The 576716-nt window shown below is 44.0% G+C and overlaps 3 protein-coding genes across 7 annotated transcripts; 2 read left to right on the top strand and 1 right to left on the bottom strand.

The window, feature by feature from the left end:
• Positions 1–144562: 144562 nt before the first annotated feature.
• On the top strand, positions 144563–422400 carry DAB1 (DAB adaptor protein 1). Of its 5 annotated transcripts, XM_065873756.1 has the most exons (15): positions 144597–144663; positions 281164–281303; positions 289455–289553; positions 354446–354577; positions 355193–355312; positions 355790–355828; positions 357407–357472; positions 364895–364954; positions 389955–390005; positions 390097–390144; positions 394472–394534; positions 396807–396915; positions 404526–405074; positions 408920–409047; positions 409406–409489. In XM_065873756.1, the coding sequence occupies exons 1-15, from the start codon at positions 144597–144599 to the stop codon at positions 409487–409489; spliced, it is 1755 nt and encodes a 584-aa protein (XP_065729828.1). The 5 variants fall into 5 exon arrangements, with proteins under 5 accessions (XP_065729847.1, XP_065729828.1, XP_065729832.1 ...); XM_065873760.1 differs by lacking the exons at positions 389955–390005; positions 390097–390144 and adding an exon at positions 422172–422355 and having other exon boundaries at positions 409406–409504; XM_065873775.1 differs by lacking the exons at positions 355790–355828; positions 357407–357472; positions 409406–409489 and adding an exon at positions 422172–422400 and having other exon boundaries at positions 144563–144663.
• Positions 422401–453618: 31218 nt separating this feature from the next.
• On the top strand, positions 453619–494513 carry C8B (complement C8 beta chain). The gene is made up of 12 exons (XM_065877140.1): positions 453619–453771; positions 459971–460127; positions 463156–463297; positions 465495–465636; positions 468528–468660; positions 471195–471392; positions 475514–475754; positions 478010–478138; positions 480425–480588; positions 489377–489530; positions 491743–491811; positions 493966–494513. The coding sequence occupies exons 1-12, from the start codon at positions 453680–453682 to the stop codon at positions 494115–494117; spliced, it is 1773 nt and encodes a 590-aa protein (XP_065733212.1). The 5' UTR covers positions 453619–453679; the 3' UTR covers positions 494118–494513.
• A 10855-nt stretch (positions 494514–505368) lies between these two features.
• On the bottom strand, positions 505369–570746 carry C8A (complement C8 alpha chain). The gene is made up of 11 exons (XM_065890016.1): positions 570564–570746; positions 551378–551480; positions 545859–546003; positions 544728–544875; positions 539194–539383; positions 536581–536781; positions 534329–534569; positions 515090–515232; positions 513799–513945; positions 509215–509437; positions 505369–505520 (listed from the first exon to the last, which is right to left on the bottom strand). Exons 1-11 carry the CDS (start codon positions 570644–570646, stop codon positions 505369–505371), a joined length of 1776 nt encoding a protein of 591 aa, XP_065746088.1. The 5' UTR covers positions 570647–570746.
• Between the last annotated feature and the right edge of the window lie 5970 nt (positions 570747–576716).

Below are 576716 nucleotides of genomic sequence, written 5' to 3'. Positions count from 1 at the left end.
TCAGTATTTCCAGCAGAAGTTTGGATGGACAAAGTTAAGTTTTCTGCTAGCCCCTGAATCAACCAGTCTGGTCAAGGGGATGGGGTGTGTTGAATGGCCTAGCTTAGGTCCTGTGCTCCAATCCAGAACTGTGGATGAAGTCAGCTTCTGAGAAATCACATGCTTTCCCAAATGTGAATTGAGCTTTTTAGGAAGGGAGAAAGGGACTGGGTGTGGCTGGGATAAATGCTAAAGAGGGAATTAAAGGGAATCCTTTAGAGGAATATAAGTACTTTTATTGCCATTTTGTAGCTGAGGAGTGGACATTTACAGTCCTGTTACTTACGCAAAGATGAAATAGTTCCCCTTTTTAAAAAAAGGCTATATACGTTGAGAGAAAAAGAAATCTATACTGTATATGTCATTATGGGACTCCAGAAGGTGAAGGAATGTTACTATCCCCTCTGCAGAGACAGGGCAGACAAGTGTCATGGGCTGTTACTCTGAGTAAGTTATTAAACTTCTCCTACCTTTGGTTTTTTTTGGGGGGAGGCCTGGAAAATAGAGATAATAGTAGCTCCTACTTCACAGGGTTGTAAAGAGGATGAAATGAGACATTTACCAATCCAGGTGACCAAATGTTTTTCCATTCATTAGGGGTTTAATTTTTACAACTTCCAGGGAAGTAACCGAAAGCATCCTGTCTTAAGAGATGAAATTCCTGAGGCTGATGAATTTCCTCTGGTTATTAGCCGCAGGAAATACCAAACCCAAGTCTTGCAATTCCAAGCCTTACTCCCTCTCTTTCCACTACACCGTGCCGCTGCTTAATGAGATCCCCAGCTCTCTGCATCTTTGCCTTGCAGTTAACAGGATCCACACTGAGGGAACTACACATGCAAATTATTATTAGCATGAAAACGGGTAATTATTATTTTTTACATTCGCGTCATCACAGATAATCTTTGTGTTAGACATTCTTTAGCAATGAATGACTGAACTAGAGGGCTTGCGGTTCATTCAGAGGGTCATTAATTCTAAATCAGAAATTCATTTACTGTCACTCATGTTGCTTAAACAATGCAGAGCAAAGAGTGAGTGCAGAGCAATTTCAGACTGTAAAGGCTGAGACGGAAGCTGGAAATCACCTAGCCCAACCTTTTAATTTACATATGAGTGAAATGAGGGCCTGAATAGGGAAGGTCACACAGTTAATTAGTGGCAGAGCTGGGACTAGCACGCATTTTCTTTACTTCTATGCCAGAGTCTTGCCATTAAAGCATGAATGCTGATCATCGGACTCCTATTTGGTTAGGAATTCCCTGACCTAAAACACATTGAGTGCTTACGATAGAGACACTTAATGTGCTAAAGGTTCCAAAATGAAAATATGTGAAGAATCTTTCACAAATTCCCTTGTGCTATATTAATTTTAATCTTCATTGTTTCTACAAGGCACTGGTGGGAGGGAAAAACAAGTATCTGTATCTATTGAATGGTCTTATTTAAGTCCTGCCAATGTAAAGGTATGAACTAAAAACATTTCACGTTAAAGCAGAGCAGATTGCTTATGGTAACCATTGCATAATGAAGCAACACAATGAAGAATTAAGTTCAAATTACTTATCAGGTCTCTTCCATTTGCTAAGTTTTTAAAGTAGAAAATCGCACAGTATAATTACTGTAAGTTAATTTGCATTCATATTACAATTCAATGAGCAATTACATTCTTTTTTATTTAAAACAACATTTTATAAAGTGTGATTTGCATTAGTATGCTTCCAGGAAAAGTGGCGACTTTTCCCTTGTGAGGTTTTCATACAAATTCAACCATGCAGCCTATATCTTCCAGTATAGAGTTATAGCCTCTTATTGGCTTCTTGGGACAGGAGAGGAGAGAACCATGTGAAGTGTGACTATGGTTTCAGAGCTTTTTAATAAGAACGCTTCAAGGCATCATAGAATATCAGGGTTTAGAAGGAGAGTGTAAAGGTCTTATTGCTCAAGACGTCTTTCCCCCATTTACTTCCTCCATCTGAAGCTTGAATTTCTCCACTGAATTCCTGCCAAGCCATCATCCAAACTATATTTGATTAACTCCTGTGCCAGAAAATTCTTTGCCTTCTGATGACACCCACATCATCACTGGTCAGTGCTTTCATTTTGTGGAAGATGCTCCATTTTGGCTTAACTATCCTTGCATTAATGTACTTTAGAGGATACTTTTTTTTTTTTAACACATTCATTGCTTTGGCAGTGCTATGCACAGCATACAACACTCTTTTTATATTGAGAGTAGAATATTTTATTCAGGACTTGCAATATTAGCACAGATATATGTTGGGCCATCATAGTGAGGCAGGAGATAGATGGGTCCCAGTCTGAACAGCTGGAGTTTGTCCCCTGTGGACAGATACTCCAAAATGGCAGGAGGGAGGAGAAGCTAAGCCCTGTCCAGATATGAGATAAAAGACCACATAGTCTTCATTCTCGAAGTCAAGAGACCTTCCCGACTACACACATGCAGAAGGGCTCCTTGGAGGTCAAAAAGGGAGGGGGCGTCACCTCATAGTAGGTGATGTCAACCAACCCATAGGCCTCTTCGCTGGAATCCGTCTTGGCTAAGAGATGTGCGCACACGCATGGGAGGATCCTGAGCTAAACTAAATATGGACTCAGAACCAGGCAAAGCAAGATGATTGGCCAAAGGAAACCCGGAAGAAATGCCCCATAAAAGTGATTTAAACTACCACCGGGGAGCGACTCTCTCTGAGCCCACCTGTGTGTCTATCCACACACACCCTTTTCCCTCCCAATAAACACTTTACTTGTTTCACTACTTTCCGTCTCTCTGTGGAAATTCTTTTCTGTACAGCTGACAGGCCAGGGTCTTGTCACTGACCACTGGTCCCTGGTGGTCTAGTGGCTAGGATTCAGTGCTCTCACTGCCGCGGCCTGACTTTAATCTCTGGCCGGGAACCAAAACCCTGCTTCAAGCCGCTGCAGGCCAAGACCACCCGAGATCAGTAGTGTGGTTCCGATAAACATGTGGGGTCTCACTGGCTGCTCCACTTTCTCTGTGCATGCTCTTTTTAAAATCGTTTAAATTAAGATAAAACAGATATATATTGAAATGCATAGATCTTAAGATTAGTTTGATCAGTTTTGATGAACGTATTTGCCTATTTAAACCAACCCTACATTAAAGATATCATATATTCCATTATCCCAGAAAGTACCTTGTGCCCCTTTCCAGGCAATCCCCCTCCACAGAGGTAACTACTGTTCTAATATTTCTTATCATAGATTTATTTTTCCTGTTTTTGATCCTCATATGGGTGAAATCATAATACCTTTCCCTGCTTCACCTGGTTACTCAGTTATCTTTCAAGATGGTATCACTTCCTTCACAAAGTCTTAACATCCTACTCTGGGTTAAATGCCCAGATTTGATGCCCCCCTAGCATCCCATACTTAGCACTGTCACTATCATAGCATTTACTGCAATGCAATGCAATGCAATGATGGGTTTCCTTCATGGGCCTGTAAGTTGTTTAAGAGCAAATTTTTTTTTTCTTTTTGTTTTCTTCTTCTGTCAGTGCCCAACACTGTGCCTAGTACAGAGTAAGCAATCAGTAAATATTTTTTGAATAAACAAATAGAATCTGAGTGTGATCTTGAATGAAAGGGACCATGAGAGGCTTATATACCTTTGGTATTAACCTTTGAAATTTTGTGCATTCTGTATTTTAGTATACTTGGAACACATGATGTTTCTAATAAGCTGGGTAGAAATGTTCCTACTGAACGTTGTTCAAAATTTTATTAATTTGAGAGCTTTATGTGTAGAGAAATATTAGCATATTCCTGGCATAAGCGAGCACTACAAACTATTTAATAAACAGTGGCTATGTAATAATTTGTTTGAAATCCCCAGAGCTTACAGCGCAAATTCATTTTATTCTACTCCATCCAATGAGAGGTATATTTGAAACGATTGTAGGAATAAACAGAATTTTAAGTAATGTACACAAGTAATAATACACAAAATGAGCTACTCTTCATCCCTTCCTTTGGAGGAGTGATTATTGCTAGTTGAATTTATGATTTCTGACATTTGGTTTTGCTTTCAGTTGCAGGTCAGTCTCACACAGTACTTATAGAGGCTGCCCCCCTGGGTGTCTTAAGATTCATGTGCATAGGGATGAATTACGTGAAGTTCAATAAAACGCCTTTCTACCCACCTGCATGCTACTACTCATGCCCCTGTTTTTTATTCAGTTGACTCAGAGATCCTTAAAGGCAGGATCTGTTTCTGATTTACCATCATTATTTCCAATGCCTTGCACAATGCCTGATATATAAAATGGACTCCGTAAACGCTCGTTGATTTAAAGTGAACTATTTTTGGAATTGTTCTGGAATGAGAACCAATGTTTACTGGGTGACTTATTCAGTGCTAGCCATGGTCAATATATTTTTCCATTTAAAGCTTGTACAATCTCATGAAGCAGGTATCACTGTTGTAGAACCGAGATTCTGAAGCTCAGAGAGGTAAGTAACTTGTCAAAGATGACTCAGGATCCAGTACACACCAAGAGGAGTACTTCTCTATCTGGGCTGTCATGAAGGTTAAATGAGTTAATGAATGGAAAGCACCCAGAATGGTGCCTGGAATGTAGTAAGCAATGTAAACATTTTTGCTGTTTCTCAGGGGAGATGATAAAGGAATGTTTATTGATTTTTTCTTTATGCCACACATAATACAAACTATATTATTATTTAAGAGAAGAAAAAAAACCACCGTAATATTTACGTAAGTTGTTTCTTGACATGTTTGGCATAAAAACTTAAAATGGTACTTTAAGATTTGATTTGGTTTAACCCTGAAGACTATTAGGTCCTTGGTGGGCAGCTTGTTTGAAGTTAGCATCTGTATAACTTTCTTCCAGCCTGGAGTTGGGAACAGTTGTAGCTTGTTGCCCCTGTTTAACGGGAATTTGCTGAGTTTAATGGGAATTTGCTGAGTTTCCCTGGTGCACCTTCTCCAACACTGAACAGAGAGTTTTACATGAGCATCTTCCATTTTTATCCCTGAGCCACTCGGTGTCAGGTATTCCCTTCAAAGTCTGTAATCATAACCTCATCTGAAAACAGTACAAGGTGGAAGGGGGTGAAGTCCACAATTCTCAAAGGCAGGGCCTTAACGTGTGTATAAATTGTTTTGATGTTTCACAGCTGTCTCAAGCATTGAGAAACTTTTTGGGAGAGTCAATGAAAAGTTAGACCTATGTTCAATCACATAAGGTTTCACATTTGTCCCAGTTGTTTGAAGCGCATTAACAGTTTTCTACACCCCCTTTCTGTATTTTAGTGAAGTCTTCTGTGGTTTGTCCATGTCCCCTGGTTTTCTTTGTATTGAGTTCAGACTCCGGAGGTCTGTCTTTACAACTAATAGAGTTGCCTGGAGAGCCTGAACTTTCTACTAATGTATCTTAAGTGTTCTGTAGCAACTCTTGCCACTCTCTAGAACTTTAGAAAAGTTGGAGAGACTTGAGCCACTTTCTCTGGTCCCCGCCATTAGGTTCGCTGGTCACACCCGTAAGTAAATAGAAACAGTAGTATCCACTGGTGGTACCTCCCTCTCACCTTGTTGGGAGTTCCCGCCCATCAACTTTTCTCCCAAGATTGCTTCCTGCCAATGACCTCACGCATTTTTCCTGTCTCTATGTAAGTTGCTATCTTTTCAGGAGGAGCACGACAGCCTCTGTTTGCTGGGGCCTCCACTTGTACAGAAGCTGTTATTATGGAATAAGTTTAATGGGTCGTGAATTTTGTGGAGACAGGGAGGGTCTCTCCATCACTTTGTATGTACCAGCCATGGGCCTACTGGCTCTACAAGGAGTGCATTAGGCTAAATATTTTTAGCCCAATGACTCTGGAGGTAATAACCCTAAATGCTTCATTAAATTTTCATGGCTGAGTGATGGAAACTACGAGGAAAAACAAACAAACAAACAAACAAAAAACAAAGCCCAAATCAGCCACATTAGCTTCATTTATTACCCAGCTGGAGAACAGGAGTGTGGCCCTTAAAGAGAATAAAAATAAACTTTTTAAGGAACTGTAGCCAGTATCTTCTTGTCCTTCCCCGCGCCCTGCTTCAACAGCACAGGTCTTCACTTGTTTTTTTTCCTCCCACACCTGGCATTCGGGACTCGCGATGGGTGTGCCACGACGGTCGTCTGTTGAATCCAGTCTCAGGACTGAAGAATTTTCAGACTCACACACTTTTCTGAGATTTGGCGGATCTTTGTAAGTTGGGTCCAGAAGTAGGGAGCAACTGATTGCATCCTGGCTGGAGCCTTCTCCTGCGCGTGTCCTAATCTGGGATTGTTTACTCCCGGACATTCTGAGAACCAGAGTTGGGAGGGTGGACGGCAGGGGGAAACGTTGGGGGTTAACTGGGGCCTGAACACCCTCAGGGGCCTGAGTCCCTCCCTAGGACGCACTAAAGAGTGATAGACGCACGCCTCCTCCCTCTCCCAACTTTGCCTGGGAAGCCTCGGTGACGACCGAGGCGCACGAGCCAGGTTTGGCCGCTGGGACCTAGCGCCCCCTCCTGCGAAGGGGAGCGGGGGCCACACGTCGGCGCGGGACCTGCCCTCGAGTTTTCCCGCACTAGCGCTTTTTCCATTTGGGTATGCGCATGTTTAGAGGCCTGGATGATAAGAGAGTAGACCCTAGAGAAAAATGAGGGAGGCCGGGCGGGGGCGGCTGGTGGCGATGGTGAGTGGCAAAAACAGGGAATACTTTGTGAAAAACCCGAGTCTGGTGGCTTTTACCCCATCTCGCCCTCACTCCCTCCCCGCCCACGCAGCCGGGGCGGAGACCCGGCGCTCTGGTCTCGGCTCTCCTCCACCACGCCGGGATGGGGAGTGAGCGGCAAGGCTCCAGAGGCGCGACTGCGAACCGCGGCGCCCCCGCTCGCTCGCTCGCTAGCTCTTCCTCCTCCTCGTCGCCACCGCGACTCCGCTAAGCTCTCGGAACGCGCTCGGGCGGCGCACAGAGCACCCGGGCGGGAGCGAGAGCCGCGAGGCCGGGGCGACGGGAGCGCGGCGGGCGGCCAGGCGGCCAGGCGGCGGCGGCGGAGGCGGCGGCCGGGGAGCGGGCAGGTGAGCGGCGCCGCAGGGCGCCGGGCGGGCGAGGGGCTGGCGGGGCGGGGGCGGGGGCGGGGGCGCGGGAGGAGGCGGGTCTGCGCGCGAGGCGGTCTCCTCCCCCTGCTCTGACGCGGGGCCCGTGGCGCCCGGGGAGAATGGACCCAGCTAGGCTCTCGCCCGGGCTTCCCCGGGCTGGAGAGCGCGCCTAAGTGCCGCCGCCCGCCGGGCATGGGGAACCGCTTCCTGGGCGGCTGCGGCAGCGGAGGAGGAAGCTCTCGGCGAGCCTAGGTGAGGCACGACGGTGGGCTCGCGGCCGCCCCGGAGTTCAGCGCGGGCAGGTGTCGGCGGGTACGCGGCGTCCGGATGCCCGGGTGGCTCCGTCGGGGTCCCCGGGCGCGGAGGAGGGCTCCTGGGGCGTTCCTCTCGGGAGTTTGGCCAGGAGTGCGGCGGGGATGGAGACTGCAGTTTTCCTCCCTGTTCCTCCACTTGCTGGAGAGGATAGGCGCCTCTGCTCCTTCCTTATGGGTCTCCTCCTACCACCCCTTATCTCCCTACTTCTGACCACGCGCGGTTCTCTTTCCAGACCTGCTCACCTAATACATTCGTCTGTCTCCGGGTCCCCCTGCACCTTCCTCCTTCCTGCGGCACGTCGCTATCCATCCGCGAGCCTTCCTTCTCCCACTCCAAAACCTACCTGGTACTCCCGAGCCCAAAACCTACCTGGTACTCCCGAGCCCTTCCTCAGCCGCACTGCCGGCGTCCCCAGGTCGGACCCTCTTCCCTGCTCAGCCAAACCCGGTTTTCACTTCCCTACTCCTCGGTAGCGCTGCGGTTCTGCTCCGACCTGCCGAAAAGCGAGATCTATCCCAGTGGCCCCTACCCTTTCGCAAACACCGTCAGAGCCGGACCCCGCGTCTCCTCGGAACCCATCTCTTCCCGAGTCCTCCATCGACTCGGTTCTCTGCTGCCGCCCCTTGCATTCCACTCCCCAGCACCACCCCGCGCCGCCCTCCACTCCGATAGCTCTCCTCCCCACCCGCCCCCTCTTGCTTCTCTCTGATCCAGACTTGACGTTCTGCCTCGGCTGCAGAGCCAGGTTTCCCCACCCCCTACTGGGGAAACTTTAAAATCCATGTGGTTCGGTTCATAAAGGAGCCCTAGAAGCAGGACTCAACCGCCGAGAGAGCCTGGAGCCAGGGAGTCAAGGATGGCGGAGGTTATGTCGTGGCGTCGGAAAGGAGCTGTAGGCTGAGTATACCAAGTACATTTCAAAATCCTGGTTGCTGCAGCCGGGACTCTCCTCCCGAGGCTGGCTCGTCCCGCGGAGTATTATTGTGACCCCTGGTGGGAGGGCGCGAGTGTTCTGTGCACTTTTTTTTTTTTTTTTTTTTTTTTTTGGTACGCGGGCCTCTCACTGTTGTGGCCTCTCCCGTTGCGGAGCACAGGCTCCGGACGCGCAGGCTCAGCGGCCATGGCTCACGGGCCCAGCCGCTCCGCGGCATGTGGGATCTTCCCGGACCGGGGCACGAAGCCGTGTCCCCAGCATCGGCAGGCGGACTCTCAACCCCTGCGCCACCGGGGAAGCCCTTCTGTGCACTTTTTAAAGCACTTTTTTTTTTTTCTGGTGGTAGTGCTGGTGGACGGGATGAGGGGGGCACGGGGGGAAGATTGCTTTAAGAGGTTGATGTCACTTGGCTCCTGCGTTGCTCCCTCCCGGACCCGCCAGACTGTGTACGTTTCACTCCCTGTAAACTACCCCCCCCCCCCCCCCCCCCCCCCCGCCAATTCCAGCCTGCAGCACACAAGTCCTCATTGTTGGGGGTCTGCCTGGGCACTTCCGCCTGGGCTGGGAGAATCTGGAGGAATGGGGTGGGGGTGGGGGTGGGGAGGCCGGGGGCGCCGGGCGACCGCGGTGTGGCTCTCGCCTTGTGCTCAGCGGCCGCGGACGGAGTGCAGAGCGCCGCGGCGCGGGCATCGGTGAACTCCGGCGCTTGTCTCCCAGGGTGGGGTGCGCGGCCGCGTGGGTCGGCGGCTGCGTGTGCATTTGGATGCCGGCGCACACCTGGGTTTTAGTTCGTTCAGAAAGAGGGGTTAGTAGAGAGGTTGCCGCAGAGAGTGCGTGTTTTGTTGCCCGGAGCTGGGCGGGCGAGTCCTCCGAGAAGTACGCTACACTGCAGCTCCTAACATCCCGGCGGGGACCGGAGCAAGGATCCGCCGCTGTCGCTTCTTACTCCCTCCTGCTCCCTTCCTACTGGCCCGTTCAACGCACTTTCAAAATGTTGATGGTTTTGAATAAAGGCCTTGTGGGGGGTTCCGCTGACATTACATCGCACTTCACATGTTTTCTAGTAATCATATAAATTAGAGGTGGCTTGCGTTTAGAACTCCCTAATTATCCGGTTCACGTCTGTACACTTATGTGCCAATTATAGGTCTTCGGGAAATCCATAAAATTATAAACCATCCTCACCCCCTGAATCAGCACCCATTGTTTTTATTATCTCAATGAGTGATTCTGGATGGAACCCTTAATTGCCCAGGCAAGATAGAGGAGGAGGGGGAAGTGGAGAGGTTGGATGGAATAGGGACACTCCACAGCTTCTCCTCAGCCCACCCCCATCTCTTTCACTCTCCATCCTGACAAGGCTTGGTGACAATTCTGGAATCTGAAAGGGATCACAGATTTTCTTGGTTTCCTCTTGAGAAGGGCGACCTAATGAAAACTGTATAAAAGTCAACTTCTAAGCAATCAGAAATTGTCTGCTGATGTCCTTGACTGAAATCCCAGCATTCAATTGGAGTACTGAAAACTCGAAGAAATGGCTTTTGAAGCGCTATTGTTCTTTTCCATACAGAGAGGCCTTCTTAAAGGTTTAGGAAGTTCAAAATGCGGTGATTTTAAAGACTGACATTGTAACTATTAGGCAACGGTGAGAGGATCGGATCCGCAGGGATGAGAGAAGAGGGCGAAGTGGGGAGTACAAACGTGTTGTTACTATCTCGTTGCTACCAAGTGGGAATTCAGTTCTCCACATCAAGTTAGCAATTAAATCTCTGACTAAAGCAGATTTAGAAGGTGATTTTTAGGGTTTTTTTTTCCTCTCCTTTTGGGTGGTGGTTTGCTTAAGGTCTGAATAGGCATATCTGAAACATTTAATCATGTTCATTGTATTCAACAATAAAATCTGAATAAAAATTGCTTACTGTTGATGAAGCTCATCTCACAAGCTGTTTCACAGTATGTTTCATTTGCAAGACAGACCATTGTGTGAGGCTGCAGGGAAGACATGGTATCACTTCTTGTTCATTTTCTCCCAAAGCCAGAGAGGAATCCGCTGCTCCCACTCCCCTCTGACCTCCAAAGAATTTTTTTCTTAAATGGGTGGGTGTTTGGCTTGGTCCCTGATTGTACCCATCTTAAAAATGGCCTTTGGTGGATTTCGGGTGCCTGAAGCCACCCTGCAGGCAGAGGAAGAATCTAATTGAGGCAGCATTTGCATTTTGATAATTCACTCAAGTCAAACGTTTGGTTTTGCTGGGGTTTAATCCTTCTCTCAAGCTAATAAAGCTAACAAAGCAAGAAAATCACAGTATATGTCTGTTAGTTGGCACTTTACAAAGTTGCATAAATTGAAGGCGGTTGTCAGGAACTTTAAGTGTTACTTAGGGCTAACTGTAACAAAAAATGTTCACTGGTTGAGTTAAGTGATTGAGGATGAATCGACCTCTCAGAACCTCAGTTTCATCATTTGCACAACAGGGACAATATTATCTACTTTGTGGAGCTGTGAGCAATTTTATGGGGGAAAATGTCCCATTGGGCGCTTTGGCACTTAGCAGGATTTCAGGAGGATGGTAACTTTTAGTACTAGAGAGCATGGAATTCTGCTAAGGAGAGAGGCTGGTATTTGGAATTGGAAGGGCAGGATGGAAACCAGGTACTGGATTGGCAAATCACCTCCCTTAGTATAATAAAAATAGGAATAATTAACCCTTGTGGGGCACTTACTAAGACTCAGACTTAAGTGCTTCACATGCATTAACTTATTTAATCCTTCAGTAACCCTAGGAAGTACATACTCGTATTCTTATTCTCATTCGATTGATAAGGAAAGTGGGGCACCGAGAGAGTTGGTAACTGGCCCAAGGTCATACAGCAACTAATACAATTTAAATCCAAGCTTTCAGTCCTAACGACTACGTTACGTTACCTCCGAGTGGGGAGGTGAGCTCTATCTCCCAGGGTGGTTGTCACATTTAACGGGGAATAATGGAATAGTTAGACTTCCTGTAGGAGAAAACTACAGGTTGTTGCCATTTTCAGATGCCAACAACATAAGATGGGTACTTCTCTATTACCAGCAGGGCATTAGGCTGATGGTGGGCATTTTGAACACTTCTGACATCGTGGCAGGTATTGGTTCACATGTGTCTACTGTGTTAGTATATTCAGTAACTGGATAGGCAGAGATTGCATTACTGCTCCTACCGGTTACCAGTGGAGGAACGCAGAGATTCTCAAAATTAAGAGGTGGTATAACAGGTCTTTAGATGTCTGGACTTGGGTGCTAGGCTGCCTGGGTTCAGACCTCAGTTCCCCCAGCGCTGCCGGCTGTGTGGCTTTGACCAGCTTATCTAACTTCTCTGTGCTTCAATTTTCTTTATAATAAAAAGCTACCTGCCACATAAGATTGTTGTGAGAATTATAGGAATTAACACCAAGTGCTTAGACTAGTACCCAGCATGTGATGTTACTTAACTGTTAATGTTATCCTTCAAAGAAGAGAAAAATCCTTTTCCTTGAAAATAAAAAGTTTTCTGTTCGTCACTGGTATCCTAAGACTTAAATATCCTAAGAGTATCTGGCCTGTTGTTTTTTGTTTTGCTTTTTTGTTAACCAGGAGGTAGAGAGGAGGAGAGATATTTAAGGAGTTCAGGCAAAGGTTTTGTTTTGTGTTTGGCTTATTGGAAATATTTCCTCGAACATTTCTCCTCTTTGTGAAGGGGTTGGTGAAATCTGCATAATGCTAAGATCTCTATGTCATTGCACTTTTCAGCAGTTATTTTCAAGGAAATAAGATGACTATTGGATGGGTTAAATTCTGGGAGTAGTCAACTCTTCCCAATTTATAGATTGGAAAGCAAATCAGACTTGGGGTGATGCATAACTGCACAACTGAGAGGCACCATCAGACCCAGAATTCTTTGACCACTGCTGCTTCTTCTAGACCAGACTGTCTCCTATACCAGGATAGAGTAGTGGCCTGAAATATAACTAGAATCCCCAGGAAGGGATGGTGCGCGGTGGGGTGGGTATTAACAGCTAAGAGCGGAAGCCAGCCAGATGTTCTGTACTGAAAAAAAGAGTGTCCAGTAGGAAAAGAAAACCCCTCCTCTGGGGTTATATCCATGAAAAGCTAGCACAGAACTCAATCTATGAAATGTGTATCAGGATATGAACCTGTGTACAAAAAAGAAAAAAAGACATTAAATCAATTAATCACTTTAACACTTCCCTTAGGTTGGAGAGCAAATGATCAGGTTTCTTTTACTGTGAGATGCTCTTCGTATTTTTCTTCCATTGAGTTCTTAGAAACGGGAAGGTTTTGGTTTGGGCATCATAAAACTTCTCTGGCTTCTATTTCATGAAATAGGCTACCGTATTCTATCGGAAAGAAATTGCCAACTTGCTTTTATTATTATTATTTTATTTTAACCTGACATGTAACCAGTCTACAGTGCCAGTGGGGGATTCTCATAAAGAGAAAACAAATAAAATTCTACTGAACAGGAGAACTCACAGCTCAAATGGTAAAAGTTTGTGGGGTCAAAGATGTGTTGTTTGGCTTAGGGGATAAAATTAGAGGAGGTAAGGTAACAGACAGCTGTGAAGTTCAGAGTGAACCCAAGTCAGCTGTGTTGACCACCTACAGGGAGTCTTGGAAAATCACCAGCCCTGTGTTGATAATTTGAGCATCATACCGATTTCTGACTCACTGTTGGTCTGTCACTCTGTTTCTCAACTGGATCTATCCATTCACTCTTCATCAGTTAAGCATCTCTTTCTCTTCCTTTGTCTCTTCTGTGTTTATCCCAGTCTTTGTCTCTCTTTCATTCTTTATGACTGTTTGTTCCTATTCTTGTTAGTGTCATAATCAACAGTAACAGCTGAAAATTATGAATATGCATGAAGAGTATCTGGAAATTGAGGCCACACATGTCCTGATACAGACCTCACTCCTGTGTCCATTCAGCATGTCTTACTAGCACCTCCTTTACCTCTCTCTGGTTCAGTGCTAGGCACTGCAGACAGTTCCAAGATGCAAAGGTACAGTCTCTCCCATCTGGGCACCTGGCCTTATACATAAATAGCTGCTACAGCATGACATGTGGTACAGAGAATATCTGTATAGCAGCACTGGAAGCTTCCAGATGAGGAATTATTTCTACCTGGAGAAAGGAAAGGATGGCTAAGGCTTCACAGAAGAGATTTTGTTACACCTGGAAGCTGGAGGTTGACCAGGAGTTTCTGAGGGGTTGAAAGAACTATATGGGCAAAGGCAGGCGGGCAAGAAGCTTCATCATTGGTTTGGGGATGGGCATCCTGTTAAGAGTGGCTGTAAGGTAGCATATGTGGCTGAAATGGATTATTTTGTAGAGCCTTTTCCAAACTTTGTTCTGGGGAGCACTGGTGTCCCCCAGGATGGTTATGAGTATTTCAGAAGAAAGGGCGTTCACAAGGAAAAAAAGTTGCATGCTCAAAAATACTTAGGAAGCCCCGAATTATGTATCCTACTCTTAGTAAGACACAGTATTTACTGACATGTGAAAGTGGCAGAGATTTCCTGCAGTTAAAAAACTCATGTACCTCATTAAGAGTTTTCCAAACTTATTTTCTGCAGAATTTTTGATTTCAAGAAGTCCCTCTCAGTGTCTCATGAGATAGACTGGAGAAAAGGTTTGTAGGTAAGCACTTATTATTTTTAAGCAAAACAGTTAATCTGATTGAGAAGGTAATGCATTTGATTTGAAATGTAATATGGTATATTTCTAAGACATATGAAAATGTATACATAACAATGAGTAGAAAACTCTGTCCCTACCACTCAGCCTAGGAAGGCAAGCCATGTAAATGTAGTCAAAGCCACTTAGTAACCTCTCCCCATCAGATCTCCTTCCCTCCTGCCAGAGAGAACCACTATTCCACATTTGTTATTTATCATTCCGTATAATTATTTTGAATATGCTTTTCAGAAGAACAGACTTAAAAAGAATTCCATTGAATTCTCATCCAGTTTCTAGCTAGTCACTAGAGAGATGATAAGAAGTAGTAGTTTGTCCAATCACTGTCCAGGAGAGGACATGTATAAACTCTTTAGGGAGAAGGGATGTGGCTTCTACTTTTACCAACAGTGCCTAGAATATAGTAGATGCTCAATAAGTGTCTGCTGGATTGAATTGAATTAAATGTGTGTACTTTTATGTGGTTCATTAAGCTCACGTGGATAGAAAGATTGGGGGTAAGTTGTTTTTCACTGACAATATTGAAATTCTTTGTGATCAGCGATCTTGAAAACACATTCTTTTTTTCGGTGGCAGTTCTTTATTTTGTAATCTGGATTTGGAAATGAATAGTAACAATCAGCTATTGAAAGTCATCTCTGTTTTCTTGACATCTTTTGGAATCATTAACAGTAACAACTTACTCAAATCTGTCCTATAACTGATCCACTAGAACTGTCCACTTTCATTACAGGAACAGTGATAACCAGAAATGTTTCTAATCAAAAAGGAAATTTATCAATTAATGCTAATTAATTACTCAGTCCCTGGACACTAGATACTTTGAAGGTTTATGAGGTTCCCCGGGGAGTAACTTATTTTCAGTAACAAAGTTTTATAATTACGCACCGTCATGCCACGACAAGCATCTCTCTTCATAGGAGTGAGGGACATCCTCTTGAAAAAGCTCTCGTCATCTAAAACATATGTCATATTTGGGTGACATTTTCCTTTTTTATTGTCCTAGCCTATATTCATATATTACTGTATACATGTATGTCAGTACGTACAGTGAGTGTTAGAATGTTGCTGAGGATTGCATAGCAGAAAGAATGGGAGCAGAAAGAAAGTGGGAGACTTACAGACTCCCTGGGAGAGCCTTTTTGCGCTAAATCATGGTTATATGGAAGATGGTGGCTTAGCTTTTCTCATAGGATTCAATGTTGATTATAGCTAAGATATACCCCTAGGATTTTCTGTCTTTGACTTGGCTGGTGCAGATTTTTCCCAGTAGACTTGGGAGTAGTAGTAAAATTTGCTGTTCCCTAGTGATTGCCCGGTGATGCCCACCCACTCTGACCATGGCACGTGGTGGTGCTTGTCTTCAATCCCAGGACACGTTATTTTGAGCAGTATTACATGCATGCTCACAAAAGTTCTGAATAGAAAACACAACCGTTCAAACATACTCAAGTTAGACTAAAAGTGCTGGTAATCCAGTTGAAGTCAAAGATGGGCCAGCCATATGCTGAATCTGAGCTACGGCATGTATTGTTAGAACATAGTTCCAATGAATGCAAAAAGGTTACTGTAATTTATTCCTTTGGGAAGCTGAATAGATTTATAGGCCACATAGAAGTTGGATTCTTGCCAATCTTCTGCTATCTAACTTCTTAATTTTAATGTAGTTGAATTTATCAATCTTTTCTTATGGTCAGTACTTTTATGCCTTGTTTAAGAAAGCCTTTTTAAAAACCCTGATGTCATAAAGATATTCTCCTTTATTATCCTCTAAAAGCTTTATTGTTTTTTCTTTCACATTTACGTTCTATAATCCTTTCTTATAGTATATTTTCTGGAATTAATGTTTGGTGGAATATTAACAGCTATGACACGAATAATAGCATTGCTATTTCTAATTGTGGGATCGATATATACATGTGTGAGGTAGGAATTCATTCTGTTTTCTTCTAATTTTCTTCCATATGGGGAAAAGTCATCCTGGCATTTAGGGTTAGTACATAGGCATATATTTTGTCCACTCTTTTGCGCAAGCCACATTTCTTTATTATTACAGCTTTATAAAAAGCCTTGGTAATTGCACGACAAACCCCCCATGATGTCCTTCTTCAAAAGTAACTTGGCCTTTCTTGGCCTTTTGTCTTCCATATACATTTTTTCCATATACATTTTATAATCGTCTTTTAAACTTACATTCAAATACTTATTGAGATTTGATTGGAATTATTGTTTGAATTTATAGATTAACTCAGGGAAATGACATTATTATAATGTTGAGCCTTTCTACCCATAAACATAGTACCTTCATCCATTTATTTAGTTCTTATGTCTTTCCATACAGATTATAAATTTCTTCGTAAAGGTATGCACCCTTTCGTTAGATTTATTTCCAGGTGCTTTATATTTTTGTTGTTGTTACTGTAAATGCCATCTTTAAAATATTATATTTTCTAGGTATGCATTAGTTTTCATCATACTTCACCTGTATTTCTTATTCTGGATGGTGAGGGCTAGAAGGGGAGGAGAAAAACTGGTGGTTATGAGTGCTTACTAAACATTAGGTTCTTTACATACGCTGATTTGAATGCTGGTCTGTCCTTTGCAGACCAGCAGTGCTGGGCTTTCCTTTGTCCCAGTGGGTCAGGGGGTTGTGGAAGTGAGGATTGCGGCCGATGGGGGGTGATCACCCCGAGTAGCAGCCGCTCACCCGGTTCAGGTGGCAGAGGCCTTTAAAAGACGTCTCTGGTTTTCCCCTGGAGTGAGGGGTTTTGCAGAGTCATCTGGCTGCCTGAGGGATGCAGTTTGGCTGGTAGCTACAATCTGGTTTGACTTTTCAGGTAGATCTCTCAGGTCAGTGAATACTGTTCCCACTTTCAGTCAAGGAGCCAGAGGTCTAGGGAACTGAAAAGACGTGTGCAAGCCATCTAGCTGAGCTGGGATGAAGACCCAGGTCTCGCTACACCCATATCAATGCTCTTTCATTGCAGCTTACTGTCTTAAGATCCTCAAATATTTGACGATGATGATATAGTGAAATACTGAAGCATTTTTCATTTGAGGAAACACCATTATGCGTGGAAATTGTAACTTATATCTGCCCAGAGAGGGCTAATTGTAGAGCTTTCTGACTATAGCCCATGTAGCGGTTGTTACCTGCCATTTGCTCTCCTCTCTCTGTTGCTCTGTCTGTCTGTCTCTCTGGATTTCCTCATGCTATTAATTCTTTCATAAGCCTGCTCCCACTCATTTATCCCCATTCAAACAATATTGGTATATTAGGACCTAGGGCAGGATATCCATTTCTCTCTGAAAGTTACCCCTAGGACATCAGTGTCCCTAAAATTTCAAATTTCTCTCCTCCCCTTGCCAGATGCTGTACCTCTTTCCTTCTTCTCTCACATTCTGTCATCAGCACATGTTTCATTATATTTTCTGGAATGAAGGTAATGCGTACTGCACTAGGTTAGGGTGATGTAAAAAGAGGATGTCTCAAAGAAAGCAAGATTAAGGGACCAAAAATCTAACCACTTGGTTCTCCTGATAACACTATAAATTTTCTCTCTGCTATGTATGTGGGGTCATAGGAGTGAGGTGAGATATACTGTATACATTTGACTGCTCCAGATGTGTCAGGGGAGGGGGAAGTCTTGACTTGTTTTAGTAGCCGTAAGTCAGCGTGGTTGGGAGGAAGGGGGCTGGGTACTGGACTAACATCGCCCTCTTTAAAAATATAAAGGTCATTGACTTTACACACACAAGGACCGACTGTATAGCACAGGGAATGCGGCTCAATATTCTGTAATAACCTAAATAGGAAAAGAATTTGAAAAAGAAAAGATACATGTATGTGTATAACTGAATCACTTTGCTGTACACCTGAAACTAACACAACATTGTTAATCAACTGTGCTCCAATATAAAATAAAAATTCAAAAAAAATAAGGGTTCTGCACCCTAGGCTCAATCTAAGTTTGATGCTTCCTTCTGTCTGCCTTTCCCAGGCAAGTGTATCTCTCTCAGGCTTCCCGAGCCCCAGCTCTGTGAGCACCACACTTCATTACGTCAGTTGTTCTGCTCCATGTGTGTTGATCTGGAGTCCTTTAAATTTGAGAGTTTCTCAAGGGCACTGTCATCTGGATTTCATGACCCATATGCTTGGCCTATTGAGGAAGTTCACCGTAAACACTTGCTACCTTTAATTTTTAAAGGCTACCATAGTGCCTTTGCAGTGGAGGGGAAAGTATCCCTTTAGTGATACTGTGAAAAGAAAATAGGGCTTTCTGTTGTAATTTTGGGACATGTTTTTAGCTCCTTTTATTCCAAAACTATGCCTTTCCTGTCCTGTTCTTTGCTGTCCTCCCTCCTCTGCTTCCTTTCCCTCCTTCTTCTTCTTCTTTTTTTTTTTTTAAATCAAATCAAAGGAGTTGCATGAAATCAACAACAAAGGCGTCTCAACTTATGGGTCTGTAGTGTGATTTTATAGTTACTGCAGTGGGCAATATTCCCTGTCTTTATCACATGCATTATTTCAGTGGAGGAGGAAGAATTTGGGGAGTAGTTGGGAGGTGGACTTTGCAGTTCCTTGTCAGATCCCCTGGCAGCATTAGGTATTTTATGTGGGTCATTGGTCACCTTGTGGATGATCTGTAGCTGGTTTAAAATTTCAGCCTAAAGAGCGAAACTCTGCCAACCAGTGTATGTCAGCGCTGAAGAGTGCCTTTCTGTGCTATCCCCGAACACATCCAAAACAACGTCAGCTGTACCACCACGACTTTCAAGCAGAATTTAATTATTTTAACGATATGCACTGTATCAGTGAGAATCTAGTCAGGAGACACATACCAGGTACCTTAATTGGAAGAATTCAATACAGGGAACTAGTAACAAAGATGTTGGAAGAGCTGAAAGTGTGACAGAGAGACAAGGGATGGACACTAGCGAGAACAGGAAGTCAGTTTGCTTCTAGATCTTAATCTGCAGGCATCAAGGGAGCAGCTGGCGTTATCAGAGCCCAGGTGTTGAGGCTGTTAGAAATGTAACGGAGGCTGCGTAAGAGTGGTACCAGACAGGGAGGGGCTGGAACTGTGGAGGAGACTCTGCCACAGCAGGGGATGTCACCTTGAAGCAGAAAGGGAGGGAGACCCTTGATCCTCCTCCTTCCTTCCTGTCTCCTGCCATCTTTCCCATTCAGTGAGCCTCACTGGAAGTTAGTTGGCCAGAAAACCTGGGGAAATGTAGTTGGGACCAGCTTTCTGCCATACTCAACAGAGTGGAGGGGAAGGGCCAGGAGTGGATCTGAGAGAAACAGGCAAAGGACTAGTTCACACGCCAGGGAAATAAATCTCTTACAAAAGTGTTTATTGGGCTTCACTGGTGGCGCAGTGGTTGAGAGTCTGCCTGCTGATGCAGGGGACACGGGTTCGTGCCCCGGTCCGGGAAGATCCCACATGCCGCAGAGCGGCTGGGCCCGTGAGCCATGGCCGCTGAGCCTGTGCGTCCGGAGCCTGTGCTCCGCAACAGGAGAGGCCACAACAGTGGGAGGCCCACGTACCGCAAAAAAACAAACAAAAGTGTTTATTAATATTGCAGACCTAAAGGAACACAACTGAGTTCCTCCTCTTCTCTCTCCTCCCACCCCAGCCCATCCAACCTCCCTCACAGAATATTGAGAGTGACTCTGCTGGCAGCTGAATCTCTATCTTGTTAGGGTGAGCTGTGTTAATGTTGGGTGCCCTGCTGAGTAGGACAGCAGAGTAGGGCTACAAGTCTCTGAGAACTCAAAGTTTTTTTTTTTTTTAATAACTCATTTAGTGGCAAAATGTGACCTGACCTGAAGTGACTTGAAGTTCCCTATAATCTTTCGTGATCCCTTCGTGAATAGGCGTACAGCGGCTCTAGAAGCATTAATGAATTTGATTACAGGGCATCACCCCAAACCCAGCTAGGGGTATTACAAATAAAAGGTAAATGTGTGGCATAGTAAAGGCTGCCTGTCTAAAATGCAAAATAAAATGCACTTTATAAACACAAAAGACCCAGGGTATTTGGATAATGTATTGTGACTCTGTATTTCAACATGGCAGAGGAAGAGTGAGTGGAAATGTGGCCCAGTAACATGCAGTTCTAGGGCAATGCTGATGGTAAACAGCCCAGCCCCTCCGGAATCATGGAATGCCAGGGCTGGATGTGCCCCTGTAGCCCAGCAGAACCACCACTTCATTCTGTAGATGAGATGTCTTTTGCTTAGGCTGGAGACCTGGCAAATATGTCACAGGGTCACCAAGGGGTGAATCATGGAGCTGGAATCGTTTATTGCCCCTTTACAATGAATGAATTTTAGGCAGATGAATTTAGTGAGTGAATTTTAGGTCTGATTCTTTGGTTACTTCAAACATTTGAACAGTTGACATTCAGATGGAATGAATGAAGCCAGCAAGTGAAATATATAGGTAAATCTACACACACACACACAATTCAGATGTCTTCTCCTTTGATCTTCAGAACAATCCCATCAAATAGATAGCAAGGGCATTACTGTCCCCATTTTACAGATGGTCAAACCAAGGGGACTTGGCCAATAATTAGCTCTGTGGCCACAGGCAAGACCCTCAACTCTGAGCCTCAATGGAAAAATGGGCTCCTACAGGGCTGTTCTGTGAATCAAAAGAAGTGACACCTACAACACAATTAGAATTGTGCCTGGTACCGGTGGTCATGCCATAAGCAGTAGTTCCTTTCTCCCTCCCCCTCCCCCTTCAGACAAGTGAAATAGATGGCACAGCCCCACAGCCATTCCCTTTGAAAAGGACATGTTTCAGTATAATGAAGAGAGTTCAGTGGTTGAATGGTAACAGAACTCCTGTCTCTGTGCCTTTTTTCTTCTTTCAGCTTTCAGAGTAGGGGCTTGAAGTCATGCCACCCTCAAATCCGTCACGATTTGCTGTGACCTTGGTGGCCCCTGTTGTCTTCAAAGGTCAGGAGACAGTTTGATATTTTGTTTCCTCCAAGTCCAACTGTAGCGGAAACCACCGTGGCCACAAACACAATTTTCTGCAGAAAGCAACTTTCTTGTCAGCAGACGTGGGACTTTATCATAATTCATGTTAGGTGGGCCTAATAAAATATTTTCTTTTTCTGAGTATTTTGCAAGATTAATAAAGCAGCATTCTTGGGGAAAGTTTATTAATGATGGATTTTGCCAGGGTAGGGAAGGGTCAGCATCTAAGCTAAGCATTCTGAAGGTGGCTTGGGATTTGCAGGTGAGTCTTGGTGCAGTAAATGTGTTTTGAGTCCTGTGTTGGGCTTTTAGAGTGAGTGTGACAGGAACTCTAGTTGCTCGTATTCCATATGCAGTCCACTGGGGAAAATGCAAAACCAGTAAAGGCAGGAGGAGGCCTGTAGACTGGGGGACCATGACAAAGGTAGAGATGGGCACTTCCATGTATGAGGAACCCTACATAAGTTGGTACAGATGGATCACAAAGTGATGGGGTGTCAGGAGCTGGGGAAAGTCAGTCTGGACGGGTAAACAGGGACAGTTCATGGAACACCATTTTACCAAATGTTGGCCAGGAGGTTGTGGTTGGGTAGATGGTGGCAAATAGACTTCACTTTATGTCACCTTCTCTGCAATTCTCTCGCTTCTCCTATTGACTGGGTTCAAAGAGCAGTCTGTGGAGAAATATGGTTGTAGTTTTGTAGGTGAAGTGAGCACTGTCAGGTGTGGTGTAGTTTAATGGTGTCTCCTGTTATAAGAACTGCAAGCTCGGGTGCTTACAAGGGCCATGCAGCTGACATTAGCTGGTGGAATAGTCTGGAGTGGGGGGGGGGGGCGCAGAGGGGGCACTGGGTAAGCCACTGTTCAGCTCTAAATTATGATTGCAATAAGAGAGTGCTGGACCAATGTAGCCAGGTCTTCAGCTTTTCCAAGAAAAGCTAGAAACTTTTTTTTTTTCTTTTAATGAGAAATCCCTGTGTTTAAAAATTTGGCGCTAAATCAGTTAAAACAAACAACAAAGAAAACGTGTGTAGGCAGAAGATAACTGGCCTGTGGGCTTTTAGCTCATGAACTACCCGTTGGTGAATTCTGGCCTATTCGTTATAAGTAGTATGTTATGACTACATAAATCTCCCTCAAGTGGAAGTTCAGTCGATATTCAGTTCAGTTCAGGGGGTAAATTGGGCCGTTTTTTGGTAAAGGAAGGTTTCTGCAAGACAGTTGAACGGTGGAAATTGGTTCTCATTTGTTTGTGTGTTCCCTCAGTCCCCTTGTTTGTTGTTCTCGATCACGTGATTCTGATCCATCATGAAGCTTTGTAAAACCAGTGTCCATGGCAATTCTGGCGTGTTCTTAGCTGTTTGTTGGGTAGCACTGAGCTTTGTATCTGTCTGAGTCTATAGCTGCCTTGATTAAGCTTGTCATGTGCTGCTAGCAAGGCAAATCCCTGTAGTGAGTCAAATGAGTAGTTGTAGGGTTTGAAAGTGATAGCGTTCTGTGGCTCTCTCACTTAGGGTTGAGACTCCCAGCCACTAAAATATGCACATTTCAAAGCAGAGTGAGAACACGAGCAACTTAGTAGTTACTGTGGAATTGAGCAAGTGTCATAAATATTTATTTATCTTTTTCATAGCTGGCATAAAAATGTTAGGATATAAAAAAGTTGTTCACTATAAAAACAACAGAAAATTCATTGGCTATACATCTCCTGAATGCGTGTGTCTCTTTGCGTTTCCATTAGTGTCTAGCAATATACTTCGAGGGATTAGATTTGAACAGAAGCTTCAGCTGAATATGAAAGCTCTTAGCGTTCGTAATTAACCCGTTTTCAGCGAGGATCCACTGCATACAGCAGTCTTCTTTTAACCGTATAGTGCTATGGTCAAGTTTAATGAATGTTTCTTTCAGAATTTCTTTTTAAAGAAACAATCTCTGTTTATTGAATTTGGAAAACACAAAAAAGTATAAAAGAGAAAAAAGTCACTTATAATATTTCTGTCCAGAAGCAATCGCTGTTAATGTTTTTGAGTTGCAGAGATAAATAGTCTGTGGTTTGAGGTCAGACCAACATGGATTTTAGTCCAGGTTCTTCTGTTTATTTAATCTTGACACTGCTGATTTTTCTCATCTGTGAAATAGAAATAATAACATCTATTTTATTTAACATGTGGATTATTGAACCAGATAATGCATATTAAGCATTTAGCACATTACTCGGCACGTAGAAATCACTTAAAAACTGAGCTATTGTATTTTCTATTCTTTTTGCTATAAACATTTTTTGTTTGATAGGTAAGAAGCGGATTTATTTAGAGACAGACACACTCCACAGAGAGAGTGGGCCATCTCAGAAGATGAGAAAGGCCCTTTTTGCTATAAACATTTTACCTGGTGGAGTTCATCGAAAATAGTTGTCAAAACACTATTTATTTTGTAAAAATAAAACAACTGATGTCCCCATATCTCTTTAAAAAATACTCTTTAAATGTCCTCCCCCTCTCCAGTGGTACACAGTAGGTTCTATGTTTCTATTTTTTAAAAATTGAAGTATAGTTAATTTGCAATGCTGTATTAGCTTCAAGTATAAGCAGAGTGATTCAGTTATATATATATATATATATATATTCTTTTTCAGATTCTTTTGCATTATAGGTTATTTCAAGATACTGAATATAGTTCCTTGTGCTCTTCAGTAGGTCCTTGTTGTTTATATATTTTATACATAGTAGTGTGTATATGTTAATGTCCTAATTTACTTCCTCCCTGATATCCCCTCTGGTAACCATAAGTTTGTTTTCTAGTCTATTTCTGTTTTGTAAATAAGTTCACATATATATATATATATTTTTTTTTTGCGGTACGTGGGCCTCTCACTGTTGTGGCCTCTCCCGTTACGGAGCACAGGCTCCGGACGCGCAGGCTCAGTGGCCATGGCTCACGGGCCCAGCCGCTCTGCGGCATGTGGGATCTTCCCGGACCGGAGCACGAACCCGCGTCCCCTGCATCGGCAGGTGGACTCTCAACTACTGCACCACCAGGGAAGCCCCACTTATATCATTTTTTACACTCCTCATGTAAGTGACATCATACGATACTTGTCTTTCTTTGTCTGACTTATTTAATTTAGTATGAAAATCACTAAGTCCATCCATGTTGCTGCGGATGGCATTATTTCACTCATTTTTATGGCTGAGTAATATTCCATTATATATATGTACCACATCTTCTTTATCCATTCATCTGTCAGTGGATACTTAGGTTGCTTCCATGTCCTGCCTGTTGTAAGTAGTGCTGCTGTGAACATTGGGATGCATGTACCTTTTCAAATTAGAGTTTTTCTCCAGCTATATGCCCAGAAGTGGGATTGCTGGGTCATATGATAATTTTATTTTTAGTTTATTTTTTTTTATTTTTTATTTTTTGCAGTACACAGGCCTCTCACTGCTGTGGCCTCTCCTGTCGCGGAGCACAGGCTCCAGACGCGCAGGCTCACGGGCCCAGCCACTCCGTGGCATGTGGGATCTTCCCGGACCGGGGCACGAACCCGTGTCCCCTGCATCGGCAGACGGATTCCCAGCCACTGTGCCACCAGGGAAGCCCTATTTTTAGTTTTTAAGGAACCTTTATATTGTTCTCCATAGTGGCTGCATCAGTTTATATTCCCACCAACAGTGTAAGAGGGTTCCCTTTTTCCCACACCCTCTCCAGCATTTATCATTTGTAGACTTTTTAATGATGGCCTTTCTGACCAGTGTGAGGTGATACCTCATTGTAGTTTTGATTTGCATTTCTCTGAGAGTTACTGATATTGAGCCTCTTTTCATGTGCCTGTTGGCCATCTGTATGTCTTCCTTGTAGAAGTGTCTATCTAAATGTTCTTTTTAAGTTATGTAATATTGCATTAGCATGCCTGTATCCACACTTAGCTTCTTCCCTTTGTATATTTAAGTTGTCGCTCATTCGTTTTTGCTGTACGCAGTTCTGTGATAAATACCTGCATTCATCAGTCCTTTGCGGCAGCTGGACTTTCTTGTTAGTACACTGACTGCCTCCCGCATCTGGAAATGGGTAGAATTACTGCCTGCGTTCTCCACGGGAACTCTGGGTGATGATGGAGATGCTCTTTGCACTGTCCAGTATAGTAGCCACAAGGCACATGTAGCTCTGAGCATTTGAAATCTTATCTCGTGTGACTGGGAAACTAAATTAAAAAATATTTTAACATTATTTAATTTTAGTTTAAATAGTCTTACAGGGCTGGTGGCTGCCATATTGGACAGTGTGGGCCTACACTGTTCTGGTTCAAAGAGTAGAGTGGGCTTAGGCTGGGATTTTTTTTTCCATACAGACATCCATAGACTATTTAGCTTTTTCTTCTGGGCTTTTAAGCTCCAGTACAATCTCAAGATATTGCATTTTCCCTTTCTATATGTTTCTACTTTATTTTGACAGGAGGTTGGTGTAGGGTGCCTCACGTACCTGCTGCCATGTTAAGTTAGAAGTCTGAGTTGATACGTAAGTACGGATTGCTCATAGTGACCTCCTTCCAGACAATACAGTACGGAAAGGGGATAAAAATAGTAACTTTGTGGTGGCAAAACCTGACAAACAGCGTATCGACGAGATGATCGAGGTCAACACCAGCAGGGATGGGTCATGTTGAGAGTACGTGCCTTTGATACGATGTGACGAAGGTGGCACTTTACCTCTTCAGTCAGTCTTCGTCCCCAAAACACATAACCCCAATCTAATAATGACACATCCCAATTGAGGGACATTCTGCAAAATACTCAACCAGTACTTCCTAAGGCTGTCAAGGTCATCAAACATAAGCAAAGTCTGAGAACTGTCAGAGTCTCGAGTTACAATGGCTAAATGTTATGTGGTACCATGGTTGAGATCCTAGAACAGTGAGCAAAAAAAAGGACACTGCATAACAACCAAGGAAATATTAATAAAATGCGGACTTTAGTTAATAATAATGTACTGGTTCATCAGTTGGCTCATTAATTATAGTAAAGGTATTACTATAGTAGTGTAAGATTTAAAATAAAAGTCTGAGTTGAAAATGTTGACTCTGTGAGGACTCTTCAGGTTGCCAGTGACAGGAATCTAGCTTAGCGCGACTTCAGTCTAAAAGGGAATTTCTCTGCTCGCATAACCAGCAGTAGGTGAGGCCTGGCTGGCTGCAGGTGTGGTTAGAGCTGAGTGCTTTGTCAGCTCTGGTTCCACACGCTAGCTTGACTTTCTCTGCCTTGGCTTTGTTAGAAGGCTCTTCCTAAGCAGTGGCAAAGACCGCCCCCAGCCATCCAGGCTTGCATCCTACTAGCTTAGCAACCCTGGCAGAGGGGAAGAAGGCTTTTTCCCAGTAGCACAGAACAGCCTGGGGCTGGCACTCAGTGGCCTTGTTCTGATTCCTGAATTCATCTCTGTGGGTCGGGGCTGGGGAGGTGGAATTCCTGCCCATTGGCCAGTGCTGGACCCAAGGCCCACCTAACAGAGCCAGAGGGGGTGGGGTCAGCCCCACCGAGCTCTATGGAATGAAACTGAGATGAGAGGATGATTCCCCAAAGGAAAATCAGGGTGGGAAATGCATGCTTGGCAGGCAGACACAGGCTACACAGTCGCTGCTCACTGCAGTGTACCTTTGAAGCATTCTTAGCTCCCCTGATTCTCTTCTTTGGAAAAGCCAGTTTTTTGGGGGAGAGGGAGGATCTTCTGTCCTGTGAATTGCTGTCAATTCACATAGCGGGCTTCTATCACTTAATGGGACAATTCCCCTCTCCAGAGGAGGGTTCTTAGATGTCTTCCAATTATGAAAGCACTGGGATGTTTGGATTCTGTCTGGTCTTGTTCGGCCTGTGTTTATGACAGTATTGCTCACAAGTTAATTCTTCCTCTCTAGGAAGTAGGTAACTATGCCCCAGAGAGTTAACAAGGTAATAAGTAAATCGATGTGTCTATCGTGAGTATTTTTCTTTATAAATAAGGCAAAAGATACATTGCCTGAGCCCCTCCCGGGAAGTATCTGAATCAAAGCTGATGGGATTTGCATGTCAGACTCCAGATAATCTAGGAATCTGGTAGAGAATGGGCACTTCAGTCCCCAGCTGGTGTATTGCAGCGGTACCTTGGGACTTAGCGGTGTAATTAAACCATGCCTATTAGTAATTACAAAAAGGGGTACTCACTGCCCTTAAATGTGAGTAACATATCAGATCTTCATAAAAGCATGAAGCCATTTATTTCATCAGCAAAGTCCATGTAGAAAATATTTTATTAATACTCCAAGTTTCTGATTCAGCCCTTTGCGTATATCAGATCTTCATAAAAGCATGAAGCCATTTATTTCATCAGCAAAGTCCATGTAGAAAATATTTTATTAATACTCCAAGTTTCTGATTCAGCCCTTTGCGTATATCAGATCTTCATAAAAGCATGAAGCCATTTATTTCATCAGCAAAGTCCATGTAGAAAATATTTTATTAATACTCCAAGTTTCTGATTCAGCCCTTTGCGTAATAAAATATGGTGACCCAGACAGTTTCCTTTTTACTCCTTGTGCTCAGCCTCGTACGAGAGGTTGAAATTTTGTAGCACCATTCATGCCAATTTTCCTTTAAACTCTCCAGCAAAAAGCCTATCAGCAAATTAATATTCCCCGCCTGTAAGATGAGACTGACCTCACAGGTATAAGTTCAGTTCTTGTCCCAACATCTACTGTACCGTGAAATTAGCGGTCTTTTCTTTATCTCTCTGGATATTTTTATTTCATTTTCATTGTGGCAGGAGTGGCGGTAGGGACCTCAATCCAGATATTGTGTAACCCTATCATATTACCAATTTTTAACTAGTCATTATTGTATAAAGATGCAGGCAGTGTCAGGAGCACAGCTTGCTTTTTTTTTTTTTTAGTGTTGTTTTATTCCAGGTGGAATCATAGACAAGCTCTCTATATGTAAAAGGGGCTGAAAGCATGGAGCCCAGTCTTAGGGAAACTCTGTGGGCACTTCTGCCGAGTCACCTGTGCGGAGTTGAGTTACCTGTGAAGGTAAAAGAAATGAAGCGCTAGCAGTCTGTGTAGCAGGGGAATCCTAGGACACGATAGGACATATGGGTTACATTATCAGGTGAGTTAGATGATCTGGTGTCCTTAACTACTTACTTGACTTCTCTGCACCTACATATTCTCAGCTGAGAAAGGCGGCTTTGGGTGATCCGTCTCTAAGATACCTGCCCACTGTAACTCTCTGATTTTATACACCCTGAATCTTTGTTCATGTGTAATAATACCAATGACTCTGTATTTCAGGGTTACACACACACACTCTTGCCCTCGGCCTCAAAAGCCTTTCCACATTCCCTTGGCCGAGGCTCTGTCCTTCCCTGTTCTTACTGTACTTTTCACCCATGAGATTGTACATCAGAATGGGTAGTTTTGGGTATCTTGGCTTCCCCATAAGGCTGTGAGTCCTCTGAGGGAAGATGCCTTTGTTTATATATCCTCCCATATATGAAAAGTATTTTGCAATGAGACACTCAATAAATATTTTGCATCAGTATCTTAGAGATCTTACAGGGAAAGACAACAACAAATATATCTGAAAAGGCAAGGGACTCCTGTATAGTTGTGAAATCGCTTAGACACTTAGGCCATGTAAAGGAGATTCAGTAGTTTCTCAGGGAGATTTCATTTTAATGTATGTGAAATGCCAAATGTTTGCAGTCGAGTGGAGAGGTAAATCATTTCATGCCCGTAATGGAATCCTTTTATACATTTCCGATTACTCAGCGCCTTGTGGTGGGGCTGTGCTGTGTTCCTTCCCATCACGTCAAAATGCGGCCTTCTGGGTGGTAAGGTCATTCATGTGCTTTTAAGAAAGAAAAGAGAGCTCCCACCATCCTTACCGGAGTTTTGATGTTTCAAGATTGTTCTTGCATGGAGAGCCAGTCTGCAGAGCAAGACAGTGTGAATACATCTCCCCAAATCAATGAGAATTGTGCTGTCCTTTAGAAAATTAGGTTTGAGCCACATCATCGCCAGTGCCTGGGACTGAATAAATCCCATTTCGTGATTGCCCCACGTATGAATTGTGTAATGCGTTTAGATGGGCACGCGCTATGATTGCCTCTCTCTCCTCAGCGTTACTAACTGGTAATGTGGTGGATTCATGTGAGGAGAAGTGTCTCAAATAAACAGTCCAGGCTACATGAGATAATTTAGGGCCCGCACTCAGGAAGTCTCCGTGGATCAGTGTAAGAGGTGACTGTTAACCAGAGACAGTGGGAAACACACTTTGTGGCTTGTTAAAACAAAACAAAACAAAACACTGATTGACGTGAAGTACTTCAGTAATCTTGCTTAATACAGAGTCATGGGTAGGTCGACCATGTTTGTGGACAGAGCCTCCAGTGTGCTGCTTCCACCTGGGGAGTCCGTGGGCAGGTCAGGTGAACTTTCATAACTTTTGTTCATTCAGCCGCTTGAAATAAATGCCTGCTGTGTGCCAGGCACCATTTTAGGTACAGGGCATTGGGGGGTTGGAGTGTTTAGAAAGGAACAGCTCCACAGACTGAAAGCCTGCTGTTGTTTTTCATCCTCTCCACCGCAGGTGTTAAAAATTTACCTGAAAAATAAATGCTCTCGTACCGATGCCCTGTTCATTTGTTGCACTGACTTGCACACGCTCAGAGGTGGTGGTTCCGAACTCCAGCCGGTCATACCAGGAGGGGAGCTCTTGCAGGGAAGGACCCTTGGAGCTGTCAAACACTAGCTCTATTTTAAGTTTGAAAGAAATTTAGATGGTAATTCCAAAGGCCCCCTTGGCTCCTAATCCAATGGAAACTACCCATACAGTGAGTGCTGGGCAAAGGCAGCCGCGTGGTCAATGAGCGAGTATCCGAAGCATTGGGGAGGTTGGACAGGCGATTGTACTTTGGCACTATCTATTTTAGAGCAATTATCTTTTTCAATTCAGCTCTGGCTCCTGGTGTCTTAGACTTGCTGCTGGGTCTTCATAATGAGGCAGGAACCTTGGAGTTATCTGAGTCCATTAGGTCTATTACGGCTCGAGCTGATGCGTATTGTTTTTCTACCTTGAATATGAATGATCAGCTTTCCTGGGGAAGCAACAATAAATTCAGTCCAAGTTATGCAGCTTACTAGCTATGTGACCTTGGGCAAGTCCCTTTACTTCTCCCAGCCTCACTTTTCTTATCTGTGAAATGAGGTTTTTTTTTCACCTTTCATAGTCTGCGATATATAGATAGGATTCTGGTAGTTCTGTGCTTGCTAGACCAGTGAGCTGATGAGAGGCATTTGGGTCATGGGTACTTTATAGGCTACTGGGATTCTCAGACTTGGCCTACCTTCTAAAGCATATGCATGTTATCCAAGTAAATATGCCTGTCAGTGTCCTGATTTATTTCACAAAATGACATAAGCCTGGAATCTCAGGCTTGAATTAATATGAAAATGTTATTTAATTAGGACAATCCCATTTGGAGAGCAGGCAACTATGCCATCCGTCCATTTATCATGTTACTCTCTTACTCAATATTTGTTAATCTTAAGCACCTGCTCTAGGCTTGGTGCTCCGCACAGCGCTAAGAAAACAAAGAAAGATACAGTCTTTGTCCACAAATCTCTCCTCATCCTCCATGAAGGAAGAAGAACTGCATTACAAGCCAGTCGTTCTTCACTGCATTGCCTCTTGGGTTCTGTGTGGCCGGAAGGATGTTTTTGATGAGTTGGCAATCCCAATAGAAAAGAAGGGGGCAAAAGGTTTCTCATTTCTGCCTCCTGCAAACATCTTTAATCACCTCAAGCTTAAACTAAGATTGGAATTGGAGGGAAGAACTGTGAAAAAGCCTCTTTATAAACAAAAGCCCCACCAGGAGCTGGACAGCATCTTCTGGGAAGAAGGACTTCAGTATTGGATGACCATGCTCAAAACTATAACCCAACCTTCAAGTCAGTGTTCAAAGGAAGTAAAAGACCACACAGAAAATGAGATGTAATTGGCCACCCCGTGGGGAGTGGGACAAAACCCAGGAGGCCTGGAAAAGCCTCAGTGTGGCCGGGCCCCAAGCCTGGAGCCGACATCTCCAGCCTTCCCAACAGAAGCCCAGGCGTACATGCTCTTAAGACATTCAGAGCTGTGAAACAAAGGCTGGAGCATTTGCCTCTGACTTGTAAACATTGGGTGTTTTTGGTTTGCATTTTAAGACAGAAAAAAAATAAATTTTATTATAAACTCCCGAATCAAAAGCTGGAAGTAGAAAGGGCCATTTGTGGTTGAGGAGAAGTTTGTGAGATGCCAGTTAACATACTGACTGGTTTTCAGGAAGACTTCCAGAAAGGAGAAAAAGATTCCAAAACAAACAAACAAAAAATAGATATGTCACTTGCATCATTAAAAACTCATCTCGGGGCTTCCCTGGTGGTGCAGCGGTTGAGAATCTGCCTGCTAATGCAGGGGACACGGGTTCGAGCCCTGGTCTGGGAAGATCCCACATGCTGTGGAGCAACTAGGCCCGTGAGCCACAACTACTGAGCCTGCGCGTCTGGAGCCTGTGCTCCGCAACAGGAGAGGCCCCGACAGTGAGAGGCCCGCGCACCGTGATGAAGAGGGGCCCCTGCTTGCCACAACTAGAGAAAGTCCTTGCACAGAAACGAAGACCCAACACAGCAAAAATAAATAATAAAAATAAATTAATAAACTCCTACCCCCAACATATTCTTTAAAACAAAAACAAAAAAGCATCTCCCACCAGTTTCTGTGATCTCCCCTTTTCCCCATCACTGCCTACTGAACTCCTCCTTATGTGTCAAAGCCCCATTTCATTGCCCTCCCCTCCCTCAGGCCGTCCTAGGTCCTCTCTGTCAGAATGGATGGCCCTCCTGATCACACTCCACGGCACCAGCATTAGGCCCCGTATTCTAGTTATTCATATATGTGATGGTCACCTCTGTAAGACTCCAAGTGTCCCCAGTGCAGTGACTGTGTCTCCTTCTCTTTATAATCTCCCCTGCCTTTGGGCCTTGCTCAAAGGCACTCGCTAATGTTGACTGAATGAATGCATGGAAAACCTTCACTAGCCATTGTCTCTGATAAACCTGGTAAATGTGGGCGTACACCACGTGGAAGTCGTTTTTGGTGTGAACAGTTTCATCAGGGAGTGGGAGAAAGTGGACCAAGTGCGCCAGCCTGATTGGCAGGTAACACAGAGACCAAAGAGCCAACATACCAGGCTTAATACAGGTCTTCAGACCTGAGAAGGGTTGACTGAGTCAAACAAGGTAAGATTTGAAAGAGCTAAATGCAAAGTCTTGGACTTAGGTGCCAACTGTTAATATTAATAGCAAAAGAGAATGTAGTGAATATCTAGCTGTTCTTAAGGAGATGGAGAGAGGAGGTGTTGATTTAAGTTAATACATGTCACCGATAGGCTACACGAGATGCCTGTTGGGGTAGATTAATAGAAGTATTTAGTACCTAAAGAAGAAATTGATCGTGGATTTTTGTCCCTCTTCTCTGGAGGGCCAGTCGGAAGTTCAAGTAAGTGTAAACACATCTGCCTCATATACCAGGCGGTGACTGTGAATGTGGCATGGTGCTTTCTGTCTCAGCTCTTTTCCCTGGAGCCCCGCACTGGGCATGGAATGTAGCAGGTTAGATAAATGTTAGTGGAACAGGAATTGATCAAACCAGAGTGTGTCTGGAGGGAAAAAAAAAAAAAAAAGATTGTCCCTCAAAAATTAGAAAAGTAATAGAACAACCAGAGATAGTTGTACTTTGAAACAGGTGTTTGTTGGCAGGGATGGGTGTATGGTGGAAGTGTGAAATATGATCACTATCTTCAAATATTTTAAAAACTGCTATCGGGAATGGGTATTTTATCATCAAAGAAGTGAAGGTCAGAAAAAGCAAGTTTTGGCTCAAGGAATTGTCTAAGTGGGAAATGGTTCATACATGATCATGTCCTTGCTCCCTTTCCCAAATTTTGTAGGATGAAAAAATTGATGGAAAAGGGTATGGTCGAAGACTGCCACATTGGATAGGGGGATTGAATAAAATGATTTCTGGATCCTTCTAACTTTAACATTTTATGATTTCTATCGAATAATAGTCCTTTTTGACCCTAGAAAAATGTAGTGTTAATAAAAGATAAACTGTGATGATTATAATTTTTTATCCTTCCTAAAGCATGTTTATTTATATGATCTCAAGTGAACCCTATAATGAAGATACATGAATATAGGAGAAAATTGTTTTTGTCATGCTATAGATTAAAAAACCCGCTGACTTGGTATGGACAGATGACTTGTTCAGGGTTATTAGGGGAGCCAGGTCCTTGACTTACTAACAAGTGTTTGCAGTCTGGCTCCATGTGAGCAGTTAGAATATCCCTAAGAGGCAGATTCCATTCTTGTCCCCATGTTGTAGATGAAGAGACAGAGGCTTAGGTTAAGTACTAGTACACAGTCAATGTCGCATAGGCATTAAGTGGCAGAACCCATGTTGGATCCAGACAGTGTGATTTCAAAGCTCCTGTTCTTAACCTCTGTGCTGGCTTGCATTTCTAGAGTCAGCATGGTATCTCTGATGATGAATTGCTAAAATCGTTAAGTCAAAGAGCAACCAACAATTTACTTTGCTATCAACCATTCACATGATCAAAATGCGAAATGAACAACTAAAACTGTTTTTTTCCAAACATGGAGTCCTAGGATTTGGTCAAAAGTTAGCAAGAAGGGACTTCCCTGGTGGTCCAGTGGGTAAGGCTTCCTTTAGCTCCCAGTGCAGGGGGCCCGGGTTCGATCCCTGGTCAAGGAACTAGATCCCGCATACATGCCGCAACTAAGAAGCCTGGATGCCCCAACTAAGAAGTCCGCGTGCTGCAACTAAGACCCAGTGCAGCCAAAATAAATAAATATTAAAAAAAAAATTAGCAAGAAGAGTTGAAAAAAGATACAGCTTCCCAAAGGGTCCCAGAGAATCTGGCACCTTACACCTAAAAGTGCTTCATGACACAACTGTGCATCACTCACCTGTCTTGTTTGGCATAGAGATGCGAGGTTAAATGGATTTCTCCAAAACCTGTGTCTAACGTTTTAAGTGTCCAAGCTTTTCTTATGCTTCAGTGACAGCAAGCAGAATGCGGGAAGTGTAAGATGGTGTCTCAGAGCCCACTGAAGTGCCCTGGACGTATTCTGAGTTACCCCAGACCTTTGGGTGCTTTGATCTTGCTGTGTTTTTGCCTAGCCACCTTATGGCTTATTAAAATGCTTCGGTTGGTTTGGCCCAACAAGGAATCTCCCTAACCTGCTTTCTTCCTTTAGCTTGTGTTCTATCTTACCCACATTTTCTGCTTTCACTTCTCCACTCTGTTTGCCAGTCAGCTTCCCCACACCCATTTGCTCTCTGACCCCTGTCCTTGGGATCTGTTGGCTCCTTGCTTAATGAGGAAAAGTAAAACCAGAGGTTGATAGCAGAAAACTATCTTTCAGAAACTTGGTGTTTCTGAAAATTGAGTCAAAGAGCCTCTGTACTTAAGAAAAGAATGCTACAGATCTATAGTCTCCAGTATGGTAGTCAGGGGAACACCTGTGGATATTTAAATGTAAATTAAAATAAAATACTCAGTTTCTGAGTCAACACTAGCCACATTTCAAGGGCTCAGTCGTGTCACGTGGCTAGTGGCTACCTTAGTAGAGCTAATGGACAGCACAGATACCTATCATTTCCATCATCACAGAGAATTCTCTTGTACAGATACACACTTCTACATATAAGCTAGATCACCAACAAGGACCTACTGTACAGCACAGAGAACTATACTCAGTATTTTGTAATAACCTATAAGGGAAAAGAATCTGATAAAGTGTGTGTGTATATATATGTGTGTATATATATATATATATATATATATATATATCTGAGTCACTTTGCTGTACATCTGAAACTAACACAACATTGTAAATCAACTATACTTCATAAAAAAGTAAATTTAAAAAGTGCTTGGGATAATTCGTATGGAGACCTGAGAACAGATTGAACCAGACAGACATGGGTTCAATGCTAGTTATTTTATAGTTGGGAAGGTTACTCTCTGGCCTCCAATTTCCTCATCTGCAAAATGGAAATGTTTACGTTGCAGGGTTGTTCTGGAGATTAAATGCAATGTCATATGTCAAACAGTTCTTGGCTTGCAGTAGTGGCTCAAGGGACATTTATTCCTTTTTTAAGTTACCCGTGGTCTGTGACATCCAGGTTGATAGCTGAGAGCCAGTTTGCAAGACTGAGGTTTGTGAATCCCACCTCCATAGAAGTTGTCTCCCGTGGCTGAGTGATAATATAGAATTTAACATGTATGTTAGTAATTCTTTGCTCCTTTAACAGGCAGAATGGCAAAAAACAACTAATTTTTAATAAGTAGCTGCTTTCTAAGAGAGTATCTAAAGTAGGTCACATCTCTCAGGAAACTTTTTCGTAATCTAAAGACCATGTTGCCTAACCTACGTTCCAAGAAAAATCAGACCCATAAAGGCTTTCTTTGATCAAATAAGTTTGAGAAACTCCTCATGCTCTCTTCCTCTTGGAGATTCATAATGTACAAGTTAAAGAGAACTCAGAGAACTCCTGCTGTATACAGCAGGTCCTTATTAGAAATATGTTTTAAAACAATGTTTTGAGCTTTTCTAGACATGGGACCCCTCCCTGTTCTTACAGAACACCTATTAAAATAGTGTCCACAGAAACCATTTCGAACATACTGCTCTGAGGGCATGGTCAACCTCTGTTTTCCAGAGGCATCTGCAGAGAAGGTTCATTGAAAAGCATTTGCGAACTTCTCTGATGGTGCAGTGGTTAAGAATCCGCCTGCCAGTGCAGGGACATGGGTTCGATCCCTGGTCTGGGAAGATCCCATATGCCGCGGAGCGCCTAAGCCCGTGCGCCACATCTGCTGAGCTTGAGCTCTAGATCGCACGAGCCACAACTACTGAGCCCACGTGCCGCAACTACTGAAGCCCGTGTGCCCTAGAGACTGCGTGCTGCAACTACTGAAGCCCACATGCTCTAGGGCCTGTGTGCCGCAGCTACTGAGCCCGTGTGCTGCAACTACTGGAGCCTGTGCTCTGCAACAAGAGAAGCCACCGCAATGAGAAGCCCGTGCACCACAACGAAGAGTAGCCCCTGCTCACTGCAACTAGAGAAAACCCGTGCACAGCAACGAAGACCCAATGCAGCCGAAAAAAAAAAAAAAGAAAAGCATTTGCTTCTGCTCTAATCCCTAATTCTAACATAACAAAAGTGATGTGGTGTATCCAGCTCAATCTCTTTTGTAGTTCCTTAAGGAAAGGATAAATTGGAAGTTAGTTCAGGATCTAAAAGTAACCTATTTTGTCGAGGTTTAAGGTTCAGTAAACAGCGATTGAGATCTCTTGTATTTCAGACAACCACAAAGGCGGTTTTTGTACTTCAGGACTAGAGGCTAATGTAGCCATGTGTTTCTATTGGTTTGCAAGGCTCTCTGCCTTCAGCAGTTTGTCTTGGCAACACAAGGCCCACTGGGTCTGACGTTGGTCTGATAGAAAAAGGGGAAAGTAATTCAACCTGTGTTAGTGAAATGATTACTTTGAATAAACCTCTACCTGGGTTGGCTCGAATAATCTGCTAAGATCTAAGGCAGTGTTCTCAATTTTGTCCTCTCTCTGTACCACCTTTGATAAAGGCTGACAGATAAACCCACTCATATAAGCACACCACAAGAGGGTGGGACATTGAGAACTACTTGTCTAAGAGAGCAGCCAAAGCGGGAAAGGCTCAGTAGCAAGTTCTTGAATCAAGATTCTGGATTCTGGATAGAGATATTTCTCTCTCATCTACCGTATATATATGGATGTCATCTCTCTCTCTATATCATTCAGTCATCTGTCTCAGGGGCCAGCAAACTTTTTCTGAAAGGAACCAGATAGTAAATATTTTCGGCCTGGCAGGCCATAGGGTCTTCATTGCAACTCCTCAACTCTGCCACCGTAGCTCAGAAGTGGCCATAGACAATACGCGAATGAATGTGTTCCAGTAAAACTTAACAAAAACAGGCAGCGGGCCAGGTTTGGCCCACAGGCCGGAGTTTGCGGAGGATCTATCTCCTTGGTAATCAGTATAAGCACCAGTTAACAGGCAGTTTCTGAAATGCTCGCCTGAATCAGATCCTTACGCTGATGTGGAACTTTGGGAAAGCCAAAAGTCCTTTTAGTGAATCTTGGGCAGTAATGGCTTTGCTTATAGATGGATCATTACTGCTAGTATTGAGTCATCGGGCATGATTCTAAGTGCTCATTTAGCTGTCACAACAACCCGATGAGTTAGATACTATAATTATCACCTGAATTTTGTATCAGAAACTAAGGCTGAGGAGTTAGCCTGCCAGAGGTCACACAGGGAGGCCGTGACTGGTCCTGACTGTGCAGCCCCGGGGTGCCGCCCCAGGGCCTTTGCTCGTCCCCCAGCACCAGACTCTCGTCTGGAAAAACAGGCCTCGCTGGTTTACAGGCTAGCACAGTGCTCCTTGGACTTCACAGACATCCCCTTGTCTTCACCTCCGCCTCCCCAGGCCCACATGCAGTTTTCCTTGAACCACATGGGTCTTCTGGCTGCTTCTAGAACATGCCTCTCACACATCAGGGTTTGGAAGTGCTGTTCCATATAAAGGGGGTACCTTCCCGGCCTTCTTTCCCTTCTTCACCACTTGTACTCGACTTTCAAGACCCAACAAAAATATCTTTTCTGTTTTCTGAAACACCACTGGGCAGAATGAATTCCTCCCTTCTTTTTTGTTCCAAGAGCCTGATACAAACTAAATTTATCGAAGAGAGGCAATCGATAAGAACTGTGATCAGAGTTACTTTGGGCATGAACACTACATCACTTTAAAAATGCAGTGTTCCAGGAACATAAAGTGGCATCCTCCGTGTATATGTGTATGTATATATTCACCTGCCTGTGTAGAATGCACGCGTCGAGAAATGGCTTCAGATGTCTTATAGAAAGTTATTTTTACCTGCTAGCATCAAGATATCTCAGGGGTCATTATAGTAACATTTCCCAACATAGTAATGTTCAGTAAAAGATGGTTGTTAAATAAATGAGCCACGAAACATTCAGGACCCATGCTCTTAGAGATTCAAGCTTAACTAAGTACATGAAAGCATCAATTAATTGATATTTTTAGTATGCCTCGCATATGCCAGGCAGGGAGCTAGATCTTGAGGATACAGCAGTGAACACCATGACTTGATTGTTCCTTTTGATTGTCTTACACATGATAAATTCTATAATCAACACCTGTGAGTTACTGTATCCATTAGTGCTACATCCTTGCCACAGAATGCATGATGAAGAACTGTCAGATGGCTCTGTTGCATCCTCTTCTTTGTTCATACCTCTCTGAGTGTATTTTGTATCCCTCTTGCCTCTTAGAGCATCCCCAGTACCAAGCATAGTACTGGGCTATTGAATACTTGTGAATTACTGAACATTCTTGGAACTAAGAATGTGGAGTAGTGTGTTATTCTGGAATGAGCTTTGGCTGTGGGCAGGGAGCCTGGGTTCAAATCCCAGCTCTGTCACTGGCTGGCTGTGGTAAGGATCAGTGAGTTTCTCCTGCACAGCTGGAGGAAAAGCATGGTTACCAGCAACATGGCTGAAGGACTTAAATTATTTACAGGAAGTGATCGTATGGATCCTTAGTGATCGTATGGGTGCCACTGAGATGTTTATGTGAGCCATGGGGGGTGAGGATGTAGAAGGAAAAATAGCCCCAGCTGGAGAAAGCAAGCTGGGAATTTGGATACCCTGAAAGCAGACTTCCTTAATGGCATTAGCTAGGACTGTAGTAAGCATGGTAACAGTTTGTGAACAGGGAGTTGGGAGAAGAGGGAAAATACAGCAGAAAAAATGAAAATTATGCAGGTCATGATAGGTTGAAAAATGAAATGAAAAGGACCAAAGCTGGCTTTTCTTTCTCTTTCTCTTTGATTTCTCCTTATCTCATTCTTGTGGGGGGGGGGAGCTGAAATCATCTCTACAGGCCCCTTTCGAGGGAAGATTTGAAAGGAGAAGTAACTTCATACAGGATAAGACATTGTGGTCCAGAAAAAGCTACATGCCAGGGCTCTGATTATTCACACCATTGGGGATAGAAGTCAGGGCAGATGCTTGCAGGACTTCAGTGTCCAGGAATTAAGGAGCTCCAGGTGATGTTCATATCAGGAAAATAATCATGGATATTTTGGTGTCCGACGAGAACTACTAGAATTGAAATGAGTGCCTCTGCAACATATTTTTATAGACTTTATCTCATTTATACTTTGGAGCATCCCTGTGAGGGTAGGTGTTAGTATCTCCATTACACGTGGAAATTGAGGACCAAGTTAAATGATTTGCCTTAAGGCCACACCACTACTGAGTAACATAGATAGAACTTGAATCCCATCAGGCCTTCTGATTCAAACTCTGTATTCTTTTCACTCTGATGTGCTTCTGGAAGAATGTTACGGTCTATTTAAGAGGACTGTGCGGGGCCCAAACCTTCATTGTCTGTAATGAGACTGTTGAAGAAAGTTTGGTATGTGTTAATAGTACTGTTTAAAATAGCAGATCACAGAGGCAGTATTGGTGTACTGCCAGTTAAGAGCATTGGCTTTGGGGTTTGCACTCTGGGCCTCCACGAAAAGCTGTACGGCTTTGAGCAAATAAGCTGTTTGTGCCTCCTCACCAGTTACGAGTTAACGTAGGTAAAGGACTCGGACGTTTTCCGGAGTATGGTATATTAGCTATTATTTTTATTGTTCTTATTGTCATGCTGGTTTATATGGGGACAGCTGGGTATCCAAATGACTGTGTCCAGGGAAGTCTCGGGCTAGTTACCCGCCTTCCATTTCATTTGAAGAACAATTTAGTTATAATTGATACAGGGTTAGAAATTATCTGTCGGTGAAGAAATTATCTGAGTATACTGTGCATTTGCTTGTTCTCTGTCTGTCTCCTTGTGTCACTTCTCCCTCCCTCCCTCCCTCTATTCTTCCTTACTTCTGTTGGCTTGAGGCCAGAAGGATAATGGGATCAAAGAGGAAAGATAATCGGAGTTTATCTATCTATCTATCTACCCAAAATGGGCATTCCCAACACAAGAACATCACATTAGAGGCATGGCAGCATGAACTACCATAATGTGTTTCCTCTGGTTGTACCCACAGAGTGGTCCCATATTACTGTCTCCAGTGAGCTTAGATGGTGGTGAGTAGAGGATGTGAGCTCGCAGTCGTAGGCAGGGACCAGATCCCAATAGTGCCTTGCGTTCCATCCTGGAGTGTTTAGACTCTGTGCTGAAAGTCACAGGAAGCTATTGGAGCCTTGTAAATCTGGGGAGTTAATTGATCACATTTGCTTTTTGGAACCAGTCTCAAGTAGAGGGTGTGAAGGGCAGATGGAAAGTGACAAAAAATAAGTCAGAGATGTGGGTGAAGGGCGTTGGAGAGAAATAATTAGGACCAGAGCCAAGATAGTGACAACAGGAATGGCGAGGAGAGGATGTGTGTGTTTGGGGTGCACAAAACGAGGTTCCAACTATGCCTCTTATTTAAAAGAAAATGAAGAGTCGAAGCACGAATTGATTATTACCCTTGGGGCGTAAAAGAGAATATCTTTGAAAGTTTTTCTAAAAGAATGACATAAAAATGAGGCAAGCACAGCTGGAACAGCTTCAAGGGCACCGGTGGAAAGAGGGAGCAAAGCAGAGCCAGTGACACATTTTGAAATAATGTTGTTGAGGCTTCAGAGTGGGTAGGAGAAGGAGAACTTTGTGAGGGGGAGTGGGATTTGGTGGAGATGCAAGATTGAGGGTCACAGAGAAGGAGAGTGATACAGTAATGAGGGATAAACAAGAGTCGTAAGAAGAAGAGCAGAAGGGGAAATGAGCTGTGCGGATGGGGAGCTAGACTCACTTGCTCACTTCAGAGAGGTCTGTCTCGGGCTCCCCTGGTGGCGCAGTGGTTGAGAGTCCGCCTGCCAATGCAGGGGACACGGGTTCGTGCCCCGGACCGGGAGGATCCCACATGCCGCGGAGCGGCTGGGCCCTTGAGACATGGCCGCTGAGCCTGCGCGTCTGGAGCCTGTGCTCCGCAACTGGAGAGGCCGCAACAGTGAGAGGCCCGCGTACCGCAAAAAAACACAAAAAAACAAAAAACAGAGAGGGCTGTCTCTGTCTGAAATGCACAGAAGAGGAAAGAAAGGGGAAGGGGGAGGAGCCTTCAGAGAAAGACGGAGGTAGAGACTAAAGCAGATGGAGATGATAGGCCAACTGTAGGTAGGACCTGAGTTGCAGAAGGTGGAGAGATATAGGAGATACAGAAGAGAGCAGGGAGCCTGGAGCTTGGGATGGAGCTGGTGGGCAGTCAGAGGCAACCTGAGAAAGAAGCAGCGGGTACAGAGGAGCCTTGAGGGGTTCAAGGAGATCACATCACTGTGGGAACAAAAACCTGCACGCGGACCCGGGAGCACAAATAGCATGAAATACAAAAGGCCCATGGAGCTCCGGCAGAGGAGAAGCCTGTTACAATGTTAGCACAAGGAACGAGGCTGTCTAGGGTGATGGAAGTGTTCTGGGTGAATCGGGACTGCACGGTTGGTCAGTAGGAGAAGAATCGTCTAAGGACAGGATTGTTGTTTAACAGACGTCAGGTGGATGGGTGGAGGGACATCTTTGTTGAAAGACGTCTGATCTCAAGGTTTATTTGCTCAGAAGGGGAAATACTCACATTTATGAATGCATGTACCCCGCAAGGAGAAACACGTAAGGGAAGATGTATGCACAGATATGAGATCTTCACTGCGTCAGGGGAAGGGTCCTGGTTGGGAGGGTTGTCCAGCAGGTCATCGATATACCTGGAAATGGACAGCAAGTAAACCTCTGAAGCTTTTGTTCAGAATCTGTTGTATGATGCGAGAAAGAGGATGCGGTGACTATAGCTGATGGATTATGGGTTTAGTTGCAGACACCTCATTTCAAATCTGTTTCTTGCTTTCCTAGTGAGATGACCTGGTGCCAGGCATTTGACGTTCTGTCATCCTGTATATTTATGTCTATCTGACCCACTAGCCTGAGGGCTTTTGAGGACTGAGGACTGTGCTTTACTTATCTTTAACCCCTGGTGTCTGGAACAGTGCCTATTCAATGTCTAATGAAAGAATGAATAGATGAATGAATACCATCCATACCATTTATGAAGTGCTTACTGTGTACTGAGCACTTGACACCAATTTCCTCTTGTAAACCACACAACAATCCAATGAGATAGGAGCCATCCTTTTTTCCCTCGTTATACTGTATATATAGACACTGGGCAGTTCAGTCACTCACCCAAGGCCTCATAGCCAACGGGTGACAGAGTTCGGATCAAAATCTTGACTGTTGCTGACTGTAACCCGTGCTCTTAACTCTCTGGAATGTGCATCTCTCAAGAGGAGGCTGAGGACACCGATAAATACCTCCCAAAGGGAGCGATCTATGAACCATCCGTTTCTTTGGAAGCAAAATAGAATCAGTGATGAATGAAGCACCAGTGAGCCGTCTCCACGGCACCTTGCCATTTTGAGGACGTCCTTAATGGGAAACACTGCCATGTGGCTAGGGCTCAATTGCACTGTGTTCTAATCCAGTAACTTTTTAGCCCCTTCTCTTTCTCCTTCCCTGCCTTGAAGCCTGAATTCCACCCTTACTGAGCTATTTACTCTTTCCCGGAGTGTGTCATGCTGTCTCTGCCTCTGGATTTTGCACACCTTGAAATGTAATCACAGGTTTTTGTCTCTGACCCCTCAACTCCACTGAGTCTCTTGGAAGGCAGAGGCTATGTCTTATTTACCTGGCTAAGAGCTGGCATATGGTAGTTGCTAAGTGAATGTTTGTTGAATGAATGTGTTACAGATAATCCGAGAAGTGATGTTTCTCACACCCAGGACCTGCACAGAGAAATGAGCTTGTGAAGCTAAATTCAGCCACACATCTTGTTTCACACAGGCTTAGCCAGGTCCCTGCCCGTGAAATCTGGAAGAACTGAAAGGAGCTAACACAAATCCAAGGAAGAATTTTATGTGAAACATTTAAACTCAAGGTTGCCCTGAGTCTCCTGTTTCAAAACATAGTACCATATTTTATGTGTGTTGATTTGCAGTGTTTGAATAATAGCCACTCCATTAGTACTTCATCTGGCCAGGGGGAGGACACAGTCTGCCACAGAAACCTTGAGAAATGGTGTCCTGCGGCTCCTCTGGACCGTGGGCAGGCACCCCATTTTGTGTGCTGTTCATCATGGAAGATCTGGGAGGGGGTGTGTGCTTCTTAATAAAACCTGTCACTTCTCATCAAGGAGCACATCATAGCATGGGGGCAGTGCTTACATTTCTAACGGTGCTCTACAAACATCCTACACGTACCTCCTTACTGATCTTACATTACTGCTTTATAAATTAAAAAAATTTATGGTGGTGAAACACACATGCCATAAAATTTGCCACCCCAGCCACTTTATAAGTGCTGAGGATATTCACGGTGTTTTGCAGCCAATCTCTAGAAGTTCTTCTCTTTTTTTTTTTGTTTTTTGTTTTTGTTTTTATGTGGTACGCAGGCCTCTCACTGCTGTGGCCTCTCCCGCTGCGGAGCGCAGGCTCCGGACGCGCAAGCTCAGCAGGCATGGCTCACGGGCCCAGCCGCTCCGCGGCATGCGGGATCCTCCCAGACCGGGGCACGAACCCGCGTCCCCCTGCATCGGCAGGCGGACTCTCAACCACTGCGCCACCAGGGAAGCCCTAGAAGTTCTTCTCTTGCAAAATTGAAACTCTGTACTCATTTTAACAACTCCTGATTTCTCCCCTCCCCCACCCCCGGCCACCACCATTCTACTTTCTGTTTCCATGAATTTGAGGACTCTAGGTACCTCATGTAAGTGGAATCATATAGTATTCGTGTTTTGGGGGGGGTGGGGACTGGCTTATTTCACTTACTGTAATCGCCTCAGGTTTCTTCCATGTTGTAGAATATGTCAGAATTTCCTCTTTTATGGCTGAACGATATTCCACTGTATGTGCATACTACGTGTTGTTTATCCATTCATCCACTGTTGGACACTTGGGTTGCTTCCACCGCTGGGCTATTTGTGAATAATGCCGAGATGAACGTGAGCGTACAAATAGCTCCCCAAGACTCTGGTGTCAGTTCTTTTGGGTATGTACCCAGGATCGAAATTACTGGGTAATATGGTGGTTTTATTTCTCATTTTTTGAGGAATACCATGCTGTTTTCCATAGGAACTGAACCATTTTGTGTACCCATCAGTAGTGCACAGGGGTTGCAGTTTCTCCACATCCATGCCTGTACTTGTGATGTGTTTTTATGACAGTAGCCACTCTGGCGGACGTGAGGTGACATCCCACTGCAGTTTTGATTTGCATCTTTTTAATGATTAGTAATGTTGAACGTCTTTTTATACGCTTTGTGACCATTCATATGTATTCTTTGGAAGAAATCTCCAGAGTCCTCTGCCCATTTTAAATTCAGTTATTTGTGGTTTTTTTGTTGTTGAGTTATATGAATTCTTAATATATTCTGGATATTAACCCCTTGTCAGATATATGATTTGTACATATTTCCTCCCATGCAGTTTTACCCTGTCGTTGGTATCCTCTGATACACAGAAGTTTTACATTTTTATGTGGTCTAATTTATCTGTTCTTTTGCTTTTGTTGCCGGTGCTTTTGGTGTCATATCCAAGAAACCACTGCCAAATCCAATGTCATGAAAAATTTCCCCTGTGTTTTCTCCTAAAATTTTCACAGTTTTGCCTTTTGGTCTTTAATCCATTTTGAGATAATTTTTGGATATGGTGTAAGGTAAGGGTCCAAGTTCATTCTTTTGCATATGGATATCTAATTTTCCCAACACTATTTGTTGAAGAGACTATCTTTCCCCCCAACTGAATGGTCTTGGAACTCGTCCAAAATCATTTGACCATGTATGCGACGGTTTATTTATGGCCTCTCCATTTTTTTGGTCTGTCTTTATGCTACTACCACACTGTTTTGATTACACTTACTGCTCTTTATTCTCCAAATAGTGTGAGGTTCCAGGGGTAATTGCCAATCAATCTATGAAAACTTTGAGGTCTGGACAGGGAAAATGATATCTCCAGGTCTCCCAGCCAGTAATTTGCAGAGCTGGACCTCTGCACTCTTCACTGTGCTACAAAGCTTGTTGCCTCCTGGGCCAAGATACCCCACCCTAAGAATCAGCGGGACAGACTTTAACCAGGGTTCTTCATACGAGAATCATCACTGTTGGAAGGGAAAAAGAAACTAGTATCTGCTAGGCCCTCTAACTACATTTTTGAAAATTAATGATCTTATAATTTCCCAATAATTGCAGCCCTTTCGTGATCTCAATTTCATGCATTCCACCCTCTAATATATATTCCCACCATCTTTAATCCTAATCTGTCCCCCGACCCTGACACTCCTATTCCTCTTTACCTTCTTTTGCTTATATCTTTTCCACAGTGCTCAGACCTTCTAACATACTGGATACTTTGCTTCTTTTTTAACGTTTATTGTCTGTCCCCACCCACTAGAATGTTTCCTGTCTCAAGCAGGGATTTTCCTTTTGGTCACTGATGTATGTATAGAGTGTGTGTTTGTGGTGGGCAGAATAACGGCCCCCAAAGATTTCCATGCCTCACTTCTCAGGGCCTGTGAGTAAGTTACCTTTTATGGCAGAAGAACCCTGCAGATAGGATTAAGATGAGGACCCTGAGATGGCGGATTATCCTGGATTATCTAGGTGGGCTCAATCTAATCACACAAGTCCTTAAAAGCTGAGAATGTACCTGGCTGCAGAGAACCAGAGAGATGGCAGCATGAGAAGGACTCAGCCTGCCATTGCTGGCTTTGTAGATGTAAGAAGGGGCCACAAGCCAAGGAATCAGCAGCCTCTAGAAGCTAGAAAAAAGCAAGGAAATGAATTCTCCACTAGAGGCTCCAGAAGGGAATGTAGCCCTCTTTACAACTGCTTTTTGCCCCGTGAGACCTTCGTTGGGACTTCTACAGCACTGAACATAATTACAGTTGTGTTGTTTGAAGCCATTAAATTTGCGGTAATTTGTTAGGGTAGCAGTAGAAAACTAATACAGCACTCAGTAAATATTTGCTGAAAGAATGAACGAGTGAACCTCCTATCAGCATAGAGAGGTAAGGATTCATCCTCATTAAGAGGGAACAGACTCTGCAAGGTGAAGCCACTTGGCCAGTGGTTCAGAGTAGGTGATTAGCAGAGCGGGATCTCTAACCTGACTGTCAGCCACCCCTCTATGTTTCCTCCTTGCTGATGTGTGAGGATGTTGGTTTGTCATTGATCTTCCCAGCCACGCACAGCAAGTCTCCTATTGGTTCATCCTCGGATAAAGTGGGTTGCAGTGTGGGTGTGTCTCTTGGCTGAGACGGGCAAAGGAGAATGAAAGCATTATGACGCCCTGTATACTTTAGAGACATAATTAGAAACCTCAGCCTCAGTGCACGTGCTCCGTTCCTCTGTACAAACAAACAAAAGTGCCATCCACGCAGTGTTTGAGAGTCCGCCTGCCGATGCAGGGGACACGGGTTCGTGCCCCGGTCCGGGAAGATCCCACATGCCGCGGAGCGGCTGGGCCCGTGAGCCATGGCCGCTGAGCCTGCGCGTCCGGAACCTGTGCTCCGCAGCGGGAGAGGCCACAACAGTGAGAGGCCCGTGTACCACACACACAAAAAAAGTGCCATCCAGTAGATTCTTTGCTGGAACCTACAAGAAGCAGCCGTATCTGCCTTTAGCATCTCGTCTTGGGAAACTCTCTGGGTTAGGGCATCCCAGGACCAGGGGCTAGTGTTAGATCTGGGTAAGCAGTGGGCTAAAAATTTAATTTCACACTCTCAGGTTTGAGAGAAATCTTGAAAGCAATGCCCAACTGTTAATATGAAGGGGTTGGTAGGGGCCGAGGAGCTGTAAAGTCGTATTTTTTGAGACTTGCTTATACAGACACCACAGATTTATTTCAGTGGAGTTTGAAGCCTCTGTGCGTGGCAGGCAAGCCAAGGCAGATGGTGTGTGCGGGAGAAAATAGTGGGGAGACTGTTTTCCTCATAAAAATTTTCCATTAAAAGCTTTGCTAGGCTGAGGTGGGGATGCTTCTTGGACCTGTAAAAACAGACAGCAAGCGAGAACACAGTGAGCGATCTACATGAGTGACGTGTACATCTCCGCGATACAGGCAGTACTTAATCTACAGACGTTGACACATCATCCGTGTTTTAAGAGTAACATCTTCTATATAAAACTACTCAAGAACCTTATGCTTTATGCTCTGGCCTCCAAAATGATTATACCATCTCCGTGCCTAGATGTGAGAAGCCTGGATTGATTACCCAAGGCTTGTTTCCTGCATTTCTGTTTCCCTCTCATGTGACAGGTACCCGTATCCATTCGTTCCATTATCTTCCGAGTTTGAATTGGAAAGATAAGCTAAATCAGAGCAGTCTTTCTTGAGTTATAAAACCAACCATGTGAGGATGCTCTGAGTACTATTCTGCTTGTGCATAACCAAGAATCCGCTCCTCGCGGGAATTTTGCAGGTGATCAGCCTGTTGCGTAGAAGCATCCCTTCGGGAATGACAGAGGAACTCCAGGTCGTATTTCCTTGCAATAGCTCAAGATTCTCTTTCTCTTCACCCTTCTCTCTCTGGAAGTCTCTGGAATGAAAATATTTTAGGAGAGGGGTGAACCGGAAACTTGGAGGAGGTATAGGAGATTCATAGTCATCAACCCTTTACATTTCAGATGTAATCTGCAGGCTGTTACGCCTGTACTAGGGGTGGGGTTTGGAGGAGGACCTGGACAGCCTCTCTGCTGGGAGTGCCCTTTAATTGTGTATCTGACGAAGTCCTCTTCATCCTGCGTGCTGTAAATCAAGGCTACCTCCTCTGTGAAGCCTTTCTTTTTTTAACAACTTTATTGGAGTATAATGGCTTTACAACGGTGTGTTAGCTTCTGCTGTACAAGAAAGTGGATCAGCTATAGTGTACATATATCCCCCTATCCCCTCCCTCTTGCGTCTCCCTCTCACCCTCCCTGTCCCACCCCCCTAGGTGGTCACAAAGCACTGAGCTCATCTCCCTGTGCTATGCGGCTGCTTCCCACTAGCTATCTGTTTTACATTTGGTAGTGTATATATGTCCCTGCCGCTTCTCATTTCGTCCCAGCTTACCCTTCCCCCTCCCCGTGTCCTCAAGTCCATTCTCTACGTCTGCGTCTTTATTCCTGTCCTGCGCCTAGGTTCTTCAGAACCATTTTTTTTTTTTTAGGTTCCATATATGTGTGTTAACATATGGTATTTGTTTTTCTCTTTCTGACTTACTTCACTCTGTATGACAGACTCTAGGTCCATCCACCTCACTACAAATAACTCAGTTTCATTTCTTTTTATGGCTGAGTAATATTCCATTGTATATACGTGCCACATCTTTGTCCATTCATCTGTTGATGGACACGTAGGTTGTGTGAAGCCTTTCTTGATTATTCTCGCCAGACCCACATCTTAGCTCCTGCTGTGAAATGTTCCTTCACGTGCTTGGCACTGGTTTATGTGTCTCCCCACTAGACTTAGCCCTGTATGAGCAGAGAGACCTATGCTATTTCACCTTTGTATCCCTAGTGCTGGCATGCAATAATAATAATAATGATAGTAAACACATTGTTATTATTATCACTATTACTGTGTTTCAGGCTCTGTGCCACGAAGTTTATCTGAATTACCTCAAATGCTGATCACTTATTAAAAAATATTCAGTATGTAGGATCACTTTGCTGTACAGCAGAAATTAACAACATTGTAAATCAACTGTACTTCAAGTAAAAGAAATCTAGACAAATCACTTTATCAGAAGTTAATGTGTCGATTATTATCCTGTGGTACAACTATTAAAGACTTCTTTTACATATATAGAGCGCGGCAAAAGTCAGTTTTAAAAGCTGTAATAAATTAATTTCCTCACATTTCAGAAACATAAGCTGACTGGCCTAAAATTTTTAAGATCGAGAGATAATTTTTTAAAAGTCCCACAAGGATTTTCCAAGGTGCTAAGACATATAAATAACATAGGTATAGTTTTTGAGTGTTGTAAAAATTGTTCCCCCATTTTACAGTAGCGTAAATCTATACCAAATAAAAAAATTGATATGTAAAGACACAGGTGTTAAAAGTACAGAAATAGGTATATGATTGATTGATATTTGGGAAACAGCATACTAACCAGTGTGGTAACATAAATGATTCTGTTAATGATGGTAGCCACTGTTTATTAGGACCTATTCTGGGCTAGGTAACTTACTTACATAATACCAGATCAGCTTAACAGCAGCCTCGAGAAAAGCTAAAGCTTTGTTTTGGGTCAGACGATTTTACTCTTTAGTTGTTATTAATTTCTCTAAGGCTCAATTTTCATATCTGTACAATGGAGATAATAATACGTACTTCACAGCATTGTTGTGGCATTACATGAAATAAGAATGGTGTCTAGCACCTTGTAGGTGCTGAGTAAATGTTTGTTGGATGGTCTGTCCAAACTCTGCAAAGTGCTTGGCACGTATTAACTTATTGACAACTAAAATAATAAAAGCGATAGCCAGCATTAACGGAGTGCTTTCTACGTGCCAAGCTCTTTTCTAAGAACTTCACGTGGCGTCACACGTGAAGTAATGTCACCGTTTCCATTTGGCAACTGGAAAAACTGGGACCAGAATGGTGAGATAACTGACCCCAAATCAGGCGTTCGTGAGTGATGGAGTTCTAAAGCAAGTCCTTGAATTTCAACACGAAGGTTTGATTTCTTGCTTCCATGTCTGTTTCCCTGTCTGCAAAATGGAGAGAGTGGTAAATCATATTTGATGTGTAACTTGGAGATTAAACTTTATCCAGTGACTGATGCTGAGTCTGTCCTCATTTGTATAATGTGGGAGGTGGTTGTTGCAGCTGGTGAGCATGCAGACAGCATCGTTTGTGTTTCCCTGGGGGCGCCGCTTGGTTGAATGATGGAGGTTGGCTCCCCTGTTTCCAGCCATAGGCGGTTGCTAACAGGCAGTGATCAAACTCTCACTAAAGCAGCTAAGCCGTTCCTGGGGCAGGAGACCCAGTCTACCTTTGTTCTAAAAAATATTTATTACAAACCTGCCTGTGAGCCATAGTATTAATTTCACTCTGAGTAGATGATTCTTACTTTGTAGCTTCATTTAGGTACGTTGGTTCATGCTTTAGACTGGAAGGGAGATTTGGGCAAATACTGCTGGCTTCACAGCTCCAAATGCAATGAGATGTGATGGAGTTCATAAATCTATCTCATATTACATTTTAAGGGATCTTAAAGATCATCTGCTTTAAGTGTTTCCTTTTTGCTCATTTGTTTTGTATGTTAGGCAGTGAGAACCTGTTTAAAAGTGCGATTCCATCCATAACTCCACTGTATGAAACTGGTAGACCTGGGAAGGGGTTCTCAGCTAGCAGCCCCTTTGCACCACCTCCTCGTCCTCAACTTCAGGGACCCTCCTGTTAGGCCCTGAGACAACTGCAAAAAAATCACCCTAGGGCCACCCACGTCCGTCACAGTTTGGAAACTCCAGATTAGCTTCAACCCTCAAGATGTAGAGCTAAGCTGGTGACAAAGGCAGCATCGCAAAGCAGGGTCTTTTGACATTTTTTTCCAGTGATCATTTCACTCCCCCACCATTCATTTACTTTGAAAGGAAAGCTAATCAAAGGTAGAAAATGCTTCAAGTAGCCGCAATTTTAGTAAGCAGTGACATCCTCTCTCTTCCCCTTTCGGGTTCATGGAAAAGGCTGTTAAACATATGTTCGTAGCCCACCTCCAAGTTGCTGAGGCATGCTGCGCCGCGGTGCCAGATTCAGTACATCCCAGGGACCCCATCTCCCTAACGCGGTGCTAAAAATACAGAAACTCACGCGAAAGCATATGTTGTGGTTCGCCTTTGATTTGGGCACAGATCATCCAAGTGTGAAAACAGAATTGGTTGCTCCCTCCTCCTCCTGCTCGGATTTTGCACATCTGTACTGTACTTAGGGGGGCAATTATAACTTACATTTTATAGGACTTGCCAATTTTAGGAAGGCACTACGAGACCCAGTATCTCATGTGATGATTAGGGCAGACGTTCCGAGGCAGGCAGAGTTAGGGGGCTTGATTTATACCCACTTCAGAGTTAAGAAAGACATTCAGATTTGAGGCTTCAGTGCCCCAGGATTCTCAACAAGGTCTTCAACTCTAAAACTCCTCTTATTTCTTTGCTGCCTGCTTCCCTCTCAATTTTAGGCAGAGGCGGAGTGTTTGTCGTTGTCACTAAACTAACCTTAGGACTGTGAGTGATAATAGAATGGCTCTTCCAGTTGTTAATTATCTGGAGGCACTTGCCCTCCGGCAGAGGAGTCACCGATACAGAGTGTCAGGATCGAATTCTCTGCAGAGATTTGGGGGTTTGTGCTGGACATCTTCCATTTGTCCCTCTGGGTCCTGGGCGGCGGACCTCTGTGATTCCATTAACATGCTTGTCCTCTGGCTTCTGCTTTCTTTGGCTGGTGGGAACACTGGCAGTGGGCTGACAGAGGGCCCCAAGTAAAGGTGGGAACCTTATTCTCCCATCTCTGTCACTTCAGGATCACTGCAGGCTGGCTGCTTTTCTCCGTCAGAGGTCACAGACCCATAGAATGGCCCTCTCCACCCAGCCTCTCAGTATTAAATTCTAGTAACCGCTCCTCCCCACTGTCCCTTCAGGCCTTGGGGTAGTAGCAGCTCCCCAGTAATAAGTCCCCATGGCTCCTACCCTGCAATGCCTCCCCGTCCCGGGTGGCTTCCCTGTAACCCTACCTGCACCTCTGTACCTAGTTCCTGTATCAACCTCTGCACAGGTCACCCAGTTTGAGGAGGTCGTCTTAGATCTTCCTGGGCCTGGACCAGTAGAAGTTTCCTAGGTAACATAGCATCAACTATAATGCCCTACATTTTGAGTCTTTGAGTCACTAAGAGGGAGTTCTCACTGGAGAAAGTCCTTTGCATTACCTTCTAGGTAGTTCCCTTTCCCTAACTTTCAGATACATCCTTGGCAGTAGCTAAAGTTGAAGACTATATATATAGATGCCGATGATTCTCAAATTTTCAGTGGATACAAATCACCTGGGGAGCTTGTCAAAATTGCCGGTTACTGGGCGCCTTTCCCCAAAGACTCTAATTCTATAGACAGGAGTAGGGCTCAGAAATCTTGCTTTTTAACAAGATCTTCAGATGAATTTGAGGTAGGTAGACCCTAGACCACCTTTGATAAACACTTCTTTATGCCATAGCCTGCTTATCAGTTTTTGGCCTTTTAACTCTGTCACAGTCCATAATCAAATTCACGTCTTCCAGGTGGACTTAACATAATTCATTAACGTTCTGTGTACCAGGCGTGTGCATGTGGGCGCTCAAGGGAAGGGAAATTTTGTTGAAAAGAACCATTAAGCGAGATAGTGCCCTGTCTTTTCTCTTAATAAAACTAGTTGTTGATGGTAATTTCTCAGTAGGCTCTGTGTTTTTTTTTGTTTGTTTTTGGCTGTGTTGGGTCTTCGTTGCTGCGTGCGGGCTTTCTCTAGTTGCGGCGGTGCGCGGGCTTCTCATTGCAGTGGCTTCTCTTGTTGCAGAGTATGGGCTCTAGGTGCGTGGGCTCAGTAGTTGTGGCTTGCGGGCTCCAGAGAGCAGGCTCACGAGCTGTGGCACACTGGCTTAGGTGCTCCACGGCTTGTGGGATCTTCCCAGATCAGGGCTCGAACCCGTGTCCCCTGCATTGGCAGGCGGACTCTCAACCACTGCGCCACCAGGGAAGCCCAGGCTCTGTGTTTTGATGAGTCTCTTTGTCTTGGAACAGTTTTCTATTTCTCCGTCCACCTGTCCATTCATCTACTCATTCATGACACATTTATTAAGCATCTACTATGTGCCTGGCACTTTGCTAGGTACTAGAGATAAAAAGCCATCCCTGTCCCCAAGAAAACAAACATGCAGAAAAATAGGTATTTGTTTATTCATTCAACAGATATTTATTGAACACCCAATATTTACCAGGGACTCTTCTGGGCCCTGGGGATATAGTGGTGAGTAAAACAGTCCAATATCCCTACGTTCATGGAGCTTAAATTCTTGCTGTTCATACTAGTCCTCTAGTAGTAGGCAATATGGTGAGAAACAAAGGATGGAATTTTTCCTTCTACCTCCGGGGTGGGCTAAGGGACCTTTCCAAGCTAGAGCAGTGCAGGCATTATTCCACCAGGCAGCACCAGCTTCACTGTGACACATACCAGCAGTGAGCGAGACCAGGCTGCACTGAAGGAGCACGATTCCCTGCCCATTGAGCCAATCACTGTAAATATACAATGACAGATTAGAGAAACCCAGGGCTGGCAGTAGAAAGGGCTCAACCATGGGCTGCATACTTCAAAACTGCAGTGCTTTGCCATCAGCTCTGGCATAGCCGTTTGTGTTGGGAAATTTTTTTTTTTTTTTGGCGGTACACGGGCCTCTCACTGCTGCGGCCTCTCCCGTTTTGGAGCACAGGCTCCGGACACGCAGGCCCAGCAGCCATGGCCCACGGGCCCAGCCGCTCTGCGGCACATGGGATACTCCCGGACCGGGGCACGAACCCACGTCCCCCACATCGGCAGGCGGACTCACAACCACTGTGCCACCAGGGAAGCCCTGTGTTGGGAAATTTTTAAGAAAAGTAGCAGACTTTCTGGGTTGGGTGCCCGTGGAAGACAAGGCAGTGGAGCCATGCAGGGTACACTGGGCTTTCTGTTACTACCGAGTCACTGGTAGCACATCCCAGTAGCCTCTTCATACCTCTGTTGGCACACTCATCATGGCCTGTGACAGTTAGCTGTGTCCCTGCCTCCGCACTTATAAACTCCCGAAAGACAGGGACCATGATCATTTCATCCTTCTATCCCTGAAAGCTACAGAAGGTGGTACACAAAGTGTCAGTTGAATGAAGGAATAGATACGTGGATTGAACAGCTCCTTATTAAATGCCTCCTCTATGCTAGGTACTGTTAGATTCAAAGGAGATGGAAGTTAGTACATTCAAGTGGCTTCGGCCTGTGGTAGAAGCAGCCATATGCACACATTACTGCTGTGCAGGGTCCTGAGAATGATGACAGCTGCTGTCACCTCAGTGACAACCTAGTGTGGTGGTTGAGAAGGGAATGGGGCTGAGTGGCCAGAGTGTGGACTCTAGAGCCAGACGGCTTGGATTCAGTTCCTGCCTCAGACATTTACTAGCTCTGCGACCTTGGCCACATGGCATATCTTTGTCCATGCCTCAGTCTCCTTGTCTGACCAGCCTTTTGGGGTCTGGTAGGATAAAATGTGTAAATCTGTGTACAGAGCTTAGCACAGTACCTGGGACAGAGCAAGCAGAAAGGGTTTGGAAGCATGGCTGCTACAGACGGGATATTTGTGTCCCCTCAAAATTCATGTGTTCACCTAAGCCCCAATGTGATATCTTGAGGTGGGACTTTGGAGGTGCTTAGGTCATGAGGGTGGAGACCTCACAAGCGAGATTAGTGCCCTTAACAAAGAGGCCCCAGAGAGATGCTTTCCCCCTTCTGCAGGTGAAGACACAGTGGAAAGATGGCTGCCTATGAACAGAAAGTGGACCCCACCAGACACCAAATTTGCTGGCACCTTGAGCTTGCAGCTTCTAGCACTGTGAGAAGTAAATTTCTGTTGTTTAAGCCACCCAGTCTGTGGTTGGTATGCTATAGGAGCTTGAGCAGACTAAGACAATGGCCCCTGTCTGATATCAGAGTTGGGTTCATGTCTCACCTTTGCAACTTCCTGGCCCTGTGGCCTGAGGCGAGGATATCACCTCAGTTTCTGTCATTACTTAAGTGGTGCTCACAGCGTTGCCTGAATTTGGGGGCAGTTCTGAGGGGTCAGTGAGGTCCTGTAGGTCAAGCACTTAGTGTGGTACTAAGGACTCCTTAGCTGTGATGGAGGAAATGAGTGGGAGAAGAGACGGCCACCTGCTTGCAGGGAGGGCTTCTGTTAGGGTAAGCTCGAGACTAAGCCCATGGGAACCCCTTTGCCCCCATCAGCAGCCCCATGTGCCGTCCTGTGACACTGCCAGGGTTAGACAGAAGGGTGTATAAGGGTGGTGGAACAAGCCCTAAATGAAGGTACCATCATTTAGGATTAGTGTCTCTGAAACCAGGCAGAACCCTGAGACCTGGGACAGGGTGGCAGGTCATAGCAGGACCAGCCACTAAGAGGTGGGATGCTGAGCCCTGTGAGAATTTAGGGAGGGACTTTCAGCCTTCCCACCCTACAGGGTGGGCTGCAGCTACACTCCTGGGTTGAGGCAGAGCCCTCCAAGCACTGGTTGCACATTAAATCTTCTGTTATAAATACCTATGCATGGGCCAGTTCCAAAGCAATTACATCATCATTCTTGGGGAGTGCAAGTTAGGTATTTTATGAAAGATCCATAAGTGATTGTAATGTGCCATCAGGGTTGAGAGCTACCGAGGCAGAACCTTCAGGTGGGGCTAAGTTGTCCTATTTGAGAGGAGAGGCCAAAGAGATTATTATGGGGGCAGGGGCTGAGGAGGGAATCGGCCAGGTCTCTCTGAAAGATTAAAGCTCTCTGCAACTTAAACACTTCATTTTTTATTTCCAAATAATGCAGCTCTGAATTTATTTAGCATGATTGGAAAGGTGATTTACTCTGGGATAAATTTCTTTTTATGTCAATTATTAGTAGAATGATAATAAATTTGTACGATCATTTACTTCCACCAAAAGTTTTCTTTCCAGGCAAGAAATAATACTTTTCTTAATACAGACATTTAAAAGAAATTAAGAAAGGTGTACATGTTCTTGATTTATTAGCGAATCACGCATTGAAATGACAAAACTTTGTTCTGTTAGGTGATCCATATTATAATGGCTTTGATGAAAATGTTTATCCGATCTTAGGACTTTTTTGTTTATTCTTGTTTACTTTCCTGCCAAAACATTTAGCCTTATCATCAGTCATAAAATAATCCATTGTTCATTCATTCAACAAATGTTACTGTTAAAACAAAGTCTTTTGTTTGTTGGTTGGTTTGTGTATTTTAATTTGTCGCACTTAGCATGCCTGTATCAACAAATTCAAATTCCGGCAAAGGGACGGGTCTCCCCGGGCATGCCATATGAAGGCTTTGCAAGCCAGAATTTTACTTGCTTTAGAGAAAAGCACATACTGCTTTTTCCCTTTTGGGATATGCTTCCTGGAGGGGCCTGCAATAGGCTGGAAAAGTTATATCCAATTCTTCTTTAATAATCCTTTAAGTATCTTCTGATGTGCATCTCAGAATGGTGCCGCAGATACAGAATTTGCAGTGGGAAAAAATGAACTGGAATTTTATAAGAACCTAGAGATTATGTTCTTGAAATATGTTCATGCCTCTGCCAGTAGCAAGGGGAGACACCCTCCCTGACTTATTCCTCTTGGACCAGAGTTTGTGACTGCTGATCTCCTTCCATCCACTTTTGCTAATAGATTCAGGAAGTAATTTCTGGGTGTGGAAACAGTAGCTCATAGATGATAAAAGTAGAGTCTGGGCAATTTGGGAGGTAGGTAAACTTATATAGTTGAGATCTCTTCATACCGCTCCTTCCTGCTTTGCATTTGCACTATTCTCTTTTATTTTCCATTAAATCCAAATGCTTTCAGCTGGGCCTGGAGGGCTTGTACCAGGGCTGTTTCTGTTAAAACACACACACACATACACACATCCACTCTCTCTCCTTTCTCTCTTTCAGGAAACTTTATATGCTCCTAACTGCTCACTTGGCTAATCAGCCCAGCTATGTGTTGTTAAAATTTTATCTCTGTTGAGCATCATTAAGGGGTCATGGAAGCTGGTCAGAGGAGGCAGAGGGATGGAGCAAACCTACCAGCAGCTAACCGTGTCAATCAGTGGGCATCTTGATTTATTTGTAAGGTAGCCATGGAAGGGGAGAGAGATTGAATTTTGCTTGTAAAGGGGATGAACCAAGAAGTGTATTATACGTTTGCCTTAAAGGTCACATGTATGAGTAGAGAGAGTTCTTGAGGACAATATCATATTATTACAACGTAATCTGCCGTACATACTGTGCTTGTCAGCGCTCTGAGAGCAAAATGATATATATATATATATATATATATATATTTTTTTTTTTGTCTGGGCTCTTCAGCCTTGATAGAGAAAACAGGAACTCAGATGTATTTTCTTGAAGGCAAGGGCTGTGAAAATCCTTTCAGGGAGCTTGTGCGCCAAAGCACGCTGTGTTAAGTCAGCCGGAGGTCATCACCGTTTTTATTAGGTGATTATATTATAAATATGAGTTGGGCCTCAATCATAAGCAGATCCTTTATGTGTGTTTCTGAACATTCTGGCTCCAAAGCGCTAAATTCCAAATTGGAATATTGTTTGTCTGATGCCTGACTTATATAGCCTTCTTCAAATCTTGAAGGAGGCCTCAGGGCCCATGTGTCTTTTTGGAGATAAGTTCTTGTAACTGAGAGATGTAAGGTCTTAACCAGTGAGCCCCACAAGGTGGAAAACCAAAGGAAGACTGGAATACTGTTCTCCCCCTGGTGAATCACGAGGTATTAAACACACCATTTTATGGCATATATGAGAGAAATTGTCATAATTTGTAAACGTCCCTGCATTTCCTCTCGGGTAAGGCAAGCATTAATGCATCCTGCAAATGTTTATTATTTCCATGCAAATCCAACTGAATGGTTTTTTCGATTCTTTAGATTTTTTTTTTTAACTTAACCACAGGCATCTTTCCTCGATTTTCCAATTCTGTAAATGTCCCTGAGTTTTAAAGTTTAACCCTAACATTTTTAGAATGGCCAAACGTAACTTAGTCAGGATTTCTCAATCTCAGTACCATTGACATTTTGTGCCAGATGATTTTTTGCTGTACATCATAGGATGGTTTGTAGCATCCCTGGCCTGTACCCAGTAGATGTCAGTAACATCTTGTCCCACCAGTTGTGACAACCAAGAATGTCTTCAGGTGTTGCCCTCTGGGGGGTAAAAGAGCCCCCAGTTGAGAATCACTGCGTTAATGTGGTGTTCAGTGAAGGCCCTTCGACATTCTAAACACGGAATGCAGTGGCATCTCTGAGAGTTTAAAAGGAAAGGCAAACGCAAACCCCAGGGTTACAAACCCTTGTCATATATTGACTTCTCCTCTGGCAAGTGAGTCCCGAGGGCAGGGCTGTGAGTTTTCTGTATCCCCATGGCCTGGGACTGCCCGTCAAGTAATGGGCCCCCAGGAAATATTTGTTGGATGAATAAGAAAAACCAGTTACCTGTCACTAAATATGTGTTTAGCTTCCATAAACGTATGCTTTTATGTATGTATGTATATGCATGTGTATGTGTGTATGTATTTCCATAAAACAGTTAACTGAGAGTTTTTAATATTCTTTTCTATCCCAGCATCTGAACAACCCTGACATAGCAGATATTCGGTAGATATTGGTTGAATGGCAACCTGGCATGTAAAAAATACATTAAAATGATGAATTAACAGAACATCCATGGTGACGTGACATCAGAGATGCATTTTTGTGGCAATTATGGGACAGTCTGCTGTTGGATGTGGGATACTCCCCTAATGGGCACCTAAGAGGCCAGATACTTTGCCTCCTTTGAACTTTACACTCAATGGCTCTGGGGCCCAGGTCCAGGGAGGCCAGTTGAGTCTTTTTGAATCCACACAGGCAAGAGGGAGAATTTTGTGGTTCAGTGAGGGATGAATTATTTTATTTTACATTCCCAGATCATCACAGCTGTGTATACAGCTGCTTCTAAGTCCCAGAACTCCCCTGACTGCCCTGCCAGAGCGGCCCATCTGATCTCACCATGAAGACTCTATTTCGAAGGCCTGCGTTTCAAGTTATAAAAAAGTCAGAACATTGCAACCCTTCCCAAGATTGTTGCTGAAGTGGCTCAGAAGTTTAGTGTTATTGGAAAGTGTCGGAAATCACTTTTTAAACTTTAGATTTAAATTCGTTCTGTAGCCTTGACCACTACAATGGTGTGATTTTTAAAAGAACTGTAAAAAACATTGACAAGGTACAGTGGATTTCTAGGTCAGGACTCAAGGCTTGAGGAGGAAAGTGGAATCAAAAGGCACTTTGGTTGGACTTCCCTGGTGGCACAGTGGTTAAGAATCCACCTGCCAATACAGGGGATTCCTGGTCAGGGAAGATCCCACATGCCTCGGATTAACTAAGCCCGTTCGCCAGACCTACTGAGCCTGGGCTTTAGAGCCCGCGAGCCACAACTACTGAAGCCCGCACACCTAGAGCCTGTGCTCCGCCATGGGAAGCCACCGCAATGGGAAGCTCGTGCACCACAATGAGGAGTAGCCCCTGCTCGCCACAACTAGAGAGAGCCCATGCGTAGCAACGAAGACCCAACGCAGTCAAAAAAAAACAAACAAACAAACAAAAAAAACCCGGCACTTTGATTAAAATCAGAAAAGATGGTAGAAGTGACCTGGTCCAAGCTTCGCGATTTACAGATGAGGACACTGGAAATCACTGGGGGATGAGATGACTTGTCCAAGGTCACAGTTTTTTTTTTTTTTTTGGCTTGTCTTTAAAGCTATCTCACTCTTTCTCCACCCCCTCCACTAAAAGTAGACCCAGATTCACTTGCACAGATAAACAGTGATTTTTCTAGACTGCTAAAACTTTGGACTTAGATGTGATCACTTAGAAATAGTCAAGTGCAACTACTTTCTTTTACTTTATGAGTAAACAGAGGTCCAGAGAAGGGGAATTATGCTGTTAAAAATTTTTTTTAAAAGCCAGTTATTGGCAAAGCTTCAACTTGAGTCCAGGGGTCCTCTCTGTTGAGTTATCCTTTCACAAAGCAGGCAGCTTTCTTCTTATCGTATTTTGTACTCTCCTATTGCAGCCATTTGTTAGCTAATATTTCCTGGGCAACTGCTTTATACTCTGGTCAACAAGACACAGTGGTCAGCAGGACATGGTCTCTGCCTTTAGGAGCTCACTATTTGGTAGGGAAACTGAGAAACGAGTGGACAGTGCCCGCTGAACGTAATATTCAAGATAAGAAGACTGTTTGGGGGCTGTGGATGGAGGCAGCCAGTAAAGATTCCTGTCAGAGGTGACACCGGGGAATGTGATGGTCACTTTAGGAGGAGTGTTCATCACAGGGGCTGAGAGGAGTGCTGAGCCAGAAAGAAAGCCCTGGAAAGAGAGTTAATTAGCGTAGTGCCATGTAAGAACACAGACCTTGATTCAAGACCCAGCTTCCTAACGTCTTAGCTGGATGACCTTGGTTCAGTCATTCATTGATGTTGTCCTCATTTGGCATAGTGAGGACGATTATTAATAATAACCCTTACTTTCATTATACTCACATAAATACTTTTGTGACCGCTAGGTCCCTGGGCTTGTAATGTGCTTGGATATTCATCATGACCACGTGAGGTTACCCCCATGTTCCAGAGAAGGAAGTTTCCTAGGGTCAGAGCAGAGCCATGATTTCATCTCAAGCCTAAACCCAGAACCCAAGCTTAGAACTGGCTTGTACTGGCGCTGGGAGTATAAGACTCTTCTGAGGATTCAATGGGCTGATGCTATCACAGGGAAGTGTACATTATATGCATGTTCATTGTTCTATATGATAAGATTTCCTCTGTGTCCACTTGGTAGGCCCTTGTTTGGGGACGTGTGTATGCATCACTCGTATTTCTTACCCACAAATTTTCTATTCATGATGGATGAGTAAAATACGGGCAAGGAAAATCTTTATTAAGAGCATCAAGTTCTTGGTCCTGGAGAGGAAAAATATTTTTCCTGACTTTTTAATTCCTTCTTATATAATCTCTTGACTTTTGATACTGCCTGGGCACCAACCCCAGAGGGAGGGTTGGATCTCCTTCCTGCCCATCTCTCATCCCATGTGTTTTTGAGTTTTTACTCCCACTGATGAAGCTCTTGCTCTGTGCCCGCCGTTGTGATAAATCCTCGCAGCGTTCGTACCAGGAACAAGGAAATCAAGGCCTGGAGAGGTTGCCTAATTTGTTGCTAGCGAGTGAAGGAGGCAGCATGCCACCCGGGATCTGTCTAGGTCCATCATCTCAGCTTCAGCCATTAAGCAATATTGTCTGTCCTCTTGATGTAATTCACTTGGGCAATTTTTCTGGCCTCACGATGGAGCAAATGTAACATTCACTTTTCCAGAGTCCTAAGCTACTTCCTTTCAACCCCTACTCAGCTGTCCCCCACCTCAATGTGTGACTTTTTTCTTAGTGTGTTTCTAATGTCAACCTTTGGCTAGTTTTGGGAGGTGAGAGGTAAAAAACGCCTCTTGGGGAAGTTTGCCCATGTGCGGTGGGCGGACGAGTGCTTGGCGTGATACTTAACAGTTGAACTTACACAGTTTCTTTGGATAGCTGCAGTTTGGGGAGCGTTTGCTGTCTTGCTGACTTGATTCTCACTGCAATCTGCTGAGGTAGGTGTGACTGCCTTCATTCTCCAGAGGAGGAGATGGAAACACGCAAATACAAGCTGACACCAGTCCTACAATCTGCGAACCACTGGTGCACAACCCCAGTAGGTCTCTGGACACATATGTTGCTCAGGTCCCCAAACAAGTAAAGCACCTAGCACTGATTGGAAACTGTCTTTCACACTCCAGGGCTCTTGCTTTTTCCCAAGGTACCATTTTATGTGAGCTTTGTATAGTCATTTTACCTTCCTGCACTTCATTCTTCCCATCCCTTCTAAGAGATGCTCAGAATAACCCTGGGGGTTAAGAACACGGGCGCCGGAGTCAACACCCTGGATCCTGGCTCTGCTGCTGCCCAGCTGTATCGTGTTGGACGAGTTCCGTAATCATTTGGAGCCTTAGTTTTTGAGGTGAGGATAATAACAATATCAACCTTTTGATATCATCGTCAAGATGAAACAGTTTATGTAGGTAGAATACTTATGACAGCATCTGACATATGATAAACTTTTTCTATATGTATTGGCCACTATAATTACAAGCTATCATTATTTACCTTTCAAACATTTAATAAGCTACTGCCATGTGCCAAACACCGTGCTAGAGATTGGGGTGGATTCCTGGTGTCCCTTTCAGCTCTGATGTTCAGTGATAGATGTAAACAGCCAAACCCTCCCTCACTGGTGGAAGCACTGTGTGTTTCGCTTCGGGGGCCGTTCTGACTCTCTGCTTACGAATTGTGATGTGTGAAATGAAAAATGCATTTAGCTATTACTTTCTTTTACCCATCTTGTTCACGTAGGTGGATTGTATTTTACTACCTAATTAAGAGTAATGGAAAAAAATGGAAGGGGGCACATTTGTAGCTGATGGGTGGGTTGAAATTTCCCGAGCTGGGAAACAAACTCATAAACAAGAAGGACAATAGCACTATTTAAATGAGAAAATCCACGGATAGCAGCAAATGGAGTAATGCCATTTTGCTATTTTGGGGCCGGGAGAAGGAAGGCAGGAACATATTTGCACATAGAGTCCTTGGGGAAGAGTGGTCCTGCAAAGAGCAGGATGCATTTGGTAATGAAAATTATTGTCAGCCCATCATATTAGCATAGTCCTGTCTTCCCACACAGGTTTCCGCTGCTGCACGGATCGGAGATAAAGTCCCCGGACCTCACGCAAACCAAATCAAAAGGGGATAAACTGGAAAGGCTTAGTCTTCTCTCCTCTCTTTGGGAACTAGCACATAAATACCAGTTTCCCCTTGCCTCTAGTTTACTGGATTTAGCCACACATGGTGGAAAGAGCCTGGACTTTAGGGTCAGATGATGACTCCTGCTCTTTTCATTATAAATTCCTGGGCAACCTTGAGCGAGATGTGACATCTTTCTGAGGCTCTTTCCTTCTCAGGAGCATGGGGGATAGAATCACATCTGGCCTGCCTACCCAACGCCTGGTGCAGTAGGAAGTGCGCGGGCTTTGCAGACAGAAAGAGCCCACCTGACTCCTGGTCCCTCCTCTTTACCACACTGCTCAGAACCCCAGTTTCCTCATTTGCTAAATGAACACAATATTAGCTGTGTCGCCAGCCTGTTGCAGGGTCTAATGGTGTATCATGTGTTTGGTTGGAATGTAGTGGTCCATTTAAATTAAAATGTGGCCCTTTAGACCTGGGTTTTTTTATTGCGAAATGCAGAATATGTGCAGGAGTCTATTGACCACATATGTGGACAATTAATGAACAATAAGTGATTACAACTAAAAGAAAACCCCAGGTACCCATTCCCCAGGCCACGAAAGAGAATGCCATGAGTCTCTGGAAGCTTCCGAAGGTCTCCTCCTTGATAGCATCCCCCTGCCTGCTCTCCAGGTAACTTCTAGCCTGAAATGTCAATCATTTCTTTGATGTCTTTTCATAGGTCTCCCTAAACAATTTATTATTTGATTTCATTTTGCCTGCTTTTGAACTTTACATAAATGTAAACATATTGTAAAATACGCTTGTGACTTTGGTTCTTATTGTATTTTCAAGATTTCTTGATATTCATACATGTAGATATAGTTCATTAATTTTCACTGCTGTATATAGTATTCTGTTCCTAGGGTATCCCTTTATTTATCTCATCTAGTAATGGAGGCATTTGGCTAGTTTCTGCATTTTTTTTTACTGTTATGAAATATGTTGCTATAAATATTCTTCTGTCTCTTTGATTGTGAACCCGAAAAAATCTTTCTAGACAGTTTATTCTTGTATCTTGCCTCTGCCTAGTTGTTTTATATATAAGATGGCTGAGAGCAGGGCGATTTGCAAGGTTTCACAGCTAGTTAATGACAGTGTGGGGCCTGTCGTCCAAGTCTCTTGTCCCAGTTCGGCTCATTGCTGTGACAAGGCTCCATGTCTGATGGTTTGCCTTTTTATTTTAAGCAATCTCCCATCCTCTTGATATTACAATTTTGGAATTTTTATTTGGGCTCTTTAATACTCTCCTAGAAATATGCTGGCGTTTGCTGTTGAGATGATTATCTCCCCATCTCCGAAGCTGGGTCAGTGCTCGCTTCTCATGGGCTCTGTCCTATTAATGCTGGCCCTGGGCACACTCCGTGGCTGTGGACCTGTCATAAGCTTCTACCCCTTCAGCGCTGAGAGCCTGTGAGACATGTTTCAATCAGGGAAGGGATCAAAATAGACCCAAGATGGCCAGGGGGAAAAACTGCTGAGGAAAGAGGGATCTGAATCCTTATAAAGCACTTTCTTAGGAAATGTCCCTTTACTATTAATAGGAATGGATATTCAATTTTAGGCCCCGTTTTAAAAGAAACTCTCTAGGACCGCAATTAGACCGGAGGCTGATGGAATGAATATAGGATGGGGTGATTCTGTGGTAAGACACGCCTGAAAGTTTGAGCAGCTGGTGCGGTGGAACAGCTGAGGCGCAAACGAACAGCAGCTGATTTTAGCACTTCTTATTTCGAGATGCCCTGGTTTGTTAACTCCAGCATTCGGCTTACTCATAAGCTCTCCTCTCGGAGCCCTCTCGGTGTTTCATCTCACTCTGCTACCCAGGAGCTGTGCAGCGTTGGGCAAGTGATCCCTCTTTCTGGGCCTCAGCCTCCTGCATCTTGCTGTGGGAATAGTAGCTCATACTTGTTAAGAGCTTGTAATGTGCCAGGCACTTTGCGTGGATCACCTCATTTAGTTTTCACAACAACACCATGAGACGAGCACTCTTATGTTTATTGTATAAGGAGGAAATTGAGCACAGAAAATTGAGGTGCATTTGACCCACCAATCCCCAGGAGACAGGGGATCAGGGAATTGTTCTGGGAGAGATCTGTTTGGGCCTCTGTCTGTCATACTTGGTTGTTTTTTTTTTTTTTCTTTTTTTTCTTTTGGCTGTGCCACACAGCTTGTGGGGTCTTTCCTTGACCAGAGGTTGAACCCGGGTCCTCAACAGTTAGAGTGTGGAGTCCTAACCACTGGACCGCCAGGGAATTCCCTATCCCTCATACTTTGAATGGGAACTATTGTATGTTCTACGTGTCCCCCTTCCCACAGACCCCTTTCACAGTGGACGTCTAGCCATCACACCATCTCTCAGCTGTGGAACCACAAAAAAAGAACATGGCTAGGGTTCTGAATTCTTGATTTGCATTTTTCTGGAGAGAGGATCAAGGTTTCTGTCCCTCTCACAGGGATCTGTCACCCCGAAAGTGTAAGAATCACTGACTTCATGTTATAGTCACTAAGACAACAAACCACTGCAACCGACCATTTGAAGACAAGGAAATAGATCCGTTCTTCATGTGAATGATTAAACTTTCAAAGGCTTATATTGATTGCTTTTTAATAATATGACCAAATATTTTGGAGTTGTGTAGTTACAATGGAAATTTGATGTAAGGAATTTGCGTAGGAACCCAAAGTAGTAACCTGTTTTGTGAGTTAAACTATACTTAGTCCAAATATTTCACCAGTATGTCTTTTCACTAAACATTTTCAAAGAAGTTGAAAACAACTTTTTATCACCAGAAGTGGCGACACAGGTTCTAACAGTAAAGGATAAAGGGTTGTGTGTGTATATGTATGTGTCCGTGTGCATATGTATGCCTATATTTTAGGTGGATCATCAGTTTATAGTTAAAAATAAAGCCTAAAATGTGGTGTTTTACAGTTGAGAAGGTGTAAGAGCAGTCCCTTCTTAGTAAATTGCAGTAGGTATTAGTAATTGAATAGTAATAGTAATTAATACTAACAGTGGTTTGCATCTATTGAGCACATATTGTATTGGGCTCTCTTTTTAGGACTCCACATGAATCAACAAGTATAATTACCAGAACTGCTGTTTGAAGTAGGTGCATAGCTACTTTGTTCATTTTACAGATGAGAAAATTGAGGTGCAAAGAGCTGAAGGACTTGCCCAGGGTTAAGTCTGAGAGCCAGGCTAGGATGCATCCAGTTAACTCTGACGGCAGGTATCAGAGTTACAAGGATATGGAGCAAGTTGATATATTCACTCTTTGGCATGACCTTCATTATAATTCCTTAATTCTGAGACTTTTGCCTCTTTCTGGGAGGTCTGAGGTGAAGGAATCAAACATGATTAAATGCCTAACACAGGACAAATGTCTTTACATATGTTATTGGTTCTGCAGTATTGTCCCATGCATATATCTATCATGGCATTTTTCTGGTTGTTGTAGCTTTACCTTACTCTTAGGTTATGAGCTATTCACTTATCTCTGTACTGATCTTTTGCTTTAGTAACAAGCCACTCCCAAAATGTCAGTGGTTATTCAGGTCAGCTGCAGCTCAGCTCAGCTCAGTTCTAAGAGTCTCGTCATTCCAGGAACCCAGGCTCTGTGGTTCTCATGGCAAAGGGTGGAAATGCAAGTCTGCACTGAACAACATAAGTGCTTTTAAAGTTTCTGCTCAGTTGGGATGCGCGTTATGTCCACTTACATCCCACTGGACAAACTAGTCATATGGCCAAACCTGCCAGTGGGTCAGGGGGTATCCTCCATCTCCCTTGAAGTGCTGGCAGTCACATGGCAAAGGGCATAGCTGAATAAACCTCTCACCGGGAAGGACACAGATAGTTGGATATCATAATGCAGTATATTACCATCTGAGCCATCCTAGAACTCTACTTTTATTCAAGAGAAAACTGAAGCCTAGAGGTGTTATGTACATACAGGATTACAGAATTTGAACTAGTTTTTCTGATTCCCCATCTGGTTTCCAACTTCACCTCTTTCTGCTGTGAAACGTATACTGTATTCTTGGGACACACTGAGTTTTATGTAATTTACCAAAGCAATGTGTACATTCATAATCTGTGACTTGGTGTGTAATGTTATATCTCTAATTGCATTTTCCTCTCTCTATCCTGGTAAATGCTCATTTTTTCCTGAATACTCAGGGCCTCTGAAAGCATCACTTGTTTCTCCTAGGAGGCAGTCAGAGTTTCAAAGCAATATTATACGCGGCTGTGGTGGCCCTCCTTCACTGCTCCATGGTGTCCTCTGTTGCCTCAGTGCTTATGTCTCTGCATTTTAGTTGTGCGTGGACTTCTCTCTTCCCCTAACTAAACTGAGAGTTTCTGGAAGGCAGAGGGAGAGGGGCTGCTTTTCAGCTATGGGTCCCTACAGCGGTACAGAGAAGGGGCTGTAAATGTGCACTGAGATAATGAATAGTTGAAGTTTTCCTACATAAGAATGACACGTCATTGTGGGTCAGTAATCTTACATTTCATGTCCATGTCAAGTCAGTTGGATTTATATCATCCCAGAACAAAGGGCCTAGGAAATCTGTCCACTATCGTGACTTACGTGTGTTCCAGCTGCAGACTGTTCTTGCTTTTAAAACTCAGCAATTTTTAGACAATGTGTTTCCAGAGTGAATTCTATCCCTCCATTTTCTGGTCTAAAATAGGCTCCAATTATTCTCTTTAATTAAGTGGTTTTATTTTATTAATTGTTTCTGACTTACAGAAGGTCCCTCGAGACCCTGTATATGTTTCCAAGTGAAGCCGGAAAGAAAAGCGCATTAATTATACACACAAACTCCTTTTGGCGAATTAAACATGATGCACAGTGAACATGAAATGGCTTGCTCTCCTGAGCTATCAATCTTGTCATTAGTGATGGCTTGTATTAGTAGTATTGACATGGGCTTATCCAAATTGGATTCTGCAAAGAGTCATTTTAATTTTGCACAAATGTAAGAAGACAAAGTAGTTTGAGATGCCCCTTTTTTTTTTTTTAACCCTCTCTGTTGCCAAGTGACTGGAGCTTCCCTGGTTGTGATACCAACTTCATATTTTATAGTGTTCTAGGGTTTGTGAAACATCAGATGTTACCTTATCAAGTCACAGAGCAACCCTGGGCTTGCTCTGTGAGTCTCACAGGTGAAGAAATTGAGGTTCTGCAGTTAAATTAGGTTACGCCTCAAAGCCTGCGACCCGAAAGGGGCAGAGCCTTTTGAGTTATTCATATTTTTAAACACTTCTCTGGGCAGAGATAGGAATAGAGTTGTGCCTAAGCCCCTTTCCATTCATTTTCAGTGGGTAGCAAAATGGAATTATTAGCATTGTTTGGTCACCTTTTCTGTTCTAGGATGTACTGATGAGAAAATACAATGTTTTTTGAACATGTACTACGTGCCAGGTACTGTTCTAAGCGCTTCACAGGATGACTCAGTCAATCCACGCAGTAACCCTGTGAGGTAGGATCATTATCGTTCCCAAGGTGTAGTTGAGGCACAGAGAGGTTAAGTCACTCTCTTAAGGTCACACAGCTAGAAAGTGGCAGAGTTGGGGTTCAAACCCAAAAGTTGGGCACTAGATGCCAGGCTCTTAACTCTACATCTTACTGCGCCCCAGCAGTGATCTCCTTCTATTAAGGGGCATATATGGTCCCACACAGGAGGCAGTCAGAGTTTCGAAGCAATATTATACATGGCTGTGGTGGCTTTATGATGGTGTCATGGAAGGTGATCATCGGTCCCTCCCTCCAGGAAGCATGGATACATGGTTCTAGGACTGTCACTGGCCACTGCTGAGCTTTGGTCCTGCAACTGCATTATTTGAAAAGCACATTACATTTCCAAGGCTTCTTTCTTTCCAAAAAGGGCTTGTTTGTGATGTTTAGAACACTCTAGGGAAATTACTCACCTTTTGACCTGAAGAGAGGACCCCTTGGGTTGATGGTCTCAGAAGTCATTCACTGAGCCCCCACTGTGTGCTGGATGATTAAGACCCTCAAGAGCTCAAGGGCTTCCCAGGGAATTACATGATAACAACAAAAACAGAAAACAGTTGTTGAAGTTTATTGAGGACTTACTAGAGGCCAGTTCCCATTCTGAGTTCTTTACACAACTTTTTATTATAACTACTTTAAAAATAGGTGTTCCACTTGCATTCTGCAGGGCATTGAGTCTGAGCGAGTTTAAGTGATGTGTGCGCTTTAAAGGCAAAGTCTTTTCTCCACATAAAATGTCGAGATGATTGAGTTTTACTGTCTCTGAAAAGATCATGTTATTCAGCAATATTCATGGAATATCTACTACACGCTAAATAGTATCCTAGGTCCAAAGGATACAGCAGTGGACAAGACCAAAATCCTGCTCTCAAAATGGAGCTTACATTTTAGTGGAGGCAGATAGGCAATAAATAAGTAGATCTGGTACCAGATGGTGATAAGAGTGATGGAGAGAAATAAAGAAGGGAAGGGGGATAAGTAGTGAGTTAGGATGCAGTTTTAAATAGTGTGCTCAGAGAGTACCTGTGTGTGTGTGTGTGTGTGTTTATTGAGGTTTAATTAAAAATCTAGTCACCGCCACCACTTCTGCTTAGGGCCTATGATTTCTCTCCATTGCTTTCATAAACTCCTTATGTGCAAAGCTTTTAATAACAGGGTCTTGTCTACTTCTCATTTCATAGCACTTCCCCATAAACTATGCTCCAGCTTCACTGATACAGCTCTGTTTCCTTGAAAATACCACACCCTTCTGTCTTTGTGCCTTTGCGTGTGTCATTTCCTCTGCTGGCAACTCATTCTTACTTCGTCTAGGAAGCTTTCCTGGACATTGCTTACCCTCTCTCCGCAGTTCCACTGCATTCCAATTCCATAGCACCAGTGTCTGATTTCACCCTCTATCGGCTTTGTGTTTGTGCCCCTCTCCCAGCAGACAGTGAATTCTTCCATTAGGAAATGATTTTCCTTTGTAAGTGCTTAATACATGTAGAAGGAGGGAACATACATAGACAAGGAGGTAGGGAAGAAAGAAGGAGGGAAAGACAGGAAGATTAGCCTGAAAGAAAAGGGAGTTAAGAAAGTTAAGAAAAGGAGGATGGAAATTAGGAAGAAAGGAAAGAAGGAAGGGAGAAAGGAAGGAAGGAAGGGAGGACAGAAGAAGAGGAGGAGAAGGGAAGGAAGAAATCAGAGTTTTTAAAAAAAGTTTACTGAAGTATAGTTGATTTACAATGTTGTATTTAATTTCTGCTATACAGCAAAGTGATTCAGTTACACGTGTGTATTCTTTTTCATATTCTTTTCCATTATGGTTTATCACAAGTTATTGAATATAGTTCCCTGTGCTATACAGAAGGACCTTGTTGCTTATCCATCCTGTATATAATAGTTTGCTTCTGCTAATCCCAAACTCCCCATCCTTCCCTCCCTCTCCAAAATCAGGGTTTTTTGATGAGACAAGACAAGGTCAGAATTGTATTTTCAGGACATTAATCTGGAGATTAATTGTGGAGAGGAAGTCGTTTAATCCTGACACACATCTGCCCCCACTTTGGCAGCTCTTTTAAAGTTTCATCCTTTGGGTCAATAAGACGCTGAATTTTCTGTGGCCCCTAGGACTTAACTCTGCTGAAAGAAGGAGGGAAGATAGGGCTGATGGGGGAATATACCTGTGCAAACTTTTCTCGTTCCTCCCTAAGCATGATGAATCGTGGAAGTCCTGATTGAAAATTCTAATCACAGCTCTGCCGTCCTCCAGACCCGACCCGTTGACAGTTGATTCACTCCTTTTCATGCCCGCTGCCTCTCTCTAGCATGGTGGCTCTTATGCAGGAGTCTATCATTAGCAGACAAAGCATGATGGATTGGCCGGGGTTCCCTTCATCCTTAGAACCTGGGACATGCTTCTTTTTGCAGACTCTCAGGGCCTGTGTGGGACATCATCATGAATGAAAGGAGGAAGTAATACTATATTGGATGTGCCTGTTTGCTGCTGCTGTTTAGAAAGAGAACGATGCATTATGGGGAAAGTAAGTAGATAGCGAGCCTCCCAACCCCTCACCCTCAACCCGGTAGCAACTGATGGGGAAAATCATTGATCACCATCAGTGCCCCAGCAGAGTCTGGTGATTTCATTGGAGACGTCATATCCTTTTCAAAATCAGAATAGTAAACAGTTTTTAAAACTGAATCTCACAAAGAAAAATCAGCCCACATAAAGTCTTTGGACTTCTGAAGTGATCTAAGATCCAAAAGGATTAGGATTGATTGATTTTGATCTTGGAAGTGGGTTCACAGCAGTTCTGAAATCTGTGGTCTCCCTGGATATGATGCTATGAATGTCAGCCAGATACTAGTTTATTTATTTTTTAATTTGATTCTAGGACCCTGAGTCTGTAATGTTTCAGTGAGCAAAACAGTTACGTTTGGCTCCAGCGAAAGATGGATAGAAGCGATTTTCAGCTGTGGAATCAAAACAGAGTGAAAAAATGTCACGTTTAAATAAAATGCAGTACTTGGAGGCATCACGTGGTCTCATAATAAATGAATTCATGGCAAAAAGCTGACATATTTTGAAGGAGAATTTCTTTCAAAAATTTGAGGTGATTCATTTTTATGATTAATTGCAGGAAAAACAATTACCAAAGAATTTTTAAGTTAAAGGAAAAGAAGCTTTGAGGTGCTTATAGATAACATCCCATTGCCTTCATTTTTATACTCCACCTCGTGTAGGCGATGAAGTTGTACCTCCCTGAAGTTTGGCTGAAGGCCCTGGAGCTCTGGGGGTGCTCATTCATCCCAGGCCTCATCTGTTATTTGTAGTTTGGAAGGGGGAGGGGCAGGAAGCCTTAGCAGAAGCGGTGATGAGAAGTCCGCTGGCTTTGGATTCAGACAGACCTGAGTGTGAATAACTCTGTGTGGTCCCAGTTAGGTAAGCTAACCTCTTGGCATCTCCCTTTCTGTTCCTTAAAATTGGGGCAAAACGAGATGGAGATGAATGCTGGGCATCTAGCATAGGGCCTTGCACATACTCACTGAAGGGTGAAAAACACAATGGCAAGCATCAGTAGTACTTATTTTACCAGCATGGATGGGCATTTACTCTGTGGTCTATCTGAAGGTCTGTACTTGATGTTCTACAGAGACTGGTCCCGGATCTCAAGGATCTTGTAATCCAGAGAGGAGATGGGTGGACTAACAAGGGGTAGGAAACCAGGGGTAGAAGAGGACTGAACAGAGAGTATCTTCTCAACCTTGTAATCAAGCATAGTGTAGGGCCGGTTCATGTGGGGCTCTCAGAAAATTATCTGCTGAATAAATTGAGTTGAAAAGGTAAGAAATGGGATTAGAAGGTTAAAAAAAAAGAAACTCTATGTATTAGTCAGTATTCTCCAGAGAAGCAGAACCAAGAGGATGTGTGTATATATAGAAAGATTTATTTTAAGGAATTGGCTTCATGCAGCTATGGAATCTGGCAGTTCCATCTGATGAACTCCTTTGTATATTTCAAAACCTGATTCCATGTGTATTACCTCCTTAATGCCACAAAGAGATATACTATTATCTGCAGTCTACAAATGAGAAAGCAATGGTTCAGAAAGGTTGAGTCACCTGTTCAAGTTTTAAAAACTACTTAGTAAAGAGCAGATCTGGGCCTCAAGCCTATGTCTTCAAGACTCCAAAGTCTTAATTACTAAGTTGCTCTGGTTCCATGCTCAGAATTAATTATATTGCAGCATTGTAAGGACAACAACAGAGGTATATACAAGTCCAAGAGGAGCCAACAAAGAGAGAAGAATTCATTTGGGGGCACAAGGGAAAAGCAGGGTATCCTTCAGAGGGTTGATGTCTAATAGTGCGGATGAAGTCTGAAGGCCATTTGCTGGAGAATTCTCTCTTGTTTGGAGGGGATGGTCTTTTTGTTCTAGCTAGGTCTTCAACTGATAGAACGAGGCCCACCCACCTTATGAAGGGCAATCTGCTTATTCAAAATTCACCAATTTAAAAGTTATTCTCATCCAAAAACACCCTCCCAGTTGACACATAAAATTAACTATCTCACCCTAGGAGTAATTTCTAAAGAGATGCATCAGGAAAGGCTCTAAGTTACTACAATGTCTGAGTTTAAATCTAATTCCATTAGTTTCTATCCATGTTATCTTTGGGCAAGTAATTTAATTTCTGTGCCTTGATTTCTTCACCTGTAAAACGGAGGTAATGATAGTGCCTACTCAACAGAGTGGTTGTCAAATTTAAGCGAGTCAGTACAAGGCATTATAGTGAATACTCCATAAACTGGAGCTGCTAATATTGGTAGTATTAGAAATTTACAAGCATTTAAGCATAGACACACCCTATGCAAGCTTAAACTCTCCTTATGTTTTAAAAACATGTTTTAGGAAAAAGTAAATTTTAGATTAACAAATTTTCACATTGCCATATACGTATTGTTTGTCATCCACTGTGCTTAAGTACTTTATGTGCATTTTCTGATGTAATCTTTATGAGAAACATGGAGTAAGGTGCCTATTTCCAGATGATAAACTGAGGCTTAGAGGGTTAAATGATGCACTCCAGGTGATACAGTGACTCAGTGGCTGAGTGGGGTCTCCGTTGGAATTCTCTTGACTGTTCACCTGGTTCATTTTCCATCTTTTCATACGTATCTGCGTGATGTTGGATGGGACAGAGTCACCTAGGCCTGAGTTTTCTGCCTCTTTGCATTTGGAAATTCAGTTATTTGGGGTGTTCAAATTTGAAAGTTTCCTTTTCATGTAAAGGGACCATTTACACGAAATAATGCTCATTTTACATTGGGTTTGATTCTTTCTCTACATTGCTTCATTCCCTTTTTGACTGTAACTAGGTCCCCTAGCAAAGGACAGGTGCAGAATACCCCATTTACATGCTAGGTAGGCTAGTAGTTATTTCTGAACAGGGAGAAATGACAGACACGTGTGGGTGCTTTAGATAAGCTCAGTGTCACTAGACTGGCCTCTTTGCAGGTGAGTGGCCCCATGAAAGTCAATGATGGCCTTAGCTGAATTCCACTTATTTGCACTCACATTAAGGGACCAGCAAAACTCAAGTTCGTCCCTGCTTGGGGAAATCCCATAAAAAGATGGGTGTATGTGCAACGTTGGTGCACACCTGTATGTCTGACCCTTTAGCCTGTTCCCTGCCTGTGTTCGCAGCCAACTTGTTATCCTTGTTATCCCTCTACCTAGTATCACTTGATCCAATTGCTGCACAGAATTCCTTGCAGCTCCTTAGTGGGCTGTGATCTACTCTGCCTCTGGACTCCTGAGTTCTTCCTGCCTTGAATGTTCGGCTCCCTCCTTTATCTACCTGACGAACTCCTATGTATCCTTCAGAACCTGATTCAGACATCAGTCCTCTGAAGGATACCCCCCCCCTTTCCTTTGTGCCCCCAAATGAATTCCGTTCTCCTTGGTGGCTCCTCTTGGACTTATTATACGTCTGTTTTTGTCCTTACAATGGCGCAGTACAATCATTTCTGAGCATGGAGCCCATGCAACTTAGTAGTTAACAGTCCTTAGAGTCTGAAAAACCTAGGTTTGAGTCCAGATCTGCTCTTTACTAGTTTTTGAAACTTGAACATGTGACTCAACGCTTCTGGACCACAACTTTCTCGTTTGCAGACTGCGTATAATAGCGTATCTCTTTGTAGCATTAAGGAGGTAATAAACATGAAGCAGCTGGCACAGTGCCTGCCCCATGGCGAGCCTCCAAGAAGTGGGGTGCTGGTGTGACTACCTCAATATGTCTTTTCTCTTTGGTTTCACTTGAGCCTCTCTGAGGTCAGGAACCTTGTCCTCTTTATTTCTGTATCTCTAGCTCCTAGCACAGCGTGCTCAGTAAATCTCTAGTAAATTCTGTATGAGCCGAATCCAGAGAGTCATTTCACAAACCCACAGACTATGGTTTGCAAACTTCACCATGATCTTTCACTAAGGAGATCTTCATTTTATCATAGTGTCTGGGCGTATGACTGGAACAGCTATTTTTCTTTGAAGGCAACTGATACCAGATGTTTTGATTTTGTGTGGAGTCACCTGGACTATGGGATTTACTTCTCTTTCATTCCCAAGGTCATTGTACCTTTTTAGTGCTGGTCGGAAGTATAAGCATGACTTTGATTGGCTCAGCCAGATAAGGAACTTATAATTACTGCTGTTCTCCCTGAGAAGCATCCCACCAAGTTGATCTGAGTACAGAGAAAGCTCATTCCTTTCAGGCCTCGGGGCCAAGTGGGAGCTACCTTGTCCTTTTCTTGTGTACCTTTCATGAAACACTTAACACCATCAAACAGACATTAGCATGTGGTTTGTTATTACACAGCTTTGAACCTACAGGGGCGGTCAGCTCTATTGGTGGATGATACTGGCAAGTAAGGAAGTAGTAGAGAGTGATGAAATCAAACAGATCTGTGTTCAAATCCTGGCTGTGCCACTTACAGGCTGTTGGGACCAAAGACTAGTTCCTTAAGCTCTCTGTGCCTCAGTATCCTCATTAAAAAATAAATTGGTGCAGCCGCTATGGAGAACAGTATGGAGGTTTCCTTAAAAAACTAAAAATAGAGTTACCATATGATCCAGCAATCCCGCTCCTGGGCATATATCCAGCAAAGATGAAAACTGTAATTCGAAAAGATACATGCACCCCAACGTTCATAGCAGCACTATTTACCATAGCCAAGCCGTGGAAAAAACCTAAAAGTCCACCGGCAGATGAATGAATGAAGAAGATGTGGTACATATATACAATGGAATATTACTCGGCCATAAAAAAGAACGAAATAATGCCATTTACAGCAACATGGATGCAGCTAGAGATTATCATACTAAGTGAAGTAAGTCAGAGAGAGAAAGACAAATAACATATGACATCATTTATGTGTGGACTCTAAAAGTATGATACGAAAGAACTTATTTACGAAACAGAAATAGACTCACAAACATAGAAAACAGAGTTATGGTTACCAAAGGGGAAAGCTGAGGAGGGATAAATTCGGGATTAACAGATACACAATACTATATATAAAACAGATGAACAACAAAGACCTGTTGTATGGCACAGGGAACTATTTTCAGTATCTTGTAATAACCTATAATGGAAAAGAATCTGAAAAAAACAAAACCACCACAACAACAAATGTATAGTGCTGTACACCAGAAACTGACACAACATTGTAAATCTTATACCTCAACAAAAAATTAAAATAACAACAACGAAGAATTAACAAGACAAGAGTGAGGATAAAAATAGTGTCTGCCTCATAAACATGAGAGCCAACTGACTTGATGGATACGGAGCTTATCACAGGGCTCACCACGTGGTAAATTGTGAATAAAGGGTAGCTGATCAGGATGGCGATTCGGGATGATGCGCCCTTGTGGGCTAGGAGAAAGGGCGCTGGGCGCTCGCCGGTGTGGCCGTTGAAGGAATCAGGTCCATTTCAAAATGTTGGTGCCATTTGCAACGGTTTTCTTCTGTTGAGATGAAGTATTCCGTGCCTGTCATTTCTTGCCCATGAATGAGTGTGTCTGTCTCGGGATTGCCACCTGATGGTGTGAGATTGTGCAGACATAATTGGTAAGGAAAAGAGGCTACAATCACTGTTTTATTCATATAAAAATATATTCTTTTGTCGTGACTCTTGGACAAACTGCAGATGGATGTAATTCATTTTTGTCCATAGCTTGCTTTTATGTGTTCTTTTCCCCTTAGGAGGGAGAATTCTCCCCATCACGTGAACGTACCTCATGCAGAATTCCTCTGCAGCCACTGAACTAATGCATGTCACTTTTTCCTTGAAGGTGCCTAAGTGGTAGGACTATATGTTAATCATCAGTCCTGAAAGGTGTCATTTAACAGCAGGGGAAATATGTTACTCTGTGCATTAATAGAAAAGAGATTATTTTCAAACATTTCAAAACCCTGAGGACTCTCTTCAGAGAACTTCCTTTTTTTTTTTTTTTTTCCACTACCCATTTAGAGAAAAGGTACCACAGCTTCCCATGATTTAGAAATAGGGCTTTAAGTCTAGTGAAGGAAGCTTAATGTCAGAAAATTAAAGGCAAAATGTGTGATGCTCAGGCGGTCTGGGTGCTACGCAGAGCCCTAACACACACACACCAAAAAAAAAAAAAAGCACAGTGGTGATTTCACGAAAGCAAGGGTAGGATTAGAGAAGTGCTCAGAAATTCTACCAATGCCTGATGGTTTGGGATGGGAAATATCCCACTTAGAACGCGAAGAAGAGATAAAAGCAAAGAAATACGGAACATAAAGGAAGGCTGTGTTGAAGGGGCCAGGGTCACGGAGGAAGAAGCTTTGACCCTCTTTAGAATGGTGGGGGAGGGTCAGGATCACTTGCCTAGGACTTGAGATACTAAAGATTTTCTCTTCCCAGGTTGGGGAGGAAATGGGTCTGAACTGTACGTTGGCTGTCATGGCCTCCCCTACAGATGGCTGAACCTACCTCTTACCTCTGTAGGCGGAACGCTGTTTTGGGGAAGAATGAAGGAGCTAGGCCAAGGGCAAGAGTGGCTTCTCCCCTGGAGAACTTTGGGGTCTTCTTGGAGTGGGAAAAGAACCCAAGCTACAGATTGATGGATAAACAAGAGAGGTGCTTCTAGAGGGGGAAAAGCCAGGTGACATGGCTCAGGCTTTTGTGTAGTCAGGCAGGAGACAGTGAGCTACTGATCAGATACTGAGATAGCATGGTGGAGGTACTTGTCGGGGTGGGGGGCGGGAGTGGGGTGCGGGAGGTGGGGAGAAAAGCATCCTGGTTGGTTCCTAGAGGGTAGATTGGTTTTCATTCCTGACTCTGGCAAGGGAAGTGATGTGGGGGGAGCTATTTCACCTTTCTGTGCCTCAGTTACTTCACCTGTATAATGGGGTGGTAAGACCTGTGTCACCAGTACTTGAGACCTTAAACGAGACAACAGTTACAAGCCCTGTATATGTGTATATATACACATACACACACACACACACACGTATATCTACACACATATATGTATACATACGTGTGTGTGCAGACACACACGTATATACGTACGTCGTGCCGAGCCTGACTCATAAATATTGGTTCCAGCTTCTCAGCCACCCCCTCAGGTATTTGCAACCGTTTATTTATATTGCAAGACATAGAGCAAGGGTCACCTCCTGTGTGAAGGCACAGCTGCTCCCTCTCCTTGGCTTTTCCTCTGTCCTCTTCTGTTGTAGTCCCTGTGACAGTTTAGCCGACTTGTGAATTTCTCAGTGGTCTGTTTCCTGCAGTGGACGCTGAGCTTCTGAGGGCCAGAGAAAATCTACTGATCTCTGTGCGGGCATACCTTGTTTCACGGTGCTTCGCTTTATTGCCTTCGGAGATACTGTGTCTTTTACGAATTGAAGGTGTGTGGCAACCCTGCATCGAGCAAGTCTGTTGGCACATTTTTCCAACAGCATCTCCTCACTTCACGTCTCTGTCACATTTTGGTAATTCTCGCAATATTTCAGACGTTTCCGTTATTGTTATATTTGTTATGGTGACCCGTGATCAGTGATCTTTGATGTTACTACTACTACGACTCGCTAAAGGCTCAGACGATGGTTAGTATTTTTTAACAATCAAATATTTTTTAATTGAGGTACGTGTGTTTTTAGACATAATGCTGTTGTACACTTAGTGACTGTAGTATAGTGTAAACATAACTTTTATATGCACTGGGAAACCAGAAAAATTCGTGTGACTCACTTTATTTTGGTGGTCTGGAACCAAACCCCCAATATCTATCTCTGAGGTATGTCTGTGCTCCCATCTCTCAGCAACTTGCCTGGCGCAGAGGAAACAGTTAAGTTTTGAGCGCTACGTCAGTTTGTCTTTTGTAGGCTTGGGTTGCTACGTCATTTGAGGTGAATTTGTAATCCTGCGCTTCCCCAGATACTCTCGCTGATTGCTCCAGGTCATGTTGATCAAAGGGCCAAATGCTCCATCTAGAAGAGAACCTGGAACGTTGTTGAGATTAGTTCATTTTCCTGAGGTTAGAATGCAAACAAAGAAGTTTTGCTGCAGTGTCAGAGGAGCGATGGAGCCCCGAAGCTCATCCACAGACAGCAGTGTGGTAACACCCTTGTTTTTCCCTGCATCTCTTGCTTACCGGAATTTGCTCTTTTTAGTGGTAACTTAGCCACAATAGGACTGGGAAGGCAGACCTAACACGTAAAAACAAAATCCTAAACTACAGCCTAAAACCAAATTAGAATAGGCCTTTTGGATTAGCTATGCCATTTTTGTCTCTCATTAGTGCTGATAATTAGGAGAATTAAGGATGGACATTTAAATTATGGCTTAGACAACAAAACATCTCTAGGAATGAAATTGCTATTCAAGTTACATTTTCAATGAGATCTTGAAATCACTTCAATAAAATGAGTCTAAACAACGCCTTGATGCTGGGGGGCTCTGAACTCCAGAACCAAAGTGGATCATTGGAGTAATGCTAAAAAGCATTGTGATGACCATTATCTCACACATTTGTACAGCAAATTAGAGTTTATAAGCCTCTTTCATATCAACAGGATCTTAGCAAATTAGAACAAGAAGGGATCGTAGAAATCATGTTGTAATGCAACCCCTTCATCTCATAGATGGGGGAAATGGGATTTTTTTTTTTTTTCCATTGCTTTAAAATCACTTCAAAATGCCTGGAAAATTAGAACCACTATTACTTCAAAACAGCTTTACTTGGATATTCTTGTATTTTATTACAGCTGTTTCATATGCATCGTTTTGAACCAGGCCATTTATAGTTTTAAGTCTAAGCACTAAAAATTGAAGTATAAAAAGCAACCAGGGGCTTCCCTGGTGGCGCAGTGGTTGAGAGTCCGCCTTCCAATTCAGGGGACACGGATTCGTGCCCCGGTCCGGGAGGATCCCACATGCTGCGGAGCGGCTGGGCCCGTGAGCCATGGCCGCTGAGCCTGCGCGTCCGGAGCCTGTGCCCCGCAATGGGAGAGGCCACAACAGTGAGAGGCCCGCGTACTACAAAAAAAAAAAAAAAAAAAAAAGCAACCAGGAGTTATTTTTTTATTAAGCTGTCATTGACATACAACATCGTGTTAGTGTTCGGTATACAACGTAATGGTTCAGTATGTGTATATTTGGGGAACTGATCACTGCGGTCAGTTCAGTTAACAGCCGTCACCACACCTAGTTATAGTTCTTTTTCTTACGGTGAGAACTTTTCAGATCAACTCTTTTGGCAACTTTCAAATTTATTTATTATATTATGTATTATTTATAATACATATATTTATATATTTATAATACAAATGTATTATTTATAATACAGTCTTGTGAATGGTAGTCACATGCTATACATTACATGCCAGGACTTATCTTATAACTGGAAGTTTGTACCACTTGACCACCTTTACCCATTTTGCCCTCCCTCCCCCCGCCCCTGGAACTGGGATATTTCATTTGATGGTCACGGCAGGCCTATTTTGCAGGGTAGGCAGCACGGGTATTATTATTACCACTGTACCAGGTGAGGAAGCCAAGGGTCGAAGGTGAGTATTAGGGCCCTGTTGATACAGTGAGGTGAGACTCTGCTGCTGCTGTCCTGCTGACCCCAGGTCCTCTCCTAGTTTGAATAACCCGCTTTTGTTGACACTCCACCTGCTCAGAGGGGCCTTCTCTGCCCTTGAACTGAATTAGCCTCTCTCGTTCACTCCGTCACTCTCTCTCCTTGCCCTGTTTGATGTCATCGCTCTCATTACCACCTTACGTTATAGAAGGTATATTTTCTTTTATCTGTTGGTTTTCTCCACTGGAATATCTCTTTTGTTTACAACTAGAATTCAGGCACCTGAAGCAGTTCCTATCCCACCACAGGTACTCAATAAATACTCGTTAAATGATTGAATGGATAATTAAAGAGGTAGATGGCAAATTCGGATAGTCTGGGGTGAAGAGACTTAGAAAAAAACCTCACTGTATTTTGAGAACTTGCTATATGGGTCAGAAAAGTAGCCTCTCCATTTGCTGTGCTGTGGCCTCAGCTTTTAAGTAATTCATTCATCAAACAGATATTTCACAGTAAATCCTCTTCCTGTGTTCTAGACACTGTTCCAGGTGTTTGGAAGCCACAGTGACAAAACAGATTAGAAATTCCTATCAAAGGAAAGCTTCCATTTTTTATTTTTGGTCATTGAGATGACAAATTTAAGAAATAGAATTTATAAATAAATGTGTAACTTTACGTCTGTATGTGTAGGATAAGAATTAAAATATGAGGAGACGGGGCCTCCCTGGTGGCGCAGTGGTTGAGAGTCCGCCTGCCGATTCAGGGGACGCGGGTTCGTGCCCTGATCCGGGAAGATCCCACATGCCGCGGAGCGGCTGGGCCCGTGAGCCATGGCCACTGAGCCTGCGCGTCCGGAGCCTGTGCCCCGCAACGGGAGAGGCCACAGCAGTGAGAGGCCCGCGTACCGCAAAAAAAAAAAAATATGAGGAGACAAGCAAAGCAGAGATTAGAAGGATGGGGGTTCCATTCTACATGGGGTGGCCAAGAAAGGCTCTCTGAGAATTGACTTTTCACTGTTTGATGAATGAAGTGCGGTCGGTAATTGTGTGTTGAAAGGATGAATGTTTTAAAATCCTAATTGTTTCTGCACCAAAATATCTGTGAGGTAGCATTCGTCAAGTAAAATGCATAGTAGGCGTTCAGGATCGTACCTATGAAATCAAGTTGAAGCTCAAATATTACCTGGCGCGTGGATTTCTCCTCCACCTTCTCCCTCCTCCTCTGAAATGGGTGAGAACTGCCCCATGGGAACTGACCGCGGAGAAGCCATAATGTAGACATTGCTCGGCCCAGTTCAGCCCTTTGGGAGTGAAAGCACGCATTCTTGGCAACCAGACAGCATCTGGTTCACCTCTTCCACTTTCCACCTGTGTGGCCTTCCCAGTTCCAGGGTTTTCATCCTTCCAGTGACGATGTTAATTTCTACATTAGCCGTATTTCTAACGTGCCTCCCAGTTGCTGCCCTACAACAGTAGCTCAACAAACATTCATTTCTCATCCTCTTTTGTATGTTACGCATTAAAACTCCCCTGTTATTGAGGGATTAGAGTACCATGCAAGTGTGAAAAAGAAGCAATCCAGAGCTTTTTCTGTGCACAGGTGCTAGCAGTAATTGCAGGGCCGTGATACATGATAACCATCTAATCTCAGCTCATAAACGATGGTACATTTTAATCAGATTTTAGATGTTATGAGGCTCTAAGTAATTATAGTTATTTTTGCCTTAAAATTGAACTGCTCTTATTAAAATTCTTTTATTAAGTCTTTTTTTTTTTTCCCTTCTGGTAGTTATGAAAGATTGTAGAATTTCCGAGTCAGATAACCGGGCACGAGACATCACTCAGATAGAAGCTCTTATTATTTAGATACAGGAATAGGCCCAAAAAGATGGCGTTACTGCCCGTGGACTTGCTGGTAACACTGGAGCCTGGAGAGGAAGCAGGTTTTTCTGTCATCTCTGCTGGTTCCTGCTCACTTCTCCTCACCTTTATCCTGATGTAGTGCTTTTCTTTTCCCTCTTTACAGACTGCCCTCTGGTCCGTTTTCTCTGAGGCAGTTGTTAATTTTTTTTTTTTATTTTTCAGATGAGAAAATAGAGGGTCAAGTATATTATTATTTGTTCATCCAAAACAACTTACCAGTGATGGGCTGTGTTAAGTTAGGTGCTGTGCTGGGGGATCAGACGGTTTGTACAGGTGCCCCTGGCCAGGAGGGAAGGCAGGTCCAGGGTGGGAACTCGGGTCCCCAGGTCCAGCGTCAGTGCTCCTTCCATTGCATTCTGCCAAAGACTTGGGACCCACTCAAGGTCCAAACTGCATTGTTACTAATGGTAATGATATTAACCATCCTGAAGAAGATTGGGCTGTAAGATAGTACAGATGTGCCGGGACCATAGGTAAACAAGACTGTGTCTCTGCCCTCAAGGTATGCACATCCTATCGGGGTAGCACATGAGAGGCATGACAACAGCATCAAGTATCACCAGGCTTCTGACCGGGGAGGCACCATGCTGGGGGTGTTCCACGCATCTTGTAAAATCCTAGCAAAGCTTTATGATGACTGTAGTGTTATCCCTGTTTTACAGATGACAAAACAAAGCTTTCCGTGTCTTAACATAACTCACCCCAGGATGTGTAGCTCGTGGCTGTCACAGCTGGGAATCTAACCCAGGCGTGTGTGCCCCAGAGCCTGTGATCTCACTGAAGCACTAGCGCTCCTGGGGCGTTGGGGGGAACTCCATCATAATGGGATTACAAACTGGGACAGATGTATCAGTACCCAAGTTCCCCACAAGCCACTGACGCTTCTTGATACTTCTTTTTGCTAGAACCGTCTCTAACTTTCCCCTTGTTTCATCAGGGTGACCATGGGGGCCTTTTCATTTGAGAGGCTGCCGCCTAAACTCAGACCGTCTGAGCTGATTGTGTACGATTTAGCATTCGCAAAGTGCTGACAGCCCTCATTCAAACCAAGTGTGAGAGTTTTAAAATGAGCTTTCACAGTTTGGTTCACAAGCAGCAAATGCAAAACAGCACAGTATTCATTCCTCCAACCATCACCACGATGGTATAGCTGAAGGCTCTCTCAGCTCGTTTCCTTCAGCTGTTAGAGAAGAGCCTGGGCAGAGGCTGTGTTCCTTAAGAGAAGAATGTTCTAGAAGAGACCTCAGTTACTAAAAGAATCGTGTCTGCAAATGGCACATTGGCAGCATGGAACCGCACGTGTGAAGAGCAGGAACTTTGGAACTGGATGGTCTTGGGTTTTGCATCTTAGTTCAATTGCATACTAGTTTTCTTGAGCAGCGCCTTGTTCTTGCATACTGGTTGCGTGAATTGGGGCAGGTCAGTTACCATTCTTTAGCCTCAGTTTGCCTCATTTCAAAATGAGGATAATGTTTGCAAATATCTGAAGGGCTCTGGGTGAGGGTAAAATGACACGCTGTGTGTCACAGCTTGGCACAGTGGCTGAACTCAGTCAGTTAGAGCTATTGTTCTTAGTGTCATCTTGAACTTTTGTTTTCCTGCGAACAGTGCTCACTGTCTTAGAGAGGGAATTTTTTCCCTTAGGAAACATTTATTGAGCATCTGCTCTGGGCCAAGTGCTGTGCCCAGCGCCGGAGATAAGTTGATAACAAAACACAGTCCTGCCATGAAGGACCTGTCTGCGCAGAGACAGGCACATAAAACAGCCCTATGATATAGCATGCTAAGTGCAGTGGTGGGTGCAGAACAGCCTCTGATCACCTTGGAGGGAGTGGCGATAAGAAACCTTAGGGAGACTACAATGAGGTTTCACCTCACTCCGGTCAGAATGGCCATCATCGAAAAGCCTACAGATGATAAATACTGGAGAGGGTGTGAAGAAAAAGGAACTTTCATACACAGTTGGTGGGAAGGTAAATTGGTACAGCCACTATGGAGAACAGTGTGGAGGTCACTTAAAAACTAAAAGTAGAATTACCATATGATCCAGCAATCCCACTCCTGGGCATATATCCAGAGAAAACTATAATACAAAAAGATACGAGTGCCCCAATGTTTATTGCAGCTCTGTTCACAAAAGCCAAGACATGGAAGCAACCTAAGTGTCCACTGACAGAGGAATTGATAAAGAAGATGTGGTACATATATACAGTGGAATATTTCTCAGCCATAAAAAAAGAATGAAATTTTAAAAAAGAATGAAATAATGCCATTTGTAGCAACATGGATGGACCTAGAGATTATCATACTAAGTGAAGTAAGCCAGACAAAGACAAATATCACATGATATCACTTATATCTGAAAAAAAGATGCAAATGGACTTATTTATAAAACAGAAATAGACCCACAGACATAGAAAACAAACTTACGGTTACCAAAAGGGAAGGCGGGGTGGGGGGAGGAATAAATTAGGAGTTTGGGATTAACATATACACACTACTATATATAAAATAGATAACCAACAAGGACCTACTGTATAGCACAGGGAATTTTACTCAATATTTTGTAATAACCTAAATGGGAAGAGACTCTGAAAAAGAATTATATATATATATACTGAATCACTGTGCTGTACACCTGAAACTAACAGACCATTGTGAATCAACTATACTTCAATAAAAATGAAAAGAAAACCTTGGGGAGAAGCAAAGTTTCACAAGATATGTAGGAATCAGTGAGGTAAGGGGGGCGTTGAAAGGGAGTTCCATGCAGAGAAAATAACCCATGACAAAGGCAAGGAATTGAGAAGAAGTAAGGTTCTTCTGGGGAATTTTTGGGTGCTTCCAAATGGTTAGGGCAAACTGTATAAGAGCAAGTAACTTAACCTACCTTCATTTCCTCACCTGTAAAATGGGCATAATGATAGGACCTGCCTCATAGAACTGTTGTCGGGATAAAACGAAGCAAGTCAAAGGATATTCCTGGAATACTACTTGGCACAAAGTAGCAGAGAATGTTCTCAATTAACATTAAGTAGTGTTGAACAGTGTTTAATAGATGTCATTACCTAAGAGCTTCTGAGGACTTTGATAATGTCAGGGTGCATTCTGTGTCATCAAAAGGGGGTTCTGACATGTGGTATTCCCTAAACCTATTTGACCAATAGCTGGATGGAGAACATTTCTTTTTAGTAGTAATCTTTTCTCAGGACCTTTGTGCTCTAAGGTTTGGGAAAAGCTATGGTTAGATGCAGCAGACGAGCTCTGTGTTCTTGTTCTACGATGAATGAACCTAGTTGAGAGTCTGATAGCTCAAAAAAAGAGAGAAAAAAATTACAAGAATTTTTTCTTTCTTTTTGTTTAGGGACCCCTTGTTTGGTACACATACATACACAGACACACCAATACTTGGCATTTGAATAAAACCTCACATTCAGAGGGGTTAGAACCTGAAGGTTTAGAAGGAATCTCCCTTTGTTTATTTAAATGTGTTCCTGATATTCATGTCGAGCTAAGAGTTTTATTGTACAGGTGTCTATGGCATGGTGTGGACACGTGAAAACTCCACAGGCGTAGAAATACGTCTTATGGCCTATTTGTTTGCTTAGCACTAGAACCAAGGTTTGGTGCCAGAGAATGAACCAGCCAGACTGTATGGATCTGAATGTAGGGAGGAACTGGGGCGGGGGGGGGGTTTGGATGTAGGGAGCTTCTCTGATCAGAGATGCAGCGTGGGAGTTAAGAGCACACACTCTGAGATCAGACTAGCTACCTCAGAATCTCTGCCGCTTACCAGCTGTGTAACCTCAGGCAAGTACTGATTTCCACAGGCCTCGATTTCCTCGTCTGTAAAATGGGGGTGAAGAACAGTAGCCACTTTGTGGAGCTGCTGAGTGCTACCATGTGAAGGTCTTAGAGTAGCACCTGGGCGTTGGGAGGGCCATGGATGTGCTGCCAGGGGGAAGCCCGTTCTCCTCTTCCTGAGCAAATTATGCCGCTTCTCTGAGCCTCTGTTTCCTGTGACCGTCATGCCCATCATCTAGAACTGTTGGGAGGATGAAAAGAGGTAAAGCGAGTGGGTGCTCAGGATATGACTCTCCTTCTAGCGCAGAGTTCAGGGGCTGGTATCAGACAGACCTGGTGACTAGCCGCAAAGCCTCTGTGCTTCTGCTTCCTCAGTGCACACACACAGCAGGCTTGTGAGGAATAAAATGTGCAGTGCGTGCACTTAGCACAAGGCCAGGCCAGAGACTGATGCTCAGTAAGTGTTACCTATGGTTATGTACTGAGCCGGGCTGGCCAGACAGAGCCTGCATACTGCAGCCTCCAAAGGGATTGAAGCAGATGTAGATTGTGTCTCCATGTAGCCAGTGAATGGTTACGGCGGCTGCCTTTCCATAGTGGCCGCAGGAATCAATACAGATGGCTGCCCGATCACGTCCAGTACAGTGTATCTGATAGACAGACCTCACGGACCACGACACACAGATGCAGAGAGTGGATCTGAGGTTTTCCTGAGCCACAGCAGCGGGATGGATTTTCACTGTTTGCTTCTCATTAGACCCAGGGTGCTTATTTTCCAACACAGAACACATGCAAATTGACAACAGGCGCATGCTTTTAGATATAATCAAGAAGAATGAGCTCGTGTACAAGCAATAATTTGTCTTAGCTCAGTGTCAGGATTTCCAGAGTTTTGTGCTATGTGTTTTGGTTTGGGTTTTTTTTTCTTTCTGGAGAGGGGCTTAGGCATATAAATAGTGTCTTACCTCTTCTTCCCCTTTTCAAATGAATCAATGAGGGTAGGGTTGCAGTGACGTCTACTATGCAAATTCCCTTCTACTTGGGGTAACTGGAAGGGCACTGGAAGGGATTTTTCTCTGCTCTTTGGCATCTTCCAAATAAGCCTGAGTGACCAGCCTCAGAAATGTCCATCACAGGACAAGTTCGTTGAATGAATCCAAAGTATCTTAGACCTTGCTCTATCTCTACCATCCCCATAAAGCCCCAGAGTGTTGCCTCCCTGGCATTCACTGGGAAGTTAATAAGTGCTACTTCAGAATAACATCTATTGCTTAAACATGAAAACCTTCTGTTGACACTTTTTGGCACTAAATGTCATAACTAGATTATAAGGGATCATATCTTAATTTTTAAATTCAACACATATTTCTAATTATAATCCTTGAAAACTCTTTATCGCATCTAATATTGTAGTGTGCACCTAGGGTAGGTTCAGCAAATACAGGTTGGATTTTGATTAAAAGGTGGCTTTTAAAAAATGAGACCATGAGTACCTTAAACGTATCAGCTCAATTCACGTGTCAGCCTGAAATCGTTGGTCTGTAATCAGTTCTCATTCTCACGTTCCTTTCTTAAGTGTGCCTTTAGAAATGACAGTTTAGGAATAAGAATATAACGGAGGGCTTTGTTAAAGACTTTGAAAACGGTTGATTAAAAAAGAAGTGCTATGTTTTCTTAAGTCAGGAAGAAGGAGACGGGCAGAAACGTGGTGATGGACAGGTGCTGAGGAGGGATGGTGTGTCAGGCTTTCCTCTGCTTCCTCTCATCTCATCGTCACTCAGCAGTCAACTGTTCGTTCACCCTGTTTCACAGATGAGGAACTGAGCCTTAAAAAAGGTAATTAACTTGGCCAAGGTAATATAGCTTTTATGAAAAAATTATCTCTGATACTGGAAATGAGACAAGAAAGTATTTTATACTTCCAGTCACTACTGTGCTGAAGGTTCTAGCCAATGCAGTAAGACAAGGAAAAGAAAAAAAATTTAACGATGGAGAAAAAATTTGAGCTGTGATTATAATCGGAAAGAAAGATAATATAGCTTCTAAACACCGAGAGTTTATAAACTACATCTCATTCATTCCTTTTAGTAAACTTATGAAGTAGGGATTCTTAGTAGTTTTGTGGTTGAGATAACAGAGCCGGAATGACTTGTCCAAGGCCCCTTGAACCTGTCAGGGTTGGGGCTGTGACATGGGACCTGAGACCTAAAGGACTGCACCTGAATAATGTCACACTGTGGTACGCTGAGCCATCATTATGTGAAGAGTTACGGGCTTAGATGGGGTTCCAGATTACTATATAATGGTAAGCAGAAACAGATACCATATATGTGTTTAACCAGGTCCCTTTGCCTTTATAAGGTGATATTAGACGTCAACTTATTTCTCATTTTGGAAAAGAAACTTTGAAAAACTGAGCCTTGTTATCTAGATGCTTACGTTTAGGCTACCAGCTTGATATTGAGAATGGCCAGTATGAGGAGGGGGTTGAAATGGCAAAGAAGGACACATACCACGGCCATCATCAAAAATGAGCAAAACGACACACCTGAGTATGTCCCTGATTATGTTATAGGATTTAGGTCTTTCAGGGAAACTCTGTTCTTCCAAATTGGGACACAAGGAACGCAAGTAGGCGAGGGGGACGGAGAGGGAGGGAAAGGAGAAGAATAAAGAGTGAACAGAAAGACCTTGGTCACTGCGATATATAAAATAGGTAACCAACCAGGACCTACTGTAGCACAGGGAACTATATTCAATATCTTGTAATAACCTATAAAGGAAAAGAATCTAAGAAAGATATACATATATAGATATGTATACACACATATGTGAATAACTGAATCACTGTGTTGTACCTCTGAAATATGACATTGTAAATCAGTTATACTTCAATTAAAAAAAAAAAGAAAGAACTTGGAGTTCTAGGGGGAACTAGTGTGTCGTGGACCCTCCTGGAAGTGTGAAGATGCTCTTCCTTCTTTCTTTACTCCCTCCCTCCCCTCCTCCCTCCCTCCCCTCCTCCCTCCCTCCCCTCCTCCCTCCCTCCCCTCCTCCCTCCCTCCCCTCCTCCCTCCCTCCCATGGTCATTAGCACCTGCTCCTGAGACAGGCCCTGTCTGGGTGCTAAAGATGCAGCAGTCAGTGAAACAGTCTCTGCCATGGAGGGGTTTACACTATAGTTGGGAGATTTGCACAAGAAGCACAACTGATGTGCGAGTTTCTAACATAGAAAGTGTTTGGAGGAAAACATAGCAGAGGAGACAGGTTGTGCACATAGCGGGTAGGGTTTGTGATTTTAAACAGGGACACTGGGGCAGGCTTCCCTAAGAAAGTAACATTTGAGTTGAGACTTGAAGGAGGTTGCGTGGGCCTGCTGCCACAGGTGCCAAGGTGGGGGCGTGCCATGCGTGTGGAAAGAATGGCAAGGCGGCCCGTGTGCCTGGGACAGGGCGCGGAGGGGAGGATGGTGGCCAAGGAGGTCAGAGGAATAAAGGGGGTCAGGCAGGAAGGTCATAGAGCGCTTTGTCCTAGTGTCAAAGAATCCGATCCTGTTCTGAAAACCCACCGTAGGGAAGTCTGAGCAGAGGCAGAGAACGCTGTTAGGAGGATATAGCGATAATCCACAAAGAAGATGATGGCGGTTTGCAGCAGAGTATTAGCGGAGGCCTTGGTGAGAAGTTTGGATTCTAGATGGAGTCTCTCCAGTGCTTATTGAGTATGTGCTTAGGTGTCAGGCGCTGAGGTGCAGGGTACTGAAGAGTTGGAGCATCAGCGTCCTTCAAGAATGAGTAAATAACACGTGCTCTGACAGTGCTCCCCAGAGAGACCGATACTGGGGAGAGAGGCTGTGCTGTGTGGGAGAGGAGATTGACCCTAAGGGCTCCTATCCTGCCCTACCACGTGCTGGGAGGGGGTCCAGAGCAGCAACCATTTAACCTCTATTTTCTTAACTGCAAAACGGGAAAGTACTATTTGTATACTTCCTATGCATATAAATAAGAAATACAAATTGCTCAGGGAAATCATCTTAATAAATAGGGTAGGCACAGAGAGGTAACATCCAGAGACTTTTAAGTGGCCGAATAATGTTATATTGATATGTAAGAGCCACTCAGAAGCCAGACCTCCTCCAACCTTTATGACGATGTAATCGCTGGCAAATCACTTAATCCCTCCATGCCTCATTTGTACAACGGAAAAGGTGATACCTGCCTACCAGATTAATATGTAAGCATGTAGAACATGCCTGACATACAGTAATCAAAACTAGTCCCTAGTGTCGCTGTGAGTTCCAGGGAAGTTGTTCAGAATATCCTCACATCATTAGCATATTTGAGCTGCATTGTACCAGGGCATTTTTTTTTTTAAATTTCCATGTTTTCTGAATCCAAATTTTACCTAATGGTCAGAGAATTGCAGAGAAATCAAACCCTTCTATTTGGTTTTCTGTTTGTTCATCCCGTGCAGTCTGAATGTCTCTTTAATTTCTTCTTGGATTAGTCATGTTTACCAACAGCTCTAAAAATATATTCCAGCTTTCAGAAAGAAAAAGGCAATAGCTGTAACAAGATATTAGAGGCTGTATAAACTTGTCTTGCTTGAAGTTAATGTGAAAAATGTAGAGAAAAAAATAAAAAGGGGAAATTTGGGAAATTGGGCAGTGATGTTTAACCAAAATGACATGTGCATCTCTGAATGTAAAATGTACACCTGTGTTAATGCCTTGCCGGCTGCCTGCCATCCTGAGGTTTTTATCACGTCATAATGCGGTGAGGAGGTATTCCTTTGCTTTTTTAGTTTTTCTGCTCGCAGATGCCAACAATGATTATTTGTAATTTCAGAACTAAAGATGCTCAAAAGCAACATCTGTGATTCCATATTTTTCTGTGAGATCCAGAATGCATGTCTTATTCCTGTCTGTTACCGGGGAATATTTGCGGTCAGACATAACTCCTGTGTACTTGATTTAGCTCTGGGCCAGATTATTGACTAAAAGGTTTTAAAATGGGGCCCGTACTCTCAGTATCTGCACTGTGTGGATTCCCGACCTCTTAATCCCCATTTTCTTTAATACAAATAAAAGAGAGTTTATCAGTTGATTCAGATGAGTGGGAGTGTGCCATGTAAATTTCAAGGAATTACGCGCTAAATTACGGGACCCATTTGGGGGCTTAAATATTATTCTCCACTACATAAAACTGGCATGGATTTTAAGTGAAATGGCACCCAGTGGCAGGCAATTTTTTTTGTTATTTTATTTCCTATCCTGGCCTCCAGAACCTAAGGACAATGGAAGGGGATGTTCATTTATAATTTGACCTCCTGAATTGTTCTTGAAATGCAATTTAATCCTCATATCAAGCAAAGTCTAATGCTGTATTTGCCAGTAAAATAATCATTTGCATTTTTTATTGACAATACAAATTGTGTTTAATCAGGCAGTTGGCCTGTTAGCATTTCCAAATGATTGAAGACCTCGTTTGGTTCACACTACATCCCATTTTGGGTCAGATGCATTCTGTTCTTGTTAATTATCAGAGTACATAAAGTTGCTTTTTAACATTGTGCTTTTTTTTTTTCCCCCCCCCAACTGTCCAGGTCCCACCTAGCTATGATCGCTTATCTCTGGAAGAAAGCCAGAAAGCTCCTAAATTCTTGTTTCTACATTTACAGATTTCAGCCCAGCTTCGAAGAATAGGTAGAACATATTTCTACTAACTTACTTGATTGTTGAAAGGACTGTGGTGAAATGAATGGTAGCTCTGGACCACAGATTGAAAGGCTATGGTTTGATTATCATTACCAGAAAGAAAGACAGTTTTCCAAGTCTGCAGCCATGTGACACCTCACCTCTCTGAGCCTTTGTTTCCTTGTTTATAAAGGAAGGACAACAATGTCCTCTTACTTTCTTTAGGATTTTCCTGAGCTTTTATCCTTTGAGAGGGACCATAGCTAAGCTGGGTGAGAAGACCAACTCCACCTTTACTAGCCAGATGACCTCAGGCAGGTTCACCAATCTCTGCCTCAGTTTCCTCATCTGTATAGTGGGCACATTAATAGTATTTACTCCACAGGGTGTTTGTAAGAGTTAATATGTGGAAAGCTGTAAACAATGCCTGGCCTGTGGTAAGTGCTAATTATGCTGCTATTATATTATCATCATCATTCTTATTGTTAATAACATTTCCGCACAGGGTTATTGTGTGGATTAAATCAGTTCCTATTTGCAAAGTACTTCCAGCAAACCCTAGTGTATAGTGAGTCCTCTAAGTGTTTGCTACGATTTTTATTTTCAGTTAGCTACCATTTATTAAGTGCTCGCTGGATGTAAGGCATTAGGTTAGGAATCCCTGTAGCAACTTGTGAGGAAGAGGAGTTACTAACTTCACTTTACAGATGAGGAAAAAGGCTCTGAGAAGTTCAGCCACCCCTGTCCCCCCAGGGGGAGGGTAGCAGGCTGAGTGAACAGCAGTCAGGGCTAGAGGGCAGGGCAGTCTGCCTCCAAGCAAATGCCCTTTCACATCTGTGTCTCCTCAGTCCTGTGCTCAGGCCCCAAAGCCCTGAGCTGGGAGTCTACCCCAGACGGATACTGTTTGAGCAGTGTTCCAGGCCCTTCCCTCACACACAGGGCTGTGCATCTTACTTTGTTTTGTTTTGTTTTTTTACATTTTTATTGGAGTATAATTGCTTTACAATGGTGTGTTAGTTTCTGCTTTATAACGAAGTGAATCAGTTATACATATACATATGTTCCCATATCTCCTCCCTCTTGCATCTCCCTCCCTCCCACCCTCCCTATCCCACCCTTCTAGCTGGTCACAAAGCACCGAGCTGATCTCCCTGTGCTATGTGCATCTTACTTTGGCCTCAGTATTCACCATGGTGACCTGGGCTGGACCATACTGTCCCACCCATGCTCCCCACGGAAGCTTCCACTTGGCCTGGTTGTCCCTACTGTGAGGGAACAGGAATCCGAGGCCCGGGGACCTATTTAGATTTTCTTCCCCCCCCGCCCCCAAGTACGTTTGCCAGCTGTATCTCCCCCCCATTACCTCCTCCAACCCCCTCTCTATCCGTTATTCCCAATACAGTACATGTTGGCAATAAAAGGTATTAGGACAACGATGATGACCGTGATGGATTTTAGTTTGTTTCAGAGTTAGACATTCAGTGATAATTGAAAATATCAAATGTGTTTGGATTGCTTCACAAAGACACAGATGATAATAGTAACAGACATTTATTGAGAGTTTACTATGTGCCAGACCTGTTCTAAGCACTTAACTGTTCGAAGCAGCAGTTACCTAGTAATTTGTCTAATAGTCATGACAACGTAGCCGATAGGTACTGATATCGTCTGCAATCTCCATGGTCTGCAGGGAGCCGGGTAACTTTGTAAGGAGCAGCACTGGCAGATCCTTCATTTGATTCTACTCATCTTTTTTTCTCCGTGTTAATTGTCTGGTTGAGCACATTCACCTGGCACCGTGTTCTGCAGGTGATACATGTGAGTGGAGTAATAGAAGGGGGCAGAGCAAGGGTGTATTGAACATGCTGGTGGCTAGGCATGGGTCTCCATCCTTCACCCATGTTATCGTATGTCATGTTGACAACAATCATCTGAGATAGGTATGCTTGTTCTGCTGTTAGAGATGAGGTCGCTGAGAACTGGACCTGTTAAGTGAGGGATTTCTTTCCCTCACACTGTGTTACATGGCAAAACCGGGATTTGAGCCCAGGTCTGTCCACACAGAAGCTCACACTGGGCTTCCCTGGTGGCGCAGTAGTTAGGAATCCGCCTGCTAATGCAGGGGACATGGGTTCGAGCCCTGGTCCAGGAGGATCCCACATGCTGCGGAGCAACTGAGCCCGTGCGCCACAACTACTGAGCCTGTGCTGTGGAGCCCGTGAGCCACAACTACTGAGCCCGTGTGCTACAACTACTGAGCCTGTGCTCTAGAGCTCATGCTCCGCAACAAGAGAAGCCACCGCAATGAGAAGCCCGTGCACCGCAGCGAAGAGTAGCCCCTGCTCTCCTCAACTAGAGAAAGCCCGCACACAGTAACGAAGACCCATTGCAGCCAAAAATAAATAAATAAAATAAATAAAAAAAAAATAAAGGCTCACCCTTTTGTAGGGATTTAGGTTCTTCCCTTTCTCCTCCCTCTAGTTTTAAGACTACAGTGGTAAACGAAGCAGACAAGGTGCCTGTCTTAAAGAGTCTTACATTCTAGGGTAAAGAAGATGTGGTATATATATATACAATGGAATATTACTCAGCCGTAAAAAAGAATGAAATAATGCCATTTGCTGCAACGTGGTTGGACCAACGTGATCATACTAAGAGAAGTAAGTCAGAAAGAGAAAGACAAATACCGTATGATATCACTTACATGTGGAATCTAAAATATGACACAAATGGATTTATCTACGAAACAGAAACAGACTCACAGACAGAGAGAACAGACTTGTGTTTGCCAAGGGGGAAGGAGGGTAGGGGAAGGATGGATCAGGAATTTGGCATTAGATACAAACTACTATATATGGAATGGATAAACAACAAGTCCTACTGTATACCACAGGGAGCTATTAATCAATATATTCAATATCCTGGGATAAACCATAATGGAAAAGAACATGAAAAAGAATGTATATATATATGTATAACTGAATCACTTTGCTGTGTAGCAGAAATTAAGGCAACACTGTAAATCAGTTATACTTCAATTAAAAAGAAAAAAGAGACGTTCTAGACAGGGAATCAAGCAAGACACAAACAGATAAATAAGCAGGTCATTACAGATGTGTAGGAGGTTGAGAGGGTAGAGGTGAGAGAGAGCCCCTGATCTAAGAAGCAGGTACTTTGCTAGGGTCCTCAGGGAGGTCGTCTCTGAGGTCCAGAGGATGGAAAGGAGACAGCCATGCAAAGAGCAAGGCAGAGAGAGTACCAGGCAGATGGGACAGCAAGGACAGCAACCCTGAAGCAGAAGAAAGTATGGGATATTTGAGGAAGAGAAGGAAGGGCAGCACGCCTGGTGGAAGGCAGGCAGAGGTCAGGTCAAGGAGGGCCCCATGGAACAGGGTAAGAAGTTGGGAATTTACACCAACTTCCATAGAACTTAGAATAAAATTAGCCATGTGACCTTGAGAAATCCCTTTATAGGTCTGAATCTGCAGATTTTTAATATGTTAGATATGGATAGTAATCCCTGCCCTGCCTCCATCTCAGGGATTGTTTGAACATCAAATGACACAAGGAAATTTAGAGGCATTCTTCAAAAGCCACAGAGAATGATGGCTGATTCACCTGATGTGTTTATCTGTGTAAAAGAGAGGAGTCTTTGGAAGACTGATTTATAAAAAAAGGAAGCTGAGCAGTGGAGTTCCTGGGTGCTCAGTCTCTCATTGACTTGTAGTGGTCACAGTAGTAGAAGTAATAATAATGATGATGATAAAAAGAATAAATATCCAATAGGCTCTTAACTATGTGCGGGAAACTGAGCCCTGATATTTTAAATGCATTGTTATTTAATCCTCACATCACTGTATGAGACATAGAAACTGTTATTACCTTCATTTGACAGTTGAGGCACTGAGGCACAGTGAGACTAAGCCTCTGTTTCCATGTGTTTGGTTGTGAATAACAGAAAACTCAACAAGTGGCCTGAAGAAGTAAGATGTTTATTTTTATTATATTATTATATTAAAAGAAGAGTGAGAGCAAACTAGTGCAGGGAAATCCGGTCAAGAAAGTCATCAAGAATCCAAGACCCCTTGCCCTTCTGATCCATCATCTTTACCTTGCAGGTTTTGTTCCTCATGAGAGCAAAGTAGCTGCTGTAGCTCCAGTTTTCTTGTCTCGTTGTCAAGTCAGGAGGAAGGAGAAGGGCCAGAGGAGAAGAGCAATTGTGGGAAGGGTCAAAGCCTTCCACTTGGGAGGCTTTGCCCATTGGGAGAAGGGATACATTTATCTACATCTCATTTTGCCTCCAACTGGGCTACATGACCAGCCCTAGCTAAAAGGGAAGCAGGATTCTGGAATTCCACTTCATAGTTGAGCAGGCCAAGGTGACAGAGAAGGGTGTTAGAAAGTGTGTTAGTGAGCCACGCCCCAGTCACACTGCTAGTGAATGGTGAAATGTATTTCGGCCGAGTCATTTAGACTCCAAGAGTCATACCCTTGACCACGGTGCCGTGTCCCCCTTTTGGAGAGAGGCTTGGGAATCTTGGACCAGTTATTTAACCTCTCTATGCCAATATTTTTATTTGTAAAAGGGGAGTAATAAGAGTATTTAAACAATTGGGTTATTGGGAGAATAAGACAAAACAAACATAAAACAATTACCACAGTGGCTGGCATATAATAAGCACACACGAAATAAAGGCGTACCTCCCCTTATTGCACTTTGCAAACGTCGTGATTTTTTACAAATTGAAGGTTTGTGGCAACCCTCCTTGAGCAAGTCTGTTGGCACCATTTTTCCAACAGCATTTGCTCACTTGATGTCTCCGTGTCACATTTTGGTAATCCTTGCAGTATTTGAAACTTTTTCGTTGTTCTTATATTTATTATGGTGATTTGTGATCAGTGATCTTTGATGTTACTACTTTGACTCGCTAGAGGCTCACATGATGGTTAGCATTTTTTAGCAATAAAGTGTTTTTTAATTAAGGTATGTACATTGTCTTTTAGACATAATGCTATTGCACACTTAATAGATTACAGTATAGTGTAAAACATAACTTTTTAATTAAAGTATAATTGATTTATAATATATTAGTTCAGGTGTACAACATAGTGATTCAATACGTTTATAGATTATACTCCATTTAAAGTTATTATAAAACATTGGCTCTATCCCCTGTGCTGCATGATATATCCTTGTATCTTATTTATTTTATACGTAGTAGTTTGTACCTCTTAATCCCCTACCCCTATTTTGCCCCTCCTCCTTTCCGTTTCCCCACCGGTAACCACTAGTTTGTTCTTTAGATCTGTGAGTCTGTTTCTGTTTTGTTATATTCATTAATTGGTCTTATTTTTTAGATTCCACATATAAGTGATAATATACAGTATTGGTCTTTCTCTGTCTGACTTATTTCGCTAAGCATAATACCCTCCGTGTCCATCCGTGTTGTTGCAAATGGCAAAATTTCATTCTTTTTATGGCTGAGTAATATTCCATGGTATGTCTGTACACCATATCTTCTTTTTATCTGTTCAGCTATTGATGGACACTTAAGGTTGCTTCCATATCTTATCTGTTGTAAATAATGCTGCTATGAACGTTGGGGTATATATATATCTTTTCGAATCAGTGTTTTTGTTTTCTTCAGCTGTATACCCAAGGAGTGGAACTGCTAGATCATGTGGTAGTTCTGTTTTTAGTATCTTGAGGAAATTGCATACTGTTTTCCATAATGGCTGCACCAGTTTACATTTCTATCAACAGTGTACAAGTGTTCCCTTTTGTCCACATCCTCCCCTACATTTGTTATTTGTGTGTGTGTGTGTGATTTGTTTTTGCCAGATCTTAGTTCCCTGATCAGGGATTGAACCCGTGCCCCCTGCAGTGGAAGTGTGGAGTCTTAACCATTGGACTGCAGGGAGGTCCCTGTTATTTGTGGCCTTTTTGATGATAGCCATTCAGACAGGTGTGAGGTGATATCTCATTGTGGTTTTGATTTAAATATCCCTGGTGATCAGTGATGTCGAGCATCTTATGTGCCTTGTTGGCCATCTGTATGTCTTCTTTCAAAAAATGTCTATTCAGGTCTTCTGCCCATTTTTTAATCAGGTCGTTTGTTTTTTGATATTGAGTTGGATGAGCTGTTTATATTTTGGATATTAATCCCTTATCAGACACATCATTTGCAGATATTTTCTCCCATTCAGTAGGTTGTCTTTTTGGTTTTTTTTTTGTCTGTGGCTTCCTTTGCTGTGCAAAAGCTTTTAAGTTTTATTAGGTCCCATTTGTTTACTTTTGCTTTTGCTTCCTTTGCCTGAGGAGACAGATTCTTAAACGCAACTTTTATATGCACCGAGAAACCAAAGAATTCGTGTGACTCTCTTTATTGTGATATTTGCTTTATCGTGGTGGTCTAGAACCAAATCCATATCTCTGAGGTATGTCTGTATATGTTAGCCATTTTTACCGTTACATTGTAAACCGCTTCTGTGCCAGCATTTATGGATACAGAGGGTCAAACAAAATATACAACAGGGTTAAGTTAGTGATGGCATGAGGGGCAGCATTAGCAGGGATGAGGGAGGGATTGAGGTTCCTTGGAGGTGAAATGGAATAGATAGGCAAGGGTTAGGAAGTCAGGGATGAAGGGATGGGTGTTTATAGAGATGATGCTCTTTAGGTGGCCCAAAAAGATGAGGCTGGGCTCACCAGGAAGAAAAGAGGGAAGATTGTTCCTGACAGAGGAAACCGCATATGCTGAGCAGGTGCAAAGCCACAGAAGGGTCAGACTGCACAGCCTGTTGGGGGAAGAGCAAGTCTTTCCTACGGGCTAAAAGGTAGCGTGGCGGGGGGGGGCAAGATTCCTGAGCACCTCCTTGATGCCAGGCGCTGCCCCGAGCCCTAGGGACGCAATGAGCAGTGAGGGGCAGTCCCCGCTCTCAAGAAGCACATCCCATTGGCAACTCTGTCTTCACATTGGCTAAAAGGGGAAGAAAAATAGAAGAAACCGACATTTTGTTAACTGTCTGCTCTGTGCCGGATTCAAGGCTGTTTTGTGGACACTGTCTCACTGGACTTCAAGGTTGTTAGTATTCTCTCCCTTTTACAGGTGAGGAAACTGAGACTTGGTAAGATTAAATGAGTTGTCCAGACTCCCCAGCTAGTCAGCGGTACAGCAAGGACTCCAATTCAAGTTTCTCTGACTCCAGAACCTGTGCACTATGCTGTCTGCTCTGCTTCCAGAAACCTGGGTAGTGACTCCCACCCCACACCCCGACCCGTGCTAAAATACAGCAATATCCAAGGGCACTTCAGAGCCAAATGCAGTATAAACACCAAGTGCTGGGCTTTTTAAATTGAATTTTATTTTATTTAAGAAGAGGGAAAGCCCTTTACTCCTACAGTAAATTTCCACCAGCTTGTCAGCTATTCCTCAGCCAGGCTGATTAGCCAGAGTGGAGCTGTCCAGGTTGCTCACGTAAAGACGATGACTTGACTGTAGTTCAATGCCTTAGCTGTCACCCAGCCGCCTGCCTAAATATGATCCTTTTTGCCCTGCTAACCCCTCTATAAACACCACCGCAATGAAAGCATAAAACATTAAAAACATCCCCTGGGTGACTGCTATTGCCTTTTGAATTAACACCAGAAATGCTTATTTGAGATATGTGGCTTAACTCAAGCGCTATTTCTCGACGGGTTAATGAAGATCATATGTTATACGTTAACCTAATATAACACTATCAATTATTTAGTTATTTTTATTGATTGACCTCTTCCAGATTATTTAATAGCAGATTTTTCACTCTTTGGAAGATTGAATGCCTAGCTCTCAGGCACCTGCTTTCTCCATTATGAGTGTCCTCTGAATATAGAGGTGTGTGTGTATATATATATATATATATATATATATATATATATATATATATATATATATATATATATATATTTTTTTTTTTTTTTTTTCTTTTTGGAAGAGACAAATTGCAGGCCATCCTGGAGTTAATGGATGTGATGCATAAATAAGCTTGCTGAATCTAAATGTAACAAAGAATCTAACTGCAGATGACACTGGAGAAAGGTTTCAAAGAGGCAAATCATCAAACCCCGACAATTAGAATTGCTATTTAAATATGCAAAAAGCAGAAAGGCAACCCTGGAAAGGGAGAGTGGGTGGCAAAACTAGTGTCAGTATCAACTGGGAGAAGTAGCCCATTAAAGCATCTCTATCACTGACTTTGTAGCCGAGAACTAGAAAGCGATAGGGAATCATGTCCGTTTCGCTTGTGTTGTGGGATGTGTGAGTGTTCCCGTGGCTGCTCATGGGCTGTGCAGGGAGGAAGGAGGAGGAGGCTGGAAGCAGGCTGCCTGGCATCCACTTCTCTCGTGACACTGATGACATTTTTAAAAATGTATTTTATGGAAATATAGTTGATTTGCAATGTTGTGTTAATTTCTGCTGTACAGCAAAGTGATTCAGTTACACATATACATACACATATGTACATATATATACATATATATACTTTTTAAAATACATATTCTTTTCTGTTATTTTTTTTTAAAATTAATTTATTTCATTCATTTTTGGCTACATTGGGTCTTTGTTGCTACACGCAGGCTTTCTCTAGTTGCAGTGAGCAGGGGCTACTCTTCGTTGCAGTGCCCGGGCTTCTCACTGTGGTGGCTTCTCTTGTTGTGAGCACGGGCTCTAGGTGCGTGGGCTTCAGTAGTTGTGGCACACGGGCTTCAGTAGTCGTGGCGCACGGCTTAGCTGCTCCGCGGCATGTGGGATCTTCCCGGACCGGGGCTCGAACCCGTGTCTCCTGCATTGGCAGGCGGATTCTTAACCACTGCACCACCAGGGAAGCCCTCCATCATGTTTTATCACAGGATATTGAATATAGTTTTCTGTGCTCTACAGTAGGACCTTGTTGTTTATCCATCCTATATATAATAGTTTGCATCTGCTAATCTCAAACTCTTAATTCATCCCTCCCCTACCCCCACCCGCCTTGGTAACTACATCTGTTCTCTATGTCTGTGAGTCTGTTTCTGTTTCATAGATAAGTTCATTTGTGTCATATTTTAGATTCTCTATATAAGTGATATCGTATGGTATTTGTCTTTCTCTGACTTACTTCACTTAGTATGACAATCTCTAGGTCCATCCATGTTGCTGCAAATGGCATTCTTTCATTCTTTTTATGGCTGAGTCATATTCCATTGTATATATGTGCCACATCTTCTTTATCCGTTTATCTGTTGATGGATAGTTAGGTTGTTTCCATGTCTTGGCTATTGGAATAGGGCTGCTATGAACACACTGATTAGTTTGGTGACCGTGGGATGCATTGGTCCACTAGCCAAATCTCTTGACCAGAGCCTAGATCTCCTTACACTGGACTCCAGCTGCTCTGTGGGATGTTGTTCTAGGCTGTGGGAGGGTTTTGATACCAGTACAGCATATGAATGATAGATTTATAGAAAGGTGGGGTACTGGCATGACAGAAATTTTCTCACGCAGGCAGATCTGGTTGAAATTTGTTTCTTGAAATGTCGTCAACATGAACATTTTTTCCTAAGGCCCTCGTTCCATGTCAGCCTGTTAGCCCTCTCCATATATGAATACACATACTGATAATTTTATTCTTAATAGCCAGAATTTATCCAGTGATTTATAACTGTCAAAGGAATATTTAGATATATTATTTCATCTCATACCCCATATGGGCAGACGTTATTTTGAGCAGGTGTCCAACCTCCAAGTACTTTCCCCAATAATTTTAAGTCAGTGAGGGAAACAAGAATCCTACCTTGGCCTTCAGATGTGGAACCCGGTGGGCTGGAGAGAGAACTGGGGGTCAGAAGACCTAGCATTGAATCCTGGCACTTCTGGTTATTAGTTTTGTGACCTTAGTCAAAGTTGTAAAAGTCTTGTGGTCTGTATTTTTTTTTTTTTTTTTTTTTTTTTTTTTTTTTTGCGGTACGCGGGCCTCTCACTGTTGTGGCCTCTCCCGTTGCGGAGCACAGGCTCTGGACGCGCAGGCTCAGCGGCCATGGCTCACGGGCCCAGCCGCTCCGCGGCATGTGGGATCTTCCCGGACCGGGGCACGAACCCGTGTCCCCTGCATCGGCAGGCGGACTCTCAACCAGTGCGCCACCTGGGAAGCCCCTGGTCTGTATTTTTTTAAAAAAATCTTTGAAGTAAACCTGATCAAGAAAATGACACATCCATGTAGTTCAGTAAGGTGTAGTGTATGAAAGTACTCAGTACTGAGAAAGATAGTGCAAATGTGTAGGGTTCTTCTAACCTGGGGATGCCGTGTACCTGGCATCTAGGAGACCACCGCTCACCTCCCTAGTGGGTATTTCTAATCCTTTGTGGCACTCTTTTCTATGAGTCCATGTACAGCCTTAAAATTCTTTTCAGTACAACACTCCAGGCTGCCACTCCCCAGTTGATCAAACCTGGCAAGTGAGACGAAAACTCACCTGCCCTTTTAGCCCTGGCCCAGATGTTAGACCCAAGACCTGCCCCTAGCCTCCCTCCGTCTCCTCAGAGATGGTCATGTCTCTTGCCTCTAATTCAAGAGATCTGGCCCCTCAAACTCACAAACCCATCCATCTCAGTAGCTAGGTAGGTGTGCTCTGTGCTCCTAGCTAGGTGGCAGCTGTGAGAAATGTTACCCTGCAGGACGCACCAGCGTCATGGTTAGCAAACTACCCGGTACAAGGCCAAGAGATACGCATTTTTAGACCCAAGAGACTCAGTAATTCATACTCTGCCATGATTAGATTCCTTCCCCCAAATGTGACCTGTGAGGCACTTAGAGACACCAATTTTAAAAATTGGGGTTTTCTTTTTTTTTTTAATATCCTAGAGGTACTCAAGACCTGAATTTCAGATCAGTCAAGTCCCACGTTCAATTTTTTTTTTTTTTTTTCTGTACGCAGGCCTCTCACTGCTGTGGCCTCTCCCGTTGCGGAGCACAGGCTCCAGACGCGCAGGCTCAGTGGCCATGGCTCACGGGCCCAGCCGCTCCGCGGCATGTGGGATCTTCCCGGACCAGGGCACGAACCTGTGTCCCCCGCATCGCCAGGTGGACTCTCAACCACTGCGCCACCAGGAAAGCCCCAACGTTCATTTTTTAAAACCTTATAATCTCTTTGGCTTTGGGGAAGAATAACTTTGGCAAAGTCAATGCTTCAGCCACTCACATCTCAAGGGGCCACTGTGGAGCCACGCAGCCCATGGGACGATGCAAGTCCTTTTCTTCCTGTTCTGGTTCAGTTCCCTGGCAAGCTCAAAATGATTTGCCTTAGCAGTTACATTACCCCTCTCCTGCCAAGGCATGGGAGGTGTGTTCTGCCACAGGCTATCATCTTGGTGATCTCTTAACCTTTTTTTCTTTGACATCTTGCATGGCATAGTGAACCATTTGGGGCATTTGATTGCCAGATTTAGCAGCAGGTCTCAAGAGGCCCCATCTGCAGCCCTGGAAGACCAGAAGATGGTTCCCCTGTGGGTCATGTAGAGGTGCATTCACACACCCAGGAGAATTACTAACAGACTCCTCTGCGCGAGGAAGCTGGTGCTGCAGAATGGTGACGTGTGGGTTAACCCTAAAGAAGACTGATGTTTCGTTCTCTCTCTTCTCTGACAGCTCCTACTCTAAGTTATCCAAGCAGCTCTCCAAGTGTGATCTTGGGCATGTAGCCCCACCTAATGTTCTTACAAAGAGGGCTTTGTGTGGAAAAGGGTTGGGGAACGCTGCCAGTTATGGACCGAATAATTGTGTTTCGCAGTAGTTATACGTTGAAACCCTAACCCCCAAATGTGATGATATTAGCGGGTGGGGCTTTGGGGAGGCAGTTAGGTTAGATGAGGTCATGAGGGTGGTGCCCCCGTGTTGGGGTTTGTGCTTGTAAGAAGAGACACCAGAGAGCTTGCTCTCTCTCCCCACTACGTGAAGACACAGCAAGAAGGCACCATCTGCAAACTAGGAAGAGTGCTCTCCCGCCAGAAACTAAATCTGCTGGCACCTTGATCTTGACCTCCCCAGCCCACAGAACTGTGAAAAATAAATGTATTACTTAAGTCTCCCCGGTCTGTGGTCTTCTGTTATGGCAGCCCCAGCTGACTAAGAAGCTGCCTGCTCCGTTATCTTCTTAATGAGTGTCAAGCAGAACATCACGCATCAGTGCCAGGGAGGACCCCAACTCCATGAAGGGGAGCAAAGATCATCACAGTGCCAGCCACCAGGGATAGAAGTCCAGGCACTTCTGTACGCTGCATCTTGGTATCAGAGTTGCCAAAGAAACAATGCAGTCAGGCACCGGATGGAACAACACAACTTACATGGAGAAGAGACAGAGCAAGATCCGCCCCAGTAGTGGACATTGGTCCCCCAAGGCTGGTAGCCAGAGCAAGGCAGTTGGCCTACACACCCCCACCGTGGAGTCTGAAATACTGAAATCTGGTGGTGTACCTGAGGGCCACTGAGGCACAGCCTTAAACAGAACAGAGGAGAACACACTGAATCTGAAACAGGGAAAGCTATTTCCATACAAGGCGATAAGCCTGGCATGACTGTTAGCTCTTGGTAAGAGAGGATTCTAGGCTCAGGGCCCATTCTTATGTGGCTGAGCAGAGGTTGAAGGACTCCGTGCATGAGACTGCCTTTCCCAGCAGAGAGTCACAGTGTGCATGGTAACATGAAAGGCTCTGAGAAGTACTGCAGTGGAGAGGGGGATGCTTCCTACACGCACCTGTTCATAGAACACATTTTCAAAACACTTGTGTTTTCTAGTTTTCGCCAGAGGTCACTTTTGGAAAAGATGGATTAGGTCATAACTTGCCCTCCTTTGCTTGCAGCTGACTTTAGAGTTTATGTCTGGATCAGGCAGAACATGAGCATTGCCTTTTTGTTTGATCATGAGAATACATGTCCCAAAGTTCATGTCTATGTATGATTTGGCCAGTTTGGGAGCTGAGAAGAATAAGGGGGACTGGGTATGACACGACATTTTGAATATAAAGGGAAATTATGGAAAGTACTAGAATGGTCGGTCAATTTACTGTGCAGTGTTAATTATCTTCAAGCATTTCACTGCTGGACTGTGAGCTCCTTGAGGTCAGGGAGTGTCTCCTCTTCATTTAGCCCATGCCTAGCAAACATGCAGAGCCCAAAGAAATCTCTAGTAAATGCTTGTTGAATAAATGAAATCATTTGTTGGGGATAATAGATTCATAGACCTTTAATGCTGGAAAGAAACCAAGCAATTATTTAGTCCAAATTTGTTTTAGAAACAAGGAAACCAAGAGTCAGAGGGAAAATGTGTTTGGTTGATTATCAGTAGTGGGCTGGTAAAATGGCCCTGATGTTGTGGATTTGAAAAAGAATGATGAGGTCCAGTTCTTGATTTCTTGAAATCATGAATTTCATGTTTTCTAGAGGTGGATTCTAGATAAGGAATATGTTCTCTGGGCTAGGGTGTTGTGGGGATGGAAATGTGAGGGAGGCCAGAGATATTTCAACCTTTGAGTTTGCCCTTTATCCCGTTTTACCTTTAGTCATTCACTTCAATAACTGTTGTTATGATTGGCTTGTGTCTTAGTGTGGGCTGCTGTAATAAAGTACCATAGATTAGGTGGCTTATAAACAATAGAAATTTATATCTCACAGTTCTAGCAGCTGGAAATCTAAATCAGGGTGCCAGCATGGCCAGGTCCTGGTGAAGGTCCTCCTCAGGATTGCAGACTGCTGACTTTGTGTTCTCATATGGCAGAATGGGTGATGGCATTCTCTGGGGCCTCTTTATAAGGGCACTAATCCCATTTGTGAGGGCTCCACCGTCATGACCTAATCATCTCCCAAAGGTCCCGCCTCCTGATACCATCACATCGGGGGGTTAGGATTTCAACATATGAATTTTAGGGGGACACAAACAGCAGCTTGGCTCCAGAGCTTGAGGGGGAAGAGAGACAAATAAGATATGGTCTCTATCCTTCTGAAGCTCACAGTCTAGTAAAGTATGTAAACATCTGGTTATAATAATAGCATGTCCTCAGGACCAGGTATCATGTTAGGCACTATATATATAGTGTTTCATTTAGTCTTCACACCAAATCTACATGCAGGTGAGGTTTAATCCCCTTTTTGCAGGTGGGGAGAACAAGGTTCAGAAAGGTTAAGTGATTTGCCGAAAGCAGCAGGGCTGAGTTCTGACCCTTGCCCTGCTACCCCCTTGGGTCCGTTGTGTAATGCACGCTTACAGAACAGACCGACCCCCTTTAACTGCAGCAACAACATGGGGGTCTGAGAGCCTGGACGAGGGGCAGGTGATTTGTTCTGGGGATTCAGCAAGGCGTACATTGAGTGCCAACAGAGGGCGAGCTGTTCTGTCTCCTGCCTCTTGTATGCCTGCCTTCTGCCCGAGGCTGGCCTGAAGGGAACTTGGAATGGAATCCCAAGGAAGTCTAGTGGCTCGCTGGCAAGGAGAAGTAAAAGGTGAGGAAGGCGATGACAGAGTGTGGGCTCAAGGATCTATGTGATGTGCCAGCAAGGCTTATGTGGGGACAGGGCAAACATTCCTTGAGCACTGCTCTGGTCAGGGCACCAAAGATACAAAGAGGAGAGAGCCTCAGCCCTGGCTCTCGAGTGGGTCTCAAGGAATCCGTTGAAACCCAAACAGAGCTACACACAGAGTGACTGAAGCATGGAGGAGGGGAGCCTCTTTGTGCCGTGCAGGCGTGGAGGGTGTTGGGAGACGGGAGAGGTCCCCGACAGTTTTTCACGGGTTGCAGAGTGGGGAGCAGTGCCTTAAAGAATAATTGGGAGGTTACTGGCAGCAGAGAGGAGATGGCTAAACCAGGGCAGGGCTTGGGCAAAGGCTTAGAATCTGAGAAGGAGAATGGATGTTGAGGGCGCGGGAGACAGCGGTGGCTAACTAGTGATGCAGCTTGAAGATACAGGAGGGAGGAAAGGCAGGTGGGGGCCACCCTGGAGGACCTTTAGAGCCCTGACACATGGAGGCATTTAGACCATGAGCAATTCCCATCCTTGAGTCTCATCTCCAATACACACTGCTAATTGAATGTTTTTTTATAGACTCGAAGACCCACATTAATGCTGTCTACTTTTAATTCCATACAATGGGGGGCAAATCTCTTGGTTTTATTGACTCCTTCTTTATCTGACTTCACCTAATTGGAAACTAAACAGATAAAACGATACCTTTTCTACTAATGAATAATGCATGTTCTCTTTTGTCATAAGTGAGAGCCTAGCAGATCTGTCTTTAAATTAGGATATCTGGTAGATGAGAGAAAAATGTGAGTGATTAACTCCGAATTGAGTTCATGTGAATATCTGAGAGTCGGAGTCCTCCTCCGTAATGAAGTTTAGATTGGTTCACGTAACGGTTCACCTGGCTCTGGTGGAGCCCAAGTTCAGAACATATGAGCGCGATTGACCTGTTAATTTGAAATGTTTTAATCTGCATAAAAATGGGTTGTATTAATTGTTTCCCATTAACCAGGGTTGACGATAATGTCTGCTTGAATTAGGCTGAATCTCTCTCTGTCTCAGTCCTTTGCGGTTTCATTTTCCCCAAACACGGGTAATTTTTCTCCCCTCCGTGCCAGTCATCTGAATGGGTTGGGACGTGTTGCTCTCAGATTAGAGAGAAACCCACCGACCGTCTGCAAATACAAATACGTATCATCCTCACACCGACTCCACCCCCTGACACCTCTCTCTAAAGCCTTCCTCTTTTCTAATTAGCCTTGGTAACATTTCTGCACCCCAATCCCACTGGTTTACATCATTTTCCTAATCTTGGTAAATACCTATAACTCTTTACACCAGTCTGTGCTTCAGGAAAAAAAGATTGGAACTGAAAAGTCTGATTTAAAAAAATGTAATTCTTAATTATTTTACAGACATACTCTGAGATCCCTAGGGGCTGGACACTCTGCTAGATACTGAGGGTATGCAATGTAGTTGAACCTGGTTCTGCCCTTGAGGAGGTCATGGTCTGGTTCTGGTGAAACGGCTTCAATGTATGAGAAGTTAAGCAGTGGTTCAAATCAACACTAAGGAAAATCCCACAGATTTAACCACATCTGTGGTTAAATGAGTGATGGAATCCGTGGGAACTAAGAAATACTGAAGTTTCCTGAATATGCTCTGTGTTTTGCTTTTGTTTTTTTCCTCCCATGATTCTAAGTCTATGCCCGCTCCTTTGCTGGGTCTGGAATACTTTTCTCTGTATAGTTCAGTGAAATCATACCCTTTTCTGGGAAGCCTTCCTTGGCCACTGCCCCCCGCTCGTCTCATTAGGTGCCCTCTTCTGGGCTCTCACAGCTCCTGTCATAAACAGACATCATTGTATTTATCGTACCAGTTATTTGTCTCTTCCAGTCAGCTGAAATGAAGGGTTCAACTTGCAATAAATAGAGAGGCAAGACTGAAGAGGGAATTTAGGAGAATTAGATGGTATATCTCAGGCCCCTGCTCCTCGGTGTGTGGTCCATGAACCAGCAGCATTAGCATCTCCTGGCAGTGAATTAAAAATGCAGAATCTCACTCTCCACCTCAGACCTACAGACTCAGCATATAACATTTTGAGTTATAGTTAATATACAATGTTGTATTAGTTTCAAGTATACAGCAAAATGATTCCATTATACATATATATATATATACATATACACACACATATATATTCTTTTTCAGATTCTTTTCCATTATAGGTTATTCCAAGGTGTTCAGTATAGTTCCCTGTGCTATACGGTAGGTCCTTGTTGTCTACCTATTTTCTATATGTTAATCCCAAACTCCTGATTTACCCCCCTGCGCCCGCCCCCCGCCACTGCTATCCTCTTTGGTAATCATAAGTTTGTTTTCTATTTCTCTGAGTCTGTTTCTGTTTTGTAAATAAGTTCATTTGTATCATTTTTTTGGATTCCACGTATAAGTGATCATATGATAATTGTCCTTCTCTGTGTGACTTACCACTTAGTATGATAATGTCTAGGTCCATCCATCTTGTGGCAAATGGCATTATTTCATTCTTTTTTATGTCTGAGTAATATTCCGTTGTGTACATATACCACATCTTTTTAACTCATCATCTGTCGACGGACATTTGGGTTTCAGCATCTGAATTTTAACAGATCCCGGTGATTCATATGTACATTAAAGCTTGGTAAGAACTTGGGCTCGTCTAAGCTGTTGCTTCTCGAACTTGGCTGTGCATTGGAATCACCTGAGGGTCTTTGTAAAGTACTGACGCTTGGGTCCCACGGGCAGAGCTTCTGATATACTTGGTTGGGGTATGGCCAGTTAAAAGCTCTGTAGGTGATGCTAACATGCGGCCACATATGTGAGCCACCTCTGGGCTCGTGTTTCCCAACTGCTGTCTCTTATCATAGCACTTGCTGGGCTTCGTAGTCATTTTCATTTATGGGTCTGTCTTCCCTGCCTCTCAAGGGAGAGGACTCTCTTACACATCCTGAGACTCTAACATAGTATTTCTCACTGAATAATTGTTCCTTAAAGTGGATGGAAATGAACCAGAGTGGAGGCCTTGAGTACCGAATTTGAGGACAACATTGGAGCAAACTTATTTCAAAAAGTACTATCAATAGCTTGGATGAAGAATTGAGGCATGGTTATTAGTATAGATGGCACAAGAATGATTCAGAGTGTTCTCAGTTGGCCAAAGTCAGAGTCTACAGAATATATCAAATCGTAGTGCCCAGATTTCGTGGGAAGAGGATTTGGCGGGGAAGACCCAGCATGTTCTCTTTTAATAGCAGGGGAGTAGACTTCCAGGTTTAGTTCGCCTCAAGCCCTGGATGATGCAACAGTGATTATTTATCTGGCTACTAAGAAAATCACAATACAATTTTCAAATGAATTCATGGAAGTACAGTATTCACTCATACGAGGTACTGAATGGCTGTATCTCCTCTGGGTACCAGGCTTTGAGGAACTAGTGAGCATAGTGGATAATGTAGAAATCATGTCATGGAAGGAGGGTGTGTGTGGGAATGAATGCCTGCAGAAGAGAGGGTGTGGTGAGGACCCGATTGCTTTTTTCAGAAGGACTGACTGTTGTGAGAGAACAGAATTGTGCTGTGCTGCTCCACGGGGCGGAGCTAGGGCCAATGGAATTCACAGAGGCAGATTTTGGCTCAACGTAGGAAAGACTCGCTGCCAATGAGAGCCGTCCAATAATAGAACCGGCTGCCTGGGAAGATGGTGCGATGAGCGAGCTCTCTATCTTTGGAAATGTTCTAGCGGAGCCTGGATGGCCATCTGTTGTGGGTATTGTGGAAAGATGCATGCCTGCGGTAGATGAAAAAAATTTTGTGGTTGATGATCGTAGTAGTAAATGTGACTAGTATGCACTAAGTGCCCATGACATGTGCCAGGTACTGTGCTAGGCAAGTTTGTATCCATTATCTTCTTTAATCCTTCTGCAGCCCTATTAAAAGGGACAGTTATTACTTCCGTTTTACAGAAGAAATGGGCTCAGAGCTAGGATTTGAACCCTGGGCTTTCTGACCTCCAAACCATAATCTTTTAGCTCTACCAGATGCCTTGTGTGGTCCCTCTGCTCTCTAAGATTCTGTGATTTCAGATGCAGTTAGACACTGGATTTGAAGTGACGTTTAGGCATCTGTGTAGAAAAGGTCATATGGAGAGCTGGCCATGAATACTTGGGAATTGAGAGAGTGGTCAGGATGGCAGAAGTGGACCTGAGCGTGCTCTACCAGCAGGTGAGGGTTGATGCCATTGCATTAAGAAGACTCCCAAGGTGGTGACTGCCGAGACCAGAGAGGTCAGGGTAGGCTGACTCCCCTTTGCTGGAAATCAAAGCCATGGGAGAAGCTGTGAGTCCTAAGTAGGAAGGAATGGACTGTTACTTCATGTTGGAAACTTGATGTTTAACCTCAGTAAAATGCGAATGCAGCTATAAATGTTCAGATTCTAGACTGAGACTATGCAAGTCGAGGGCTGAAATTGGAGTCAGTATAACATACTAACTCAAGGTAAAGCTTCCACCTGGCTTGATATCTGAACCCGGCTACTCTCAGCTGTGTGTCCTTCCACACGTTACCTTCCTGGACCTCGATTTCATCATCTGTAAAATGGGGATGATGACACTCCCTACCCCATGGGTTTATCACGAAGCTTAAGTAGAATAATGCACGTAAAGTGCTTGAACAGTGGCTGACACGTGGAAAGCACTTGGTGTTTATATTCAGATTAGTTATTAAATCTAAGTAAACCCTGAAGGTACCACAAACGGAATAGTTTACTTAAGATAGCCTGTCCCCTTTATTCAGATCGAGGCACACTATATAAATTCAACTTAAACTTAAAAAAATTTGGACGCACAGCTGATACCCTTAGTTAATCAAACATTTTAGGTTAACATTTCCATCCGTTTTGTTGCAGTTTCTAAACTGTATTAATCTACTTCCTCATTGTAGTACATAGTCTACATAGTCTACTATGTACTATAGTACATAGTCATCGTAGTACATGGTCTACTATACAGAATTGAGGCAGCACAAAGTAGACGTTAAAAGAAGCGCTGTGCAGTCAGACTGCCTGGGTTTAGATTTTAACTTTACTATTTACTAGTCCTGTGACCTGGGGTAGTTTACTTTGTCTAAGCCTCGGTTCCTTTGAATAAAGTGGAGCTAATAGTAATACCTACCTCAAAGGGCTTAGAGATCAAGTGGGATTACACATACAGAGCGCTTAGGAAGATGCCTAGTGATCTTCAGCATAGTAGGCATTCAACAAATGATGATGATGGTGATGACACACAGTATCTTGTAAGACAAAGGAATTTAAAATGCCTTGTGCTCCTTATTGTACGTATCGGTGTTGATTATCGTATAAGTGTTGATTATATAATCCTATAGTGTGTGTACATAATCTATAGAAAGGTCTCTCTACGAGCAAGCGATTATGGGTTGGGGGATGTCCATGGGTGGACTTGTAGGGAGTCTGTGATGCTCCTGAAATTGTAGGCAAGACTTGGGGGTTTGCATGTTTATATGGGGAAGATCTGTGCCTTCATTCATTGCTCTCTGACCTTACAAAGTTTAAGAAGTGTTAGTGTAAGAAATTTGAGGTGGAACATGAAACTGTTAGTAAGAGCAAAATGAAACCCTGGCTGACAGTGACCAGGAATTAAGTCATTTTGTTATCTTGTATAACAAAGAGTCAGAGGTGGGTGGTCCCAAGATCAGTGCAGTAGTTCAGGGATGTGATTAGGGGCTCAAGTTCTTTCTGCTCTGTGTCATCCTTAGATTAATTGCTTTATGGTCCCAGGATAGCTGCCATGGAAACAAGTACTGCCTCCTCATATAACCTAACTGAAAACAGAAAGAAACCAGGACAGCCAGGGTGGTATGATAGAGCTTTCATTATTTGTCTCCTTTCTTTTATCAGAGGTTAAAAAAACCCAAAACAAACAAACAAACAAAACAAAAAATCCCCCAGAAGGAATGATTACAAAACAAGATACCTCCATCCCTGCTTATTCTTTATGTGCCAGAATGCATTCATATTACCACTTCCAGCCAGAAGGGAGGCCAAGAAAGCAAGTATCTGGCTTTTTCAGCATCTCTAAGGGAGGTGGGCGAGGGAAAGAGGCAGTATTGGTTAAAGAACTTTCTAACATCGGTGTACCAAAGAAAACGTGAGAGCTGATGTGCCACAGAGAGGTCACACAAAGTACTTGAATGTTGAGGGGAGGGACAGTTGTTTGGTAAGAGATGGACAACACCTAGAGAAAGGAGCAGGGGAAACAAGGAGAGCTCTCAGTGCCTTCAAGGTGCTTTACCCTAAGCAGACGTCATTCATCAGTGAGTGATATAGAGGAAGTGCCTGGATTCCGGATACTTGAGTAGAAAAGCTACTGAGGAGTCAGCCAGTTGCTCTTGTTTGCAGCTACTCCTACTGACCCAAATTTGCCCTCCGCCACTCCTCAGCTGCTGCTACTAGCTCTTGGGAGCCGGTCTGTGAGCTCTGCCAGGATGCAGATGCCCATCTCCATAGCTGTCCCCCAACTCTCCAAATAAGCTGTTCCTGGGGAAGGAGAACAGCACCTACGGTAGTAACAGGTCTGGTAATTAGCAGCAGCCCCAGGGCCTTGCAACACTTCTAAAAGGACAAGGTGATTCATTAAGATCTGTCACTACCCCTGAGAGTTTCCCAGATGGAGAGACATGTGGGGATCTCCAATGCTAATGACCGGGAGGCCTTTAACCTGCAGTTGTTAGAGGGCAAGGGATGGGAGATGTGGGACAAAAGCAAAACAGGTGGACATGGAGTCTGCATGTCTGTTGTTGATGGAAGAACCTATTTTTATACATGACCTTGACAAATTGTGCTACTCTAAAGGGCAGGCGGAGAATCCATTGAACTGTGATGGTGCAATCATGTCAAAATAAACATGCAAAACATGAAAACACTATGCAAAGCCCAAGCCTTGCTCCATCTCCTCAATACTTAATCCAGAGGCTCAGGAGTTGGATGAACATTCTTTTTTCTTTGCATATTTATTGGTAAATAAAAGGTTGTGTTTAATAATGCATTTATCATGCTGAATCAAAATGCACTAAATTACTATAATAATTATTTTCTCCAATAGAGTGGATGGATACAGTAAGATCAGTGAAGAACTTCTGCATCCCCCCTGGGAGTTAGGGAGAGCCTCAAAGAGGACATAACTCTTGAACTGATTCAGGGAGGCTGAGTAGCAACCTGCTAGTCTTATGGAGGTAAATGGAGGTAGTGAAGGTATCAGGGCTTTTATGTAGGTATTCCAGGTGGAGAAACAGCACCTAAAGGGCATAAAGTTGTGAAATGCAATGAGCATCTGATATTTTGTTTACTAAGCACTTTTCTCCCCTTCTGCAGAAAAAAAAAATCCCCTTTTCTCCTTCTGGAGATGTTTCTTTACCACCTCAATTGTGTGGTTGGATTGGATCTAGTATTCAGCTCTAGCTCTGTAGATACAATGGACTAGATGCAAATGATGTGTCAGGACCAATCAAAATCTGCCCTGGGATCTTTTTTTAAAAAATTATTTTATTGAAGTATAGTTGATTTACAATCCCTGGGATCTTTTAAGCTGCATCTGGGAGAGAGATTTCAGTCAGCTCATCACTAGGGACAAACTGAGAGTAAGGTGTGGGATTTGTTGAGGGCTCTGACCCCAGCCATTTGGAAATACTCCAGACCACAAGAGACAGAAACTCAGTTCAAATGAGCTTAGATCAAAGTGGCATTGATTCTAAATTTCATAAGCATAGTCCCTCTATGTCTCTCATTTCTGTGTTTACCTTTACAAAAGCAGGCTGGGTTCTTCCAAATGGTGGAAACCAAGATCAAAAATGATTTCCAGGGCTTCCCTGGTGGCGCAGTGGTTGAGAGTCCGCCTGCCGATGCAGGGAACACGGGTTCGTGCCCCGGACCGGGAGGATCCCACATGCCGCGGAGCGGCTGGGCCCGTGAGCCATGGCCTCTGAGCCTGCGCGTCCGGAGCCTGTGCTCCGCAACGGGAGAGGCCGCAACAGTGAGAGGCCCACGTACTGCAAAAAAAAAAAAAAAAAAAAAAGATTTCCATATCTCACTTCTCATTGGGGTTGGAGGAAAGGTGGGAGACAGAAAAAAAAACCCAATAAAATTTCATAAATAAGGTAGTCTTACAGAATGTTAAAACAGAGTTTCTCAAACATTGATGTACTTGTAAGTCAACTGGAGATTTTCCTATCATGCAGATTTTGACTCGGTAGGTCTGGAATGGTCCTTAAGATTTGCATTTCTAACATGCTCCCATGAGATATGATGCTGCTGGTTCAAAGACCACATTTTGAGTAGCAAAGTGTCAAAGAAAATGTTTAAGAATTGAGGAAATATGAAAAGCCGATGCATTATACAGTGGCATGGAAATGCCGGTAGAAGTGAGTTGTAATTTTCAGCAGGGGGATTGGGAGAGGCCTGTGGAGGTGACATTTGAACAGACTTGAAAAAGGTGATTATATTGACATGATTAAAAAAAAAAAAAAAAAAATATATATATATATATATATATATATATATATATAATTTTCTGTTTTAAAAACACCTGTTAGTTAACTATTGCTGCATAACAAACTGCCCCCAACCTTTGCATCTTAGAGCAACAGGCATTGATGATTCCCCGGTTTTGGTAGGTGGCCTTAGCTGGGTGTTCTTGCTCAGGATCTCTTACAAGGCTGCAGTCAAGGTGTTGGCCAGAGCTGCTGCATCCATCTCAAGGCTGGCCTGGGATGGATCTGTTTCCAAGCTCACTCTAGTGGCTGTTGGCAGGCCTCCATTCCTCACAGGCTGGTGGCCAGAGGCCTCCTTCAGTTCCTTGCCACGTGGGTCTCCCCGTAGGGCCGATAACAAATATGGCAGCTGACTTCCATCAGAGCAAGCAGACGGGAGGGTGAGGGGTGGCCAGCAAGAAGGAAGCCAGAGCCTTTCTGTAACCTGATTTGTCAAGTGACATCTCATTACTTTTGCTATATTCTAATTACTAGAAATGGGCTAGTAGGTCCAGCTCATACTCAGAGGGGAGGGGGTTACCAAAGGCATGAGTACCATGAGTCAGGGCTTGCTGGGGGCCCTTTTAGAGGCTGCCTACCCCAGCGTGTATTTGCAGATCATCACAAAAACCTGGGTGCCTTTATGCCCTTAAACAGGTCGTTGTTATTGCCAGTTTGTTTAGCAAAGAGGATCATGGGAATTTCTTGGCTCCCAGCAGAAACCAGCATGGTCCAACTGGTCCTCATCGAGCTAGAGCTGGCTTTGGCCGATCTTTGACTTTGGAGGTGGGTCCAAGCCTGCTTCTTTTTGGAGACATTCGGGCAGAGGCTGGTAGGCCGCCTGTGGGCTTGTGGGCAGCTGAGCTCTGTCTGACCCCCTGGCCATTTTAACGTTGCCAGTAAAATTGCCTGAGGAGCCTGCCAAGGAGACGGATGCTGCTGCTGGAGAAACACCTTCTGTAGCCTGGCATTTGTCCGGTAATTGCTCTCCAAGAGAAAATAAACTCTCCACGTGAGGGGGAAGGTGGATGGCGCCTGACTGTCAAGTAGAGAGATGATTTAGAACAAGTGCTGCAAATAAAATGCCAAAGGTTTTATTAAAAAGTGGAAGACGTTTGTATAGATCTAAAGCTAGGCTTTTTAAAAATCTACTGACTCAGGAAATGCTTCTTGTTTTCCAGGCATAGACTAGTACACAGTGAATTGAATTATGTGCAAAATGCCTCACCTGTTCCCTCACTCCTGTTCCTTTTGCAATAGAGAGCACCACTATTTCCTTCTGGCTTATAGATTCATAATGTAGTAGAAACAGCACTGGCTTAGGACAGGGCAGTAGGCTTGGGTGATGGATTCAACCTGTCGGAGGTAACAGGTTTCGTCCTCAGTTTCATCATCTTTAAATTGGGATAGTAAACACTTCTCAGAGTTGTTTTAAAGATTAAGTTGAACAAAATAACACCAGGAGAAGTTCCTTGCCACATAATAAATACTTAATAGATGGTGTTTTTATCGATGCTGTACTTTAAACAACAGTGCTAGGAGGAACTTTAAATGTTAAGTCCTTCATCATAGATGGGGAAGACCCAGAAGGCTAAAGCATTTCCTACAGATCATGTAATAGTTGTGTTCTACCCACTCACCCATCCGCCCATCCGCCCATCCAGCCAGTATTTGTTGAGGTGTGTGCTCTCTGACACTGCTGTTCTCATTGAAGTGGCTATAAAGACACGAAGACGTCAGGAAAACTGCCTGCCCTCAAGGGGTTAGATGGACGATAAGCAAGAACATTACTGATACGTTTTAGATGAAATATCAATAAATACTGTAAAATAGAGGTTGAAATAATAGAGATAATAACTGGTCGGAGGGACATTGGGAGGCTGCTGCAGGTTGGGTGACCTGGGAAAGACCCCTTTAAAGAGTGGCATCTGAGGGGAGACCTGTAAGGTAAGAAGGAACCTAGGAAGGAACAGCAACTGAAAAGAGACCCTGATGTAGAAAGAACAGGAAGACAGCTGGGGCGGTGGGCACTTCCCAGATCAGATGGGAGTTTTATAGTCATGCCAGGGAAAACACTTCTTAAACACATTGTGAAACTTTGGGTCATAAAGGTAAGGCGGGTTTCCTTAAAAAAATGATCTTTCAGCAATTTTTAATATCCTCATATCCATTATGATTTTTCAAGGGATTGGGGACCATTATATAATGAAGTCTTTCCACAACTGTTTAACCATGGATTCATTCGTTTCTTCCATTGATCTCTCCTTCCTTCCGTCTGTCCGTTCCTTTTCTTATTTTTTGTTGTTAAGGTATAGTTGGTTTACAATGTTGTGTTAGTTTCTGGTGTACAGCAAAGTGATTCATATATGTAGATAGATAGATATAGATGTATTCTTTTCGGATCTGCCCATTTCTTTTTTTTAAAGAGCATCCTAAGGAATAGATCTGTGGGAAACCCTGGGGGTCTTCCAGACCCCAGCTTCAGTTTCAGCCCACAGAGCCTGGGACATCGATTTTGTTAAGTGCTCTGATATTTATATATATATACATATATATATACATATAAAAATTATTTATACATATGTTTATGTATATAATATATTAATTAATAGCCAATGAAGATAGTTTTGGTAAGGTTTCTCTTTGGAGGGAGAATGTTTCCTTTCAAGTTCGTTGCCATTTTTCAGTATGTGCCTCTATTGAGTACTGGCCACGGTCCCATAGCTGTGGGGATATTCGGAGGAGCTGATAAATGAGTAAATCACACAGGGAGCAAACTCATGCCTCTCTCCTTCCAAAAGGCTCACAGTCTTTGAAGAATGGCTGAGTTACATTTTCTCAGTAATAACAACAATGTAATATTAAGAGCCATTGAGCATCTGCTGGATCCCAGGCATTGTGCTGGATGAATTATAGATTAAACCACTAATGCTCACAACGTGTTGAGAGGAAGGTGCCATCAGTTCCGTTTTTCAGTTTAGAAAACCATGGTCATTTAGCCATTAGAGCAATAGCATGGTGCCTCAGGTCCTACCGTATTTTTAGTAGCCCACGGTAAATGTTTCAATTTCTTTTAAAATCAGAAGAAGGAGATGAACTTTTAGGGTTGAAGATTACATTTGTTGTTAGACCAATACAGTCCTAGAATGGAATTTTTTTTTTCTCACTGTTGTGGCCTCTCCCGTTGCGGAGCACAGGCTCCGGACACCCAGGCTCAGCGGCCATGGCTCACGGGCCCAGCCGCTCCGCGGCATGTGGGATCTTCCCAGACCAGGGCACGAACCCGCGTCCCCTGCATCGGCAGGCGGACTCTCAACCACTGCGCCACCAGGGAAGTCCTAGAATGGAATTTTTAACTTTTTTTTTTTTTTTTTAATGGAGAAAGGCCATGGAGGAAGAAGTCCATGGGGCCTCAGAAAGTCACAATGTGGGAACCACATGAGGTTGCAGGAGAGTTGACACTTGCTCAAAGCCATGCAGGGAGAAGGACACAGATGAACACAGTCCCAACCCTGCATTCTTTCCCTCCCATCCTGAGGCCCCATTCTCAATTGCTTTTACCCCACTCTTTCTCACTTTTAGCCTAAGTGTCCTTTCCACAGAAACAGTAAGTGCTTGAAAACTGGGGCTCTGCATCCTTAATTTAATTTAATTTTTATTTATTTTTAAAATAAATATTATTTTTGGCTGCGTTGGGTCTCTGTTGCTGTGCGCGGGCTTTCTGTACTTGCGGCGAGCGGAGGCTACTCTTCATTGCAGTGCGCGGGCTTCTCACTGCGGTGGCTTCTCTTGTTGCAGAACATGGGCTATAGGCGTGCGGACTTCAGTAGCTGTGTCTTGCGGGCTCTAGAGCGCAGGCTCAGTAGTTGTGGCATGTGGGCTTAGTTGCTCTGTGGCATGTGGGGTCTTCCCAGACCAGGGCTCGAACCCGTGTCCCCTGCATTGGCAGGAGGATTCTTAACCACTGCGCCACCAGGGAAGTCCCTCTGCATCCTTAATTTTAGCACCCCATCTGCTCTGGGAGAATGAGACAGGGAGGCACAGAACCTTTTTACAGAGGGCTTCATCCCAGGATTCCTGGGCAAAGGCACCAGCCCAGCCAGGGTCCTGATGAGAGGAAGGAGGGTTGAGAGTCGGAATCTACTGGCCCTGCCTTGTTCAAGCAGACAATTCAGTCTTGCAGAAGCGCCCCTGTTCAATTAGACCGAGTGTGGAACTGGCCTCCTGGAGCCCTTGGATAACAAGCAAGTGGAGAAACAGGTGGAAAGCAACAGGGTTGAGGTTTGCACACAGCCCTGCTGCCCACCAGCCACTTTTCTGCCAATTAGAACCTTTGAAAAGTTTGGCCTTCATTTCCCTGAGCAAGAGTCCAGTGTAAAACGGGGGCCAATTTGCATTCGAGGCACAGGGCACTTTCCTCCACTCGCCTATGTAAAATGGAGTTTAAATAAAGCCTTTGGATCATTCTGGATATCACAACTACATTTGATCCTGAGTGCATTTGTCCACACCCTGGTGATGTTCCCTATGGCATTTAGCTTCTGAGGCCATGATGTCTTTGGCTAAATTTATCATCAAGAAGAGGTCTCTGAATTATTGTAGAAGGTGATTGCTTAGGTGAAAGTATAATATGTCCCCTCTTTGAGCCTCAGTTTCCTAATTGTAAAATGAGAGGCTGAGATGATTTCAGAGCTCTTCTTCTAGCTCTGAATTCTCTTTTTTGAGCAACTACTAAGTGAAAGACCCCAAATTAAGGGCTAGGGATTTGTTTGGGGGATCACCTGAGATGATGGATGGAAAAAGTGCCATGAAAATCATATTCACCTTTATCTTAACGGAGAATAACAGCCCTCAGTTACTAGGAACTACTGTGGACCAGGAATTTTACATACGTTTTGTTCCCCATAATAGTAAAGTTGTGAGATAAATATTAGTATTCATATTTCAGAGATGAGGAATTTAGGCTCCGAGAGGTTAAGAAACAAGTTCAGAACCAGGAATTAAGTCTAAGATTGACTTCACCTCATGGCTGCTGTTATTTTTATCATCATTATCCGCATGCTATGTGTTGTCTTTGTTTCACAGTGCATTGAGAAGAAAGATGTGTACATATCGACAACACACTGACACAGTCATATCGGGTTAAATTGGCTTGAGTTGGGGTGTCCCCTGGTGACCTTTGCCTGGATATAGGTTTCTGTTGGGAAAAAAAGGTGTGGGACATTCCAGGGAGAAAAGCAACCAGAGCATGTTCATTTCTCCTGTGAGTTAAACTGGATCTTGGTATATTGGGAGCAAGGTCCAGTGCCATAAACATGTGCTGATCTGCATAAATGATTTTCTTTCCTCTTCTTCAGGTGGGTTGGAGGCAGGAAGTCTTCCCTTCAGAGAGGAATAAACCCCATCCTTCTAAGACAGCTACAGAGAATTTGATGTCTGTCTGTCTGTCTCTTTTAAAGCTTAGCTTTCTAAGCCTGGGGGACCTAGTTAGCTGCCTCAGTTTCCCAGTGTGATCAGGCTCTGGAAGCCAGACTTACCAGTAGAAGCCAGACAGGTTTAGTCTTCCACCTATGGAACGGGGACATCCCCACGTGGGACTGCCCAGCTCTCAGTGTGGGAGAGAACACTTTGTTCCACCGTCCTGCGTGACACGCTGAGTCACTAGGACAGCCACAGCCGTCAAGAGGCCATATGGCTCTTCCCATGTTGCGTGTTGCTTCCAGCCATCATTTTCCTTATGCCGTCATAACAAGGACCTCATAGCTGTGGCCTTCAGCGTCACAAAGACCTGTGTTCAGATCCTGGTTCTGACACTACCTGTATTTTCTTGAGCAAGAACTGAACTCTCTGTCTTAAGTTTCTTACCTGTGACATGGAGATGAAAATATTAAACCCACGTGGCTGCTCTGCAGAGGAAGAGAGATGACACATGGGAGGCTAGTGTTTTGAAATCATCTCACTCTAGTGACAGGAGCAGGATTAGCGGGATAGATGAGATGAAGTTATGACTGTTCTCTATTCACGAGGGTTTTCCTTTCCAGCACTGTTTGGCTAGTGAATGCAGGGGACACAGGTTCAAGCCCTGGTCCAGGAAGATCCCACATGCCGCAGAGCAACTAAGCCCATGCGCCACAACTACCGAGCCTGCGCTCTAGAGCTGGGGAGCCACAACTACTGAGCCCGCGCTCCACAACTGCTGAAGCCCCTGCACCTAGAGCCCATGCTCCGCAACAAGAGAAGCCACCACAGTGAGAAGCCTGCACAACTCAAGGAAGAGTAGCGCCCGCTCGCCACAACTAGAGGAAGCCCGCGAGCAGCAACGAAGACCCAACGCAGCCAAAAATAAATAAATAAAATAAATAACTTAAAAAAAAAAAAAGGAATGGTGAAGCCAGAAGAACCCAGCCTGGTGGGCTGCGTTGCTTTTTACTAGACTCTCAGCTGCCTAAGGGCAAGGACCCCATCCTCTCTGCCCCGGTGCCTGGCTCTGGCCTCATTGAGGCCTCACCTTTTGCTTCTTTCTCCCTCTCCCCTCTGGCCCACACCAGCTGTTGCTGAAATTCGGCCTCTGTATACTGGTGCTGGATTAGATCTCGGAAACAGAATTTTGGGTGAAGCAGACAGAAAGAGCTTTATTGCTTTGCCAGACAAAGGTGGCCACAGCCGGCTAATGCCCTCAAGACTGTGTGTTCCCCTGCCAGCTCCCCTGGAGGGGGTAGTGGGGAGTCTTACAGTGTTCAAGGAGCAGGGCGTGGTCAGCTCATGGACATTCTTCTGATTGGTTGGTGGTGAGGTAATGGTCATGAACCTTCTGGTTCCAGCTGGTCTGGGGTCTACGTGCTTGTGGGCAGCAGACAGTTAACTTCTTCCACCTGCTGGGGGTTCAGTATCTGCAAAACAGCTCAAAGGCTATGGCTCAGAATCTTATCTATAGTCCTTGAGGAGGAACTAAAGGTCCCTGGCTTTGTTTAATGTCTAAAGTATTACTATTTTGTCTTGCTTATCTGTTTTTATGTTTTTCTGCATTTTTTCACTTCTCTGGTTACATTTATTCTTTGACTGAAGTTTTTCCACAGACAAAGGGTAGGCAGAGCACATGGGTGGAGGTTTATTCTGAGAAGGCCTCAGAGGGTCCTGCTCGGTTACACAGCCTCTTCACTGCTCTTTCAAGATGCTGGGCATATTTCTGCTGAGGGATTTGGCGCTTGCTGTCCCCTCTGTCTGAAATGCTCTTCCCCCAAGTCTGCGTGGTGTCACCTTTACCTTCTTAAAAGGTGTGCTCAGTGGCATCTCAGTGAGGTCTCCCCTGACTACTCACTGGAGAATGTTCCCCTTTCCAGCACTTCTTATTCCCTCTCCAGCCTTATTTTCCTTCCCAGAACTTCCCAACATCTGACATACTGCATACAGGCCTACCTTGTTTAATTGTGCTTTGCTTTATTGTGCTTCTCAGATACTGCTTTTTATGTATTATTATTATTTTTTTTTGTGTGGTACGCGGGCCTCTCACTGCTGTGGCCTCTCCTGTTGCGGAGCACAGGCTCCGGACGTGCAGGCCCAGTGGCCATGGCTCACGGGCCCAGCCGCTCCGCGGCACGTGGGATCTTCCCGGACTGGGGCACGAACCTGCGTCCCCCGCATCGGCAGGCGGACTCTCAACCACTGCGCCACCAGGGAAGCCCTCAGATACTGCTTTGTAACAAACTGAAGGTATGTGACAACGCCGCATTGAGCAAGTCTATTGGTGCCATTTTCCCGGCAATATTTGCTCACTTCATGTCTCTGTGTCACATTTTGGTAATTCTCGAAGTTATTTCAAACCCTCCACCAGCAAAAAGATGATGACTCACTGAAGGCTCAGATGATGGTTAGCATTTTTTAGTAATAAAGGGTTTTTTAATTAAGATATGTATGTTGTTTTTTTAGACCTAACGGTATTGCACACCAAACAGACTGCATTTTAGTGTAAACATAACTTTTATACGCTCTGGGAAACCAACAAATTCACGTGACTTGCTTTATGGCCATATTTGCTTTATTGAGGTGGTCTGGAGCCAAACCTACAACATCTCCGAGGTCTGCCTGCATTTATACATTTTTGTCTGTCTTCCTTCACTAGGACATAAGCCACGTTACCACAACTGAACAATGCATGGCAAACAGCCTGCAGTCAGTACGTTAAACTCTGTTGACTGAACGGGTAAAGAAATATGTTTGGAGCTGGAGGTGGGAGTCGAGCTGTGTTTGAATGCCCCTTGCCCTGATTGGTGTTCATGGCAGAACACTTAGTTTCTTCCCATGTGATCACACCTTGCCAAACCCCTTTCTCTGGCAATCACCGAAACTCCTGATTACGATTCCCAGCTGTGAACTTTGCCCTTCCTTCTTTGCGGGGTGGCTCTGGGCTCCCACAAGGTCCAAGACAGCTGTCTCTTCAGGAGCTGTGCTTCGCAGTCTGATCACATGGGTAATGTAACATTTAATTTAATTTTTTAACATCTCTGAGTAGAGCTCTTTATTAGAAATTAATTTGCTCAGGTTGTTATTTGCTTGTAGCATGCTGAGGTTATTTCCCCTGGGTAGGAGATAGTTCCCTGAGCGCTCTCTCTCCTCTGCCTGAAAGGTTCTAGGGAAACAGTTTCTAGAATGTCATCCTGCGAAGCTCAGTTTTGGTAAATTCTGAGCAGAGGGCACCTTCTATAGTGCGGGCAGAAGTCTTACTCTCCTTGAATTCTTTTAAAGGGCTCTTTTATGCTTTTTGAAATGTTTCAAAAACAACTTGTTCCTGGAACAGGAGTTTTGTAAAAGTGAATGACGTTAGAAATTGTCTAATAATATGAAATCATATGGAAGTTCTCTCTGTAGCTCATGTTACGAATCACCGGTGTACACATTGGACCCTAGTGGTGTCAGAAATGGACTAGGAATCAGGTGACCTGGCTGATTACTGTGTGTAACTTACTAATTGAGTGACTTCCGGCAATCCATTCAACCTCTCTAAGATACAGTTCTTCATTTGAAAAATGAAGACTCTAGGCCATGGTCTTGATGATATCCAAGATCCTTTCTAGCTTTAAAACTCAAGGCTGGAAGCCCAAGGCCTTCAGTTTTAACTTGGATACAGCCACTTCTAGTAAGTGGTAAGTCACCTTCCTCCTCATAGCCCCAGTTTCTCAGTCTTTCAAATGAGGATCCAGATTTCTAGTTTGTGTTTTTCCAAGGGCATTAAGAGAATTTTATTTGGACACACAAAGGTGAACATACCTTTTAGCCGTAGAATCCTGGTTTTATTAGAAGCAACTTCTTATTTTAATTTCATGGCACGGTGCCAACAAAATGGATAAAAGGAGGTGAAAAGTCATTGTACATCATACTGACAGTTTTTAAGTGGTACTTTTAAAATATATGGGTGTTATGTTTCGCTATTGAATTTTTTTTTTTTTTTTTAATTCCCATCTTAAGTTCTTGACTTGAGCTTGGGGCAAGGGATTCAGACATAGCTTTCATGAAATTTTTCAAAGGAGTATTTAATGGCCCCACTTTTAACCGCTGGTTTTTTTGTGCGTGTTTCCCCCTGGAATTCCTGAGGGAAGAGATCTTTTCATGCTCCCTCTGATCATATATCCCTTCCTCCGTGGACGGATATTGGCTGGTAATACCTAGAGAATCACAAATGTCGAGTGAGTGGCTCTTTGCAGGACCAGCTGGTTGCTTTCTGGAAACTTCCAGTTAATGGGCACCTAATGGAGACTGGCTCACATTTTAGAGATACACCTAATTAAAAATCTGGAGTCCTTCATTTACCAATTTGGGTCTTGGAAGCCATTTAATATTAATATTGTTATCTCTATCTTGATCTTTTTATCCCGAATGAATACTAATTTAGACTGTAAATTTAAATGACTAGAGGCTGAAGTTCCCTCCAGAGAGGGAAAAGGTATCATTTTATTGGGGTCAGTGACCCCACTGGCTTTGGCCCAGATGGCTGTGCAAAGGTACAGAGATTCATCAGACAGGGGAAGCGGTGTGGCCTAGAGTCAGCAAACAAAGAAGGTGTGTCTTACCAGCTGGGGCTGAGAGAGGAGGGATGGGACCAGCTAACCTACTAGCCATACTAGCAAAAGGGTCCTGCCCTGTTACTCTCATCCCACCGTCATCCCCACCCCCACAGTATTAATTTTAACTCTAGATAATCTACAGGAAAGCATGATGTAGATCTAGGAGTCAAGGTATGAAAAAAAGATCTTGGAATCCAGAAGACATGGATTCCGGTCCTATTGTCAACACTTCCCGGCTGAGAAACTGCTGGCCCATCTCTTCTTATGCAAACATAGCAGAATAGGGACAGCAAAACTCACCTTACTGAGTTGTCAGGAAGATGAAATGAGTGTGCCGACAGGAAAGTGCTTGGCAACCGGTGACAGTCGTTAGAAAGGAAGTGTCAAATGCGCTCAGAGAAAAAGGGGAGACCTGAGGGCACCCTCCTAAGAGAAGCTGGAGATCTTTTCCTCTCCCTGTTGCTGTGTTCTGATAAGGCTTGTTGTCTTCCCATCAAATTAAAATGGGAGCCAAGTGCGGAACAGAGGAAGCGAGCTGTTTGGGCCTCAGGCCTCAACCTCCACGTGGAGCTCAGGCCAGCTCACCTTTGCTACGCCGCAGAGAAGGCAAAAGGAGTTAATGATGAAGTGTCAGAAAGGCACTTGGAGGTTTTAGAAACACTCACCCAGGTAACATTACACACACATAACGTCAGCTACACAGAACTGCACGGCTGTATTATTAATCATTTTGTGGGGTTTTTTTTTATTAGTAATAAAGACTTTAACCAGAGTCCATTTAAAAAGCTATTGTTGGATGTACTTGAGGAAACGAGCATAATATTTCTTTTCAAACTTTGTATAAAAGAAGCCTACCCAGAATCCTTGTACTTGGCAGGCAGAAATTCATCTAAACTGCTTTCCAAATTTACCAAGTGCTTGCCTGAATAGACAAGGAGCCTGGGGGTATTTCTTGCAGGAGTGATGAGTTGTGAATCCCAATATGAGATGTGTGTAAAAAAAAAAAAAAAAAAAAAAAAGAATCTGTTTAAAGAGGGAAAAGAAGTTTCTGACTGTTTGGCAAAACAGGTTATTTTTAAACTGAAGAAAAATAGGATTGTGGAGATTTCAAAGATTTTTGTGATTTTATTTATTCAGCTCTATGTGGGACTCGCTTGCATCTCATTAGCACAGGGGCAAACGGAGATGCAAGAGGAATAGAAGATGGTCTTTGCCTTCAGGTGGCCTTCATACTCATCAAGGGACAAGATGTAGGTAGATCAGAAAATGACAATGTATGCACAGCAGGCTGGACTTATGGAAACTTTGTGATACTGGGAGACAGATGCACTTGGGTTCTAGATCTGGATCTACCTGGGGCTTGATGTTTCATCAGTTTGGTGCCTCAGTTTCCACTACTACAAACAGAGATAATAATACCTCCCCAGGTTGTAAAGATGAATGAGATGAGGCATGTCGAATGCTTATCACAGAATGTGGCACATAGTGGTATAATCACAAATGCAATTATATTTTCCTTTCTTTGTTTCTCCCTTCTGTTTCATGCTCTGTCACAAGGCGACATGTAGTCTTTGAAGTTCCTTAGGAATGTTGAAGAGTATGGTCTGTGACAGAATATTTTTCACGGAGGCGGGGCTGCCCTTGGACCTTGAGCTGGCTGTCTTCGGCCTGCCCTTCCTGAGAGCACTCTGCTCCCCTCCATCCTCCTTTCCTCCCTCTGGGAGGAAGGCTAACCTGGGTGGACTGCATCCATGGGCTTCCTGGCCTCTTGGCCTCTTCTTGGAATTAGCCATTGCTGAGTTCTAGCAGGAGGCTGAAGGGTGGGCGGGAAGCAGAGTGAAGTCTGTGTTTTTTTGTTGTTGTGGTTTTTTTTTGTCTTCTGCGGTACGCGGGCCTCTCACTGCTGTGGCCTCTCCTGTTGCGGAGCACAGGCTCCGGACGCGCAGGCTCAGCGGCCATGGCTCACGGGCCCAGCCGCTCCGCGGCACGTGGGATCCTCCCGGACCGGGGCACGAACCCGCATCCCCTGCATCGGCAGGCGGACCCCCAACCACTGTGCCACCAGGGAAGCCCAAGTCTGTGTGTTTTGATCGGCTTTTAGACTTTCTCTTGGCTGGGTTGCCCTGGGCTTGCTGTATCCTAGACTGAAGGTCACCGCTCCTTTTAAGGCAACTTTTTCTACTGGGTCCCCTCTCAGTTCCAGTCGCGCATCCCTTCTCTCACCCCTTCAAGCCTAGGAGAGGTAACAGTTCTGCTGTTCTAGCCCTGGGACCCTGGCCTGTCCTTCAGGGTCCCCCTTCAACACAGCCCACCCTTGGGTACATAATCTCTGTATTAATTCTTGGCAATAATACTGTTTAGAGTTTGTCATCTGTTTCCAGATGGGACCTCAAAGAGTGGGCTGAGTTTGATTAGGTGAGGAGGTGTGGCATTGGCTCACCAAGGTGTGCTCTGGGGTCTACGACCAACCTAGTGTGGCCATAGTGTGTATTTCCTGTGAGGAGGGTGGACTGAGCTGTGAGTCTGGGGAGATGTGCTGGACTAGAGCCTGAGAGTCAGGTTAACATATCAGATTTCATATCACAGCAGAAATCGTTCTTGGTAATTGTTTCCTGCTTCATTTTGACGCATATGTATCGAAAAACTAATATGTATATGGTATGGGAAATAAATATCGGAAATTTCTCCCTCTTCCTTCCTAAGAATGATATGCAGATGAAATAGAGGGAAGGGAAGACAAACAGTATGGAATGAATCTCTCCTGTAGCACCAGGCAATTTGCATATATCATCGTATTTATGCTACTCAGCAACCATTAGGGACAAGGTACGAACTTCCCAGCTTCACAGAGACCCAGACTTCAAGGGACTTGCCAAAGCTCACATAACTGGTACTCAGTGGAGCCATGATTTGAAAACCCAAGGCCAGTCTGGGAGACGGTGACGTTCATGATCTCGTGACTTTGCCAGCTGCAAGATGTGAAGAGTGATGTAGTTAAGGGTTCAGATGCGAGGTACATGTAAGTACACCAGAGTGAGCCTCAGGCTAGTTTTTACAGCCCTCCCCTTCCAAACCCCACCCCAGGAAGAAGGGGTGTGGCATTGTAAGGCCATGCACAACAGGAATTTCTGCAGGAGGAAGAGTGTCTCTAGAATCTCAGAAGAGCCGTACAGCCTGGCATCCCAGAGACTCGGGTATGATTTCAAAACAGGAAGGATCCTGAATGTCTCTCAGGGACCAGGGCATCTTATTGTTCCCATTGCGCAGGACATTGTTCACTCCCTAATTGTATATGTATTTCTCTGCCTGGTGGCTTCTGCGAGCCTTCACTTCACGGAGTCATAACTTCTGCTCAGTCAACCACTTGCTGCCTCAGAGCTTGTGCATCTTTTCACTTCTGGCCCCGTTACTCCTGGACAGAATCTGTATTAATGAGTTCAGATTCTTGAGAGAGAGAATATGCCTGTCTTCTCATACATCCAGTCTGGATCTAACCCTTCCTACCAGGCCAAGTTGTGGCTCTGGTCAGCCAGTGAATTGTCCTTGGGTAAGGAATGGACTTCTGGTGCAGTCAGCTGGGACAGATTAGGGAGTGGACATTTTGGGGGTGGGGCATTATTCTATCTATTCCAGTCCACCTCTGGACCCCAAAGATTCACATCTAGCCCAAATGCAGAAGACAGGCAAGGTCTCTCTGTGATGTCATCAGTTCAAAAGTCCAGATTCTCATGATCTAAATTATCTAAATCATATTCCAGTGATTAGGGCATAGGCATCTTGGTGGGGGGGGGGCATTTTCCTGACTGTCCCCAGCACTTAACACTATGTGATAAGTATCTTAAATAGATTATGTCATTTAATAAACTCACCACATCTGGTGCCTATTCTCAGAGTCATCGTATTTTGCGGTGGACGTGTTCAGGCTCAGGGGAATTCAATAACAGGCCCAGTCGTGGGGGATGAGGGAATGGGTCATGCCAGCCCTGAAATCACATGTGAATTCCCTTTACCTTTATGCTTGTTTCCTGTATATGTTACTGCATATTCGGATCACCTGGGGAGATTTTAAGCATCCCAGTGCCCAGGTGGCAGCTTAGATCAGTTAAATGAGAATCCCAGTGTGAAACCCAAGAGTCAGTAGTCGTTCCAGATCCTCAGGTGATTCCGATATGCAGAAGAGCTTGGGAGCCTCTGCCCTGCATTACTCATCACTAAAGGATGGTGCTCCAGGCGAAGGGTGCACATGGTCAGGGAAGCCTTCCCCATGAAGGGGAGCTTGAACTTAGAGTCGAAGATATTTGCAGGGTGTAACAGTGAGGTGGGCAGTTCATGGAGAGGCGACAGCTTTCCATGTTGGCGATTTGCTCAGTATTTGCTGAGTGTGATGGAATTTTTAGGTTTCCGTGAGAAGGTTCAAATAAATACATTCACAAATCAGGAAACGACGGGGAAAGAAGAGCTCCTTTGTCCAAGCATCTATCCCCATTTACAGCTTGAGCAAAACACAGCCCTGTGGTTATCACTGTTATGGATGGATTTTGTGAGGGAGATAATTGTGGAAATTGGGTCGCTTCCTGTCAAGTGCAGATCCTTTTGTGGAGGAAATTTGAGCTATCTGTGTATCCCATTTTACAGTAATTGAGATTGGACTAGCAAATCATTAGCGAAGCAAAGGAAGTTGATGGGCTTTTTATTTTTTTTCCAAAGGAAGGTGGAAAAAAATTTGATGTTTGAGAAGAGAGAGAAGAATTAAAATGGGATGTCAGTGATGGGAGAGAGCAATGCCTGTCTCCTGGCTCTCTGGGCAGGGAGAGGGTGACATCTGGGCCAAGACCTCCCTTGGGTGGGACCAACAGGAAGGGCTGTTGCAGGTGCCCCCTGTGATCAGGACAGGTACTGGGATGTGGACCTCCTTGGGATGAGCCGCCACCCAGGGCCACCCTGGGAACCAGGCAGCATGGGGACATCTGTTGCTTACTCGCCCAGCTTTCCACTGACAGAAGTTGGCCCGTGTGGTCCTCTTTCCCACTGTCACCTTTGAAGATAATGAAACGCAGCTTGTGGAAAGGAGAGTCAATAATGGTGGTATATATTTTAGGTAACTCAGCAGGTGAAGCTGCCAAATGTGATGTTTATTTAGTTAAAATCCCATTCACTGGGAGGGCCTCATTAAATACTTGTCTTTCCTTCCTGCGAGACCCCAGGGAACAGCAACAGCTCCAGGTTACTCAGACACATCGTGGAGGGAACTGGGATGATAGCAGAGGGCGTTCAGTCTCCAAGAGCAAACAGACAGCGTGCCCCGCCTTGTCGCGTGGCTAGTGGGGTTAAAATGAGGACAGGCATCGGCTAAAAAGCCAGGTGATGAGGGAGGTGCCATTTTAGGATTAGTGCTGGGGAACAGGTAAGAAGGCCACCTGAGGCCAGCCCCCATGCTTGGGAAAGTGTAGCAGCCACCAGGCCTTGATTCGTCTCTCTCTGTACCTCCCCCATGTAGCCCAGTGTCTGCTGTGTACAGAGTAGGTGCTTAGAAATGTATGTAGAATTGATTTGGTTTACAGAATCTGTAATTTAACAGCTGTGTGCTGAAGGAGTTGGGGATATTTGCTTTTTTTTTACTATTTCTTCATGCAAATTCATTTATCTAGGACATCTTTGGAAAGAAAACTTGAAGAGCATAAGCTTTTAAACTCAGTAGCTCTGCTGTTGCAAGCAGTCTCCCAGTTGGACCGCCGTTATCACTGGCTTCCAGCCCTGGGGTGATTGCTGGGTTACCATCATTTTTAAAGAACCTGAAATATGCCAGCCGCTGCCCTGTTCAATCACTGCGGTGGTCGCCTGTCACCTGCTAATAGTCACCACCCACTGGCGAATCATATTTGAAGTTTGCATCTAGCAGCAGGGTATGAATTTTTAGATATAAAATTATATACGTATTTCTATGGAAACACAAAAGACCCCGAATAGCCAAAGCAATCTTGAGAATGAAAAATGGAGCTGGAGGAATCAGGCTCCCTGACTTCAGGCTATACTACAAAGCTACAGTAATCAAGACAGTATGGTACTGGCACAAAAACAGAAATAGAGATCAATGGAACAGGATAGAAAGCCCGGAGATAAACCCATGCACATATGGTCACCTTATCTTTGATAAAGGAGGCAAGAATATACAGTGGAGAAAAGACAGCCTCTTCAATAAGTCGTGCTGGGAAAACTGGACAGGTACATGTAAAAGCATGAAATTAGAACACTCCCTAACACCATACACAAAAATAAACTCAAAATGGATTAAAGACCTAAATGTAAGGCCAGACACTATCAAACTCTTAGAGGAAAACATAGGCAGAACACTCTATGACATAAATCAAAGCAAGAACCTTTTTGACCCACCTCCTAGAGAAATGGAAATAAAAACAAAAATAAACAAACGGGACCTAATGAAGCTTAAAAGCTTTTGCACAGCAAAGGAAACCATAAACAAGACCAAAAGACAACCCTCAGAATGGGAGAAAATATTTGCAAATGAAGCAACTGACAAAGGATTAATCTCCAAGATTTACAAGCAGCTCATGCAGCTCAATAACAAAAAAACAAACAACCCAATCCAAAAACGGGCAGAAGACCTAAATAGACATTTCTCCAAAGAAGATACACAGACTGCCAACAAACACATGAAAGAATGTTCAACATCATTAATCATTAGAGAAATGCAAATCAAAACTACAATGAGATATCATCTCACACCGGTCAGAATGGCCATCAACAAAAAATCTACAAACAATAAATGCTGGAGAGGGTGTGGAGAAAAGGGAACCCTCTTGCACTGTTGGTGGGAATGTAAATGGATACAGCCACTACGGAGAACAGTATGGAGGTTCCTTAAAAAGCTGCAAATAGAACTACCATCCGACCCAGCAATCCCACTACTGGGCATATACCCTGAGAAAACCATAATTCAAAAAGAGTCATGTACCAAAATGTTCATTGCAGCTCTATTTACAATATCCAGGACATGGAAGCAACCTAAGTGTCCATCATCAGATGAATGGTTAAAGAAGATGTGGCACATATATACAATGGAATATTACTTAGCCATAAAAGGAAACGAAATTGAGATATTTGTAGTGAGGTGAATGGACCTAGAGTCTGTCATACAGAGTGAAGTAAATCTGAAAGAGAAAAACAAATACCGTATGCTAACACATATATATATGGAATCTAAGAAAAAAAAAATAAAAGAACCTAGGGGTAAGACGGGAATAAAGACACAGACCTACTAGAGAATGGACTTGAGGACATTGGGAGGGGGAAGGGTAAGCTGTGACAAAGTGAGAGAGTGACATGGACATATATACACTACCAAACGTAAAATAGATAGCTAGTGGGAAGCAGCCACATAGCACGAGGAGATCAGCTCGGTGGTTTGTGACCACCTAGAGGGTGTTAACATCCCTAGAGGGATGTTAAAAAAATTTATATACATGTGCTACTATGAATCTGCATGTTAAAGTAATAAACTATCTCCTATTTTTTTAGTTTGTAAATAGACATAGGTTGATGTCTTCACTCCAGTGGCTTTTCTTCAGTAGGAACTACAGGATGCCCATTTTATAGATGAAGTTGAGGCTCAGACTGGTTTAGTAGTAGCTCGAGTGCCTAAATGTATGTAAGCAGTGAGTGGGAGAGTCAGGCATGATTCCAACCCAGCCCCTCAGCTTATTGCTTTAGGTTCTGCCATTTACTGACACATTTTTGTAAAATCAGAGGTGAAGATTTTAGAACGTTGGGTAGAAGTGGGGCTCCAAGTACTGAAAACGCTAATGGAATTATTTTAAGCTTATACACATGTTTTTCTGATACTCTATTAGTTTATGTAATGAAGTTTCATGGTGCAATAAATACTCAGTGAAACTGTGTGATCCATTAGTTAAATGAAATGTTCCTAAGTATGCCGTACTGCTGTCACATAAATTCCTTTAATATTGCTGAAATCTGGTTCTGACTTTTGTGAGCTTTGAGTTTGATTAAAGAAACACATTCTGTTCCTCCTATTATCACCTTGCTGAAGGCTGACAGATACCTGAGTAATAACAGTGCCTGCCTTCTGGAGCATAGCATTTTATTTTCCCCAGAGTACTTTTACGTAGCTTTCATTTATTCCTGTTCACTTAATCCCATGAATTATAGCCAGCATTATCCCATTTTACAGATGAGTAAACTGATGGACCATGTAGGTTTTTTTTTTAACATCTTTATTGGAGTATAATTGCTTTACAGTGGTGTGTTAGTTTTTGCTTTATAACAAAGTGAATCAGTTATACATATACATATGTTCCCATATCTCTTCCCTCTTGCATCTCCCTCCCTCTCACCCTCCCTATCCCACCCCTCCAGGTGGCCACAAACCACCTAGCTGATCTCCCTGTGTTATGCGGCTGCTTCCCACTAGCTATCTATTTTATGTTTGGTAGTGTATACATGTCCATGCCACTCTCTCACTTTGTCACAGCTTATCCTTCCCCCTCCCAATGTCCTCAGGTCAATGCTCTAGTAGGTCCCCGTCTTACCCCTAGGTTCTTCATGACCTTTTTTTTTTTCTTAGATTCCATATATATGTGTTAGCATACGGTATTTGTTTTTCTCTTTCAGACTTACTTCACTCTGTATGACAGACTCTAGGTCCATCCACCTCACTACAAATAACTCAATTTCGTTTCTTTTTATGGCTGAGTAGTATTCCATTGTATATATGTGCCATATCTTCTTTATCCATTCATCTGTTGATGGGCACTTAGGTTGCTTCCATTTCCTGGCTATTGTAAATAGAGCTGCAATGAACATTTTGGTACATGACTCTTTTTGAATTATGGTTTTCTTAGGGTATGTGCCCAGTAGTGGGATTGCTGGTTCGTATGGTAGTTCAATTTGTAGTTTTTTAAGGAACCTCCATACTGTTCTCCATAGTGGCTGTATCAATTTATATTCCCACCAACAGTGCAAGAGGGTTTCCTTTTCTCCGCACCCTCACCCTCATTTGTTGTTTGTAGATTTTTTGATGATGGCCATTCTGACCGGTGTGAGATGATATCTCATTGTAGTTTTGATTTGCATTTCTCTAATGATTAATGATGTTGAACATTCTTTCATGTGTTTTTTGGCAATCTGTATATCTTCTTTGGAGAAATGTCTATTTAGGTCTTCTGCCCGTTTTTGGATTGGGTTGTTGGTGTTTTTGTTATTGAGCTGCATGAGCTGCTTGTAAATCTTGGAGATTAATCCTTTGTCAGTTGCTTCATTTGCAAATATTTTCTCCCATTCTGAGGGTTGTCTTTTGGTCTTGTTTATGGTTTCCTTTGCTGTGCAAAAGCTTTTAAGCTTCATTAGGTCCCGTTTGTTTATTTTTGTTTTTATTTCCATTTCTCTAGGAGGTGGGTCAAAAAGGTTCTTGCTTTGATTTATGTCATAGAGTGTTCTGCCTATGTTTTCCTCTAAGAGTTTGATAGTGTCTGGCCTTACGTTTAGGTCTTTAATCCATTTTGAGTTTATTTTTGTGTATGGTGTTAGGGAGTGTTCTAATTTCATGCTTTTACATGTACCTGTCCAGTTTTCCCAGCACGACTTATTGAAGAGGCTGTCTTTTCTCCACTGTATATTCTTGCCTCCTTTATCAAAGATAAGGTGACCATATGTGCGTGGGTTTATCTCTGGGCTTTCTATCCTGTTCCATTGATCTCTATTTCTGTTTTTGTGCCAGTACCATACTGTCTTGATTACTGTAGTTTTGTAGGATAGTCTGAAGTCCCATGTAGGTTTTTTAATTCTAGATTTGCCCTAGAGATGCCAGACCACCAGATAGCTGTATAATAAGATTCCAATTATTTATTTTTGAATTTAGTTAAAAGAAAAGAAAGCATGCTTTCTTCAAAGAGCATTTAAAATGACTTGAGTCTCTTTGTTTTGACCCTATTCAAAAGTATTACTGCTATTATACTTTAGTATTGTATTCTCAGCATAAGTTAAGGGACATTGAAAATTCCCTGTTGGATTTTCTATAGAGACAGTGCTGATGTTAATGTCCATGGGACCACACAGCGTTGGTTTTATGAAAGCCTGTAGGCCCTTTTCATTCTGTTTCTGGTTTAAGGTTATTTGAGCATGGACTTTGTGGAACCTGTAACTGATCCTATTTCCTTCTATGCTTTGGCCTCTAGCAATCTCATATATTTACATCCTGTCTTCTGTAACCGTACAGGTTTAACTCGGTGGCCTATCGTTGCTTCTGCCTCTACCTTCATTTCCAATCCTTTGTTCCCCATTCACTTCAGTTTTCCTCATTCATTAATTTTATCCTGTTCTAGAGAATGACTTTCTATAAAATTTTCTATAAGCTGCCTGAATTCTTTTTATTTTTTTCATAATGTCAGGTGGACATAACCGACGAGCAACACAATGAATGTGAGCTCTCAGGCCAAGAGACGTCTTCTTCTTCTGTGATTTTTCTTTCCTTTCTTGAAACACACAGTTGTGGCAAAACAGTTTTGATGGGGTCTGTAGTGAGGTTGTTAATCTGTCAACTTTGTGGCCTTTAGAGTTTTAAAGCCAGGGATACGTTCTATCAATATAGTAGTATTCTGGAAGGGTTTGGTCAAAGCAAGTGATGGCCTTGCATTTGCTGTGAGGATGGTGGTATTTTAACAGTAGCGGGAGAGATGTAGTATCTTGAAATATCATTCTGGTAAAGTTTCTGTAGCGCTTGCACTTCTGACACCCTTGGCAGAATTAAGTAAGTGTTGCCATTGGGCTCTAGCGAAACCTTTCTCTTTCCTTTTTTCTTGTTCCTGAAAAGAACAGATGTACAGAATGAGCACATTTTAGGCAGTTCCCAAATGGGCTAGATCAGATCAGTTAGCCCTTGACATATTAAAAAAAAAACGGAAAAAGGGTTGACAGGTTAAAGTCATAGTCCCAGGGATGCAGAGGGAGGGAGATGGTCCAACAAAGGCCGACTTTGGCTATGTAATTAAAGGAGTTTGCAGTGATCTATGGGGCCAGTAGGTGAAAAGTCTTGGGACGGGGTTGGGGGGCAATTCCTGGCATGGAGGCAGAGTCTGGAGGGGAAGTCAAGAGTTCAGTAAGAAACACACCTGCTCGAAAGAAACAACGTTGGACCACAGACTTGTGTCAAGTCAAACATTCCGGGGAGATACAGGATGAAGTTGGAATCTATAATAAGAACTGACAGCCATAAACTGATTTTAAACTCATGTAGCCTTGGGAATTAGAAAGCATGCCATCTAGGGAGCTGCAATGGGTCTGAACTTTTTAAAAGACGAGTGAGACCAGAATTGGCTTTGTTGCATCCCTGTGTGTGTTCGGTTCTGACCTAGGCTTTAAAAACTTTTTTTTTGTTAAATTTGGAAATAATTTCACAATTACAGAAAAATGTAAAAGAATGAGAATATACAAAAAAATACTCTATGCCTTTTACTTAGATTCACCTATTGTTACTGTTTTATCACATTTGCTTTATCATTTGTGTATTCTCTCTCTCTGTGTATATGCGTGGATACACACACACGTATGCTGCATGTACATACACATATGTATATGATTTGTTTTTCCTGAATCATTTGAATGGTGCATGTAGCTTAGCCCTTTATACCTAAATATTTGTAGTCCCTAAGTGTAGTCCCTAAGAATAGGTGATTTCTCTTACATAGCCATCGGAAAGTTATCGAATAAATTTAACTTTGAAATAATATTTTTACCTAATTTGCCATCCATATTCAAATTTGTCAGTTGGCTCACTCATTTCTTTTTTTTTTTTTTAAAGTTTTCTTAGAATATTACTGCTTTTTTTTTTTTTTTTAATTTATTTATTTAGTTTTGGCTGTGTTGGGTCTTCGTTTCTGTGCGAGGGCTTTCTCTAGTTGTGGCAAGTGGGGGCCACTCTTCATCGCGGTGCGCGGGCCTCTATCGCGGCCTCTCTTGTTGCGGAGCACAGGCTCCAGACGCGCAGGCTCAGCAGTTGTGGTCCACGGGCCTAGTTGCTCCGCGGCATGTGGGATCCTCCCAGACCAGGGCTCGAACCCGTGTCCCCTGCATTAGCAGGCAGATTCTCAACCACTGCACCACCAGGGAAGGCCCACTCATTTCTTTTGTAGCATTTCTTTTCTCGCTAGTAAAGGAGGATCTGGTACAAGCATTGCATGTAGTAGTTGTAACTGCTTTGTTTCTTTTTTTTTTTTTTTTTTTTTTTTTGCGGTACGCGGGCCTCTCACTGTTGTGGCCTCTCCCGTTGTGGAGCACAGGCTCCGGACGCGCAGGCTCAGCGGCCATGGCTCACGGGCCCAGCTGCTCCGCGGCATGTGGGAACTTCCCGGACCGGGGCACGAACCCGTGTCCCCGGCTTCGGCAGGTGGACTTTCAGCCACTGCGCCACCAGGGAAGCCCTGTTTTGTTTCTTTTAATCTAAAGTATTTCCACAGCCCATCTTTGTCTTTGGTTATGCCATTTTTGAAGAATAGGCTTTCTCTGCATTTTTATATGCATGTTCTGATTAGATTCCTGGCCAGGATGCTGCATGATAATGTGGTCTTCTTTGGGGTATCACCGGATATCCATTTGCTCGTCTTTGCTAATGTTAATTTTGATAACCTAATTGAGGTGTGGTTCGATGTCTCCATCGTATGATCACAAATTTTCCCCTTGCAACTACAAATAGCAAGTGAGAAGACACTTTAAGACCTACGAACGGCTTGCTTCTCATCGAAAAATTTCCCTGGATTTAGCATTTATTGATGATTCTTGTCTGGCTAAGGTTTACTCTGATGGCTGCAAAATGTGTTTTTATACTCTAGCACTTCCTCTGTATTTACCAGATAGTATCTGCTCTACTGTCAACAAGACAGCCTTCCCTTCTTCCCCCACACGTTTATCTGTCTGTTTTCAGTATGGGTTCCCATTTTTTCAGTGGTTTATTATTTATTTACCTTCCTTAAATTATATTGGTGTTTAAGCTGTTTCAGAATTGGCCAGTGAGAGCTCCTCCAAGATGGCGTCTGTATCCTTGTGACATGCTCCTATCATTGGTGCTGGTTGTGAGTACTTCATTACTTTCTGGAACAACAAGATATGTTGGGCTCATCTTATACCTGCCATGCCCCATTTCTGGAATCACCCACTTCTCCAGGAAACCCTGGGTCCTTTTACTGAGGAGTGGTAGTAGAAACCAAAATCTAGGTATTTAGGTGTCATGTTGTCATTGGGTTATCTTTGCTCCTTGACCTGTTCAGTGGACAGGGCTGGGAAGTCATATGCATATAAACGCATGTATACACATACTCATATACAGATACATGTGTATTTTTATAAACCACGAATTTACCCTGAAATCTCCAATTTCCAGTCTGTCCCATAGTTGTCTTTCCTGTCCTCCCTCTTTGCATATTTTAATGTCTCTTCTTGAGTAGTGAGAATCTTGGCTCCCAAGAACATTAAAGAATGTACGTCCTTGTCCAATCTTATAATACATCTAAAATAGTTTTATAATTGCTTTGCCCATAGCACTACCCATAAAAGCCTACTAAAAAGAGTTTGAGGTTTGTTTTTAGCTCCCCCTGCCCCAATCCTGTTCAAGACCGAGTGTAAACAGTCAAACTGTGTTCCTAAGCTATTCGTATTTGTTCTTTGTCTCCCACCCTTTCAGTGCTTGTGCTTATGATGTGTCTCTGACATACAATTGGATTCATTTGTTTCCATCCACTTGCAGTTTTAGCATTTCCCCCACTTCCTATCCCTGTTAACTTAATTTTACTTTCTTCAGATATGTAGAGCATGAATAGGCTTCCAAATTTGGAAATTAAACAAAAAGCTGTACTCTGAGAAGTATCGCCCTTTGCCTTGTCCTTCTACCTGGTCCGTCCATCATTCTACGACCCAGGATCTCCCCGTGTAGAAAAACAGCTTCATTGTTTTCTGCTGTGTTTGTCCTGTTTCTTTTTGTAAAGATAAGCAGTTAAGTCTCCTCCTTTCTTACATGAAACTAGCATGCTGTAGATTGAGCTAGGCTTCCTAAGTGCCCAAATTTCATTGATCTTCCAAATCTTCCACACTTGGTGGTGGTCTTCCTATTTTACTGATGTGGAAACTAAGACCCCTGGTCTGTACTATTGCAAACCTTTTTGCCTTGTTGACAAATGGCCTGTTTTCAGTGCTTTGTAGTTTGAATGAAGCTGATTAAGATGCCCTAAAGTACGAATCATCAGGTAGTAGCACGTACAGTTTTTAATCCATAAAATGGCTGCCACTGAAACCCAGAGTCCTGCTTCTGGGAAGTCTACGCCTTCATCTGGTTGTTAAGGCTGGATTGTCCCTTTAGCCTGGAATTTCAGTGTCCCTAGCATATCCCACGAGGCTTAAGTCAGGGTGTGGCACCTGGCTGGGAGAGTTGTTTCTGACTTTTTGTTTTTTCTTTTTAAAATTGAGGTGAAATTCACATAACATAAAATTAACCATTTTAGTATGTATAATTCAGTGGCGTTTATTATATTCATGATGTTGTTCAACCATCACCACCATCTAGTTCCAAAACCTTTTCATCTCCTCCAGAGGAGACCCTGTAAACCATTAAAGAGTCGTTCCCCCCCTCCCTGGCTTCCCCCAGCACCTGACAACCACTGATCTGCTCTCTATCTCTCTGGATTTATTTATTTTGGGTATTTTGGAGGTAAATGGAATCACACACTAAAGTGACCTTTTGTGTTTAACTTCTTTCACTTGGTATGTTGTTTGCCAGGTTCATCCACCTTGTAGCATGTATCAATCCTTCATTCCATTTTATGGTTGAATAATATTCCATTGTATGGTTACACCACATTTTGTGTAACCATTCCCCAGCTAATGGACCTCCAGGGGGATTGTGAGTGAAGCTGGGGAGAAGAGAGGCTTGTACCCTGCCTTGTGCGCTTGCTGCCTACTAGCCACGTGGCCGTGGACGACTACAAAACTGGCTTGTGCCTCCCTTTACTCATGTGTCAAATGAACCTAATGATAATATCTAACTCTTCAAGTGACTGAAGGATTGGCTAAGATAATATGTGAAGAGTTCATAGTATAGTGCCTGGCAAATAATGGGCCTTCATAAACATTAGCTGTTTTGCCATAGGATCCTCTGAGCGTGGGTGGGGAGGAGAGAGAACACAAACGTGCGTTATAGTAGGTGTTTTACCGTGCATTTGTTCTGTTGTAGCTGCTCAAGCCTTTGTGCTTTGTTTAAAAACGAAAAGGCCTATCTGTTTTCTCTGCTTTGTGGTTTGGTGTTTTTGCCCCTCCCCCACTCCCTACCCCCCCACCCCCCCTTCACTGAACGTGGGATTTTACATTTAGAAGCAGTTCAGTAGACAGAATGTCTGTAGTGGAATGTTACATAATTCACTTTTAGATTTGAAGAGCTCATTATAAAAAACCTGACACACTTCAGGAATATTAAATTACTGCAGATTGTGTGGAGCAAAGAAACATTATTGAAGCATTTCAGAATTCTAGGCGAGCCTGAATTTAACTGATAGGGCTTCACAGCTTTTACTGGGGAAAAATGATTTGAGTTGTCACATGGTTTCTGGCCCTAGAGGACTTTAATCTCCTTAATTACAAAGAAACGAATTTCCTAAATAATTTGGAGCTACTTCACAGCATTTGCTCAACCTCTGGCTTTTGGAAAATTAAAGGGGTTGCCAGGGTCCTGGCTGTGGAATGTTCTCTCCGTACTGTAGCTTCCTTTATGCAAGTTTTTATTAGAGACGATGCTGGTTTCCTTTCTTTATTGATACGGGGATGTACTTCAGGAATTCACAAGTAATGCTTATAACAATTGAACGCAATCACGTTCTGTCAAACAAGTGACACTGAAGCTGCCCACAGAATAGGGAGAGGTTCTGTATTGTGGCTTACAAAGTCGAAGGAAAGAAAATGGCCCAAATCCAATCCATGTCTATACATCGACTTTAAGAGTGCTTGAAATGGTGTAAAACCCATATTTCAGTTCATTTCGGTGTTTATGGATTAGGTACCTACTGTGTGCAAGACCAGCATCATGGAAATATCTTAGCTTCTACCATTTCCTACAATTTGTCCTTAGAAAGCAGACTTAACCTGCCTTAGTTTCCTTCTCTGTGAAAGGAGGATAATAATATGAGGCTGTGTTGTGACCTTGTATTCCTGTGTTTGTAACACAGGAGACTATTAGGGCCTAATATTTATTAAGTGCTTGCCAGGAGATGTGCCCAGACACCCTTCCAAGCATGTTACATGTGTGATCACAATTTCCACAGCCACTCCATGAAGTTGATACTGTTATCCCCATTGTAAAGGTATAGAAACTGAGGCAAAGAGGGGTTGCGTAGCTTCCTCAATATCACATTGCTTGTAAATGGCTCAAACTACGAAGTTGGCCAAGAATCAGATCATAACACAAGTAAGGAGAGATTCTGTTACCCAGTCCAAGCTCATACTGCTCGCTGCACGACAGGCCAATAAATTGAGAGATGAGGTGTTGGGGCAAGGGATAGTGACTTTATTTGGAAAGCCAGCAGAGCAAGAAGATGGTGGACTAATGTCCCAAAGAACCATCTTCCCTGAGTTAGAATTCAGGCTTCTTTTATACTAAAAGGGGAGGGGTTGTGGCTGGTTGTTACAAACTTCTGGGTGTTTTAATCCTTTGTTCTTGCAGCTGTCCAGTGTAACTCAGGTCACCATGTTTCTGTAAACCTCCAACAAGGCAAATGTTAACCTCTGTTGTGCAACTTTTTATCTCTGTATGAATGGAAAAGTGTTATACCTTTAAAGGTCAGAGCCTTGAGAATGGCCTATCCTGTATATTTCAGGCTAAGACAACATTCTTAGCTTGTAGCAAAAGCAATAGTGTACGAAGGTTAAAGTAAGAGAAACAGATCCAATATGGAGTCAGATTTGTTCTTCCGTATTACAGTTCCATTTGATGGAGGGATCAGAAAACCTTTCTGCCTAAGATACCTCTTTTGAACTGAACCTTGAGAATGTCAGCTGAATTGAAAAGAAAAATTGCATAGAAAGGTAACAGCACAAGGGAGAATTGGGAAGATGGGAAAGTGTATCACCTCCCTACTAGACTTAATGCGTCCTTTTTTATTTTGGTTATTAATTTCAAGCCTCCTTGGACATGCTGGTCCTTCTGCCCGAGAAAACTGTTTATTCATTTATTACACATGCATTTATTGAGTACCCACTGGTCCTTTCCCTTATCATCCATGTGACAGAGGCATCATTCTTCAAGATCAGACAGTGGAGAGCTTCTTCTCTGTGAAGCTTCATTGACTCTTTCAAGCAAAGGTGAAAGCTTGCTCCTTTGTAATGCAGTATGCCCGTTTTTTGTCTGTTTTCATTCTGGTCATGTGTATTGCAATCCCCTACATGACTGACACCTCTGCTAGACTGAATTTCTTTGAGGACGGGAATCAGGCTTTGACTCTGTACTCTTGGCCTGCATGGTTGTGCCATACACGTCTGTTGACATGAGTGAGCCAGCACGTGCACCTGGCCTATTGTAGGTTCTTAGGAGATATTTGTTGCAATGAAGTGACTAGTATTATTGATAAAATTAATTATCTCTTTCTATGACCAAGTTTTGTGACTCTGTCATCTCTCATGGAATGTTGTCTTTTGAGGGCAAGAGGTTAGGAAGGGGGTGAGGGCTTAGTGGCATGGTGCAGATAGATGGCACAAAAGCGGCCGGAAAAGTTCTCATTTCCAACATATGGTTTCATGGACCCCATTCTAGGAAGATAATTTTCCATTCTTTTTAGTTGTAGCCTTAGATCCTCTACTTTAAGTACCTTCATTCAGGGCCGGTGTCCTCCTAAACAATAGTTTGTAAAACAGTTTGTTAAAAGCAAACAAAGAAAGCAGATATCTTTGGATAAGGTGTGAATTTCCCCATATTTAAGCCTTACTACAATTTATATGGCTTTTAAATTAGCCTTTCTAGTTAAGCCATTTTTAATTGGCATGATCAAGAGATTTTGGTCCTTATTCTTTTTGAGCTGAAACTGGTGTTCAAGGTCAGCCTTTTCAGACGAAAAGGTTCTAGATCTGTGGCATGAGCTAAGAATTGGCCGCACAGTTTGAAGATCCATTTCCAGTAGCTTTATCTTAATCTTCTTTAAAAATGGATAACTCCTGAAATGTTTATTTTCAACTGAACTCTCACATATAACTATCAGAGAGACGGTCGCTGGGAAAGATTGTTGGCTTGACACTGGGAACACATTCATTCAATTTAAATGAAATCAAATGAGATAACGTATGTGAAGCAGGAGCTGAGGGCATAGGATATAGTAAATGTATAGTAAATACCGGCTGTAATTGGAGTGGTATTATTATCATTATTATCTCTTCCCAGCACAGTGTCTGAACTTAATAGTACCTAGTAGTGTGCAAGGCATATTTATTAAAGAAAGAAGGGCTGAAATGTGTGTCTGCCTGCCTCTTTCCTTTTCTTTTCCTCCCCACGTTAATTGCTTGTCTGCTCTTATGGCTGCGGGAAAAGCTGACATAAAAATGGGCTTGCTGGAAAGTTTCTCAGCCCCATTTGTCACCTTACCCTTGGAGCCCAGTTTTATGTCAACTCCGCGTTCCCTCTGATGCCTGCCAGTGAGGGACAGACCACAGGTCACTTGCCTACGGTCTGCTTTAGCTGCCAAAGCTCTGCCAAAGCTCTAGTCGAGCTTGGCTGACGTATGGGTGCCTCGTTGTTGGAAATGTCTCCACGGTGCTGCTCAGGAAATATGCCTGTGCTGTATTTTCTGGGTGACATCTAGCGCTTGACAATAAGAAACATGGAAACTAAAGAATTGGGTTTTGCTTCTCTTGAAAATCCAGAGTTTTAAAGATCTGTTTTGCATTACCTATTGTGAGTTTTGCGGACAAGGCCTCTAATTCTCTTGGTTGTATGAACCCTGTCGATGGCTTAGTGAAACCATGTGAACAGTTTATACACGGAGACCAAGGTTTTCCTGTTTCTGTATGTTTGACGGTTCCTTTTTTTCCCTCCTAATTTCTAACTTCACCAGGGTGGTGATTCTGAATGTTCTCTTCCCTTGATTTGCAGCGCTCGAAAGGAGTGAATGAAATGTGCGGCTTGGGGTGTCATTTCTGAAGGGAGGAGTCGTTTTCTTGGAGAGGAGTCCTCAATGAGCCTGGCCGAGGCCCGGGATCTGTGTGAAGTGGACTAAGGATTTAGTAGGATGTCAACTGAGACAGAACTTCAAGTAGCTGTGAAAACCAGCGCCAAGAAAGATTCCAGAAAGAAAGGTAGGGCTCAATCAGTTCCTTTCCTAATGGCTACCTATTGTACAGGAATGAGTTTTTTTTTGTCTCTGGAACGGTATTTGGTACTATCTTTGTGATTGCATATATTTTTAAATAATCACCAGCATTATTTGGTGTTGTTTGTATTCACAGTATCATATTTTAATGGCTCGTCCTTATTCTCTGGGTAAAATCCAAAATTCTTTTCATAATATGCAAACAAAGCCCTTCCTGACCTGATTTCTACCCGTCCCTCCAGCAACATCTCTGCCCAAATCTGCGCTGCATCCCCACCCAACCCTGTTTGCGCTCCAGGCATTCTCTGTCTTGTAGTTCACCTTTGCATAGACCGGTGATTCTCAAACTCCAGCCACACAGAAATCACCTAGAAGGCTTGTTACAACACAGATGGCTGAGCCTCGTCCCCAGAGTTTTTGGTTCACTAGCTCTGGGGTGGGGCCCAAGATGCGTTTATAACAGGCTGTCAGATGATGCTGATGCTGGTGGTCCAGAGACCAGACGTTGAGAACCCCTGGACTGTCACTTCAGCCTGAAATACTTTTGTTGCTCTCCGCTTTTTCTTAACACTGACTCCTACTTATTCTTTAGATTTGAGCTTAGCGGGGCCTCCTGGAGGGCCTTCCCTTACTCCCCAAATTGGGTTATTTGCTTTTGTTTGTTTTGTTTCATTAGCACTTTGTTAGTAGCTCACTTCCTTAGAAGCACCCTGTTGTTTTTTCCCCTTTGTCAGCTATACTATACAGTCCTTCAGAGCTGGATCCCTTGTTCACCCTTTTAACTCCCAACGATTGGAAAGTGTCTGACACAGAGGAGGCACATAGGTATTCGGTGGAGAAGACTGGCATGCATAGTGTGATAATAAAATAATTCTATCACTGTTCACGATTTTTGGAGAATTTGTTCCTATGGCTTTATGACCACGTCTCTCATTAAGTTCGTCTCCTTGTTGGAATTAGATGTAAGCAACTTGTTGCTCTGTGTGTAGGGGTGTGTGTGTGTATGTGTGGTGTGTGTTTTCTCCCTGTGGTTTCAGTTCTTTCCCTCCCCTGTCTTTAAAACTGCGTGGAAGAGGATTAATACAACTCTCTCTCAGGTCTTGAAATCTGTCAGTATGGGCCTGCGAACAGGATGCCATGGGTTGCTTTGTATAGGCAGTGATTTGTTTGAGACGTTGCTGTGCCTGCCCAGTCATGTCTTCTGATGGCATTTGTCTGATACTCCATAGGAAGCAAGGGACATAAATGTAATACATATGCAGCTCTTGGACAGCCAGAACCCCAGAAAGGACTATAAATTTTGCTTTAGATGTTGATTTGAAGCACAAATATTTTGGAAGCAGTCTATTTTATCCCCTGAAACCTAATGTAAACCTTGTTTTTTATGCATCATGGACTAAGAATAATAGAAGGAAGGCACGTGTGTGAGAGAACAGGTCTTGGGAGAACTGCTACATGGGGGGAAAAAAGAAAGATTGCAGAGCCCAGTATGTACTAGAATTCAAATGCTTTTTCACTGGAAACTGACAAGTTATATTTTTGCTTCAAATTTAACCTTTCCATTGAACTTGTGCTCTTGAACGCTTAATGCATTAAAAATTGTACTTAGTGCGTATCTTTTCATTCTTAATTTTAACATGCAAAACCAGAAGCATTCTAAAGAGAGGATTCAGATTTTTCAGAACATTGGCTTAGTTGAGAACTTGGAACGGGACTGTGAAGGTGACCTTCACGTCCTTAGTAGCTCTAAAATCAGCACAGCACCTATGCGAGGAGTGTCCTCTAGTGAGTGGCTAATACCATAAAGTCTGGGCAGGCAGACCTGGGTTCAGATTCTGGCTATATCACTTCCTAACTGTGTGACCTCAGAATGTTACTTCACCTCTCTGAGCCTCGTTTCCTTTCCCATAAAATGCAGATGTAATATTACAGAGCTCAAATGCTCACTAGGAAGATTAATTGAAATAGGGCACATATAACAGTCTAGAACTTGGCATATGTTTAAAACTCAACAAAGTTTACATGTGTTCCTCTTCCTCTCCCCCCTTCCCCCCGCTTCTCTTCTCCTTACTTCTTCTCATCCCCTTCATTCCCTGTCATCTTTCTCCATCTTTCCCACCTCTCCCTTCTTTGTCCTATTTCTCTTCTCCCTTTTTCACTCCGTCCTCCTTCTCTTCCTCATCTTCATCAGAATCATCACATCGTTTTCTCTTACCTAAGGGGATCTTAAAACGTATACAGCTGATTTGTCCCAGAGCAAGATTTTACAATTGTTTGTAATTATGCAACAGTGACAGATAGTTTTTTTTTCTTGATACCCTTGTCTGGACCAAGGCAGCAGGACATCACACACGTACGTTAAGAAGAGAGAGTGAGAATGTGCTGGTAACAGGATTAATTCATTTCCTGTTCTTTAGTTTTGGCTATGGGATAGTAAGTATTCCATTAAACAAATGTTGCTAACTGGGTGAAAATAAGTAGAACTTTGAAAGGAAATAAGCAGTTTATATATCAATCTTGAATCTTGAATTCAATAGTCTTACTAAACTCTTTTGCTAATACTTTCTCTAACCCCTCTTTGATTTTCTATTGAGGCAATATGTAACCTCATAAGTAAGTTTCTGGCTTCCTCTTCAATCCTTAAGTACTTGTTCTTTTTCTTTATCTTATTCCATTGGTTTGGGTCTGTCAATATAATATCTAGTAGAGAGTAGGTATCCTTGACTTTTACTTAAATTAATGGAAATGCCTTAAGTTACCTGTAAGTGTGATATTTAAGTATTTACTAAATATTCTTTATTAGTTTGCCTTCATTTATCATTTCTAGGAATTATTTTTTTTTAAATCCTGAATTTTCATGTTGAATTTTATCATATGCTTCTTCTATATTTATTTCAATGATTATACATATATTTTCTCTTTTAGTTTAAAATCAGTAATAAGTCATGGATTTCACTGATAGATTTTCTGATCTTCATTTCTGTTTGTGATGTCTTATTTTCTATACCCTGTGGATTTAATTTGATATTTTACTTAGTATTTTTCTATCTATATTCATCAGCTCGATTGGTATATATTTTTCTTTTCTTGAACAATCTTTGTGCCTGATATAGGTCAAAGTTGATAACCTCATATAATGATTTTGGTGGTAAGGACATAATAATTTTAGACTTCTTTATGAAAAAATATGAATTTTTTAGTAATTTTATTAGACTTTTAAGAAGTTATATATGCTTATTACTGAAAATTAGAAAAGACAAAGTAAGCATGCATAATCCTAAAAATTAAAAATAACTTTTATTGGGCTTCCCTGGTGGCGCAGTGGTTGAGAGTCCGCCTGCCGATGCAGGGGACACGGGTTCATGCCCCGGTCCGGGAAGATCCCACATGCCGCGGAGCGGCTGGGCCCGTGAGCCATGGCCGCTGAGCCTGCACGTCTGGAGCCTGTGCTCCGCAACGGGAGAGGCCACAGCAGGGAGAGGCCCGCGTACCGCAAAAAAAAAAAAAAAAAACTTTTACTAACGTTCTAAGTTACTTCCTTCTGGACTGACTTTCCAGGATAATATGAGATTATACTGTTCATACAATTTTACATCCTCCTTTGTCATTTGACATTCTGTCATAAATACATTTCTTGTATTACTACCTGATATTACAGTATCGTAAAGTTTTTTCTTCTCTTGGCAAGATTTAGGTGGTTCCTGGGGCAGATATTTTATTTCCTAAAAAAAATACCTGACAACGTAAGGCATCTATCATGAATAAGAGTGGCAAATAGAAAGTTAAGAAGCCCTTTATAATTCCTCACAAACCTGTCACTCCAGTTCTTTAACCCAGGCTGTTGAAAGCAAGTCAGACAGATTCAAAAACAAGTCACATAGGAGCATATTTCACCACAAAATGAGTTTCTAGACAGGCCAAGTATGAGATGTAACTAGAGTATTCACAATTCAAATAAGGAGGGGATGAAAGTAGTGAGAAATAAAGTTGTTTTCTTCATTTCATTTTTATTGGATTGTGTCACTCACTACACATACAGCTTGTCAGACGGTACCTATTCTAGGAGTGGAAGTTGATGGAGGACTGGAGGAAGAGAATGTGTATTTTCAGGTTCGGTACCTGCCATCGAAGGGAGAAGATCAGTTGACACAATCTGTGGTAATCCTGGCATTAGGACACCCCGTAGAAGACTGTGGTAGAGGAACGGGTCCCAGGACGAGCAGACACAGACATTTCTGGGGATAGTGCCTGGAGTTTTTCAGGCAGTGCCATCTGGCAGCTTGGTGTCATGGAAAGAGCACTAACTTTGGAGTCAGACAGACCTGGTTTTTAATTTCTAACTCTTTTTCTTATCTGCTGTGTAACCAGAGATGGGTTATTTAGCCTCTTTGACCCTTGTCTTTTAAGGGTGTGTGATTGTGTGTGTGTGTGTGGGGGGGGGGGGTGTATTACTACTCTGCTTGTTATCAGAAAGGTGAGCGAGATTATCTTGGGTAAAGGACCAGCTTGGGATCTGCAACATGGCAGTGGTGTGGTTAATGTTAGCTTTTCTGACCTCTTCCTTCTGAGATCGTGGTTCAGTATTTTCTCCTTATTTTCTAGAAATACCTGGAAATAAACGTATTCACTTTCCTTATACTTATATTAGAACTCAGTGAACCAAAGCAACAAGACACTAACAATCTTTCCTCCCAGAAAGACTGGGCTCCAAGAATCAAGGCCCTGATGGAATCCAAGAGAAGTTGGTGGTCACATGGCAGACACCTTAGCTCTGGAGCCACATTGAACTGAGTTTGAACCCTGGCTGTGTGCCTCAGTAGCTGTGCAAACTTTGGGGAGGTTTCTTAGGAAATTCTGGTCAATTGTGATAAGGAATTGTTTCAGGAATCCCATGTTCAGGGTCCTGATCCCTCAACTGGTCAATGAGCCCTGGGAAGGACCTCTGTTAATAATCCCTGGCTTACCACTTAGGAGCTGATAAACTGCTATCGTACTTATTATCCCATTGGGTCCTTAGGACCCTGAGAGATTAATTTTTCAAAAAATCGTTTTACCAGGCCTTCAGTGCAGAGAGAGCTGCCTTTTCATTGCTTCTATCTGCTGCTTTTATCCTGCAGGCGAAGCAGACTTGGGGTCATCGAGACCTTGCATTTGGGTTCATACGCCAGGTCCTCACCCTCTAGCTGTTCACCTTCAGGCAAGTCACTTCCACGCCTTGAGCTTTAGTTTCCTCAGGCACCCAGTGGATGTACAACTTATATTTGCTCGGCCAAATTTGGAACGTAGGTAGGCATTAATAAGATACTATTTTGTCTACAAATGTTTATCCAGCCCCAGCCCGGAGCCATGCAGGAGCTCCGAGATTCTGACTTCAGCCAGTCCATAGAGTCCAAGAATTTCCACCTGAGGGGAGGCCCTTCTGGTTTGTGTAGGTCTCATCTTTCCTGAAAAAATTTTTTTTTTCCACTTGGCTACTTTTATTCATTTTAGTGAATAAAATTCATGTTAATTTATTCTGTGACTACTCATAAATTTTATGTTTTGTTTTTACTCCAAATTTATATTTATTAATTAAAATCTTGCTTTTTTGTCATAAGAAAGAAAACTCTTATGGAAACTCTTTTCACTGCTTTCCTGACCCAAACAAAGCAAGTGGATTTTCAACTTAATAAACACAAGTAACACGATACTCTGAATGTCTGCATACATTGAAACATGAATAGCTTCTCTAGAAGTACTAAAAGGTTAGAAGGAATTAGTGTTTGGGGGGCTAGAAGAGCCTCTTTTTCAAGATGAGCTCTTAAGAGAAGAACGACTTGCCCACGGTTGTTCAGTTGGTTAATGGTAGAGCCAGAGCTGGAACCCAGGAATGACTCCCCGGATGGTGTTGCTTGAGCTTATAGGTTCTCAACAACTTACCTTTTTCGGATTAAGCTCGTGGTGTGTTTGCTCCATCTTCTTTACATTGAAGACTCCTGGAAGAGCTCACGCTTTAGAATCGATAGACTGAAGTTTGCGTCAAGGCTCAGCACATTTTCTACAGGTGTATCTCAGGCTAGCTACTTAATCTTTCCAAGCCTCAGTTCCTTCATCTGTAAAATGGAGGTAATAGGACCTATCTCAAAGTGTTGTAATGAACACTACATGAGTCAAAAATATCAAACAGCTAACACAGTTTCTCTGTACACAGACTCAAGATAAGGAAATTTTCCCTTTCCCCTCTGGCCCCCCAGCTGCCTACCTGAAATGCAGCACTTTTCTTAGTGCCAGAGGATATAAAGAAGGGTAGAAGGTACCCTTTTCTCCGGAGGTGCATGGGGTAGTCAGGCAGTGACAAAAAAGTACTGGTCCATCTTCAAAAGGATGCTTGTTCTGAGAATAACTGGGAAGGTGGACAGGAAATACAAAGGAAAGTGGACCACGTTGTCAAGCTGCATTCATTAATAACCATCATTTATTGCATGCTTCCTGCATGCTAGCCATTTTAGATAAATTGTCCCTAATGAGCCCAAATCTTACATCGCCCATGAAACACATACGAAAATAACGTCCAGAGAGATCAAGAGACTTGCCCCAGGTCACATGGCTTGTCTGCGTGGGCTGGAAAGCACTAAGTTTGTCCGATGTGAAAGCCGGTGCCCTCTTCCCTGAATGCATGCTCTGGGTTGGCCCTATGCCTTGATGGGGGTGTTGGGAAACGTGAAAAGGGGCTCTACTCTTCTTAGGTCGGTGGGCATGGAAACAGATCAGCCGCCTCGTGTAAATTTATGGCACTGTTTTGTCTTGTCAGGGTTTTGGATCTTGGTAAGCTAATGGCCCTCCACTGACTCTGTGATTTGCAGGCTTTGGAAATTCAAGATCAAGGACTTAACAGCAAGACAACATAAATTTCTCTGGAGTTGGTCCATGAAACTCTTGGGCTGAAGGGTTTGAGAGTGAGGGAATACCGTTGTGGGTCTAGAAGTCTAGTTTTTACGGAAAGACTGACTGCCGGATCACGTTGCCTGTGGTGGGGAGAGACTTCTGTATTTTCACGTGGCCCCGAACTTATTAGACGCCTCGCTCCTTGCGGTCGCTCCCTGAAGGCAAACTCGCTTCTGGTTTCATTGGTGACTTCGTTCTAACTAGTTTCCTCGCAAGAAGTCAGGCCTTCTTCAAACCCTCCCGCCCACCCCCTCTCCTCCTTGAACATATTTCGTAGCGCCAGCAGCACGCCGCAGGGGGCAACCCAGCGAGCCAGCCTTCTGAGACCTGGTCCCTGCCGCTCCTTCTGTCCCTTTGTCCCCCTCTCTGCACCCTGACCCACCCTGAGCTCGGGTCCCGGGACGCACCTCTGCGACTTTGGTGCGTGCCGCTCCCTCACTTGGGTCGTGTTTCTCACCCTGTTCACTGGGCTGGCCCCTGCTCACCCCTCAGAACCCAGCAGCCATTTGACGGAGACTTCGTCCTTGACCATTTGAGCTTCCAAGTGCCCTCGATGACTTAATTAATAATATTAGCCCCTGCGGCCTCTCAAAGCACTCATGCTCTCTCTCCCTGCTGCCCCTCTCCTCAAGATAGTTCAGGCTACCTTCATCTGTCATCCTGGCCCCCTCTTGAGCAGTCCTCAGGTCTTCAGAATCACCAGTCTCCAAGCTGTCCCTGACACCGCTCACTAATGGGAAGATCCGATCAGGTCCAACCTTTGCTTCAGACTCTTCCGTGAACGGGCCCTACTGCCCTCGGGGTAAAGTCCACGTGGCTTATCGGGGCTTCAAGGGGGCCCTGCCCGGTCTGACCCCTCCTTATCTTTCCAGTCACATCCCTCACCGCTCTTCCCAGAATGATACTCCACTCCCTGACTCAACTGAATGAATTTCAGTCCCCTGATCCTGCCATGTTGTTTTTCACATTTGGAATTTTGCAAATGTTTTTTCTTCTTCCAGGAATAGTACTTTAAAAAAAAAAGAAATCTCTTCAAAGCCAACTCCAATTTTGCTTTAGTTTCAAGTTAGATATTACTTTCCCCAGAAATGCTCTGGGGACTTACTGCAACCCAAACGACGTGATCCCCAGCTGTGGTCATGACCAGTCTGTGTGCTCTCAAAGCACCTCACTTTGCCCATCTTAATACATTATTTTGTTGATCATTATCTTTTTGTTCCTCTTTATCATTCTAGGCTGGGAGCTCTGTGAGTGCAGGGACTGTGTCTGGCTTCACTTTTACCACTAAGCACAATGTTGGAAGATGTAGGTGTGTAGCCATATTTGTTGAATGAATAAGTGAATGAATGAACTTATGACTGAGAAAGCCTCACGTGCCTGGATTTGTGAGGGCTCCTATAGCACCCTGCACTTATTCAAACATCACACCTGCCACATTTTTCCTATACTTTTTGCTTATTTCTCTGTCTCTGCCAATAACTGAGTTCCCAGAACAGCACTCGGAACATGGTAGGTATTCAGTAAATGCTTGTTGAATTAATTATCATAAAGTGTGAGGGAGAATGATTTGCACAAGCAGAAAGGAAATTCAAAACCACAAACATCTCCTCTAAGAGCTGGCTCTAGAGATTCTTATTATGTGGCATTGAAAATTCCTCCCATTCAGTGAACTGAAACTCTCCTTCTGCGATGTGTGTCCAGTCACATCTGGCGCTATACTTCAGCGTGATGTGGGCCATATTGGTAGTAAGAGCTATAAGATTTGCCGTATTAGCTCATCCCACTGCTTCATGAAGCTCAGTGTGCTGCCCCTGGCCATGGCTGGGCTTGAATTTTGATGTTTGGAAGAACAAAGCCCTTCATATTAGCCCTCCGAGTCCTGTGAGTCAGGTAAGGGTACACTCCTTCCCAGCGTCCTAGAGTCATCTTTGCAGATAATCAGTAAGTGGCCCAGAGCATGGGGTTTTTATTATCCAAGTGGGTTTGCTGAGCAAAGGTCCCAGGTATTTTGGGATGTCAGCAACCCGCTCCTATTGCAACACGGCTTCTGGGATGGTCGGAATACAAGTCACAAGATTGCATATTTCTACCCCGTCCATCAAGAGAGCACCCATAGGTCAAAGGCAGAGGAGAGGGTGGAGTGGAGATGTCTCATTTAAGCTTGAAAACAACCGCTAGGCGAGCATTCCCATTTTTCGTGAGCAGCAGCTGAGCCTCAGATTGGTGAACAGCTTACCTGAGGCCACACAGCATGTGACAAGTTAGGGACCCATTTGCACCTAGATCTCTCTGACCCCAGAACCTGTCCCCATGCTTAACACTGGACTAAGCTGCTCCCTATTGAATGGGTGTCCTCTTATTAATTACCAAGTGATACTTACACTGAAAGACATCTCTCTGCGGATCCCAATAGCCGCACCATTAGGTTGAGGTGGCCTCGGCAGCGGAAAGGAATGACGGCAGACTGTGTGGTGGAGGCAGAAAGGGAGTTAGAAAAGCACAGAAGCCCTAACTCTTCACCCCTCATGACTGGTGTGTGGGAGGTTGCCACGCACAAGGGCTCCAGAGGCTGAGAAGGAAAAAATTCCCTTTCTTAAGGAGGATGCCAGTTAGTCCAGACTTTCCAGATGTTTTCCAGTCTTTACAGAGGTCAAGCTGAGGGGAATTTGAAGGATTTTGACTGTGTATAAATCGAAATGCATGTTTAGATCTGAATTTGGAGCAGACGCTCTGATTTTACAAATGCCCCAAATCTATGAATAGTATCATCAGCTCAGCTTACCTCCCAGTGGGCACCTCCACATCAGAAATAATAGCGAGGATGCTGGTGATGAAGGTAGCTACTCTCTGTCTGCGGTTACAGAATACCAGGCAACGTATTCAACCCTTTATATGTATTTTCTCACGCAGACCAACCCTTTGAGGTAGATCCTTATTTGAAATCTCACGTTTACAGGTGAAAAAACAGAAATCGGAGAGGCCAGACGGAGTGAACGCTATAACCTCAGACTCGATGCTCTGAAGAGCCCTGTGGTTCCGTCTTCCCCATCCAGTCAGCAGATGTTATTGGGTTGGCCAAAAAGGTCGTTCGGGGTTTTCCAAAAGATGTTATGGAAAAAACCCGAACGAACTTTTTGGCCAACCAAATACACGTGTCTTATCTGCACCTGGCACATTCTGCACGCAGTGACCTGCTTGGCCCTCCCTGAGCATGCGTGAGTTTGTTTCAGCTCTCCTTTCAACCTGGAAAAAGTCCCCTTCTCCCTTGTCTGCCTGTCAAGTTTCATCTGATCCTCTGAGAGCCAGCTAGATGGCACTTCCCTGAAGCTTTTCCTTAGCGTCTTCATACATGGAATTAAACCTTCCTTTCCCTGTGATTCTCAGCATACTATTTAAAAAAATGTTTTTTAATTCAGATGAAGCTCTCCTTTCTTTCTTCCATCTGTTAGGATTGCACTTATAGGCTTCTCTTCCTTCCTGGATTGATGGTGGAGACTGTGTTTTGGGCATCATTTTATCCTCTCAAAGCTGGGAGGAGGAGAATTTATTAAAGAGTTCCCAGTGGGGAAAATGGAAAATGACCTTAATTTCATGACTACTCAATGCAGGCAGAGAATACAATGAGAATACAAGAGATTTATGAGGTTGGTAATACTCCCATTTTGCAGATGAAGAAACATACTAAGATAAGTTCACAGTTTGTTCGTGGTTACCCATCATGTAAATGGAAGCAGGAACTTTATTTATTTATTTATTTAGGCTGCGTTGGGTCTTCCTTGTGGTGTGTGGGCTTCTCAGTGCGGTGGCTTCTCGTTGCAGAGCATGGGCTCTAGGTGCGTAGGTTTCAGTAGTTGTGGCACGCGGGTTTCAGTAGTTGTGGCTCCCCAGCTCTAGAGCGCAGGCTCAGTAGTTGTGGCGCACGGGCTTAGTTGCTGCGCAGCATGTGGGATCTTCCTGGACCAGGGCTCGAACCCACGTCTCCTGCATTGGAAGGTGGATTCCCAACCACTGTGCTACCAAGGAAGTCCCTGGAAGAGCAGGAATTTCAAACTCAGATCTAAATGATCCAAAGCACAGGATCTTTTTGCTATATTCTGCGTTTTTCCAGTAGTGGCCGTTGAATAAAACCTCAGTGAAAGCTCATTTCCTACAGGTCTGGTTCCTCTTGCATATTAGTGGCAATATGTGCCCCTTATACTTTTATAAAGAGTTTCTGTACCAGCATTAGAGATTCACTTCCTTCCAGTTGGGGACTGTGGTCGCTTGAGTCTTGTAGCCTTCCCTGGCTGGCGCTACTGCTCTAGGGCAAACGTGCATTCCGATTGTTAAACTAGAGGCAAGAAAAACCACGCAGGCACGCGCATTGGAAGAAGCCCAGCAAATGATGAATAGCAGACCTAAATCTTAAATCTTATCATGTATTTCAGGATGATGTACGGGACTGTTGGAAACTGCCTTCGACAAATGTGCCCGGGAAGGGGAATTATCTCCAGCAATGAAAAATGTTCTTATTATGTGATCCTAAAAAGGATCAGGACCCCTATCATTGGGCAAATGAACATCCCCACGTCCTTTATTAACAGCAATATGGAAGTGTGTGCTAAAGACGACGGACATCGCACTGATGCTGTGATGGATAGCCATGAGTGCTGGAGTCAGGCTGGACTTAGGAAAGGTAGCTTGATGCATGATAGCAGATGGGAAATGTGTAACTCTCTCAGGTCGCTTCTAGCCGTTGCTTCCCGAGGCTCTGCACGACTTGTTCCTGCTATCTTAGCCGAGTACCCAGTGGCTTTTGGTCAGGCTGAGGCTGTGATTAAACAGTAGAAGGGATATAAGTTTGTAGGAAATGAAACCATTTCCATAGGGAGAAGAAAATGGTGCACCGGGCATGTCACATATTTAATCTCATTTTCTTTTCACATTTCACATGGATGTGTAGAAACCTGGAGTCATAGAGATTCAGTAGCCTGCCCAAGGCTAGAAGCCAGCAGAGTGAGGGTTTGAACCTGAGCAGTCTGATCTCCAATTCTGTGTGCTTTGTAGACCATAGTAGCTTTTTTTTTTTTTTTTTTTTGTGGTACGCGGGACTCTCACTGTTGCGGCCTCTCCCATTGTGGAGCACAGGCTCCGGATGCACAGGCTCAGCGGCCATGGCTCACGGGCCCAGCCACTCCGTGGCATGTGGGATCTTCCCGGACTGGGGCACGAACCCGTGTCCCCTGCATCGGCAGGCGGACTCTCAACTACTGCACCACCAGGGAAACCCTTGTAGTAGCTTTTAATAAATAACCTACTGGCTGGAGTTCAAAATAGTAGAAGTAGAAACAGCTGAATGCAGTGCGTATGTGAAGGTGCCTACCGCAGCCTTTAGCACAGCGTAGATGTTCAAGAAACGCTAGTGAAATCAAGAATTGCCAACACTAACTTGGTCAGGGGGCTGTGCGATGATTGTGGAGTTCTTTGAGTGCCTTCCTTTTCTTCCCTCCTTCCCTTCTCTTTCCTACCTTCTTTCCTTCATTCCATTTGTGAACTTTTTCTAAAGCCATGCAGAGTGCTGGCTACAGAAGAAGATTGTTAACAAGTCCTGGGCTTAAAGAACTTAAAATCTAATATGAAAGACAGACAACTGAGAAGCAATTATAGTTCATTGCAGTAAGTTAAAATCCCAGAGCAGAGATAACCAAGTTTCCAAGGACTTCCCAGGGGTTGTGAGATTTAAAAGACTCTTGGAGTTCAGATTTCTTTTTCTCGTTCAATGGATGCTTTGCAAAATATCTATTATTATAGACATTGTCTACCTATTAGATTTAAATCCCAGTTGTGAAAAATAAATCCTACCCTGTCTTCCAGTGAATGGGAGGCCAGCAGATCAGACATCTCGCTGGGCAGCAGCTTGCTGCCCCCTCTTCCTGAGTAAAAGCTCCTTCAAGATGTATACAAATTTTATTCATTTCCTGTTATGCCTAGGACCAGGCACATAGTATGTGCTCATCAAGCATGTGTTGAACAATAGAGCAGGCTGTATTACAGAGGTAATTCTTTGGCCTTTGGCCTACATTATCCTAGAATCAGTAATTTATATACCATTAGTTTTCCTTTGATGTTTTAAAATAATGATTACCGTAGCTTCTCCTCTTGCTCTCAAAGTTATAGATTGCAAATAGATTTTGTGTAATTTGCCAGTGCCAGTCGATTTTAACAGCTGCCTCAGGCACTGTGTAGAGGATTCTGAAGTCATATCCTGGCTTTGAGTGAGAACAGTTAAGACTCTGGTATATTTCCTTTCAATCTTTTATTTTTTTCTGCACAAGAGTGTACGCACATAAGCATGCAAACACATACATTCTAGTTTGGTCCTCCTGCATATTTAATTCTCACTAAACCTTACAATTTAAGCTGTTCCGTGTCATTATAAACTTTTTACAATCATCATTTACAAAAATGCCAAGTGATCTCGTTTTCTTTAGCTTTTAGTCACGAAACACCTCCTCCAACTCTTCTGTCATCGTTGCCATTTTTCAATGGTCGATTCCCAACTTTGCCAAATCTTCCCGAAGCTGGGGCATACAGAACTGCTTTCAGTAGCTGATGATTCATTTCTGTTTTCCTCCTGGAATCGATGCAGGGTTTGTCTTTTGTATTTTGTGGCCGGGGGAAGATGCTAACTCGTTTCCTGCAGCGAGAGGAAAGCGAGACTTTGGGATGGGCTTCCCTTTGTGGGAGGGCCACCAGGGGGGGCCCCCATTCTGGTACAGCCTTGGAATTGAGCTTTGCCAATGGATGCCTCTGAGCTCCAGTGCTTTTTGCCGTTCAAATCTTTTAACCTCAGCTTATCAACTTTAATACGTTGTCCTGGTGCCTTGATTTTTTGGTTCATCTATTTTAATGTGATGAAATGTAAAAACCAAGCTCAGCCTTGTCCCCTCACAATGACTTTAGGGTTTTCCAGCTGATAACCTAGCCTTCGTCTGTTAAGGATTTGAATTTTAAACAGTCAAAAATACATTTTCCTGGTATCTGTCATCAAGTGATATGGGCAACTATTTAGTTCTGGTCGTCTTTCCTATTCTTGGTAGATTTATTTTCTCTTTTTAGAATTCTCCCATTGCCTTCTCTGTCTGGGAGACTGGAGATGTCATTTAAACCTTGCTTATTAGGATTCCATTATTTGTCTCTCATATACAGTCAGCTAAATCAAAAAGTCAGACAGTGTTTTTAAATTGCAAATTTAAATGACAATTTATAGACCAGGTCTGCTGGAAATGTTCTGTCCTTGGCATGCATCGTTTGTGTGTATATAGTTTCATGCTCTCTCTTTTTATCTTCTTGAGAGCACAGCATACATATCCATCAGGAGGATCAGAACTGCTTGCAATCAAACAAAAAATGCAGCAAAGATCTTGAAAGGAAATGAAGACAAACACCCTATACCAGACCTTAGTTAAACATTAGTTCTCTTCCTCCACCTTCCCCTCCCCTGCCTCTAAAAGAGGAAACTTGCATTAGTCACTTTTTTTTTTTTTTAAGTATTGAAGCTCATGGTTTAGATTCAGAGAAAGTAAACATTTGCCCGGGGCCTGAAGTATGCCAGATACTGTTATCTCAGTTAATCTGCGTGATAAACCAATGATCCTGACACTGTTATTAATAATACTGTGATAGCTAATGTTTATTGAGCACTTACTACATACCAGGCACTAGTCTATGTTTTATTTGTCACAACTCATTCAAGATAATAATAGGTTGCTTTCTTTTGTTTTTAAATTTAATTTATTTATTTTTGGCTGTGTTGGGTCTTCGTTGCTACGCATGGGCTTTCTCTAGTTGTAGCGAGCGGAGGCTACTCTTTGTTCTGGTGCACGGGCTTCTCATTGTGGTGGCTTCTCTTTGTTGCGGAGCACAGGCTCTAGGCACACAGGCTTCAGTAGTTGTGGCGTGTGGGCTCAGTAGTTGTGGCTCGTGGGCTTAGAGCGCAGGCTCAGTAGTTGTGGTGCACGGGCTTAGTTGCTCCGCGGCACGTGGGATCTTCCCGGGTCAGGGCTCAAACCCATGTCCCCTGCGTTGGCAGGCGGATTCTTAACCACGGTGCCACAAGGGAAGCCCATAGGTTGCTTTCTAAAAGGGGAAAATGACATTCATGGGACGCAGCTTGCTCAGAGCCCAAAGCTGAGTGAGGGATGTAGCTCCCACTTCCAAATTAGAACTCTGCCCACCACACTAGCTTCTATTTTTATTTTTAGTAAAGAAAATTTATTTCTGTAAGAAAATTGGGGACCTATTTAGTATCTCTGTTTTATAAGAATGACAGGCTGAAAAGTCGTCTCACTATGCCTTGCTGAGTTTTAATTTTGAGCAGATTGCGTTAGAAGGGGTGGCTTTAAACCTTGATATCATCTTCTTTTATCTGTCCATTTTCTCTGGGATCAGAGTAGATTGGCAAAGCATTATGATCTTCCATTTCAAAGCTGAAGGATTATCCATCTTGATGGGGGAAATCATCCTAAAATCCTGCCGAAGCCAGCTGCAGAGGTTGGTACACTTCAGAAAATGCCCAGGGTACCCAGTAACTTCAGTGATGAAAATCAGTGGAGTACGAGTTGCATCAGGAGGGTACACCTTTAACACATGGTCCCAGCTTATCTGTTGTGTCAGGCGTTTTCGTCTGCAACAGGAGCCTCAAGTTCTTCCTTTCTGCTTCTGCTCTCCAGGCTCCAATTTCAACAGCAGCTGGCGGAGTCAAGAGCTTGTAGGATTCCAGTCAGATATAGGAGGTGAGGACATGGGGTGATGAAGAGATTTCTTTGTGCCTGGGAGAAAAAATGGGGAGGGAGCCAGAAGAGCCTAGGGGAGCCATCAGACCATAATGCAGGTTTGACCCTGAGTGAAAGCAAGAGGGAAGGAAGGAAGAAAGGAAGGAAGAAAGGATGGGTGGAAGCATCTTAGACATCCACAAGGTCTTTGTGGCGTCCTTGAACCAAAGTCACTCATCAGAGGAGTCCTGTGTCTCCTGGGAATGGGCCTGCCAGAGTATCCCTGCCCTGCTCTGTCTTTGGCTGGGAACAGCTTGTGGGAAGCATAGTCTTGGTATAGATGGATTTCTTTCTTTTTTTTTTTTCTTTTTCAATTTTTATTTTATATTGGAGTATAGTTGATTTATGATGTCGTGTTAGTTTCAGGTGTACAGCAAAGTGGTTCAGTTATGCATATACATATATCCATTCTTTTTCAGATTCTTTTCAGGTTATTACAGACTTTTTTTTTTTTTTGCGGAACGCAGGCCTCTCACTGTTGCGGCCTCTCCCGTTGCGGAGCACAGGCTCCGGACGTGCAGGCTCAGCAGCCATGGCTCACGGGGCCAGCCGCTCCGCGGCATGTGGGATCTTCCCGGACCGGGGCACGAACCCATGTCCCCTGCATTGGCAGGCGGACTCTCAACCACTGCGCCACCCGGGAAGCCCCTATTTTTAGTTTTTTAAGGAACCTCCATACTGCTCTCCTTAGTGGATTTTTGAGTGCAGCCGCTGGGGCAGTGGGTCTGTTTCTTTCCCTGCAGTTAGTGGTCTGCGAGATGCATTCTCATGGCCCCCACGTTGTACCAAACTGATACAAAAGTTGCTATGAGACGTTCCCTCTAACTTCTTCAACTAGACGCCGTTTCGTGCAATTTGGCCATTAAGATTCCTCTCCACGGGTCACCCTATACCCTCAGACAAAGGTGGGTAAATGTGGGGTAAAAGGTGAACCTCAATGAGATCAGGGTCCTAGATTCTCTGGCCAGTTAGTCCAACAAGTTCCAGAACATTCTGCCCTTTCACAGCCTGCAAGGACCGAAAAGGAGGAGATCGACAGCCTGAGAAGGAAGCGCTCTTAGTACCCAGTGTTCTTCCCACACGCACACAAGGAGAATGGCTGTCCCGTTAATCCCTGTACCCACCACTCCCCGTTGCCAGGAAGGCCGGGAAGTCACATTTCTTGCACATCTTTCCAATGGCCAGCGTGCCCAGGGCCTTATTTAAGTCAACTCCGTCGACCTTCACAACCAGTGAGGCGAGTGTTCTTTAGAGTATAGGCTAGTAGTTGTGTTAATGTCTTCAGAATTACAAATTGAACTTTCACAGCTCTGCCATTATTACGTTATGTGACCTTGGGCACCTTCTGCAGTTCTCTAAGCCCCCATGTCCATATGTGGAAAATGGAAGTGTTAGGACCCATCTCTCAGGGAGATAATTCAGGCCAAATGAAATCATATGTATAAATGTCCAAGCATATATATATATATATGCATGCTTGGACATATATATATATATATATATATATATATATATATATATGTATATAAAACACATTAGTTTGCTGCTCTTGTGACCATGAGAAAACCAAAGCCCATGTGTCATGCTGAGTCTTGGGAGCCTAAGGTTTGTGAGGCGTGGACTGTCAAGACCACGTGCACACATCCGTCACTGCCTGGCTTTGTGCTGGAGGTGCTGTTGGTGGTGAGAAGACACCACCTGCCCCTTGCATGCCTTCGAGGAGGTCACAGCTGAGCGCTCCAGTGTCACCTGTCGGTCCCCAAGCACACCATGCTACTTTACGGCTCCCTTCTCAGCCCTCACATTGGCCTCCCTCCAGAATCATTTGTTGCTTGGAATAGAACCTACTCATAAAAGAAGCAATCTGGAAGGCTGGGCGTCCTGAGGGCACGTGTGAGCCCCGCCCTGGAAAGCCAGACACTGATGTGTCCCCCTCCTGTCTCTCCAGAGCTATTGTCCTTTGCTTTTCTTCAGCCCTACTTCCTGCTCCCCAGCCCCCTGCTGTGCCCCCCAATGCAGCAGGCTTGCCTTGGTCACTGTGCTCATGGCCAGCTTTACTGATTTGTTCATTCAAGATCCCAACTAAGACTGAGTCACGGGATCCCAATTCCAGATATTCTGGGGAAAGAAAATCTGTAAAGCTTTCCCAGTTCTGACGGTGGTCACCCCTGATCTCTTCAAGAGTTAGGGACATATAATGTGACAATAGGGGTTACAGCCCTCCCTGTGGGTGATGGGAGGGGATCACTATGCAAAGTAAAGAGGCGTGGGCTGAATACCTATGGTTACTAAAAAGATTCAGTTTAGATGTCACTTCCTCCAAGAAGCCTTCCTGGACCAGCGGAACAAGGATGGCTAGGCCCTTCCCTGCGCCACTTGGATGTTGGGCTGTGTGGCCTTCGTTGCATTAGCTCTCAGGTTGTGTTGCACTTTCCTCAACCCGTGTCTGTCTTCCCATCAGGTCCTGCCTCTGGCGAGCAGGGATGGGATTTAGCTCCTCTTTGCAAACCCCTCTGGTTGCCCAGTGCCTGCCATGCAGTGGGTACTCTGTAAATGTTTACAGAATTGAGTATCACTGGGGAAACAGACACATAATTGCAACGCGCAGTGAGAAATACTTCCTAGTGATGACACGAAATGGTCCCTTGGGCAGAGAAACATCTGTCCCCAGCCCTCTCCTGCCCAGATGCCCTAAACATCCGTGAGGACAGGAGCAGAGCATGGACGGGACTGCCACTTTTCATGGATAGTCATGTTCTGTGTCTTTGATCCCAAAGTCTTTAGGTTTTGAATGTTAAAGAGCCCGCTGCAGCTCACCACTTGATAGCCGTCCAGTACCCCACCCACTAATGCCAATTAGCCTGGGAAAGATGAAAACTTGGGGGACTTAATGAGCTGACTTGGCAACTGTTCACTCAGCATCTCTTGAGCTGCTTAAACCAGCTGGAAGGTGGTCAGGTTTAACCTTTCTGAGGAAGGGCTTACAAAGGCGTTTTTGCTTTAGCTTTTTCCAAGTTTCATTTTACTTTGGGTGACTGACCTAAAGGTCTTGGAGTGAAAAGTCTTCAAAACCCAGGGCTCCCGGAATACCCACCCCGGAACCTGCCTGTGAGAGCTGAGGGGCTGAGACGGAGGCAGGCTGTTAGTCGATGACACAGCACAGGGGTGACCTTCCCACTGGCCTTGCCACTTAGGAACAGTGTGATGGGGCCAAGTGTGGTGCCTGGCGCTAAGGTGCTCCAGGCCTGTTGGTGGAGGACCTGTGCCCCAGCACACTGCAGTGTCACAGATGAGAGCATCCACTTCCTGAGGACTCTGCTGTGTCCATTGTAGTGCAGCCAGCATCTCCACCAGTGCCTGGTACAAAGCAGGTGCCCAGTAAGTATTCGTTGAGTGAACGAACAAACGAAGCAATGATAAATAGTCATTAAGAGCTCTCGTGGGAGAGAGACATGGATTTGAATCTTGCCTCTGACACTTCTGAACATGGTAAACACAAGCCCCTCACTCAGCCTCTCTCAGGTCCTGGTCCTTCATTGTTGATCGAGAAGACCAGTATCTCTCATGCTTTGGGGCTTAACTGTGAAGCACTTTAGCATGGTGCCTGGTGTGTAGTAAGTACTCAACAAACATAGCTGTTCTGAGTAACTTCTGTTGTTTCTGGAGTAACTTTAAATAAAGTGCCTGTTACCGTGGCTCAGTCTGTTCATTTATTGAATGAGAATACTTCTGTCTGCTGTACAGGGTGAGGGCTAGTATGAGACGGTATGCAGAGCACTGTGCCTGGGATCAGCGCTTGAGAAACGGTGGGTGTTGCCATCACCTTTAGTAGGAGACCTCGAAGGCTCAGACAGTAACCCCTCACCTCCCGGGGCAGCAGGCAGATTCACAAACAGGCTTGTCTGGGATGTGATGACAGCTTTCCTGGGCAGACACCCAGTGCTCTGCCCTTTCCTTGGCCTTTCTCCCTGAAAGAACTCAGGCTTTTCACAGGCATCCTAGGCTATATTATCAGACTTTCACCTAGCAAGCTGTTCTTTTCAGCAGCCTGACTGTTATAATTCTCATGACGGAGCGCCAACCCTTCTTTACTGAAAACCCCTTAATCCTTTGATCTTGTTTCAGTCACAAGAAATGATTGTCTGCTACCTCTTGCCGTTTATGAGTTAGAGAGGATTACCAGGCAGCAGCCTCAGTCCGTCCTTAACCTCCTCTCCCCTACCAGCCAGTTACTTCCCAATGTGAAATCTTGCTCCTTTCTCCAGCCCCTAGAAAATATCCTTGGAAAGAGGAGAGGTGAGCAAGGTAGCTGGGGCAGAGCAAAGGGCATCTCAAGGTAAGTGGCTGATGGGAGTATCCCGGAGGAAGGGAGGAGGGGCTGAGTCTGGATGTATGGTATTGTTAAGTGAAAGAAAACCTGCTGTGTGATTCAGAAGCACACATGGGCCTCACAGTCAACAAAGCACCACTGTCTAGGCCATCCTGCCTGGCCCTCGCATCAGCCCTGTGAGTGGGCGGGGCCAGGCATAACAAGTCCAGGATGCTCTTCCAAAACAGGCACAGGGCTTGTGTGGCTTTCTTGTGGTCACGCGGTGAACAATGGGGTCATCAAGACTGGATCCCAGCTTATTCTGATGGCGTAGTGTTCTTCTGTCAGCAGGATCAAGGGCTGAGAAGTAAGACAGGTCTTGGTATCCTGATCACTTGCTGGTTTGCTCTCACATTCATTCTCTACCTGTGCACGGCAGGGTGTTCTGTGTACCCCAGGGAGCTCACCTTGCAAACTCCATTTCCCTAAACTCTGCAGACATTGGGGCTTTGGCTGGGCTCAGCCAGTAGGAGGCCCTGGAGGGAGATTGGAGGGCAGGGCAAGGGGAGAGGTTGGGGCGCTTCTCCCCTTCCCTCTGCTTCCGCTTTTGGCTGTGGCAGTCCCTGCGTCTTCTCTGTGGATCCAGGTCTTGCTGGACAGTGGCTCTTCTCTTGATGGCTGCAGCGTTCTAGGGCAACCCAGCCATAGTTCCAGCCGCCTCTCGCTGAGTCCATCTCCTGCGCTCTGGTCACAGCACCTCCTCTCTTTTTGTTGGTGTAATCCCTGGGCTGGTCGCAGCTTCCTGCTCTCGCTAATCCCCGGATCACTTCCTTTTTCCCTGGCTTTTCAGCTTCTCCAACAGCATTGTAAGGGTTCCCCACATTAAATTCCCTCTTTGAAAAGCTGGCAAGGGCTCTGCTCATCTGACTGGCCCCTAACTGATCTCTTGTTTGAAACCTGGCTCCACACTATATGAGAAATAGAACTCTGGACAAGCTACTTAACCCGCAGAGCCTCTTTACTCACACAGAAAATGGGGATTTTAGAATTAGAGATTCTATATATGAATAGAACCTAACAGAGGGCTTGGCACATAGTAGGTATTTAAGAAGTGACAATTTTTAAAAAAAAAATTTTTTTTTATTGCAAGGCATTTAGGAAGAGAGTAAGAACCTCTCAAGGAAGGAACCTGGTCTTTTTATTTTTCAATTCCTAGCAGGATGCCTCACATTTAATAAAGTAAGTAAACGTAATAAAGTTTTATGTATACATACAGATATCTCAGCTGAATGGGTTGGATGGATTGACTCTGCTAACATCCTTCCAGTTATTCCAGGTTTCTTAAAGGAAGATTCAAAGCGAATTTCTTGGTGAATTTTCTAGTGCAATTATATCACTATTTTCACTTTGGAAACCCATTTTAAATGTTAATTACCATGAAGTTAATAAATGGAAAATACCACAGGACGCTTTGGAAGATAATTACTCTAGCAACATGGTCAGTTTCCTCTTTTCTTTTTGGGGGGGGGGGGGAAGGTCACTGTTTCTTCTCCTTCCCTAAACTAGCTGTTCAAAGCTCAATCCCTTAGCAGTTCTCAGCCATCGTGGCTGTACCCCGGGCACACACAGACTGTTCCCTGCATCAGGACTCTTACAGGAGTGGCCAGATGTTCCCCACTTTGGCGTGGGGGATTGTAAGGTTTCATTAGTCACACTCACTCAATCTGTACAACCTCGGGTGGGCTTGTCAAACATGGGGAAATCCTCTACGTGTAAATACTTATGGATTAGGAATCAGATGTTAAATATTTACTTCAGCTTCTTGGAATTAGAAATGATTTAACAAACCCTTTGGGGAGTTAGAATGGCTTTGGTTTAGAACCAGCCCATATATTTGTTTCCCCGACCCGTATCTACTTCTTATGATGTAGCAGCATGGCGTGCGGTGGCGGGGATGCCTGTGGAAAAAATGGAGAGCTCAGCTTGCTTTTTTAAAATAAATTTATTTATTTATTTATTTTGGTGGGCTTCTCATTGCGGTGGCTTCTCTTCTGGTGGAGCACGGGCTCTAGGCACGAGGGCTTCAGTAGCTGTGGCTCGCGGGCTCTAGAGCGCAGGCCCAGAAGTCGTGGCACACGGGCTTAGCTGCTCCACGCATGTGGGATCTTCCCGGACCAGGGATCGAACCCGTGTCCCCTGCATTGGCAGGTGGATTCCTAACCACTGTGCCACCAAGGAAGTCCCAGGGCTCAGCTTTTAAGTTGGGGGTCTGGTTCATTCTTCTGAGTTTGCCTTCTGTGTTACACGATGTGTGTTTTGGAGTGGGCACTCGTTGCAGGACTGTGAGAGTGAAAACCCCACCTTTCTCAGCCGTACCGTGTACCACAACCACCTAGAGTGTTTATCAAAAAACACAGGTGCTGTGGCCCTGTGGCCTGGGCGTCTGTATGCATCAGAGCTTGCACAGAGAACCTCAGGAGGTGTCTCTCTAGGAAGGCTGCCCCTGAGAGAATCGTGACATCACAGAGGGCACAAAGGCTTCAGAGTAAGACAGGTCCGGATCTGAATCTCATCTCTGCCGATGGATGATGGATAGCTGTGTACCTTGGGGAAAACCTTTCCTCTCTCAGCTTCAGTTTACTTGTCTTGATAACAGAGATAAAAGTAACTCTCTGTATTAGTTTCCCAAGGCTGCTGTAAAAAATTGCCACAAACTTAGTGCCTTAAAAAGATAACAGAAATTTACTCTCTCACAGTTCTGGAGGCTAGAAGTCCAAAATCAAGGTGTCCCTGCGGAAGTTCTAGAGGAGAATCTGTCCCTTGCCTCTTCTGGCTTCTGGCAGCTGCTGGCATCCCTTGGTTTATGGCCGCATCTCTTTCTGCTCTGTCTTCCCTTCTGTGTGTCTCTTATAAGGACACTTGTCACGGGATTTAGGACCCACCCAAATAATCCAGAACGATCTCTTTATCTCAAAATGCTTCACTTAAACGCATCTGCAAAGACCCTTGTTCCAAGTACGGTTACATACACAGGATCCATGGATTAGGACATGAAAAAGATCATTTGGGGGACTGCCATTTAGCCCGTTACAGTTTCTAAAGGGTTGATGTTGTCTGTCACTGGCAGCAGTTTAGATTGGCCAGTACCGGTGCCCTGAATTACTTAAAAACAAGTCTACTTTGTGGAGTTGTTGTGGTTAATTGAAATTGTATGCAGGTACCTATGCGTCTGGGGCATAGTAAACGTTTATTAAACAGTAGCTTCTTTTGTTACAGTTTACAAGGTATTTGCACGTAGTAGTCATCATTCATTTGATCATTCATCCATTAATTCTTTATGCATTCATTTAAACAGCAGTTGATGGAATACCTGTCTACCACAGGCCAGTCACTAGCCAAGCCCTGAAGAAATAAAATATGAAACATAATTTCTCTCTTGAGACACGAGCTGGTTGTGAGAATAGACAATGACTGTAACTCGGTGTAATGCACACCTTCATGGAGGTATTTACCAGGGATTAGAGGAATGATAAATGCACGCGGGGGATTGGGGAAGGCTTCACAGAAGAGGTGGCATTCAAGCTTGATCCTGAAAGTTGATCAGGAGTTTATTAAACAAAAGGAGGACGTGCATGCGCCACTTGCGATGCTGCACATATTGAGTCATAAGGGATCACAGCGTCTTGGAGGGATGGTGAGAAGTTCGGGATGCAGGGGCACAGGGTTTATGCAAGGGAGATGAGACAGCCATAGATTTCGTGTGATTTCGTGTGACGCTCACGAAGCGAAAATAGTACTGATGCCATTTTACTGGGAAAGAAGGAGAAAGGGACTCGCCCAGCATCACATACCTGGTTAGCAGGAGGGCTTTTGCCCAGTTGCCTGCCTCTCCTTTCTGATGGCAGTAGACAAGCATCCCTCAATGCCCTTCCTCCACTGTCTGCTGAGGATTCTAAGCTTTTTTTTTTTTTATTCTCTCTCTATTGTGGTCCCTTTGATTCTAGAGGTCATGCCTTGTGGCTAGCATGTGCCCCTGGCCGGCATGATGCCTGACACCCAGCAGGCATAGAGGAAATCTTTGTTAAATGAGTTTTATTTCAGCAGAAGTTCTGGCACCAAACAGGAGAGCTGGATGCAATTCTCTGTGAAGTCCTCCCTGACCTCGAGCTTCTAGATTGAGTTTGCTTACCGGGGAAGGTGAGATTTTCTTTTGGGTTTAAAAGACATGGATACCACCTGGGGCCTGTTGTTACTTATTTCTCTGGGGGGCAGGGGAGTATTTCCCCACAGAGCTTGCTCCCGGTCTGTCACATGCCTTTTTTATTGGTTTACAAGTATAGATCTATTTACGTTTGCTGTCCACGAGTGCTCCTTTCTCAATAATTCATAGAAACGTTGCGCAAAATTAATCTACAAGAAGAACTTAAACTTGACTGAAGCTGAAACCCTTGCTTGCGACTGTCTTTGTCACTGACAGCATATCCATTGGAGCTCTTTTCAGCATTTCCTAAGTTCCTAATTCTCCTTTAAGAAGAAGCAGATTGAGGAAATCATTAATCTCTGACAGTTGTGTAGATATAATTAAAGATACATGAATTTAAAAATACCTGCTCTCTCAAATTACTTCCTAAAAGAACAGAGAGGAGAAGAGAGAGTTCTATTTAAAATGTCAGATACAGACACATTAGGCTGCGTAGTCAAAGCAGTGTAGGCCTGTCACTCATGAAAACTGACAATTAGGTCCATAAATAGATTTTACAGGCTTCCACACAAGAACGCACATCCTGCGAGTCTCATCTGCATGAAGATGTGTGTGGATGGCAGCCGCTGACTCACTGGAAGGGAGCAGGGCTTGGGAGGTGCTGAATGAGTTGTTCAGAACAGATCCACTGTGCCTGGGGGCTGGGTGTGTGGGGCTGGTAGGAGGAGGGGAACCAACAGAAACAGGAGAAGGGCATGGCATCCCGTCTCAGCTCTGCCACGCAGCACCACACAAACCCTGGCCGGTCTCACCTTCCCTGGTACAGCTTTGTTTCCCCACGTGCAAAATGAAGTCAGCAGCAACGGGCTCTGCTGTTCCTGCTTCTTACTTCTGAGGGTTGTCCGCGGCATCAAATGAGGTTAGAGAACTCCTTGGAAACGGAAAAAGACTGTACATACCTAAGCTGACAAGATTTCATTACAAAATCAAGTTTGTTACTAACTTGACTATTGTTGATAACAACTAGAAAGAGATAGAGTGGGTGATGAGAAAGATGTTAACATACGGTATTTGTTTTTCTCTTTCTGACTTCTATCTGTATATATATGGAAATGTGGAATCTAAAAAACAAAACAAAACAAAAAAAAAAGAGGTACTGATGAAGTACCCTAGTTTTGCAGGGCAGGAATAAAGAGGTAGACGTAGAGAATGGACTTTTGAGGACATGGGGTGGGAGGGCGAAGATGGGGCAAAGTGAGAGTAGCATCGACATATATACACTACCGGATATAAAATAGTTGGCTGTTGGGAAGCAGCAACGTAGCACAGGGAGATCAGCTGGGCGCTCTGCGGTGACCTAGAGGGGTGGGATAGGGAGGGTGGGAGGGAGATGCGAGAGGAAGGGGATATGGGGACACGTGTATGCATATGGCTGATTTGCTTTGTTGGGCAACAGAAATTAACACAATACTGTGAAGCAATTACACTCCAATAAAGATCCATTAAAAAAGAAAGGAAGATGTTAAGGCCAAGACATCTGGGGATCAAAGAGAAATGCCAGAGAGTAAATCTGAACTTTGCCTCACCTTTGAGAACAGGACATTCAGCCACACTCACATGGTTGAGAGCCTGGGAGGTTAGGGGTCAGGGTCAGGGGAGATCAGGAGACCTGCCCTCAGTGTTTAAGCTGTGTGCTCAGGGGTCCTCACTCTCTAGGGGTTCCACTTGTTCAAGGCACAGGACGGCTCTTACCCTCAGTCTCCCTCTCCACTAAATCGGGTGCATGATTCTATGATTACCTTCTCCACAGTACTGATGTGAAATCAGGTAGAATCCCAGATATGCCTTGGAGATTATAATGCCAGTGTAAAGTTTCTGATTGAAAATAGGATCATAATCAAACTGGAAAGGGGTCGGAGGCGGGTCAGGCACCCAGCCTTTATCATTCATTCATTCATTGACCTCATTAAATAATCATATATTTATTTATTTATAATGTTTCCTGTGTATTGATCGAATGTTAAGTTCCACAAAGGCAGGGATGTTTTTGTGTGTATTGTTCATCGAAGTTTCCCAAGTGCCTAGAAGAGTCCCCACCACTTAGTAGGTGAACAGTAGATATTTCATGAGTTAAGTCTGTTACATGTTAGGCATTATGATGGGGGCAGGTACTGGGGTACAGAAAAGACTGCTATCCTTCAAAGAGTTCATAGTTTGGTTGGTGGGGGGATAGAGAGGAAACACATGAACAGATGGGTCTAAAGCAAAATGCTAAGAGGAATATGATATATACAGAAGATGTATACATTATATGCATAAAACATTGCATATTGTATGTATATGCATATATGTGAAGTTATAGATAGATACAGAGATATACAGAGAGAAAAAGTAAGAAGTGAATACAGAAGATATATAAATATTTATAGTGAATATATATAGAACAGTTGTGGAGCATAAAAGAAGGAATTCTCTTAGGCCAGAATAGGAGCCTATATTCCTGATGTCTCCAATTCGCCTGTTGTGGTATAGGGCAAAGAGCCTGGGCCCTATACCCAGGGCCTGCCCTGGTGCTCTTGGAGCGTGGGACCCATATTTCCAGTATCAGAGAGCACTTCCAAGGGACCTTCTTCTCTCTTAGGCTTGGTCTGGGGACAGAAATGTGAGGATGGTGAGCCCCTGCCCCCTGCACCTGGAGGAAGAGGCCCTGGGATACTCACTTCACATTATGGGCTCAGTACCTTACAAAGAGGAAGAGCAGCCCCAGAGGTCTGACTGGATGCAAATGAGTCTCTTAGAGATGCAAATGAATTCCCTACAAAGAGCTCTGGGTATGAGCTGAAAGGCTGAGTGACTGAAACCACTGACTACTGAAAAAAAGGAGGAAGCTTCCCTCGGAGACTTGCCAGCTCCTTGGCAGTGCCAGCCCTGCTTGGTGGCTGGCCTGTAGACCTGGGCTAACCTGTGGGTCTGGGGTCTGGTGCTCCGTCTTCATCCTTGTTGGCAGCTCTGGGAAGAAGCATCCGGGGCCGGAGCACAGGCCCTGGGCCCTGAGGTACCACATCACGTGGCACCAGTGTTGTTCACAGCTCTCAGGAGAAACTGAACTTCTCTCGGACTGTTTTACCTAATGATTGTTATCTGATGTGATTGCAGTCCAGCAGGCCTGGTGCAAATGTGGCTTCTGCCACGTAAAGCTGTGTGACCTTGGGTAAGTCACTGAACCTCTCTGAGCCTTGGTTTCCTCATTGGTGCCATGGGAATAGCAATGCTCAGTGACAGGAGTGGTTCTGAGTATTAACAGGTACAAGCTGCCCGGCACGTTGAATAGCTTCTCACCTCACTGGGTGCATCCTTTCCTCCCTTCTCTGCCGTGCACTCCTAGATTCCATCTGTTTTGATGGTCACTTCCTCTGTTGACTGGCTGGAAACCACCCCCTCCCCCAAAGCCTCCTTTCTTTCCCCCCAAGCCAGTAGACTCCGTGAGGACAGTGGCTGTGCTCAATGCGCGTCCTGGATGGATGAATGATGGATGACTGTCCACATCCCCGTCACTCCATACATAAGAGCAACAATGACATTTCTGTACGCGCTTCATTTTAGAAAAGTAATTTTAGTGTTCACTTGTTATTTAGTCTGCTCAGTGATCTGTGAGGTGGGGTGTATTATTATCATTTTACAGGTTAGGTTGTTGAAGCTTACTGAGGTGGCAGTGACTTGCCCAAGGTCACCCTACTGGTACAAGGCCTGTCTGACGCTTCATTAACTAGTCAGCAAGTGTGTGTGGAGCATTTCCTGTGTGTCTGCGGAGGTAGGGCTGCCTGTGGAGCTTCCCATGGGAAGCAGGCTTGATTCTTGCTGAAACCAACACTTAAATGAACATCTCTAGCTGCTTGGGATACACCAAAATAAACATGGATCACTGCCTTCGTAGAGCTTGCTTTCAGTTAGTGGGAGCAGAGTGCAGGGATAAACAACACATTTGTTAAATAAGTAAATTATCGAGAACATTAGAAGGTGATACAGAATATAGGAAAAAAATGAGTTAAGGGCTCAGAGACATCTGAAAGGACTCTTTAGCCTCTAGCATCTCTTGCTATAAAACAAATATTGATTGATATTGATTGTGTCCCTATCTGCACTTTGAGAAAATATATGCCAGATCCCAAGGAGATTCATTTCAAGGTGTAAAGAATTAAATCCAGGCAGTCCGTGTTCCTTGCCAGTGGTGGGGAGGGGCTTGCAGCAGGCCACCCGAGGACCAGAGCGTGCCAGTGTATACGAACAGATTAGGAGGCTTGGAGTAGGAGTCATAAATGTAACTAATAGTTATTGCATGCTTGCCATAATCCAGGCACCGATCTGAGTCCCTTACACGTCGTAACTCATTCAGTCCTTACAGCAAGCCCAGCTGATAGCTATTAGCTCGAGCCCCATTTCATGGAAGGGAACACTGTAGCACAAAGAGGTTAATAACTTGCCCGGGGTCACACAGCAGGGTCGCAGAAACCCCAAAATCGTTGGCAGCAATTGTCTCTCTTAGACCGGGTTCGTGATCTTTTTATTCCTTCTTGCACGCTAGTTGCGTCGGGACCCAAGTAAGTTACAAGTGACAGTGCCTTCCCATGTGTGTCATTTACTCTGTGTGCTCTGCAGGTTCTCACTGTCGCTCTGCCTTGCCTCTCCTCACCAGGAAGAAGTAGGGCCCCAAAGCTCCTGGAACCTTCCCTGTCCTCGCCTCCTTTAGGTCTTCGCATGTGCCGTCTCCTCAGCCTGGAGTGCTTGCCTTTCTCAAGGCCAACTCCTGCCTGCTGGTTAAGACTTAGTTCAGCTACTGCTCATTCCAAAATCCGATGCCCTGATGGGCTGGCCCCAGTTTGAATTAGGTAACTTTCTTCTCTGCTCTTCTAGAATCTCCTGCTTCCCTCCTGCAGCCCTCACTTCACTGTGTTTCAATCACCTCTTTACTGGTCTGCCTCACATGCAAACCCTGAGTCTCCTGAGGGCAAGGGCTGGCTCTGGGGCCATAGGTCCCCAGCTGGTGCTTAATGTATTTTTGTTGGCTGAATGGTTCATGAACTGGAAGAGGTCAAATGGGGGTGCCTGGATGCAAAGGGCACCCTGCACGGGGAAGGCAGAGACCAAAGGATACTATGTTGACACAGGGACTTTACATTTTTCCCAACAGCTACTGTGTGACGTCATCCAGATGTCAGTTACCTACATCGTGTTGCTCTCCAAGGTGCTTAATCAAAATCATCTTAAGAATCCTCACAAAAATCTTCCAAGGAGGCAAGAAAGTAGAATTCATTTTTTTGTAGCATGAGGAAATGAGACGTCGAAGGTGCTGAACCTGTACATTTGGAGGTTCATGCAATTAATTCCCCAGCTCCTGGGGGAGTGGGTCCAGAATTTACTCCCCTCACAGAGCCTGCACCATTTGTCCCTGACATAATCCTGACATGTCTCCCCCACCCCACTTCCCACCTTCCCACGTCCGTCTATTTATGACTCGCTGTGTCACATCCAGGTTCACAAATAATTTTAGAAGGGGAAAGCGAGCAGTTTCACCAGATTCAAAAGGATTTGGATCATTTGCGTAATTGAGCTAGCAGATGGTAAATGTAGTTCAAAGTACAAAAATGTAGAATAATTACAAGGGGAAAAAGTAACGCAGTTTATGGATGAGGAAAGCGATTTGGGAGAAAAGCTCATTGAAATCGTTATCTTGATGTGTTAGAAATGAAGGACAAACAGCAGTGCTCTGGGTAACAGAGGCAGAGCACGCAGAGTGCCCTGGTGACGCCCTAGCTGCTTGGAATGCAGGAGAGAGGACCTTTCCTGAAGCAAGAAAGGGAATGGGTGGGGTGGAGAAGGGCCTGGGAGATGCGATGATGAGTGGTCGGGCAGAAGAGCATACATGGTCACTTTATCGGGTGCACACCTCACCTGCTTCCTTCTTACCTGTGACCCTCAGTGAAAATCTGTGTCCCCCTGATTTTCGATTTCCCATACTGTAGCACGAACAGACTAATGCCTGCTTTCCTGCTGCTTTGAAGAATATATGAGATCACAGATGTGAGAAGTACATGCAAGTTGTTCTGGAAACGGAAGAAGTTCACTCTTATGAATGTTAATATTATATTCACAACGCCAAAAAAGGAATCCAGTGCTTTTAATGAATGGAAGTTGGAAATGGGTTGTTTACTAATATGACAGGCTGAATAATGACCCCCTAAAAGATACATGTCCTAATCCTGAGAGCCTGTGAATGTGACCTCGTGTGGGACTTTGTAGACATGATTAAATTAAGGATCTGGCGGTAGGGAGATTGTCCTGGATTATCCAGGCGTGGCTTAAATGCAATCACAAATGTCTGTTCAAGGAGGGAGACTGAGGGAGATTGACATAGAAGAAGGTAATGTGACCACAGAGGCAGAGATAGGAGTGATGCAGCCATAAGCCAAGGAATGCCAGCAACCACCAGAAGCTGGCAGGGACAAAAATAGGATTCTCTCCTAGGGCCTTTGGAGGGAGCACAGCTTTTCCAGTACTTTGATTTCAGCCCAGTGAAACTGATTTTAGACGTCTACCTTCTATAACTCTGAGAGAATCAATATCTGTTGTATTAAGGCACCAAGTTTGGGGTAATTTGTTACAGAGGCCACAGGAAATTAAACTGAATAGAAAGAATCCAGCCAGTACAGAAAAGATCTGGGTCAGGTCCAGACTCTGATTTTCACTTCAGTGGAAGCCTGGGTCATCTCTCTTGATCTCAGTTTCTTCACCTTTAAAATGGAATAATAGTAGATTCCTTATATGGATTGTTGGGAATATGTAAAAGAGTTCATGCAGGCACCTTATCCACCATAGACACATTTTAAAAATGCTAGGCATAGTTTTGAGCTTTAACTCAGGCAGTATTTAGTCGGCACTCAGAATTCCAGACAAGCTGTCAGGGCACAGATTTGGAGGATGGAGGTAAGAGTCAGTAGTGTGGAGGTAGCTGGGAGTGTGGATGAGACCTGGGCAGTTTGTCTGTAGGAGGCAGGACCATGGCACCAAGAAGGGGCTCAAGTCTGGCTCGTGTCCTAGAGAAGATTGGGGTGGTAGGAAGGGCAATCCAGCAGAACTCAGGAGCTGGCACCATGATCGAGATGGGGGATATCTCAGGTTAGGAACAGGGTTTGAGGCAGGGAAGTCGTGCTGGGGACTCTTGATCCCAGGTCTGATTGCCAGTGAAATAAACTCAGGTAATACTGCTGGGCCCAAGCTCTATTTAAAATAGCCAGGACATGGAAGCAACCTAAATGTTCATTGACAGATGAATGGTTAAAGAAGATGTGGCACACATATACAACGGAATGTTACTCAGCCATAAAAAATGAAATTGAGTTATTTGTAGTGAGGTGGGTGGACCTAGTCTGTCTGTATGCTAACACATATATATAGAATCTACAAAACAATGGTTCTGAAGAACCTAGGGGCAGGACAGGAATAAAGACGCAGACGTAGAGAATGGACTTGAGGACACAGGGAGGGCGAAGGGTAAGCTGGGATGAAGTGAGAGAGTGGCATGGACATATATACACTACCAAATGTAAAATAGCTAGCTAGTGGGAAGCAGCCGCGTAGCACAGGGAGATCAGCTCAGTGCCCTGTGACCACCTAGAGGGGTGGGATAGGGAGGGTGGGAGGGAGACACAAGAGGGAGGAGATATGGGGATGTATGTATATGTATGGCTGGTTCACCTTGTTGTAAAGCAGAAACTAACACACCATTCTAAAGCAATTATACTCCAATAAAGATGTTTAAAAAAAAAAAAATTACTGCTGGGCCCAGAGCCTAGGTTTCTAAGGACAACTTAATGCCAAGTCCTAAGTTTTTGATGTTAGGTCAAAGCAAGGTGACAGGAAGTGAGGCATGAGGTCGGGATCTGAAAAGATCAGTGATGTCTAGAAAGTTGAATGCCAGATGGGTACAAGCAGGCAGTTCTAGCTAAGACTGTGGACCAAGGCAGGGCCGGATGGACCCGTTGCATGCATGGGTGCAGAGTTGGCTGTGACACAGTGAGACTCTGATGGATGACTATGGAACATGAAGACCAGAGGGATTTAGCAACTTGCTTAAGGACATGGCATGTTAGACATGGAGCTGAACCTAGACATTTTGTTCTTGGCCAGATTTTTTTAACTGGTCAAATATGACCTATTTTGTAGGCTTCAGAGACTCTTGGCTCTTGAATTTACAGAGATTAAGTTCCAGATCCTGACTCTGTTCTAATCAGCACTCACAGTTTAACAACTTTTGTGCTCTCTGATTGCACCTCAAGTTTTTGACTATGATTTAAGGAAAGAATGAGCAGGGAGAAAGGGAGGATTCAGGAATAAAAAGTAATTAAACATAATAAGTCTCTTGAGATTAGCCATTAATTTGGATGTGAAATGTAAAATTGCCTTTAAAGTAATAAGGGTTAATATTGAGCAATTGTACTATCCAGCCTGGGAAGTAACATGCTGATAACATTGCACGGGGCGGGATAATACATGTGGCGGTTCCCTGATTTTTGTGGAATTAATGATGTTGGATTCATATCACTGCTGATTTTGAGATAACATTTCACAAATGGCACATTAAGGCAAATGTATCAAAATTGCACCTAAAGAGCTGAATAGTCGGGAAACGGCAGCCCCTCGAACTCAGCAATTTTATGATATCTTAGGTTTAATGCTTAATCAGTAGATATTTACAACTGTTTATTTTAATGCCTTGAAATCCCAGTGCAGCAGGATTATAGGAACTTTTATGAGAGGGGCTTGTGAGTGTGCTGGGGGTAACATTCTGATTTAGTCAGTAGACTGGAAAAGAGACCAGAATATTCTTAAAGAAAAGACTTGGTTTTTTTTTTTTTTTAACAGAACAGAGGAGCTGCATATTTCTTATCATGCTAGAAGAGACGTGTTGTTTGGGTTTCAGAGAATATATATAAAGTATATAATAAAATGAGTTAAGACAATTTCGTAACCAGGTTCGGCACTCACTTTATTAACTCCAGACGTTATTGTGATGGGGGCCTGCTTCTGACATAACTTTCTTGGAGAAGCAGTGTGATTGTCCAGCTGAATATTTCACTGTTTTCCGGGGAAGAGCCGTTCATTCAATCGTTTGTTCACTCATGCTATTTCATTTATACATTCATCAGACATTTGTTTGAGTGCCCACTATTTGCCAGGCGCTGTTTTGAGTGTCGAGGATTCAGTAGTTAAAAAAGAATCAGTAGTCTCTTACATTCTATGTTATGGTCGTAAGATAGAGTATCATATACCATAGTTTTCTCTTTTTTTTTTTAAATGGTTAAGGACTTGACAAGGTACTTAAAATCTCAGCGCAAAAGCAGAATGAATGTCTACATCTTCCGTTTTATCTACGTGTGTGTGTATGTATTTGGGTAGGAGTAGAAGAATCAATTGTTAGAGTGACATGGTCCAAATATGAAACGTGTATATTCTGGTTTGGTAGGTTAAGGATGTATTTTGTTTTCATTTTTGTATTTATATTGTTTTCCACAATAAATATTCATGGCTTAGGAAGATGAGAAAAGGAAATGAGAGTCCAAAATGGCTACTGGTTACATAATTGACCAGCATGGGTGAGTGGAGGGTTTTTAGGAGGTTAGCTGTGGTACATAGAAAACTTTGTGTAAAACAGTAATTTATTTGGACCCTTTGTTTATTGTGTTTTAAAGCCAAGAAGTCCTCTCTCTTCTTTGGCACATTCTTACCTCTGGCAAGAGCAGTGATTTCCGAGATGATTAAGGGATTTCACGCTAGTGAAGGATTATTAAAAACTAGCTGCTTTTGGTAATTGATTGCTTTGTGTGTGTTACCTTAATGATGCTGTCTGAAGGATGAAATATCTTTTCTCCATTTTCCAAAGCAGCCTTCAGTAAACCCTGGTGACACTGGGTTTTCCTCACTGGCTTTAATTACTCCATGCAGAAGCTCCTGTTTCAAGTCTGGGTGTGCTTCACCCACAGCGAGGGGACGCAGCTGATGAAATAGCCCACGAGAGCATCCGGAGCTAGTCGTGGAATTTGGAAACCATTAGAAAGCCGGGCAATTTCATTATTCATTCACTTGAAATAATCCCGAGACTGCTTTCAGTGACATGGTTCCTTCAGCAAATAAAGATAAGCCAAATCCCTGGGCAGTCAAAGAAGGAGAAGATTCTCTAAATTAATTCCAGGCTCAAATAATTCAGCAGTATTTGTAATATTCTGTGCATAAATTGGCAATTTGCTAGAGAGATCAGGAAATGATAAAGGCTTTCTTTCCCCTGCCCCTCCTCATCTTAACAACTGCTCAGGCAGCTATTGGGATAAAAGAAATGTTTTATCCTTAATAAATGTCCTATCAGGTAACGTGCCGATTAAGGGTGTCCAAACATGGCGCCCCTCCCCCTTCAAAGCAATTATTTTTCATCAGAGAGACTGAAATTACGGGGAGTAGAAGATGACCTTAATATGTTTTTCGACACAAGAAAGTTTTTTTTTTGCGGTACGCGGCCCTCTCACTGTTGTGGCCTCTCCGGTTGCGGAGCACAGGCTCCGGACGCGCAGGCTCAGCGGCCATGGCTCACGGGCCCAGCCGCTCCGCGGCATGAGCGATCTTCCCGGACCGGGGCACGAACCCGCGTCCTCTGCATCGGCAGGCGGACTCTCAACCACTGCGCCACCAGGGAAGCCCGCAAGGAAGTTTTATATGAAAAGTACTTTAACAATATCAAGAAATAGAGAAATAAGAGTGCTAAATTCCAGGGTTTCCTCTTTTCAGTTGCAAGGTGTTTTAGATGTTGGCTTTGTGGTGATTTTGAAAGATCGTTTACTGGTAGTTACTGGTGACCCAGATCCTAAATCCAACCTTCAGTATCTCTGGAATCTCTCTTTGTCCTTCTCACCCCCACTGCCATTTGTTAGATTTGGGTTCTTCTTGGGGAACCTTTGAGAGGGTTGCTTAATCGTGCCCCTCTCCCTCTGCGTTGTGAGCCAACTGCAAATGCGACATGGGAACCAGATAGAGATAAAAATACCCGCATGTTGCTGGCAAAGCTGGGCTGGAGCATGTGGCTTAGATCTAAGGTTGGAACCAGTCCTCCTCTTTCTTGCCCTCCAAGTCTATATCTGGAGACCTCCTGAAGTCAAAATGAGGTCTGCAGCGCTCTCAGTCACCCAGCTGGTCAGGGGGCTGAAGACAGTGTTCCACTCACATCCTCCCCTTGCTTCTCTCCCACACACACACAGGGACAGGGGCAGGGACAGGGGCAGGACTTGCCCTGGTTGGCCCGACACCAGTGTGCTTACTCTCATTATGCACATCCCGAAGCAGAACCCTAGATGGGCTGCGCTCCACTCCTCACCACTTCCCCAGTCCCAAGGATCAGATCACTCACTCCTCTTATGGGAAGTGGCAGTAGGGAGGGATGAAAGGGCTGATGCTACCTTCTCAGCATTTGAAAGAGGGCGAGGGGCTCCACTGCATGGGCTCCCTTCAGCCTGGATCCATCCATCCATCCGCCTGGCCCTTGGCTGTCTGAACTCATCTGCCTAAAACACAAAACTGGTCCTGCCACTCTCCTACTTTCTGGTCTTTCAGGTTAGCATGGTTTTAAGCCCCGTCATGATGTGCCTGCCGTTTGCTCCCCCTGATTCATAACTATACACCAGCCACGCCCAGCTCTTTGTTGATAGGATCTTAAACAGAGCCCCTGCTCTCTCGGCCCTGAAAGTTCGCCTGTAATAAATGCCCCTATTCTCCTGGGTTGGGTGCCCTTCTCCTCAGTGACCCAGGCATCTATATTTATTTTACACCCATTGTATTTCTTATCACAGCATATTTTCATTGTTAGTATATTTCTCCATCTCTCCAACTAGACATTTGAGACGTATTTGGTACAGAGTAGATGTTCATTAGCTTTTTGTTGGGTACGTAAATGAATGAACATTTGGACAAAAAAAATAGAACAATTAACCTTACATCGAATCCATCCGAAAGGAGGTTGTCAAACTGATTTCTTGTTGTGTTCTGCTTTTTTGTTTTCATGGAAATAAATATTTCTTAATGCAAGTCTTCACTCTTTTAGAGATATCCTTAAAATAGCCATGAGGTTTGTTATTATTATCAGTGGAATCAGATAGAATAAGAACCCTCACTTCATCTCGGCTCCTTCATGGTAAGCTGCATGAGTTCTTCACCCAGTACTTAGGTTACAGGGACTGGTTTTACTTGGATGACATTTTATCTACCATGCTGCAGAATTAAATAGGAGAACATGGGCTGTGGGCTAGGTTTGTACTGAAAATTAGCGATGGATGAAAGTTTTTTTTTCCTTTTTTTAAATAAGGGAAGGAGAGATGAACATATCTTTATATTGGCTATAATTGGAATTTTCTCCTATTGTTAAATCTACTCTTTTCAGTTACAGAGAGCCCTTCTTTGAAGTCTTTGACTCACTAATATTGGGGTAACGATGGCTGTGATTTACTCTTAAGGACTTAAAGGAAAAAGAAGACAGCCGCAGGTGTGTTTCACTTTCATCCTGTCCCACGACTGTTCTCAGTTTTCACGCCTGCTGTCCAGGTTTCTGTGGAGCATGGCTACTGGAGGGCTCACGGTGACAAAGGTCATTCCCTATTTATTAGTGCCTCTGCATCAGTGCACGTGGGCCCCTCCCAAACCCTCTGATCGCATAGAAAGGCCAGCATTTTCTGTTTCCAAAATCACTGTCTCCAAAGAAAGAAAGAAAACTTCTCTCAGTAGGTTTTGTTTGGAAGAAAAGGGTTTCAGGGACCAGCAAGAAAAAAAATTTCCTTTCTCTTTCAATAAGCAAGTTAAAAGGGGAGATTTTTTTTTTTTTTGCTTTGCTTTGCTTTGCTTTCTGTTGAAGCTGAGCTGATAAAAGTCTCAAAATGAGAAAATCAAGGGGGCAGCAGTTATAAGCACTTGTCTAATGATGTCTTTTTCTGTCTCAAGAGCATGTTTAAGCTTCTTCCTGGGCATTTCAGTGTTCTCGGGGTTATTGGTTGTATCACATGATAAACCTTTAAATACTTTGTTTACAAAACTATTCAGCTCCAGCAGGCTAGACAGTTTTAAAAGGCTGGTCTCTAAAGGAGCCGTCTGGGTAGAAGATGAAGCTGTGTACATGCTCACAAAATATTTCATAAATCTCAGCATTTCAATAGGTTCTAAGGACACTGGTGATTAACAGTGATGTCAAGGCAATTCATTGACTGGGTTTTCAGAAATGGCCCTGTGAGCTGGCAGCCCCAAAGCCCTGCTTTGCAGCAAGACCTTTCGCTTCAAAAAAAATTTCACGTGTATATACGCAATTGACTTTTTTTTTTTTTTTTTGCGGTACACGGGCCTCTCACTGCCATCGCCTCTCCCGTTGCGGAGCACAGGCTCCGGACGCGCAGGCTTAGCGGCCATGGCTCATGGGCCCAGCCGCAACGCGGCATGTGGGATCTTCCCAGACCGGGGCACGAACCCGTGTCCCCTGCATCGGCAGGCAGACTCTCAACCACTGCGCCACCAGGGAAGCCCACAGTTGACTTTTTAAACTAGAATATTCATGGGACAGTCATTCACACTGGTAGGATGTGGTGGATTTTTTTTGGTGACCCAGAGTGACATGTAGGCAACTAGACATCTCAAGGCCTTCATTTAAAATAATGTATGATTTTTCTATAAATTCAGTGATTCCACATTTTGTTTTTCCAACCAATTAATGCTACCCCTCATCCATCCCCTACCCCGCAAGGCACCACCACACACACACAACTTCTGAACTCTGATATGGTAAAAAGAACATAAGCTTTAAATCCAGAAAGATCCAAGTTTAAATCTTGGGTCTGAAAAATGATGTCTGGATGACTTTAGTCAAGTTACTTTACCTCTATGGGTATCTGATTTCTCATCTGTAAAATGAGGAATAGAAGCATTTCCCTTAAAGGAATTACATGGAATTATGCATATAAAGTATTTAGTAATTCATTGAGGTTAAAAAAAAAACTAAATAAGTGTATTTACCAAAATGAATTAGTGAAAAACTGTTGGCTGGTGAATGAATCTTAGCTGTGGGCCCATTATTCTGCAATGATAGGCAAGTACAAATTATGAAAGGCTATAGATTTTTGCTATAATGTAAGGAAATGGAAAATCTTGAAAAGATTTTTGGAGTGAGTCTGTTTTACATAGACTTTATTGGAACCTAGCTTTCTGTGCTAGGCAATAGGAAAGTCCCCAGAAGGACTTTCTAAGTTTGCACTTAGAGGATTTTATAATGAGGTAAAAGGAGGAAGATAAATATTATAGTTTTTAATATGTTTTCTGTTTTCTCCTAGGTTGTTTGTATAGGTGCTCCCTTAGTTTTACATATTTTTATTCCTTAGTAATTTGTAACCTTGAATATAAAAGATTGAAAGATTAGTGACGTAAATAATTACAGTACCAAACCTAGACAGATGGGTGTACTGTATTCTGCCAACTGAGGTGAGGAACTAACATTTGTCTCCAGGCAAAACTCCTGCAAACCACATGGTCCATGGCAATGAATCTGATTTATCTGGGCAAGGGCATGAATCTAGTTTCAGCTTTGCTATCAACCAGTTCTGTGGTCTTGGGCAGGCACTTCTATTTCAGTGGGGTTTCACTTCCTCCTTTGCAGTTGAGTTGAGGACAGCAAACGTTGGCTGAATTATTGTGGGCCAGCCATTCCAGGCCCGGGGACCTAAAGGTAGATGAGACTCAGGCCTTACTTTCCAGTGCCACCTTTGGAGAAAAGGTAGACCGGTACATCCCTAATTATAATGACAAATGCAAAAAGAAAATTATTGCAAGACACAGAGTGGGGCATGTTTTAATCTTAAAAAAAAAAAAAAAAAGGTTATCAGAGACACATACTAGAGGAGGAAACGTCTGGGCAGAATTTTGAATGGAGATACTAGTTGTCAGATGCAGGAAGTTGAATAGATGGAGTACCAATAGATGGAAAGAGCACTAAGCATTCTGGGTAGAGAGATAACACGTACAAGGTTCGAAAAGGCAGGGCGTGTTCAAATCAAATTATAAATAGAGCTATTTTGTTGAGAGCTTCGCGGGACGTGGGAGTGGGGACATTGTTTTATTCACAGATATAGCTCCAGCTCCTAGGACTCAATAAACTAATAAATGATAGAGTAGATAAACTAGCGTAATGCAAAAGATGGATGTTTTTCTCTGTATGTCCAAGGACCACATCAAAATTCAGTCACTGTGCTTTTTTGATTGTTTGTCGCATTTCACAAGTAAATCATACATTCCTCGCCAGCAGAAAGCACTTGGAAGGCCTTCAGTAGACCCTTGACAATTGAATAATGGGTTCAGGCCTGAAGCATTGAATGAAACCTTTAGAGAAGGTCTGACTTGGCGCTGCCCATGTCTGGGGACCGTGAGCTTAACATACCTCCCTTGTTGAGGGACAGCAGAAATCAGGTGGGTTAATTGCGAGGATTGTCCTGGGAAGCCTGTTAGTGAAGGCAGCACAACATCTGCAAGAGACTTGACTGGCTTTCATGAGAAGGAGAAAAAGTGTTAGGGAGAGATTCATTGGAGATTAAATAACATTCCATGCGCTATAATGAGGACCTGAGCAAAGGCAGATACCTGTGGTTAAAGAAAATCCCACTTCCTACGCTCCCAGCAAAACTGTGGGCGTTAGGGACCTTCCTGCTTCATTATTCTGAGGAATAGCATTATCAGGGAATTGAGCTTCAAAATCAGTATGTGCTGAGAATTACATGGCAGGAAAGCCAGGAACTATAATACTTTGAAGACTGTTTTTATAGTCAATTTTGGGGTTTGTTCTTTTTTTTTTTTTTTTTTTTTTTTCTTTTCTTTTCTTTTAGAAGCGTAGGATGAGTATATGCCATTGGCCAAGCACTGTTCTAGTTCTGTGGTATGTTCAGTGCTGTGGATCCAGCCCTCAAGGAGGGTGCAGTTGTATTAGTTAGGGGAATTCCAGCCACTCGGCCAAAATGTGTAATCACTCAGGAAAAAGCAGAGTCAACTTCTTGCTCGTGTAGCAGTACTGGGCAGATGAACTGGTTGGCGGGCATCTCTTTTCCATGCAGTCATTCAGGAATATAGACTAAAGGAGGTCCTGCCATTTTCTACAAGTGGGTCCAAGGCCTTCCTGGGGCTGGTCTCCATTCCAGACAAACAAAAGGGACCAAGGGAAGAGAAGAGCATCCAGAGGTGGTCTTTACAAACCAGGCCTGAAAATGGCAGTTATCACTTCTACTTGTATTCCACAGGCTAGGTCCAGTCAGAAGCCCACACCTAGCTGCAAGGGAGGCTGGGAATGTGGTCCAGCTGTGTACCCAGGGTGGGGCGCACCTTGCGGTTTCTACCATAGCAAACTACTACAGAAGATAAGTTAGATTCAGAACCCATGGTAATACAAGAGAAAGGAGGATCATGTACATTTATCGGCTACTGGGTGATAAGCCCCTTGCTTTACACTGTCACATGAATTATAGCATGTTGTCCTCCAAGAAACTTCAAGTTATATATTAAAATTATTTTACAAAAGAAGAAGTGAAGACTTGGGGCATTTTAAGTAATTTTTTTTTTTTTTTTTTGCGGTACGCGGGCCTCTCACTGTTGTGGCCTCTCCCGTTGCGGAGCACAGGCTCAGCGGCCATGGCTCACGGGCCCAGCCGCTCCGCAGCATGTGGGATCCTCCCAGACCAGGGCATGAACCCGTGTCCCCTGCATCAGCAGGCGGACTCTCAACCACTGCGCCACCAGGGAAGCCCTTAAGTAACTTTTGATGGTGTTTGTTTGAAGCAATGGGTAGAAAATGAAGGGAAGGTTTGATGCAGTCCCGGTGTCTGATTTGCAGAGCAATTAATATTATTTTCACTGGTCAAGAGTAACAATGCAACAAATACCATTCTGTACCTCTCAGGACAGAGTTTTCAGCTGGAGAGCATCAGCCCTTGTTCTGATCTGCTCTTTACCACTTGTTTGGTGATGTGTGACTTCCAATAGCAGTTTAGCTGGTGATACTACTATAAGGCATGGAACAGAGTCTCTATTACTTGTCTGCCCGTCTATCCATCTTTCCTTCATTGGTCCATTTGTTTGTTCATTCGTTCGTTCATTTGTTCATTCTTTTCTTTTATCAAACATATCTAATATTTACTGTGCCCACTGAATGTGCCTAGCACTGTGTTAGGTGTTTGGAATACCAAGAAAAAATGTGGTGCCTTGCCTTTGACAAGTTCACTGTGAAATCAGACAGTCAGACATGGAAAGAGATAATTAAAATGTAAGATTTTGAAAGGACATGAGGCAGAACATGAAATTGGGCCGAGAGATGGGAAAGCTGATTCTGCCAAAGAGCAGTCCAAGAGAGAATGCACAAAAAGGGAATAAATAGACTTGGGGAACTGAAGCGCTTTCCCAAGTTAAGAAAGGAATGGGCAGAACATCCTAGGTAGAGGAAACAGCACAGATAAAGGAAAAGAAGAATGTGAAGATGGAGTATGTTCAAGATTGGTTTAAAAAACCAAAGCCACCGGGTAAGTGGCTGTGGGGAGTAGCAGGAGACGTGCATGGATTGGGTCTGAATGTTTAAGGGCGCACACTCAGGGCTGATGTCCTTTTCATCTACCTCCATGACGAGCTGGGCTCCCGTGTGGTTGTCAGGGTTGGTCTGTACCCTTGGCGTGGAGGACGCCACCGCCACTGTTTATGTGACATAGTAGGCCGTGCCAGGATCCAGCTGCCCCCAGTGGACCTCTCCAGTGGCCCACGGGAAGACAGGACCTGACCAAGGAGTAAATTTCCAGTGCATCAAAAACTGCCCGGTCCGGCAGGCAAGGCTGACATGCACAATGGGAGTCCTAGAGGTCAGACTCTGGACAGATGCCAGATCAGAGGAGACAGCAGCAGGGCTGGGACAGGGGGCGTGGGGAGCCAGGCCATTGGCTTGGAGCGTGGTTGACCCTCCCCTCCCCATTCCCAGCATTCTTCCTCCTTCCCCAAAAAGGTGCCTGCACACACACACACACGCACACGCACACGGCTTCAGAGTCTACTTATTGGGAGCTTACTGGGTGTTTAGAATTTGGTTAGCTTAGTCATAAGGAAAAAACACAGACTTGAGGGGCAAAAAAGTGTTGGACAAAGCTACTGTGCCTGTGAGGGTGCATGGGAGAGGTGCACCATTAACCACGAACCCTCTATGGATTTTTTTTCAAGTACTCTCAGCTGTTATATTCATTCACAGTGATTTCAGGGACTGCCGTAATTACACCACGTAAGGTAGCTCTTAAGAATGATTAAAATAAAAGTAACAGCAATAAACATGAAAGTATTGATCCATCATGGCTGATCAATCTTGCCACTTTTTTTTTTTTTTTGCGGTACGCGGACCTCTCACTGTTGTGGCCTCTCCCGTCGCGGAGCACAGGCTCCGGATGCGCAGGCTCAGCGGCCATGGCTCACGGGCCCAGCCGCTCCGCGGCATGCGGGATCTTCTGGGACCGGGGCACGATCCTGTGTCCCCTGCATCGGCAGGCGGACTTTCAACCACTGCGCCACCGGGGAAGCCCCATGGCTGATCAATCTTATCTTTTCTATTTAGTGGGTGGATAATTAGTACTATTAACAGGTGTGATGGCTCAAACATAAACTAGAGTAATTCAGTCAAAAGAACCTCCTAGCACCCAGTTAAGAACTCTAGCAGCTGGTGACAACCCATTTCAAGTCAATGTAATGAGTATTTATTGAGTGTCTACTAAGCACACGAATTGTGCTGCCAGGATAACAGTGATCAAAGGATACTGATCTGAATGAAATTCTCCTTGAAGTTTTTTCCAGTTGGTTTATGATGATTAGAATTGTGGCCTTAGGGAATGACAAATGGAGATAGTCTAAAAGCACAGTTCTGTGTAGATGTGTTTTGAAATGCTTAGTGAGACTTTTGGCTCTTTTATAAGTGAGAAGTACGTTAAATTTTGCTTGAAGAATGGCCAGAAGGTTCTGACCTCTAGTATTTGCTGGCAGAAATTAGGAATCTTAATAATATGTGACTCCAAAAAAAGAAATGTGAATAGGTTGGGAAAAAACTAAATTACATAGAGGAATATTTAAAAATGATAAAGCAACCAGCAAGAGGGTGTCCGTAGACCCAAGGAATTACGTGTGTGTTGCTATTGCCATTGTGTATGTCCTTGTATTTTTCTTCCTCCTGTTTTGGCTTTTTCTCTGAGAAGTAAGAATAAGGACATTGTAAGGGCCAAAAGGTTCTGAGATAGTTTGTGTTCTGAGCACCTCCTTTAGAAATACACTACTGAAGACAAATCTGAAAGTGAAATCAAGAAAACACTCCCATTTACCACTGCAACAAAAAGAATAAAATATCTAGGAATAAACCTACCTAAGGAGACAAAAGACCTGTATGCAGAAAATTAAAAGACACTGATGAAAGAAGTTAACGATGATACAAGTAGATGGAGAGATATACCATGTTCTTGGATTGGAAGAATCAGCATTGTGAAAATGACTCTACTACCCAAAGCAATCGACAGATTCAGTGAAACCCCTATCAAACTACCACTGACATTTTTCACAGAACTAGAACAAAAAATTTCACAATTTGTATGGAAACACAAAAGACCCCAAATAGCCAAAGCAATCTTGAGAACGAAAAATGGAGCTGGAGGAATCAGGCTCCCTGACTTCAGACTATACTACAAAGCTACAGTAATCAAGACAGTATGGTACTGGCACAAAAACAGAAATAGAGATCAGTGGAACAGGATAGAAAGCCCGGAGATATACCCACGCACATATGGTCACCTTATGATAAAGGAGGCAAGAATATACAGTGGAGAAAAGACAGCCTCTTCAATAAGTGGTGCTGGGAAAACTGGACATGTACATGTAAAAGTATGAAGTTAGAACATTCCCTAACGCCATACACAAAAATAAACTCAAAATGGATTAAAGACCTAAATGTAAGGTGAGACACTATCAAACTCTTAGAGGAAAACATAGGAAGAACACTCTATGACATAAATCACAGCAAGATCCTTTTTGACCCACCTCCTAGAGAAATGGAAATAAAAACAAAAATAAACAAATGGGACCTAATGAAACGTCAAAGATTTTGCACAGCAAAGGAAACCATAAACAAGACCAAAAGACAGCCCTCAGAATGGGAGAAAATGTTTGCAAATGAAGCAACTGACAAAGGATTAATCTCCAAAATTTACAAGCAGCTCATGCAGATCAATAACAAAAAGCAAATAACCCAATCCAAAACTGGGCAGAAGATCTAAATAGACATTTCTCCAAAGAAGATATCCAGATTGCCAGCAAACACATGAAAGAATGCTCAACATCATTAATCATTAGAGAAATGCAAGTCAAAACTTCAGTGAGATATCATCTCACACCAGTGAGAATGGCCATCATCAAAAAATCTACAAACAATAAATACTGGAGAGGGTGTGGGGAAAAGGGAACCCTCTTGCACTGTTGGTGGGAATGTAAATTGATACAGGCACTATGGAGAACAGTATGGAGGTTCCTTTAAAAACTGCAAATAGAACTACCATACGACCCAGCAATCCCACTACTGGGCATATACCCTGAGAAAACCATAATTCAAAAAGGGTCATGTACCAAAATGTTCATTGCAGCTCTATTTACAATATCCAGGACATGGAAGCAACCTAAGTGTCCATCAACAGATGAATGGATAAAGAAGATGTGGCACATATATACAATGGAATATTACTCAGCCACAGAAAGAAACGAAATTGAGTCATTTGTAGTGAGGTGGATGGACCTAGAGTCTGTCATACAGAGTGAAGTAAGTCAGAAAGAGAAAAACAAATACCGTATGCTAACACATATATATGGAATCTAAGGAAAAAAAAAAAGGTCATGAAGAGCCTAGGGGTAAGATGGGAATAAAGACACAGACCTACTAGAGCATGGACTTGAGGATATGGGGAGCGGGAAGGGTAAGGTGTGACAAAGTGAGAGAGTGGCATGGACATATATACACTACGAAATGTAAAATAGGTAGGTAGTGGGAAGTAGCCGCATAGCACAAGGAGATCAGCTCGGTGCTTTGTGACCACCTAGAGGGGTGGGATAGGGAGGGTGGGAGGGAGGGAGACGCAAGAGGGAAGAGATATGGGAACATAGTATATGTATAACTGATTCACTTTGTTATAAAGCGGAAACTAACACACCATTGTAAAACAATTATACTCCAATAAAGGTATTTAAAAAAAAATGCAGCCACCTCCTGTAGCTCCCTGATGTATACCTACCCCACCACCACACCCCCAGGAAAGGGCCTTGGCCCTTTTTCCACTCCAGAGGAATCCCTTTCTTTCTCTCTGCCTTTGCCCAAAGCAAAGTCCTTTATGATACCTTTGCCCATAGTTAGAAGATTAAAGGCAGAAGGGAAGCACCTGAAAATGCTTTTGTCACCAAGATGCTCTGAATCCCTGAAGGGAAAAAAACTGTGAAGATGCTTTTAACTCTTAGAAAAAGTTCAGGGTAAGGTGAAGTTTGCTTTTTTTGTAGGGTCTTGGAGTTGGGCTTTAATAATTTCAACCGTAAATCTTTTTCGTATATAGTACCTAGAAAAAGGTATATGAAAAAAAAATTTTATATATATATATATATATATATATATATATATATATACACAGAGAGAGAGAGAGAGAGAGAGAGAGAGAGAGATCATAAAAGTAAAACTAGCTCTCTCAAACCTCTGGTTGACATAACTCAGGCAGGCTCTTCTATGAGATTTTGTAACTTTAATGTAAGATTGAGAAATAGGAATTCAGGGAAATTACTTGACTGAGACTGAAGGCATTAACAAGCTATAGTCATAGTTCTTGGAAAGGTGGGCTTTCCTTCAGCTGGTGTCAGAATTCAAGGGGATTAATATGGTAGCTGGGGCCTCACTGCAGAAGGGATAAGCAATGGTGTTTGAAGCTCTGCAGGTTAAAGGAAAAACCCCATGGCATCCTTTCCAAGGCAGAACCCAGCCAAGAGCTCAAAGTAAGGGGAGTAGGGCCTAATTCCCAGGACAGGATCTGGCAAGGGCTAGCTAGCCTCAGAAGAAGCCTCTATATAAATGGTGGCATTCTCATTTCCAATGAAGAGCAGTGCAGCTGCAGACCAAGTTGGCAGTACAGTCCTATACTCTAGCCAAATTCACAGACAGACAGTAACTCAGTTATTACCTGGATGTCCAGACCCTACTCTAAGCCCAGCCAGTATTAGGTCTATGGCCACATGACCAATTCCAAGCCCTACTTGCTAGTGATGATGAGGTTAGTGAGTGATGTGGTTACTTGCTAGTGAGGCTGATGATCTCTTTTCTGCTCTGATTGATAGATGTTGGAATTTAATAATTTAAACGTAATAATTTACAGTTAAATTATTTGATAGGCTGAAACCTGGGTGTTTCATACAAAGGTCATATGTCTCATGGAAGGACTGGAGACGGCAAGGGCAGGCTGACAGAGGTCATGACAGTATAGAACGGTATATTTCTGAGGGTTTTATTCCTTCTCTTCCTCCTTCCCCCAGTTATATGGAGTATTTGTGTTTCCCTTTTGGCTGTTGTGCAACAGAGATTGTGTTGATTGATAGTTGACAAGAAAAAAAGAAGCAGTTAAGTTCATTAATGCAGTGCACTTTTATGGAGCACCTAATCTGGATCAGGTACCTTGCTAAGTGCTGGAGATGCAGTGGTGAATAAGATAATCTCTGCCAGATTTCTGTATCCCACCCTCAGTTTCCTTTCTTAGCATATCCACCTTGCTAGTGGTTGCATATATAGTACAAATACAGGTACATGTAACTGTTGTCCGTTATTTAATATACCTGGATGTGCACAGCTAGGAAAATCCTACCAGGGGATGCAAGAAGACATGAGGTCTGTGTTTATCTTAAATAGGGCCTTTCCCAGAACAAGGGTCAATCCCAGAGGGAAGGTCGATATAATTAACCAAACACTGATAGCAATTGGTTCTTGTGGTTTAATCACAGACACTGAATCCGCAATGGTAAGCTCAATGTAATGACTGAAATTTTAATTTCCAAAGTAGTGTCATATCCATCCTTCACTTTCTACGCCTGTCCTCCTCAGCTCATTCTAGCCTGTGTTCGGCATTCTTACCTTTCATTAGTTAAACTGTAAAAATGGACAGTGTTGTCTAGTGGAACAACAGTGGGCGTGCAGTCAGAAGACCTGAGTTTGGGTCTTGATGCCTCCAATTATTTGTGACTTTGGTCCATTTAACATTTTCTGAGCCTCGGTTTTCCTCATCTATAATGACGCTGGCATTTTAGGGTTGGTGGGTCCAGTCCGATGATGTGTGAAGATTGCTTAAGAGTTCAGCTGTTTTTTCCGAAACACCTAGCATTGTGTATGGCACATTGTAGATGGGTGACAGGTGTGAGCAGTCAAACCATTGATCGTTGTATGAGATTCAAATTTGCCTTTTTGAGTGTATTCTTCTTTGATTTATTACATTTCAGCTTGTTTTTGTAAATGTCTTGTTTCCCTAATCAGATTCTCTAGTCCTTAGGGAGGTGCCTTTTCCTTTTATTTGTTTTGTCCCTATTCCTCCCCCAACCCAGGTCTTATCAAGTGTAGGGATTTAAGAAATGCTCAGCAAATAGTAGTATATTGTTTCTCATTTATTTTCTATAGAAAAGGAATATAAATGAGAAACAATAAATAAGAAATAGAAAATAGAAATGAGAGAGAGAAATATAAATGAGAAATATATAAATGAGAAACAATTAATAAATGTTTGTCATAGGTATATATAAAGACATCACTGTCATGCCTAGTATGGTTGGGAGGTGGGGTTTGCTGTGTGCTGTAGACAAATGAAATTGAAAAATGAATAACAGTTCAATTCAAAATAATCAGGGTCAAGAGACAAGCTTCTAGAGGATAAAGGCTGTTTCCTTTCTCATCTATGAATTCCTGGTGGAGGGACTAGTTCACAACAGGGGCTCCTTAAAAGTTTGCTAGTGGGATGGATGGATACATTGATTAGTTAACTGACAAATGACCTGACAAACAGCAAAAGTCTTTGAGAATCAGAAGGCAGAGAATTTATTAGTGGGGTGGAATTTTTTTTTTTCCCTGAAGAGGAACCTAATTAGTCGATCCGGGTTCTTTGAGGATGAAATGATCTTTTGGATAAATAAAAAGAAAAAAAGAAAAAAAAAAAAAGAGGAGGTATTTCTCCAGGCAGGGAGAACAGAACAGGCAAAATTGTCTTTAATTTCCTTATGTTGAAATCTAATCCATTCTTCAAGATCTACATATAATTCATCTTTACATTGGCTCAAAGTGTTTTCCTTACACACGGTAGGTGGCTGCTTAGATCAACCTGGTTTTCAGATCTAACCACCTCTTTGAAGCTTTGAATCTTTGAACAATTGGAGAATCTCTCTAGCCTTTACTTCTTCTGTAAAGTGGGAATGTGATTAGAAACTTACAAGGCTATTGTTGGGATCAAACCCATCAGTGCATGGACAGGTGTTTCATAAACTGTGAAGTGCTCTTAAACACTAGTTATTCGGGCTATTATTTTTTCTTAGAGTATTTCCTATCTACTCAGGGCTATTAGAAAAATTATAATTAATGTCTTTGCTTAGCTCATTAGGGTTAGGCAGTAGAAAAAGGGAGTGACCTTATGAGAAAGAAAGAAAATCTGCTGTTTCTTTGTGTAGAGACCTGATGCTAAAAAGAAGGAAAGAAATTCTTTTTGATGGATGATAAAGGTAAGCAGGGATAATCTATTTTCCAATCTGACTTACCTCTGGGCTATTAAAAAAAAAGTCTCAGAGGTGGTTTGTGTTTAATTGTAAAGCTTTCCTAAGAGAAGATGAATTGTCTCCCCGTTGGGAAAGGTTGCCTTTCATCTGGACAGCACCCGCTTCAGCTCAACAGGCGCTCCTCGCATCAGGGCCCACGTGGGGCAGTTTGGATATACTCCCATAGAAAAGAGACAGTTCCTGCCTTCAAAGAATTCAAGTCCAGTAGTGACAGTTAAGTGTCAGAAATGACCCCCCCTGCATGGGACAGTCTCTCTCATCCCCAAATATTGGGGGGCTAGGGCACTTGAGAGAGTGGAGATGGAAACATCCAAGGAAATTCTAACTCTGTGTTCTCCAGTACGACTGCCACTTGCCACATGTGGCAAGTTTAAATTTTAATTAATTTAAATGTATTTACATGAAAAATTCAGTTCTTCAGTTGCACCAGCCACATTTCAAGTGCTCAAAAGCTGCATGTGGCCAGTGGCTACCCTATCAGACAGCACAGAATGTTTCCATCAAGGTAGAGAGTCCGGTGGGGCAGCTCTGGGAATCCAGCTCCTGTACCTTCTCTAGGGGACCAAGGGCCCGGCGGGACCCATGACATCAGGCTTCATTGGCTTTCTGCCCCTTCAGCTTGACCTACTCTGGGAGTAGAGTGGTATGTTCTACTCTCAGATGGCAGGATTTCCCATTCTAGAAGAAAATCAGTCCTTAACTTTCTATGCAGTGAGAAGAAAAGATAAAGTCTTTGGCATGATATAAAAAGAGCATTCGTGGGTTACTCTTCCCTGTGCTGTCCCTGTCCCATGCCCTATGTGTGCTATTGCTATACTGAATTCACCATTTTTCAATCACGCCTTGTATTTTCATTCTTCTAAGCCCTTTGTCTACCTCTTACCCCTTCCCTCTTTATTTTTATTTTTTTTGCGGTATGCGGGCCTCTCACTGTTGTGGCCTCTCCCGTTGTGAAGCGCAGGCTCAGGGGCCATGGCTCACGGCCCCAGCCGCTCCGCGGCATGTGGGATCCTCCCAGACCGGAGCACGAACCCACGTCCCCTGCATCGGCAGGCGGACTCTCAACCGCTGCGCCACCAGGGAAGCCCCCCCTTCCCTCTTATCTGCATTCTTTGTGCACATCCTTCAAGGAGCTGGTTAAATGTCTACTGACAGTTGGTCTCTTCCTTTGCTGTGCTTCTAGAGCTCTCCTGCGGCACTTCTCCTGTCCTGCTGTAATGATCCCTTTACACGTCTCTCTTCCTCCTCGATGGTGAGCTCCTTCCTTGAGAGCAAGACTTCACTTAGTCACCTTTGAACACCCTGCTTCTGATAAAAGACGATGTTGGAAGTGACAGGTTGAATGAATGGGTTCCCACGTGAATGAATAAATTACTATGCAAATGGATAAACGCAAGAGTGAGAACACACTAGGCTCCCCAGGCCAAATGAGCACTGAAGAGCTTTGTAAAAGCCTTTGGATCCCCAGTCCAATTCTGTTCTCTTCTTGGCTGTAGAATTCTGGGCGATCTCTCAGCATCCACAGCCAAATACCTTTGAACTCAGGGTGTTAAGCCAGATACCAAGGCACTGCCCCCAAGTATGAGTTCATAATCTTAAGGAAAGAGTAGGTCAGGAGATGAGGAGGCGCGCTGGCTTCTATTTAGACAGACGTTGCTACCAGGCTCTGTGTATCCTCATAATGAAGTGGGCTATCAATGCTGCACTGACGCTGGCATTGTGATGAGTCTACATTATTCTGTGAGTTTAGCACTAAGGGGATTAAAATGCAGGCCATTAACTTGTGCTTACTGTGGTGGGTGTAACAGACGTGATTCAGCATCGCACAGGACGATTGTTGTTTGAAAGTTTTAGATGGAAAGCACAGGGCTAGGGACTAAGACAGATCTAGGTCTGAGCTTTGGCCGACTCTGCTCTCATTTAATGAGGGACACTGAGTAAATAACTTGAAATTTTCTTACCTGTAGAACATAGGTAATAATGGTAATAATACCTCACTACCTGACATGGATTTGTGATACTTCCATGAAATGACACACCAGCATTTAAAACATAAAATCCAGGAAGAAAGGAACTATTGTTTATCAGGTACTTTCTGTGAGCCAGGCCCTGTACTAGGCCTGTTAGGTGCAGTATCACGTTTAATTCCTATCAGGATCCTCAATATGTAAAGGTGATCATTACCACAAAATGACATCTCCTGTCTTAGACCCTTCTCTCCATTTCTGTTCCTTTGTCAAACATTAGTTTCCCAGGTGGGACTTCAGTAAATCCTCATACCATGTAAACTAGGTGATAACGTCCTCCACTTAACTGTGATGACAGAGGCCCAGAGAGGTTAAGTAACTTGTCTAAAGGCAAGCAGATACTCAATGGCAGAGTGGGAGTCTTAACCCTGTATGTACAACTGCAACTCTGAGACTTTTCCCACCTCCCCCCCAAGTATTATGTCCTAATCCCTGGAATCTGTGACTATGATGAGATGCCATTCTGGTGATCACGTTATGTTATGTGTGCAGTATACGTAAAGAAGGGAGATTATTCAGGTGGGCATACTCTAATTGTCCAAGCCCTTAAAAGCAGAGAGATTTCTCAGATGGCAGAAGAGAAATCAGAGAGATTCGAAGCACAAGGGAGATTTGCAGTGCTGATGCTGTTTTAGAGATGGAGGGGCCCCTTAGAAGAGATCTGGATGACCTCGGCCTCAAGAAGTTGTAAGTGACACCAGCTCACAGATGCAACTACGGGGAACCAAATTCTGCCAACAACCTGAATGTGCTCGGAAGTGGGTTCTTCCCTAGAGCCCCGGATGAGAACACCTCTGGCCAGCACCTTGATTTTGTCCTGATGAGACCCTGAGCCAGGAGGTCCGTGGAGCCCGCCTGGACTTCAGACTACTGAACTGTGAGCTCATGAACGGGGGTCGGGTTAAGCGTTAAGCTGACAGATTTCCGGTAACTTTTTTCGCGTCAATCTGAAACTAATACAAATGCTTTACATTAGTGTCTATTAGTTAAAAGCATCTACCTGATGAGGTTATTTTATGGAAGAAATGGAAAAAAAAAAAACCTGTAAAGCACTTAGCACCGTTCTTGACATTTAGAAAACACTTAAAAAATGTTACCTCTGTCTTATTTTTATTGTCATGCTGATTTTTACAAATTGGGAAACTGAGGCCAAAAGGTTAAATAGCATGCCCAAGGTCATAGAACCGGTGGTGGTCATGGTGAGAATGTTCAGGAAGGGCTGCCTCTTATAAGAGTGTGTACTTCATCCATAGACCAGTGACGTGTAACCAGGAACGCACATTGGAATTACTGGCAGAACTTGCCAAGTGGATCCTTATATCCTGATCACAGTCATCATGGTTCAAGGTCTTGGGTGATCTTGGGTAACTCTCCTTTAAAAACCTTCATGGATGCTTTTAAGGTACACACCTGTAGAGTTACAGCACTAGACTATGAGCTCCTTGAGTTAAGGGCCTTATTTATTTTTTTATTTATTTAATTGGAGTATAGTTGAAATGTGTTAGTTTCAAGTGTACAGCAAAGTGATTCAGTTATACATATATATATTTCAGATTTTCTTCCATTATAGGTTATTACAACATATTGAATATAGTTCTCTGTGCTATACAGTAGGTCCTTGTTGTTTATCTATTTTATATATAGTAGTGTGTATCTGTTAATCCCAAACTCCTAATTTATCCCTCCCCCTGCCCCTTTTCCCTTGGGTAACCATCAGTTTGTTTTCTATGTCTATGAGTCTGTCTCTGTTTCGTAAATAAGTTCATCCGTATTATTTTTTAGATTCCACATTTAATTGATATCATATAACATTTGTCTTTCTCTGTCTGACTTACTGCATTTAGTATGATAATCTCTGGGTCCATCCATGTTGCTGCGAATGGCATTATTTCATTCTTTTTTATGACTGACATTCCATGGTATAAATATACCACATCTCCTTTATCCATTCATCTGTGCATGGACATTTAGGTTGCTTCCATGTCTTGACTATTGTACATAGTGCTGCTATGAACATAGGGGTGCATGTATCTTTTCAGATTAGAGTTTTTGTCTTTTCTAGATATATGCCTAGGAGTGGGATTGCAAGATCACATGGTAACTCTTTTTAGTTTTTTAAGGAGCCTCAGGCTGTTCTCCATAGTGGCTGTACCAATTTACATTCCCACCAACAGTGTAGGAGGGTTCCCTTTTCTCCACACCCAATTAGGGGGCCTTCTTTTTTTTTTTTTTGCGGTACGCGGGCCTCTCCCGTTGCGGAGCACAGGCTCCGGACGCGCAGGCCCAGCGGCCATGGCTCACGGGCGCAGCCACTCCGCAGCATGTGGGATCCTCCCGGACCGGGGCACGGACCTGCGTCCCCTGCATCAGCAGGCGGACTCTCAACCACTGCGCCACCAGGGAAGCCCCTAGGGGCCTTCTTAATCATCATAATCAGAAGAAGGCCTGGATGTATAAAATATATGGTTATATATGTTACATATTATTCTTCCAATGGATTGCTGGGACTTTACTGTTTCAGCAAAGGTCCCATGACCTTGGAGTGGATGTCGGTGGAAATGCTCCCCTACCTTTCTCCTAAATTGGCGCATTTTGGTGGCTGGCAGCGTGAGCCTGGCATTTATTATATCTAACAGCTCTCAACCCTTATGAATCAGCTCCCCAGGGCTCTACCTCCCCACTCACACCCATGTCTATAGTTTCTCTTTCTTTTCTTAGTCCGAGGAGGAGGCCTTGCCATTCACCTGACACCAGCAGGTTTAAAATAAGTTTGTTAACAGGAGCAGAAAGTTGCAGCTGCATTGCTGCGATGGGCGAATCCTCCCCCAGTGGGCAGAGCTGTTGGAGAGAGGCAGTTAAAAGGCAGTGCAGAACAGGAGCAGGATGACTCAGAGAGGAATCCCGGCTCTGAGCATCGGCACTTGGTTTTCCATTGTAGTCTCAGAAGTGGGTGCCAGTGTCTTTCGGGTTTTGCTATTCAGTTTTATTTATTTATTTATTTTTTGCGGTACGCGGGCCTCTCACTGCTGTGGTCTCTACCGTTGCGGAGCACAGGCTCCGGATGCGCAGGCTCAGCGGCCATGGTTCACGGGCTCAGCCGCTCCGCGACATGTGGGATCCTCCCGGACCGGGGCACGAACCCGTGTCCCCTGCATCGGCAGGCAGACTCTCAACCTCTGCGCCACCAGGGAAGCCCTCCGTTTTATTTTTAAAGCAGTTCCCCTTTCTCAAGACAGCCCACACAATTCTACTAGTAACAAATCATGCAATGAACACCTTCAAGGAGACAAAGGAAGGCGACTGAAACTCCTCAGAAGCGTTGGCCACCTGCTGAATGTTTGACCGGACATGGTCATGATAATGACAGTCCCATTCTAAAAAATTTATATGGTTCCTGCTGTCTTTCCAAAGAAATCGCACCACACTGTCAGATTAGTTTCCACTGATTCCGATGGAACTGCTGACAATGGAATTGAGGACTTAAAAAAAAAAAAAAAAGAAAAGAAAAGAAAAAGGAAAAAGCCCTCCATTCCCTGAATGCCAAGCCTTTTGAAATGTCCCTGCTTTCATGGCGCCTAATAAATGTCAGCTCACATGTTGCTCATCAGATGGGCGCCATCTGGTGTACTGGAAAGAGATTTCGATTGGGAATGGCAGAGAAACAGGCGTTTACTAGCTGTTTGACTTCTGGGTCTCAGTTTCCTCTAAAACTGGGAGTGTGTGTTTAGATAATCTCTAAGGCACATTTCATCTGTTAGCGCTCAAGCAATATATTAAGGATGTAAGTAAGCTTCATGAGGGTCGGCCATGTGTCTTGTTCATTTCGTATTCCCGTTGCCTGGCATGGTGACCAGCAGGTAGCAGTTGCGGAGTAAATATTTGTTGAATAAATGACTGCATGGATGAATAAACTAATGTCGATGAAACTAATGAAGAGATCCTCGACATGTGTTACTGTCTTTTATGCTCATTTTGATGGGGTTTGTGCAAAAAAAAAAAAAAAAGGAATAAAAGGCAGCTGAGGGCTTCCCTGGTGGCGCAGTGGTTGAGAGTCCGCCTGCCGATGCAGGGGACGCGGGTTCGTGCCCCGGTCCGGGAGGATCCCACGTGCCGCGGAGCGGCTGAGCCCGTGAGCCATGGCCGCTGGGCCTGCGCGTCCGGAGCCTGTGCTCCGCAAGGAGAGAGGCCACAGCAATGAGAGGCCCGCGTACCGCAAAAAAAAAAAAAAAAAAAAAAAAAAAAAGGCAGCTGATATGCACGGGGATCAGCTCGGTGCTTTGTGACCGCCTGGAGGGGTGCGATGGGGAGGGTGGGAGGGAGGGAGACGCAGGAGGGAGGGGATATGGGAACATATATATGTATGTGGCTGATTCATTTTGTTGTAGGGCAGAAGCTAACACACCATTATAAAGCAATTATACTCCAATAAAAAAAATAAAATAAATAAGCAACAAGGATATATTGTATAGCACAGGGGATTATAGCCATTATCTTGTAATAATTTTTAATGCAGTGTAATCTGTAAAGATACTGAATCACTGTGATGTACACCTGAAATTAATATTGTAAATCAACTATACTTCAATTAAAAAATAAAATACACTGATGATTAATGCAAAAAAAAAAAAACCAGGCAGCTGATACACTGCCTTTGACAAGTGTATCAGCTGTGATGGTGTGGAAGTGATGATGCATTTGTTGCTCTTGGCTCATCAGACCCCTAGACAATTAGTCTTGTTATTGCTCTTGTGTGTTATGTAAAAACCTGGGGTATAGACCAGTCAATGAATTACATGTCCTGCTGGGATATGGTTGGCAGTGGCCACCAAGGGTTGGTGAGAGAGCTCAGAATCCAAAGGCTTCCCTTAGACCTCAGGTTTAAGCTGTTAAGAGTTGAAACCTGGGGAGGTCAGCTTAGGCAAAATAGAGAAACTGTACAGGTCAGGGGACATGGTGTACAGACCCAGTGAGTGAGAAACTCAGGAGAAGCATCCAGGGGATAGGGAGCTTGATATCTGATATCAGAGAGGGGGCCGGGTGACTCAGAAACATACTTCACGTCTAGGGTCCCATAGATGAGGGTCTTCATCCTAAAAGTTCCAATCTACCTCCATTTTGCCCAAAGAGAGTTTGTTCTGTAAGGCAGGTGATCTAGATGAATAGAGAGAATAAGAGTTTTAGAATTCGGCCAATGTGAATTTGAAAACTGGTGCCATCATTTACTACTTTCATACTCTGGATTGACTTCTCTGAGTCTTGATTTCTCCATCTTTTTAAAATTTTATTTTATTTTATTTTATTTTTTTTGCGGTACGCGGGCCTCTCACTGTTGGGGCCTCTCCCGTTGCAGAGCACAGGCTCCGGACGCGCAGGCTCAGTGGCCGTGGCCCATGGGCCCAGCCGCGTCCCCTGCATCGGCAGGCGGACTCTCAACCATTGCGCCACCAGGGAAGCCCTCCATCTTTAATATGTGGTTAATAACTGTTACTATGAGGACTGGATCAGGTGATAGGTATGTAAAGCACCTAGCTCTGTGTCTGGCACACAGCAGGTAATCAGTAAGTATTTGTTTGATTTTCTCTTTCTCATTCCTGGTCAGTCATTAAATATTCATTGAGCACCTCGAGTTTGGTAGGCACTGTGCTTGATATAGGTGATACAGACCTGAAAGAGACGGTTTCCTCTCCCCTGGAGTTCCTGGCGGAGCAGCAGAAGAAGCAGTGAAGAAGGTAAATGACAACACAGTATGTTTCTTTTTTTTGCTGTACGCGGGCCTATCACTGTTCTGGCCTCTCCCGTTGCGGAGCACAGGCTCCGGACGCGCAGGCTCAGCGGCCATGGCTCACGGGCCCAGCCGTTCCGCGGCATGTGGGATCTTCCCGGACCGGGGCACGAACCCGTGTCCCCTGCATCGGCAGGCAGACTCTCAACCACTGAGCCACCAGGGAAGCCCCACAGTATGTTTATATGTGGAATATACTAGAAATACAGAACTGGGGGTGTCCAGAAAAAGAAATGCTCAGTTCTGTCTTGGGGAGTCAGGGAAGGCATCCATTTCACTCCAGCTCAGCTATTTTGAAGATGCCTGTGTTCACCCAGTTTGGGGAAAGAAAATGTTCTCTGATATTTTGTATGCTGCTGTGTGGGCTTTTCTTTTTAAAAGTTTTAGTTCTACATTTGAGTTGTAGGAAACAGGAGCTCTTGATTGAAGATCTATTGAAAATAGATAGCAACAAGGTCTCACATGTGTCAATTATGTGTGTCAAGTGATGATAATAATAGCTAATATTTATGGCACCTAAAAATACAACCAATGATTATTGATTCATCTTTATTACGTGACAAGCATTTTTCTAAGCCTTTTCATTCATTGTGTCAGTTAATTCTTCACAGATTCCCATAATATATATTTTATTATCCCATAACAGTTTGATTATCCCCATTTTACAAAGGAGGAGTGTGGAGTTTACAGAAGTTCAGTAATTTCTGCAAGGTCACTTGTTAATAATTTACAGAATTGTGACTTGAACCGGTTTTGTCTGTCTTCAAAGCTCATGCTCTGTAAGAGAACATTATGCTGTCACAAGAAATCTCTTTATTTAAAAAAAAAAGAAATAACATGGTTGAGTTTGTTGACTGCAAATCCAAATTAGAATATTGGAAATGATGTTTGTTCGTTTCTATATAATCATTTAATTTTAATGATCCTGTTTCCTTATCAGGATGACATTATTTTCAAGATCTGATGAGTACATTTGATATCTTTGTTGTCATTTAATTCATTTAACATCTGGAGCAGCTGTTTTATTTTTTCTGAAGGGGTGGTAGTTGTAATCTTTAGGGAGAATTTTTGCTTTTTCTTAATCATCTTCAATATTGAAAACAAAACAAGTGGTTAAAGCAATCTCTGAGTCGTAGCTGACACATTTTTCAGAGTAACTGTTAGCTTGCATTAAAAAAAGGATAATGTAGATACTGTCAGAATGAGAGTTAAAGAGCTCAATTTTAGGTTGCTAGAGAAATCATCTGTAATCACGAGAGAGATTACTTGGGTGTTCATGGAGTTCAGAACTGAAATATAGAAGGCCGTGCAATAGTCGTGTGTTTTTCATGTGTTAGGAAGGAGAAATGTATGCTTCAATAAACAAGTCTTGATGACAAAGACCAAATAAGGAACGTGGGAACGGTGCATAACTCAAACCTTAGAATCCTGCACGTTTCCCTTCTGATGACTGGAGAGATGGTTTGGGGCATCAAGTCAGGTGCTCTTATTTCTGACAGAGGCCAACTGAAAGGCACTTACTCATCTCAAAGTCACCCCACATAGAAAAAAGGCAAATTCAGCTCTTCTGACAATGAATGTAATACAGTGTGTTTACTTTTGCTTGGAAGCAGAAACATAATTTTGGGAAGATGCATATGGCCATATAGTTCTACAGATGGCCACCAAAATGTTGAAAAAGTCTCACTTGCAACCCGAAAAAAAACATTCTGATGTTTTATTGTTGCTTTTAAAATTATGGAGATTTTAAACATACAGACAAATATAAAGAGTAATATAATAGACCTCAGTATACATACTACCTGGTTTTGGCAAGGCTTAAAATTTTGCCTTATTTGATTTGGATTTTTTTCCTTTAAGAATTAAAATATTATAGATGCGAGTGAAGCCTCTGTGATACTTCTACTTGAACCTATTCCATCTTTCCTTGAGTGGAAATCAGTATTTTGAGTCTGGTGTTTGACGTTTCTTAAAGAGTTTAAAATTTTACTGCATATTATATATCTAAAACAAAATGTGCTTTAGATGCTATGTATTTTAAAACTTTACAAAAATGCATTCATACTGAATATGAACTTATCTCTTTACTTTTTGGGCTCAACATTTTTGAGATTTATCCATGTTGATATAAGTAGTTCTAATTCATTCATTTTAACTGCTACTTAGTATTTGATTAAATGAATATAACAATATTTACCTACTTCGTCTTCTGATGATGAGCACTTAGGTAGTTTACAATATACGGCTGTAGGAAGAAAAAAAAAGCTTTAATAACTATCCTTTATCTGTCCCTTTGGCCTCATATGAGACGATGTTGCAAGGTAGACTATCTAGGACCAGATTGTTGAATCTTACTATATACCCATCTTCAGTTTTAGTGGGTATTGCCAAATTATGTTTTAAAGTGGATTTTCCAATTTATATATCCACCAGCAGGATATGAGTACCCTGTGCTCCATATAAAAAACGATAATTAAATCATTTATTACTGTTATACTTTTAGTTTTTGCCAGTCTGGTGGGCACAGAATGATGGTTCCGCATCTTTGTTTTAATGTGCGTTTGCCTGAATGCATTTGAGGTTAGGTTATTTTCGTCTGTTTATTGGCTATTCAGGTTTTCTCTTCTAGGTGTCATGTTCATATCCCTTGCCCTGTTTTTATCTTGAGTGAGTTTCCTTTTTCTTGTTGATATGTAGTTCTTGTGTATACAATCTACAGATCTTTTCTTGGTACCTTTATAAATATTGTTGTGGTTGTTTTTGCAGATGATACAATAAATTCAGTGTAATCCAGCTCAAAATTCTAACATGTGTGGGTGTGTTTGTGTGTAATTTGACAGCTTCTGAAATGTGCATATCAGAACGCAGATGTCTAATAATAGTGAAGACTATTTTGAAGAACAACAAAGTGACAGATATTATAGTCCTGGATATTGTCTTATTAAGCATATATTATGTGCCAGGTATTATTACAGACACTTTAATCTGTTAATAGGATGGAAGGTTACAAGTATTCCCTTTAATGCTTCAGGGACCAGAAGAATTTCTGCAGCTTCTCTTTCAGGTTATGAGGCAGGGAATAACTAAAGCTTCTCTTCTCACCCTTCACCATTAGATACAATGTTTTCTCCTACCAGTCACTCCTCGGTTACTCTGCTTCAGAATAGCTGGCCTCTTGCTGTTGCTTCAGTGCGTTAAGAACATCCCTGTCTCTGCTTCTTTGCACTAGTCCTTCTCTGTTTCTGTGTCTTCTTAACCCAGCTTTATCACTCTTTATTGTTTATTACCACTCGGCATTATCTATTTTGCTTTATTGTGCATTGCCGTCATTAGACTCTAAGCTCTGTGAGGACAGTCTTCTGTGTTCAGTGCTGAACAAACAGGTCGAGAATATTGCCAGACATGTAATAGAGTGCCAAACAGTACTTGTTGAATGAATGAAGGAATGAAGGAAGGAAGGAAGGAATCTTTTCTGTACTTTAAAATCTTGTCTATGTGAAATGATAAATTTCAATTCCACTAAGGCTTAGGATATAAATGTAGTTTGCATTTTAAGGCACACAGTGGTTTCTTGGCAGTAGGGGTTTATGAGTAAGAGTACGGACTTTGGATTCACAAGGAGTTGGGTTTAAAACATTCTTGTTCTACTGATTACTGGTGGTGTGACTGTTTACTTAACCTTTCTAAGACTGTTTCCTAAAAAAAACACCCGTTTCCTCCCTTGTAAACATTAGCATAATCTTAGCACTCTTGAGTAACAAGATCTGGCTTGCTTTTTCAAAGGCTTGCTGTGGTGGCTGCCTTGAGAATCTCTTGAATTAAGGGAGTACATGTGGAAACAAGGAGATGATGGGGGAGATGGACTCAGCTCAGAGAGGAGGTGGTGGCGGGGTTGAGAAACAATTAAATTCCACCTGGATTTTAAAGATAGAGCCTGCAGAGTTTATCAGGAGTTTGGCTTGGGTGTAAGAGACAAAGAGCAACCAAGAATGTCTCCAAGGCTTCAGGGCTGAGAAACTGGGAAGGTTGGAGTTGCCATTTACTGAGCTGGGAAACACTGAAGTAAGAAAAGGTTGGGGGAATGTTAATATGGACGTTAAGTTTGAGATGTGGACTAGATGCCCATTCATGGTTGTGGAGTAGGCAGCTGGGTAAAGGAATCTAGAGTTCAGGAGAGAGGTGTCTGCCGAAGATGGACATGTGAGAGGCTTCATCATATAGATGCAGTTAGAAACCATTAGAATGGATGAAAGTACTTAAGCAATGAGTTTGGGGAGAGAAGAGAAGGGTTTTGAAGTCTGAGTCATGCTGTGTCTCAACATTTAGAAGGTGAGGAACTAAGAAGGAACCAGTGAAGGAGACTGAGTAAAAATGGCCAGTGAAGAAGGAAAAATCCAGGAGAGTAAGAGCCAGGAGAAGAGGTGTTCCCAGGAGGCAGGAGGGACCAACTGTGTTCAATATTGCTGGCATGTCAAGTAAAATGAGGACTAAGAATTGATCAATATTAGCTTAAATGTAAATAGTTTTGGACCTTATGTTAAAGATAGATGGTATTGAGGAGCTTGACCCAGGAAACTTCTGAAAATCCCTCTTGTAAAAAACGAAAACAGAAAAACATTTCTTCCATAATTGATTTCTTTAAAATGTTAATGAATTGTGCTTTTCAGAGATGGTTGATTTACAACTGGATGCCTAGAATTAGCTATCACTTAGTTGTGCTATTTATTTTAAAGACTTTTTTTAGAGCAGTTTTAGGTTTACAACAGAATTGAAAAGAAGGGATAGAGATTTCCCATATCCCTACTCCCCCATATAAATACAGCCTCCCCTGTTACCAATATCAGTCACCAGGGTGTTACAGTTTTTATGAAGGGCGAACCTACATTGATACATCATAATCACCCAAAGTCCATAGTTTTACCTTGGGGTTCACTCTTGGTGGTGTACATTCTATGGGTTTGGACAAAAGTATAATGGCACATATCCATCATTATAATATTATATGGAGTATTTTCACTGCCCTAAAAGTCTCTTGTGCTCTGCCTCTTCCCGTCTCCCGTCTTCCCTCCACACACACCACTGGCCACCACTGATCTTTTTTTTTTTTTTTAGCATCTGTATTGGAGTATAATTGCTTTACAATGTTGTGTTAGTTTCTGCTGTACAACACAGTGAATCAGCTATACATATATCCCCATATCCCCTCCTTCTTTTTATTTTAATTCCTTTTTTTAAACACCTTTATTGAAGTATAATTGTTTTCCATTGTTGTGTTAGTTGCTAATGTATAACAAAGTGAATCAGCTATACATATACGTATACATATATCCCCATATCTCCTCCCTCTTACGTCTCCCTCCCACCCTCCCTATCCCACCCCTTTAGGTGCTCACAAAGCACCGAGCTGATCTCCCTGTGCTATGCAGCTGCTTCCCACTAGCTACCTATTTTACATTTGGTAGTTGTATATATGTCACTGCTACTCTCTCACTTCGTCCCATCTTATCCTTCCCCCTCTCCCCGTGTCCTCAAGTGCATTCTCTACATCTGCGTCTTCATTCCTGCCCTGTGCCCCTAGGTTCATCAGAACCATTTTTTTTTTAGATTCCATATATGTGCGTTGGCATACGGTATTTGTTTTTCTCTTTCTGACTTACTTCACTCTGTATGACAGACTCTAGGTCCATCCACCTCACTACAAATAACTCAATTTCCTTTCTTTTTATGGCTGAGTAATAGTCCATTGTATGTATGTGCCACATCATCTTTATCCATTCATCTGTCGACGGACGCTTAGGTTGCTTCCATGTCCTGGCTATTGTAAATAGTGCTTCAGTGAATATTGAACCACTGATCTTTTTATTCTCTCTGTAGTCTTGCCTTTTTTAGAATATCATATGGTTGGAATCATATAGTATGCATCCTTTACAGATTGGCTTCTTCCACTTAGTAATGTGCATTTAAGTTTCATTTCTTTTTCGTTGATTAATATTCTTCCATTGTCTAAATGTACCATGGTTTATTTATCCATTTACCTTCTTAAGGACATCTTGTTTGCTTCCAAGTTGTGGCAGTTATGAGTGAAATGATATAAATGTATGTGTGCAGGTTTTTGTCTGGGCATAAGTTTTCAACTCCTCTTGCTAAATACCAAGGAACACGATTGCTGGGATGGTACGATGGTACAAATGTAAGAAACCTCCAAACTGTCTTCCAAAGTATCTGTACCGTTTTGGATTTCCAGCAGCAGTGAATGAGAGTTCCTGTTGCTCCGTGTCCCACCAGCATTTGGTGTTAGCAGTGTTCCAGATTTTGGCCATTCTAATAGGTATGTAGTGGTGTCTCATTGTTGTTTTAATTTGTGTTTCCTGATGACATGATATGGAACATCTTTTCATATGCTTATTTGTCATCTGTGTATCTTTTTTGGTAAGGTGTCTGTTAAGCTCCTTGGCCCATTTTTTAATTGATAGCTGTGCTTCTTAGAGATGTATCCCTATAGCTCCATACATTGCACTCTTCTACCCTAACCCTATGACTTTACTTATATTGAAATTACATGTTGTCTTCTCCCACGCTAGGCCATGAGCTCCTGAAGGGCAGGAACTGTGGCTGATGAATCCTTTTATTTTCAGCGTGCCTCCCAGCTCCTGGTATGTCTGGGTGTTCAAGAAAGCTTTGTTGGACAGAGCTGAACTCAGGCCAGTTGTGAGGTGTACTGTATCCTTGGTGGCATGGGTGGGTGGGGAAGCCTGGAATGTGTGATTACATTTCAGCACCAATTCTCTGACGCTGACTAGGTTGATTCAGTTCTCACACTAACTACCCAACTACCCAGAGTTAACACAGTCCCCACAAGTTAAGGACACAGTCCCCCAGGATTACACCTTCCCACATCCCAGCCACAATTTTCAGGTATCTCCAGGAAACCCACACTTCTGCCTGGCTGTCTACAAATTGGGGGATTTGCATGACGTCCTCAGGTTCAGAACTCAAGAAAAGCAGTACACTTTTGATTACCCTTTTATCATAGAGGGTCCAAATGAATAGCCAGATACATACATATCTGGCAACAGGTACATAGGGCAACAGGATGGTGGAGAGGAGGGTGCAAGAGCATCTACCCCTGTGGAGTCAGGGTGCCCTCCAGTACCTCAATATATTCATCAATGAGGAACCTCCCCGAACTTCATTGTTCAGAGTTTTTAATTGAGGTTTCACTGCATAAGCATTATTAAGTGAATCATTGGTCACATGATTGAACTCAGTCCCCCCAGAGGTCAGGGGACCCAGCTGAAGACCCCCTCTAATCATGTGGTTCACCCTTCTGGTGACCAGCCACATCCTGAATCTATCTCAGGGCCCTGCCAGGAGCCGATTTACAAGCATAACAGAGACACTCCTATCACTTGGGAAATTTTAAGGGATTTTTGAATTCTGTGCCAGGAACTGGAGGTAAAAGACAAATATATATTTTCTATTAGATCACAGTGATTATGTTAAAGAGGACCAGGGGAAATGATTGAGCTCCAGACCTGCCTCAAAGGGAGATGCTATTCAAAGAAAGGCAGAGGGAGGACTCCAGTGTGACTCAGGTTGTCATTGATGGTCAAGGCAGCCCTGGCTGTGGGTGGTGTTGGGTAGGATGTGGCATTCAGACCAGTTAGTTGGCGGCATCTTGGCTCAGAATGGTTCATCCTTTTGAAGCAAGCCTTCCACCAGTGCCGGAAGGGGGGTGGAAGATAGGCTGATCCTATTCTCCAGACAGAGGGGTTGATAAGACACATTTGGTGGACTGCAACCAAGGATGGCCATAATCCCGGCAGAACTCAAGTAGTGATCAGGGAAGAGAAGGGGCAAGATTAAGAGAACCAGCATTTATTAAGGGTTCCAATGATGGCCCGCTCTGCCAGGTTCTTTATACCTTCCACAGAGTCCCTTGAGGTAGAGATTCAGTATTCATCTACATCTGCTTGTTGAGTCATGCTACGTACCAGGCGCTGTAGTAGGAACCGGGGATAAGACTGTGAACAAGCCTGATGTGGTATTTGTTCTTTGAGGAACTTTTAGTTGAGGATAGTTGCAAACTGGCAAGAACAGTAAAATGTGCTAAACACAATGTAGGGTACTTGGGAAGTGCATAGAAAGAAGGTAACGTTATAAGAATCAGAGAGTGGTTAACTTACCTAACGTCATGTAGCTAATAAGGGGTGGAGCCAGGAATCGAACCCAGGTTTTTTCCACTTCGCAGCTAGTGTTTTCACAGTATCACACGGTCTAACCTGAAGAGGCACGGTGGTGGGAAGGGGTAGGGCTGTGCATCGTGGCTCCCAGCCCCAGGGACTGTGGCCCTGGGACTCACTCCAGCCCTACCCACTGGTGCATACTGATTGGCGTGTGGTTATCTCCTTGGTTATTGCAGTTCTGCTGCAGAGCCCTAGGTGTTTCTACAACATCTGCCTGCCTCTGCCCAGAGCCTCTTGAGGCAGCGCTCCCTGGGACGGGCTTGGCCTCCATCCACGCTGCTAACTAGGAGGCGGATGCTGTGATGGACCATTTCCTCTTTTCACTTAATGAATGGGTAGCTCTGCTGAGCATACGGACCGGAGACAGGGCTCCAGTCTGGTCATTTGTAGCTTGAAAGGGGGTTGACAGAAAGAGAACTACAGCAACCTGCTCAGTTTCTAAGCCAGCAAGGCAGATTTCCAATTTCTGGGGAAAGACTTGGGCCACATGGTCCTAGCAGATACTATACTTGTGGACAAAAGCCTTGCCGTTACCACACAAAGCATCCTCTCCTGTAACACCTACTGTTTTGAAATCTCTTTTTTTTAATCTGTTTTCTTCTCTCTTTTAAAAAATGAAATTGATTTCCAATGTGGTCACTGAATATGCTTTTGGAAACCTCCACTGTCCGGGATGGTGTTTATTCTCCTTGGCCTCTTGGTCCCTTCTCCCTTTTGCTTCTCTAACAAATGACTGCATCGATCGTGCTCCGAATAGCGCTTGCCTTTGGTTTCTTGCAAGCTGAAACGGTAGAGATGTCTCTGTACAAAGGGGAATGATGTGAGGAGCCCTGCATATGTCAGCTGTTGGAGACCTTCTCCTGCAGGAGCATTCAGAGGAAAGGTGGGGAGATTTTAGCCTGCAAGAAGTAACTCTGCAAGGCTCCACCGGGAAGCCAGGCAGGTACCTTCATGCCCCAGGAGGCCTCTGGTGTGGGGCAGCTGTGCCCAGACTCAGGCGTGAAATGCATTACAAGTCATTAATAATAAAGTACAAACAGTTGCCAATTATGTACTTGTTAAAAGAACAGTTAGATTGGATATAGGATTGTTCCCGTCATTAACTCGCATGATACTTAATTCCTTCATTTCTCAACGAGAGAAAAAAGGGGATGGAGTTACAACTAGCATGGACGTAATTGAGCATCGTTACATTTACACCTGTGAGAATGGGGCGAATATGTGAATGTCTTGTGTCTCGTGGGTCTGTTGAAAACCAAAATGTGTGCGCCTGGGCTGTGGTGGAGTAAGTCCAGATTCCTTAGTGTTGCATAAAAGGTCCTAGCTTGCGTCGCCCTGTCCAGCTGTATCTCTGCTGGTTCTTTATTCAGATTCTGGGTGCCAGGCATGCTGACCACCAAGCCGAGGAGGCTTGGCCCCATCTGGACTGTGTCACCTGAAGCTCATGCTGCCCCCATCACCGTCCCGCCCCACCCCGCTCTCACACAGGGCTCGGCTCAGTTGTGCCTTCCCCACAGCTCGGTCCCAGTGACCTTATCTGACTTCCACTGCCCCTGTATTTCCCTCCATCACAACACTTCAGACTTCTATGCTGTTCACTACATTGACGCTCCTTCGGATAAAACCAGAACTTTGTATCCCTAGTGGCAGAATTTATTCATGTATTTGGAAGGAGGTGAAAGGGAGGGAGGAAGGAAAGAAAGAAAGAAAGACGGAAACATAAAAGACAGATAAGCTGAAGAGTCATGTGTACCTGGGTCCCATTCAGAGCTTTTCTGTGCCATCTCAAGCAAATCTCTTCGACTCTTGACCCTTTGTTTCTTCAGCTGGAGGAAAAAAGGTATAATAATAATAATAATAATCCTTTCCTCACTGAATTATTACAAGGATTAATGAGAAAACATTTGTAAAGGGCCTAACAGTGTCTGGCCCTTGGAAAGCAAGAAATAAATGCTAGTTTCCTGCCAAGTGTTCACTTTGGGCAAAGAAAAATAAAAAGGCATTCATGTGAAAGGAACTGGGAAAAATAATCTATAAAAGAAAAAAAAAATCAAATTTTAACTACTGCCCATTTTAGGGTAAGGCATTTTTATCCTTTAAATATGAGGCAGAGGGTAATGTTGCAGATAGGAGATGTTATCTTGGGGCATTTTGTGGCAGAAAAGGAAAAGATGTGTATTTTTTTTGTTTATCTTTTTCTGAGAACATTCACCACAAATGATGTCTCAAGGCCAAAGTAGGCAGGGTGTGATTCTACTGAGAGCACAGATTAAGTATCCTCATGTTTCATCCTCTAAGGTCTTACCTCACACTTACTATCTCAGAAGGGAAGGACGTGGAGGTTAGGATTTCTGTAAATTGTGGATTCAAGCCGCATGTGGGCCAGACAGTCTGATTCCAGAGCGTCATGGTCTTGTGAAAATATCACTTGATTTGGGAAGAAGAAACGTCTCTGTTATTACTGATCAGGTGACCTTGGACAGTCTGATTCCAGACCATCATGGTTTTGTGAAAATATCACTAGATTTGGGAAGAAGAAACGTCTCTGTTATTACTAATCAGATGACCTTGGACATGTAACTTCTCTAAACTTCCGTTTCCTTGGTTGTACAATGGATATACTACTAGTAATACCTGTTATCAAGAGGTTGCTAAAAGGATCACATGATGATGGATAAGCAGTCTTTTGTGAAATCTGTGTGTTGTACCAAAGTCAATCATGGTTATGGTTGCTACCATCCAGGTCCACAATTCAGGCCTCACCCCACCTAACCCTCTTAGGAATTTTTCTCTTAGATCTCAGGATGAAACAGTGCAGTTGAATGTCTGCTTTACAGCTCAGAGCACACATTCTACCATTGCTATTCCACTAGTGTCCTTGAGAAGATCCTCCTGGTTTTACGGAAGGATTATAGCAACATGACCACAGCATGACCCATCAAAGGACTTTTGGACCTGAGGAGACCACCATGTCGTAGCTACAACGGCACGCTTTCTGGTGCTTTGGCAACCTGGAAAACAGAGGCGACTATTACTGACAGCCTTAAGCCAGGGCTCGTCCAGATAAACCTGGAGCACTTGTTCCCTAGCATTTATGTGCAGCAACCATTCTAGGCCCTGTGAAATCTTTTCTCAAGAAGCTGATAGTATGGTGCATTATTTAGCTATTTTTGCATAATGAATCGCCACAAACTTAGCGGCTTGAAACAACATACATTTATTATCTCACAGTTTCTAAGAGTCAGAAGTCTGGGCTTAGTCTGGCAGGGTCTTGTTCTCAGGGTCTCACGAGGCTACATGGTGTTGTCTGGGCTGTGTTCCTTCCTGGAGCTTGGATTTCTCTTCCAGGCTCAGGTGGTCGTTAGCAGAATTTAGTCCCTGTGGTTGTAGGACTGAGGTGCCCGTTTCCTTGCTGACGGCCATCCAGGGATTGCACTCAGCTCATCAGGTCCATGCAGTTTCCTCCCATGTGGACCCCTCACAACATGGCACTTCCATCTTTAAGGCCAGCAGGAGAATCTCTCTCTCTCTCTCTCCAGTCTACCAAAATAGCATCTTATAGAATTTATGTAATCACGGGAGTGGGAGACCACCCCATCACTGTTGCCATATTCTATTGACAAGAAGCAAGTGACAGGATCTGCCAGCATTCGAAAGGGAGGAAACTATACAGAGGCATGGGTTATTGAGCAGTCACCTTATGGTGGATCGGTCACATATGGTATTGGGTAGGGACTCTAAATAAAGCAATTTTAAAGCACTGATTTACCTAATCTGAACTGCTCTAATTTGAAGTGAGAAAAATAACAATTTTGTGCATTTTTTTTTAAAAAGCCATATTGATTGGATTTAAAGGCTATCTTTTATTTTGAGACAAACCTTCTACATTTTAGTGTTTAAATAAATGCCTTTCTTTTATGAAACGACAGTCATAGTAGATATATTTTCAAACATATTCTTGGTGGGTAAAATATAAAGATAGCAACCCTAAAATGGTTCTGGTGCATTTGCTTATTCATTTATTAGAAATTTCACTAATCTATAAAAGTCCAAAACCCTGGAATTCCTAGTTTAACGTATTAGCTCCCAGTTACTGCCACTCTCCGGGCCTAGACTGTCTTATATCAATGTAATAGAAAAAAAGAAAGTTTAATATGATTCACTTAGGTTATTTACAGGCTAAGAATGGTTTTGTCAATGTCTTTCCCCAGCAAAGCTTTACCTTTACCCTGGATAATGCCAGGTCAGAGCAGGACAGTGATCTGGCTCCGTAACGCCCTCACCCACACCTGCGCTGCCATCATCCTAAGGAAGAGGAACAGTGGCTAAAGCCCCAGCGTATTTTGTCTCAGCCAGAGCTGCTGTGTCAAAGCAGCTCTTCCTCTTCTGCCATCTACTCTCTTACCCAGCTCTCTTCACAACACTCAGTTACTTTGTTTTCCTGTCATTGTGAACACAGAGCAGACTGTACAAGGTGCTAAAATGTGGGTTACGGGAGCAAAAAAAGAAGGAAAAGATAATTTTGCCCAGAATAGTAAACGAAGAAGATTACTTACAAGAAATACTGTTTGAGCTGTTTCCTACAAAATGGGTAAGATTTTAAGAGGCAGATGTAGTGAAGATATTGTAGGTAGATAAAGGCTTTTAAACCATAGCACACAAAACCAGGGAATGCTTTTTCTCTCCTCAGTGCCTTTGCACATGCTGTGTCTTCCGCCTTCAGTGCCTTTCCCCAACCTTGTCCCATTGGTGAATACATAATTGACTTTCACAGCACAGCTCAGACAGCTCTTTGAGAAATCCTCCTCTGCTTTCCTATAGCATGGTATGGGGCTGTGTTAGGGTACTTGTGACTCTTCTGTAATTATGCGTCTCCTCTAGACTGTGAGCTCCTAGAGGCCAAGTAGTATTATTCCTGTTACATCCTAAATGCCTCTCAGTGTGTGACACCTGTACCCATGTTTGGATGAATGAATAATGAATGAATGGTGATTCGGCCAAGGCAACATGAATGTGAGCTATATAAGGAGGGATAGCTGGCTATCGGGGGGATTAGTAGATGGGATCAGATCTTGGAAGAGTTTGCATGCGAATGCAATAATTTATTCCTCAGATTGAGCGGTCGCTGTCCCTAAACAAGACAGTGACACCATCAGAACCATGACTTAGGATGAATCATTTTATCAGGAAGATAAAAAATGACTACCAGCCTGCTTCTTCCATGGCTGTGATTTCATGAACCTGGAAGTTTGCCAGATATCTTCTGAGCTGTTTTTCTGTGATATTGCTCCGTGTTTCCGGCCTGTTTGTGTCTCGGTGCTCTGCTTCTGTGTTTTCAAATCGTTTCGTCATGTTTTCTTTTTGGATTCCTACAGCTAAGGAATATGGTGACATAAATTGGAGTTAACTCCATGTCGTTTCTGAACCAGTAGGGAAGTGTAACTCAGGGCCTGTGTATCCACTGCCGATGGAGAGCCCGGGTTTGCCTGGTCCACTGTAGCAGGCTGACCTTCCCGTAGGCCTCAGGAGGTTGACCAAGCGGTACTAGAGTTAAAGTCAATTTCCTTCGTGCACGTCAGTGTAGACCCTAAAGCACATCGTTTTTAATTTAAATATTCTTATCTTAGAGGAGGTGTAAGATACTAGGTCATTTAAGTATTGTGAAGGAAGTAAGAGGTATTTAGGGAGGAAGTTAAAAGTGATGCACTCCTTTATGAAGGCTAGTTTCTTTTCTTAGGCAGTCTTCCAGTATGAATTACCTGTGTCAGCCTGAGAAGTCCCATTTTATAGTCCGTGAAGTAGAGGCAGCTCTCCCGCAGCAAGACCTAAAGGCTCCGCTGGTGGTGGAGTGAGAATTTCACCATAATAGGAAGACGTGAAAGCCCGAGAAGGCCCAGGAAATATCTCTTGAATGAATGAGTGGATGAAATATACACAGCCTGAATTTCTACTGGAGCCTCTTTAGTGAGGAAATCAGAAGAGAAACCAGCTTTAGAAGAAAGAAAATCTGAATAGAAACCCCAGTCCCTCCCATTTGTCAAGTACTCTGGGCCCAAACCCTTTCTGAATCCCCATTTTCTCATACGTAGAAATGAGGGCGATAGAATATTTTGCAAGGTTACCTTGTAAGAAAATATATATAAAAATATCTTGTCAACGATGAAGTGGTATATAAATAAAAGGGATGAGTATAAATATAGTCACTGTATCTTATTACCTTGCACTTTATTATAGGTATTTCTGAGTATGCCTTTTTTTCCCAAGATAGATTGACAACTCCTTGAGGCCAGGGACCTTGGTTGCCTGAATGCATGTTGACAGTTTAGTCCAGAACCAAAATTGGCAATAAAATAAATAAATAAAATAAAATAAATTAATTAATTAATTAAAACATGTTTTACTTACAGGGAAACTAAAGAGAATATCTGAAAATGACACTGTCCGAGGAAATCCAGGCCACATCTGTAACTCTTCATGTTCCGTATAGAGCCTGACATAGTGCCATAGCCTTAATGAATGTTGGTGGAATTGGATTTATATAGAATTATATAAAGGAGTCACTTTACTTGACTTCCTGGTGTGCTCTAGGCACCGTGCTGGAGGCTGTACATATATTTAATCCTTGTAGCAATCCCAGAGAGGGAACCTTCACTCCACTTTATAGGTGAGGCATCTGAAGGGATCAGGAGGGTAAGTTAACTTTCCAAGGTCACAAAGCTAGTAACCTGAAGAATAAAACCTCAGCCCCTGTATTAGATTTTTAAAGGTCATTGTTCATTCCTAGCTTCTCCTTTAAGTGGTCATATCTCCCCATGCAAACAGCAGTGGGAATGTGTAAAATGCTAAGAATAATGAAATTTATTCTGGTTAGTTCCTTTTCACCTACCAGCTGTGGTCTGACTTACGGCTCTCCAGTTAGTTTGGCCTTGCACTGCAGATCCTAGAGGGGTCTCCCATGGAGCCCTTTGTGGACACGCTGATCACAGGTGTTTCCCTGCCACTCACCCTTTTCACACACAGTTACTAGTCTGGACTTGGCCTGGGCTGGTCCAAAAAGGGACTTTCTGAAACCCCTGGACATTCCCCAGCACCAGTCTGAATTTGTGCAGAAGGAAGAAAGTAGGTGTGGGTCTGCCTAGGTTTAGCTGGGGAGGAATACGCTTGACGGAAGGAGGCAAGTTTTTACTTTCAGTGCTCACTGTGTTTCCATTAGGAGCACGATGACCTTCTCAGAAAGGTTATAGAATCGTTATTAGAGATCGTCAGAGCTGAGTAGACACTGGATTAATGGGGATTTGGTAGGTTTCTATGAAAGGTGCTTGAACACAAAATTCATGGGCCAACACAAAGACGTTTTTTCAAACCTCAAAGACCATGTGCTCAGAAAGTTTCTGGCTTCAGGAAGCTAATATCAGACCTAATTCACGGTGCAGAGTTTTCAGGCGAAGCTATCAAGGGGGCAGGGCTGGCATTCCAGGCTGGTGCACTTATTTCCTCTTCTTCCACAGTTGCAGTACAGTTGGTTTGTTCTAGCAAGTCCTCCTGGGAACAAATGTTTTCTGTTTTTATTAAGTTTCTACTTGCAGATTCTTCCCGAATGCTTGTAGTCTCCATCTGATTTGGAAAACTGCTTTTTCCCTTACATGTTTCACATCAATCTAATAGCACGCGTCCATCACGGCATTGGAAGCTGTGAGATCACGGCTCAGGATCAAACCCCAACTCTAATAGTCTCCAGGGGATAACTGGACCTTCACAGGCTCAACTGGAGTATGAGAGAGATTGTTACTGGGTCCCGGGAGGTCAGCACTACGCAGGTGGTTGTTTAGTTTATTGTCCCCCAGTCTGGAGTCCTGCGTGGCCCTTGATGCTCAGATCTCACAAATCCTCAAATAACTGTCACTCTGTGCTTTGTTTCATTTTGTTTTTCTAATCTGAAAGAGAAACCGCGCCCCCTTCCTCTAAAGCTGGGTAAGCCAACAGCAATGTCAAGTTTCTTTGCTTTGTATTGGAACTCATTGTGACCATACTGGAAGGCTCTTGGTTACACTGGAGAAGAAAACTGGCAAAAGAAATGATGACTTCATAACTGGGGGTTGACAGACAAAACCTGTCCTCTATGAGGCTGTTTATGATCCCCCTCAAGCCAAAGGATAATCGCATGCTCTGTCCTTGGTGACCCCGTTATACTTTGTATCCCTCTGTGTTACCTTTTTGTGCATCCGTTTCTCCACTTTGTGGTAACTTCTGAGGGCAGGGACTGTCTTGCTCATCTCTAAGCCCCCAGTGACTAGCACAGGGCTTGCCTATAGTACACACTCAATGATGATGGAAGTTTATAGAGAAAGAGGACCAAAGAGAAAAGGTGATGGGGGCATGGGGAGAAAGCGCTTGGAAGAGGAGGTGAATTAACAAGTGTAATAGTCTGGGTTCTGCAGAGAAACCAAACCAATAGGATATAGACATATGGAAATATATGTATATATGTGTGGGTGTGTGTGTATATATATATATATATATATCTCATACCTGTATATGTAAATCATTATAAATCTATAATAAGAGACGTATAAAGAATTAGCTCACATGACCATGGAGGCTGTGACATCTCATGATCTGCCATCTGCGAGCTGAAGGCCCAGGAAAGCTGGTGGTGTAGTTCCAGTCTGGTCCTAAGGCCTGGGAACCAGGAGCCCTGATGGTGTAAGTCTCAGTCCAGGCACCGAAGAAGACGGATCTTCCAGCTCAACCAGTCAGGCAGAGAGCGAATTCTCTGTTCCTCTACCTTTTTGTTCTATTTGGGCTCTCAGTGGATGGAGGGATGCCTACTCATGTTAGGGAGGGCAGTTGGCTTTACTTGTCTACTGGCACAAATGCTAATCTCTTCCAGAAATATCCTTCCAGACACACCCAGAAATCATGTTTAACCAGACAGCTGGGCACCTCATGGCCCAGGCAAATTGACACATAAAATTAACTATCCCAACAACCAAAGAAAGGAAAAATGGTGCAGTGTTGGAAAGGTCCCTAGGTTAGTGGAATCACCTCATTTTATAGGTAAAGCAACAGGGTCTGAAAGAGGTCACCGGCCTGTAACATAATGCAACACAACTTTTGTTCTGCACTTTACTACTTTCTGCTTCCTCTCGAATTCTTTCCCCAGGGAGAGAAAGGAGGAAGATGTGACCCACGTGACAAACTTCCTTTTGGCTTCTGGGTGGAGCCTGCGTGTTGTGTGATGGTAGACTTAGGTGAATTCTAGGAGAAGTGTTGTCTTTCTCCTCCTCGTTTTGGGTCTGCCCAGGGCCCAGAGGTCAGGACCCTGCCCCCACTGCCTGGCCTCTAGATATGCACTGTCCAGGACGGGCCATGGAGCACCTGATATGTGGTTATACAAAAATGGGATGCACTGGAAGCACGCCCCAGGTTTCACCACCTCGGTGCATACCAAAGAGAGTGTGAAATATCTCATTAATGATTTTTACATTGATTACATGTTGAAATGATAACATTTTGGATATATTGGGTTAAATAAAATGTATTAGTAAAATTCCGCCTGTTTCTTTTTATTTTTTTCAATGTGGTTAGGAGAAAATTTTCAGTTAATGTCTGTAGCGCACATTTGATTTCTTTTGGACCTCACTGCCCTAGATCTTCTATTTTGGGCCCTCGGCAGCACAGTTCGCCCAACACTTGGACTCATCTCCCACCTGTCGCCTCTGCTGTGCCCTAGTTCTCCAGGTTGTGGCCAGCTTCTGCCCATCCCTCTTGCTGCCACTGTTCACTGGCCAGACCAGGTCCTCAGAACCTCAGTGCTACCTTCTGTAGCTCAGTGTAGGATGGTAGAAACTGAGGTCAGATCCAGCCTTCAGTCCACATTCTGCCACTGATTAGCCACTTAACCTTGGGAAGGTTGATGTACCTTTTTGAATGCTGGATTCCCCTTGTTTAAAATGGGAGTAACAGTATTACCCTTACCATCTCATAGGGTGTTGTCAAGATAAGAATCAAAAATTAGTCCATATGAGTAACAAATAACAAAGTGACATGCGCATGTGATATTACCAGTGATTATATTTTAGTTTTTATATTGTAATCATTGTTGCCATTATCCAACCCCTGCCCCTAACTTCCTGATCTCGGTTCCCCTCACCGAAGTGTGTGGCCATTTGAAAAATCAAAATGTGGAGGCATTCCTCCAGCTCTGTGATTTTATGGCAGGATGCAGGGTGCTGTGACGCAGAGAAGGTGAGTTTGGGAACTCCCGGCTCACTGCTCTGGAACCGCAGCTGGATCTCTCTCTGCGTCCCCTCCACAGAGTGGCTGGAGGGGGTGGTGGTCCTGCTGATGTAAACACCGTAGTCTCTCCAGATGGGGCTGGGGGCAGCTTCGGCCAGGTTGGTGTGTTGTATCATGGCCCTTGAGGTGTGGACCACACTGGGGCCTTCCCAGACCATGGCTGCCATGGGACCAGAGCTCAGGTAGCAGATGAGGGCTGGGTAGCAGGGCTGTCTCTGCAGCTCAGGGTAGTGCTCAGTAAGGATGCCCTCTGGGGCCTACAGCCCCTTCATCCCCACCAGCAGGAAGCCAGCCTCTCCAAGTGCCGGATCCCTTCCCCAGGGAGCTGCCGCTGCCCCCATCTAGCTTCACCAGCACCAGGGTCTGCTCCTGGATCCAAGAGGGCCTTCCCAAGCTGGGAGCAGGCTTGACCTGGGGCCCCAGGCCAAGGGCTGAGTGTAGTGAGGGGTGTGCCCTGCCCAACAGCCAGGGAGAGACGGATGGAGGCCCACATACATTTGTTTTTAATTTTTATTGGGGTCTAGTTGATTTACGGTGTTGTGTTAGTTTCAGGTGTACAGCAAAGTGATTCAGTCATACATATACATATACTCTTGTTCAGATTCTTTTCCCATTTAGGTCATTACAGAATATTGAGTAGAGTTCCCTGTGCTATACAGTAGGTCCTTGTTAATTATCTGTTTCATATAGTGGTGTGTATATGTTAATCCCAATCTCCTAATTTATCACTTCCCCCCACGTTTCTCCTTTGGTGCCGTAAGTTTGATTTTGAAATCTGTGAGTCTGTTTCTGTTTTGTAAATAAGTTCATTTGTATCATTTTTTAAGTTAGATTCCACATATAAGTAATATCATATGGTATTTGTCTTTGTCTGACTTCACTTACTATGATAATCTCTAGGTCCATCTGTGTTGCTGCAAATGGCATTATTCCATTCTTTTTTATGGCTGAGTAGTAGTCCATTCTATAGATGCACCCCCTCTTCTTTATCTGTTCCTCTGTCAATGGACATTTCGGTTTATTGGACGTTTCCACAACACTTTGAGATTCATGTTTCTGTAGCCCTAGTTTGCAGATGACTAAAGGGAGACACCCAACATTTAGGTGATGTCTCCCAGGTCATCCGTCTGTAAAATGGCGAGGAGGATGTGAATGGGTACCTCATACTCCTTCCTACAAACCACGTTATATCTGATAAAATGAGAAGAGAAAAATCTTCCTTTATTAAAGAGTTCAGCATAACTCTCACCACTCTTCCCACCACGACCTCTGTATGGAGGTTCCCCTCCAGACTGCCAGTGGGGGCCCACGGCTTTGAGGCAGTGAATCACTTGTGAGGCTCCAGCTCTTTCCTCTAAAAGCTCCCTCACTAAAGAGCCTAAACGAACCCTGAGTGTTTTCGTTGACTTTTCTGATCTTCCAACTCAAGTTAAAAGCGTCATTTTGCTTTGCTGTCAGTCATTTTCACTTTTGTAAGAATTTTAAAGATGTATAAGCCCCTAAGGTGACAGTCCCAGCCTGATGCTGTCACTCTGAGCTGTGTCATATCGAATTCTGTCACTGAAGAGAAACAAAATGAAATGCGTGCAGGCGTAAAATTCCAGGCCTGCTCCTTCTTATCGATACCAGATTAGAATGGCAGTGTCTAATGTTATGAAATGGATGTGATGAAGATGGATGTTTTCACTTTAATGGGTGGGTAGTAAAATGTACCGTTTGTGTATTTATGCACAGACAGTGAAACCCATTTCATTTCTCCACACTTGTACATTTTAAATATTTACTATTGGTAATTAGACTCGGTGCCTGTTAAAATGTAAATGCTCTCTCTTTTGCCCTCTTTCCAAAACCCAATGAAGTTGACTGCAGTCACATGGTGTTTCCATCAAATTTACTGCTAAGCCTGTTGGTTTGAGATGAACTTTTACCTGCATGTGTATATGGGTGTGTGTGTGTTTAGGTACAGTTTCTTGCAGTGTTTCTGGAAATGCAGATGATTTTTTGAGATGGCAAGTCGATGAATGAGGCCTTTGATGTACTGCTGGTGAGACTCAGTGATCTACAACACATGGGGCCCTTAGAACATTTACCAAGAAACTACTATCCCTCAATCCCCATGCCCCCCCACCAAGCTGGGTATGCTAGCTCCTGCTGACTTTACCTCCCAGGATGCAGGCTGCACTGTTTTACTTATTATTTTTGAGTTTTATCTTTATTCAGTAGAACAGTTTATTTTCAAGAGTTTTATGGCAGGAAAACATTAAATGACTGTCCGTTTCAAGTATGGTTTTGGTTATGCTTTCGAATGATAGCAATAGACATTATTCCCTAAAATGTTAATGGAAATTGAATGCCTTTAAATCACACAGTAATGATGACTAGCTACATGGTGCTTATTAATACTAATACTAGCGCTGAGGGCATCTTCCACAGGTCAAGTTTTTAAGCACTGGTTCAGATATTCTTTTCTATCTTCCCATTTAATCTTCACCATCATCCTAGAAGTTAGACATTATCATCTCAGTTTTCTCAATGAGGAAACCAAGGCTTAAAGAGGTTCATTCATTTGGCTAAGGTCACAACATTTGTAAGAAGCTAAACCTAGGTTTCAGTTTGGGGCTCTTTAGTCCAAGCTATGCAGCTTTTCTATCATCATATAAAGACCTCTTCCTGTAAAATTGTGCTGTGTTTATCTCACAGTAGACCAGGTAGGTTGAGGGAGTGCGTGGTGTGTATGAGGGGAAAATGGAGGATGCAGGTGTTGGGACCAGAGGAGAGGAGCAATGACAAGCCATTGAATTAAACAACAGTAAAAGGGCAGTGTGTTGCAAACTAGGCATTACGCTCCTTGGTTTCTCCCACTTTGCAGTTGCTGGTTATCCAGTAACAGTAATCAACGTTCAGGAGCAGATTAAGGTCAAATAAACAGCCAAATGTTAGCTGTCAGATCTATTCAGCTCAGTGACGGGAGATGGGAGTTATATTACAGGGTGATCCCCTTAGCTCGCAAAACAAAGGTGTGGCGAGGAATTGAAGCTGACTGCCAGGCATCCGTCTTTCCTTGTGATTAGGTAAGAGACGTTATTGACGGCAGCAAGCACACGCCACAGTAGAGGGACGGTCTTCAGTCCATGATTTTACTACAGCAAATACCCAGTTTGCAGTACAAAGAACGGACGTCCCCCGATTCATTTAACTGTCTTTGTGGCAGAAGGAGAATGTGCGTTTAAGCAGAAAAAAATAAAAAAAACTGTGTTTGAAGCATATGGTTTGGGCTTTCCAGATGTTGCTTTAGGACCGTGGTGTTCAGTAAATCCCAGTCAATCCAGAGACACCGAGCATAATAATGCCACTCCCTCCCTGAATCAGCATCCCTCATGGCCTCTCTCGACCTCTCCCATCCCTTCAGTTCATTCTGCCCTTTACCTCCTAGTCACTTATCCAGCTTGCTCTTTCCGGTTAGCCCCCATGGGACACTCAGTCTGTGCCAGGCCCCGTGCAATGTGCTGTGTGGGGGAGGGTGATTCGGAAAGGGCAGTGCCGTCTGGAGCTCACCTTCTCAAGGAGGAACTAGCGGTTGAACCGTGTTCCCCATGTGGCCCCAGCAACACCCTGTGACACCGTGCATTTGTCTCCAAAGCCTACAGGGGATTCAGAATTCCTTGTAGCCTTATCTGAACACTCCTCCCGTAGTCCTCAAGGGTAAGGACATAGCTTTGGAATCAAAGAACCCTAGATTTGAATCTCAGTCTTGCCTCATTTGAGCTCAGTCTTAACTCCTCTAGACCTCAGTTCCCTCTTCTATAAAATAGGGAGGGAAATCAATAAACGGGGATATCATGAAAACTAGACAAACAGCGTGCCGTGAAATCTCTTGCCAGAGTACGTGGCCTTTACAGAGCGCTCGGGAAAGAGTGGACGCCTTATCTTAACAAACACGTGCTGTGCATTGGTCATTCTGTTCTGGATGTGTCACCCACAGAGGTGATCAAGGTGCAGGTGGTTTTAGTGTGATGCTGAACGTAAGTGGTATGAGAGAAGGTATGCGTAAGGAGGTGCATGAAGATGAGATGCCTGGGGAGATGGCTCTTGGAGGATAAGAAGGGGTGGTCCAGGTGAGGAGGTCAGATGGCATTGGTCTTGCCTAAGGAAACATTGTGATCCACGGCATCTAGACAAGAAACCTCATTAGGAAGGGGAGCAGATGCTCCAGGCACCCATCCCTCAATATCCATTGTCCTCTGCCATTCCAGTGCCGAACGCCCATAGCTGCGTTTCTCTGCCGACTTTTCTGGAACTGAGAAAGGCCATTCTGCTGATCAGGGTGGCTGACATCCCTTGCAGCCCTTAACCGATGACTGGCAGTTGGTGGGGTCATTGAGGTTGTGTATTCTATTCTGTTTTCTAGAGTTTTCTGGCATCTGGTCTAATCTGGTCCAACTTCTGTGGGCTGTCTTCTCTTCCCGTATCACCTTCCCTTCCCCTGCCACTGTTTCTTGCCTCTCCTAAGTCAGTTACCCGCACTGGAATCCTTATTTCACGTCCTGCTTTAGGGTGCCTCGAAGTAAGACACGGAAGTATTTTCCCAGCTTGGTGTCTCAGAAGGTCATATTCTGTTTCAACGTCTTTGACCTTCGTGTACACTTTGCACGTGACCTGACAAGTCAGCCATCAGTTTGTCTTGAGCTGTGGCTTTATTCAACTTTTAAGAACTAAGCCCTTTGAGATATAAATACATAGTCCATCCCAAGACTTGCAGCCTGGTCAGAGGAAATAAGTATCTAGCAAAGGCAACTTAAGCTCCTTTTGGAAAGAGAGAGGCTAGAAATTTAATTCATGACATTATTTTTGTAAAAGGACATAAAAGTTTTCTTCTGCTCTTCTTTTGAGGCAGGTCATGAACTGAAGAGCTCAAAGTTTCATCGTCTACATTCCTATGCTATCTGGAGCAAATGGTATTTGTCAACAATAAAAATAAGTGTGGCTTTCATTAGAGTGTTCTACGTGTGTCAGACATAGTACACACAACATGACACTTGTTTGTTACGACACCCTACCTGACACAGGAACCTCAGAGGGGCTGAAGGAGCACGTAATTAAGCTCAGGTCTTCCTGACTTCAAAACTCCCCTGAGTTTCCTTTCTTCTACACACTACCTCTTGATAGAGCCCCATGCTTGGGACTCAGCTCTGATCTGTAGACGCAGGCCAGCAGTAGAACCGAAAGGATCGTGGACTTTCTCATATGTCTTTAGAAGCAAGAGAAACCATGTGAAAGCCGGATCTGAGCTGCAGCACAGTTCTTTGAGGAAAAGGAAAAGCCACGAGCCACAGCCTGGCACAAGATGGTGCTCATTTGTCTAGTCTAGTGAGAGGAGCAGCAAATGGAGGAGACAGACCTGGTTCCTGAAATGTTAACTGAAAGACAAAGGAGAGGTGAAAGTAACGCGTTGGTGTTGAAGGCTCTGCCATTTTTCGTAGAAACGTACGCTGTTCCCACGTTACGGATCTTACCAATGAGGCAGTCGGAGTTAGGAATCTGCAGAGCTGTAATAGAGCCTAGATCCTTGGACTGCCCAGTGGGGCGCTGTATGGTAGATGGAGACCCCATTCCATCCTCCAGGCTGGGGAGGAGGCTGGTGATGAAAGAGATCATCTCCTGCATCCTAATGTCTTTAGTTCTGTTTGCTAAGCATCCCTTCCTTCCTTTCCCTCTCCCTCCTATTTCCCTGCCTCCCTGCCCTCTCCCTACCCCTACCTCTTCCCCAAAGCCTTTCTAACAAGCTCTTACTTACTTAAATTACAGAACAAAACCAGCTTCCTGGTAACCCCTTTGGACTTCAATTAAAGGCATATTCAAATGTGTTCTGTGCTCTAACGCCATCCGCACTAAAAAGAACATAAGCGCTTTTGCAGTGCTTAATGTAAACCTGCTGAAAAATGTACAGTATTTTTCATTGACTTTAAATTGGATAAATGCTTATTGAAAAGGATAAAGTGAATTGGTATTGGAGAGAGTGTTAAAAAAGAGAGCGAGAAAGAGGAGAGTGAATAAAGACGTGTGGTTTCTAAATGCAGATGCGCTGATTTCTCTTTGCGGCCCTCCTCTGGTCACACTGTGTGAATGTACTTGGGGACATTGTACGTATTAATGAAATTAGGTTTGTTAAGCCTGTGTACTGGAGGTCCAAGTTGTATTGAAATAGCCTTGACTTTGAAACCAGACAGTCTCAGGGCGGCCACTTAGTTAGGTGCGTGACCTTGAGCAAGGAAGTTGGCCTCTTTTGAGACTCAGTTTTGGTTATTAGAAACTTGGATGAGATGACGTATGGACACATCCTGCAGCCTCTGACACATAGTAGGTGGTCAGTCACTCTTAGTTCTATTTCCAGGTAAGTAAAGTCTCTGACTGTGGGAGCTCTAGTGGGGGGAACTTTTATACCCCATCCCCTGCTTGCCTCTCTTGATTAAGTTCAGAGAGGGCTAGACCTATCTTTTTTGTTTACTACTCTACTCCATACCTAGCACATTGAAGGTGAGCAATAAATATTTGTTGGAAAGAATAATGAGTGACATTAGCTGAACCAGTTCATTGCTGTTGAGGTAGAACTGCCAGGAAGTCCAAGTTTGTGGGAGATTTTGATTTCCAGGGCTCATGAGAGACCCTGCCTCTTAGTAGATGGGCTCACAAATCTTCCTTTGAATTGGGTGCAGAGGGATCTTCCCCTCATGCTTCACGGTAACTGAGGAACTCTGTAATAATAAGAGAATACACCAAGGCACCAGATGCCTTCAAAGAGGAGCCCCTTTCTCTGAAATTCAGTTAACACCCTCCAATGGGTGGGCTTTAACTTCCCACAGAGCAGCCTTGTTTTCCAAAGGTGAGAGATTCATCTGCAAAACTGTTGCAACAATCTTTTTTCTCTGCATTGAAAGCTCCTTCAAATCAGTGTCGCCATTTGTATTTTAACGGGGGTGTGGGTTGGAGAACGGTTGCCATTCGTCAGAGCCTCCTAGGCGCATATCTGATCACAGTGAATGAAAGACAACTTTGGTAAGAGTAAATGGCAGTAATAAACAGCACATCGGCCTTAGTCCCAAATGCCAATTCAGCTTATATTTGTTGCTTGCCTATTCTCTGAAATACTTTGCATACGTTTCCTCTGACCCGCGGGACGATCCCAGCAAAGGCTTTGTTAGGATCCCCACTGTACATAGAAGGAGCCTGAAATGACTTTCCTGAGATTGTGTCATCAAATAAGTGCCCAGGTCTGGAATCAAACTCTGCTGTCCCCAAATCCAGGTCTTTCCCCTTGATGTTTCAGGCGTGCATTAAGTACTAACCTGCTAGAACCACTGGTAGTGACACTTAGCGTTTCTCTACACTGGTGTTTCCATTTCTTGCTCTGTGAATCCTGAGGTCTGTGGAGGTGCCTCCGGAGCCGGGAGGTCAAGGGCAGCCTGAATAAATGGCACCCAGTGCCCCCCAACTCCCATTTCAAAAGAACCGTCTTATCTTTTTTAGATCTGGATGTTTCCGAGTACTATTTAATTTGGAAAAAAATTCTGCTGTTATTTTTTTTTTAAGCACTGCTCTAAGAAGGGTTTGATCCAAACCCAGCAAGGCATGCCTCCTTGTCCTTGCTAGTTCTCCAGAACTACAGTGGGTTGTGTTATGTCCATCAAGGAAATAGGCATTGAGAGACATAGAGGATGAAGAAAGCATAGATACGGGTTTGGGTTGGAAGGGAGACAGTGTATCTGATGCAAAGGCCACAGAATGCAATAAGCTTTACCATTAATGAATCACTCATGAGGCCTTTCTGAGCTGTCAGGTGGGGATCGTACAGGGATTCCCCCCTGGTCAATTTGTTCTTGGTCAGTTTAGTTTACAGGCTGGCCCGGTTGGTCTTCTAGCTGCCGCTGCCACTGTCACGTGTGCTGTTGAGAGCAGCAATGCGGGCAACATGGTGACAGCCAGTCTCAGGGGTGACTGGTTCCCGTCTCACCAAGGCCCCCTTACGCACTGTCCCAGGCAGTGGCTCACCGTTCAGCTCATCTACACACTTGTGTGTCAAGTCCCACACTTCACTTTCCTTGCCCTCAGGGAGCTTACAGTCTAGCAGGAAGAGATAGATGTACAAGCAAAGCTTAATGGAGAAGCCAAGAAAGCAGAGGGGGAGATGACAAGTAAGAGGGGACTTGAAGGATTAGTAAGAGTTTGTCTACTGGAGAGAGAATGAAGGGATCTTTCTGTCAGATTGTCCAAAACTTGGAGGTGTGACCAGTTGGCTGGCATTCATCCTGTGTGGCTGTGTTTGGACGTGCAGGGGTTGTGTTCTTTCTTGCACTGCTTTGTGGTCAGTTCCCTCCGCCTGAGTCCATCTCTAGGTGACCACCCCAACCTGCCGTATATTTCATCCACCTAACGCAGATCTCAACTAACACACGTCCACTTAAACCCCCTTTCCTTCAGGAGTCCCTATTGTGGGACGTCCTAACACACATTTGCTTGAATTGATGGTCTGTCCGCCTTCCTTTGTTGTACTGGAAGATCTTGATAAGCAAGGACTGTGCCTGCATGTTCATCACTGGGGAATGAAGAGATGATGGAACACATAGCGGGGAACGTGGGTTAAATCCAGGTGTGGCAAGCCTTGGCTTTGGACTTCAACTTGAAAGCAACAGGGTCCCTCTGAACCTACTCAAGTGGGGAACTATATGATCTGATTGGTACAGAAAAAAGATAATTGGTACCAGTGTGATAACTTAACACAGTGAGGATCAAAGGAAATAGTGAATGGATGTGTTTTTAGAAAATGCTCTTCTAAACTGCAAAGTGCTTATCCAAATGGAGGCTGTAGATACTTTTTTTTTTTGGCACCTGCTGTCCAGAATTAGTATTTCAATGCATGAACCCTCCTCATAATCCTCCAGTTTCTAATCCTGATTCAACCGGTAATTCAGTAGTTAACTCCGTATTACATTTTCTCTTCTTCCAGAGTGAATGCAGGTAAAGGGATCCTCTCTTTGCATTTCAATGCGCTCCCTCGTGGAACTGCCAGATTCCAAAGTGCTGTTAAAATGGACAGCACACCAACAAAACTCTGTCCTCATCAAAAATTCAGGAAAAGAAAATAAAAAGATGTAAGGCCACAGTTTCAAAGGATTCAGCCTGACCCCCTTGTATTTTTTTGTGTATGCAAAATGTATTTTTTCACACCTGCAAGCACAGTCCTGTAAGCCAACTATAGCCTCCAAATTGCCAAGGCTTAAAAAAAAAATCTGCTTTTCAAATTCAGCCCAGAAAATCCAGCAATGAAACAAGAATGGGGTGGAGGGCTGCCTAAAACTATTTATAGGAATATTGGGGGAGATAACTACTACCTTGCAGCTTGTTCTGAAATACCTCCGCTTGGCAGAAATATGCGTACCACACATCAGAGACTGAAGGGAATCCTTAAAGGTGGCTGAGTACTTGAATTTGTGACAGTGGCAGCTTGAATGTCTTCCTTTTCCTTAACCTACTTCTTAAAGCAGTCTGTGTAAGATGCTTTGGGAATTTAAACCGCATCCATTCATTCACTCACTCATTCATTCACTCGTGTATGTAATCCTCTTTCATCCGAACTTCCATAGAGCTAACCTATTGAGTACCTGCCAGGTTTCAGGCTCTGTGCTAGGCTCTGTGGATTTAATGGTGAACACAAAGCCGGGTCCCTTTCTTTTTTTTTTTTTTTTGGTACGCGGGCCTCTCACTGTTGTGGCCTCTCCCGTTGCGGAGCACAGGCTCCGGACACGCAGGCTCAGCGGCCATGGCTTATGGGCCCAGCTGCTCTGCGGCACGTGGGATCTTCCCAGACCGGGGCACGAACTCGTGTCCCCTGCATCGGCAGGCGGACTCTCAACCACTGCGCCACCAGGGGAGCCCCGGGTCCCTTTCTTATACATCTTCCAACTGAGTATGAATTGTAGCCAGCTAATGATCTTTCAAAGAGTTCTTTACAATTATGATAAGAGCTCTGGGAGAAAATGCTACATCTGCCTAGAAAGGAAATTTTTATGGGGGCAGGGAGTTTTGTCTGTTGTGTTCATGCTGAATTCTCAGGCCCTGCAACCGTCTTGACATGTGTTTTTGTATGAATTTTGAAACATAGAGTTTACTTTCAGAGCGTAGATGAGAGAGCCTAACACCAGCAGTGAGGCCCAGGAAAGTGGAGTCTCCCGAGATGTGACGTTAAAGCTAAGACTTGAAGAGTGACTGGGAATCAGCTGGTTAAGAACGGGCACAGGTATGGAATAGAGAGTGTTCTGGGGGAGGGAGGAGTTTGTGAGAAGGCCTCCCAGGAAGGCAGCTGCATGCCCTTGACCAGCGGGTCTGGAGACATAGGCAGGAGCTGGGTCACGTGGGACGTTGACGGTGACGACCAGCATGCGGAAGAACTGCTTAAAGGGTCCTGATCTGGGATAGTCCTGCTGGTGGAATATAGACAGCTCTCCAGGGTGGTGGCGTCTTGTGCACTGGGTCTTACAGGACTGGTTCCTGGGAAGGGTTTGGAAGTTGATGGATACCATCTTTCGACCAAGACGTACACCTGTAGACACACACCTAACGTCCAGGGTAGCATGGTGGGCACAGAGTGAATGTTTTTTGACTAACAATGAATGAATGCCCATTCATGCCCACCATGAACACCTGCCATGTGGCAAGCGAGAGGGGTTTCATTGACAAAGGTACAGAAACTTGATGGCAAGGGGTTCTCTTTGCACTTTTTTCAACGGCTTTGCAGAAGCAGCAGTGGCTTCTGGTGTCAAATCCAGCCCTTGGTGTTGCTTAGCTGTGTGGCCTTGAGAGAATCACCTGAGCTCTCTGAATTTAATGTATGTAATGCATCAGGCACAGTGGCGGTCTCATGGTAAATGCTGCCTTAATTCTCTCATTGGCATTTGTTCGTTCAAGAAACATCTGTTGCACGCCTAGTATTGCTCTGGCCCTGGGCTAAGTACTAAGGACCCTGTAATGAATTAGGACATTAAGAAAAATGTCTTGACTTGCCTACCTCCTGCAGGTAGCTTTGCTTTGATTATCAAGTGAGCATATGTATGAAGATGTTTTGTAAATTGGAAAGTGATGTATAAGCATGAGTTGTTTTTTATTCTATAACCTTGCCTGTTTATTGATCATCACCTTCAAGCATTAACTTACAAAATTACACGTGAGGGCTTCCCTGGTGGCGCAGTAGTTGAGAGTCCGCCTGCCAATGCAGGGGACAAGGGTTCGTGCCCCGGTCCGGGAGGATCCCACATGACGCGGAGCGGCTGGGCCCGTGAGCCATGGCCGCTGGGCCTGCGCGTCCGGAGCCTGTGCTCTGCAACGGGAGAGGCCACAACAGTGAGAGGCCCGCGTACCGTGCAAAAAAAAAAAAAAAAAAAAAAATTACACGTGAAATCACTTGTGGGGCTGGTCAAATGTAATTATTAAAATTTTAGCTAGCATTTATTTTATTCAGTTCCAGGCACTGTCCTAAGGGCTTTACATATATTAACTCACTGAGTCCTTATCACACTTCCATGCAGAAACTGAGGCCCAGAAAGATGAAGGCGCTTGCCCCAGAGTGTACCATGGGAAGCAGCAGACTCGGGTTTGAACCTAGAGTCACTCTGCCTCCAGATCATGTGCTGGTCACCAGTACATGACATAGAGCACCAAGACTAGATTTTTATTTCTCTGTCAGATTAATCATTGCTTACTGCCTCCCCTCCCTGTCACAGAGTAAATTACATGTTACATGAGGGCGGAGACCATGTCGATGTTTACCCACTGTGCCTAGAACAGTGCCTGGTGCATAGTATGTGTTCAGTAAATATATGCTGGATGAATCCTTTCTATCAACTCAAACACACTGTTTGATGCAAACAGATTGACATCAGGCTAGAGTGTAGCTGAACCACAGCTATGCAGGGGCTAAAGATAGCCAAGGTGAGAAAGGGGCATAGTCACCAGTAATTTTAGATCTGCTAGGAGGCAGTATTTAGAAAGTGTTCCTTGCCTAAAATTATTCTGATGATCTCATTTGAAATAGGGACTTGATTAAATGAAATACTGGCTTGATTCACACAGTCCTGTTAGAACTACAGCACTGACAGGGCTGATTGCTTAGAGACCAAGATCTCTTGGTCCCAAGCCCATAGGCTGCAGGTGTGCTCACGGTTCCAGGAGTTTGGGGGACACTCCCCGTGGCCACACAGCTTGTCGGTGGATGGCAGAGGAAGGGCCAGAACCCAAGGTTTTGGCTCAGGAAATAAAGTGATGGTCTGTTATACCCAGCAGTTTTGGAACTGCTGATTTAATTCGTGTTCCTTGTTTCCCCAGTTTTGAACCTTTGATTTGGAGGTCAGTTAGGTAATTAATATGGGGGCTGTTAGGAGAGCAGGGCACAGCACCAGAGCTTCTCATTCTGGCCCCCATTTGTTATTCACCTCCTTGGTGAACTGAAGCAATCCTGTTATTCCCCCGCTTTAAACCCTTTCATTGGCGGCTCATGTCCTACGGGAAGATTCCCATGTTCACTGTACAGAAAGATGCTGCAGGCTACACCTGCCTCACTGCCGCCCTGCCCTGCTTGTGTCACCCCTCCTGAGCTCAGGGCGCCCCACCACCATGCCTGCCCTCTGGCTTCCTTCCCTCCACCTCTCCAGCCCTGCTCACCTCCCACTCAGATTATTAAACTCAGCAGAGACTTCACCTCCTCTAGGAAACCATCCTTGCTTGAGTTCTCCTCCCCAAGTTTTTTTTTTTTTGCGGTACGCAGGCGCCTCACTGTTGTGGCCTCTCCCGTCGCGGAGCACAGGCTCCGGACGCGCAGGCTCAGCGGCCATGGCTCACGGGCCCAGCCGCTCCGCGGCATGTGGGATCTTCCCGGACCGGGGCACGAACCTGTGTCCCCTGCATCGGCAGGCGGACTCTCAACCACTGCGCCACCGGGGAAGCCCTCCTCCCCAAGTTTTGAAGGCAGATCCCCTTTCCTCTTTCCACTCCCACCACCTGGTGTTTGCCTGGGGCTAATATCTGCTGTGAACTTTTTGAGAGAAGGCTTTAGTCTGGATTCCTCGGTGAAATCAGAGTTGATTTCAGTACATGGCAGACCCTGAGTACATAATGCATGTCTGTTCAAACAGATAAATAAATAACCAGTTAACTCATCTGCTAGATGGCAGATCACACTGGGTGGGCCTCAGCTCTCTTTTGCCTCTCTTGGGGGCTCTTTAATTAGTGGCTTTTCCCTGAATATCCTGTACCTTTTCCACTCAACTGAGCCCTGACGCTCAACCTGGCCAGACCCCACCCCCTCCACAGACTCTGGACTCCCCCTGAGAAGACTCCTAAGACTCTATATATAGCATCTTGGCCTAATTGGGGCCCCACAACAGGCTGCTGAGTATTCGCACGACTTGGCATTAGGCTAGATCCATCCTGCAGTAGACTGGCCATTCTCCTCATTAAATGGGCAAGGAAACATGGGCTCAGACATGGGAGAACACATGACCCACGGTCACAGTCACATGGAGCTGCCGTGGGGCTGAGGACTTCTGATTCTAGATCCTGTCATCTCTTCTTTCCACATGGTCCAGTCTTCGGTGGCCGAGATTTTATTCCCCAGACACGCGCGGTTGCCCTGTCAATATCCCATGGTTTCGCTATCGTCAGAGTTGTTCTTGCACCAGGAAGATGTGGAAGAAATGATCCAAGCAGAGCCCACAGTCCCCTTGCTTACTCACAGCTGTTACGGCTGTGGACACATTTCCCCCCGGTGTGACACGATTCCCCATAATGGTGGCCACTAAGCCATCAGGAGGCAAGCCAGCCGTTGCTTCCCTCCAAGTCGTTAAGTGAAAATGACAAAGCACGCTGGTGTCGAGCATGCCTCTCTGGAGCAGCCGCTGTGTGGCCCATGTGAGCCGCACAAGGCGCTTTCCGATGCCCTCTTCCTGGCTGAAGTGCCCTATATGTGGATATCTTAAAAGATAGCTACTAGTTCATCCCCCTTTTTAAAAGATGGGTAGTTAGAACTTTTACTTTGCAAAAGAAGTTACTCAAAGCTGCAGAAACCTTGTTCTTTTTTTTTAATATTTATTTTATCGAAGTATAGTTGATTTACAATGTTGTGTTAATTTCTGCCGTACAGCAAAGCGATTTAGTTATACATCTGTAAACATTCTTTTGGAACCCTGTTCTTTTGATTCCATTTCAGAGGGGACCTCTTTTTTTTTTTGCGGTACGCGGGCCTCTCACTGTTGTGGCCTCTCCCATCACGGAGCACAGGCTCTGGACGCGCAGGCTCAGCGGCCATGGCTCATGAGCCCAGCCGCTCCGCGGCATGTGGAATCCTCCCGGACCGGGGCACGAACCCATGTCCCCTGCATCGGCAGGCAGACTCTCAACCACTGAACTACCAGGGAAGCCCCAGCGGGGACCTCTTAACAACTTCTTAGCAAGATAACAAGGAAACGACCTAGAGGTTTCCCACGGCGGGTAGTTGGGACTTAGGTACCAGGGCAGTTTTGAGTCCAGGCACCACTCCTCACTAGTTGTAACCTTAGAAAGTGTTTTTCCTTTCCCCCAGCCTCAGTTTCCTCATCTGGTCAAGTCCAGTCTCTTCTCCACACAGCTGCCACAGGCTTTTTCTTTCAAAACAAATTTCGCAACACCACTGTCCTCCTTCGTCCCCTTCTGGGGGCCTCCGTGTTGCACACAGCCCACTGCAGGGTACTGGCCTTGACAGGCAGACCCTTGGGAGCTGGACTCAATTGACACTCTTCTCTTATTTGCTCCCCACACATTTCAGCAACCCATACATCCCTCTGTTCACCCAGGCTGCCTGCTTTTTCACGGGGCAGCACCTCTACCTACCGGATCTCTGCTTTGCCTTTCCTCTCTCTCTCCTTTGAAATACCTTGTCTCCTCCTTCAGATTGCAGCTGACATGCCAGTTCCTCTGGAAATTCTTCATTCTCCCAGGAAAAGCTGATGCTTAACGGGTGTGTGTGTGTGTGTGTGTGTGTTGTGTGTTGGGTCAGGATGTGGATGGAGGGGACATTTCCAGGAAAGGGAACAGAGAATGCAAAGGAGAAAGAGTTTGGGGCCCTTGGGGGCTGAGAGGAGGCTTATGCTCCTGGTGTGTAGGGAGAGCTGTGGGAAGTGAGTCTCTAAACTGAGGGCTTTGGGGCCATGCTCAGGAGTCTGGATTTTATTCTGAGTAGAGTAGGGAGGTTATGAGGGGTTTCATAATACTCTCTTTAATTATCTTGCTTTAGGACCATGTCTGCCTTCCCGGCTGGACTGTGGATTTCTTGAGGGCACCATCATGCCTTCAGCCCCCCATCTCTTACTCTGTAATGTGGTAGGTGTTAGTAAATGTTCAGTATTTAGTAGAATAGTCACAAAGAAGGGAAGGCTATGTTAATGAACCTAAGGCTGCTGGAAGTTACTAATATCCCTTCTCATTTCTTCCAGCTCGTATTTTAATATCCTTCTACCTTACTGGTGTCAGTTTGGCAGACAGTTTATGAGGAAAGCAGGTTTTCATTGATTGTAGTTGATGTCTATTGTGTGCACTCTAGCTTCATTATTTTATATGCAAAGAATGTTTCTTAGGTGATATTCTTTGGGGAGAGGATATGCAAAGAGATCTTCTCTCTCATTTTTACTAACACCTCTGCAGTTTGCTAAATCATCACCTTCCCATAGTTTAATCCACCATATTGCTTTCCAGAGCATTTCCCTTAAGATTATATTCCCTGCGTTTTAAAAATAACTGACTCTAAAACATACAAGTGAAGCTAAACAGGTGTTTGTCCCTTCAGCCCTTTGGTGGCTGTGCGTCTGCCTCTCACAGCTGAGTGATGGAACTTGCGATCTTGAGAAGAGGAAGTTATTCAAAGGGGATATGAAACTATGCTCTCTAATGAGTCTCTGGATATGGAATGAGCTGAATCTGGTTCTGAAATCCTGCGCTACTACTAATTAGCAGTGTGGGATCTTGAATGAATCACTTAATATGTGTACTCCAGTGTCCCTATTTGTAAGTTGAAGATAATTGTAACTAGTTCATGTTGTGGTTTTAACATCAGTTGTAAAAAAGAAAATGTACAAAGTGCTTGGAAAAGTCCTAACCCATAGTAAGTACTAAAGAAATGGTAGCTGTTATCATTAATAGTTACAACGCTGCTTCTTGCTGGATGGCTTTAATTAAGTTAGTGAACTTCTGTGCTTCCATATCATCATCTCTAGAATGGGGACAATGTTAGCAGTAATAGGTGTGTTGAGTGGATCCAATGAGCAAGTACCCATGAAGTGTTTAGGGAGTGCCTGGCATATGGTAAATACTTGATGAATGTCAGCTTCTCTTATTACTAATATCAGTTATCAGCATGTATGGTTGCTCCCTACTTTCAAATGCCAAATAAAAATGAATTTCCAGACTATATAAAGGCTAAGTTTTACACAAGCAAAAGGGGCTGTATCAGACATTATTGATTCTTCACTTAATATGATGTGCCTACAAGTCAGGAATATTTTCATTTTCCGATTTATCTGAATGTTTGTCTTAGTTGTGGTAACGGTAGTATTTTGGAGTCTCGCCGGTTTGGTTGACCCCATTGTAAGATGCCCGACGGCTCCAGGCTCAAAAGTTATCTTCATTAAGCACAATTGTCTAGACCAGCTTTGGGCTAAGACTGAGAATTATTAAAGCCCTTTCATTAACCAAAGCCCCTCCTCTTTATGTTGTCTAAGACTTCATCAAATGGTCCAATAATGTTTGCTGAGCTCCCTGACTAGCCAAGCCTCCACGCACCTTCCACTGATGTTGCCTGGTCATCTCCTTCTGCCACATGACAAATGAAGAAAGAGAAGAGAGGTTGCTGAGACCTGAGCCTGGCAACCTCAGCTCCAGCTCCGGCTGTGATACCATGGTGAGGACAGCCACACTGAGCTAGCGTAGATAAAACTGGCCCCTCCCTAAATAGAGAATGCACAGTCACGCGCCAGAAATGCCTTTTTAAAAACAGCTTTATAGACGTGTAACTGATACGCAACATATTGACATATTTCAAGTGTACAATTTGATCCGTTTTGACATACGTATACACCTGTGAAGCCATGACCGAGATCAAGGTAACTAAACATCCATCACTTCCAAACGTTTTCCTGTCCCTTTGTCATCTTCCCTTCTGCCCTTTACTTCTTCCCCCGTCCTCAGGTAACAACTGCTCTGCTTTCTGTCACTGTAGATTTGCTTTCATTTTCTAGAATTTTATATCTACGAATTCATACAATTAGTACTCTTTTTTGCCAGGCTTACTTGACTGGGCATAATGATCTTTCTAAGGGAAATGTGAAGCCACACTGCCCACCTACAAAGTTGTGTACTCGGACTCCTACTTGTAATAGTGTGCGCTTCCCTGGTGGCGCAGTGGTTAAGAATCCGCCTGCCAATGCAGGGGACCTGGGTTCGAGCCCTGGTCCGGGAAGATCCCACATGCTGCAGAGCAACTAAGCCTGTGCGCCACAACTACTGAGCCTGCGCTCTAGAGCCTGTGAGCCACAACTGCTGAGCCCATGGGCCACAACTAACTACCGAAGCCCGCGTGCCTATAGCCCGTGCTCCACAAGAAAGAGAAGGCACTGCAGTGAGGGGCTCGTGCACCGCAAGGAAGAGTAGCCCCCGCTTGCCGCCACTAGAGAAAGCCCTCGCACAGAAACAAAGACCCAACAGAGCCATAAATAAATTTAAATTAAAAAAAAAACCCAAAACTTACTTCATTCCACCTCGCTAGTGGCTGGCGACAGTTCGGGCTCCGGTGAGAAGCCAGACGCTGTTTTGGAGAGAACTGGGTTCAGTCTTGGGCCTTGCCACAGTGAGACTTTGCCCAGGTTATTTAACTGCTTTCCACCTTAGTTTCCTCTCTGTAACGTGGGAATATCATGGTATAAGGCCAACGTGTTCTTGAGAGAAATAAAGAAGAACACATTTAAATGCTCAGCCTGGCCACAGGAAGTGCTTGATGAATGTTAGGTCTCTTTGCAACCATTAATGAATGAAGGCAGAAAAAGTTCCCTTTAGTATTAAACAGATAACCTGTCAGTATCAGTGGACACCCTGTGTTGAGGAGTGTTCTAAAGGGTGAGAGCAAGAAAAAGGGGAGAGAAGATCACGTTGAAAGTTATGTCGCTCTTTTGACCCAGTAGATTATTGTCTGGCTTCTACTAGACTCAGCAATGTTTGATGAATAAATGATAGTGGAAGAAGGAATGAGCGTGCCATGTTGACGTAGCACCAGGGTGATTCAGAGAGACAGGGAAACCCAAATCAGGCAAGAGTATATTATATCTACCCATCCCTTTGAAGGTAGAACTTGGCAGGGTATTTTCTATTCATTCATTATCCCAAGACCTAAGATCCAAAGGTTATTACCCTTCCACTGTTACAAATGACCATAAGTACCATAGGGGTGTGGATGATAATAAGCCTCTTGTCCTGCCATCTGTCTGTAAGCAAGGCCTCAGGGGTGCAGTATGGGTCGCGTCGTAGATGGTAATGATGGGGCCGGCAGTGGGTATGGCTGTGTTCCCTGAGGACCGGCTGGAGATGTGCTACCACATCACCCATGGAATTGGGTTCTCTGCGTGGCTTACAACTGCCACTGTCACACAGGCCAGTGGGTTTCAGATGGTACGAGAATTTGAAGTTGGCACTGAGACTTGAGCTGTGCTAAGGAAGCTGGCTCAGTGAGAGGAAGGGATTGCGGACACCTGAAATGTTAATGGATGTATTTTTTCTGAACGAAGACCCAAGGGGGGAAGGGATTTTCCCAAAGTGGCACAGCATGTTAGAGGAAGAGCCATCTCGGGCCCTCACAGAGCAGGCCAGCCCTTTCCTCTTGTATCAGCCATCAAAGCCCCTCCTTTTATCACTGTCTTGGAGGGGAGGCGTCAGGAAAAGCATCGAATAATAAAATATCCAGCGCTTTTTGAATGTGCTAGGGGATGGATTCTAGGCACTTTGTGTGAAATAACCCATTTAATCCTCACAACAACCCCACGAACTAAGATATCACTATGTACACATTCTGCAGACGAGAAAACGGAGGCACAGAGAGGTTAAAGTTACTTGACCAAGGCCACATGGCTAATAACTGCTGGGTCCAGGATTTCAGCCACGGTTTGGCTCAAGTTACCATGCTTTTACTCCATACTGTGGTGTTTCTCATTTAAATGAATTTATTTGTGAAAATTGGTTAAATAATTAATTAATAGAGGGAATTCAGAAGTCTTTCCAAAGTTCATATATAAAACGTTGGGAAAAAAAAAAGTAAGGGGGCTTCCCTGGTAGCGCAGTGGTTGAGAGTCCGCCTGCTGATGCAGGGGACATGGGTTCGTGCTCCGGTCTGGGAAGATCCCACATGCCGCGGAGCGGCTGGGCCCATGGGCCGTGGCCGCTGGGGCTGCGCGTCTGGAGCCTGTGCTCCGCAACGGGAGAGACCACAACAGTGAGAGGCCTGTGTATCGCAAAAAAAAAAAAAAAGTTGGTTGGTGCTTTGAAAAATACGCATGATACCATGATATGGATGAACGTTAAAGACATTATTCTAAGTGAAATAATCTAGTCACAAAAGGACAAATAGTGGATGATTCCACTTATATGAGCTACCTGGAGTAGTCGAATTCGTGGAGTCGGAAAGTAGATTGGTAGTTGCCAGGGACTGGAGTAGGGAGGAGGAATGGAGAGTTGCTGTTTAATGGGTACAGGGTTTCAGTTTTGAAAGATGAGAAGAGTTCTGGAGATTGGTTGGACGACAATGTGAATATATTTAACACTACTGAACAACGGTTAAGAAGGTAAATTTTATGTTATGTGTATTTTACCACAATTTAAAAAATACAGGATGCAAGAAAAACACAACTTAATGGCTTTTAAGAAATAGGCATGATAGTGGAATTGTAAGGTTTCTTTGTTTTGTTTTGCGGTACGCGGGCCTCTCACTGCTGTGGCCTCTCCCGTTGCGGAGCACAGGCTCCAGATGCGCAGGCTCAGCAGCCATGGCTCACGGGCCCAGCCACTCCACGGCATGTGGGATCTTCCCGGACCGGGGCACGAACCCGTGTCCCCCGCATCGGCAGGCGGACTCTCAACCACTGCGCCACCAGGGAAGCCCGGAATTGTAAGGTTTTTTAACAAGGGAGGGCGAAACTACCCACTGCACCCTGCCCCCAGCCCTGCTACACATCACCAGCGCTGCAGTGCTCCTTGGTGCAGAAGGGGTACGAAGGTACCCAGAAGGGCACTGCCACGTGCAGGTGGAGAGCGTGGAACGTGGGGATGGCAGTGCTGTAATAAGAAAGACAAGTGGCCAAAGCAGAGGGAGGATGATGCTGGCAGCAGCAGCTCACCCTTACTGAGTGCTTTGCCTGTTTTAAGTCATTCAGTCCTCTTTCACAGGTGAGTAACCTGAGGCCCCGAGAAGTTAAATCACTTACCCAAAGGCACACCTATAGTAAGTGGAAGAGCTGGGATTTGAAGCCACCTGTGTAGGTCCAGAGCCCATATTTTAACCACTGCATTCAGCTGCCGTGCCATGCTGCTTATCTGACACTAACAGCAGTTCTTATGGTTTCAGCTCTTGCAGGGCAGCCCTGTTATTACAGTACGGTCGTCTGTTCGATTTCACATCCATCCTATCTTTTGATTCTCACAGCAACCCTAGGAGATCAGCAGGGGTGAGCCACTTAGTACAGATCAGGCAATTGGGGCTCAGTGACCTAAGCAGGGTCACTACCCCATGGGAACCAGGTTTCCTGCCCCGACTCTGCACCAGTGGTCCAGGACTGGTGGTACACGCTAAGCCTTGCATAGGTGTACTTTGACATTTTGATCAAGATGGAAAAATCTCCCATCACTGTTACAGAGCCATCAAGGAGGAAGCAAGTAGGAGCACGTAGCATCAGGAGCACATAGGAGGACACAGGGCGACCCTCAAGAAGTGAGTCAGTGGGAAAGGAAGAGCTAATGGATAGCCAGACCCTAGTACAGACAGCGATTGGGCCATAGATATTGCTAGTTTGTTGTTTTGAGTCTTTAAATGCATTCAAACTCCCCTACAAATTCTCAGATCTGAAAGTGTGCCATGAGTACAAAAAGACAGAACATCGCACCATCCTGTGAGGTCTTGCAGGTGTGGGCATCTCCATATCTCAGTTAAGGAAACCAAGGCTGGGAAGCTTAATGGCTTTTGATAAAATGCAAAATCCCAAAGTTGAGGAGCCGAAGTCAGGTCCTCCGTGAAGAGCTTCTATTTTCAAGTTCCTTTCTCATTAGCATGCATTTCCCATCACTCGTGATCCCTATTGCTTTGCATTGTTATGGCAGCTGACAACTCACCGAATGTATACACAGTGGCGTTATTTCACTTCCTGCTCTTCTGCGTCCTGTGAAGTAGTATGGCTGATGTGAACAGCTCCATTTTTTCAGGTGAAGAAACTGAAACTCAGGGAGTTAAGGGACTTAACTCTGGCAAATAAGTAATTATCTCCAGATCTGAAGTCTCATCTTTAGATCAGATGCACAGTCCTTTGTACCAAAACAACTCGTAATTCTGAAGGATCCCCAATTCTGCACTTAGCCAGTTGAGTCGTGGAGTGCCTTGGATGGCACTATAGCACACCGCCCCTCTAGACCCCTAACAGAGTCCAGCTTTGAATTGTATGTGGTTCTGCTTCTGCGTCCCCCTTTTGCGATGGTCTCTGAGTGGTGGGTCTGCCTTCCTCTCTGCATTTCATCTTAGGTCTGTTGGATCTGGGCGATAAAGACTCATAGAGGTGGGTTGAATTGTTCCCTATTGGGGGAAAGTTTTGAACAGGCATTTTACAGAAGACAGAGTAGTCTCAGTAGCTGATGGGTCTTCCTGAGATTCACCAGGAGCTGGAACTTTCTCTTGAGAACAAGTACAGCAGTTTTAAGGTCTTGAAGACCCTGATTCTGATCCTGGCTCTGGTCCTTTCTTAGCTGTGTGACCTTGCCCAGGTCCCTTCACCTCTCTGTGTCTCAGCTTCCTCATCTACAGAATGTGGTTTAGAATGTCTGCTTTCGTGCTTAAGAAAATTGTGTGAGTGCGCCCTAATGGAATGGGAAGCACTTTGCGTACGTTAATTATAGTTGAAGCTGGCTTCTTCCCTCATTGTCTGTCCCTCTCTTCTCAGAAGCAGTGGTTCTCAGAATGTGGTCCCGCAACCAGCAGATCAGCTTCATCAGGATACTTGGCAGGAACTCACATCTCAGGCACCTACTGACTCAGGAACTTTGGGGACAGGGTCGGTGATCTGTTTCTTAACAAGTCCCTCAGGTGATGCGATGCTCACTCAAGTTTGAGAACCATTTCTCTCAAGTGGACTTCTCTTTTGGGGTCTGTTCCCGTTTCTAGCTTTTGAGCAGGGACGAACATTGATTTGAACATTATGCGTCAGGTTCTTAGCCCTCCCCCTAACACCAAATTCTGTTCAGTCCTAGCATGAGCTGCTGTACACTCCCGGGTATCCTGCAGGATCACTCAGGCCATAATGGGCCATTATGGTGGTTTTGTTTATTTTATTTTTTCCCTCTGCTATTCTCTGCCAACAAATGTTGAAATCCTTCTGAGAACTGGCCAACTACCTCGGTTTTGGACAAGCCTCCTTGTCTTCTTAATTATTCTCCTTGGAATGCCTGTGCCCATCCATCCGGTCTCTTCTCCAATTGGTGGATGGATGGGCCTAATTCTCCTCGTCAGTGACAGTGTGGTGGCACCTTTATAGCTCCGGGCTCGATATCGTGACCTGCCTGCACTTTCACTGTCAGAGATGACAGGGGTCTCAGAAAAGCAAGGGTGGCAAGCGCTCGGGAGAATCTATTAGGGTTAGTGGTTCCTGCAAAGCCATTTGCTCCAGACAAGAGATTGCTTACAAATAACTCTGTCTCAATAAGCCAGGGTCTGTTATCCACTAATTATTTTTGGATTAGGAAGGGCTAACAGGACTTGGCCTTGGAAGCTCAGAATAATTTGAGTAGATAACTAGCTTGCTGTGTTCCCCAGAGGAAAGAAGGATCTGCGAGATCAAGGTTTCAGCACTCTGATTGAAAGGAAAGCATGCTTTTGTTTTCCTCTGATAAAGGTCGATACAAGACTACCTTTATATGATTTTCCAAATGTCAACTATTGTATCTTGTGGTCAGATCACTTGCAGGCTGCTGCTGCTGGGACATAAGCTTCAATGTTCTTATGGTAGAAAACGTAGATTGCAAGGGACTGGACCGGAGGGAAGGAGACTAATGATACGGAGGTGATTTAGATCATCCAGACAAGTGGTAACAAGGGCCCTGATTAAAGCTGTGGAGTGGAGTAGTCAAGTGAAGTCCAACAGAACTGGCCTTGAATTTCTGTTCCCCAGCCCTCCCCACTCCTCTGAGCTCTGAGACCTTGGGCAAATGAAGTCAGAGTCTCCACTGGCTGATTTCTAAACTGAGGGAAAATAAATAACCTTGGGGCATCATCATGAAGATTAAGTGAGAAACTTTAAGATGAATTTATTTTAGCAAAGGACCTGGTACATAGTAAAGACCCAGCAAAGGCTGGCTCTAATTATTCTTATTGGAATAGTGGTCATGGGTTAACGCGGTGAGTGAGGCAAGGAGGAGAGTCTAGGACTGTGCCGCAGGAGTCTTTCTCGAGTCACTGGTAAATGGAACAATTTGGGATAATGAGAGAAAAAAAATTGAAGTCAAGCCAAAGACCAGAAAGTAGCAAGGAGAAGCAAGGTAGATGTGATATAAAAGCACTGGGGCTTTGAATAGATTACACACACACAGACACAGACACACACACACACACACACACGCCCTCTGCATTGATGATGACATCAGACAAATGAGGTGTGAGAATATCCAAACGATGGCTCTCAGCGCCTTTTCTCTGGGTCATTATGAAACAGTCTCCAATTAGCTAGGAGCCAAATTCTGGTCTTGCTTTTTTCTTTTTTTTTCATTAGTTCAAAACCCTTTTTTTCTCCCCAAAGCCCCACTTATAATTTTTCTTTCTTCCTTCCTTCCTTCTCTTATGGATCACACACATTGAATCATTTTCATATAGTGATGATGAAAATTTCCATTTCAGAGCGTAGATGGTCTATGTGCTTAATTGGATGGGAAATCTAAACTAATTGTCAGGTGGATTATCAATGAGACGGTCTGCCTGAGGGGTCTCAACACCCTACTCATGCACAGCACAGGGCCGCGGGGAATGGCCTTTCTTTTTTTCTCCTTTTGCTAAAGAGCCAGATGGATTTTGGGTTAGGATCCCAGCTCAACCACTTATTGGGTAAGTAATTTTTAGTAATTTACGTAACCTCTTTTTTAGCCTTAGTTTTGCCTGCCATACAATGGGGATACGAATATAAATATAGGTCATATATTTGCCAAGTCTTCCCTGATCTCCCAAGCCTGGGTTAGATGTGCCTCCGCTGTGTCCCCACGGCACCCTGGACATTCCTTGTCATGGGGTTTTGCATGTCCACTCAGAACTGTTCATATGATTGTCATCATTAGATATCTGTGTTGTGTATCACTGTGTCCCCAGCTCTATCCTGAGTGCCCGGAATGTAGAAGGTGCTCAGTAAATACTGGCTGCGTTGAATTGAATAGAGTGTCCTTGGGAAATTGCTTTGCCCTGCCCCTTCCACATGCCTGTTAGTCACCTCCAATCTCAGGAGGTGACCGTGAAAAGAGTCTTCCCTTACACAGTTTTATTAATAACAGTCCTTGCAATTCGTTGGCCACTTTATTGTTTCCAAAGCCCTTTCGTGTCTGGGGCATCCCTGGTCAGGGCTTGTGCTGCTGAAGGGGCAGAGTAGGGCTCAGCAGGCAGGCACCAGGTCTCCATCATCACAGGTATGAAGTCAGGTAGGTCGAGGAGCTGCGATCTGAACCTGAGCTGGCGTGACTCCACAGCCCACGCTCCCTCTCCGGATTCCTCTCTCAGGGTTTGCTCTTAGGTTTATCTCCATCGCTCTCCCTGCCAATGCTCTTTACCACTTCTGTATTGGTTGCACGGACCAAGATGACGTGTTCACACAAGGTGTAGGAAAGCTTACTCAACCTAAGGAGGCAAGGTGCCCTCCGATTCAAAGATCAGAGACCCTCCTCTTTCTTTAGAGATAAACGTAATCATTTTGATAACTTTGGTCAGTTTTTTTTTTCTTAAGTTGACCACTGATGCACCTGGGTTAATGGAGGGAAACTTTTTCCTTTCCGCAATTGGTTTTGGACTTCAACCCCCAGCCCCCAAACTTTATTCAGAAATTAAATTAACGGTTTTATTCTCTACTGGAATGTTCCTTGTGGGTGTGTCTGGGGTACTCTCCAGCCTTGGCCTGGCGATCTCAAAGGACAAGATAGCAACCCCCGGGGGTCATTGTCAGCCCCAAGGGAGGTGTGCTGTGTGAGCAGTGGTCACATGCCCAGATTTCCTAGGAAGTTCCCAGTTTTTAGTGTCCTGTTCCACAGGCCAACGAGCACATTGATGTCTTTGGTACGTGCACTTTCCAGAATCACTTGCAACTTGCTACGTAAAATGTGGTGATAGTAAGATGCTGTGGGTTTTTTACACCCTACCTTGTTACAAAGATGAAACGAGGGGGTTTACAGAGATATGTACATTATAGGGCATATTAGTTACATAACTAATATGAACCGAGGAAAGAGATGATGGATAAAAATCATGCAGTAAGATCCTGTTGTTTGGCCTGAACTTCCTAGTGGTCAAAGGAAAAATACAAACAGTTTTGATTTACAGTGTCTGGTCAAAACAGAGCTGCTCTGGAGAATCACAGAAGGCATGTGCTTCATTTAAAGTGGGTGCACATTTTTAAATTCAATGTGCAGTGTGAAGTGTTTATACTACTCTAACTTCAGAAGTGGAAAATGTATATCTGGGATCTTTTTAGATCGTACCTTTTTGGGGGGGTGACAATAGCCATCAAAATTTGGCACTCCAGTACAAAATGGAAATCAAGCAGCCTCGAGCTAAGCTTCAAGGAATTTTCAAGACGATAGAATAGACAGTCTGTTACTTCAATAGACAGTCTGTTACTCAATTAAAGAACATATATTATTCCTTATGTAACTGAAACAGAGTAGTTAATTTCCCAGCAAAAAACATCCTAAGACTCCTGGCAGGCCTTCACTCGGAGTCCAGAATGTCTTTACACCACTAACGGATCTTTGCTAATTATAAAGTTCTTGAAGTTGGGTACTGGAAGGAAGATGTTTTGCACACTTTACAAGTAATACGCCTCTGTGGGGGTGAATGCTGACTCGTGCGTTTCAGGTTGTGGCTTATTTGGGTATTCATAAGGCCCCTGTTTGCTGATTATGTCAGCACAACCTCTTTATTGAATTATGGATTGGGTATTTAATCAAGGCCTGTGCCTTATTATTAGCCGTGTAACATTCCATTGTTTCAGTGGAAAATGGAATGTGTTAAGACCTGATTCACATGAAAATCTGTTGGCCCACTAATGAATAATGTTTTACAGAGCACTCTCTCATATCCCTGTAATCCTTATCTGCCAGGGAAGTGGGAATACATAAGCACACCTCACGCTGATGGATTGGGGCAGCACTCCCATCACAGTGGTGGCCAGCTAGACTCCCTGTGTCGGTTTTTGTGAGTTTGCTTCTCCTATTGTAATCCTGGACTCGAGAGTTGGGGCTGTTTGTGGACAAGCACTGATAAACGTTAGAGAGAGTTTATATTCTAATTAATCGCTCAGTGAGGAGGCTTGATTTAGTCTCGTGATTTTGACGACTTGGTTGCATCTGACGCTTAGGTAGAACACTTAAAAGACCATTGCCTGAGCTCCACCTCCAAAAACTTGGATTCACCTGGTCCAGGTGTCCCCAGGTGAATCCTGACAGGCAGCCAAGATGAGGGTCACTGAGTTGTGCTCTCAGGAGGGCCAACAGTTACCTGTTTAATGGCTGTGAGTCCCAACTCCACACTAGACTCTTCTGAGGGTGGAAATCCTCCATGCTTTCTTCTTCTGGAATCTCAGACTCAGGAAGTCTGGTGGGGCATTTGTGGCTCAGTGGGGGGAAGGCTCAACTGGGAGACCTTGAAATCCAGGCTTGTGTCCTGGTGCTTCCTGGCTGGGAGCCCCTGGGAAATCTACCTCCGTCTGTGGAGAAGAATCAGAAACCTTGTCAAATTGTGAATTTGGAATTGCTTACATGGGAGACAGCCTCCTAAGTTCCGTGCCCGGGTACCACCTCTAGCTGCATTATGTTGTTAGTGAGTTTAAGGCGACTCATGGTGAAGAAGGGGATGGTCATTTTTGTTTCTCTAGGCTGTTGTGAAGATTTAAGTAAGATTATGTCGTCAGGGCCCTTTAGGTGGGAGGTGGTACGTAAAGGTTTCTTCCAGTCTCATTTCTTGCCTCCCTAGGGCTCCTTCCTCTCATCTTTCTTCCTCTGTCTTCTTTGCATGTAACTCTTGAAGACTTTCTTTAATGGTCTGTCCCCAAGATGGTTCTTTCTCTATGTCCAGGTATCCAAGCCAGAGGCACGTGAATCTCCAAACTCTGTCTTCCTCTGTCCATTGCCACCATGGCCACCTTATAACTGGTCTTTGGGCCTTCAGACTTCCTGTTCTCCAGAGTCTCCTTTAGCAGCCAGTGTTGCCGTCCTAAGATGAAGTGACAGGGTAGCATGATGAGGGCCAGAAGAGAGAGTGTGCAGGATTCTCTGGGATCACAAAGGAAGTTCCTAACTCGGTTAAAGATGGGGAGGCGTTGAGTCTCAGAAGACTTCCTGGAATAATTGCCTTCTCAACCAAGTTCTAAAGGTTTATCTGGAGCTAGCTTGGCACAGAGAGTGAGAAGAGTTATATTGTTATAAAATATTTCAAATGTTTTCTTTAACTAAAAGCAATTAACTCGGGTTACTTTTAGTGGAGGAGGAATGAATTTTTTATTTGGGGAGAAGAGTGTCATCAGATTTCAACCTCATCTAGAAACCCTGCGATTCCAGATTCAGACTCCACGCAGCCTAAGGGCACCTGGGGTTTGGAGCGGGTTACAAGTGAGGCCTCGGCACCCTGTTTAGTGATGTGAGGCTGCTCTTCCAGGCTGTGGTGCTCAGTAAAAGCCTGCCGCTTCTATTTAAAGGAGATTCTAGCACAGCAGCTGAGGTGGATGGTGGATTAAGGCCTAACACAGCAATCCGCTAAACAGCTCAGGGACCGGGGAAACCCCCCAAGGGCTACATCCCAGCCATTTAATGGCTTCTAGAAGCAGAGCTCAGGGAGGGGCAACAACAGGTGAGAAGTCAATTGCACCTTCATGGCTTGCCTGCGCGCTCCTGACGTGACCCTAGGAGAATTTATGTCAGGTGCAATGTGTGTATTTGTCCCTGATTCAAATGGCAGCTCTAGTCTCCATTTCAGATTCATTCTTGCGCCTTTAGTTGCATTTAATGAAAAGTGGCTGTATTCACTATGAATCAATTTTCCTCTTGCGTTTTACTACTGAAATCATCCAAATAAGTCACCTTGAATCCTCCATCCTACCTGCTTTAAAAGCCGGGGGTGGGGGGAAACAGTGAAATCCTCTTAAAACATACTCGCACCATTTTTGTGACTTGAGACGATGATTAGCTATAAATTGAAACGTCTTCCTCCAGTGCTGTCCCACTGAACTTGCTGTGATGACAGAAATAGTCTACATCTTTGCTCTCCCAATATGGTAACCATTAGCCACATAGGCCTGTTAAGTACTTGAAATGTGGTTAGTATGACAGAAGAATCGAATTTTTTATTTTATTTCATTTTAATTACTTTAAATGTGAATAGCCGTGTACTAGTGTCTACCACATTGGACAGCACCGTTCTAGACTCTGCATATACTAAGCTATCCTATACCTCTGTACCTTGGATCAAGGTTTTCTCTCTTTCCAAAATGTTCATGCCTGCATTCTTTGCGAGAAAACTCCTACTGGTCTGTAGGAATCAGCTCAGCTCCTCTTACGAGAAGCTTTCCTGAACCTGAGACTGAGTTTGGTGTTGCTTCAGCTTTGTCCTCACTCCCACCGTGGAACTCATCATGCATTTTATTTTACGTTGTACCACCTCTTGCCTTTGTCTCTTTCCTTCCATCTTCTCCATCAAACTGTAACGTCCTCCAGAGTAGGGGCTAAATCTCTCCTGCTGGTATCCCAAGGAATCTAGCACAGTAGCTGCTGGCTCCCACACAGTGAGGGGCCTTGTGATACAGGGTAAATGGACAGGCAGTTCTGCATTCCAGCCCCTTTTCTGCTACTTAACCAGTTCTGCAGCTTCGGCCAAGTCCACCTGGCTGAGCCTTAATTTTTTCACCCATCCGTGGAACATTGTGATTCCTTCATCGTGCAAGAGGTTATGAAGATTACTGATAATATACATCAAGTCCCTGGGACATGGCAGGCCCTCCGTAATTGATAGCCACTATTACTAGACGTTCTGCAAATGTTTGAGCCTTTACGCCTGTCATTTCCTCAGGTACTTGAGTGCTAATCGGTGGGTTAAACAGTCGATTAGGATTCACTTTTTTAGGACAACCCTAATAAGGCAGTTATGAGTATCATATTTGGTGAAGTTATACTCCACAGCTAGGAAGTGGCTTAGCTGGAATGCAAACCCAAGTTTGTCTGAGTGCGAAGCCCATGCTAGACGTCCTTAATACCACTCTCACGTGGATTTGTACTTAATTCCAGGTCGCGATGCACATATTCAATTAAAACAGATCACGGGGGAAATCACTTAAACACAGCCAACAGAACTCCCTTGAATGAGTAGGTGGGGAGACTTCAACTGCATTCCTTGTACAGAGTTTCCATTCCCTGCTTACAGTTTTTAGGTAGAGATAAGGAAACATCTAATCCATTCTCTCAATTAGGTTGTGTAATAGATTGTCATGGGCATTTTCAAGATAAGTGTTCAATGATAGTGTTGTGAAGTGCATTGATCAGCCGCGTCCCAGAAGTCTCATTGATTATCAGGTCTGTGTAAAGCAGAAAGGCTGCTCCTGTCTGATCCTTGGAGGGCTCAAACTTCAGGGTTTGAAGGTAGCTCATAGGAACTTCAAGTCAGGGCCCCGCTTTCCTCATCTATACAAATTAGCCTTGCTTTTGAAGAGACTCATCCGGAGCCTGCATCCTGGGCCCTTTTATTGACGCCACTGGGTTCCTTCCCCTAGAGTTGCTTTTTGTTTTCTGAACGTCACCTCCCTTCTCTGGCACTTCTGTCGAGCGTCTACTACATAAAGGCACTGGGTTTTATGGGCACTGGGTTAACCTGCTCTGGAAAGATACCTGTCACTGAGACAGAGCTAGACATTGACATCTGAGTAGAGAGCACCAGTTTAAAAGGCCCACATGTGATGTTAGCGAACACCTACGGTAAGAAGCATCTACCACACTGAGAACCTTACATAGAGTATTAATCTTCACCACAGCCCTATGCATTAGATACCGTTTATCCCCATTTTATAATTGGGGAAACAGACACAGAGGGATTACATAACTTTCCCAAGATCACACAGCCAGTAAGGGTTAGAGCTAAGATTTGAGCCCAGCTTCAGTCTTTGCTCTTGACCACCGTGCTGTATTGCCTCCCCATTGTCATACAGATAGTTCCAGTGTGAGGTCAGATGGGATAAGTGGTAAGATTGGTTCCCAAACTAGTCTACATCACAGGATCACCCAAATAGCTTTTTAGCAAAGACCACTGCAGTAGATCACCCTAGGCTTGCTAAATCTGAATCTCTAAGAGAGGGCCCAGAAAATGATATGCTTTTAAAAACAATGTCTCCAGATGATTTACATGGACAGCCAGGTCTGGGCATCACTACCATGAGAAAAGAAAGCACCGTGTGCTATGACAGTGCAGACGAAGGGGTGAAAGAAAGGTTAATTCTGTTACCGAACTCAGGTTTGGCTACTAACGCTTGAAAGCCAATACTCGAAAGACAGCTGTTGGTTGGAAAAGGAAAGGTTGCTTTATTCAGGATGCCAGCAACCTGGGGAGAAGGCAGACTCGTGTCCCAGAACCAACTCTGAAGATTCAGCTTGGCCATGAAAGTTTTCTAAAGGGAAAAGGGGAAATAATCTTAGTTAATCATTGATGTAGGGGGTCGGATTCTTCCTCATTTTCCATTGCGTGCAGATTTGCTGACGCTTTGTGACCTTGCTTTAGATGCTGTCCTGTTCACACAGTTTGCTTGCAGTATTACTGAAAGGGAAGCTGGGGAAGAGATCTAGTCATCTGTTAATTACTTATTCTTCATTCCTGCTTCTTTAAGAAAAGAATCAACAGGTTAGACAAGGCATTGTTTGATCAGGGACTTGCAAAGGCTGTCCAATTAGTGATGAATAGGGCATGTGCTATGCGGGTTAGGTTAAATATTGCCGAGTATCTCACATCTGTAATTAAGTTTTTAAAGTTTCAGGGGAACAGAAATGGGCAAACAGGAAAGGGGCAGAAGAGCTGCTTACAATTCTTCTGCAGAATTGTGGGGTAAGGAGAGAGTGGGTGTTAAGAAGAGCTGGCATTTGAACTGGGTATTAAAGAAACGAACAGGGCTTCCCTGGTGGTGCAGTGGTTAAGAATCCGCCTGCCAATGTGGGGGACACAGGTTCGAGCCCTGGTCCCGCAAGATCTCACGTGCCGTGGAGCAACTAAGCCTGTATGCCACAACTACTGAGCCCGTGTGCCACAACTACGGAAGCCCACGCGCCTGGAGCCCGTGCTCCACAACAAGAGAAGCCACTGCAATGAGAAGCCTGCGCACTACAACGAAGAGTAGCCCCCGCTCGCCACAACTAGAGAAAGTCCGCTCGCAGAAACGAAGACCCAACGCAGACAAAAATAACTAAATAAAATAAATTTATATATATATATATATATATTAAAAAAAACGAAGAGTGGTTAGCTTGGTATCTTCTGTGGGAATAAATCTGGATCATGCCTAGAAGCTGATGGGTTCTCAGGAGAGAGAGAAACGGGAACAGAGGCACAGAGACACCCTTCTTACTCGCACTTCAGTAGAAGTGTATGTAGGGAGCTTGGTGACAGGATTGTCATTGTTACCCAGGACCAAAATTAGAGTAAAATATCTTATCCTATATGGCATGATTTCAGAGCCTTCCCAAAATTGCTTCCGAAAATCCTTGCCCATCTGTCCACAAACCTTGGAATCGCTCAAAGTTCTGCCTTTTAGTTTAAGCCTTTGCTTGCAGCTGGAAATTAAAAGGTCCTGGATGGCTGACACATTAAAACATTAAATATTAACATCAGCAGCACAACTGTTTTGACCTTTAGGTCATCTACCACTAGGGACAAAACAGAACTGAGGGTGGGGATGAAAATTGTTATTCTACAAAATAAGGTCTGGGTTAAAACTAGTTGTGAAAATAGCGTGAGAAGGTCTTGCTTGGGGGAGGGGAAGCTGGAGTCCAGAGCTCGGAGGACAAGACTGGGATCCCTTGGTCCCCTTTGCTGTGCTCTGTCACCTAAGGCTGGCCTGATCATTTCCACAGTTTGCAAACCAGATTGTTCTCGGAGTCTACAGAAGAGCAAAGTGAAGATTTATAGCTTGGCAGGAGGATTAACGCATCAACCAGGGTGCGGAGAGTGTGTTAGGAAAGGGTTCTTGCAAGGTCGCCATTTTTTTCTTTTTCTTCCCTATTTTCCCCCCTCAACTAGGACAAAAAGAAAACAAAAAAAGAAAGACTAATTCGAAAACACCAGAACTGGTTTGTAAAAATCGGCATGCCGCTGTCATCCTCTGGTTGACTGATTAATATCCTAGGGTCAGTGTTCACCATCTGTCCTTACGCTTTTCTTGTTTAAATAGTACTTTTCCTTAGTACGCGTAAAAACAAGCCATTGGAAAGTACTACAAACCTAGAGGAAACCGAAACTCATACTGCCCCTCCCCCCAACACACACACTCTCTCTCTCTCTCTCTCTCACACACACACACACACACACACACACACACACACACACAAGACAGGAAAAAGACATTTCAATTTAATAGCTAATCATTGTCTCAAGTGCACAAAAATGTTGCAAGTGTGTATTTTTTTAAGAGGATTTCACCCTTTCCCTCCTCCCCCGGCTTTTAAAGCAGGTAGGATGGAGGATTCAAGGTGACTTATTTGGATGATTTCAGTAGTAAAACGCAAGAGGAAAATTGATTCATAGTGAATACAGCCACTTTTCATTAAATGCAACTAAAGGCGCAAGAATGAATCTGAAATGGAGACTAGAGCTGCCATTTGAATCAGGGACAAATACACACATTGCACCTGACGTAAATTCTCCTAGGGTCACGTCAGGAGCGCGCAGGCAAGCCATGAAGGTGCAATTGACTTCTCACCTGTTGTTGCCCCTCCCTGAGCTCTGCTTCTAGAAGCCATTAAATGGCTGGGATGTAGCCCTTGGGGGGTTTCCCCTGTCCCTGAGCTGTTTAGCGGATTGCTGTGTTAGGCCTTAATCCACCATCCACCTCAGCTGCTGTGCTAGAATCTCCTTTAAATAGAAGCGGCAGGCTTTTACTGAGCACCACAGCCTGGAAGAGCAGCCTCACATCACTAAACAGGGTGCCGAGGCCTCACTTGTAACCCGCTCCAAACCCCAGGTGCCCTTAGGCTGCGTGGAGTCTGAATCTGGAATTGCAGGGTTTCTAGATGAGGTTGAAATCTGATGACACTCTTCTCCCCAAATAAAAAATTCATTCCTCCTCCATTAAAAGTAACCCGAGTTAATTGCTTTTAGTTAAAGAAAACCTTTAAAATGTTGTGTTTCCTGTTTCCTTCTCAGCTAGCCTTTAATCTCTAGGCGGTGGCTGTGGGGGCTTCCCTTTTATTGTACCTAATGGGTGCCTCGCACTTCGTTAGGTATCTTCCATATGTGATTGTATATGTTTGGCTTTCTTTTTTTTCAGTTTTGTATTATGTAACATGATAAAGATAGAAAAAATACAGAAAAATGAATAAGACATAAATGGACAGCCTAATGAATGATTATGAAATGAACACCTATAAAACGCATATCCAAATCAAGACATTACAACATAACCAGCACCCCAGAATTGTCCCATGTCCCTTCTTAACCTTAGTCACCTGCTTCCCTCTAACAAATGAGGAAGCCATATTCTCAGGTTTTGACAAAGATGCCATAAAATGCATAAAGCTGTCGGAAACTTAAAGATGACTGAGTCCATAACTGAATAGTCAAGGGTGGTCAAGTACCTAAAGTTTATTTATAGTACCTATATTGTGATTTTAGGGGAGTATGTAATATGCAACACTCAAACATCTAATATATCTTGTATCTCACTGTTTTGGAGGTGAACAGCTCTTGTAAGAAGAAATTCATGGAATGACATGTACTTTGGTCCGGACGGGAAAATAAACAATCGAAAACAAACAAGCAAAGCCTAAAACAAAATAAAAACAATGATGACAATAATATCTCCTCCTACCTTTTGCAGAATGCTGATTGTCCACCGGATACTGGACTGAGCAGTTTCCTTAAGTTGTTCCCAGTACATTTTTCCATGAGTGTGTGCTTTAGAGTTCTTTCCTCATCCTGCCCCTATGACCTTGTTACTTGTACATGTTTGCCCTGGAGGTACAGGAAGACAGCAATCTTTCTGAGAAATTCTCCAGGTTGGGCCGTTGTTATGCTATGCTGGGGCCCTACTATTTCAGCGCAGACATGCCATGCATGCCTAGTGTTCACCGAAGAGCTAAATGCAAAGGCTTTAGTTGTAATTTGGATGTAATTTTTTGTGGTGATATAAATGCGACTCTATTTGAAGTGGGTTAAATTAGAAAACTCATGAATAAACGCTTTGACATAATCAGAATTATATAGCAAGGAACTGACCTACTTTGCAGGAAGGCTCCCCCAGAGTTCCTTGGGTAATAGTACATTAACCCAACAGAGAAATCTTCCTGCTAATAGAACTTAGCAGAGAAGATTGGAATCTGCAGTTGGTCAGGCAATCCAAAAAAATTATTTAAAATCTGAAATCATTAAAAAAAAATGAGTCATGTTTTCCTTTGCATTTTATTTCAACTGAAGCTATATAATAAGTGTACATCAATTTATTGATCTTTTGATGTCAGTATAAGGACTTTTCTTGGAATACAGTTTTGCTAATTGGAATGCTGTCTGCTCTTCTAATAAAATCCATGCCCATGAAACATGTCTTCTATGATTACCAGTTTTGGTTTCTTTAAAGTGGCATGAGGATTTTAAAACACTTGCAAAGTAACCAGAATGTAGAATCCATCTGGGTCTGTGTGCTTTTTTCACTTAATTTTTTTTTATAACACTTTCTTTTCACCACTTGGCCATTTTGATTGTTTCCAATTACTGAACTTCATTTTCATAGAAATAACACCTCCCCTTTTTTGTATTCATGTTTCACTGATACATGTAATATTTATTAATTATGTACTTACTATAACAAGTGTAACTCATAAGCAGGTGTGGTAACAAATGTGTGAGACTCTTGGTAAACATCTGACTTAACAGAATCAAACAGAAATCAAGTAGCCCACCTAACATTAGTGTTCATAGTGAAGCCAGCATCAGATAGTGAGAGGGGTCAAATCCAGCACATTGGTTACTTGAGAGGTTTTCTCCTGTACCTCTCCTACAGAGTTGTTTTGAGGATTTGATATAAGTTAAAGTAAGGCATATAAATTACATGACCAACATAAAAAAAAGTGATGAGTACATAGTAGGATCTCAGAAAACTGTAGCTTAAATATTTCTTCTTTTCTCAGTCCCATCAATTCAATCGCTATATTTTCATTGGTTTACATCTTTAGTTATTCTACTAGCCTGTGAGCTTGCTGAGGATAAAGGGCATGTCGACGTCGTTTGCTTTCTCTCCACTATATCGCTTAGCATCTAGTAGGCCTTCTGAAAATGTGTTTTAATTTTCGCAGTTGAACAAGGTTGGGGATAACTCTTAGGGGAAGGCAGGAGAATTCTGGCCAAGAGGCCTGTGTCTGGGGTGGGGATGCCAAGAGCAAATGCTAGGGGTTGACATGTGGACAGGTGAGGGTGTATGGAGATGCCATCACAGGTGCCAAGTCTATAAGGCCAGTGACGTGATCCTGATGGGAATGGTGGGGACACAAGTTCCAAGTCAGTCTGATTTTCTCAAGGCACCCTTCTGGGAAGCTCCTGCCTTTTGGTTTCAGTCTAGCCTGCTGCCAGCTGAGATCAGTTTATCAAACTTCTTATGCAGAGGTTTGCCACCAGACAAGAGAATGCTTGCAAAAGGAAACAAACAGGATTCCAATCCTAGGAACTTCTTAAGGGCAGTGACCATACGCTACTCATTTTTAGATCTGAGTCTATAAAACGGCAAAAGAGAAATTTCATGAAATTCCAGACTTTCAAATCAAACAGTCAAGAGCCTCACAGCCCCCTGCATGGACTGAACTTGCCGCGATTCTTCCTTCCTGGTGAAAAAATACACTCTCCAATTGTTGGCAACTCTTAATAAGAATCAAATCCTCTTTATTGAAACCATGTCTAAACAGTAAAGTGTTGCTTGGGCCCCTATGCCAAGTGAGAAAGAAAGGAAATGAAATGGCCTTGATGAAGTGTCGAGAGGAAGCCCCTTTCTGCTCTAGCTTGCTTGAATTTGAGAAAGCTCTCTAGCGCGAACCACAGAATACACTCTCGTCTCTCACCTGCTTTTCTCTTTGGCAGTTAGCTCTCACTCCACCTGGGGGGTGTTTCTGGCTTTGATAACCCATGATCTGGTATCCGCACTGCTTCGGGGGTAAGTGACTGGTAGCGAGGGGCGTGTCCTTTGATCACTCTGCCTGTAACATATAGCTCTATTTTCCTGATGTCAGGGCTCATTATAAAGGACCAACACTTGGGACTAGTCATCAGTGGCAGCAGGGAGACCAGGTAACCAAATATCTTATTACGGTCGGAGGTTATGTAGCAGAAAGAGCACGGACTGGGTCATCAGGTTCATGTTCACATGTCAGCTCCATTCTTCCTACCTATGCAGTTTGGCCAAATCAGTCCACCTTTGCTGAGCTTCCACTTCCTCATCAGTAGACAGGGAAGCATAATGTCTTTTTTTCCCCCATGAAATTGTTTTGAAGATCAAATGAGCTAACATGGATAAAGCGTTTGCGTTATGAATTGTGTCTCCCCCCCACCAGCCAATTTTCATACGCTGAAGTCCTAACTCCCAACACCTCAGAATGTGACCTTACTTGACAGTAGATTCGTTGCAGATATAATTAATTAACATGATACCATCAGGGCGGGTCCTAATCCAATATAACTGCTGTCCTCACAAAAAGGGGAAATTAGTACGTAGAGACAGACACAGAGCGAGAATCCTATGTGAAGATGAATGGCAGAAATTGGAGTGATGCATCTATAAGCCAAGAAACACCAAAGATTGCCATCAAAAGCTAGCCAAGAGACATGGAACAGAGTCTCTCTCACAGCCCTCGGAGGGAACCAACCCTGTTGACACCTTGACCTTGGACTTCTAGCTTCCAGAAGTGTAAGACTATAAATTTCTGTTGTTTAAAGCGGCTTACTTGTGGTACTTTGTTCCAACAGCCCTAGGACACTGATGAACATCTGTCAGTCAATTTAGTTCTTGACCTTTCTTCACTCTGTCCCTCTTCCTCCTGGGGCCTCCTTTAAATGTATCCACGTAAGCGTGCTGCAGGGCTCCCTGCAGGGACGTACACCTGGGTGTGTAGTACACACCATTTCTGAGCTCCCCAAGAGCACAGAGGTGAGACATCCTCTTTTCTCTGATACGTAATATGTGTTTTTAATCCTCTGGGTAGTGTGTGCAGTCATCTTCGGCACACACATCCTGCTGCGGGAGATTTGACAATAAGAACAGCCTCGTGACGCCGACCTGAAAAGGAACAGCAGATATAAACACATGCTGTTTCTGTCATCTTGAAACAACATTTTTAAAGGCGTCTTAGAGAGCTGGGAAAAGAGGGGTTCTTTTCTTCTAGGTCTCCTGTTTCTCCACTAGCAGGAAAAGATATTCGCAGGTGTGTGGAGTCAGCAGGAGGTACGAAGGAGAGCTGCTTCCCTGAAACCATCCTGAGTGATTTGCGTTGTACACAGTGAACACAGACCACCTCACTTTGCCATTCATGTTAACTGAGCAATTTTTAAATGTAAAAGAGAGCTCCTTCTGGGTTCATGGTCAAGGCCGTGCCCTGGTGCTTCACTGGGCGTTTCCTTGAAATTGGCCCTATTTGGTACAGCTTTGCTTTAGTGTTGATGCTACATGGAAAAACCTCCACCTGACTGGACGATAGCATCCTGTCACCACTCTTAGCAACTTTAACGTAAAGAAATTCAAACTCTAGGACTTCCCTGGTGGGGCAGTGGTTGAGAGTCCGCTTGCCAATGCAGGGGACACGGGTTCGTGCCCCGGTCCGGGAAAATCCCACATGCCGCAGAGCGGCTGGGCCCGTGAGCCATGGCCGCTGAGCCTGCGCGTCCGGAGACTGTGCTCCGCAATGGGGGAGGCCACAACAGTGAGGGGCCCGCGTACCGCAAAAAAAAAAAAAGAAAGAAATTCAAACTCTGGGAACCAGCAGCCCTCATCCACTGACTCAGAGGAGAGTTTTCCAGCCACAACGCAAAACAGTGTCCTCTTTTCTCCAGAGCCATATTGAACCCTTTGCCTTGATCTGAGAACCTAGCATCTCAGCTCCTTCAAGTGTTCCAGGCGGCAGTGAGGGAGCCAGGGCCCCCACAGAGCGAGCTGCCTGCAGGCTGCAAAATTCCAGCAGAGAGAGGATTTTTGAAGTATCAAAAGCTCCACACCTGTGGGTGATTTCCATGCAGAGACAGAGCAAAGAGTAGCCAACCCATGACCTCTCCAAAACTCACATCTATCGCAGGCCTTCGAGGAACAGAGCCATCCCTTTTGTTTTCCCAGACATTGCAGGAATACAAAGAAGATGAGGTATGTATAGGTTTGGCAGAGAAAAGAGACAATGGGGCCATCTCAGAGGGCACTGGAGCTGGACTCAGAGATGTGCCTTCCAATCCTACACCTGCCAAGTCACTAGGTGGGAAAGCTTTTCAAAGCCCCTGTACCTGCCAGCATCGCAGTATCTTTATTTGTAAAATAGGTTCATAATAAGTACCTGACAGCTCTGTTGCCAGGATTTTGTGCAATAGCGTAGGTGAATGTGCCTTGCACTTGTGTGTGTATCTGTCAGCCTGTTTTCTCTCTCCCGCATCTATCATCTGTCACATTTATTGAATGATTCCTGTATGTTAAGCGCTTTGCTAGGTTTATTATATTCATCAATTATATACGTAAAGGAGGCAGGGTGTTGTTAATGGTTAAAAATCACGTTGCTTAAGTTCAGAGAAATTCCAGCTGTCTGTGTGACCTTGGCCAAGCCCCTGTACCTCTGTAAGCCTTGGTTTCCTCGTTTTTGTAGTAGGGAGACTAACAGTGGCTACGGTAAGGGATTTTTGTGCGCAACCAGTGAGGTGATACTTGCAAAATATGTGCACCAAGCCTGGCACATAGTAAGTGCTCAATAAATATTAACAAAAGCAAAAAGAGCTTGTTGAAGAGTGAGTTTCTCTGTAACTGCTAAGGGGATACACATACCTGTAAGGTTGTTGGGTGACTCCGTCTGCGACTAGATTTTAGCTGTGTTAGAAAATGTGTTTTGTAAATCAGTTGAGTCCTTTGGTTTAATGTGTGTGTGTGCCTGTTTCAGTTTATTTATGTGTATTTCTTTAGTTCATAAGAGACTTTTCAATGTGAACTAAAGGGAAAGGGACAGTTGGGAATGTCTGGGAGTGGAATTCATAGATTGAGGGAGAGAGATCAAGGGATAGATAGCATTTTGGAAGGAACTCAATTCATCACATAAGAGAGAACCAGGAGGGAAGACTCTCAACATTTTGGACTGGTGGGGTAAGAGAGGCTCTTGCTCGTGACAAAGGAAACGTGCAGGAAAATGCACAGGTGTGCAAACATGGAGGATGTATTTGGGGACCTGGGTTCCAATCGGCTTTATTTGACTGAAGCCAGGATCTTATGTTGGGGAAAATGGGAGTGAGGAATTAAAAATGGGTTTTCTTTCTAATTGAAAAGACTGTGGTCTTCACAAGGGCAGGGAATGTGTCCATAAAGCTCGCCTCTAGCTCCCCAATGCTTAGCAAGTAGGTGTACAGTAAATACTTGATGAAACATTGAATCAATGAATAAGCAATTTCTATTTCATTTGGTTTGGAGGGAAGGGGAACCTTTGAAGAATTGTGAATAATGGAATGACATTAATAAATGTATACTGTCTGAAGAGCATCTTACAGTTCTCTATCAGATGGACTGGAGTAGGGAAAAATCGTCAGGTAAACCAGTTTACCTGAAAAACTGTCAGGTCAACCAGGGTACCATGGAATTATCTAGGGGGAGGTATAAGGACCAGAATAAATGTGGTGACAGTGAGGACATTTTAGAAATATCATTTACAATTCTTAGAAGCTGTGTGGAAGCCACAGTAAGGTGAAAGGGAGATGAAAGTCTCTCCAGAGTTTCTACCTGGGTGAAGGAGAGACTGCCCGTGACATTCATTTATTTGACACATGTTATCTGCATTGCACTGGGCACGTCTTAGACACTGAAGACTCATTTATGAATAAGAATCACAAGTGGTACATCAGACCTGCGAGTAATTGCGCGGTGTGCTGGGTGTTGTCGCCGTTGTTGCCATAAACGAATCGTTAGGTTGTACAGCGACTGCACGTAAACTTGGCCTGGTGAGGCTTCCTGGGGGATGGTGGTGGGGAGGTGGCAGTGGTACTTGGCACTGAAACGGAAGAGCCAGTCTGAGTAAAGGAGAAATTGCTCATCTCAGTTCTGTACATGTTACATTCTGTTCATTGTAAGACATTTAGATGCCACAATTTAGAAGGCAGATGAGAAGGTGGGCATGGACGGGGCCTAGGAGAGGCGTTGAAGATAAATACGTTGACGAAGGTGTCATGTAGGAGAGGGTGAGATTGTCAAGTACGAAATAAAGACCCTGGACAGAATGTTAGAGAAAACCTCTGTTAAGGATCTGGAAAGAAAGGATGCACTGGTTAGGGAAGGAGGAGAACCAAAATGGTCACAGAAGCGTAAGAAGAGCGACTTCTTCAAGAAAGAGGAGGCAGTGAGATGTCCAGTGGTATGGAGGGGCTAAGGAGAGTGAGCGTGGAGAGAGGACCATTGCAATAATAATTCCTTGATGAGGTGGCCTTCATGAGAGCACATCCCATGTCATCGACTCCTTAGTGGCCTGTTGCATTTTTAGTGGCTTTGGAACCAGATAAGTCAGTTTGTAGATTGTCCAGGTCCTGATTGCCTTTGAGATGCTTCACTTGTCACTGAGTCCTTTCCTAAAATGGGGGTAAAAGACTGAGTTCCGGCCCATAATGCAGCTCTGACCATGTCATAATCATGTCCACGAACAAAGACATCTTGAACACCCACAGAAAAAATCTGACCTGGGCTTCACAACCCTCCAGAATCTGAGCCCAGATTTCACAGGTGGTGGATCGCAGTGGAAAGAGCATGAACCTTGGAGTCAGACGGGCAAAATTGAATGCAGCCCTCTTGCTGGCTGTCTGACTTGGACAACGCATGCCCCTCTCTGACTGCCAGTGTATTTTCTGTACGTAGGCATCATCCGTCATGTGCCTAGTCCCATTCCTGGCTCAGGAGGGATGCCCAGTAACGTGGAGCAGTTACTTCTGTGCAGAGTTAGATAAAGGCTCCTTTGCAACTTTCCTGATCTTGCTTTTGCCTTTAACCATGGTGGAGGCTCTTCCTCCATCCCCCACTTCAGGTAAATCATGCGTATCGTTTGAGACCTGGCTTTAGTCCCACCTCTCCCTGAACACTTCCTCCGAGGACCTTGCTTCAAAGTCCTGTTTCCCTCCTCCAAATCCCTAGGACAATACTCAGTATAATATATATGCTAGTTATTCCCGGGCCAACCTGGGCCATGACTTCTAGTGTTCATAACTTGTTTTCCTATCTTGATTTCTTGTTTCAGTTTTAAGAGGTTTATGTATTACTTCCCTGACTCGACTGTAAATTCCTTGAGGGTAGAGAAAGGCCTTATAATTTATTGCCATCTATAATTTGTAGCTCTGTTTTTTCTTCTTTTTTGTCTTTCCATTCTTTGGAAGACATGGCCTAGCAGGGAAGGTACATTATTTAGAGTCACAAAGGCCTGGGTTTGAAATAATTGGCAGCCAAATGAAGATTATGTGACATGGAAGAAATTACCTACCCACCGGGAACACTACTTTCTTCATCTCTAAAATTGAAAAAATAACAATACCCCCCCTCATAGTGTCATTGACGGCATAAACAGTGCATAATTGGTCCTCAGTTATGATGTTTGTCACCACTTCCCTGGGCCTTACTAAGTGTGCAATAATGAATCTATCTATTTTGTCAGGATACCTTAAAAGATTTACTCTGGAAGGCTTTGCATCCCACAGTCCCACACGGAACTGCCCATGCAGCCAGCCCTTGTCCCATCCATCAGAATGTAGGATTCTTCCCTGTTCCTCTCTTAGTACATTGGTGGCACCTTCATTTATGAGACACCGCCTTTTTATGAAACTGTGTTTCTTCCGTTAGACTGGGGACTTCTTAAAGGGAGTAATGCCATTTACTCATCTCCTCAGGGAGACGACTCAGGTAGAGTGGAGAACAGACAGATGTGGAAACAAACATAGCTGGAGTGAATCCTGGTGAATCACATCTTCTTATTGGCTGTGTGAACTCTGGGCAGGTTTCTTGACCTCAGAAGCCTGTATCCTCATCTACACAAAGGGAGGTCATAGTACCCCTTAGGGCTGTTGTATGAACTAAATGAAAAGTAATGTATGCAGAAACGTTTATCACCGTACCTGGAACACAGCAGATGTTTAATACGTGGGCGGCTCCAGCCCCGGGATGTCGGTTACATAAACGATGCTCACAAGGTGTTGGCTGAATTAAACTAAAAAAGATTTAATACTTATTTCTGTTTTCCACTGATCCATTATATCTTATTATTGCTGATGATCAACACTTGTCACATTTTCTCCCTGGCACTTTGCTACAGTAGTTTAGGAAGCATTAGGACTGTGCTTGCGACCATATTGAGCTCCTTGGAAGGGAGGTGCTTTGTTGAAATTAGCAAGGCTGTGTAGGCGTTCATGCTTTTGTTACCTGATCGAAAAGACTTGTCTGTTTTTCCTTGTTGGCAGAAAGGAGACAAAAAGAAGTTGCTTAGAAGATAATTGGCTCTTACCTATTAAATTAACTGAAAGCTAAAGTTAATCTCCAGGGAGATAAACTGCAATTTGAGGTTTGAGATCTTGGTGATGACAGCAGGGGAGAGATCATCAAAATCCAGATTCTTTCTCTTCTCATGACTATATTAGCAGGTATGACGCTAGGGAGAGAGAATCAGAGAGAGAGCAGGTTCCCTGGGGCAGTGACCCGGGTACCACCATCTACATCCCTTCCCTTCGGCAAGCATTTTGTGACTGTCTCCTGGCCACGCAGAGGTGGGCCAGGAGCCAGATGTACAGAAATTCACATCCATTATTAATGAAAGCTTTGTTGTTGCAAGTAATGCAAGTCAACTTGAATGGACTTAAATATAACAGAGGGACACATCATAAGGACTGAGAGTTGTCTCACAGACCTAAGGAAGGGCATGTGTGAGCTGAGCCTCTGGAAAGATGAACCAGGAATTTTCAATCAGTAAGGACCCCGACAGTAATTTCTCTCTGTGGTCACTTCTTCCAGAACATCTTTTCCCTTGGCTTTTTATATGATTTGCCTTTCTCTTACCTAGGCCAATGGCAGGAAAAGTTGGCCACCCAGAATTCTGTAATCTAGTCACAAGCAAAGATGGACCCCTTTCTCTGCTTCAATTCTCAATTCCCAAAGATGGGGCTCTGATCAACACAGCTTGGCCCAGGTGTCACCATCTGGTTCAATCAAGAGGGGCCAGAGGGTCGGGTCATGTTGTATAAACACGACCACTGTGATGATACTGCTCTGTGGGAGAGGGTGGTCAGCTGGGGGTTCAATCACTTGAGATTGGACAGATATCTTAAAAGTTGTCTAGTTTTGATGAATGAGGCCAGGTCCCAACTCTCACATAGTCAGTGAGATAAAAGCAGTAAAAAAGAAGAAAATCGGTGATGATGTCACCAATATTATGATGTCATCATATATGATGATGTCATGCTCAGAAGAAGCCATGGTTTTTCAGCATTGACATGGTTCAATCTGAACTCTAGGGCTACATTTAAACTGGAGTGAAAAGAACTCATATTTATGGAGCACCTCTATGTCAGATGGACCACTGTCACACATCCAGGGTACATTCCTAAACATCCAGGTAGGTCTTGTCTATTCCATACTGTAAATAAGGAACTTACTGTGACGTAGTGGGGCCTGGGGCCCTCGTGGCAGAACAGGCAACAGGAGGTTGCCTCTGTCCGCTCCCGAATCCCGCACACGCTCCACACAGCTGGAATTTGAAAGGCCTTGAAGGGAACATGAAGTCACCCGGTTCCTTTGGCTTTGTCTCCATCACTGGTTGGAATGGCTTTGTCTCAGGAAGAGACGCTGCCTTCCACTCAGGCTCCCTAAGCCAAATTCAAGAGTCATACTTGATTCCTCCCTTTTCCTGTCTCTCCCACAGACAATCTATGAATGAGCCCTGTCTGCTCTTCCTGCAGTGTCTGTTTTGATTGAGCCCATTTCTCTACGTCTTAATCCACCCTCCTTGTCTCCTCTCTCACCTGGATCACTACGATACCTCCTGCTTCGACTTCACGCCCTTTTGCCAAAGAGCAGTCGGAGAAATCATTACAAAATGCGGCCATACAGGACAGGAATAAAGACGCAGATGTAGAGAATGGACTTGAGGACATGGGGAAGGGGAAGGGTAAGCTGGGACAAAGTGAGAGAGTGGCATGGACATATATACACCACCAAACGTAAAACAGATAGCTAGTGGGAAGCAGCCGCATAGCACAGGGAGATCGGCTTAGTGACCGCCTAGAGGGGTGGGATAGGGAGGGTGGGAGGGAGACGCAAGAGGGAGGAGATATGGGGATATATGTATACGTATGGCTGATTCACTTTGTTATACAGCAGGAACTAACACACCATTGAATAGCAATTACACTCCAATAAAGATGTTTAAAAAAATAAATGCGGCCATTTACCTGCATAACCCCCGCTTGCCCCCGCCCTACTGTGGGTGTTTCGCTGGGCTTAGAAGTGAATCCACACTCCTTACCTGACCTTCTAAAGCGACACATGAAGGAGCCCTGCCTCCCTCTTTCCTGTGCCGCTCCCATCCCTTCCCCCTTGGTTCTGCTCCCATCACACTAGCTTCTTTCTGTTTTGTAAACAGGCCAAACGCACTTCCTCTCGGCATGACTGCCCTTTACTCCTTGTTCACATCCCCTTTCAAATGTCATTTCTCCAGCAATTCCTTCCTGGACCAGCCTGTCGAAATTAGTTGTTCCCCACCCTGACCCCAGTCACTCTTCATCTCATCAAACTGTTTCATCATCTTCATAACACTTATCACTCTCTGGAAGGATCTCGTTCATTATTTATTTACTGGCTAATTCTCTTCCTTTCCCCTTCAGATGAGAAGCTCTAGGAGAGCAGGGGCTTTCTCTCTCTTGTCTATGACTCTTCCCTGGGACCTGAGCCAGTGCTATGTAGTAGGCATTCAACACATGTTTGTGGCTTGAATGCATGACTATTAGGCTGCCTGTGTTAGAAATCCAGGGGCGTCGGGGTGGGGCCTGTACCCTTGCATTCATTACTGGCAGTATCGGGGGGGGGGGCACTTAGTCACTGTCTATTCCAGCACATTCCACTTAAACCCTCCATCACTGGGATTTATCTCTGAGTTTAATCAAATGTAACTTATATCACAGCCTCCTCAGTAAATAATTGATTTTCCCTGTCTGTTGTCTTCATCACAAATACTTCTTTGTACTCTAAAGAAATCATTTAATCAGTCGATAGCATACACAGCCCTCTTGTTTAGAAGGCAGATGGAAGATAAAGTGTGGGTCTCGCTCCCACCAGAATCTTCCCGGACCAAAGTAATCTCCCTTAAAAAATAGTCTGCAAGCAAGTTGGCAGCAGAGAGGCCCAATTAAACCCTCTTGTTTTCTTTTCTTTTTTTTTCTAATGGAGGTGACCGCGTGAAAGTTGTAGCTGCTGCAGAAGTTCTCAGCCAGTGGCAGGCTGCACATAAAAGTAGAAACCCTCGTTCATTTGTGACTTAATTAACCTCTGTCTGGGTCCAAGAGCAGGCTTTCAAATGCCGAGCATTCACGCACGTGGGGTGAGAACTTCAAACTGGGGGTTTCAACTGTCCTGCGCTCCGCTGTGACCTCAGCTCACCGACTAAATCCCACTCTCCCGCTTCTCTCTGTGCTCTCAGTCATCTGGCTTTCCGTGGGCAACATGTCCAGAGCTTACAGGGATTCACGTGTAATCCAAATCCTACAGACTTCCTTCCTTCGCCCTCATTGTTTCCCCCAATGAAGAACATTGGGAGAGGTAAGTTTCGCATCTGTGTTCACACATTTGTCTGTCTGGAGCCCACACACGTCTCCGGAGTGGAAGAAGGACGGCGGGAATAATGAAGTGTCAACTCTGATACATGTAGAAAGACTCCATGGAGGCGTTCTCACAGGGAAAAATCCATCTTCCTACTGTCTTCAGGAGGAGTTCTCAGCATTATATCTCTTTGCACTGTTTTAATTGGAAAGATCTTAACTGTCAATGATAAGGGGTTGGTTAGATAAATTACGCTACATCTATAAAATGGGGATGTCAGGCAGCCACTAAGAATTGTTCCAAGAAATATTAATATGGAAGAAAAGATGCACTGCCCTGCCAAATGGAAGAAGCAAGCTACAGATGTACAGTATGAAAACATTTTTGAGAAGTGTGCATTTGTGTGTGTATACTTAGGAAAAAGTTTGGAAGGGCATATACTCAAATGCAGCCACAGATATCCCTGGAAGTTACTCTGGATAACTTTCCCTCTTTTTCCTCTCCTGCGTTTTCCAAATTTTAAGATTTGAGCATGTTCCTCTTTGTAATTGGAAAGAAAAAAAAAAAACAGTTGTTTTAAAGAATGCAAATAGAGAAAGTTTAAAAACGTGTCTGTTATTTTTTCATTGGAAAACAAGATCATCTTCGCTTGTCATCAGCTCCCAGGACTTTGTAGATGCCTAGTATCTGCTATCGTGGGCATTTGCCAAAGGGAGACAAGTTGTGAACTTTCGAAAAGGAAACCCCACTGTACCTCCCAGTTCTGGTGGCGGTGAGGATCACCCCGCTCACTCTGACAGACTCAGCTGCCCGCGACGGCTGGCAAACACTCCACAGTTTTGCCAGAGGCCTTTGAGTTGCATTTGGTGAGACAGCGTTAGCTCTGGATTTGCCTTCTTACTTAGGCTTAGCGTCATGGAACGTCAAAGCAGGTTACATCATTGGGGCACTCGGCACTGCCCCCCGCCCCGAGCCCTCGTCCCGTCACTCTTGGATTATCGCAGGCACGTGCTAGCTTGCATCTCCACATCCAGACCCCCTCTCTATCGTCCATCAGAACTCTCTCCCTCAAATGCACTGACTTTGTACTGTCTTCCATCGAGTTCCCAGGAAACCAGGGGTGGAGATGGAGATTTGCTATAGGAAGCTTATTGGGGAAGTGCCTTCAGAATCAACACCAATGGGGTGTACGGGTAGCAGGGCTGAGCAGAGGGGGGAGCTGAACCCTGATGCAGCTGCAACAAAGGCCCCAGCTGATCTCACTCTTCCACAGGGAGCTCTTGAGTGGCCTTCAGTGTCGCCCCCAACTGAGGCTTGGGGCTTGGGTTTTTATACTCAGCCTCATCTAATCCAGTTACTGATTGGATGCAAGCTTCAGGGGGCGGTGGGAAGCGAGGTGAGGGGAACATGGCATTGGGTGAGGTTACGCTTTGGTGGAGGAGAGTTCCCTGACAGCAGCTCACCCAAGAGCCTTCCTGGGTCAGCATGTCAGCTGGGGGATGAGTCTTCAGACCTAAAGCTGGGTCTGGGAGACACACCACATGTAGCCCGCAGTTCACAGAAAAGGAAGTGGAAATATTGTCAACATCTGATACCGTCCAGGAGCTGTACCGCTGTGTTGGGTGCTTCACACATATGCTTGCATAGAGTTCTTACAGTAATCCTGCAGGAGGAACGTTATTAGCGTCATTTGTGGAGAGATGGAGTGACTTGCGCTAGGCCAGGAGGCTCCGAATGACAGAGAGCTGAGGACCCAGGTCTCTCCTGGACTGTGCTCTTTCCCCTGCATCATCTGCTTCTCCCCCACCCTTATGTGCGTCATCCTGTCTTGCCTTCATCCCCGCAGCACCACAACCATAACAGGACCCTTTCTGTTGCAAATGACAGAGACAAAAATCAATTCAATGACTGTTCAGTTGCCTTCTGCAATCCTATTTCTTACCCAGCCTCAAGTTGCACATTCTCTTCCTTAAAACTTTTGTTCTGTTTTGTTTTCTTTTTTTTTTTTGCGTTTGTCTTTCTTTTTTTTTTTTTAGTTTCTTATTGGGGTAACATTGGTTTATAACATTATATAAGTTTCATGTATCCAACCTTATAATTCTACTTCTATATATGCTACAGTGTGCTCACCGCCAAAACTTTCCATCCATCACCATATGGTTGATTCCCTTTACCCATTTTTCCCTCCCTCCAGCCCCTTCCCCTCTGGGAAACACTGCTCTGTTCTCTGCATCTACCTGTTTGCCTTAAAACTGCTTTGGATTAACTCCATTGATTTTTCAGCACTCCTGGCTCTGCCTTTTCTGAGCTCTGTGGTCTTGGGCCAGTCTTTACCTCTTGGAGCCTTAATTTTCTCATCTGTAGGAAGGGACTAATAGTGCATGTCATGCTAGCTTGTGAGGGATAAGAGGACAATGAAGGGGAACATATATACTGTCTAAAGCCCATTCTGTGCATCAACGTGAGCTAAACTATTGCACACCTGGTGCATTCCCTTACACCCTTAGTGGCGGCACATACTGTCTTTACCTTCTCTGCCCCTTGGCCGCTAGGAAAAAGACCCAAGCCCAGCCATACAAAGACCTGAGAAAGCGAATGGTGTGTGCCATCCTCAGGCTCCCGGTAAGCAAGTGTGCACAAGAAAAGCGCAGATTAGAAGCCAGGCTGGTTAGTCCTCGACAGGCCCAAGTTAGCAGGATATACCAAGCTCCCAGGCCTTCATGGAAGACTTCAGAAGGACTCGGCAATGGAGGGTTATAGACGTCTTTATAATCTTAAAACTGGAAGGTTTCTCCCTTTTTCTGTCTCACGGCTTCTTCCTCTTACATGGAGGTATGATTGGCTATTTTTCTATTATACCTGACTTGTGTTCGAGAAACGTTGCTAGGGGTTGTAGTGCCACTAGCCTGTTTCGTAGCACCTGAGACTTTGGGCACCGTGAAGAAAACTTAAACTTGACTTTCCAAAGTTAGAAAATGCTATGTCTGTATGTTTGGGGGAGGGTGTTGGAAACTCCAGGTAAGGAAAGTGAGAGCACTTTCCCTTACTCAGTATATACTTCCTTCTTCAGCAAATATTTCTTGAGCACCCACTCAATGCCAGGCACTGTCCTAGTTGTTTGAGATGCACAGAGAGGACAACGGAAGACAATGCCAGCCCTCCAGGAGCTTACAGTCCAGCTAGGGGGATTCCCGGGCCTAGATCCTTCCTGCCTCAACGTGCTCTCCTGCACCAGGCGTCACCACATGGAGCACGATGCACACCCCACACTTACTTTTTTAGCATGGTAGTCTCTTCAGTTTCCCTTCACAGAAACTTTAAAGTGGTGTTTGAAAGGACGGTGCTAGGAAATTGTTGGGCTAAGGATCTGTTGGAGTGGCGTGACGTGGCCAATGATTGTTTTCTTCTGTTATTGAACTTATCAATACAATTTTTATAATAGATTTTTAAAATTAAATAACAGCTCGCAGAAAAGGAGAACAAGTAAATACTAATAGACCTTTGTCAACTAGGAAATTGAAAGAAGGCCCAACCGTCAGAGCATAAGAATTGGGTCACAGGTGGGGTCACCAAAGGATCCTGCCTTGTACTTCTGTGGTTCGTAATCTGACTCTGCCTCAGAATCATTGGCCAAACTTTGACAATGCAGATTGCCAGCCCCTCACATTAGAATCTCTGGAATCTTAGGACTTGGTTTTCTACAGAAAGGTGCCCATGGATGCCAGATACTGCGGCGAGCCGCTTCTGACCAGCAGAATGACGAATCACCACACGCTAGATTCTTCTCGCATCACACTTTATTGGAGTACACCTTGGTTTCGGGCGGATGGAAGGAAGACCCCGTATGCTCGAGCCTGTCTGCTTATATAAGGGCTTAAGGACTCGTGTAAGTCCCTGATTCGTCCGTATGGTTATCGCATTTTGCAAGCCGGACTTTGGATAGGCCACTGCTTCAAAACCTGATTAGCATATTAGGTGCATGCGCCATGGCTATCCAGCCGCGCCCTACAAGATACCCTTTATACAGAGCTCTTTCCAGAAGTACCAGAGAGGAGAACTTGTAAAGAAAATGTATGTATGAGTAATAGGTTGAATATTATTTTAGCTTTTGAATTAGTTTACCTTTTAGCAATGATGACAGCAACCATGTTCATAAAAGTGCCTTTTAGCAGCCCCCTAAGTGTGTCATTCCCCTTGTTCTGCCCACTACCCAGCTAGTTAATTACACAAAAATCAGCATTCTCCCCTACACAGTCAGCATACATAATTTCTTGTCCATTGCAACTCAACACCTGGATAACGGCAAGACAGAATTCTAAGTAAAATAAGTTATCTCTGCTCCTGGGCCCTGAAATTCCCCCCACAATCTGTTCTTACATTGGACAACCTAACAGACAATAGAGCTCTCTCAGCAATGGATAGAATGATGTTGGCTAGGCTGGGGGATGAGGGTGGGGGGAAACCTCTTTGAGATTTTCTTATCATCAAGATGGATGGCCTAGTAAATTCAGAGAGATATGCAGAAGGAGGGAGGATGTCTCAGTTTGGGTACTGGGTTAATAATTCATAAGGTGATCTCCCTGTAGCCTTCAGGAAGGACATCCTGTTCCTAATTGCACCCTTATTCCCAGGCAACCAAAAAAAAAGTCACCAAATAGCTGGGACCATCACTTCTAATGCAGTATGACTTTGCTACGGTTAGCTTTGGACCACTGGTGCTTAATGTGAAATATATTATTTGGGGAGGAGGAATGCAGCAAAAATATTTATTGAAAGACTGCCATGTGCCAGGGAGTGTGCTAAGAGCCAAATGTGTATTGTCTCGTGTAATTCTTCTAACTGTCCTTCTAATTGTCCTCCTCGTGCAAATAACTATAGTTTTGTACAGATGGAGAATCTAACACTCAAAAGTTAAACACCTTTCCCAGAATCGCACACACACAGGGGGTCCCAGAGCTACTGCCACGCCTTCTGACCGCAGTGTTAGGCAACCGCGCCCCTCACTGGCAGCATAGCCTTGTACCCCTGACCTTACTTCCCTGTGCTTCTGTCCCCTCTTCCTCTGAATGGGATGCAGTCTTTGCCTTCAAGGTTGTTCTGACTTTTCAGTAAGACTGTATGTGGAAATGGGACAGACATCCTTCTTTTCAGATATCATCCAGGTTTTTCTTCCTCCTTCCTCATTCTAGCCTCCCTGTTACAGACTGAGTGTTTGTGTCTCCTCCCCCCACACCCTCTAAAATTCATGTATTGAAGCTCTACCTGCCAATGTGATGGTATTGGAAGTGGGGCCTTCGGGAGGTAATTAGGGTTAGATGAGGTCATGAGGGTGGGGCCCCCTTGGTGGGATTAGTGCCCTTATAAGAAGAGGAAGAGAGATCAGAGTTCTCTCACATGCTCTTTCTCTCCACTAAGTGAGGATACAGCAAGAGGGCAGCCATCTGCAAGCCAGAAAGAGGGACCTTACCCAGAACCAAATCTGCCAGCACCTTGATCCTGGACTTCACAGGCTCCAGAACTATGAAAAATCTGTGCCTGTCATATAAGCCACCCAGTGTGTGGTATTGTGTTACAACAGCCTCAGCTAAGACACTTCCTTAGATGTTTAAGTATCTAAAAAAGAGGAGTGAATACTCAGCTTGATATAAGAAATATCTTGATGTTGACCTCTACTAGACAGGAAAATACTGTAACTGTCAAAAGTTAAAAGACTTAAAAGGATCCACAGCCAGACTGCCCACATTAGAAAAAAACAATCTTGGCTCTTGTGTGGGTTTCTGTGGCCATGCTCATTATCTGGGATGAGTGGGGGAGGTAAAGAGAGAACAGTCTTGGGTGTGAAATCTCTTTTGTTTGGCCATTAGCCATCTTTAGTGAACGGCCTGGAGTGGGAGACTGATTACTGATTACGACTCCAGTCGATTCTGTGGGCTCTCTGCCTCAGTGTCATGAAAAATGCTAATTGCCTGCTTCTTTGGGCTCCTGACTTCTGACAGAGAGGCTTGTTTTTGTTGAAGTTTCTGCAAGGTCACTCCCAGTGTGGGACCTCCACGCTGGCGGTACCTTCTGCTCCAAGACAGGGACGTGGTGTTCTTCCTGACAGCATCCTTGAAGCCTTTGCAAAATGGGGAGTTTACTCGGTGCCCTGGGGACTGTCTCCATTTAAATTCAGAGTTATTTCCCGGGTTATGAGATGAGCAGGTTGTGATGAGGCTGAGAACCGCTCTTCCCTAATGGGATGAAGTGCAGTCAACAGTGAGCTAACTGCAGGTGTGACATTTACTTTATCCCATTAGGACTTCTGTTCCTTGAAGACTTAGTGAATCACACTCATGGAGTGGATTTGAGACAAAGTCTGTATGGAAGGGGTTTGTAGTGACCCTGTACACTTTCCCAGTGTGATCCAGATTCTGAGAGCCCACTAGCCTCTTTTGAATAAATAAATAAATGCATTCATGTATTGAATTATTCAATACAGCTGAGAACTGTGGGTCCGCTTTATGCCAAGCACCATGCTAGGTTCAGAGAACACAGATGAATCAATCCCTGCCCCCACCCTCAGGGAGCTAACATGTAGAGGAGACAGGCATGAAGACAAAGTCAGTGAGGTGCCCTGGTGCTGTGATAGATGCTGTGAGTGAACTGAGTGAAAATGTGTCTATTTGTTAGGCAAATGCCAGGCTCCGGGGATACCTTGGCTAACAAATCTAACACAGTCCAGGCCTTTCTGGAGCTTACAGAGGAATGAGAAGGAGGAATTTAAACGGATTATTACAAATGAGATTCATTTGTTGCAAGGAGGCAGGGGGATTATCAGGAGAATACTGTGGACACATCTCAGAGGGGACGTCCCAGGTAGACCTCTGGGATAGAGAAACCTGGACACATGGCATTGTGCTGAGACCTCAGGTGTCGAAGGGGAGGGGTGAGAGGAGGGGGGAGGATAGGGAAGGGTGGTGACTTCAAGGCCCAAAGAACAACAGGTGTAAAACTGCAGAGCACAGTGTGCTCAGAGCATGGCTTGTTGGAGGATCTGGATGAAGGCTACTGTGGCGGGAATGTGAAAAGTAAAAGGGAGGGTGGTCCAAAATGAGGTTGATGAGTTCAACAGGGACCATATTTATGGGGGCCTTGTAGGATATTTAAGGAGGTTCATTTTAGTTATACAGAAATATACCTATTTTAGAGCTGTATGCTCAAAAATCTTTTACTGATAGAGATGTGATTAAAAAAAAGAAAGAAAAATGCCCTGGAGACCTTCTTCTATGGACTCAGGCAGACCTGGGATTAAATCCTGGCTCTAGTACTTACCGAGGTGAATCAATTTAAACAACATGACCTCTCTGAATGTCTGGCTCTGGATCTAAAATATGTGGATAGGACCCACATACGATTGCCTTAACAGTAAGCTGAGCTCTACAAAGCACGGCCATGGTTAGAGTCTCTAAATATTAGTTTCAAACGTCATCATAGACGGTTAGCTCTCAGAGATCTCTGGAGAGCATTTTCTCGCTATGAATGCTCATTGGTACATGGGGAGGCTGAGCCTCCAAGAGGATAAATGACTTACACATGATCACATAGGTGAAGGTATAGGAACAGAGACCACACTTGAATCCAGGCCTCCTTACTTCCCAGCCAGTTACTGCTTTTCTTCCATGGGGTGTGGTTTCCAGTCATAAACCCTGTATCTTCCTCCTTTGGAATTCCAGTCAGTGGTATATTGAAAATTGAGTTCTCAGATTACTTGGAGAGTTTTGGATTAAGATTCCTGACAAAGCATCCCTTATAGTGATTGTTTCATCACTGTTGCTTGTTTATGGAACCTAGTAAAGCCAGTGCACCAGGGCAGAAATCTTCAAACCATTCCACTTAGGCTCCTTTCCTCTGATGTGAGTAGGAAAGCACTAATGAGGTGGTGCCCCTCAGGCCCTCCCTGTCTCCCAGGCATGTATACCCAGCCAGCCACAAAGGCAACTGAAGAGTGTTTCTCCCCCTTAAGGAGATCCCTTGGAAACATTTAAAAAGAAAGTCTTGGGCTTTTAAGAAAACAAAGAAAACTCTATGAAAATACCTTTGCCGCGTCATGTCTTTTATTATTACTGATTTTTATCCTTTGTGAACTGGTAACATGTTTAAAATATTATTATCAATTTGAAAACCCCAAATCAAAACTTTGTTTTGAAATTCTCATTCTGAGGACCCAGTTTGAGAAATAGCACCTCCAAAGAAGTTTTCTACATAAAAAGGTTGCTGTTCGAACACTTGCTGTTCCTGGTGAGCTTCCAGAATTACGAATGTCTGAATCAACTCAGTCTACTGTGTCCCTCCCACTAGGCTCAGAATCTCAATGGGTGGGATTTAGGAATGTGGTTTTTTGTGTCTGTGTGGGATGTGTGTGTGTGTGTGTGTGTTTTAAACAGGTGATTCTTCATTAAACTAGGATTAGAAAATGACTGCAATAATAATCTATTGACTTTTCCACTAGAATGTAAGCTCCACGACTAGAGGGATATTTATATATTTTGGTCACTGCTGTATCTTTAGCACCTTAGAACTTACAGTGAGCACTCACTATATATATATATAAAGAGAACTTTATACTTCCCCAAATGTTGCTACACTGTTGTTTTAATCTAATCCTCACAACAGACCATAACAGAAATAGCTCCTGTGGCCTAAAGAACAAAGCCCAAAAGCTTTAGCTTGGCTTCCAAAGCCCTTCATTGATTAGACCCCTCCAGCCTTTGTCAGCATTACTCAAGCCCTGTGTTTGAACACAGTACTTTGCAAGCACATTGATTGTCTCAGGCTTACCCCAAATCAATGTAATCAAAATCTGTGGAGTGATATTTATAAAAGCTGCCTAGATGATTCCAAAACATAGTTAGGGTTGAGAAACACTCAGTCTAACCTAATTACTCACTGTCTCTGAATATTACCGTAATCTTCATTCCTCTAGAAAGCAGCTTCCTTACTTCTCTACCTGTTGAATCCCTGCTTTTTCACCAGCCTCCCTCAAACGGCATCTCAACTCTGCAGCTGTTGCTAATCCTCTCCTCACCAGACAGAAAACAATTCCTCCTCCCCTCAGCTCTATATGACATTCACATTCCTGGTCATATTTTGTAAAGCTATGTGTGTCTCCTTCTGAATTGTGGCTTCCAGGCAGGAGAAGAGACACTTTTCACTTACCTAGGTACCACAGAAAGCTAGCACAGTGCCTTGCACAAAGAACACTGAGGCAGTGCCGTGTAAAGATGGTGATAATATAATTAGGGTGACCACACAATTCACCATCCAAACTGGGATACGTTTCAGAGTAATGAGGGGTGCTAGTAATAATAGCGTCAGGACAAAAGGTATAAACAGGGACTGTCCCAGACAAACTGGAAGTACAAGTGCCTAGATAACAATGGCCAACGCTGACTAGCTCTTACTGTTTGCCTGTCACTCTCCTACATGCTGTCTGTGTGTCATTTCTTTGACCTAAACAATGACCCTACGTGGGAGCAACTGTTCTTATCTGCACTGAACAGAGAAAGATGCCGTGGAAGACATGTAAAGGAACTTACCTAAGGCAACACGATTAGGGGCGGGGTGGGAGAGGTGGCACTTGAACTCAGGTCCTCTGAATCCAGAGCTCATGTCGCCCAGTGGAGGGGCTCAGGCCTCAGTGTACGACAGGATGAAGCTCTGTTCACAGCTCAGCTTGAAATAACTTTAGTTACCTCTCTGGCTTTAGTGTCTTTATCCATAGAATGATGGCAATGCCTCCTTTCAGTAACCCTGGAGGATTAAATGGGACACGGTATGAGAAGATCAGGCGAGGTGTGTGTGCTTGTGATGTACTTGCCTTAAGAGAAAGCTATCTGCCAGTTTACTGTAGGCTCCATCAGACATCTATCCAAATAGCTGTGACACAAAGCGAAAAGTAGTAAGTGCTATGACAGGTCACAGGAGACCCCATAGCCTAATGGGTAAAAGCATGACATTTTGCTTGAGACCTGGGTTCAAATTCAGGCTGTCATATTTGAATAGACATTTCTCCAAAAAAGATAAGCACATGGGCAATGAGCACATGAAAAGATGCTCTGTATCATTAGTCCTGAGGAAAACGCGAACTGCAACAATGAACTAAACACCTACTAGGATGGCTAAAGTTAAAAAAAAAAAAAAAAAGACAATAAGAGATGTAGCAAGAACAGGTGGTGGAGAAACTGGAACCCTCATACTTTGCTTGTGGGATTCTAAACTGTTGGAGCCACTTTGGAAAAACAGCTTGACAGTTCTTCAAAAAGTTAAACAGAGTTACCGTATGACCCAGCAATTTCTCTTCTAGGTGTAATCCTGAGAGAATTGAAGAAATATGGCTATGTGAAAACTGGTACAGAAATGTTCATTGTAGCACTATTCTTAATGGCAAAGAAATAGAAACTGTTTAAATGTCCATCGGCTGTTATGGTATATCCATACAATGGAATATTATTCAGAAAGAAAAAGACGAAGTACTGATACATGCTATTAAATGGAATGATCTTGAAAATGTGATGCTAAGTGAAAGAAGCCAGTCACAAAGGACCACCTATTGTATGATCCCATTTATATGAAATGTAGTTTGCCTCCAGAACAGGCAAGTCTATAGAGACAGAAAGTAGATTAGTGGTTGCCTAGGGCTGGTGGGCTTGGGGAAGATGGGGAATAACTACTAATGTGTACAGGGTTTCTTTCTGGGTTGATGAAAATGTTATGAAATTAGCTAGCAGTGACGGTTGTATAACTCTATGAATGTACTAAAACCACTGAATTGTACACTTTAAAAGAGGGAATTGAATGGTATGGGAATTAAATCTCAATAAAGCTGTTATCTAAAAAAATTCAGGCGATGCCCTTGGCTTTGGGCACTGGTGTCATCTTCTATAAAAATAGGGCTCATGACAGAGACTAACTCAAAGAGCAGATGTGAGGATTAAATAAGAGATGGCATGTAAAACTCTTGGCACAATGACCGGTATCGTAAATGCTCGATAATAGATGATTTTCCTTAAATACATGACCTTTCTCCTGTCCATCCTGAAGCAGAGGGTCAGTGGTGCTTTCAGCAAAATAGGCTGGGGATTCATGATAACTTAGGATGCATGAAGATTGACACTCTCCCTCACACTCTCAAGTCGTATGTGCCTCTGAAGGAACAGTGTTATGGCTCTGATCTCTGTTCTTTATTTCTTAACTTATGTATTTGAGACCTTGCTCAAGATGTGCTCATGAAAAATTACCCTTTTAATGGTGGAGCATTTAATGAGAAACCGGATTATCTACTGCATAAGTGCCCTTCATACAAATTAGCTTGGCCCTGGGTCCTAATCTAAATTGGGCTCTCTACTTTCCTCTAAATGATCTCATATTTTCTTATTAATCTCTGCCCTCGTTCACCTGATCTGGCTCTGCTTCCTCTTATGAAGCATGTTCCTCAACAGAGCTCTGTGCCCTGACAAATGTTTCTTAACGCTGTCTTTGTATCTGACTTATGGACATTTTTCGGACATGACCTGGAGGCTGGAAGCTGTTTCTTGCATTTTCAAGCCATCTCTCCAATGGAGTTTTAATGCTGCCAGTGTATTAAATGTCAACAGATTTGGGCCAGGTGAGTTTTGGTAGAAGTTTAGATGGGGCTTCACAGGGAAGTCGAATAGATGAGAAGCATCTTGAAGACACAGAACACAAGGCTTGAAGACACAGAACACAAGCAAACCATAAGCCTGGGCTTTGGCATCAGGCAGATCTGGGTTCAGGTCCCACTCAGTGAGTTTGGACAAATTCCTTGGCCTCTCAAACCTTCGATATAGATCCTTGTCTATAAAACCTAAGTAATAGTACCTACCTCTAGGATTATTTCCAGGGCTAAACAAGTTGGTGCATATAATGAGCTTTGTACAGGACATGATAAATCCTACCTGGTATTGTTGTTATACTTAAACTTTGGAGGAAGTTCCAAATAGTGAAAGGGGTGCTATTAATGACTGACATAGTGTCAGGAATTGAAGAGGCAGAGATGGTATTTGCGATAGAATAAGGTAGAGTAAGATAACCTTCCCAAGAAATAGGCCACTCAAACCATAGGCCACTCCTACCAAATATTGCATAATAATGCAGGGAGAGGTGACCTGCGGTGCCCACAGCTCGATGTCTGTACGTATAGGGTATATCAGGCAAATGTTCTTCTCTTTGTTGTTAGCCTTAGTCTCTGACATCTGCCCTCACTGATCCCGGAGACTTAATTTTTACATTGATTACACATTCAGACGAATCATCCATGTGTTATATTTGCTTTATGGAAAGTAATTCAAGAAGTTTAATATGCTAAAAGTCCGCAAGGATGCGGTAGAAAAAATACCAAATGGGATTTGCGGACGACAGTTCTAGGCCTAACTATGCAGACGTCCTTCTTTTGTGTTTTCCTGTGCTCAGCTTTGTATCTTCTACGTGCTTCTTTTACTGAGCTGATAACGGGGGCAACAACTACCATTTATAGAAAACTTAACCATGTGAATCCATGCTTTGCACATACTATCTTATTTAAGTTACTATTCATAATAACTCCTAAAGTAGATATTTAATCTTCATTCAACAGTTAAGGAAACAGAGGCTTGGCAGATAGTTTAGTTGGCTTACAAGTGAGAGAGCCGTGATTTGAAATGAGGATGTCTGGCTCTAAAGCTTATACCTTCTTACACATCTAGCATAGTGCACTACACATTTTTGTTTGCAGTCATCAAAAACTTGAGCCTCTAGGGGCATAGACTTTGTCTCATTCATCTGTTGCCAGTGAGTAATAGCATCTGGCACAGAAGCGATGCTCAGTAAGGGATGAATGAATAAATGAATGAAATGCAAGCCATGTTTCATCAGTAGGAAAGCATTATATGATGGTTAGCTATTGCTGTTGGGTTTTTTTCTATTTTAAGTGTGTCCTCAAATAATTCTCAACCCCACATAATGGAAAGGCCTCAGTTTGTCCATCATGTGGAGAGAAGAAATGGGCTGAATTATCTCCAGTGTCCTCATATCTAAGTGTCAGACTGATGAAAGAAGGCATGATAGAGGAGGTATCAGAAGTTGAAGTTAATGATCTTCCAGGAGGTGAATATCAGAAGCCTTAGGGCATTCCAGGTTTTAAGAACCACATAAGCAATGCCCCAACCTGTGATTGCTTTGATGGGAGTTTGCCAAAGTTAGAGATTTGAATTCCTTATTTATTCTTTTTTTTTTTTTTTTCTAACTATATGAACGTGGACAAGCTATTTGAACTCCGTGACCTTCATCTTTGTCATCTGGGAAATGACTATGGTTGAGTCGTTGTGAAGAGGGGGTCAAGTTTATGAAACATCTCACAAGAAACATATGCTCAGTTCACAGTAACTTTATTGTCTTCATTTTATGTGGATGTGTTTGAACTTCTGGTTGATGTATCTCAGCAAAGTATTATGCTAATAATGATTGAGAAAACTGTTACGAGGTGTGGGCACGCCGTACCAAGGAGTACGGAAGCCTCCTTCTGTACACGCATGAGTTAACAGAAGAGACATTGTAAAATCATGTTTTGATAATTGCCCCCGAGTCACTGCTTGATACAAAGCAATTACTCAGGAGTCTCACTGTAAAACAGCCCATGGAATTGGGTGTAAGGAGGGTCTTGGACCCGGGCCAAAGTCATATTAAATGCTGGAAATGCCGGAGAGGCTCAGGGCTAATACTATTCTAACAAGAATGTCAGACATAAACTCCTAGTGGGTGATGATCGTTTGTTGATGACCTAGTGTGTATCAAAATCCGTATTGGCTACTTTATACGTGTCATCATGTTTATTTATCTTAATGCCCCTTTGGGATTGGTTATTTTTAACTCTTTTTTTTTTTTTTTTTTTTTTTCTGCCTGAGAAAATGGAGTCTCAGAGAGAACTGTGTAATCTGCCTGAGGATTTAAAAGGATAGAGCCAGAATTTGCATACAGGAGTCTTACCATTCTGTTGTCCGTGGTCTAATGATTTGACTTTCATAGCATGTAGGTGAACCAGAGAACCAGTCTCGGAGCTGCGGATAGTTAAAGCCAGTGGGGCCTGAACACCTACCTATCTGAATCCTGCATTTCTCTCTTTCTAGGTCAGGATCGCAGTGAAGCCACTTTGATAAAGAGGTTTAAAGGTGAAGGGGTCCGGTACAAGGCCAAACTGATCGGGATTGATGAGGTTTCCGCAGCTCGGGGAGACAAGTTATGCCAAGACTCCATGATGAAACTCAAGGTACTGCGCAAGCATTTTCATTTAAATAGTGTGGGTTTGATTATGACCGAGAGGAAGGAATGATTACAGTCATTCTGGTAGACATATTTTTTTATTCATATACTGGTATATTACTTGGTGCGCTGATGACTCACTGCATTTATTTATTGGGAGGACGTGTCAATCATTTAGCAAACGTTTGTTGAGCATCTCCTACGTGGAGGTATTTTGCTAGCCCCTGTTGTACAGTTTTTGAGCGTATCACGTGTTATTCAATTGTGTCTTCACTGTGCGATGCCTGCAAAAATAAAAGTACAAAATCATCAAATTGTGCTGTCACTCAGATTTTATAAATTTTCTACTTGATTTCTGAATAAATTTTATATATTTCACCATATGATGAATATGGTAAAAGATGATATATTAATAAAAAAGCTGATTTTATTCATTCTTGAAATTTCTATTAATGTCCCCCACATACTTTAAAGGGAAAATGTTATAAAAAGTGATATGTAACTAGATATTGACATTTGGCGGTATCACGAAGAGATTCATGATTTTAAATGCTTTAAAGAAGGCTTTTCATTGAGAAAACTAAGAAAGAAATTGAGAAGAATTTTAATATGCAAAATAAGACAATTATGTTATTAAATAGCCTTTAAAAACATACAAAATTGAACATTGTTTGTTCCCAGATTCTGGTCTCCGTGTAGTCTGTGTCTCTTTTTTTAAAAAGTAATATAAAATATTAGAAAAACAGATGATTTAGCAAGAAGTTTACAAGCTATCTTATGCATTTAAGACCTATAATTTAATTATTTTCCTGATTATAGAATTCAAAAAATGCTCATTGTAAAAATTTTGAAAGTACAGAAAAGTATGAGGGAAAATTAAACTTACCCACAGTCCCACCACAAAAAGAAAAATCAGTAGCGGCATTTTTGTGTGTAACTAACACTCTCTCTTTGTATTTTTATATACATTTGTGTATATGTATATGAATCATACACATATATGTAGTGTAATTGGAATTACTATTTATAGTTTCATATCTTGTTTTCTTTCTCCCTAATAATATATCTGAGCATTTTTTCTTATCTTCTAATAGTCCCTGAGGATACAACTTGGTCAATGTAATTTTTTTTAATGTAAGAAAAAGGGAAGAAAAGAAAAGGAAAGAAAAAAGAAAAGAAGGCTGGCCAAGTGCCTACTAATATTAAATGAGACAGTATCTATAAAATACCCTCTACATTGCCTTTTCTTTGATAGATGCTTAATAAAGCACAGGTATTAATTTTTTTTATACTGTACACATTTTCTCAACTGTTTAACATGTATATTAGATGCTAAGACTCCCTGTAGTATAGCTGTAGGAATCATTCTTTTTAAAAACTCTTAATTTTCTAAACTGTGTATCATTACTTTCTTTTTTTTCTTTTAGCTGTTACACAGCAAACTTTATTTTAGTAGTTATGAATCTACTACAAGGCATACTAGAAAAAAGTATAGAAGACATTAAAATCATGAGTTCACAGATTGTCTCCTTGGAAGAGGTTAATGTATCCTTTTATAAAAAAGAATTAAGCGGGACTTCCCTGGTGGTGCAGTGGATAAGACTCCACGCTCCCAATGCAGGGGGCCTGGGCTTGATCCCCGGTCAGGGAACTAGATCCCATGTGCATGCTGCAACTAAGACCTGATGCAACCAAATAAATAAATATTAAAATAATAATAATAATTAAGCAATGTTATAAGATTTTAGGACAGTCCAGTAATGAGCCCCCTTCTTCTGCCAAGTTCAAGTCTGAGTGATGAATACACAAAGGAGTCCAACAGGAAGAATTCTAAATTCCAGCTTCACGACTGATAAATGCTGCTCTGGAGGATGTGACGTAGACACACAGCCACAGGGCATCCTTGAAAGAGATGGGCCATTCCACTTGTTTTGTGGGGTAGTTGGATAACTTCAGCGTTCCATGTTCACCCACCCTTACCCCTGCTCTGCCCCAGAGCAGGACTGTGATTCACGCATGAGATCAGACCAGAACGCAACCTCTCTACCAGCGCGTAGATTGCAGAGAGAGAACCCAGAAAGACTGAGCCAGGGAGACCCTAGTCAAGAATGGGGATAAAGGCCTGCATCTTGATTCTTGCTGAAGTTGCTCCTTACTGAGTATGAGGCCAGGCAAATGGAGATTTGCTTTTGACAAATATTAATTGAAAGACATCAAGAAACTCTCCAGTGGCCTGGTTCTCACCCAGAGCCACAAGTCTGCTGAGAACAAGAAAGAGGCTGGTGCGTCTTCCCCCAGCATCCTGGTAGATAGCGTTCACCAGGCATGGGTCACAGAGCACCTCACTGACAGCTGCCTTCATAGAAACATGGAGGTCTCAGCGTATGTGAGACAGGAGCTGGCCTGTGTGCCCTGAAGTTCTCCCTCAGGATTAACACTGGGCCAGGCTAGCTGTACCAGGCCTGGCCAGGATTGCCGACCTTGGCGTGTGTGTGTGTGTGGGGGGGGGGGGGTTACCTGCAGTGAAGTACCCCATCTGTCGTCACCCCTTATAACTGTGAGGTCCCCAAAGCCCTGGAGAGTTGGTCCAACCATAACACGCTCCTGTCAAATGCTCTGAACTTGTTGACGGTTCTTGGTTCCCAGACAATCGTCTTTCCTTATCTGCAAGTTGCAGAGCAGAATGTTGACATTTCTGCTCCCCGTAGCTCCCCGTAGTGTTTCTTTAAGAAACACAGAAACATAAACGATCGATTCTCCATTTGGCCACTTGCCCAGGAAGGAAAGACAAAGAAGTACAAAACGCCTGTTAGCCTTGCAAAAGGCCCACTTGTTCATGTCAGGCCATAGGAGAAAAATTTTTTTTTAATCTGTTTTTCTTTGCTAGGCTTTCTGAAGCTGGTGCCTCTTCCTGTTTTAGAGAGTTTTCTCTTGGATTATAGAGATTTAAGAGGGGATTCATGATGTGAGTATGGATGAGCCATTGCCTGTCCACCAGCGAAGCCTCATTGTCATTGTATTTTAATTTAGTCAACAACGCACTTTTACATATATTATCTCTTTCGCTCTTATGAGGTAGCTATTAGCTTCCCTTCTTTGTAAATAAGAAATCTGAGGCTCACGGAAGTTATAGGATTTGCCCCAGAACCTTCATTTCATCTGGGATAAGCCCAGAATTCAAGCCTGTATCTCCAGATGCCCAGTGTTTGATAAGATATAGTTTAGTGCTTCGTTCTATTCTGTTTTGTATCTGCGTTGAATCTATCCTGGTTCCCCAACTAGAGTTTAAGCTCCTACCAGTAAGCTACATAGCCCCACATCATTGACTTCCAAAGCAGTCAACTTTCAGAGGTATCGGGCAAAATGGTGGTGGTTGAAGCTATGGGAGAGATGGGCTGATTACAGAGCCCTAAGTAAATCTATTAGTCAGGGTCCTGTAAGAAACACCCAGCCCGACTAGGTCAGATGAGGATACTTTAATGCAGGAGCGACATACAAAGGTTAGGCAAGGTTAAGGTAGCAAACAAGAGCTGGTGAGGCACTGGAAACTAAAAACAGTGGGAAGCTGTTACCATCCCAGGATGAGATCTATTTACTGGTACCCAGGGAGGGCGAGATTGCGGACAAAGTCCCTTCCCTCGCCAAGCGAGATTGTAGAACAAGGATGGGAAGGAGGCTGGATGAAATACCCTGACCTCTCTCCTTCCACCCTCTGGTCTCCCGTCTGTGCCTTCCTGGGTGGCATGCAGAGGGCAGGAAGCTCAGAGGACCAGGCAATGCAGACCACGGGGGCCAGTCTCTGGGCACAAAGCAGGGTGGAGGAGGATATTTGTATTCTCCTTCTTACCTCAGAAAAGTGAAACTTAGGATGAGTTTTCCCCCAAAGATCTACAACTGATAACCAGTAGGGCTGAGATTGGAGACCAGGTTTAGTTCATGGAGCTTTCTGGAATAGCATTCTAGGTTTTCAGCTATTCAGATTGCACACCTGCTTGACGTGTTCCCTGGAGATCACAGTCATCCCATCGTGTGCATACACCCTGCTGGGTGAGGTTTCTCAGAGTCCTTTCCTGTGCATCATCTTATTGGATTCTCACGGCAACCCCTGAGCTGGACAGGGCAGGCTATCAACCCTGCCTGGCGTGCCTGACCCCTTCCCTGTGTATAAAATCCTCCAGCAAGATGCTGCCTCTGTGTGACTCCCTTAGGGACACCTGCATCAGTCACTCCGTACAGTGCCCAGCACATGGCATTGCTTCACAGAATCAGTATTACTATTAGAGGTGATGGTCACAGTCATTTGCTGAGCTCTCCTTGCACACTGCACCCCATGCTAGGTGCGGTATGTGCATGCTTCACTCTTAGGAAGTATTCTCATTTTAGAGTTCTCCTTCACTAATGAGTTTGGAAGCTGGTGGTTCCACCTTTTTTTCATCCATGCCTCCCCAAAGAGCCCTTCCAGAGGGTTATAATAGAAGCACCCCTAACACTGGAATTCGAAAGGTCACTGTTTGAATTCCCTCTATATGTCTTCTTAGTTCCTTGAGGTTTGGGGTGTTCACTTGGCCCCCCGATCTTATGTTTGGTCATTTGTAAAATAAGGGAGATAATTTTTCCTTCCCAGGAATGTGGGATGGGCTGAATTATGTGACGTATAAGAGAACTCCTACCATTTGATAGGTACCCAAGAAAACATGTGACTCCTTCATTTCCAGGGGGCCAGCAGTGACTTTGTAGGTCAGGTGGCTAATATTAGGCACAGAAACCCCAAAAGACACCTACATCCATATCTTCCGATTCCCCAGCCAGCCCTGTCCCTTGGCCCTTTGTCAGTTCTACATAACAGCACTGAATCGTCTGTGGGGAGGTGAGCCCCTGCCGTGTGCTGTCTGGTGGCAGGCTTGCTTGGACTTCATGCAGTTTTTCAGGGCTTAACTCAGGGTCCTGTCTCTCAACATGCCTGATGAAACTGGAGTTTTATTTCCCCAAGGATCACACCATGTGGCTCATCCTTCTCTCTTGCATTTGTCCTGGGAAGCTGTACCATCAGCAGCCCCAAGCAGAAGTGCTCCTGAAACATGCACTCTGGCTCCTTCCATCCCTCTTTACCTGCAGCCACCTTCTGCCAGGGAGTTCTTTGATAGCCACTTGGTCAGCATCACTATGTGCTGGGAATTAGCACAATTTGATGTTGTGGTAATTCTAAGAGCTAGGGGTTGTTAGGACCATCTTGGAGATGGGGACATTAAAGCTACTCTTCTTGGGGCTTCCCTGGTGGCGCAGCGGTTGAGAGCCCGCCTGCCGATGCAGGGGACACGGGTTCGTGCCCCGGTCCGGGAAGATCCCACATGCCGCGGAGCGGCTGGGCCCGTGAGCCGTGGCCGCTGAGCCTGCGCGTCCGGAGCCTGTGCTCCGCAACGGGAGAGGCCACAACAGTGAGAGGCCCGCGTAGCGCAAAAAAACAAAAAGCTACTCTTCTTGACCAAAGGTGCAAGCCTCTCCCCACCACAAGCTGTTGTGTCTTCATGTTGGGAGGACTTAAACAAGAAAGAGAGGCTCCCTTCCCTTTGACACAGTCCTTCCAATGCTTCTATTTATAATGGGGCTTCCATTATGAAGCCCCATTATGGGGGCTTCCATTATGAAGCTTCCATTATGGCGCTACTTCTTGTTCTCTCTTTTGCGTAGGCCTGGATAGTGAAGTTGAAGGTTGGGCTGTGTAGGGATGGCAGCATCAGTTATTTTACTCCAAATCCAGCCAGGAACACAGATTTCAAATCAAGTTTTCATAGGTTCAAATCCTGGCTTGTTCATTACCCAAGTGAGGGGAAAGTCACTTCACTTTTTTGAGTGCTTTTTTTATTCCAGGCTCTGTTCTCGACACTGGGCACGTAGAGTGAATAAAACAAAGTTCTGTGCCCCGTTGAGCTTTTGTTCTGTTGGGCAAAGGCAGACAGTCAACAAATGAACATACAATGTGCCAGTGGGTACGACGAGGAAAAAAGATGCAGGGGGAAAGAATGGGATGCAGCTTGGTGTGGAGAGTGGAGGGGTCAGAGGCTGTATCTCTGATCAGGTGACATTGAAGAGAAATAAGAACTATCCCTGGGATTGCAAAGACATACTTTGACCCTTCTCCCATGTCCTTAAAACCATCCCTGAGTGAATTTATGGGAAAGCACACAGCACGCTGAGGAATCTAGAAACCTTTGAACAAGAGGAAGGGTTAAAGAGACAGGAGACTTCGCTTTGGGGGTGAGTCACTCTCTTTAACTATTTAGAGGGCAGTCATTGGAGGAGGAATCTTATGTCAGTGAGTACTATCCCTGAAGGGTCAAGAGAGGAACACTGGGTAGGATTACCGGAAAGAGATCTGGGGTCGCTAGAAAGAAGACACACGTAAAGGAATAATAACTGACCCCTGCACCAAGAGTCTTGAGAGTGGACCTGTGGTCTCAGCTTTTTCACCAGCTCTCTGTACCATCTTGGGGCTGTCCACCCAGCCTTTCAGACATCAGTTTTCTCATCTGTTGGTAGAGAAATTTGGACTGATTAGTTTGAAGGTTTTCTCTGATTTCAACATTTTGTACATCCACATGTCAGAGGTGCTTGAGAATGAATGGGAGGCTCCTGAGGGAGTGAATTTCCTACTGCTAGGTACCAAACAGGAGCTGGACCTCGAACGCTAAGAGACAGTCATTCATTTACTAGAAGAAATTAATTTTTATGGCATCCCTACAGTGTACCAGGTGTTGTGCTAGGTACTTTTCCATAAGTTTTCATTTAATTCTCTCAAACATGCGAGAGAAGTATTTACACTTGAGAAAGTAGAGTTGAGGGTTAAGTCATTTGTCCAAGATCACAGCCAGGAGTATAATCCAGATGTTTCCATTCCGCAGACTATTTCCAGTACCCAAAGGGAGGATAATCACACAGCCTCAGGAGAATGCCCTTTCCTTGTGCTTTGTGGTCATAGCTCTCACTCTATTTGCTGAGACTGAGGTTGAGAACATGCTGTTCTCAGAACAGCACAAAGGACTCTGGGAAGTATGAAATCATGATTATTTTAGACTTTTCTGGTGGCGCAGTGGTTGAGAGTCCGCCTGCCGATGCAGGGGACACGGGTTCGTGCCCCCGTCCGGGAAGATCCCACATGCCGTGGAGCAGCTGGGCCCCTGAGCCGTGGCTGCCGAGCCTGCGTGTCTGGAGCCTGTGCTCTGCAACGGGAGAGGCCACAGCAGTGAGAGGCCCACGTACCGCAAAAAAAAAAAAAAAAAGCAAGTGTCTTTACTCTTAATTTGCATAATATCAACTTTGGCGAGGACTCTTGATAGCACATTCATGTAACAATAATTTCCTGAGTGTCTCCTGACCTTCAGGGACTGTCCTGGGTACGAGGAAGAGAGCAGTGAGCAGAGTAACATACCTACCTTTTGTGACACCTATCTTCTAATTGACTCATACACATATCTTCAGTTTACAAAAAATTTGGAAAAGTGGGGAAACAGATTTTTGAGAAGTGGAATGCACTTGGTAGGTACTTTCCTCGAAAGCACAGGAATGATTGGAAAAATGGTAGAAGAACATACAAAATGTGTGGGTAAATACTGCAAACCTTAGACATACGACCATCACATTTTTCCAAACAAAATTGAGACATGCAGTCTGGCAATATTTTTTCTTTTCTTTCTGATCTCTAAAATTAATTCATATGAAAACTTTTCCCAGAAGTATAAAATTAAAATCACATTTAGGAATGTATTCCACGACTCATCTTTATTTAAAAGGTTAAAACCATATCTAATACAAAACCCAGCAAAGATTTTAACAAAAGGACCATATTCTGTTTATCCTGGGGTCTCGAATTCTGAACTGAGCATCTAGGCACAAAGTAGAGACTCTATAAATCTTGGTTCGTCCAATGAATACATGTTCAAATATCTATTTCTACAGTTTTCGAGCAGTGAGGACAAGCATTACCCTAAAACATCAAGAAAATGCAAGCCCGTCGGGGAAGGCAGCATGGAAGTGGGGAGGGAATGGAGTGTGCATGATTGGTGGCTTCGGTTCATGATATCTGACATGCCTTTGCTTTGGGACTGGAGGGAATTTTCAAATGAAAACACTAAAGTAAAAACCACATCCTTCCTTTCAACAGGGCGTTGTTGCTGGCGCTCGTTCCAAAGGAGAACACAAACAGAAAATCTTTTTAACCATCTCCTTTGGAGGAATCAAAATCTTTGATGAGAAGACAGGGGTAAGTAAAAGAATAACATGGCATGGTGAAGTTGAATCCACTGACAGATGTGCCCTTAAAAGCCTCTACTCTCTGGGCAGGGATATCAAACAAGCATAAAAACAGATAAAACAACTGACAAACTTGATCAACTGTGATTGTCCATCAGAGGGAGGCTCTTTCCTGACTTGGTCACAGTGTGACTGCACCAACACAGTGTGACTGTGTTTCTTGCAGTGTAATTGGGATAAAAGTGTCACACAGTCCTGGTAATGCAATAGGGAGATTGATGTGCTTTGAAGAGCGGTGGGTAATGTGACAGTTTAAGTTAAATTTCTTTGTGTGCCGGCAGCTTTAATGACATGCATCCTAGAGGGAGATGCACGGGGGTCAGTTGACTTGGTCAAAGCATCCAGACTCTCTTGAGTTGAACCTGTGGCACCTTGCAGTTGCTGTCGTCAAAAAGAATAAATGGAGTTTTCAATCTTGAAAAAACTCTATCACTGCATGATCAGGAAATGTAAGGGCTGATCTGTTTGTTAAACCCACTGAAGTAGTGGTTTGTATTTTCATCAACCTCCCAGCAGCAGTTAGCTCCCAGCTTCATCCCCAGGACTTGCCTTGCATTGTTGGCCTTGTTCATTGATGGTAAGGGAAAAACAGAAAAGCGTTCTGTTCTTTGATCTGTTTTGTCCAGAGAGCAAGAGTCAAGTGGACATGTTTTCCTTTTATTCATTCAATGCTTTATGTAGCTTCTAACACACCTCTGCCTATGTCACCTCCTTTGAACTTCACGGGTAATTCGTCAAGTACTGTATAAGCAGTACTCAACCAGCCAAGTTACCTAACCTTGTCGTTTTGCATTATAATTTCCTCGCCTTTGTTTTGACTCATATTAGGATAGCAGTGGGTAGTAGGATGATAATTTAACAGTAAAAAATGGATTTTCTTGAAGAAAAGTTATTCCTGAATAATAATAGCACAGACATTTGTACACCCATGTTCATAGAAGCATTATTCACAATGGCCAAAAGGTAGAAGCAACCCAACTGTCCATCTATGGATGAATGGATAGACAAAATATGGTGTGTGTGTGTGTGTGTGTGTGTAATGGAATATTATGAAGCGGTAAAAAGGAAGTTCTGACCTGTGCTACAACATGGAAGACGTTATGCAAAGTAAAAAAAGCCTGTCACACATAGACAAATTCAGTAGGATTCCACTTAAATGAGGTATCCAGAGGAGTCAAATTCACAGAGACAGAAAGTAGAATGGTGGTTGACTGGGCCTGGGGGGAGGGGTGATAAAGAGTTAGTGTTTAATGAGTACAGAGTTAAACGTCTGGGGAGAGGGCAACAGTGCTGGTGATGGATGGCTGTGACGGCTGTTCAACAATATGAACGTACTTTATGCCACTGAACTGTGCACTTAAAAATGGTTATAATGGTAAATTTTATGTATGTATTACCACAATAAGAAAATCTAGTAGTAATAATTACCGTTTGTTGAGTACATACTAGGTACATGTTAGTCACTTTGCGTACATTATTCAGTTTTGTCCTCAGAAGGGTCCTATGAGAGAGTAATAATAACAGGTCACTGCGTCAAGCACATAGTATGTTCCAGTCATTGTTGTACGCCCTTTAGAAGTACCAATCCATTTAATCCTTACAACAACCCTGTGAGTAGATAGTGTTGTTATCTCCATTTTATAGTTGAAGATATTAAGGAGAGAAAAGGGTAAGCCTCTTCTGCTTTAATAAAAGTATGGTTTCTAAAATCAGGGAAGATTTTCCTTTTCCTGGGCAGACTATCGTTTGGAGACCTGTGCTCAGTTCTGAACCTCACGTTTTAGAAAAGATATAATCGAATCAAAGTATATCCTGATGAGGGGACCAGGGCAGTTGGGGGACTGAATACTATGCTGGGCCAACACTTCTGAACACAGATGTGGCCACGTGGGATCCTGGCTAACACACAGGAGGCAGAGAGCTTTGGGCTTGTAGAAACTTGGAGGATATCATTGACCCCTTAGCATCCTTCATGGTAGGGATCCAAGGAGCGTGGATCAAGCCTGCCTGAGAGATGCTTTCACAAGGATTTATATGCCCAATATAAGTCATGATCTCTAGTCTCTTCCCAAGTCCATGCCTGCCCATCACATGACACTGGCATCACCAAAGGGACTGGAGTAAAGCAGAGTATCAGATACTTTCTTTTGTCTAGGGCCGTGTGTTTGGCTTTGCTATTCCATCATGTACCCTACCATCAAATAGTTCTCATCACCAAACTTTAACTAATGAAAAGAGGTAGTTTATATTCTTTACCTTTCTCTAAATCCTCACGCAAGGATGGCTAACGTGGCCCCAAAGAAAGATACCACCAAACCTTATAATCTGATTTTTCTGATTCTTTATCTGGACACAAAGAGAACAGCAGTAAAGTCATTATTTCAGCTCAAAGCCATTTGGCTTTGTTGAAAAAAAATGTCATCTCCTAGTGGAGAATCGGGGTGAAGGCAGAGTTAAATGTTTTCTGTCTGGCTTCGTCTGCTCCAGTTCTGTTTGATTAACCTTAGGCCCTGTATCATTGGGCTTCTGCTACCCTAGCTTGTTAATTTGTCTCAACACAAGCCTGGGGAAAAGTGGTGGAGAGAATCAAACATTTAAGCCTGAACTAGAGAGGATGGTGGGAGCAAGGCCCTCCATATTAATAGCGTTCATCTCTCCAAAGAGTTGTCTAGTAGAAAAAGAAGCTGACTTGTTCTGTGTGACTCGAGGGACAGAACCGAGACCAGGTGATAGAAGTTTCTAGGAAGCAGTTTCAGTTTATGAGGAAGAAGAATTTCCTGCGAGTCAGAGCTGTTCAGCATGTAGATGGACCACCTTCTGTGCAAAGGAGTTCACCAGCCCTAGGAGGATTCAAGCAACAGTCATGTTATGGGGATATTTTAGAAGGAAGTCAAGTAGAAGGTGAGATGTTGACCAAAGTCACATCTTTGGGGAATCACCAAAGTTGACTCCCCAGACTCGTTTAATAGTCTGTTTCTCCCTTAAAGTCAACCCTGTCGATGTGATTTATCTTCAGATAAATGGAGGTTTTTCAAAACCTCCATTGGAGATTATGAGCAGGAACAGTTTACTGAACCTTTGTCGTTGCACAGCAGGGGACCGGCTGAATTATGCAGGATAAGAGTCTAAGTGAAGTGTTTTGTCCTACATATCAAAGAAATGGAAAACGAGGTCTTTGTCATTTGGAATGACAAATTTTAGTTGTTTATCATGTCTAAAGTATTCCTGCTCAAGCTTGGCTGCACTATTTTTTTCAAAACCGAGAAAAGAAACATTAGCAGAACGTGACAATAGCTACAATTTTAAAAATCCAAAAGCTGTCAGAAGCGTTTTGATCCCAATTAAAGAGACCCTTTGCAGCAATTTACACCTTGTCTTGAATTTCAAAGGGTTCTTGATCCCAAACCTTATGTGAGTAAATTTTATTAGTAGTATGTTGCAGGAAATAAATCAATAACAAAAGCTGTTCATATGTTCAGATATCTAGGTATTGCTAATATGTCAAAAGGATCAGTGAGAATGCAGAATATGTCATAAATGAACTCACTGTTACTAGTAATAGTAGGAGTGGTAGCAGTAGGAGTAGAAATGGTTTCATGTCAGTATGTTATTAGGTCCTCAAATCAGACCAGTGGACACCAAGGCAGGAGTGATGTCATCTTCATTTCACAAATAAGGAAACTGAGAGTCTGGGAGTGTTCCTGACTTGGCTGGAGACTCAGATCAGGCCTTCCGACCCCAAATCCTATGTCTTTCCAGGGAAACTCACTAGCTTTCTTCTCTCCCCACTTATAATTTTATTCCATAGAATTATTATAATTTGGGTCATTAAAAAATCAGAAATATTGGGACTTCCCTGGTGGCTCAGTGGTTAAGAATCTACCTGCCAATGCAGGGGACACAGGTTTGAGCCCTGGTCCGGGAAGGTCACACATGCCGCGGAGCAACTAAGACTGTGCACCACAACTAGTGAGCCTGTGCTCTAGAGCCCATGAGCCACAACTACTGAGCCCGCATGCCGCAACTACTGAAGCCACGCGCCTAGAGCCCGTGCTCCGCAACAAAGAGAAGCCACTGCAATGAGAAGCCCACACACCGCAACAAAGAGTAGCCCCCGCTCACCGCAACTAGAGAAAGCCCGTGCGCGGCAACAAAGACCCAACACAGCCAAGAATAAATAAATAAATAAATGTTTAAAAATCATAAAAATTGCAGGAGCCTAAAGATGAGTCTGTTTCTCAGGATAGAGGGCAGTGGTCTGTATCATCTTTTCCAGATAATGCAACATCTTGTTGCCACAATCACAGATGGATTTTGCTTGTTCATTTAGTTTAGCCAGCACTGATTGGCACTATTATTTGCACCATTCTGAGTACATTATAGCAATTCTATGAAGTAAATGCTATTATCATCACCATTTTACAGATGAGAAAACTGAGGTCCAAATAATTAATTACACAGCTCTCAAGTGGCAGAGCTGAGATTCAAACCCAGGTAGTCTCGTCCAGAGTACTTAATGCTAGTAATATATCACACCTTCCTTAGTGTGTTTGGGCTGCTGTAACAAAAATACTATAAACTAGGTGGCTTATAAACAGCAAATGTTTATTTCACAGTCCTAGAGGCTGGAAAGTCCAGGATCATAGCCCCAGGATTTGGTGTCTGGTGAGTGCCCACTTCCTCATAGATGGTGCCTTTTTCTGTGTCCTCTTATGATGCAAGGGGGAGAGGGGGAGGATGCTTACTAGGGCCTCTTTTATAAGGGCACTAATCCCATGTATAAGGGCTCCACCCTCATGACCTAATAAGCTCTCAAAGGCCCCACCTCCTAATACCATCACCTTGAGGGTTAGAATTTCAGCATATGAAATTTGAGGGGGTATAAACATTTCAGACCATAGCAATATCAAAGTTTATAAACGATTTCCTTTTATATGTATTAGAGCAGATTGAATATTATCCCTGTCTTACTGTCACCGTTATTCACTTTCATTTTAATGAGCTTTCCTGAGTGAAGATAAAAGGGGTGGAGTTACAACTGGGACTGTCTTGTGGATAGAATGTCGGCAGTGTAACCAGTACACGGTCAGGCAAGAGCATATCGGATGCCTGTCTTAGGCCACATGAGTATCTGTTTCCTGAGGATTCAAAGATGAAGAAGATGTGTCCTTGCCCCTGAGGTGTTCACAGTCTGGTGGCGAAACCAGACTCACAAAATGAACTAACAGCTGCTGAGACACAGGTGTGAATGGAGTTGTCGGTACTCAGGGGATGGAGACCGAGCTTTGCCTGAAATAGTCAGGGGTTTTCACAGAAAAGGGCACACTGACTTGGCAGTGGAGGAGTGAGTTGGAGAGGACCAGGTAAACGAAACGAGTCAGGGAAGAGAAAAACGTATTTCTAAATGCACAAATGTCTAAAGGAGAAAGATACGTGTGTGTGTTCATTTTTCCCTTCAGGAAATATTTATTGAACACGTCTGTCAACACACATATGAACGAGGCTGTATCTTTTTGTTCATCACTGTTATCTATCTGGTTAGCACGTGATGTCCACATAGTAGGTGCTCAGTAGTACTTATTGCACAGAAAATAAGATGACTTACTGATTACGACTCAGCAAATGTACACAGAAAAACTAGGGCATAGAAGGGGAGAGGTGGAGAGTGGCCCAGGATTGAATATTGTCCCTCATAATAGAGGGGTAATGATGTTTTAACTGTAATGGCTGCACTTACATTTCACGGCTGATTTAATAATTTATTCTTCAGTGAAAACCAGATATCACCTTATTCGTGTCTCTTCAAAAACAGGACTGTTCTTCCTTTATTTCTAACTAGATATTTTGAGTGGACTTGGGGAGAGCAGCTGAGGTGGAGCAAAGGAAACTGGTCCTAGGGAGGGAGACAGGTAGGAAGATGAAGGCATTGCAGAGCTGAATGTTGGGACCTGGGACACCGCTGTCATCCTGAGAGCCATTGAAGCAGTACATAGGACTCTCACAAGGTGACTAGCCTATAAGCAGGACCGTCTATAGCAGGCTTTTGTGGATTCTGTCTCATTGGACACCCAACAATTCTTGGAGGTTTTATTACCCCTTTTTACAGATGAGCCATCTAAGGTACAAGTAGGGTGAGTGGCTTGCCCGAGGCTACTATGAGTAGCAAGAATTGCATTCAAATTCACATTTATAACTCCTAAGCTTGTTTTGTTTCTTTTACTCCAGAGATTCTCCACTTGACTGGTTCTATCCCCAGAAGGGGCTGCTTTGGGACTTAATGTAGGCATTTTGGGTGGTCACGACTTTTGGGGAAGGGGGTGGTGATGTAGGAATTTACTAGGGGCAAGGATGCTAGCCACTCTGCAATGTACAGGACATTCACACACAACACGAATGTTTCCTGTGCCATACGACTTTAAATGTCTTATCACACATTCACGTAGATGAAACACCTGTTTATAATTATCTGAATCTAAAACCTAACTCTACTTTATCTATAAAAAAAGTGATTTTGTAAAATATTCATAGTAGTGAGTTTTCCAGAAATGCAGCTAAACAGAGAGAAAGATGTGCTTTGTTCTGTTGAAACCTCATCAAGAGTTGGTCATCACTCTGGAAAACCACTCCCCTGTGATGCTTTTCATATTTGAGTCACCAGCAGGGCACTACTCCATCAGTTTCATGTATAGCTATCATGTTCACCATAACTGGACTTATATGGCGCATCTTTAAAAATGTCAAATATAAAGGGAAGAGTTGAATGATCTCTTAAAACTGAATTTATTATAAGAAAAGCACAAACATAAGACAGTGTCATTATGTTCTAGTGTAGTTGTAACTAAGCCTTTATATGTAGAAATTCATATTATTTTTAATTAGAAATCATCTTCTTTTATTTCTCCTTTATAAGTAGGATATTTTGACTTGCTTAAACTTCGTGTGTACAGGTAGATTATATAATCATTTCCAGATAATAAAAGAATTACAAAATATTGGTTTATAAGAAGGAGGTGTTGGGTCAGATAAAGTTAAGAATCCCTGTCTAGACCATGCTGCCATTTTCATTGGTTCATTCATTCATTCATTCCACAAATGCTTATTGAGTGAAAGGGGTATTCTACGTGATGGATAGGGATGAACTAGCCTGAAACCTTTTCTTCAAGGAACCTACAACCTAGGAGGCAAGACCTATGTATATAACTAAAAACTCAAAGCAAGAATAACAATATGATAAGAGAAAAATATAAAATTATCATGAGATTTCAAAAGAAGAAATGGGGCTTCCCTGGTGGCGCAGTGGTTGAGAGTCCGCCTGCCGATGCAGGGGACACGGGTTCGTGCCCCGGTCCGGGAAGATCCCACATGCCGCGGAGCGGCTGGGCCCGTGAGCCATGGCCGCTAAGCCTGCGCACCCGGAGCCTGTGCTCCGCAACGGGAGAGGCCGCGACAGTGAGAGGCCCGCGTACCGCCAAAAAAAAAAAAAAAAAAAAAAAAGAAAAGATTTCTTCCATCTGAAAAGAAATATGGAATGATTTAGGAACAAAGGGCTGAACTTTGAAGGATGGGCAGGGTTTCAAGGGAGAGATATAAGAGGACCAGTATCCAGGCAAAGGGAATTATGGGGAGTGTTTACTAAGGCCCTAAAGTGAGAAAGTCATGAAGAAGGGCAGGTGTGGGGAAGAGTTGAGATGTCTGGATATTCTGGATTGGAGGATGTGTGATTGCTATCAGTGAGAGAAAACTGAGAGGGTTGGCAGGGCCCTGTTGCGAGGCCTGGAATGTACGACTAAAGTGTTTTGGTTGAATCATGTCCATTACAGCCTGAGTTATTATTCATTGTATTCTGTGGCCTTGAAGCTGCACTAGCTATACAGAGAGGTAGGTACAGTGACTCTAAGGCCGCCCTCGACCCATCAGATGTCTTTGTGCAAATCAGGGAAAAGTCCCTTTCTTTAAGGCTCATTGCCCGGGATATGACTTTTGCTGGGAAACGGTTGCAATAAGTATACATGTTTTTGATGACTATACGATGACTACCTCCCCGTAGATCTATGCAGTGTACCCCCTGGCCAGCTGTACGTAGCAGACCTGGGAGTATCATTCGTGTATGAGCAGAACGCCGGGGGTACCATCTTCCCAGTTCCTGTACCGACCATTCACTGCCCGGCTTGCAGGACTAGCGAAAGGAGACCCCTCCACTCTGTATATCCCTTTGCCCTTCTTCACTCAGTGAACACCTCAAGGTCCAGTAATGTCAACAACAGTAGCAACAGCAACACAGCGCGACAGTGACCACTTATCAAGCCCTTTCTCAAGCCAGGTGCTTTAGTAAACTAAGTGCCTTACGCATTTCATCCTCCGAGCAGTATTCATGTTGGGTCTGTCTGAATCCACAGCCCACACTCCTCACTGGTATGGTACTGGCAACCAGAGAGTGGGCATGGTGGAAGGAGCTGCCTTGGATCCGTTCCTGGCCAGCTATGGAGGCAGCTATCCGTTCCTGCCCAGCTCTAAAGCACTTTTTATGAATGACTTTGTATCTCTTTTACTCATCTGTAAGATGGGGATAATCAAAGTACCTATGTTTTAGGATTAGTGCAAGATTAAATGAGGATTTAATTTAATCCCCTAAGACTTAGAATAGTGCCTAGTATAATAAAAAGCTCTAGGTGTTAATATTATAATATTAGCTCTATTATCCCCTCTCTGATATGGATTTTCTTATGTCCTCCCTTCAGAATTAAGAAATCCTTTCATATTCCTCCTGCAGCATCCTCTGTTCACCTTTATCACAGCACACGGTCGTCTGTATCAGAATGAGTTGACCCATGCTTCCATCAGACTACAAGCTCCACGAGGCCCCTAGTCTCATCCATTGCTGTATCTGCAGGGTTTCGCACAGGTCCTGGTATGTGACAGAGATGCTAATGGCACATTGAAGGAAGGGAGGAAAGTCAGTCAGGGAGAGATGGAACAAAAGCGAGGGAAGGATGGGACAGGAAGTAACGAATAAGTAAACTTATAATGAAATTCTCATTGTCTGGGCTAGATATTGGAGCCCAAGATGCTACGTATCAAAGATGCAAGTTTTGCCATGCAGGCAGTGAGCATGGAAAGAATAATATATGTGATTCAGCGTTCTCTGGTCCTAGGATGTCAGGGGTTGAAGGTCCCTTAGGCATTGACTAACCCACTTATTTACAAGTGAAGAAACTCAGAAGCCAAAGAGAAGAGGCGGCTCCTGAAGGACTTCCCTAGTGGCACAGCGGTGAAGACTGCACTCCCAATTCAGGGGGCCTGGGTTCAATCCCTGGTTAGGGATCTAGATCCCACATGCATGGTGCGACTAAGACCTGGCACAGCCAAATAAATAAATGTTAAGAAAAAAAAATGTAAGTGGCTCCTGAGACCTCCCAGCAAATTGTATGCAAAACACCTAGGCTTGAACATCGAATCTGAGTCACTCTCTAATGCCCACAGAACAGGAAGTGGGAAGCATCCTCTTCCCTTCCTCCTCTTCCTTACTTTGCCTTCCTTCCTCATTACCTTTTTCTCCCTCTCCCTCTACCATCTCCATAGTCTTTGCTCATTTGCTTCAACATTCAGGCTCCCAAAGCCCGACAGCTGCCCCAGGTCCATTTTCATATCAAAGAGACCGAACATCTGAGGGGAAAAATTGGGCCTCTGTATGTTTAGTGTCTTGTTGGGTGATATTGGATTTTAATTTATCACAATAAAAAATCAATTTATAGCTCAAATCCAACATATTTTTTAGAAATCGGCCCTGTCCGGAAGCTGCCTCTGTTAGATAATTTAGATGGGGGATAATTCATGACGGGAAAAAAAATGGATATTCATATTACCCTGGAAAGTGAGACCACGAATGTTTTCAAGCAGATTTGATGAACTCAGAAATGTACTATCTTTCCCTTAATGAATCATTTTATCAGTTTTGGTCTTTCAGGAGGTAAAGAGGTACTGTTTGCTGGGCTAGCTGCTTTTACATGCTTGGTCTCATTTAATTCAATCCCCTAATTAACTCAGCTAAGAAAGTACTATTTGTCCTGTTAAACAGATGAGGAAACTGAGACACAGAGAGGTTAAGGGAATTTGCACAAGGCTGAATAGACAGCAAATTGCAGAGCCGGGCACTGGCTCCGGCATGGCAGAGTGATAAGGCCTGTGCTCTTTTCAGTTCCCAGTGTGGTCTCTCTCCTTTTCAAGGGCATCCTTAGGGCCTCTGGAAAGCACGTGACCGTGCGTTTGTTCTCCAGGGGAGAAACCTAACTGCTCTGAGGATTTTTGTCGTGCAGACCAGCCCTGTGACTAAAGGTTTATCAGCTACTCTTTGGGCCTCTGAGGGGTGTGTGAGCTGCTGCTCAAGGTGGCAGTGCCTGGATGTGCAGTGTGACCTCGGGGATGGATCCTCTGCCTATTCTCTGGGACTCTCTCCTCATCTGAACCCTGGGGTCACTCCTCAGCCTTTTTCTTCAAGGTCCAGATAGTGAGCATAAGTGGGCTTTACGGTCTCCCGTAACCATTTACTTTGGCCACTGTTATGTGACGGCCCCCGCGGACAATATGTAGACAAAGGAGCTTGGTGTCTGCTGGCTCTGGTCTGGGTGATTACCGAGGAGTCTTCTAATCTGCTCATTCTGACCCCATGACGAGCTCTGTAGGAGTGCAGGATGAACACCCGCTGAAGATCTCTGGTCTTCATCTCTGGGCCCTTTGTTCCCTGCTCTTTGGTGGCTGACTTTGGGGATGAATGCTTTTTATAAACTTTGATGATAAATATTCAGCTCTGGGAATTGTGTTAGTTATTTCTACCATTTGTGGAGCGCTAATTGCCAGACACTGTGCCAAGTGCTTCCCATATATTTTTCTCATTGAATTCTTGCAATCCATTGTTTAGTAACATATTATCGTTCCCATCTTACAGATGAGGTGGCTCACCCGCAGGGAGGTTCAGTCACTTGACCAGGACTACTCTTAAATTTTGATCCATTTATTTATTCAGCAGATGTTCGCTGAGTACCTACTGTGTGCCAAGGAGTATTCTCAGGGGTGTGCAGACATTGGTAAATAAAAGGAAGGACTCTCCCTTGTAGAGTTTACATTCTAATGCGGGGAGACAGACAAGAAACAATAGACATACATAAATAATATACTCTGTTAGAAAGTAATCAGTGCTATGAAAAAAGATAAAAAGTATAGCGAGGTCACAGCATTTCCCCACTGTACTTCCTTTCTCCTTGCTAAAGGGCCTGTGACACACGTGCCTCGTAAATCACAGATATGAACATGCTCTGGGAGCTTCCTATAGTTTTGAGGGTCAACTGAGTAATGGAAGAAGACACTTCTGAAAATTCTCATCCAAATTCCAGGGGCCGTTACACGTGATAAATCAGAGCTGTCAGTTTGGGTGTCTCTGCTTTTATTTAGAAGGCTGATTGCTTTATATGGGTTCTACTGTTTATTGTTTTTCTATCTCGCACATTTATTTTAAATTTTAATTTAAAACTCATTTTCCATGACTGTGCTTCACTTATTTAATAGGTGGTTCTATTTTTATGAAGACACCCCTTACAGGAGCTGTTTGTGTAGAAATGGTGATGCTATAATTAGGGCCAGCACTGATAAGGTGGTTCTCTGTGCTCCTCTCAAGTACTTCTCCGCGGCAGCCCAAGGTGGAGCAGCATTAACAATTCTGGGGACAATAAAGGAATGTGTTTCCTAGAAGGTGAGCCCAGGTCAAGGTGAGAGCCTGGTAACATCCACCAGAGGAGAGACTCTGTCTGGGGAAGTGTGCATGGTGGAACCTGGGGCCTGGATGACCAGTGTTATGCAAGGAAGTCTGGGTTTGTTGTCAGAGGGCCTGAATTTGTATCGTCACTAGGTTAAAAAGGTGCAGATCGAGCTGTAATGATAAAAACAACGACGACAATAATAGTGATGATAGCAATAGCACTTACCGTTGTCCCAGATCTTGTCGTAAGTGCTTTACGCACATCTCATTTCATACTTTTATGAATCACTGAACCTCTTAGTGGCTCTGTGTTCTCCTCTGGAGTATATGAGCAGTAATTAACTAGCCAAGCTTTATAGAAGTCTTTCCAAATAGAGGAATTATCTCTGGTTTACACAGGATGGCACTGAGTTTCAGAGAGGTGAAGTGAACTGCTAAGATGTCTCAGTTAATGAGGGCTGCCCTGCCCACCACATTTATTTCATTTCACACTGCTTTGCCGGCCACAACAAGGAAGCTGGTGTGTGTCTGTCTTACATGGATGGTTAGATGTTACCTGGAATAAAACACTTCGGTGATATCCTGGCTGACTTCTTCATCATTTGTTCTTTTGTGCTGTAGTTACTGACCTTATTCATTCATTCATTTAAATAAAACTATTTATTTGTATATATACTGATTCTAGAATTAAAAAATACATATGTATTTTTTTTTAATTCTAGCATCAACAGTGAGATAAACCTAATGCCCTCCCATTTTTCTGTCTTATGCTCATGGTCACTACTTCTTTCTTGCACCTTTCCCTGCTTTTCTACAGATTAGGAATAACCATGCTAAGCTGGAAAAGCATTTGCATTCCCTGATTAGTTACAAACATGAAAAGTAGAGAGAATTTTAAACAAAGAAACAAACGAAAATCCTAGACTATGAGTAATTGGAAGCCAGGGTCCATTATTTGGTTACTCTTATATCTACCACCTTCTGGTACGTGGTAAGCTCCCAGGAGATACTTGTGGCATTGTGCTGAATTCCTTCATTGTACAAATCAAGCAGCCCTCTGATCCACCTTCTTGTCTAGCTGTGTCCACCTAAAACCTTTGGGCGTTGTGGGTGGCATCTAAATTCTAAGAATAATTATCTCCCTGAGAACAGTAAATAGCAACTTCATCCCCTCTGCCATGGGCTTCAGTGATACAACCCATTTTCCTCAAGCCATATCTGCCCTTCCCAGGGTTCCTTTAGCTTCTAGATGAATAGAAGATTATATAAAATGTATGAAAGGTTACATGTAATATATTCAGTCTCAATTTCCGGTGTTATTAATGACCTTAATGCATAGGTAATTTGTTTCCCCCCATTTTCCTTTCTCTTTCCCCATCCATCTAATCTGCCTTTATCCTTCTTTCTCACCCCTTTTCTATGCTCTCATATGCATATGGGTATAGTCACTTTTTTTCTATTGCCGTATATATTTTCCAAAGGCATTATTAAATACCCAGTATGTATAAGATAGAAAGTACAGCCAGCTATAAAAGTAGTATAATATATGATGTGAATGAGGGAAAGGTAATATCTAATTGAAGGGAAGGAAAGAAACGAACATTTATTGAGCAACTACTATGTGTTGAGGTCTATACTAAATATTACAAGTAAGTTCCTGGAGGATAAAAACTCTTGCCTTCTCACAGCCATTCTGTGCCCCGCCAGCAGCGGGAGCTTTGCCTAGGGGTGGGAGTCCCTTCAGGGTCCTGGGGTCTGTGTCTCAGAATTTTGATGCCTGGGCACTCTGCAGCCTGGAGCATGTACAACTACGCTTTGATGCAAAGGATGAGAGAGAGGAGGTTAGCCTAGGAGAGCTGGTAAGGTGGTGAGGGATGACCTAGGAGTGTTATATATCCACTGTGCTGAGTGAGTTACATGCATGGTCTCCTTCAGTCCTTATGATCACACTGTGAACTACATATAGGTATTACCAGCTCCATTCTGGATGGAGCCCTGAACATGGAGGGTGGAGGAGGATAGAAGTGCTCCAGGCACTGAGGACAAAGGCCAGTGACCTCGCAGTCCTGACTCGAGCCCAGGGTTTCAGTCCGTCTGATGAGCCCACAGCAGATGCAGCATGCAGCCGTCTCAGCTGCAAGCAGCTCCTATACTTGTAGCTTCAGCCAAATATTTCTTTTGGGATCACCCTGGTACACAGCCTTCCTTCAAGCTGCCTCACTCACATAGCTCAGGGATTTGCTTGGCAGGATGGATTTGACTTCTTAAATGATTTAGAAAATCAGGAGATTTCAAATCTGCAAGAAATTACACCGAAGCCTGGCCTCAATATCTAAATACAAAACGCCTGCGCCTCCAGAGATGGAGGTTTGAATTTTTCGTGGTATCTAAGAAATGTGTAGACTGTTTTGAAATTATATGTTTAGAATTTTGAAAATAAAGAGTGTACTGGCAAGTGTCTAAATCCAAGACGGTCATAACCTCACTTTTGAGGAACAGATGCTTCATCTTCAATATCAGTGGGTCCGAGGAGAGTTTCTGAGACTCATATACAGAGATGCATCATCTCACGACTCTGTGCAGGATGATCTATTCGGGTGAATAGACGTGCGTGTATCTGTGTGAATGGACGTGCGTACTCTTTCATGTTTATTTCTGTGCTGTCAAAGTCTGTGCCTGTATTTTTTTTTTGGCTATCTCTAGCCTATGATACAACCACCCTAGCACTTAACAAAAACTTCATCAGATACAATGATTATAAAAAAAAAAAAAGGATCTCTTATGTTTGAGAATCTCTTTGTAGTTTGGAAACTACTTTCACTTTTTTTCTTACAGCTGATCTTCACGTTAATCTTACAATATATGTATTACACGTGCAATTTTATTGGTGACGGACCTGGAGCTCAGAGAGTCTGATTGCCAGCCCAGAGTCACGCAGTGATAATGGACAGAGACTAATCCTTATCTATAATTTATGCCTTTTCTATTTATAAAAGTAGCATATATTTACTATAGAAAATTTACAAAATATAGTCATAAGGAAGAAAATAGAAGTTACTTGAAATCCTACCACTTAAACATAAACCAAGTCAATATTTTGGTGTATATACCAATAGTCTTCTTTACATATATATATATATATATATATATATATATATATATATATATATTTTTTTTTTTTTTTTAAGGTGTTGGGGGTAGGAGTTTATTAATTTATTTATTTCTGCTGTGTTGGGTCTTTGTTTCTGTGCGAGGGCTTTCTCTAGTTGCGGCAAGCGGGGGCCCCTCTTCATCGCGGTGTGCGGGCCCCTCACTATCGCGGCCTCTCTTGTTGTGGAGCACAGGCTCCAGACGCACAGGCTCAGTAGTTGTGGTGCACGGGCGTAGTTGCTCCGCGGCATGTGGGATCCTCCCAGATCAGGGCTCGAACCCGTGTCCCCTGCATCGGCAGGCAGACTCTCAACCACTGCGCCACCAGGGAAGCCCTATATATTTTTTTAAATTGAAATTATACTATACATGCTGCTTTGTGACCTACTTTATTAATTATCCACATATTTTATTAAACATTTTTCTTTTTTTTTTTTTTTTTTTTTGTGGTACGTGGGCCTCTCACTGTTGTGGCCTCTCCCATTGCGGAGCACAGGCTCTGGACGCGCAGGCTCAGCGGCCATGGCTCACGGACCCAGCCGCTCCGCGGCATGTGGGATCTTCCTGGACCGGGGCACGAACCCGTGTCCCCTGCATCGGCAGGCGGACTCTCAACCACTGCGCCACCAGGGAAGCCCTATATATTTTTTTTTAATTGAAATTATACTATACGTGCTGCTTTGTGACCTACTTTATTACTTATCCACATATTTTCTTTTATTAAATATTTTTCTATAGCATCATTTTCAATTACTGTAAAGAATATTAGCCTATGAGTATAACGTAATTTAATAAACACCTTATTGTTAGTATCTGCATCTATGGGCACATCCTTTTATACACACCTGTGATTATTTCCTTTAGTTAAGTTCCAGAATTCCTGGGTCAACAAGTATGTATACTTTTAATGCTTTGGTCTTTTTTGGGGGGGGGGGGGTTCATATTTATGTTCTAGAAAGTTGTACCACCAGAGGTACAAATACTGTTTCCCTACATATTTGTCAGCATGGAGTATTACCAATTATTGTGAAATATAAATTTTTAAACTTTTTGATATTAAACTTTAGTTTTAATGCCTCTGTCTTAATTTCCTTATCCGCTTATGATAGTCATAGGGTAGCAACATGATGGTGGAGTCTGTCTTTTACACTAATGAGACTAATGGTCCATTGGTTTTACCTACAGATCTGAACGATGTCAAAGGGCATTGAGAATTGGCTGAAAATGGATTTCTCATAAGGCTTGGCTTATAAATTGTCAAGGTGTTAACTGTCTGGACCACCATTTTGCCTTTGGTCATACATTTTGGCTGAGCAGCGTTTAGAGCAATATTGTTGATTTTCCATATATGAATAAATGTCACCAAGAAGAGAAAACTTGACAGTCTTTACTATTATAATTTAAGATTTATGATCTTTGACTTTCAAGCAGAATAAAGTTTATTTGTATATTCATTCCTACACATAAAGCTGTACAGTCTTGGCCAAGTCATTCCATCACTCTGAGCCTACGTTTTCTCAGTTATGAGATGGAGATGGGGATGACTTTGGCCTTCTGCAGAGGTCTGTTGCAGTAATTCTGGGGGAAAGAATGCATATTGAAGTTCTTTGCAAGTAAGTACTCCTTGATTACGTACATTAGTTTTGTCAGAAGAGAAGAATAAAGTTGGCACATACCAAATGTTTAGCAATTAATAAACTCCTCCCTTGACGTTCTAAGAACCGTATCTAATTTATGGACAGCAGTTTTACTGAGCAAGGGATGCAGCCCAGGTTCTGTCCACATTCAGAATTAGTGGGATCTGAAATAATGAGATTTGAGTGTGGCCTCCCTCAGGGCAGCTCCAGTACACCCAGGGCGTGCATCACTTTGGTTTTCCGCCCACAGTGTCTATATTCTGCCACCTGGTTAAAATCTTCGAGAAAACTGAATACACCTTAAACCTCTTGAGGCCATTTCTCTAGCCTTAGAGCACTTTCTGCACAAATCTACCTTTGCTTGTATTTCTCTTTATGAAACTAGTATATGAATATCATTGGGAGAGTTAAGGTTAACTATTTTATAGAGTGTAAAATTGCATCCTTAACAAACCAGGGCTCCCATCAGCACCTTGGTGAAGTCATTTGTTTTTCTTTCCCTGATACTCTCATCTGTAAAAATTAAATTCTTCTATCAAACATTTACCTAGCGTGCTGTATGTCCCAGGCACAGAGATATGAAGATGTATCAGGGAAAACCCTTTCCTCCCCAGGGCTCATGAACTAGCAACTGAGTAAATAACCAATTATATGACAGTGTGATAAGCGAGATCACGGCATGGCTGCCTCACTTCAGGTTCATACGTGTGTGCTTCTGTATTAATGACCTGAAAAGAAAAGCAAACAGAGTCATTCTAATTAAACCAGCAGATGATATTTAATTGATCCATACAGGGAATGTTGGTGAAATAGACATACAATACAGAGATACTGTGTGGAGAACAGAATCACAGAAATGATCATCTCAGAAGAGCGAAAATCCTCTCAGCGTCATCCCCAGCTGACCCGCACAATCAAAGAGAACCACTTTCAGTGGTTTCTTTCTTGGCCTTTGCACACGGTTTGTTTTGGTTTGGTTTTTCTGCCTAGAACTTTCTTCCGCTGCCTTCCCTCCACCCACCCTCTCTTGGCTCTTTCCTTTATTTGGCTGACTCCAGTTTCTCCTCCAGGCCTCTCAGCACAGGTACCATTTCCTTAGAAATTCTTCCCTAACCTACCAACCTAGGTTGGATATCCCTTGTCTATACTTTCATACACCAGACACTTCTATTGCAATATTTATAAAAATGTGTTGTACCAAAGGTAGAAGCAACCCAAGTGTCTGTCAGTGGATGAGTGGATACGCAAAATGTGGTATATACAGACAATGGAATATTATACAGCCTTAAAAAAGAAGGGAATTCTGATACATGCAACAACATGAATGAACCTTGAAGACATCATGCTAGGTGAAATAAGCCAGTCACAAAAAAGCAAATATTGTATGATTCCACTTACATAAGTTTCCTAGAGTAGTCAAGTTCATAGACAGAGAGAGCAGAAGGGTGTTTGCCAGGCATGGGGGTGGGGGAGAATGGGGAGTATGTGTTTAATAGGTTCAGAGTTTTAGTTGGGGATGATAAAAAAGGTGGTGGTGATGTTTGCACAATAGTATAAATATTCTTAATTCCACTGAACTGTATACTTAAAAATGATTAAAATGGTAGTTCTTGTTATGTATATTTTATCACAATTTTTAAAATGCATTATAATTGGGTATGTTGAGACAGCATACCTTGCAGTACCTTATGTGCCGTTGAGAGCAGGAACCATGGGACTTATCGATGTGTCCTCAGTGCTAGCACACACCTTTCAGATAGTATGTACTCACTTAAAAATAGTTGAGTGGGGCTTCGCTGGTGGCACAGTGGTTGAGAGTCCGCCTGCCGATGCAGGGGACGCGGGTTCGTGCCCCGGTCCGGGAGGATCCCACATGCCGCGGAGCGGCTGGGCCCGTGAGCCATGGCCGCTGAGCCTGCGCGTCCGGAGCCTGTGCTCCGCAATGGAGAGGCCACAACAGTGAGAGGCCCGCGTACCGCAAAAAAAAAAAAAAGTTGAGTGAATGAATAAAATCTATTATGACAGTATCAAGCTAATATATCCTAATTTTATAGAGAAAACTCAAACTAGGAGAGGAATGGTGACCTGCCTAAATCCCACAGGTAGTCAACGTCCAAGTCAGGATTGAAACTCCGATGGTGTCAACCTCAATCCAAAAGTACTCTTTTCATCACGCCTGCCTTTATTGGCCTTCAGTTTCTACACACTGTTGGATAGAATAAGAGGAGGTAGATGCAGGTAAATGAACCTGAAATGCCATGTCTTAAATTAACAATGATTCCAGAAGACTGAAAAGAGGGTAGAAAGGGAAGGGGAAGAAAAGAGGCTGATATAAGACTTTCCCTGCGATACAGTCACTTTTCATTTGCTTTTTGTTTTTTTCCAATCTCTTGCCATGTAACCAAAAGAACTGGAATGGGGAGATTGATTGGGCAGTCAGTTGTTTCCCAAGGGCTGTAACGGAATCCCAGTCTCTCAGGTAATTTAACCTGGAAGGGGGTTTTGCTATAGGGAACAGCCCAAATGGTTGGGGATGGACAAGATGATTTAATAGGCCTCTTCCTGCCCTAATTGCTAATCTTCCTTGTGGGAACCCCCTTCTTGTGCTTCATTAAAGCCTCCATTAATTTGTTTGTATATAAATTCAAGCTACTTGGGTTCTGTCACACTTCTAAGTGGCTCCCATTCAGGAGTCTGTGGCTTGTATCACCCATTAGGATTTACTGATAAGGAAGATGCATTATAGGTTTTATTCCTTTGTGTATGGAGCACATGTGGCAACTATAAAGTACATTCATGTATAGTATGAATAATTGTCATGGTAATTGATAAAGTAGTCTTTAATAAAGGTAGCTAGAATAGCATGCCTAAATGCTGAGGTCTCTAAGTGCTCAAGAGGAGGGGGGAAGGGCACTAAATAAATCCAGTCTTTCAGAAATTGCTGGCATTTAAAAAAAATAGGCAACCAGAATCCTTAGGCCTGCATTTCACTTTCAAGTGTAATTATTTTATGTTGCAATTCGTATCTGCTGACACATTGGAATCAACTCAAATAAAGGAATGCCATAAATCTTGCATTGTTTGGATTAAGCACGTGTTAGTGCTGGGAAAAGTCTGGGAGGAGGCTGCCCCTGTGTGTAAAGAGTTTAAGAGAATCAAGGGGCTGGAAAAGATGTAGATGCCGGTAAGACAAATGGTCCACCAGCAGCCAGCCTGTTTAAATATCCGAAGATGTGAGAGGCTCAGTACTTTATTTATCCTTGTAGTGAATTGTAGCAGGCCATTATAATAGTATAAATAATAATACTAGCTGACCCTATCACTTACTGGGGTTCTACTAATGCCATCTACCTACATATATTAACATTTCATCTTCAAGACAATTCTGCATGGGAAGTAGTACCAGCTGTGTTACCTGGAGCGTGATATTTAATTTATCTGTAACTTAGATTATTCACTTGGAAATGGAAATAATTATAACAACCCTCACAAACGTCCCAGCGTCGTTGAAAGGATTAAATGAGGCCATATACATCTAGTGCCTAGAACAGTGCCTGGCACACAGTAAGTGCTCAAACAGTAGGAGCTGACAGTATCATTTCTACTTTAAAGATGAAGAATCCAGTCACAGAGAGGTTTCAGAACTTGCCCAAGGTGACTGATGGAAGATACGAACCTGGGGCTTTTTCATTCCAAAGTCTAAGTTCATGCCACACTTGCTGTCTGCTACATGTTTTCCGTATTAATATCATGCTTTGGTCTTTGTTCTGACTTTTGAGCCTGGGATGCAGGAGCTTTGTCTTCCCTCCGTCCCTGTTAGTCTCCCAGCCCGTCCAAAGCTGAGGGAGGTGATGGAGCTAGCTTCCTTGGTAGAATCTTTCACTTTCAACTGGGACCTGCTAGTACCTTACTATAGCTTGTGTCTTGTCCAAATGTGAATTAATGTGGCCCCTTTAGACTTCCAGTCTTTTTTGCAGGATGATCTATACTTCCTTTTCCCCTTCAGGAAAATCCACTGGATGGTGTGATAGCAGCTCTACACTCTTACTAGGGAGTCTGTTTCAATGAGGACTAATCATTGTTGACCTTGGCCATGATCATATATTTTTCTTCTCCAACTGTTTTGTAATTAGACGGGTCTCGTGAGCTGGAAAAAGTACTAGAGAAGGGGTCAAATCCAGGATTTAGCCACCCCTATAGGCATTTACCTATATACCTTGTATCAAAAGATAAATACCAGCTCTTCCTCTGACTGGCTATGTATCCTTGAAGGTCACTGGCCTACAGTTTCCCGAGATGTGCCAGGCTGTATCCTCAGCTCTGACTGCAGATGCACCAAACCAGCAGAGCTGCGGGTCACAGTGATAGGCTAAGGCCATGTCAGGACTGGCCCTTCATGCCCCTTTCCCCGCACTGTGTTGAAAATCCCACTATCTTCATGAGACTTTGTAACCAAGGCTGGAAGGTCTTCATGAGACTTCTGTAACCAGTGCTGGAAGGGAAATGGACTTAAACATTTTAGGAAGGTTTTTAGTGTGAGAGCGCAAATAAAACAGCTTAGAAGCAGAACCGGTGCTTGGTACCAATAAAGGATCGGAGGGGAAAATACAGGGTCAATCTTAGTTCTACTTGTGAGCTGCATCATCTTGGCAGGTTACACAAATGCTCTGGAAACTCAATTTCTTCATTTGTAAGTAATCATATATACTGCAGTGCACTGACGATTCGAACTGCACTATGCAAGTCAGAAATGCCTTGACAACTGCAATGTACCCCACAAAATGTTAATTGCTGCAAAAGTGGAAAGAGCAGCATTTAAGAACTGAGCTAGAAGCTCATGGTGCGGCTGTACAAGTGACCAGTTGTGTGATCTTGGACATTTAACCTCCACGAGCCTCATTTTCTTTATCTGTAAAATGGGCAGAATAATCTTCATACCCCACACCTATTTCCCAGCATGATTGTCAGGCTCCAATACAATGTAAGTGAAACTATGTGTTTAAAACTTGAACTCTAGGGCTTCCCTGGTGGCTCAGTGGTTAAGAATCCACCTGCCAATGCAGGGAACACGGGTTCAAGCCCTGGTCCCGGAAGATCCCACGTGCCGCGGAGCCACTAAGCCCATGTGCCACAACTCCCAAGCCTGTGCTCTAGAGCCCGCAAGCCACAACTACTGAGCCCACATGCCACAACTACTGACGCCCGTGCACCTAGAGCCCATGCTCTGCAACAAGAGAAGCCACTGCAGTGAGAAGCCCCTGCACCACAACAAAGAGTAGCCCCCGCTCGCCGCTGCCAGAGAAAGCCCGCGCGCAGCAACGAAGACCCAACGCAGCCAAAAATAAATAAATATTAAAAAACAAAACAAACTTGAACTCTAAAGCACTCTGCAGATGTTAGTCAGCATGTTTATTACAGGGATGGCCGGCCGGTGGAGTGGCTCTGTCCTTGTAAGTCCAAAGGGCACCTCTGTAACTGCAGTTAATTTTCCCGTGGAGAAACCCTTACTTTTTACTGCAAAACAATTTCCAGCTTTCTCAGCCAAATGACTCTTCTTCCCTGTTCCATAACCTTCACTGGAGAAAGAATAGAGAGGAAACAGAAGTCAAAGCCAGGAATCATTGGGCTTTTTCCACACAGGTGTGAATTAGAAGAGCTCTGACTGTCTTGGCCTCTCATTTTGCTGTCTGCTGGTTGATGTTTGTACGGGGCATGGAAAGTCACTGAAACCTCTACTCAGGATAAATGCTAGTTCTGCTTTGTAGCCAAAGGTATATGCCAGGACATAAAAAGAATCCTCTCCATGGCGCTCCTGTTAATTCCTTGCAGTTATAGAGAGCTGCAAAAAGCCAGCTAATTACTTCTTCTTCCTGCTGTATATTTCAAAGATGGCAGGTATCTTAGTAGATTCAAGGTAATTCTAGTATTAAAGCCATTGGGCTATAATCTCCTTTTTTCCCCTTCTTGTAACCATCAGCACAGTGAGTGAGAAAGACTTATCAGCCCCGAGAACCACGTTTTATCCTTGGGCTCCCTTTATCCTTGTATGAGCAGGCGAGACCCTGAGTTGTCCCCTTTGCTCCTGCTGGCATCTGTTCGGCTACTTGTAAAGTGAGGGCAATCATTGGAATAGCTTCTATAGAAGTGTGGTTCATATATGCAGTATGGCTGAGGGACCCTGTGAGGGCCTCTGCCTGCCTTCTGAGCTAATCTGTGTATAAAGGCAAAGCACTCTGAGATGAGAGCCATGTCCCTAAATAATCCCTGAACACGGTCTGCTGAGCTGCGGAAACAGTAGCTACACGTGTCATTGACGTGTTCGTGATACATTAGGTCACAACGGGTGAGGAGAGATGGGCTAGCATCCCCATGTAACAGCTGGCTTTGGGGGCAGGAACTACTGTCCCATGTCGCCTGTTCTCCGTGAAACAGTGTTCCCTGTGGCCTCTTGAGAGTCCCTCATTAGCTTGGTAATCAGGCCCTTTGAAGAGAGGCTCTAACTCAGCCTAGCTTCACATCCCTTCCTTTTGAAAAATGGCCCGTTCCCCATCACGCAAAGTAGGACAAGCCTTCTGCAAGTCAGAATCTGTTCTTTAAGAGGCCAGCTCAGAGAAGACCCCTAGCCTACGTGGCCTTTCCTCATCAGCCCATTTGAAAGCCCTCCTTTTGCTTCCTAAAAACCCAGGAAGTATCAGGTCGTCCTTCTAGAACTGGTGCCGTCCAGTGTAGTAGCCTCTAGCCGCATGTGGCTGTTTAGATTTAAATTGAAATTAGTTAAATTTTAATAAAATTTAAGAACTCAGTGTCTCAGTCGCCCCTGGCACATTTCAAGTGCTCAAAAGCCACATGTGGCTAGTGGCTACCTGTGAAATAATAGGAAATATATATATGTTGGTCTCTGTCCCCGGTTCCTGGCACAGAGCTCCTAAAACCCTTATAATTTCCTAGGGGAGAAGAACACGAGGAACGTCTTTTGTTGTAATACTTGAGAGTCTTTGACTCTGGTTCTTGACACAGAGCTCTTAAAATCCCTCAGAATTTGCTGGGTGCTGGGGTGATATCTGTTCTAATGAGGCCACTTCAGTTGGGCTCCTGGATGGCTCCTGGGTGTGGGCTGGTCACCAGGAAGACAAAGCCATGATTAGAAGCTTGCAGCTTTGAGCGTCACCCACCCCCCTCTCCTGAGAATGGACTGAAGATTGAGTTACTGATCAATCATGCCTACATGATGGAGCCTCCACAAAATGACCAGAAGTGTGAGGTCAGAGAGCTCCCGGGTCTGCGCCCGTGTGGAGGTGCTGGGAGAGTGGCTTCCTCAGAGCGGGCAACAGAGCTTTATGCCCCTTCCCGCAGGCCTCACCCTATGCAGCTCGTCCATCTGGCTATCGTTGTCATATCCTTTTATAATAAACCAGTAATCTAGTAAGGAAATGGTTTTCCTAAGTTCTGGGAGCTGCTCTAGCAAGTTAATCGAACCTGAGAAGGGGGTCGTGGGCACCTCTAATCTATAACCAATTGGTGAGAACAACCTGGACCTGAACGTGGCGTCTGAAGAGGGGGCAGTCTCATGGGAAGGAGCCCTTTACCTGTGGGGCCTGACCCTATCACCAGGTAGACAGTGTCAGAATTGCGTTACACTGTTAGGACACCCAGCTGGTGTCTCAGAGCATTGCTTGTTGCGGGGCCGGGGGAACCACATATATTTGGTGTCAGAAATGTCATAAGTGTGGTTGTCACGTGAGAGTAAAGGAGAAACACACAGGAGGAGGTTTTCGGTTTTGTTTTGTTTTGTGTCCTAGAAACTACTGTGTCGGACAGCGCACATTGAGAACATTTCCTTCACCACAGAAAGTTCTGGCAGACGAGACTGTTCTAGATTGGGTTTCACGCTGCCCTGTGGTGGAAATGCCCACTTCTTACTGTGCAAGCCCATGCCAAGCACTTTATAATCACCTGGACATTTTTAGAAATAGGCATGATTTAACACATGAGCAGCCCGAGGCTTAGCGGTGTCAACCTGCCCAAGGATACACGGCTAGGAAGCAGCTGAGCTGGGACCGGATGCTGGGTCTGTCCGCTCTGAAACTCACTTTCTGAACCACTGTTCTACACTGCCTGTTGGTGTCTGTGTCCTGAAGGAGATGCGGGCATCGCCTGTGTTAGTTCCTGCGTAGCATCTTCTGTGAGCTGGCCGAACGAGGGTGGACTGAGACCGGGGCGAGGCTGATGCTAGCTCTAGGGGCGTCGAGGATGATGTTGGCTATTCGTTCTGCACGTGTTCCTTTGTTAGGCACTCTGCTTTCCACGCGTGTGTCATGTTTAATTCTCCTAGTCACCCCATCCTGTAGATACGATTATTATCTTCCCTCCATAGATGAAAAACATCACAGCTTCAAAGTTAAATAAGCAGCATGGTAAGTGACAGAGGCTGAAACGGGACCCAGGTGTTCTGAACTCAGAAGCCCCTCTCATGTTCGCTAGGTCTTGTTACTTTGACCCACTTCAGTCTGATTTCAGTCTTACTACCAACAGAAGGGTTCTCTGCCTCTTCTGAAATGTGGAGCACCTCAGTGAATCCTTCTGCTTGCTTTGGGAGAGTAAACAGAGCAGGATGTCTGAGTGGAGTAGACGCTTCTGAGCATGGGAGCTTATCTAGTCCCTGGAGAGCTGGCCCTGCGTAAAGGCTCACCCTCTCCCTCCGCCACTGAAGTGCTAATCGATGTAGCAAATACACCTGATTGACTTCTCGTCAGAGCCCCATTTCACAGCAATGGACAACATCTTCTGTAATTTGAAAACTGATTACAGACCTGCAACACTGGTTCGCTTCTCTTTTTTTTCAAACATAAATGGAATTTCTCTTTAAGGAGAGAGCAGAAGCTTTTCCAGTTGATTCCCATACATTTCCAAGGAGGTTACTTTGCCAGCCCCCTTTTAAGTTAATCTGTTCAATTACAGTAACTGAACTTGAAGATACAGCAAAGGAGAAAATAGCACCATCTGCATTCCATTTTCATTCATTAAGAACTTTGAGCCTAATAAAAAAGATGAACCTTCATGAACAATGTTCATTCCGTTTTCTCATATATCTGGAGTGGTCTGTTAACTAATAAATTCTATCTATAAAGTTGGTGTATCTGAAATCCTAAATACAAGATGGCTGGGGAGGATAGATGCAAACACAGTGGGTGGTCCACAGCTCTGCATTCATATTTTGGTCAGGGAAGGGAATTTAAACAAGGATCACCGAGGCAGGGGGACCAGGTCAGTTTCCATAGAAACAACTTCTTACAGTGACTCTAGGGCATCACTAAAAGCAGCAGGAAGTGTTCCAGGCTTGAGTTGAATTCCACTCTGTGAGTGTGTACGTTATGAATTCCTTGGCCATTCTTGTCAAATACTCCTCAGGAGCAGGGGCATTTATGAGAATGAGCCTGTGCTTTGGAAGGAGAGAGGTTTGGATCTGAGGGCGTGCTGTGTACCTGCTAGTGAAGAGAACAGGCTTTAACATCAAACCGAATGGGTTCCCATCCTGGGTCTGGAGTCAGAGTCAGCAAACTGCACTGGCCTGTAGGCTACATGGAGCCCACCACCTGTGTTTGTACAATCACAGGTTAAGAATGGCTTTTATGTCTTTTCATGGTTGAAAGAAATTGAACGAAGGATAACATTTCACGATGTGTGAAAAGTATATGAAATTTAAATTTCATTGTCCATAAATAGAAGTTCATTGCAAGACAGTCCCGCTCGTTGGTTTACATCTGATGCGTGGCTGTTTCCCCCCAACCCCTGGTTGGCAGTCCCATCCGTCCTTGCTCCTTGGAAGTCCAGCAGGATTTCTCAGGTAGAAGGTGGCATAAGGTCCTGCTAGGCCGGGAACTGGACCACCCCATCTTGATTCACCCACTGGGCTGATGAGACTTTACTAAGCAGCTGCGTTGATGTACAGTGACTCAGGATGGTCTGGCCTGAAGATTGATGGCGGGGTGACTGCAGCCCCTACTCTGAAGTCTGTCTTTGGCTTTCTGTCAGAACACAGGTTCTTGAGGCTGTTCTGTACTCTCAGACTCCTAGACTGGAAGCAGACTTCTAGATAGGTGGAAAGGAATGCTGAAATAAAGCAGACAGTTTGACTTTCCCCCTTAGACCCTAGACTAAAAGAAAGTGTGACAGCAAGAATGTCATAATGACATCACAGACTTTTGTGTGTTGGAAACTTAATTTATCCATAAGTGCTACATGGCAGTAGTAATACCTTATTTGGCAGATGTGGAAACTGAGGTTCCACCTGTAGAATATTTCAGAGCCTGGAGCAGAGTTTAAGCTCTTTGACTCCTGATCACCTAAACAAACCTTACCACAAATCCATCCTAAATTCGGGGTAGTCTGTGCAACAACTGTTTATCGATCACCTATAATAAGCCCCGAGGATGCAGCACTGAGGGAACAAGACAGATGAGGCCATGACCCTTTTTACCTTCTATTTTATTGGAAGAGTCTGACAGTACCATGTAAGAAAATAAATAATTTCGGATAGTGATAAGTACTGTGATTTTTTTTTTTTTTTTTTTTTTTTTTTTTGCGGTACACGGGCCTCTCACTGTCGTGGCCTCTCCTGTCGCGGAGCACAGGCTCCGGACGCGCAGGCTCAGCGGCCATGGCTCACGGGCCCAGCCACTCCGCGGCATGTGGGATCCTCCCGGACCGGGGCACGAATCCGAGTCCCCTGCATCGGCAGGCGGACTCTCAACCACTGCGCCACCAGGGAAGCCTTGTGATTTTTTTTTTTTTTTTTTTTTAATTCAGGGTAAGGTGATAGGGAGTGACTGGCAGAATTAGATGGGAGGAGCAAGGGAAGGCATCTCTGGTAAGTGGACACCTAAGCCGCAACTTGAATTGTAGAAGGAATGAACGAAAGCATGGGGTGGGGGAAGAATGCTGTGGGGCACCGGTGCCAGCAGGCACTTGTGCTCGAAAGTGAAAACTGATACATCCCAGCCTTGATGGCGAAACAAGGACATGTCATCAGCTGGAGAGGGGCTCAAGGTTCAGATCGGTCAACCTTTCCTTCCTCTTTTTGACAATTCCATCTCTCCTCATCTCCTGCATCCAAAGCCCACCCATCCTTCATGCCTGGGTCAGATAGCTCCTCTCTCAGAAACCTTCCCTGGATTCAGCCCCAATAAGTATCCTCCTTTGCCTAAACCCTTTATCTGTACTCCTCTTTTTCTATTCTAGCATATTCTCTTCTGTATTGTATATATTTCTGCTCATTTATCAAGACCATGGCAGTGGAGTTAGGGCAGCCTCTGCGTTTGAGTTCCCGCTTTCTAATGCATGATTTGAAGCAATTACTTGATCTCCCTAGACCTTAGTTTCATCATCCATAAATGGGCATAATTATAGTGCCTATAGCATAGGGTTACTCACAGCTGAAACTAAAACACTTAGTTTATAGTAAGCACTCAATAGAGGCAAACAATTGTTGTAATTATTGTTACCATATGCCTCATGGCCAGTTGTTCACACTCCTGTGTTTGGCTCCGGTTTGAGAGCAGAGACGGTGTATCATAAACATTTATATCTGCATTACCTAGCCCAGTTCCTGGAACACAAATAGTGCGCAGTAAATACTTTGAGTAAACAAATGAAATCTTCCTTTTCTCTACAGATGTAAATACTCCGACTTTGTGGAATTTCAGAACTGGAAGGAACCTTAGCTGTCACTGAATGAATTCAACTCCTTAATTTAAACAAAAGGAAATGGAGGCCAGCAGAGGTTAAAGAGTTAAGCCCAGCGTTACAAAACCCACTGCGGTAGATCTGAAAGCAGCGTCTGGTCCCTCTCAGAACAGCAGTGTACACAGAAGTAGGTTATTGATAGCTCTGAGGGTAACAGAGCCCCAATTCTCCAAGATGAGCCCCAATTTAGAATATTTTGTCCCATTAGAACACTTGCTTCTCTTGAACATGTGGCCTAGTTTTTATTTGGAAATGGTGGCAGAGGCTGGTCTCGTTCATCTCTTGATCCTTAGTGGAGCGCAGACCCTTGGACAGAACAGATGCTCTGTCAACGTGTAATGAATGGACACGTATCTGTAGCTCGTTAATGTAAAGGTGCTTATGTGTAAACTCATCTCCAGGTTTGGCCTAAACAAAGAGTTTGTTGAGTTGTGCTTTCCGTGTCTCAGAGTAACTTTTTTCTTTTTAGAAGATGTTGGGGGTAGGAGTTTATTAATTAAGTAATTTATTTTCGCTGTGTTGGGTCTTTGTTTCTGTGCGAGGGCTTTCTCTAGTTGTGGCAAGCGGGGGCCACTCTTCATCGCGGCGCGCGGGCTCTCGCTATCACGGCCTCTCTTGTTACGGAGCACAGGCTCCAGACGCGCAGGCTCAGTAGTTGTGGCTCACGGGCCTAGCTGCTCCGCGACATGTGGGATCCTCCCAGAACAGGGCTCGAACCTGTGTCCCCTGCATTGGCAGGCAGATTCTCAACCACTGCGCCACCAGGGAAGCCCTCAGAGTAACTTCTATAAGCTCAGGCCTTGCCTTGTCCCCATGGTCTGTCTGGAGAAATGTCTCCCTGGAAATTCCCACCTCCCTGGGAAGTAATATGCCTTGATCCATCCATGATTTGAAGGCTTGTGAGCCTTTAAATGACAGCTGGAGTAATTGATTTCTGCAGCGCAGCACGTTGTCTTTGGAAATCATTTAAGGAGCTAGGATTCATGTAATCATTCAACAAATACTGAGGAACACCTACTGTGTGCTAGGTCCTTTTCCTTTGTCCTCATCAGAAATGTGGGAAAAATAACCATGCCTCCCTCACAGGGCTGCTGCAAGCGGGGATAAGTGAGACAAACACAATGCCCAGCTCTTAATAATTCCTCAAAATATTATCTGGCATTTCTAAAATATGTATGTTCACAAAATTGTGACAATGACGGCAGTGGTGAGAAAAAGCAAAGTGACCACAGAACACTTGGAATTTTCACATTGCAAAGCTGCTTCTTTTTCTTATTTTTTTTTTTACTCACCTTCTCATTAAATCACCTTACCTATGAATCAGGTATATCAGGCAAGATGATGCCTGAAGGGAGTTCCCTGGTGGCCTAGTGGTTGGGATTCTGTGCTTCCACTGCCGTGGTCTGGCTTCAATCCCTGGTCAGGAAAGTTCCTGCAAGCCACATGGCGTGGCCAAAAAAAAAATAAAATAAAATAATGATGCCTGAAATTCTCTCCAGCCCCACGATACCCTGACCCCCTCTGTATCGTTACAGCCCTGCTTCCCTGAGACCCTGAGAGAATTGGTCATTCTTCCTCTAGTCCATCTCCTCCTTAGTGTCTGATTTCATTTATTTTTTATAATGCATTTGTTTATCTGGCTCTGCTCCTCTGTCAATCAGTGAGTCTTGAGGGCAAGAGCAGGTTCTTATCCATCTTGGTTTCTACCAAGTTTACACAGAGAAGGTGCTAAGGAAGTGAAAGATGAGTTGATTCCAATCCTTTAGTCCTTTATCATCTTTATGCCTTTAAAGGGACCTCATTTTTTCTACCATTCAGTCAAAAGGAAGGCGCTCTATATGTCTCAAACACTTTTCTGTCTTTGAAGGCCTCATGCTGTATAAGTGAAAATTCAAATTTTTATGATCTCTAATCCTTCATGGCCCTCCTTAGACAAGAAACAGAGAGGAAGCTCCACCCTACCAACTGGATCTCTTTGGGACTGATCCAGACCCACATACATCAAAGATGGGTTATGCTCGTTGTTTATAAAAGAGCCGTACACCCCGCGGAATACGGAAAATGACCTAAAATTTGTGATGAAGCATTTAAATTGGGCAAACAGAACACTCGCTCCTCCCACCCCCTGTGTGGAGATGGTCTTAATGAGCCTGTGTCTCGTTGAGATGAAAGGAACTAAAAATTTCCCCCAAAGGTTCCGTGCAAAGAGATAATACTGGGGGAAAAGAACAGAAAGAGAGATTTCAAAACATCAAATAAAATAGCAGAGGCTCTATGTGTCATTTCAGATCTTGTTTCTGTTTTAGAAAAGGTTAACCCAATGTGATTACTTTTGCCTAAGAGAAGGGGAAAGAAACTAACAGGAACTGAGCACCTAAGAGAGGCCATAGGAGACTGACAAGGCAGCAAAGCAGGTTTTAGTCTTTGTGCTCGACAGATCAGGATACTGAGTCTACCGAGGGTAAGAGATCTGCCTGACGTTACCCCAAATAGGAAGCATCTGAGCTGGGATTCAGACTCTGGGCTCCCAGCCCCACACTCACGTTCTTCTCCCCTAAACCCATCAAACAGGAGCGTTAGTAATAGGCCTCCAAATCGCATGCATGCCCTACAAGGAAATCATGTCACTTAATCAAATTAGAATATGAAGATAGGAAAGGAAAAGGATAGGAAGAAAACTTTAAGGAAAATCAAAGTGGCACAGTGCAGTCACGCTGGGCTGTGGAGTCTGTCTTTGCACAGACTGTTTAATTGGCGTTGTATTTTGAGGGTTAGATTAGAGGAAGAAGAAGAAAGACAGCGTTCAACCTGATTTACATGAAAATGAGAAGAAGGGAAAAAAGTGGGGTATTAAAATGTGTGAGTTGAATCCTTAGATCTCTGCTTCGTGAGTGGCACGTGGAAGAACTTTTAAATTGGCTACATTGCTTTAATTGAAATATAGAATTGTAATAAGACAATGTGACAGGCACCTACTGAGGGGGACCGCGGCTGCTCCCACCTCTCCCTGGAGCAGCAAACAACAGGGGGATGGGGAAAAAAATACACACCGAGAAGCACTTGAAAGAGCTTTGTTCTTTTCCAGGCTCTTTTGAGGTTGGTTTTTTGAAAAATGCGTTTTTTTTTCTCATTCACTTCAGGGACCAATTAATCCATACCACCCCACCCCCTTTCCCAGCGTGTGCTTCCCATAGAGGTATTTTGCATCAGTTAGGGTGTTTGTTGTATACTGGGTGGAAGGAAAAGAATTTGTAAAATACCCAGATTTGTCTACAAAGATCCCAAATCTGTGGACAACCGGAACCAAACAAATGAGTGGGATGGGGATCTCACTCCCCTCTGAGGTTTCCCTTCTGTCTCTGCATGGCTGTGATCATTTTCAAGTGTACGCAGACGTTGAAGTTTATCGCAAGGGTACTTGACCTAGAGGCAGCCCTGGGAGATGGGCTCAGGCCTCGGGGATAGATGTTCGTGAGGACAGGCAGCCAAGTGACCTACGACTGTAGGTGGACTGCCAGTGTTTTCTCTGACATGGCCTCTCAAAGTCCCAGCCCACCTCTCTTGACAGAATTTGCACTGTGATAGGATCTGGTTATGACCATCCCAGATGGCCCTCTTCCCTGACCCTCTTCCACTTTTTCTATAACACGTGTACATGATCTCATGATCTCAAGCCTCTCCTCCTCCCATTTCTTTTTTTCTTTTTTTTTTTGCGGTACGCGGGCCTCTCACTGTTGTGGCCTCTCCCGTTGCGGAGCACAGGCTTCAGACGCGCAGGCTCAGCGGCCATGGCTCACGGGCCCAGCCGCTCTGCGGCATGTGGGATCTTCCCGGACCGGGGCACGAACCCGTGTCCCCTGCATCGGCAGGCGGACTCTCAACCACTGCGCCACCAGGGAAGCCCTCCTCCTCCCCTTTCTTAACATGTGTCTCAACCAAACACCATGGAGTCCACGTTGTCTTGGTGTCGATGTCTCCTGTAGGTACACTGGCTGCTGGCAACCCCTCAGCCCTGTTCTGCTCACTTCATCTCTCCCCATAGTTTATGCCTGAAACTTACAGTTCCCCTGAAATATACAGCTTTCCTCAACCGTAGCGCATAGATTCAAATAAGAGGCTATGATTGAAACCAATTTAAGCCCTCCCTGCCTTCATTCCCAGCACACCTTCTCTTAATGTCAACCCACTTCAGTGTTAAAATCAGCAAATGTTAATTGCAAAAATGTAAATTGTCAGATATAGATTACAGTTGTGTTCCTCTTTAAGCTATTTGTGGTGAAGGACAGGTTACTTAATTTTCCAGTCCGTCAAGGACCAAGGCGTTGTCCTGCGGTGAATGCCTTGTGCCACCCGTGACTTACCACGTGAGTTCCCCCACCGTAACTAAACTCACCCCTGCCCTGCTCAGTGAGACAGGACCACTGAGCACACACCTGGATGCCGCAGCAGTATTTCCACAGAGGTTTCTAGACTACTATCTTCATACTTAACCTTCCCACGCATCAGTGATAATTTACAGACCAATTCTGGTATGCAGACCACAAAATGTGTGTCCTGGATGTTATTAACTTCTTACTCCCCATGGCACGTTGTGTCGTGAGGTAGAAGAGACCCGGTACCTTCCAGGGCCCCCTGTCTCTGGCACCACCGTTCATCCATTTGCACAAGCCAGACACTTGATCCTCATGTCTAACTGTGGTAAGTCTTGTCCCATTTGCCTCTTACCTATCTTAGACCCACCCACCTGCCCCATCTCACCTGCCATCACTGTAATCCCAGCGCCCACCACCTCACCTGGGCACTGGGCTCCCTACCTGGTCCCTCTGTAGCCTTTCTGGACCCATTTCAATCCATTCTGCAAAATCAAGCTGCAGCAACCTCTTTAATATATACGTAGAGAATGTTTCTCTTCTGCTTAAAGCCCTTTGGTTGCTTCTTTTGCTCTGCTGCTAAAGATCACAGCACTTACCGTGACCTGTAAGGTGCTGGGGCCCCCAGCCCCTATCTGCTTCCCTGAGGCATCCTTGTCCCCACTCCCTCCTCCCCTGCATGCCTGGCCTTCTCTCAGTTCTTTGAAAATCCTCTGCCTCCACACCCAAAGTCCCCTCAGGGCCTTTGCCCCTGCTGTTCCTCTTGAGTAGAATGTTCTCCCTACAACCCCAGTACATGTAGCTACTCCACTCCAGGGCTCCGTACTAGGTACTCTGCAAAGGGTGATCGCATCTAATCCTCACATCCACACAATACGATTAATCCTATTTTTAAAATTTATTTATTTTATTTTATTTTTGGCTGCATTGGGTCTTCGTTTCTGCGCGCGGGCTTTCTCTAGTTGCGGCGAGCAGGGGCTACTCTTCGTTGTGGTGCGCAGGCTTCTCATTACAGTGGCTTCTCTTGTTGCAGAGCACGGGCTCTAGGCGCGCAGGCTTCAGTGGCTGTGGCACACGGGCTCAGTAGCTGTGGCTCGCGGGCTCTAGAGCGCAGGCTCAGTAGTTGTGGTGCACGGGCTTAGGTGCTCCGCGGCATGTGGGATCTTCCCGGACCAGGGCTCGAACCCGTGTCCCCTGCATTGGCAGGCGGATTCTCAACCGCTGCACCACCAGGGAAGCCTGATTCATCCTATTTTTAAAATGAGAAACCCGAAGCTCAGAGAGGTTAAGTAGCTTGCCGGGGATGGAATGAACAGCTTATTAGTTAGAGCCACACCCAGCCTGGGAGATCCTGGGGGCCTGAGTTGGCCTCTCCCAAGCCCTCCCTGGGCCTGAGGAGGCCTCAGTGTGCTGAGATTAGGAAATCACACCATCTTCCTGTCCGCCCCCTTCCTCGCCACAGCGAGCTATGCCCTTCCACGCATCTCTGCGTTTTGCTTTTCGCCACCATCCCCCCATTCCAGCTGACCCTTCTTTCCTGGTATAGCTCTCATCTCGCTTACTAGATAATGCTAGCACCCGGCTGTTGGCACCCAGGGATTTGGTATTCGACAGAGCCTGAAGGACAACTAAAAAAAGCCCCATTTTGTCCATTTTCTCTGAAAGGCCTGGGTTTGTGGGTTTCTGAGACCCAGTCTTAATTGCAGGGACCTTCTTCTCCCCTATTCAGGCTCTGCCATTTTGAGGAGGGAGCTGTCTGACTCATACCTAGGGCTTGGCCATTTTCAGCTTCTTGTCTGGAGCTTCCTTGGGCACCAGACAGAGAGCTTCTGAGCTGACAATTTCCCGGAGGCCCCAGCGTATTCCGGCCTCTTCACACATGTGAATATACAGTTAGAAATCCATTTACATGAATAAATGAACTATTCAGGAGATGAAAAACATTTTTTTCCCATTTAAAGTAGGAGAAAGAGAATCCTCTGAACTTTGCAACTTCATGATATCCTATACTTTGTGTCATCGGCCTCCACTGGAAACGAGGAAAGCTCTGAAAAGAGAAGAGAATAAAAGCCTTCTCGATGAAAGTAGTTGAACAGGCACTGGCAATGAGAAAAATTCATATGCTGTAATTATAGATATTTGTTTGTTTTAAATCCTGGCACTCAATCTGTGAGCCCGGTTTAATAATAAAATACTAGAATTATGCATGCAAGTGCAAATTTGGTATCATGTCAGTCAATTCCAAACACTATTTACAGACTGGAATCACTATAGTGCATTAATGTAATGAAGATGGCAGTGTAGCCTATTTCAGTATAATATCATTAAAACATCACCGTAGGATGGCTGCTGTAGCTCTTCTCAAGTGTTTAAGCTTATCTCAAGCCATCCTAACGTCCTTTGAGCTTTGTTTCTGAAATAATGTGGCTTGGGTTTTGCTATTAGCAATGTGTGCGGTAATTCCAGAGAGAAGGAGAGAGGGAATCAATCGCTGAAAGGAAGATCCTCTGGCCACGGTTTTCTATAAACATGCTTCTGTCACTGCGAAGATCACACTGCTTTGACCTTTGATTACACGTCTGTTGCCTCGCTAGGTGGGGACTTCATTGAGAGCAGGGACCCTTGTTTATTTATCCCAGAAATAGCAGGCAATGTGGCATAGTGATTAAAAGCAGTGGCTCTGGAGCCAGGCAGCCTAGTTTCAAATCTCATTCCACCAACATGTGAGCTTAGTGGCTTTGCATAGGTAATTCACTTCTTTATGTCTCCGTGGCCTGACTCATAGAGTGGTTATGAGGATTAAATAAGTAGAACCCTAGAAAGGTGCCTGGCACATCGAAAATGCTCATTGAATGTCAGCTGCTATCCTCATCTCTCTACCCCTAGTCCCCTGAACGGTGACTGTTGTAGAGTCGAAGATGGATCAGAGTGTGAAGAGTGGAAGGACGGGTGGGTGAAGAGACAGCACAACTGCAGTCCGCCACACGCATTGCTTATTTGCATCTATAGCATTCTTTGTATTTCACTGGCTCTTCCAGGATCCAGGCCTCTTCTTTGTTGGAACTTGAGGCCGCCCGGAGATGACTGGACTTGGTTCAGATAGCTATCGGGAGAGACAAAGAGGTTTGCGAATCAGGGACTGAAGTTGAGCCTTTGAGAATGTGCAAAACTGAGAATTGTTGCAGAAGTCATTATTAACTCACACATTTAACAGGATGTTTGCCTTTCAACAAAGGGTGACTAATTAACGTAACAGTTGATTATGTAGCTCCCTTAATTTGTTACTGGTTTTCAAATACCAAAGTAATTACATCAATACGTGAGAACAGTTGTTAGAAAGTCAGTGTACAAAAGAGACTGAAAGAGGGTTGACTGTTGATTCTGTTTGGACACAGGCTTGTGTTGGGTCTGACTTGGTAGCAATTTACCAGGCCCCGAGGAGAAGTCAAACCCTGTGCCCTGGCAAGGGTGAGACTAATAGAGTCTGGCATGGTGAGTAGATATGGAAGGGCTGTGGAGTCAGGCTGCCTGGGTTCAAATCCTACCTGTGCTGTGGACCAACAGTGTCTCCAGCGCCCACCTCTGGAAATGGTGCTACTAATAGTATCTCCCTCATGGGGAAGTCGGAAGGATTAAGGTGCTTAAACAGTATCTGGCTTATAAGAGTGAAAAATTATTTGATGTTGTTACTTATGATCTACCTTCTGCTTTTCTCTCCAGCCTTCTCCCCCATGGATCTTATTTCTCACTCCCACCCCCAATGAGCTACTCATACTGCTTCCTGGGACTCCCTGCTTCAGTCTTCTGTCCCCACCACACTCATCCTCACTGCTCCTCCAGTTTGGAAAGCTCCTATCTAACCTGCAATTCTTCCTTTAAAATTTTTTCAAATTTTTTTTGAAGTATAGTCGATTTGCAATATTGTTTAGTTTCAGGTATATAGCAAAGCAACTTGGAGATGTAGATGTATAGATATATGTATTCTTTTTTTATTCTTTTCCATAATAGGTTATTACAAGATATTGAATATAGTTCCCTGCGCTATGCAATAAATCCTTGCTGTTTATCTGTTTTATATATGATAGTGTGTATCTGCTAATCCCATAATCCTAATTTATCCCTCCCCTCCCTTACTCTTTGGTAACCATAAGTTTGTTTTCTATGTCTGTATGTCTGTTTCTATTTTGTAAATAAGTTCATTTGTACTATTTTTTTAGATTCCACATATAAGTGGTATCATAGAATATTTGTCTTTATCTGACTTCACTTAGTATGATAATTTCTAGGTCTATCTATGTTGCTGCAAATGGCATCATTCTTTTTTATGGCTGAGTAATATTCCATTGTCTGTGTGTGTGTGTGTGTGTGTGTGTGTGTGTGTGTGTCACATCTTCTTTATCCATTCATCTGAACAATTAGGTTGCTTCCGTGTCTTGGCTATTGTAAATAGTCCTGCTATGAACATTGGGGTGCATGTATCTTTTTGAATTAGTGTTTTCTCTGAATATATACCCAGGAGTGGGATTGTTGGATCATATGCTACCTATTTTTAGTTTTTTAAGGAATTTCCATCCTGTTCTCCATAGTGGCTGCACCAATTTACATTCCCACCAATGGTGTAGGAGGGTTCCCCTTTCTCCACACCCTCTCCAGCATTTATTATTCGTGGACTTTCTGATGATGACCATTCTGACTGGTGTGAGGTGATACCTCATTATAGTTTTGATTTGCATTTCTCTGATAATTAATGATGTTGAGCATCTTTTCATGTTGGTCATCTGTGTGTCTTCTTTGGAGAAATGTCTGTTTAGGTATTCTGCCCAGTTTTTGATTGGGTTGTTTGGTTTTATTTTGATATTGAGCTGTTTGTATATTTTGAAAATTAAGCCCCTGTTGGTCGCATCGTTTGCAAGTATTTTCTGCCATTCAGTAGGTGGTCTTTTCATTTTGTCAATGGTTTCTTTTGCTTTGAAAAAGCTTTTAAGTTTAATTAGAACCCACATGTTTATTTTTGCTTTTCCTTCCTTTGCCTTAGGAAACATATCCCCAAAAATATTGCTATGATTTATGTCAGAGTGTTCCACCTATGTTTTCTTTTAGGAGTTTTATGGTTTCAGGTCTTACATTTACATCTTTAATCCATTTTAAGTTTCTTTTGCTTTGGGAGACTGACCTAAGAAAATATTGCTACAATTTATGTCAGAGAATATTTTGCCTGTGTTCTCTTCTAAGCGTTTTATTGTGTCATGTCTTTTATTTAAGTCTTTAAGCCATTTTGAGTTTATTTTTGTGTATGGTATGAGGGTGTGTTCTAACTTGATTGATTTACATGCAGCCGTCTAGCTTTCCAGCACCACTTGCTGAAGAGACTGTCTTTTCTCCATTGTATATTCTTGCCCCCTTTGTCAAAGATTAGTTGATTGTAAGTGTGTGAGTTTATTTCTGAGCTCTCTCTTCTGTTCTACTGAGCTATATTATCTGTTTTCGTGCCAATACCACACTGTTTTGATTACTGTAGCTTTGTAGTAATGTCTGAAATCTGGAAGGGTTATGCCTCCAGCTTTGTTCTTTTTCCTCAGGATTGACTGCTTTGGCAATTCTGGGTCTGTTATGGTTCCACATAAATTTTAGGATTATTTGTTCTAGTTCTGTGAAAAATGTCATGGGTAATTTGATAGGGATCACATTAAATCTGTAGATTGCTATGGGTTGTGTGACCATTTTAACCATAATAATTGTTCCAATCCAGGAGCATGGGATATCTTTCAGTTTCTTTGAATCATCTTCGATTTCCTTTATCAATGTTTTGTAGTTCTCAGTGTATAAGTCTTTCACCTCCTTGGTTAGGTTTATTCCTAGTTACTTTTTAAATTTTTTTGATGTGATTTTAAACGGGATTGTTTTTTACTTTCTCTTCTGTTATTTCATTGTTAGTGTAAAGAAATGCAACAGATCTCTGTATATTACTCAACAATGCAACAGATTACTGTATATTACTGTATCCTGATACCTTGCTGAATATATTTATTAGTTCTAGTGTTTTTTGTGTGGAGTCTTTAGGGTTTTCTCTATAGAGTATCATGTCATCTACATATAAAGACAATGTTACCTCTTCCCTTTCCAATTTGGATACTTTTATTTCTTTTTCTTGTCTGATTGCTGTGGCTAGGACTTCCAATACTATGTTGAATAAAAGTGGTGAGATTGGTCATCCTGTCTTGTTCCAGAATTTAGCAGGAAGGCTTTCAGCTTTTCACTGGTTGGCATTATGTTGGCTGTGGGTTTGTCATAAATGGCTTTTATTATATTCAGATATGTTCCCTCTGTACCCACTTTGGCAAGAGTTTTTATCATGAATGGATGTTGAATTATATCAAATGCTTTTTCTGCATCTATTGAGATGATCATGTGGTTTTTGTCTTTTCTGTTGATATGGTGTATCACATTTATTGATTTGCGTATGTTGAACCATCCTTGTGACCCGGGGATGAATCCAACTTGATCATGGTGTATGATCCTTTTTATGTGTTGCTGGATTTGGTTTGCTAATATTTTGTTGAGGATTTTTGCATCTATATTCATCAAAGACATTGGCCTATGATTTTCTTTCTTTCTTTTTTTTTTTCTTGGTAATATCTTTGGTTTTAATATCAGGGTGATGGTGGCTTCATAGAATGACTTTAGCAGTGTTCCCTCATCTTTAATCTTTTAGGAGAGTGTGAGAAGGATCAGTATATATTCTTCATTTTATGTTTAGTAGAATTCCCCAGTGACGCCATCCAGTCCTGGACTTTTGTTTGCATAACCTGCAATTCTTAATCTAACTAATTCTTCTTCCTTGAAGCACCCCTGCTTCTGCCAGGCAGAATTGGGCACTCTTTTCCCTCTGCCACTTTATATCTTGAATATATTGTATTTCAATGATTTTAAGATATTTTCAATTTTAAGATTTGTATTTCAATGATTTTAAGATATTTTCTCTCTCCCACTTTAACATTTCTGCAATAAGGATTTGGCTTGCAGTCTGTAGCATCTTGGAGTCAGTACAATATAGTGTTTGCATTGTAGTTTGTTCTGTGTCTAATATCATTATTTGTGTGTGTGAGCTACCTGAGGATAGAGACTGTGATGTATTATCTTTGTATTCCCTAGTGCCTAGACAAAGCACTCAGCCAGTGCTGTAAAACAGATAGGAGAATAAATGGACAAACAATATAGCTAGGTGTCTGATTCTGTTGGGTAGCACAATCTTTTTGGATATATGCTAACATCTGAAAAATAACAATAATAACAGCTGTGTAGCACTTGCTGTATGCCAGGCACTATTTGAAGCACTTAACATATATAAACTATTTACTCACTTCATCTTCACGATAGCCTGATGAGGTAGATTTTATTTTTATCTTCATTTCACAGATGAGGAAGCAGGTTCAGAGAGGTTACACAATGTAGTGGAGCACAAATTGCTACCCCAAGATGTCTCTTTGGCATGTGAATTATTTCGAGCTAAAAACAATCAGTGTTCAAGAGAGTCGGGAAGAAACTTTGACCTTCCCCCTAAGTGCCTAAAAAAATTTAGATGGAGGATCTATTCCCAGAACAGAGCTATCACCAGAGACACCTACAAAGAATATGAGCAAGGAGGGGCCTAAAGAGCAGAGTCCACTCTGCTTCCCATTGTCTCTGCATGGCCCAGAAAACATTTATTTACCGGACATTTGCCTTTCCACCATCTCCATGTGAATTGCCTTCCTCTCAGTTGAAGTCTCAAGCCAGTAGCCTCAACATCCACTTTTTAGCTGAAGATGGTATTTAAGGTGACAGCTTCAGCTATTTGGCAAGTTACTCAGTTTTCCTGGCTCTTTCCCATGTAAACATGTTATTAGACTTTTGTGTGATTTCTTTCTCCTGTTAATCTGTCTCGTAGCAATTTAATTCTCAGACCAGCCAGAAGAACCTAGAAGGGTAGAGGAAATTTCTTCCTCCCCATCAGTAGCATGCCCAAGATCCTACAGCTTAGTGATGATGGAGCTGGGATTTGAACCCAAGTTCTTTGGCTCCAGAGCCTGCAGATCGCAAATAATAGGATCCCCAGGGCTGTCAACAGTAGATATATTTAGTATTTATATAGTCCTAATAATTTCCCCAATTGCTGTTGATGATTATTTTGGTTTCCCTAAGTGGGGCCCCATGATTGCTCATAGCCTGGTAGAACATCAGTCATTAAGTTGTAATCCCCCATTTTACTCCTCATATCTTTTTTTTTTTGAGATACGTGGGCCTCTCACTGTTGTGGCCTCTCCCGTTGCGGAGCACAGGCTCTGGACGCGCAGGCTCAGTGGCCATGGCTCACGGGCCCAGCCGCTCCGCGGCATGTGGGATCTTCCCGGACCGGGGCACGAACCCTCGTCCCCTGCATCGGCAGGCGGACTCTCCACCACTGCGCCCCCAGGGAAGCCCTCTTCTCACATCTTTAAACAAGGAACAAGCCGTAATTTATTCATGATAAATCAGAGACATTCATATAATGCAGTTTGGATTTTTCTTTCCACTGTGGCTTATAAAATGTTTTCATAGGATGTTAGAGGTCAAAGGGATAGTAGAAAGAATCAGTTCAGCAGTTTACTTCCTCTGTCCTCCAGATACACTGGGCTCTAGCTAAAGGATTATGGGTTCTGAAAGTGTTTTCAAATAAACTTGAGTTCAAATTCCAGTTGAATTCTTATGATTTGTGCGACCTTGGTCAAGAATCTTAATCCCTCTGAGCCTCAGTTCCCTCATTTTTATTTTATTTTATTTTTTATTATCATTTTTCCCCTCATTTTTAAAACTGGAGTTATAATATTATTTTGCATGGGTGTTGTGAGGATTAGGTATTATATAAGTAAAGGACCAACCACAATGGCACCAAGTAGACGGTAAATAAGTGTGAGCTATTATTTCAAAAAGAGAGAAGCTATATTTACGTTAAATAAAGTTGTAAAGTATAATCAGAATGGAATTTTTACGTGGCTTTGATTGGAGTTATATTAAGTCCATGAAGTCACATTCTACAACTTATTCAAGAAAAATAAAGCTCCAATTGGTAGTTAACCATGTTTTTGACAAATAAATAAAAATTAAACGATGATGTACTAATACTTAAAGGAGTTTGGGTGACATGTCCCCAAACCTGGAGCGCACGGACGCCTTAGTGCTTAGCGTGACTTTTAGGAGTTATGTGATCCTCAGGTGTGGAAGAGATTTGCTCCCCACCTCATAGCCGTGGCTCCTCCACATTTCCAGCCCCTGCAGTTAGGATCCACATGAGTAAATCTGACTATGAACTGAAGTGACATACATCACTTCTAGGCCCAGCTCGTAAGCATCAGATGCTCCTTCTTCTCCTACCTTGACAACCATAAGTCCATAGGGTATGATTTGGAAGCATCCATCAACCTGGGCTCAGTGTGACTGTGTAATCAGAGTCCCTGCCAGCCCAGGTTGGACATGTAGCTTGAATCAAAGATGAACCTTAGTTGTAACAAGCCATTGAGATTTCATGGTTAACCTAGCATATATTTAATATATTAAACCATAGGCCTTCGAAGGTACAGTATTTCAGGCAGTGCTTATAAATTTTAATTTTTAAAACTGAAAAAAAATCATTCTTTCTTTTATTTCCTTTATTAATGTATCCATCCATTCATCCATCAGGCTATTTATTCAACAGACATTTTCCTACCACCTATTCATTGCTAAATTCTAGTCTGGGTACTGAGGATATAATAATATATAATGTATTATAATCCCTGCCTTCTTGGGGCCAGGATCTAACTGGAGAAACAGACAAGAAAAATCTAGAATTATAATACAACATGGTAAGGGCTGATCGATAAGGGGAGTGTTATGGGAGCCCAGAAAGAGGGACACCAATCCTAGCTTCGGGGGAAGTTGAGCAGGGCCTTGGTGTATGAGTAGGAGTTCTATTTGTTCTATGAATGTTTATCTATAAGTTACTCTATGCCAGGTTCTAGGCACTGTGGATATAGTGGTAAAGCAAGACACTATATAAAGACATAAATAAGGGAACAAATTAATTTCAGAGTAATATTATGAAGCCCACAAAAAAAGGTGACATGGTAGGGTTGAACTGAAAGGGGCAACTTTAACTGGGGTGGTCAGGGAGGCTCCTGTGAGGAGGTGACCTGTGAACTGAGTTAACCAGGGCCCATGGACTTCAAGGCTCCGGGGAGACATGAAAAATGCAGCTCTCAGGGTAGACAGGGGTGTGGAGCAGAAACTTTACAGGCTTAATGCTACGTTAGGTATTGCTGGGACACTTCAGTTTTCTCTTGCTGGATTGTTTTCTTAGTTTCCTTTGCTTGAAATAGGGAGTTTAAGTCCATCTCCTGCAGTGGAGGTATCCATTATCGGACTTATGTGCGTTTTTTTTGGGCATTTCAGGAAGCAGTACTCTGAGAAGAGCCAGGAGAGAATGAGCAGTAAGCTTTTAAGCAAAGAAGTTGAAGTAGGCCATCGGCGCGCTTTGTGGATTTGGAAAACCCACAGGCTCTGCGGTTAGCAAGGCCTGGGTGTGAAGCCCAGCTCCACTGCCTTTCCAGCTGGCTCATCTTGGGCAAGGGACGACCTCTCTTTGCTTCAGGTTCCCCATCAATTAACTGGAGACAATAATAACATCTCTCCCATAAGCTGGTTATGAGGCTGAAATAAGATAGCGCCTAAAAGTTCTTAGCGTGGCAAGTGGCAAGAAGAAAACAGTCAGTAGTATCAGCTGTGACTGGTATGATTACTATCATTCTCATCTTCATCTTTATTGTCATCATCACCACCATATTTATTGTGCTAGGAGGCATTATTCCTCCCTGTCTCTGCAGTGATTTTTTTTTTTTTGCGGTACGCAGGCCTCTCACTGTTGTGGCCTCTCCCGTTGCGGAGCACAGGCTCCGGACGCACAGGCTCAGCGGCCATGGCTCACGGGCCCAGCCGCTCCGCGGCATGTGGGATCTTCCCGGACCGGGGCACGAACCCGTGTTCCCTGCATCGGCAGGCGGACTCTCAACCACTGCGCCACCAGGGAAGCCCCTCTGCAGTGATTTTTTATGAGGGCTTTGCTTTCATTTATTTCACAAATTACATTAGACTCCTATCCCTGGTATATCAAGTCCCAAATTCTCCTCCTGGCAACTGAGGCCCTCTTTTATTTGTTTTTGACCAGAGTAGTTCCACCTCACCTCCCACTGTTATTAACCCTACTCTCATTACTCACATCCCAGGGTTTTCTCCTCCCAGTCAACCTCCATACTTTTATTCAAGCAGGTTTCCACCCAGCTTTTAATGTCCTCTTTCTTGACTGTAATAAAATATGCTGAGACCCTTGCTCTGTGCCAGCCATCAGGGTGGATACTTTACATATATGATCTCATTTATCCTCACCTCTAAAATGCAACTGAGACGAGGAGAGAGAAATTTCCTGCCAAATCCAGGCTGCTAGGAAGTAGTGGACGAACGTTGGTGATAACTCTGCACTTGCAAGACGGGACTGGGGACCTACTTCCTCCATCTCTCTGGTCCAGGGCAAGGTATCCCCAGCTTCAGGGGCCTCAGTCCACGTTGTTCAAAGTAGGAAGACAGAACCAAGGGCAGGCAGACCAAGGCCAGACGGACAAACCAGCACAAGCCTCTCTAGAGACCGAGACTCTTGCCTCAGTGAGTCCCGCTCACTCTGAAGAGCCATTGCTCTAGATGGAATCCTGTCCTGTGTCCTTGCCTTGCTGAAACATTCAGGGTAAACTCAGTGCATGGGTACAGGAGTTTCCTCAGAGCCAACCTAGTCAGCTCAGCCTGAGGGAGAGGGAATTTTAGTATATGGAGAAATTATAGGTCAGTCTTGGGAAGCTGTAGCCAAAGAAGGGCTTTTAACGGGAAGCCACTGATAAGTGAAAATCGAGGAAAATCAGGTAGGTAGGATGAGGAGGACGAATAATGCAAGGCGCACGATGAAGGCCTTAAGGCTGTCAACAGTGTCAGCCGGGGTGGTTGGAAGGTACTTTTCTGTGGTATAGAAGGAGGGCAGGGCTACTTTCCCAGAAAGTAAATCCACCATGCTCTGTCTCCTGACTTACACCCAGCCTGGCTTTGTGGGAATTTGCATCCAGTGATCCTGGCGTGATATGGGCACAGGAGACAGGATTGCGCACAGGCAGCGATGAGGTCCTTCAGGGACCTGATGGAGGAGAGCGACCCACAGGAGACACTCTGTGATACCAGTTTCCTAATAATTTTAGGAGACATACCAAATTGATCAAAATGAAATCCTGCCCATCCTAAAGAAGTGAATATGGAATGGAAATCTAGGATGGGACTGGCCAATTCCAGCAGGACTGCATGCAAAATCCTCCCTTCTCCTCCTACGTGTATAACCCATCTGACCTCAGGCCCTCTGACCTTTGTAGACAGGCAGCTGAGAAGGCGCATCTAAAAAACAAATCTCCATGTATGTAGGTGAAAGGAACAAAGAGATTTGGATTTTGCTGCTAGAATTGCTCAGGCTCAGGAGGAAGGGAGGATGCTGTAAAGGTTTGCAAGCTGAGGTTGGGCTCTGTCCCTCCTTTGAAAGCAGCTGCTGGAAGTAGAAGAGACACAGACAGCCAAAGCTGCCCTGCTGTGTGCCTGCCTGAAAACAGGGACTCCATAAATATTACTGAAGGGGTGAAAAAGTAATGAACAAGTGAAAGAAACTATAGGCAAATGGAAAAAAAAGGAAAAATAAAAGTTTTGAAGATGTCATCTAGATTCTTAGCAGTTGAGTCCACCTGACATTCTGAGCCCTCTCCTAGGTTCTTACGGAAATCATCTCATTTAACTCACAAGTTTATGATGTGACGTTTATTAGTCCCCATTTTACAGATCAAGAATGAGGCACCCAGAAGCGAAATTATTGCCTAAGGTCATACTGGTTATTGGAAGACTGGGATTCACTCACCACCGTCCATTGATTGGATGCTTGTTATTAGCCTGATAATGTGTTTTATATGCAACATCCATTTTATTTCTCATAGTCACCCTGCAAGGAAGGTGTTTTACTATCCCCATTTTGTTGATGAGGAAACTAAGGCCAGGTCTCCCACTGTAAGTTAGATAAGGAGAGATTGCTCCAGTGCTGGCACAAAATGATTTCAAGGCCTGGATCCCAGGCGTGAGTCTAGAACTGGGTCCACTGAGCATGAGATGTATGTTGTTTCTGTGCCAAGAAGCCTCAGAGCCAACAAGGGACAACACCTTTTGAGCAGTGCGAGGTGCCCAGACTCTGAATCTTGGGCACGCCGCCATGATGCAGAGAGGGAGGCGCTGGGGATCCACCTACCTCTCCCTGAACCTCTGTCTCGCTTATGTCATCTGTGCTGCTTACCAGCTCTGGAATCAGCCAGAGAAAGAACAGCCTGGACACAGCCATGCACTGGCAGAGTGGCTCTGAGCACCTGGTTCTGTCTGGCTCTTTGCATGATCTCCTCACACCTTGTACCTGTTTTTCCTCTCCTTCTCGGAATGACGTGAGCGAAGCCCCCTCCACTCCCTCTCAGTCATTCGTCACTCCTTTCCTGAACCAGAAACGGACTGCTTCATTTTATGTCTGGGAAAGGGAAGCCTCGGAGGGATTTTTTTTTTTTTTTTTTTTTTTTAAGGTTAGGAAACTAAATCGTATGGTTTCTAAATGCTTGTCTTTAGTCTCAGGATCCAGATACTTAGGGCTTAACCCCTATATGGGTCAAAGGCACCTCCCATGGGATCCCCATCAGTCACCCTGTACTTCCCCCTCAGGGCACCTGGCACAGCACATGGTTATTGCTCATGTACGGCTTCCCACTAGACCTTGAACTCAGGAGGGGCAGGGGCAATGTCTGTTTCCACATTGTGTCCCTAGCTTCCAGGGCAGCGCTTGAAACATAGCAATTACAAAATGAATACTTCTGTTGAATGCACAAAGTCATATGTACAGTGGTGATGGCTCATGTGCCCCTGAGAGTGTGTCCTGACAGTGGTATGGTACCCTCCAGGAGGTACACTTCCTTATTCTAGGCCAGGATAGAGAGACGCAGCCCGGTTCCTTTTCTGCATCTAGTCCCGTGTTTCAGAAAGAGAAGAATGCCGGTGAGAGTCTTCATGATACATCCGAAAGAGTCAGACAGACCTCGGTTCAAATCCTAACTCTTCCACTTCATAACTGGGGAGTGTTGGGCCAGTTACAGGATGCTCTCATCTGGGGGAGGACTTCCCACAATAAGAGCAGGTACATATTCAAAAAGAAACAAGAAGACAAGAATCAAAGCAAATAAAAACCTAATACTTATATGATGTTCACTAGATGCAAGACACTGTTTTGAGTGTATTGAATATTACACCCTACTTAATCACCACAACTCCTTGAGGTGTAGGCACTGTCGTGAGGCTCATTTTATAGATGAGCAAACTCAGACACAGAGGGCATGCGTGTTTACCCAGGGTCACACAGCTAGTACGTGGCAGAGCCAAGATTTGAACCCGGCAGCCTTGTCCCAGTGCCCATATTCCTAACCTCGGCACTTACTGTTTCTATCAAGATGATACAGAAGGAGCTTGGATGTAGGATTCAGAAGGTCTTCAAGGGTGCTGACTTCAGATCTGCTGCTTACTGAATGTGACTTGGGGCAGATTACTTCACCTCTTTGGGCTGTGTAATGTCCTCATTATAGCATGAGGGTAATAAAACAAGATAATGAATGAGATAATATATTAGGTGGAGCTTTAAAAGTTATAAAGCTCTTAGCCCTTCTAAGTATGAAGTAGATATTAAGTGTTAGATGTCAAAGAGCTTTGAATGATAAAATGAGGTGCTTGCCTTATATGCTTTGGATCTGCAAAAACAATGGGGACTTTTGTTTTCAAAACAGGGCAGAATGGAGGTGGGGAGGGAGGGAAGGTGGGTGAATGGATGGATGGATGGATGGAGAGAGAGTTTATCAGTATGTTAGAAGACATACTTCAAGTAGAGGACGCTTAACAAAGGAAATGTGTAAGAAGCAGCATATTATCATGGTCTTGGAGTTGGGGATTAGACAGTTGGAGCAGGGTGGGTGTCCATTCCCAGGACTTCCACCTTCTAGCTGTTTGAACCTAAGCCTGCAACTTCACCTCTCTGAGCCTCAGCGTCCTTCTCTGTCAAATAAGTGATAATAAAACCTTGCTCATTGGCTTGTCATGAAAATTAACTCTGATCCTGTAAGAAAAGCGTCAGGCTGGTAGGAGGTGCTCCAAAACATTCCCCCGTTTCCCGCTGGCTGAGCCCCTTGCTATTTCCTCTCACATTCACATGATGCGAAATTTCTAGATGCCTACTTTTTGGAATTAATTTCCTAAAGTGGGGAGAGGGCATTCAGGATAAACACTCCGTATTTTCATTCCTTTGCTTACCTGCCGCAGGTGCAACTGGTGGGGGAAACACTCCCTTCAGCAGGGGTCTTTGTTCTGTGGCAATGAAAGGCGTCTCGCTAATCCTTCTGCTTCCCAGATGTTTTCGGAGCTATATTTTTAGCTCATCTCTTTTATATGCCTCACTCGAAAGACATCTTATTATTCATTTCAAAACTTGACAACTCCTATCACTTTGTCCCTTCATTCTGTTCTGATACACAAAGGAAGAACGAAATGTAGCAGTCTCAAGCCAAGATTTGCTTTTGCTCAGTTGAGACCAGAGCTGTTAAGGGTTTTTTCTGGCCGCCTCTGCTCTGGACCCACTCTGGGAGTCAGCTGGGTGTCACAGGTCCTCATTCCCATCCTCATCTGCCTCGTCTTATAAGATATGCAATTATATGCTGTGTGTAGGTGCACTCAAGCGTCCCGCCCATGCTCCTATACAGACACAAGCCAGGGGTGGCCTCGCAGTTCTGGGACCAATCTGAAAAGCAGGTAGGAGTGAATAACAGAGCAAGGATGAGCATTCCAACCTTGAGTCATTTACTCAACAAATACTTATTAAGCATTGACTGTGCACCAGGATTTGTGCTAGGCGAGGGCGTATATTTTGCATAAACAGAGAAGATATTCCCTCACGGGATACGCTTTGAATGACTTTGAAGTAACAGTGGCAGATTTATTAAGCCCTTATGGTGCTCTGGGCTCAACTTGCCTGCGTGTGTGCATGTGTGTGTGTGATTCATACATTCTCATAACAAGCCTCAGAGGTAGAGATGGTTATACCCAGGATCCAGGTGAAAAAGCCAGGTCACAGAAAGGTTTAGTGCCTAGCCCGGGGGTTACAGCTCGTGAATAGAAAGGCCCTGTCTTGATCTCTGGCTCCAGAGCCTGGGCTCTTAACTACTTAGTTATACCCTCCCTGTTCTCCACCCAGAATGCCTCCCGCTCCACGGCCATAATAAACGAGGTCGTGGATAAGGCACTTAGCCCAGGGCCTGGGCTTTGCACTGCAGGTGGAGATTGTCATCGCCTGTATGGCGTCAAAGAGAAACACAGCTGGATGTGACAGTAGTGAAAACAGATTTTATTCAGGAACTCCTGACAGTAGGGGAAAGAACTGAGCTTCTTTCCAATTTGTGCAGATGTGCCTAGGGCTTGAAGGGAGAATGAGGGAATGGGAGGGATGATGAGTGAGGACTGTATAGAGTCACGGAGTAAAACATTACAAAAAACAGGAAATGGGGGTTAGCCTGTGTGAAATTCATGTGGGTTTGATAACTGGAGCTTATCCAGGCTTGGGCTCCAGCCTCCCACAGAGACTGGGAGACCAGTCCTATCTCCAGGTGTTGGCTGGGACAAACAATAAATTTCTTTGGAAGCCTTGAGCTATCTTAGGCAGGGACTTGGAGGGGTGCTAGGGCCATTCAGGATGTAGCCTTGAGCCCACAGAAACGATGTTAGTGTTTTGTTCAAGTCTTTATTTGCCAAGGTTGAGGTCTAGTCGGGCAGAGGGCTCAGAAGAGCCTGGCTAGAGTTTGGGCAAGGAGTCTTTGTCACTAGTTCATTCTACTTTCCATCCCTGGTCTACTGGATCCTTGCACCAGTTCTGCTCTGGGCAAGTCGCTGCTGTTCTTATTCTCATGCAGATTCACGAATGGACAGCCAGACAGGTTACAGATAGGTGCACAGATAACAGGTCATTGCGAGTCAGAAGAGCAAGTGTTTTGAGCACGGGGACAGCAGCCAAGAGGTTCAGGGAGCACAGAGGCAGGTGGCTAACCCAGCCGGGGACGGGAACCCGTCAGGAGTCCCAGCACCAGTTCTTCAGTGGCTCATCCCTGGGATCGCAGTAGAATCCTCAAAGCGACATGACAGGCCTCCGCATTTCAGCCCCGCCGGCCTCTGTCTCCTTCGGACCACACTGGGAGGTTGCTCTGGGAAGAGTGCCCAGAAGTGCCAGGCAGATGACCTCATACCCGCAGCCTCTGACCCCTCAACCCCAGAGCCCCTTAGAATTCCCTGAAGCCGCCTATCCGGCTCTGGCGTGCGCACATGCTGCCCCCCTCTCCTGCCTTATCTTTTGCCAGCCAGCTCTCTTGCCTCCTTTTCCTGGCAGCCTGCCCGGTGGGGTTAACTGCCCCTACTGGTAGGTCTCGGCATCTGCAGATCTCAGCTTCGCTAAGAAGGTGCCACACCTGCTTGCGATTGTCTGGGCCCCGGCTGTGCCCTCCAGACCGCGTGCTTGGGGAGGGCAGGGGTGCCACGTGCCTTTCATATGCCCTGTGCCGCCACAGCAGCTACCTCGCAGCAGGCCTTCAGCCGCTGTCTGTGATGTGAGAATCCAGGCTGTTGAGCTCTTGCCCGGCGTGCTTCCTGGCCTTCCCAGATCCCCCATTGCTTACATCCGCCAGCATCTCCCGAATGGGCACCCCGAGGCCTGGTACAGTCTGCAACTTCCCCAAGGTCAAAGGAAATGGTGGAGCCTAGGAATGTTCCAGACCCATCTGACCCCGGCACACAGACCGTACTTATGCATGGACTTCACCAGGAGGCAACACAGCCTCTTGCTGTGAGGTTGGGAGCATATCCAGTTGTCTCCAGAAACTACCAATGCAGCCAGTGAAACAAAGCGGTACCCTGCCATCATCACTGCCGCTACCAGCACCGCCATCCAGGGTTTTTTTATAAGACAGAACCCCTGTCATCTGTGGATCGTGGATTGTGGGCGGGGAGCAGGGGTAGATGAAGGTAGGTTCCATCTTCGGCTCACAGACATTTTGGCCAGAGTGTCCGCAGATCAGAGAGTGTTATGCGTCTACAGCCCAGGGCAGAAGCCCAGTCTGCAGTCTGGCCAGGGCCCTCGGGGCCTCCTCTCCAGCAGGACAGGCCGGTTCACCTGTAACCATGTGTCACCTGTGAGCCTCCTTCCCGGATGCTTCAGCTGTGCATCCCCTTGGCTCCCATCCTGCTGGCCCCCAGCAGGGATGGGTTGCTTAGCTCCCTGTCCTTCTCCAGCCAGAGGATGGACTCCCTTTGCAGCCTGCTGAAAACGTCCACTGCACTCAGATCTACAGCAGAGTCAAGTAGAAAGCTGCTGACAGTTTCAACCACCTCAGTTTTTTAACCTGGCCTTCAAAAGCCTGCATCCCCGGGCTTCCCTGGTGGCGCAGTGGTTGAGAGTCCGCCTGCCGATGCAGGGGACACGGGTTCGTGCCCCGGTCCGGGAGGATCCCACATGCCGCGGAGCGGCTGGGCCCGTGGGCCATGGCCGCTGAGCCTGCGCGTCCGGAGCCTGTGCTCTGCGGCGGGAGAGGCCACAACAGTGAGAGGCCCGCGTACCGCAAAAAAAAAAAAAAAAAAGCCTGCATCCCCTGGCCCTGGCCTATCTTCTCCCACTGCAACTCTGTGCAAGCATTGTATGGGCTAATCATCCCAAACGGATTGCAGTTCCCTATCTATAACATGCTATTTGATAGCATCACATCTCTTCGGTATCCCTCCGGATGGAACATCTTTTTTAAATTTTTGAACTTAATTTTTGTTTTATATTGGAGTATAGTTGATTTACAATGTTGTGTTCATTTCAGGTATACAGCAAAGTGATTCAGTTATACGTGTACATATATCCATTCTTTCTCAGATTCTTTTCCCACATGGGTTATTACAGAATATTGAGTAGAGTTCCCTGTGCTATACGGTCGGCCCTTGTTGATTATATATAGTAGTGTGTATATGTTAATCCCAAACTCTAAAGACAAGTATCATATGATATCACTTATATGTGGACTCTGAAAAAACGATACAAATGAACTTATTTATAAAACAGAAACAGACTCACAGACCTCGAAAACAAACTTATGGTACCGAAGGGGAAAGGTGGCAGGGGGAGGATAAATTAGGGTCCCGGATAGAACATCTTCGTCCCTACCGACCCTAGGAGCACTAATTTTTACCTAGTCAACTCCTACTAATCTAGTCCATTCAGGCCTTCATTCCTGCCCTGTTCTTACCTTTATTATGGCATGAGCGCGATATTCTTTTTTTTCAGTCAGCAAATTGTGACTGAGCCCCTACAAAGTGTCAGTGACTGCCTGTGTTAGGTGTGGGGATGCAGTGGTGACCAGGACCTGGCACGGGGCCTGCTTCCCTGGTCTTCACAGACTAGCGGGAGATACAGATATTAACCAGGCGGTCATGCCCATGAAGGGATAATTACAGACTGTGGTGTGTATTAGAAAGAAAGGGAATGGGTTTCTTTGAAAACATTAAAGAAAGGCACCGAACGCCCAATACAAGGGATCCTGCCCTTGTATTCCCAGCACAGTGTCTGCCACGGAGTTTCTGGGTCAAGGGAGATGCTCCGTTACTAGAACTGAGTCATGGAAATAAGTCGGAGCTGGGCCAGCAGGTATTTGGGGCAGGAATCACGAAGTGACTGCTCTCTCTGAGCCTGGCACAGAGATAGATGGCGGGAGGAGGGGATGAAGGGATAAGAGAGCACAGGGCTGGGCAGAACCTGACGATCGCTGCCCTTCAGGAGGCACCCCGATGCGATAAAATGGACGTGAAGTTTGCTGCCATCACGCCGACCTCTGGCACCAGCTCTGATATTCACCTCTGACTGAACATTGATGGGGCAAGTTGCTTAAGCCCTCTGAGCCTCAGTTTCTCATCTCTCACTGGAAAATGATAGAGCCGAGGGTTAGAATTTCTTAGTTCGCGTCAGTTTTGCCCTCTGAAACCCGAAGGTGAGCTGGAGGAGATGCCTGCAGATAGCGTTGGGTGTATTTTCAACGAAAAAGGCAATTTTGTGCTGCTGATTTCTTTTCCTGACAGTTCATTTTCCAAGGCAACAGCCTAACAAATCATGGGGCCAATTAGTGTAAGAGAGACAATTGATCCTGGTACTCAGAGAGCTCAGCCCACCACCTCAGTGGTTTGGTGGTGTTTATTTGGGGAAACGCTGCACAGCACTAAATGGGAAATAATTAGATAGACGCTGTTATAAATTGCATGGCACTGTACCGCGCTCGGCTTCTGATTCAAGTAGCAAGGTCTGGCAGTAATAGGAAAACTAAAGGCTTTGCTATCCTGCCTTGAAAAGCGGAGCAAAGCTGGCCAGGGGCCCATCTTGCCCCTCATTTTACAGATAGGAAAATTGAGTCTCAATGAGGGAGCGGAGATGGGGCTAGATACCTAAGGTTTTGTTGTTTCACTACCGCATTCTCTCGGCAAACTCCTCGAACAAAGGAATCTGGAGATAAAATAAGGAGGTTGCTGTATTTCTTTCCTGGGGCTGCCATAACAGATTACCACAACGGAGAGGTTTAAATGGAAATTTATTGTCTCGTAAAGGCTAGAAGTCTGAGATCCACGTTTTGGCAGGATTGACTTCTTCTGACCGCTGTGAGAGAGGATCTGCACCAGGCCCGTGTCCTGGTTTCTGGTGGTTTGTTGGCAGTCTTGGGTGTTCCTTGGCTTTTAGACGTATCATCTGGATCTCTGCCTTCGTGTTCACAAGGCATTCAGTCCATGTGTCTGTGTCCACATTTCCCCTTTTCATAAGGACACTAGTCATATTGGATTAGAGGCACATCCTATTCTAGCATGCCATAATTTTAACTAATTACCTCAGTAATGACACTATTTCCAAATAAGGTTGCATTCTGAAGCCCTTAAGTTTTAGGGCTACAGTTGACCCTTGAACAACATGGGTCTGAACTGCGTGGGTCCACTTATATGCAGATTTTTTCAATAAATACATACTACAGTACAGTTTATGGGTGGTGAATCCACAGATGCAGAACTGCAGATACAGAGGGCTGACTGTTAAGTTATACATGGATTTTTCTACCACACAGGGGTAGGGGGGGAAGTCGGGGGTTGGTGCCCCTTTTCCACACTTTGTTTAAGGGTCAACGTATTTCCAAATAAGGTCACATTCTAAAGTCCTGAGGTTTGGGACTTCAACCTGTGAATTTTGGGAGGCTACAATTCAACATGTAATGATCACAAACAATTTAGAGAACAGAATCTTTGAACTGGAGAGGAAGAATCATTTATTAAGCGTCACTAGGTGCCAGGCAGGGTACCAGGGTCTTACTTAGTTCTCCCTCCAAAAGAATGAAGTTACAGATGAGGAGACTAAGGTTCGGAGAAGCTAGGTAATTTGCCCAAGTTGACACAAGTAGTATGAATAGATTTGGATTTCAAGTGCTGACCTGTGTCTATTCAAAGTCATGTGTTTCTCCAGCATCCAAGTGTCTTATTAAAACAGATCTTAGAGGCCGTATTCACCACTACCGCCACCTGCTATCCACCTCAGTTTATAAATGAAGACACCAACCTCCTCACTCCTAATCCAGCATTCTTCCCATTGGCTGCATTTTAGTCACATCACTTCCTTGTAAGTTTCTGTCTGGCATGCAAGACTTCTTTGTGACCAAGGAAGAGGTTAATTTCAAACTGGTTACAACACAAAAAGTAATTTTCCATTCAATATAATGACCTCGTTTCTGCAGTGACTTGAAGCAAAACATGCTGTTTCATTTCCATTCATTCACACTCATTTACCTACTTGCTATGATAATTTTACACCGTAAGCTGAAACGTTGAAATCACTGGTTACATTACTAAACACCTACAATGGTTATTAGGATTCTTCATGCAGAAAGAGACAGAAGTAAAAAACAAGAATTTTAGGAGAATGAGAGTAGAGGCAGTTGAAGTACGTTCAAAGCTGCCGTATTCAAGTGCACAGAGGCTGCCTGGGGTCTGGAGCCAGCCATCCCTGGCAGCAGTCCAGGGTCTACCTTATCAGCAATGTGATCTGGGTTGAGTTCTTCAACCTCTCTGTGTCTCACTTAATGTCAGTAGTAAAAGGAGGGGAAGTGATATGTAAGGTTGTCAGGTGAGTGAAATAAATGAGGATTACATATGTAGAGTATCTGGGCACGATGCCTAGCACACAGTAGTCATTCTCTGGATAGTACCCTTTTAAAAAATATAATGAAAATTAAATCTGAATCCTTATGCATATTTGGAGAATATTCCAAGTTTGGGATATTTTTTTCCCCAGAGTTTCAGAAGTATAAAATTGTTTCCATAGTTATTCAACCTGAACTTTTAAAAACGTTGTTGAAAATAGAACCACAACCGACTGATGTTTATTTATGCTGGCCTTGGGGAAGCAAGAAGGAACAGCACTGTACTGAGCTCTTCTGAATGTGCTGAGCAACCCGTTGTGTTCTGGACCAGTGGTTGCCTGAGGTGCACTTGATAAAGGCCTTTTGTCTGCAGCCTACTTTCAGTTAAGTCGTTGAAGTGTTCAGTGCCTTGGTCTCTCCTGTTCTCAGAGAGAGGAAAAGGGAATGGGAGATAGAGAAAGGGGCATGCTAAGATGTAATTTTTTTCTTTAACGTATTACCATGAAAATGTTCAAACAAACAGAAAATTTCACCTTTCGCCATATTTGCTTTCTCTGACTCTCTTTCTCTTTAGATAGGTTAAGAGATCAATAGATCAATAGATATCTAGATAATAAATAGCTGCATTAGGTGTGCTCATTGCCCCTGGGGTTTCATTGCTTCTAGTCCGTTTCTGCAAACAGTGCTAATAATATAGTTTTTAAATGATGAGTTCATATTGATAATTCCAATTCCAATTTACAATTATTGGCTTATTTCTTCACTTTTACATGTAGATCTCATTTTTCTTTGACTGAAAAGCTTGCTTTCTAATAACAGTCTATTTATATATTTTTTTATCCTAACATATACCCAAAGCAATTTCAAAATTGCAATTCTGATACGAATTACTGCTAGCAATAAACCAGACATAGACTTGAGTGTCAATGAGATTTACTGAAATCTCATGTTAGCCTGATATTCCTTTGGTAAGTCACTTCTTTCTGAGCCTTTTTCGTCCTAAGATAGGGATAATGGTGATCACTGTATTGTTTAGAAATCTTTTGGTCGCAAGTAATAAAAAACTCACTTCAGTCTTAAGCAACAAAAGGAATTCACTGATTATATAACTGAAAACTACAAGGTTAAATTTCTCAGGATAGTGGGATCCAGATTGTTAGATGATGTCATAAAGTTTAAAGCTCTCTCTTTCAACTCTTTTCTCTTTCCTGGTGACCCGATTTCCCAGAAGACTTCCTTACCAGCCTCTGGTTATTCCAAGACTATTATCCTGTGAGTTCTAAGGAAGTCCTGACCTGAGGGAACCATGCTTGGTAATTGAACACTATGTTACATAGTCATTAGATCTTTTTTTTTTCTTCGAGATTAAATCAAAGCCTTTATTAAACATCCCTCCTTCAAACCACCTGCATTTAAACCTATACCCCTCTCCCGACTTTCGAACTGGTAGGGCTGTGCATGTGTCTTTGTCACCTGACGGGTCAGATCCAGTTGGGTCGCACAATGCTGAAAAGCCACGCCCAGACGCACCACACGGGGCAGAACTCCACGGTTCTGTGCCCCCTCAAGATCTAGGCAGAGGTTGGCAGCAGTGGCCCTGGAATCAGAGCTCGAGCACAGGGGACCAGGAAGCAGAAGTCTGAGCCTCCTTGTTCCAGACCTAGCCATGCAGAGCGGATAAGCTGCTCTTGGCTACCACTGGGTGAGGGTCACGCACGTGTTTTTTCTTCTCGTCTCTGAAGAAAAGAGTGAGAGATGGAGCAGGCAGTTTTCAGTTGTGTGTGGGTTTGATTTAAGGCTTTGGCTGTGGTCTGTTGATACATTAAAATACTTTCTGGGAACGCCATCTCAGTTGTCTGGGAGAAGATTCAAAGTGTTCAGAGCCTACTGTCTACCAGATACCCTGCTAGACACATTAAGTGATCTTCTTCACATTCCCATTGTACAGATGAAGGAACTGAGGCTCAGTGAGGTATGGTGACTTGCACATGGCCACAAAGCTGAGATCTAAATCCTTCCATCACACGACATGCCCTTTGGAAATGGGGACAGGACAACACAATATACAAACTACTCTGAGTGTGAAACAAAAGCGGAGCCCCCTGACTTACACATACACACGTATTGCTGGCTTTTGAGAGCCCAGACCGCATCTTCTTTATTTCAGTATTTCCAGGGCCTGGTGTATCCGAGTACCGAAGGGCTTTTAGGCATGAATGTGAATTGAATGAGAGAGAGGACAGCTAGTCCAGCTCGCCACCAACTGTGATTATCCTGTAGCACATCCTCGGTCATGGGATGTAGAATTTTGATTGAACCCCAGTGTTAGGAAATCAGTGCTTCACACAGAAGCTCCTTTCCTATTGAAGGTGGTTTTTATTTCTCCTGAGCAGAAATCTGCTTCCTTGTCACTTTGGTGATTGCTAATTGATTCAGCACACCTGGCTCCACTTTGCCTATTAGACAAATTTAAGCCTAAATCATAGGTCTGGAATGCTCTCAGCCAGTACAACTAGTTCATCTCCCTATTTTTAGGCAAGAACTTTACTCACATGGTTCCAGAGCTGTGTGTTTATAACATATGTTTAGAGAGTTACTAAGAAGAAGCTGCCTTTTATAGCTGTTGTCTTGTTATAAAGTTTCAAAAGAAGTGTTAAGAGCAAAAAAGGACATGAGTATTTACTGAAGCCAACCTCCTTATTTTAACAGCTGAGGAAAGCAAGTGTTACAGAAACAGAAGTAGAGCCAGTAGGGTTGTGGGGAGGGGGTTCGAGGACAGACTTGGACTCAGGATTTTACTGACAGATTCATTCATTCAAATTATTCATTTAAAAATAGGTACTGACAAAGTCATTAGAGACAGAACATAGGATGTGGCTTCCAGGGACTGGAAGAAGGGGAATGAGGAGTTAGTGTTTAATGGTACAGATGGTCACTTTGGGAAGATGAAGAAGTTCTGGAAGTGGATGGTGGTGATGGTTGCAGAGCAGCGTAAATGTACTTAATGCCACAGAAACATACACTTAATAATGGTTAAAATTGTAATTCAAGTTGTGTATATTTTTCCACAATAAAAATGTATATGTACTAAATCCTTACTATATGTCGGGCACTGTACTTGTAATTCAGGATAAGATGAGAAAAAAAAGATATTGTTGCTAACACACTGGAGCTGATTTTTATATATATATATATATATATATATAGTATCCATATATACATCATGACAAACTAAAGAATCATCCCATATAGAAAAGTCCAGGAAGCTTAGTATTTTATGTAACTTGTATAAATAGGTATAATTTTTTTAAAAAATTAGTATAAGTGAGCAAAAAGTCCAGTTTTTAAAATCACTAATAAGTTCACCATTCAAGGGAGAACTCTTGTTAAGATTTTACTGGACGTTTTCCCAGACTTTTTATACACATACATATATGGATAATCATAGGATTTTCAAAAGCAGGATCATATTGAACACACTGTTTTGTAATATGCTTTTATTTTTTCATTCAGTACCATGTCGTGAATATATTTCCACAGCAAAAAATACATACGTTCCCAAGATGATTTTCAGTTAGCCGCATATTATTTCATCTTATAGCAAAATGCGGTTGCTTCAACCAATCAGTTAATGCTCAACATTTCAGACATTTCTAATTTTTCACTATTCCAATAGCACTGCAGGGACTATCTTGTATCCAAGTCTTTGCCCACATCTTACATTATTTGCAGATAATTGAATCCCTACAAGAAGAATCGTAAGTCAAAGTTTGTGCATATCCTTAAGGCCTTGAAACGTACAGCCAGTCTGCCCTCCAGAAAAATTGCAACAAATCACACTCCCACAAATAACAAAAATAACCATGATGGCCAACATTTACATAGCCCTTATAATGTGTGCCTTGCACTGCTCCAAACCCTTTATATATACCAGACTAAGTCATCCGTCTTCCTAACAGGACCATGAGAGAGGCACTGTTGGTCCCGTGGTACAAATAGAAAACCAATAGCCCAAGAAAGTATGTTTCCCCATCCTTTTGTCAACACTGGGTATTATCTTGTTTTTTCTTTCATTCTGGTGGCGAAAAGTGGCATCTCAATTGTATCTGGTATATTTTATATGAGTCAATTTAATATTTCCAACAACTTTTTGGATTCTGTATCATTCTTCATATTATACAAAAAGAGAAGCCTCAGGAAGTTCACGGGACATGCCCAAAGCTACACATCCAGTCAGTGATACAGCTTGGATTTGAATCGTGTTCTCTCTGGCTCCAGAGTTCATATTCTTTCCTCTGTTATCAGGCTGCCTCTTCAGCTAGAGACTGGGGTCTTTGGAAATTTGGTCTTGGCCTTGAGTAAAACGTTCTAGAAGATTTCAGGATGGGAACTTAGGGAAGAATTCACTCTGACCTACCCCGTTGAACACTTGATGATGGGGTGCCTGGGGGCTGGTACAGGGGTTGCCTCCCAGCCTTGTTGGCACTGCCATGCAGCAAATGCATCCAAAAATATGTTAGAAAAGAGAAAGACCTTTATAGTGAGCCTGGGTCTCTCTTTGTCTTGTGAGATTTTAACCACTGTAACTGCCTGTAGTGTGAAGTAGTGTATTTTTCATGTATCTATTTTTGTTCTGTGGCTATCTGCACGTCTGCTTTTTTTGTTTTGTTTTTGTATTAACTCACTTGAATCCTGATGGGTGTTCTCCGCCCCGCCCGCCCCGCCCCCCCCCCCCCCCCCCCCCCCCCGTGAAGAATATAGCCTCAGGAAAACACACCCTCTCATACACACACATACACACACACAATAATAATACGAAAGCTAAGTAGGGTAGCATTTATTCTTTAAAAAAAGCTAATGGTAAAGTCTGAGCAGATGACTTTCTAATCCATACTGTATTTAATTGGCTGTATTGAACCATACTACAAATTAAGTCTTCTCTGTAATTTATCCTGTCAGACGATAACCCTGCAAACAATTTGGTAGTCATTTAAACATTGGTAAATGGCTCATGGAAATGCTAAGAAAAAAATGGTGATCAGATGAGAAACCTTCTGTTTACAGAATGAATCCTATGTGAAACGTCGTGAATTAACCTGATTGAATCAATCATTGAGCATTTATCGAGTGACTACCTTGTGCAGTGTACATCTTTGGATAGCTTGGTTCTTCCTTCCTTCTTTAATTCACGAAACCTTACTTAGCACTTATTGTTCAAAAGGAACAGTATTAGTGACTAGGATAAGACTGAGGAGAACCAGACATGGATCTTTCTTTCAAGGAGCTAACATCCCCAAAGTGGAGAGAAAACAAATGCACAGATGTTCTCCAAATGTCCTGTTCTCAAGACCTAGAGGCCTTTGCATGCTACATTCTTTCTGCCTAGAATGCTTTCCCCCTGACTTTCTGGGGACTTCCCCTTTATCCTTCGAGACTGAGTCCGAGGTCAGCTCCTTTGTCAAGCCTTCCCTGATGCCCCTTCCCATTCCTGCTCTGACCCTACATAACCCTTTAATCTAAAGCTTGTCTTCTTATATTGTGGTTGTTAGTTTCTTTGCCTGCCTGTTCTATGAGATTGCAAGGGCCTTGAGGAAGGGACTATGTTTTAATACTTTGGGTAGGTGTAGCAGTTAGCGTGAGATCCAGAAAAGAACAGGCACTCAATAAGCATTAATACATACCGTGTGAATAACTATATGCGTGGAGAAATGTGTAGCAAAATTAAGAAGTTATGAAGCATCCCACATAGAAGAAAAAATACAACCCAGTGAAATCTAGGGTTGGGATTTATTTCTAAGGGAAACAGGGGAGTCAGGGAAGGTTCCCTGGATGAACAGGATTTTGGAGCTAGGCCTTGAGCATAGGTATGATATAGTTAGGTGGAGTTGATGAAACACAGGTCAGGGGAAGAAGATGGCAATCAGCAGAGAAAACAACACGCATAATGGCACAGAGGTGGGGAAGTCCAGAACCCAAAGGGGGATGATGAGCCCTTCAGATTATTCTCACCCCTGGGAGGAAAGTCAGACTGGGTTGGGGAGGTTATTCTCTGAATTGGCCTTGGAATTCTGCAGCAATAACTTTCATCCTCAATGAGAGTGTTCGGAATAGGAGTAGTAAATGAAGTGGTGGTGGAAAGATCGGGTGTTCTGGAAGACTCGTGAAAATCAAATATCTGCTTTGATTTGGGGGCAGTGCTTTAATATCTAGACTAAGTTTTTCCAAGACAAAAACTCTTTTCCAAAGGAAGGGTGGAAGAAGCGTACCCAGAATCTGTCTTTCCTCCACTCTCTCCCTCTCCCACTCTCTCCCTCTCCCTCTGGCCCAGGATTCTCTGCACCTCCAGAACAACCCATGGCACCCCAGAAACTCCACACAGAAACACTCCTGGGATGAAACGGTCCTTTTCTCCTGTGACCAAGGGCCTCACCTCCCCTTTGTGGCCTTGGCTGCTCAGCAGATACCACAGGTAGCCAAGCCCGAGAGTCCCCTTCCAGACCATGCGGTCTTGACCTTTTTTGTTGAGATCCTGATAGCTGGCCTTGACCCCAAACCTTCTGACTGATGACCCTTTGTGACCTCAGAATCCTGCTGGAATCCAGAACAGCCTCAACTCTACCTCCTCCTCCAGTTCCCTTTCTTCATCCCAGCTTATCAGAGATTATGGTTTTGTTGTTGGTCTAGGGACCCAGGAGTCTCAGGAAAGGAACCTTAATTCTAAATAGTCTTGTTTCCTCTTTTCAATGCTTCGTCATCCTGAATAGGGAGAGTGGGGCCTGGGTTAAGTATTGGTCCAGCCAGAACACAGTCTGACTCTCAGTCCTTTCATGAATAAACTCGGAGGTGAACTATACAATATTTAGGTTTCCTCTGGCTCCAGCTGTCTTTGATTTGTGCTGATAAAACTTGTTTGAAGACATGGAGCAATTTTGAGGCTCAAGGAACAAGTATTTACAAGGTCCTCTGTATTGCCAAGATGAATGTGATAATGTGGGATTAGCAGGATTCTAATATATTTGTATTTCCAAGGATCTGTATGACACGTGCATGATTAAGGTTGGAGAAAGTGGAGACGTATCCCCTTACTGGCTCTTCGTTTCCAAATGAATGAGCCTCTTCCAGAACCATCCTTTTTAACATGTCCTAAAATTAACTATGGGAAAAGGTAATGTTACAAATATTTTTCAGCACTTCACGCACACACACAGCCACACTTCGCGAGGCCACATTAGATATCATCAGGCGCTAAAAATGTTTTGATTTTAAAACACTTAATGAGCATTCCCAGATAAATTAAAACATCTCCATCTGCTTTCTTGCCTAGTAGGTGATATCTTACCATTGCACAATCATCTCCACATCTAATTCCACCAGGAAGACTTGTAATTGTGGTTTAATTTTAGAGCAATATTCCACTTGGCAATCAATAAGTACTGCCGTCAAACTTTGATTCAATAGAAGATGTGGATAACATTCACCGTATTATGCAGAGAAAGAGATACTTGCAGGAAAGGGAGAGAAGGAGGATGCCTTTGTCTCCCACTTTCCCTCCTGTATACCATTCGAGCTCACAAAAGCCTCTAAATCAATACCCCCATGTTTCGTGAATATAAATCTCATCGACTTTACGTCATTAACACCATGAAAAAGCTACTGCTCTCTGAGGAGTTTTTCTCTGCTAGCTAAATATGCTCTCTTAATAAAGCAGGAACAAATGGATCTTGATCATTTTACTAACAAATACTTCCTTCTCCACCAACTTTGTGTGAAAATCCACTAGAATTATACAGTTGTCTTATGGCCACTTGAGGGGCTAGGGTGACCGGGCAGTGATACCACCCTCCAAGCATCGTGTCCAGTAGACACTGGGCAACCTGGACAGGCTTGAAGCCACCTGGAGAGTCCCAAGAGTAGTAAAGAGATGAGTGAATGGCCAGACTCTGGAAGGGAAAGGTGCAGCAGCAAATTCCACTGCAGAAATGATTCCTAAGGTCAGAAGCCTGGAAAGATGGCAACAGGCTGGGGAATGGACATTTTGGAAGGTCAGGGCCAATAATTCAGAACCAAGGCAGTGGCCTTCATGAGAGGCAGGTGCCCACTGTCCTGAGAGGCTGGCTGTGTGATGTGAGATCCAAATGGCTAAAGGATCCGGGGAGATGGAAAGAGACGTGGGAGAAGATGTACTCCAGTGGTTCCCAACATTTTCGTAACCAGATTCTCCTGTGTTACGTTTCTCCTTCCCTCTACAAACTTAGTAATGTGGGAAACTTTGTTCACCACAAAAAAAGCATTTATAATCATTCACTTTCCTATTTGCATGATTTGAATCCATCACTAATCGCCAAAGAGAATCTGCTCCAAGATGAGCTAAGGAGCACAACAGTAGCCGGATACGGTTCTAAATAAACTTGGCGTTTTCATTTGCACACACAATGAAAGGTGTCATCTTATGAGGGATAATTACACATTTCTGTTTAGCTTTCTGAAATGTTGAAAATTGCCTGGTACCTCTTTTTATCATTTTTAATGACCCCGGTAGATCCAGAGCTTTGGGTTAGGAGCCATGGATCTGGTTCAGAGTTCTTCTTTAATAGAGGAATACACGGAGATCCAGAGAGGTACAGTGAGTGCCTTGTGTTCACATATAGTGGCTAGAATGCAAGCTTCTTAACACCCCGGATAATGAAAAGGTCCTTTGTAAGGACTTGAAGCACATCGTATAATGCACAGATACATACAGAGGACTGTTTAATGAGGATTGCCTTAGGAACATTTAATATAGAAAAATGGCCATAAAGATCACCATCACTTAACAGGATGGTGAGTATTATTTGTTGAAGTTTAGATAATAAAGGCAGGAAGGTCAGTATCAAAAGATTTTTGAATTACTGATCAGCAATCCCAATTTACTTTAGTTCAACAACTGTGGGTCAGGCACAGTGCAAGGTATTAGGATGGCAAAGGTGAAGAAGACAGAGGCTGGTGGGGAAGACTGGGATTTAGGCAAATGTATCAGAGAAGGAAGATCTACGAAAGCAGGAGCCAGGGTAGCTGTGTGTGAGGAATCCATCAGGAGTTTCAGTATCGCTATAGCCTAAAGCTCTAGGGAAACACAGAAGCGGGGGGAATCACATCTGCAGGGAAAGGGAAGGCAAGCCTTGATCAGGGGGTTTCACAGAGGTGGGGCTATTTCAAATAGGCTTTGCAAGAGGAATAGGATTCAGGCAGGTGGATAAAAAGAACAGGCATTGCGGACATGAGGACCAAGCCATGAAAAGCCTCAGAGGTGTGGTGAACTTGGGCAAAACAAAGAAGGGTGTTTGATCCTCAAGTCCCTCTATCGCCACCTCTTGGAAAATGGTTATAACCACGCGCATCTATGGTTCTCTGAATGCGAAGGGCACCCCCTGTCACTGTGCGATGTACATCTTCCAGCAGGGCAAGCAGAGGCCCTGGATACGTAAATGTACTAAATGTCAATCCAGAACTTAGACTGGGCTGCATCATGAAGAAAGATGTGGCAGGAGCCTGCACCACGGAGTGAGGCCGACCGGTCCTGGTGAGCAGAAAAAAGAGCCAGATGCTCTTTCAGCATCTGAACAGCCCTGTTTATCTCTCTGGTCACAGCACCAAGACCATGGAAGGAAGCCTCCATTTCTGAAGGGCAGGCACAGCTCTTCTTCCTTCCGTCTGCACCAAACAGCTTTTCCGGAGCCCTCCGGGCTTGTTCACATGTAGCAGGAACACATCTCTTATTGAGCAACAGCTCGGAGGGAGAGTCCCCTGAAATAGGCTCTTCTTTTTGTTTTCCACAGGCCCTTCAGCAGCATCACGCTGTTCACGAAATTTCCTACATCGCCAAGGACATCACAGACCACCGGGCCTTCGGATACGTTTGTGGGAAGGAAGGGAATCACAGATTCGTGGCCATCAAAACAGCCCAGGCGGTGAGTATCCCAATCCGAAGAGGACGCCTTTCCTCGTACCTTTCCTGGGACAGCACAGCCACGCTGTCGGTCTTCGGAGGCCCGCTGTGCCATGTGACTCAGCGATGCTGACACTCAGCTTCCCATCTAGAAAAGATGAACAGCCTCGGAGCAGAGAAGCATGTCACGCCCGTCCAGTTGTGTTGTTGTTGTTTTTCCCAATGGCTATTTCGTAATGACTAACTGTTGTCCTTTCTGATTAAGCTGGACGGAGGCACACCGTACAAATAAGTTTCCTTGTGTTCATAGCCTCATTTACAAAGAAACAAATAGCTGTTTTGCATAAGGCCTACCCTAACTTTATTGAATTTGACATTACTAGTAAATAAAAGCGGTGCCTTTTATGCTTAATGATTGTTACGAATTTGCAAATATAATTAGTTGAAGAAATGAACTTGAGCTTAGACGCAATTTTGCTAAACCAACGTAACAAGGTAGAATTAATTACAGATGGAATGCTTGCAGTTTAATAAAAAAAAGGAAGGACTGCGGGTTGTAGCCAGCAAAAACAAAAATTGGTCACTGCAGCTTAGCAACCATCCTTTTATTAACGTGCTTTACCACCTTTTACTCCAGGCTGAACCCGTTATTCTGGACTTGAGAGATCTCTTTCAACTTATTTATGAATTGAAGCAAAGAGAAGAATTGGAAAAAAAGGCACAAAAGGATAAGCAATGCGAACAAGCTGTGTATCAGGTATACCTGTGAATTTATCCTGAGACAACAGGGGCTTAAAATAAACAGATGTGAAAACTGACAGTCAAGGCTTCTCCTCCTGCTGCCAAGTAGAAATAAACAAAGATGAAAGGTTCCCGTGTAAGTGACTGAAAGCGGAGCCACTAGACGTGAGCGCTTATTCACTGAGACTCTAGACGTGTTGGAGAAAGTGAAGTCTTGAAACCAGGGGAAGATTTCAGGGGAGGAGACCTAAGGAAACCCAACTGCGTTTGCTGTTGTTAGCAGTGGGTGGGATCAGATTTGGAGATGATTGTGCAATGGTAAAATATCACCGGGGTTTTCATTTTTTTTCTGCCTGTTTTCTGCCTTAATGACCCGCCAGCCTCTCCTACCCAGAGCTGGTTTCTTCACTGTCCTGTAATTTCTGAATACCGTCTCACATCTCTCGCTTTATATCCTCTGCTTTGCATCCTCCCTTCCCTCACTCTGCGGTAGACAATTCTGGAAGAGGATGTTGAAGATCCTGTATACCAGGTAATTTCTGAAACTAGTTGGGGTCGAGGGTCAGCAATGGCCAGGCCTGTGGTGTAGACATTTTATCAGAGACCTGAAGGATCCGCTGGCTGCAGAGCCTGGAGAGGGACCAAGATTATTTCTGAGGGTGAGGGCTGCCACCCCCTCCAGGAGCGAATTTCCATAAAAACTAACAGAAGTTTGGCCGGCATCAATAGCATGGGATTTGGAAATAGACTTCTCCCTTCTTGCCCTGCCTCAGCCCTCTCCACAATCTGTAGAAGTTTGATCCCAGAGCTGAATGCTTGCAAGAGTCTCCTGAATATTCTGAGTTCATTAGAGAGACTGAATAATGAGGTGGCTTCGGTGAGTTAAGAACCAGAGATGGGGACTGACATTTTGGCGACATTTGAACACAAACCCGAAGGACGGTTTGTGAGCTTGAGAAAGGCTGTGAGGAGAAGTCCCTCGGGCCCCGGATTGACTAGGCTGCCCCCTGACTCCCTGGCTCATGGCACAGGGGCTGTTGTGAGTGGGGGAAGGGAGATCCCAGAGACATGCCTGCCCGTAGCTTTCTCTGTGCTCTCTTCAAGGTTGCAGCCTAAGTGTGGGTAGAGATGGCCTGTCTTGGGTTCAAGGATATGCTCTGCTTAAACAGATGCAGAAGAGGAGGGCTCTCCCACTCTGTGCTTATTCCCAAGGAGAGAACAAAGCCAAACATTTGACTTGTCGGACATAAAAGATGATCTGAAACTTACATTTCTAACTGGGGCACCCATGGGTTATGTATGTGTGTGTCACACATGCATTCTATATAAATGCAGAGTTTCACCCAGAGAGCTGCTACTGCTATGTCAGAAAGAAAATAATATGGATAAAAAAGTAGTAGAGTCCGAATAACTTGAAGGAGAAGAAGCATCTGACATAGATGGCAAACAAAAGTCAGAGGTGCACTGGACGGCAGGCCTTGCTTTAGAATGCCAGAGGCGTGGATTTGTCTATAATATGAGCTCAGCCCCTGGTTCATGGGCTGGGAGAGTGACAAGCATTGCCCCTTTTGAAATGGCCCAGTCCTTTAGAGTCTGAAACACGTACGTGGAAAAGTTGATTTCGGTATTTAAAACTGAGAATGTAAAGTAAAGTGATATTTATGAGATGAGGGAGTTTGGGGCTTCTGAGCAAAGTCAGAATTGGCATATGACCCTGGGCCTTAGGGAGCAAAGGGGAGAGACCACTGTAACCCAGGGTTTGCAAAGTTGGGATCCCAGGAGATATCATTCCCACTCAGCAGTGCCAGCACACGCAGACACTGCCGAGATAAACGCCGCAGAATGAAGAGGTTATATCCCCAGAGAGGTCTGCAGAGGGCTTATGCAGACATGGCTAAAGGGCTGACCATTGGACACAGTTTTCCTTAGAAGAGGCAGGAATGTGTCAGGCCATTGGGAATGTCAGTAACTCAGTTGTCTCTTTAAGGTGTTTTCTCCTGTGCCTGTGTCTTTAATGCTCACTGCGATTTATATCCTGAATTCCAAATGCTTTTTTTTTCCCCTCTTTCATTTTCCCCTCTGACTTTTCCTCTCTGGCCGTTCCTCATAGTACATTGTGTTTGAGGCTGGACACGAGCCAATCCGTGATCCCGAAATGGAAGAAAACATTTATCAGGTATAAAACCGCTTTCCTCTCCTGCCTTTGCACCACCACCAGTAAGTGCACAGAAGGGGCTGAACAGCCACGGGCTGTCTCCTCACTCACACGCTCCACGTTGCTCTTCTCGTCATTCTGGGCTTGTTAAAATACCTTCACATGAATTGGTTCCCACTTCCCTGCCATTTACCAGTAGTTTTCATGCCTGATTGTAGACGTGGTTAATGGCCAACTGGGTACAGTGTTTTAATTTTTAATGGAGCTTAACTATTTTCAGTTGGCTCAGAAATCAAACATTCCATTTTACTAAAGCAATCCATGGGAGGGTCGTTGTCCGGAATATAATAGGGTCCTTCATTTCTCAAAAGAATGTGCTGTTGAATTTCTTGTAAAAAGTCAACTGCACTACTGAAAATGAAGACCAAATTCAAAAATGCTATTTGGAGACAACACTGGGAATATTAACTGAACTAAAAGAAAGTCTAGCTAAAGTTTTACCCCTTCTGAAGGGAAGGTAAAGTCATATTCTTAAATGTCTGCTTATGTGAAGAACCCTGAACACACGTTTTTTTAAATTTATTGGAGTATAATTGATTCACAATGTTGTGTTAATTTCTACTGTACAGCAAGATGATTCAGTTATACATATATATACTTTCTTTTTCATATTCTTTTCCGTTATGGTTTATCACAGGATATTGAATATAGTTCCCTGTGCTATACAGTAGGACCTTGTTTATCCATTCTCTGTGTAATAGTTTGCATCTGCTAACCCCAAACTCCCCATCCTTCCCTCCCCCAACTCCCTTCCTTTGGCAACCACAAGGCTGCTGAACACACTTTTGACCTCGTTAATTCTCCTAAATATACTATAAAATAGGTATTTTAATCCCGCTTTCTCAGGGGGAAACTGAGGCTCAGAGATGTTGAGTAGCTTCCTCAGGGCTGTACAGCTGTTCAGAGCCGGGATCAAACCCAGGCAGGTGTGTGAAGGCGGGACTCACGCTGCTTCCCCTCTGCTTTTCCATCAAAGAGGCTGAGTAATTACAGCACAGCGCACACCAAACAAATATGACAACCTCCAGTTTTTCACGAATTAGAATTTTAGTCCTAATTTGAAATAAAAACATTACAGAAGCAGGAAAATTGTTAATGTATTTAAATAAGTGATTTTAATTTACTTAGTTGTGTGGTCTGTTATTCTGCCTTGGGCGTGCATTACTTATGTAACAAAAGTAAAACAGATTTTCCATTTCCATCAAATGCGCAGAATTCTAAATGACCAAAATATAACGTTAGCTCTACCAACAACTCGGTTTAAGCAGCCCTGTGGAGTAATAATCTATTTCTATCCACTGGATCCGTCTGGGTTGGATTCAAGCGTGAGCTTGCACTTTGAGTCTTTGTTTAAAATCATTGCTTACGAAGTTTCTATCTTTAAACAGAAAAGTTGCATATCTGTCCTCAATGTCAGATTTTAAGGTACAACCTTGCAGTGTCTCAGTATTGTTACTGAACCAAACTTGGATCCGCTCACCGACGCAGTAAAGACAATCTACTGACACCAGGTTGTGGTGAAGGAAAGTGCCGAGTTTATTGCAGGACACCAAGCAAGGAGTCCAGGGCAGCTGGTGCTCAAAACACCTGAACTTCCCAATGGGTTTCAGGAAAGCATTTTTAAAGGCCAGGTGAGGGAGGGGAGTGGCGGGGATGTGATCAGCTCGTGCATAGTTCTCTGATTGATTAATCGTGTGGTAACAAGGTGGTGTCACAGTATCAATCCTTAGGCACCAGTGGGTCTCGGGGGCTACATGTTCGTGGTCGTCAAGTAGTTAATTTCTTCAATTTGGTGGAGGTTTTAGCATCTGCAAAACAGCTCAGGAGATGTATATCAGATCCTATTATCTAGGTACTTTCAGAGGATATGGGGGAGGAGTCTGTCCAGGGAAGACCCCTCAGGGTCCTGCTCAGTTACAGTATGAGGCCAGAGGAAACCACTAACCAGTCATCCTATGAAGAGGGATCACCTTTGAAAATAAAATAGGCTTTTCAGTATAAGAGGTTCCTGATTTCAGAGTTAGCTACAGTTGGCAGGGCTCCCATTGTGCCCTGCGGGGGATTCTGCGGGGGCAGTCTAGTGTACTGGGAAGAACCAGTTTCAGCAAGCAGGGAACTCTGTCACCAACTACATTTGGCTGAGGGGTAATGGGCAAGACACTTGCCCTCTCTGAGACTCACTTTTCCCACTGATAAAATAGGGGAATAAGTTCTCCCTAAATCACATGTTGGCACGAGAATGAAACAAGATCACATGGAGACTGTAAAGAAGAGGCTTCATTCTGGTCACACACTGAATCCACAGCAATTAAGCCACCTCGTCAATTCCTTTCTTTCTCTGGGCCTCAGTTTACTCATCTGTAAAATGAGCAAATAAGACTGAAGAGTCTCTCAGGCATGGCCCTTTTCTGTTCTTTGCAACTAGTGCTTTATCATAGGACTGTTAGAGGAGATGCTGGCTTGCTTTACAGAGCAACAAGACTCTTGGAAATGGGGTGTGTGTGGGGGGGGTGGGTGGTAACAGTTATAGAGCCAGGTCCCTGTGAATGGGCGCTTACATGCAGTATCTTATTATGTCTCACAGCAGCCCCAAGTCCCTTATATCATTATTTCCACTTTACAGATGAGGAAAGTGAGCCTCGCAAAGATAAGGTATCTTGCCCAGGGTCACAGAGCTAGCAAGAGGTAGAAGTCCCTACTCGTAGCCAGGTCTCTCTGACCTCTGGACACAAAATAAATCCAAGGCTCTTTTCAGCTTAGAATGTCTTTGATGCTGAGTTTTAAAAGTAGATTCTGTGTAGGTTTCAAGTCACTATCTAAAAATCACACTTGTTTTAACAGTTCTGATGCCCAGGATCTTCCCATCTGTCCATCATTAATACGTCCGCTGGGCCTCAGTTTGCTTAACAAGAGATAAGCTCGTGGGCCTAAAGATAAGGCTGGGCTCTTAGGGAGCTGCTATTGGGAGCCTCAGGGTTTTGTTAGGGCCTCCAAGTGTTCCATATCTATGCCTCCTGAGTAGATTGCAATGTTTCTTATACTTCAGCTTGATCAGGGTGGTCTCAGGTTTGATTTTATTTATCCTCTGTTTTCGGGAATGAGGGCCTAAGTTTTTAACTGTTTTGCGGCCTCAGGTGAGGTACCTCACTTTTGTATCTCGATTTCCTGGGCTACAAAATAGGGGTACTTCCGCCTGCCGATGCAGGGGACACGGGTTCGTGCCCCGGTCCGGGAGGATCCCACATGCCGCGGAGCGGCTGGGCCCGTGAGCCATGGCCGCTGAGCCTGCGCGTCCGGAGCCTGTGCTCCGCAACGGGAGAGGCCACAGCAGTGAGAGGCCCGCGTACCGCAAAAAACAAAAACAAAATAGGGGTACTGTATTCTCTGCTTCTAGAAGTGGTGTGAAGACGTAAAGCAACCAGGACAGCACTTGGTACATAGTAGGTTCTGTGTACATGTCAGTTCCTTTTACTTCCTAATGCCATCAATATCAGATGCTGCTCGAGACGTCTTACGATGATGTATTAAGTGAAGTAGAACATGACTTGCTCGCCTCATCTTGTCAGAGAGCCCCGTGGAAAGCTGCAACCTCCCTTGACTTTGCTATTTGTAACTCCAACACAAGGGAGGGAAAGACCCTTGAGTAAATGTCACCTCTCTTTGAGGCTCTGTAGTCTCATTCTCCAAACCGGATTAATAATAATAATAATTGTGTTTCTGTTTGCATGCCTCAGAAAAAAGTATCAGTTGTCTATTGGAAACAACACAGAGCCTCACGGTACAGAGCGTTTTTACCCATCACTTAATTTTGACCCTTCCAGTAACTCCGTGAGATGAGAACAGTTGCGATGACTATCATTTTAAATGTAAGAAATTCAAGTCCTTCATACTTAAGTGATGGGCCCAAGGCCAGAGCCTCTGATTCTAAACCCCGTGTTCTTTCATACATTAACAAGCTTCCAGCATAAGCGAAATCACAGCTCACCAAGGGCACATTCTCCAAGTTTGTTCATTCAAAAATCATTTTTAATCACCCAAGATGTCACATATTGTTATTTTAAAATGATATGTCTCTAATCCTACGTCACCCAGCTCTTAACCTGTCTGTCCATCCTGTTAATATGTTGCTGCACTAAAAGTGTGTTCTGTATGGATGGTCCTTAATGTATAGCTTTTGGACTAATTTCATTCGTTCATTCAAAAAGTAATTATGTATGGAGCACCTAGCCTGTGCCAGGTACATGAGGATGTAATAGCAACCACAGCCAGGTCCCCACCTTCAAGGTGTTTGTAGGTAACTCCTTGGGTACTCATGACAACCAGATGAGGAAACTGAGGTTCAGAGAGCAAAGTGACCTCTCCAGGGTCACACAGCCTGTGGCAGAGCCAGGATTAGGAGCCAGACCTCCTGCCTCCTTTTGGTCCAGAACTGCTATCACTCTGCACACCATCATGTTACTGAAATGGTCTACAGACGGGATGGACCAGCCGGGGGAGATGAGAATCAGGACCCAGGCACTTTCTGGCCTTCATCCTTTTAGCGCTTCTTCTAGCGTTCTGTCCTCAGCACACATGTGGTAAATGTTTGATGCTTAGAAGTTTCTTGTTTAAACTCCATTTACAGATGGGGAAACAAGGATAATAATATAACCGCCCTGCCCTCAGCAAGCTTATAGATCAGTCGGAATTCAGAGTGACCGGGAAGCTGCAATGTGGTTTGACAGCTCCTTTATAAGATAAAGCACATTTTACACCCTCCTTCAGTAGCCTGATGACTTTCCCATCTCCCCCCAGCAAGTCAAGGAGCGCCGATAAATCAGGGGCCGTATTCATCTTGTTCGCCACCACTGTCCTGGGTAAAGCACAGTGCGTGACACTTAATAGGTTCTTGGTAACTTATTTCTTAATGAAGGGATGCACCAGAGGTTACAAGAGTACAGAGGAAGGCTCAAATCGGTACTAGAGAGTCAGACAAGTCTCCCAAGAAGATATCCCGGCAGAAATAAATCTTAAAGGAAAAACAGGCAGATTGGTATCTCACCCGTGGGACAACCAAGCAGAAAAGCTTTTTTCAATTATGCACAGTTTGGGTTTCGCCATCCCACTGCTTCTCCTCCATTTGCAGGCATAATTGAGAGTCAGCTGTGGTTCAACTTGCTAAGTGCCCATAGTGAGCAGTGAATTACAGGGAATAGAAAAACACTGTTTGTTTTGCTCAAGCAGGGGTGAGCTAGTAAAAAATAAAAGTGAGAGCTGGTAATTTATTGGCCCTCGTTAACAAGGACTCTGTAGGCATTCTTAGAGTATTCCTTTTAGACAGAGCTCACTTATCAGGAGCAAAGTAAGGTTTGCAGAAGTGGCTCTGAAAGTACATCTTCTGCGCAGCCATGCTCACTCAGAGTCATGTTTTTCACAAGAATGTGCACGAGCTTCTGGGAGTGTAGGATGTGATGTCAGAGGCAAAGAGGCACCTGAAACTGCTGTGGGAATGGTGGGGACAGGGGTGGGCAAAGGCAGACCGCCCAGGCTTAAGCTCCTGGCTCTCTGTTCACGGACTGAGGGACCCCCTCCAGGGCCCCTTTTCCTCTTCTGCAGCATGGGGACAGTTGTCATCCTCACCTGATAAGACAGAATGAGAATGTATGTAAACACAAATGTCTGGCGTGATGCCTGGCACACAGAAAGTGCCCTAGCAGTGTTAGCTCGTACTGTTCGTGATAAATGTCGTGTTCCATAGCCAGAATGAGCTACATTTGAATCTGATCACTTACAAGCTTTGAAGCTTTGGGCAAATTTCCCGAACAACTCTGAGCCTCACTCTGTACTACGTAAAGTGGAGATGAGAATAACAACTTCTTAGGGTTATTGTAAGGATTTTAAGGTAAATGAGAGTGAAAATGACAAAGGGACTCAAGGAATAAGCTCAAATTCTTACTTATCTTAAGAAGAATGGTGTGGTTAGCTGGTCCCAGCCTAAAAGATACTTTGTCTTTTTCTTCACTGTTCTCTACAATTCTCAATGGTACACTTACCCAGCAGACACCTACCGAATGCCTACTGGCTGTTAGCACTGTGCTTGCTTTTAAGGGGCTCTCTGTCTGATGGAAAGAAAGACAGGTTATCAGACATTTAGAAAACCACTGCTGGCTCTTACCTCCCATGGAGGTTTGCGTTAAGCTTTGCTAGTTGCTGAGGATGAGCTAGTGATTGCTTTCCAACTGGAATGTTTCAGAGCAAGGCCCCTGATTGACTGATTTGAAAAGTATCTCACGCATCCACAGTTATTCATATGTATTTAGATACATATTTACATAAGGTATCAATGGTAAAGGAGATTATCATTCTAACACTTTACAGTATGATGGTACCGAATAGTTTTTGATTATTTACTCTCTCTTCTCTTGGATCCTCTCAGTAACCTGAGCGAGTAGCAGAGTCGGTAGCTCCAGTTTATAATGGTGAAGCTCAGAGGAGCTAAGTGACCTGCTTGGGGCTTGATAGTTACCACGTGGCCCAATAAGACCAGATGGATGAGGAAGAGAAGAGAGGGAGGGAAGAAGTTACAGATAAGTGTTAAAAACCATCAGAGGGCTTCCCTGGTAGCGGGAGTAGTGTCCGCCTGCCGATGCAGGGGACTCGGATTCGTGCCCCGGTCCGGGAAGATCCCACATGCTGCGGAGCGGCTGGGCCCGTGAGCCATGGCCGCTGAGCCTGCGCATCCGGAGCCTGTGCTCCGCGACGGGAGAGGCCACAACAGTGAGGCGCCTGCGTACCACAAAAAAAAAAAAAAAACAACAAAAAAAATCAGTGATATTCTGGATTCTCGCTCACGCTTTTCCTGCCATTGATGGGCCCTTTTCTTGAGCAGAAACCTTTGATGATTATCAGATGGTTTGTACATGATCCCAACAGAAGCTGTACTTTGTCCTAGGACCTTGATATTTACTGTATTTTAAATACCCTGCATCTCAAATCAGCATGGACTAGTTCAAGCTCCACTGCAAACTGTTTTTAATCACTTTAGGCAACTCCTAGCACCTCCCTGGGCCTCATTTTTGTCTTTGGTGAGATGAGGGTTATTTTTTCCACCCCGTGATCTCTGAGGTCTCTGCGTTTTGCCTCCTATTCTGTGGTTCTGTGAGGAGCCCCATGGCAGACGCTTGTGGAATGATTCACATCCCCCCTCTCCTCCTCCAGTTTTCCTGAGAGAAGGAGCCTCACCCACAGCTTTCATGATCCCAGCAGCCCCTTCTTCTGGAAGTTGGGCCCCTCAGGGGCCGTACTCACACATACTTAGCCATTGGAGGGGAAGCCTGGTTGCTTGGTTCTCGGAAAGCGTAGCACCAGAGTGTTTTGACTGTGTCACATTTGGTTTTTCCATAGGTTCCCACCAGCCAAAAGAAAGAAGGTGTTTATGATGTGCCAAAAAGTCAACCTGTAAGTGTAAGTATATCTCCTCCCTTCTGCTGGGTTCCCATGACCAGCTTTATGTTGACGCTATGTCTACAGTCCAAGGAAGGGAGCCGCCCTTCTGGATACGTGTCCCAACCTGTATGACTTTGCTGGGGAGCTCCTCAGTGGGTCAGGGGGAAGGGGGCAGGAGGCGGAAATGATGGGGTCAAGGAGGGGGTGCCAGTCTGCATGAAGGTCTGGCCCCATGAGTGGAAATGAGTTGAATCATGCAAACTACTGTGTCCAAGGGATTCAGAGTCTCAGGTGTTTTATGGAAAAAGTCTCCAGCCAAAGACTTCATTATATCTGGTCAAGCAGGGGGCAGTTCTTGGTTCTAGGAAGAGAGTTGCCCACCCAGTTTGAAAGTGGTCGAGAAGCTTCAGAGGGTCAGAGGGAGGGCTGGCCAAAGCCTTTGGAGTGTATAAGGGTCCAGCCAGTGGGCAGCACACTGTAGCAGGTATCGTGGGCTCGCAGAGAACCCAGAGAGCCCACTATATACCTGCACCCCATCTGCTAGTGGGACTCCTGGAAATCTGAGACACAAAGGAAAATCCTCAGCTCTGTGCCGCTGCTGGGCTCAGAACCATATTTAAGGCCTTCAGCTGGCACTCAGAAGGCACCCCCCACATAATCCAGGCAGCCCTGGGGAGCCAGTGCAGACTCTTGAGCAGGGGGACATGTGACTTTGCCACAGATAATGTAAGAAGAACTGGGGCGTTTAGTCACTGTTGATCTCATTCAACAATGGGTGGAAAGAGCGTGGGCTTTGAAGTCATGCTGACCCTCAAGAATCCCAGCTCTGGTCCTAACAGAGCTGTTAGGAGGCTAAGTGACCTTATCTGGACCATTGTTATCAGTTGTGGACCCCATACTGTGAGAGACATAAAGACAATCCCACATGTTTCAAGATGAGATTAATAATAACGTTTAAAACCCCATCCCATGAGGGGCAGCTAAAGGGCCTGGAGATGTTTGGCCTGGAGAAAGGAAACCATAAATATGGAGATGGGCGTCCACAGGGCCATTAAATGGAAGGGGGATTATACTGCTCTGTATCAGCCAACTCTTGGAACCAAGACCAGTAGGTGGCACTACGAGAAAGGCAGCTCGAACTCCGAGTGAGGGTGACCTGCTGACAGTCAGAGCTGCTCCGGGGTGGAATTCTGGCACCTAAGGGAGTGAGCTCCCTGTCACTGGAGCTGTACTAGCAGAGCCTTGGAGACCACCTGTCAGAAAGATTATGGGGCGGAGGCAGGGAGCAGGGATTCAAACATTGAATGGCTGGAAGGGCAAGACGAGCCTTTGCTGCGTCTTCCTGATTTGAGCTTCTGGATCCCCCAGTTGGGAGTCTTTCTGGTCCCTTCTGACCCTCCCCTGCCCCTGCTCCCCTTTTTCCTAGTGAACTTTCTCTCGGATCCGCGTCCATTTCTCTACCCCACTCTGCCAATACCTTGAAACGACCATATCCCACCTAAATACTGCTTCCAAAACCCCAATGCACATTCGTTTTACTGAAAAGACATGTCTGAATACCAGCCCTTTAAAAAACCCCGAGCCTAGAAACGGAGTAGGAGGCATGCAGCGTGGTGCCGCTCAGGGAAAGAGCAGTTTTTCTCCCCGAGCCCTTTGCGTTTAATCAAGCCTCCGTGTCACGGAGACACCGGTCTGCGCTTCGAGTTTCAGTTAGGTCCAGCCCCTATCACACAGCTCCCTGCAATTCAGTGTGTACCTAAATTGCCTCACTTGCCCCTAACAGGCTTAGATACATGAGGAAACATGCTCCATTTGCCGCCTTGGTTTTGCGAAGTCATTAACCCATCTGGCCACACCACCTCCATGCTTAATAGCTCAGAAAAAAAAAAACAAACTTTAGACTCCTCAGCCTGACGTACCGGCACTCGGGTCCCAGCCTCTCTGTATCTCTGACCTGCCCCCTCCTGGTCCAGCTCGACGGAACTCTACAGTTTCCTGGGGGAGTCACCCCTTCCCCCAACATCCTAGCTTAGTGTCAAGCATCATGTTTTGGGGAGACTTTCTCATTCTTCCAGGAATACCTCTGACCACACAGTGTTGGAATTCTTCTTCTTCCTCATTCCTTCCAGGAGCTTCCTGAGGTCCTTGTGTTACCAGGAGCAAGCCCGGGTCTGGTTCACAGCTGCTCTAGGAATAGTATATATTTATTATATATAATCATATATAATAAATATATGAATGACTCTGCCCCGTAGAAGGAATTTATGATAATCCCTGCTACTTTTTTTAATGGGAATTCCCTGTTATTCTGATTCCAAAATAGTCATTAACGATACATACCGAGGTTTTCCTTGGAAAATATCGGAGCGGCCTGAATGGCCCGCAGTGGCTCCCAACCCACTCTTCCATAAAGCCCTAGAAGCATCTGATGGTGATGATGGCTTTTCCATGAACTACCTGAGTATTAATAAAAGCCTATGAGAGGCAGGAAGTAAAAAGCACAATTTCAAGTTAGAGGCAGATGGACGCCGCTAGAATCTTAGTTCCTGTTCTTACTGCCTGTGGGACATCTGATACGTCTCCTTGCCCCTCTGAGTCTCAGTGTTCTCATCTTCCAAAAGGGGTTTTGGAACCTAACTTGCAAGATGATTTGAGGAGATAATAGTCGATGTATTGGAAAGTTTGTCCCACTTGCCTAAACCTCCCAGAGGTGCTTTACATACCCCACGTCCCCCGCTGCTCTGACATCTCCCTGTGTTCCAGGTTCCCCCCGGAAGCCCTGCCTCTCTGCTGAGCGTACCTTCCCTAGGATACCTCTGTGCCCCGAAAATCCCTGCCATGTTGTCACTATTTGCTCCCTCACCACCTGCTCCTTACCCAGAAAGACAAACCAAAGACAACCAAAGTAGGCCATGTTAGGCAGATTCCAGGGAGTTTGGGTCTCCCACAAGTTTCCCACAAGAAGGGAGACTGCCCAATGGCCTATTGGTCTAGGGACCACCTGGTTTCTTCTTCCTTGGGACGGGTCTGCGTGGAGTCCTAATAAGGGACTCAGCTTGGGGCTGTGGTTGGGGAAAGCCACCAACCAGCCCCAAAAGAAATGGCCACTGGGTCTTCAGAGTCAGATCTGGGTATGGCTCTCATCCTGGCCACCTACTAAGGATCCTTGAGTAGCTTTTTGCATCTCTAAGCCTCAATGTCCTCATCTGTAAAAAGAAAGTAATGCCTACCTTGTAGCTTTGTTTAGAAGATTAAAGGAAACATTTATGTAAAACTCTTACGGGGATATGGAGTAGATTAAATGCAAACATTTCCATTTGTTGCTCTAACAAGCTGGGTACCAGCCAACAGTTCTCACCGAGATGGGGATCGCCAAGTATTCTAGGTGATGACGCACCTCCTCTGGGAAGCCTTTCTTACCCCAGAGTAATCAGCCCTTCTGGGATACCTCTGTCCTTCTCTTTGCAATGATCATAAAGGATTTTTTTCTCTTAATGTATCCATGTGAGCCATTGGACTTCGGGGTTAATGATAGCCCTGTGTAGTTTTTGCCTAAAGACTAAATGAGCTTATGTATGTGAATCAGCCCAGTGCTTGGTGCACAGTAAGGATTCAATAGCTGTGAGCTATTATTCTATTTGTTTTCCTTACTTTTCTGCGAGCTCCTTGAGGACAGGAATCACTTTTAATCATCACTATCCCTAAGGTAACTCTTCTTGGGATTTCTGATCTCTTTGAGATTTTGCTGGTAGACTCTTTCCCCAGAAAGAGACATGTGTGCACATGTAAATTTTTGTAGTCCTTGAAACCGATGGGATCCCTTGATCTCAGCTCTAGAACCTCTGTCTAGACCTCTGTCTAGACCTCTGTCTGTCTAGTGGCTCGTCATCACTGTTCCATGGTCAGAGATATCCTCAGTAAGGTGGCAAATTTGATGTATTGGGGATTTCAGAGTTTTAGGGCAGCAGAAGTTAGAATTCACTGTGTTTGTTATATCGTTCTTACCCACCTCAGTGCATCAACTTATGGGAGCAAAGTTTTGTTTCGATTAGCTGGGCCCCAGGTCTAGGCAGAAAGCCAATTCCATGTCTTCACTCCCTCACATTTACTTATCCCTGTGGTAGTTTTACATCCCCCTTGTCCCATGACCATAAGATGCTCAGATGTACTGACCCTTTTCTTGTTCTGTTTTCTCAAATAACACGTTAGGATGCTTTTGTTTGCTTATTTTACTTTGCACCTGTAATAGCCCCTTCTTCCGGCAGATTTGTCCTTAAGGTCATGCTTTGCTCCCCTCCACCATTTCCTGGGAACTCTAAGCCCAGATAAGGATTAATCCCACTCACTCCTAGAAATATACATTTCATCCCTTCCTGGTCCAGGCAGTCAAAAGCTTTGCATGGGGGCTAATCGTTCCTGTATCTTAAATATGTGAGTCTATTTCTATGTCAGGATCTCTGAAATCCAGTGGCATAAATGCTTGCTGACAGGAGATGTTGGATGGCTAGAGTTAGGAAGGTTTCAGGAAAGAGGGTACAACTTGGGCAAAGCCTTGAAGGATGAGCAGGATTCGAACAGGCAGATGAGGCATGGAAGCACTTCTGGGCAGATCACTGGGGTCCTGGCTCCTGAGTCCATACCGCCTTTACTTAGCAGTACTCAGACCTGGTTAATTTCTCATCCATTTCTCATCAATTTCCCTCTCAAAGACGTTGGGGGAAGCCAGGTAGTCTCCCTTTCTGCCAGCTGACTGACCATGCTGTCATGTTCTTTAGACAAATACCCTGGCCTCTTTGGGAATGTCAAAAATGCACATTCCTAAGTGGGGAAGAAAGTGTCTGCATTCATTATTTAGTGCTTTTTGCACTCTGTTAGCCTTTGGACATGATCTAGTTCCACAGCGGGGCATTCACAGGCTGCTGAAGGGCCCGTTTCAGACCCTTTTATGCCCCACGGCACTGAACTTGGTTGAGACTTACCGTGAAGGTCACGCTGTTTCAAAGACACAGGCCTAAATCTTAGTATGACTTATGCCATTTTTGCATGAGAAATACTCTGCGCTTTTCTTCTCCCCTCCGCTTTCGCCCTCATGTAATATTCTTTCAGCTGTAAAAGATCTTTAATCCTTCACCTTTTAAATTGCCCAGTTTAAAAGCCTTTTATGTAGTTGTATTAGGCATGAAAGACTTTCTAATTATTGGTAATAATGAACCAGTGAATTCTAGCTGAACTTTTCCTGGCCTTCAACAGAGAGATTCTGAAAAGTTTGGCATCGTGGTAAATAGGAAGGACACAGATTGTCAAATGGATACGTTGACCTCGACATTAATTTCTTTTTGGTGAAACACGGATTCAGAAATTGAAAGGAATGATCAGACCTCCCTGAGGTTCTTTCCTCCCTTTGTCAATCACTTCGACTTCCTGAGACTTTTTTTCGCTGGGCTGCAGAGCGGAATGGATGACCATCCACTACCAACATCTCAGGCCTTTCGGGAGACTCATGCGGCAATGTGAAAGCATTTCCTGTGATAGTGAGGGGTCGCTTTTATGAGATGCTGTGGAAGTAAAGATTGAGGGATGGGATGTATTAGTTGCTTCTGTTTATGTGCTGTCCTATGATTAAGAGAAAGGCTCAAGTTTAATGACAAGGGAGGGCAAAACTGGGCTCAAGATGAGAAGGAAATTTCAGGCCATCTGAGCTGATTTTCAGAAGAAGGGACAGCCTCTCAGAGTAGCGAGCTCTGTGCCCCTAGAAGTAGTTCAGCAGCAGATAAATGGTTCTATAAGGGAATCCTTGTATGGTAAAGGTGACTACAGTGGTGGACCTCAGAATCATTCATCTCCTCTGGCACTCCATTTGCCCCTATGTACTTAACTCATCGTCTTGCTGCCAGTAGCTCAGCTGCCAAGCCGTGTATCCCACAGGCCCCGTTCGTATCTTCATTTATTATCACCTGGCTTTAAAGGAGCACACCTTGAAGTGCCCAGCAATAAGTTGTGGGCTGGTGGCCCCGTGAAGTTAGTGCCCTGGATGGGAAGAAGTTTACCAAGTATTATAATCAAGTCAAATCACTGAGCAAGCATTGGGCACAGAGTAGGTGCTTAAAAAATTGTTCCTCCTTAGTGTCCTTCTAGAGAGCTTGAAATCAGGGCTCTAGATCTGAAAGGAGCCAGGCTGGGAGAAACTGGTAAACATCCGGATGATTGGATATGAAGTCCGGGCCTCCATTCAGTTTCTTCCTTTGTTTTATGATGCCAGGACAGTAGCCATAGGTACCGTATCTAAGGCTAACGTAGCTGTGGAAAAAAAGCAGGCAGACCCCACTGAGCATCTGCTCTGTGCCACGGACAGCCTAGGCTCTGGTCTCGGCTTATCTCCTTCAGTAATTACAACCCTGCGAGGAGGTAGCTGTCATTTACACATAAGGAGTCTGAGGCTTCGAGAGGTCACGTAACTTACCCACGATCACAGAGTCAGAATTTGAACCCTACATTGTTTTGACTCAGGCACCCACACAATTTCCACTAAAATATACTGCCTTTAGAATTAAAGAAAATGCAAAGTCCTCCATCTCCTGGTCAGAATCACCTTACCCTCACCTGTTCAGAATTAGTACTCAGGCTTCAGTTCCCATCTCCCATTACTCATTGGTTTTGAGCACTTAGAGCTCCGGAGGCCCAACACTCCCTGCCTGGCTGTGAACACCTCTCTCGACCTCTGGACTGAATTCTATGAGGGCGTGGCCATGTCTAAGCCATTTCTGAACCCTCACTCTGCCTGGCACACTTTCTTCATCCCGATGTTGAAAAGATATTTTTGAACGTTAAGGAGCACATCTCAATGAAAGCCACCCACCTCTGAAGCTCAGAAAGCTGTCCGTTTTGCCACCCCTTCCCCCAACCCTCCAAACTCCTTGGTGTTTTTCTACAAGACCCCTGTCCCCCTACAATCAGCATCTGCTTGGTTTCCCTTGCCCTAGATTTATTTCTATTTCTCTGCTGCAAATGTAGGAAGAGGCAATCCATTCACGTGAAGGATTTCAAGAATTCTCTGGACAGCTCTTCCCTACACCCCCGTCCCCCATCGTTCATGGCAAATAAAATTTCATTCACAATTTAGCGGTTAGTTTTTCCTTTAGTTTGAAATCTGGATCAAGATGTTGCGTAATTGGCTGAAATCTAGTCTGAACGTTTGTCAATTTCACTTCCTCCTTAAGCGCCACCTTGTAGGGAGAGTATAATGATCACAACACAGTTAACATAGGTGTCGCAAGGGAGGATATCATCCCGAAGTGAGGGAAAGGAATCTGAATCTGTGTATTCCCACAAATGAAAGAGAAGCTTGCCTCTTCTGATGTTTTCTTGGGTGGACTTTCTTTTAGCTGTACTTAAAAAAATTTTTCCTGGGATAGAATCCTAAATTTCTAGAATCTAAGAGTTAATAGGAACATTAAGAGCTGCTATCTAGTTTAGCCTTCCCACCAAAACAAGAATCCCCCAAGGTTTGTGATAAGTGCAGACGAACATCTCTGACTCTTGGGTTTCAATTCACATACCTGCAGTGACGGACCTTCATTACTTTTGTAATCCCAGCCATCTGATTGCTACAAAGCCCTTCTTTATTTATTTATTTTTTGGAGTTCCTTACAACTTCTATTCACTTATTTATTCATTCACTCATCCATTTAGCAAATATTTACTAAGAGCCTCCTACCTGCCAGACAGTGTGCTATTCCCTAGAGATATAAGGATGAACAAGACCAGCTGCTTAAGAATCTTAATGGTCTCAGGAAGAAGATAGACATGTAAGAACAATTACAATCAACATAATCAAGGTTGTGAAAGGCTGTGTCCAAGATGCTATGGGAGCAGAGTGGATGGGGCAGTAAACTTTGCCTGAGTGAGTTCAGTGAGGTCTTCACCCAAGGGATAGAGTTTAGGTGTAATCCTAAAAGATGGTGGGAGTTTGGCACTGGAGAACGGGTGGAACAGTATTCAGGAAGAGGGAACCGAATGTTTAAAAGCACTGAAATGTGGAAAAGCCTCACTTATCCCAGGGACTGATGAGCAGTCTGGGATGGCAGGACCACAGGATGCCTTCATGGGAAAGGAGACAAGGATACCAAGGGAAGCCGGCCCCAGGGAGCAAAGGGCCTGAAATGTGGTGCTGAGAAGCTGGGACTTGTTGGGAGACCACTGTTGCTTTCAGGTGGTGGAGTGACACTGTTGGGGTTGTATTTTTCAACATCACTCTGGTGGCCTGCGGCAGGTGGCTTGGCAGGTGGGGAGGAGACCGTTATGTAGCTAGCGGAGTTACCTATGTGTCTCTGTCAGGAAAACAGAACCCACACCAGGCAATTTAATAAAGGGAAAGAACATGCGGAACTAGTTACCAAGGTCTTAGAAAAGCTGAAAAGCCAGATGGGAAACAGTGGGCCAACCCAGATGAGTCACAGTTGGAAGTTACTACTAGAGTGATCCCTAGCACTAAAAGGACAAAGGAAGGCAATGGTGTTGGCAGAGCCCAGGAGCTGGGGCTGCCATCAGGCACTGAGACCACAGAGGGAGCTACCTGGTGGGAGCCGAGACCACAGTGAAAGGGGCTGTCTGGTGGAAACCATGGAGAGACGATCGCGGCCATGTTTGCCCAGAGTAGGTGCTCAGTACTTCGTAGGCCACATGGGATGGCACTTAAAAGTGTGAGCCTTGAAGACTGACTACTTAGGCTTGAAAAGTTTCTCCCTCCATTACCAGCTACGTAACCTTGGGTGGGTTATTTAAACTTCTCTGAGTCTCCGTGTGTTCGCTTATAACATGAGGATGATGACCGTTGTACCTACCTCATGGAGTTCTTTTGAGGACTTGAATAAGGTAACGCATGGAAAACATTTAGAACAGCCCCTGACATATAGTAAGTACCCAGTAAGTGTTAGCCATAGTCATTATTATGAGCTATTCTATGAACGAAGGACTGTACCAAGTATTTCAAGAAATATGACGATGAGTGAGACCTGGCTCAACCTCTAGGGTGCTTTTAGTGTCCCTAGGGGCAGTAAGGAGCCGGAGTACCTTCAGTTCTCCCTGCCCGAGCAGTAATGCCAACAAGATCAAGTTTAACAGGGGAGGGGGCTGAACCTGCAGGGGAGTGCCAGGGCTGTGGGGTGAAGATAACAAACAACTGTGACTACCAAATGTTGAGCACCACCAAGCCAGGGCCTGTGGAAGGCACTTAACGCCCTGCGTCAAGACATTTCCAAATAACCCTAAGATGTAGGTCTCTTCTCTACTATAAAGGCTGCTGAAGATAAGAGAAGTGAAATCAGCACGGCCAGAAGAGGCATCACTAAGAATCTAATCCAGCTCTCTCTGACCCTGAAGCTAGGGTGACCTAGTTCATCATCCAGACTGGGTCGCTTTTGAAATGGAATGGGGGCCGGGTGCTATTAATAATTCCATGAGGACTGTAGGCAGGAATGGAAGTGATCTGAGGCAGACCAGGGTGTGGGTCCATGCTACCCAAGCACAGTGAACGCTCTTCCCACTGGGTCCAGCTGTCTCTAAGACCGGAACGTAGTGAGAGTTCAAAGAGAAGAGAGGCGCTCTCTATCCATTTTGTTCCTGAAACTCTTTGCCAATCACGCTACCTGTGCTAGAGCAAAGACAGTACTGTCCCCAAGATACAGGTGCCCCAGTGCACGCCTGCTCCTTCAGTGGGCATAAACCAAATTCCTTGGAGCTCTGTGACATGCTAAGAAAATGGGATTCAGGGCTGTCTGTTAACTGCTGCTGCTATGAGTCTATCCTTATTCCTCTAATACAGATCATTAACATTTACAGAACTTTAACTACAGCAACTCTAAGGAGCAGAGCTGTGATATACAGTTTCCCCATAAACATCCATTGAGGCTGACACGCGTTCTCTGCTGGTACAGTAATTCAGCATTTCTGGACAAGTCATCGTGTTGAAGCTCTTTCTTCCTCCCTTAACTGCTGTTATTAGTGGTCGCAGAAGAATAATGAACTCCAGTTGTAAAAAAGGAGAAAGTGATATATTAACGATCATGGAGAATAAAAATACATAGATCAGTGACAGTCCCAACCTAAAGCGTAAAAACCTCGTTACAAGAAACAAGTGTTTGCAGAGCACTTACTGGGGGCCAGGGAGTGTGTGCGTTGCTTGGCAAGCTGTGTCTAGTTCAGTGATTCCCAAAAACCATATTGCCTAACAGTCATTGGTGACACTTTTAAAAACACGACTTCCTCGGCCCCCGCCCCTGTAGATCTGCTTTGGTAAGGCTTGCATATATTTATATATAATGGGAGATTTACAAAGTTCCCCCACTGGATTCCAACACTCCACTACGTTTATCTAGTTTAGTTAACATGACAACTATTATTTTCTCCATTTGGTGAATGAGAAGATTGAGGTTGGGTTGCTAAGGGGAGACGGAAGTAAAGTCTGATGATGCAGGATGAGGCCCTTGCTTCTCCACTTGTGCATAAAGAATGACTCCATGTTAAGGTGACATTCGCTCTCACTTGTTACACTACTTTTCCCCCTCTCCACCTCTCATTTTTCTACCTATCAGAGAGTCCTGTCAGCGTATCATCATGTTTCTTTCCAGCAGCTTAGCAGCTGCCTTATCTCCAGTATTACTCCTTCCCACCATTGCGTGCCGTCAACATGGTACTCTGGTTTTCTCCCCCCCCTTCCTGTATTTGTAATCTGGTAGCCTTGTCTCTTTGTCTGTGTCTAGGCTGTTGTTTCCACTGTCACCTCGGAAGTCCTAGCCCCCTTACCCCTGTCATCACTGTAGGGATAACACTTGCAGTGTGATTGGGCCGTGGTCCTCCAGAGAGGATGGCCGTGGACTTGGCACAGACTTGAACTACCCACTGTGGCTGCTCCTTCCAGAACCCTTACGTCTCACCCTCATCGTAAAACACACATTGTCTCACACCTTTTGTTCTCCTCACCCTAGCATAATTCTTAAAGAGTACGTACTTCAAAGTTCACCCACTTAGGTGAAAATCTTAGCTCTGCCATTTACTAGCTGTGTGACCTTGGGCAATTTCATTGACCCTTCTGTGCCTCAGTTCCCTCCTCTGAAAATGAGGATAGCAGTAACACCTACATTCGTCATGGTAATTAAATGAGTTATTGTACGAAAGCACGTTAGAATAGTGGCTGGTTCATACAGAGGAACTTCCGTCTAAGCATCAGCTATTATGGTTATCATCCTGCTTGACAACCCTGCTTGGCCAAGAAGGGATGAGGTCTTAATGTTACTATTTAGCTCATTCCTTTCTCTTTAGACCAGAATGGACTGTTTGGGGTATGTTCTAGAGACAGAATCAGCATTTCTTCGAATGATTGGATGTCAGGGTGTGGGAGAGAGAGGGATCAAGAGTAACTTGTACATTTGGGGACTTGATGGACCTAGAAAAACCAGAAATAAGGATCTCAACCACTTGTGACATAAGCAGAGATACTGATTAAATTAAAAAGGTCTTTCATAAGACATAGCAAGGACGCAGGTAAAGAGGGTCTCTGCTTGTGGGATCTGTATGAGATCTCATTGAATATGCCATCCTGTAGCCCTAGCTCCATTGTCTTCAGAGTTGGGGTGTCCAGCACCAGAGAACAAACAGGAAAAAAAGGCAGAGATCAGAGCACAGGTGTCAAAGTGACAAACGTGGTGTTCCCTTGACCCTATAGTAGTTCACACAAAGTGCCCCTTTTGTTTTAATTTTATCGTTTCTGCAATACTGGAAGGTACCTCCTAGAACTAGCCTCTGGTCACTTATGCATTTTTCTGTTCAAGCATTCTTTCCTTCCTCCTTCCACAAATATGGTCTAGTGTCCATCGTATGTCACGCACAGACACAGGGGCTATAGAAGTCAGACCAGGTCCCGTCCCTTGCACAGCTCACGGTTCATGGGAGAAGGCTGCCAACAAGCAAGTAAACAGACACGCAGAGCACAAAACCGAAGAGGAAAATGTGACAGGAGCTGGGAGCTGTGACTGTATGTAGGTACATAGAGGAGGTCTCTAGGGACATGACACCTGAGCCAAGATCTGAATTACGAGAAGAAACCAACCAGGTGGAGAGTAGAATCAGGACAGGGAAAGACGAGGGCAAGGGCCTTGAGGCAGGAGTGTTCTAGGGGTCCAGCAGGAACACGGAGAAGACTGGTGTTGGCCAGAGTGTGGTGGGAAAGGGGAGAGTGGTGGCGGATGAGCTCAGACTCAGAGGCAGCAGCCGAGCATGGACAGTAGTATAGATAATGGTAAGCAGTTTGGATTTTATCCCAAGTGTAACAGAAGACGGTGGAGGGTTTTCATCAGGGCAGTGAACCTGATCTGATCATTTTAAAATATCACTCTGGCTGCCGTGTGGGAGATGAACTAAAGGGGGAAAGGAGAATGCTGCCGAGGAGAAGGAGAGGGGCAGGCAGAGGAGTTGGGGTACGTCCTAGAGATAGAATCAGAGTTTCTTAAAGAATGATTGGCTGTCGGGGTGTGGGAGAGAGAGGGATGGAGAATCACTTTGACACTTGGAGATTTGAGCATCTAGGCCTGAGTTGGTAGCCTTTACAGAAATCAGAGGACAAGTGAAGAACAGGTTTGGGGAGATCAAAAATTCTTTGGACCTGTTAAGTTTGAGTCTGGACAGTATGGGATGCAATCATTTTATCATTTGCCGGGGAGGATGGTAAGGCCAGGTATTGGCTGGACTTCGAGTAGTGAGGAATGTCGGCCACCCTCGAGCCGCCGATGGGTCTCGCTAATGGGAAGGACTTGAATTCAGAAGAAAATGCCATCCAGATATTAGAAGAGCTAGAAGAATAGCATATTTCTGTTCTTATAACTTTTTCTGGAACATCCCCCTAGTATTTCTTTGAAATTAGAGCCGGAGCCATTTACTCTGATTACAAAGTCTCATCAGGTCAAATGACAGTGGATACGACATCCTTTTTGGAGTTTACGATAGCAAATGCCATGTCTCTGTGAGTGAGTGAGTGTGTGTGTGTGTGTGCATGCGCGTGCACACATACATGCTGAGCATTTGAAAACACCATAAGGACTACCATGCCCTCTGCCTTGTAAATCATGCTATCACCAAGTTTCTTTCTGTTCAGTTTTCTATTCTCTTGTATATGCAAGTTCATCCATTTACTCTTTCTGTTTTTTTTAAATCTGTCAGTTCAGTGTATTTTGTTTTTGTGTGTTAGCCCCTGGGCTATTTAGGCATTAGGAATACAAAGATGAATAAGATACAGTTTCCCATACAAGGAACTTAGTGTCACGAGGTCATAGTCTGTAGTAGAGAAGAGAGAAAGCAATCAACCATTATAACTGGACATGTGTGATGCCCAGAGGAGGATCATCTAGTCCATCCTGAGGGCCTTAGAGGAAGGCTTGGAACAGGTGAGTAGACCCAAGTCTCCAGGGTCTCCTGATGAACAAGGATGGGGAGGGCAGCCCATCACAAGGAGTAGCTTGTACCAAGGCCTGAGAGGGTAAGGAATATACTGAGAGACCTGTTAAGAGGGCAGGTGAAATCATGACACAAAGTTACAAACTATTTATAGGTTGGATAATCAATCTGAGACAAGTATAGATAATGCTCTCACAGCTTTCCTCTGGCTTCAAACTTATAGGCTGCATTCCAAGTCTAGACTGTTGGTGAACATCACCTCTCTTGATCCTTGGAATTCTGTGAAGGAGACATTTCTCTTGCTGTCTTACATATAAGCAAGCTGAGCTTTCCTTGGGGCCTTAGTTTCCTTGTTGTAAATTGTGAGCTGGGTTTCTCTGCTCTTACTTCTTCTTGCCTCCTCTAAGTCTGTTCACCCGTGAGGGGAATTGTGATGGAAATAAAGGAACTAGACTAGGAGTTGGGAACTTGGGGTTTCATCCTAGCTCGGCCACTAACATGATCATGATTTTGAAAACCTTGAAAGCCTCAGTTTCTTCATCTGAAAAAAATATAGGGTTGAGTTGTGTTAGAGATCTCCATAGCCTCTTCTAATTTTACTCCTCTGCAATTCTGCAATTCATAAAACTTTCAAAAATGCCATCAAATAGGTCTGTAAAATCATCATAGTATTCTGAAAGGATACTCCACTGAATCGTTGACCCACTAATGGAGGTCTTTTTGCTATATGTCAGGCACTGTGCTCATTAAGCTGTTACCTCAAATCTCACACAGGGAAATCTTCAGTCTTGTGAGGTGGATAGTCCCCTAATTTTACAATAAAGAAAAATTCAAGAGATGGGTAAACTAGTCAAATTCCAGTCGCATGAAAACAGAATCCTTGTTTTGATCATTTGCAGTGGAGTTGGCTTCAGTCCTGTGAATGGCGTTGCAGCAGTGAAAGTGGTCCATGCGCCGTGAAAATCCTCAGTGCGGTACCCCTGTCATAACTCTGCTCTTGCTCTGACCTGAATGGGCATCCTCCCATTTCCCTCACTTGACTGTTACGGCTCAGAGAAGGGACAGCATCCCGGTGCTCACGATATTGGCCCAGTGTAGGCGTTCAAGGAGAGTTTATTAATTATGAAATGAATGCCTTGAGAGCTGAATCCAGGGACGAAGGAGTAAGGAAATGAATGCCTAAGATATAAAATCTGCATTCTTCCAGCGAAGAAAAGGAAAAGCACTCTACAGGGAACGGCTGTCAGAGCAGCAGGCAGAGCCCTCCATGACTATTTTTTCCTCTGCTGTGACATCTCTCCGTTTGTGATTTGCTCTGATTTGCTCTGCCTTCAGCCTGAGCCTCTGCTGCTCTCGCTTGATTTCAACTCCATCCAATATTTCTTGTTACCGTTTGGGTGCCATCTGGACCGCAGGAGTAGCCTCTCCAAGAGCGACGCAGCAGCGGAGAAAGAGCTGACGGCCTGTCTGAGAGCCCCCCTGCCCGCCCCCCCAGGAGTGTGCTGAGAGCCTGTCATCCTGCTGACAGGAGCCAATTTCACTTTCCTGTGATTCTAATTCACCCCTTTTCAAAGTACTGAACTGGCGCCAAATCTTGTTAGGAGTTTTTGAAAAATCCTTGAGTTTTGCTAATGTGGAACTAGAATAATGGATTTTTTTAAAAAAAAAAAGAGATGGGGTAAAGGAAGAGAGAATGAAAAACAAATAATTATAAGCTTCGGGAAATCATTCCCCTTTGGTTTCTCGTCGCTCTATGTTAGACCTGGGCAGGTGTGTTTATTCTGTTGACAGCCGGTAACGTAGCCAAGCTATCTTGCAACCTGCACCTTCCCCCACAAAGGATCCACAGCAAGGAAGGTCCCCCCCGCTTTCTAAACTCGTCCTTGTCACACGTCAGAGCTCTGGGGTGAGGTCATGGGTTGGAGCTGGGATCAAGAGTCCTGGAAGCTTCCACGTATCAGAGCATGAAGTCATCCCGCAGGGCTTCTAGAGAAGCTCCATGGTAGACTGGTGTTTTCAGCGTTTCTTCTTCATCCCCATCACTGGCCTCATGTGGGCTCTCGCCAGATTATCATCTCTCTCTTTATAATCACTGCCTCGTGACAACAGTATTGATACCATCAAAATCCCCAGCACCGTTCTTGCCACTGTCTCAAAATGTCTGACCCCTCAGGATGGGATCGGATACTAGCAGTAATAACCACAGGCGTGAATCATTTCATCACTTTGAACTACGCCCTATATACTACAGGCTTTGTGTGAATCATCTCATTTATGACACCAATCGTGATAAGTCCCTGTTTTCTCCTCTGTCTCCCCCACGCCATGTAAGGACGAGGGCTGTGTCTTATCGAAGATGCTCAATTAATTGATGTGGAGGGACCGGGTGGTGGGTTATCACGGCTTATGACCGCCATCGGTGTCCCCACCGCTGCTCCCCCCTCAACACGGACACCATCATTTCCTGGGCATCACCACCAGCATCTCCTTCCCGTTATCACTGTTGCTGAGATCAGGCTGACTTAGATCTTAGTATCTTATCGCATAATCAGTAGCAGCCTACAAATTGCACCTCCAACCCCATCCTTAGGTGTATTTTCAAGAAAATAAGGGATGTGTTTTAGAAAACCCAGGTGTGAAAACACAGAGTTGCCCACTGAGTTCTGAAACAGGTGTAAGGAAGACAGTGGAGAAGAGAAGGGTGCGGGGTAGACGGCATGAACAGTGGGGCTGATGCACTTCACAACGGTCCAGCCTTGCCAGGGTTCAAGCTTGGGGAAAAGATGCAGGAGCGGGAACCTGCTGTGACCAATGTCTGGCCTATGAAAATCATTCCACACGTTTAGCTTCTCTTCCAGGTGACTTTGTTCCTTCCCTGGACCAGTGTTTCCCAGACTTTTGCCATGGCCTGGAACCCGCCTAACCTCACTTACCAAGCATATAATCCCATGGCTTTCCTTTCCTTTCTTCTTCCTTTCTTTCCTCCCTTCTGTCTCTTCGTTTCCTCTCTCGCTCCTCTCTCTATCTCTTTCCCAGCCATCTCTCCCTCGTCCCTTCTTCCTCCCTCCCTCCCATCCTTCCTTCCCTTTCTGTACTTTTGGAAAGGGAACTGACGTCCTTAGAGGGATTTTACTCTCTCACTTGCTGTGCTAATTCTTTTCATGTACATCCACCTTCTCACCACTTCTTCTCAGCGAGCCCATGTTGTAAGCATTATTCTTCCTGTTTCTTGAGGAGAAAACTGAGGCTCAGAGTGAGGACGGAATTCACCCGAGGAAACACCAATGACAGTAGAAGTTTGAACTGAAAGCGCTGTTGGAGTATAGCTGATTTACAATGTTGTGTTAGTTTCAGGTGTACAGCAAAGTGATTCAGTTATGCATATACATATATCCATTCTTTTTCAGATTTGTTTCCCATATAGGTTATTACAGAATATTGTGTTCCCTGTGCTATACAGTAGGTCCTTGTCGATTATCTATTTTATATATAGTAGTGTGTTATGTTAATCCCAAGCCCCTAATTTATCCCCCTCCCCACGTTTCCCCTTTGGTAACCATAAGTTTGTTTTCAAAGTCTGTGAGTCTGCTTCTGTTTTGTAAATAAGTTCATTTGTATTACTTTTTTTTAGATTCCACATAGAACCGTTATCATATATGTCTCGCTCTGTCTTGTTTACTTCACTTAGTATGATAATCTCTAGGTCCATCCATGTTGCTGCAAATGGCATTATTTCATTCTTTTTATGGCTGAGTAATATTCCATTGTATATATGTACATTCCTCTGTCGATGGTCATTTAGTTTGCTTCCATGTCTTGTGAAAGCTGCTGTTTCTAATATCCCTCTGCCCACTTCCCCACCCTGCCTCTCCTAAAAACATTGTTTCTCACTTTAAAAGCAACCATTGTTTTCAAATGCAAGCACATTGGTTTTCTTGACCTGGTTAAAGTTGGGAAGGTCAAGACTCCCGAGTCAGAGTCCTCAGCCACAGCTGCCCTTGTTCATTCACGTTAGCACAGTCCAGTCAACCTAGCCCCCTCACCTTCGTGCAAGGAATCTACCTTTCTCATGCCCCTGGATAAAGCACCAGCAAATTCCTTTTACCACCAGTCTGCATCCTGACATTCTTCTTGCATGTTAACAAAGGCCATTTCAACCTAAATATCCATTGATGGCTGAATGGATAAAGAAAATGTGGTATATACATACAGTGGAATATTATTTAGCCCTGAAAAAGAAGTCTATCCTTGCTTATGTGACAACTTGGCTGAACCTTGAGGACATTATGCTGTGTGAAATAAGCCAATCACAGAAAGGCAAATACTGCAGGATACTGCTTATATGAGGTCCATAAAGTAGTCAAACACATAGAAGCGGAGAGTAGAACGGTGACTGCCAGCAGCTGGGCGAGAGGGAGGTGGGGAGATGCTATTTAATTGGTATAAAGTTAGTTATGCAAGAAGATTAAGTCCTAGAGATTGTGCCTACAGTTAACAGTAAATACTGTGTTGTACACTGTAAAATGTGTTAAGAAGATAGATCTCATGTCGTGTTCTTAACACAATAAAAAAGGGGAAAATGGAGGCTGTTTTAAGGACCAACTTCATTTTTAGGAAGCTGGATGTAAATATTTCATTGTCCCAGGGATTAGCAGATATATTACACTTGTGTGCGCTTCAAGGGAAGATGTAACTTTCATTATAAAGTCTAACCATTTCCCTCCACCCTCTAGCCTTCCAGACAACCTTTAGGACCCTCCTAAAATGGTAGCTGGCAGAAGGAGGGCAATTAACTGCTAAAATGCAGCCCAGCTTTGAGTAGTTAGGGGCAACTTCTCAGTCATTACAGGGACAAATCCACAAAGCAGCACAAATTCCTCTGTTAGGTCAAGGCCTTGAGTCCAGCAAGACCACTGAGCCCCAAATCCCAGTAGGCTGGGACAGTTTGGCCTTAAAGGGGATTCCATTCTGTTGGAATGATGATGAGGTTCCATGGATTTCCACTTGAAATCCATTAAAGGAATCTTAACTTCCTTTAAAAAAAAAAAACCCACCAACATCTGGGTCTGGCTTAGCCCAGGCAATGACAAAACTTACATCCAGAAGAAGGCTACTGTTTTTGCAAACTGAATTTGATTTCACGGTACTGTCTAGACGTAGCAAAGAATTCAGTTGTCCCAGACAACCCTTCTGGTCAATGCAAAGGTAGGGTGTTCTTTAAAAGAATAGAAGAGACTATATAAGGAAAGGATATGTTTAGTGTTTAGAAAGCACCCAGTCAGCTGAATTTTTTTGTTTTGTTTTGTTTTGTTTTTTAATATCTGTTATCTAGAGCTTAGCTCTCCAGTACAGTAGCCGCTGGTCACATGTGGCTATTTAAAATGATATCAATTAAAACGAAATAAAATTTAAAATGCGATTCATTATTCACACAGGCCATATTTGAAGGCTCAATAGCCACGTGTAGCCACTGGCTACCATGTTGGAAGGGCAGGTGTACAACTTTTCATCATCACAGAGAGTTCTGTTGGACAGTGCGGCTCTTGGGAGAAATCATTTATTAACATCACATTTTCTACTCTGCATCTCAACTCCCCCCACCCCCGCTTTGTTCTTCAATTGCCAAACAGAGCTTTTCCTGTTTTCCTCTCCCGAGAATTAGGAAAGTGGCTATTTACTCCTGGCTAACAGAGAGCATAAACTCCTAGATACCCCAGAGGGCATTAGTCTTTATTAGCACATGTCTTCATTGTTAAATCACTCACCAGGCAACAGCACCTGTGTCCAAATGCCTGGAATCAAGAGGTGTGTTAATAGTACCCACCTTGGTGCAGTTACAGATCACTTAAGTTAATCCATTCCTCCTGAGCTTTCTAAATGGATAATTGAATTCATTCCTCTGCAGCATCAGCTTGGGTTCTGAGTTGAGATCTTCATGCCTTGTGCCCTCCCTGCCCCACTCTTGTCCCACCCCCCATGCTAGAATGATTATATATCCTGGCTCTGCTCTGAGCTTCAAGAGAGCAAGGACCAAGTATTATCTGTCTTTGTTATCTCCAGTGCCTAGTCAGGACACAGCAAGTGGAAAGCACCCAGGGAATGTTTGTTGAAGAAATTAATTAATCAATTATGTAATCAATCAAGATGCCTTCAGTTTTCCCAGTAGGACTTTCACGAATTATTCCTACAGAGAGTTCATTCCCCAACATGGTGATTCACAAGTCTGGCTGCCTGTTAGAATCACCTGGGGAGCTTTTAGAACCTACTGATGCCAGGACCCCACCCCAGACCAGTAGAATCCAAGTCTTAGATGCAGGGCTCAGGCATGCGAAGTTTTGTAAAAGCTGCCCCAGAGGATTACATTGTGCAGCCAGGGGTGAGAACCACTGCAGGTTTCTTATTTGGCAGCCATAAATAAGTTTTCATCCTTTTTAACGTGTTCACACCAAGTCCCATCTCATCCACTCACGTTTGCTGCAAGAGTAACATGGGTCTGGTCTTAAGAGTTACCTTATTCAGTTATGGGACAATAGTAGTGTCCCCAGTGCTCCAAAGAGATTATGGGAAAGTAAACTCCCTGTGGAAGCTTTATTTCTATGTCTTAATGACGATTCAGGCTACAACTGTATTAAAACAACCCAAGAGAATCTCTTCCTTTAAATCCTCACTGGAAGTTCAAATTGTGAGTAAATTGGATTGTCATATTGAGTTTTGTTTATTGTTTTCTATACAGCAGGTTCTTATTAGTTATCTGTTTTATGCATATTAGTGTATATATGTCAATCCCAATCTCCCACTTCATCCCACCACCACTACTCCCCACCCCGCTTTACCCCCTTGGTGTCCATATGTGTATTCTCTACATCTATGTCTCTATTTCTGCCTTGCAAACTGGTTCATCTGTACCATTTTTCTAGATTCCACATATGTGCATTAATATACGATATATATTTTTCTATTTCTGACTTACTTCACTCTGTATGACAGTCTCTAGGTCCATCCATCCAAAGAATAAAAAGACCCAATTTCATTCTTTTTTATGGTTAATACTGCATCGTATATATGTACCACATCTTCTTTATCCATTTGTCTGTAGATGGGCATTTAGGTTGCTTCCATGACCTGGCTATTGTAAATAGGGCTGCAATGAACGTTGGGGTGCATGTGTCTTTTTGAATTATGGTTTTCTCTGGGTATATGCCTAGTAGTAGGATTGCTGGGTCATATGGTCATTCTATTTTTAGTTTTTGAAGGACCCTCCATACCGTTCTCCATAGCAGCTGTATCAACTTACATTCCCACCAACAGTGCAAGAGGGTTCCCTTTTCTCCACACCCTCTCCAGCATTTGTTGTTTGTAGATTTTCTGATGATGCCCATTCTAACTGGTGTTAGGTGATACCTCATTGTAGTTTTGATTTGCATTTCTCTAATAATTAGTGATGTTGAGCAGCTTTTCCTGTGCCTCTTGGCCGTATATGTCTTCTTTGGAGAAATGTCTGTTTAGGTCTTCTGCCCATTTTAATATTGAGCTGCATGAGCTATTTATATATTTTGGAGATTAATCCTTTGTCTGTTGATTCGTTTGCAAATATTTTCTCCGATTCTGAGGGTTGTATTTTCATCTTGATTATAGTTTCCTTAGGTGTGCAAAAGCTTTTAAGTTTCATTAGGTCCCATTTGTTTATTTTTTGGTTTTATTTCCATTACTCTAGGAGGTGGGTCAAAAAAGACCTTGCTGTGATTTATGTCAAAGAGTGTTCTTCCTATGTTTTCCTCTAAGAGTTTTATAGTGTCCTGTCTTACATTTAGGTCTTTAATCCATTTTGAGTTTATTTTTGTGTATGGTGTTAGGGAGTGTTCTAATTTCATTCTTTTACATGTAGCTGCCCAGTTTTCCCAGCACCACTTATTGAAGAGACTGTCTTTTCTCCACTGTATATCCTTGCCTTCTTTGTCATAGATTAGTTGACCATAGGTGCGTGGGTTTATCTCTGGGCTTTCTATCCTGTTCCATTGACCTATATTTCTGTTTTTGTGCCAGTACCATATTGTCTTGATTACTGTAGCTTTGTAGTATAGTCTGAAGTCAGGGAGTCTGATTCCTCATATTGAATTTTTAAAAGCAGAATACAAAGCTGCATGCATGCCATGATAGTAACTGTAAGAAATGTATCTAATAAGGGGGAAAAAAAGACTTGAAGGTAAAAGAACAAAAACTCTAGTAGTATTTGTGGGTAAAGCAGGAGGTGGGGATGCAGGGAGACTAGGGAATGGGTTCCAGGTTCTGCCCATGAGAATCAATTGAGAGAAAGTGCACTGGCTGGAGGGGTCTCCCACTGGGTGGCTGAAGTGCCCAGAGTGGTACTGAAGGTTACCCCAGGTGGGAGGAAGGAACTCCAAGAAATGACTGAGCCAAGATCAAAACAGGAAGGTAACCACAAGCTCCAGGTACAAAGGGTATAGATGAGAAGATGCTCAGGTAAGACTGTAGACAGAAGGGAGGAGAGGGAGAAGGTGGGGTCAACAGTGGACTGAGGGGTTCAGGACTAAGGCCAGGAAGTGTTGGGCATCCTTTTTCACAGGATCTGGTCCGTGCTCTCAAGTGGGGGTGATTTCTAAAGGGGGGCTTCCCGCAAGATGTTTTTTTCTTCTTCTTCTATCTTTTTCCAAATATCGTATAGTAATAGTTTCTTAATATTAAAAAATGTGTTCCTTTGCATTGCAAAACAGAGCCAGAGAAATAGGATGAGAAGATCCTAATAATAGCTCTGATTTATAAACATCTCTATGTGCAAAACACCAACCAAAACATTGCACACACATCTCAGTTAACCCTCTCCATAAACCTGAGATGATGTTATCATTATCATCCCCACTTTGAAGACGAGAAAACTGGGGCCCACGGACTTGTCCAGGGTCGCACAGCCAGCACGGGGCACAGCCATGATTCAGTCCGTATTTGTGTGACTCCGAAGAGATGCATTTGCTCTCACGTCCAGACCAATCTCCATCTGAATTTATGGAAATCGCCTCCTCACAGCCCAGCCCCACCCCTCACCAAAAGCCCCCTCTTCTGTCACCAGCAAAGTGACGGACTCACACCAGTGCTGGCTGTCCTCACACATTTTCATTATGTGGTGGGGCTTTTATGAGACTCTCCCACCGGCTGTTTTTCAAATTTATTTAATTCATCCATCATGCTCTGAAGCCATTTGCTTTTTTATATTGGACAGATGTAATGAGATTTTAGACACTAAAAAATGTTTTTATTAAAAGTTATGACCCAGAGCTAGTTGGTAGGGGCTGTGCCATAAATCCTTAGAAGTGTGAGATTTATAAAGGATGTAGCAGCATAACCTTAACCTCTCAGGCCACACCGTAGGTTACAGGATCACTTAGACTAATATTGTCTCCCTGTCTCTGGCCAAATAATAATAATTATTATTATTATTATTATTATTATTATTAAAGTGGTTATCTGATGTGGTCCTTCCTCCTCTTCTCTTGGCCACTGTTGACCCCTGGCGAGCCAGGGCCTGGTGGGAGCAGGTGGTTGATGACGGAATTTGCTGGTGTCTGGCCCGAAGGCTCTGCTGCGGTAGGTACGGGCATGTGGGTTTTCCTGCTCTGCTCTGCGACCCTGTAACTGGGGCTGAGTGATGTACAGTCACGTTTGCTACAGTCAGAGTGAAAGTGATCATGGCTGGTGGTTTCTCCACTCCTCCATGGCCAACAGGAAGCTCTCCTCAAAATTTGGAAACAATGCATTCCTGTTCAAGCATAGTAACTCCAATTTAATGTCAATATTTCAGATTTATATTAATGTTACACTGCTTGGAAGTCACCCAGCGTGTAATTAGCCTGGAAGTGTAGACCAAAACATGGGCATTAAAAATATATGTATACAGGGACGTCCCTGGCGGTCCAGTGGTAAAGAATCTGCCTTCCACTGCTGGGGATGCGGGTTCGATCCCTGGTCAGGGAACTAAGATCCCACATGCTGCAACTAAGCCCACGCGCCACTACTACTGAGCTCGCTTGCCGCAAAGAGCGAGCCCGAGTGCCACAAAATACAGAGCCCACGCGCTCTTGACCCCACGCCACAACTAGAGAAGAGAAAAGCTATGCGCCACAACTAGAGAGAAGCCCGCACTGCGGTGAAGATCCCGCCTGCCGCAACTAAGACTGGACGCAGCCAAGAAAGAAAGAAAGAGAAGGAGAGAGGGAGGGAGGGAGGGAGGGAGGAAAGAAGGAAGGAAGAAAGGGAAAAAGAAAAAATACACGTGTATATATATAGAGATGTTATACATACTAATATGTATTAATGTTGTGACTTTGTTAAATTAACATTGGTTAAGTAAAGCCCTGGGGTGTTGTCGGATGGTGAGCCAGGGTTCAGCGAAAGACCACCAGGGAATTGAAATAGAGAAGTTTATTACTCTCAGTTCCTAGAGGAAGGGGCATGAGGGGCGGTCAGGGCAGGATGCAGGCAGAGAGCAAAGCAGGACCTGGGCACTTGCCTTTATTAGGGTTCCCAGCCTGAGGCCAGATTGGTCAATTCAAACAAAAAAAAGCAGGGTTTTGTTAAGTGTCAAAGGAATCTTATCTAAGGGGTACATAAAGGAAGGCCCTGGGAGGCTGGGGAGAGTGTGATCATAAGGGCTGTTAGGATGGTCATATCAGAAACTGACATTGATTTGTGACTCTGTGGGTTGTTATCTAGGGCCTGCCTCGCTGGAGAGGCTAGTGTCAGTTCAAGGCCCGTGCAGGCCGCTTGGCCACACAAAGTGGATACTTAGGCAGCAATATTATGGAGCGGTTTAGCAAAGCTCTCAACAGTTATAAATAACAAAACAAAAAAATTATCAAAACAATTAGGTTTGGTCAACTACCAGCTGTTCTTAGTAGCGCGCATTTGTTCATACATTTTCAAGCCCGATCCCCTGCGATCTGCTAGGGATTCAAGAACAAATGCATCGTGGTCCCTGCTTCAGGGAGTTCACTGTGTAGTGGGCACAAGCGATGCGCTGTTGCTCTCGGAGGATGGTTTTCAGCCTAGGGGACCAAGGAAAGCTTCGTGGAAGAGGTGGCCTTTCAGCTGGATTTGAGGAATTGGGTGAGCTTTGGGCTTGCAAGGCTGAGAAGAGCATTTCAAGCAGAAAAGGCCGCATGCACAAAGGCACTTATAAAACCTGCTGTTCACAGACTGCTCCAAGTTAACTAAGTTTGGCTGAAACACCCGATAACACTTTTTCTTTTTAGAGCAAAAATCTCAAGGGTAAACATCATGCTCTTATCTGCTTCCACTGTTGAGACTGGTCGAGTCAGGGCTGTAATTTAAGGAAGATGGACTTTAAACTTACAAACTCCCCATTGCTTGTATTTCCTCGTCAGGCCCGTGTTTTATCATATGCTGGGAGCATATTCTAGAGTTTTCACAGTACGTTAGCAACAGCTCCCACCTCCTGAGACCACAGGAGTGTAAACCAGATCCCGTCATCATTAAACTCATAAACCCATGTCATTTGTACGTCATTCACTTCATCCTCATTCATCATCCCTTACGCTTTCAGAACAGCTGTACGTTTGAAGATTTTGAAGAACGGTTTGCAGTGGCGACCCCTGTAAGTGTGAGAGGGCCCGACCTGATTAACTGTTTCATGTCATTGTCCCATCGCTCATTTCATGCTCATAAGTCATGCCTTGTGCTTACAGAACAGAAAACTGCCGATGGACTTTGATGAGATTTTTGAGGCAACAAAGGTAAGGCGTCCAGGCTCTTGTGAAATGAGGGTTGCTCTGGGCATTCTCATCCATTCCATGCATCCTCACCCTCCTGCAGGAATGGCAGGCGCTCTGCTCTGCTCCAGTGCCTGCCTATCCTGATGTTCCCAGGAGACTCCTGGTGGGCCCCGCGATGAAGGAGAAGAGTCGGGGCATGGGTATGTGTGTGTGCTTGCTTGCGCGCATGAGAAAGAGAAGGAGTGTGTGTCGGAGAGGACGTGACACCCCTTCATTTCATTCAACAAATATTTTTCAGTCTCCTGACGTGTCCTAGGTGTTCTGATAGATGCTAGAGATGCAATAGAGAGGAAGACACAACCCCCATTCTCAGGGAGCTCTAAGTATAACACAGTGCGACATGGCATAGCATAGGAGAGGAGAGGGTGGGGTCAGTAGAGAAGGGTAGGGTAGGGGAGCATAGTATAGTGTAGTATAATGTAGTATAGTGGGGATTCAGACATGTAAACAGGATGTGCTCGGTCCACCTGTGGAGATTAAAACCAGGCAAGGCTGCTATTTGGTCGGTCTAGCCTGGAATAAGTGTACTGGTTTGCAGCCAGTGTTTATTCAGATTGGTTAATACATAGGCCGGTGAACGTTGTCACCCCTGAGTACAGGGCATTTGGGAAGCCTCTAGGACAGGGGTTCTAATCTGGGCTGCCAATTAGAATCACCTTGAGAGATTTTAAAGTTTCAGTTACTAGACTGTACCTCAAACCAACTAATTCAGAACCTCAAGGGGTGGGAACCAGGCATCCATATTTTTCCCTTATGTACACCCAAGGCTGACAACCACTGTTCTGAGAGTCTCACATAAGCTGTTTGAGGCAATGGAATTTGGGGTACAAATTGAGTTAGGAAACACTTCCCAGGAAGAAATAAAGTCCTCTAATCTGTGTCCTGGAGGATGGGTGGGAAAGGCAATGGGGGAGGGAATGAGTGATCTAGGTCAGAGAAGGAGCGTGTGCAAAGGCCCTGAGGCAGCCCCTCCTTTCGTGAGCCCCGGGTGCTTCTCTGTCTATAGGTCTGTCTTCCCATAGAACAGGCAGCTCATGAGACTCAGAACAGGAACATGCCCTACTCATCCCTGTATCCCCTGCTCTTGGCACAGTAGCTGATGTACAGTAGGCGCTACATACTTGTCCTGAACGAAGGAGTACCTCATGTCAGAACAGGAGTGGGTCTGTGTGAATATGTCTTGGGGGCCAGTCAAGGGCACCTCTGCCTTCATCAGTGGCACTTTCAGAACTTCGCTACAGGAGGGACCTAGGAGTCTAGTTGCAATGGGCTAGCAGAAAGAAGGACCAGGGGTCTAACCCTGAAAGAGGTTGTACAGCACTCCAGATGTTATTGGAAAACCATCATTTGTTCGTATCAGAGGATGGCTTGTGGGGGAAGGGGACGTGCCTGATGGAGACACCGAGGGGCTCCCCCCTCAACAGCCAAGCTCCTCCTCAACCCCTTCACTGGCCTTGGCAGCTTCCAGGGTCACTCTGCTTACCCTGGAGGACGCCCAGGGCCTAAAGAAGGGGCAGAATCTGCCATTGACAACCATTGTCTCTACCTGAAGACATCCGAAGGGCCAGGAATGGGAAGGCGAGGAGGAATCTGGAGCTGACCTTGGAGATGACTTCTTCAGATGGATGTGTGTCATGGCAGGACTCGTGGGAACCCTGGCTTCTGGTTAGAGAATATTGTGGGGCTGGACTTCTACCTTGAAGGAAGGCTACCTAGGGCTTGGTAAAGGGACCGATGGATAAACAAGATGCTGGCTGGTCTGTGGGTCAAGCCCAGCTTCTTTTAGCTGACCAATCAGAGGCAAGTCACTTAACCTCCAGGCCTCTGTTATAGCTTATCTGCAAACTAGAGAGAGCGAGAGAGATTCCTGGGCTGCCGACTTCACAGGGCTCAGGGAGCGTCCAACATGAGCGTACTGTATCAGAAAACGTGTTGTAAACTATAAAGTGTTTTACAAATGTGAATGGTTAGTTTTATTCTCATGAGGCCGTTAAAGTGATTAATTACAACAATATTATCAGACGGAACATGGCTTATTAAGCTACAAATGAAACAACTAGGGTTAACTTGGGGAGAGGGCCTGTGAAAATAGACATTAGTCCAGATTCTCAATCACATATGGTTATTAGAATTATTTTTAATTTTATGGCCTAAGAATCCCCTTTTTCTATAAAATTTAATTAACTCAAGGTTCTATTTAAGCAGCAAATCCAATGGAATGAAATACCAATCTATGTTTAATGCCTCTGCATGTTTTTTTCTTGTTTAATCCTTGAGTGGAAGTCATCTGGCAGGAGGAAAGTCTGTAGCTCAAGAATGAAGGTTATTTTAAAAGTTGTGCTTAAGGAGAAAATTAGCCAATAAATTATATTTATGATGTTAGTGAAAGTGTGCCACGAGTTCAACACATTTGAAATGTAAATTGTGCGACTTAATTATTAACTTCATTTTAATATTTTCCTACCACTGAAAATAGTTGTGGGCCATTTGCAAAGCTTTGAGTCCCAAGGACCAGGAAGCCCAGAAGCTTCCCTTGAATGGTTTAAATAGAATTACGCCTTTTGTGGGTTTGGGAGAGAGCCTAAGGATTGGCATCATTTCATCAAATAATATAAACTATTGTTCACATGCTAAAGAAGCCTTCCCGAAAACAAGCAAGTTTTACAATCTATATCTATGGATCGTCCCCACCAGACTGTAAGCTCCCTGCAGGCTGGGACTTGTCATTTCTCATCATTATGTTCCGAGCACCCAGCACAGTGCCTAACACCTCACAGTCCAACGTGTACGGAAAAAAAAAAACATATTATGTAGCTGGGAGGGAAGTGAATACGTATAGGGCCCTATTGTGTGCCACGCATCGTTCATTCAATCTGAAAGCTTAAGGGGAAGAGTTGAAAGTGAGTTAACCAGACTAAGCTACTTGACTTTCAGCGAAAAGAATCTTTTGTGCCTTTTTCACCAGGCTTGCCCAAACTTCAAAATCCTGCTAGTAATATTGTCAATAAATCTGCAAAGGAGGTATTATCTGGACATTATCTCCAATGTCCAGATGAGGGAACAGTGGCCGTGAGGAATTGCAGAGGTTGGCAGTGGGAGAGCTCAGATACATCCCCGGGGATGGGACTTTTCCTGGGCCCAGAGCTCACACATTTGTCAGTAACAGAGAATGTCCCTCTCTTTGTGTGAATCGTGGAGCTCCTGCCTTGCCTGGTTAGAACAGATTTCGAGGGCAGGGGTCCTACCTGGCAGACAGGCAGACTCTCCCTGTCCTTTCGGTTGGGTGGTGTTTTTAGGTTCCCCCAATTAGAAACTATCACTTAAAATCCGAAGACGAGCAGAAAGTATTTTTTTTTTGCAGTGGGCAGATTTGCACAAAACACATGATTATGTCCTTTAAGTCAGGCCGTTTGATTGCCGACCACAGACTCCCTGCAGACTCTGAAGCTGGAAGTGTATTTAGATTAATTTCTACGTGTGTCTTCAGGGGCTTCTCCCACTGCTCTGGCCGGCCTCGCTCAGACACTGTCGTCTGATGGATGGGGATGTAGTTGATGCAGTGTCTACAGTGATGGAGCCCCTCGGAATGATTAATAGTGTATATATACTGGGTTGTTTTTGATGCCCTTCCTGGTATTAAATGATATGTTTTCTTCTCCTCCGACTACATTTTTTATCTTAAAGATGGATTCTTTCGGGGACTGTCATTTGACTGCCTGCTCTGTATGCAGAAAATTCAAGTCATGGCCCGGGTGACCTTGAGGTGACCTCTGTGAGACTCAATTTATTCATTTGTGAAAATGGGGATGAGGATTCATACCTCTCAGGGTCATTATTATTAGGAGTATTTACTGAGAAGTGGCCATGAAGTGGTGACTTGCTATACTTGATACGTGAAAGGCATTTTGTACATGTGGATACAGTCATGAAAAGAAAGCAGATGGTGAGACTGTGTCTTGCCTTTGTCTCCTGGAGAAGAGAAACAGTGTTGGCATTGGATGGTAAATATGTAAAAGTGGCATTATTATTGCCTAAGCAAGGTGGCTAAACCCAGATCTGCTTGACTAAGCCCAGATAAACAGCCGGACACACTGAAGCCATAATTGATTCTGGCTACACCCGAGATGTTGTCTTTGGGATCAAGAGGTATCATAATGACCAACTGGGTTTATTGTTTATATAGTCATGATGAAAAAGAAACGTGTGTCCTCAAATCAAAATTTTTTAAAGCAATGCCCACAGCATCCGTTCCCCTTGTGATGACACCATTATCTTTTTTTCTTTTCAGGCTGTGACCCAGTTAGAACTTTTTGGGGACATGTCCACCCCTCCTGATATAACCTCTCCCCCCGTAAGTATGCACTTCCCTCAGAGCCCTGCATCTCTTTCTTTTCCTTCTTCAGTCGCATGGTGACAAAAATATGGGCTTTGGGTAAAAGAGGCTACTGGTGCATTTCAACTTGGACTCTTTCAAGCTGTGTGATTTGGGCAAATTTACTAACAATTCTAAACCTCAATTTCCTCTGCTCTTTTTTTTAAAAAAGGGATTATGATACATGCTCTGTTTTGAGAAATAAATGAGACCATGCATCAGCAATTACAGGCTATCACTGGGGTTCTTGCTGTTATGCTGGGCAGTGGAGAGAGACAGGAACGGGATGTGATCCCTGCCTGCAAGGAACACATGGTCTAGCTGGGAATATGGGCAAGAAACTCCACAGGACAGCAGACCCGATGAGGCATTTGTCATCTCCTACCCAGCTCCCACACAGTAAAGGAAGCCAGGTGGTCAGCCCGGTAAAGGAAGCATCTTCTCCCCCCGGCCCTTTCTGCCCTCTCCTCTCTCGTTTCCTTCTTTTCTTCCCCTCTCCATCTTCTTTTCATTTCCTCCTCCCTTCCCACCTGCCTGCTGGCTTCGCTGAGCTCATGAAGCTTTGGATCCCCAGCTCTAGTTTCAGCCACAGTATCTCAGTCATTGCTTGCACTGGGGTAGAGATTGCAGGGAGCCCTCACTTGAAAAGGAAAAGGAAAAAAAAAAAAAGAATGAAAACCGAAGCAAAATAGAATCCAAGTGCTTTGAGAACTGGAGGCATTCAGAGGCAACCCTGCAGCCACTGCAGAGAAAAATGCCAAACTGGCCCTTCCAGCTCCTCCCCTGCCCGCTCCCCGGAGGTGGGCGGAGAGCAGGCAGGCACAGCTGCACCAGCTGAAGCTGCTGGGAGGGGGCGGCTCCTCCAGGCACCGCACAGTTGCACAAACCCAGGGATGGTGCTATGGGTCATTGACTAGCTGCACCTCACGGAGAAATGGCTGTAACCTCACCGCTGAGGACAGATGGCATGAGAGCCTGCTGCCCATAGCTGCCACCAGGGAATCTAGGCACAGCTGCTCTGCTCCGAACGCCTGGTGCCCAGAGCAGCTGTGAAGGAGGGGACAGCAGCTCCTGTCTCCAGGGAAGCTGGACAGTCTAGAGAGTCTCTCCTCCATCCCAGGGGGAACTGCCGCATGTCTGAACCACGGGGCCATGGAGCTAGAAAGGTCTGGAGAGACTGTCTAACCTTAGCCTCTTCATTTTACAGATGAGCAAACTGAGTTCCAGAGAGGGCATGCGACTCACCCAAGGTCACACCAGAAAAAAGAGAATGACATTGATTGTGTTTTAAAGGGCTTAACGCAGCAGCTCATGGCTGTGTTTCTGGCCCTAAACCCAAGTGCTGTCCAAATGGGTATTTAATAACCCTCAGAACAATGCCTGTGCCTCCTGCAAGCTGCTAGTCTAAAAATGGCCTTGTCTAATTGCCATGGTTTCAGGATTAATTGCTTGCTCCAATCTATTCCAACGGGAAGAAAATAAGCATATTATGGCATCGAATAGGCATACTCTATAGGCAAAAGGCTTCTATAAATGGGTGTGGACCTTTGAAAAAGCTAGTACCCATGTTTTTATCTCAGTAGCCTCACCTTACCCAGTAGTCCATGCAGCAGGCCTTTCTGGAATTCCAGCATGGGCCAGGCTTTAGAGTTTGTAGCTGCTTTTTTTTTTTATCATCTTCTTGAGAACATTTGCTTCTTTTTGCAAGTGAAGGTTCAGGCAGGATTCTGGGAGGCACCAGGACCCTCTAAGGGTCTCTATTCTACTTGCTAATCTTTATTTGTTTATTTAGTCAACATCTGTTTATTGGCCATGTATTAAGTGACAGCCTTGAGCTGGGCACGCAGTAGGTCCTGAGTGAGTGTATGTCACTTTGAATTGACCATTTCTGAAGGGTGAAAGATATTATGGGATAATTTGAGGGCCCAAAAACACCCTCAAAGGGTAGGGGCTCAAACTAAATAGTCATGATACTGGCCAGCATTTGCTGAGCACCTACTATGTGCCTCTGTGTGGTAGGTACTAAGTGTTTGAAATGCATGATCTCATTTAAGCTTCTCTGCAGCTCTAGAGGTGGGTATTGTTTTTCCCATTTTATAGTCTTTATAACCAGCTCATGGTCTGCCTGCCACAGTGAGTGACCCGGACCAGGGCTTGCTTCTGTAGCACTGCCTGCTGCTTCCCGTCCTGATTAGCACTGAGCCAGGTCTCCCAGGGGCCTCACGCACCCCTGTCCTTCTCTGTCTGACAGACTCCTGCAACTCCAGGTGATGCCTTTATCCCGTCTTCATCTCAGACACTTCCGGCGAGTGCAGACATGTTTGGTTCTGTACCTTTCGGCACTGCTGCTGTACCCTCAGGTAAGTCCTCTTCCACCTTCCTTCTGCCTCCACCCACCAAGAAGGAGAAAGGGTTGACTGAACCACTGCCAGATTATGCCAGACACCTGTGGGACCACCATTCTGTCCTTGTGACTCCTCAGGTGACATTGAGAAACTGCCATGGGCAGGGGGGTGGTATGTTCACAAAGCTCTGGGATGCTGCAGTCTGGAAATCACTCATGCCTTGCACCTGAAAGGTCAAGATTCCAGGTGTATAGCTTTGGGGAGCTTGGTGCACACACAACCATGCAAATCAGTGCAAATCCTGATTTGTACTGTCCAGCTCAGCCAGATGGAGGGAAGGTGGGGGAGGTGTGAGTCTGTGCTCTGCAGACCTCTAGAGATCTGATGGATAGAAGAGATCTGCCTTATTGGTGGAGGCTTAAAGAAGAGGAGGTTCCCCATGCAAAGGGAAACACCTAGGAGACAGAACAAACTGCTAACAGTGGATTGTAATGGGGCTCTTAGTGATTTAAAGAGCGTTTGTTCTATACTCCAAATATTCTTTAAAAAAATATATATATAATGCATACTTCTACAACAGGGTAAAAATATATATAGTAATAGTGTTGCAGGTGCAAATTGGTGGGGTCTGAGGCATCTTGTTTCCATTGGCATCAGGCACTCCGTGTAGCTGGCCCACTCTACCTGAACATGGACAAAGGTGGTATTAGTTCTGCCTTTTGCATACATGGCAAAAAGCAAAGTCTTTAAGGCAAAAACATCCTTAAAGACTTTTTTTCTTTAACTACATATTTGAAATCTGTGGCTTTATCTTTCTTTTTCTACTTTATTTATATAAATGACAGAGTTTGAATATTTCAGAATACAAATTTCTTGCATTCTTCTATAAATAATTACTTTTAATTACACAGCATTAGAAACAAATTCTTGCCACCAAATATAAACCTTGCTGTTACTCAAAGTGAAATTAAAAATTCATACTCTGTTCCAAAGTAGTATGAGCTGAGGGATCATTATGAACTTCTAGAAGCAACAGAGGTTGATAGCCACTGGGTCTGACTTACAGTTGAGAATCTATAGGTAGCCTAGAAATGTCTTTAATTGCTAAGCTTTCCAATCAAATCTGTTTTACCCACCCCTAAAATGGAACAGTGGCAATGAATTTCTCTACCTAAAATGGATATTAAAATGTCCTTGGGAATAGTGTTATTGAATCTGTCATTTTAAATAAGAATAACAGTTTTTCAGAAATGTACCACCTTCCGTCAGCCTTGTATCCAGAATAACCATGCTTTGTCCCCATTATCTGACGGCACCAAACTTACTCATTTTTAGGCATGTTCATTCCACAAATATCCACTCAGTACTCAACTATGGGCCAGGTCCTATTCTAGGTGTCTGGGGTGTATCAGTGAATACCAAAGACACAGACCCCTGGCTACAGAGAGCTTACTTTCTATTGGGGAGATGGACAGCAACATAAAAATAAGTACCTTAACATAATCCTAGAAAATGATCAGTGGTATGGACAGAAGGAAATGTGGAGCAGGGCAGGTGTGAATGGAGGTTGTGGTCAGGTGGAGTGTGATGTGAGCCAGGAGGGCATCTGGATCAAGGGTACTCCAGGTGGAGAGATGGCCCGGCCCCTCCCCCATCCCCTTCTCTGTGAGTCAGAGAGGCTGGATGCAATTCCGGCCCTAACATTTTTTTTTTTTTTTTTTTTTTGGCTGTACGCGGGACTCTCACTGCTGTGGCCTCTCCCGTTGCGGAGCGCAGGCTCAGCGGCCATGGCTCACGGGCCCAGGCGCTCCCCAGCATGTGGGATCTTCCCGGACCGGGGCACGAACCCGTGTCCCCTGCATCGGCAGGCGGACTCTCAACCACTGCGCCACCAGGGAAGCCCGCCAGCCCTAACATTTGACTAAAATGCCTGAGAACCTGCCTCCACTGCTCTGGGCCCTCCCCCCAGCCAGAGCTTTGAAGGCCTGGATTTTGCGGTCTTGTAGTTGACCAGCTGTGTTGCAAACTGTGGATAAACCACTTCTGCACATTCAGATTCTGCTTCTTCAGCTGCTAAAAAAAAAAAAAAAAAAAAGATAGATTACCTCCAAGATTTTTTTTTTTACCTCCAAGATTTTAATTTTTAGAAAGTAAGTCTAAAATTAATTTCAGTTAGCGTATTTTTGCCGCTCTTACTCTACTTCGGCTATGCTGAGAAAGAAAACTGGGCTTCAGCTGGTGTTAAACTGTCTGCCGTCTTCCTCCCTTAACCGGCCTTAAAAATCACTGCAGCTGTTGAATCTACGGCTCCTGTCCCTAATTGCCCAGCCAGTGACCGGGAGATGGGAAATGACCTGGGGTATGCAGCACAATTAATAGGCTGGGTTTGAACCCTGGCTCAGCCGTTTATTTATAAGCTTTAGGCTCCTGGGCAAATTACTTAACCTGTCAGAGTCAGAGTTTCTTCATTTTTATAACTGAATTTAAAATAATACTTACCTTGCAACAATATCATGAGAATTAAGTGAGAAAATAAAGTCAAGTGCCTCTGAAAAATGCTGGCACGTTGTAAATGCACGATGTGGAAACAATGCTGTTATTATTATTACTCTGACGTCTAAAGTAGAAGAAAATATGTCTTCTTCTTACCTATATTTTTTTCCTTTGCCTTCTTGGGATGTTTTCTTAAAAAATGCATGAAATAAAGTTTAGGTCTTTGACTTCCTGACTGCACACGGCAGAGCTGGCCTGAAGGGCTTGGAGAACGTGCTCTGTATGAGTACAGACCCTGCCACTAACCAGCTGTGTGACACTCAGCTATATCGCTTTGGAGCCTCAGGGAACTTATCTGTAAAATGGGGATGATAATTCCACCTCATAGAGCTGTTCCCGAGTCCATACATGTAGTATAAAACACTTAAAACAGTGCCTGGCAGTGTTTACATAAGTAAGCACTCCGAAAACGTTCTCCGCCCTCCTCACTGGGGACCCTGGCTCTGCTACCTCCCCTTGCTGTGTAGCCACATCAGACCTTCCCCTCCTGAAGCTGTAGGTTCCTTGTATGCAGATTAAAGAGATACTGATAACAGCTACCCCAGAGGCTTGTTTGCAAGGATCGACTTCACAAAAAATGTGAGCTCCACTAGAGCAAGGATTTTTTTTTTTTTTTTGCTGTCTGGTCTTCACGCATCTCCAAGGACAAACAGTGCTTGGCACCCAGGAGGGCCATTTTTGAACAAATGAATCAAATGACATAATGTAGATAAGAGGTACCATATAAGTTCTATATATATGTTGGAGGAGTCCTTTAGTTTTCACTATTTTCTTCCATTTTAGTCTGCTTTTTTTTTTTTTTAATAATGAGGATATCCCCAGGTGCCAGCATCTGGTTATAAATTGCGATTTTCAACACTTTTAAAAATCTAACTGCAAGGCAGTAATGCAGGTGTTTCCTTTCACTGCACAGCGAGGAGATTTATGATTCATCTGAGCTTCATGGCATAAACAGATGCTCCTTGGTACCTCCTCCCTCCACTGTTGAATGTTAACCAGTGAACAGTTACTAAGCTGTTAAGTGGCTGCAGTGGCAGCCACGCAGTGGTTTCCCATGTTCAGTGCTACTGCAGCCCTGCCACTGAGATGTCCCTTCAGGGAGGCACCGTGCCATGTGGCCCGAGAGCCTTGGCTCACAGGTCTGGGGAAAGCCCCCACTGCAGGGATCCCTCCCACCCAGGAAGAGCAAGTGAGACCTGCAAGTTCCCAAACATGATACCCAATTACCCTTGTTGCCTTTTTTTTTCTTTTGAATATTGTACTTTGTTCTGAAGCAGATGGCATGAAGCCAGGGAGACATGCTAATAGCTCTCTCCAGAAAAGTGTGCACAGCCCATCTGTTGGCTCCTTGTGGAAAAAAGGAAAAAAAACAAAGATGGGGGGGAAAAGGCCTGCCACCAGCAGTAGACTGACTCATCAGAGATCATAGCACTTACGGATGCTGGAGTTTAATTGGAGACTTAGAAAAATGCAGTGAAGGCATTTATTCCACTGTGACTCATTCGCCTCTACCTAGAGCCTTTCTCCAGCCTCCAGCATTTATGGAGCAGTGGATGTGTGCCCCAGACTGTGCTAGACGCAGATGGGGGAGGGAGAAAGAAATAAAAGGTTCCTCGTAGCGGAGCTTTCCAGTCTCATGAGGGAAGACAGAATCACTGGGCAATTCCGACGCACTGTGACAAGTGCCGCAATGAAGATGAACGTGGGGGACTGTGCACTCCCAGAGGAGAACCAGCTGAGTCTAGAGGGCAGAGGTGATGCTGAACCACGTCTCAAAGAGCAAAGGAGGGGCAGCCATGTGAAAAAGAATTAGGGATGGCTTTCCAGGCAGATGGACCAACAGAGACGAGAGAACAGGTTGGGTTGTTTGCAACTGCTGCAGGGAAGGGTGCCAGTGGGAGAGCAAGCGGAAAATGGGGGTGAGGAAGTGGAAAGGAACTGACCCCAAAAGCTCCAAAGTCAAGCTAAGGCCTCCGGACTCATGCTCAAGGTAATGAAGGACTGTACAGCTGACCTTTGGACAACACTGCACTGGTCCACTTATACGTGGATGCTTTCCAAGAAATACTGCAGTAGTACTGTATATGGTCTGCGGTTGGTTGATTCCGTGGATGCAGAACCAGGTGTACGGAGGGCCAACTATGAGTTATATGCAGAATTTCCGCTGTGTGCAGGTGAGCGCCCCTAACCCACGCGTCGTTCAAGGGTCAACTGTATTTGCATTTTAGAACAGTCGTCCGGTGGCAGTAAGGAGGGTGGGATGGGAGCCAAGCAAAAAAATAGTCTGGCTGGAGGCTGAAGCCTTCCATCCATTTACCAAAATGGGCATCAGGGTTGGTGTGATGGCAAGATCCATGGGCAGGTCTTCGCCCTGTCAGACCCAGTGCCCCTTTTTTATAACAAGGGTTTGTGATGTCTCCTTTAATATTTTGAAATGAAACTCATTGAGGATATAACCTACCTACTTGGTTTTTCAGAAATCAATATAATGTCCTAACTGTAACATAAAGAAGAAATAAAGGAAACTAATTTATCATAACAAGATAATATACAGCAGTAAGGAAATACCGGGGTAAAACTACACTAGAAAACATACTAAGTGGTCAGGTGTGTGTACCTATAACTAGAATCACCACAGGTTCAGACCAGCCAGTACAGGAGTGTCATGCTTCCTGCAACGCCACGATCAGGGACCATGATTTTCCAAGTTGGTGAACAACTCCTGACAATGTTCCAAACAAAACGAAATATAGTCTCCCCTCAAATATACACAGTTCTTACATTCCTGGAAAATGTAGTGCATTAAAACTGTGCAAAGAAACTTTGACTTTCCATGTGATTCAAAGTCCAGTCTAGTCCCTGGTGGCACTTTTGGTGCCGTAGCCTGGGTTCCCGGTTGGGGAACTAAAATCCTGCAAGCCACGGGGTTGCGCCTCCCCCCCAAAAAAATAAATAAATAATAAAATAAAATAGTCATTAAAAAAATCTAGTCTATACTCAAATAATCACAAACAGAACGCTGACATTTCTTTGTCACGCACGTTATATCCCACATTATAGAAGGTCTAGTGTCAATGCTCTTGGCCCCTTAAATGCCAGTACTGTCTGGCTGCGAAATTATCATGACAACCAAAACACACCCCAGAAATTTCCTAATCATGCCTTAGGAGGCAGTAGCACTCCCACTGAGAACCATTGAACCCTGTCAAAGTCAATCAGAAAATAAGAAAAACAGTGTTGCCAAATTCTTAGTCTGTTGGTAGGTTCAAGTCACTGCATTATTATGATAGACAATGTAAGCAAGTTGCAAGTTTAAATGTCAGCACCAGTGCGTCTTCACCCCTCTCATTTCCGAGCACTAGGACCAAGGTGATCTGATAAGGATATTGTCTGTTTTGTTGCCACTCCTGCCTCATTCCATAAAAGTATTTAATACTGTTAGAGTGATCAGTAGGAAGCCCGTGTGTCTATCTCTACCCCACTACTGGAGCCTCCTCTGACCTTGGAAGGAAATGGACTGGCTTTGAAGTTGGCTCCATCCCTTATGAATCAATTGAAGGGCAGATCTGAGGCTAGAGCATGAGTGAGGCAGCCCACACGTGATTTCTCTGGGCTCACCGGAGTCACTGACACAACCCAGGACATGCCCAGTGCCCCTGCACTCGCCAGTCTTCCATTTGGAAGTTGCTAGGATACCGTGCATCCACCCTCTTCTTTTCCTGGTCTCACTGCTCTGTACCTGCAAATTCCTTCCCATAGCCATAAAAATGCATATTCTGAGAGGCCGTCTACTCTGCCTGGACTGGTCATCTGTCTCGTGGGCTTGATTGCACCCTGAAAAGGGTGGGGACCCCTGGAAGGACATGGGAGTCTCCTCCAGGCCCACAGTGAGCTAAAACATTACATGGCTAGACCAGCTTTACCGACTGTGCTAAGATCAGAAGTCAGTCTTGGCCATCTGGGTGAGGCAGTGGGAAGAATGCTGGCTCTGGGGACAGATGACCTCAGTTCAGGTCCTGATCCCAGCTTGTCTCAGCTGTGTGAGCCTGAATGAGGTACTTTTCTTCTCTGAGCACCAATCTCTTTATCCCTCAAATGGAGATGATGATACCGACCCTGCAGGGATTTTGTAAAGATGTGAAGCACCTAATACTGTACCTAGCACGCTGTAAGCATTTAATAAGTGGAAATTATTATTGTTTCTATTATTATGGTACAGAGTATCACTTGTGCTCCTTTTAAAATGACTAGATCTCACCTGAAAGGAATAATATAGCAAAAAATTACGGTGACATATGTGAGTACACCCCCTGGAGTTTTGCAGTGCCCAACCTATGCCACTGTATGAGGTGGTCCTGAGTAGATGCTAACTTACATTTTTTTTTAATCTTTAAATTAACCCAATGAGGCGCAGAAGGTATTTTCTACCCATTTTACAGATAAGGAGAGGCTTAGAGAGCTTCTGAAGCTCTCCCCAAATTCCATAGATAAGAAGTGGCAGTCTGAATTTTAACCTTGGTCTCTAAAACTCCAACATTTTGATTCTTAATCATTTTGCACACCGCTTCGATGCTAAGAAGGAAGATGTTATAACCTGGCTTTACAACAAAGAGCTTGACTCTTAGAGAGCTGAAGCATTCGGGAATGCCCTGAGTCTAGCAAGAAGGGGAGGCAAGATTCAAACCCAGATGTGCCTGGTTTCCAGCGCTCTGCCTTTTCCACTGAGACACACTGGTTTCTGAGGTTGTGTGATGTCAGAAACCTCTAAGAATTATAAGACTCTAAGAACTTTAAGAACTATAGTAATATTATCATTACTCCCCAGATCTCTGCCTGGTGTCCCCCTCACTGTATTCTAGTGTCTGCTTACAAGTCATCTCCTCAGAGCGGTTTTCCCTGACCAGGGCTCTAGAAGACAGACTCCAGGAGAGCAGGGACTTCTGTCTTACTCACCTTTGCATCCTAGCACACAGCCTGACGCTCAACAGTTGCTTGGTCCCTTTCTGCCCATCACTTGACTCCCTGAATAATTCTTACCCAAGGCTTCTGACTCTTCTTTTTAACCCTTGCAGGTTATGTTGCAATGGGCGCCGTCCTCCCATCCTTCTGGGGCCAGCAGCCCCTTGTCCAACAGCAGATCGCCATGGGTGCTCAGCCACCAGTCGCTCAGGTGATGCCAGGGGCTCAGCCCATCGCATGGGGCCAGCCGGGTCTCTTCCCTGCCACTCAGCAGCCCTGGCCCACCGTGGCCGGGCAGTTTGCGCCAGCCGCCTTCATGCCCACACAAACTGTTATGCCTTTGCCAGCTGCCATGTTCCAAGGTCCCCTCACCCCCCTTGCAACCGTCCCAGCCACGGGTGACTCCGCCAGGTCAAGTCCGCAGACCGACAAGCCCAGGCAGAAAATGGGGAAAGAAATGTTTAAGGATTTCCAGATGGCCCAGCCTCCACCCGTGCCCTCCCGCAAACCTGACCAGCCCTCCCTCACCTGCACCTCAGAGGCCTTCTCCAGTTACTTCAACAAAGTCGGGGTGGCACAGGATACAGACGACTGTGATGACTTTGACATCTCCCAGTTGAATTTGACTCCTGTGACTTCTACTACACCATCGACCAACTCACGTGAGTGCCCTTCCTTGAAGGCATAAACCCCCAGGGATCAACAGATGCCTTGCTTCTGGCGTCAGAGAAATCACCTCAGTTGCATTCAACAGGCCTCTTTGTTTATATGACTGCTACGAATAGCCTCCCGTGATTAGGTGCCAATTATACGCACCTTCTCCATGTGCTTTATATTTATTATTTCTATACTCCTAACAATGCGAATGGCAAGTTTTGTTAGACCTGTTTGACAGATAACAAAAGTGAGATTCAAAGACAAAATAGACAAAAGGGTGGAATCGAATACAGGCCTGTTATTTATCTAGCATGTTACTCTGGCCCTTAAGTTTTTGTTCCCTCGCACATTCATTTATTGATTTATGTATATCCCAGCTCTGACACATAGATTTGGGTATGGCTTATTGAACTAAAAATGAATGGTGTATGTGCATTTAAAAAATGTTAGGGACAAGTATAAAAAACTAGAAAATTAAGATCAGGAGAAAACACAGGCCAGAGATAGAGCAGCCATAAGGCCGCCTACAACTGGTAGAGTGGCAGCCAGAATTTGCTCAAAGCTTCAGGTAGTCGGAACGCTCTGCACTGGGAATCCAGAGAGTGGCTTGATTACTTACTAGTTTTGTGTCGATGGGCAAGTCATTTCACTTCTCTGAGCCTCAATGTCCTCATCTGTCTTAGGCTAAGGGTCATAAAAAGGATTCAGTGGTACATGTACTAAAACATTATGTGCCTCACAGAGTTGGAAGTATTTTTATCATCATTGTTATGGCATACTGAGCGGGTTTGCACAGTCTTGGACTGAGGTTCTAATCCTGCCTTCTCCACCCCAAACTGTGTCTTCGGGCAAGTGTGTGACTTCCTTTAACCTCAGCTGTGTCTTGGGTAAAATAAGTGAGCTAGCTTCAATAGCTCTGTGCCTTGTCCTCGTTCTGGCATATTCAGTGATTCTATCCCAGCTCACTTTTCTATGGCCAGCATCTGGAAAACCAGCACTGTGCAGCCAGTCAGAATCCAGATGTACTTGGGCACACCGATGCCTGGTTGACACCACCCGGGGAAGGTGTCTGGTGATCCAGCCTGTGCCTTGACAGTTGATAAGGGGAAGGAAAAGGCTCATGGAACAGTGAGGTTGGCGTTTTCATTATTGTCACAGATGGTATGGATTACTGCTTAGCCAGTACCGTGAATTGTCCAAAAAAATCTAATGTTAACACAATTAGATAGTGTCACTTCAGCAAGGTTTGGGATGCTGTTCTGAAAATGAACCTCTTCTATGGGTATAAATAACCTCCTTCCTCTCAGGCCATATGATCTACATGGTGGGGGCATCTCTATTCACTCCAGCTCACGGGGTTTCAATGAAGAATCATGAATAAAAAATGAAATGCTGAAGAAATGACAGCCATGCATAAAAAGCAAGCATCTTTTGAAGACAAATGTCTCTCTTTCCAGGGGCTTGTGTGCCAGCTATATATATAAAAGAGGGAAGTTTAAGTTCTTTGAGGACAGGGAATATGTCTTAATCATCCTCGTGCTGCTACACTTCTCATGATGGTTGTGTGGTGTCTGGCACATGGGATGCGTTTTGGAACGATTGTAGAGGATGAAGGTACAAAACAAAGGCTACTCAGCTACTGTCGTGTGTCAGAGCAGGAGATTTTGGTCCAGATAATTTTTTGTTGTGGGCGGCTGTCCTGTGGACTGTAGGATGTTTAGCAGCATCCCTGGCCTCTAGCCAGGGCCACTAGATGCCCGGTAGCACACATCCGCTTCCCCTAGCCATGATGACCAAAAAATGATTCTAGATAGTGCCAAATGTCCCTTGGGAGTAAAATTGTCTTAGATTGAGAACCACAGTTTTAGACTATAGAGGTATTCTACAAAACCTTCTAAAGGGTAAGATACTTGCATAAATAAACTTCGAGTTTTGCATCCCACTGATTCCATCCAATAAGTATGAGCAGTGTATCTCTCAGAATCGGCAGCTCTGTCAGCGTTCTCAGCCTTTAGTAAGCAAGAAACCATGTCAAACACAGTTCAGAATCCAATTACACTCATAATTATTAAGCATCTACCGCATATCAAGGTGTTTTCATAAAGCTTATCTCATTTAAACTCCCTCTAAGTGGTTTGTTCTATAGGCATCTCATGAAACAAAACAGACTTCCTTTTAAATTAAAAAGAAAGAAACAATGTTTTATTTTAAAGAAAATGAGTGCAACCTTTTTTTTTTTTTTTTTTTTTTTTGTGGTACGCCGGCCTCTCACTGTCGTGGCCTCTCCCGTTGCGGAGCACAAGCTCCGGACGCGCAGGCTCAGCGGCCATGGCTCACGGGCCCAGCCGCTCCGCGGCATGTGGGATCCTCCCGGACCGGGGCACGAACCCATGTCCCCCGCATCGGCAGGCGGACTCTCAACCACTGCGCAGCCAGGGAAGCCCGCAACCTATCTTTATATCCTCTTATCCATCAGCATCACCTTTCGAATGTTTTGAGTGGAGAGGAACCAAAAGTACACCTCAAATAGAAATAGAAAAGTACAGTGGACTGAACACTGTCAGATTTGTGTTAAATCCCAGCGCTCCTGCTTCATGGTTGCGTTAACTCTAAGAAAGGCACTTCACCTCTCTGAGCCGCAGTTTCTTCATCAGAAAAAGACGATAGGTACAGTAACACCTTGCAGGGTTTATATTAGAGAGCGTAATGAATGCAAAGTGCCTAGCACCGTGTCTAGCTTGCTGGCCCGCAACAAATAGCATCATCTCTAAAGAGAGGTTCATCGAGGCAAAAGCAACCCACCAAGTTTTATAATCACTCACTGTCTGATAAGCAGCTAGATTTTGTAGATTCTGGGATGTAATGGCAGGGAGGCCTTGTCAATGGCTTTTGAAATTCAGCTACTAAATCAAGCCACGCCTCCCCCCCCTCCCTTGGGGCTGAGCCAGTGCTGGGTATTTTCAATGCCAATTTAGACATTATTGAAAAGAAAAAAAAAATTATTGAAAGGAAAGTAGTTTCTAATGGCGTATGTATTATAAACGTCTGGGATAAAGGAGACAAGGGAAATGTGGGAAGGTTAGGACAGAAAATGGAGATCCTTATGGAACAAGGAGAAACGTGGCAGCTGTGACGTTGCCGTCGGCTACATTCATTTTCCCAGGTCACTGAGACACTCTGTTCAGCACGTGTTTATCAAATACCTACTATGTGCCAGGATACAAAGCCTGCTTCTACCACTTGCCAAGTCTGTGGCCTTGAGCAATTTAGCAATCTTCACCTTCCTTATCTGTAAAATTGGAAGAACCCCTACCTCGAAGAGGCTTTATGCAAATTAGCGATATCGCCTGTAAAATTTCTGATGGCTTCCGACACATAGAAGGCACTCAATAAATGCATATCACTCTCCTCTTCTCTATTTATTCTTATTGAAATAATTATATGAAGTTAAGAAAGAAGACTGTAGTCCAGCAGGTCTCAATTTGAGTCTGCAGAGACACAGAATTTCTGATTCAGTAGGTGTATCTAGGGTGGGATCCAAGAATTTGTATTACTATCAAGTTCCCAGATGGGACTGATGCTGCAGTTCCAGGGACTATCCCTTGAGGACCGCTGCCTCACCCATCCCTGTGGACCACCAGCTCCTTCCTGACCATCCGGTTTGTGAGAGGACAAGATTAATAGGTACAGAGGAGATATTAAACTGTTCAACCAATTTGACTTGTGATAGGAAGGGAGGAGTCCTGGGATTTGACTCGAATATAATCAGATCCCTGAGGTTTCTGTGGGGTATGAACGGTTGCTGCCGGACACTTAGGATGTTTTCTTTTTTTGCATGGTCTCTATGTAGCTCCAACCCCAGCCCCTAGACAGAGCTCTCCATCCAAATCATCTGCATCCCACGCCAGTGATCCGACCACCGATGACATCTTTGAAGAGGGCTTTGAAAGTCCCAGCAAAAGTGAAGAGCAAGAAGCTGTAAGTGACCGGTTTGTTCTTTCGGTTTTTTTTTTTTTCTTCAATTTAAAACCTCTGTATCTGAAATGGACAATGCATGAGGAAACCTATGTAGAAAAGAATGCTGGCTCAGACTCTTAAGTTCTAAAGGGGTGACTAAAGGCGTTTTCTTTTATGTTCAAATGAGCAGCTGAAAACCGTTATCCTTTCATTAAGTTGTTACTACAAGTTCTCACATTTGTGGAAGTGGCATCCTCTAAAGGAAGTGCTGCCTCCTTTAAAATAACAGAGTATATGTGTGCATGAAAATATGCCCAGCTGTCTTATATTTTCAATTACTGAAAAGAAAAAAAAAAAGTGTTATCTTCTTGTGTTCTAGCCTGATGGGCCACAGGCCTCATCCAACAGTGATCCCTTTGGTGAGCCCAGTGGTGATAATATAAGTCCACAGGCCGGTAGCTAGATAGCGCAGGTCTGGGTAGGTATCTGTCCTTTTGATCTCCCACCCTTAAGCCATCCGCTTTCCCTTTTGCTTGTTTGTTACCTCAAGTCACATCCCTGATGTTTACATCATCTCGCCTTGCCTGGTGTCTGTTTTCCACCTTGTTTATCCTCATGGATGCATGACCTTTGACATATATTGGGAGGTAGGGGTAGAGGTGAGGAGTGGGGAATGGTCGTATTTTATTAGTGATATGTTCTGAGGGGGGGGTGTTGCTAGCAGGAGGCATGGTCAGTGCTACTGAACGTGGACTCAGTGTCTAAAATCATCAGCGTTCTGAGATGGACACATTCTGCCCACCCTGATTCTTTCTCAGTGAAGTACGGTCCGGATGCTTCAATCTTTTAAGCAGTGTGTCAACTGCATTTGCCTACACTCGACAGATCTAAAATAAGGTCACCAACCAAACACACTGAGAAGCCAGACTAAGGAACAAAAACAAGCAGTGCTTGAAATAAGATTGATAGAGATGTGAGATCATGGTAGTCCATTTTGTCTGGCCAGAAGGGGCCCCCGCACCCTTTCTGACGTGAAAGTGGAATTCAAAGCTCAGAGACGTGTCACGTTCGCTTCTGAGGCTCTGCTGTTTGCACCTGTGTTACAGCCTGTGGTTTGCCACCAAACCACTTCAGACTCCATCAGCAGCGGCTTCAAGAGAGGGGTACTTACATTTACTAGAAGTGGGTTTTGGCACTTGAATTTTAATACATCTGATTTTATGGACAGAAAGAGGGGCTGATGAAGCGAACTTTCCCAGGAGACAGAAGTACCCCTTGTTACCCAGGCATGATTTCTAAGGTCACTCCTTGACAAATGTGTTCAATTTTCATATACTTCTCTAGTTTTCCATAAACGTGTAGGACTGCAAGGCCCTACCGACAGAGCTCTTGTTTTTAGACCTGAACATTATGGTCAGAACCATTAAAATGGTAAATAGTTTTCACTGTTCATAAATGGATTCTGAGGCTACCTTGGAATCAGTTGCAGTTCATGTGTAAGTTATTTTGATGGTTCTTGAAAGCTCATACAGTGTTTTGAAAGTGCATTTTGCTAATAGATTTTATGATTAAAGAATCTCACATACCATACTTTTTGCCATGTTTCACCTCAGTACGATAGCACATGAGAACACATCATGCCATGCAAATGCCCATCTAAAAATCCAGTCTTGCATAGCTGTTTGGGGAACTTGTGATACAGGCAAAGTCAATGTTCCAGGAAAGACAAAAGTTGGAGATGATGGGTGGACACCTTGGGAAGATTCCCCCAGAGGTTTTTCTACCCCTTACATACGTTTTATTTCACATGCTCACCCTTGCCTTGAAAAATTTGATGAATGAACTGGAGGTGACAAGAGCCATTCATCAGCCTAACAGCCAACATCATCCTAAAATTGAGTTCTTCTAGAGAATAAAGATGACGTGCAGTATTTGCAGGTCGATGTTTCACACCCTCATCTTTACGAGCCTGTTCTGCTTGAGACAGTCGTACAGGCTCTTTTGTGAGGCTTCAGCCTGTTCCGTGTTTGATGTTCTGTCTAGAACCCCAGGCCAGGGTTGAGTTGTGAATGGACGTGGCATGGTCTGGTGGGAAGAGCTCAGAATTTGGAACTTGAGTTCAAATTCTAGCTCAGCTACTTAAGAGCAGGAAATCTTGGGCAAGAGCCATACTTGCTGTTGAGTCTTGGTTTGCTTATCTGCTGAAAGGGCCTTATGTATACATTACATTAACTAAGATAGCATATGGAGACAGGTACTCGGTCCTCGGCTTAAAAAAATCTGGTTCTGGAGCAAGAGTGAGTTCAGAATCCGGCGCTAGCACTTATAAGCTATGTGACCCTCACGAGACGTCATAATAATTCTCGATCTTATTTTGCAAAATGAGGGTAAAAATAGTGTTGTCCTCATAAGCTTATTGTTTGGACAATAATCATAGGAGGTGATGTGTGTGGAGCTCTTAGCACAGCATCTGACACAGGGGAAAGCACCCAAGAGCTGTTAGTTGCCATCGCCACCACCAACGCCATCACCGCCACCCCCATTATCATCCTATGTGCTCAATAAATGTGGTTCACCACTCCCTTGGATTTTATACGTTTAGCCCTTATGTCCTCGTGTTGAATAAATTCTACCATAAGGACCCAGGCCACTGGCTGGGAGCTTTTGCTTTTTACTTTCTATTTGCAGGTAATTAATTTTCAATATGCCTCAAAATAGCTTTGGGAAAAAGAAAAACCCTACTTCTTAGTTTTCTGGCTCGCCCTGTCCCATAATCAGAAGGACCCCTGTTAGGGCCTCACAGGCTGCCTCTCACTTCTCAAAAAATGAGCAGCCTTAGCTTAGATTCACATGTAAATCATAATAAGTAGCTCCCAGCTCCACAGGAGGGCTGGGCTGTAATCTTCCGTGAAACAGTTTTCTCCCTTTGAAGGCTTAGTCTGGCAACTACACAATTGCCTATCAAGAATTGCATTCCAAGAGGCTGATGCCAGCCTTGCCGACACATCCCTTAAGACACCCGTAAGGAATGTCCAAATGAGCCTTTTGGGCCCCTCCTTCAACAGCAGTATAAGCCACGTTTGATCTGTCTCCATCCCATTCACACGTCCACCCAACTGGAAATTTACTGACTGCAATTTCTTAGGGCCTTTCCAGGCATTTGGGAAAAGGATACCATGCCGGGGGAGTTCCGTCCATGGCTCTGTTTTCCCCGCTGCCTCCATACAGTTGGAAAGCAAGAGTCTCAGCCTTCTTATCACCCTTGCAACCATTATCTCCAGCTGCTTTTTATTAGAAATACCTGCACAATTCTGAATAGGTAGGGGTGACATCTGTTGATAAGTTAAAACCATATTGCACCCTAGTAAGAGGAAACGGATGGCCTCAATCCTCTCAGGAGGAAGCTTCGGGGCCAATCTCAAAACAGCATTTCTGTTTTAGCAATAAAGGGGAATATCTTCGATTATTTCATGTTTTTCCCCTACCCTCCCGTCTGGGAGAATCACGTGTCTTTGAAAGACTGGGTCAACAGGGGCAAAAAAAAGAACCCAAATAATATTATAATGGCTGGCGTGGGAATGGCAGGTAATTTATACTCCACTGATACGTTGCTGGAGCAATTTTAAGGGCGAAATGTTAGCTTTTGAGGAGATGAAAGAAAAATGAAAACATTTATTTGGTTAAATGGCTAAGTAAGTAAACTGCCTATCAGACTTTCCCAGCTGTCAAGTCAAAGTAGCGTCTGTAACAATGGGGAATTGTTTGGTCTGTCTCTCTTAGTAACAGCAGATATTGCCATAAAAAGTCACTGGCATTTTTTAAGACCAGTCTTCATAGTGGGAACCCAAGACATGTAAAATGTTACCTGATGGATTTACAGTGTTCAAGGGAAAAGAAAGCAGAACTTCAGTTGCTTTTGGTAAGAGATTTAAAAAAAAAAAAAAGGAAAGAAAGAAAAGAAATGCCCAGAGTCAGGGGACTTGGGTCTGAATTATGGTTCCAAAACAGGTGACCTTAGGCAGGGCTTTAGCTAGCCCCTGGAACCCCCGGTCACCACACATGGATGAAGGCGAATCATAGCAAGAGCCCCCTCCTCAGGCTCTCCCAGAATCAGAAGATACCATGAGTATGAAAGTGCTTTATAAGCTTTGAAAGTAGAATACGCGTATTTGGCATTATTATCACTATTCTGTTTTTAAATAGAATCACATAACAAAGAGCCTCAAAGCAGAGAACCACAAAAATGGAAAAATAATCTCTCCTTTTCATGGGCATAGCACTCCGAGGCAGGTCCGAGCCAAGCTAGTCCAGGCAGGAGATGGGAAGGCCTGGTTGAGAGCAGTGTCGGCCAGGTTGGAGAGATGGGCATGATGCCCAGGGATATGAAAAGATAGAATCAGGAGGAGGTTAAGGCTGCAGGGAAGTGGGAGGTGAGGAAGAAGAGGGCGTGTGCTAGGATGACCCCCCAGGTTCCTGCCTGAGTGGGGGATCTAGGTGGTGCCAGGCACTGTGTAAGGAACGCAGAGCTGCAGGCTTGAGCAGGAAAAAGGCCAGTTTACTTTGGGACCAGTTGCACCCGAGGTGCCCTTGAACTTCCAAGCAGAGATGCTGGTGGACTGCTGCATATGAGACTCTGGAGAACAAAAGACTAGAAATGGAGATTTCAACATGGTGTTCAGCCCCTAGAGTAGTGAGCACACCTAGACCCCACTGATCATTTAGACCCGAGGCCAGCACACTCTCTGGGACTGTTTACGTTTTTGTGGGCCATCTGGCCTTTGTCACAACTAATCTGCTCTACTGTTGCAGCAGGAAAGCAGCAAAAGACAGTGCATAAAGGACTGGGTGTAGTGAGTGCCAATAATACTTTATTTACAAAAAAACTGGCAGCCACTAAAATGGGCCAATGGGCTGTCGTATGATGACCTCTGAGTCAGATCACGCTTACTGTTTCTAGAATCACCCTGCAGAAGCTAATACAAGTAGGCTTGCATTTACTACTACTAATAAAATAAATGTAAAAATTACTAGGATGTTGACAGCACTTTTATAGACATCACCTAATTCAATCCTCAGGGGAATGCTCTTAAGTATTTTTATCATTCCTATTTCACAGATATGACAGGTAAGGTAGAGAGGTTTATGACATGTTGAAATCACACGATTCACATGTCATAGGGCTAGGATTTGAATCTAGACCCAGATTAAATAACGTAAGAGCGCTCAACCAAGACCGCGATAGGTACCTAGGTTTTAGCAGCCTCGCTGACTTCATTGCTTGTGACCTGAGGCAGACGGCTTCATTTCTGACCTCTGGTCTTCTCTTCCATAAAGCAATTCCCACAGGCCCTTCTAGCGCTTACATTCTAGGACCCTCTAACTTGCCCACGGTCACCCAGCTAGAGCATGGAATCCCCAGTCCTCAAACTAGATCTTCCAACAGCACCCTTCTCCCAGGCTGTCCTTATTCCCAGCTAGTGAAGGAAAGGCCAGACGTCCCTGAAGTATGTTGACTTCATTAGGGGTCCTGGTGACTATCTGGGTGAGAGCCAGGACCCACTCCTGACCACCAGGAAGCCTACTCAGGACAGGCCATCCTGCTTATGGCAGAGAACGGGTGCCAGCAACCTCAGCGCCCTCCTCTGCTACCTGACAAGGTCGAGAAAGGTGAACTAAATCTGCCAAGCAGATAACTTGTACCCATCATTATTATTATTACTGGGGAAGTGCAGAATTGGTCAGGACATGTGCAGACCCCCTGGGAACTCAGAGTGTGCACCTCTGTGTTCACCAAGTGGGTTTCAGCACCCAAGACCCCTGGAAGCGAGTGCGTTTAGCAGCAACTTCAGTCTCTAAGGCATCCTCATAAAATCCATCCTGTATTTTGAAGAATTTCCTACTCTGAAGGCCAGATTTTCAGGCTGAAAGTGGTCAGAAAGCTTTATTGTTTCCCTTTCCTCTGAATAAAAAGGAAAGGAAGACTCCTGCCCCTTGTTAAAATTCCTTATGTCATATGAGCTCACTTATTACGTGTTGCAGTCCCATGATGTTGATGTTACAAACCCCATCGTACAGATGAAGAAACTGAGGCCCAGGTGAAATGCCTTCTTCAGTTCATACGGGTAGTTAGGAAGTTGCTGGGGTCTTTGTGGCTCTAAACCCCATGGCTTTTTCATGGATTCAGGTGGAACTTTGAGTTCTTACAGCCTTATTTCCACTCCCTGGTTACCATCACCTTTTTCTTTTTATCAGGCCAGGAGATGTTAGACCCTGCTGAGCTAGGCCCAGGTGTTCGGGCTTAAAGACCCTGAGGCTGAAGTTGCTGCCTCGGCAGGGCAATGCTGAGGACCTCAAGCTTTGGCTCACCTCCTAGCTGCAGTCTGACCCCCAGCTTGGCTCGGCGTGGCTCTTACCCCCAGGCTCCCAGGAGGGGCAGAGATGGGCTTGCTCAGCAGCTGGATTGCATGGCGTGTGACCTCACGTCCAAGACCACCTTTCTCAGCGTGCCACGTCTTCTCCCCACTCATCATTTGTTTTGGACATACCTTTGCTCCATGTGGCCAAGCTTTCCAGACACAAACACAATGAAAATTAAAGGGATGCAAAGTCATAAGCACAATGTAGGTGGCTTTTCCAAAGGGGCTCATTATAATGTGGGATTGGAAACTATATGCCTTTATACTTCAAGCCAGACAGGTGGAGATAGGTAGGGAAAGTGAGGGAATAAGCACAGAAAGGGGAGTCCAGACCCTGGGCTGCCCTCCTGGCTCTCTACTGATTCCTGCGGACTTTGGGGGGAAAAAAAAAAACCCTCACATCTGGGGGGCCTCCGTTTCTTCCTGTAGGAAAGGAACCGTCAGATCGATGGCCCTTCTTGCTTTGACATTTTACAAAAGGGGTCATGTGGCAGTGGAGAGGACAGTGGGCTTAGGAAAGAGCTGGGTGTGTTTACATGAAACGCTCAGGAAAACAAATCTAATCTACAGTGGTCGAAAGCAGGTCAGTGGTTGCCACACTGGAGTGAAGGGTTGACTGAGCAGGACCCCGAGGAAGTTTCTAGGCTGAGGAAATGCTCTATAGCTTGATGGCTCTGGGGAGGACCAGATGGGTGTATATATTTCTCACAACTCATCAAACTGTACACTTAAAATGGGAACATGTCATCGTATGTAAATCACACCTCAATGAAGTTGATTTTAAAAAATAAGAATTGGTAAATTCATAGAGATGGAAAGTAGATAAGAGGTTAGTTACCGGGGGTTGGGGGTCAGGGGGACTAGCAAGTCACTGCTTAATGGGTACAGAGTCTATCTGGGGTGAAGAAAGAGATTTAGAAATAATGGTGATGGTTGTACCACATGGTGAGTGTGGTGAATGTGCCTGAATTGTATGCTTAAAAATGATGAAAATGGCAAATGCTTTGCTCTAAATATTTTACTGCAATACGAAAGCTAAAAAAATAACAAAGCTGGTTATATCCCAGCTCTGCCCTATGCTGGCTGAGTGACCTTGGGCCAGTCACCAAACTCTGGGTAGCCCTGCTTCTTCCCTGTAAATGGAGATAGGAATACCCAGGTTACAGACTCTGCGATGCCCAAATGAGACCATGTATGTGATCGAGGAACCCCCTTTAGAGACTGTAAAGGTTTCTGTAAATACAAGCTATTATTACTCTAAATCTGTGATTCCACTTGACTTCTGTACGTGAGCTCGTACTTCATACTTAAAGTCATCTGCAAACACGTGGAAGTCTCTGCCATCCACAGGGCCCTCCAACCAGATCCTTTAGATTAACCCCGCATTCTCTCTACACAGTTTCCCAAGGCGGATCCTGTGCCATTATTAGGTTTCCTAACAGCCCAGTTAATGCTATGAAGTAGTGTCTATGAAGGAGATGGACTTTGGAAAGCCACCTACAGGTGATTTTTAGGCCTAAAACCATCTTCTATAAAGGAAGGATAGAGCTACATGCCCAGACATAAGAAACCTAACCGTTTTTGGAGTACCTCCTCCTTGCCAGGCCCTGTGCCAGACAGTCAATGTGTATTTTCTCCTTCAATCCTCAATGAGGACTCATTTTACAGACGAGAAAACCGGAACCCAGAAGGGTTAAGTAACCTACACGGAGTTTTCTTTGTTTTTGTTTGGGTTTTTGCGGTACGCGGGCCTCTCACTGTGTGCGACCTCTCCCGTTGCGGAGCACAGGCTCCGGACGCGCAGGCTCAGCGGCCATGGCTCACGGGCCCAGCCGCTCCGCGGCGTGTGGGATCCTCCCAGACCGGGGCACGAACCCGTGTCCCCTGCATTGGCAGGCGGACTCTCGACCACTGCGCCACCAGGGAAGCCCTACACGGAGTTTTATGGTTACTAAGTAGGTGACAGTGAGAAAGAGAACAGCAGCCTGACAGCCAAGAGCTGGGCCCTTGGTGTTCTGTTGAACGTAAACAATTTCACAGAACACCAGTGTCCCACAAAGCATTCTGCGACCGTGATGGGTCAGGACACATCCAGACCACTCGGTAGCCATGGCTGACAGGAACATCGTGCAAATTCCAAAAATGACCAAATATTCTTCTCTCCTGGCTTTAGCCTTGTTCCATGCTACCTGCCTTCCAGATAAGAATTATTAAGATACTCATACTCCAGCTTCCTGAAAGCATCCAACCCAGAGAGAAGCCTTACTTTCTTGACCCTCCCCCTAAACATCTAATAATAAGCCTAAACCTATAAGAAGCCCTTTCTAATCACCTCTTCCAGACTTGCCCGTGGTTCCCCTCGTTGTAATGAGTAATAAACCCAACTTGTTCAAGTGCAAGTGTGTTCGCGGTGGTCTATGGCTGCAGGCAGTAGTTGGCAGTAGGAATACCAGCCTGGATCTGCCCGATTTCCCATCTGTGTGCTTGCACTCTTTCATTGCACCTCCCAGAAAACAGGGTATTCAACTTAAGTCAAAGGGTGGAGAGTTGATTTGTTTTCATTTTTACTGCATGGTTTCTATCTACTTTGTTGTCCTCTAGAAATGAAGATTATTAATATGTCAGATTCACAAATGAGCTTAAAGTTCAGAAGTGTTTGCCAACTCCCAGTAAGAGAAGCACTTTTCATTCACTCATTCACATCCTCACGCTCCGTGTTAGTGGGTGCGCCTGCCAGGTTCCAAGCTTGGGCTCAGAATTTGGGATGCTGACGTGAAAGGTGCAGCGGGGCTCACTGTGTAGAAGGCACCAGGAGATAACATGATGGCAGTGTAGACTCCACAGGGCACTGCTGGAGTCCGGGGCAGAGTGGTCCACGTCACCTACATAGTCCAGGAAGCCCTTCTATTTGGGCTGGTTCTGAAAGGATGAACCCCCAGGTGCAGGACGAGGAGAGGTCCTGAAGGTGGAAGGAATCGTCTAAGCAGAGTCTCAGGGATGGGAAATCCCATCATATCGGGGGACCAGATGTACAGGGAAGAAGGTGAAGCCTAGGAGAGAAAGGAAGTAGATGAGGCCGGATGGGACGGGGGAGCCATGTTGGAAGGGCCCTGTGGACCATCCTGAGGAGTCTGCGTTACCCTTGGGGGCTTAAGGAGCTGGGAGGGTCGTTCTGAGCAGCAAACTGGCATGACAAAATCCATTTCAGAAAGATCCTTGTGACAGAAGCATAAGAATTTTTTTTAAGCATGATGTACGTGACCGGAAGGGTAACTTTTTTTTTAAATAAGTTTATTTATTTTTATTTTTGACTGCACTGGGTCTTCGTTGCTACACATGGGCTTTCTCTAGTTGCAGTGAGCGGGGGCTACTCTCTCTTTGTTGCGGTGAGCGGGGGCTACTCTCTCTTTGTTGCAGTGAGCGGGGGCTACTCTTCGTTGCGGTGCACAGGCTTCTCATTGCGGTGGCTTCTCCTGTTGTGGAGCACGAGCTCTAGGCGCGCGGGCTTCAGTAGTTGTGTCACACGGGCTCAGTAGTTGTGGCTCGCGGGCTCTAGAGCGCAGGTTCAGTAGTTGTGGCGCACAGGCTCAGCTGCTCTGCGGCATGTGCGATCTTCCCGGACCATGGCCCGTACCCACGTCCCCTGCATTGGCAGGCAGATTCTTAACCACTGTGCCACCAGGGAAGTCCCAGGAGGGGTAACTTTTGATTCATGGTCTGGAAGGGACATTTATTAGCTCTAATGGACTACGAGACTAATGGGTCTCATGTGCCCAGTGAAGGAGCTTTGACCTTACGCTGTGGGTAATGAGGAGCCGTTGAAGGATTTGAAGCAGGGCCGAGATGTGGTCAGATCTGACCAAAGAAAACAAAAAATATCAACAGCGTGTTATGTTAATGTGTGATTCCATTTAGGCTTTTTGGAATGTTGAAAATAGCTTAAAGACCCCGTGGTGACCTTGCCAGAAGTCAGGTCAGAAATTTCTGGATCAAATGATTTCTTAGCTCCCCTCCAGCTCTGACAGCCTAAGATTCTGTAACAAGGAAGGTAAAGCTATTGCCAAAACGTATGATGCATCAGAGTGTCAGACTTCGGGATTATCTGCTGTTTGGGGTTTTACACACCACTGCTCCCCTTCATTTAGTGGGGATAATTGAGAGTTGACTGCAGTCGTTACCACTGTTGTGATGGGTATTTGAAGCTAAATTCCGGCAAGCAGGAGATGCGTGAATATTTATCTCAGCTGCAGAAAGTTAACGCAGTGTGGCATTAATTACCCTGTCTGAGCCTGCTGTCTTCTTCTGTTTTTAGGTGTCATTCTCAGTTGAATAAATTAGTTTCCAAAATTGGAATAAAGCAAATGTAGGGTGAGATCAAGGCAGCCAGACTTCTTAGGGCATCCAAAAAGCAGAGTGAGCGGAGAAAGTCTACCCAGGAAAGATGAAGATGCATCCTTGTAGCCCAGCGGAGGCAAAAGGAAATGTTTCCCAGTAGTGGTACTTCACTACTTTACCACTCTAGCTTTGCTCCACCCACCTCACACCCAGAACACAAACACACAGTAAAGTTCCATGTTTAGCCTTACCACAGGTATTTGAAACATTTCAAGACGTTGGCAGAGAATAGATTAGGTGCTTAATAAATCATCTTGCTATAGATTTTGATTTTTGATTCAATTATGGGAGAATAAAGCCAAGGGAGAGTGTGTTTAGGACAAAGGGATCAGAACAGTGAAAAAAGTAGAAAGTGTATCCTAGACATTCATTCATTCAGCAGACCTTCATTGTGCACCTGCAGTGCTGGGTCCACGTGTAAAATGGCAGGTGGAATGGAAAAGTGGTAGCTCAAGTAGGACATGGAAGAATGGGCTTTCCTACTTTCTATCATCAGATATTTGGAAGAAGTGTTACACTTATTCTTTATGTTTCCAAGACCGGTATGAAGTCCCATGGGTGGAAAGCATCGACAAATTGACAGTCTGTTCTTTTACAGAATTGGGTGCCTCAAAGGGTAGGAAGCTCCTTCTTCCTGAAAGAATACAGAGATGATGAGTTCTAGAAGAAGACATCCTGTACCTACCTGATCTCAGGAGTCCTGGATTCTATTCACGGCATGGTTACTAAGTAACCTTGTGACTCTGGGGAAACAAAAGCTCTCTTCATTGGGCTTTACATTCCTCATCTGTAAAATGATGGGTCTGGACAAAATTATCTTCTAACCCATCCCCACTTTACAATAAAAGCAAGTAGTACAATATATTAAATCCATGACAGGCAGCACAATGACTTTGAGATCACACAACCTCTTTGATTTTCAGTTTTTATCTGCAAAATGAAGATGGAAAGAATATAAACCACTCCCAGGACTGTTAGGCAGATAAAATAAGACATAAGGGTGCTTTATAAACTCCAAAACACTCTACAACACCATAGATTGAAGGTTTTTTGTTTTTGTTTTTAATGGCAGCTGTTATAATAGATGAGAAAAAGCACTGGACCTTACTTTTAGGTCCCATGTCCCAAACTTACTAGCTGTGTGACCATAGACAAACTACTTAACTTCTCTGTGCTTGGTTTCTCCTTTGCAAAAGAGATAAATCACCTGCCTTACAAGGCTGTTGTGATGTTTTCAAAAGACGATGTACTTGAAAATATCTAAGCATGGCGCCAGACACACAGGAGAAGCTATAGAATGCCAGTTCAATCTGTTGCTTCAGGAAAATAAGCAGTTAAAAGGGATCTTTACTCACGTGGCAAGAGGCAGGCTAATATATAAAATATGACAGAATTAAGATGTCACTGTGTCCTTTTGATTCTGGTACAAATATCCAAGAGTGACAGCAGGAAGGCCAACTTTAATAGAAGGGCCTATGCATGCCTAAGACCAGAATATTGACGTGATCTGCTTGGCCAGTGCACCCTGGGCCATTTCAACATGAGCTGAAGTCTGAAGCGATTCCAACAAGGCCAAGCACCATTTCCCATCTACATTTGGATTGGAGGTTTGCTGTGTCATATGTTGGTGAAAACCCTTGTGTATGTCTTAGGACAGCCCCACGGGTGCAGGCAAGTGACCCGCCAAACGTCACACAGCTGAGTGGATCGAAACAAGTTCGAGAAGCTTTTAACTAAGAGCTAACGGCACGATTGCCATTTCTCTTATTCTAAAATGCACCCAGTCATCACTTCTTGTAGAAACCAGAGAGCGGTTTGAGATGGAATTTCAGCAGCCTCAAGTGGATTTCATAAAACCGTGTTGGAAAAATGTTCACTTGACTCATGGTCATTGTTACCATGTTCTGAAGACCTGTTCCTGCTGAGTACTGTGCTAGAGGCTTTATATATATTCTCTCTAATTCTCTCAAGAACCATGTAGGATAAACAGTATTATTCCCATTTCGTGGTTGGGGAAACTGAAGCTCAGAAAGTGTAAGTATCTTGTCCGTATCACACAGCTGGTCCAGCTCTGTCTACTAGACCCTGCGATTTCCCTAACAGGCAGTCAGGCTCAGCTTGAGAACCAGGGGCAAAACTGGGTGAGTTGTTCTTCTTAAGGGTAAAAAAGATACCAAAATGATACGCACCATGACTGAACAATCCCAAAATAACCTAAGGTCATTCATCATAAACTGTCACCTTTCTGTTCTAATCCCAAACCCTCCTTCCCATGCTGTCTCAGAAAATCCTATCCGGAAAAGAGCAGATCTCACTTTGTCCCTCTGTCCATAGGAGCTGGAGCCTCTTTATGCGCAGATCAACAAGTCTAAGAAATAGCATCAATGCGGGCTTGTGGCGGGCGCTTCAAGACTGGCATGGAAATCAGCATCGCGACAGGCTCTCTTGTATTCTTTCACCTCACCTCATCCCACGAAGAAATTCACGATTGCCCAATGGAACTCATTTGGAAGAGGGAACTAAGAGTTTTGGGCAACCACTGGCAGATATCTATGGCAGCACAAAAACAAACACACAAAAGCATAAAAAATCATACCCAACATTAAATCACAAATCAAGCAAATGCTTACTTGACAGAGAGTCTAAGCTCTCTTAACACGTGGGTATAAGATGACCCAGTATGCGAAACCATAGTTCTCTTTTTATTTCTCTACCGGTTGGCCACTGTAAAGACATCAAATTTGGAGTGACGGGCCTCAGAGAGTTACATCAGGGTTGGCACTGACGTCATTTAGGCAAAAGTAAGAGGTCTCTGTCACCACAATATCATCATCCATATGCCTTTCCAAATAGGATGATGTATTTACATCACTCCACAAGGCCTGGTCTGCCATTTTTTTCCCCTTTCCTTTCTTTGTCATGTTTGAAAATTAATGGGTGTACAAATTTTTGTATTGCTTTTGACTTTTTTTAGATATTGGTGAAGAAATCGAACTGGGCAAAAAAAAAAAAACCTCATATGAAATGAATTCACTTGAAATCACAAGACAGATGAGTGGTTGATGATTCTTTTTGATCAAGAATGTTGCCAAAACAACCCTTTAGCTCTTCTGCATCCTGGTGAAGAAAGACAGCTTTCGGTTTAACCTTCACTCTGTGAGTAGGAAAGGACATCGAATCCCATTGATGAGAAAGATGAAAAAATGCATCTGATTTCCTCAGAAGCTCTAAACTCTAAGTCCAATAAAATGAGATTTTTTATTTTTCCGATATCTTGCTGCTGTGATGCTATGCAGACAGTGTCTTCTCCACGTGCCATTTTCAAAGAAAAGTCATTTGCCAAATAATTATGGTACAATCCTGGTAATGTGGTTTGAGATCTTAAAAAATGACTTTCTAATGGAACAATAGTGACATGAATATTCAGAGTAACAAACTGATTCTGTGGTCACAATGGTTCATCTCTATCTCTTTTTTCTACATCAGAAAATTCAAATGGGATTTTTATTTTATAACTTGAAACAAAAAAAAGCTTACCATTAAACTCTTTAAATATTTAAGGGAAATGGCTTTAAGGAGTTCTAATGAAAAAAAATTGCCAGTTTTTTTTTGTAAATATAGATGTTAATGAAAATGCTTTTTAATAATGCCATTACACTGTAGAGAAGGTAGCAGATTGAGTGAAAGATGTGACAAACTTGATGGATGGGGCTTACTTTCCAGATGTTACTCTGGAGCGTATGGTAGGAAGCTGGAGTTCAGGGGCAGCAGGCAGGAGCAGTCGTCCAATCAGCAGCTAGGGATCAGGAAAGGAGCACGTGACTCCATCGGCTAATAATCTAAGCCTTTCCGCGAGCGTACCGGCCCTCTGCCTAAAACAAGAAAGAGACAGTTCACGCTCTGAAGGCCTGTGAACTGAAACTCCAGTTTCAGATTCTGAAACTCCCTCCCACTCCTCCACTCCCAGCGACCCCCGTAGACATCATTGGACTGTTTGTACGTGAAACAGAAGAGTTTAAGCTTCCTTTTTTTACATTTATGAGACAAAAAGTGCAGTGTTCGGTTCGTATGTTTAGCACATGATTTTCATAAAGAATCTATATATTTTTTGCCCTACAGAGAATTGTTCTACAGGTCAAATGTGTTTTCCTGATGTTCCTATGCAGTTACAGTATGTTGAATTTAGTGGTTTAACACTAAGAAGAAAACTTTAAAAAAAATCATGTGATGAATTGGATTGGGGGTGGGGGTGATTATTCTTACTTGGTTTTAAAATTTGAAAAGTAGGATTTACCTTGATATGAATGACGTCAATTGGCCTGTGTGCTTTGATTCTTCATATCAATAGAAACTAAAATGGTTTGGAAGAAGGTATACTTGGTGACTAAGAAAAAAGTGATAAGTCAAGGTGATTGTTAACTGTTTGAAGCCCAAGTTTTACACTATCCGGTCACTGGAATCTGAATGTTTTCCAGTTAACTGGAAAAATGTCCATTACAGAATAGATGTAAGTAAGCGTCACCCTAATGTGCAAAGTCTAAAGAACCCGAAACGTGAAAAGGGCCATTTACCTTCCTCTGTAGCTGTCACATGTTGGTCGACATGATTTCTTCAGGAATGTGCATTCCTTTGATGAGTTGATCCTTCCACATGAAGGGGAAAATGGGAAAGGTGTGATAACCATGAGAGCTGTCCTGAGACCAGTTCAACTGTGTTTTCTGAGGATTTGATGAGATAGGCAGTTCCCATGGGGAAATGACTTAAATCGCTCTGTTGTCCATGATTCTGATTCTAAACCAGTGGTGCTATCTTCTCCCTCAATATGGCTGTCTTGAGTTTGTCTTGCAGTATCACACCCTTCCACTGATTCCGTGGGTTGCTTCTGACACATTCAAAGTGAACTCTGGCTGATGTTGCTATTTCAGGTACACCGTATGGAGCTCATTTCATAGAAGAAAGTGACAGCCCAGTGGACTTGTCATCATTCACTGAATGTGCTTGAAAATGTAACTGGCTCTGAACTTAAAGAAGATGGCCCCTGTGATGCATTAAAGTGAGCGGAATAAAGTCAAGATTTTAAACTGCCATCCATGTTATCATTGGCAGAATTCTGCTGTTTAATAAGCACTGTTTGGGGAACTCAGAACCACCGTATCCTATCCCAGGAATACAGTGAAATTTCCAAATAAGAGCTGAGGTGCCAATACCAAAAGGCCATGGGGGAGTCTGCACAGTTCCGGTCAGATTGGTAGAAAATCCACATGTACAACTGTTAATTCCTCATTCTTCACTAGCACGAAATTTGTCACTTTAAATTTTGAAACCAGGGAAACACCACCTGTCATTCTGTCCCCATTCCCCATAGCTCTCCGATCTTTACATGCCACAAGACTTTTTTGATAATTCGTACTCATCCCAGTGTCTACTGAAACCCCATCATGTAATGTACCGGGCACCTTCTTAAAAAAAAAAAAAAAATGTTTACTCTGTGGGTTTGGTTCATTTCAATTTCTGCGTTCTGACACATATTTTTTTAATAAAGATGAGAAAGAGAAAATGACTGTTGCAGTACATTTCTAGACCTACTTTAACTTTACCTCAGATGACAGTTTGTTAACATATATGGACACATTATTTTTAACTTTATGTACAATGCATTCAACAGAACAGCAAAATTTTTAGAAATTTTCCATTAATTTCTGTAACACTCCATGTAAAACTGTTACAAATAAACATGTTTGAGAACAACAGTTTAGCCTGGTTTTATTCCACAAGCTTCTACGAGATATTCAGGTGAGGGATCGGAAGAGGAAATTGCTTCTCTCAAAGCTGCCACCAGACCAGGTGAAGGACTCTGTTTTCCTGGCACTGGGCCAGAAAAAGTGAGCTTCATTGAGGAGTTAGATCAGTTTGTCTTCCGTTCAATTCAGGTACTGGCTCCGCTTGGAAAACCAGCCACAGCGTGGAATGAGGAGGATGTTGTCAGAAAAAGCACACCACGTATAGATGCAGTGTTTGGACCACATTTAGCATATGGGACTTTCAAAGTTGGGAAGGACCCCAGGATTCACCCTATGGATTTGTGTCTTCTACTAAAAATAAAATAAAATAAAAAATAAACAGAAAACCTGCTAAACGGTTGGAAGACCAAGCTTAACCTAGACTCTCAAAGAGTTGCCCCATAGTTCATTTCAAGAGCATCTGACTTAAAAAAAAAAAAAAAAAAAAAAAAAGAGCATCTGCTTTAAGGGACTCAAAGAAGGAAGCATTGGTCTTCCTTCACATTCCCCACACACTCCACACAAAAAACATAAAAGGAAAAGAAGTCTGAAGCTGGACCTTGACTTATATTGAAGAACAGAAAAAGAAAAGCACGTGTGTGTGTATTTATGCGTGTATGTGTGTGTGTGTGTCATTTTTATTTCCTCTTGTTATTAAATCAGTTGGTTGATCCAGTAATCAGCCAGCATACAGATTATGATTAGGTCACTGAGATGCCAAAAAGCACCTCTGTTTAGGAATGGTTATGTTAATGGTTGTATAAACACATGCCCTCAATCTGGCCTCCTTAAACAGAAAGTATTAAACAGATGTTACCAACAACTTTGAGAAGATGAGAGAATGGATTCCAGCAAAATAAATTTAGGCCAAATAGAAGAAACAACTTTCAGACAGTAAGAAATGCTCACTCTTGGTCGGAATTGTTAGAAAATGTTACAGAAGTCTTTCTGAATAATAGCGCCTCATACTTGTTGAGCAGCCTGTATGTGCCCGATAGATGCTCCATGCTGTATGGCCATTGCCTCATTTAGTCTTCTAAACAGTAGACGTTATCCCCAACTTATATGTAAAGAAACTGAGACTTGGAGAGATCGAATAACTTCTTCAGCTAGCAGATGGTAGAGTTAAAGTTTAAATTTCGAGTCTCTTTACTCATAGTTGATTTTAATTTTTTTAAAAGCTGGATATTCACCCTTTTAAATAATTCTACATGGTCTTGTTGAAAAGCCTGACCTTCTATGCCTCTTCACAGACCTCTAGTTCATCTTTGATAAATAAGTTCAATTTCTAACTTCCTCCAGTTTAAGTAAAAATTTAAAAACATTAAATCTTAGTGTCTTAAGTATGTTGCCAACTGTTGTAGTTTCTTCTGTAACTGGCACTTTTTGAAATGGTATGTGTCTGAGGGATAAAAAAATATACCTTTTTGACCAAGTAGTTCAAGTTTAGCTGAAAACAAGCACTGGTGATTTACTTTTCCAACCTAACTGAATCTTAAAGAAGTGACAAATTAAAAGGTGTCCTATTGAACTGCTAGGCGGATGCCAAAATAAATCAGCAGACATACCTGCTTTCATTTTGTGCTTCAGAGCAAACCCTTGTTTTGACAGCAAATGGTTTTTGTTTTACTCAGAATGACAGTAGGAAAAACGCCTAGAATAAAAACAGGTTTCATTGAAATCAACCTTCAAAGCTTTGAAACCTTTTAAAAGATGTTTAAATTCAAGGAAATTGTTAGCAACAGTGCCTGAAAGATAAAAAAAAAAAAAAAAAGTAAACAGACGTGAATGGCTTTCAAGCCATTTACTGACGGATTCTCAGTATTTATGTTAAAATAGGGATAATAGCTGCCACTCTTGTGCTGCTCTGTATCTATATGTGTCACTCATTTTCCAGCTGTCATTTCCAAAGTTTTACACAAGCCCTGAGAAGAAAGGAAATGTGCTCCCCATTTTATAGCTTAGGAAACTGACACTCAGAGATGTTACAAAACAGCTATCAATGAACAGAGCTGATGCTTACCCACAGGCTGTCGTCGTTCCCAGGGTCTGACCTCCAAGTCCCTTTCCTCTCTTCCATGGTCGCTTCTGTCTGCAGGGTTTCTGTGATGTCAAATTGCTCATGCATGCTCTATAAAATACTTTGAGTGTTTCTGTATTCCAGTGCAAGTAGTGTCTATTAGAAAAATCATACCCGGCATTGCCCAACTGGTTCAGTACAGAAATGGATTCTTCAGTAAAATGACTAGATTTTTGCAGAAACAAAAGAAAAATTCAGTTTTAGTCTCAAAAACAGTGATAACTCTAACCCAATCCAATAAATATTTAATTTCAAAACAAAAACCCTGGCCTTCATTTTATCATCCAAGATACAGAGATCTGAAGAGGGAACCTTTTTGAACAGGTTTTTCTGTTCTTCGTTTGCTGAAGAATATTAATGACTGCCAAGTGGAAACTGTCTAAATATTCTCGCAAAGCAGCAGCCTCTGGTGACTTGGGTCTTTAATCTTCGGAACAACCTCTTGCCATTTCTGTCACTCACGCTGGGGTCACAGCCTGGAGTGGGGAACGAGCAAGGATGTGGGGAGGGGGAATAAGCAGCAATCAGGGCTGGCACCTTGTCAACGATGAAATGCTAAGCTGTCCTTCTTCCTACTGTACTTTTAGTAACCGCACCGTGCCTACTGGGAAGGCACCTTGAAATCTGTCTCATTTCAGATTATAGAAGTCAGTTACCCATAGCTCAGGGCCATGAGCTCACGTATCTAGGACTTAGTTGTTAAACAGAAGTTGTTTCTTCTTACCTGTCTTGTACCCTTTCAGACTTTCAGAGGAGATAAAAGAAAGGTGGTCAGTGATCACACAGTCCATGTTTATTCTTTTAGAATGAAGCAACATCCTATCATAAACTAAAAGTAAAGGAAACCTTAGTCGATGGTTAGTCCGCTTTCATCAGAAAAGAAACAAGGGATGCAAAAGTTGAGCAGGTTGATACTCGATAGTTTTTTCTTCCTATTGTGCGCTAACCTTAGGCAGAACCTGGGAAGTCGAGTATTTGACCAGATCTTCACCCTTTGCTCATCATTTGTCTCTTTTCTTCCAAAAGTGGAGCACACTGTCTCTACTGGCAAGTCAGTATAGAAGTAGCTTCCAGATGTTGTCTCTGAATTCAGAAAAGTCTTGATGGTCTACGGCCATACCACCCTGGATGCGCCTGATTTTATCAGGAAGTCTCCATAGGTTCTGGCTCCACGACTTTCCAGTTGTTTGACCTCAGACAAGTCACTTAAGCTCAGTAACACTCAATTCACTCACATGTAAAACTGAGGCAATAATATCTTCCTCATAAGGCTGCTATGAGGCGTAAATTTGAAAATTTCATACCTGGAACATAGTAAGTGCTCAATGCACGTTACCTATTATTAATACTAAAGAAAGAGTGATAACTATTGTGTATTTTTGTGTTTAATTCTTTTACTTTATCCTTTCACATCTATTATCCCAGTAACTCTACCAAGTGTGCAGAATGGCAATAAGTGATTATTATCTCTATTTTATTGTCAAAGAAAGGCAAAGAAGTATACACATATCTCTGAAAATTTTTCACTGGCAAACTTTAAAGCAAAAATGTATCATGGATTTATTCATGTAACAAAGAGTTGTTAAGCACATGCTATGTACCAGGTCCTGTGATAAGCAGTGGAGATTCAGAAATATTTTTAAGATGTGTACATGACTATTCCCACTTCAAGAAGTTCAGATTCTAGTAGGGAGAAGTGGTTAATAGATGAATAAATTATAGTAGGATTAGTGCTGGAAGAAAGGCACAAGCTGATATGGGAATGGTGGGAGCGCTGATGATTGAGTTGGGTCTTAAGAAATGAGTAGGAGTTCATCATGAAGCAGTGGCAGCAGAGGCAAAAGCTTTAGCAGAACTGGCACAGCCAATGAGCGTGGTGTGCCTGGAGTGGCTGTAAATGAAGGGAGAAAATGATGTACTATTTAAGCTATTGAATAACACAGAAAAACCAATTTCTCAATTTATATTTCAGAGCTAGAGTAATAAAACATCAAAAAAGTTGACCAGTTATAGCCTAATCTTTCCAATGATTAATCAGAAATTCCTGAATTAAATAGTAGCATATTAAACACAGCTGTAAACCATGACCAAATAAAGTTGATTCTTGGAATGCGATTAATAGGTCAAGAGAGACTGTCTCATCTTAGTGGATGCCGGAAGGACATCTGATAAAATTCATTATCTTCTTCAAGAAAAACACTGGAAACTAGAATTAGAGAATTTCCTTCACATGATGAAGAACATTAATCTCCAACCAATAGGAAACATAGCAGTGAAACTTGAGGGCATCCCCATTAAAATCAGATGGAGGCTGTGAGCCATTACCTTTATCATATAACAGTCTGAAATTTAAGACAGTGCAATGCACGGATATAAGAAAAATCAGGTATTTAATGTAAAATGAGAAAATGATCAGTGTTTGCAGATAATATTTTCTAATAGGAAATATCTACCAGAAGCTGTAAAAACTAATGAAAGAATTAAGGTGATTCGTTTTAAAATAAATATATAAAAATCAATATTTTCTATATTACTATAGATAACTTTTTAGAACACTTAATGGGAAGATAGATTTCATTAATAATAACAAGAATAAAATACCCAAGAATAAATTTAATACTGAATATGTAAGATCTAGATATTTTTTCCAATTACAAAACCTTGTCAAAAGGCACAAAGTAACTGAACAAATTCAGGGAGGAAGTTTCAAGATTATAAAAATGTCAGTTCTCCCAAATCAACTTACAACGGTGCAATTTCAATCATAATCTCAATTCTGTATCTTCAACAACATATTCATATTCAATAATATTCTAAAGCATATCTGAAGAGAACAGCATGTGAGAATATTCAAGAAAATGTAATGAGGATAAATGTACTATAGATCTCAAAACATAAAGCTAAAATAATTTAAAGTTACTGGTATAGGACAAAGAATAACATGATCAGCGAAACAATATAAGTAAGCTACAGAAGTTAGCTCAAGAAATGAGTGTCTAATTGATTAATGGATAATTGAAAGTATTCAGATCAGTGGGGATAAAGACTATTCAATAAATGGAAATAGGAAAATAAGCACTGTTAGTAAAAGTTAGACTCTTCACACCATATAGTTAATTTAATCCATATAAATTAAATATCAAATGTATCATGTGTAGACATCAAAGTATATGAGAAAAAATTAATGAATATTCATATAGAGGTAGAAAAGACCCTCATAAGTCTTCTAACACCAAATGCAAAGATATATATACTTATAAAAATATGGAGAGATTTAACTTCATAAAAATTTATGTAAAAAATGCCATAAACAACATTAAAAGGCCATGGAAAAATTAGAAAACTATTTACAGCATACGTTATAAACAAAGCTTTATTATCCTGAATACACAGAAAGCTCCTAAAAGCTTACAGAAAAAGTTTATAGAAAAATAAATAAATATGAACAAACAATTCCCAAAGAAGAAATGCAAAGGGCCCATAAGTAAGAGCTAGAAGTAGAAAACAGCAAAATGTTTTATCAATAGGGAGCACATTAACTAAATTACAGTATGATGCAGCGTTTTTAAAAAATGAAATGATTCTAAATCTTATATGAAACAGTGTCAAAGACATATAAGAAGAGTGGGTTTGGTAAGTTCCCATTTCTATTAATAGTATAAAAAATATGTATGTAGGTGTTTATAGATCCATAGAAAATTCTTAAGATGATATTCATGAAACTGCTCACTCATTTAATAAGTATCTATTGAGTGCCTGCTATGTGCCAGGCATTGTTCTATATGCTGGGGAAGTAAAGTCCTTGTTTTCATGGAGCGATATGAGGCGCATACTAACCCTGCAGTGAGTAACCCTAGAGAGGGGGGCCTCAAGAGGGAGAAAACAAGCTTCTCACCTAAACTTGATTGTACTTTTTGAAATTTTATGTTGCTACATACCTTATGTTTCCAATATTGTTAAGGGCCAAAAAGTATTTCTTTAACTGAATAAATTTTTCTAACCCAAGAAATTCATCAAGATTGTGTTTTCCTATCAGATTAGCAATGATTCAGAAGGTAATTACCCCTGTGTTGGTGAGGATATGAGGAAACAGACACCCTCAAACGCTTTGAGTGTTTGATTCAAAGATATTTTTAAATCAAAATCTTTTAAAAGTTGCAAAATCTTCAACATGGTAATTCCATGTCTAAGATTGAAATTTAAAAGATGGAAATTCCCATGGTAGTGAACAAATAGATATTGACATGTTCATCACTTATTATGTGTACTAGAGAAATATTGGAAATCTAAATTTCCATACTATGAGGCTGTCTACATGTTATAGCTGTAGAATGGGAGGCTATGCCTTCATGGTCAATGATAAGCTCCTTGAAGACAGGGCCATGTCTCTCCCGTTTATCTTCAGTATCAGTAAGTATATATTTATGAATGTGGACTATACAGTCACTAAAATAATGTTGTAGAACCTATATTTTGTCCCAGGGCTCCCCATGCCATTTTTTCATTAATAATTCAGTATAGCAGAGTGTAAAATCATGTGCACCTTATGATCTAATTTGGTTGTATAAATATATGCGTTCACATACATTCATAGAAAAAAGCCTGCAAAAATCCAGGTAGTAGGATTCGTATGACTTCCATTTTATCCTTTGTCCTGAAATTTTTGGTTTTGTTTTCCAGTTTCTCTATAATGAATATCTATTACATTCTAAGCAGAAAAAAAATGTCATTTTAAGAAAGGAAGAACCATTAGACAAAAGTGCTGATGCTCTTCAGGTGTCTTAATAATAGGTAATATTTGTTGAGTTTTTAATTTGTGCCAGTTACTGTGTGAAATGCTTTACCTATATTATTTCAGCTCATCATCCTCACTGCACTCTACGAGGTTTAAACTACTATAGTTCCCATTTTACAAATAATAACACAGGCTTAAAGAGCAAGTAGCCAGGTCACAGAAGTAGCTGTCGGAAGGGCTGTGGTTCATACCCAGTCTAACTCGGGAACTTGGGTTCTTAAAACACCAATACACCAAGTTGACTCTTCAATTAGCATCAGGACTGAAAGTAGCCATTGAACTGTTATTAGAGGTGATTTGGTGATGTTGAGCGGTATTGGTTGGACAAAAGAGATTAGAATCTTCCCTGCCTGCATTCTTCAAAAGAGGTAAGCATGGTTTGGGGAGGGGCTGGACCGTTGTGTTTTTACACAGAGAATGAGTCTGCTAACACAGCAGGCACAAAATCCCACTCCGAAAACCAAAGATATTTTAGGGATCACGGCAATTGGTAAGATGGGCTAAGAAGAACGCCCAGGGATTCTTATTTCCAAGCCCCTGCAGTCTGTGTCCCTTCTCATTGCTGGCACAGCGCCAACATACCCCACCTTCCCCACCCCGAAAGATCATGACATGATCAAAGGGAAGCAATCTAAGTACATCTGTGAAACCCCTTGTTCATCACTTACAACTTGATAATAGTGTTGCTTTATTTAGAAGGCGCGTTTTATCTGTTTTCCCAAATATAAAAATTAAAAGTAGAGTAAAAATAAAATATATAAATATAAAGCTCTTATAAGTTTGCTTCTAACCCTGCTCTCTCTGCCAACTTATTTTGCCATTGGTTTTGTAAATTTGTATTTAATATTAAATTTAAATTCTATGTATTTTTGAATTACATAGAAATCATAAATATATTCTTAATATAATAATGTTAACGTTGCATAGGAAACTAACTCTTGACCCTCCTTGTTCCCTTCCCGGAGAAAACCAGTTATCCATTGTCTCTTCTTCTAGATTCTTCTAAGTATTTACACTCACAAATGTTCACTACAGAAATATACAGTTTTACCTTATAGGACAGCAGTCCCCAACCGTCTTGGTACCAGGGACGGTTTCATGGAAGACAGTTTTTCCACAGACCGGGGTAGGGGGGTTGGTTTCAGGATGATTCAAGCGCATTACATTTATCGTGCACTTTATTTCTATTATTATTTTATTTATTTATTTTTTTTTTTGTGGTACGCGGGCCTCTCACTGTTGTGGCCTCTCCCGTTGCGGAGCACAGGCTCCAGACGCGCAGGCTCAGCGGCCATGGCTCACGGGCCCAGCCGCTCTGCGGCATGTGGGATCTTCCCGACCGGGGCACGAACCCGCGTCCCCTGCATCGGCAGGCGGACTCTCAACCACTGCGCCACCAGGGAAGCCCTATTTCTATTATTATTACATTGTAACATATAATGAAATAATTATACAATTCACTGTAATGCAGGATCAGTGGGAGTCCTGAGCTTGTTTTCCTGCAACTAGATGGTCCCATCTGGAGGTGATGGGAGACAGTGACACCCGAAGTGTGCTGCTTATGTCCAGTCTACTCGGTAATCTCGTTTTGGCTGCTGTCACTGCAGAAAACCCGGCTTCACAAAGGTAGGATGTTGGAAATGGAAGCAGCCTTTTCAGTGCTTTTGTCGCAATCTCAGGCTATTCCGCCTTGACTTTCATCCAGAACGTATGGAGATTGGAAGTTGTCTCAAACATACTTTTAAGGCCACCGTCATTTGCGATCGCAAGCAGTTGATCCTCTTCTTGCACAGACAAAGTCGATTCACCTGGCTTATTCACAAATGGGTCAGGGATCCATTCCTTCCCAGTTCGGGGGTCTTTTGTGGTTGGGAAGTAATGCTCAAACTCTTTTGAAAGCTGAGATAGGTGATCACGCACCAACTGGGAGAAAGAAGGCCCTGGCTCAGTCTCTTTCAAAATCTCTGCTAATGTTTGGAACATGTCAAATATCCCAGTGTTCACTTGTCGCCCCCATAATTCCAGTTTGGCTTTGAATGCAGCCACTTCATCTGCAGACTTGAACACAGTTGTCATTCTCCCCTGAAGTGACAGTTTGAGTTCGTGGAGCAGGTTGAATATGTCACACGAGTAAGCAAGTTTTGGACCCATTCTGTGACACTGAAATGTGTTACCAGTGGTGACTGTTTTTCTAAAAGAAATCTCTGGAGCGGCTCTCATAACTCAGGAACTCTGGCCAGTGATCTACCTTGAGAAAGCCATCTCACGTCTGTGTGTAAGAGAAGACGTCTGTGCTCTGCGTCCATCTCGCAGAGCTGTGCGAACAAACGTGAGTTAAGGGCACGTACCTTAATGTGGTTGAAAATTTTAATGACATCCTGCAAAACGTTGTTAAATTCAGGTAACATTTTTCAGCTAGCCAGCATTTCTCTATGGATGACACAGTGTGTTAGACTCACACGCAGAAGTGACCTCTTTGACCCGAGTAGTGAAACCAGAAAGCCGTCCAGTCATGGCAGCTGCGCCGTCCATGCATATACCAACACAAAATGACCCATTCAGTTTTCCTGACATGTAATCATTCAAAGACTTGAACAGTTCTGCAGCTGTGGTGTTGGTTGGCAACGAAAGTGCACCTAACATATCCTCATGCACATCCTCCTGAAAAATATGTCACACAAAAACAAGCATTGTTGCCTTGTTGTCAACATCGGTAGACTTGTCAACCTGTATTGCGTACCACAGTGACTCATTAATCCTCTCTAACAGCTGTGCCTCAATAGCCTCTGCTATTTCATCAATTCATCTAGTTAGGGTGCTAGCCGAGAGAGGAACACATGCCACCTTTTGAACTGCAGCCTCTCCGAAAAGTTCACAACAAACGTCCTTAGCAGCAGGCAGGATCAACTCTTCACCAATAGTAAAGGGCTTCTTAGCTTTAGCAATGCAGCTAGACACTAAGAATGACGCTGTCAGTGCAGACACATTTGATGAAGTGGTGGCCTTCAATAATTGCTTCTGTTCTTAGTGTTTACGTTTTTTTCTTTTGAAAAACTCCAAAGACTTGTCTTTTAATGCAGGGTGCTTGGTCTCCATGTGGCAAAGCAGTTTTGAAGGTTTCATGGCTTCGTTGGATAGCCAGTCGCCGCGTATTATACAAGTGGGCTTGGAGAATGTGAATCGCCTGTTGCAGTGAACCTGTAATTTAAGTAGGACTCTTGGTATTTTCTTTTCTTTTTTTTTTTTTTTGGTGGTACGCGGCCTCTCACTATTGTGGCCTCTCCCGCTGCGGGGCACAGGCTCCGGACGCGCAGGCTCAGCGGCCATGGCTCACGGGCCCAGCCGCTCTGCGGCATGTGGGATCCTCCCGGACCGGGGCACGAACCCGCGTCCCCTGCATCGGCAGGCGGACTCTCAACCACTGCGCCACCAGGGAAGCCCCGGTATTTTCTTTTAAATGCAACTTTCTTTTTGTTGGCAGTCATAGAGTTTTCTGCTGACTCATCATTGGGTCTTTCCCCCTTTTCAAAGAAGCTCTCCAGCGACGTTTGTTTTTTACTCATTTTGGCTAGGGTTAGTGTGTGGGCTTCCCAAAACCGTGACTGAGACACGTGCGCAATGCGGGAAAGAGGCGAGGATGGAAGTGGTAAATAGAATAATGGGCGGGCCACACACAAACTAAGTGTCGGATTCTGACTTAAAGCCTGCCACCAGATGCAGCTTAATTGTCACTTACCACTCACTGATAGGGCTCTGATATGAGTCTGCGAGCAGTTGATTTACTATGGTCTCCATGCAGTCAAACCTCTCTGCTGATGATAATCTGTATTTGCAGCCGCTCCCCAGCGCTGGCATCACCGCCTCAGCTCCACCTCAGATCATCGGGCATTAGATTCTCATAAGGAGCGCGCAACCTAGATCCCTCGCATGCACAGTTCACAGTAGGGTTCTCGCTCCTTAGAGAATCTAATGCCGCCGCTGATCGGACAGGAGGCGGAGCTCAGGCCGTAACGTGAGCGATGGGGAGCGGCTGTAAATACAGATGAAGCTTGGCTTGCTTACCCGCCACTCACCTCCTGCTATGCAGCCCGGTTCCAAACAGGCCATGGACCAGCACCGGTCCATGGCCCAGGGGTCGGGGACCGCTGTTATAGGAGTCTGCTTTTTTAATATAGAAGTAGTATGCTATGTATAGAATTTGTTTTTCTTCACAGAACCATGAGTGTGGAATATTATCTCTCGTGTATGCATAAATCAATACAGATAAATGTGTGTGTATGAAACTGAGGAACAGAATTCTTGCTGTAAAGTACACAAATCTTCATTATACAATTCAAATTCCAGCTGCCCACCTCTGTCACATAGTAGCTCTATGACGTTGGGTGAGTTAACCTCTCTGAGCTATCATATCCTCATCTGTAAAATAGAGATGAGAATGTCATTGTAATGAGGAAAGAATGAGCTGGCATTTAAAGTGCCTGGCACGTGTAAACCCTACGTTCGTGTCTGTTAAATATGAATAGATTATCTGAGGTCCACAGCTGGTAAGGAGTGGAGGTAGGTCTGGTCTTGCAGGCCCACGTGGCTGCTGGTGCACCATACGCTCCATCATGATCCTCTCTTGGAAGCAGGAGTAACAACACTTCCAGTGGAAAGCGGAGGCCCAGCAGAGAAGTGACTCGACATTAGGCTATGGAGTGAGCTGCTGTGATCCTCATGTTCTCCCTTCCAAAGCTTTGCCTGGGCCACCCCACACGGTTGGACTTTCAGCCTCACCCTTTCTTACTTCCTGAGCTTCTCCATTGCAAGGGAGAGTGTGGTAGGTAAGATATCCAGCCTTTCTCCTATAGAGACAGGGTACCCTCAAGGGGCCAGGGAAAAAGTGTTACCTGATCCACCACCCACACGTCCTTCTCCAGCCTTTACAGAAGGATTCTGACAGTTCCACCTTGATCACGCATGTCCACCTATCCCCCCTTCTCCATCCCACTACCACTGCCGTACAAGCCTCCTAAGTGGTAACCTTGTCTTTCCTCTTAAACAGTGTCTGCTAAATATTCCTAAACATGGCTCTTCCTATTTACTCTCTTCTTCTAAGAACTTACACGGCTCCGTTTTACCTGTAGACTTAAGTCTGGGTGAGTCTCATATTTCCACCCAGGCTTTCCAAGAGACAAGGAGGAATTAAAATGACGTGAGTGGCCACGTTTCTGGAATTCCATCATAAAGTTTCATCCTGAGCAGTTGTTGACTCTCCTCCTTAGATGTCCCAGAAGCTTCAATGGCAGCCCCTCCCTGCTCAGTACTGAGTCAGTTCTGATCACGGAGGGAGCTGGTGAGCGCCACCAGCAAGTGGGGTTTGGAGCTGACTTTGCTGTCCCCATCAGAGTGGGAGATGGGTGTCCCACCCAGGGTGCCCACGGGGTCTGACACACTTTCTTGAGCCAAGCCCCTTATTCTCCCTGGATCACTTCCTGTCTTACCAGGCTGGAGTGCTGCTTCAAGTCTATCCTCAGTCTCCCAGAATCTCCCTCTGCCTCGTTGCTAAGCTGGCACAGACCCAGTTGTCCACTCCCTTTAGACGAGGCTCTTTGACCTGTGACCCCCCAGCCCCTTCTACCTCTTCACCCCCAAACAGCTAGTCCAGGACTCTGTCCCTTAGCAGCTCATTACTTATCCCACATTCAAGCTTCCCCGTTTTCACCAGGCCCTTCTTCCCCCACCTCCTCCTTACAACCTTTTTTATAGAGGATGGTATCTGAGATGAAGCATATCTGCATTTTTTTTTTTTTCGCACAGCAGCCCTATGAGATGAGTGTTCTAACTTGCGTTTTATAAAAGAAGGAACTGAACTGCAGGTCAGGAAACATGCTCTCCAGATAAATGGTGTGACCAGAATTTGAACCCTGACAGACAGACTCCCAACCCCTCGCTCTTTCACTACTCCGTGCTTCCTGGGAACAATGAGAGTGAGGTGACTGTCTTTTCACTTCAGCTTGGGATACACCCCGCTTTCAGGAAGCTGCTGGACCATGGTTGGCTGTGATACCTTTCTCCAGCTCTTTCTATATTTACCTGAACAGAAGATGGAAAGAGCTTAGTTAATATCTGTTACATTAATGCATGAGATTTGCCACGAATAATGCCATGTTATCTCAGTGGAAACATCTGGTTTATGGATCACGAGGAAAAGGATTTATCAAACTTCACATGGGCTTACTCAAAAAATAATATTCTGCAGAGCCATCCATGCTTTGTGCTGATGGCGTTTTAAGTAGAGCAAGAATTGGATTTTTGCAAGTGGTGCTGTAATTTGCAAACCAAGGGCTGCACTGGAAACCATCATTTCAAGGAAGATGTGATTTAGCAGATTTGTTTTCCGCTGAAAGAAAACTGACGTGCCAGAGACACAAGAAAAGTTGGCCAATGGAAGTATCTCTGTAATTGTGCCGGATTCAAGTTAATTGCACTGCGGATGCTGGGACTAACCTGAGGAATATCGAGGAGGGTCGCAGTCGGTTTTTGTGGGGCTGGGAACTAGAGCAGGGAGTCTTTATCAAGAAAGCAAGAGCCAGATTGAAAAGAGCCTCAAGGTCACGAAAGAGAGCCTGAGGATAAAATGCCAGGAGGAAGAGTCAGACGAACTCCAAACAGAGGTGAGCAGGGGGCAGAATGTGGGTAGAGACAGCTGTCAAGGGCGGAGGACAGAGTGAAGGGTTCGGAGTCAAGGGCGTGAGGCAGCTCAGTGCTAGTGAGGACAGAATAGTGTTCCCGAAGGAACATTGGCCAGCATCTGTGACCTACGCTCGTTCACTGGGGTTTTAAAAGTTACGGAAAGAAGTGAGAAGGAGGGAAGGAGAGAGAGAAGCCAGATTGTAATTTCTCTCCAGCAAAGGAGAACTGAGGTTTGACATGAGAGTCCTTGGCTCAAATCCTACCTTTATTAAATAATAATATTAATTATAATAGAGAACATTTATTGGTCCTCTCCTTGGTTCCAGGTACTGTACAGGTGGTGTACCTACATCAGCTTTAATCCTTACAAGATCCCAGGAAGGTTTCATCATCCCAGTTTTTTTGGTAAAGAAATAAACCATGGAGAGCTTAAACCCCTCATCCAAGGTTACACAGTGACAACTTCTGGCCGTCTCAGGTTTTGAGTACAGATCACCCTGACTCCAAATCTTATTTTTAAGAGCTCTGTGACCTTGAAGCAATGCAGGTTCCTCATCTGTGACACGGCAAATAATAATAAAAATTCATGTTGTGGGAAGACTCACAGAATAAACAAATCAAAATAAATAAAATAACTCCTACCTATCAGGATTGCCGTCAGGATTAAATGAGTTGACAGGGGGAAGTGCGTTGTAAACTGCAATACACCATACAAATTTTATCATTATTATTATTTCAAAAAAATATGGCTGCTCCCATAAAATAACACAGTCTGTGGCTTATATTTATGACAACATGACTCAGAAACAATTTCCATTCTGATGGGTTGCCTCCCTATCCTGTTATTAAAAGGTTAAGGAAAATGAACAATTGAGGATTAACATTAGATCTTTCACACATGAAACCACAAAATCAATACAGCCCCTGTAATCCATCCGATGTTGTGAAGAAATATACCAGAGGCGCCTGGAAATGTCAACAGGTATTGACAAGAAATCTGGCAAGGCAGCCTTGGCCAAGGCTTAGCTGCTGCCTGCCTCACTCCAGCATCCTCCTGGCAAACAGAGACTCACACGCTTAAGACATGGAGCGGTGAGGGGGCTGAAGAGAGGGGCACTTTTCCTTCTTCCAAAGTTCTGCAGAATTTATGTTTCTGCAATTGGGTCAGAGCTGCCTGGAAAAAATGATAGCCTAAGTAGCACCATGGGGAGCATGTGATTACGCTTATCCGTGGCCAATATAAAGCCCATTTTTATAAAACCTTCTGTGATTATCCCTATGCTATGATGGTCATTATCACTGTGGTTCTCATTCAGTATTTAGAGGATGCCACCTCTCTTCCTGGACAGGTACCTGTGTGATTGACACCAAAGCTGAAAACTCAAAGCAGCGAGTCCTCCTTGGAGGCTTTATACTTCCTGCCCAGCTGGAAAGGGATGCCTGGAGATGTCAGAGAAAGAGTTCTGGTGAGCGCTGTGGTTGGGCTTTTGGTCAGAAGCCTGAGATGTGGCTAAATGTAGGATTAAAGTCTGGCCCTAGGGTGCCCTAAGATAGAATGACCTTTTGACTCATCTTCGTGGCACATAGGTCCACATCTGTGTGACCCTCCTGCCACAGTTCTAGACATTCTTTATACTTCATACTAAGTACTATCCTCTCTACTTTATAGTGTAGAAGATCAGAGAAGCAAAGAAACTTGCCCAAAGTCACAGAGTTAGTAAGGATCAGAATTGAGATTCAAACTCAGCCCATTGTTCCTCCAGTGTCCGCACTGCCCGCTTCTTGGCGACTCCCTCTCAAAAGTGTAAATCCTCAAAACAGAAGTAAGCACTGTGTCTGGGCTGTTGAGGAAGGGCAGAACTGCCCTCCCACCAGAGAGAAAACCAAATAGATGAACCCCAGGGTGGTGGAAGTAAGAGGAAAAGGTACCAAAAAGGAGCAGAGGGTCAGAGCAGACTGGAGAGGCCTGAGCTGATTCTAGAAGGTTTGGAGAGAAGCCCTGCCAGCAAGGCCTGCCTGGGAAGGACAGAGCAGACTCAGGGGGCCATTTAGTAGCCCACAGAACACACTCACAGGCTGGCTTTCTTTCAGCCTCTGAGGACACAGGTTGTCAGATTTGGGGGTAGAAGAGAGCCACTCACTCTGCAAGCATCTGAACACAAGCCAGCCAGGAGCCAGCCTCTTTGGGTCCTTGTGCCCATTTCCAGGAGGCTGGCTGCAGCCGTCATCTGCTTTCTGGTCCCTAAAGAAATTCAGGTGACTCTGGCTGGAACACAGGACACACAGGCTTGCCTGTTCTCAGTGAGTCTGCCTGGATCTGAAATGCCCGGCTACCCTGTCCACAGGGAGTGTCTTACTGTGTGAGATGTGACTTTCCCAAGGACACATGCAGATGGTATGCAGGTGGCATGAATGGGTCTCACACTCTGTTCTCTTGTGTGAACCCAGAACTTTCCCTCCCATTCTTTTCTGCCTCTTAGAAGAATCTCAAAGCCCAGGCCAGGTGCTAGGTGTCAGGCAGAACTCTACCTCTGGAAAAGGGCATCTCTCTGCCCCTTTTCATGCTTGTTCAAGGAAGTCCTTGGAGTTGAGAGCCAGGTCCAGACAGGGGAAGCCTGAGGACAGGAATAAACTTCCACACTTGATATAGAAGCTGAATAATAATGGCTGATACTTATGAAGTATATTCATCACGTGCCATGAATTGTTCTAAATATTTTATGTAATGTTAACTTGTTAACCTTCACAAGAGCCCTGTGAGGTGGGTACAATGAACCCCATTTTCCAGACAGGAAAACTGAAGGTAAGAAGCATAGCTAGTAAGTGCAGAAGTCCCCTGCTATAGACTGAATGTTTGTGTCCCCCCAGAGTTCGTATGTTGAAACCTAATCCCCAATGTGATGGTATTTGGAGATGGAGCCTTTGGGAGGTGATTAGGTCATGAGGGCAGAGTCATCATAAACGGGATTAGTGCCCTTATTAAAGAGACCCCAGAGAGCTCCCTCATCCCTTCTCGCCAGACATTGAATCTGTTGGCACAGTGATCTTGGACTTCCGACCTCTAGAACTGTGAGAAATAAATGTCTGGTTGTTTATTAGCCACCCAGTCTGGTATTTTGTGATAGCAGCCCAAATAGACAAAGACACCCACTTTTGCACCCTGAAGCAGGGCTACAGAGTCTGTGCATACCCACGCTCCCATATTACCCTCTCAGGAGACAGGGAATTTCTCCATGTCTGGCTCATGTACAGAGACTGTGGTGTCAATTTCCAAGGTGAAGAGAGCCTCTGAGGAAGAGCAATGGTACACTTTGACAAATGCAGTTATTCAAACGTGGGTCCAGAATCAATAGAATAGTATATTCAGGATAAATAGAAACTAGTGAACTAATATTTTGCATAAAAATCAAAACCATATTTAAATCCACATAAGACTCCTAAAATAACTTGGTTTGTACATCAAGCAATTTTTTAAAAAAATCTTTCTTGGGCTGAGGAGTCAGTATGATTTAGGTGCCCAGGTGATTCGGCCTGGATATTAACTCTGCTGTTTATCGACCCTGTGCAGGAGTCAGGCTTGCAAGGCCAATGGCTTTCCTCCCCAGCACATGCTGCAAGGTTGGGTACTGGCTGCACTTAGACAGACATTAATGTTCCCTGTGCCAAGAGGGCTATCATTCTGCTTTTGCCCACCCTGGGAGCTACAATTCTCACATCAGTAGACAGATACAGGAGCCCATCCAAATCAGGTATCCAGCTGGAGGGACACATACATTGGAAATTATGAAATTAACCATCAAGACAATATCAATAATGACATTGTTAAAGTTTCTTGAAATCTTGGTATACGTGGTACTGTGCCGAGTGCCTTCACCAGCCTGAACAAAAAACTCAAGTAACTTGACCCAGGGCCACTCATCCAGTGAGTGGAAGAGGTAGGCTTTACAACCAGACATTCTGACCTCAGAGAATGTTCTCTTAACATGTATGCAAGGCAAGCCTAGTGTCATATGTCTGATTTATGAGCCAGTTAAGCAGAAATACGTAGAATACACTATGGGGTCCTGATGTTGACGTCTTCTTCAGCTAAGGGTATAGCCTCTGTCCAGGTTGGACCATGCCTCCTGCTTTGTTTTGCTTGTAAGGTCTGTTGATCCTCTTCTGAGTGTCCCTGCACTTCTCTCTCTCTCTGGATTGTGTCACTTCCATGTATCAGGAGGCTTTAAATCCTTTGGAGGAAGACCTTGGTCTTTACACCTGCCATTTCTCAAAGTCGGAGTTAAGTCTTGAGTCCTGATCAGAGAATTGCCGCTTCGCCTGTGAGTCTGGAGATGATGTTTCCCCCTGGTGGCGGGACGGTGGCATACCTAGCTCTCTAATGGAAAACCTCTACCCCGCTCTGTGAGCCATATTTTCTAGAAGCCGTGGCTAAAGAAAGGTATTTGTAGACTCTTTGGGGGGAGAAAGAGGCTCTTCCTGATTAAGACTTACATTTAAAAACAGCAACAACTTCATTCAACAATGCTACTTCCTGAATGTGGTAGCTGGTCTCCAAAGATGGTTCCCAATGAATCACACCTCCCTTGTGTTGCTCCCTCCCACAAGGGCTGGCCCTGTGACTCACTTTAACCAATACAATGAGATAGAAGCAAGGTAGCACCAGTTCCAGGCTAAAGCCTTGGTCTGCCAGTTTCTTGGAGCCCTGAGCTGCCACGTAAAAAGCCCCTGTGAAGTGGCCACCTGAGAAAGAGGCCCCAAGGAGGACAGAGGCCCCGAGGAGGTCAGAGGCCCCAGTCAAGCCGTCCCTGCCAATCCTGAGCTGTCCAGCTTCCCAGCCAGGTCAACAAACATCTGAGTGGAGAAGCCATTTGGAATGTTCCAGTCCCAGCAGATGCCATACGGAACAGACATGGCCACTCCTGCTGGGCACTGTTCAAATTCTTGACCTTCATAATTGCGAGTTATAATAAAATAATTGATGTTTTAAGCCACTCAGTTTGGGGATGATTTTTTTTTTTTTTTTTTTGCTGTACGCGGGCCTCTCACTGTTGTGGCCTCACCCATTGCGGAGCACAGGCTCCGGAAGGTATGATTTTTTTAAAATCTACTTTATTGAAGTATAGTTGACTTACAATATTGTGTTAATTTCTGCTGTACAGCAAAGTGATTCAGTTATACATCTCTATATATTCTTTTCCATTATGGTTTATCACAGGATATTGTATATAGTTCCCTGTGCTATACAGTAGGACCTTGTTGTAATCCACTCTATATGTAATAGTTTGCATCTGCTAATCCCAAACTCCTAATCCATCCCTCCCCCACTCCCTTGGCAACGACAAGTCTGTTCTCTGTGTCTGTGAGTCTATTTCTATAGATAAGTTCATTTGTGTTGTATTTTATATTCCACATATAAGTGATGTTATACGGTTTTTGTCTTTCTCTTTCTGACTTACTTCACTTAGTATGGTAATTTCTAGGTCCATCCATGTTGCTGCAAATGGCATTGTTTCATTCTTTTTACGGCTGAATAGTATTCCATTGTATATATGTGCCACATCTTCTTTATCCATTCATCTGTCAGTGGACATTTAGGTTTTTTTCATGTCCTGGCTATTGTGAATAGTGCTGCAATGAACACTGGGGTGCATGTATCTTTTCGAATTATGGTTTTCTCTGGATATATGCCCAGTAGTGGGATTGCTGGGTCATATGGCAACTCTATTTGTAGTTTTTTTGAGGAACCTCCATACTGTTTTCCATAGTGGCTGTATCAATTCACATTCCCACCAACAGTGTAGGAGGGTTCATTGGGATGATTCTTTGTGGAAACACCAGATAACAGAAACTCTGGGTCATACAATGTAACATCAGTAATTGTATCAGTAATTCAAAAATCTGACCATTCAACCACTTCACTCTTTGGTTTGGGGTTTCCAAGCACAGGTGAGATTTCCCAGAGTTCCTTGCCTGCCCCAAGCCACCACCCTGATAACATCAGGAAAGTATACGATTCTACTCTTTACACTTAACTCGGGTCTTCATTGTAGATGTGTGCAATTACTCGTTTATTTCCTCTAGGAACCTGGGAGATCCATGTGGGCATGGAGCAAGGGTGATATTTACTGCTGCATCCCCCAGTTTAGCACAGGGCTCCCTGCACAGTAGACATCAAAAATATCTAAGTATTTGAATGAATAAATACATTGGTGCAAAGTTCAGATTGGTATGAAGGTCAGAGTAGCTAAGGCAAAGATTGCGAAATTATTCATTTGCCAGGCTAAGTAAAGTTTGAACTTCATCCACTAGTGAGTGAATGAACAGATGAACAGGGTAGCTTAAATTTCACCATTTGCCACAGCCAATCCACAAAATCAATGTAACTACATAATTCACGGAGTCATTTCAAGTACCCCAGGTAATTAGTTTCCTGGCACATTGCCAGGCGGAATCCCATTTCCCCTCCTTACACATTTCTAGCATTCCTGGAAATATCTGAAATAGAAAATGAGTACTCAATATTTTATTTTTAAGCAATTGCCTGTACTTTAATCTAAAAACATTTACAAAAACTTGTTGCTCTGGGTTGAACTCGAGATGTTTCATTGCCAATGCCAGTAATGTCAACGGGCTTTATGGGGTCAGTGAAATATCCTCAGAGTTTGGGAACCAAAAATGTGTTTAATAGAAAATATGATGTACTATGCTCCAGTATTAAACATACAATTATGTATAGACTCTGAGAACCACTGGGTGACCTATGAATCATCCACCTTGCCCACGTGTGAATCCCGGACACACTGCTGCTTCACGATCTATGTCTAAAAGTTTTCTCCAGTTTAGGGACTACGTTAAAAGTATGATTTTCACCACTGTCATGGCCCACCTGTGTTCTAGTGTTTCTTCTTTACCTCTTCTCCTCACATATACTGTAGAGTCCTCTCTGATCAGCACTCTTGCCAATGACCAGGAGCCAAGCAGTGTGCCCTCTCCAGCCCCGAATCACTAGCATCAAATCCATTTGTACCTAGAGGGCTTTCCCAATCTTCCCAATTGCATTTGGCAAGTACATCCCAGATGATGGAGGCAGAGCCTGCACAGCTGCCTCTTCCCTCAGCACTCTGGCCAGCCCTCACCTTGGGGCCCACTGCTGGCCTCTCCCATCTACCTGGTCTTTACAGTGGTGACCACCCCCATCGGGGTTGATCCCCTATTCTTGGCGTACCTACTCTGTTTTCCTGAACTGTCTGGCTTATGCCCAGTGTCCTATAGCTATTCCTCTCTACTTACAACCAGAGAGAAATAGGTATCTACCCTTTATGGACCATCTACAATAGAAGAAACAGGGCACCTATGTATTCCATAGAGAAACACACATCCGAACTTATATACAGAGATATACATAGTCGAGGACACAGAATTCAACACAAAAGACAAACCAAACCATGGCATAGATAGGAAGCCTCCTCTGCTAAGCAGATGCTGCTTTTCTGCCACCACCAGAGCTGCGTCATAGACATTGGCTACTGGGATCACTGCTGTGAACCCATGACTCCTTTCCAAGGGATGCTTGCCAATTCCATGAAGTGGGGAATGGGAATTCTAGGAAGGAGAGTGTATTAGTTTAGGTAATGGTAGCCACAACAGAAAACCCCTGAAATCTCAGCAGCTCAACACAATAGAAATTTATTTCTTTTTTTAAAATTTGCATTTTTTATTTTTAATTTTTTAACTAAAATTGTTTTTAATTTAAAATTTTAATACAATTTTTAAAGGTTACTTTCCGTTTACAGTTCTAACAAAATATAGGCTCTATTCCCCATGTTGTACAATACATCCTTGAGCCTGTCTTACAGCTCCCACTCCCTGACCCCTGTATTGCCCCTCCCCCCTCCCTCTCCCCACTGGTAACCACTAGTTTGTTCTCTATATCTGTGAGTCTGCTTCTTTTCTGTTATAGTCACTAGTTTGTTGTACATTTTAGATTCCACATATAAGGGATAGCATACACTATTTATCTTTCTCTGTCTGATTTCTTTCACTGAGCATAATGCCCTCCAAGTCTGTCCTTGTTGCTGTGAATGGCAAAATGTCATTTCTTTTTTCATGGCTGAGTAGCATTCCTTTGTATATAATCTCACGAGCTCAACACAATAGACGTTTCTTTCTTACTCAGGCATAGACTAGTCAACAGGGAGTGGGGAGGATTCTGCTCCACTCTGTCGTGCAGGAATCGAGGCTGCCAGAGTTTCCGCCCTCTCCAACACTGGCTTCCGAGGTCACCCCGGGTATCCACATTTGGCAGGCTGATGAGGGAAAAGAGTGTGGAGTGGCACAAGGGAGGGTAAAATGGCACGCATCGCTTCTCCCTGTATTCCACGTGACTTTAGTCATAGGGCCGAGTCGAATCGTGGGTGCGCTGGGAAATGTAGTGTAACTGACTGCCTCAGAGGAAGACGATGGGGTTCCGTGAACAGCTATTCTCTTCTCCGTGAAAAGATGTGACTCTTCATTCATTTTCCTGGCTCTCTTTTTTTTTTCCCCCTTCTCATTTTTCTAGTTCATAATAGATCCATTTCCTTTTCTCCTGTGGGTTATTGTTTTGCCAACTAGTCCTCCAAAGATCTCGCTGCCCACTCGGTCCATGCACACTTCTTTCTGGCCCCATTTTGCACCACCCTGGTGATAACACCCCTGCCGTGGATAAGGAGTTCCAATGTGCATCACCACTTCTGGTGATGCAGTTATCACAGTGGTCTGCTCAGGGCTCTTTTAAATCAGGTTCTCCAGGACTCAAGGACAAATCAACAGCAGAAACCTTGGAGACGAGGGGCTCACAGACACTGATTAGGACTCAAACAATAAGAGGGGCATAACGCGTTCCCTCCGGGATCCAGGGAAGGTGAGCCTAGAAGAGCAGGAACTCAACTGAAGAGAGACAAGCCTGGGCACATCAATCCACAGGACCAGGTAACCAAGAAGGAAACGTGAGCTGTATGGAGGGGGGCTGCTCGGAACAGCTGCCAAGCTCAGCCCTGGGGACTTAATATACCTTCCTTAACAGAGAACCATAATCTCCGTCATAATGACCCCACCTCTGTGCACAGCTGCATTGTTTACAAAGCCCTTCACAAAGGGCTTCTATCAACGACAGGAGACAGATATTACGTTTATGCCTTCATCTTCTGTGCCACCACTGCCCTAATTCAGGCCCTCATCATCTCTCGGCAGACTATTATAACAGCCTCCTCACCGTCTCTCTGCTCCAATTTGCCTCCCTCTAATCCATTCTCTACACTGCAGCCGAGTAATCTCTCTCACAAAGAAAGCTGCCACCTTCCTTCCCTCCTGATACCCATCAAGAGCTCCCCATTGCACTTAGGATAAAATCCATATCATTAACCCTGCCCATCAGGCCCCTCCTGCCTACCTCTCTGGTTTCATTTCTTTCCACTGCTCAAGCTGAGCTCCAGACTCCAGCAACACTGAGTGGCTTTGGTTCCGCACAAACCCTTTGCGATTTCTTACCTTTGCATCTTGATTTTTCTGGCCTCTTCCTGTACTGCCACGCGCCCTCCCTTTGGTGCTTGGTTTGCTACCTCCTCCTCAACATTTAGGGGCCAGCTCAAGCATCACTTTTTTTTTTTTTTTTTTTTGCGTTACGCGGGCCTCTCAATGCTGTGGCCTCTCCCGCCGCAGAGCACAGGCTCCGGACGCGCAGGCCCAGCGGCCATGGCTCACGGGCCCAGCCGCTCCGCGGCATGTGGGATCTTCCCGGACCGGGGCACGAACCCGCGTCCCCTGCATCGGCAGGCGGACTCTCAACCACTGCGCCACCAGGGAAGCCCAAGCATCACTTTTGAGAAATGTTTCTCAGTGACCAAACCATACTAATGCATGTCTCCAGCACTGCACTCGTCACATGGTACCGCCCTGATGTATTACTATGTCTGTCCCTCTCACCAGGGTTTCAGCTCTTACAGGAAGGTCTATTACGTATTCATCTTTATATCCAGGCACCTAGCATTGGACCTGGCATCTAGTAGCTCGCAATAAATGATTATTGAAGCATTAATTCACAAGCCTACATTTGAAACTAGGGAAACCAGTGCTCAGAGGACTTAAGGGATTTGTCCAGGATATAAACTCATAAATGAGAGAAATGAAATGCCAATCTAGGTCTGTCTGATGTCCCAAACACTTCAGAGTACTCCACACTGCCTTCAAAGAGACCACAGATAACTTTGTGAGCTGAAAAAGTTCTATCTCTTAAAGGAATTCTTCCTTCTTATTTCATTTTGTTTTTACTTCTTTTGAATCTCAGATCCTTTTGAGAATCTGAGGAAGGCTATGGACTTTTTCTCCAGAAAAATGCACATACACACCAAATTTTGTATGTAAAAGAAGAGTGTATTAGCCAGGATAAGGTAGCTGTTACTGCAGTAACATATAGACCACAAAATCTCAATGAAATAGCACAATCAAAGTTTAATTCTCACTCATAGGAAGTTCTTTATGGGTCAGCAGGGACTCTCCTCAACTAGTGTGTCAGGGCTGTAGGCTCCCTCCATCGTAAGACACTGTTATCTCAACACATGCTTTCAAATCATCAGGACAGAAGAAGAGAGAAACAGAAAAGGTACACAGGCTTTTAACTGCTTCAGCATGAAAGTGGCACATGTCTGGGGTAAATTGCAGAACGTCCACAAATTCCTTCCCATGTTGTATGCACACCCCTTTACAAAGTGACTCTGCTTTTCCTCCTATCAACAGGTATTATCTGTCTCTGTCTCTTGAATGTGGGCTTGGCCATTTCTCTGGCCAGTGGGACATTAAGAAACATACTGCAGTCAGAGGCTTTAAAAGCACTTGTGCATTGGAGTCTATGCTTTCTTGCTGGTCTTTGGAACCATGAGATCACCATGAAAAAACCTTAGTCTTTTTGGAGACATGCGGCTTAGTTACCCCATCACGTCGGCCGATGGCCAGCACCTACAGACCAACAGAATAAATCCTCAAGCAGGTGAGTAAGGCCATCCTGTATCAGCCAGCCCCCTGCTGAACATCTTAGCTGGCTGAGGTTGCATGAGTGAACCCAGGCAAGACCAGCAGAACTGCCCAGCTTAGCCCAGACTTACTTGATGACCCAAAGAAGTTTTGAGCTAGTAAATGACTATTATTTTAAGCTACTGAATTTGGGGATTATTTGTTATGCAGCAAAAACTAACTACTACAAAAATAGGTACCAGAGTGCTGCTATAAAAAAAAAAAAAAACCCTAAAACGTGTAGCATTGATTATGGAACTGGAGGCTGGAAAATTAGTTCTCAAAGTCTGGAAGAACAACACTGTCAGTGGATCCATAGACCTAGAGCTGTGAATTCCTACATATAATTTAAAAGCCTGAAGGCACGTGATTGTTTTCAAAAACTCTTTCCTGGCCAGAGAAGAGAGCTGTGGCCAGAGAATGGTGAGGTGTGATAATTGTGCTAGACCTTCATCAGTCCTGGAAATTCCTAAGAAGAGGGTAAAGCCTTGAAATTACAAAAAGAAGAGGTTAGGAGTCAGAAAAAACTTGACTCTAGTCATAGATTGACTACTTAGCAACTGTAGAACCAATTGTGGAACCTCATCTCGGAGGCATGGAAGACGATACTTTGTTTTTATTGTCAAGATCAAACAAGATGATATATGGGGAAAACTGTTAAATTGCTAAGAACTGTCCATGAAATATATGTGTATTATCAGCACAGCCTGAGGCTGCCATCCTCCTGGCATGACCTCAGGTGAGCGGCACCTAATGCCACCAGGGGGCGCTATGAGGTTGGAATTCCAGGAAACCCATTGGAGCCTGGAGTCAAACCCAGGAGAGTCCATTGGGAAGGCTTTCTTGAGAAAGTGACATTAATATGGAACATAAAGAATGAGTCCTATTTAGCCACGTGGCACATGTTCTGGGCAGAGAGAACAGCATGCACAAAAAATCTGGAGATGAGTGAGCACACGATTCATTCGTGTAACTGCCCTCTCTAAAATCTGTGGCTTCCTCCATGAGTCCCTTAGGTTTAGGAGGTGAAAAAAGAACCCTATCTTGTAAGGATGTGGCTTCTCTTAAATGCAGGCAGACACGAGAAAGGACGTGGATCTTTCTTGAAGTGCAACTTTCTGCTTCTTTACAAATGATTAACCACCACAATCCATTGTGTCAAAGTTCAGGTCACTGCATCCTTTGGGACAGCGATGAGAAAATGCCTTGTGCTTGGGATAATAATAACTGGAATGCACACAGGATGGCCTGAGAGCAGAACTTGTGTTCTGTGTTCTGGGCACAGTTGATGCGAAGGGTCTTCCGCCTTTTGTGGCTTTCCATTCATCCCCTTGCTACTCTTCCTTATTTGCACTCCCAGCCACAGCCCAGCTACTTCAGCAGACAGGTCAGGATGGGAGCAGGCTGGCACTTCCAACCTGCATCAGAAAGTAAGTGAAGGGCTTAATGTTTTATATAGTCAAGCCTTAAAATAACCTTATGAAGTAGGTAATAATGAATTATGATCCCCATTTTCCAGATGAAAAAAACAATCTCAGAGAAATTAGGTGGCTTGTTCAAGGAAATCAAATCCAGGCTGTGTTCCTTCTACCAGCCCACCCTCAAGTTGCCCGCTGCCTCTCCCCTCCGAGGCCGCTCACCTACACCTGCCAGATCAACAGAGACAAGACGGTCATCGACCACGTTCCTCCATCTCTTCATGGGCTGCAGGTGAGTTTTGTAAATGCCGGGTCAGTGCAGTCTGTACTTTAACTTGTTGCTTCTAAGGAGTCCGTGATGGGGGTACATCTGAGAGCCCAGGCCATTTGTACATGGCCTTCGAGTTTGCACCAGGCCTCTCTTACACTGCACTTCCGTGCTCCCCACCAGAGGCAGGGTTGGTACCATCTCCAGGTTGGGATTCGGGGCTGACACTATGTCGGCAGTGGAACTGAAAATGTGAAGACACCCACCCCACATCCGGTCACAGGCAACCTGGGAGTCATTTCTAGGAATCATTTCTAGAGTTATCGAAGTGAACATTTGCTTGAATTATGCCATTTCAAGAGACCCTTAGGGTCACATTTTTCTTTCATCCAGTTTAATGGTGAGGCCACATCGAAACGACAAGGCAATCAGCGTGCTATTCAGAATGATGAAAAGATGAAGGGAAAGCACTTTTCCAGCTCAAATAAAACAAGTCTGACCCACCCTACACGAGTGGTACCTGCCTCTGCCGTGCTCACCCCTAAGGAAAGTCCAGTGACTTTGAACGTGGGAGAAGTGATGGGTGAAGGGTGAAGGTGTTTGAGTTTTTTCCATGTGCTACTATCACCATGGCTGTCAGGGTTATCAGCAAATACTGGAGACAAATGTTAAATCTGATACCAATCATCTACTGTACTTCACTTCCCAACAAGGTCAGGGCAGCCATCTATTTCTCCCTAATAATAAAGTCCTACAAAAGTTATACAATAAGAACAACACGTATTTGGTTAACTAGCCTCATACTGTTATTTTTATAATGCCTATTTGTGAAACATTTTCACACTTAGCATCTCATCTGAACCCTCCTGACCCTAAGTGATAGGTAGGCAGAGCCCTCCCAGTTTATATGCATATGAGGAAACAGAATCAAAGAGAGTCAATAAAAATGTCAGCTCAAAAAAATATATATATCATCTCACTTATAGAGAGAGAACATAGTATGTGCCGGCACTGTTCAAAGTGCTTTAAATCTTTCAATTTATCTAATAGTCACCACAATCCTGTGAGGTGGGTACTATTTTATCCCCGTTTTGTAGATGAAGAAATTTGGGCCCAGAGAGGTTAATAATTTGCCCTGGGTCCACAGCTGGTGAAAGATACAGAGAGAATTTGAACTCAGGTAGATGGGCTCTAAAGCTCTACAGCCTCTTACTGACTTACTCAAAATCACGTAGCTAGAAAGAGGCAAACTGGAATTCAAAGCCTGGCCTGTCTGACTCCAGACCCCGTATTTACTTAGTGACAATAGCTCACATGTCTGAGTGCCCAGCACGGGCCTGTTCTAAGCGCTTTATATGTAGGCACTTATTTGATCCTCACCACTTTCCAAGTGAGGAAACTGAGGCATAGAAGTAAAGTGACTTGCCCAAGGTCTCAAAGCTGTAGCAGAGAAAGGATTTGAACCCAGGTAGTCCGGACCTAGAGCCCAGTCCTTTTTGCCTCACTAACCATCTGTCCTCTCAGCTCCTTACCCCAGAGTCTGTTATACATGAATAAAAATCAAGCTGCAGCACATTTTCCCGTCATTCTCATTGGTTTCTGGAGTCACAGATAAGTCTTCTGTCCGTGCAAAGTCTAAGGCATTTCTGGTTACTGGTGGCGTTCTGTTTACTTTGCCCGACTGTTTGCTCTCTGGGGACAGAAGCTGACAGTAGCACTCCCTGGGCAGGCTCTTCATGGATCCAGGAGCCTCAGTCAGATCTCCTGTCGCATAGAGAAAATGAAGACATCCAGGGTGTGGGCTTGGAGGGCACCGGCAGAGCTGTTTCTCCTCTGTGCTGCCCTGGCATGTCTCAGTTTGCCGGGTTCCAGGTAAGTGACGGTTCCGAATGACTCCCTGATCACTAAATATGACGGGGAACATAAAGCAAAATCATAGTGACCCTCTCCTTGTCACATGCCTATTAAATAAGGAGCATCTCCTGAAGCAATTTGCATGCGTCTGATAAAATAATATCAACAACTCTTTAAATTGTTGTGGAACCCAGCGACCCACTTCAACAAAAGTTCTTGTAGGAAACTGACATGTTTAAATGTATTTTGTCACGCTGAGAATACTTGTTCTGTATTCTGAACAAAACCTGGGCATGATTCTTTATGCAAAAGGGTTGTTATGTATGGGGAAAAAAGCCAATTCACAACAATGATTTTAATATGAGAGTGACCTACCCTACCTGCTCATCAACCTAAACTCTTTGTTCTCAGACTCCTGCTCCATCTCTCTCTCTCTCTCTCTCTCTCTCTCTCTCTCTCTCTCTCTCTCTCTCGCTTGGTCTCGCTCTCCCTCTCTCTTTCTCACACATACACGCACACATTCCAGATGTTCGCAGCAGTTAAATGCTAGCTAATTTATTTCATACTTTCTTTGGTATTTGTTAATAGGCTGCAAAACAGGCTAAAAACAAATATCTGAGTTGAAAGCTCAAACTTAATCTGAGTGAAAGTTCAAACGTGGGCTCCACTGAAAGAAGCACCAGTGACATGGCAATTGGGGGATCCTTCTGGTACAGGAGAAGCCGCTACCATCAGAGGCTAAGCTGTCAGCCGTCCTAGGCTCCTTGTGAGCCATCCCGTGGGAAGAAGGACTGTTAATGCCATTCCTCTTACTCGTTCCATAAAAGCTGTGTGCGCACAGTCTCCCACGGGGGGAGCACCTGGTACCCGTACGCACCCCCTGGTGTCAGCTCTGCTGAGTGCTCAGCCCCCATTGGGCACCACCCTGAGACTAGGGTGATGAGTGTTTGCTACCCATTGGGCACTCAATGAATAATAGGTATTATGATTATCAAGAATCTCAACTTGGCCCCGAGAAGAACAAAGAAGCCAAGGCTTTCCTTGTGTGTACTATGTGTCCATCAGGATCCAAGGAAATGTGTCTGGAATGGAGGGTTTAAAGGGATCATAGCAACCCTACATATGGACTCCTATGTGAGGCCCCTTGTCAGGCTCTGAGGCTACAGAAGTGAATAGGACACAAAGGGCTCATGTTCTCATGGAGGAAACCAACATGTGAGCACATACTATGTGTGCTGTTGCAATAAATAGCACAGGGGCAGGTGGGAAACAAGAGAGGAGTGATTGGCTTTACCGGAGATGGAGTCTGGCAAGGCTTCTGGAAGAGAGTGGTGCTTGAGCTGAATCTTTACATAGGAATAGGTATTTGCCAGATGGCCACGGAGGTGAAGGGTGTTCCAGGCAGAGGAAGCAGCATAGACAAGGGCAGGGAGATGAGAGAGCCTGGCTTGTTCCTGAAGCCACACATCTACTTCAGTAAGCCTTGAGCACAGGTCAAAGTGGGGAGCTGCCAGAGATGGGACCAAGGAAGAGTCAGCAGGAGTCAGATCGTGGGTGGAGCTGGGGCAGGGGTTGGTGCCTGTACACCAGCCGAGGAGCTTGAACCTTATCCTCTAGGCAATGGGGAGCCATGGAAGGGTTTTAAGCAAAGGATCGATCGACACAGTCAGATTTATATATAGGAAGTTCACCCAGAGGTAGGAAGTGGAGATGTGAGTGGGTTGAGAAACCTTGCTTAATCGTCCAGCGATGTCATGAGATGGGGTGTTATCCTTACTCACTATGTAGAAGAGCAAACGGGTCCTCAGAGAAGAGAAGAGATTCATTCACATCTCATGAGTCTCAAACACTTACCTGAATCCAGGTTTAGTGCTCTGGCCTCTACCCACGATTCCATGGAGCAGTCTTGAACGTGGCATGTGTTTGAATTCCATACACGAAGTGGAGGAATAGCCTTCAGTTCTGCAACAGGAAATGCTGAGACCTCCTTTGTACTAGCTAAGAAAGGTTTCTGTTTTTAGTTACTCTTGTAATCAAGTCAAATGAAATACTCATTATGTCATCTTAAGACTTATGTTTGCTTATCGCCACTCTGTACCAGGCACTTAGGTATATTAAGTCTAATTCTCAAAGCTATTAGAGATAAGTGCTATTGTTTATAGTTTACAGAGAGGGAAACTGAGATTTGGAGAGATAACTATCTCTAGGTTCCTCACTTAGTATATCAATATAACAGAATATGGATTCATATCTGTTTTTTTTTCTGGTTCCAGAGCCCCTGTATCTTTCTGCCTCTTGCTAATGCATTATCTCTTCTCCACCTGCATTGTGGATCTGACTTTCTGGACTCCCAGATCATTTCTCTATCTCTGGACCACACATTTGTTGCCTTGAGAGTTTGCTTTAAATTTCATTTCTACAATAGCAAATGACACAGAGAAGAGAAATTGAAAATCCACCACCCAGAAGCTGCCCCTTCCAGCAAAGAGGAAGGATGCTATTTGCGAAGGATGCAGCTGCCTAACAAATTGTGTGTGACAAGAAAGTTGTTGTGTCAGGGCATTTCTACAGAGAGCCAAAATATATTGATGCACCCCGTCTATGTAAGCTTATGGCTCGCAATTTACTGCTGACCTAATCCTGCCGTACGCGATGGGTCCATCTTTATTTTGATCAGAGACTCCTGTGAGAAGGAGAGTAGGAGACAGGAACCAAGTGAAATATGTCCTCCTGCTAGCAGCTGCATTCCATGCACCTCGAGGAATGGCAGGTACCTCCTTGCCAGTCCTTACGTAGAGGATACGTTCCAAGGACTTGTAGAAGGGTGTTTGCTGTAGCATTGTTTGCAATTGCAAAACAGGAAAAAAATATATAAACATCCTTCAAAAAGAAAAAGAATAAGTTGAATGCAGTGTATGTCTTATGATGGAACATGTAGATAAAAGAAAGGAACAAGACCTCTTTATGAATCAACATGGATAGGCCAGAAATACAATGTTGATTGACAAAAGCAAGTTCTAGAATACTATGTCCAGTGTGAGTGCACCTCACAAAAGCAACGCTATGTGTTGTGTCTATATGTATGTATGTAAACATTTAAAAAACTGGAAGGATGTCCAGCAAATTCATGACAGTAGTATCCTCTGAAGAAGAGAGGAAAGTGAACTGGGGCTGGTGTAAACCACAGACATCAAATTTATAAGGTTATTTTTTATGTTAAAAAAAAAAAAGACTTGAAGGAAGTGTACCAAAATGTTAACAATTGCCAATCCTGTTTTGTGAATACCTGAGTATTTATTATTTTGTTTTCTGTACTTCTCTGGGCATGTTTGATTTTTCAACATTAAAAATACACAGAGGATTTTGAATGACAGAAGTCAAGGCAGTTGGTCAGAACGTCCATCTGGTTCATCTCTGTAAATTCACAGCGTGAAGGCACGTGTTATAATAACCATACACAGAGGTCCTGACTGCCCCTGTCCTCTGTTGGGTCCATGCTAGTCCCAGGAATTAAAGATGCAATTTAATGCTAGCCTTGCTTTCCGATTTGCATTTTATAGTACTAATAAACCACACACATTTAGCCAATGTAATTTACAAACATGCTGTTTGTTCAGCTGATCACGTCATTGTATTGCCACCTCCATAATGAAAAGAGATCTGGTGGTTGTTACCACTTTTTACCAAGTTCCTTCTGTAAGTGATCATCTTGCCCATTAACAGGCTTTCACATCTCAGAGGGGAAAATAATTGTGACTCTTAATGGCAAGCGTGCACATTATTTATCTACTCCGTCTCCACTGTGGCCTGGATTGGGTGGAAAGTTGCTAAAAACACAATGTAACTATTTCTTAGCGGCAACAGAAAGAGGATACCCTGCAGAGCTGTCAAATACATACTTAGGAGAAGACAAATCACAGACAATATTGTTTTGTCAAACCTGGGCAGATTAGTAGATAAGAGCACATTCTGAAGCCCCGAGCTGCTGGGCAGCATTCTGCCTCAAGTAACCATTTTAAAGACTACACCTGTGGGTCCCACTAGTCTTTGACCTTTCATTAAAGATCCAGCTTTCGTAGGCAATTGATTTTTGCTGATCTCTGGGGTGGTCATGGAGATAGATTTCACTGTAGTTAATATCATCCTCTTTTTTAGGACTCTTGCCAAGTGAGAATGTATCATTAATGACCTTGTCTGGAGTGATAGGTTAAAATTTTGAGACAGTGGAAACTATGTGATGCTCTACCTCATGAATGAATCTTGGACACAGGGATGCAAGAGGCCTTGCATGGAGATGGAGGGGACTGGCAGAGTGGATGCTGGCCTGGGTCCCCTACGGGCAGCATAGAGAAATGGACCTAACAGAGACTAGAGTTGAGCAGACCTCGGCTCAGACCCCAGCATGACCACATACCAGCTGCATGGCTCTCGGCCATTTCCCTCATCTCTCTGGAAGGTTGCTGCCTTCTAGCATTGCTGTCAGGATTAGATGAGATGGCATGGATGAAACATCTCAGGCAGGATCTGACACGTCCTGGGCGCTCAGCAAATCTTAATTCTCTTTCTCTTCTCTTGTCCCCTTTTACCTTGAAAAGAAACGCAAATTACAAAGAATCTTGCAGTGTTATACATTCTTTCAGATGGAAGAAAAATAGAAACCATACTATACCCGTCGTATTACACATGGGGAAACCAGAGGCCCAGGCAGATTAAATAACATGCCTGTTCATTCCCTCTTTTACTCGATGTCCCAAGACTGCCAGGAACTCAACAAAAAGTGTTGCCTTATCTTCTAGACAGATTTCAGATCTCGTATTGCTTGACTGCTCTGCAGATGTGACACCATCTGCCTCTCCCATCCCCCCGCCCCACTGGCCTCACCCCATCCCCTACCCACCCCTATGTACTGTCCTCGCCCTGGCCTGGCAGACACCAGTCTCTCCTTGTCTGCTGGTTGTCTTTATGTTTCCCACGGTCTTGTCCTTGGCCGGCATCTCTCAAGAACAGTCTTATCCTCTCCCAAAGCTTTTCATGATCAGATCTGTATCCCTAGTACAAATCCCTCTCCTGAGTTCCAAAACTATGTAGGAACTATTTATCAAATGACTCTACGTAGGTGTTCCACAGACACCTGGAGCTCCACTTGTCCCAACTCCATCATCCTCGACGGATTCCTTTGCTCCTGAGTTCCCCACTCCCCCACCCACCGACTCAAACTAGAAACCAGCATCAACCTAAAACTGTTCCTCTCTCTAACCCACACCCCCCGTCCTATTACCCGTCACTCCATTCCACCTGAGAATCCTCTAGTAAGTCTGTCTTCCCCATTCTGTCTCCCCTGGGTGCTGCAGTGGTGCAGGCTCACATCACTCATTGGTACCGCTGCTCGAGCCTCCTACCTGCTTTTCCTGCCCCAGGGCTCTTCCCACCTGCACCCAGCCTCCATACTGCAGCCACAGTGATGTCCTTTTAAAGCTCAGCTCTGACCGTGGAGTCTGCGTGCTTAAAAACCTTGCCTACCGGATAAAGTCCGGAAGAGCTAAGCCGTGAGGCATGTTTCTCTTTTCCTATCCTAAGCGAAACTGTGAGTTCCAGAAGGAAACACCTGTGTCTTATAATTCTCTGTACCCTCTTTAGCATAGTATCCTGACCATGGTTTGTTCTCAGACAAAATTTCGTTGACTCATAATGTGAGAGGGCAACTTAAAGGCCACCTCGTCCAAACTTCTCATTTTCCAGGGGATGAAACAGAGGCCCCAAGATGGGGAGGGTATTGCTTGAGATCATACGTCTAGCTGTGGTTGTAATCCCTGCATATCTAAAGCACTTTAGAGTTGATAAAGTGTATTCACATATACTTTCTTATTTAATCCTACAGATAGCCTCGTGAGCTAGGTATGATTCTCTCATTATATCATATAGGTGAGAAAAGGGAAGCTCACAGACGTTGAAAGACCAGACCAAGATCATCCAGCTCCTGATGGACTGTCTTCTGATCAGAGTTCAGCACCCTTCTGACCCTCGCTAGCCATATTGTCAGGCAGTAACTGGGGGTTCAATAAACACTTGTTGAGTGAATTAACCTCTACTTGACTGATATAGGAATAGCCTTGCACAAATGAGCAAATATATACTTATTGAATGGACGGACAGGTGGTTGGAGGTATATTTAATTCCCTTCGGATACTTGACTCTCTTCTCTATGATGACCTTGTAGGGGCGAAAGGCCACCCTCTCTTGAGTCAAATGCAGTCAACGAGAGCCTCGCCAGGACTAGACAGACGCGGAGTGTGGATGTCACCTCAGTGCCTATTGATTGCGAACTGTCCAGCTGGTCCTCCTGGACCACGTGTGATCCTTGTCAGAAGAAAAGGGTAGGTACCCAGGCCTTGGGAGACCCCTAAGCTTCCAGGAGCCCTAATCCTCAGCAAGATCGTCTGAGGCATTACTGACAGTGCCTGCATCATAGTGGGACCTGGGTAAATGTTGGCTGATTTAATTAATGGATTTTATTCCTCTGAGTTTCCAAGGAGCAGTCAGATCCTTTCTTTGATCTTACAGATTTTTTCCAAGCATATCTGTCCTTGCTCCCATCAGCAGCTTCTTAATTAGACTTCCTACCTCCAACCTCGCTCTTTCAATCCATCTTTCAGGTGCAGCCAGGGGAGCTATTGAAAATGAAAGTCTGGCCAGTCTGTCCCCAGCTTGGACGTCCAAAGTCTATGCATGGCCCTTAGGATCAAGTCCAGACTCATGGTGTTCAAGGCCCCCCCATGCCTTAGACCAGGCCTGCGTCTCCATAGAACAGCGCCCATGCCAGCACACAGGACACGTGTATTTTCCTGCACATTTCACACCCTGTCTGTTCCTTTATTCGTGCCGCTTTCTTAGGCTGGAGTGGCCTTTCCCCGTCCTTCACCAGCTGTCACCTACTCATGATTTGAAACTGCTTAGTGACCGCCTCTTTTGAGAAGCTTTCCCTGACTTCTCAGCCCCCCTTGCCCTTAGATAGATACCCTTTTATGAACTACAATAGCTCCTTATTCCTCCTGTATCCTAACACTTATCATTTACTTTTCTTTTATTATTGGTCTTTCCATTAAATGGTGAGCGCTTAAAAACGTATTCGATACTGTATCTTCAGTGTATAGGCCGATGTCTGGCATGTAAGAGGTGCTCCATAAACATGTGTCGTTTGATCTCATCATATTTCTTGACATCTCTATAAGGAAGGGAGGATAATTGTTACACTTTCTGTTAAGCAGATAGATGGAGACCCAGAGCAGGTAAGTGATTTCTTGGGTTCACCCAGTAGCAAAAACAGACCTTGAACTCAGGCCACTGGCCTCCTTGTCTAGCATTCTACCAGTCAAAACACACAGTCTCTGCAGTATTTGTTCTTCGATCTTCGTTGTCACAGGAGGGCTGACCCAGGAGCCAGCTCTAAGAACAGGATATGTGTCAGAGAAAAGGGAACGGTTCTCATTTCCCCGGCTCCTTGGGAAACTGAACCAGCCATGGGCTAGGACTCTAAAGAGGCTGTGGAAGTAGGCCCAGGACAATTGCACGCTTAATTGGATCAACGTGGAGAGCCAGGCAGGCTCGTTCAGTTCCCAAAGTAGGCATTATTGCTGATGTGATCAACATTGATCCAATTATCTGGATAATTGCTTCATCTGCACCATAAACCGGGAAGACCCAGCATGAGCCATCCATCCATCCACTCACTCAATCAGACAGAGCTCTGCACTCAGACTTTGCTACACATGGTCCCTCAGTGGACATCACTGCTGTCTGCCGGGTCAGTGGCTGGGAGTTCATCAAAACCTTTCGACTGGAATTGGGAGATGTCTTTCCTCCGTCATCTCCACACTCCTCAAACCCATTTTGTCTCTGGTGCCTGGGGCTTGTCTTCTAGCATCTTCTTTGCAGACCTTATCCCTGTCCTGCCAGCCTCTGCCTTCCAGGAAGAAAGACTCTGGGAAAGCAAAGGACCATGGGTGGATGCTTGTCTATGTTTCTTTTCTAGATTTCCAGATACCGTGCACGTAATAAGTGTGGCTGGTTAACATGTCAGTCTGTAAAGGGGCTGCTATCCTGCTTTGCCCCCTCTGGTGGTACCAAAATCTTGACTGCAGCTAGCATTTGGACGCCACCCATATCTGATCATTTCCTTCCTCTGCAGTGGTTTCTCATTTCCCCGTAATGAAGTAATGTCTTGATCCAGCCAGTTGGATCAAGGCCAGCCTTGATCCAGCCTTACTGAGGCCCGGGAGGCCCTGCCTCACCTGCTCCTGGCTACGTCTCCCTCCATCTCTTGCCACTCTCCCTCCTTCACTCTTCACTCCAGCTGTGATGGATTTCTTCTTGTTTCCTGGAACAAGGTGCATACTGTCTAGTCTCTCAGCTTTGACACAGCAGTCCCCTCCACCCAGATTGCCCTTCTCTTCCCTCAGCCAGCTCTCCATGTTTGCCTGACATGTCTACTCATCCTCTGGGGCTCAGCTTAGATGTCGCTTCAGTGTCTTCTAAGGCTGCACTGCGGATTCCCCTCTGCGTTTACGGAGCGCTCGGTACCGCCCCTGTCATGGCACACGTCGCACTGTGTTGTCACTGCCTGGCGTTGACTATCACCACCACCACCACCACCACCACCACCACCACCACCACCACCACCACCGCCACCGTCTGCAGCCTCCTCGAGGGCAGCCCAGAGGGCGTGATTATGATCAAAACCAAACAAGCATAAGTAGCACCTACCTTTTTCAACATTGGGTGGCTCATTCAAAAGTTTGGAAATCCAATCCATATTTCTGGAATAAACAATCTAGAGATAGAGAAATATTGACTGCTAAAAATGATTAATAATTAAAATGAGCACAAGCCATTGAGTGCCTCCTGTGTACCGGACAACATGAGGTTTCATGTATATCTCACACATATAATTGAAACTCCATAACTGTACATTGAGGTAATTCATTATCCCCATTTTATAGATTAGTAAATTGAGATCACAATGCTTAAGTAGCTTACCTGATATCACATAACTAGAAAGTATCAGAGTCAGTGGCTCCAAAGTGCATGCTTTTGTGTTATAAGCTACTTAGTAAATGAGAATACTTGAATCAACCCATTGGATGAATCAAGCTGAAAGACTGAACTGGCTGCATCAAGGCACTTACTACCTCTGACTCCAAAGCCCACGCTTTCCCCACATTTAGCAGATCTTTACTGATCACTGTGGATGCAGAAACTGAAGATAAGGTCCCTGCCCTCAGAGGGCTCCCAGTCTATTTGAAATAGACAGCCAGCCAATGGCAATATAGATGCTTAAGTGTACCCCTTAGCTCCCCAGGTCTCCAAGGCTCTGCCCTTGGTTCACCTTGTTCCTCTCTGCTACAGTACAGACATGCCTACTTGCTCCAGCCCTCTCAGTTCCATGGGGAACCATGCAGCTTCTCTGACAAGGAAGTTGAAGACTGTGTTTCCAGCAGGCCATGCAGAAGTCAAGTGCGCTGTGAAGGCTTTGTGTGTGCGCAGACAGGTATAAAGGGACGCAGGAGCGGGAGGGGAAAGCTATCAAGTGAGCCAATGGCACATGGTGGTGGGAGGACTGGCCATTGCCTGGTGCTCAAGATCACGGTCACGTGTCAGGTCAGGAGGCCTCCTTGACCTCTTTTTACACGTATTATTTCATAAAAACAACCCTACCATGTAGGTGTTAATATTACCCCCATTTTACAAATTGAGAAATTGAGACTTGGAGAAGTTACTCACGCAAGATCATATAGCAGGTAAGTGGAGGAGGTACAGTTAGGAATCGGGGAATTCAAATTACATTCACTGACATTATGGACACCAAAATTATGTGTGCTAGAATAAGAACTCCCGAGTTAAATCTTACTTTGACTTTGTCATTTAGAGAAGTCACTTAACCTTCTCACTTGTTGGTTCTCTAAACAGAAAATCAGAAGTGATGTTAATACCTTACAAGTTTGCTATAAACATCAAGTGACACAATGGATGTGAAAGCTCTTTGCAGACCCTGAGTTCTGCTGGCTTTCTCAGAGGTTTGAGGCTAAATGCAATGTAGCAGAGCCACCTGCAACAGTTAACTAGGGTGGGTAGCATCATTTATCTCTGAAAGCTCTCTGGTGAGATGGTCCCTGCACTTCTGTATCACCAAGTACAGCATAACCCTTAACCCATGAGATAGTCATAAAACATTTTCGATTAAAGGAAGCAAGGGGAAAAAAGAAAAGACAGATGAACGGGCAGACAGAGGGAAGGGAGGGAGGAAGGCGCACACAAATGAATGATCACCAGCGGCAGAGCTAAGTAAACACTTGTCTTTTCAATTCATTCCTCTGGCTCATTCAGGCAAACACATGCCTCTCTGTTTCTCCAAGGCTCCAGCAAAAATCAGAGTATTTTGACCCAAATTATCTAGATGGGAGTTGCAACTCTCTACATTCTCTGTAACCATGTGGACTGTGCTTAGGGATCTTCTCAGAAAGAATTAGTGATTCTTAGAGCAATTTCTAGGGCTTATTGCAAAGGCGAAACTCCATCCAATAAATCTGAAAGACTTTTACAGGGTGTCCATGGACTAATTATGACCAGTGTTCCATGATTCTGACCAAAGCCATAATGGTTATTTGGGCAGGCTTTAGTTTAAATGCCTTGTAAGGAACATATGAAAACCAGATTGTCACTCTTCTGCCTTTAATACCTCAAAACATTGGTTAAAAATGACCAGACACATCTGAGGAAAAAAGGTTACCTGTCTTATGGGCTTTATCCCCCAAGAATATACAAATAAGAAAGGAAGTCAAGTCAATGCGGAAAAGAGTTTCAAGGAAGCAAATAATTTTAAACATACAGTCCAAATAATTTTATCATCTAAAAGTAGTCCGGGGCTTCCCTGGTGGTGCAGTGGTTGAGAGTCCACCTGCCGATGCAGGGGACACAGGTTCGTGCCCCGGTCCGGGAGGATCCCACATGCCGCGGGGCGGCTGGGCCCGTGAGCCATGGCCGCTGAGCCTGCGCGTCCGGAGCCTGTGCTCCGCAACGAGAGAGGCCACAGCAGTGAGAGGCCCGCGTACCGCAAAAAAAAAATAAAAGTAGTCCGAATGGCTCTGGTGTTGAAGGCAGTGTGGTTTAGTGGGGAGAGTTTGTGATAAGAAAGCTAGAGGTTCCAATCCTCCTGCCAGTACTTACCAGCAATGTGCATTTGGACCATCAAAACACTAGTAATAGTAATAACAACACATATCCAGCACATACCGTGAGCCAGTACCGCTTCATTCATTTAAATCCCCAGCAACCCTAGGGGGTAGGTATGATGGAGTCTCTATTTTACAGATGAGTAAATTGAGGCGGGGGGGTGGGGTCAGGTAACATTTGGAAGGTCCCACGACTAGTACTATTATAGGACCCACCGAACCCACCACCTCTCACCAGTGCCAAGCAGAGGAGTCCAGCCTTCCTTCCTGTCTGGCCACTCGACCCCTGCCTAGTGGATCTGCCCTCAAGTACTTTCAGAAATATAACACTGGCTTCTTTGGGGGGATAAACTGTGGATTCCATTACCCACCCACCCCGATACATGAGGACTAATGCGAACAGAGCATTAAAGGCACAGCAAAGTGTCCGGCCCACAATGGGTCTCAAACCATGTGAGTCCCCCCACCCCATCTTACTGGCCTCGGACCGTGGGTAACCCCCTTTCTCCATTCCAGGGAGGTGTGTAAACCGCAGACTTCTTTGTAACGGGGACAACGACTGTGGAGACCAGTCAGATGAGGGGAACTGTAGAAGGATTTATAAAAAATGTCAACAGGAAATGGACCAATACTGGGCCATTGGCAGCCTGGCCAGTGGGTAAGTTACCGCCTTCTGTTGTAGAGCTGGAAGGGCACACAGTTAAATGTGATTCTGGAGAAGAGCCAGGGATGGACCTGTAAACAGAGTGGCTCCTTTTTCCTTTCTGAAAAAGGCAGGGGTGTACGCGGCTGCTTGCGGCTGCTCCCTGAGGACAGACCCAGGGCCTCCGGGAGCACATCCCACGGAGAGATGGTCCTATGCGGCTGCAGGGAGGGAGCATTGAGGGCAGAGCTGTGTGTTGGGGCCGCGGAGGCTCCACGCAAGGGCTGGGGGAAGGGTTATTTGACACCTGCTCTGTGACTGTGTCAGGTACTTTCTAAGCGTTACCTTTTTTTTTTTTTTTTTTTTTACCTCTTTATTGGAGTATAATTGCTTTACAATGGTGTGTTAGTTTCTGCTTTATAACAAAGTAGAGGTAAGACAGGAATAAAGACACAGACCTACTAGAGAATGGACTTGAGGATATGGGGAGTGGGAAGGGTAAGCTGTGACAAAGCGAGAGAGTGGCATGGACATATATACACTACCAAACGTAAAATAGATAGCTAGTGGGAAGCATTACCTTTGAATCCCCTTGACAGCTGCGAGGGAGGTTTATCTGTTTCCCTATCGGGCTGGCCCAGAGGAGAAGGTGCTAAGTAATTAGCCAGTGAAAGAGTGCATTTCCAGCATGGCTCTGCAGCCACTCTGGGTGCAGCCAATCTGGGGGCCTCTGAGTTGGTTAAATCCTCTGGGGAGGTGAGGGGTCAGAAGGGATCAGACTGCCCTGGTGCCCACCCTCCTTTCCTGCTGTGCTCTGCAGGCTCTCAGCCTCCAGGGGAAGAGGAGGGCCTCCCTTCAGACGCCTCACAAATCAGCGTGTGTGACGCAGTGTGGGGAGCAGAGTGGCCCTGGATGGGGTTCTCCCTCTTCCTAAATCAATGTCAGACCTCCATCCTGAAAGGTTGTCATTAGAGATACAGATGCCTCAGGTGGGGAAAACCTCCTCTCAGGACCACCTTAGAAACTGGTGATTATAAGTCCCATCTCCTCGATAAGGAAACTGAGGCCTGGAAAGTTAAGAGAGTTCTCAGAAGTCACACGGCAGAGAGGGTGACAGAGTGGACATTCAGAGCCAGTAGCAGAGGCTGACTGGACCCTGCAGGAGGGGCAGAAATACGGCCCACAGGCCACAGGACCCTGGCTGAGGCACTTGTCTGTGCGGTGCCTTAGTTTTGTCATTTGTAGATGGAAGTTAGTAATACCCTTCTTTCCAATCTGTGAGGGATGCATAAGCTAACGCCATGGTAATAAACTAATACACGAGAGGCAGCAGGTATGGGTGTGGTGGGAAGAAAGCAGACTCTGCTCTTGACTTAAGACACTCAGACTTTGAGTCCTGGCCCTGCCAGCTGCTGGGCAGTTCAGTTGCCCTCTCTGTGCCTCACTTTCCTCATCTGTTAAATGGGTATAATTATAATACCCATGGATTCAGTGAGCCAATATGTGTAATTGATTATTACAGTATTAAAAACAATAAATGGGGCTTCTCTGGTGGCGCGGTGGTTGGGAGTCCGCCTGCCGATGCAGGGGGCGTGGGTTCATGCCCCGGTCCCGGAGGATCCCACATGCCGCGGATCAGCTGGGCCCGTGAGCCATGGCCTCTGAGCCTGCGCGTCCAGAGCCTGTGCTCTGCAACAGGAGAGGCCACAACAGTGAGAGGCCCGCGTACCACAAAAAAAAAACTATATACATATATATATATATACATCATTATGCTACATGAAACTCTGTCACAGGAGAGAGAGCCTAAGACAATTCTGGTAGAGCAGAACAGGCCAACAGGCAGAAGCTAAAAGGAGACAGAGCTCCTTTGAACAAAAAAATGGCTGTCAGTAGTAGTCAAAGCAGACTTCCAAGAATGGTCTAGCATGGTCGGCAAGAACAAGCCTCCAGGAATGGAGGCTTCTTAGGAGGCGGTGAGAAAGAATGTCAAATTAGAGACAGTATTTTCATTCTTTCTAAATGGACATAATGGCATCCAGAGCTTCAGGGACATTGAGTAAGGTGATGCCCTGAGCCATCTGTGACTGTGTCTGTTTCCAGTTAGACCCTCAGTAAATGGGAATTAATTTAGTGTCTTGTGATGGGGGTCATACAGAAATTAAGAAGAAAACCACCATCCCCAAGGAGCACAGAATCTAGGGGAGACAACAGACACGTAAATAATAACAAGCCTTTATCACAGACCAAGTAGTGTTCTGAGCACTTAACAAATATGGGCACGTGTAATCCTCACAACCACTCCAAGAGATAAGATTTTCTTTGTTCCCATTTTACGAATGAGGAGACTGAGGTACAGAGAGGTTAACTGGTGTACCCACGGTTACAGAACTCGTCAATAGCAGAGCAGGAGTTTGACCCCAGGCATCTGGCTGCAGAGTCCATGTTCTTGCCTCCCATGCTGGACCATTCTTAGAAGGCAACTGCAGTAGGTCCAGAGCAATAAATACATGAATGGGGCAAGCACGGGGGCTAACGAGGACCTCTAGTGCACGCAGCTTGGTACAAGTGTCAGTGAAGGCTGCCCACGACAGACAACGACGGAACCCATTCTTGAGAGATAACTGAGAGATAAAACAGTGAACGGCTGGAAGGGCATTTAGGCGTAGGGAACAGCCCTTACACAGAAGGGGAGCAAAGCAGACTGGAGGAAGAACACCCCCAAGTAGTAAGGGACTGGCTTTGTGACTGTAGCTGGGAGTGTCCAGAGATGAAGCCGGAAAGCTGGTTTCATCCAGATATTGAGGGCCTTGAGTGCCGTACCAAGGAATTTGGCTGTCCTTTAGTAGGTCTACCAGTTGGGATTACACCCTCACCTCTTACCCTTCTCCGCCCCTTCCCTGCAGGATAAATTTGTTCACAAACAACTTGGAGGGCCCAGTTCTCGATCACAGGTATTACGCCGGTGCATGTTCCCCCCATTACATACTCAACACGAGGTTTCGGAAGCCATACAATGTGGAAAACTTCATCCCACAGGTATGTGCCAGCCAGGAAGCCACCGCAGGGCCATGGCAGGGACACTGGCAGAGCAGCCAGTAGCATGGATCCAGACCCGGCCTACAGCCTGCCTGCTGGGCGAGCACCGATGCATCGCTTTTTCTCTCTGAGCTTCAATTCTTCATACGTAAAATGGGTGGTCCCTTCCTCTGGACACAGTGGTGAGGCTGACATGCCATGTACAGTAAAGGCAGTACAGAGATGTAGCAGCCGTCATCATACTGACAGTAATAACAAAAGCTCCCGTGAAGAGACAGGCATAGCTTAGGATTTGGAGTCTCACAGATGCCTTTGCAACTTACCATCTGTATCATCGTAAAGGCTCCGCGCCTCCGTTTTCCTGTCTTTAAAATGGGAGTTATAAAGGTTCTGCCTGCGAGCAGAGGACTAGTGAGTGTATATGCTTAGCACACACAATACCTGGTTTAATTGGTGAGTCTCAGCAAGTGCTAACCCTTCTCTTTTTGGGGGGATGATAAAAAGGCTATTTTTGTTTTTTATTTATAGCCATAGATAGAGAAAACTGGTAGCTTCAGTTTCATATTTGTACCGAAAGCAAATACAGACACTGTAAGGTCCATACTTTATTTTGCCTTTGGAAAATTTCACAGACTTTCATATATAAACATTGGTATGACAGCTGGGACACCCTACCTAGACTTGCAGAGTTTATACAGACATTACAGACAAAGAATGATATCAGTGATGGAAGAGCAAACGGTCAGTGGGGTAGGAAGTGACACAAGCGACTTAACCTTGTGACTGGAATCATGTCAGTGGTTTGAATAACTGTAGTCAATTGAGTGGCAAAGAGATAGATGTTCCAGATGCTAGGTGATACTAGAATCATCGTGACAGACATGCAAGAATCCTAGCATCCAGAGACAGCCAGATGACAGGAAGTGTTAACTCCTATTATCAAGTCCTTGCCTATTAGAACCAGGCTTTGTTCTAAGCATTTTTTTAAGCTATAAAATGCTCTACCAAGATAAGCCTGTGTTATTAACAAGCAGACTTAAAAGCAATCTCACGGAGGTGGGGTTTAGAATAGACTGTGTTAGCAGTGTGACACACACACCTGAGACTGAGGGGGACTTGGGTGCCAGGCCTGGCTCTGTCACAGGTCCCGGTTGTTCTTTAGGCTAAGTTCCTGTTCTTCTCTGTGCCTCAGTTTCCTCATCTGTGAAAGGAGGGGCTGGACTGGATGACGTGGATGGTAGTTTTCACGTCTAAAATTGTGCAGTCCCGAGGTGAGACTGCTACCCCTCCTCCCTCTCCTTTCCTGTTCCCCTCCCCACACACATAGTTATTGGCTGAAAAAGACAAAATGAGCCTTGGGACAAACACACCCTCCCCCGTGGTGTCCAGCTCCATCCCTGTGGCCTCCGCTTTCAAGGGAGGATCTCAGAGTAGCCGTTTATCCTCCTGGTAAAGACAGCTCCTGGCCCAGGCAGGACATAGAGCTTCCTCTCTCCATAGCTGTGTTTTGAGCCCTGTGCCAGGCGCTGTACAATGTTTCACCCACATAAACTCAACCCTCAGAACAAGCCCGATGAAGGACCCGTTATCATATCCATTTTACACATGAAGAAACCGGGACACACGGAGGTTAAGGCCAATGTCCAGGGTTACCCAGCGAGAAAATGGTGCCTCCCACCTTGGGTGCCTTACTCCCCACCACGCTCGGAATCACACCTGCTTTTCTTCCTCGGAAGCTGAGGTGTTATGGGGACTGCAACTATCCAGAAGCCGGTGGGGTGTGGGCGGAGACGATTTGGGGCTGGTCACTCGGAGGCCACCGAGGCAGCGCCCTTGGCAGTTCCTCAGCACCACGAGCGCTGATTTTCGAGCAAACAGCTCCTCTTAAGTTCTCAAGGGCGCTTGGCTGCCCTGTCCCTGCATCGCCCCTGCACTGCCTTTCACCAGCTCCTCATCAGCTGTCACTGAGCTCCTCTTACGGCCTCCGCATTGGCTTGTCATTCTGACCCCAAATTCATCCCTTCCAACCCAACCGCTCTTCCATCCCGTCAGGAACTTCCTGAGGCTCAGCTGCTTCCTCGGTTGGCTCGTTCTTGGATTAAGCTCACATTTTGACAGGTCATTCAGAGCCTCAGCATCTGGGTGCCAGCACACCCTCTCATAGCACCTTTGTCTTCCCCTCACTCTTGTATCTTCTGATACAACTGCACTAGCATCCCTACAGTTTCTGGACCACACCCTGCCCTTGCCCACCTCCACGTCTCTGCCTACAGCCCAGAAGGTTCTCCTACGTTTCTGTCAGTTGACGTCCAAATCAAGCGCCCACCTCCGAGTATCAGCTTGGACACATCTGTTTCTCCTGCTGGATCAAGAGCCCTCGGGGTGGAGATGTGGGCGCCTCTGAGTATTTTGTGTCCGGAGCAATTAGTCTAGTACCTGGAACATAGTAAGGGTACAGTGGGTATCTGTTGACTTGAATTGAACTGATGTTAAGTCAAATGACATAAGGAACGTTTTCTTTTTTCTTCCTTCAGACTCAAGGCAAATATGAATTTGCACTGACAGAATATGAGTCATACTCAGATTTCGAACATAATGTCACAAGGAAAACAATTAGCAAGTCTAGTTTCAGCTTTGGTTTTAAAGTTCCTGGGATATTTGAGCTTGGCATTAGCAGTGCAAGTGGTAACGGCAAACATTTTATCAGCAGGACCAAACGATTCTCTCATACGGTAAGTACCCTTCGGGTGCTCTTCCATTTCTATGTATTCATTTGAATTTTCATGCCCACAGATGTGTCTGTATTCTGTATTGCTACTAGTAATGGCAGCCAATTATATGTGCTATCTTAAAAAGCTTTTCACAAAAAATACCTTGGCCTTACATTAACTTACTTTTCAGAAAGGCCAGACAGGGGTGGCCTTCTATAATTATTTACTTTCATTTTTTTTTTCTTTTTAGTATGGCATTGTTTTTGTTTTTGTCTTTTTTTACTATCTTAATTTTATTGGAGTATAGTTGATTTACAATGTTATTTTCTCAGTTTTAATTTTTTTATTGAAGTATAATTGATTCACAGTGTGTTCATTTCTGCTGTACAGCAAAGTGATTCGTGTATACATATAAAGGCATTCTTTTTTTAATATTCTTTTCCATTATGGTTTATCATAGGTTATTGAATATAGTTCTCTGTGTACTCTCATTTTCTAATGAGCTTTTCCCTTGGTTTTCATTAAGCTGAAGACATAGCTTTGCAAGACTAAATCATCTCTGGAGACTTTTCGACTCCCAGCGATTTGACTTCTGTTCCAAATATTCAGATGAAATTCCTCTCCAGATTGTCACCCAAGACCTCTTCTGGGGTCACCTCCAACTTCTTGGGGGTGGTGTTGTGGTCACATGCCTGTTTCTCCCGCTTGCTTTCTGGTCCGTATCAGTTACTTTCCTTCCTGGGTTCTAATAGCCCCACCTGTTCTCTATTTTCATTTGTGGCCCTCTTCCCTTCTTACTCTACAGCTGCCGCAGGTGACTCTTCTGTTCACCCCCCTCCTCTCCCAGGGCAAGCATGAGCCTTCACGACCGCTCCTCCCCTTTCTGTGAAGCTCAGACCTGCACCGCCCACTCCTCTGGTTATCACTACTTAGATGCCTTATGGACACTCCAAAGCAAGTGCTTCCCGCCAAGCTGTCTGTGTTAAGTAGCATTCTTTTCCTTCTGCCTTTCCAGGCTAGGAATGTCAGAATCATATTTGGCTCTCTTTTCTCTTCATTCCCACATTTGTTGGCCACCAAACCCTTTAAGTTCACTCTCCAGTATTTCTTCGTTTTTTTTAAAATTGAAGTATAGTTGATTTACAATGTTGCGTTAACTTCTGCTCTACAGAAAAGTGGTTCCGGTATACATAAATATATACATTCCTTTTTGTGTTATTTTCCATCGTGAATATAGTTCCCTATGCTGTACGGTAGGACCTTGTTGGTTATCCATTCTATGCATAATAGTTTGCATCTGCTAACCCCAAACTCCCACTCCATCCCTCCCCCTGTCCTGGCCTTGGCACCCACAAGTCTGTTCTCTATGTCTGAGAGTCTGTTTCTGTTTCACAGATAAATTCATTTGTGTCATATTTTAGATTCCACATATAAGTGATGTCATATGGTATTTGTCTTTCTCTGTCTGACTGACTTCACTTAGTATGATAATCTCTAGTTGCCTCCGTGTTGCTGCAAATGGCGTTATTTCATTCTTTTCATGGCTGAGTAATATTCCATCCTATGTATATACCACATCTTCTCTATCCATTCGTCTGTCGATGGACGTTTAGGTTGTTTCCATGTCTTGGCCATCCAGTATTTCTTAATCAAACTCTGATTACATCTTCACTAGCCCAGGCCCTTTCATCTCAGGCTTCAGCCCTCCTAATGGGTCTCCTGTCTTCCAACTTGCCCCTTCAAATTTATGTGCTTCCAGAAAAATGTTTTTATGATACTAATCTAATCGTATCAGCCGCTCCCTGTTGCCCATAAGGTGAAGATCAAAGCCCATGACTTAGTGGAAGAGGAGCAACTGGAGTGTGAAGTAAGGTGACAGGCAGGTGGACTTGAATAATCTTGGATTCCAGAGTGAACGAGGTTCGTTTATTCTCTGGTCGCTGAGAGTTTGCAACATGAGCGTGATATCACTGAGAGTTTGCAACTAACCTGAGAGGAGCGTGGAGGAAATTAAAAGTCTACAGCGATTTATGTGAGAAAAAGGGAGCGGTGAGGGGCTCAGAAAGTTCTCTGCTGCCAAAATATTAACCAGCAGAAAATGAGTCGTAAACGTGAACTAGACTGTAACTGTCTCTGCTTATTTTCCTTCATCTTCTCGGCTGTGAACAACCTGGGGACAGAGGCTGTTTCTTTCATCTTTCGATCCAGGATGGCACTCGGTAGGTGCTCAAGACTAAAATATAGTGATGAAGGACAGGATGATTAAAAGGACCTTGCCTTGTTAGGAGAGAAAGAGAGGGGTACCATCCTTTGCTCCTTCTCTCTCTCCCTCCCTCCCACCTCCCTGATTCAAACAGCCAGTTATAGAATGGGTACATCGTGCTAGGCACTAAACTAGACACTTGGGACCTAGAGACAAACATAACACGATTCTTGCCTTCAAGCTCACAGTCTAGTAGGAGAGGTAAACACGTTTGCAGATAACCTAGTCCTGATTTTGCTATCAGTTGTAATATAGCATGGTCTATACTACAAAGGAAATAGGAGCAACACGCAGTGCAATCCTGGGAGATGGAGTGTGTGTCAGGGAAATTCAGGGATGGCATCACATAGGCAGCAACAGGTAAGCAGGGATTTAAAATATAAGTCGGTGTGTGTCAGGCAGAAAAGGGAGGGAAGAGCATTTCTGGCAGAAGGAACAACATGTGCAAAATTATATTATGAAAGAGATGTGGGGAAGAGTGAAACGTGAGACGGATGCTGAGGTACGGTGTGGGCAGTGGAGAATAGTAAGGTATGCGGGGTAGGGTGGGGAAAACTTCAGGGTTGTAGAAGGTGAAGCCAGGAGGCTACTGGGGGACAGATTGTGAAGTTCTTACATTCAGAGTAAGGGAGTTGATTTTATTCTGCAGGCAGTAGAGAGCCAATGCAGGGTTTTGTTTTAAGCCCAGAAGAGCATTGTAATAACAGTTGTAGGACGTCAGCTCTGACTGGAGCATTGAGGGCAGCCAGAGGGAGAAAGGAAATCAATGGGGAAGCTTTTATCATAACCCAGGCAGAGGAAGAAGGCTAAAATATTTAGAAAAGTCATGAACAGAGCACCTAGTGACTGCTTAGGTTGGAAGGATGGGAAGAAGGAAGTCATGAGTCACTGGGGCAGGACTAGGGTGGGGGAGAGCAGGGCAGGGAGCAGAGGTGGCATGGCTTATAGAGCTGACGGGTCAAGCTGGCTGAGAGTTTTAAGATGAGGGGAGAATGTGTACTTCCCACGCAGTCACCTTTTCCTCAGTCTTCACTGCAGTGTAGGAACCTCTCGCTTTGGGTTACAGTAACATTTCTGGATGCTTGACCTTCATCTAGCATTACCATGTTTCAGTCTTTCCCACATACCAGGGGTCACCAAACTTTTTCTGTAAAGGGCCAGAGAGTAAATATTTCAGGCTATGCGAGGCCGTAGGGTCTCTGTGGCAACTGCTGAGCTCTGCCATCATAGGGTGACAGCAGTGATAGACAGTGCATAAACAAGTAGGCATGGCTGCACTGCAAAAAACTGGATTTACAAAACCAAGCACCGGATCCTGAGTGCAGACTGAGGTTTGCTGACCGTTGCCATGTGCTACGGTGTCCAGCCTTCCTAAAGCACCACTTTAACTCTTTCTTGAGTGCCTTTTCTTCAGAGTTCAAAAAGCATCAACTGGCCTCTCTCGCCTTCCAAGATGGCCCACACTCTGGCTGTGGGGTGTGTATCTCCCTGAATAAGCCTTCTTTCTCTTAAAAAAAAAAAAAAAAAGCGTCAACCAAGAAGTTGCCTTTGCAGGTCCGCAAACCCCATCTCCCCTCAGTGGTCCACGGGCACCTGCTGCTCCCTGCCTTGTCTGCTTCTGCTTCCCTTTCTCCTTGGTCCTTACTTGCTCCTGTAAGGAAGTGAGCGAAGAACAAGCTCTTCCAAGCTGAAAAGTACATCAGAATATTTCTGAGAAATGAAGGCTTGTCAAAGAGGCCATCTTCCCTCAAGTCTCCTAAAGGAATCATGAGTGATGACTCCTGGCCAAGAACATGGGATGGTATTTGGAAAGTTCATCTTCTTCTTCCAGATTCCTAACTTTAAAGGTCTGCTTTTCCCTTGTTGGTCTTTCATTTAGAAAAGTAAATTTCTGCATGCACGCTCTGACCTTGAAGTAGCGCGTTACAAGCTGAAACCCAGAAATCTCATGCTGCATTACGAATTCCTTCAGAGGGTCAAGCGGCTGCCCCTGGAGTACAGCTATGGGGAGTACAGAGATCTCTTTCGTGATTTCGGGACCCACTACATCACAGAGGCCGTGCTCGGGGGCATTTATGAATACACACTCATCATGAACAAAGAGGCCATGGAGAGAGCAGGTACGCTGCCCAAGGACCATGGCTTTACTGATGGGGCACGTGGAAGTGTGAGTTAACAGGGAGGGGCTTCTATTCCTTGTTGGGGGAGGGGTTATGAATTATGCTCTGAGTTTTCCTCATCCCTCCCTGGCTGTACTTTCACAGTTTCATTTACAGATTCCTCGTCGTTTTATTTTTTTTTTTTTTGCAGTACGTGGGCCTCTCACTGCTGTGGCCTCTCCTGCTGCGGAGCACGGGCTCCGGATGCGCAGGCTCACCGGCCATGGCTCACGGGCCCAGCCGCTCCGCGGCATGTGGGATCTTCCCGGACCGGGGCACGAAACCGTGTCCCCTGCATCGGCGGGCGGACTCTCACCCACTGCGCCACCAGGGAAGCCCCCCTCGTCGTTTTTTGAATTGGTTGATGTTGGTCCTCCTTTGCCAGCCCTCTCTCTGGGCAGTCCTCTTTTCTACGTAACTCCCTCTAGACAATAGCATCCAATCTCCTGGCTTTAAATGCCTTGAACATGCAGATTATTCCCAATGCATATGTCTATCCTGAATCTCTCCTGTGCACCCAAGAGCTCATGTGGAAATGCCTCTGAGATATCTTCATTTAAATGTCTAATGACCATCAGAAACTTAACGTGCCCCCAAAGAGAACTCTTGCATATGTTTCTTTGCAGTCATCCGCATCTCAGAATGGTTCCACCATTCGGTCAGTGGCTCAAGGCAAAAACCTAGGCGTCAACCTTGATTATTCTTCTTTCTTCCCAATCTATTAGTAAGTCCCATCCGCTCTACCCCCCAAATTATCTTCTCTTTCTATCTTGACTGTTACCACCTTATGCTCACGCCAAGACCAGTGTTTCTCAAAATTTAATATGAATGTGAATTATCTGTAAACCTTGTAGGAGGTAGATTCTCATTCAGTAAGTTTGAGTTGAGACCCAAGATTCTGCATTTCTAACCAGCTGTGAGGTGATATCAGTGCTGTTGGTCCCTAGACCACGCTTCGAGCAGCAACGTTCCAGATTATTATCAGAGCCTCCAAACTAATAACTCCCATTCCCTTTCTACAATCCATTCTCCGTGCAGATATTATAGGTCTTCCCACTTGCAATCAACTTCAAGTCCAAGGTATGACTTCTTCCTCCCAATCCAGTATTCTTTCCTCCAACATGGCATTTGTCAGGTTAAGTGACCTGCCCTAGGTCATGCAGTTTACAGTGGCAGCGCCAGGGCTTGGTTACAGGTCCAGTGTACTTGCAAGAGGACACGTGGTGTACAAGGTAAATCTAGATCAGTGTGGCCTCAGTCTTGCCAAGATCAAGGGTACTGTCCTCCATACCAGAGGTTTCAAAAGCACTTTTCATAGTTCCTCAGATTGCTTCCTACAGAAAGGTTCTATGATCAACTTGGATAAACATATAATAGATCCCACTTTTAGAGTTTCACAGGTGTGCTGAAATCAAGTGACCACTCCACCTCTTTTGATACAACATTTGTCACACTGGCTTGACTGCAAAAGCCCGGTTTTTTGTCATTCTTACTGTTACAAGAACTATAAGAGATATCATCATGCAATTCATGTTTCAAGGAACATGCTTTGGGGAAAACTGATCTACACCAACATTCCTAGACAATCTCAGGTACCAAAGCTGTTCTCCTCTCCTTTCCCTGACCTCACAGTGCTACAGAAAGGTGTTTACAAGTCATACCGAAGACTTCAGCAAGCCCAGGATAGGAGGATGCCTTGGGGAGAATTAGAAAGGAACAGATGGGCAATGGTCCAAAAATGGAGAAGAAATAAGGGAAATCAGCTCCTTTTCTTTGCCAGGCACTATACCCGACACTTCGTAAGAATTAACTCAACTAATCAATTAACAAATTCTTTCTACTATATCAAAGAGTCGAGTGGGAAGGGTCAGGGGAAGGGGGACAGCATGCAGCAGCCTCTACTCACTGGATTAATCCCTAGAGATTTGATGAGGAGTAGAAAGTGACTCTGAGCATGTCCTGTCTTTGGAGAGCAGCAAAAACCCTCAGAGTCTTTGAAGAGGCTGAAAGGGGAAGTCGATGCTGATCTCTAATGAGGTCTCTACCCTGGTGCTAGGAGCTGCCTGCATTTCTTATCATCAGGCTGGCCACCCAGTAATTTACACCTGAGTCCCTGTGGGCCTCCAGGAAGGGTTAGGCCTCTGGAATCAATCACAGGAAAAGGCACAGGACAAATCACCTTCTAGGTCATGAGCCTCTTTTCTTGCTCCCTTCAGATTATTCTCTTAAGAATGTCCAGGACTGTGCCAAAAATGATTTTAAAATTGGCGCTACCATAAAAAAGGTCAACGTCAAGCTGGGTGTGTCGGTGGACAAGTGCGAAGGCATTCTCAATGAGATAAAAGGTGAGTAGCAAGGGCATGTGACTTCTCTGCTTATCATCCTTCCCTCTCTAGAACCCCAGAGCCAGTCGCTCTTTAAGCTAAAGACTGGGTGTTCCAAGGCATTTCAATTAAAATAATAATTCATTCAATAAAAATCTACCTAGCACCTACTATGTGTTGGGTATACAGAAATGAATGAGATGGTCTTCCTATCCTCATGGTAGTCACATGAACTAGGCAAACGAAGAAGCAAGGACAAGGCAGTGATAAGCACCAAACCCGGTCTGGAGCATCAGGACAGGCTTCCTAGGGCAGGGATCATTTGAATTGCAACTTGAGGTTGTTTTCAGGCAAGAAAAAAATCTAACAATGAAAATTTTCTCTGGGGGCCAGGAGTTGGCCTGGCTAGAGAAAGGATGCTCTAGGCTGGAGGGGTAGGAGCCAGGTGGAGGCAGTGGGGGAGACAGGTGAGGCAGCTAGTCCTTACCTGAAACAATGGGGGAGATGGAAACTAGAAGGACAGGCTAAGCCACAAATCATGGAGCAGAGTCCACATGGTGGGTTAGACCAGGAGGTGAGTGCTGAAGCCAGTGTGTAGAACCAGGTGTCAGGGAGCAGAGAATTTGGAGGCCACACAAGGGAGTTGGGAATCGACACAGCGAGTGGAGTAGGAAAGAGAGGCTGATCAGAGAGCTCCAATCCTGACCCCTTCTGCACCCTGAGCAGCTCTCCTTCACCTGCTGTACTTACTAAGCTTATCCCTGTATATGTGATCATATGTGAAGAAAGAGTTCCACAGCCAAGGCAAAACACAATGAAACAACAACGAAATGACCTGCAGGTCTAGAACAGTTTCTTGTGACTGATACATGGTGGATACTGTTGTTTATTTTGGTGGGGCTGGGTTGGAGCACACATCTTACGTAGGGAGGCACGCAGAAAACATAGGTGCTCTTTAAAGAAAACTTGTAAAGTAACCACCCCCATCCAAGTTACTAGATAGAGCACTGCCCAGCACCCCAAGACCCTTGGCAATTACAACTCCTCCCTCCCTTTGGAGATAACACCGTCCTGACTTCCATGTTAAACACCTCCTTCCTTTCATGATAATTTTACCACTTACATATATTGCTAACCGATATGGCTTAGAGCTGCTTGTTTTTGAACTTTATGTGAATGAAATGTAATCTTTTCAGTTTTTTTTTTCATTCAACACCATGTTTTTATACATAACTATAGTTCATTTCCACCGCCGCATAGTACTTTATTGTATGAACGTAACACTTTGTTCATCCTGTTGTTAAATTGGGGTTATTTCCTGTGCCAAGCAATTATAATCAGTGCTGCTGTGAACATTCTCACACAGTCATCTGGTGCACATGTGCTAGGGATTCTCCAGGGAACATACCCAGGAGTGAGATCGTTCGGTTGTAGAGTATGTACTTCTTCTAGACTAGGTAATGCCGAGTTCTTCTGAAATGGTTATATCAATTTACAATCCGACCAGTAGTATACAAGACCCCCTGTTTATGATGCTCAGGTGTTGCAAGCTCAGAGTGGAATGGAACAGTCACTTTCCACCAGTTCCTTTGGCATTGGACACATGGAAAAATTAGAATAGGAAGGACTCACTGATAGGATTGGGGGCTTTCTGGCAAACTCCATGAGAAGTCAAGATAATAATGGTAGGCACTGTTTAGTGAGTATCTATTACATCCCATGCTCACCCTTTGCAAATTTTCCCGCCTTTGTCATCTGAGACAAAGAAGTGATTTCACTTAGAGCTTGCATAGGGTTATGTGGGTAAATTCCTTCACCCTAGTGCCTAAGATTTCTTATCTGCAAAGTAAGGATTATATAGTTCCTATTTCATAGTGAAGATTAGTTGAGTTAATACACGTACAACGTTAGATTAGTGAATGACATGTAAATGATTAATAATCTATCTCTCTACCTACCAATCTATTTACCTATGATCTGTTAATCTAGCCCTATGTATGTATGTATGTATCTGTCTATCTATCAGCTATCTGTCTTCCATAGACTCATTTAGCAACTGGCACTTACAGATGCTAAAAATAAACGTCCCTTTCTTGTCCTGTCCCCAGCTTGTGTCATATATGATTGAACTGCCCTTTTGCCCCTTGCACTGTGACTCCCTTGCTGGCAGGGATTCATACTGTCCACCTACATCTCCTAGGCAAGCTCCATAAACATTATGGTAACCAGGTTGTCAGTTAGGTTGCAGTAAATTCCAAGGTGTGAAAATGGATCCCCTGACATGCCAGGTCTCCATGTCCATTCCAGACAGAAACAAGAGAAACACCATGGTGGATGACTTGGTTGTCCTTGTGCGAGGAGGGGCAAGTGAGTACATCACTGCCCTGGCATACAGTGAGCTGCCGACAGCAGAACTGATGCAGGAATGGGGAGAGGCGGTGCAGTACAACCCGGACATCGTCAAAATTAAGGTACATGCAACTGCCCTACCCATCCTTCTCTCTGTTCAGAAAACAGCTTCTGAAGGATTGCTCTGAGCCAGGGTATGGAATACAGAGCTCAATAAGACCCAAGCCCTAAGCTTGAGGCACATACATTATACTGGAAAATATATCTGGAGTGAACCAATTGTAATACAATGCTCAACACCAGCTAGAGAACGCTGACTCCCTCTCACTTGGGCCCCCAAGTTGCTAAAGGAAATTAACCATCAGCTTCTAATTCCAGCATTCTTAAATCATGATTGTTTCCATTTCATCTGGGAATCACTCATTCAGTTATTTGTTCATTTAAACATTCATTCATGCAACCAACAAATTGTAGCTAAGTTCCTGTGATGTGATAGGAACTAAGGCACTGGAGGAAAACAGAGGAGGGTGCAAGGATGAAAAACACAGTCTGTGCTGAACAGTAAGATGCTTGCATGCATTGTTATATCTTACAGGACAGCAGATTACATCATGGTAAATCACTAACGTGTTTTGGGCACCTACTATGTTCACGATACTTTGCCAAGGACTTCAGGAATGTTATTTCATCTAATTCTCATGAGTCTGCAAATTAAGTATGCTTAATTTTGTGGCTGATAAAAATCAAGGTCACAGAGGTTGCATCCATCTGTGACTGCTCAAGAGTCTCTATTAGGTCCAGACCTGAGAATTTTACCTCTTCCCTTCCCTCCTGTGGGTTTGGTAAATAGAAGATAACGATCCCAACCACCTGTCACCCAAACAACAGCAGTTTTGCAGCCTTAAACTAAAAAGATGTTTGCTAGAACAAGACTGTCATACAAATCAGCAGTGGTAGGTCCTTGCCTGTGGGGACTTCAGCACGGTGTCCATGTCACATCTTACACTGCCCTCTTCTTGCCATTGTCTGTACAGTCATTGATGGTCCAACATCCACCCTCCCGGAGATTTACTCTTGCAGCCAAGGAGAGGGGTTAAGAGGCTGGAGCTCTGATGAGGGGCTCTGCAGTTACCAACCCTGGCAGTTTTCCAATGTCTTTATTTATATGTCAAACGCACAGCTTCTGCAGAACAAGAAGGCTGCCATTCATTCCTTTCCTCTGCCACTTATTCAGTAGTGACACTTAGGGTACAGTTTCTGGCAAGCATCGGGAAGGATAAAGTCAGCCATAGCTTGCAGGCAGCTCCAGAGAAATCTGGGATTGGCTGGTGGCACGGTGACATCGGTTGGTATCACAGACGGGCGTGGGAGAGAACAGAGTTCATGAGAAAATAGATCCCTGGTCTTTGCTTATTGCTTATATCTTACCTGAATCTTTTTGTAAACTTACAGTTAATGGATTGCCCTGGTTACCTACCTAAATAGGTTGGAAGCGCCAGCCTGGGCATTGGGAATGTCGAGTGTCCAGCAGCATGTGCTATGATATGGGATGTGTGTTTTGTGTGTACGTGTGTGTATATGTGTGTGTGTGAGAGAGAGAGAGAGTAGGAGGGAGGGAGGGAGAGGGAGAGAGAGAGATCACACACATGTTAGCTTGCCAAGCATCTCAAACAGACCTGCCACCATTCTCAGAGATACAGCACTTTACTGAAGGCACAGAGAGGCTTCCCAGCATGTATGTGATGCCCCGGCAAGTATCACATCCACTATCAGTGTAGTGTTGTGAAGGGCTGTGGAGGCTGAAAGGGGAAAGAGATTAGAGAATGAGAGATGTTTCCAGCGGTGGAGGAGGTGAATTTGTTGAAGGTTTTATGCACTTCGTCTGTACATCACTAACCTGAGTTGGAAACATCTATTGTGGGCATGGACCCTTTCTGGCAAGAGAAACCTGAATATGACATCACATTATCTCAAAATAATTCTCGGCAGAGTGAGCTTACCAGGTAGTTGGAGCAGCAGTTGCCTTCCAGGTGGGCAGAGACCACTCGATAAGGAATTCCTAGACACAGAGTGTTGGCCAAGGCTTGTGTACGTAAACGAGTCTCGAAGATCAAGATCTGAAAACACAGTTCCTATAGGAGCTGGGTAGGCAGAAAGGGAGACCACAGAAGAGCCCATTCACAGTGTTTAGTGGTGAACTTTGGTTACAGAGAGACGGCTCTTTGTTCAATGAAGAGGTAGAGAAAGCAATGGACATATATAAAGAGAACTTTGAACACAAAAGATTGAAATTACATTCAAGATAAAGAAGACGAGGGACTTCCCTGGTGGCACAGTGGTTAAGAATCCGCCTGCCAATGCAGGGGACATGGGTTCGATCGGTCCGGGAAGATCGGTCCGGGAAGATCCCACATGCCGCGGAACAACTAAGCCCATGCACACAACTACTGAGCCTGCGCTCTAGAGCCTGTGAGCCACAACTACTGAGCCCGTGTGCCACAACTACTGAAGCCCGTGTGTCTAAAGCCCGTGCTCCACCACAAGAGAAACCACCACAGTGAGAAGCCCACGCACCGCAACAAAGAGTAGCCCCTGCTCAACGCAACTAGAGAAAGCCTGCGCGCAGCAGTGAAGACCCAACACAACCAAAAATAAATAAATAGAATAAAAACTTTTTCTTAATTTTAAAAAGATAAAGACAAGCATACATCTAAAAATAGAAGTAAATTTTAGAATATATTTGCTCTGTGGTTATAATACAATTAAGGAAAATAAGGAATTTATGAAATAAAAAATAGAAGCTGAGATGTGTAGACACCAATCAGATGAAAGGGGAAATGGCTGAATGTAGGAAGCCAGAAGCACAGTAGTAGAATCAGAAACTACATCGGAAACTATAAAGAACAGAATTGACGCTGCCGGAAATTGAGTCAGTGACGTAGAAGGTGCCATAAAAATGTTTCTGTAATGCAGAAGCAAAAGACAAAGAGATTAAAACAATGATATAAAAGAAATATGATGGACAGAGTGTACAGAAGTGGAAATCTAAAAACCAAAGACTTCTTCCTGAGAAAGATCCAGGATTACATGTGAAGATGCATTAATCAAGCACATAGTAAGGGAAACTTCCCTGAGCTGGTAATGCAAAATGAACAGCTCATTGAAAAGGAGGTAAAAGTACTGAAGATAAAACAATACTGAGACACATGGTGGTGAAATTTTTGGCTTGGAGGAACAAATAGATCCTACAAAAATAAAAGTCGCACTGGGCTTAGAATTCTTCGCAGTGCTAAATGCCTAAAGATTATGGAGTGACAACCACAAGATCTTGAAGGAAAACGCTTGTGGCCCAGTGAAATGGTCACTAAGGGATGAAAAAGTCCCCAAGACATTCTGAGATATTAAAGGAGTCACATAGAGGATCGCCAGATTTAGCACTCGAAAATGCAGGATGTCCAGTTAATTCTGAACTTCAGACAGATAAGGAATATTTTTTTTAGGATAAGCATCTTTCAGATATTTCATGGGATATATACTAAAAAGTTATTTGTTGTTTATCTGAAATTCCATTTTAACTGGGCGTTCTGTATTTGACTGGCAACCCTAGTCACAAAGCCTACCATCCATGTACATTTCTATAGTGGTCGAGGTGCTGGGTTGTGGTCTGGGATTCAGGCTGATGGAGAAGCCATGTTAAGGAGCTTGGCATGGTTAAGCATAGAAGGGAAAATAGCGTAGTGAGTGATGCATCTAGAGGTCGGGAGAGCCTAGGCTATGCAGCAGTGAAACACCCCCAAATCTTAATGACTTAGTTCAACGAAAGTTTACTGCTCAATCAATCACACATCATGTCCAAAGTGTATTGGTGAGGGACCTTTTCTGAATATCTCTCAGGGATCCAGGCGATGGAGGCTTTATCTTGTTCTGTGCTCCCAAGAACACCAGAGCAGTGGTGAGGGAAGGGGAAAAGTCACCACTCTCTGCTCCCAAAGCTTCAACCTGGAAGGGGCGTTCCCTCTGTTCACCTTTCACTGCTCAGAAAAAGTCGCATTGCAAACCTGCCCTTAAGGATGGTTCAGGGAAAAACAGCCCTGCCGAGTGCCCAGAAGGAAAAGAAGCTGATATATTTGGTAAACAGTGATAATGACCATCACACCTTACTAAAGCAACTTATTTAAAGATTCCCTAAAAGAGCAAATTACTCTGATTAAGAGAAGATTTTGTGTTTTTCTTTAACTTTTTATTTTATATCGGAGTATAGTGGATTAACAATGTTGTATTAGTTTCAGGTGTATAGCATGACCTGGTAAGATAATGTCAGACTTAGACTGCCAGATCTCACTGGAAAAAATAAATTCTGAATTCTAAATAAGGAAACCCATAAGTGTAATTAAATGGAAATAACACAACAACAAAACAATTTTGCCACACATGAAATCTTTCATGTGTAAGGAATGATACAATTTATAAGAAACATATCTTAAAGGAAATAGACAACTCTCAGAAGAGCTCAGACGATAAATATGCAAAATTTTAACTTCTCTAGGAAAAGGAAAATTAAAGTAAAAATACAGTATTCTTTTTTTTTAATTTTTTAAAAATTTATTTATTTATTTGGCTGGGTTTGGGTCTTCGTTGCTGCACGCGGGCTTTCTCTAGTTGTGGCGAGCAGGGGCTACTCTTGGTTGCAGTGCGTGGGCTTCTCATTGTGGTGGCTTCTCTTGTTGTGGAGCACGGGCTCTAGGCACACGGGCTTCAGTAATTATGGTACACGGGCTCAGTAGTTGTGGCTCGTGGGCTCTAGAGCACAGGCTCCATAGTTGCGGTGCACAGGCTTAGCTGCTCTGCAGCACGTGGGATCTTCCTGGACCAGGGCTCAAACCCGTGTCCCCTGCATTGGCAGGCGGATTCTTTTTTTTTTTTTTAACATCTTTATTGGGGTATAATTGCTTTACAATGGTGTGTTAGTTTCTGCCTTATAATAAAGTGAATCAGCTATACATATACATATATCCCCATATCCCCTCCCTCTTGCGTCTCCCTCCCACCCTCCCTATCCCACCCCTCTAGGTGGTCACAAAGCACCAAGCTGATCTCCCTGTGCTATACAGCTGCTTCCCACTAGCTATCTATTTTACATTTGGTAGTGTATATATGTCCATGCCACTCTCCACTCTTGGCAGGCGGATTCTTAACCACTGTGCCACCAGGGAAGTCCCCAGTATTCTTTTTTACCTGTCAAATTAATGATGATTAAAATCTGTAATACTCAGTGTCCTTGGGAGCGATAAGATGGGAACTTTTATATGGTGAAACGGGAATATAAATTGGTACAACCCTTTAGGAAAAGAATTTAACTGTATATATCCAACACATTAAAAACGTTTATAGCTTTTGATCCAATATCCCTAAATGGAAGAATCGACTAAAGAAATCATTTTAAAAGTTGGTAAAGATGTATCTATAAAGAAATGCCTCATTTTATGTTACTGTAATCCTTATCCGAAGTTTCAGTTACTCATGGTCAACTGCGGTCTGAAAGTATTAAATGGAAACCTCCAGAAAGAAACAACTTACGTTTTTAATTGCATGCCATTCTGAGTAGCGTGATGAGATCTCACACTGTCCTGCTCCATCCCCACCTGGGATCCCCAACCGTCAACATCATCTGCTCCTGACATCCAACCATTGACATGATCGTGGTTCAGTGATCTAGCACCACCCAAAGCAGATGATCCTTTTGATGATACATCAACAGTAGCCTAACTATGTCACAAATCCTACGTCATTCACCTCACTTCATCTCATCACCTAAGCACTTTATGCTCTCACGTCATCACAAGTAGAAGGGTAAGTATAGTACAATCAGATATTTTGAGAGAGAGAGAGGGACAGAGAGACAGAGACAGAGAGAGCGCATTCACAGAACTTTTATTACAGTGTATTGTTATAATTGTTCTTTTATTTTTAGTTATCGTTGTTAATCTCTTACTATGCCTAATTTATAAATTAAACTTTATCATAGTGTATGTGTATGGGAAAAAACATAGTATATGTTGAGTTTGGTACTATTCATGGTTTTGGGCATTCACTGGGGGTTTTGGAAAGTATCCCAGCTGATAAAGGAGGACAACCATATTTGTCGTGGAAAAAGGAAAATGGAAACGACCTAAAGATTCAATAACAGGGGTAGAGTTGAATACCCTGTAGTTCACCAATACAACAGGATACTCAGTAGCCATACAAAATCATTTTATCAAGGATTATTGAATGGCATGGGAAAATGCCATTCAATAATATATGATGTTAAGTGAAAAAAGTGGAATGTAAAACTTCACTTTTCTTTTGCCACCAATTTGGTGTAAATATCTGTCCATCTACCTATCCAAAAATATATACTGAAAGGATACAAACCACGACGGTAACAATTCAGATCTTCCGCCCTCCCCTTACTCACTGTGACTCTGGCCAATCTCATTAACTTTTCTGTGCCTCAGCTTTGCCATCTGTAAAGTGGGGATACAGAAGTCTACCTGACTCATAAGATTGTTGTGAAGATTAAGTGAGATAACATACGTATTTGGTTCAGCACCTAATAAATGGTAGCTATGGCAATAATTATTTGTTATCGTTAAGAACAGCAGTCACCAGGGTCCACTAGGGAGAACTGCATGGAGTTTCATAGACAGCACCCACCATCTCTGTGTAGCAATATGAGCAATAAAATTTCCACAAGGTCAGTTGTGCTAAGGACCCAATGATCAATGTGAGTAGTTGGGATTTTGTGTTTTGGGGAAAGATGGGGAAGGAAGGAGGAGGAAGGAAAAGAGGGGGAGAGGGAGGGAAGAAGAAGAGGACAAAGGAGAGAAAAACAGGAAAAAAAGAACCAGCAAACCAAAAAAAAGGACAAATGAGCCATATTAAGTTAAAAATGGAGCTGTGGAGGGAACCCTGCGGAATTGCTGCCAAGTTCCAAGGCAAGCCATCGTAGAGAGCCCTGGGAGAGAGGTTGGAAATGGGAATAATCGCCATTTCTATCACCAGTCATCACGTGATGAAAAAAACACAGATTTGGGTTAGTTAGTAGGAAAAAATCTACAGATTTGGGGTTAGAATCCTGGCAATGCGCTTTTATGAGTTCCTTGACTTTGTTCAAGTTACTTAACGCTCACCTGAAATGGGGCTAGTAATTGCTCCTGTGTGAGGATGAAGTGGGATCATATGTGTAAGTCACCAGCACAGCTCCCGGCACACAGTATACGTGGACGGTTTATTCCGGTTCTGCCACTGACCTACTCTGTTTCCTGGAGCAGATCTCGGTACTGGTAGAAAAATGCTTGGGGGGTTAAAGGCAGGTTAAAGGCAGACTTTCAAGGTGCTCTGGCAGGGAGAGCAGGCTGTTGGAGGAGCTCATCGTGGGTGTACAACAATCCCCCATGTAGCCCCGCCCTCCCATGTGTGGCCGGCAGGCTGGGCCATTCTGCAGACAGCCTCTGGATCAATTCAGTGACCACAAGACGGTCAGACAGTGCGGCCACCAAGGGGCCTTTCTTTGCCCTCTGGAGTGAAGGTCAGCCTCGGATGCATTAAGAAATGGAAGCATTTTTCTTCCCACTGGAGGCTTCTATTAGGCATGATTGCTTGCATTTAGACAGACCCTAAACGCTCCAGGGCCAGATTAGGGCAGGATCACAAACAAAATCTGGAGAGGAACATGGCCCTGGAGCTGAAACTCGAGCCAAGAGGCTCTGAACATGTTTAACTACCTCTTTGGACTTTGCCTCTGTTTTTCCAAGGCCACGAACACTACCGCATCTCTCTGTGGCTTCCAGCTCTCACACACTGCTGAGCTCACTGAGAGCGTCACACACCCTCGCCTCCATGCCAGCTGCTATTGCCCTAATGAGGCCTCCCATCCCCGTTTCATTCTTCCAACCACCTTTTTTTTTTTTTTTTTTTTTTTTCCGGTACGCAGGCCTCTCACTGCTGTGGCCTCTTCCGTGGCGGAGCACAGGCTCCGGACGCGCAGGCTCAGCGGCCATGGCTCACGGGCCCAGCCGCTCCGCGGCATAGTGGGATCTTCCCGGACCGGGGCCCCTGCATCGGCAGGCGGACTCTCAACCACTGCACCACCACGGAAGCCCCTTACACCCACTTTTATTAGCGGCTCTCACTAAGCTTTGGGCGGGACCCCGGAGACACAGCTGAGCAGTATACAGGTCTGATCTCCAGGAGCTTACAATCTAATTAGAGAGGAAGGAAAAAGGACTTCAACCCGAGACGCTGACCACAAAGGAGCGAAGAGGTAGAATTTGCATCAGATGAGGTAGTATAGACAGTATTCTGAGCGTTTCGTGGTGGGAAGGTGTTCTTTGGAGCTCGGGAATGGCTCCCTAATGGTGGCTCTTGCATGCCACGAAGGATTTTCACAGGTTTGGTTGGGGGTGGGGTTGGAGAGTGACGTTGGAACAATGCTCCCATGATACTTTCAAAGAGTAGCTTGCAAACCACCACCCCTCCCCAACCAAAAACAGATAAACTAGCCGCTCCTCTCTACCCGTTACAAGTTACCACTGTTACCTGTAACCACTGTGTATCTGTTAGTACTTTTGTCTCTGTCTCTAGATTCTGAGTTTCTTGGGAGTGGGGATTTTCTCTTACTCATTACTTATGCTTCATGCCTGACACTTAGAAGGTATTCAGCCAGTGTTTGTTGACCTGGACTCAAATGAGCTTATTTGTGGATATTGGGTGGGGTGGGAATGAGAAAGGGAAGGGCCTCCATCCAGTTGCCTGTGAATCCACTGTGGTCTGCATGCAGCAAACCTGCGCATTCCCATAGAGCCTTGCTTCATGTTTCTATGTGATGAATGTTTTCTGTTGAAATAAGCGCCTTTGCTCCCTTCCCAGGCAGAGCCTCTGTACGAACTGGTGACAGCCACGGACTTCGCCTATTCCAGCACAGTGAGGCAGAACATGAAGCGGGCCCTGGAGGAGTTTCAGAAGGAAGTCAGCTCCTGCCAGTGTGCTCCCTGCCAGGGGAACGGAGTCCCTGTCCTGAAAGGTACCATTTCCAGTGTCGCTCGTGGCACAGACGTCATCTGGAGGGGCTGGCTCTGGGGCCGGAACACGTGATCAAATCCACACACCCTGCAGAGGCGTGTTTCTAGGTCGGGGTTTCGTGTGTATATCCAGGGGAATTCCAGGTCATTCCCCAGCCCTCTGCCTCAGGCCCCAGGGACTGTCATAAAGCTCCCTTCTTTTTCTCAGAGGAAAAAATGTGAGCGCCGCCCCTCCCCCGCCCCCCGGCCATTTGGAGCCTCTTAAAGATGAGCTTCTCCACCTTGACTGGGCATTAGAACCACTGGAGATCTTTAGAACTACTGACGCTTAGTCCCCAAATGTAATCATTACGTGAGACTCTCTAGAGAAGAGACCTTCATCAGGATGGCTAAACCCTCTTCTGTCCGGGTAGTTCTAATCTGTGGCTGGGCTGTGACTCACCATGGAGCACCACCTCCCTGGAGCACAATGAAGTAGGGTTGGACCAAGGAGATGGCTGCACTCAGGTACTACTTATGGCAAGGCGCCTGATGTCCTCTCAGGCTGCACCTGAGAATCACCCAGGGAGCTTTGCACAAACACGAAGCCCTGGGCCTCAGCCCAAGATAGTTAAAGCGAATCACTGGGATTGGCCTCTGAAAAAAAAAAAGCCTAGCAGATAATTCGTTGTCGAGTGAGGGCTGGGAAGCTGTTCTACAGCTGAATTCACTGACAGACAGGATCCATGATTTTGCCCAGCTTTTAGACTAGCAGGAGAGCTAGCCTTGACCCGAGGGTTGCACTGAAATGCACCAGTGTTAGAACCAGTGTTAGTCTGACTGTCTTCCAGGAAGTCAGAATGTAGGCATCTAGAACAGGCTGCTCTGGCTGTCGGGATGCCTAGGTTCTAGCCACAAGGGACCCATGGGTGACAGCAGCATTAAACTGAAGGTAGGAGCAGGCTGAGACTGTGCGGTCTGTAACAAGGAGTGGGGATGGACTCTGGGACTCTGTCCTGGTCAAAGAAGAGGCCCTCCCTGGGCTGAGCAGGGGAGACACCTTGTGCATATCCTGACCAATACATGGTGAGACGATTGGGGGATGGGGGGTGGTGGCATGGATGGCCCACTAGAACTTGACTGTTAACTTGAGGGTCACATCCGGGGTCACTGCATGGGGCAGGGCAAACGTGAGAGAGGCTGGGGCCTGGGATCTTCTGTTCCTGTTGTGATGGGCTAAGAAAGAGTCCGGTCCAGCGTGATGCCAAAACAGGGCATCAAGAGCAGCTGGGTAGCGTATATCCCAGCCCAGGGAGCCAGCAGGACTCAAGGCAGAACTCACGTGGTTGGAGCAAACTCAACAGAGGGGACACGACAGAAGATCTGTTCTCAGGGAGAAAGATTCCACCTGCCCAGCTGAGATGGAGGGATGTGTGTCTAGCTTCTCAGTTGGGATGGAAATGAGCAAAGCAGATGTAAGTGACAGCCTAAGAATGGGAAATTCTGCCTGAGGACCAGGACCTGTAAGTGAGGGTCAGTTCAGCAAGAAGTGGATCCATTCACCGACGCCAGGTTTTGATCTAGGGGTGCTGAAATCCCCCTTGCCTTGTGTGTAACTTGGACCTAGAGACTGGGACCCACTGGAGGCTTTACCTTGGAGGTGATGGAGAAAAGGAAGCCAGAGGCTAGAATGCCGACAGGGCCCAGCCTATAAAGGACAGTCCTGTAAAGAGAGTTGGTGTGATTCAGGTGAGAGAAGCTCCAGGGTGACATGTGACAGTTAACATAAGGAGTAACCTCCAAAATTCCAGAACTGGCCTAAGGTAGCATGAGACGTCTAAGGGTAGTGAGTTTCCCATCACTAGAGATGTTCAAGCAGAGACTAGACAATTACTTGTGGTGAAATTGAGCATCAATGACCACTGGCCCCAGGGACTTCAATAATGTAGCTTCTGACCCCCAAAACCAATGTCTAGGTCAAAGGTCAGCTAATGGGTAATTTTCCTCAACAACTCGACATCATTCCTTGTGGTGGAATAAACACCCTTTCATGAGCAAAGGACCCTCAAGAAAGGAGTGGGTATTCTTGGCACTGAGGCTTCTTATTTCAAACCATTCAATTAAACGTTTGCCCTGTTTTAACCTAATGGAAAAGCCGTGATGTGGAGGGAGGGGTGAAGTCTAGGAGCTCTTACTTCATGTGGTATGATTCATACTGTCTCTGCATCTTCTCAGGAACACGCTGTGACTGCATCTGTCCTGCTGGATTCCAAGGCCCTGCCTGTGAGATCACCAATCGGAAAAGTAAGGAGTCTGTGAGAGTTGGTTGGGAAAGGGAAGTCTAGGGAAGTCCAGAGAATAATTCAAAAGGGCAAGAGCAAAGTCGGGGAGGGGGCTAGGGAGCTGGACACTATGACACTTGAGATCCATCTTGACTCCTGATTTTATATTTTATTATTTTCACAACTGAGAGTGCTCCATGTTACAGGACTGCTAATGCATGGCCTCTTCGAGTCATCTCTTTGAATCATTCTGGAATGTTTATCTTTTTGTTTATTTAGTGAACTCCTATTCAGCCCTCAAAATCCAACACAGATGCCCCTTCTTCTGTAAAAATTATTCTCATCCAAGAAGAATTAATTTCTCCTGTGGGACCCCATAGGACTTCGAATATGTATCTATTACAGCTCTTAGCACATTCTGTTTTGGGTTGTGTGTGTCTACCTCCCCTGTGTCTGTGAATAGGGATCATGTCCCATTTACCTATGGATCCTCAGGTTCCCACACAGTTGCTGCATTTGAATTAATAACTGAACGACTGGACTACGATGAAGATCTCTTCCAGTTCTCAGATTCTTTAGCCGGTTTATTTTCTAAGAATTCTTAGCACTGCCTCCCCCCACCCCCGGCTCCTCCCCTTTCTTTTCCTTTCTGTGACTTTTTTTGGTGATACTGTTAAAGGAAATGGCACATCCAATAAAAACACCAGACATTTATTAAGCAGTCCACTATGTACCAGGCACCTTGCTGAGGGCTTAGACTCAGTGTGGGTTCAAATTCCATCTCCATCATTTAATAGCAAATTACTTGACCTCTTCGTGCCTCAATTTCCTCATCTGTAAAATGGAGATGATGATATTAACTACCTCATAGAGTTGTCTTAAGTCTCTCATAAGGCATATAAAGCACTTGGAAGGATGCCTAACCCATTGTAAGAGCAAAATAAATATCGGTTAGTTGGTTTTAGAGCAAAATAAATAGTGTTACTTTATATTTCACATATATTAAATCCTTTCATCCTTACAACCTCATGAAGTAGATACTGTCAATACCCCCATTTTATAGAGGAAACTGAGGTTCAGCGGCTGGCTAGCTAACTTGCCCAATGGTCACACAGTTAGTAGGTGTAGGGACCCAGGTTCAGGTCCAGTGCGTCTGACTCTGTAGCCTTTGCTCCTGGTGCCTGCTCTGCTCCCCTCCTCAGTAAAGTGCTCAAGGGTGTCTCCACTCCCTCTCCTACTACATCTAAACCAGGCCCCCCACAGTGACCTGCCCAGTAAGAGTGTAATGGCACAGCCACAGGATTTCCACTGGTTGGAGGAGACCTTGGAAACCTCCCACTCCAGCTATCTCGTGTTATCAATGGGGAGGCCCAGAGATATTAAGTAATGTACCCAGAGCTGCACTGCAAGTTAGAGGCTCAGCCAGCCGCGTGATCTATCGTGGTGGATGTAATTGATTATTTGCCAGTCTCATCAACAACCAGAAATCCTCAAGGGAAAGGCACATGTCAGGGAGGGTAGAGCACAGTGTTATTACTTCATTTAAAACACACAACGGTCACATAGATAACAGAGCTCCCACTTGATACACTGAGAAGAAGTAAACTATCCAGCGTCCTATAGCTGGGAAGTATCTAAGCTGGAAACTATTCATTTATTCCACTAATATGGACTCAGGGACTCCTATGTGCCAGTTTAGGTGCTGGGGTTCAGTGGTGAGCAAATCAGATTATAGTTCCTGTCATCATGGAGATTGCTCTTTAGAAAGACAGACCAACATCATTTGACTTATCCCAGAAACACATTTAAAGTTTCAACTGTAACTGCTACAAAATGCTCTGAGAGCTTAAAATATGAAGTAGTGATGGGGAGTTAGGGATCAGGGAAGGTTTCCTCGCAGAAATAACACTTAAGCTGAGATCTGAAGGGTGAATAGGATTGACCAGATGAATAGAGGAGGGAAGAGTATTTGGGGCAAGGAGAACAGTGTGTGCAAAGGCCCTGTGGTAGAAGGGAGCATGGCGAGCCAATGGCCTGAAGGAAGGACAGTGGACTGGAGTTGGGAGATCAGAGATTCAGACTCTCAGAACCCTAGGGTTTATACACCTTACCCCTCCTGTAGGGCACCAGAGTGTCATAAGGGCTAATTAATGTTCATTGACCTTCTTTCTTATAGATGTCCCCATTGATGGGAAGTGGAATTGCTGGTCAAACTGGTCTCCGTGTTCTGGAGGACATAAAACAAGACAAAGGCAGTGCAACAATCCACCGCCTCAAAATAGGGGCAGCCCCTGCTTGGGCTCTGCCTCCGAAACACTTAACTGTTAAGGAGGGGAAAGCATGTAGCAGGTGATGCTACTGTGGGCTGTACATAGCAAGGAATCAGGCCAGCTCACCCCCCATGCCTGCTCCCATCTGGAGCTGGCCCAAGGTGGAGGGCTGTGCCATTCAGAATGTTTAAAATAAAGATATTATTTGTAAAATGCACACTGATTTGAACAAATAGTAAGTTAAACAATAATCATAGTCTCCTGAAGGGCTTAGGCATCCTGGTAACCTTCACTTTGCTCATCTCTACAATTTTATTTCACTCACATTTACTACCAGCCAGGAACTGTGTTGGGAGCTGTCCATGCGAAAGTCCCACAATCCACCACTGACCTGCGCATAGTAGGTGCCCAATAATGAATCCATGAATAGATATTAAACTGTTCCTGTCTTGAGGAGCACACTGTCTCATTCAATGTCAATTGGCAGTTCATATTTATTGACTGATTAGTGTGCCAGCCACAGTGCTCTCAGTGCATGCATTCATTCATTCCATCCTCATGACAACCTTATAAGGTGGATGCTTTATTAGCCTATTAAACAGCAGGAGAATCGGCTTAGAAGCGTTAAGTGACTTGTCCAAAGTTCTGCAGCTAAGGAGTGGGGGGGCTGGGCTGCAAATTTGGGCACTCAAGCACTAGGGTTTTAAACCCTTTTCTTTTAAATTTTTATTTATTTGTTTGTTTATTTTTGGCTGTGTTGGGTCTTCATTGCTATGCATGGGCTTTCTCTAGTTGCTGCAAACGGGGGCTACTCTGTTGCGGTGCGTGGGCTTCTCATTGTGGTGGCTTCTTTTGTTGCAGAGCACGGGCTCTAGGCATGCGGTATCAGTAGTTGTGGCTTGCGGGCTCTAGAGCGCAGGCTCAGTAGTTGTGGCGCATTGGGCTAGTTGCTCCGCGGCATGTGGGATCTTCCCGGACCAGGGATCAAACCCTGTGTCCCCTGCATTGACAGGCGGATTCTTAACCACTGCGCCACCAGGGAAGCCCCCAGGGTTTTAAACTCAACTGTGATGCTCCCTTCCTCTCAAAATTGGACCTTGGATCAACAAAGAACTTTTTATGACATAAAATGTAGAAGGTGGTGTGTGTGTGTGTGTGTGTGTGTGTGTGTGTGTGTGTGTGTGTGTGTGTGTGTGAGATTGACAAATCCCCACCCACTGCATCACAAAGAGAGTGGATCTGGGTTCCTCAGCTTCTTTCGATGCTGAGCACAGGAAGCAAGTGTTTGTTCTGGTGCAGAGCTGAATTGTTGCGACATGAGTGGGTGCCCAGAGGAGATGCTGCGCTGGAGACTAGAGCCACGGAAATTGATCACTGAATGAGAGACGGTTTAAGAAGAAAGAAAGAAAAGGAGGAGGGGTTGTGGTGGCTGGAAGAGGAAACATATCAGATGATCAAGCTGATGGCTGTGGGTCAGTGGGCAATGTAAACCCTCCCTACCTCTGTACGTTGTGCTCCACTCACTCATGCTTTTGTGCAAATCCCATTTGAGGAGGGAGGTACTGAAAGATGAGAACAAGAGGGCAGTTGATCTTTACGTTACTAAAATCCAAAATATTTTTATTTTTTAGATTGAGTCGAGTGATCATTTAAGCTTTGTGGCTCTCATTCATTCCTTCTCGTTAAAACATCCCTGAATATTTTCTTTGCTCTCGGGCACTTCCTGTCGGATTGCATAACTTCCTGTGAATTTGTTGAAATCAGACTGGTGGGGAAAAACACCAGCTGGTTGAAGGTGAATCGATGCATCCTATGCATTTTCAACCGATTTGTTTTCGGCCACATCATCTGCTGGAGGTTTGCCGCTGGGCTGGGTGCTGAGACCCAAGACCATAACACATCCATGACACCAAAGCACAGGTCACCAACACCCACCAGTCTGGCCGCCCATCTCTCTGGAATTGAGTCAATAGAACAACCATGGAAGGAGCTGATTCTTTACTGCTTAGGGGTTGCTGCAGCCAGCGTGGCGATTCTGTCTGCCTTCCGGCATCCCCTTGTCCCCTGCAATTGAGCAGACGGGTCCAGGCCCTTGTTTGGATTAATATTATTGCTTTGCCATCGCTGTTATTTCAGTAGGCTAATCCAATAATGTTTTATCTCTTTCATTATACCGAGGCCGTATAATTTTCTTACGTTATAATCTGTCTTCTTTTAAGATTCCCCAGAGATGGGGAAGAGAGGTTCTGTCTTGGGTTGATGGGAGGCTCCCGTGAAGCCGACACGAGCACGTCGAAGCCAGCGCTGCCAAATTAAATTCTGCATCTCAATCACGGCCGCCGCTTCTAATGGGAACTTTGAGTTGATTATGGAGATGACAATGCAGGTTCACGTTTATTGCATTTAGCAGAAATTGTTTATCCTATTAAATATGGTCTTGAAGGAGAGACAATTGAATTGCCAAGCACCGGTGAATACCGGGGTGACGTCCAGACGTGGCTAAACTGTGTAATAATTATATTCTTATTTGTGGGCTGAACTTCCCCTCGTGGCTCTTTTTGAAAACAAATGCATTTAGGAGGAGGCCGAAACACAATGTAAGAATTAAACAAAATAAATGCAAACTGTGCTTTTGGAAAACCTTGGCAACTGTAGCTTGCACTGGTGTCCCCGTGAAGGAGCTGCGGCATCCGCGGGGCGTGGGCCAGGCAGTGTCGTTTGGCAGTGGTCCTGGAAGCTTGAACACAGCGCAGGATACCTGGGTGTGGGAGGGTTTTGTGTCTGAGAGCATGAACCTCTGAAATGCTGGGAGCTCTGCCGTTTGCTGGATGTCTGGGCCGGGAGTTCTGTGTCTACCACTCCCTTCCTGTGTGACCTTGGGATAATAATATAACTTCTAATAAGTATTATAATTATTTTCACAATAGTAATAGTCATAGCTGCCAATTACAGAGTGCTTCTCAGTTTATGAAGTCTTTTAACCTGCGTTATCTCATTTAATCTTTATTTGAATTTGATGGGGTAGATATTAATACAGTCAGCAGGTGACACGTAGGGAAAGCTTCCAAGGGAAACTTCGTCCTTGCCACGCATGGGCTGACTCTGGAAATCAAGGTGGGACGCTGAGGCTGGGAGAAGAGCATCTGCTGGCAGAGAATCCAGAGGAAAATGCCATCTTTGTTTTAAAGGAGAGAACTCTGGCCTGCTCCCAGGCACTCATATAAAAAGCCCTCTGGAGAGAGTGGGGCTGGAGCAGAAAGCCCTCAGGACTCTGGCCAGGCCTCCCTGGGGACCTTCGTGATGAGCATCTTGATGGACATATTTTTGTTTTACAGACTGAAGATGTCCTTAATGACAGTATGACTGTTTGCCAATGTTTCCAGGCTCTGCGGACACTGTGTTATAATCTATTTGTTTACTGTCTCCTATTCCTTCTCAAATATTGCGTTTCTGAAGGCAGAGATAGTGTCTGTCTACTGCCCTCATGTATCCCAAGGGCCCAATACAGGGCCTGGCACGAGCAGGCAACAATAAATCATTGTTGCATGAATTGATGAACTAATGAAAAGGGAAGTGAGTGCAGTCGAGGTCAGAGCCATCCCGGGCCAGGGAGAAACTTGAGTGAATCGGTGGTACATGATGGTGGCATCATGAAATTTGGGATACAGCGACCTTGAGATAAGGGCAGCCACACAGCACTGGCTGGGGGAGGCATGTTCAGCCTGCTTGGTGGGCAGCAGTGCAAAAAAAAGAGTAAAACAAAAGAGGCAGAAAAATAGCTGATGTCAGGTAGGGGCTGAAAGTACTGTACTTGTTAGGGGACTTGGTGACACCCACTGGGGACCACCAGAAATCTCCAGGGAAACTTTACAGAGGAAGGGAGCAGAAAACTCCGTCATCTTTGGTGGGGTAAACCTGAGAAGCATATTTATAGGTTGAGGAAGAAATCAAGTCTCAAGAAGTTTAAAAAGCCTGCCCAGGGCTTCCCTGGTGGCACAGTGGTTGAGAGTCTGCCCACTAATGCAGGGGACACGGGTTCGAGCCCTGGTCTGGGAGGATCCCACACGCCGCGGAGCAACTAGGCTCGTGAGCCACAACTACTGAGCCTGCGCGTCTGGAGCCCGTGCTCCGCAACAAGAGAGGCCGCGATAGTGAGAGGCCCGCGCACCGCGAGGAAGACTGGCCCCCGCTTGCCACAGCTAGAGAAAGCCCCCGCACAGAAACGAAGACTCAACACAGCAAAAATAAATAAATTAATTAATAAACTCCTACCCCCAACATCTTCAAAAAAAAAGAAAACCACAACTTATAAAAAAAAAAAGCCTGCCCAGTGTGCAGTAGAAGTAGGCTATGAATAAAGAAGAACTTAGGGGAAAAAAATGCCTTCCAACATTCCACCTTCACCTCACTTGCTCATCTGTGGATTCATTTTAAACCTACTACGACCACCTAAACCCTGACGGTAGCACACTGGAATAGTACACTTTACATCTTTGAGAATCCCTTCTTATTGAGTGCCTGTCATGAAATCAGATTTTTCTGTGTGGTGTCTTCCTCTTTGAGTTGTCTTTCTGGAATGTTAATTCCAACATTGAGGGATGAGGGATTCAGAACCTCAGGGGTGGGGGAAGCATCACGACCTCTCAGGTAGAACTGGAAACAGATGAAGAGAGGCTGAGTGGTACTGTGCTTAGAAGTGTGTGCCCTGGTGCCATGCTTCCGCCTTTGTGGGTTCGCCTGACTCTGTGACTTACTAGCTTTGTGACCTTAACACAAGTTCCGTACCCCTGTGTGCCTCATTTTCTCATCTGTAAGATGGGGATGGTGACAGCGGCGTCCTCCTGGGGTTCGGGAGGATGTGAATTAACCGCGCCCAGGAGAGTACCTGGGACAGTCAGCACCCCATAGTATCGCTGACATCACTGCTCCTGGGGATTCCTCAAAACATCGACGAGAGCTATGGTTTGCGTGTTTGGTTTTCTAAAGTCGTTTAAGACCGCTTTAAACTGGTTTAGTACATTTTGGTACTAAACCCACTATAGCACATGAGAACAAGAAAGACGTAAGATAGCTTAGCCCCTAGGACGTGTCTTAATAAAGGACATGGAAGGCTTTTATAGCCCAAGCTCTGGGTTATTAAGGGAAAATGTAACAGCATGATAACTAATATTTGCAGAGGACATTACCAGTTATAAAGAACTTTCACATACCTAATCCAGCTTAATCCTCTCAATGCCTGAAAGAGGAAGGATTTATTATCTGCCTTTGACAGGTGATGAGACAGAGCCTCGGAGAGACTGAGCAATTTGCCCAAGACCACCCAGCTCGAAAGTGGCAGAACTGCCTCAGTCCGAGGGTGGCTGCCACAGGGCTCCCCAACGTCCTGCTGCCACAGGAGCGGGTCCAGTTTCATTGTAGGGTGGGTGCATGCCCACCTGCCCGCTTGCACAGAAGAGAGAGAAAGGGCTCTAGTCTGGCACGTCCCTGCAGCGGAGAAGCAGAGCCGTTTAGAAGGCTTTGTGGCAGAGGAACAGAGGGATCAGTCCCCACACCACGACTTCCTAGCTGAGAAGCCTTGATGATGTCCCTTATCCTCTCCATGCCTCAGTGTCCTCATCAGAATATAGGGCCAATAATCGATGGCCCAAGCATGAGGCTTGAATGACACGGCATACGCAGAGGGACTGCTCTCACCCCAGAGTGCCTGGCACGTGGTGATGCTCAACTGCCTTCCCATGCGTGGATGCTGAACCAGCCCTGCCTGACATCTGGCCCTTGGTACCCTGCCTAGCAGGTCTCCCTTGTTGAGCGTGGAGATTGTATTTTACGGAAAGGAAGACGAGAGGGAATGGGACTTGCCTTTGCAGCAGTGAATCTTGGAGGATTGTCAAAGGAAGTCAAGAGGCTGGTCTGACATTCACCTCTGTGCAGGAGGCTGCTCCGGAGCCCAGGCACTCCCATCATCGGAGGCTGCGGCCACCAGTTACCTCGCGTCTACACCTTGCAACCCCAGGCGCTCCTTCATCCGTCACTGAACGTTGTCTGGTATCCAGCCCTCCTTCCCCCACCACCTCCCGCCGAAGGGGCCTCCTTGTTAATAAGCCAGTTTGTTCAGATCCTGAAAACTATCTGATTCTGGCCCCTTTTATCCCAAACACCATCCGTCCATCAGCTGCCTGCTCTACATGCTTGGTTAGGAAAATGGGACTGGGAGAGAGAGACAAATAATAGATGAAACTTCTTAGCTGCTACCTCTAAAGAAATAGAACGGATAACTAGATCCGTCAGACACGTATCATGCCACTGGACAGCCAAGTCCGTGCGTGAAAAAGAGGTTAGGATGGGAGGATTTATCTCACGTTTTAAGCTGTTAATATAGAAGGGGAACATATTTTCCTTTCTCTCTCCCAGAGGAGCGCGGAAAACCCCTGGGCTACGAATGCAGGATCTTTAACTAAATTTGCTGGGCTTTCCTTCACTAAGGTGGAAACAGTGGGCTCTCTCTTAAATGTATACAGTCTCTAAGAGTAGCATGGGCTGCCCTCTGATGTACCAGGAAGGTTGTAGGACCTGGGAGTCCTGTAAAAACGTCTTCCATGGGGTTGTCTCTCATGAGTTCCTATGTACTCTGTGCAAAGACTGTTTCAGAGCCTTTGCCTCTATCACGGAGGGGCCAGAGGGAGAACAGCATCCTTTTACTGGGAAACTCCTAGGTATTTAAAGTGCTATGCTAGGTACTGAGGCTCCGAAAGTAAATCTGAGTCCCCATCTGCCCTGCAAGGTGTCACTGGGTGGGGGAGACTATAGTGACAGGGTATGGAAAATGCTCCGTATCAGAGAGTAGCACCTGATGAAGTATGGGGGAGCGGAAGGGGTCAGGGTTGGCTTTCTGGGTGAATGGATACCTAATCCACACCCTGCAGAGTGCTGGTGAAGAGCTGGGAGAAGATAGGGGCTGGCAGGTGCGGGTGCTTCTAAGGTAGTGTGTACAAAGGCCTGGAGGGGACAAAAGACCTATTTGAGGGATTGAATTAGAAGTAGTTCATTCATATAACAAATATTTATTGAACCCCCTCCTAAGGCCAAATACTGTTCTAGATACTGGGGATCAAGCCATGAAAAAGCTTGCATATTAATGGGGGGGAGGCATACCAAGAAAAAAAAAATCTATAACCTCAGGTAGTGATAAGTGCCATACTAGAAAAAATAAATGAGGGTAAGGTCTTTGGAGGGATATTATTTGAGCAGAGATGTGAAGGAAACAAGGGAGTGATTCTTGGATGAACTCCTTTAGAGGATGAACATTTCAGGTGGACGAGAAAGCAGGTGCAAAGGTCCTGAGGCATGAGAGTTTGGCATGTGTGAGGAATAGCAAAAAGGCTTCCATGGCTGGAGCAGCATGACAGTAGGAAGAGTAAATGGAAGGAAATGATGTCAGAGAGAGGGGAGAGCTAGGCATTCAGGGCTTTGTTGTCCTGTTAGGGAGGACAGGTTTTTAGTATATTGGCTCATAAAGTCTGCAGAGGGAAATAAAGATGGAGTGGTACACTGACATCAGGCCAGAGCAAATCTTGTGAATCCAGGTTAAGATTCTTGTGCTTTAAAATAATGGCTGTGGAGTGTTGAAGCACCAGGAGCTCCCAAGGAGAGCAGGGACGTGGGTGGAAGGTGACCATCTGTGGCAATCTCCCCAGGACCGCATACTGCTGCCCTCAGGAAAGGCCCAGTGACCAAACCAATGCTCCAAACCCAGCTCTCCCCAGCCTGAGGGGCACCAGCGACCGACCACCCCCAGGAGCTGAGCAGTAATTATTTTCCACCCGCCTCGTGGTTTCCCACCTCTCGACTCTGCACATACTGTTTCCTCTGCAATGTCCATGCCCTTCTTCACCTTTGTCTGCTTTTTAAACTCCCACTCATTTCCTAGATTCTGCTGGCCTCGTCTCCTCTCCTATCCAGGCTGTCTTCCTTCTCCCCAGATTGGCTTCCTGCTGGTATGGGACCTGGGGCATGGTTCACAGGCCTCCTCCATCAGGCCAGGCAATCTTCCAGTGCTGGGACTGTGTCTGATTCATTCCCGGCCCCCCAGCACCCAGCCCGGGGCCCAGCACAGGGCTCCCCAGAGTGCTCACCCATTTCCCAAGCCAGGGGATAGAAGCCCCAGTTTTCTTCACGAAGAAGCATGCTTCTGCTAATCGATGTCACACACCTTTCCTCAAACAGTACCCGGTGGCTTCCCTCTGCCGTCTCTCATTTCTGCACTGTGGTTTTGAAGGCTACCCTTTCTCTCTGTCCATTTTCTTCACCCTAAAGCCATCCAGTTCAGAAGAGATTCATTGAGTGCTGAACTCTTTAGATCTTCCTCTATCTCAAAGCAGAAAAAAAGAAAAAAGCCTCTTCTTACTGCTTTTCATTCTGTCATTAATTTACTTTTCAAAAGACACCTTGTCAAGCTGAAGATTATATCTTTAAACTGTGTTTTTACATCCACTACCTATAAAACCGTAGATTCTAGATCTCCTGAAAAGTCCTGAGGGAGAATACATTTGATGGGTTTTATGCCTTTTGCCGGGTGAGAGCCAGGCGTCCTTGAAGAGGGAGAGGCGCTGATCTGGTGAAGGGTGGCTGCTGCGGAAACTGCTACTGCCGCTGTATTGTCATTTCTAAAGCTGCTGGGGATGCAGCATCCTCAGAGGAGAGGGGCAGACACTGGCCTTGGTTCTGTGGCTCAGCAGATGGGAAGATGGCATTGCTCGGCTGGTTGTTTTGGCTCACAGGTGATCCAGGCCATTGTTTAATCCCAGCGTTCTCATCTCGCATCTAAAGGACTACACATACTTCCTGATGAGCTTCCTGGCCTCTGGTTTCTTCCCTCTCCTCTGCGCCCCCCACACAAAATCCCTCCACTGGCTGACAGCCCAGAGCAGAGGTGGGGGTGCACGTGCTTGATGGACTGCATTCACACCCTGGCCAGGCTGCCAGCTCTGTGACCCACCAGGCTCAGCCTCGCAGAGACTCTGTTTCCTCATCTGTAAAATGGGACTCAGAAAACAAATCTTAGCGGTCCTTGTTAAGATTAGATAAGGTACGCAGATAAACCTTACTGTGGTGCCCTTTTGTTACACACCCGTGAACGTGTAGCTCTCAGGAATTCTCAGCCTTCGCTTCATTGGAATTGCCTGGGAAGCTTTTATTTATTTATTGAAGTATAGTTGATTTACAATGTTGTGTTAGTTTCAAGTATGCAGCGAAGTGATTCAGTTTTATATACGTACACACGCACATACACATATATTCTTTTTCAGATTCTTTTCCATTACAGGTTATTACAAGGTACTGAAGATTGTAAACTACTGATCTCTGGCTCTCATCTCCAGAAATTTGGATTGAATTGGTATGGAGTTCAGCCTCTGGACATCAGGGTTTTTAAAACTGCCCACGTGATTCTCGTGTTCAACCTAGGCTGAGAACTATCGCTTTTAGATCAAGCTTGAATGTCCTCTGTAAACTGTCCACTTGGCCTGGCCAATCCGCCTCTCATCACTTCCTAGGATGTAACTACTGCTCCACAGTAAATAACGAATGGAAATTAATTATTCATGGACATTAAAAAGTAAATTAATGACAGGATCAGAAGGTATATGGGAGTCTTTTCTCCTTCTTTCAGATAGATCTAAAGAGTTCAGAAACAAACTTCTAAACTATAAGCTTTAATTAATAATAGTAACAATAAGAGTGATGCTAATCATTGCACGTGACAGGTATTGTGCTAAGTATTTTATATGACTTATTTTATTCCCACTCCCTCTTCCAACACATATACACCTACGTACACCCCTAATATTCTTTCTGAGGTTCAAACTTTGTGACATGCTGTTTTCCTATCTAAAGTTCTCTTCCCTCTCTGCCTAGTTCAAAAATCCCTCAAGGTCTAGGTCAACCCCCATTCTGTATATTTAATACAGACAAAGAAAGGTAAATCTCTCTTCCAACCTGGCCTCCTTTGGCACTTACTTTGTGTGCCACGTATTTTGGCATTAACTCAGCAATTCACTTCCTGTGTTCCTAAAACTGCTTCTAATTGTTTCATGTGTGCGTGTGTGCGTGCGTGTGTTTACGTCTCATTATCACCCAAAGAAGAATGAGGATTCTGGAAGGATAGGGAGTGTTGACTGATACACACATATCAGTCAACATATGTTTCTTATACCAACTGGGACGGCAGATTCCACCTTCAAGGAGCTCACAATCTATAGGGGAAACCTGTGGGTCAACAGAAAAGTCAGTGCAACACACACATTCTCTCTCTGAGGCCTGATTGGAGTGCCGTGGGGACACTGAGTCAGGCGGATGTGACTAGCTCTCCCACAGGTGGGCCCGGGCACATGAACTGGTCGGCCCCCCAGATCCACATTCTACTCTGGGAGGCTGACTAAGAAGGACCACACTTTTGAACTGACTCTTGAGTTCATTCCCTCACTTCTCGCACAGATGCTTGTTAATTCCCTCCAATTCAAGGCACAGCCCTCACCTCTGGGGATGCGGTGCTGAGCCAGACGAAGCTGATCCCTGCCCTCAAGATTGCCGTCCGTGGGGAGACAAGTCATAAATAGTCACAGGAGGTGTGGGACCCAATATGTAATTGCCAATTATGAAGAAGGCGATGAAGGAAAAGGACCGTGTGCTGTGAGCCAGTTATTAGTGTGCCAGTTATTTAATTGGGAGAACGGTGATATTTGTGATAAGGACTCAAGCAAACAAGAGAGATTAATTGAAGGAATACGAGAATATGTTGAGTCCCAGTGAAGGAAAAGTGAAGGAACTCGAGGCGATCTTTAATTTTTCTCCTTGTTTCAGTATGTCTGCTTATCTTACAAACTAAGAATTGTTTTCTACAAATGAGCAAATATTGTTGTCAAATAGCTGAGATCGTTCTCACGGTACTTCATTTTGTTGGCTACAGGTAGTTTCAAGAGCGCCTGCCTGCCTTATGCCTCTACCATCCTATAAGTTCCCCTAAGACATGAATCGAGATTTCTTCTTTTCTTTCTTTCTTTCTTTCTTTCTTTTATTTATTTATTTTTTAGATGATCCAAAACAATATGAACCATTAACACTCAACACCCAATTGTGACTGAGTCTTGTGGGTAATAGAACAGTTGGTTGTTGATGGCATGGCCTGGTCCAGGACAAAGAAAAAGTCCATGTGGATTGGCATCTTCTGTCAGCTGAGTGAAGTCGGTCGGTATCCAGTGGTCAGCTTGGGCAGTGACATCCGCTGCCTCAGCTGCAGCCTGTACCCAGAGCCCTCAGCATGCCTGGGTTTGCACTCTGTGGCCCGGACATGAGGTACCTCCGTTCTGGGGTGCAGGATTGTTACACTCTCTCCTCCTTTCCCGGGTGCCCGAGTTGCAACCAGACCATGAGCTCCAGCAGCCCCAGTGACCATCCGCCTTTTCTCCTGCATGGATAATTTCCCAGAGCACAAGAAGGTTAGTGTACAAGCGGCAGCTTGGATGGTTGAGTGAGGCCTATCCCGCTGCCCTAGAGTGGTCTGCAATCTCTCCTTGGGGAAATGCCTCCGCGTAGCCAACCCAGACCTCTATGCTCACTGCCTTGCACTTAATTTGAAACTCTGGATGGAGTGAGAAGAGGCCGCTGGGAGCCCACCTCATGAGATTGGAACCTGCGGTTCCACGGAAGATGGATAGCGGAGAGAGGCAGGGAGGCGCACGTCTCTGGAAGAATGACGCTGAGCCAGTGGTGAGTGTGCAGACAGGGAACTCGCCCCAGCTGGAGCTTCACAAAGGCCAGCCAGACACCCCTATGCAAAGGATAGCTGGGCTTTTAAATGAAGGTTTGCAAATCAACCCCACTCAGACTCTAACAATGGGGCCACGGTGGGTGACAGATTCTCTGCACAGAGTATCAGAACACATGCACTGACCATGGGCTGTCTCTAGAAATCCAGTTTATACGATCCCTCTAGCCTGGGGCTGCTGCCTCCTACTGACTCTGTGCCTTTGGACCATCCCATCTCCTTTCTCAGCCTGAGCTTTCGCCTCTGTAAAGAAAAAGGGTGGACTGATCCAGTAGGGTTTTCCATCATTATTTTTTTATTACTGTTTTTTTTTTCTTTCTTAAATGAAATCTTCTTATATGGGCCCCAGCATGGAAGCCAGATGAAAGTGAAGCTGTTCTATTTGAAGCTGGGTGTCTATCAGGTTTGCCCTGCTCCTCTGGGGCAGCCCCTAGGAGACCCCAAGCTTCCTCAGATCTCAGTGTGAATATCATTGGATTAGATTATCTTCAAGTCCCTTCCAGCTCTGTCATTACACTCCCTGGTGGGGAAGCCACAGAAGGGTTCTCTATTTCTCTCACCTCTGTGGCTCGGTCCCTACATGCAAAGATTTGCGGGGAAAATCCCTCGGGACCTACGACAATGGGTCTCCATGGTGGCTGACTCCCCTGCCTTAGACGTCCTTGCCAGATCGATCTCTGTCTGGCTGAAAGTTTAGTCTGATTGTCCCAAGGCCACCCGAGGTCCATACCCCTCGGGCATGGAACAAACAAGGTTAATGGAACACCCGGAAGCTGCCTGCAGCTGACTGTAATCATGCAGGAAAAATGGGACTGTGAGGACGACCCAGCCCTCTGCGCCCTGCCACTCCCCTTGAGCATTGACACTGTGTCCCCCTTCTCCAGTGCCCATCACGTGTACATATGACTCAGCATGGCCACCACCAAGCCCAACACTGGATCATTGGAGAGGCATCTCTAGGTAGTCCACACTCCCTGTTCACTTTGCTCTATGCTGTGTGAACGGGGATCCAAGCAAGTCACTGGCTCTGAGGGCCCTTGACATGCTCTGATTCTGATTACCCAGGCAGAGCTCATGTCTGTCCCTTTAAGCCAGGTCAGCCTGATAACCAGGACCTGGGCCATACCCTTCCCCTCCACTCCCCCAAATGATAATCAGTGCAATCATCTCAGACCCTCTACCCCCATTCCCCAAATTTCCAGACTCTTAGGATGTCAGTTAGTAGAATGTAACAGTTAAGAGCTTGGGTCCTAACACCAGACCACCTGGGTCCAAATCCTGGCTTTGACAGTCCCCAGCTAGATGACTCAGCGAGTTATCTCCCCTTCCTCCTGCCCCTGTGTCCTCATCTGTGAATTGGGGAGATAATAGTATTGTTATTTATCTCATCACATTCTTGGGAGAATAAAGGAGTTCGTGCACATAAAGTGTTGCAATAGTGCCTGGTACAGAATTTGTTGTTCTTTCTGTTCGTTGACCTTTGGTCCCTCTAGAAAGTTGCCTGGCCAATGAGGCAAATGGGGCTGAAACCCAGTCCAAACTCTGCTTGAAAAGTCAAGAAATCCCTGGGTCTGCAGCTGGGCAGTATCAACCCCGAGTGGTGTTCTTTGTTCCTCCCAATTTACCCACCTAACAGGCAGTTCCTTTTTTCAATTCACATGAGGAAAGTTACCAGGCTTGACCCTGGTCATTGTTCTGCTTGGTTTTTGTTCTCTGCATCCTCCTTCATAAGGACTCTGGAATTCACTCACCATCCTGGCTCACCCCTTTCAGAATTCCTCCTATAGGATACCAGGAAGCTTTTTGGGACCCAATTTGTAGTCCCTTCACCTCACAAAGGAGGGATTTAGATGTGGCCCCAACCCAGGACAGATCTTCTACCAATAGGGCTCTATCTTCTTCTTACTTATTAGAATTGAGCTTGCCACACAAGTTAGCTAGTTTAACCCTCAACACAACCTGTGATGTGGGTACTGATATCATCCCCATTTTACAGGGGATGCCCACCCAACATGCAAATTGGCAGCACTGGGATGTGAAGGCCTATTTGACACCAGAGCTATGCTATCCTGTCTCCCATTTAGAACGACTCTCCCAATGAGAAACTTTTAACCCACCGTCATCTCATTTTAAAATTAGCCTCGTATCCCATCTACACTGTGTTTCAGCGGTTTGTTTTCCAGACTTTTTTTTTCTCTTTACATTTTCTTCATCGCAGTTGCCAAATGAGATTGATTTATACATTGATTTGGTAGCCCATATTTTTGCCATCATTCTATGTACCAAGTATGCATGGAAAATTGGAAGCTTAGGGATTAGAACATACATAGAGATTCTTGGAGCTCAAAGGGAAACATAGATGAGAAAAGCCTCAGAAAGAAGAAACAATTAACTGGTATCTCAGTAAGTTAGTGAAATAGCTGAGATTCACACCCAGGTCTCTAGACTTCTTCATCTTTAAGGGACATGGATTTCTAACCCTCGTTTGAGAACCTTCTTTTCTGATACCCGTTGGTTTGTTTTGCAGCTTAATAGGTTTAAACGTTGAAACATTAAGCTTTATGTTACTTGCCCCAACCTTGTTTTTAGTCATGACTCCTTATGCTATAATGACAACTTACTTATCCCCTGTAATGGGTTGAATTGTGTCCCCCAAAAGATAGGTTGAAGTTCAAACTCCACTACCTGTGAGTGTTACCTTATTTGGATATAGGATCTTTGCAGATAAACTCAACTTAAGATGATGTCATGCTGGATTAGGATAGGTCCTGATCCAATGACTAGTATTTTTATAAGAGAGAAAACAGAGACGTAGAGTGGAGAACACCATGTGAAGACAGAGGCAGAGACTGGAATGGTGCAGCTACAAGCCGAGGAATGCCGGGCATTGCTGACTCATGCCAGAGGCTAGGAGAGAGAACAGATGCTCCCACAGAGCCTCCAGAAGAAAGCAACCTAGCCAGTACACCTGGATTTGGGATTTCTAATCTCCAGAAGTGTGAGAAAATAAAGTTCCATTGCTTTAAGCCACCCAGCTTTTGGTAATTTGTTATGGCAGCCCTAGGAAACGGATACATCCCTCCGGAAATGAATCCTGTTGTCCATATACACCTTGGTAAAAAACAGTCGTCATCTGAGAGGGTCCTAATGGCAAGGAGAAAGCATAAAAACCAGTAAATGTAGGGGGTCAGCCATAAAGCTCAGAATGTGGGCTCCTAGAGCAATGGGCAAGAGGGCATAGAACAGAGAGGCTGGGAACCCCAAAGGTCCCCTCTGTGCTGGCCCCTCTAAGCCGAGATAGGCTAGAACCCGAGTGAGGATGCGCGGGTCTTACCCTCTGACTCCATTTGCTCACAGGCAAGGCCATGGCGACCCAGGGGGCACTGACATGTGCAGCTGGTACCATCGAGGATGGGCTTCCCATTGTTGAAGCAGGGCCCACAGCGGCAGGCATTGAATTCCATCAGGTACTGGTCCAAGGCTCGCCGCAGGTTCTGACGCTTGGTCTCCAGAGGCCCCAGGTTCGTGTGCCTCAGTATCTCATGGATGGGCTGCAACTGTGGGCACAGAAAGAACAGAGGGCCCCTCCCTGGGCTCTGTCCAGCTTCCCAGAGCCCAAGAACTGGCCTTCAAGCTTCCGGAAGGCCTGCTACATGCCAGGCACAGAGCCAGACACTCAACTTTATCCAGTTGTATTGGATCCTGAATCCCCCAACCCATGGATGAAGAAGCGGAGGCTCAGAGTGTTTGAGTGACCAGCTCAGGACCACACAGTGGACCATGCTGAACACCAACCTACTTAACTTTGAAACCTGTGGTCCCAGAGGAAGACAAGAGCCCAGAAGCTATCTGTGCCAACTCATCTGCCCCCCTCCAGCACTTTTAGGAATCAGGAAGAGTATAAAGTATTTATATGTGTGTGTGTGTGTGTGTGTGTGTGTGTGTGTGTGTCTTTTATTGTCAACCTTCATTGCAGGAATTAGTAAAGTCCTTAATGCAGTTGTGTTGCCACTGCTGAGCACCGCCCCTAATGGTGTGAATGTGGTGTTTGCCTGTGTGTATTTGAGGGTGTTCGGGGGATGATGGTGGCGGAGTCATTCACATATGCCCATTCTAGGCAGGACTGTAGTCTAGGGTTTCTTAACCTTGGCACTATTGCATTTCCTGCTGGACAATTCTTTGTTGACAGGGGCAGGCTGGCCTGTACGTCATAGGGTGTTTAGCAGCGTCGCTGGCCTCTACGCACTAGATGCCAGTAGAACCTCCTAGTCATGAAAACCGAAACTGTCTCCTGACACCAGATGTCCCCTGGGGCGGGGGTGTGGGGGAGTCAACCCCTGGTTGGGAAGCAGTAGATGTAGCAAAGAGCACTGACTCTGCAGCTAGAAAATCTGGCTTCAGGTCCCAGCTCTGTAAATTGTAGCTGTGTGATCTCTGTCCCATTACACATGAAGCCTTCCTTCCTCCTCTGTAAAGTGAGAACAGTAGTTCTACACTCCAGGTTTACTGTGAGGATTAAAGTTGAGAGATGGGGAAGACCTGTCACATAGTCAAAGCTAAATCAATGCTGCTCGCTTCCCAGCTGTGTGGCCCAGAACTCGTAACTGCCGCCCCCAAACCTGAGCCCTGTTATCTATAAAATGGGTGTAATAACCTACTTCTTAGAATTCACGTGAGGATCTAAAGAAGTAATGAGTGTGAGATATCACTGCAAAGAGGAAGAACAGTATAAAATAAAGCACCATTTTTATTAGTTAGATGTGATGATAGTAAAAAAAGAAGCCTATATTTTTCAAATTGCATGTATATATGGTTGTCTTCAGCATGCTTATAAGGCTACGTATTTTAACACATAACCATCAAATGAAATCTCTTTTCCAGATCTCTCATTTTACAGGAGAGTAACCTGAGGCTCTGAGAGGGGAGGGATTTGCCAAGGTCACAGAGCCATTCAGAGATGGGACTGAGCCCCACTGGAGCAAACTCACTTCTCAAGAATCAGAGGTCAGTAGGGCACTCGCCATGCTTTGAATGGGTTCCTGGAGATGTGTACAGAAAGACCCGTGGCAAACAAACCTTGACCCGTGGCCAGGGGGCTGTGCCTGAGGTCACCAGGCTGCTCATGTCAGGACTGGCTGGGCCCCCAGCCAAGGGGAGAAGACCATTACTGGAAGTTCAGGGAATTTGGCCCCATTGTTAGGAAATCAGTACAGAAAGGGCTGCCCCCGTTAAAGATGACTCTTAGTTCCAGAGAAGTCCAGAACCAACGGGCAACTTCCCTTTGACCTTCCAGGGGAGGTCAGCACTCAGACCCCCGTCTCTCCTTTCTCTTCCCCAAATCCTCATGCAGAGGATTGGGAAGCGCTGTGGAACTTAAAGAGGGAAGAGGGATGGAGAAATGATTCTTAAAATGTTAGAGCTTGAAAAGATATTGGCAATGGTCTCGTTCCCATTTTACAAATGAGAGGAAAGATTCAGAGAAGGCAAGTAGTGTGATATCAACACGCTATAACATAACATATAACATATAATAATATATACCATAACAGCATCATCACATAGCATGATTCCTATGTTCACTCAATCTAAGCACCTGCCATAAATAGGCACTGCTAAGCTCTGGAATAGGCAAATGAATAAGACTCCACCCTGAGCACCAGGTTCCAGATAATTCCCTAACTGGCTTCCTCTCCGTGGCCATAGTCTGTCTGTCTGTCTCTCCTTCATCCTTCATACCTCTGTGAGCATTTTCCTTTCAAAGCACAGCTCTATCTGTGTCACTCCCCTGCTCTATGACCTGCCAATAGCCTCATGTTTCGAAGCCAGCCTTCCAGGGGGCATCATGGGTTGCAAAGAGATCTATGAGATCTTGCATAGATCATGAGATCTATGCCCTCTTGCCCATTGCGTCAGTCAGTCTTGGCTCCAGTTGGGCTGTGCCATTTCCCGGCTCTGAGATTTGGCCAGCTAACTCAGCTTCCACAAACCTGCTTCCTCAATTGACATTTACTAAGTACTCACTTCTCTCTCCCTAACCTTGGGATGTAACATTTTATTATGCCCATATTACAGAGCAGAAAATGGGAGCTCAGAAAATGAAGTAACTCATCCAAGGTCACACATCAAAAAGGTGGCTGACCCATGAGCCAAACTATATCTTTTTCACCTCATACCCAGGCTCTCCCAAAAGACAGAATTGGGTCTTCTCCAAGTCACGAATGTCAGTCTTCCCCTTGGAAGTTTTGCTCAAGGCAAACAAAGACCTCACCTCTTGACCATGAAAGTTTATGTTACTCCTGATAGCAATTTTACAGTTTTGCCCAAATCACTAATAGCTTGATGATAGCAATTTTTAGACCCTATGTGAATTACAGGTGTGTGAAAATGGTCCCTTATTTATTGGAGAAGAAATGCAATCAGGGTTAATCCATCTGACCTCTTTCTTCATAGAGAAGAGGGTGTTATAATAGATTTTTAGGTTTAACTGTTGGTATATATTTTAAGAGAAGGAATGTATCCACACCTGGAATTTTTAACTCTCTATAGAAAATGAGCAACGTCGGGGAAAATGGGCAAGAAAACAATAATATTTTATTTAAAAGCCCAAAATATAACTCTTTTTTCTAACGAACTACCCTTGCATATGAATTGAATAGTGTGACAATACTGGTAGAACAATCCACTTCCTTTGCAGTTTGAATACAATTTTACTTCCTTTGTGGGGTTAGAGATTTAAGGCAAGCTTTCTCAACTTTGGCACTATTGACACTAGGGGCCAGATATTTCTTTGCTGTGGGCAGCTATCCTGTGGATTAGGGGATGTTTAGCAGCATCCCTGGCCTCTACCCACTAGATGCCAGTAGCATCTTCTCAGTTGTGACAATCAAAAATGTCTTCAGGGCTTCCCTGGTAGCGTAGTGGTTGAGAGTCCGCCTGCCGATGCAGGGGACACGGGTTCGTGCCCGGGTCCGGGAGGATCCCGCGTGCCGCGGAGCGGCTGGGCCCGTGAGCCATGGCCGCTGAGCCTGCGCGTCCGGAGCCTATGCTCCGCAACGGGAGAGGCCACAACAGTGAGAGGCCCGCGTACCGCAAAAAAAAAAAAAAAAAAAAAAAAAAAAAGTCTTCAGACATTGCCAAATGTCTCCTAGGGGAGCAAAATTGACCCCGGTGGCTGGGAACCATGGCTTTAAGGCAGGTGCTAGGATAGAGGGAAGAGAGAACTGGACATTAAGTCCAAAGGTCTGGGATCCAGGTACTGCCACATATGAGCTCTGTGACCTGAAACGATTCACTTGATGACTTGGAGCCTCAGTTTCCTAATTTTTCAATGGGGAGAATCCCATCTGTGCCAGAGGTCATTGTGATGAGATCATGTAGAGCAGGGAGGGGCAGCAAACTATAGCTTGAAATCATACTCAGCCCACGGCTTGTTTTTGTATGCCCTTTGAGCTAAGAATGATGTTTACATTTTTACAAGATTGCAAAAAAAAAAAAAAGTAGAAGAAGAAGAACTTGTATGAAAGGGACTGTATGTGGCCCACAGAGCCTAAAATATTTACTATCTGGTCCTTCACAGAAAAAGTTTGCCAACTTCCAACTTAACAGATGTGATTTTTAAAGTCTTTTATGTGTGTGAGTTGTTATTTTTATAAGGTGGCTTAATCCCGAAGAAATTCTGGGACTACGAGTGTAAATCTAGGCCCTGACCGGATAGTAAGCTTGTGATCCCAGCTCTCCTGTGGCCTGAGTCTAGAGTCACGTATCCCTGTAGTCAGACGGGGAAGGCCACCAGTTCAGCGTGCCGTTACATTTAATCTTGTTCTCTGATGGGCTTATAATAAGAAATATGAAATGATCTGGTCTGCTTCACTTTCATTCCTCGTGAACGTAGAGTTTCTTCAACTGCGAAAAGACTTACCTCAAAATCAATAACAACAGGGTTATACTTTAATGACCTCCCCCAGGAACGGTATGTAATGATGCTCCCGTGTTGTGTCAAGCCACCTGCCCAGCCAGAGCTGCCACCTTGCACCAGAGAAATGATGTCTTCCACACCCACTGTCTTCTTGTCATCGACTGCCATCGAGAGAATAACCACATTAGCTCATTTCCTAAAATGCCAAGCTCTGCTAATGAGATTTGGAACAAAGTTTAAGTGCTCTCCTTACGGCTGTCTCCCACTCTTCTACCTTGCTCGGTTAACTAGCAGGACAAGGCAGAAAAGAAGCACTGAGACTTGGAAATAGATCCATCCTTTGGATTAGAGCAGACGCTGGGAAGACAGCCCAACCCAACATGGAGGAGGGAGAAGATGGGGAAATGGATGATGATTCATTCATTCATTTATTCAAATATTTATGTCAGATGTTTACTTGGTGCCTGCTATATGCCAAATAAGTGCAATCAAATATTATAAGTGCTATAACAGATTTCTCTCTCAGTAGGGGTGCAGAGAAAGATGTGGTCAGATCTATAGTAGCAGTGGGGAGGTGGTCAGGAAAAAAGGTGAGTTATCTAGAAGAATGGATAAATCTTGGCAGGTAAATGGAAGGAGGAGGGAAGGGCATCAGAGAGAAGAAGGATTTGACTTAAGGCCCTGAGACATGAGTAGCCCAATGCAATGGGAGTGACTTGAACCTCATCTACTCATCCACTGCACTATAAACCATTTTGTCATCCCTGCATCCTCTGTGTCTCCCACCTGGAAAACATGACTCAATACAGGTTGAATGAATGAATGAATACATGAACACTCGTAGTGACCTGTGTGGGAGATGTTACAGAATATTCTTGTACCATCTTTCTCTAGTAATTATTCTTCGAGCTTGGACTTGATAACCACATTTCTCTCTCTCAGCAAACTTGTTTCCTCCCTCGGGACTGTACCTGATGGGACTTTATCCAACAGTCGACTTTCCAAGTTCCATCCGCACATTCCTTTCATCCCAGCTCTTACTTAGATCTTTGTCTAGTGCTTGAAATCTAGGAGGGTGCACCATACGAAGTCAAGTATTTCTAAGGTGATCTCAGCCTATGCAGAATTCAAAATAAGCCCACTACAGGTCATTGGTTTGGGGTACTCAGCAGATATGCAGTATGGCCATTGACTGAAATGGAATCAGTTGGTGTTGGGGGGTGGGAAGAGCGTACATGCCCCGATTTTGAGTCCAAGGGGAAATCTGTCTTCTCTTTTTTGGGAAGCCCATCACTAAATACTTGCCTATTTTGCCACCTCCAAATTTTTTACAAGCTTCTCCTGATAAACGTCCTCCAATTTGTGTTGTATCTGTGTACTCATGGTCGATGCCAAAAGAGCCTCCAAAGCATGTCTTGACATCATTGCTGGACAAACCTGCAACAGGGAGCAGAGAAACACAGAATGCTGAGACGCTGAAAGACCGTGAATATGGTACAACCGGCTCATAGTAGTAGCTCACAGCTCACTAGCTCACAGTAGTAAAAGCTAGCTTGTATTTTGCAGTCTAAGAGGTCCGGGTTGAAATCCCAGTTCTTGAACCCAGTTTCAGTGTTCTCTTCTGTCTGGTTCCAGTGCAAATATTCTTGAAACGAGAAGGAATATGTACTGCACACACTAGTTGGTGAAAAGTGCTTGTTCCCTTTCCTTTGCACATTCTCCACGGAGCCTCCTTGAGACAGTGATTCTGTCTCATCCATCTCCATATACCCCTGTGCCTAGCACAGTGCCTGGCCCAAGATTGGCACCAATTTTGCATTTGCTGCCCCTTCCTCTCTCCTTTTTCACCATCTTTCTAAAGTCTACTCAAGCTCCAATTCAAATATCATTTCTTCCATGAAGCATTTTTGGATCAGAGCACTTCCCTCTTTCTTCAGAGCTACCCATGTGCTTTGTTTAGGTCTGAATGATCATATGTGTCCCAGTTCTTTTTGCCCAGGTCCTCTTTGCACCGCAGAGAGGCCAGAGTGCTGTCAGAAGGTGGATAGATCTCCCTGGGGAGGCTGCTTGGCTTCTGGCGCCATGAGGCCCACATTAGTTGTCTCTGTCTCTATCTGAGGAGTTGCTGAGGACTCTGCATTCAGATGAGGAACATAATTCTCAAAAGAATAACATCATTTTTTCCCCGATCCCTCAGCCTGTAGGTGAACAGAACTAGATTTCCAACCCTTGGTCAGCTGGCAAGCTAAGGCTACAAAAGCAGACTGGAGCAAGATATTGACCATTGCTGCAGAGTTCAGCTCCCTCTGTAGCTAAAGTCTTCTGAAGGTTGTGAACTGGAGTTTGCCTTGGCGACATGTCGTTACTTTTCACTGCAACTATACAATAATTATGACCAGTCAGTGTCTTATTCTGGCAACCACAAAGGAAAAATAATTTAGGTTGTAATTCAGTGAAGCTAAGGATTAGATTCAATATTTTTAAGGGAGTATGAGGCAGCAGGTTTACCTGCCAGCCTTCGCATGAAACTGCAGACTCTATGGGGTCAAGGACTGGCATCTTATTCACCGCTCTCTTGTCAGCCTAGCAGCACGATGTCTGCCATGGGGGAGGAGCTCAGTGAGTATTCTCAGAATAAATGATTGAGGAATGAAAAAAAATGAGTGAATAAATGAATGCCAAGAGTCCTTGGGTAAGGGCTTCTAATGGAAAGAATCTAACAAGTCAGGAATCCTGAATTTAAGTCCCAGTCACTCAGATGAATGGATAAAGAAATTATTATAGATATAATTATATATAAACATATATAAATATTATATATAATTATTATATATAGTATAGAAATAAAATATATAATAATTATATATAATAACAAATATATAATTATTATATATACAATTGTGTGTATATATGTATATACTCTCTATAGATCCCACATATATACCCTATATATATATTCCACATATATACCCTATATATATATCACATATATCCCAATTATATATACAATTGTGTGTATATATGTATATACTCTCTATAGATCCCACATATATACCCTATATATATATTCCACATATATACCCTATATATATATCACATATATCCCATTTATATATAAAATAATTATTCAGCCTTAAAACATAAAGAGATCCTGCCATTTGCGACAACATGGGTGAAACTTGAAGACATTATGCTAAGTGAAATAAGCCATACCCAAAAAGGAAAAAAAAAAAAATGCCTGATCTTACTTATACGTGAACTCTACAAAACTCAAATATGTAGAAGCAGAGAGGAGAACGGTGGCTGCCCGGGGGGAGGAGGTGAGGGAAAAGGGGGGATGCTGCACAAACTCGTACTTATGTAGGAGAAATAAGCCTGGAGATCGAATGGACAGCTTGATGTCTACAGTTACTATCAGTAATATTGCACTGAATACTGGAAGTTTGCCAAGGGAGTAGATTGCAGGCACTCTTCGTCATACACACGTGACTATGTGAGGCGAGAGATGTTAATTAGCTTGACTGTAATAATCCTTTCACTTTATTTGCATCAAATCATCGTGCTATATACCTTAAATATATACACATTTTATTTTTCTTAAAAAGTAAAACAAAACGCGTCCCAGCCCCTGCCACCCTGTATGAGCTTAGAAAAGGCCCATGATCTCACTGGGCCTCAGTTTCCCATTTATGGAGAGAAAGGGTTGGACTTGCTCGTCCTGAGTCCCCTTTCGGCTGCAGCCCTCTGTGCCTCTGTGCACAGCAGTTTCTGAATAACTCCGAGCTGAGAGTGCCTGGGAGAAGTGATGCTTTAAGTACCGGCACTCAGAGCCGAGCACAGGGTTTCTTCTGCCATTTCCGTTCAAGTACTTTTAATTTTTAATGCACTACTAACTGAGGAAGATTTAGCATATTTAATTGTTTTGATTAAAAAATGCTTCAACCGTGATAAACAAAAGTGGATGAAAGGAATTCATGGGCAGAAGCCAGAGTGATTACTTAGGTGAGTGGTGCAGTGCTACCCAATTAAAGTGACGGGCCGGGCCGATTAGTGGGGGCTGGAGGATGCCTGTGGAGTGATTATGCTCGTGAGGGGTCTGCAGACAGCCTGCCACGCGCTACTCGGAGAAGAGAATTCCAGCTTGAATTTCAGCAGCACCGCTTGACTGCAAAGGATCGCCTCCCGAGGACCCTGAAGGAGGGTACCAGCCAGCAAGGGGAGGTCTGTGACTTGAGAATCATACAGCACGAGGGCTAAATTATCCTTAGTCACCTACCCCATACTTCTTATGTTTACTTGTGATGCCCTTGGTTCATAAAGATTAATTATCTTGCCCAAAACCACATAGCTAAAAAGAACAGTGGAGCTGAGATTCAAACTCGTCTTTCTTGCTTAGAAGAATTAGCTAATTCTATTTATTGCATCAGACTAAATTCTGCTGAAAAATTTAGTAAGCATCTACTATGTACCATCCCAGGCATACTGTGTGTTGGACAAGGTAGACACTGTGAGAATAAAACTGGTATGAATATGATGCAGATCTAGATTACAAGGTTCTGGCCTTGAGAAGCTAGCAGGTGTGGGGCAACATAGTAAATGGAGACAGATTTGGATCCCGAGAGTTGCTTATTTCGTGGAAGACAATTTTTCCACGGATGGGGTGGGGGGATGGTTTCGGGATGATTCAAGCACATTACCTTTATGGTGCACTTTATTTCTATCATTATTACATTGTAATATATAATGAAATAATTACACAACTCACCATAATGCTGACAGGAGGCGGAGCTCAGGCAGTAATGCTAGTGATGGGGAGCGGCTGTACATACAGATGAAGCTTCAGTCCCTCTCCCACCGCTCAGCTCCTGCTGTGCGGCCTGGTTCCTAACGGGCCACGGACCGCTACCAGTCCATAGCCCGGGAGTTGGGGATCCCTGGACTATAGGACCAGGTGGTGCTCTGCCAGGGCTCCACCCCATCCCATCAGCTCCTTAGATGTCAGCTTTGGACCAGATCAAACTGCCGTTTGTTTCAGACTTTCGTGCTCAGTAAACAGGAGTTGATGTTTGCCGAACCTGGCTACATATTGAGATCATCTGGAGGGCTTATTAAAAACACAGGTTCCTGAGCCCCACCTCTGTCACTTCTGATTCTGTATTTCTGAGTAATCAGCAATCTGTATTTTAATTAACTATCCCAGATGAAGCCTATGCAGTGCATCTGGGATGGGATACTGAGTACCACGGTCCTACAGAGAACCTCTGGTGGCCTGTCACAAAGCCGGCCTCCATACTAACCTAGTCGGTGCCTTTGTCAATGCCTTGGATATGGACTTAGCAGCCACGCTCACTGTATCTACCCAGAGGAAGAAAAAGAATCAGGATCCAAAAAGCCCTCAGAGGGCTGATGGACAGACAGACCAAGCATAGCAAAATGAGACTCAGTTGGAAAAGTTGTAACATCCTGTCCTGGGGATAAAATACCAAGTGCATGAGCACAGTAAGGAAGAGAGCCAGCTTAGCAGGAGAACAAGAGAAAAGGCCCAAGGGTTTTAGATCACTTTCAGCTCCGGAGGGCAATGAAGCCAGGTGAAAATTATAATCAATAAAGTAAAGGCGGGGATAATCTCATTCCCTCTGCGCAGGTTAGAGAAACCCGGAACCTGGTGCCGAGTTCTGGGAGCCACACTTTTAAAAGGAAATAAGAAAACAGAACATTCGCTGGACATCATCCAGCCTCTGAGAAGAAGGAAATCATGCCACGTGCAACAACGTGGATGAACCTGGCGGATATCATGCTAAGTGAAAGAAGCCAGTCACAGAAGGACAAATACTGCATGATTCCACTTACATGAAGTATGTAAAGTAGCCGAACTCATGGAAGCAGAGCATAGAATTGTGGTTGCCGGGGGTTGGGGGAGGATGAGGAATTGCTAATCAACAGGCATAAAATCTCAACTATGCAAGGTGAGTAAGTTCTGGAGATCTGCCAGAATATTGTCCCTATAGTGAAGGATTCGGTATTGTACCCTTAAACATTTGTTACAAGATTAGATCTCATGTTAAGTGTTTCTACCACAATAAGATTTAATAAAAGAAGAAAATGGGGAATGGTTGAATGAGAGTGAGCGTGAGGGTGAAGAAATGTAAAGCCAAATCCTTTGGGGAACGTTTGAGGGGATGCAGGATGTTTACCTGAACAAGAAAGGAGAGGTTTCTCTTTAAGAGAGGTCAGTGGGATTAGATTCAGCCCTCCGGAGGGTTGTCTTGAGGAAGAGGAATTAGGCTTGTTTGTGTGGTCACAAGGGCGAGAACTAGGACCAAAAGGGCAGATACTACAGGGAGATAGATTGAGGCTCAACTTAAGGTAAATCACCGCAACACTCAGAGGCCAAGGAGATAGGAGTTGTTTCATGAGGCAGTGAGCTCCCCATATCTGGAGGGTCCCAAACAGGAGTTAGCCGTTTGCCTGCGAGTAGAAGAAGCATTTGCAGAATTGACGAGATGTCTTTCAAGAGCTCCTCTAAAGCCAAGATTCTGAAACTTTAAGAAACACACCAGAACACCTGAGGAGCATTTGAGATAACTTGGGTACGTCCTTAATGATTTCTTTTTTTTTTTTTTTTGAGATACGCGGGCCTCTCACTGTTGTGGCGGAGCACAGGCTCCGGACGCACAGGCTCCGCGGCCATGGCTCACGGGCCCAGCCGCTCTGCAGCGTGTGGGATCTTCCCGGACCGGGGCACGAACCCGCGTCCCCTGCATCGGCAGGCGGACTCTCAACCACTGCGCCACCAGGGAAGCCCCCTTAATGATTTCTTATTGTGTTCCAGGTATCTGGGAAGTGAAGAGGGCTAAAGGGAGTGTTTGCTGTCAGTGAGCTTACAGCCAAGTGTGGAGACATGGACAGGTAAGTTCACAGTTCTTGTACTGTGTGATGAGGACTTCAAAAGAAGGCAGCAAGCTCGGGGCAGTCTTCCTTAGGGGGCCAGAGGAAGGATACCAGAGGCAAGTGTGAAAGGATGAGTAGGGATTAGCCAGACAAAGTGGAGAACATTGAGAGCAAAGGGAGGCCGCGTGAAGGCCTTGTGTCCCCAGCAGAGTCTGCTCAGAAAGGCCAACACGGTCTGAACTCCAGAGTGGAAAGGAAGGAGATGCAAATCAGCCAGGGAGGTACTGGGAGACCCTTGGAGTCCTTCCCACTCTAGTCTGGTCCCCAGAGGAGCTGTTGTGCCCGCCTGGCAGGCCAGGAGCCCGGGGGACACGTCTCTGGCCACCATGTCTACTGCTTGTTTCACACCTGGTCTGGGCTGTGGTGCAGGTGTGAGAGCTGTCTTCACACCTCCGTGGAGATACTGCATCCATGTGGCTCTAAGGCAGAGCCAGGCAGCCTTATTTCTGAGGTGCCAGAATCAGCAAGTCTCTGTCATTCCTCAGATGGCAAGCAGCAGGTGGAAAAGAGCAGGTGTAATGCATTATTTATCTCTGTGCAACAAACAGATGCCATTCAGGTTGCTGTGATCTGTGTGCTATGTTGCTTCGCTATGTTGGTTGCCCTCAAGGGAAAGGAAGAAGCATATATCCTATTTCATGCCATAACATTGGAAAAGATGATTGTTTAATCTGTGACTGGATGAGCTGGGAAGCGTTGGCTAACTTCCCTGCCCCCTAGGTGCTTCTGTGTATCCATTAAAACGCATGCTTCTCCACCTAGAAGGGTGGGATAGGGAGGGTGTGAGGGAGATTCAAGAGGGAGGGGATATGGGGATATATGTATACATATAGCTGATTCACTTTGTTATACAGCAGAAACTAACTCAACATTGTAAAGCAATTATACTCCAATAAAAATGTTTAAAAAATGCATGTTTTTTCCCAACCACCTGAGAATAATAGTACAGGTACCTCTGTGCCTTTGCATGTGCTGTTCCCTCTGACTAGAAAGTTCCCTTACCTCCTTCACTGAGTTTCTCCCACTCAGCTCTAGAAAACATTCCCTCACTCACAAGGGCCCTATATCTGTGTCCCCGCAGTATCCCTGTGTGTCCTTCATGGTATCAGCACGCTTCCCTATAGCACAGTATTTAGCACACAATAGTAATTGTCAATTTCTTGGTCTGTTCTTCCAATTATCCTGCAAACTTATAAAGTCATCTCTTGGGTTTGCAAGGCTCGGCATGTAACAAGCCCCCAGAAGTGCTCAGGGATGGGCTGATTCCAACCCATCACCCATCTAGACAATACCTCTAAAATGTTTTGAGAGTCACAGGTCATCTTCTGGTTGACAATATAAATCATATCTTTGTAATATCTCATGCTTGATTAAGAGTTGATATTTTATAAAGCTCTTTCATCTGCATTATCTCATTGGAGGCTCACAATGGGGCTGGGAGGATTTACTCCTTTTGCAGGCAGTCTGGGGTTGGAGAAGGCAGGAACTGTGGCGGTTAAGTGTGTGAACTCTGGAGCCAGAGTTCTACCCTTCACTGGGAGTGTGGCTTTGGATGAGTGACTGAACCTCTTTGTGCCTCATGTTCCCCATTTGAAAATGGAGATGGAAATGGTTTCTATACATGAATCTCTAAAACTGGTGTCTGGTACAATTAAGTGTTCTACAAATCTTATTAGTTGTTGCTATGATTGTTAGGTAACTTGCCCAAAGTTCCATGACTAACAAGCCAAGAATCGGGGTTTGATGCAAGGTGTGCCGTATCCAAACTCGGGGCCCGCGCCATCTCATCAAGCCAGTCTTACTCTGCAGGAAACTGTTCATCATGGGCCATGAGTAGCAGTGTCCTCCCCAAACCCCTCATTCCACAAAGCAGCTCAGAAAAATGAATCCATGCTCCCAATGGGCAATGCTGGGGCTGCGGTCTCAGGTCTCCCTCCATCTGATAAAGGGCTACCTTCAGGGACTCTGACCCGCTAGATGATTTTGGTCATGATGGGAGGCAGTCGTATAGCTGAGGGCCAGGCTCTGAAATGGAAACTGGCTGAGGTGGAAATTTCCATGCTCACTTACTGTCTGAACCTCCCTGTATCACAGTTATCTCATCTATGACATGGGGATTTTAACACTGTCTACCTCATAGGGTTGCTCTGAGGGTTAAATGACTTAATCCATGCCATGTACAGTGCTTAGGATACTCCCTGGCTTGAAACTAGCAATAATGGTCGAGTATTACTATCATTACTGCTGCCAGAAATGCCACAGCATCCCTAGACTGGGCTGTTGTTTCCTGATTCTGAACTGGAAAAATTGGAGAACACGGGAGGCTGAGGAGTTTGTGAACACCAATTTTCTTAATCAACTTCTCTGCAGGGTAAACTGTTCTATTAACTGAGAGGGAGTGAATGAAGAAGATGGCGGGAACAACGTCCACACCATGTGCTGGGCAAAGATTTTCCAGGCGTTATTTAATATTCACACATCATTCCACAGCAAGTACAATTATTCCCATTTTAGAGATGAGCAAATCAAGGCTTAGGTAGTTTCAGTCACTTGCCCAAAACGATACAATAAGTAAATAATAGAATGGGATTGAACCAAGGTCTGTGTCCAAAGCCCATTTTCTCCTTGCCACATTATGTCACTTGGGGAGAGGGAGCTAAGGGTGGTCCTGGGAGTAATTTTGACATTATCACACCTTTTTCTCCTTTCAGGCTGAGGCTGTTTTCAGTGATAGAGGTGGAAAGTCAAAATCAGGACAAATTCAGGAGGATGGTGCTGAGAGTCTCAGTTCCATGTGTATGCAAGTGACTTAAGGGGGGTGGGGACAGAGCCAAGACACCAGGAGTCTGTCAGTCATTCAATACCATCCATCACCGTGAAGCCTGGTTGTCATGGTAACTGGGGATAAAGCCTAGAGCTTGTTAGAATCTAGTGCCTGTCTGTTCAGGATGATTGGTTGGTTAGCAGACACAGCAAAAGACCTTTTGGGCCAGCCCAGACTACTTAGCCATGAGTATAACACCCTTCACAATCAGGTTCCTGCCCACCTCACCATCCTCACTGTTCAGTCCAGCTGAGACTCTTTAGAAATCCACCCTTGATTCTTCAGAGTGTAAGAGAAGCTCCAGAGGATGCCCAGCACCTATGGGTTTAGATTCTGAACCAGCCCTGCTAGAAAGACACTGAGCCTCTACGTGAGTCAGCCTCAGCCTGTGGACAAAACTCCAGAAACACATCATTCACAAGATGCACTATGGAAACAGGCAGTTGTAATAGTGTGATATACATAGAGCTGTGTCCTGGGTACACGGAAGTATTGGGTCAGCCAAAAAGTACGTTCGAGTTTTTCCATAAGATGTTATGGAAAAACCCAAATGAAATTTCTGGCCGACCCAGTACCTAAGACAGGTTCCCAACCTGGAACTGGGGAGACAGAAAGACTGTCTGGAAAACCCTGTTTAAACAGAGACCAAAGATGAATAAGCATTAGCCAGGTGAAGAAGAGAGGGTGGGGAGGAGAGGGAAGCAGTGCTCTAGGTAGAAGGAACAGCAGCAAGAAGAAAGTGAGTATGATTAAGTCAAGGGACCAGCATTTAGCTCAGTACAGCCTAGCCCCTCAGTGAACAGTGGGCTGGAGGGTAGCGCAGGGCCAGCGCACGCTCCCTTGAAGGCTGCGCATCTGGTCCGGTGGCAGAGACCCTCCTGTCTCAATGTTCACCTTTGCATGGCTCCAGCAGCTTGCCGTTCTGCAGCTTGTCATCCTCTCTGTGGGTCCCTGGAGGCCAACACTGACTCCATTTCCAGGTTACTGATATCAGCACTCATCCTGCCATAACCCAACCACTGGATTGTTCTCACGTATGCACCGGCCTCAGGGGCAAGCCCTCTACAAAGAGTGTGGCCTTTGGGTGAATCACTCATCTCCTACTACTGACCCTCACCACTTGCTGCTTCAGCCACTCCCATGCAACTCTCTCCTCTTAGAAAGCTCCAGCTGCGTTCTCCACCAGGCAAGCTCCCATTCCTACTAACGTCAGAAGATCAGGTGTGAATGTCTCTGGAGCCTAGAAAATGGGAGGGGAAGAAAGGGTGGGTTGCTCCCTCCTTTGTGCTTCTACTGTATTTATTTCTAGTCAAGCATTTATCGCATTGTATTATTCTTAGCCCCCAACTGACTGCACATTTCTCCAGGGTGGGAATCTGTGTGTTTCACTCCTGTGTCCCAGGAAATCATGGGTTCTCTCTGAGTATTTACTAGGTGAGTGGATGGATGGATGGATGGGTGGAGATTAGATTATGAGAAGGGTTTTTCCTCAGAGATTGTTTCCTGCCTGCTACTTTGGGTAAGAAGGGAAAATACTCTACTTAGAAACTTCCTGAAAGGGAATTGTAAGCAAACAACCTCAATAATATATAAATGTGATGGAATGTATGAAAAATTTGAGGGACTTAATTTATACACCCATCTCATCCCAGTTACTCTCCATACACAGCTTAATGATCTGGGCTGCCTTTGTCTCATTCTACTAAAGGAATAGAAAACTCATAGCTCAGGGGCCCTTAATCCCTGCTCAGACCCTTTAGGAATCCACGACTCTCCAGAGTGTAAGGAAATCTCCAGAGGATGCCCAGGATCGATGGGCTTGGATTCTGAATTACCCCAGCCAGAAAGATACTGAGGCTCTACCATGGGTCAGCCTCTGCCTCGGATAGACATCACTAATTGATCACAGTACTTTCCGCCTGAGCCCGTATCTGGTGTCACAGTCCTCAACTCAGTGGTCCTGGTAGCATTTGCTATTAAAACCACCTGCCATTGGTGGCTTAGATACATTTTCTGGCCTATAGGTCTTTAAGTTTCGCTTTATTGAGTGCCATGGGTGCCAGCACACCGTGCTTCTTCTTGGCTCTGTGAATGTACCTAAGCTTCAGAACAGACCATCACAAGCTGGTCAGTTTAACCTTTAACAGTTCTCTGTGACAATTCCCAGTCAAGGGTCAAGCTGACCCAATATTGCCCTTAGGAGTGAATATTGAGTATAATACTCCGTTAGGTAGTTTTAAAACCTGATTTATCCACTTTCAAAACTATCACAAGCAGTTTAATAGTTTTTTAAAAAAGAAAATAAGTGAAATAAATATCCAGGGGTACCACAAGAAGCACTGAACTTGGAATTAGAAATCCTCATTTCAAACCTTACTCTGCTTCTAACCAGTGGTGTCACCTTGGATGTATCATTTATCTTTCAGTGCCTGGTTTTCTCATTTGTAAAATGGGTACAGCCATAAAACACAGCTCAAAGCATTGCCAGGAGGCTTAAATGGAATGAGATGCATGTAAGAACTCAGTATGCCGCCTGCCACAGAGTTAGAACTCAGTGAATGCTTGTTTTTCTCATCTTCATTTAGATAAGCTGTTTCATTACATGCGACTTCACACACCTACCTTGGCAGTTATTACTCACATCTGCCTCTACCTTTCCCCCTTGACCACCTTCCTGTGATGGTTAATTTTATGTGTCAATTTGACTGGGCCAGGGTGTCCAGATACTTGGTCAACATTATTCAGGGTGTTCCTGTGAGGGTGTTTTTGGATGAGATTAACATTTAAATTGGTAACCTGAGCAAAGCAGATTGCCCTCCCTAAAGTGGGTGGACCTCATTCAACCAGTAGAAGTTCTGAATAGACAGAAATCTTATCGTCCCCCGCGTAAGAGAGGATTCTTCCTGCCTGACTACCTTGAGCTGGAAAATTAGCTTTTTTCTTGCCTTCGGACTCACACTAAAACGTCAGCTCTTTCTGGGTCTCAAGCCTGCCATTCAGACTGGGACTACACCCTCAGCTCCCCTGATTCTCAGGCCTGTGAAATCAGACTGGAACTAAACCATTAACTCCCCTGGGTCCACAGCTTGCCAAATGCAGATCTTGGGACTTGTCAGGCTCCATAGTTATGTGAGCTAATTTTTTTTATAATAAATCTCTTTATATATATATGTAAAGTGTATGGAGAACCCCAGCTAATAGACTTCCTAATGCCTTCATTATGGCTATTGATGATTTTCCCTTTATTTAAAGTGATTAGATACATGTCCACAGTCCGTGGAGCACACTGGGTTCAGACAGTGTGTCTAATGCGTTTTTGACTACCCCCAAAAGTAAGCAATACTTTTTAGATCATGACCCAGCCCACTTACATCCAGCTGAAATAAGTTGCAATACTTAACCATACTTTGTGTGATGCTGTCTGATGATTTCCCTCTTAGTGTATTCTATTTCATTTTGTTGAATGCTGGTCATGACCCACCAAATTTCTCTTACAATCTGCTAATGGGCTGTGGCCGGCAGTTTGAAAAATCCTAGGTAAAACATCTCTGAGGCATTACATCATGTTGGTTTACATCACAGGTTCTCACGTGGACTTCTGGCTCCACCCATAATAACAAGATGACCTTGACCTTGCACAAGTTATTTAACCTTGCTGAGTTTCAGTTCTTCATTTGTAAATTGGGGATTATAGTATCCTCTTCCCCAGTCTTTCCTGAGGATTAAATGAGACAGTGCATTTAAAGTGCCTAACTCAGTGTCTGCCACATAATGAAGTGTTCGTTAACTGTTGGCCATCTTACCAGTGCTGCTAGAGTCTAAGCCCCTGGAATATAGTATCAGAATGAATGACAGAAGTGTGGGGAAATGGTGTGGGACAATACACGAGCTCTACATCAGAAGACCTTAGTTAAAAACTAACTGAATCATGTTAAGCCATTTACTTTGGGTCTTTGGACCCCAGCTTTCTCTCTATAAAATCGGGAAAAATAATAATATAATTCCTTATAAGCTATTATGAATATCATCTTCAATGCCAGATGTAAATGATTATATTTTACCAACCTTAGGAGTTTTTCTATGTAAATATATTTTATTAGAACCAGTTAATTCTAAGTACAGTGAATAAAAAGATAATTTGTTAATCCATTTCAGGTAGTAATCAATTTGGTTGTCCTTTAATAAGTCATCCCCGACTATAATCAGATGATTAGAACAGAGAAACCCCATTACCTTCTATATGAGATAAGAGGACCCATGTTGGTATCTAGACAGTGCTTACCATGTTATGTGGGCTTAATAAATATTGAATGGAAAACTGAAGGAATGAATAAATAGAGAAAAGGAAGATGGAGGAAGAGAATGTAGAAGTATAATTGATACCAGCTTTAGTGAGATTTTAGTCATGTCCCTGTGACTTTTGCTACCCAGTGTGTTAGGTGGTAGACCAGTTGGCCAAGGACCCCAGCTAGAGGGCAATGGTCAATAACTGGCTGAATGTACTATACTCTCACTAGAAGGATCTCTTCCAGCGTCACTGTCATCTGGCAGCCATCAAGGGGAGGCATAATGGAATGCAGGCACTGATTTAGGCAGAGTTGTTACTACCTTGAAAGATAGTGATGAGAATTCAAATTGACCTTGATTGATGGGAGGAGCAGTCCCTCCAAAACTGGATGAAGCTCTAGAGAAAGAAATGAATGACCTTGATTTAAAAAATGGGCAGGTGGGGGAGGAGGCATGATTGATGAGTCTCCAAGTCTACAGCAGAAGTATTGCCCACTGCAGGCTGGACATAATGATAATGATTTCCCTTCCATTTGAACAGTGTTTCAGAGCTGACCAATTGCAGAGCCCTAGGAGATATGTTGTCTTATTGTCCCCACTTTACAGATGAGAGGACAGTTAACATTATAGAGTTAACAACTGGAAAGCAGGGAATAATAAATATGGTAAATCAACATAGTACAGCAATAATAGGTACCATTTTTAAACTCTTACTACATGCCAGGCACTGGGCCACCTGATCACACAGATTGTTTCATTTCATATTCATAACGACCCTAAGAAGTATTACTGTCATTGTCTCATTTAGGGAAACAGGAAACTGAGGCATGAAGCAGTTAATTTGCCTGAGGATCACATGGTGGATAAGTGATGGAGATGAGATTTGAGCCCAAGGAATCTAAATTAGAACCTTTTTCAGCAATTGATGCTTATCGAGTACTCATTAGAGCCTGAGCATTACACTAAATATTTTCTGTAGATAAGTTCACTTATTCCTCACAATTACTCTATAAGTCAAATGCCATTAATACCTCCAGCTTAACAGGTGAGAAAATTGAGACTTGAAATGATTAAATAATCTGCTGGTAATCACACAGCTAATAAGTGACAGAACCCGTATTTTCAAACACTAAGCTATCCTAATATCCTGCATTAAAGGGAAAACTATCTACTTAAACACTTATCATGCAAGATGTACTTGGAATTAGTCTCAAACAAACCCTTGTTATCATTCCTATTTGGGTCTTGAAAAAACTAAGGCTCAGAGAAATCAAGTACCCTGATCAAGGTCATGCAACTGTTAACTGGTAGAACCAAGATCCCCACCCAGATGTGTCTGACTCCAAAATCTGGATTCCTTGCTACCATCTGCCGGCATATTTTTTCATTCCACAGTCCTTGATCAAATGATGTTTGCTACTTACAATCCCACCTAAAACTGTAAACCATAATAGTAACTACCGTTTAGACCGTGTTTTATTTATCACGTGCTTTTTAGAGTTAATTCTCATAAGAGCCTTTTGCAGTAGTTTATTATCCATACATTAGTTATGGGAAAACTGAGACTCAGAAATGCGAAGTTTTAGCTTTTAAATGGCAGGACCTACGTGAAAAGCAAAGACATCTTTGCAAAAAGAACTCTTTTTACTACCGCGTTGCCTAATGGCTTTTAAATGGGGCCATGAGATGCTACTGGCTTCTCACCAGCAGGGCATCAATAGAAGTCATGTTTTGTTAAGGTCTTTGCAGAGCCCTTTCAATATGGCCCCAAACTATAGAATCATGAACTTTTAGAGCCTTGAGGGCTATTAGTTTACTTTCTATTCCAGGCATGGTTTCTATTACAGCATCCCTGATGGAGGTATCTTATCAGATTTACTTAGATTCCTTAACTGCTAAGAAACTCTATTTCATGTTGCATTTTGAGAGACATCTCTCCCAGGAAGCTGGCCCTCCCAGGCAAACTCGTCATGTTCTTCTTGCCCTAATGTGTGTGTGTGTGCGTGTGTGCGTGTGTGTGTGTGTGTGTGTGTGTGTTAGAAATATAATGTAGAAGGAAAATAATGTAATGTAATGTAATATAATATAATGTAAATATAATATAATGTAATGTAGAAGGAGTACACCTCACAATTCACACCCAGGCCATCTGCAAATTATCTAAACTCTGCTTTCAAAATATGTCCCTAATCAGTCATATTCTTTCATCTCCATTCTTTGTTCCCTACCTGGATGTCAACAAGTCTTCTAACCGTGCTCCCTGAGTCCACTCTCAACGCATGTAATCTGTACTCTGTATAGTAGTGGAACGACCTGCTGACACAGAGATTAGACCATGGCAGTGCCCTGCTGATAACCCTGCAGTGGTTTCCCGTTTCACTGCAGACATGGTCCATACTTCTTACCATGACCAGCAAGACGCTCTGCAGCTTCTTCCAACCTCAGCTCCCTCCATCCTCCCCTCACCCGCGGGCTTTAGCCACACGTTGCTTATTTCAGTTCTCAAACATGGCAGGCCGTCCACTCTGCCCAGGACATCCTCCCTCTTTCTTGTCTTTGGAGTCTCCTTCTGAATGTCTCTTGGACCTTATCCCAGTTAATCCCAGACACTTTCCCAGATAACCCTAAACTAAGTGATTGTCTTCTCCTTTTCCACTCACAGTTTTTCTCTATTTCTACGACCTGTTCATTTTCTAGCCAGCTCTTATCACAGTTTGCAATTTTATATGTATCTATTCATTAGCTGACTCAACAGAAGTTATTAAGGCCAGACACTGTTCTAGGAGATGAGTATATAACAGTGAACAAAACATATGAGACCCCTGATTTCGTGGAACATGCATACTAGAAGGAGGAGGTTGACAATAAACAAATAAGCATGTGAGCGTGGTAATTACAGAATATATAGTGATGTTCTGAGAATTAAAATAGGGTGCTATAACAAAGAGGGACTTGCCACATGGTCAGAAAAGGCCTTTCTGAAGAGGGGGCATTTAAGTTGAGATCTAAATGATTAGAATACAGCTATGAAAACATCAGAGAGGAGGATAGCCCAGACAGAGAGAATAGCTAGTACCAAGGCTGTAGGCTAAAATAAGCTTGCTGTGTTAGAGTGTGAGCGGGACAGCAACGATGACAACAACAAGAAAAGAACACAGAGAAAGAAAGAAAGGAAAGAGAAAAAAGAGAAAGAAAAGAACAAAAGCCATCATATTCTAGCAGTGGCCAGATGAGAGATCATAGTTGTTTGGACCAGTTAGATGGTAATAGAGACGTGGACAGATGCCACATGTGCTTTAGAAGTAAAGATGACAGGTCTCACTGATGAGGGGCAAGAAGTAAAGGAGGAACCAAGGATGACATCTGGGGTTTTGGCTGTTTATTTAGTTTCCTCCCCTAGATTGTGAGCTTTGCAAGAACCGGAACCATGTCGATTTTGTTCACCTGGCATATGATACAAACTCAGTTAACATGGTTGATGAATGCATGTCTGAACGAACAAAACTATGGAAGAATGTGCAGAGGAATATCAGGGCAGGTTTCAGGGAGGTGGGGCTGCCCATACAAGTTCAAAAGAATGAGTTGAAATCTGTCAGGTTGGCAAGACAGGAAAGTGCTTTGGAGGCTGACAGCACAGCATGTGCAAAAGAAGGCAGGAAACGTACATGAATAGAATGGTGTCACTGAAGTACTTGCCCTGTCCTAGGTAAATTATCAGCTCTGTAATAGGGCCAGACTCCAGAGCAGCCAGATGGTGAATGCACTATTCTCTTTGTCAGATCTTTATACAAAGACAAATAATAGGAGCTCCAAAGAAGAGGTGAAGGAGAAAAAAAATCTAAATCCAGAAATTCAAGCCCCAATCCATACTGATTCCTGTAGAAGGTAGAAAGCTGTCAGCAGCAGCCCTTGAGGAAAGTCTAGGGTCCCACTGAAGTCTAACATCACCTCCCCAACATCCAAGACATCCCCTGATTTTTGATGGATGGTTTCATGCTCTCTTTGGGGGAGAAGCATTTTATCTAAAGAACACATTAGAAGAAAACAGCCTCGTGCGTCCTCTGGGATGAACCCATAGAGAATCTGAGGCAAACCCAAGGACAAAAGATCCCCCCAGAGCAAACCAGCCCGTGTGTTCACTTAAATCATTCCATTCCAAGCTCAGCTCTTTGAGGACATGAATGTATACCACACGGGGTATTTCTTAGAAACAAGCACTTGATAGAATATAAATATTGTTAAAGTCATTAGATCAAAGATACACAGAGAGAAAAAAGACATTGAAAAAGGGGAGAGAGAGAGAGAGAGAGAGAGAGGGGGGAAAGGGAGTGAGAGAGAGGATGAGAAAGCGACAAAGAGAAAATTAGACAAACATCAAACATAGAAGGGTGTGCATGATTCTATCTGTCAAAGGGAAAGAAGGTAGATGTTTTTGTTCTTTGTAGGTTAATATGTAAATGACATTCTGATTTATTAGCAGTCTCCAGCAGATGAGGTGATGATTAGCACATTTCCATATTTATAGAAAAGCAACACTAACCTTCCGGATTTATAGAAAATCAGCTCTTCCCAAATAGCAAATTGTGCTATTATCGACATATGGTTTTCTATAAACAGAGCTGAGGTAATTATCCCTGGGACAATTCGTTAGTGGGCTCCTTTTGAATATTAACCACATTGGAAGCCCATTTCTGCCTCACAGATTTTAAAGAGGAGGGGCTCGAGATACCCCAGGCAATTAATTAGTAATCCACCACCAAAGACGGAGCCTAAATGAAAGGGTCTACCACAGCCATGTGGTGGAAAGACCCCAGGTCCAGGGCTCTGACGCCAGCTTCCTGCAGCCCTGGGCCAAGTAATTAACGTCCCTAAGGAGCCTCAGCCTTTCTGGGGCTAAAACTAGAATTACACTAACCTCCAAATGTTGTCAAGAAAATTAAATGAGAATGTACGCAACAGTCCTGGAACTTAGTAAGTACTCAGCAAATGTTAGCTCTTTTTCCTTCCTCATGTTTTTGAGTGACTCTAAAAAGATCCACGTGAATTAACTTTTTCAAACTCTTTTTACACTGATCTCTCCTGAACTATTTATTTTGTATCATGACTCTGTCCATGTCTTTAACTGGCAAAATTTTCTTGAAGCAATAATTTATCTTTGCTACCTACAACCCACTATGATATTTTTTATTCTGTTCTGTGTTGTTCAAAATGTTTGTGTTCCGTACATCGATATCAAGACCTACTATTGGAGAGACACAGATGTAGAGAACAAATGTATGGACACCAAGGGGGGAAAGCAGGGGGTGTGGATGTGGTGCTGGGATGAATTGGGAGATTGGGACTGACATATATACACAATATGTATGAAATAGATAACTAATAAGAACCTGCTATATAAAAAATAATTAAATAAAATAAAATTCAAGAAAAAAAAAACCCGTAAAGTTCTCCCACTCAAAAAAAAAAAAGACCTACTGTTGGGTTTCAATCTGCAGTTTGTATTGTGCTACAAGATGTTAAGGGCCACATTTAGATTTGCTCACCTTTGTATCCCTAGCACAAACACATAATAGATACTCAATAGATATTTGAATTATAAAAGAATGGATACATGAATAGATGGATGAGTTAATGAATGACCCTAGCCAGGAATCTAAGTTAATGCCGGCTTTCAAACTCCACGTCTTGTTTTGCCCGCTCACCCTGCATTGAGTGCTAAAGAGGCGGAAGATTGTCAGACATGATGCTTGCTTTCAAGGATCTTGCTATCTAGATTAGGAGAGAAATATTAACATTTGGAAAATGGTTTTTTTTTTTTTTTTTTAATTAATTAATTAATTTATTTATTTTAGCGGTATGCGGGCCTCTCACTGTTGTGGCCTCTCCCGTTGCGGAGCACAGGCTCCGGACGCGCAGGCTCAGAGGCCATGGCTCACGGGCCCAGCCGCTCCGCGGCACGCAGGATCCTCCCAGACCGGGGCGCGAACCCGCGTCCCCTGCACTGGCAGGCGGACCCTCAACCACTGCGCCACCAGGGAAGCCCTGGAAAATTGTTTTTAAAGACTAAGCAGTGTGGAACTGATATGAATGTGTTGAAGGAAGGAAGTGGCCAGCCTGGGCTGGTGGAGGCAGGGAGACTCCAAGAATCTGTATTTAAAATGTTTTAACATTTTAAATAGCAAAACCCCAGAGATCCTTTATTATTGAAGAGGTAACTATGGTGCGATAGAAGACACGTGGTTCTGGAGAACTAGACAAGTCTGAGTTCAAATCCTGTTTGTAGTGCTTGCTAGCAAGTCATTTCACCCTTCTGAACCTCAAGTCCCTGTAAATAATAATACTAATGCTACCTTATAGAGTTGTCATGGAGGCTAAATGAGTTCACGCGTGGCTGATAGCGCCTAGAAAATTGCAAACCATGTCTGGCGTATGCATCGAACACTGCGTGCATCAAGCACCCGTTCTACTTACCAGCTGTTTCCATTCTTTCTTTGTTAAGCACCAGGATATATTCAAAAATGCCGCCCATCGTTCCAGACGTTATGTAATGGGTGCCGTAGTCATCGATGAACTTGGCGTACATGCCGTAATCGTACTGCTCTGGAAGTTCCAGTAATGACTGCAGCATAACTTCATCCAACATGATATTCTCCCTCCTCATCTTAAAATGAGCAGTCTGCACCTTTGTGAAAATTCTCATGAAGCTATATATCTGCCAGTAACAGCAACCGCCATTGAATGGAAGAAGAGAACAAAGAGAGTATACATTTTACTACATGAGATCATGCAAAAGGGCAGTATTTAGTACCTGTGGGAAATATAAATATATTCACATGTAACTGTATGAACATAAATACATATAGCAGGGTATTATTACATTTTGCAAACACATATTAGACACCAGCCTGGCTTCTTCTCCCACGTCTGCATCTCTGTTCCCACTGCCCCTGTCCAGGTCAAGTTCTCATCAGCTTTCACTGGGTTGGTTACTACAATGTGTTTCACTGTGCTCCTGTCCTCTGTCCGGCCCCCAGTCCAACCTCACCTCCATATTTCTCCCTGCTCTAATTAAAGCACTGCATTATGCAACCTGCTACACAAATATTAGGTACCCATTAAAAATTAGGCTTAGGAATATTTTGATGACATGAGGAAATGCCAATATCACTTAATTTATTAAACAAATACCTTTCAGTGCCTACAGTCACATGCATTATGCTAGGTGCACAGGACATGATCTTGAATGAGATAGGCCCCTGCCCTCATGGAGATTACATTCTAGTGGTGGTCTTGTACTGTTCGGTAATCAAGAAAAGCAGGATCCCCAGGACCAGGGTGAGGTTGGATGGGTTTAAGAGGAGGGGGGTCATGTACGAGCCTTACTTGCAGGGAATGTAAACCTTGATCCAAAGTGATAGTGAAAATTGGAAGAAGCCACCTGCTTTTAGAAAAGTCCACATGAGTCTGTGACAGTCAGATCTCAGAACAGTAGCTTATTCGTGGCAAAGCTCCAGAATGTAATTTATATATATATAAATTTTTTAAATTTATTATTTATTTTTGGTTGCATTGGGTCTTTGTTGCTGTGCATGGGCTTTCTCTAGTTACAGTGAGCAGGGATTACTCTTCTTTGAGGTGCGGGGCTTCTCATTGAGGTGGGTTCTCTTGTTGTGGAGCACTGGCTCTAGGCATACAGGCTTCAGTAGTTGTGGCACACAGGCTCAGTAGTTGTGGCTCATACGCTCTAGAGCACAGGCTCAATAGTTGTGGCGCCCGGGCTTAGTTGCCCTGTGGCATGTGGGATCTTCCAGGACCGGGGCTCGAACCCGTGACCCCTGCATTGGCAGGCGGGCTCCCAACCACTGCGCCACCAGGTAAGCCCTGTAATTTATATTTGTTGAGGAAGTTAATTTTTATAACTGTATTTTCATCATCCAAAATAATGTTTTGAGCCCTAACTAAATCCCCAGTTCTGGTATCAGTGTCTTGAGGCGTTTGGTAAATTTCTGATCAGTTCAGTGAATATTTCTCCAGCTCCTGATTACTTCTCCATCCTCATCACTCCCTCCTTTCCCTTCCCACCTGTGCTTCAGCCAGCAGAAGTCCTTTCAATCCCACATTTGTGTGAGGCCGTCTCTCATCTCCAGGCCTTTGCACATGCTGTTTCCCAGACCTAGAACAGCCTTCTGTTAACTTCTGCCCCCTTTCATCTGGACAACTGGTACTAGTCTTTAGATCCCAGTTTAGACAGACTTCCTAACTTCCTCAAGGATGCACTGTCTGACCTCTCCGGATAATAGGCAGTTAATGGTAAATGTTTGATGAAGAAATGAAAGATTCATTAAGCAGGCCAGCCCTCCAATCTACTTGGAAAAGCCGGGCTTGCTTTAGAATTCTTCCAAGTCTGGTTTAGAGGGCTTGGCTGTTTCTCTTTAAGACATTACCCTTCTACGTGTTTCCCTCTGTGCTCCAGGTAATCATGAAAAAGGATGGGGAAAGTGATAAGAGTACTAGTCTTATCGTGCAATTTTATTCCCTTTGTGATGATTCTGCGTGGGCAAGCGTAAGAAGAAAAACAAACATGATTACTACTGATCAGACATGTCCAATTACACAAGCAAATGAAGGTTCAATTACTACTGTACTTTTCAATGCAGTTAAGGTAATACGTGTTCAGCATAGATTATGGAATACTGGGTGACACGGGCATTATGTTTTAATACCTTCTGATTATACTTGCGTAACATATTCAAGACCGAACTGCCTCGTGACCCAGATACACCTGCAGTCACAGTAAATGGGCTGACTGCAGCGCCCACACCAATGGTCACTCCAGCCGACACAGACTCGTCATTTTTCACTTTAAAATAAAGGTCATTTGCATCATCGTAGGACTCTGAGGAGACTGTAGTATCCGCCAGGGCCTGGAAAGCATCACATAGATGTTAGCCTTGTGCACTAGCGTTATATTCCAGTTCATACTTAATATTGAAATCTTTGCTTTGTAAAATAGCCGAAGTTTCAGATCATTATAAATAACTCTTTTAAAAGGCTATTCCGAATTGATACGAAAATACAGAAAATTCAGCAGTGCTTAGTATTTCGTGGTACTGCTAAAATATTTATTTAAACACACACACACACACACACACACACACGATTCTGATAAAATGCTATATTGTTCTGAGCATGTATTTCTTTCCAGCGGGCTTATCCTTCTTGAACAGATGGTTGCTTGGCTCTGCAGTGGAGAGATACAGAAAGCCATGTCTAGGCGTGGACCTGGGAGGAAAGGGGCAAAGGCATGCAGGTGGTGATAGTTCTAAGCAGAGGTATGCTTAGGGACCACCCACAAGTGTTTGGTTATTTCATTCCAGGATTGCATTTCTCTGCTAGCTTGACCTGAGGCGTGGTCTCGTGAGCCAAGGAAATGAGGGTTAGGAGCCTATGAGAGGTTTGCCCTGTAATCACGAGAGCATGTGTTGAGATGGAGGCTCCATCAGTTTGGGTCCTGAGAGTCTGTGATGATGAGAGTTTCTTTTCCACCTTAGGAAGGATGAGTAGAATAAGTAGGGCATTGATGCTTCAAAGCACTGAGATTTCAGAATCCTTTTTGCCACAGCATAACCTAGTCTATCTTGCCTGACACGTAGGCCCTAGACTGTCCTCCAGTTTAGAAAAATGGCACCATCTATGTCTTCCAGCTTGTAGACGGAGCCTGATGGCAGAGGTGGAAGTGGGGTGGGGAGAGCCAATTTCTTTTTTTTAAACTGTAGTTGACTTACAATGTTGTGTTAGTTTCAGGTATACAGCTTCAGATTCTTTTCTATTATAGGTTATTACAAAGTATTGAATATAGTTCCCTGTGCTATACAGTAAATTCTTGTTTATTTTATATATAGTAGTGTGTATCTGTTAATCCCATACTCCTGATTTATCCCTCCCACCCACCTTTCCCCTTTGGTAGCCCTAAGTTTGTTTTCTATGTCTGTGAGTCTGTTTCTGTTTTGTAAATAAGTTGATTGGTATCATTTTTTTAGGTTCCACATATAAGTGATATCATATAGTATTTGTCTTTCTCTGTCTGGCTTACTTCACTTAGTGCGATAATCTCCAGGTCCGTCCATGTTCCTACAAATGACAACATTTCATTCTTTTTTATGGCTGAGCAACATTCCTTTGTATATATTCAACACATCTTCTTTATGATGGACCTTTAGGTTGCTTCCATGTCTTGGCTCTTGTGAATAGTGAGAGCCAGTTTCTTAAAAACAGACTCAGTTAAGCCTGGCCTTATCCTCTGTCAATATTTTTCTCTTGAGAAACTTGGGGGAGGGAGGATGTGACTAGATAACTGTTCAGAGTACTGGCATCCTATCATCTCTCTCTATAGATAGAATGTGGATGATACATAGATAGAATTTGCATAATCTAGCCTTCCTTCTAAAAGACGTATAGCCAGGCTTAGTTCAGATAGATCTGGATTTAAATCTCGTCTGGGCTTACCTACTGAGCCTGGCGCTTTATCCCTCTAAGTCTCTGGGGTTTTTAATATCTAAAATGGGCCAATAATAATATCTGACGCATCGTCTTGTGATGAGGGTTCGGTGGGAGAATTTGTGTGAAAATAGAAGAGCTGACACATGGTAAGCCTGCAGTGAGGTTTGCTGTGTAGACGGCTTACCCAGAGGGTGAGGGGTGAAGAAAGGAATGGCCAGGAGCAGGCTCTGGAGCTTGTTGTGAGCTACAGGCTGACCAGGAGACGGCAGAATTTTAAAGGGAGAGACTCTTAGGGATCATCAACAGTTTGCAAGCACTTTGCAATAGCGGAACCCTTTCTTCCAACAAAATCATGGACAGAAAGTCAAGAGATGAAGGTCACCAGTGAGGACCAGCTCCTGGTGAAGCAGGAGCACAGTTCTCAGAACCCCCAGCCACCTCCTGTCCTGCCCCCACTTTACATCTTAGTAACCTGGGCCCGCGGAGGGGCAGTGAGCTGCTCAAGGTCTGATTTACATCTATTCTAATAGAGTCAAAACCTGGAAATAGGTCTTCTGACGAGCAGCCTAGAAAATCAGGCCCCGAATCTATTTTATTGACTTAGGACTGGAGCCGAGATCTAGCAGGGGCTGGTCCCATTTACAGTATGCGGCTCACTGGCCCTGCCGTTGCCCCTTCAGCACTAAGCATGCGCGAGGACAGGTGCAGTGGGACCTTCAGCCACCAGCAAACCCCACGGGAAATAAGGTCTTCCAAAGCAAGGCAGCTATCTCCACCAACAGCTTCCCCTCCCTGCACCCACCCAGTGGCCTGTGAGCACCCCTGTTCAGACTTACCTCAAAGTGGTACTTCAGGAAATTGTAGGGTTTCCGGAAGTACTTCTCATCATCTCCATAGTAGAGACGCTCACAGGTGGGGTCATACCGAAGCTCTCTCCATTCCCCGTTGTATACGGTCTCACACTGGCCCCCATAATACCTGACATCGTATACGCTCTGAGCTTGTTTCTGGGTCAGAACATTATACCTAAATTGAAAAGGCAAGCAGCTTCTGGGAGAGAGCATTGGAAGAGCAGAGATGGCACAAAATATCCTCTGGACCATGAGTAGCTGGTGGGCTGAGCAGCACTTCTCAAACTGTGTTCTGTGGAACCCCAGATTTCCTTGAAGTACCTTAAGGGCCACTTTGGGCAACAATGGGAGACTGAGTGGACTGGGCCAGGGCCCCCAGGTTCCCTTAGACCAGATCAGCCAGACAACTCCGTTCAGCATCTATAACAGTGCTCCCACATGGGAGGCACCTCTAAATATTTGTTGAGTAAATTGAAGAAGAATATGCATGATTATCAAGAGTCCAAGCACGGGAACCAGACAGTCTGGACCCGTTTCCTATCTCTGCCACATCTAGCTGTGTGACCTTGGGCAGATCATTTAACCTCTCTGTGCCTCAGTGTAATCATTTGTAAAAAGCAGCCAATACTACTGCCCTCACAGAGTTAAACTATGAGTTAAAACAAGAACAGTACTTAGCATACATGAAGTGTTAAATAAATGTCACTGTTGTTTTTGTTAGTATGATTTCAGAAAAGGTTTTGCTGCTAAAAAATAGGTTTGAAATATTGGGTGTAGTTCATAGTGGTAAGCTGATAATCTAATCCTCAGAAAGGCCTTGGCGTAGAGGAGGCACAGTGTGGAGGTCAGGGAGATGCCTGCTTAATTTCCAGCTCTGTCATTTACTAGCTATGTGACTTTGGACACATTCTAGAAACTTCCTGAAGCTCATTTTCCTCATTTGAAAAACAGACATAGTAAAACTACCTCTCCTGGGTTTTGTGAAGTCTAAATGAGAGTATCAGAATAAAACAGAAGTACAGTTGATAGTAATACTTCTTTTCCCCTAGCCCAATACCTTTCCAGAAATATTTCCCATACTTCCCTCTCTGGGGTATTTCAAATCTATCTGCCCAAGTTCTCTGTTTTAGCTCATGGATGGTTTAACCATATTTAGGTAAAAATCATGTGAAACAGGTGAAAATCTGCTTTAATCTCATACAAAGAGAAAGTTAACCGAACAAAATCATTGAAAGTTGGCTAAGAGTTCTAAGACCTAACAATCTAAGCCTCATATGTTGTGGATAATAAAATGATTGCTTGTCTTTGCCTCTCAAACTCCTACTCAGCCTTTAAGACCCAACTCAAATGTTGCGTCCTCTGTATTGCCTTCTTTGATTATCCTGGACAGACGATTGTCCTTCCTCTGTGTTCCCATGGCATTCAGTGATCGCCTCTGGCATGGCATTTGTCATGTTCATTTATGTCCTCTGTGAAAGGGCACAAAGGTAGATGAGCAGGGGAAAAACTGTGAATAAAACCTACTTCAAAGGAATAAATGGATAATTGTAGAGCCACCTGGCATATAGTAGAAATTCAATGTAAGTTCACTTCCTTCTTCTCTTCCTTTCCCCATCTCTTTCTTCACATTAGTGGAAGTGATGTAATAATAGCTATGATGAATTGAATACACACTATACCAGACATTTAGCATACATTAACTTTCAACCTCATGACAATTTTGCAAATGCAAAAATTGAAGCTCAGAAAAATTAAGTACCTTGCCTATAGTCATAGCTGGATTTTTTTCCTAGATTCTTTTTGACACTACAATCTGGGTTCTTAGTCTTTACCCTGCAGTTTCTATCTTTCCCCCTGTGGAACATGTTTCTGCCTGTAGCTGATAAATACAGCCCTCTAATGGGCCAAAGAAAAACTCTAAAGAACAATAAGCCCTAAGATTGTAATGTAACCTCTAACCGTAAGTAAAGCCTGTATATATTTTAAAAATGTGATTGCAGAAGCCCCAGTGAAAATAAAGAGAGACATTCTACTTTTCGGAATTTAGAAATATTCACACATGGGTACAAAATTATGTATGTAAGAATGTTCATTGCAGCACCGTCTATAAGGGAAAAATGGAAAACAATCTAATTATCTTTCAATAGGAGGTAGTTAAATAATTTATATAGTTATACTATAGGAGAATTGAGAAATCTTATTTTATTTTTTACAAAGGGCCAGATAGTAAATACTTCAGGCCTTGTAGGCTGCGTAGGTTTCTGTTGCAACTACTGAACTCTTCCACTGTAGGGCAGAAGCTGTGTTTCAATAAAACTTTATTTAAAAATAGACAGCAGACTGAATTTGGTGTTCAGGCCATAGTCTGCTGACCCCTGTTAAGGAACACTATGCTGCCTAGAAAAAGACAACAGAAGATATGGGAGGAAAATCTTCAAAATATATTATTAAGTGAAAAAAGCAAGTTATGGACAATATGTAGTCTGATCACATTTATGTAAAATACACTTATGTCTATAATGCACAATACACCTGATAGGCACACCTTCCATACAGTGTATGTTGTCAATGCATTTTTACATGATTGTGAAATCATGTAACAGGGGTCAGCTCTAGGGAGGGAAGAGAGAGAGGGTAAGTGGGTGGGACCAGGTGAGGGATAGTGAAGGAAGAATTTCAGTTTTTACCTCAAATAGGCATTACTTCTGTAACAATAAATAAAAATTAAAAACTGGGAAGTGCCTAAATTAGAAAAAATAAGATATCAGGAAAGGCCTCTGAGATCTTGAGATGAATGAAAAAACCACCATAATGTCAGCTGCTGGGAGTGGAGGTGGGCCCATTCTACTGGTTTCAGTGTTAGGTGTGGCAAAGCACACGAATCAGCAAGTACCTTTGAAATCTCCTGATTGAATCACATGAGAGCAGGGTCATGGTCTGTGATATTTTTGTCAATTACGAGGGAATTGTTTTTCAAGTCAAAACCTCAATATTTCATGCTTGTAGTCTGTTTATCCCACAGTCACTTTCAAAATCAACAAGAATCCCCTTTTATTGGTGTTAGAAGCTGAAATATGTTCTCCCAATATTTGTATGTTGAAGTCCTGACTCCAAAAACCTCAGAATTTGACTGTGTTTTGGTGATAGGATGCTTAAAGAAGTAATTAAGTTAAAATGAAGTTATTAGGGAGGGCCCTAATCCAGTAGGACTGGTATCCTTCTAAGAAGAGGAAGTTAGGACACAGCCATGTACAGCGGGAAGACCATGTGACGACAAAGGGAGAAGACAGCCATTCACAAGCCAAGGAGGGAGGCCTCAGAGAAAGCAATCCTGCTGAGACCTGATTCTGAGACTTCTAACCTCCTGAGAAAATAAATTTCTATTGATTAAGCCACTTAGTTTGTGGCACTTCGTTATGGCAGTCCAAGAAAACTAATATTATTGGTCTAAAAGAAACAGGAATTTGATCATCTTTTCATACGTGTGTGTCTACATGCATTTACAGGATTCTGTCCTATCTTGTAGGAAATCTTATTTTTTTTTAATTTAAAATCTTATTTTATTTTTTACAAAGGGCCAGATAGTAAATACTTTAGGCCTTGTGGGCTGTGATCTGAACGTAATTAAACCTCAGTGAATGAGAGCTGCATTTTACAGCACCCACACCTGACCCAGAGTGGGCTGCCATGTGGCTGGGTCACTGTGGGATGAGTACTGTCTCTCTCTGTTTCCTCATCTGTAAAGGTCCAGTTGGTCATATTGATTTGTTTCACTGCAATCAATACTCAGTGAGAGGCTGTTATGGGGAAAGCTCTGACATAAGGGCTGAGGAGATGAAAAAGGTGAATCAGAGTAGCCTCGGCCCTCAAAGAGTTTATACTCAAGTCAGAGGACAAGGCCCAAAGCAAAGTGTCAGGGAACTAACAATACCATGTGTCACTATGAGTGTGGCCCTGTGCTGGATGCTGGAGAAGCAGAAAATGATGAGGACCCCTTAGCCTGGGGAACAGATGTCTCTGCCCTGTCGGATAAGTTCTGGGAGAGTAGGACACACAGGGATGCTGGGAACAGTAGGAGGGGACTAAGCCAGCCTAGACAGTGTTGAGAGGAGGGGAGGGGGTGTCAAAAAGACCAGCTAGAGGAGGTGATGCCTAGGTGTCTTAGCTGGGCTGTCATAGCAAAGTACCATACCCAATACAATACCCAAGTCTGGATGACTCAAAGAATAGACATTTATGTTCTGTCAGTCCTGGGGGCTAGAAGTCTAAGAGAAAGGTGCCATCAGGGTTGGTTTCAGTGCGGCCTCTCTTCCTGGGTTGCAGATGGCCACCTTCTCGCCATAGCGTCACATGGCCCCTTCTCTGTGCACATGGTGAGAGGTGAGAGAGAGCTCTCTGGTGTCTCTTCTTCTTTTTACAAGGACACCAGTCCTATTGGATTAGGGCCCCACCCTTATGAGCTCATTTGACCTTAATTACCTCTGTAAAGGCCCTATCTCTAAATACGACCATATTGGGGGTTAGGGCTTCAACATACAAGTTTTAGGGAGATACAATTCAGGGCACAACACTAGGCAAAAAGTTAACCAGTTAGGAATACAGGGAAGGACATTTCAGAAAGAAGGAACTAACTTTATGAAGTGAGAAGAAAAGAGTATGATGTGTGCAAGGGACTAAACATGAACATAAGGTGCACAGTGAAGTAAAGTTAGAATTGAGGCTGATTGAATCTCAACAGATAAAGAAACTGGCCTGAGAGTTATAAGCCAGCAATGGCAAAGCGGAGATTCAAGCCCCACCCCATCTCACCCTAAGGCCTTGGTTATATCAGCAACCACAGTGCAAAGCAGAGTAAGAACAGGGCTACTGGAAAGTGCACTTGGGCCAGAGAAGTGCTGTCTTTTGGGGATATTGGAAGCCTTCATGGAAGGTGTAGCCTCTTAAAAGGGCCTTGGAAATGGAATTGGGGCAAGAGGAATGAGCAGTAGAGTGGGACAGGGTGAAAGGAGGACCCTTGGGCAGAGACATAAAGGGGAAAACATGAGCTATGTCCTGTAAAATTCATATGTTGAAACTCTAACCCCTCGTGTGGTGGTATTTGGAGGGACACCTTTGGGAGGCGCTTAGGTCATGAGAGTGGAGCCCTCGTGAATGACATCAGTGCTCTTATCAAGGAGACCCCATAGAGCTCCCTAGCCCCTTCCACCATGTGAGGGCACAACGAGAAGTCTGCGGCCTGAAAGAACACCCTCACCTGACCAGGCTAACACCCTGATCACAGACTACCAGCCTCAGAACTGTGAGAAATACATTTCTGTTGTTGATAAGCCACCCAGTGTGTGGTATTTTGTTAGAGCAGCCCAGATGGACTAAGCCACTTAGAGGGATGGTGAGGACGGCCTCACAGGATACACTCCAGAGAGATTCCCCACAAAGACCCTCTTCTTTCCCTGAAACTAATACTCATGATTGGAGAGAAATCATGCCCTGCTCCCGACAGCCAGCCGGCAGCGACTCACCCCGAGGCCACCCTCTCTGATCCTGGAATTGGGTCATACTGGCTGCAGTCATCTTCCAAGACCCTGATGTCTTCACAGTTGTCCTCATCAGAGCCATCCAGGCAGTCATTGTCTCCATTACACACCAGGTGGCGTTTCAGGCAGCGACCTGAGGAGAGGCCGTGGATGCTTCTAGAGTGTCTGGGACTCCTCCCCCTCCCTCATGACCTGCATCCATAGTCACCAAGTCCGTTCCACCCCTGAAATAGCCCTTCGATCCTCCCAGTCCTGTTCCATCCTCCTTCCGTCCTCACTGCCTCTGCCCTCCCTCCAGCCTCCATGTCTCTCACCTGTAGCCCCCCAGCTCAGACCCTGCCCCAGGCTTGCTCTCTCTAATTCAGTCTCCACATTGCAGCCCCAGGGATCTTTCTAAAATTCCAGTCTGGCCATGTCATCCCTTGCTCTGCATCCTTCAGGACCTCCCCATTCCTCTGCTTCCAAATGTCACTGTCTGGCCCCCAGTAACTTACCTGGCCCATCCCCTGCCTCTCTTCCCAAAGCACTTATTCTGGGCTCGTTGTGAGTCCCTAAATCTCTGCGTTTTTGCACATTCTGTCTCCTAGCAAACTCTTTTTCATTTTCTAAGTCTCAGCTCAAGTACCATGTTGAATCCTGCCCTGACTGCCCAAAGCGGATTTAGGCGCCCCCGCCAGAGTCCGTACATTGGACCCTGTACATACACCCATTACACTGGCTATCACAGGACACTGTCATTGATTCCTTGTAGGTCTGTCTCCCAAAGAGACTAGGAGTACTCTGAGATCAGGCACAAGGACTTTTCACCTCTGCATCACCAGCAGGTAGCACATTGTCTGGCCATCATATGTACCCAATCAGCATTTACTCAATGAACGGATGGATGAGTGAATTGTACCTTTTCCAACTCAATGGGTGTTCCAGCAAAGTTGCCTCAGATTTACTTGGGCTGCTGACTTGGCTTAAAATTCAGCTTCCTGGGTCCCATCCCAAACCCCAGAACAACAACTTCTAGGGGAAGGGCTCAGGAGCCTGCATTCTAACAAGCTCCTGGAGAACTGTTTTGCATATTAAGTTTGACAGGCACAGCTGTTATCCTTCTGAGATGCTACTCACCTGTCTCCTTACACTGGAAATCCTGTCCACACTGTGCTTGCTTCACACAAGCTGTGGGACTGTGACAGCTGGCTTGGTCCCAGACAGTCCCACTGCAGATGGTTCCCCCGAACTTGTTAGGCTGCAGGAGGCTCCGGTATCTGTACTAAATCAGATTTGGAACCAGACACATTCATTGTCTATCAATCAACTGAGATCAGTGCAGGCAGGTCTCAGCTTAACATAAGGAATGACTGTCTAATGATTGAGAGCTGCCTGCAAAGCTGTCTTTTGCAGGGATGAGTGATCATAAATGGCGGTGTTCAGCCAGAGGTGGCACTGTCACCAGCTGGAATATTGAGTAGGGCCTCCAAACATCAAATGAGAGGTTTGGACTAGTTATTTCTAGGGTCTTCCTACTTGCTAGGAACAACCTCTGTCTCTCCCTTCTGAAGCCAGTTAGTACCTATTCATCTTTCAAGACTCACAGTTTACCTCCTTGGGAACAGACTTCCCTAACTAAGTAATAGATTCTCAGTTCCCTATGTACCCTCTCTCCTAGCACTTGTCATATAAGGTTGTGATTGATTGTCCACTTCTTTGTTTACGTTTCTCACTAGTTTAGGGACAATTTGCACATAGGGTTAGGGTCAGCAAAGGGAGGGCCACGTCTTATTTGGCTTCATATACTTGGCACTTGATCTATGGTCAGTTACATGGTAGTCACCTTTAAAAAGATGTTTATTACTTTTCCTTTGAAGAATTTCTTCTGGTCATGGCATTTCCTCTTTCCTTGTGGCATGTCTCGTATGGTTCAGGTGGGGGTGACGTCACCCCCTCAGTCACAGGACGTGTGGATGTGAACGAGGCAGGGCAACCAGAGTACCAATCATGTGCCAAGTTGCAATGATTGGTTCATGACTCGACCTTAGGGCAAATCATAGTCATCTCTGGGAAGTTTCTTTCAGAACTATTGGAAAAGATAGTTTCTTTTTAGCTGAGGTTGCTGGGAATTGTGGGTATCAAGTGGTCATCTTGCCTATTATAGAAAGAGCCCATCCAACAATTAGAGAGACAAAAAGAGCTCTGAAGACATCATCTGAGACCCTGTGTCCAGCTCTGACTGCAGATGAATAAATACTTACTGAAGGAAGGAGAGAAACAATAAAAATGCATACCAGCCTTGGGCTCAATGTTTTTATGACACTGTCTTCTCTAGGGTGTACAGTGTTAGATACTAGCGTATCAGGAAGAAGCCGAACAGTAAGACATTCCAAGAAATTGAAGTTCCATCCCTGTCTTTAAGAAGCTTAGAGATGGTTGAGGGGATAAAAAATATAACAATATAAAACATGCTGTATGAAGAGCTTCACACGGAGTGTCAGTCAGCACCATATTTTCTGCCGTCTCTTAGCCCACAGGCCCTAGCTTCAAAACTGTTAATAAGTAAATAGGAAGGCAATGATTTGAGAAGTAAGCGAATTGAGTTCCTGACCTGAATCTATTTATTACTTGCTGGGTAAAGTTATCAGAGCCTGGCACTTTCTGCCTCACTTTCCCAATCTATAAAATGAGGTGGCTTAGTTGACCTCACTAATCACAATTACTTAGGATTCCTTCACCTATAGTTGAAAGAGCACAAGCATGAGATTAGACCAACTTAGGGCCAAATCCTGGATTCACTGACCAACTGCCCATGAGCAAGTTACTTATCTTTTCTGAGCGACCACTGTCTAGTATGTAAAATGGGTATGATGGGACCTTACCTCGAAAGGGTTTTGTGAGAACTAAGTGAGAGGAGGTCTGAGGACACACCTAGCCCTGGGCCTGGCATATCACTGGTGCTCAATAAATGGAAGTGGTTTCCGCATCATTATCAGTGCAGCCTTTTCCAGATGCTTCCAGGGCTGAGTGTGAAGCTTCCCCTCCATTTCCTCTTGCCCACTTCTGCCTACTTAACTCCCTCTTAGCAAAGAGGCAGAGGTAGCAAAAGGAAGTGAGGATCCAACCTGCCCATTTACCTTCCCTGACTTTTAGTTAATAACAGCAATAAAAGATTTGTAAACTAGGTGAGAAGAGATTATAATTAGCGATCAGTATGGGAATAGGAGGATATTTTCATTTTCTACCCACTCTCTTGCCCTACAATGCAGTAAATAAAAGAGAGCTCATCATACAAATGTATAGCCAATTCTCTTTCTCAACCTTGAAAAAATTCATCAGTTATAAGACCTGAAGTTACCATGATGGTGATGATGGTGATGGTAGCTACCAGTTATTGAGTGCTTACTATGGCCCAAACCCTTTACATTCTTTATGTCAGTTAATCCTCACAAGTCTAGGGGGTTAAGTACTATTAATGATCCCATTTTAAGCTGGGTTAGAATTTCAGTTCTGCCACTTATGGTATATGTGTCACTGGGTAAATTACTTAACGCCTCTGACCCTCGGTTTTCTCATCTGTAAGATGAGAGATGAGAATGTTCTGAAGATTAGTGATAACACAGGTAAAGGCATCAGCATTCTGCGTGGTTCTGGTATGCGCTTAGTAATAATAGTTATCAACATCGCCATCATCCTCGTAGCCAGCTGTTGGGCTACTCTGGAAGGATTATGACTGAGTCGGAATTGGATTAGGTGACGTCTAATATCACTTACTACTCTCCATATAGCTCCGGGAGAGGCAGGAGAGGCATAGAGCTCAGGCTCACGGGCATTTTGGAATCAGACTGACCAAGTTTTAAATCGAGGCTCTACCACATTCTTACTGGGCAAACTAAGCAAAGGGATTGAGTGGTGTCTGTCACCTACTGTTGGCTGTGAAAGTCAAATAAGAAGATGATTTATTTAAAGCATTAGCACGGTCCTTGGTATACAGAAATTATTTAATAATAGCGACTATATATTGTCATTATCATCCTTCCTGTGGTTTCTGTACTTGGAATGATGGTGCAGACATGAGGTTCATTCCCACCCGCTCCTTATTTTCTAGGTTGTTATCAAATAAGGAAGACATTGTATTGCAGAAAGGTTGGTGAGGATACTTCCCTAGGGACCTCTCCGTGCCATTACCCGTGGTTGGTATCATTAAGACATAATTTTCTTTTCTAGCTAGTAGAAAATGTTTCTTTCCAGAAATGCACGTCATTGATTGAGTGATTTTGAGAGGAAGAAAAATATTAATAGAAAGAAACTCAGATGGTCTTTCAGTTAAAAAATTAACAGAATTTAATTATTTTAAGGATTACTTTAAAGACACGTGTCTTTTTGAGTCCCTAAGAAAGTAATAAACGTTGATTTAAACTGTAAGTCATTCACCTGTGCTATCTGCTATCTAAACAGCAGCACAAGAGAAAAAGGTAGCTTTAGGATGCTGTTTAAATGTATAATAGGTTGACTAAAGGCCATGCAAAGAAATTAAGTCCTAATCCTTGAAAGTTGTAAATGTTATCTTATTTGGAAAAAGGATCTTTGCAGACATCATTAATTTGGAGAAATTACTCTGGATTATCCAGGAGGACCCTAAATGCCATCACAGTGTCCTTATAAGAGGAAAGCAGAGGGAGATTTCACATAGACACATAAAGGAGACACAGAGAAGGGAAGGGGTGATGCAGACAGGAGCAGAGATTGGAGCAAGGCAGCCACCAAAAGCTGGAAGGAGCAAAGAACGGCTTCTCCCCTAGAGCTTCCAGAGAGAGCCTGGCCGTGCTGACACCTTGATTGCAGACTTCTGGTCTCCAGAACTCTTGAGAGAATACATTTCTGTTGTTCGGAGCCAACCAGTCTTTGACATTTGTTACAGCAGGCTCAGAAAACGAATCCAGGATGTCAAAGCAGAATGAGAATTGGGGGCCAGATATTTTTAAACTGGGACATCTAAGATTCTTTGGCATATCCTAGAGATGGGAGAGGCAAAATCATAAACTTTAGCCTTCAAAGTTGAATAAACTAGCTCCAAATGGTGTTCCTGCCAGTGTCCTCAAAACTTCACAGGGCACTTTTTTTTTTTTTTTTTTTTTTTTTGCGGTACACGGGCCTCTCGCTGTTGTGGCCTCTCCCGTTGCGGAGCGCAGGCTCAGCGGCCGTGGCTCATGGGCCCAGCCGCTCTGTGGCATGTGGGATCCTCCCGGACCAGGGCACGAACCCGCACCCCCTGCATCGGCAGGCAGACTCCCAACCACCGCGCCACGAGGGAAGCCCCACAGGGCACTTTTGCATCTAACTGAGGAGGGGGTCTGGAAGCAGGAGGACTATCAGTGAGAGAAGAGCAGGGCTTGATTCAAGGCAGTGGGAGTGGGGTTGGAGAGGAGGGCACAGATAGGAAGTATAGAAACAGCTCACATTTATTGAGCACTTTGTGCCAGATGCCATGAAAAACACTTTGCATGCATTACTCATTTAACGCTCTCAATAACTCTATGGTGTAAGTACTGTTTCAACTCCCATTTATAGATTAGGAATCAGAGGCACAGAGAAGGTAAAAATTATGTCCAAAGTAACACAGCAAATAAGGTGCAAGCCAGAATCTAAGCTGCAGACTCGAAGCTAAAAAACAGGCTTGACAGCAATAGGCTAATAGACAAGGTTCGGCAGTGATGTACCACGTCTGGGCAGCACCCACCCTGGGTGCATCCAGTGAAGGCATGTGTCGTCTGCAGAGATTTTAAAATACTAAGAAAACAGGGCTTCCCTGGTGGTGCAGAGGTTGAGAGTCCGCCTGCCGATGCAGGGGACGCAGGTTCGTGCCCCGGTCCGGGAGAATCTCACATGCCGCGGAGCAGCTGAGCCCGTGAGCCATGGCCGCTGAGCCTGCGCGTCTGGAGCCTGTGCTCCGCAACGGGAGAGGCCACAGCAGTGAGAGGCCCGCGTACCGAAAAAAAAAAGATAAAATACTAAGAAAACAGAATAGAAGTTAGTCTTCTTTCTATTGTCACCATGAGCCAGTGATTCTGAACAAAGACAGAATTGTAATACTCCTCCCTGATAGAGCCGAGTGCTCTCAACATCCCCCTTATGCCACTGAGTTTAGCAATCATCTTGGACCAATTAAAACCACTTAGATGGGCATGATAGATACACATCTGTTCATTGGGCATGTCAGCCTTTACAGTGCATGAAAGTGAAATCCTCAGGAACACCCTGTGTGACACGCTTTGGTTTATCTCAGTTCCTCATAGGTCATGGACAGCTTGGCATTTTATTCCTAAGCCATTGGTCCCTCCAGATGACCCTCACTGGAAGGTAATACATAGGCCAGCACCCAGAGTGGCCAGTTGGGATCAGTGTGCCCATGCCCGGAGTGCCACTTTTCTGCATCTAAGCCGTAACATACACATCTTTTGCAACCTCATCCAAATGCCTTACAAACAAAATCAGAAGAGGCAGAAATAAGTTCCACCAGCCACGTGCGTATGGCTTCTGAATACCCTTTTCTCCCCAGGCCTCTAGATTTATAGACGTGACTGTTTATCTCCATTTGAATGCCTAGTACACAATTTAAATGTTAAATGCTCCCAAATTGGTCATAAATGTCTCACCTTTTTCTCCTGGCATGGAAAGCAATCTGTCCACTCTCCCCAGTTGCCCAGCTGGCAGGAAACAGCTGTGGGAGTAGAACTCTGAACAGCCCGACTGACTCTCCTAAAGAGAGAAGAGACCCCTTGCTTCAATTTTTTAAATTTTTTATCGTGATCATTTTAATTTTTGTAATTATAAATTCAAAAAGGTCTTTTAACATGACAGTATCTTAATAATATGAAAACAGGTGCTGAATTTTTCTCCAGCTTTATTGAGGCTTAATTGACAACAATCGTATGGTATATTTAGGATGACCAACGTGATGGTTTGACATACATATACATTGTGACATGACTATCACAACCAAGGGAAACACATCCATCACCTCCCATAGTTGCCTTTTTTTTTTTTTTTTGGTGTGGTAAAAACACTTCAGATCTACTCTCCTAGCAAATTCCAAGTGTACAATACACTATTACTAACTATAGTCACTATGCTGTGCGTCAGAACCCCAGACCTTTTTCAGCTGATGACAGAAAGTTTATATCCTATGACCAGCCTCTCCCCATGTTCCTGACCCCACAAGCCCCTTGTAACCACTATTCTACTATCTGGCTTTATGAGTTAGACTTTTTTTAGATTCCACATATAAGTGAGATCATGCAGTATTGTCTTTTTCTGTCTGGCTTATTTCACTTAGCATAATGTCCTCCAGGTTCATTAACGTTGTCACAGATGGAAGGATTTTCTTCTTTTTTTTATGGATGAACAGATGCTAATTTTTTAATTTATAAAGGTTACCCCTTGATTTGGGCATCTGGGTACCTGTAGCTGTAGAACATGAACCAGTATCACAATATATATTCCCTTAGCCTTAAAGTTATCTGGAAGTGGGAGTGGGGATGGAGCAGGGAAGGGAGAGGAACGTCCATAAATGCAGTTATTTTTACTTGGAACACTGGGCTGTAAGGGTACTTCTAACACTAGAATGATTCTATCTTCCTTCTTAAGAATTGCATGTGCTGTTTTTAAAACAAAAGTTATATGGCCTAATGCTCTTTTCTTCCCCAATATTTTATTGTGGTAAAATACATGTAACATAAAATTTACATTTTACCGTAACCATTTTGAAGCTTACAGTTCAGTGGCATTAAGTACATTCCTATTGTTGTGCAACCATCACCAGTTTCCATCTTCAGAACTCTTTTCCTTTCCCTGCATCAATTTTGAGATGTAAAATTTAAGCAACAACAGCAAAAGAGTTGTGCACGTTTTCCCTCCGATCATTTCCAGTTTTAAGAAATGAAGAATAGGGCTTCCCTGGTGGCGCAGTGGTTGAGAGTCCGCCTGCCGATGCAGGGGACACGGGTTCGTGCCCCGGTCCGGGAAGATCCCACGTGGCGTGGAGCGGCTGGGCCCGTGAGCCATGGCCGCTGAGCCTGCGCGTCCGGAGCCTGTGCTCCGCAATGGGAGAGGCCACAACAGTGAGAGACCCGCGTACCGCAAAAAAAAAAAAAAAAAAGAAATGAAGAATAAAAATGTGTTGTGCCTCTACTGTATGCAGGGATGATGCTGTAGTACTTCAGAACTCATGCTAATTATGCTGTGAACTGCTGCACGCGATGAATGATGCCCCCTATGCTGAAACCCCAAACAGGAAGCTCTAGTATCATCAGGAAAGTGATGTTCACCTTTATCACTGGTTCTCAGACTTTGGTCCCAGGAACATTTTATACTCTAACAAACTATTGAGGACTCTGAAGAGCTTTTGTTTAACGGGACTGGGTCGATCGACAGTCACAGAATCCAAACATCAAAACTGAGAAATTTTGAAATATTTATTTATCCATTTAAAATTACAACAAAACCATTACATGTTACCATATATGTTTATTTAAAAATCCATTTCCAAGAAACATAATTATTGAAAAGAGTGTTACTGGTTTATGTTTTTGCAAATCTCTTTTGATGTCTGGTTTAGTAGAAAGCAGCTAGATTCTCATTTCTGCCTCTTCATTCAATATGTTGCTTTATGTTGCTTTGGTTGAAATCTATGAAGAAACTCCAGCCTCATACAGTTATGTAGTTGAAAAAAATTATGTAGTTGAGGAGTGTTTTAATAGTCTTCTCAGATAATTTTGGATGTTCTTTGATGCTACACCAAATCTTGAAAAGCAGTCATTTCTTAAATGTTAATTGCCCTTGGAACCTGAAATCCTATCAATGAATGTTTTATACTCTGTTACATTAAAACCCATTGATCTATGTATCCTTTAAATGTATCTGGTACCCATACATGATTTTTATAACATCAGACATTGGAAATTTACAAAACAATGGTTCTCTGAGTGTACATGTCTTAAAAATACTCACATTTCACTATAACATATTAATAAGTCAAATTTATTAATATTACCAGTGATCTCAAGTTCATGGTAGTGAATATGTTTTCCAAAATTTTAATTTTCGTTTGAAAGCCCAAATTTTGTCATTGGTAACAAATAATGCCATTTGTTTTCCTGGAAACAATAGGCCCTCTGCTCATTTTTGAGACAATGTCTGCCAAGTATCTTAGCCTGAATAACTATAGTTTGTTTGGCAGTTATTCTGTCAAGTAAAAACAGTGTTCCAGGAAAAAGGCATCAACACTGACTTACAACTCAAACAATTGTTTTTTCTCAAGAAAAAACATGTACCGTACCCTCATACTTAGGTACAGTAGAAGTTCTTTATGCATCTTTTCTATTTTGCCACAAATAATATTTAAGTAACATGTATTCAAAGATTAGGTTTTAATAACATTAACAATTTAAACTATTTTCAGGACTTTTCTAAGTGAAACAATTTCTTTCCTGTGAGTTTGGTGTCAATGCCTTGATTTGTATCAAGGCTACAGTAGTTTTAGCAACCATTACTTTTTTTTTTCTTTTTAATTTTTGAATTTTATTTAATTTATTTTTTTATACAGCAGGTTCTTATTAGTCATCCATTTTATACACATCAGTGTATACATGTCAATCCCAATCTCCCAATTCATCACATCTCCACCCCCTGCCCCCGCTGCTTTACCCCCTTGGTGTCCATATGTTTGTTCTCTACATCTGTGTCTCTATTTCTGCCATGAAAACCGGTTCATCTGTGCCATTTTCTAGGTTCCACATATATGTATTAATGTATGATATTTGTTTTTCTCTTTTTGACTTACTTCACTCTGTATGACAGTCTCTAGATCCACCCACGTCTCAACAAATGACCCAATTTCGTTCCTTTTTATGACTGAGTAATATTCCATTGTATATATGTACCACAACTTCTTTATCCATTCATCTGTCAATGGGCATTTAGGTTGCTTCCATGATGTGGCTATTGTAAATAGTGCTGCAGTGAACATTGGGGTGCATTTTTCTTTTTGAATTATGGTTTTCTCTGGGTATATGCCCAGTGGTGGGATTGCTGGATCATATGTTAATTCTATTTTTAGTTTTTTAAGGAACCTCCATACTGTTCTCCATAGTGGCTGTATCAATTTACATTGCCACCAACAGTGCAAGAGGGTTCCCTTTTCTCCACACCCTCTCCAGCATTTGTTGTTTGTAGGTTTTCTGATGATGCCCATTTTAACTGGTGTGAGGTGATACCTCATTGTAGTTTTGATTTGCATTTGTCTAATAATTAATGACGTTGAGCAGCTTTTTATGTGCCTCTTGGCCATCTGTATGTCTTCTTTGGAAAATGTCTATTTAGGTCTTCTACCCATTATTGAATTGGGTTGTTTGTTTTTTTAATATTGAGATGCATGAGCTGTTTATATATTTAGGAGATTAATCCTTTGTCCGTCGATTTGTTTGCAAATATTTTATCCCTTCTGAGGGATGTCTTTTCGTCTTGTTTATGGTTTCCTTTGCTGTGCAAAAGCTTTGAAGTTTCATTAGCTCCCATTTGTGTTTTTTTGTTTCTATTTCCATTAGGAGGTGGATCAAAAAAGATCTTGCTGTGATTTATGTCAAAGAGTGTTCTTCCTATGTTTTCCTCTAAGAGTTTTAGAGTGTCCAGTCTTACATTTAGGTCTTTAATCCATTTTGAGTTTATTTTTGTGTATGGTGTTAGGGAGTGTTCTAATTTCATTCTTTTACATGTAGCTCTCCAGTTTTCCCAGCAACACTTATTGAAGAGACTGTCTTTTCTCCATTGTATATCCTTGCCTCCTTTGTCATAGATTAGTTGACCATAAGTGCGTGGGTTTATCTCTGGGCTTTGTATCTTGTTCCATTGATCTATGTTTCTGTTTTTGTGCCAGTACCATACTGTCTTGATTACTGTAGCTTTGTAGTATAGTATGAAGTCAGCGAGTCTGATTCCTCCAGCTCCGTTTTTTTCCCTCAAGACTGCTTTAGCTATTAGGAGTCTTCTGTGTCTCCATATAAATTTTAAGATTTTTTGTTCTAGTTCTGTAAAAAATGCCATTGGTAATTTGATAGGGATTGCACTGAATCTTTAGATTGCTTTGAGTAGTAGACTCATTTTCACAATATTGATTATTCCAATCCAAGAACACGGTATATCTCTCCATCTGTTCGTATCATCTTTAATGTCTTTCATCACTGTCTTATAGTTTTCTGCATACAGGTCTTTTGTCTCCCAAGGTAGGTTTATTCCTAGGTATTTTATTCTTTTCATTGCAGTGGTAAATGGGAGTGTTTCCTTAATTACTCTTTCAGATTTTTCATCATTAGTGTATAGGAATGCAAGAGATTTCTGTGTCTTAATTTTGTATCCTGCAACTTTACCATATTCATTGATTAACTCTAGTAGTTTTCTGGTGGCGTCTTTAGGATTCTCTATGTATAGTATCATGTCATCTGCAAACAGTGACAGTTTTACTTCTTCTTTTCCAATTTGTATTCCTTTTATTTCTTTTTCTTCTCTGATTGCCATGGCTAGGACTTCCAAAACTATGTTTAGTAGTAGTGGTGAGAGTGGACATCCTTGTCTTGTTCCTGATCTTAGAGGAAATGCTTTCAGTTTTTCACCATTGAGAATGATGTTTGCTGTGGGTTTGTCATATATGGCCTTTATTATGTTGAGGTAGGTTCCCTCTGTGCCCACTTTCTGGAGGGTTTTTATCATAAATAGGTGTTGAATTTTGTCAAAAGCTTTTTCTGCATCTATTGACATGATCATATTGTTTTTATTCTTCAGTTTGTTAATATGGTGTATCACATTGATTGATTTGCATATATAGAAGAATCCTTGCATCCCTGGGATAAATCCCACTTGATCATGGTGTATGACCCTTTTAATGTATTGTTGGATTCTGTTTGCTAGCATTTTGTTGAGGAATTTTGCATCTGTATTCATCAGTGATATTGGCCTGTAATTTTCTTTTTTTGTAGTACCTTTGTCTGCTTTTGGTATCAGGGTGATGGTGGCCTCATAGAATGAGTTTGGGAGTGTTCCTTCCTCTGCAGTTTTTTGGAAGAGTTTGAGAAGGATGGGTGTTAGCTCTTCTCTAAATGTTTGATAGAATTCACCTGTGAAGCATCTGGTCCTGGACTTTTGTTTGTTGGAAGATTTTTAATCACAGTTTCAATTTCATTACTTGTGATTGGTCTGTGCATATTTTCTATTTCTTCCTGGTTCAGTCTTGGAAGGTTATACCTTTCTAAGAATTTGTCCATTTCTTCCAGGTTGTCCATTTTATTGGCATAGAGTTGCTTGTAGTAGTCTCTTAGGATGCTTTGTATTTCTATGGTGTCTGTTGTAACTTCTCCTTTTTCATTTCTAATTTTATTGATTTGACTTCTCTCCCTCTTTTTCTTGATGAGTCTGGCTAATGGTTTATCAATTTTGTTTATCTTCTCAAAGAACCAGCTTTTAGTTTTATTGAGCTTTGCTATTGTTTTCTTTGTTTCTATTTCATTTATTTCTGCTGTGATCTTTATGATTTCTTTCCTTCTACTAACTTTGGGTTTTGTTTGTTCTTCTTTCTCTAGTTCCTTTAGGTGTAAGGTTAGATTGTTTATTTGAGATTTTTCTTGTTTCTTGAGGTAGGCTTGTATAGCTATAAACTTCCCTCTTAGAACTGCTTTTGCTGCATCCCATAGGTTTTGGAGCATCGTGTTTTCATTGTCATTTGTCTCTAGGTATTTTTTGATTTCTTCTTTGGTTTCTTCAGTGATCTCTTGGTTATTTAGTAACGTATTGTTTAGCCTCCATGTGTTTGTGTTTTTTTACATTTTTTTCCCTGTAATTCGTTTCTAATCTCATAGCGTTGTGGTCAGAAAAGATGCTTGATATGATTTCAATTTTCTTAAATTTACTGAGGCTTGATTTGTGTCCCAAGATATGATCTCTCCTGGAGAATATTCTGTGTGCACTTGAGAAGAAAGTGTAATATGCTGTTTTTTGATGGAATGTCCTATAAATATCAGTTAAATCTATCTGGTCTATTGTGTCATTTAAAGCTTCTGTTTCCTTATTTATTTTCATTTTGGATGATCTGTCCATTGGTGTAAGTGAGGTGTTAAAGTCCCCCACTATTATTGTGTTACTGTCGATTTCCTCTTTTATAGCTGTTAGCATTTGCCTTATGTATTGAGGTGCTCCTGTGTTGGGTGCATGTATATTTATAATTGTTATATCTTGTTCTTGGATTGATCCCTTGATAATTATGTAGTGTCTTTCCTTGTCTCTTTTAACATTCTTTATTTTAAAGTCTATTTTATCTGATATGAGTATTGCTGCTGCAGCTTTCTTTTGATTTCCATTTACATGGAATATCTTTTTCCATCCCCTCACTTTCAGTCTGTTGTGTCCCTAGGTCTGAAGTGGGTCTCATGTAGACAGCATATATATGGGTCTTGTTTTTGTAGCCATTCAGCAAGCCTGTGTCTTTTGGTTGGAGCATTTAATCCATTCACGTTGAAGGTAATTATCGATATGTTTGTTCCTATGACCATTTTCTTAATTGTTTTTTTTTTTTTTTTGTAGGTCCTTTTTTTCTCTTGTGTTTCCCACTTAGAGAAGTTCCTTTAACATTTGTTGTAGAGCTGGTTTGGTGGTGCTGAATTCTCTTAGCTTTTGCTTGTCTGTAAGGCTTTTGATTTCTCCGTCGAATCTGAGATCCTTGCTGGGTAGAGTAGAGTAATCTTAGTTCTAGGTTCTTCCCTTTCATCACTTTAAGTATATTATGCCACTCCCTTCTGGCTTGTAGAGTTTCTGCTGAGGAATCAGCTCTTAACCTTATGGGAGCTCCCTTGTATGTTATTTGTCAGTTTTCCCTTGCTGCTTTCAATAATTTTTCTTTGTCTTTAATTTTTGCCAACTTGATTACTATGTGTCTTGGCGTGTTTCTCCTTGGGTTTATCCTGTATGGGACTCACTGCGCTTCCTGGACTTGAGTGGCTATTTCCTTTCCCATGTTAGGGAAGTTTTCGACTATAATCTCTTCAAATATTTTCTCGGGTCCTTTCTCTCTCTTCTTCTTCTTCTTCTGTGACCCCTATAATGTGAATGTTGTTGCGTTTAATGTTGTCCCAGGGGTCTCTTAGGCTGTCTTCATTTCTTTTCATTCTTTTTTCTTTATTCTGTTCTGCAGCAGTGAATTCCACCATTCCGTCTTCCAGGTCACTTATCCGTTCTTCTGCCTCAGTTATTCTGCTGTTGTTTCCTTCTAGTGTAGTTTTCATTTCAGTTATTGTATTGTTCATCTCTGTTTCTTTGTACTTTAATTCTTCTAGGTCTTTGTTAAACATTTCTTGCATCTTCTTGATCTTTGCCTCCATTCATTTTACGAGGTCCTGGATCATCTTCACTATCATTATTCTGAATTCTTTTTCTGGAAGGTTGCTTGTCTCCACTTCATTTAGTTGTTTTCTGGGGTTTTATCTTGTTCCTTCATCTGGTACATAGCCCTCTGCCTTTTCTTCTTGTCTGTCTTTCTGTGAATGTGGTTTTTGTTCCACAGGCTGCAGGATTGTAGTTCTTCTTGCTTCTGCTGTCTGCCCTCTGTTGGATGAGGCTATCTAAGAGGCTTGTGCAAGTTTCCTGATGGGAGGGACTGGTCCACCATTACTTTTACACTGTCAGTGCAAACATAAACACAGTGAAAAGAGCGAATAATGTCTTAGTGTTATTGTAAAATTGTTTTGAACACCCAGGCATCACCCTGAAAACATCTTGGGGACTCCCTGAAGTCTGTAGACCACACTTTGAGAAAATCTGATCTATAAAAGGATGCTAGTATAGAGCGCCAGCCCCATTATCCCTTCAAAAAAACTTCAGTGCTTAGCTCACCATCTTCCTCTCTACTCCAGTTCCTCTCATCATGCTGGGAGACCTCAGCATCCCTATAAATGAACCATCCAATGCTCTGCATTCTCAGTTGCTCCTTTTCTTCCTCTCCAATGACCCTTTTCTTCACTCTATTATCTTCCATGTTTTCATCCTGGACTTTCTTACTCTCTGAAACAGCTTCTCCTCCAAATCACTAATTCATGAGTCACCTGTAAATAGTTATCTGGGGCTCCACAGCCTCATCTCTTTCTATATCTATATGCTCAAGGATTCTCGTGCACTTTTCTTGGACCTCATTGTGGTCTCCATTGACACCTAAGCTTTCTCTCTATCAATAAGACCTCTCCTATCTTCATTTTCCTTTATAATCAGTTTTGATTTCATGATCCATCATTTTAAAATTTTAATTATGTCCTGAATTCCTGGACCCCACTGTTCCCTTGATCACACCTACCTGTAAAACCCAATTGTGAAAGAATCCAGCTATCTTTCTCCTGGGTGACTCCTAGGTATCTTTCAGTCTCATCATAAACATCAGTTCCTTAGGAAAACATTTCTCAACACCCAGACTGATAGATATCTCCCTTCATATGATTTGTCAATCTCTGCACATCTTCTTCTCAACACTTAATTTTCATACTTATAATGTTTGTATAATTTCTGCCTTCTCCACCAGATCATAATCTCTATGAAGGCAGGTACTTGTACTGTTCATATGTTTGCTACTGAACTCCTGGCACTTATTATGGTGCCAGACCCAAGGAAGGTGGTCAGTAAATATTTAGGAGAGGAAAGAAAATAAGGGAGAAAGGAGGGAGAAAGTGAGGGAGGGAGAGGGGGGGAAGGAAGGAAGGGAGGAAGGAAGGAACGAAGGAAAGAAGGAAGGATAAAAAGGGGATAGAAGGAATGAAGTCAATGTATGGGAAATAGAATGATATTGTTTAGGAATTTATTTGAACCTAATTTCCAGTTAGAATCTAATTAAATGATCCTGGTGTCTAGACATTCAGATGGATCAAGGTTTGGTCCATATGTCATTTTTCTGATAGATTGTCCTAATAATAAAAGTGTGAAGCATAGAAACACGGAGAAAAACAAGAGTTCTGATCACTAAAACGTGGGAGAGAAGTTACAGGGAGGAGGTTTGGGAGCAGAAAATGACTCCAGTGTTAGTTCTGTGTCTCACTGTAGAATTGTCAAGATAATATCATTGTAAGCCCATAGAGACTGCATTATGATGTCAAAATGGAAGGAAACAGTGTTAATAGATGGAAGCAAAAGCTTAGAGCAGCGCTGTGTTGCTGTAGTTTTAAAAGCTTTGTGACGTGATGTCTAGACAGAGGAACATACATTCATGCTATCACTGAAGCAAGGCTACAGAAAGTACACAAGGACCATTCATTAAGTCATTACAGGGCTCCAACCTTTTAGCCAGTATCAATATGACGGGCCTCTTCTCTTATCGTTCCAATGAATTTTTTAAGGTAGTTTATTTTTTGTTGATTATAAAAGTCATACGTTCTCCTAAAGAGAACATTGAAAAGATTATAAAAGAAAAAAATTGCCCCAAATTCTACCACCATTAATACTTTGTTATATTTCCTTTCATTCTTAATTTTTATAACATAGTTGACGTCATACTATTACATTTTTATATCTTTATTTTTCTATTTAATATTATCAGAGAAATGTAAACTTTTTATGATGACTGCACATTGTCCCATTCCACTAACATTAAACAATTAGAGTACTGAGCACCCAGTTTTTCTGTATTCTGAGTTACTTACTGAAGATACTTCCTGTAGAATAGGATGGCTGGGTTGAAGGATACAAATGGTTTCAAAGCTTATGACACATACGGCCAAATGGCTTTCCAAAAGAACCGTATCAATTTTTCAATTACTTTAGGAACATTTAATAAATCTGTGGCCTAGTAAATCTTGGCAAATAGTTTGAAAGCATCTTCCAGCTACTGAAAATTTACTCAAACAGGAAGAGAGTTAATGTAGAGGAGTAAGATTCAGGAGTCTTTGATTCTAGTCTTTAGTTGGCATCTACCTTGCTGTGCCACTCTGAGCAAGTTTCTTTAACTGTCTGGCTATTAAGTTTTTCATCTGTAGAATCACCACAAGGGAATATAGTGCTATGTGCAGGGTTCCCAAAGTATGCTCTGTGGAGTACTAGTTCCTGAGATATGCACCAGAGGTGAGGAGGAAAAGAAGTAAAGTTACCTGGTCAAATACATTTGGATAAATTGTGTACAACATACTGCTCTTGGAGATTTAAAATGCCCAACAACGCATTAAGGCTCTGAAAAGTTCTGCATTTTAATTTACTTAACAGAGCATTTACCCAATTTGTGACTATAGGTCATTTTTTTCTTTCATGTACTATCTGTAAGACTATTTAACACAGTCGAAGAAGCACTGATGTAACAGAAAGGGCTTTCGAGTCTACCAAACATGGATTTAAATCCAGTTTCTGCTACTTATAGCTAAAAAATAGAGATAATAACTTGTGAGACTGTTTTGAATATGGAGTGAGATTACATATGCAAAGCATGGAAAGCCCCAAGCATCAGCCTGACATACATGTTAGTTTCTTCTCTCTAACCTTCTCAACCCCAGACATGTGCATCAAACCTCTCCATCTTCATCAAAAACATATTGAATGCCTGTGCTGTGGAGGGCTGGGGACTAGTGAGATGCTTTCCATCTGCCTTTTTAGATAGGGTGGCATTTTGGGCAAAAGGCCTAAAATGGCCTAAAACCTAGACTGGAACATGTAATCTGTGAGTCAAATGCTTGACCACAGAATGTGGCCACCTCAGTAATTTAGATCACAAAATAATTAATTAGCTACCCATCCCAGGCTAGGTCAGAAGGCCCAACCCTGATTATTTCCAGTGGGTCATCCTAATAAATAGGCTCAGCTTATATTCAAGACTGATTGTCACTAATTATATAACCTGGAGCTACTCCCATTCAGTTACATGGGAATTACATCATGAGACATATTTAAAATTTGACCTTGAAAGTGCTGAGTCTCTAGTGACCTCCATGTCGCTAAATCCGGTGGAAAGTTTTCCAGCTTGGTCTTAATTGCCCTCTGTTAACCATTGTTCCTTCTTGAAATCTTTCCTCGCTTGGACTTCTTCAGTACCACACTTCCTTGCCCCCTTCCTACCTCTGTGGCCAGTTCTCTTTGATGTGTCTGAAAACTAGAATTCCTCAGGGTGCAGTCTTGCCTTTCCTTTTTTTGCTTTTCTCACTCTTAAGAAGGTGATATCCATTTCCTGGGTTTCACATACCACCTATGCTAATGCCTCCTAGATTTAGATCTTCAACCTGGACCACTGCTCAGAAATTCTGTTTTGTTTATCCAACTACCCCATTTTATATCTCCATTAGGTGCCTGTCAGGCATGGCAAACTTAATGGCTCTGAATCGAAACTCTTAATTTTCTCCTTTTAACTGTTCCTCTCTCAATTTTATCCACATCAGTAAGTGGAACTACCCTAACACACAGCTGCTTAAGCCAGATACCTGACAGTGGTCTTTAATTCCTTCCTTGCCCTCACCCCCATATCCAGTCCTTTGGAAATTTCTGTCAATTTTGCTTTCAAGATATATCTCAAATATCTTCCCTTGTGCCTGTCTCAGCTGCCCCCGTCCTAATTTAAGGCACCGTTATCTCTCACCCAGATAATTGCTATGGCCTCCTATGGTCCAAGACATTCCACTTCAATTTCCTCCAATCCTTTCTCTGCACAGACACCAGGATGATTTTTTAAAATTAGAAATCAGATAATATCCCTCCTGTATAAGACCCTCTAGTTATTTTTGTTTGTTTGTTTGTTTTACTACACATAGACTAAAATCAAAATTCCTCACCACGGTGCCCAAGGTCCTTTGTGGTCTGGCCCCTGCCCACCTTTCTGACATCCTCTCAGGACTCGATCCCCTGGTCTCACGCTGCTCCCATCCTGCAGGTCCTCAAATGTGATGAGCCATTTCCTGCAGGGGGATCTTAGCATGTGCTGACCTCTCCACTCTCCCTACTCTTCACTTGGTTTCTCTTCACCATCCTTCGTATCTCAGCTTAAATCCACCACCGTAGAGAACGCCCCAACCTGCCTATTTTTAGATTGCTCGATAGCCTCTATCAAAGGACCCTATTTGCTTCCTTCATACTATTTATCACAACTTTTACTAAAATGTTTGGTTTGCATGTTTATTGACTGATTCCATCACTACACTGTAAATTCCAGGAGGGTAAGGACATTATCTGTTTTGCTTATCACGTAGCATACCTGGAATATGTATTGAATGAATGAACAAAAGGAATGAATGAATGAATGAAAGAACAAATGAAAAGTGTCTACTGTGTTCCAGGTACACATAGAATTCCACACAGAACTTCTGGTTCTAAGCATGTTCCAGGCTCTCCTGCAATACATGTATACTGCTCTTTCCTCCACACTGAATAATCACACCTCATCCATCTGGTCAGACCTTCCCAGTTCAGTTAAGTCTCATGTCCTCCAGATGGTTTGCCTTGCCCTATGCTAACATAATGCCACATATGTAGAGCCTCCTATACTTTATTCCCACCCTTAGACGCCAAGTTCTGCAAGGCAGGGGTCATGACTCTGCTGATCACCACGGTCCCCTGAGCACAGTACCGGGCATACAGTGGGAACTCAATAAAAACTTTTGTATGAATATATTATCTCATTTGATCTTATGTTATATAATTTAAATTTTACTAGACCCCTGTGGAGTAGGAATTATTATACCTATTTTATAGATAAGTAAAACAGATTCAGAGGAAGATGAAATAATGTGGTTAAGGTTATATAGATAGTAAGAGGTAAAGCAAGAATTCAGGGGGCTTCCCTGGTGGCGCAGTGGTTGAGAGTCTGCCTGCTGATGCAGGGGACGTGGGTTCGTGCCCCGGTCCGGGAGGATCCCACATGCCGCGGAGCGGCTGGGCCTGTGAGCCATGGCTGCTGAGCCTGCACGTCTGGAGCCTGTGCTCCGCAACGGGAGAGGCCACAAAAGCGAGAGGCCCGCGTACCGCAAAAAAAAATAAAAAAGAATTCAAACCAAGGCTATTTATTCTGACTCCCAAATCTATGCATTTTAAAAACACATTCCAAGAAATACTATGAAGGATTTCTGACAAAAGGGAAATAGAGTAATAAAAGTAATTTTCTAAAAGCTTACCATGTGCCAGTTTCTATGTTCATTGCTTTATATTAACTGTCTTAACTCCTGACAAGCACTCTATGAAATATGTATTGTCTCTGTTTTATAGATGAGAAAGTTAAGCCTTAGAGAGTTTAAGTAACTTACCCAAGTTCCATGGCCACTAAGTGGTGAAGACAGGATTTAAACCCAGCTTGATCTCACATCAAAGCCCACACCCAATGCTGCTTGAAGTATAGCTAAAGATGAGTTACCCCGAAAAAGAAAGTGTCCATAGTCATGAGACTCACTCTGAGTCACATCCACTACTCCAATTGTTTATATTAGCTAAAATGTCATGCAGCCTGAGTTCATGTTGATTTCCAGTCATCTGGACAGCTGTAGAAAATATTCGTAGGCCCTGGCCTGGGTTACTTTGGTGAACATTCTGATGCCCATGAAACAATAAAATAAAAAAGAAGATAGTGATTTAAATTTCCTTAGGATCCACTGCCTGTATGACCTAGTTAAAGGAGCAAACAGATCCCTGTGATTATCTTCTACATTTGAGGTCTTCACTCATATTTCTTTAATCCCCCCTAAGGTATTTTGTTCATTCTTCATCAGTGGAAATGTTGGGTTGGAAATGTTATAAAAACCTTTAGGGGGACTTCCCTGGTGGCACAGTGGTTGAGAGTCCGCCTGCCGATGCAGGGGACACGGGTTCGTGCCCCGGTCCGGGAAGATCCCACATGCCGCGGAGCGGCTGGGCCCGTGAGCCATGGCTGCTGGGCCTGCGAGACCGGAGCCTGGGCTCCACAACGGGAGAGGCCACAACAGTGAGAGGCCCACGTACCGCAAAAAACAACAACAACAACAAAAAAACCCACAAAACCTTTGGGTGTCCTAATTCCAAATTAAATATTTGTTTTGCTTTTTTAAAAAACAAATTTATTGGAGTATAGTTGATTTACAATGTTGTGTTAGTTTCAGGTATACAGTAAAGTGAATCAGTTATGCATATACATATATCCACTCTTTTTCAGATTCTTTTCCCATATAGGTCATTACAGAGTATTGTGTAGAGTTCCCTGTGCTATACAGTAGGTCCTTGTTAGTTATCTATTTTATATATAGTAGTGTGTATATGTCAACCCCAATCTCCCAATTTACCCTCCTCCCCCTTACCCACCTGGTAACCATAGGTTTGTTTTCTACATCTGTGACTCTATTTCTGTTTTGTAAATAAGTTCATTTGTACCATTTTTTTGGATTCCACATATAAGCGATATCATATGGTATTTGCCTTTGTCTGACTTACTTCACTCAGTGTGATAATCTCTAGCTGCATCCATGTTGCTGCAAATAGCATGATTCCATTCTTTTTTATGGCTGGGTAATATTCCATTGTATATATGTACCATATCTTCTTTAGCCATTCCTCTAGCCATTGATGGACATTTTGGTTGCTTCCATGTCCTGGCTGTTGTAAATAGTGCTTATCAAAATGGGTGCTCAGTTTTGAAAAGATTTTTTTTTTCTGGTGGGTGAGGGTAGCAGTAATGGTGTAATAACACTGATCTGGGGATTAGAAGGCCTGACTGTACAACTAGGAAACTGGGTGACTGACATATCAAATTGCTTTGTTTCCCTCTGGCTCTCAACTGGAGGGGATAATGATTACAACAGTCTTAGAGGGACATAATGAGGTTTAAATTGGTCAATATTCATAAAGTGCCTAGAGGAGTCGTCTGGTTGTTATTTAATATTCCCCTTCTCTTTCTGGGACTCAATTTCCTTATCTGTAACATGAGTGGATTAAATTAGATGTCAAAGTCCTTCCTAATTCTAAAGACCTATGAAATAAAAGTGACGGAAGTAGCAAACAAGGATTTTGAGTTATTTTAAGTATATTAAAGTAAGGGCAATCATGGACATGATGAGAAGTGAAAGATATAAAAAAGTACCAGATGAAAGTTTTGAAGCTGAAAAATTATAAAAACCAAAATGAAAGATCCATTGGATGGGCTAAGAAACAGATTAAATACTGCAAAAGAAAAGATCAGTAAACTTAAAGATATAGAAACTATCCGAAATGAAACAGAGAAAAAATACTGCCAAAAACAATAAAAAAAGAACAGAGCCTCAGTGACCTGTGGAATAATATCAGGGAGTCGGGCATACCTGCAATCAGAAGCAGAGGAGAAAGTATGTGGCAGAAAACATGTTTGAATTAATAGTGGCAAAATTTTTTCCCCCAAATTTGATGAGAACTATAAATCCACAGAAGTACACCTAGGCACATCATAATCAAACTGCTAGAAATCAATGAAAAAATATTAAAGGAGTCCATAACAAAATGGATCTCTCCTCAAAGATTATACAAGTTGAAGATAATGGAATGATACTAATGTCATCAAAGTGATGTGGGAGGAAAAAAGGAAGCTTTCCACTTAGAATTTTTTTTTTTTTTTTTGCGGTACACGGGCCTCTCACTGTTGTGGTCTCTCCCGTGCGGAGCACAGGCTCCAGATGTGCAGGCTCAGCGGCCATGGCTCACGGGCCCAGCCGCTACGTGGCATGTGGGATCTTCCCTGACTGGGGCACGAACCCGTGTCCCCTGCATCGGCAGGCAGTCTCTCAACCACTGCGCCACCAGGGAAGCCCTCCACTTAGAATTTTATATTCATCAAAGATACCCTTCAAAATAAAGGCAAAATAAAGAGTTCTTCAGACTAACAAAAATGGATAACTCCCTCACCAAAATTCATTCTGCACTATTAGAAAGGTCAAAAGAAGTTACTCAGGAAGAATAAAAATGGTATCAGAAGTGGTATGATATCATTTGAAGGTAGGCTGTGATAAGTTAATGATGAATGTTGCAAAGCTTAGAGTAACAACCAAAATAAATAAATGAACAAAGTAGAATTGCTAACAAATTATTTGGAATTAGAAAAAATATGAAATGCAAAAGATGACCTAAAAAAAGAGAAAAACAGAAACAAAGAACAGATGTGACAAATAGGATGGCAAACCCAAACCCATGCATATCGGTAATTACATCTTATATAAGTTGTATAAATCCTATGATTAAGAGACAGAGATTATTAGACTAGGTAATAAAGTAAGACCCATCTATATGCTATCTATATGAGGCATACTTTAAAATATAAAGAGTCAGATAGGTTAAAATAAAATATAGGGAAAAAAAATTGACCATGCAAACCCAGGGATAATGAAATCCTTTCATAATGATAAAGGGGCAGATCATCTACAAATCTGTATGTAGATAGATAGATAGATAGACATAGAAAGACAAGTAGATAAACAGATAATAACAGAGCTTCAAAATACATGAAACAAAAACTGATAGAACTGAAAGGAGAAATAGACAAATCCACAAATATACTTGGGGACGCAACATTCCTCCCTCAGTATTTGATAGACAAGGAGGTGAAAACTTGAGCAGCATTAATAACCAACTTAATGACTTAGAACTACACACAACAGACGGATACACACTTTGAAGTGCCTGTGACATATTCACTAAGATATATCATATTCTTTGTCATAAAACAAATCTCAATAAACTAAAAGGATTGAAAAATTTTTTAACTTTTTAAAGCAACACACATGCTAAAATGTATTATTTGTATAAAACACATAAGGGAGAGTCATTGCTTTTTGAGGCTGAATATAACGTCTTTTCATCAACATTGTCTTAAAATATTTTTCTCAAAAAACCACACTTTTCTAAGAATTTATAGTAATGGTATAATAACACACAGGCAATATACTTTATAATAATGGTAAATATGAGCTTATAAAAATAAATGTATACCATTAAAAATGTAAATGTATATCATCTGTTTTCAATGTTAGTGTTTATATTTTATTTGAGAAAAATAAATTGTTAGTTATTTTGCCATTGTTAAATTTTTTTAAAGTTTGAAGTGAGACTAATCCAAAAGATCCATACTAACTGGCACATTGCAATTTTTTTCGTTGTTAAATTTTATTTTAGTTTTTTAAATTAATTTTTATTGGAGTATGGCTGCTTTACAATGTCGTTTTAGCCTCCACTGCACAACAAAATGAATCAGCCATACACATAGAGATATCCCCACCCTTTTGGACTTCCCTCCCATTTAGGTTACCACAGTGCATTAGGTAGAGGTCCCTGTGCTATACAGTATGTTCCCATCAGTTGTCTATTTTATACATTGTATCAATAATGTATAGGCACATTACAAATTTATTCTAGTTTTTATCAACCATCAGAGAGATGAAAAATACCCAAAAAAATGACCATGACAATCACACACCACTACTGGCAACAGATTTCATTGAAAACTTAACTAAGTACCAGGCATTGTTCTAAATACTTTTTATGCATTTAATTCTTCCTCTTACTTGCCTCCCACTTTACAGTCCAGAAGACTTAAATAACTTGCCTAAGATTACACAAATAGGAAATGCCAGTGCCAGAATCTGAACCCAGTAAAGTTATTTCACCATGTAGTTTAGCATTTGCAAAGCCAGGGTCAGGCACACTGGCATTAGACAGAAAGACCTTGTGACTTCCTACTTCAGCACTTTGTAACGTATTTAATTGGTTCTCTTTTGCCTTGACTTCAAATTTGCCTCTTCACTGGTCTTTCTTATTTGATAAGTTCAAACATCAAGACTCTTTGTTCATTTTCAAAAAGGATTACAATGATAAGCTTTTATAATTAAGAGTATCTCAGCAGAGATTTCCTTTGCCACAGTTCTCTTGCCTTTATCTTCTAATTATTAGAGATGAATTTTCTGATTTTTCAAAATTGTATTCGCTTTAAATACAAGTTGCAAATTAACTGCTTAGAAAAATGCCTTTCCTCCTTCTTAACTGTTACTTAAAGGAAATCTCTAGTCTAGCATTTAAAAGCAATAATGATTCAAAATTGAATCATCCAACAAGAATTTGAATAAAATAACTCTACTTAAAATCTTCAATGTTTCGGAGAGAGGGACTTCTTTAAAGCTATCACAAAGGCAAAATAAGAGGCTGTTTAGGCACCACAAAATACTTAGTGTTAAGATTTAAAATAAAAACGACCGTGAAGCCAGTTTGGGATATTCAAGGAAATGGAATGGGTAAAATGCAATGTACATATGAAAATATCACTTCTATTCGTTACTCCATAGCAAAAGGTTAAGTCTTTTCTAGAATGAAATGACTCAGCATCTTTACAGTCTCTTGCTTTTCCCAAGATAATTTTATATACATTACCTAATTTTATCCTTCCCAAAACACTATGAGATGGGTATTCTTACACACAAATGGATAAGCAGAGGTTAATTGTCCAATATAACTCAAGAGAACTATTATTTATTAAGTTGAGTATACTTTATATCCAAGATTTTATTTCATGTTCATTAACTCTTATAGAAGAGGCATTATTATTCTATTTTACAGATCGGGAAGCAAGCACAAAGCGATTAGCTGATTTACTGCAGATCACCCAGCTCCTAAGTCTTGGAGCTGAGATTTGCACACAGGTCCATCTGACACCAAGTGAACGCTCTTGTCGCTGGCCTGGACTCCTTCACTGAATTAGTAATAATGTGGAAAGAGGTCACATTCCATCCTAAAACAGCCTGTTGCAAACATGAGAGTGTCTCAGTTCCCCACCAAGTAACCGCTAACTGCAAATTTTGCAGAAACTTTTGGCCAACTCACCAGTTCACCTTCTCCTGTATGGCTACCCCAGGCTGACAAGTCATCAAAGAACAAGAGGAAAAAAGCAACAGCAAACATCTCATCCAGAAGCCACCACCCTATATCACCTAGAGAGAAATAAAACTATTCGGGGAGTTGGAGTAAAAGAAATCTAGGGGCTGGGACCTATAAGATCTACCTAATGTTTGAAATGAACAGAACTCGCTTGATTCTCATTCAGATGTGGTTAATTACTTACCGGGGTATTGATTAGCCAAACGCCCTAAAATCCCAGACACCAAAGGCCACTGTCCTTCAGACCTTTGGAAAAGCAATATCCATATGGTTGAGGAAAGGAGGATATTTAACCAATTTCAGCTAAGCAAAGGGATCTTATTTTCAGAATGAGGCAAAAGCCAAACCAAGATATAGCTCCAGAATTCATGGTCTTTTTGAGTAGCTCTTGGAACTTCTGAGGTTAGATCAATTTGTTTTGCAAGACTGAAACGAGGCTCATACTGGTGTTTCAGCTCTGCCATAAACAGCCAGCAAAATATAGGAAACGCTAATAGTTACATGGGGAAGTTCTCCAATGTATTGTCAAACATCTGGAGCCCGAGAAATGGGGGTAATTGAATGAACGTTCCACTTCTTGTCCAGACATTGGGTATCATTACCATCTAGGATATTTGTGTCTTTGGGGAACCACATGCCTTAAATGGACATCTCCAGAAGCATCCTCTAGAATTGTAATAACAACCACACCCATATCTACATACATTCTCTTAGTCATAACTGATAGTCATAAATTATGACAGTCATAAATTAATTAAAGGGAGTTGGATAGATAGAAAGACACATAATAATTGAACATGTGGCAGGCATTTCATTTGTCTTATTTTCCTTAATCCTCACCACAAGTCTATGAGATGAAAATGATTCAATTCATTTTGCAGTTGAAGAAATGAAGGTCCAGAAAAATGAACTAAGTTGCTCAGGAATGGGCAGCTATCTTGATGTCCTTGGCAATACTTAAATTCTCTCATTAGCGAGATTGGCCAGTACTATCATTATTAATCTCAAAGGTATGAAAAAAAATGTACCGAATAACTTGCATGTGTAAGGAATGTGTACCCGGTTTAATTATGGAGATTTAAATAAGACACCCATTTGTTATTGTCTCCATTCCTTCAGAGATTTAGGTAAAATTTGACGAAAGTGAACACCCGTTCCAGGTCCCAGAAAGCCCCTCCAGCCCCTGATTTCTGTGTGTCTCTTCCTCCCTCCCTCTCTTTGTTTTGACTCCTGGGTCCTCTTGGCTGCAGTTTTACAATCCTTCTGACCCCTTTGGAAAACTCTGTTCTTTTTCCTTTATCCACAAGTAATCCAGTAACTCACGGTGCTTTTATTGAAATGTGGGTGTGACGGGGCTTGTTAATGTCTGGACACCCTTGGGGCAGCCCAGGCACTTCGACAGTGTTTCTCATGGGGAGCAGACTTCTCCCTACAACAGGGATCTCAAGTGGGGATGATTTTGCCTCTCAGGGGACATTTGAAAATTTCCTGGGACATTTATCACAAAGTTCTCACAACTTTGGGGGTTGTGTTGCTGGCATCTAGTGGGTGCTAAATGTCCTACAATGCACAGGACAGCTCCCCAAACAAGGAATTCTCTGGCTCCAAATGTCAATAGTGCCAAGTTTGGGAAACACCACCAAAAGGCTGGTCTGCCTTTCCCTGACCCCTGGAATTCTGATGAATTATTTTTCTTCTTACATATAGGCAATATTGTCTTCCTCCTTAGACCAGTTCCTTCTTGAGATTTCTCTGATGCCTTTTCTCCTCACCCAAGACTTCAGTGGCACTCAGGACCCCTCTTACTCTCCACACCCACAACTTGATCCCTTAAATTCTATAATTTTTCCTCTGTAATATTTTCCCTCCAAGCCTCCCGCCTTCATTCGCACCCTTTGATCCATTTCAAGGCCTCGGCTCTCTCCGAAACTCTCCTAACGGACTCCTAGGGAGCCTCTGTTTGTCCTCACTCCAAACCTCCCTGTACATTACAGCTGGATTCATCGCCAGGAAAGCTGGCTCTGCAAACATCACTCTCCTGCTCAAAGATGTTCCACGGATGCTCCATCTTCTATAAGATTAGAAGTCCAAGGGCTTCCCTGGTGGCGCAGTGGTTGAGAGTCTGCCTGCCGATGCAGGGGATACGGGTTCGTGCCCCGGTCCGGGAAGATCCCACATGCTGCGGAGCGGCTGGACCCGTGAGCCGTGGCCGCTGAGCCTGTGCGTCCGGAGGCTGTGCTCCGCAACGGGAGAGGCCACAACGGTGAGAGGCCTGCGTACCGCAAAAAAAAAAAAAAAAAAAAAAAAAATTAGAAGTCCAAATTCCTCCAGAAATGGGTCCCAACCCATCTTTGCAACCTTATCAGCCACAACCCTCCAATAATCCCCCATACTGTAGGCTAGGTTCCCCTTACCTTCCTCACACTTTCTCACTGCTGTGATCTTGTTCATGCTGGACCTGAACAACTTTTATCCGTTATCTACTACCCTTGTGCCAAGTGTTTTCTCAAATAGCAGGTCCGTCAAGGAGCCTCAGCTGCTGACCTCATCTGGCGGGTGTCTCCTTGTTATCCTTGAACCTTACAAATATATCACCAGCACTTTTCAATTTTGCCTCATATTATGCTCTTCCAGTGGGGTGGGGTATATCTCAAGAATGAAGGTTTCTTGAGGGTAAATTCTATGTCTGATTCTTCTTTATTATCACCCATATCACTTACCACTGAATCTTTACTAAGAAATATTGGTTGATTGCGTGAACAAGAAAAGGACTAAAAATACTTCACAATTTCATAATATTTTCAGGTATATTTTCTCATTTAATCCTCAGAATAATCTTGTGAGATAAATACAATTATTCTGAAGAGAATTCTGAGTCAGAGAGACAGTGATTATGGTGGAAAACAGAAGTTAGAGACGTAGGGTACTAGGCCTTGTACCTGCCACTTTTTGTGTTTTTTAAAAACATTTTTTAATGTTTTTAATCTTCATAGTGATCTTGCAAGACAGTAATAATAGTGCTGTTTTGAAGGTGAGAATACTGAGTTTCAGAGTAGTTAAGTAATTTGCCTGCAGTTGCACAGCTGGTGAGTCTCAAGAGTCAGGGATTTATAATCTGTCCAACTTTAAAACCTGAGATCGTTTTTGGTCTGGTCACACAATGACTAAGCATTATATCAGAACTAAGGCCTGGGTCTTCTGGCTCCAAGTCCAGTTCTCTGTTTATTATGCCTTAGCTCAGAGAATGAATATCACTTCCAGGGGCAAAGAAAGCAAAATCAAATGAATGGAAGGAGAATCACGGGATAGAATCAAGAGAGAAGCTAAGTCAAATGGGATCATTCCCTGCCTCTGTGACTAAAGGTGTGAGTGCATGTGAGGGTGTGTGTGTGTGTGTGTGTGTGTGTGTGTGTGTGTGTGTGTTGGAATGGGAGCAGGGCACTCATCTGTTTTCAGCCAAAATGTTCTAAGATGAATGGGAAATGCCAAAAACTCGTTAAGTTTGCATATGCAGATTTCACCTTAATTGTAGCATTCGGTTATCAAAGATAGATAGTTATAAAATACCACGCTGAGTAGACAGCGAGATGGCAATTCAGTTTGAAAATGTATAGCTTATCTCGGAGAAACACTTTCCACTATCTAAATCAGCTTGTGAATTATGACCTCAGAGTGGAACATGTCCAGTGTCGGCCCAGACTGCCACCACAGGGTGACAGCCAGACCTGTGCTCTCTGAAAAGCTTCAGAAGCTCTAGGCCACATTCCTCTGTACTGGGCCTGCAGGTTGCTCAATGCAGATTCTGCAAATTGAATGCAAATAGAGGCAATTTGCTAGAATGGAGAGAGCGCAGCTGTAGGTCAGAAAACACCACTAACCAGTCATTGTTTCCTAGCCTCAGTTTCTTTGTCTGTAAAATGGGTAAAATAATACCTATCAGGATAGGATTGAAGAACTGTAGAGGAAATAAGGAAATCTGTCCTCAAGTGGAAATTCTGAATAGCAGTTGCTTGTTTATTTAAACAATCCTTCCCCTTCTTTCTGCTCCTTCTTTCCAGTACCTATTTGTCTCTTTCATAGCATGGAAGCTTTCATTTAAGTACCAATGAAGGAGGAAAGTGGAAGAAAGGGGGGGCCCAGCAAAGAGATGATTAAGGAGCATGAAATGTGGGAGGTACACGTCCAGGTGCCCTGGGCTTGTTGCAGGAAAATGGGGCGCGAGAAGGTGGTCATGTCCCAGGTCTCTGGTGAGTCCCTGGGGACAGGCTGCCAAGTGAGGGTTCTTGGTTCTCGCAGGAAAGAATTCAAAAGTGAGCCATGGTAAAGTGAAAGCATGTTTATTTGGAGAGAGATACACATTCCATTGGCCGAATGAGGTGTGACTCCGAAGGTCAGAGCAGCCCCAGGGCATGGGGTCATCTCAGAAAGTGAGAGTGGCCTGAAATATGGGGAGGTTACTTTTTATGGGCTGGGTAATTTGATATGGTAATGAGTGGGATGATTATTTAAACTATTTTAGGGAAGGAGCGGGGACTTCCAGGAATGGGTCACCACCCACTTTTTGACCTTTTACAGTCAGCCTCCTCCGAACTGTCATGGCACCTGTGGGTGTGTCATTTAGCATACGCTAATGTATTACAATGAGGCTCGAGGTCCACTGGAAGTCGAATCTTCCGCCACCTTGGGCCTAGTTGGTTCTAATCAGTTTTTGTCAACTGGCTGTGTCATTCTTTAAGGGTTGTGCCCTTCCTCCTGTCTGAGGCTGATTCTGAGGCCTTCTAGAGGGAGGCTGCTACCAGCAGAAGCTGACAGAATGATTGCAGCTGTGGGGCCCAGGTGACAAAGCGGCAGAAGACCTGCTTACCCATCTCTGCCCGGGTTCCAGGACCATTCCAGCACCTCAAGGGTTGAAAACTTGGGACGAATTCAAAGTAGCAACTCCAGGTGGGATATGGCCAATCCCACGATGGCCAGAAAGCTAACAAAGCTTCTCCAAGAAGCTTACTGGTTTGCAGGCCACACGGATGCCAGAGCAGTTTTTTAGTTTGTTTGTATCTCTCCAGGGTGTGTGTGTGTGTGCGTGCGTGTGTGTGTGCGCATGTGTGGTGTGTGTGTGTGTGTGTGTGTTAGGGTTGGGTTTGACTTTCTTCTCCCTGCAGAAACCTGCAAAATATTCAACACAAGACCTGGCACAAAGTCTGCAGGCAGTAAGTGAGCAGCCCCCGTCATGTCCACTGCCTTGCCTTCCCTACCCTCCTTTCGAAACCCTTTGTAAGATTGCGTGTCTCTGACATCTGCTTTTCCTGCTGATTGCTTCATCAGCCGGGGCTGTGGCCCACAGATATCAGTGGTGGGTTTTCAGCTGGAAATGAAGTGGAGCTGGTTTGAGTAATTGGTCTCCATCAGAGGCTTTACAATGGGTGGGCTAATGCGTGCCTACTGCTCCCACTTCCCGGCGAAGCTCTGCACTTGTATTTAAGGGCGTAGGATGGGAGGGAGTCAGTGTCTGGCTCATTGGCGTAGAAATTAAAGACCTTTCCTCAAGGAAGGCATGGAGCGTTGTCAGCACCTCTGGCCAAGTCGAGGCGGTCCTTTGGGAAAGTCCTCTTGGACTTTGGCTGCAATAAAAGCCAGAGTCCATTTTACACCTGAGCAAGTTCTCCAGGCGTCGTCAGTTGATCGATCGTCTCCTCTGTGATGCCGTCACTCACAGCGTGATGCACGGCACCACTCTCCCCTGCTCCCGCTGCGCCCTGGCCACATCCCCCTCTCTCCGGGAAGACCGCCAACTTGTGACTCTGTGACTCTTGGAAGACAGGGCGGTGCTGGCCCAGAGTCTCCGTGCACCAGATGTGTGAGAGTCTGGGAATGGACCTAGCCTTCCACAGCCAGACTGACTTAACTGTGCCCCACCAGCAGGCAGTAAGGGACCACGGTGTGTGCACAGATATTAAAAGCAACACTAAAGCCCACTAGAAGTCAGTCAGCTTTGTTCGATCACCGTGTGCAGGCAATTCTAAACCATGTCTGTGGTGAAATCTCCTCCCCCACAGCCTTCCATGCTCCGTTTCCCTGCCGGCACCACACTGAGAGAGCTGG

The sequence above is a fragment of the Phocoena phocoena genome, chromosome 1, assembly GCF_963924675.1.
Source record: "Phocoena phocoena chromosome 1, mPhoPho1.1, whole genome shotgun sequence".
Classification (NCBI taxonomy): domain Eukaryota; kingdom Metazoa; phylum Chordata; class Mammalia; order Artiodactyla; family Phocoenidae; genus Phocoena; species Phocoena phocoena.
The sequence above is the reverse complement of the archived record's forward strand: the minus strand, read 5'-3'. Positions and strand labels throughout refer to the sequence as shown.

What these genes read in the sequence shown, in the direction of transcription:
- DAB1 (XM_065873756.1), top strand. Translation starts at nt 144,597, where the DNA reads ATGTCAACTGAGACAGAACTTCAAGTAGCTGTGAAAACCAGCGCCAAG. An exon ending in GAAAGATTCCAGAAAGAAAG is followed by an intron (nt 144,664 to 281,163) that starts GTAGGGCTCAAT and finishes CTCTCTTTCTAG; the next exon opens with GTCAGGATCGCAGTGAAGCC. An exon ending in CCATCAAAACAGCCCAGGCG is followed by an intron (nt 354,578 to 355,192) that starts GTGAGTATCCCA and finishes CTTTTACTCCAG; the next exon opens with GCTGAACCCGTTATTCTGGA.
- C8B (XM_065877140.1), top strand. Translation starts at nt 453,680, where the DNA reads ATGAAGACATCCAGGGTGTGGGCTTGGAGGGCACCGGCAGAGCTGTTT. An exon ending in ATCCTTGTCAGAAGAAAAGG is followed by an intron (nt 460,128 to 463,155) that starts GTAGGTACCCAG and finishes TCTCTGCTACAG; the next exon opens with TACAGACATGCCTACTTGCT. An exon ending in CGGACATCGTCAAAATTAAG is followed by an intron (nt 480,589 to 489,376) that starts GTACATGCAACT and finishes CTCCCTTCCCAG; the next exon opens with GCAGAGCCTCTGTACGAACT.
- C8A (XM_065890016.1), bottom strand. Translation starts at nt 570,646, where the DNA reads ATGAGATGTTTGCTGTTGCTTTTTTCCTCTTGTTCTTTGATGACTTGT. An exon ending in ATACAGGAGAAGGTGAACTG is followed by an intron (nt 551,481 to 570,563) that starts GTGAGTTGGCCA and finishes TTCTCTCTTTAG; the next exon opens with GAGAGTCAGTCGGGCTGTTC. An exon ending in TGAGCAAATGGAGTCAGAGG is followed by an intron (nt 505,521 to 509,214) that starts GTAAGACCCGCG and finishes TTATCCATGCAG; the next exon opens with GAGAAAAGGCGGATGGTCAC.